Below are 563,014 nucleotides of genomic sequence, written 5' to 3'. Positions count from 1 at the left end.
ACTTACTGTCACCTAACATTACAGTTCCTTCTCCTTTGTCAGTGACTGAAGTGTAATCATATGCCTACATTTATATCTTTATAAGCATTGGCAGGCACTGACCCCATTTTTCAAAGACAAGGCTCGTCTTTGGTTGAATACAGTCTATGCGTACTGAACTAAACAGAGCAGAGAAGAAATTTCTCCCTCTTATATGTTTTGTCTACGCCTATGGAAGCTTGTTTATATCACTGATAAAGAAATGTCATCTATGAAACAAAATTTCCTCTTTTTGCTGTTGTTGTTTTTGATCAGTGGTGGAAACAAGCTTGCTATGTTGGTTCTGCGTCCTATGAAACATGTACAGTCTTGTAAGTTGAGCCCAGGCAAGACAGAGGCTATGAAAGCTTCTGTCAGCTCCCTTATTTTTGGATCAGCATTAAGAGGAAAATTAAGTTTCACTATTGGACACCTTTATAGAAGGAATGGACATTAAACTAGCAGTTGCCACTAGTCTGGCATCCTCGCTGAATAGGGATTAAAAACTGGGACATGAGTCAAAGATAAAATGTTTGCTCATTTAAATATGCTGGAAAAAAAAACAGTTTCAACAGGATTTATTCATTCATTTATTTATTAAACAGCTTTGTCTTTTCATGATGAGACAAGTCTCCAAGAAATTATAGACATAATTAGAAAGTCCAGCAGCAGAGATATTATAAGAGACAAACATGGACCTAAAACAAGCCTTAATAGAAAAGTTGACCTCTATAGGAGAACACAGCAGCAGCAAAGGTGGAAGTATAATGTACTTTCTTTATTTCACATGATGTTAATGTGATGGATCGGTGTTCTTATTTGCATACGCTTAGATCGACAGATGCTTAAATATATTTCCACAAAACTTTCATTTCAAAACCTCTGGGTTACAGATGAATGAAATCAATTTAGCACTGAAGCTTCCTTCAAACCACCATCGCTCCTGTAAGGAGGAAAGGAATGGTTTCATTTTGTCTCTTTTCCATTTATTTGTGCCAACCCCTGGAAAATTCTGGGGTAGGTAAGGGCTGTGACTCTGTAATTGGATTTTTAAATTAAGTTTGGAAGAAAAAAAAGTTTATTCATTTTTTTATACAAATGGAAAAGTCAACATACACTCAGTTTAAAGTGGCTGAAGGATAGGACATACAATATACATACAACTAAAAGAAGCTTAAAATGAAAGGAGTTTTTGTCTTTTTATGATAATTTCATATTTTTGCTTTTATTCCAATATCAGAATAATCAAAAGCAATAAAATATCAATTGAGATGCAACTTTTAAGTATGTTACTTTACACATTATACACATACAAATGAAAGATAAATTATTTGTAAAAGTGTAAGGTTTCCCATGAAACTGACTGATGTAGTATCCAAAAGTGCACATGAAATTAAAAAATAACCTTTTCATGTGGGGAAAAAATACATTTTCATCTTTAGCTGCTCTTCCCAATTTTTTTAGTAATCTGTCATTTTGCATGAGATTTGTTATGACTGGGAAACTCTTGAAATAATTCGACAAGCAAAAAAAAAAAAAAAATCACAAGATGAATCCATAAAGAAAATAAAGCATGTCACAGACCTTTTGCTTGCACTGAATCATTTCACATCTTGGGATTATAATTTTTCTCAGAAGTATTTTTATGTAGTGGCATTAATAATTTTATTAACTTTTGATACTACAATTACTATCATTATTATAACTACTACTGCTACTAAATCTAATACTATTATATTGATTTGTTATTGATGTCCCCAGAGATCAGATGAATCTATCAGGGTACTGTAGTGCATGCATGCTTTTTGAACGGGGAAGATGTTTTCTTCCTTTTGAATCTGAAGGACTTCTGAATGACAGCATGATTCTTTGCTGAAAAAGCAGAAGTGTCACAGCTGTTTCTTTTTATCTGCGTGCCAGATGTTGGATTTTGTCCTGAAACGGCAGGTGTGGAATACCTGGTCTGTGTTAAGCTGATTGGATGGTTTCTGTTGGTTGAAGCCTCCGGTTTCAGGCGGCTGATGGTGTGGGGAGACTTTGTTGGGGGTGGGATAACAGGGTTTGGGGTGCTTTGTGATGATCCCGAGGGCTGGCTGGACTGTTGAACACATCTCATCTCATCTTTCTCAAGGCCTGATTTTTGTCTTCCCACTGTATGAACACAAAAAGTGAATAAAAAAATCACTTGGTTGGCAATTTTTTAAATCTTGACCATTCAATCAATCAGTACAGACATACACACACACACACACACACAAATATATAATTTAAATGAATATATTTAGACTGAGCATTAGGTTAGGAAATTCAGGCCAAATTAATTCAAAATCCAGGACCATCACCTGATCTCAGTGCCACGCTACAACAAATGATCACTTATCTAATCAAATTGGTCAATCTTGTTTACAGCACATTTTTTAAGCTCTTTTACCCTGCCTGCTTCTTCTGCAAGCCACTTTGCAACACACCACACCCCATTTCCTCATTCTAATACCTAAATTAATGTCAAATATGTTTGTGATAGTCCTGGCTAAACTACCACTACTGCTCTTAGTGTATGAATTTTATATTTTCTCTGTTGTCTGCACTTTGCTGCATTTGTTTATTGTAAAGATTTTTAGTGTGAAGAGATTTCAATGGAGAACTTACTGTAACTATACAGTCCTTGTAAAAATAAGAAAGTTAAATGTAAAAAGAGGTTTGATTTTGTGTCAAATTAGTCAGTACAAACTGCCTCACAACGATCTGGTGTATCCTGAGATGTCCACATTATTGCTACACTTAACATTCTTATACAGTGAAAACACAAACCCAGTCCAGCAAATAACTAAAAGAATCTCTGCAAACCTCCACCAGTCAGCTCACAGTGTCAACAGTATTCACTTTAAGGTTGTAAGAAGGGCAGACATTATGTAGTAGTAGATGTTTGACAATATGCACTGATTTGTAACTAACTTGAGCTCATTATATAATATTACATGTCAGTATATTTGTCACTTAATGGGCAGTTCATTGTCTTTCTTTTGACAATATGTTCTTTAAAGATATAACATATATCTTTGTGTCCTTACAGTTTGAAAGAAAAGCCGATGTGAAATGTAAAAGTGAGGTCAGAGGTCAATGTGATATTTTCAGTCTCCTAAACGATACCAATATAATTTCCTACATGTTGCCAATGCAAACTAAGGCAGTAGAAATTAAGGCAAATCAATTTTATGAAAGTTTAATTTTTTTGACCTATATCAGTCTTTATATGTCCAAGGAATATTATTTAAATATTTTTCTGTACATTGGTAATAGACACCACACTCGTAAGAATTATGGTTTCTAAATCATCCAGCTTTTTTGACCAATAAATCATTAAGTTGACCTTGAACACTTTGGTGGATGTTAGCTGAATTTGAATAGATTGTTAACATGACGCCTGCAAAGCTTAATCAGAATTCATTAGAAACTTTTCAAGCTACTACGTTTACAGACAGAAAGAAAAGCACACAAATGCTACCAGAAACACAACCTCCTTGACGGAGATAATTGCAACAGATCTTTTTTGTTTTTTGTTTTTTTAATATTTAAACTCTGATGGCCAAATAATCAGTTAAATAATTGATTTTAAAACACATTATTAAAAGAAAAGGACTTACCATAATGCTGACATTTCTTGACTAAAAAGGCAATGACTGCTGTTACAAAGATCGTCACGACAGCAATGATTACAAGGATTTCAGTGCAGGATCTCAGGCTTTCACCTGAAACTGAACATTTGAAGATTAGGATAATAAAGTTTTGCAAAAATGACACAAACAGGTGACGTAAAAGTCTGTAAAAGTTTACATTTAAAACAGAAGTGACATTAAAGAACACAATAATTACCAAATCTTAAATTAAAATGAATTACATTTTAAACAGTTTTCATATACATGTACAGTTTGCAGTGTTTTTTTAGAAAAGCTAGATGGATGTAAACCATAGACAAAAATATGTGTTTTATGTAGTTCAGCTGATCCAGGTGTGTTAAAGCGCTGGAGTACCTGGTATGTACATTTCTGAGTCCCTGGTCTGGGTTATCTCCGGCTGGTGGACTCTGCAGGTGACTCTGTGACCTTTTAGTTTTATTCACATCGTTTTGTCCTGGAAAATTAAAGCTCTCTGTACACTGATGATAATTTAACAACACAATCCCACCCAACCGAGGTAAATTGGGTAAATGAACCACAGAACTAAGATCTGAAACTTTAAATATTAAAATAATATGAAACCTTTTTGTAGCAGTCTGCAGAGTCACTTTTCTTGTGATTGTGAGGCACCCTGGAGATTCTTCACTTCTCCACTAATTTAATTTCCTTCATTGTCAAGAAATGTAATCAGAGGCTCAGGGAACCAACACTTAGCCTCACACTGCAGAGTCAGTCCACCTCCCACATCTGGAACAACTGAGAGTTTCGGCTCAGAAACAGCACCTGCAAAAGTAAGAATTTTTCAGGTTGTTGTCTGTGACCAACATCTCAGTTCAAATGTTCATAGAAAACTGTGGGAAACGATTAGGAAATCTCATCTGAGCTTTAAGAGAGAGAGATATAACTATTAATTGTTCACGTTGTGGTCTTTGAACTTTTCAACCAACATTTCAGGTCAAATGTTTATACAAAACATTACATTACACAAGCTTTACGAATGATGTGGGTGAAAATGTCCACAAAGAAACAGTTCAGCATTTGTCTACAGACAGCTGGCTTCAAGTATAACAAAGAACAGAAATCTGTTGCTTCGTTTTCCTGTTCTGATTTTTTGTTACATTCTTACTGGTTGTGCGGTTTGAGGACCACTGATGATGGTTCATACTCTCTCTTTACTTCTTTAATTATAAACTATTCAATTTGAGCACAAAGGTTACAGACACACACTCCTCAGAGTGTTCAGAGAAACCACATCAAAATGTGGAGGAAATGACTTTTGGGAGCATGAATGCAGCTCTAAACCCTAAGCTAACGTACCTACAAACAGCTCCAGTCTTGTGATGACTTCCTTTTTCCTGTTCCTCCAAATCGCACACTGGTATTGTCCACTGTCCTTTAGTTGCACGTTGGTCATCAGCAGTAAATGTTAGTAGGGGTTAAACTGGGTGTGGCACATTTTGTCATGTTGGGCATGTTAACTGCTAAAATTTAGATAATACAGACTCAAAGCAGCAACCATGACTGCACATTCATGTTTTATTGGGTGTGACTCGGTAGGAACAAAAGACATGTATTTAATATATTTTAATTTAAGTGTTTAGAAAACAAACAAACATCTGAAAGTTTTTTAAGCTGCATTATTGTTACAGAGAAGACCCACTTATTTCTGTGCTTTCAAAATGTATTGAAATGAAAATAACTGCAAATTACTGTACCCCTTATTCTAACCTAAGACAACACAAAATGTAAGATTAATAATCTCTGTGATCCAAAAGTCTGCTGTAAACACTCAGTTCTCTTTGTATGACGTCAAAGAAAAGGGATCTTCCTAACATGGTCAGGCACACAGCTGTGGCTGTGAAGAAAAGCCCTACCAGCCTGCCAATCAGAGGAAAATTGGCTAAAATAGATCAAGAAAAGCTAAAAATAAGGAATATTTTTGAAGTGGGCATCATGCAAAACTACTGTAGGAGACTCCAAGAATCGAAACATGGAGGTTGAAATGAGTATAGTAGGTCTGTTTTAATGTTTTAACTAAAAAATAAAGGATGAAATTCAGCATTACCATGAACTTGTGTAATTTTGTAAATCCTTTTTGTCCTTGTGAAACAAATTTCCTCAACTCTGTGCACAGCATGCGTCACAAGCTGAGCAGAAAAATACATTTACAGTTACTTTCAACTGTTTCAGCAGAAATGAGAGACGATTATGGGAAGACGTCTGGAAAAAAACAAAAAAACAAAAAACAGTTGTATTTGCTTCCCTTAAATTCTCACATCACCTGATTTAACCTTTCACAGTAAATACCACAAAATCCTCAGTAGACTACAGAAAAAAAAAACAAAAAACTGTAGCATGTAAAAAATGAAAAGATATAAAAATGATACCTTGTTTCTTTAAAAACTCACTTTAAACCTTTTCCATGGTTTTTAACAGAAACGTTTTTAAGTAACTCACCATCACACTTTGCTACTCTGTGTGCTTTGCATATGATTTCAAAGCTACTTAAATTTTTTGTCATTGTTTACTATTAACACAAACAGCAATTGTACTTTAATTTAACATCGGCCTTACAACAGGATTTCTAAAGGAGTTTTCCACACACAGAGGAAAAGCAGCAGCTTCTTCCAGAATTTCACGATTATCTCTGTAATCCAGTCACATTTAAGCCCAGATGATAGGCCACTCCAAAACCTTATGTTTTTTACTTACTTTTACTCTGCTGCAATGTGAGGAATATTTAGCCCATTTCTTTCTGAGGTTTTGGAAAAAGAAGAAAACTGAATTGGCTACAAATAGTTCATTTTTGACTTGAATTGTTTGATATGAATTCAAATATGACTGCATTAAGTGAATACTGAAGAAAACCTAAAAACATTATGAGTGTTTTGAACTTTGCAAACATGCTTGTTTTGATTGAACCAACCCGGCTGTGAGCCAGCTGCTACACCGAGATTATCCTCACCAGCATTTATAACAAATGTATTAATGTCTGATGTGTAAAGTGACTCATGAAAAAGCACTCATATTCTGCACATACAAATCGTACCTGTGCAAGAAGGCAGGACCGCAATCAGCAGCAGCAGAGGGCCACACAAGGATGAGACACAGAAAAAAGGCCTTTTGGATCCACAGGTTTTAGAAAAGAAAAGTCCGCTAACTTCTTCTATGCTTCCTCTCCAGAGAGCTTATTGAGGCAAAGTGACGAGCAAAGATTCGGACTATGCCAATTAATTACATGAGCGGGAAAATTTGTCATGATTCTGTTCGTCCAGACACAGCGTTTTTAAGTGGGAGAAATAATTAGTCTGTCCTCTAAGTCACTTCTGCTTCATTTTAAGTGTCTGAAAAAGAAGCTAGAAGGACTTCTTTAAGTTTTCTGTAAGTCCTATTGCCTTTTCAGGATCTTTATATGTGGTGTTATAGTTCTTAGTACAACGGAATTAGTGATAACATGATCATTGAAGAATCACAAATTAATTTGTTTGTGGTGTTTTTTAAGGTCACTTATCACCAGTGGAACCTTTGAGTTGCCTGACTTGCTTTAACCAGAATTAATGATTGACAGCAACAACTTTTATTATTCTTAACATTACAGTTTGTTTTATAGGTGCGTGTGTTTATATCAGAATGTCACAAACAGTTACATGATACATGGTTTTCACTGTCACTGCTGTCCATATCGGAGTTTTACTTTGGCTGGAGCTCAGCCAGCTTCATACTCACATGCACAGCAATCCAGGTGAAAATAGCTCTAAGAATTGAAAATAGCTCTAAGAAATACATATCCCAATATATTACACAAAATGAATGTGGATAAAGTTTGAATTGAGGTGCCTCTCTTATAAGACCGTATTACTACCTACAATGATAATCAAAAAAAGCAGATATTGTGACAGGCTGAAAGGTTCAGCACATTAAAATGACAACTTTTACTGTATTTCAAAACAAAAACTATCAAATAAGTATTTCAAACGTTGGTATGTTTATAAAATGCAATGCTTTTCTATAAAACTCACTTGGATGGCGTCCTGAAATAAATGACAAATCAATTAACAGGAAATTCAGCTGCAATAGCGAATACTTAGAGGTCAGCTCCCGCCTCACTGACAGCATGAGTCAGTTTCAAACGCCGACCTCAGATGTTTTTTTGTTTCATTTGTCTGATTATGAAACGTTCCTCATTTAGTTTCAGGTCCGATCTCCATCAGCGGCTCTGAGTCTTCAGAGATGATGTTTCTGTGCTGAACACGTATACTGCCTCTAACAGACCGACGAGTGGACGAGCGGCGAAGATGTGTAGGAGGAATGGACAGCACTGGAAGGGAACTGCTGTTATCACTGTTTCTTTTCATCTCGCCGCTGGTGTCCAGATGTGATGAGTCTTCTTCTGTGGTCTGTGAGGAGCTGTCAGATGTTGTCAAGGCCTCTGGTTTGAGGTTGTCGTTGTTGTGATGAGACTTTGGAGAGGGGGGGATCGTGGGATTTGAGATGCTTGATGAGGATTCGGAGTAATTTGTACGGTCGCTTGTCTGGATGACCGAACTCTGCCTTTCATCATTCGTACCATGATTATCGAGACTCCATTTTTGTCTTCTCACTGTATGAACACAAAAAAACAAAAATAATTAGCATCTGTTTCATTCCTGACATTTCATTGTTCTTATTACACACACAAACTGTTATGACAAAGCCAACTTAAATTCAGGCTAAAATGCAGGTGCTTCTTACCATATGTATATTTTTCCTTTTATTTTTTAATAATTTTTGTTTGATGATTCATTGAACTGAATTAGCAGTTTTAAAAATAACGGCTAGAAACTGACTTACCGGGGCAGCTGTGTTTCTTCACTAAATGCACAATACATGAACAGACGACAGTGGCTGTTAAGGTGGTTAAAACTGTAATTACAATGGTTACAGTGAAGGACTCCTGGTATCCATCTGTAATGACAAAAAAAGAGATTGAACCTGAAAAAAGGGATAGCATTTCAATAAAAGAGGAGGAACCTGTATAATTTCATAGCTGCTTTATCAGCACATTTTACCACTCAATAAATAATTGAGTCTGAATAGCTAATGGATAGTGAAGCATAGACACAGCTAATCCAGGTGTTTGATTAAAGCTACCTGGCAGGTAAATCTCTGAGTCCCTCGTCTGATGTATCTCCGGCTGGTGGACCCTGCAGGTGACCCTGGGACCAAAACACACACATTTACATCTTATTCAAAAGGCATCTGTTGAAAGATGTAATTACACACTAATCAATGTATATTTACAAGTACAACTTTGTTTGAAGTAAACAAACTAAATGATCAAGATAACAATTCTCCAACACATCATTCAGAATATATAAGTATATATATATAAGTTTTAATTTGATATTAAACCTGTTGGTAGCAGTCTGCAGAGACACTCTTCCTTTGACCGTGAAGCATCGTGAAGACTCTTCATCTCTCTTTGGGTCTTCAGCACTGATTTTATTTCCCTGATTGTCAAGAAATGTAATCTTAGGCTCAGGAAACCAGCACTTAGCTTCACATTGCAGAATCAGTCCACCTCCAACACCAGGAACAACTGAGAGTTTCGGCTCAGAAACGGCACCTGCAAAAATATTAAATATTCACATTGTAGCCTTTGAACTTTCCAACTAGATAGATAGATAGATAGATAGATAGATAGATAGATAGATAGATAGATAGATAGATAGATAGATAGATAGATAGATAGATAGATATCATTAAAGAGATTAAATGCAGCTCTGATGTTTGAGTGGACGTACCTACAAACAGCTCCAGAGTTGTGATTACTTTTTTCTTCTTCCTGATAATCGCACACTGGTATTTTCCACTGTCGCTTATCTGCAGGTTGGATATCACCATTGACAGGTTTCCGTTGTGAAGTTCGTGCCGGATGAGGTTTGTTCGGTACCGAAACACTGGATTCTTCATCTCAAAGGTTTCACACCCATCTCGGTACAGGAAGGCAATATCTGGAAGTGAACTCTCCTTAGTCCATTCCACTGTTGGGACGTCTCCACTTGGGGTGATGTTGCAGGGCAGGAGGACAGTTTCACCTGCAAAGGCCACGATCTTTGGTACGACAATCGCTGAGGGTTTTCCTGTGGATAATAGAAATAACAAAACACGGAGGAACTAATTAATGTGTTTATTCAAAGAACTGAGTCTACTAAAAAAAATGTTTGTGCGTGTGCAGCAGCAACCTTATTATTGCTTTATGCTTTAAAACCTGCTCAGAAAGCATTCATACAAATATCCGGTCTCATCAATAATAATAATGGATTGCATTTTATATAGCGCTTTTTCGGGGCCCTCAAAGCGCTGTACAATTCCACTATTCATTCATTCACACATTCACACACTGGTGGAGGCAGCTACAGTTGTAGCCACAGCTGCCCTGGGGCAGACTGACAGAAGCGAGGCTGCCATATTGTGCGATCGGCCCCTCTGGCCAACACCAGTAGGCGGTAGGTGAAGTGTCTTGCCCAAGGACACAACGACCGAGACTGTCCGAGCCGGGGCTCGAACCGGCAACCTTCCGATTACAAGAAATCAAAACAAAGAACAAGAAAACAAATCTGAAGTTTTCTTCTGTTTGTGAAAACTGTGAGACTCTAAAATACGCACAGACTGTGTTGTAGGTCAGTGATAAGCCTTATGTGTAATTTCATTTATATATTTGTAATAGCTAACCTCTCCACCACAGATTACCCAAGCAGGAATCTCTGTGGCTGAAAAACGAGGCCAGCGCAGAAATGCAGCCTACTGTCGCTATTGTGGCAAATTAATGCTGGTTACAAACGTGTGTCAGTCCCCACAGACTGACACATTTACATGCCCAACTTTACCATATAAGAAAAGCATGTTTTCAGCCTGTATATAGCGAGAAATTACAACAGCTAAAGGTGCTTTAGAGTGTAAGAAACTGGGAGCTGGTTCCACAGAAGGGCGGTCTGAACGGTGAAGGCGCTGCCTCCTCATTCTGATTTAAATATCAGACGAACCACATGTCTGAAAGCGATGTTAATCTGTTAGTGTGATGTGGTGTCTTTAAGATAAGATGTCTGTTTTGTCTGAAATAAGGAGGAGACAGTTGCAGTCTCTGTGGATAGTTTATCCCTGCATAACGTCAAACGAAAAATCAGACAAAATGTCAGAATAATTGTTCCAACAGTAGACTCACAGTTCCAGGCAGGTAAAACGTCATGCACAAATACACTGAAACATTTCTGTGTACGTGCATGTAGTAAATTTACTTCAATTTCTGTTTTGTTGCCTTTTTTATAGCATGCGCAACAAAGGAAATCCTGTCATGTGAGGCAGATTCTTAAACTTCCTGCATAACGTGAGTCAAATAAATGCAGAACAAACATTTGTAGGAAACTTTGCAATAAAACTGAGGGACAGTTATAAAGAAAACACATTAAAAACACATTTTTAGCACAAAACCACACTGTTAATCTCTGCTGCAACCGTGACAGCAAAATCACCAATAAACGTACACAAAAAGTACTCTGAAAAAAAAGGTTACTGTACGGGTGTCACGCATTGTGCACATTGATGTCGCAGTAAATTGCTGTATTTTGGAAACTGTGGTCATTTGCTGTTTGCACACAAACATTAGCAGCAGTGTGATTTCCCTGCTGACTGCAGTCGGTGCTCTACAACAGAAGTGATCCAAAAATAAACTTTGGAAGTTAGTGAACTTGAACTGAATTGAGGAACTGGGTGTCAATTTAGTCGAGTCATGTCGGTCAGAATGAAATTCCCCTAAACGTAGAAATGAGCTGCGACATTCAGATTGTGAGAAACATTTGATAATATCGCTCAGCGTTTCAAGTTTAAACACAGAGAAGCTCTTTAAATGACTGACACACAGATTTTGAGCTTGTTTCCTCAAAATGTAAACAAATACCCTCCACATGCCGAACATCCTGCTTTTATCGTCAGGTAGGGGAGACCGGGGATAGTTGTAACATTTTTCACATTTCTGTCTGTAAATTAGAGCTCTTTTAAGGTAGTGGATTCAAAATGTAATGCAAAGTATTTACATGTCTCAGCTATTAAATAGTGCAGCTATTTTCTCTGCAGCACAATTACCCATTGCATGGTATGGCCTCAAACACAAAGAGTGAAATGTTACAATTAACCCCATAGTCTGGGTTAGTTGTAACATATCCTGGGGTGAAATGTAACACAATGAAATAAGGGTACTGACAAAACATTGACATGTAATCTTTGTTTATTCAACACATGAATGCACTTAGAGCCATTTATGTAGCTGTGTGTTTGTGTGACAGAATGCAGAAATCTAGCTTTTGAACATATTCCAACCCCCCCCAAAAAAAGACAAATTATGGAATTTTCTGCAACTGAATATTTCATTAATTTTGGTTGGTCTTCCTTGAGTTTGGCCTTATTGGCTCAGTGGGCATTATAACCTACAACTCTTGCACCAATGAACATAACAATGAAGCTGAAAAAATGTAGTTGTTCACCAGCATCGCAATTCCACTACTTTTTTTCATGGCTTACCTTGGTGTGGTTTGCAAAGTGCTTCAGAAAGATGAGGAAATCTGTTTCTTGCACCCATCTTGATTTATTTCCACTACCAGTACTTCCTACTGGTCCATCTCTTACACAGTGGTCTGCATAATGTATGTGTGGGAACACAAACAGTGGAGGAATTGTGTTGCCAATGGCATTAACCGCATATACAAAAGCGACCAGTGAACCTCTCTCTGCTGATGTCGTTGCCCCAACTTGTTTAATATAAGTTAAAGTAATAGTGTGGTAAGTTGTAACATCTGCATTATTGTTACAACTAACCCAGACTGTTGCTGTTACAACTGACCCAGACTCCTATAGCCATGAACAAGCTAACATTACAGCCAACGGCTAAAACATTAGTACTAAAGACCTACACAGAATATATCCCCATAGACATACAAATAACACAATTTAAGTTTGATGAGTTTAACTGCAAAGCAGATAATGCTATTAGAAATTGAAATAAAGTAGAAAAACTTACTTTTTGGCATACAAATGACTTTTTTTCGTGTTAAATTGTCTGTGTTTGACAAAATGTGCTGATTTTTCACATGTGATAGCAGAACTGAATTGGGCATGTACAGGATGAGTCACATCATTTGAAACTTAGCCCTGATTGGAGAAATTGGAAGTGTTACAACTGACCCACGTTACAACTATCCCTGGTCTCCCCTATTCGATACAGAATAATACAGAAACTTTAGCAAAGGCATTAAAGGTAGACAGATACGCACTTTTTACAGCGACTCTGTGTTAACATTTGTAAACTGACTCGCTGAAAACATAAATCCATAAATCTCACCTGTACAACGAGATGAGGACAGGACAGCTGCGAGCAGGAGCAGGCGGACAAACCACAGCGACCTGTTCAAACAGGCATCAAAACAAACTTTGTTGACTTCGTCCATGGTTACTCTTCAGAGAGCAGGTCGAGACAGACGAAGAACAGTTTCGACTGTTGTATTTCAAGATGCAAAACGAGAAGTAGGCGGGATCAGGGCCATAATTTCATCATGCAGTCTGATAATTTCACACATTTATATAGCGCTTAGTAGATTAACAATCAAAGTACTTCCTCTTATACAGGTAGGTTTCCTTACATCATCTATTATAAGCTCATTAATAATCATTAATTTGAAAGTAGCTTTGTAATGCTGGATGGTGTAGCGCTTTATACAGTACAATATGACTCATCCATCCATTCACACGCAGTCATACACACAACTTTTTTTAACACCTAAGTGCTTTCGGTATTTCTATCTGCTTTCTGTTTCAACGCTGGCTCATCTCTTGATTTTTGAGCCTTATAATACTTGAATGATTCATAGGTCAGTGTTAAGGTCAGAGTTTCTTATAGTTTGCACATCTTTTGTCGACCAGTGTGCTGCGATTAAAGGAGTTGTCCACATTTTAACTGGCTAATGAACATGATACATTTTCTATTAGTCCAGAAAACAATTATGGATTCAATCTCATTAAAATTCAAATTCAAATTCAAATTTTTATTTGTCACATACACAGTCATACACAGTACGATATGCAGTGAAATGCTTGGACAACTGCTCGTGACCTAAAGAAAAAAAGAAAAGGCTATGAATAAGATAGGAAATAAATATGAAAATAAAAAAGGGTAAATTTAACCAGGAAGGAATAAAATAAAATAAAATATAAAAATTAAGTTAAGAATGAGATAACTGTACAACACAAATTAGAATGAAGGGTCAATTTAACTGGGAAAGAATCAGATAAAATATATAAATTAAAGTTGAAAATAAAATAACTGTACAACAAAATACACAGTATAGAAGTATATAAGAATGTATGATTTTTAACATTATAGTGCAGCTGTTCTGCTATCAGCAGCTTGAACTTATAGTGTGAGGCTTTAATTGAACTCACGGGCAAAGCCCTGTGCAAACCATGATTCTGACTCTGAGGTAAATTACTGCTATAAAACAATACAGTGAAACTTAGCGAGTGAAACTGAAATAAGAAACTGCAAATTACAGCACACACAACCAAAGCTGTCAACATATTTCAGGCTTATGTAGCAAACTTCATCATTTACAAGGCTCAAAAACAAGAAGTCAAAGGATTTTAACAAAAAAAAGGTAGTGTTAGTGGGAAAAGTGGGACATTAAGTTGTGTTTTTATGTGATTTTGTGATCCTAAAGGAGGCAAGGAAGGCTCTTTTGTGTGTTTCATAAATCAACATAAATTAATTAAGATTCATGTGTTTGATTATATCGGCAGGTAACAGGTAAATGTACATTAAAATGATTTAAACAGCAGGAAAGTATTGTGAAAATATTGGAATTATAAAGTGTTTATTTTTAAGCTCCTCTCAGCAGTTAGGCATGAGCATACAAATATGCTTTATAGATTAAAAACAACTGTCAGCTTCATTGAGGATTCAAACCCAGCACCTACTAATAAAAGTGAACTTGGAGAAGTGTGACACCACGTTTCTCTCTCACACATTTCTCTGTCAGCTAATTAAACAGATGCAGTTAATGTTGATTTCTTAAATTTATTGTATCCATGGTTAAGGTTGTGTTGTGTAAAACAACTAAAACAATGTTAGTTTGCGCACACAGAGAATGAAGGGCCAGGTTTAAATAATATAAGCAGTTAATTCACAACACAAAGAGTTAATATTTCAACCAAATAACAATGTGTATCATGTTCGTGTGTAGAGTATGTTTGAATGTGAGTGTGTGTCTTTCTTGCCCTGTGTCAGCCTGACACCTACTGACAATATCAGCTTAGTGTCCAAAATGCCACTGAGGTCCAGCTTTAATGTCCACTGAGGACTTTTTGATGTAGGGTCATAGAAAGAGAGATGTTATTGTTACCTTATTACTGCTGCCTTTAGTAAGGTGCCGTAAATTAATTTTCTGACATGATTCTAATATCAATTTAAAAAGTGTCCCTTTGATTTTTTTGAACAGTGTAAAAATAAATGTTTACAAAAAAAACAAAAAAGCATCCTTATTTGATAACACTAAATGTGGAAGACCTCAATTCTTACTGGATCAAAGATGATCAAGTGTTTGTTCCTATGAATATAATAAAACTTCAAACTTTTCAATCTTTCATCTGCAGCTTGCAAAGTTTTCAATAATATACTGCTCATAGACAGGAAGCTCTCTGGTTTTATTTAGTCTCATTTTAATGCACAAAGACTGCAGCACGATCTATTTTTTAACAAATTTAACTTTTATACCATGAAACTGTACAAAACCCCATCAGTTGAATCTCTGTAATGGAACACAAATGCAAAATGACATCATTTATAAACATCACATTAAAGAGAAAAGTGCGAAACAACAAGAATTTAATTCCCATCAACAAAGTCCCAGGAGTGAAAAGTAAACCCTTAAAGCATTTGTGCTTTCCATCAGAGTGATGGAAAAGCAGTAAGGCTGAAGTAACAGAGGCTCTGAATATAATTCACACTTTCATATTATTGTAGGGTCTTTACAATATAAAGCACCTTGAAGCAATTTGTTGCTGTGATTTTGTACTACATAAATATAAAAATTAAGTGCATTGAACTGAGACATTCACTGTGGCTCAAGTAAAATAAAAATAGTAGTAGTGGTAACATAGTATTCATTTTAAATGTTGGCAGTGCTTGCCTTTATTTGTTCATAAAGTATGAACAAACTATATGGGAATGGGGATAAAACACACACAACAGATTTGTGTCTACATGCTGTTAATAGACTAGTAAATGAGGGTCAATCTGACCCAAATACTGTGACTGAATGTCAGCATCTTGCAGGAATAGTAGTGGTCAACAACTTATTGCAAGTTTCTATTTTATAAATAGATTACATGAAAACTTTTCTTATAGGCAGCCTTGTGTAACAGCTATTACAATATGGATCACTCTCAAGCTGCAAGGATTTAGGGTAATCTGCTACAGAGATCTTAGCTGCTCAAAGCTGATGATTCAGCCGGCTTTAGAGTGGAAGTGGGAAGAATTTTGTACACATACGTTACTTTTCCTTTTTTTTTTTTCAAACCTCCCAAACTCCCATCTAACTGACAGCTTTTACTAAGATTCAGTCACTAACCTGAGATGTTTTGTTTCAATTATACAAATTTCAAACCTGCCTGATCACATTTAGTTACCACTCTTTATCCAATCAGATTTTCATCTTCGGATAAATCTGCCAGGACACCGTATGGGTTGTTAGAAATGCCTGAGAGAGTATTCCTGCGCGGAGACTTTGGAATGACTCCATGAGTCCGTTTCACAGACAGACTAGTTGAACGGGGAAAAGGCTTTTCGTTTGAATCTAGAGGAGTGAATGACGCAGCATCATTAGTTATTGACACAGCAGAACTGCCGCCGTGACTGCTTCTTCTCATCTGTGGGCTGCGTGCTGGATTTTGTCCTAACGCAACAGGTTTTGAGTCCTTGGTCTGGGGTAAGGTGCCAGATTTTGGATGGTTGCCGTTGGCTGAGGATGCTGGCTTGAGGGGCTTGCTTTGGTAGGGAGACTTTGGTGGGGGTGGGATGCCACATTCAGAGGTGCCTGGTGAGGATCTAGGGTTATTTGAGGACTGGCTGGACTGTTGTGCTGGACTCTGCCTGGATTTGAGGTCGTTCAGCTCTTTAGTTAATCGCTTGATCTTGTCTTTCTCCGAGCTCGAGTTTTGTCCTCCCACTGTATGAACACAAAAAAATATACAGTTAGCACTTCTTTCACTCCTGACGGTCACTGATCTTACAACAAAGACAAAAGTCAGTGAATGAAAAAATAATGACTTACCAGACAAGTAACCTCTCTGGACTAAAAAGAGCACAGTAAAAACACAGATTACTGTGTGCACCATGATGGTCGTCACCACAGCAGTTGCGATGATTCGAGTGGAGGATTTCATGCATTCATCTGAAATGATTTTTTAAAAAAAAGATCAAGCACGAACAATGGGATAAAATAAAAATTACACGAGTAGATGAGCTCAGTAGTAATACACCTGCACTTTTTTTGCCCCCCCCCCCCCCCCCCCCCCCCCCCACCCCCTCACCCCCCTCACCCCCTCACCCCACCCCACACCTCCCACCCCACACCTCCCAGACATTGAGGAAACAGGACCTCCAGACTAGGTGTCTTTTGTCTCTTCGAGAACTCTGGGAAGTAGCTTGGGGAGTGTGAACCTTAAGGTGTGAAGCAGTTGTGTACTGAGGCTAGACTAATTTTATAAATCTGACAATATCTCAGCTTGCTGCGATGCATGCAATTTATTTTGAAAACGGCACAAGTGGGAATTTCTTCCGAATGGGTAATGTCGGCATGTTCACAAGCGTTTTATTTAATTTAACTAGTTTTCTTTCCAGGGTTGATGCGATCATTTTATTTAAAAATCGGGATTTCGCAATGTTGAACTAAGGCAAACCTGTCTAGACAAATGGTAGGGGGTGGGGTGTAGTAAGGTTGATGGTGGGAAACAGGACCTCCAGACTAGGTGTCTTTTGTCTCTTCGAGAACTCTGGGAAGTAGCTTGGGGAGTGTGAACCTTAAGGTGTGAAGCAGTTGTGTACTGAGGCTAGACTAATTTTATAAACCTGACAATATCTCAGCTTGCTGCGATACATGCAATTTATTTTGAAAACGGCACAAGTGGGAATTTCTTCCGAATGGGTAATGTCGGCATGTTCACAAGCGTTTTATTTAATTTAACTAGTTTTCTTTCCAGGGTTGATGCGATCATTTTATTTAAAAATCGGGATTTCGCAATGTTGAACTAAGGCAAACCTGTCTAGACAAATGGTAGGGGGGAGGGTGGGGTGTAGTAAGGTTGATGGTGGGAAACAGGACCTCCAGACTAGGTGTCTTTTGTCTCTTCGAGAACTCTGGGAAGTAGCATGGGAGTGTGAACCTTAAGGTGTGAAGCAGTTGTGTACTGGCATTGTTCCTGGAGAAGGTATTTAACCGAGACCTATGCGAAGCTCAGGGTGAACTCAGCATTCGTCGCGACAACATCACTTTCTTTGAGACCATCAAAACTATCATCGTTCTTTATAACATGGACATCTTAAGCGGTAAGTAAAACAAAACCTATTATTGTATTTTTAAAAGTGTTATGTTAACATATTATAGGATATTCAAACTATCTTTTTTCCTAAAACAAAAGCTTAATTTTCAGGAGTTCGGGAGAACGGCACAGCACCCTTTTCTTTAGAAACGGGGGATTTTAAAGATGGAACAACATCTCTAACAGGCACAAGGTGTGTACAGAATTACGCGATTTTTAATCGTATGTATGTTTTAAGCTTGCGATTGTTTTAAATTATATAATAACAGAGTTTTTCTTTGATTTGTTCCAGGGTTAACAAACTGAGCAGGAAAACATTCAGACACCGCGACCACAGAGCCCATCCTTACAAAAGGTATGTATACAACGGGGTGTATAATTGTGTATTTAAAAAAACAGCAAATGGGTTTAAACAATTCCAAATGTTCTAAAACCGACCGTTTTACACATACAGAGCCACGCCAGAGAACCTTATGTGCGGAGAACCAGGGCCGTCAGGAATAACGCACATATCAGACACTGATGTGTCTCGCTTAAGACTGGCACAAATCCCTTATGATGAGATTCTCTCAAAGAAAGGCAGACATTTATACACACCAAACAACACACACAACAATTTGTGCTTCTCCCTATGTATAGCACATTCATTAAACTCATCAGCCTCTGAGCTAGAAAAACTCGCTACAGCTAAACGGATGCATGCTGAAGTAGGTCTATGCGACAAGCAGCAAGTATCATTCACAGATGTCAGTAAATTTGAGAAGCACTTCAACATTAAGATTGTAATCTATTACCACACAGAAGGGCGTAAACGCCTGGAATGTTTTTTCACACATGAAGAGCCAAACACAAACACGTTGATGATGTATCTCCATAATCAACATTACCACATGATTTTAAACCCAACCGCTTTTCTTGGTGCATCCTATGTGTGTAATTTCTGTTACAGTACATATAATTCACCATTACATCATTCCTGTAAACATAGATGTAACACATGTTATACACTCTGTCAACACCACAGGGGTCCCACAGTGAAATGCAGCGACTGTAACCGCATCTGCAAATCACAACACTGTTACCAGCAACACAAATTACCAGAATTAAAACACAACATGATCCCCTGTGATAATATGAAACATTGCATGCACTGTGGCACCACATATAAAGAATCCAAGAAATCGCCACACAGATGTGCCCAGCCTAGATGCGAGCACTGCCGCGAGCCTAAATTAACCGGAGACTCCGACCATCAGTGTTTCATACAGCCTGTTGAAAAACAGAAGCCTACCGATAAATACATTTTATATGATTTCGAGACTAGGTACCACAACGGTAAACACGAGGCTAACTTTGTGTGTGCGTCTGATCTGAAGGGCAATAAGTTCACATTTAACACATTAAAGTGTGTGGAGGCGTTTGTGCAACATTACAGACGCCCAAGGTTTCGTGGGTACACTTTCATAGCACATAATGCATCTGGCTTTGACAACTACATACTCCTCGAGTACTTTGTCAGACAGTGCATAACACCTAGTGTCATAATGAGCGGCAGCCGTGTGATTTTGATGTATGACAGGGACTATGACCAGCGATGGATTGATTCGTTCAGCTTTTTGCCCATGGGCCTTGCCAAAATACCCTCTGCTTTAGGTTTTCAAGATCTGCAGAAGGGCCATTTCCCACACAGGTTTAATACGAGGGATAATGAGCATTATGTGGGCCCGTACCCAGACCCCTCCTTCTACGGCTATGAGTACATGTCTGAAAGCGATAAGGTGCGATTCATGGAATGGTACCAGGTTGCCTCACAGAATCCCTTTGATTTTCAGGCTGAACTCAGGCGTTACTGTGTTAACGATGTTGATGTCCTGCGTAAAGCATGCAGCATTTATCGTGACACGTTACTGGGTTGTACACAAGTTGATCCATTCATGTATACCACCTTGGCTGCATTTAGTATGGGTGTGTATAAAACGCTGTTTCTGCCTAGAGACACGCTCGCTCTCACGTATGACGGGGCATACGTTGAGCAGAATAAGACGTTTTCTAACGTCTCTATCGAATGGCTTCAATACGTGTCCCACACCACCAACAAAGTGGTAAAACATGCTCTCAGAGGAGGCGAACAGAGGGTTGGACCGTATTTTGTGGACGGTTTTGACCCCACAAGTAATACAGCTTATGAATTTGCAGGATGTTTTCACCACGGCTGTGTTAAATGTTACCCCGAGAGCGAAGTTAATCCTGTCAGCAAAGCATCCTATGGACTGCTGCATCGCATGTTTTGTGACAAAGTTGATGCACTGAGATCACAACACAGTGTGAACGTAATAGTGATGTGGGAATGTGAATGGGCTGCCTTGAAGCAGACAGACCCTACAGTTGTGGCTTTCATGCACACATACAGAAAGCCAGAACGCATGAATCCCCGAGACGCTCTTTTTGGAGGTCGCACAAATGCTATAAAGCTGTACCACAAGACTGGTTGTGATGAAAAAATATTTTACTACGACTTCACCAGTCTCTATCCCACAGTGCAGTCTAAAAAAGACTATCCTGTAGGACACCCTCAAGTCATTTACACCAACTTTGACAAGCTAGAAAATTATTTCGGCTTTGTTAAATGCACAGTGCTCCCCCCTAAGGGTCTTTTTCACCCCGTCCTTCCCTACAGGTGCCACGGAAAACTGATGTTTCCACTCTGCAGCATGTGTGCTGAAGACCAAAACCAGCATACTGCATGTGGACACAGGGACAGTGAGCGGGTATTGAAAGGCACTTGGGTCTCATTTGAGCTTGAAAAAGCTGTTGAGAAGGGATACAGGGTTCTTGCTATTGATGAGGTGTGGCATTTCCCCAATAAGACCGACACATTGTTTAAAGACTATGTGAAAGCCTTCCTAAAACTCAAACAGGAGGCCTCGGGGTATCCTGAACACGTCAAGACACCTGACGAACAGAAGAAGTACATAGACGAGTATTATGAGAAGGAGGGAATAATGCTAGACCCATCCAAGATTTGTGTAAATAAAGCTGTTCGTAACTGTAACAAGCTGTTGCTAAACTCGTTATGGGGTCGTTTCAGCATGAGGTCAAATATGGCATCATCTGAGCTCATTACAGACCCTTCCAGATTTAGCCAGCTAATGTTTAGCGACCAGTACGACTTGCGTCAGTTTTGTTTCATCTCTGACGACGTCGCAATGGTGCAGTGGCGGCATGCTGATGGTAGAGCTTCCCGTGTTAAGGACGTTAATGTTTTTGTCGGGGCCATGACCACTGCACACGCCAGACTCATGCTGTATGATTTGCTAGACAACTTGCAGCAGCGCGTGCTGTATTGTGACACGGACAGTGTCATTTTCACGGCACGCCCTGGCGAGTGGATGCCTCCTCTAGGTCCGTTTCTGGGGGATCTCACAAGCGAATTAGACTGTGGAGAGGGTGGTGTGGAGGATTACATAGCGGAATTTGTTTCCGGTGGGCCAAAATGCTACGCGTATCACACATCGTTGGGCAAGACCCAGGTCAAATGTAAAGGCGTGACACTGAACGCACTAAACTCAAAAGTTGTCACCCATGAATCCTTGAAAGGTTTAGTCCACAAGTTTGTAACCAATCAGACATCAGACGCACACCTAGTTGCCGTGTCTGATAGCATCAGACGCGATAAAAAGAAGCTTCATTTGAAGAATAAAACCATTGTGAAAAAAGTTAAAGTTGTTTACAATAAGCGCCGTGTGCTCCCAGACTATACAACTGTACCTTATGGATTTTAAATTAGAACAGGGGTTTGACGCCCGGTTGCAGCACCCGTTCAGTATGGTGGTCAGCGGTCCCAGTAACTGCGGCAAGACTTTTTTTGTTAAAAGCATAATTGAAAATTCTTCCCGGATTATATCATGCAGCATTGACAATATTGTATATATATACTCATGCTGGCAGCCATTATATGACCAGCTTCTTAAGATAAGAGACATAAACTTTGTTAACGGTATACCCGAATCTCTTGCTGATGACACCCTTCTTCCTGCAGAAAAGAACAATTTGTTAACTAGAAAGTGCATTTTCTGAAGAAACTGCAGTGTGAATGCTTGAATCTGAATGTATGCACTGAAGTGAATTAATTACTGAATATTAAGCTAAAACTGTTGAATGAGCTGGAAAATACAGAGTTTTTAACCTGAAAACAAAAGTGCAGAACTGCTAAAAGCTGACATTTACACAGAAGAAGTTGGAAAATAGCTGAAAATGTTTTAAATGTAAATTAGAAAAACCTAAGTAATTAGAAAAACAATTTAGAGTCAGAAAACATCTGAATGAATATTAAAAGTTCATACTCTTTGAATCACTGAATGACTAAAATGTGATCCCTCCAATTGGATCCACACAGTTTCAAATTTTTAAATGTTTGAGCTTTGAAAGACACAGTGTTGGAAAGAGAACAACGATGGCGACGTTTTGAGGGTAAAAGGATGGCTGTAGAGCAAACACTGTGGACACAGCAGCAGTTGAAAGAGAAGTGTTTAAGATGAATCTTGGAAGAGTGGCAGGCAGAGCTCGTTAGGCAGGCAGGTGTGACACGCACACAGACATGCACCTCACTTTTGCTGCTTAAAATGAACAGAAAAGTCAGCCCGAAACAAATCGTTCCCAAATGAAAAGTACAGGTCGTATTGACAAAATTCTTTCACCGTGAGTGGCAGCAATGTCTGGTCTACTGAATTCTCAGTTTTCATGCCTGTGGAGTTTATTATATGGACGTGGTGACAGTGGAAAGAACCCATGCTCTTCTGATTTTCAAACGAACCTCCTGAGCCATTTTAACATTAGAGTCTATGGAAGAGTTGGAGGGAGGAGGCTTTGCATTGGTGACATTTATGAAAGAACCATAACACCTATTACAATAATAAACACATTGGATGAAAGAGGACAGCGATGGCTACGTTTTGAGGGTAAAATCATACCTGTAGAGCAAACGCTGCGGACACAGCAGCAGTTTTAAAAAAAGATTTTAAGATTAATTTTTTCGCTCCTCTCACTCTAGCAGGTCACCTGTCTCACTCTAGCCCCAACATTCCGTCCCATACACACCCATTATAAACTCTGAAACGGCTGAAAAAACATCATGAAACTTAAACTGGAACTGAAGAAAAAGTATGACAGATATTGAAAAGATAAATACAAGTTGAATAGTTGAATGTCTTGGCTTCGTTTTAAAGTTTGAATGGTGGCTCTATGTCAATGTATGTGGAAGTAGTTAGATTTGAAAAATGAGTAAGTTGAATGAGGATTTGAAGGGTCTCCCCATTGAAATACATGGGAAATTTTTGTTGAAAAAAGTTGAATAATTTTAAAAATATAAATGTTAAAAATAAGAAAAATACAAGCACACTTGTCCAAAAGAAGAGGAATCTAATGGTGTTTGAATGGTTTTTCTAAGTTGAACGGTTTTGAAGGAGTTAGATGCCAAAAAACGTACGGAACATGAAATAATAATAAAGAAACAGAAGAACAATACTGTGAATGCTTTTACAAGCATTCACACTAATTATAGACGATGTAATGAACGATGCAGCTAACAATTTAGAAGTTCAAAATGTGTTCACAAAGTATGTGCATCATAGGAATTTGAGTTGTATATATCTAGTTCAGAATTTGTTTATTCAAGGAAAATCCAGTAGAACCATTTCCTTGAACACTAACTATCTAATATTGTTTAAAAATCCGAGAGATAAATATCAGGTTATGCTTTTAGGTAGGCAAATGTTTCCGGGTAATACTAAATATTTTATAGAAGCGTTTAATGATGCCACATCCACAACATACGGGTATCTTTTAATAGACTATAAAGCTAAGACCCCGGACTATTTAAGACTCAGAACAAATTTACTATCAGAGCGTCCGGTTGTTTACATTCCAAAACAAAAATCAGCAAAGAGGTGAAAGGATGTCATCACGCATGCGGAGGAATCTGTCTCTGTTGGAGATGATATACAGGGCTCCTCCTACTCTACGCAGAGTTATTATTAGTAATTCAAACTTAGATTTTATCAATGCGCTGTGTGAGATAGCCTTTAATGTATTGCATGGTAACATACCACTGACCAATCAGCAGTACAAACAGCTGAAAAAGAAAAAATCAATAATCAGACTGATTGCAGACAAAAAAATAAAAACTTTGAAAAAGAGAAAGACAATCAACCAATCTGGAGGGTTTTTACTGCCGCTATTAGGGGCTGCAATCCCTTTCATAACCAGTCTGATAGCAAACAGGTGAAAATGGAACATGTGCAAAAGATGTTTTTGGTACCCCAACACCAGTTGGACTTAATAAAGCAACACCAGCAGCAGCAGCAGCAGCAAACAGACAGCATCAGACAACAGTCTCAGAACGAGTTGGACAAGGAGATGTTACAAGTGTTACAAGATTCTGACATAGATGTGTATGAGAAGGCTAAAAAATACAGCGATATTCTCCAAAGATACCTTACCCTTGTGAGACAAGGTGCCCGTGAAAAGAATGTATTGTCTTTATCATTACCTGAACAATTTAACAGGGATGTGCAACCCCAGTCGACGGACACATCGCCTGTTCATGGTGATGCAGGGGTGAGGGATCTTGTTGCGGAGAATGTTTTAACATACATACCTAAAAGGTGTAGGAGGAATGCAGAACTTATTCTATCAGCGGTGAGCCGTTCGCCACACTTGATCTCTTACAACGACAAAGGCGAAATTATTGTTGATAAACACACCATCCCTGGTTCACACATTTATGATCTAATTAAAGGCGTCACAACCACACACACACCCTCTGAGGGTTTGAGACCTATCGGCTGGACAGAGTTTTTAAAAGCTGTCTCAGATTTAAACGTACCGTTATCAGCCATATCTAACACAGGCATACGTAAGACCGTCGCCATGTATAAAACCGATCACACACTGTCTGAAGACCCTGGTTTTTTAAAACACACACCAAAAAAGATCACCCCTGGTGGACCGCTGCGACATAGTACACTAAAAAAAATAAAGAATAAAAAAAACAAATTAAAGGGGGGTCCTGTAGAGTGGTTGGATTTTTGAATTCAGGTTTTTTCTTATTGCACCTGAAATTGTTTTTCTGCTAAAAATATTTGCTGTTTGGTGTTTTTTCTACTGTAATGTTTTTTTTCACTTATTGCTGCTAAATTGTTTTGTTTTGTTTTATTTTATTACTGTTAAATATATTATGTCTTTATTATTGTTAAATATATGTTTTTCTTTTTTATTACTGGTTAATGTTTGATTTCTTTTATTTATGTTTAAACAATGTATGTTGTAAATCTATATATTTATATACGAGATTTGATAATAAATACCATTGACTCGATTATCATGCTCTCATGTTGTTTTTATTATTCTCATTAGTACATGTCAGTATCCGCATTGCACACACACGTAATCACTGCATACAGCAACAGGTTGTATGTTGTTGACAAATCGACACACCATAGCATCATTACAAATTAAATCAGACCCATACATGTTAAGCACACGCTCATAAGATACACCATTTTGCACATGATATAAAAAAAATACACAGTGTTGACCGCATGTGATGGAGAAGTCGTTCTGCACTTGTTTTCCTGAATATAAAACAGTGGAACAGTTTTTTAGAAGAAACATCTTTATTGCTGGGGGAAAACTGTCTAACGAGTGACCAAAACTATCAAAAAAATAACCGCGTCTGTCTCTCGAAATATAAACAGCAAGCCAATGTTCCCCGGGCATCGTAGAAGGGTGGGTGTTTACAATACTCATAGCCGGGAGTCTTTGAAGCCGTTCAGTGGTTAGCTGATCATAGGCTAACACGCCTAGGAAATGTGTGTTTTTATTGATAATGCTGCCGATCACGGCTGATAGTTCTATAGTGTTCATGACCGTTTTTGTCTCAATAGTAGTCCAAGAGCACCTGTCTCATGTTAGATATTTCAATGACTGAATCAAATACCGAATAACACAAGAGGTTCACTGTACGGGGTAGTGGATTTCTGAAACGGGTTTCCAATCTCACGTTCCCTGTTTTAATTAACGACACATTCCCTGAATGTCCTTCGTCAGCTTCCAGATTGAAACAGAATAAAGTGTAGCCGTTACCAAAGTCCGCACGCGTAATAGCTAAAGATCTATCCTTTAAATGTCTTCCTGTGGTTTGTATCAGCTGGTAAAATTCTCTGGTATAGTGTTTTCTCTGGAAATTGGGCTGGAATGGTTTAGCAGGATAAGCCTGACTATCAGCATATAAAGACATAAATTCTATATCGCAGTTTTCAAAATGAAATGGATTACGCTGGTAGGAGCCAGTGTATGCTTCATTGTCTATAAATGCAATGATCACAAATTTAGGTATCCTACCCATAAATAAATTGTCATTTGTTGATATTCTAGCCCCTGCAGGTATGGAGAAGGTCTTTAAAGACACTCTGTCTACCGTGTATTTTGCGTTTGCATGGTGCAATGCCTTGCTGTGTGCAAGTCTGACGGTCGGTGATACACTAACTTTCTTGACAAAGAGACTGGCTGAGACAATTTTAACTCTGTATGCATTGGCATCCGCTGTCATGAGAGCAAATTCGTCTTTAGAGCGCACAAATTTCAGTGACAGGTCGATTCCATTAAGTAACAGTTTTTCTTGAAAAAACAGGTCTGCATGTACTGGTGCAATCAATTCAACAATACTGCTATTTGCTGTGTAGCCACCTCTGGTCACCAGGCCCTGGTTCTCTCCTTCTATAGATGTGTCATTCATGTGTGATGATGTATCCTTACAGAATAACCCGGTGCTGAACTGTGTGTCTAAAGTGTCCTTATTATAATTGATAAGACATTCTATCACACCTCTGTATGGATATGTGTTGGATGATTGACTAATGAGGCGGTCTCCCAAATTAACATCAACTTGACTAAATATGCTGCATCCAGGATAATTAATAAATCCTACATTAGCGTCCCTAGCCAGGTTTGAGCCATCAGCGTTTGTGATTCTCACACGTGTGTAGATATATGAGTCATTTAGATCCAGGTAATCTTCACCGGACGATGAGATGTAAAACTCGATCGGCCCTCCATCAGTGATTGCAGATACAGGTGGGATTTCGATAAATGTACTTTTCTCAATGCTAGTCTGTGTGTAGGGAACAGTAAACAGGTCCAGCTCTGTTTTTACACATTCTCCAGAATGACTGTGTAACAGTGCCATTTAGAATATGTCAAACTCTGCAGTTTTAGAACGACTGGTTCTGGGTCTTTTCACTCTGCGTGGCGGTGTCCGTTTGCTAGCTCTCCTGCTAGGTTTTGTGGTTTTACGCTTTTTAGACAACGGTTGCCCTGGGGGTGGGGTCTTAGATGGTCTGGGCGTATACACATACAATCCGCTACCGTCCTGCTTAGTGGTTGAGGGTCTGGTTATGTTGGTTATGACATCAGACACTATGCCCGATGCGGCTGTTTTTAGGTGTGGTTTGACTATGCTAACTCCTTTTTTAAACAGTGGTACAGCAAATCTAAACAAGCTGCGGAACAAACCACCCAGCCCTGACCCATATTGCGTACTGGTCCCAACATACCCTCCGAGCTCTCCACCAGCCTGTGATAAGTAGTATTTTACATATTTTGAGTCATCAGTGTTGTAGACGGCCATCCTTTTTTTCAAAAATGGTGGGTTATCGGTCGGAAGTGTAACTTGACAAACACCTTGCCGTATAAAAAGGGTATGTGTTGATTTCGATCGTCTTTCAAATCAATTTCTATGTCGTCGATCAATGTCTTTGACACAGGTGTGTAGTGTGGGCTGTCAAATTGTAGAATAGGCAAGCGGCGGTCATCGTCCGTGATATTTATAGCTCTTAATAGCCTCGCGTGGGCGTCACCCACAAGCTGGTAATCAACGATATCTGCATAAATAAAGATGTTATATTTTCCCCCGTATATGTCTGCGGGGTGCGGGGCATATGTGTTTTTATAATGAAGTACAAACGGCTCTCCTGTTTCGAATCCTAGGATTTCCGCCAGTCTCCCTCTAAATGTGAGAATAGTCCCCCTAGGTCCCATAACACAGGCATGGTTAGTAACTGTGTTGTATTGCATTTTAAGGTCTCCAGTGGTTTGGTACTGCTGACATTTAAAATTAAATTCTTTTATTATCTGTTCCACAGATGCATAATGACCCACAGACAGTTCGATCATGGTTACGGCGATGGTTCCATCTTTGACTGGGTCATGAATTTCCACTTGCGAATCTGATTGTGGAAAAGACATCCATATGCGTGGGTACTGTATCTCTATAACAGCAACCTCATACGGCTGATCCAAAACGATAGGTTTTGCTAGCTTTGTTCTAAAATTAGATATCTTATTACCCGGGTAAACATGCGCCGAAGCATTCGAGAAGAGGCTTACATAGAAGCCTGCATTGTTGTTGTTCTTTTTATTCATGCTTTCTCCGTCTATGCTCAGTGTTGAATGAATGTGTGTAGAGCTGCGTCATCTGAGTTAATTACGCCTCAACGATGTCTTTTTCTGGAATCCACGAATTAAAGCTGTCGGGCCATCCTAGCCATTTCACTAGCACATGCTTTTTCCGACCCACTTTTTTTCTAGCCAATATGTTTTCAATTTTAAATGTTTTGTTTTCATCAACAACCACACGTTGTATCTCAGGCTCATAAAATGACCCTTTCAATACCTCTCCTGCTAGATCCGCTAGTCTGTACACTGGGGGCTGTCTCCCTATACGTTCCTTGACTGTGAAAATCTCATCGGTGTAGGTCTGCTCGTATCCTTTTCGAAACTTTCCTCTCAGTTTTGATATTCGTACAGTGTCGCCAATATTAAATTTAAAGCACAGTTCCCTCTGAGGCCTCGTTTTGTACAGCGCGTTAAACACCGACTTCTCATTATCCTTATTCACCTCTGCCGGAGCCATTTGGATAGATCTGTGATAAGCATTGTTATATGCTTGTGTGAGATCTGGTATGACATCTACATATCTCCGGGAGTTGGCTGATGTTAAGTACTTCCACATTCTACCCTTGAAGCTACGATTGAATCTCTCGACAATACTGCATTTAACCTCGCTAGCTGTTGAGAAATGCTTGATATTATATCGCTCCATTAGGTGTTTAAAGGTTGTATTATAAAACTCTTTGCCTTCATCTGTTTGTAGTTTCACAGGGATCCTACCCTCACTAAGTATATCCTCAAAAGCAGCTGATACAACATTCGCTGTCTTGTTTGTTAGGCATCTAACCCATGCGTATTTTGAGAATACATCTATACATGTTAGCAGATATCTCACATTATCATTATCTGCCACATATTCACACATGTCAACCAGATCGGCTTGAAACTGTTTGTCGATCCCTGTCACCAATACTCTATTTCTGGGGAAATGGATCCTCACAGGTTTATGGAGTGTGTAAGTGTCGTCTTGTTCTAAATAATGTTTGACCTGAGATATTGGAGGTGTTACACCTGATGCCTCCCCTGCCGCTATACGTAGCTTATTTAAACTGGCCAACCCCGCAGGATGGGCTGGATCATGATATATTTTATGCAATGTGCTTTCCATGACTGTACAAACCACAAATGACTAAGAAGTTGGTGTTAACACGTCTTTTTATTTAATTTTCACACAGACACAATCACAGACAATGGATACTTGAACAGCACACATTAAACCAGGTGTCTCCCACCCCAGTAGTTTCCAATCATGCGGAGCATGGCTGGTTTAACACGTCGGGCGCAAGTACTTGCTTCTAGCAGGTCCACAATGTTGTCATTAATGGCGCATACTATATTTCGCTCTGATCTCAGTTCACACATGAGGTGTTCTGCAACTCTGCGGATTTGTGTTCCAGTCCCATCTGTGGTGTTTGAGCGTACAAACAGCTGGATGGCTGGGATGAATCGGTCAGTCTTGAGCCTTATCATCACATCGTCATAGTAGGTGTCGAAGAAATACTCAGACAATTCCTGCAAGCAGCTGTGTTGCACCTGACTGGGGTGGCCTGTTTGGCATCCGTAACATGTCTCTTGTAGAAACTCATTCAGCGCCAACATCAACAGGTGGAGAGTTGCGAGTTTGATGTCGATTACAGTTTCCTCCCACAGGTCTGATATGAGGGGGTCCTGCGAGCATGATGGTGAGGGTGGTGGAGTCTGGGGGGTCGGGATTAGCAGCCCTATTGATGGTGACTCTGACAGGTCCCACGACGGCGAGTCATTCTCTGTAAAATGAAAACCACAAGCTCTTAATTTGTCACATAGATACACACACACAACCCCCACACACACACCCCTCACATTAAACCTACCAGTTTATTGTTTAGTTGTCGGAAGGTCTTATGATTTTAGGTTTGCACAGGGTAGCAGGCAAACCAGTCTTCGGACAACTCGCCAGATCGTCAAAAACAAGGCGTTTTCTAATACTCTCGTACGCAGTGTTGAGTCTGTCCCTCTTGATCGCGTCGTCAATCTGGCTAAACAGACGCGACAAACCTCTCCAGTCGCACCACTGTATAAAAAACAAGTCCTTAAACCATCTTGTGCGCTCTTCAAGGTTTAGAGGGTAAGGATTTAACCTCCAGTTTTCAAGCCCTCTGGAAGCAATAAGACTATCCCTGTCATCACAAGCACTGAGAAAAATAAAGTCTTCAGGGTTGCGATTGAAACGATCAGCCTCAACCCTGTAAAGCTCAGGGCCTGATGCACTGTTCCACTGGGAAACATACAACACCTCTGGGAAGCCCACATTGTCCAGGTCCGCACACACTACGGTCCGGAAGAGCTTCCAGTTTTTGGTAGAGATGCTTTGGGGTTCCCCCCAAAACAATCCCTCGCCACAATCTACACTAAGCACAACTGTCCCTTCGGTATATTTAATGGTATACACATACCCTTCAGCGCCGCGATATTCTAACTTAAATACAGTCCCATCTACGGCATTTTCACAGCGTTGCTTTTTACGTTGAGGACCCCGGCTGCATACTCCTGTAGACATACCTAGAGCGGCTGTGGCATGGGCGATGTCCTGGCTGGGTGTCATGGTTGATACAGATGGTATTCTGTGCTCCTTAGGTCGGTGAGTCGTTGGGGTCCTTAGCGCGATGTGTCTGTGCTCCTTAGGCCGTGGCGGTGATGGTCTTAGAATGTGAAAGGATCACTTTTATACCTATATAACCTAAGCCATCCCACTAGGAGGAGTCGATACCGCCCAGAGGGTGTGTTTTCACACCTGAACGCGCATGCGCCGAGCACATCTGAACGCGCATGCGCACACGCACGAATCCGACCAAACGGGGTGGGAGGTGTGGGGTGGGGGGTGGGGGGGGGGGGGGGGGGGGGGGCAAAAAAAGTGCAGGTGTATTACTACTGAGCTCCATAGATTGTTTTCTAAGCTGCTTTTAACTGAAGTGTTACCACTAAGGCTTTACATATCAACACAGTAATATAAATATAAAAATATGATCTGGGCCGTACAGTTTGAAAATAATTGAATTACAAAACGTGTCTTTATTTATTCAACAAAAATTAAGACAAAATGCAAAAGCAGTCTGTGGAAAACCAAAGTACATCCTTAATGCCTTCATAGGAATTAAGAGGGTAAGCAGCCAGCTGCAGCTGATCAAACGCACTTGATTAATTGATCATGAGCAATAAAAGTCTGCAGGTCTGGAGCATTCAAGTGTGTGCTAACACAATGCAACAAATCTGCCACGAGCAGACATCCCAGCAAATTCACCCCAAGGTCAGACCAATGCACACAAAAAAAAGGACTCCAGCAATGAGCTTATAGAGGCAACTGTTGTTGATCATTAATCTGGCATAGGTTAAAAGGCCATTTGCAAATAGCCTGAAGTCCATAGTTGGACAGTGCAAAAGATTATTGACAAATTGAAAAAGTTCAGGACAGCTGCCAGTCTAACAGGAGTAAATGTCCCTGTAAATTCACCCCAAGGTTCAGTTGGTATAATTTGGGTCATACAGTGGGATAATGATCCCCGACACAGCAGCAGATCTACAACAGAATGGCTGAAAAAGGCGTTGCAATGGTCCAGTCAAAGTCCACAACCCAAACTGACTCAAATGCTGTGGTGAGACAGGAGCAACCAACACAATGTAGTGAAGAAGAGTGGACCAAAACTCCTCCAAAACAGTGTGAGACACTGATAAAGTTATGCAAAAAGCAATTACACCAAGTTATCACTCCCAAGGTGTTTTCAAAACTACTGATTCATAGGCTGTATGTGGTTTCACGTTGCTTATGCATCTTCTGTTAAATAAATAATCACAAAATGTAACATGTCATGCTGTTGTTCATCTCAGGTTGTATTTAAATAACTTTAGAAATATTAAAATAAATATTTGGAATGATTGCTTATCTGTAGCCCATATACATTGAGCTGATGGAGTAATGCGATGTTAGAAGATATACTAACAACTTAAACACATTTGTTTTTTAACATCCAAAATATAGTTAAATTTAATTGTTATTTACTGAGATTCAACAAGTTACTGTTTTTAATCTAAGTCTAAATCTAATTTAAATATCAATTATTTATTCATCCAGGTGTTTGTTAAAGTTCTGGTGTACCTGATATGTAAATCTCTGATTCCCTGGTCTGGTTTACCTCAGGCTGGTGAACTCTGCAGGTGACCCTGTGATCAAAAGACACATATTTAGGATTTATTCCTTTGCTATTCTAGAAAAAGAAGAAAGTGTGCACACAGAAAATATTCTGAAAACATATCCCACTTAGTTTAACTAAATGACCCAGATTGAGCCACTTTAAGTTTGAGTATTAATACTGTAATGAAACCTGTTGGTAGCAGTCTGCAGAGTGACTCTTCTTTTGACTGTGAAGCATCCCAAAAACTCTTTATCTCTCTTTGGGTCTTCAGCACTGATTTCATTTCCCTGAACATCAAGAAATCTAATCGTAGGCTCAGGAAACCAACACCTGGCCTCACACTGCACAGTCAGTCCACCTCCCACATCTGGAACAACTGAGAGTGTCGGCTCAGAAACAGCACCTGCAAAAATATTCATTATTCAGGCTGTTGTCTATGACCAACATTTCAGTTCAAATGTCCATAGAAAACTGTGAGAAACAATTAGGAAATCTCATCTGAGCTTTAAGATAGAGATACATGACTAAAGAATCTGCATTTGAACCCAAGAGAACCTTTGTCACAAATGATGTGGGTGAAAATGCCCTCTGTCTGCAGAAACGGTACCTGCAGACAGTTACTGCTGCTTAGAATAAAGAACGAAATCTGTGAAATCCACTCCTCAGGTTGTTTAAAGAAACATAAAACAAAACATGAGGTGCGTGCAGACTTACAAAGTGAAGAAAATTACTTTAGGGGGATTAAATGCAGCTCTAATCTTTGAGTGGACGTACCTACAAACAGCTCCACTCTTGCGATGACCGTTTTCGGGTTCCTAACAATCGCACACTGGTATTTTCCACTGTCATTTCGCTGCACGTTGGATATCACCATTGACAGGTTCCCATGGTGAAGTTCATTCATGATGAGGTTTGTTCTGTACCGAAAGACTGGATTCTTCATCTCGAAGGTCTCACATCCATCTCGGTACAGGAAGGCAATATCTGGAGGTAAACCCTCCCTACTCCACTCCACTGCTGGTACATTGTCGCTAGCAGTGGTGCTGCAGGGCAGGAGGACAGTTTCACCTGCAGAGGCTACAATCTTTGGTACATTGTTTGCTGAGGCCGCTGCTCCTGTGAAGAGAAAAAGGTATAAAACATGGAGTAGGTCATTACTGTGTTTTAAAAAGAGTTCTCCTAACACCTTTTATCTGTGTAGCAACAATATAGTTACTCATCACACAAACCTTTTTATTAAATTTAAAGTAAGCACATTTATAGGGTGCAGCTTCTTATTAGAAACCCAGAGGACAACAGATTACTCATACATATAGGGCATGTGTATGCATGAGTAATGCCTGTGGCTTCAGATGCTGCTAAACACTCAGTTTTAGGCAGTTTTTCAGCTTGGCTCTGTTTGATGTCGAAGAAAACTGACTAAAATAGATAAAGATGCTGCAAATAAGGGATATTTTGTGTGGAAAGGTGCTAAAAGACTTCAATAACCAAACCATGAAGATAAAGCTCAGAATAGTAAACCCTATAGTAGTAATAGTAAATAGTATTTAACTTTATCTGCTCTAAACACATATCTGCATTAGAAAGAAAGGATGTGGAAATGATCTTTCAAGGGTTGTTTTTTTTCTGGCTTGTAAATCGTTAAAGCAACGTAAAAGGTCATGCACATGTGCAATGAGAATACTTCTGAAAGTACATTTACGTCTGTTCGATGTCGACTACTTCTGCACTTTTGTCCTTGTGAAACTGCTGAACTCTCTGGAGTTTCACAAGTCTGTCTGCACAGCACGATCACAAGCTGAGCAGAGACAAACATTTACAGCTACCTTCAACTTCTTCAAAAGAACTGGGAGACGATTACAGGATGCAACATGAATAATATGACAGGTCACTTTTAATAGGAAGGGGGAGGGGTGTTTACCAAACATGCCACTGATATACTCTAAACATCCTGTGAACTTGACCCTGAAATCTAAAGGATAAAACTCGGGCAGTGAGAATCTGCTTTTTGAAGTTTCAGCAACAAACACATGTTGAGCTTTGGTAGATCACGGCTTTAACTGTTAGTCAACATTCAGAGCAAACACTGTCTAATTGTTCTGCACACGCCCACACAAACCGCAGTCACATACCTACAGTACAAGACAGTACAATGTTTTTCTATATTGTTTCCATGGTGTCATTGTCCTAAGATTATGCTAATCTATATTCAATCACATATTTAAGTTTATGTTCTTATTATATTTGTCCAATCTCTGTGACTAATAAAGACTTTACTATCTTATCTTTTCTTTTCTTATCTTAATCGGTTTCACACTTGGCAGCAAGAACTGCAAAAAAGCGTGTATGATAAAATCAAATCCGATGCTGGGAAACTCTCCAGTCTGACGGGATTAAAGCAAAACGCCAAAGGTGAGCCACAATTTCCCCACGGCGAAGTGAAACACTCACTGCCACTCATCGAAGCAAAGCCCACTTCCTGTTTTTACCTTTTAATTCTTTCGACAAATGCAAACATCTGCTCACTGAAGTCGACGCTTTTAGCACATAATAGATGACCGAAGATCACACTCATGTTAGCAGCATTAACACAGAACAGCAGGGACAAACCTTTAAAGCCTTAAAGCCCGACTTCAAAGTCGTCGCTTTTAAACACATGAAGATCGTTGAAGATCTCTGTTTCTCTGATATACCGACTTCTCTTTTCGAAACATAGCGCTGTAGTCTCGCAATTATGGGATGTTTTATGATCTTATAAGTTGTGTCCTTTCTTTTTTTCTCACAGACCAATCAGGAGATTATTTTTTGGTCCTTACCCCACCCCACCCTTTTTTTTACACCCCTTTTTCTTGCGCTTCTGTAAAGTTACTTTGTCACTCCTCAATAATAACCTATACTTTGCCTGCATTTTTGGAGAAGTACATCGACTTACACATTAACAGTTCATTTTTACTTTGTTCGGTAATTCCATCTAATGGCAGCTTTCCGTGAATCAACTGAAGTACGAAGAAACCTTTAAACCCTGACTATTCTCAGACAACTTCTGCCTTCTGAACGGGCTCGTTTTGACCGAGGCAGCTGCTGCACGGAGATCTTCCCCGGCAGCTTTTATAACAAGTATATTAATGTCTGGTTTTGACACTGGAGCGTGGAAAAGCCATCCACACCCGAACCACTCTTGTACGGTCGCCTTTATCCAAATACTACCTGTGCAAGAAGACAGGGCGGCGAAGAGCAGCAACACAGAGATACTCATGGATGAAACACAGAAAAAGTGACCTGCTGGGTCCACGGGATTTAAAAAAAATGAGGTAAAAAAAAAAAAAGAAAAAAAAAAAGGTCCCAAACTTTCTTAAACAATTCCGTACATCCTCTCCAGGGAAGAGCCTGAAGCAAAATGACGAACTACACTTTGGCAAAACAGGAAGTAGGAGGGACGGTGAGAATTTTATCATAAATTTTTTAATTGTATTTATTTATTTATTACTGAGTTTGGGAGATTTGAATCACTTAACTCCTTTGGCGATATTTAGAAAGGCTTAAAATAAAATACAAATTTAACTCGAAACTCAACTGACTTTGTCTGCCTCTAATCAGCTGACTGAAGGAGGCGGGCCGAAAGCTTGCGGGCTGCGGCTCCTTCAGTGCCGTGCAAAATTCTCGAGCCAATCTCTTTCTTCTCATTTCGTTTAGTAGTCTTCAGTAATAGTTCTCCAGTCCAGGCGTCTTGAAGGACATTCAAAGCTCTTCTTTAACCCGGTCGTTAAGTGATGACGTGACGAATCCTACTTCCGGGCCTAAAGTAGTCTGCGTTTAATATGGCTTTTGTGTTGTTAACATGTTTAATGTTTTGTATTTTCTTCTATTTAATCTCAAAAAGCTCCTAAAACAGTCAGTGATCACTGTTGACCTCCCTCGGCTTTTATTACCACTAATCATTTATTTAAGCTCAGTTTTTAAAACCTTAGGATGTAACTACAGCCCAGCCCATGCAGCAGTATATGAATGACTAACCTCGTATTGTGGATGGATTATCTCAGTTGTTCTCCTGGCTGAAGTTTGGTCCTTTTACAGCATCCTGCCATGCTATTACATTTGTTCCTGACCACCGAGAACACTCACGTTAACTTTTATCGAGTGGAAAAAAGGTTGGCTTGTTTATATTATGCTAACATAGCTGTGTCGCTAGCGGTCACGTACCACATCATTATATACCAGCTCGCCAAACTTCAGTTACCCTACAAACGTCACTGCTGTTTAGTTTTCTGTCTTCATTTATGTTGTAAGTGATAACAGAGCTGTACGTTGTAATTTGTTTCCAAACCCCGCAGTCAGGACATGGTATATTGTATTTAGATAGAAGCTAGAGAGCTAACTTCCTGCTAACTTCTAACTCCGTGAAATGTCATAAATTCCGTTTTCATGGATGCCTGGATGTTAAACTCAATTGTTACACCTGGTAGAGCAGAACGCTGATCATTTTATTAAAGATGAAAGACTTTAGACAGTTTTTCAACTCTCAGTAATGCCATAGTGATTGTTTGATATATATGGACCTGCAGCGGAGTTTAGGCCCAGACACGGCTAGTGCGTGTCTGGCGTCATGACGTCAGACTTAACGACCGGATAGATGGTTGCTTTTTTTAGGTTCTTTGTCAAGATGACCCACACTGCTTCAATAAAGAATCTCTGGGCAAGTCAATCTATGATAGTGTGTGTTTTTCGATCCAGGTTTGCTTTTTCTGTATTGGGAGTTTTTGGGATCATTGAAACGAAGCTCCATTACTGATTGATGTGAGTGGCCCTGAGAGCTCAAACGAGCTGTAACTTAAGAAAACGCCAATATAACATAAAAGAAAATGCTGCAAAAGGACAAAAAAAATCACTAAGAAACTTGAATAAAACACAACAGAAGTAGAAAACACTGCAAAACAGAACAAAAAAAATGCTTCAGCGTCACAGTGCCAGTTTGACTGTCCTTATGGCAAATATGTTTTTAAGAGTTTCGATTTCAGGAAGAGAATATTTAAATGAGCCACAAATGTGAATTAGTGTGGACAGGGTCTGTTCTGCCTTTTTGGTGCCCTGGGCGAACACTTCCTTTAGGTTTCCCCAGTCTTATAAACAGTATATTTCAATATTCAAGATTAAAAGTGTTTATTGTCATGTGTACAGAAGAAAGAGCATTTCTCTGTGCACTGAAATTCTTCATTTGCTGTCCATACACAAATGCCAAGTTAGGTTGAAAGAACAAGATAAATAAGTATAAAAATAAGACAAGATATTAAGATAAATAAAGAAAAAAAATAAGGATATAATAATGAAAAATAAATAAGTGCAAAAATAGGTAAGTGAAGACAAGTGAGGTGTCCAGATGTCGATGTAGATGTACAAAGGACCTTAATGTGCAAAATGAATTAGTGTGCAAAGTGCCCTGATGTGCAAATTGCAGTTGAGGTAGGTCAGCTGTTCAAGAGTCTGATAACTGTGGGAAAGAAGGAGTTGTTGAGTTGGGGCATTCTGGATTTCACACTTCTAACATTTGTCTCGAGGGCAGAAGTGTGAACAGTCTGCGTTGGAGGTGTGGGGGGTCTTTGAGGATGGAGGCAGCTCTCCTCTGGACTCTGCGATGGTAGATGCTCTGCAGAGAGGGCAGCAGGGTCCTGGTTGTTATCACTCTCTGCAGGCATTTGCAGTCCATATTGCAATGATGCAGCTGGTCAATGTGCTCTCCACAATGCGGCTGTAGAACTGTCAGGTTTATATAGTGGATTGTCATTTATGCTTAGAAATATCTACTCATATATGCTTAGAGTTTTATAATCAATGTCATGTTGGTAGAGGTTTGATCCTTAGCAGTCTGTGGAGACTCTGTGTGCCTCCCAGAGCACACATGCACACACAACTGTACATGCACAATTCAGTTCTGCTATCACATGTGAAAAATCAGCACATTTTGTCAAACACAGACAATATAACATGAAAAAAAGTCATTTGTATGCCAAAAAGTAAGTTTTTCTACTTTATTTCATTTTCTAATAGCATTATCTGCTTTGCAGTTAAACTCATCAAACTTAAATTGTGTTATTTGTATGTCTATGGGGATATATTCTGTGTAGGTCTTTAATGCTAATGTTTTAGCTGTTGGCTGTAGTGTTAGCTAGTTCATGGCTATAGGAGTCTGGGTCAGTTGTAACAGCAACAGTCTGGGTTAGTTGTAACAATAATGCAGATGTTACAACCTACCACACTAGTACTTTAACTTATATTAAACAAGTTGGGGATATAACATCAGCAGAGAGAGGTTCACTGGTCACCTTTGTATATATAAACCTTTGTATATGCGGTTAATGCCATTGGCAACACAATTCCTCCACTGTTTGTGTTCCCACACAGTGGAGACCACTGTGTCAGAGATGGACCAGTAGGAAGTATTGGTACAGTGGCGTGTCCAGCAGGGTGGCCGCCCCCACCCCCCCAACCAGACTGGCCACCCCAAAGGTGAAACAATAAAATTCAATCAAATATCAAATGTACGATTATGTTTTCACGGTGAAGCTCAGATATCCGAGTGTACGTGAATGCAGCATCGGCTTCTGCACTATGTGCATCACGTTAACAAAAGTAGGAGAGCCAAGCACAAAAGAGGCACTGCAGGAAACAATTTTTCCGTGAAAGACAATGAGGACAGAATAAATGTCCCGATAAGTAATATTAAGTTTGTTGAGTTTAGTAAAGTGTAAAGTAAAGTGAAATTAGAATACCAAGGAAAAAATAACACTTAAAGAATTATTGCAGCCGTCGAATATTTCAGACAGTATTCTACTGAGGGGAGCTAGCATAAGAGTTATGAGTTATAAGATATAATCTAAGTCGTAACATTGCTGTATGGAGCTGCAGATTTGGTTGCAGGTTAACATAGCTGGACTGGCCAACATATATATATATATATATATATATATATATATATATATATATATATTTTTGTAATGGCATGAACAATGAGAGGTGGTGGATTGGCCAGATGCAGGTCGATGTGTAAAAATAACTCAGTTGTTTGGTAGTGGCTATGGCGGAGCTTCCACAGAGGCAACAGGTGGATGAGGGAAGGGGAGGCAGGAGGAGAGCCCCGAGGCAGCCGCCAGTCCGAGTGTCAGGTGAACTGAACTTCAGGTAAGAAGTTATGACCTGCAGTCTATCTGGGTCAGATATAAAGCAAGTTTAGGTGGAGTTTATTTTCTTTGTGCTGACTTTTTACAGTCAGTTACAATAACTCGTACTGGTATTGAGCTGAGAAGAGACGCAGTTTGTCCCGCACTTTCGCTATAATGAAAAAAAGACACAAAGCTGGAGTTATTCTGTCGTTATGCTGCACAGCTGCCTCTTCTTCTCTCATTCTCTCCCCCTGCCTCTCCTGTTGCTACTTCAATCATGAAACTGATCAATGATCAGCTGATCGGCTTTTCTCTCTTGTTTGTTTATCGCCCACTTTGCGCCAGAAAGAGGAAACCAGCGGATGCCACGCTAAACAACAGCAGCACGTTTAAGCTTGATCAGCTCTTGTTAGAATTTATTTAATATTAATTTCTAGTATCAGCTGATGTTTGCTGGAGCCACAGCTGTAAAAGCTGCTGGTCATGATGTCGGTTTGGTTATCTGGTGAGAGGGAAACATGAAGATGAAACCAGGAGACGTCCTTACTGAATCATCAGAGCTGAACAGGTGATGGAGAAACAGGTTTACCTTTTAGGTGACATGAATGAGTTGAAGGGAAGTTATGAACTGTTTCTGAGAGACAGATAACCCCAGGATCCTTTTTTAGGTAGCTGACAGCTGGTAACTGTGCAGGGGCGGGTCTAGCAAAGTGTTGCCAGGGGGGCCAGGTAGGGCATTAACAGGGAGAGGGGGCCCAAAGAAATACTTTTCTTTCTTATTCTCATTTAAAATATCTAGCTTTTATTAAATAATTATTAATATTCACAGATTTCACAGATATTAAATAATAATTATCTAAATCTTACAACCAAAGTTTTTATCTGACGTAAAATGTATAGAAATCATACATATACCAACAAGACTGTACATCACTGTCACAACAGCGTTTGTTTTCATTCAAAGGCTTTATGGCTTTAATACCTGGTAAGCCGGTCTCTAGTCAAAATGCCCGATTTTCTGTCCCAGTCCAGCCCTGCAGGTTAATACTGGCAGTGTTACCATGCCAGCTGACTGTATTTCATCATCAGCCAGTGTTGTTCTTTATCAATATTACCAAAGTTTACCATAAGGCAGCATAGAAAGTATTTACTTGCTTTCAGGTTTTATTCAAATGTTAGTCTTTTCAGTTGTTTCCCCACTTTTTTCCTGTTTCAAAATCAAACACCAGTTTGTGAGAAGATTATCTTCTTTTTTTAATAGGCAGATAAAGTTTTACATTGGCATTGGCTAATTTGTCAATTGTTTGTTACAAATGTTCGTATTTTAATATTCAAAAATGTTTTTGCCCAAAACATATGTGCACTATATGTCAGTAAAAATACTATGAAAATATTGCTGTCCTTGAATGCTGAGTAAACACTGACAAAGCACTGATTGTATCTCTTGTACTTTATCAACGCAGTATCTAAAAACTTTGCACCGTAGTGGTTAAAATCTCATTCTAATAAGAGTTAAAAGCGCATTTGGTTATTAGGTTTATAGGGTTATTGAATTATGGTTAACGGTTGGTACAATTTTTTTTAAACATTGTCTGCCAATTACATCTGCCACCCTTCTCCAAATCTGTGCCCCTACCTGGCCCCCCCAACAAAAATTTTCTAGACACGCCACTGCTCACATCAGCGTTGTCCTCCTGGATTGGGGGTTTTTAGTCTATGCTTGAAATAAACTGCAAGCGGAAATTTAGCGTGCAGGGACTGTGCCACGCCTCAGAGATATGATAACAAATGCAGAGAGGAATGAGAAAGTGGCCCAACAGGTTGATATAAATAAAATACAAGTCCTTTGGGTGGATGGCAATCTTCCAGCTTCTCATTGAACAAACACCAATTTACACATAACAATCCTTTGGTGTGTAACATTATTCTCCCTGCCTGTGTTTTTAATGTCACCTGCTTGATTTGTCTGGATGAGAGAACAAATAAGGTCATTGGAAGACCTGGGAGAAGGCACACAGATTAAAAGGAACAATCACAGCACCTTCTCAGCACTCCCACAGAAAGTCCACCATCTAATGTTTTAAGGTGTAGGGATTTTTGTTTTTTTTATTTTATGTATTTTACATTGTCAAAAGAAAACTGTCAACCAGTCAGCGTTTAGTGTTTGCTGTGCAGATGATTGTCCACAAAAACAACCAAACGTGGCCTTACTGTCACAAACTAAGTAAGGTACTAAACAGTTTAAGCACTGGTTTAGTAACCTCAATGAGACTCCAGAACTTTGCCCTCGCAGTTGTGTTTCTGATGATTCATTTTCGTAAAGTGTTTTTTTCTTTCTCTGATATCATCATAGTTCTGCTCGGGCTGCTTCAGGCAGAAGCATATGAGTGGCTACATGTTTACTATGCATACTATGAAAATATTGCTGTCCTTGAATGCTGAGTAAACACTGACAAAGCACTGATTGTATCTCTTGTACTTTATCAACACAGTATCTAAAAACTTTGCACCGTAGTGGTTAAAATCTCATTCTAATAAGAGTTAAAAGCGCATTTGGTTATTAGGTTTATAGGGTTATTGAATTATGGTACAATTTTTTTTAAACATTATCTGCCAATTACATCTGCCACCCTTCTCCAAATCTGTGCCCTTACCTGGCCCCCCCAACAAAAATTTTCTAGACACGCCACTGGCCATACCTGCCGCTTGTCACCCGCAGCCATAGTGGATTACTCTCATCAGGAGCAACCTGTTTAAGAGTGTGGCTGAGCCCCAGGCAGTGTAGCATTCTTGAGTTAAACCTGTTGTTCACTTTATGTCTGAATGAGTAAAGCGCTTGCTTCCAATTGTGGATTACCTGCTATGTATTTGTGTGTTATTGTGTCACCAGGAGTCGGGAGTGGAGTGTCTCATCACAGAGAGAGGTCACGGGTTAGAATTGGGGTTTTGAAGTTGCCATCTTTTGCTTTCAGGAATATTTGCACTGTGTGTGATTCATGGAGAGATTGCCACGGGAGCCTACGTTTTGAATACAGATGGCACGATACCACTCTTTTATGTCCGATACTGATGTCATAAATTTGGATATCTGCCGATAAGATATGCATCCGATTTAGTGTATTTTATAATCAATAAAACTTGTTTAAAAGAATATCTTGCTGCATTTCGTATAAGTTCATACTCAAGTCTAAACACTAAAGCTATTATGTTAAACCTGTATGCAAAAGATACAATGCACGCAAAATATTTCATAGTTAAGCAATACTGATCAACTCCCAGCAAAAAAAAAAAAAAAATAGGGAACCACCCTCCGCCTCATGATGCTTAATCGACGTAATCGACTTTAGTTTAATGCACGTGTAAAACAAAAGTGCAGAAAACAATTGTTTTTCTACAACAATTAAATAGATTCAACATCTTTCTTTTGCAGAACTGCAGACTGCACATACCTTTCCAAAGGAAAGGGATAACTTCCGAGATTAAATACCGGTTTGGCAGCAAGTAGAGAGGCTCCAGATGCTTTCAGTGTGACGTAACCGCATTCATATTCTAAACCAAACACACACACACAGGCAGTAGCATTAATATGAATGACTCATAAGAAGGGCGGCGCACGCGGCGCAGAGGCTGTAGTGAGTAAGGCATTAGCAGATAAAAAGCGAGTCAGCTACTGTGCGGCTCACTTTTCTGCCGCACTGACAAGATGAAACTTTCTGCGTTCTTTGTGCTCATTCCTCTTTTTATCAGCGGCGTTTCTGGGAAACTGATTCAAGCCGCTGAAGGAGACGATGTAAAGTTTCCCCTCACAGACGAGTGCATGAAAGGAAGAGGCACGCTGAAACGTCGCCTGCAGGACAACAGCCTCTATTTAGTCGGGGATCTCGACGGCAGCTGGAAGCCGGCTCCAGCTTATTTTAACAGGTTTTTCCAAAGCAGCGACTCTGTGATACTGACAAGTGCAGATATCAGCGATGAAGGCTATTACGAGTTTGACTGCAACAACCAGAAAGAAGAGAGTGCACAGCTGCAGGTATTCATACCTTCTGATGTTTTTGTACGCGAGGGCGAGGATGCCATCCTCCCGTGCCGCTCCATCACAGCAGGTCAGTGGGTGAAGTCTGTGCGCTGGAGGAGAGATGGAGAGGTGGTGCTGGAGCTGGATGTCCGGTCGGGGAAAACCACATATGGGAACGGCTTTGATGAAAGCCGGGTCTCAATACCATCAGACTGGCACCAACGAGCAAACCTGTCCCTCATCATAAAGCGAGCCGAGGCGAGAGACGGAGGAGTTTATTACTGTGACATCGACAAAGTGGAGAAACACCGCTCCGCTGTCCGCCTGCACTTCTCCACACCACCAAGCACCACATCCCAGCCTACAACCACAGAGAGGGTAAGAAAACAGACTGCATTTAAATGGTTCACATTTGACAGTAAGCATTAAAAGTGCACTCAGTTACTCTTACGCATGCAAAATCCCACATTCAGAGACACACAGTGCAGATAACAGCCCAGATCAGCAAGCACACAGACAACAGTGACTACAAATGTAGTTAGTCACTGCTGAGCTACTACAAGGTTGTAAAGTGCATGACAGTGGGTAGTGCAATGCAGGTGCACAGATCTACTAAGGCGGGGGGGGGGGGGGGGGGGGGGGGGAGCGAGAGAGAGAGAGACACTGTAGGAATGAGTTAATATAGGTTATGAGGGTAGCCGGGTCCCTGTAATTTAGTGGAAGCTTTAGCAGAGCCTCACAGTCCACGCCATAACAGACGGCAATTAAAACTGCTAACTAATATTTCTGCTCTGTCTTCTTCTCCTCTGCAGCCATCAGAGTGCTCCGCCTGGTCGTGGAGAACATTCTCCATAACGGCAGCTGTATTTGTGATCGCTGCCCTGCTTCTTTGGCTCTGCTGGTTTCTGAGGAACAGGATAGACAATGTGTGCTCTCGAGGTTTTCTCTGCAACGGCACAGAGGAGGGAGGAGGGGCTGAAGAGGGCAGACGGGAACCCTTACTTCAACCACCACTGATGAATGAAAAACAACAACAGCTCATCCCTTTAAGTATTTGAACTCGCCATCTTTATGACAGTACCACTGTGCAACTCCACTTTCTCAGGTTTAGAAATCCTCCGTTTTCCTTCTGCTGAATCTGACTGCTGTTACAATGTTTGAGATTGTCTCTATTATTTTGTCTTCCAATCAATCAAGTAATGCCTGTAAATCATCTGCTTACATAATCAGTGGATAATTTAGCTTCAAGATGGATAAATGAGATCTCTTCAATAATAACATTTATCCCTCACACAAAAAATATGAGCTTCACACTTTTGTGCACACAACCCTAAAATGTAACAGCACAACAATCTGTGTCAAACCCTCATGGAACAGTTAAATTATTTGTTATTTGTAACCTTTTATAGCACTTTTATTCTGCTTATATTATTATATACTCAGTATATTGTCCTGCTTGTTTGTACAGATTTACAATCTTTCCTCTGTTTACTTTTCTCTTTGTAAAAAGCCAATAAAGTTTTGAGTTGGTAACAAAGTGACTCTCTAACCTGATGCAGAAAACAATGAATCCTTCATTGTTTGTTTGACTGCCGTGACGTCTATGAATAACTATTTTGCACTAGCAAAAAGAAGGGAGAGGCTGCCATCCCGAGCCAAGAAACTTTCAGGCTGATCGTTTTACAAACTCGCGAAACCTTTGATGTGACATTGTTCATCCTGTCACAGCCTCTTGTCATCCCTCTCATATGTCATCAGCCCTCACTCTTCTGAAGTCGTGTAAACATAAGATTTACCAGAGCAAAGAGGTGAACGGCGCTGTTTTAAAACATAACAATTAAATATATATATATCTACAGGAGATTTAAAAAAAGGGAGAATTAATACATTTTCATCTGATCCCAGTTTTGATAAGTACAATATACAAAACAGACTTATTTACTTTGAATATGACTTTTTTTAGTAACTTTTAGTAACTCAAATAATGCTAGCAAATTATTTTACCCATATTATTTTAAAATTGCCATACACGTAAAATAATATGGGTACAGGTAATCACAAAATTATTTTGCATTTTTGTAAAATTCTGTTTTACTGTTTTGTTTTTTACTTTTTGATGTATGTATGTACGCATAGCCTTTGTATTGTTTGTACAACAGCAGTATAATGTTAACGCAGCTTGCAAGCACCGGCACAGACAGCATGCTAACGCTAAGGTAGCCAGAAATCCAGATTGGTGTTAAAGCTCAGTAAATGCTGATACCAGAGCAGCAACGTGATAAAGTGATTTGCTGTGAAACCAGACGCTGCTGAATTTCAACAGGTCGAAGAAATGAACTTCTAACCACGTCATCTAGAATTACAAATGACTGCTGAGCTTAAAGACAATCAGCACACGCTGCGTGAGTGATCTGTTTCACCGCTGAGGCGGATTTTGCGGTGAATCTTAACAAACAAGTGTTGTAGGCTAAGTGTTACGATAACACCCCGAGGCTGTTCTGGAGCTTCAGTAAAGATTAGACGGTCTGTCAGCATATACTTAGTAAAATAATGTGACTTAAAGCATAGGTTAAATATTTGAATATGAATCATTCATTCTAAAGAGAAATTAAATCAACAACTGAAACACAATTAAAGGGATTTAAAAGTAAAATTGACATTAAATCGGCTATCCCTCACGCCACTGTTTGTGTGTAGTACAAAGCCGAACACACACAAAAGGACGGAGAGATCATTACGAACAGAAGGAGCCAAAAAAATTTATCGCTTGGGCTTGATGTCACGCTTTGATAAAGACTGGCAGGATGCCCGGTAAGAGAGTCTGACTGAAAACAGTGATCATGCTCAATGTCATCAGAAGAGGTTTGTGTTATTGAAAAGTGACATCCACAAAGCTTTCTATTATGTTAACCTACGTGAGCCAAGAGACTGAGGCCATATTTGGTGTTGTGACAGCGTCAAGTTTCCACAAGTTGTGTGATCTTTTTACTGTGGTGGATGAGTAATTTAGAATCTGCACTAAAAGGCACTCCGTCAACATCATTTTCTGTTTGTTTGTTCAAATGTTTCTCGTCTCTTTGGTGAAAAGTGAGTTTACAAGGACATGATATGTAAACAATAATTCAAATGAACCATGTACCAAACACTTTTTGTGGCAAAAATACTGATAGCTCAGCAGACTGCAACCGGACATCGAACTAAACTTGAGGGAGAAGAAATCCCCCCAACCCCCGGTGAAATTTGTGCTCTGAGTTTATTTCAAGCGCAGACAAAAATCCCCCAATCTAAGAGGAGAACACTGATGAGAGAGAGGTTATCACGGTCTAACCCACAGCAGAGTGCAGCATGCATCTCTCAGGCTGGTGCGTCCCTTTGCTTTTTCCCTTTTAATCAAGCAAGTGTCGTCAGTCCTCCACGTTTCTCTCTCTCCGTTACTCTCTCCGTTGTTGGCGACTTGTGGTTGTTTGTCTGCACGCTTTGTTAACCATCAAGCTCTCCCGGATTTGACTCGCACACGCCCAACTTACTTCAATAAACATTTCTACGTCAGGTATTTGACAGGTAACCTCTCATCTTATCTGGATTAATAACATCAATTACGAATATTTGAATGTGAATAGTTTAGACTGAAGAGGATCAAACACAGCAACAGCTACAGTTACAGCACAATTAGCGCCCATCCCTCACTGCTGCTGTTTTTCTATTGTTTTTAATCAGCAAAAAAGAAAAACTTATTGGAATGGGAGAAAAAGAAAGCGCCAAATGTCATCACTTAGTCTTGGTAAACCTTTGATAATGACTCTGGCAGGCTGCCCAGTGAGGGAGTGGCTCTGACTGAGAACAAGCAATCGTGTGCAGGAGGTCACGGAGACATGTTGTTTTGTTGTTTTTTATTTATTTAATTTTGTATTTGATTTATTTATACAACAGAGACGATACATGTTAACATGACTGCTGCATTGAAAGCTAATTACAAGACCTTGTTGCATTTAGTGACTCCACAACATCAACAACAATTCACAAAGATAACAGGCGAGGAAACATGAAACCCTCCAGGCAAGTATTCTGAGCAGTCTCAGTCTTCAAGGTGTCTCAGGTTAGATCTCTAGGCCCGGGTTAGTGAAATAAACATTGCTGCTTCATCTCCTTGGCTGTGAAAATGAGATGACATATAATGTCAGCTCAAGAGCGCTGTAATAAAACATACAACGAGACTGACATCGCTAAAACATGCTTGAGCGGGGGGGGTGCGGGGGGGGGGGGTGAGGGTCTAAGATAGAGCACATGTATTTCTTGAAAAGGGGAACAATGGATGACCCATGTAGTCACAGAGAAGGTACAGAGTACGACAAATGAAGCAAGCACATTCCTCAGCAGCTCTAACACCGCATGGATTTGCAGGAGTGACCTGCACGTCAATGAATTTGAGTTTGTTGTTGTGGACAGTGCTGTTGTCTATGCTGTTGCATGCTGGGGGACCCGGTTGAGGATTGCTGATACCAACAGACTCAATCACCTGATCCACAAGGCCAGTAACAATAATAATAATAATGGATTGCATTTATATAGCGCTTTTCGGAGACCCTCAAAGCGCTTGTGGGGATGGATTAGGGTGGTGTCTGAGAGGTGGATGTTGTCCAAGATAAAGACAATGTTGGAAAATACCTCCCATCCACTCCATGATGTGCTGGCTAGCCACAGGAGCACATTCAGTGAGAGACTGAGATTACCAAAAAGCACCACCAAGACATACGTAATCATTCCTGTACAACTCCTCCATCTAACACACTGTAAACACTGCAATAGTTTTTTAACACACTCTTTTCTATTTAGTGCTGCTGTAAATATTTCTGACATTTATTTATAATCACATCTGTCAGTTCTTGATATTTATTATAGAATGGTTTGTATAAATTATTACTATTTCTTAAATCTGTAATATATTGTATTGCTAAATAGTCTGTTTCTGTTACTGTACTGGAGCAACTGCAACCCACATAATTTCCATAGAGATTAATAAAGTATTCTGATTCTGATAGATTGCAACTGGGCGTTTACAATCTTGCTCCTGACAAAACCAAGAGCTGCCAGAGTCTTACATGAATATATATGTGGCTGGGAGACCGACAGGAATCGATACAGGACACAGAGAGCACCGTTATGGAGCTGCTTCAGCTGCTATTACCTGCGCTCTTGTTCGTGAGTGTTTTCAGTGAGGGGAGTATACCATATGTGAAAGTGATGTTGGGAGACTCTTTTATTCTTCCTGGAAACTGTGAGAGTGAAGAAGATGGAAAACTTCGCCAAATACAGCTTCAGTCCCAGGATGTCGCTCCGCACCGACACGGAGTTTGGACGCCAGAGAAAGGTTTCGGAGATCGCATGAGTCCCAACTCTTCTCCCGTCTTTAACCGCTCAGTTTACACGGACAGTGGAGTTTATGGGTTCATGTTTGGCGGTCGGGAGGTGTCTGCTGTCCATGTGGAGGTTGTCGTGTTCTCTGAAACATCTGTCACAGAAGGAGAAGCGAGCAGCCTGTCCTGCTACTATCCAACTGCAGCTGGCACCTGCTGGTCTGTGCGCTGGGTTAAAGACGGGGAAGATGTGTTAAGGGTTAGGGAGAGACTCGTGCGGTGGTAACAGTAACTGGGCTGCTGATGGTCGACTGTCTGTCAGCTGATTGGCTCTCACACGGAGATCTGTCCTTATACCTGCAGCGGGCTCGGAGGGAAGATCAGGGGGATTATTTCTGTTACATCCAAAAAGAAGTTAGAGGGGAACAGAGGGGGACACCAGCTGCTGCGAGGCTGAAGGTCAGTGAGAGAAGCCCAGATCAGACCACCAGCACTCCTCCTGGTCCTCCATCTGTGTCTGCGAGTATTCACACGGACCCGGTCTATGCAAAAGTATCTACCGGAGTCTAAAGCTGACTGAATTTCTGTCCTGTTATCTCCTCGTAGGAATCTTGTGAAGAGAAAGGTCTGGGAACTCCTGCTGTTGTCTGCATTACAGCTGGAGTGTGTTTGTCTATCATCTTTGTGAGGTGGCTGCTCAAATCTTACTGGTCCAGATGTGCTTCGTGCCCACTCTGCTGGACACACATATCGTGTCGACTCCGTGGGTTAGATCGACTACCTGGACCTCATCCAGAGGTGACTAAACCGCTGAACTCATCAACATCAGCAGATCAGCGGCTCTTACAAACAATTCACCGTCTGAAGAATTTTAAGTTTTAAATACTTTAAATTGTATTTTTTTATTTCATGAATATTTACGTTGTCAAAAGAAAAGTGTCTTTCAATCAGTGGTTTGTTGTGCAGATTATTGACAAGAGCGTTTGTATAAATCACAACAGAAAATATTCACAAATCAGTGAACAATGACCAAAGAGGATTTCTGATTAAAGCCAGGGGCGATTCTAGGATCAGAGCTTTGGGGGTGCTGAGCACCCAGAGAGCTGCCCAGCCAGGCAAGATAAACCTGTCTCTGTCAGTCCCTGCATCCTTAAATGTTGTCCCGAGTTCTCGACTGTCTCCTTGGTGCATTTAAACCCCTGTTCCTCCCTGTCCTCATCATCTGTTGTCTTCATCTCCATTATCTGTCATCATAATTTTACCATCTCTGTGCAAGTCTGCAAATTTCTTTATTAAATCATAAGATTCTTAAATTCATCAAGTCTCTCTGTGCCTGGGTCCTCGTCACAAAACATGGCATCAATGTTTTGTACATTTTAACACAATTTAATCCCACATTTGTGAAAGAAAAGCAAAACACTTTTTTGAAAAGTCTGTAACAAAAACCATCAAATCTGATCAAGGTTATTTAAATGCTGCAAAAGAAGAATGGATTGGAATAAAAAAAAAAAATACATATCCTAACCTTAATTACTGGGGGAGAATAATGAATGATGCTCATAGTGAGTAAGAAGTAAACTGAGTGCATTTTTTGGACAGAGATTCACTTTTAATGTGTATGTATAATATAATACAGATACATAAAAACACTCCTAAAACAGAATAAATTATTACAAAATATTAATAAAAACTATAAAAATGGAGGCAACTTTGCCTGTGTTAGAATGTATAAAATGTATGAAAAAATCTTTATTGCAGATACTAATTTTACTAATTTAATAATACTAATTTTGTGTTGTAAGAGTTATGAGTTTCATGCTTTCATAGTGGTACTTATAGAGAGCTTGACATTTTTTCTCAGGTGGTCCACACTGTAAAAAGTGTGAGAAACACTGATAAGTGTATGTGTGCTTTTGGAAAACATTTAAAGCTGCAGTACCGAATCTTTGAAACAAGCTTAAAACATTTTTAGAATATAAACAGAGCATCTGCTTCTCTTTACAGCTCCTCACTCCACCAGGGCTGTTTGGCTCTTTCTGACAGTGCGCAAATGTGATGTACGTACTGCGGCAGTCATACAGACAACTGGACGGTCCAAAAGTTGGCCTACCTATTACTGGCTGAGGTTTTAGTAGAGTTGTGGCTGAACCACATAAAAATATATCATTAATTTTAATCTCCCCAATCAATGATAATGTTATGTTGGAATGTTGTTAAAGAGGGTCAAAATGTTTCAACCCAGTTTGTTTTGCAGATTCTGTATAGCAGCTTTAATATAGGGAGGACACAACTTCCTGATTGTGTGAGTAAAATCAGGTTTTTTCTCTTTGTCAGTTTAACAGTTTCTGTTTTGCCTGTCACTGTTTCCTGTCTGTTTTCTTACCTGGTTCTTCCTGACCTTGTACTTTCTCCTAACGTTCCCCTCTTTCCTCTCTCCCTCTTCGGACTGACAATCATACACAAATAGATTGTATTCAATTAGATGAAAAATTACATTAATATGAAAAAAATACTATTAAGATCACTGATGAAAAAGTCCTCTCTCAGTTTACTTTCAACCAAAAGGAAAATAACCAAACCACATGAACATCTAATAAAAGATATAAACATTGAAACATTGATCCAACATTATTCTTGACTAATGGATCATTTGATTTTACACTTTTACCTAAATGTGGCTCCTTTTTTTGAAAAAACTTCCTTATATCCATTAGGAACCTGGCTGTCTCTCTGTACACAAACACACAAAAGGAGTTATAAAGTTAATGGGCATCCAGTCAGTTAGCTAGTTAGTATCCATTTAAAACAGGACAGTGGTAACAAAAGCAGGCTGCAGACAATTATAAGTTTTAGATTTTAAATAGGCTATATACATTTCAATGGGAGCAACACGATGGTCAAATGTCATTGAATTTACAACAGAGCAGGACTAAACACAAGCAGCTTCAGTATTTCCCGTTTTTACTTTTTGGCTGAGTCCCAAATACATTTCAGAGAGACAGGGTGACTCACTGTGGGACGAAAGATAATGCAGAAAAAAAAGAGTAAAGCACAGACAGCTACATGCACATGAACCGGTTTGCTGTAAATTTCCATGCTGTGGTATCATGAAAGTCGGACTAACACGTTTAAGTCACGACTGTTTGTTGTGAAACTGACGAAGTCTAACTTCATTTATGCAGAGCTAAAATTCATTATCGAAATGTATTTACTCATTCACAGCATTGGTTAAAGTGAAAACAATTAACGAGAGGTTTTGATGGCAGAGCTCAGCTGAGAGATGTTTTTGTACTTTCTGACCTAATATTTGGTCTGATGACGTCATACCAACCAACCTGTTGCCTGGCCTTTTTTCTTATTCTTAGCTTGACTTCTGTTTGTTTATTAAAACAGTTTTTCCACATTTCCATTTAACTATCTTCTTGTTTTGTCTATGTAGGGTACTTAGGGTACTCAGGAAGACACGAAAACATGACACAAACACGATCAAACATTAAAATCTCAGATATTTATTGGCAGAAAAGAGGCTGAGATTTATATCTTATAAAACTTATAAACTACAGGAACAGGAAGTTAGGCTAAAGCAAGGAGCGAGATAGTAAAAACCCAAACCCCATAATATATATAAAAAAAAAAAAAAAAAAAAAAAAAAAAAAGAGAGAGAGAGAGAGAGAGAGAGAGAGAGAGCGAGAGCGAGAGAGAGCGAGAGCGAGAGAGAGAGAGAGAGAGAGCAGAGGTTGTGTTTGTGTAGAAACCACACACACACAGGCTTCAGTTATCCGATGAATGTCCCTCTATCAGGGCTCCTCTCAGTGAAAGGTGTCCTCTCCACGTCTCTGGCAGGTCCTCCATCAGCGCCTCCAGGTGTGGATCCTGATCTTCGGAACTTCCTCCTCCAAACCAACCACACAGCAGCAGCAGCAGCAGCAGAGAGCAGCAGGGTTATGACGGCTGTGATGATGATGAGAGTGTCACAAGCTGTTGTGTGTGTGTCTGCTTCACGCGTGGGCTGCAGAGAAACAAACATGAAATAATGTGAGACCCCCGCGCTGAGTCAGCAGCTGTGATGTGCTTCAGTGTTTAGCGGAGAGGTGTACTCACAGGAGCAGAGGTGCTGCTGATGATGGTGATCTTCTCATTGACCGTCACTCTCACAGCGGCAGGGCTGCCCCTCTCTCTCCACTTCCCGCTCTTTTTTTTTGCCTTTATTAACACGGCAGAAAAAGTCACCTCGGTCCTCCAGCTGGACCCGCTCCACCGTCAGTGACAGGTCACCCAGTACAAACCAGTCAGACCTCACAGACGCTCTGCCCTCAAACCCAGTCCCATATATGAGCTCCCCGGAGGAGAGGCTGTGGTTCAGCACCAGTTCCCCGTCTCTTTCCCACACAACAGAGTCCACAGAGTCCCCCTCAGTGTGGAAATAACACGGCAGCGTGAGCGTGTCTCCTTCAGGCACAGAGAGGTTGTTGTTGGAGATGATGAGGACCTCCAGCTGGATGGTGGTGACAACCTGCCCGGCGCAGATGAACTCGTAGTAGCCTTGATCGTTGTAGTTCACACGGGTTAGCAACAAGCTGAGCGTGGATCTGTGCTCCACAAGCTCTCTGTACCTCTCTCCCGGCATCCAGACACCGTTTACCAGCTGGGCCACAGTCCGTGGACTGTCATCCCTCAGCCGGTAGATTAGACTGAATTCCTGCGCGTCACACTTCACATCCGCTTTTAACTCTACAGACTCTCCCAGAATCGCCGGTTTTCCACAGCAGCCAACAAAAAGCACACAGAGAGCAAAAAAGACGAAGACTGCACCACTCGACATCGTAGCTTTGGTCGGCGCGTGGTGTGAGCTCTCGCTTGTCTTACGAGAGGCGTGTCCCTCTGGTCCCTCTTATCGTCTACATTATTCATAGTCAGGAGGTCAAGTCCATCCCTCTTAAAGTAACAGCCTCGATTACATGGGCCTCCGAGCCGGATTTACAGTTTCACAGGCAAGATGGCTTTCTTATCCACTCCTCGTCCTCGTCGCGATGGTCATCGGCCTCGTTATCTCGATGACTACACAGACCATGTTTTTTTGTCAGCGGGCTTCGCAACTCAAAGCTCGCCCATTTCTTGTCTTATGCAACATTCCAACTATGGTAACAGGAATTGCAATTAAATATATATATAGCTATAACGAAAAAAACAAACATGACAAAACAGTGTATCACATCAGAGGTCGTGTAGGCTATGTGTAGATACCACACAAACGCACGCACGCACACAAACGCACGCGGGCGTGCGTGCGCAGACACACACACTGAGGCATCTCAGACAGAAACGAGCTCGGGTTGTTTATTAAACTAGCCTGGGCGTGAAGTCAAACAATGAGGACACACCTCAGTGTAGCTGCCTGACGCGTGTGTTCAAAGGCGCGACACACGCCTTCAATCATGTGTTGGATTCTGTCCATGGAGGAGCTGACCGACGGATGAGACGCAGTTTTACAGATAATGAAAAGAATGCTCGGCTATTTAAAACAAAAAAAAAAGGCATTCGTTTAAACTTCATAAAGAGTTGACTGCTGAAGCCTTTTACAGCTGCACTAAAATGGAAAATGATGGCATTATCTGTTGAACTGTTACAAGTCTGATGTTTGATCTTCATTTATTCTGTTTCATTTTTTAACAGTAGATTTATTCGCAATCGTGCTTATGTTTGAAGATGTTTCTTACTGAAAAAATAAATCGATTATTCTTGGCGGGACACGAAACTCGAGTTAACACTTTGCTACGCATGCTTGTCACATAAAGAAAACATTCCGTAAAACACGATTAAACATTAAAACGTTTAGGCTACTAATGTTTATTAGCGGGAAGAGTCCACGCTCCCCAAAAAAGGAAAACTAAGACTAAGAAGAAAGCAGGCGTGTAATGTCCCACGGAGCATGGTTTCACGGAGGCCTGCGGGGAGAAGGGCCCTGACGTGTGCTGCTCATTTTGCATCATTGTTCTGTTCAAACTGGGTGAAACTTCAGCAGGACCACAGCTCCACCGCACCCTTAAAAGATCCAGCAAAGGATGGTGTAATGCTGGCTGCATCATTCCACTAAGTCAGTGATGCGTGATCGATGCCAGCTTCATAATGTCGTTTTTCTCTCCCATGCAGGATAAAGAAGGAGACGAAACACTCACGGAGATGTAATCCTCGATTTTCTACCTGCACATTTTCATCAGTCATGTTCAATAATAACATTTATCCCTCACACAAAAAAATATGAGCTTCACACTTTTGTGCACACAACCCTAAAATGTAACAGCACAACAATCTGTGTCAAAACCTCATGGAACAGTTAAATTATTTGTTATTTGTAACATTTTATAGCACTTTTATTACAACATTGGGATGCTCGTTTCTTCTGTCACTACAGCAGCAGTCCACTCCACAGTGAGTCAGGCTGTGATGTTACTGTCAGTCCTGAAGCCAAACAGGTTGAAGGTGAAGATGCTGGGACTCTTTCTGATTCTCTCTGCATTTCTTATATCTCTGATTTGTCTGTGAGGGGTTTTCTCTTTGCGTGGCACTCACTTTGCCATCTTTTGACTCTTTGTCCTTCTTTATTCCTTTCTGGCAGTACAGTCTAACCAGTTTGTCCACATTCAAGGCCCTGCTGCTTAGACAACGCCACATTGGGGGAAAAACACTTGTGTGTGTATAAAGTCAAACAGGAGAAAATCACAGGTATTAACAGATCAGGGGTAACCTTCTTCAATGATGTTAATTAAAGCGACATCCAGAAAACCTCATTAAAACCAAAATGTCACATTTCACAATATCACCCAGCCAAGTTTAAACATGTAGCCACTCATATACTTCTGCCTGAAGCAGCCCGAGCAGAACTATGATGATATCAGAGAAAGAAAAAAACATTTTACGAAAATGAATCACCAGAAACACAATGGGAGGGCAAAGTTCAGGAGTCTCATTGAGGTTACTAAACCAGTGCTTAAACTGTTTACCTTACTTAGTTTGTGACAGTAAGGCCACGTTTGGTTGTTTTTGTGGACAATCATCTGCACAGCGAACACTAAAAGCTGACTGGTTGACAGTTTTCTTTCGACAATGTAAAAATACATAAAATAAAACAAACAAAAATCCCTACACCTTAAAACATTAGATGGTGGACCTTCTGTGGGAGTGCTGAGAAGGTGCTGTGATTGTTCCTTTTAATCTGTGTGCCTTCTCCCGGGTCTTCCAATAACCTTATTTGTTCTCTCATCCAGACAAATCAAGCAGGTGACATTAAAAACACAGGCAGGGAGAATAATGTTACACACCAAAGGATTGTTATGTGTAAATCGGTGTTTGTTCAATGAGAAGCTGGAAGATTGCCATCCACCCAAAGGACTTGTATTTTATTGATATCAACCTGTTGGGCCACTTTCTCATTCCTCTCTGCATTTGTTATCATATCTCTGAGGCGTGGCACAGTCCCTGCACGCTAAATTTCCGCTCGCAGTTTATTTCAAGCATAGACTAAAATCCCCAATCCAGGAGGACAACGCTGATGTGAGAGAGATTATCACAGTCTAACCTACAGCAGAGCACAGCGTGCGTCTCTCAGGCTGTTGTGTCCCTTTGCTTTTCCAGATTAATCAAACACAACGAATCATTTTAAAATAAGAAAACATGAAAACAGCTGTGAGGAAATAGAGACAGGTCATTTTTAGGTTCTTTCCATATTCTTATATGTGTGCATAAGCTCTATTCTTTCCACATTTGCGAGAGATGCATTCAAAAAGGGGAGGGGGGGGGGGCATTATACTGAGCAGTTACATGTTTGGGAGAGCCCCTGTTAACAGAATTTACTTCAAAGCACGTGTATCATTTCAAATGACTGCTTGTGTTTAGGAAAACAGCAAACACGCTGCATGAAATATCAGTTTTACTGCTGAGGCGGATTTTGCAGTTAATCTTATAACAACACAGGAGTGTTATGAGATTGAGACGTGGATCTAGAAGCTGTTTTGCAGCTGCGGTAAAGATTCGTGGTGCATTCATGACGTCCACGTCTACTGATTACATTAACGTGACTCTGATTGAAGACAAGGGATCGTGTTTGATGCCAGGTCATAAGTTGTTTTGTTGGGTTTTATTTATTTATTTTTGTATTTTGTTCATTTATACAACAGGGACGATCCATATTAACATGAATATTGTATCGGAAGCTAATTTGAGCACCTTGTTTCATTTAATGACTCCACAACAACAACAATTCACAAAGCTAACAGGTGAGGAAGCATGAAGCACTCCAGGTAAGTATTCTGAGTGTTTGAAACCAGTGAGCCCCACCCGACTAGCTGGTTTAAAAATAAAAATTCCGATATGCGCTCATCAACCAGGATCTATTACAGCAGTGCGACTACATATATTTATTTACATAAATTTACAATCAAACCTGGAACTTTTGCGACGATTATAAACATCCTTATTTTTATTCTCACTGTTCGACCTATCGGTCTTTTTCTGTACGGTATTGAGGCATACGCTATTGTGACATTGCATCACACGAACCTAGGGCCCGGATCTCCCTCCTTCCTCAAGTTCATTCAATAAACCTTCGCAGTTCAAGTGCATCGTCTGATCGATGTCATCACATCTCAGTTTGAATCAGTGAGCAGATAGCTCAGTCATCCAGAACAGTCAAGCAGAACCTAAGCACATAGAATAGAGAAGGTTACACAACAAAGGGAAGTGCCGCATAAAAGTGGCTCAACAAGACTATGTCAGATTATCGTCCACTGAAAGGACTTTTCTATTTGATTTATTTATATAACGGGGACGATACATGTCATCTGCTTGTCCGTGCTGACATAATGATGGACCCTGCAGTACTGACCCATTCAGTGGATGAATAACAACAACTCTTCTTACGAGGATGAAAGTCGAGGAAGCATTTAACACTTCAGGTGGGTAGACCATCCTAGATGTCCGTTAACCTGTGCCGACTGGCTGAACTCTTGGCCACATCATTTTTAACTAGAACGAATACAAATACAACATTATTTCATTTCTGACAGAGGAAATTTGTTTGGGTGTTCAGGAACAATGAGGATCAAGCCTGCCATGAACTGGAAGCTGCTGGAACTGAGCTATTTGGCCACAGTGATAACAGGTGTGTTTGGGAGAGTGAAGGTGAGGCTTGAAGACTTCAGAACGCTCTATTAGCTGTCAAGTATGGTGCTGGTAGCATCAGGGTCTGTTTTGCTGGCAGTTCAAAGAAATATTGAAAAGACTAAAATTGTCATGACATTTATGCCCATGATGAGTGGATGTAAAGTCCTCACTCCACATTGCAGAGGTCTGTCTCGTCCTGGTTCTTGCTCTCCTTTTCATTAAAGATGTTTCTGTCTGTGTATAGGTTTGTTGTCCTGCTGCTCCCTCATGGTGCTGATTTTCTTTGAGCAGTTCATTTACTGATTTTTACATTAATTTAACAGGAATATTTATGAACCTAAGTGCTGTGCTTTATTGGAGATATTTTATTTTACAAGAAGCTTCTTGAAGTTTTTATAAAGAACAAAGTAAACAGAGTAAAGACTAAAAAACAGAGCAGGACAAGTGCTCACTGTAAATGAATATATTTATTGTTCAAACTCTACAAACATGCAGGAAATATCATGTGGGCTCTGAGGATCCATTTTAAAGCAGCTCCAGCTTCACCAGAAACTCTATTGGCTGATCGTCTGAGTGTCAGACTCCTCTGATTCAGTATTTCTAAAAAGAAGCTGAGTTAGCCACACATCAAAATCACACAGATTTACTGCAGCAGAGAATGATTAAAAGTAAACTTGATGCAAAAGACAGAATGTATGTGTAACTTCATGGTATGGAAAAAGTAAAAGTCACAGTTATTAAACAAAAAACAGAATCCCTTAAAGTTTTAGACATAGAAAGAAGTCCAGCTTGAACCTTTGAGGGTGTTTGAAGTTGAACTGTAGTGTTTTCATCGTGCAAGCAAATTCACCACATTTTGTCACTGTGGCCTGTAAACAACCCTAATGCAAACAAATGAAGGAGCATAAAACTGTAAACCTTTATTTGGCCAGAAACTGAAACCATGGCTGGTGGTTTATGGTTGAAGACTCTTTTTTCCTCAACACAATGATAATAAATTCAACTTCTCGACACAGACTGTTGAATTTATTAACCATAAGCTTCAGCCTCTTACAGATCAATGAAGAAATCATAAAAATGTTTTATTAGCTGTTGCTATAACCAAGCTACACCTTCTTTCTCAGGGCAGACCTTTAATGGTACCAAGTGAACAGCTGCCAAGAAGAAGAAGACACAAATAAATCAGTAAGTCAAAAGTCAGAAAGAAATCTGTGTGTGTGTGTATTCTTTTATCTTTACACTGTAAGTTAGCAGTGTGCAGATATCTGCTGTTTATTTTGCCATGAAGCCTTTCATTACACAGTGAAATAAAGGTTCGGGTTTGAACTTTGGTACTAAAAGTAATGCACTTCAAAAAGCTATTTCTATTTATTTTTATAGGCAGTATAACATCAGAAGGCTTGGCAGGGCAATTTTTAGAGATGTGCTTTTCTCCTGATTATAAATGATTGGTCATTTAGTGGACTGTTTCAGACACTGTCTCCTCTGCTCTCTTCATGCATGTACCACCTTGGTCTTCTCTCTCCAGCCCCAAAAGAACTTGAGAGTAAAAACAATCACAGATGTAACAGCTGCTGTTATGATGATTGTGATCCATCTCCAGTGGTAGGACTCCTGCAGACGGCAAGAAGACATGACAATCAGACGTGTTAGTCAGTGCATTTTGTTGGGGCTTTAAATGCCTTTCAGTGTACAGCAAATCAAAGATCACACAGTTTACAGCAAAACATCAAGACGAAACGTTCATGTGAAATCTGTGATCTGACTAGAAATAAAGGGGATAATCCCAGTTTAAGCCACAAAATCACCTGTAGGTGCCTGTTATCTTGTTAAATTCCTTAATGACATAGTTAAAACCTGAACTGTGAGTCTTTGCTGCCAGGACAGAGATCAGTGTTGTTGTAATTACTGTTGTTACAGCAGATTCACCCTGACACAATAACATTAGTGGTAAAGTTATTCACACTCAGAAAGTCATCAAGGCATCAAATGCAGATGTTGTATTTATAGCGTTTCTGCTGTAAATCAATCAGTTTGCAAGACAAAGCAGGGTGTGGTGCACTTACCCGTGGTTTGCGCACTCGCAGGCGGACAGCAGAGCGGTGTTTCTCGGCCTTCTCTATGTCGCAGTAATAAACTCCTCCGTCTTGTTGCTGAGCTCCCTTTATGGTGAGGGACAGGTCTGCCCGTCGGTCCCAGTCAGATGGTATCGATACCCGGCTTCTGTTAAAGTCATTCCCGTATGTGATTCCCCCTGTCCGACCATTCAGCTCGAGCAGTACTTCCCCGTTTCTCCTCCAGCGCGCAGACTTCACCGACTGGCCCGCTGTGACGGAGCGACACGGGAGGATGGCATCCCCACCCTCGGATACAGCAACTTCAGAGGGTACAAATACATCCAGCTTGTAAGCTTCCAAGTGTTTCCTGTTGCAGGTAAACTCATAATGTCCGTTGTCATTGAAGTTAGCATTTGTTAAGATTAACGAATCGCGTCGTACGATCACACGGCCAGTGTAATCTCGCCCTGGCTTCCAGTAACCATTTAGAGATGCGATGAGCTGAGTGCTGGCATCATCCAGCCGCTGATACAGTGTGCCTTCTCCCTTCCTGCACTCCTCTGAGAGCGGAAACTCGACATCTGCCCCCACAGTGGTTTGGTACAGTGCTCCCAATCCCGCACAGATAAAAGGAAGAATGAACACGAACACTGATGAAAGGCTCATCCTGACGATCTGACAGTGAAGTGTTTTCGTTATCAACCTTCTTCTGCGTTATCGCGAAGTTCCGTTAGGTTTAGAAACTGATAGAAATGCTTGCCACATGCGCATGAACTGATGTGATGTCAGGGTCCGCCCAACCGGCATACACCGGCATTGTAAATGGTGCTAGCCTAAATAGATTTCTGCCCCGTGTAACTGAAGCTGGCAATAAGACGTAACTACAAGCACAAGGTGCTGAAATCCAACAAACATATTCTGATCATCACTTTGTGTTTGGTGAACACTCCAGTGTCCATAACATTATTATATTGTTCATAATATTTTATTATCATTAATTTACGTGGCAAAATCAAAGTGAGCCAAGGTGTGAAATGTGTTGGGCAGAAGCTACATGACAGGAGGTTGTGTGGACCTGAGAGGTTTACTGTGAGGTCAAAGGTCAGCTCAGTTTAATTCTGTTTTTTTATACAGCCTGAAATCAACAGTTGCCTAAAGGCTCATTTTATTGTAAGGTAAAGACCCTACAATGATGCAGAGAAAACCTCCAACAATCAGGTTTCCCCCCTATGAGCAGGCTCTTTGGCAGCAATGGGAAGGAAGAAACCCAGGCCCATGGTGGGGAGGCCATCTGCTGTGTCTGACTGGGGTGAGTCAGGACAAAGGCACACTGTGGAAGAGAGATGGATATTAATAGTAACTAATAATTAAATAGAGAGATGTGTACAAACACAAATAAAGGTAAAAAAAAAAAAAAAAAACCCAAAGGGGACTGAAGAAGAAACACACAGTGCATCATGGGAATCCCCCAACAGCCTTGGCCTATTGCAGTGTAACTAAGGGAGGACTCAGGGTCGCCTGATCCAGCCCTGATTATATGCTTTGTCAAAAAGAAAAGTTTTAAGCCTAATCTTAAAGTAGAGATGCCATGGTCCTAATCCAGAAGAGGGTGGTGTGCGCACTCCAGGTAATGGAAGAGTTCCTGCCTTAAATGGAGAAGTTTAAGCTCACGAGTGAGAGGAGAAGGGAGCGGGAGATCGACAGATTGATTAGTGCTGCAACCACAGTGATGTGGACGCTGTACCTTCGATTTACCGGTCAATAAGTGGAAGAAAATGGATGGATGGAAGACTGTTTACTACTAAACAGGACATAAAATTATTAATTAGGTTACAAAGTCATTCATTTCAGCTATATATGAAAAAAATAAAAAAGGAAAGAAAAACATTTTCTGTACTTTTTGTTGGGTTTTTTTGTTGTTGTTTTTTTTGCTATTAAGCCAAGATAACTTTTTATTGTCATTTCACAGTCATACTTAGTACAACAGTACAACATAATTGGAATATTATTCATTTTTTTTTACATGTAAATCTTAATGTGATTTCATTTTTCATACTTAACTTTGGACGGAGCCGCTATGATAGAGGCTTCTGCAGCTCTTAATCAGGGTCTCCTCATTAATAGCTGCCAGTCTGTGTGATGTCTGTGTGCAGCTGTTTTATGAAAGCCATTCAAACTTTTAGATATCTCTAAGAATGATGATGAAGACACTTCCCCATCCAGGGAGGTGGAGGTGCAAGGTTTTTGGACACCTGCTCAGGGCACGCTCAAAATGCATCAGTGAAAGCGCCTCCATTGTTTTCAATCACGCATTTTGCAGTGATAGTAGTGATTTGTGTTAAGATGTGGCACCCGGAAGATGCATCTCAAAGTTAAAGTTCTGTTTTTCTTTAGCGTAACTGCTGAAGAGGAAGAAAATACCACTCTTCTGTTCTGAGTGTGCTGATGCCGATACTCTGTGACAGAGCTTTTGCTTAAACGTGGCACAGGATACGGAGAAAGATGGGGGAGATTATTTTTGTTACATCCAACATGAAGAGGAAAAGAAAGAGGGGTGCTGTCCATGAAGCTGAAGGTTAGCAAGACAAGGTCTGAATCATCCACTCCTCCACCTTTATTAGTGAGCATCCCCCTGTGTCCACTTGTGTCTGAGTCAAAATTTCTGAATTTCTCATTTATGTTTCATGGTTTCTAAAATTCTGGCATTAGAAACAACAACTAACCTGAGCTGCTGTCAGGGGCTTTGAATCATCAACCTTGTGGAGTGGATGATGAAATCAGTGCATCATATAGACCCAGTGCTGTGCAACATCCAGAAGTGATGAAGTCACATGGACCTTCATCTTCTTTCTCTTCAGGTCAACAGTGGCTGCCACCCTCACACATATTTCTCATTTTCAGCATCTAAAAAACATCCCGGTGTGAAGTTTGAAGTACCAGCTTTACTTTGAATGGGCGGTTTAGTGTGAAGCTTAGAAACATTTTTTTTTCCAGAAATATTATCATAAGAAACGTGTTCTAACAGGAAATTCACATCTTTTCGTATTCTGTTTATTTCTTTAGTTTGCATGACTTTTACATTTTATCCATCTGCCTGTGTATTTCTACTCATTCTGTTTCTAAATAAACTCTTTGGTTTCTCCAGTGTCTTCTTTGGTGCCTTCAGTCTACATACAGTCCTTCTTTTAACATCAATAAATGAGTTTCAAAGCCTAAAGTGTGTACTTGCAGCATTACATAATTACATGTGTGTTTTCTGTATATAAGTATAACCAAACCAAAAACTCCTTTACTTCCCACAGATGAACATAAATGAAGAGTCTGAGAGTCACTCAGAGTGAAACATCTGCAGCTGTAACCAGACTTCAGTATTTTTTAGCTCCATCATAGTTGAGTCATTTTGTTACGGGACAGACACGTGTCGTCATGTTCACGGAGGAAGGAATATTATTAGAACATTATTCATTTTACAATAGATAGAAATTAATATGACGCCAAACTATAGAGAATCAAGAGCACAAATCAATTATTAGATCATTTCATTTATGCAGCAAAATGAGTTTGTCCACAGGACTGAATGAAAACCAGAAAGGATTGAGTCTATAACAGGTTGACAACCCACAGCTCCCAAGTCACATGCAGCTCTTTCATCCTTATACTGCGGCTCCACGTAACTTAGGCCAACAAATTCTAAGTATTTAACTTAAGAGAGAGATTGGCGCTAGCCTTAACTCATTGTGTTTCTTCGTTGCTATTATTTTTTAAGAGTTCATAATGTTCAAAATGCATTCATTACATAATTTAAATGCAATTTTCTCTGTAGTACTCCATGGATTTCATAAGCAGGACATTATAGTTGTTTATACAAAGCTTAAACATAAAACAATCAAACAATATATGCAGCGTTATCTTCATTTTAGATCTCAAAAATTGGTGGCTCCCAGTGTTTTCTGTGCAAACCAGGTCGAAATGGCACTTTGGGTGTTGCCGACCACTGGTCTAGAAGCAGACAAGGTGCTTTTACGAACCACACGGGGGAGCTCTTCATACATTTTTAAGAATATAAGTGCTTTAGTCCATAGCTGTGAACATGTGGGGAGAGAAAACATCAACGGTCAATGGTAACTTTATTGTCACCAGTGGGAAATTGATTTGATCTCTATCCATACAGAGAGACAAAAACAAACAAACACAACACACACACACAAAGCCCAGAGAGAACAGACCAAATTTTATCATCAAAAAAGTGCAATGGCAACAACCCTTATGGTTTAGTGTTATTAACCATGATTATAGCAGCAAATACAAAAGACACTCTATGTCTCTTTGTCTTCACTGCAGGTACTTTATACTGATGACATGAGGGAAGCAGCTGAAAATCATTAAAGAGGATGGTCTGAACATAACATGACACAGGTTGCCTTCCTCAGCACCTGCCTGTAAGTACACATGCTAGACCCGAGACCTCCCTGAAATCGAAACAGCCCCTTTAACCAGATTACTAAGTCTGGTCTTATTGTTCAAAGACATATTACCATACCAAACAATGATACAGAATGTTATAACAGGTAATAATCCCTTATTGTAACAAATGCACTGGATTTGAAATGTGTCACTGTGCTCACTGTGTGTGTTGACAATAATATGACACACATGACCATGAATCTCCCCACTCATATGTAAACCAGGGAACATAAAGACAACCACAGGAAGTGAAAAAGGAAATAACTATATTATTAGCGTCTCCTCTTATTAGCAGCCTTTTAGGCTTGTCTCTCTATCACAGGCAGATCTACAGTTTAAACATGTTCTGAAAATGCAATTTGGGGTCAATAGTCAGTTGTCTCTCTGTACATCTCATCATACCTTGAGCTTTGAACTGTGCCATTTTTGGTTTTCTGTTCAAACTAATTCAGGACTGAAACTGAAACTTCCACTTACTAACATGTCTGATTTCCATTTTCTTGCCCTCTGCAGCCATCAGGACATGGATCACAGTCCTTAAAATAGCAGCTTTAACACCTGGGATTGTTTTCCTTTGCGATTGAAAACTGAGGAGAGAACCATACCACCATGCAAAGAGAGAATTATTGAATTATTATTATTGAATTGTATTTTATTTTATGGTTTGTTTGTTTTTTCATTTTATTTTTGCATGTGTGTTGTTGCTGCCTGTGTTTAATTGAGTGTGAGACACTTGCTGCTGCCTTTCTTGGCCAGGTCTCCCTTGAAATTAGGTTTTTAATCTCAACGGGATCTTTCTGGTTAAATAAAGGTTAAATTAAAAATAAATTAAAATTACCCCACTGTCTAATACTACTACTACTATTACTACTACTACTACTACTAACAATAGTAATAATGATAATAATAATAATAATAATAATAATAATAATAATTATTATTATTATTATTATTATTATTATTATTATTATTATTATTATTATTTGGTGATGATGATGATTAATAAAAAATATATATATTTGTTTTAAAAATTAAATGAAGAAACTTTGATATCTTTACTTATGAGTCAAGTACTTGACTCACAGTCAAGTAAACAGTGAGTGTCCTATGAACATTTGCCATTCATTACTTAGCTGTGAGTCTTGTTCAGTAATAGTGTGTTGGAAAGTCTCTCTGTATGCCGGCTTGTACACATACACGAGAGTTCTTCTTTACTGATGTTTACTGTGCTTCTCTTAACGTACACAGGTACAAATACAAATGTATAAGAAAATTATATTTCAGCATTAAAATATATTACAATATAAAATTCACAAAATATAAACAAACATACCACTTTGGCCTGCAAGTAGACAAACCGGTGTAATTGGAACTTAGGACTTATTTCTTCTTTCACATTCACCATGAGCAGCTTCTCTGACCTTACTTCCCAAAACAGGAAGTGACCTCTGCCCTTACCTTATACTCAAAATATTAACCGGTTATTTTCCTTGTATCAAATTGACTTTACACCAATCCGGTATGCAAAAAAAGGAAAATGTTTATGCTCAACATAAAAATAAAACATACAAAATAAAATGCGTTAATTACATTACATTATTACAAGAGCTACGCCTAGTGGTCAAATACTAACATTTCACCAACTGTTACATCGTGATCGTGTTTGTGTCATGTTTTCGTGTCTTCCAGTGTCCCTTTGCCTCTTCTCCAGAAATCTGGCAATATTATTTTCTTAAATAACAAAGGAACAAATAAATAAATAAACTAGCCTGAAAAACAAAACTATGGAAATGTGGAAAAATGGATTTAGCAAACAAACAGTCAGAGAGAGAGAGAAGAGAACAATGACATCTATCAGCAGCACCACTCCCAAGAAGCCAAAGTCCTCCATGAAGTCCTGAAGCTGGACATTCTCACTGCTCTGCAGGTTTAATGAGAGCTCTCCATCAACCTGGGGCACACAGAGAGAAACCATTGGGAGGATCACAGATAAGGTCTGATGCTCTGCAGTTAACAGAGAGACCTTGGCCTGATTCTGCAGCGTGACCACAAACACACCATCATTAGAGTAATTTAACAGGCGGTTTGCTGCCTTTGATGATCCACTTTCTGATGCCTGTGAAATGTCAAGTCAAGTCAAGTCAAGTTTATTTATAAAGCACATTTAAAAACAACCAAGGCTGACCAAAGTGCTGTACAATAAAATACAAATATAAAATACAATAAAACACAAGTACATAAAACACCTCACTGATAAAAACAATAAGTTAAAACAGTAAGTTAAACCTTGCTAAAAGCCAATGAGAAGAGGTGAGTTTTAAGAGCAGTTTTAAAAGTTCCTAGGCTTGTGGAGAATCTGATGTGAGGAGGTAAACTGTTCCACAGTCTGGGTGCAGCCACAGCAAAAGCCCTCTCTCCCCTAGTCTTTAATCTGTGCCTGGGAACATCTAAAAGCATCAGGTCTGCTGACCTCAAAGATCTCCTGGGGCGGTAAATGCTAAGAAGCTCTGCCAGGTAAGGAGGTGCAGTACCGTTAAGAGCCTTAAAAACCAGCAGTAAAATTTTAAAATCAATCCTAAAAGCAACTGGGAGCCAGTGGAGAGAGCAGAGGACCGGAGTGATGTGGTCTCTCTTTTTGGAACCGGTCAGCATGCGAGCAGCAGCGTTCTGCACCAGTTGGAGGCGATGCAGACAGGAACGATCTAAACCAGCATAAAGGGAGTTACAGTAGTCCAGCCGTGAAGTAATAAAAGCATGGACCACCCTTTCTAGATCGTTCCTGCACAGGTAGGACTTGACTTTAGCTAAAATCTGTAGATGATAAAAAGATCCCTTGACTACGGAGCTGATTTGTTTATCAAATTTAAAAGCACTGTCAAAAGTAACACCGAGGCTCTTAATGGAGGAAGTACATTTGGAAGTTAGGGGTCCCATAAAATCAAAGGAAAGGTTGGGGTCTTTAGGAAGCCCAAACACAATGACTTCAGTTTTACTTTCATTTAGATGTAGGAAGTTAAGAGCCATCCAAGTCTTAATGTCAGACAGACAGGAGAATAACGGCTGCAAAGAGTCCTTACAGTCTAACCTCAGAGGGAGGTAAATCTGAATGTCATCAGCAAAGGTGTGGAAGGACACATTATGTTTGCGCAGCACATCGCCCAGAGGGAGCAAATACAGAGTAAACAGCAGGGGGCCTAGAATGGACCCCTGAGGTACACCACAAGTTAAAGGGGCTCTGGGAGATGACAGTTCACCGAGGTGAACAGAAAAACTCCTGTTATCCAGGTAGGACTGGAAAAACTTTAAGACAGTACCTTTCAAACCGACACAGTGTTCTAGGCGGGATAACAGTATGTTGCGATCAACAGTGTCGAAGGCTGCTGTCAGGTCTAAGGTTACTAGGACAGCAGCACAACCAGAGTCTACAGTTAAAAGCAGATCATTAAAAACTCTCAGTAAGGCGGTTTCAGTGCTGTGACGAGCTCTAAAACCAGACTGAAACTTCTCATAGAGACTGTTGTTGTCTAAAAATGACTGGAGCTGCCTGAGGACAACTTGCTCCAGTACTTTGGACAGAAAGGGCAGATTGGAGATGGGCCTATAGTTAGAGAGTATAGATGGGTCCAGGTTAGGCTTTTTGAGGAGAGGTTGAACAACGGCATGCTTAAAAAATGTTGGGAAACAACCAGAGCTGAGACAGGCATTGATCAGGACCAGAAGGACAGGTCCAACTGAGTCCAGGACCTGCTTCAGAAGACGAGAGGGGATAGCGTCAGTGGAACAGTTGGTAGACTTGACCATGCAGACTGTTTCATGCAGCTGAGAAAGAGAGATTAGCTCAAACTGGTTAAAGGCTGATTGGCATGAGGGAGAAACACAGGGATTTAAAGGTGGAGGTGGAATGACAGACTGCAGGGAGGAAATCTTGTTAACAAAAAAATATAAAAAGTCGTTGCAGAGGGTGGCAGAAGGTGTGAGGCGAGTGGACGTATGAGGATCAACAATGGAGTTTAGAACACGAAACAGATTCTGAGGTTTATGGACATTACTGCTGACCAGGTTAGATATGTAGGAGGACTTAGCCTCTTTAGCAGCTTTCTGATAAGTTAAAAGAGAGTCTCTCAGGATATTGAAGGAGATTTGCAGCTTGTCCTTTTTCCACTTTCTCTCAGCACACCTGCAGGAGCGCCTGAGAGCACGAACAGAGTCTGTGATCCAGGGTTCAGTGTGAGCTTTGGGACGGAGTGATTTTAGGGGAGCGATGGAGTCCAGAATAGAAGTGCATGTTGAGTTAAAAAGAGCAGTTAAATCTTCTGCACACAGGGAGTCAATCCAGTCCACCGTGGAGAGCTCAGAGTTGTTGAAAGCAGCAGAGAAGTGGGATGGTACATGGGTATTGAAATACTTGTTCTGGCCTTGTAGCTGATGATAAAGCAGGTTCCTGCAAGACTTTGCTGGTGTGGGGTGTCATGATGCACTGATACAACGTGTGAGGCCTCTGTGGGCCTGTAAAACATAGCACAAAACAACACAAAGAAATGAGAAGGCTGCTACTAGATTTTCATTTTCAACATTGAAAAGAAAAACAGGATATAAACAGATTGGTTGTAGATATTTAGTAAAGGTGATTACAAGGGAATCCAACCAAGTAAAAAGTTATCAGTGCTTGCTGTAAATCTGATGCTACAATTACATACCTGTGGGTGCAGCAGCAGGAGCTGTGGGACCAGGGACTGGGGAGCAAGGAGAAGCCACAGGGGATGCTCTGCTGCAGAATCAGTTGGCTCTGTCAAGACAATATTAAATGTTAAGAGGTTGAAAACAACAGTCATAGAGAAAGTATATGCAGTGGTCCCTCATTTATTGCAGCAGGGGTTCTCAGAATAACTAGCCCCTCACCACACACTTTATACACTTTTTCCCCACACACATGAAGATTAGTCACAGTTCTCACAAGTTGATTCTCAAAGTATAAACCTTTGTAGATTTCAAAACGTGAAAGTATGATTATGCCGAGTTTTGTCTTCATCTGCCGACCACTTTCGTGCGCCTTTTTCTCTCCTGGTGCAGGCATCTATTTCCGAATGAGGCTCATAGTTATGGGTGTTTTTGTGCTGTTTTTTCTATTGGACGTGATGGTTTTATGGACAGGATTTCTAGGCGCAGCCAAGTGGCGGAGGGCTTTTGCTTTGGTGGCCTCAGGATCTCATCTCTGATCTTTGCGGATGATGTGGTTCTGTTGGCTTCATCGGGTGAGGGCCTCCAGCTCGCACTGGAGCGGTTCGCAGCCGAGTGTGAAGCAGCGGGAATGAGGATCAGCACCTCCAAATCTGAGACCATGGTTCTCAGCCGGAAAAGGGTGGAGTGCCCACTTCGGGTCGGGGATGAGGTCCTGCCCCAAGTGGAGGAGTTCAAGTATCTCGGGGTCTTGTTCGCGAGTGATGGGAGAAGGGAGCCGGAGATCGACAGACGGATTGGGGCTGCAGCTGCAGTAATGCAGACGCTGCACCGGTCCGTCGTGGTGAAGAGGGAGCTGAGTGTAAAAGCGAGGCTCTCAATTTACCGGTCGATCTACGTCCCTACCCTCACCTATGGCCACGAGCTGTGGGTAGTGACCGAAAGGACGAGATCGCGGATACAAGCGGCGGAAATGAGCTTCCTCCGAAGGGTGGCTGGCATCTCCCTTAGAGATAGGGTGAGAAGTTCGGCCATCCGGGAGGGGCTCAGAGTAGAGCCGCTGCTGCTCCACATCGAAAGGAGCCAGTTGAGGTGGTTTGGGCATCTGGTAAGGATGCCCCCTGGGCGCCTCCTGGGTGAGGTGTTCCAGGCATGTCCCACCGGGAGGAGGCCCCGGGGCAGACCCAGGACACGCTGGAGAGATTATATCTCTCGGCTGGCCTGGGAATGCCTTGGCGTTCCCCCGGATGAGCTGGAGGAGGTGGCTGGGGAGAGGGAGGTCTGGGCCTCTTTGCTTAGGCTGCTGCCCCCGCGACCCGGCCCCGGATAAAGCGGCTGAAGATGGATGGATGGATGGATGGATGGATGGATGGTTATCAAAACCAAACATGATAAATTTGGCAAGCGCAGGAGACACTACATGGAGGAGATTTGTCAATCAGGCTGCAGAATGCAATGCGCATTGTTGAAAGCTTCACAGTGCAATAAAAAAATCAGTTAAAAAGCGAAGCAGTGACGGATGAACAGCGGGACCACTGTGTGCTGTTTATTAATAAACAAAATAGATTCCTATATGACAACATGCATAAAAGCAGAAAGGTATTTGTACGTCAGTGGGAAAATAGCGGGACAGCAGGCAGGCGTGCTCTTGTGCGGCTTCCCCAGGTCAGTCAAAAAATTCAAAAGAGAAATGAATGAACTTACCAGTTTGCCCGATTTCTTCACACACAAAAACTGACGCTAGTATTTTTATTCGCGTGTCAGATGCGCCAGACGCGCTCCTTTGACGAGCGTTTGATACGTTTTCGTGATGCAAATCTGCTTATGAATTTTCGCGGGACCTGCAATCGCGTGTCATCGCGCTTCTCCATTGGCTTTACATGTAAACCTGACGCTCTGGTCGCATCTATCGCGTTCACTGTAAGAGCCGTTTCATTTGCAACCGACACATCACTACTTCCGTTGTGTTTTGAACGTGCTTCGAGTTTTTACATGTTTTGGAGTTTGTACATGCTTTGTCTCTAGCGGCTACCGTAAATATACTTTTATTTATTCACTCCACATAAAATGTAATAAATAAATAATATAATACAAAAAACAGCTATTTACATTTCAACTTTTAACTATTTACATTTTCAGCTTTTTCCTTTTAAACAAACTTAAAGTGAAACAACACAAAACACTGTAAACTACAAAACAATTAAGTATAAATTAAAATATGCAAAATAAAAAGAAGATGCACATTCTCTGTCATATAGGCCTGCATGAATAAACCTTATGAATCCTTTATGATCCGCAACTGAAAATAGTTGTGGACCATTACTACATCATTCTAATGTGACGTTGTTGTCCCTGACACATCACTACTGGCTTTCCAGGAAGCAGCTGAACAATGAGGAAGTAAGTGCAGCTTGTTGTTGGTGTGTTTGAAGAAACTGTAAGTTTGCTTTGTTTCCTTTAACGGTTTGTCTTTAGGAACTTTACTGTTTCTTTAGCTCATGTTTGATTTATTCACACAACTAACTCTGTGTGTTTTTATTTCCGGTCTCTCCTTTAAAGTCGGTGTGTAATGTTTTTCTGGCTAACATCAGCTGTGCAGGGCTGGACTGGCCATCGGGCATACTGGGCCGCTTGTGATTTTAAGATTTTATGGGCCGATGGGGTTTTATTTCTTTTCTTTGTTTTAACGGTATAAATGAATGGTGGTGGATTGACCACTTGGTCATGATCGACTCTGGACTGGACCAATTACAGTCGGGGAGGTCAAACTTTAAAGTTGAGGTGAAAAGGAACGTGATTTGTCCCTATTAGTACTTAAGCTATAAAGTTGCTAATTCAATCATGAAACTGATCAATGATCAGCTGATCGGCTTTTCTCTCTGCGCAAGAAAGAGGAAACCAGGGGATGTCACGCTAAACAAGAACAACACGTTTAAGCTTGATCAGCTGTTGTTAGCATTTATTTAATATTACTTTCTAGTATCAGCTGATGTTTGCTGGAGCCACAGCTGTAAAGCTGCTGGTGTTCCAGATCTACTGGCGTTTAAATCAACTGGCGTTGGTCGATGTGTGGCAGACGAGCGTTTCAGGAGCTGCTACCGACAAACCAGCAAACAAAACGCCAAATGTGTCATCTGTGACACTTGTGAGGTTATCTCAAACACACTCCGTCAGTTTTATGCTGTTGAACAACAAAATGTTTAAAAACGTGGCGAGTTTACCTGGTGATATCCTCATGCGCGACACGATCGCGAAAACAACAAACAATTAACACCACGCCGATGTTGTTCACAGGACAGCAAGAGTAAACGATCGGGAGACTCTTGTTGTCGTTATCGTTCCCCTCGCACGTTTTATTTCTCCGATTTCAGCGTTTTTGATGCACAACTAAAGCGAGCAGTTTACTTTGTGCAGTAACATGAACTCGAATCAACCAGCGCCACCTCTGGCCAAGTGCCACAGCCTACAGCCAGATCATCTTGTGACACACATCAGCACCACGTTTGAATTCGTTTCATGCACATTTGTACCTTTCAATTGTGTCTGTTTGTGCGTCATGCAAATAAACCTTTGAAATGAATGAAATGATATCATGTATGTACTATCAGCCTACATTTGTACAAAATACCAAATTATATACACAAAGTCATAAGAATCACCACCGTTGTTCATCATGATATCAATACTTTTGCCCATAAGAAAAATGTCGTGAACAAATATATGACACACTAATATTTCACCAGTGTTGTAACATCACATGTGGTTAGCATAGTCTGCATGTGTCTTTTCTCTGCAAACGAACATTTTAGAGTTGGTTGTTATATACAGTCTGTATAAGTGTGGTCAATCTAATAACGATCCGTAAGGAGATGGCAGTTACGCTGAATGTACAGCAGTTACACAGTGATCAGTAATAAACAGTCTCCAAAACTTGCATATAATCCTAAATTTGGAACCCATCTACTGACTACCACATAGCAGCTGGAGCAGTCTCCAATGGAGGTCAGTCCACTGCTGCCACCTGTGGCCAAGTACCATAGCCTACTACTAGATTAACTTGTGACACACATCTGCACCTGCTGCTATGATCACATTGAGTAAAGGCTGAGTGGCTCCACTTACCCCCGGTACATCCAAATCTACCCACAAACATGTTGAAAGATGCAATGCCAGCAATGTGGATTGTTAACACTAAAAACAATCAGTAAGCAAAGACAACACAGATCAATTTATTGCATTTATTTAGGTAGGATGTTCAGATGGCCACTGCTATATATATATATATATATATATATATATATATATATATATATATATATGTTAGGGGTGCAACGATACTCGTATCGATATCGAACCGTTCGATACAGTGCTTTCGGTTCGGTATGCATATGTATCGAACAATACAACATTTTTAATTTATTTTATCAACTTTCCTTCTGACGATGCTGTCTGTGTTGAGCGCTCAGTGGATCTGCGCTCGACAGTGCAGCCTAGGCGGAGTAGTCGAATACAGATTCACTGAGCGCAGGGCAAGCTAGCGAGACAGAAGCTAGGCTAGTTGCAACATGGCAAATTGAACCTCCCCCACCCTCATTCAGATCTGGCGTTTGGAACTATTTTGGTTTTCATGTGACGTATGACCCTGAAGGTAAGCCTGTCATGGACAAAAGTAAAACAGTATGTTGGATGTGCCAGCAATGCTCAATTGGTGGGAACTAGTGTGTTAGCGCAGTTAGCTCGTTAATGTGTTGACGTGTTCCAGCCCCACTCATGAGGCGATCCGCGGTAGCTCGTTAACGGAGATTTTCCGTGTTGTGACGTTAACGTCATTTCAGATTAACGCTGACAGCAATAGTGGGAACACAACCAATATGACTGCACATTTACTCCGACATCATCCTAGTGCAAAGACAAGTGGATGCAGACAAAAACAAGCATGCATGCTACAAACTTTACCCGAGTCGTTTAGACAGCCGTTAGCACATGATTCTCCTTATGGGGACCTGATATGTTTAATATGCTGCTGAGAATATAGCCCAGAAGAAGCGTATAGTATAGCTTTTATTTTGGAAAGAGACATTTCTCCATAATAAACTCTCTTTTCCAAAGATGAGTGATTCCTCAATCAGATACAGGGCTCGCAAAATCGCTAGCCCGACGTCCCGGGGCTTTTTTCCAGTCGGGCTACCAAAATCTATCTCTGCCCTGCCCCTCGGCCTATAGTAGGAAGGAAAAATATATGTCAATGCTTTTGCATTCTTTCGGAAATGTAGCTGGGTAATTATGTCATTGGCATCGGCCACTGTCAATATGTGACATATTGAAATCGCGTTTGAATTTGCGCTTGTTTTTTGCTTTCACTTTGCAATCGCGTGAACTGTGTATAGAGAGCGACAGTACTGATTGGTGAGTGATGATAATTTGCGCACCAATTCCTCTGACATCGTCTTATCAATCGTTAGCTTACTATGCAAACATGACAAGTGAAATCTCCCGCAGCTTAAACATGTGAGAGGTTGATCGCGCAGAGAATCGCTGAGCGTTATGTTAGTGCCTGTGTAAAAGCAGCAGGATATATATTTTAGTTCTGCTGAGCCAAATAAGACAGGTCAGGGTGAAGAAGTGACAAAACGGAAAAGTTATGACAAATCAGACTATAAGGCAAAAAGAAAGTGCAGCTTTATGGTTTCATGGACAAAAGAATTTCTGTGGCTGCAATATGACGAGCTAAATAACCAGGGCTGCACATAAGTGGTCCGCAGGTGCGCATTCGCTGTCAAAATAAAAACCCGCACAAGATAAGAAGTTGCAATGCGTGTTTGCGTACATAAGATTTTCAGGAGGAGGACAGACATTTGTTTAGAACTCTTAAAGATGTCGAAGAAGCTCCTTTAAGCAATTACTGTGATGTTCCTCCACCTCCAAAGAAATGTCAGAAGGAGTCCGAACCACAAAAGAAGCACGTATTCTCGGAAAAGTGGTTGCAGGAGGTGAGCTGGCTTCAAACAAATGATGAACGCACAGAGATGTGGTGCAGAATGTGCCGTGAAAATTTAATAAATGACAAATTAATAAAAAGGCATGAACATTTTTTTTGTATCGAAAAAATATCGAACCGTGACACCAAAGTATCGAACCGAACCGAACCGTGAATTTTGTGTATTGTTGCACCCCTAATATATATATATATGATTGTGCACAACTGATGAGCTACCTCGCTGGATGTTTTTGGAAGAGGTCCAGTTAGATAGATTCCAATTAGCTCCCAGACATGTGACACCTGTCATTGATAAAAGAATCACATTTTTATAATGTACATTAAAACATTACTATTTTCTACTAAAATGTTACTGATATTTACCTTATTACACTGCAGTGGTTGCACAGCAGCCAAAGGTTTTTTGTTTTACCATTTTTTGGCACTGGTCACAAGCCAGGACCTTAAACATATTATATGTTCTTATTTATATTATCCAACAATCACAATTAATTAAACAACATAATTACAAATATTCTATAAAAGTACTCGATCAAGCTACAGTGTTAATTACTGTACATCATCCTGAAATCTGGGACAGGTCTTCAGGATAACTATGCATTTATTTTGTGCACTGTTGACATACTATACATTTGTTTTTATAAATGACAACTTTAAAAATACATACCCAATTCCCAATGTAAACTTACATGCCATACCAGTAAAATCTGGAAGATATTGCATTTCGATTCTTGAGTACACCAGTGTGTCCACCAATAGGACTTGAATGAAACTCCTGAAATAGTCCCATGGCTTCTTCTTTTGTTCTTATCACTCTCCTGTTTCCTAACAAGAGCTCCCTGCCTAGATTTAAAACATGTAAATTAATTATAACATGTATTTAACCAATAATTACATCTAGATATTTATTTACATTAAAATACTGACCCTTCAGCCTGAATTTTGCGGCGTATCTCCTAAGGGTTTGTCTCTGGGACTTGTCGTATTCTGATTGGTAGGACCCAGCAGAGAGAAAAATGAGCAGTTCCTTCTCTATAACTAAGGAGAAAATCAGACATTTTCAACATGGCTTTGGGATCCATCACTTTACTGTCAGATACACTCAATAACTTTCAACAGCTTCTGTTATCAAGTGAAAATAGCAAAGATTTCAGGGCTGGGCTAACATCCTAGTAACACCTCACACAGTCACAACTCATCAAAGCTTCTCATTATCATTAGGACACATTTAGGTCAATATCACTTCACATTTCTGTGTCATCATCCATCAAATGTTGACACATAGTGGGTTTGTCATTCTCTCAGCTGACACTGAGATGAAGCAGGAAAGAAGGAGTTGATATTTGGACAGCACACATGATGGAAAGGAGGATTTCAGTTGATGTGCACATGAATGATTTGTGTTTTCTCTGCAGGTGAAGGTAGAAAGTGTTTGTGAGCTGATGTGGATGTAAATTGAGCAGCATGGATCAGTGTGAGGACAGAGAGGAGGGAGTCCCTCCCTCTAAAACCATTCTGTGTGGGGAACGTGAGAGCCAGACCAAATCTCAGAGGTGAGATGACCATCTCTAACTGTCCATGACTATTCTCCATGTCACAGCTCAGCACTTGCATCACTGCTCCATCATTATTCACAGGAACCAGCCTGGACCTCCATCCAGCTTTGTGTCCTTAAGGAGTAACACGTCTAAAGGTGGTCTCGTTGATTTTAAAGTGTCTACTGCAGAGAGGTGAGCTGTCAGTAACATGAACTGATGTCAGTTTGTCTGATTTAAATGATTTTGATTGATGATTTTGATGATTTTACTGGTTTCTAAAATGCATCTCTGTAGGAGAGTAGTGTGTCATAGGGCACACAGGCACAGGTGTAACTGTCATGTTATCTGCTTTTAACACACATTTGGACACAATTGGCTGTTTTTAACTATTTATTTTAATCACAGGTGCAAATTTAGAGCTCACACATCTGGATCCTAAACTATGATGGAAACAGCTGCTAGCAGTGGGTAGTTTGACTTTAGCTTAGTGGCTAAGCTAACAGAAACAAGCGTGCCAGCTGTGCTCTGTGAGGATGATACACAGCTCTAGAAAGCAAACTAAGGTTTGCAGACCTTAAAGAGGACATCGCTCTGATCAGTGGAAGTTGTTTGTGCGTGCCACGTGATGCTGCGGGATTTGTTAACATTTCCATGATGGTACATCTCCTCGTATAACTGCAAACACATGAATGCTCCTAACGGCAGCTATCACAGCCACAGAGGCAGACTGTTTCTCACTGTTGCATTCAGGGACATTTGTTTTCCTGAAAAAGCTGTACTCTAATCTAAGAGGACTGTTACTGACAGGAAACAGCTGCATTATCTGCAGTCTGTGTGATCAGAGCTGCTTCAATGACTTTCATCAGATAATTTATCATTGAATAAAGCATGTTTGTGCCTGCAGCGGTCAGAGGTCACAGTCTGCAGGATCCAGCTGTCTGTCTGTGAGGAGTGACCTGTCCAAAGATGAACCTCCATACTTCAGTGATGAACCTGGACCAACGAGGTCAGAGAACTGTGATGAGCTCTTTTAGATGTTTGCATTTTCCTGGATAAATACGAGCTGAAAAATCCTCAGATTTTTACAAAGAAAACAATGAAACAAAAAGATAAAAATGTCAGACTTGGTCATTTGCTGTTTCAGGACAGTGATGCTCATATCTGTGGGGAAAGTGTGTACTGAGTGGATTCATGTTTGCCTTTAAAGAACAGAGCTGCTCTGTCTCTGATTCTCATGTCTTTGTGTCTGATCTGTTAAACAGTCTGAGAGGTCACAAAGAGACTCAGGGTAACATCTAAGCAGCTAAAGCCCAGATCATACTGGGTGGTGTTAATGAGACCTCCATCAGGAGAACACTGAACAACAGTGGTGTGGATGTAGTGGATAAATCCCAGGATACTGATGCTCAGACTTAATCACAGGGAACAAAAACAGATTTGATCTTCAGATTGTGACCTTTAGACTAGACGTTACATTTGTTTAGTGATTTCAATAGAGATTAAATGTGTGGAGGGTTGCCCTGAAAAACTCATCTAATTTCCTGAACTTATGAATCGATGACTAAGGAACCAAATTTCAATTGTATTGTTAGTATGACGGTAAAATTTTCACAAATTCATTAAATATGCAGTTTGTTTTATAAAAAATCAGAGGCGTCAGATGATTTGTGACAAAATGACACAACAGGTATTTCTCACATGTCCTACACTAATCTACCCAGTTTGTAAAGCTGTTGTTATAGTGGTGGAGGGCAGACCTGGGATAATGTTCTGGTCTTTGAGCAATGAACTGCTTGTAGAGGTGGCTGATGGTTTATCAGTTTTATCTCCCACTAAGTTAATTTGTTCAATTTAATGAAGTCTGAGCTTCTGCAACATCATCCATCAGCACTGAAAGAGAGTCCATAAAACAGACTGATAACAGATATTTTCACAATCTGAGAGTTTAAAACATGACAAACTTGATTCAGATGAAGTTACCTGAGCAGAAACTACTGGATCTTTATCTTGTGCTTGAACTGATTCTTCATGGTTCCTCCACAGAGTGGACCAGGAGAACTCAGAGGTTCCCAGTGGTCAGTCTGCCCAGCAGCATCAAACACACCTGGACTCCATATTTATGGTCTGTACATGTACAACAACTACTTTTACATCTATCGTGTTCACAGTCCTCTCCGTGCTGATGTTTGGCTCCATGATTTCAGTCTGATTGGCTCATTCATAAAGTATTCTGTTCCAGCTGCTGGAGGACAACATCATCACTTTTGTGAAGAACGAGCTGAAGAAGATCCAGAAGGTTCTGAGTCCAGATTACTCAGAGTGCTTAGCAAGTCGAAAAAGCAACAGCAGAGAGGCATTTGTGAAGATCACACTGAAGTTCCTGAGGAAAATGAAGCAGGAGGAGCTGGCTGACCGTCTGCAGAGCAGTAAGAGGATTTCTCTAAAGATTTAAGCTGCTGGATAAATGAAACATTTACTAATGTCTTAAGAGACAGAGCAACGTGTTTTAAAGATTATTGTTTTTGGAATTAAGTGTGTATTTTCATTTTCAAATGATATTCTACATATTTCTTCTCATTCAGAACTTCAAGCTGTAGTTTGTCAACGTAACCTTAAATCTGCTCTGAAGGAGAAGTTCCAGTGTGTGTTTGAGGGGATCGCTAAAGCAGGAAACCCAACCCTTCTGAATCAGATCTACACAGAGCTCTACATCACAGAGGGAGGGACTGCAGAGGTCAATGATGAACATGAGGTTAGACAGATTGAAATAGCATCCAGGAAACCAGACAGACCAGAAACAACAATCCGACGAGAAGACATCTTTAAAGTCTCACCTGGAAGAGATGAACCAATCAGAACAGTGCTGACAAAGGGAGTGGCTGGCATTGGGAAAACGGTATTAACACAGAAATACACCCTCGACTGGGCTGAAGACAAAGCCAACCAGGACATCCAGTTCATATTTCCATTCACTTTCAGAGAGCTGAATGTGCTGAGTGAGGAAAAGTTCAGCTTGGTGGAACTTGTTCATTACTTCTTTACTGAAACCAAAAAAGCAGGAATCTGCAGCTTTGAAGACTTCCAGGTTGTGTTCATCTTTGATGGTCTGGATGAGTGTCGACTTCCTCTGGACTTCCACAAAACTGCAATCCTAACTGACCCTGGAAAGTCCACCTCAGTAGATGTGCTGCTGGTAAACCTCATCAGGGGGAAACTGCTTCCCTCTGCTCACCTCTGGATAACCACACGACCTGCAGCAGCTAATCAGATCCCTCCTAGGTGTGTTGAAATGGTGACAGAGGTCAGAGGGTTCACTGACCCACAGAAGAAGAAGTACTTCAGGAAGAGATTCAGAGATAAGGAGCAGGCCAGCAGGATCATCTCCCACATCAAGACATCACGGAGCCTCCACATCATGTGCCACATCCCAGTCTTTTGCTGGATTACTGCTACAGTTCTGGAGGATGTGCTGAATACCAAAGAGGGAGTACAGCTGCCCAAGACCCTGACTGAGATGTACATCCACTTCCTGGTGGTTCAGGCCAAAATGAAGAAGGTCAAGTATGATGGAGGAGCTGAGACAGATCCACACTGGAGTCCAGAGAGCAGGAATATGATGGAGTATCTAGGAAAACTGGCTTTTGATCAGCTGATGAAAGGAAACGTGATCTTCTATGAATCAGACCTGACAGAGTGTGGCATTGATATCAGAGCAGCCTCAGTGTACTCAGGAGTGTTTACACAGCTCTTTAAAGAGGAGAGAGGACTGTACCAGGACAAGGTGTTCTGCTTCATCCATCTGAGTGTTCAGGAGTTTCTGGCTGCTCTTCATGTTCATCTGACCTTCATCAACTCTGGACTTAATCTGATGGAAGACCAACAAACAACCTCCAAGAAATCTGAAACAGGAGAATCTTCAGAGAAATACTTCTACCAGAGTGCTGTGAACAAGGCCTTACAGAGTCCAAATGGACACCTGGACTTGTTCCTGCGCTTCCTCCTGGGTCTTTCACTGCAGACCAATCAGACTCTCCTACGAGGCCTGCTGACACAGACAGGAAGTAGCTCACAGACCAATCAACAAACAGTCCAGTACATCAAGAAGAAGCTCAGTAAGAATCTGAATCTGTCTGCAGAGAAAAGCATCAATCTGTTCCACTGTCTGAATGAACTGAATGATCGTTCTCTAGTGGAGGAGATCCAACAGTCCCTGAGATCAGGAAGTCTCTCCGAAGATGAACTGTCTCCTGCTGAGTGGTCAGCTCTCGTCTTCATCTTACTGTCATCAGAAAAAGATCTGGATGTGTTTGACTTGAAGAAATACTCTGCTTCGGAGGAGGCTCTTCTGAGGCTGCTGCCAGTGTTCAAAACCTCCAACAAAGCTCTGTAAGTACATTTGTACTCATGTTTTACTTCAAACATCCAACTGTGTCAGTAACTTATTTCACCAGGCTTTCTGTCTTTGTATGAATTTGTATCCTAAAGTTTGGGATTACTCCTATACAACTGTAACCTCTTTGATGGCTCAAGAACTCTGTGTACTCGAAATGCTGAGTCTACCATAAACTATGATCATCAGTGCTACTGTTGTGTTATCAGTCTTTGTTTAAAAACTGCCAATGTTGTAATACCTTATATTCACATGCATGCTTTTAGATACATTTCTACTGCAGGTCTGTTTTTGGTCACAAATATTGGTGAAACACTCACTTTTACGTGCATGGTGGCTCATGCATTAAACAAAGCATTTGCATTTGAATTAGTGAATCATTGTAGCCACAGGAACGTCTTTAGTTACACTTTTAAGCTTAGATTTCCGGGCTCTTCCCAGGATGTAATGAGCATTACTTCTTCACCCACCTCTCTCCACTTTCATGTGTTCATGCACCACTGTTGAATTGAGTTAATTACTAAACTCTTCCTCAGTCTTCCACAGTGTGTTTTTTGTTTCTTTGTTGTTTTTGGCCTGCTCTCTCCCCTCACTCCCAAACTGGTTGGAGCAGATGGTTGTCCCTCCCTGAACCTGCTCTTCTTATAATAAGTTGTTGTTTGTTTTTTCGCCTGACTTATAGCTATTCTCATCATTGTCTTCAAATTAACTCACACACTGACTGCTGCTATAGCTTACCTGGCTGAGCAGGTGACCGATGTACTGAAGGTTAGAGTTGTGACTCCAGGGCCTGGGTTTGCTGCTGTGAATGTCCGTGCTGTCCACAGATATATTTCAGTATCAGGCTCTAAACTATGCAAATGGATCAGAGAAGATTACATTTCCAAACATGATTCAGAAATTATGTTTATACTAGATTTACAGTTTATGTTAATGTCCTCTGAATTACAAGGTGGAGGAGGTGAAGCTTACAAGGAGTAAGTGCTGATAGAAGGACAGCTGTGTTTTAATGAAGCTATTTAGTCAACCAGTAATTGTATTGCATGGTGGCATTTTAAAAATTCATTTGACTGATTTAATTAATTTGTTTTTTTACAGACTAAGTGGCTGTAACCTCTCAGAGAGAAGCTGTGATGCTCTGTCCTCAGTTCTCAGCTCCATGTCCTCTTTTCTGAAAGAGCTGGACCTGACTAACAATGACCTGCAGGATTCAGGCGTGACGTTTCTGTCTGCTGCGCTACAGAGTCCACATTGTACACTGGAAACTCTCAGGTCAGGATCTAAACATTCCCACTGCTTATCATTTAAGGTCTGAATGATATTAAACAATAAACAACCAAGCTTTGTAGAATTGGCGAGTGACCTTTGACCGGGGTGGCTTTTAGCTCAGGTGGTAGAGCAGGTCAGCTACTATCCAGAATGTTGCTCTCCGATGCACTGTGAATGTGCATGAAGCACTAAAACAGCTTAGATAATGATTGGGTGATTGGGTGAATGAACGAGTTGTATAAAGTGCTTTGAGTGCTCAGATGGAGTATAAAATTGCTATATAAGAACCAGTCCTTTCACCTTTTATTCATATTTGGAGGGCTTATGAGGTTCTTAATTACTGTCTGAAAGTTTTTACAGTCACATATTTTGTAAAAGAGAAGTATTGTTCGGTTCATGTTTTCTGTGGCATGTTTTGTTTGACACATCAATGAGCAGGCTATTTGTTCCATCCATCCATCTTCTTCCGCTTATCCGGGGCTGAGTCACGCGGGCAGCAGCCTAAGCAGAGAAGCCCAGACCTCCCTCTCCCCAGCCTCCTCTTCTAGCTTGTCTGGGGGAACGCCAGTAAACGCCAGGGGAACGCGGTAAACCAGCAAAAAACTAGAGCAGCCGGGCTACGTAAAAAGTGTAGGGGGGCGTGTTTGCGGTCATGTCTAGCGGGTGTGTGGGCAGGAGCATTACACAGTCGCTCCACCTCAAGTCACTACTGCGCAGACTCTGGCTCCAAAAATGCAAGATGGCAGCCTCCACAAGCGGGATATTTTGGCTTTATTTTTTCACAATGGGAGGAGGCGGTGTCACGTTGTCCATCTTTTATACAGCCATTGGACGTGGAAACTCAGGGCAAGGACAGCAAACTATCAGTCTGGACTTTTCTTTATTTACATTAGCTGTAAGTGAGATTTCAGAGCAATCAGAGACTGTGGGTCTGTGTATGAAGTATAATTCATGTGCAGTTGTTGAAATTGTAGAATGAGAAATAGCAGTTTTGGGCTATTTCCTGCTTGTGCTGATGAAAATGTTTATTGACGTGTGAATTCATTCTTCAACGCTCGATTCTGCCTAAACAACGTGAAAGCTTTGCTTTTCTTATTTTTGTGTATCACAATTTAATGCACTGAAGAACAATGAAAACAGGAAACAGAGACAGCTGGCCTTCAAATTAAAAGCTGCTCCTTCTGAAACGTGTTGGTGGTAAACTTTAAGAAGAGCTGAAGCACATAAATAATCTACGTGCCTAAATATTAAACACAGTTGAGGCCAGTGTTGTTAGTCCACGTCAGAAGATGTTGGAATAAAAATGAGTTTGTAGTTTGTCTGTTTTAATAATGTGACTGAAAAAAGGTGATGGACTTCAAATATCTCCATTTCTTTCCAACTTCACCTTTAAAAGACATGGGGTTCCTGGAATGAAAAAACATGACTTTTTCACGTTTTTTATGATAAATGTACAACTTTAATGTGAAAAATTCAGAGATTTTTTCTCTTGTGTTTTTTTGAAGCTGCTTCCTGTTGGCTTCAGCTGTTTGGAGTTTCCATTTTCTAAACTTCTACATTCTGAACCTTCTTCAGCTCTGAAAAGATTATGAAACACTGAATGATTTCAAGCACACACTTTGTCTAATAAACTTACATCTTACATTCTTTATACAGATTGGGGAGCTGTGGTTTGTCAGAGATCAGCTGTGATTATCTGGCAGCAGCACTGAAGTCCAACCCCTCCCATCTGAGAGAGCTGGACCTGAACTCCAACAACCTGCAGGATTCAGGAGTGAAACAGCTGTGTGGTTTTCTGGAGAGTTCAGGATGTGGACTCAAAACTCTGAGGTCAGTCACCATGTATTACTTGTGCTGAGATGAATATGATGTGAAAGTTGTGCTGACACTAAACTGCAGACACAAGGCTGATATTATACTGATCCACACTGAGGATCTTCATTGTAAAGTCTGTTTACGTCTCTGGTTTAGTCCATTGATTGTAGCAGAACAATGTTCACATTTCAAACAGTGATACTCAGCGTATGGCCCGTAGCCCACACGCGGCCTGCCGACCTTTCCTAATTCAGATAGAGGGTACCCCGATTAACTGTGTACCATTCTTCCTCACAGTTCTAAGTATCAGACACAACAATGAATAATCCACAGCCGACTCTCTTTAGAAGGTCAAAGGTCACGACATCTCCAAAATCCACATTGTGACACACGTTTCCATCAGTGTGATTGATTCTAGTCAAATAATGATTGATAACTGATCAGTGTGCGACACAGTAAATGTTTGCAGTGCCGGAAACTTCCAATCTAACAGCAACACTGTCCACAGTGTCAGAGTTACAAAGATGGAGATCATAGATTTTATTCTGAGCTGATGGTAAATCTGTGATGTCACTGCCGTCCCGATCCTGATATATTGATGACTGATAAAAGTTGTAAAAGCTTCATGTTTAGCAAAATAATGTTTAACTGGGAATTCTGCTTTTGTGACAAGTTAAACTTGTGCAGATGAACACTCTCCTCTGAGTTTGCGTTCAGGAGATTGACACCCTCTCTACTTTTACGATCAGCTTCAAACTTTTCTTTTTGATAAAGCTTATTGTTAGAGGTGGATCAGGTGATCCTGAGTTATGCTGCTATAGGCTCAGGCTGTTGCAGGACTTCCCATGATACTCTTCTTTCTTCTCCGCCCACCTCTTTTCACTACTGATGTTTTTATATGTCACTACTGCATGCTCTTAACTTTTGTCTTCTCTCTTCTTAGTTTGTGATTTGTTCATGTCTCTCTGAGCTCATCTCTTCTCTTCCCCTTCACCCTGCAACCAGTCATTGTAGATGGTCCTCCTGTAGCCTGTTTTCACTGGTAGGATCTTTCTATCAAAAGGAGTTCTTCCTTCCCACCATTACCAAGCACTGCTCACAGTGGATTGTCTGATGGTTGGGACTTTCTAATATTGTAGGGAATTACCTGTTAAATCAAATCAAATCAAATCACTTTTATTGTCACATCACATGTGCAGGTACACTGGCACAGTACATGTGAGTGAAATTCTTGTGTGCGAGCTTCACAAGCAACGTGTGCAAAGTACAATAACATAAGAACAAGCAAAATATAAGAATGGCTAAATCTGAGATTTATATGAATAAATATATGTACATATATTTATATGAATAAATATATGTACAATATAAGAGTGTATGCATATTACTGAATGTGTATACTAAATATGTATGTCTACCTGTGTGTGTGTGTGTGTGTGTGTGTGTGTGTGTGTGTGTGTGTATGTGTGTATACATATTTTACAAATTAAATAGAGTAAAAAATAAAATAAAATATATAAAATATACAGAGGTTGGTAGTTGGATATTGTGCAAAACAAGTGGCATTTATATACAGTATGTAGTGCATAATGTTGAAGTTCCAGTAGTGAGGGTGAGGTGTCTATGACGTGTTCAGCAGTCTGATGGCCTAGTGGAAAAAGCTGTCACTTAATCATCAGGTACTCCTGGTCCAGTGAGCAGAAAGGATTTGACCGGGTGCATGTTCAATAATCACACCAGCTGTTGTTGATCATGAAACACACACCACTGCCTCTGCTTTTACCAGTAAGATCCTGTGACCTGTCCGCGCAGTGCACAGAGAACCCCGGTAGTTGTATTGCGGAGTCCGGTACCTTGTCCGGAAACAGTCACTTATAAATAAAGTTAAATTAAACTGAATGGACGTAAATGGATAATGTTATTGTATCTGACAAACAGAAAATCATTGTTCACAGATGGATTCATGTTTTGTGTGTCTGCAGTCTGTCAGGCTGTCTGATCACAGAGGAAGGCTGTACTTCTCTGGTCTCGGCTCTGAACTCCAACCCCTCCCATCTGAGAGAGCTGGACCTTAGCTACAATCATCCAGGAGACTCAGGAATGAAGCTGCTGTCGGCTGGATTGAAGGATCCACTGGACACTCTCAGGTATGAAGAGAATGTCTGATAGAGGAGGAAGAGCTGGAAACATTTCCTGTGTCCTTCACTCACTTCCTGTTTGTTTTCTGCAGATGAGACATGAACAATCACACATGGAGTATTTTTAGGGACAGACACACTAGTCTAGCTGGATAGTACATGGATATTTATGTAGGGGGTCTCCAAGGAGTCTGTTTGCAGGAACATTAATGATAACTGATAACACATATTGGGATTTTAATTAAAAGTAGACCTACAGTTAGGTCCATAAATATTTGGACAGAGACAACATTTTGTAATTTTGGTTACCAGTGAATTTTAATGGAAAAAACTCAAATACAGTTGAAGTTCAAACTTTCAGCTTTAATTCAGTGGACTACATACACAGGAGCCTGACCCTGAAATGCTCTGTATGAAAGGTAAAATAATACTGAGGACAGGTGAAAGATGCAGAGGCAGGTGAGGAAGTGACAAAAGGAGCCTTTAGTGGCCAAAAGACAACTCCATCAAACCGAAAGCCAAAGCAGCACAAGAAGCATGAAAAAAACAATAAGAGCTGCTTGAATTCTCCAAATAGTGAGGAAAGGTGCTTCATTGCTTCCTTTATTTTTGTCGTGGCTGACCAAACGGACTCACGTGCAGATCGCTGACAGTATATTTACAAATTTTATTCTTTACACAAACAACAGGTGAATATTTACACGGTGAAGGGAGATTCACTTGGACTCCACAGAACATTCCACAGGCAGTAATCCACAAAACGCTCCAGTAATCCACACACTCTCCACTGAGACGAACACACGGGGAAAAATCCAAGGGACATGAGGGCAGGCTTGGGGGAAATCTATTTACTAGTGATGTGTCCTGTGTGTCGAAGCGTCGAATCGTGTGTCGGGTAATCTCGGAGGCGTTTCTGTGAAGCGCGTATCGAGGCTTGCTTTGATTACGTATGCAGTGACGTTCGAGGCCTCGCGGGCAGTCCGTACCACGTGACTGATTCAGGGACTGGTTCACCGGTTCGCGCCAGATTCGAAATAAAATGGGCAGAAAAACACAGCTGATTTCCCATCACACTGTGTTGTGGAATTGGATTACGTAAGTGTTACATAGTTACTTGAGCATTTCTTCTTCGATGGAACCAGGAAGGAAGAGATTTTTTTATTTCATTTTATCTCTCCTAATAAAGTATGCACACAGTAATAAATATCACAAATGATAAGTACCATAATATAAATAAACAACACTATAGATCCTATAATCTGATCTCTGTCTTTTAGTTTATTAAAAAGTGAAGCGCCAAATACTAGTTTGTGTCATTATCCAGATGTACATAAGCATGATTACACGGGTACTAGCGGATTTTGATTATCGATTAAAATCGATTCTAGCTTGGATAACGTGATATCGATTCATTAAAATCCTGAATCGATTTTTAATATAAATATTACTACATTTCAACCACCACCAAACAGCTAAAACAGTAAATGAGAGCAGGTACACCGATTCTGCACAAAGTACGTAAACACAAAGCGCTGACGCATCAGAATCAGTGAGATGTTGTCTTTCTCACCAGACAGCACTGACACGGTCGGGGCTGAAAGCCGACAGCTCACTGATTCTAATCTAAGGCATCTGCTGTGATGCTTACACATTAGATAAAGTCTCGAAAGGGTCAGCTTTCTTTTTATAGTTATAAAAATATGCAAATGTACTGATCTATGATCTGAATTATACTATTGACTGACTGTCTGAGGCTAACAGTTACACAATCATACCAAAACTCTGTCCTGATAGTTTCCACTTTCTCTTTTGTATCAGACATACTGAGACAATATTCGGGATAAATAACCAAGAAAACAATTTATTTATTCAGTTTAGAGGTTTACACATCATTATAATCACAGAGCCCGCTTCACTTGAATTGTCCACTTGATGGCGCAGTAGAGCAAATGAATCATCACAATGCTTCGAATCATGAGTCGACCAATTGGGTGGAAAGCTTCAGTTCATCATGAGGCTTCATCTCACCATCACTACTATTTACAAGAGAAAAAAGTTAGCGAAGGAAAAAAATCACGGGAGACAGCTAGATTCTGCTGACAGTTACTAACTGCAGTCTACAATGGTCCAGCGAGGAATAACACCAAACTGCTGTCACAAATAGTCCAGGGCAGGTCATCAGGGAGATCACTCTCAGGTGTGGAGTGGCAGGTGCGTGGGCCAAGGGCGGGAGCCCATAATGAGCTCCGCCCAGGCATAGTGGAATTCAAAGAGAGAACAGAGAGGGGAGGGAGCGAGAGCAAGAGAGAGCAGAGGCAAAAACAAAAACACACATGTAGCCACACAGGGAGAGCCAGGCAGACACGGTACCATGACAATTACCTCCTTTAGCAGAGGAGATACTACTGGAGCATCCTTTATGAAAGCAGAGGACATATATACTAGGGGTGCAACGATACACAAAATTCACGGTTCGGTTCAATACTTTGGTGTCACGGTTCAATATTTTTTCGATACAAAAAAATGTCAATTCCTTTTTAATTTGTCATTTATTAAAATGATAAATATATATATTTTAGCTCAAAAGTACAGTTTTTAAATTTAATGTTGCTGAAACAACAAAATAAAAAAAATAAATTTATCTGATCGAGAAATCACTCATCTTTGGAAAAGAGAGTTTATTACAGAGAAATGTCTCTTTCCAAAATAAAAGCTATACTATACGCTTCTTCTGGGCTATATTCTCAGCAACATATCAGGTCCCCATAAGGAGAATCATGTGCTAACGGCTGTCTAAATGACTCGGGTAAAGTTTGTAGCATGCGTGCTTGTTGTTTTTGTCTGCTTCCACTTGTCTTTGCACTAGGATGATGTCGGCGTAAATGTGCAGTCATATTCATTGTGTTCCCACTAGTGCTGTCAGCGTAAATCTCGTTAAAATGACTTTAACGCCGTAACGCAGCAAATCTCCATTAACGAGCTACCGCGGATCACCCCGTGCATGGGGCTGGACGGCATCAACATGTTAACAAGCTAATTGCGCTAACGCACTAGTTCCCACCAATTGAGCATTGTGTGGCACATCCGACATACTGTTTTACTTTTGTCCATGACGCGCTTATCTTCAGGGTCATACTTCACATGAAAACCAAAATAGTTCCAAAGGCCAGATCTGAATGAGGGTGGGGGAGGTTCAATTTGCCATGTTACAAGGAGAGCTTAACTTCTGTCTCGCTAGCTTGCGCTGCGCTCAGTGGATCTGAACTCGACAGTGCAGCTTATGCGGAGAAGTCGAGCCACTGAGCGCTCAACACAGACAGCATCGTCAGAAGAAAAGTTGATAAAATAAATAAAAATATTTGTATTGTTTGATACATATGCGTACCGAACCGAAAGCACTGTATCGAACGGTTCAATATCGATACGAGTATTGTTGCACCCCTAATAGATACTGTTCCATAATTCATAGCTAGCAGGAAGTGTGGATTTGTTGTGTGGAGGAAGAGGTTTGTGTTTGTCAGAGCGCAGGCTGAACTCCAGTGGAAGCAAAGCTGTCACAGTGGAGGTTTATTAGGTACGGTGAGAATCCAAAGATAGCAGTTTACTAGAGACAAAGTCATGAAGGAGAGCAAAGTAAATGCAGTGCATCGGAGAATACTCACAGCCTTTCACTTCACTGCTTCCACATTTTGCCATGTCTTATTCCAAAATGGATTCAATTATTATTTTTACATCAAAATACTATGCACAGTCGCTCTTAATGACAGGTTGAAAAAATGTGCCTGAGATTTATTTATATATATATATATATATATATAGGGAGAGAGAGATATATATAGATATAGATAGATAGATAGATCACACAGATAATATCTGTAAGTATTTACAGCTGTGGCTCAGTAATTTGTTGAAGCAACATTGGCAGCAATTATAGCCTCAAGTCTGTTTGAGACAAAGAATCCATGTTTCTGTTTTTGCCTCTTTTTGAACTTTATTTTGAAAAATCCAGCATACAGAGTAGAGTAGGACATCCCATGAATATGGAAAGTTACTTAAAGACAAGAACCTGCCAAAACAGAGGTGGTAAAGAAAATCTGAGAGGTTTAAATGCGGCTGCATAAAGCCAGGATTAACACATTTGGGCAGAGGAAAAAGAGAGAATTAAAATAATAAATGAGAGAAAAACAACAATAAGTTATTATCATTACCAGTGTTGGGATCATTACACAAAAGAGTCATGGATTACACAGTAATTGTCCTTTTTCTTAAAATCCAGCACATTACTTAATTACTTGCCAAATAAATGAATTAATTGAACCACTTCACTGTAAAATCTAATTAGTTCCCCAAACTTAAAAAAATGATTCAAACTCGTTCCCTAAAAAAGAAACAAAGTAAAGCTTACTTAAGATATCTGTGTTAGGACAACTTATTAATTACAAGTATACAGTACTAAGAATAACATGATGTTTCTGAGGGCACAATACTAATTGTTTACTCACTGATAAAAATTTCAAGTTCTGCTAAATTTAAAAAAAAAAAGGTTTCTGGTAACTTCCTTTTTTTCTAACACATAAATCTATCCTTATAATAATGGATTGGATTTATATAGCGCTTTTCAAGGCACCCAAAGCGCTTTACAATGCCATTATTCATTCACTCTCACATTCACACACTGGTGGAGGCAAGCTACGGTTGTAGCCACAGCTGCCCTGGGGCAGACTGACAGAAGCGAGGCTGCCATATTGCGCCATCGGCCCCTCTGGCCAACACCAGTAGGCGGTAGATGAAGTGTCTTGCCCAAGGACACAACAACCAGGACAGAGAGCCCGGGGATTGAACCGGCGACCTTCCGGTTACAGATACGCTTCCCAACCCCCCTTTGTTTTTGTGTATGGACACAAAAGCAACAAAACAAAGCAGCACAACGACTTCACAGTGATTCTACTGTAGAAAAGTGAGCAGGTAGAAATGGAGGCTCCAAGCCTGACTGCTCATCACTGCCTTTGTTGTCTGTTTAAAAATCAGCCTTGGGTTTCTGGACTCCAGTCAGCATCCACATAGCTATAACATTGCTCTGGATTCTGGCGTTGTCACTTTGTGTTAGCATGCCATCTGTGCACATGGTTGCAAAGAGCCAAAGTTGTGATAGCAGCATAATGCAGTTGTTTGTGTCCTGGATGTGGTGTGTATTTGTGCATTAAAAATCAAATGTATATCTCCACTATAAACCACTGCAGCATTTTCCTCCTGAGGGACACGAACTAAAAAAAACTGATTGTAGCTCAGTGTGGAGGAAGGAAAATGCCTGTTTTTGATTTTTCTTTTCTATCCACGCTGCGTCCAGACAACTGTAATGTAATTACAGCATTGAGTACAGTTACATGTTACATTACTGATTCCCAATGTGTGCGATATATTTGTCCAGTTTGGTGTTTATGCCTGCGGCCTACTATTTATATTTGATTCCTGCACACTTGGAGTGAGCTCACCCATCATTTAGTTTTACATGTACAATCTCAATAAAGAGCTTTTCTAATTGATCCCATTCTAATGTCACTGACAAAGGTTATGTGATGACAGTACTGTGTTACTTTGAAATGCATCATATCCAACACTAATTAGTATCATTATTAATTCAATTCAATTCAATTTATTTATATAGCGCCAAATCACAACAAATGTCGCCTCAAGGCGCTTCATAGATACAGAGAAAAGCCCAACAATCATATGACCCCCTATGAGCAAGCACTTTGGCGACAGTGGGAAGGAAAAACTCCCTTTTAACAGGAAGAAACCTCCGGCAGAACCAGGCTCAGGGAGGGGCGGCCATCTGCTGCGACCGGTTGGGGTGAGAGAAGGAAGACAGGATAAAGACATGCTGTGGAAGAGAGACAGAGATTAATAACAGATATGATTCAATGCAGAGAGGTCTGTTAATACATAGTGAGTGAGAAAGGTGACTGGAAAGGAAAAACTCAATGCATCATGGGAATCCCCCGGCAGCCTACATCTATTGCAGCATAACTAAGGGAGGATTCAGGGTCACCTGGTCCAGCCCTAACTATATGCTTTAGCAAAAAGGAAAGTTTTAAGCCTAATCTTAAAAGTAGAGATAGTGTCTGTCTCCCGAATCCAAACTGGAAGCTGGTTCCACAGAAGAGGGGCCTGAAAACTGAAGGCTCTCCCTCCCATTCTACTTTTAAATACTCTAGGAACAACAAGTAGGCCTGCAGAGCGAGAGCGAAGTGCTCTAATAGGGTGATATGGTACTACAAGGTCATTAAGATAAGATGGGGCCTGATTATTTAAGACCTTGTATGTGAGGAGCAGGATTTTGAATTCAATTCTGGATTTAACAGGAAGCCAATGAAGGGAAGCCAAAACAGGAGAAATATGCTCTCTCTTTCTAGTCCCTGTCAGGACTCTTGCTGCAGCATTTTGGATTAACTGAAGGCTTTTCAGTGAGTTTTTTGGACATCCTGATAATAATGAATTGCAGTAGTCCAGCCTGGAAGTAATAAATGCATGAACTAGTTTTTCAGCGTCACTCTGAGACAGGATATTTCTAATTTTAGAGATGTTGCGCAAATGGAAGAACGCAGTCTTACATATTTGTTTAATATGTGCGTTGAAGGACATATCCTGGTCAAAAATGACTCCAAGGTTCCTCACAGTGTTACTGGAGGCCAAGGTAATGCCATCCAGAGTAAGAATCTGGTTAGATACCAAATTTCTAAGCTTTTCAGCGCCGAGTACAATGACCTCAGTTTTATCTGAGTTGAGAAGCAGAAAGTTAGTGGCCATCCAAGTCTTTATGTCTTTAAGACATTCCTGCAGTTTAACTAATTGGTGTGTGTTATCTGGCTTCATGGACAGATAGAGCTGGGTGTCATCTGCATAGCAGTGAAAATGTATGCTATGTCTTCTAATGATGCTGCCTAGGGGAAGCATGTATAATGTAAACAGAATTGGTCCTAGCACTGAACCCTGTGGAACTCCATAATTAACCTCAGTGTGTGAAGAGGACTCTCCATTTACATGCACAAATTGGAGTCTATTAGATAGATATGATACAAACCACTGCAGTGCAATACCTGTAATACCTACAGCATGTTCTAATCGCTCTAATAGAATATTATGGTCAACAGTATCGAATGCTGCACTAAGGTCAAGAAGGACAAGCACAGAGATGAGTCCACTGTCAGAGGCCATAAGAAGATCATTTGTAACCTTCACTAAAGCTGTTTCTGTGCTGTGATGAGCTCTGAAACCTGACTGAAACTCTTCAAATAAACCATTCCTCTGCAGATGATCTGTTAGCTGTTTGACAACTACTCTTTCAAGGATTTTTGATATGAAAGGAAGGTTGGAGATTGGCCTATAATTAGCTAAGACTGCTGGGTCTAGAGATGGCTTTTTGAGTAAAGGTTTAACTGCAGCCACCTTGAAGGCCTGTGGTACATAGCCGATTATTAGAGATAGGTTGATCATATATAAGATCGAAGAATTAATCAATGGCAGAACTTCTTTGAGCAGTTTTGTAGGAATGGGGTCTAAAAGACACGTTGATGGTTTGGAGGAAGTAATTATTGACGTTAACTCAGAAAGATCGATTGGAAAAAAAAGAGTCTAACTTAACATCAATGGAACTAAGAGTAGCTGTAGATAATATTACATCTGTGGGATGATTATTGGTAATTTTTTCTCTAATGATAACAATTTTATTTGTGAAGAAGTTCATGAAGTCATCACTCATTATTATTACTACTACGCTCCTACCACCATTAATGACAAACAAGTTTTTTATTTCATTAACACCATGCAGCTGAAACTGATTAAAAAAACGCTCTGGTGCTTATTTTAGTCAGACATTGGACTGACTTGATGCCGTACTCTCATTAACAGTTTTTTATAGTAAAGGCAGGGAGGTGTCCTTTCCAGCTAAACAGAAGAGGAATATAAAGATAATGAATGTCACAGTTTGAAACAATCAATTTCATTCAATACAGTGGTGTACTGACAGATCCAGGATCAGTCCAAATCATCAGCAGTTTGATCCACGTATGGATTAAAGTGTATTTGTGAAACTGTTGGACTGTTCCTTTATCAGTGTCTAACAGTATGTGTATGAGAGCCATGCAATGTCCATGTGTGCATGCTGAAAGAGACAGTGCTGGTCTGACCCCCCCCCCCCCCTCCTCCTTTCAGGGTGGAGCCTGCTGGAGAACAATGGTTGACACCAGGTCTGAGGAAGTGTAAGTGTGTTTTTAATGTGATTCATGAAACCAAAGCAGCACACATTCAACCATCTTCAAACTGTCACATCACTCACTCACATCTCTGATGTCAGGTGTCATCATCAAAGTGTCAATCAATGAACAGATGATGGATCAATAACTGCAACTGGATTGTGTTTGTTCTCTCCATCAGATTCCTGTCAACTCACAATCGACACAAACACAGTAAACAAAAGACTCAAACTGTCTGACAAAAACATGAAGGTGATGCGTGTGGAGAAGGTTCAGTCGTATCCTGATCATCCAGACAGATTTGATGTCCGTCCTCAGCTGCTGTGTAAAAATAGTCTGACTGGTCGCTGTTACTGGGAGGTCAAGTGGAGAGGAAATGTTTATATATCAGTGAGTTACAGAAGAATCAGAAGGAAAGGAGACAGTGATGACTGTGTGTTTGGATACAATGATCAGTCCTGGAGTCTGTGGTGCTCAGATGTTCTTGGTTACTCTGTCTGGCACAATAACAGAAACACATCTATATCCTCCTCCTCTGTCTCTAACAGAGTAGCAGTGTATGTGGACTGTCCTGCTGGCGCTCTGTCCTTCTACAGAGTTTCCTCTAACACTCTGATTCACCTCCACACCTTCAACACCACTTCCACTCAAACTCTTTATCCTGGATTTAGTATCTGGTCTCCTGTTTCCTCAGTGTGTCTGTGCTGAGTTGAGTGTAAAGAGTGTCCTCCTGTTAGAGAAACACTCTGACTGTTGAACAGATAGTTCAGTCTGTACATGTCTGTCTCTTTCACTCAGAAACACGTTTTCAGATTCACGGATTCAATCAGTTGATGTTTTAAACTGATTGAATCCTCTTCAGATGGGTCATAATGCACGTGGCTTATCTAATAAACAGCAGGCGCTGCATTGATTATTTGAAACTAGTCTTGTCTTAATCGTGCACCTTTTGTATTTCATGTTAGAAAAATTGCTTTGAATCTTCAAAGACAAAAGATATAAAAGGTCAAGACAATCCCTAATTTTAAATAAAGAAAGAACTGCACCAGCTTTGGTTGAGTCACCTCCAAAAAACCTCTTAAATGGCATCTACTGTCTGGAAATGTTTGTAAACTTCCCTTGCCATCTATCCCCAAAGGTTCTCAATTATATTTAAAGCAGGGGAACATGCAGGTTGGTCCAAAAGAGTGATGTTATTCTCCTGGAAGAAGTCCCTTGTCATGCAGGCATTGTGTACTTTAGCGCTGTCCTGTTGAAAAACCCAGTCATTACCACACAGATGAGGGCTCTCAGTCATGAGGGATGCTCTGCAATGTCTGGACATAGTCAGCAGCTGTTTGATGCCCCTGAACCTCCTGAAGCTCCGTTGTTCCACTGAAGGAAAAAGCACCCAAACCATTATAGTGTCCCCTTCACTGCAAAAAATTGAAAATTAAATTGTTATATGAAAATTAAGTAAAGGTCACATTAAAATGTGAAAATTGATCTGTTGAATTAACTTTTTGTTTTGTTTTTTGCTTTAGAAACCTGGAATTACAGCTTCTTTGCTAATTTTTTTTTAAGTGAAAATGTGCTACATTTGACATTTATTACATTTATTTGGTGCATATTGTTGAAACATGTCAGTTTCTTATTCACTGGCTAGTGACTGGCTATGTAGTGCTGGGTTTTATGTAGGAGTGACACTGCTTTCTATGTCCAACCTTTCATTCGATACATCTTTAAATGCTCTTTCATGTAATCAAGTTTGGGGGGTTTTATTAGCTGCCTTTTTTTGGTAAACAACTTCTTTATTTTAATTTTGTGCTATTTATTGATAAGGGTTTTTCTGTGTTACTGGAAGGTCTTTACCTTAAATTATCACGTGCCTTGAGGTGACTGCAATTTTGCACGACAGAAAATAAAAGTTGAACATGTACCTTACAGAGGACTGAAGACGCGATCACATCTGGGTAAGAGTGAAGACAACCCAAATTTATCATTTATTGTTTTTGTAATTGTCAGTTAAGTTCAGTATGAACACGTATAAATTGTTATACGCTTTCATATAACAGTTGCCTGTGTTTAGGTGGATGCAGCTGGCAGGCAGACACTCATTGTTTTTAATACATACAAAGTTCAGTGTCTGATTTTTAATTGTATGAGTACAATTGCATAAGAAAAGTGTCATGGATGCTACAAAATTGAATTTGCAGAAAATTAAAAGTCGCAAAAGAATTAAAAATGGTTCCCAAAATGTGTGCATTTATAAATCTTTTGTTAAAATGTGTTGCATTAAATATAAACTGAATAAAGTATGAGAAAAACATTTGTTTTTCTAAGTAATACTAAAGTAGTTTCTTTTGGATGTTTCCATGATTTAAAAAAAAGTCATCTTTTGATATTCTATAACTTACTCAGACTAAAAATCTAATTTTCAAGAGAGACCTGGACCTGAAATAAGATTAAATGAATCACATTAAGAAACTCCCCTTCCAAACATAAACTTTAACCATTTTTCAAACACAAACACTCAATGAGTCCTTCTCCAATCCTGGTTTTTGGACTGTATTTACTATTATGATCATGACTTGTCCTCTGCTGCTAGGGGTCCTTCACTGTGCAGTAATTCCTATTCACCCACGTGTCAGATCCTAGTTAGTGAAGTGGAACTCGTGTCACATAGAAGACCGGGCACCTCCTGGGTGAGGTGTTCCAGGCATGTCCCACCGGGAGGAGGCCCCGCGGCAGACCCAGGACACGCTGGAGAGATTATATCTCTCGGCTGGCCTGGGAACGCCTTGGTATTCCCCCGGATAAGCTGGAGAGGGAGGTCTGGGCCTCTTTGCTTAGGCTGCTGCCCCCGCGACCCGGCCTCGGATAAAGCGGAGGAAGATGGATGGATGGCTTAAAAGCAAAGTTTGTTCCAGAAACTAACCAGTTTAAATGGTTCTGCTCAAAGAGTGGTTAAGTATCCAGCCAGAATTATGCCACCAGCATGTAGTCTCTTTTGACCCTGTGTGGCTTAGAGAAAATCCAAAATCATTTTAAACTTTTGCACCAAGTCTGGCTGGCGTTGGGCTTTCTATTTCACCAGGTTGCTCATTGAGTCTATCAGGTTATGCGGAATCTGTTTATTTGTTCCTGTCCACTGCTTCTGTAAAAACGTGGACTAAAAAAGAACGTCTTATCTTGTCATGACTTGTCTTATCTTATATCATATATCAAGTAAGTAATTAAAATTTTATTTCTAAAGCACCTTTCAAGACAAATTTACAAAGTGCTTCAGGACAAACTACCAGTGCAAAATACCAGGGGGAAAAAAAGAAGAATTAACTAAATGCAAGTCTGAAAAGATGAGTTTTTAGTTGTTTCTTGAAAGAGTCCACTGACCTCAAGCTCGGAGGAAGAGAGGTCCAGAGTCTGGTGGCCCCTAGGGCTGCCACAAACAATTATTTTGATAGTCAACTAATCGATTATCTTTGCGATTAGTCGACTAATCAGATCATGCATCCATTGGACGTAAAACGTACAGCTTATTGCACCAGCATGCATCTGCTCTTATATAACTATCATTAGCTTATAGCCTTAAATGTTTAAGGTATGTGCTAACTAAAAATAAAGACAAGATGATAGTTTATTAAAGTTTTAATGAAATTTGGAGATTGTCTCAGTGGAGTTTAATTATCTCAGCCGTCTGATCTCAAATATAACAGGACACAGGAGTAAATTCTCAACCATCTCACACTTCTGTTTAATCAGTTTTCTGTTAAATGTTTATTCAGCTGTGTCAAAACTATAACTTTAATCTAAGTCAAACCGATTCACTCAGGAACAAATAAAACACTGAAAAAAGCCAAACAATAACATTTTTAAGTTATCTAAGTGACTTATATATCATGTTAAACCTGAGTAGCGCAAGACCACGGAGGGTTTATAAACGATGTGCCTGGAGTTCACTGTTCTCGCCGGCTAGAGCCGTTGGAAACTGGAATTGGCTGAGCCACACTATGAATTCTGGGATAGGGTTGGGCCAGGAAGGATAAACCTGACCCATCCCTAAAATCTGGGGAAATTAAGGACACATTTGTCGACCGCATTTGGAGAAGTCTTTGAGTTTGGACAATCTGTATTCAATGAGGAGCCAGCAAGATGATTGAGCAAATATTATACTGGTACCCAGAGCACTCACTGGGCACAAATATCTGAGGGGAACAAACAAGGACGTATTGTTTTTTTGATCATTAAGTCAGAGAAAATTGTCAACCATCCAACTTTTAATGGAATCTAATCACCGATTCAGGACCTACAGCTTTGAAACATCTTGGCCCTTAAAAGAGCTATATAATTGAATTAGCAGTGATAACACATGTCCTTAAAGTTACTAAAGATGGAGTAGACACAAATTTAAAGAAAAAAAATGGTCCCACTACATGACCTTGTAGCACATTATACCCAAGAGAAGAGGACAATGACCGGTATTTGGAAACAGCCCCAGAAAAACACTGTTCAGACAGATATCATGTGAATTCATGTGAATCCAGAACAAATCCAGATATGGACATTGAATATTTTAGCATATAAAAACATGTGATGGTTAACAGAAGGCATATCCAACGTCAGCAAAATACAACATTCTCCTCTCCAAGCACACCATATTTGTCCAAGACAAATGGTTCGTCACAACTCTTTGTACAATCTTAGCAATCTGTAGTTGCTTTTTATTTTATTTCATAAAATTTTCCATTTTGTCAGTGGGTGGATGAAGGTGAGCATGAGAAATACCACATGACTGCATTTCACATTGAAAGCAGCAGTCTGTCTTTTTTTCTCATTTGATAATGATCTGAAATACTGTGGGTAACTTGAATGCAGCACGGTTGCTTTGAAAACTATTTTTGTTTAGTATGGCTTTAGCTGCAGGAAAACGTCCCATGCTGAGTGCCTTTACATTTATCAGTTGTCCATACAGTCAGCAACAACACATGATGGAGGTCAGAGCTCTGTGCCTCACACTGTGGCTATTTCCACATAAAAACTTAACTACAACCAATTTATTAAACCCTAATAGAATAGTTTATTGAATGCAAAAAAATTGCACAATTTTCTTTATTTCTATTTTTATGTACCAGTTATGAGACCTTAAAACACATAACATATATAACACAGATTTTTTGTAATCTTTTGGTCTCTTTAGTAATGACCCTCATGATCCTGCTGTGTGCACATGATCAGAAAATTGGTGAGTGTCATTAATTCGATCATTGGTTTAAATGTTGTTTAATATTTTGTTTAATATTTTATTGAATCTCTTCCTTTGGAGCATATAATCATTAGTATCATTACTATATAGTGAGTAGGGCTGGGCTATATCATACCGTTCACAGTAATACCGGTGTAATGTTGGGCAACGATAGGAAAATGAAATATCGCGATAGAATAGGGGTAAAATGCGCATGTGCAGTGTCTTTGTTTACATACGCACATGGTGTCGATGGAGAATGAGAAGAGCGAAAGTGGATCGTTAAATGAAACAGATGAACCAGAATTGGTTTGTAAAAATGCTGCAACTTCAGTGGTGTGGAACTGGTTTAGCTTTCGTCCGTCAGATACACAACAAAGCACTATTTTTGATAGAGCATGCTAGCGGGCCGTCGTTATTACCGTGTTTTTTGGAAAATACGGCACACTTAAAATCAATCTTTTGATTTTTCTGAAAATCGACAGTGCCCTTTATAATCCCGTGTGCCTTATGTATGAATTCTGGTTGTGTTTACTGACCTCGAAACGATTTTATGTCATACACGGCGCTCGAAAATCTGTCAAATGTTTCAGTACGACTTTGCTAAGCTACGAAGCCGCACCGCTTGATGGATTGTCGGAGCATTGCGGCTATCGTAGGCAGGCGCCTCGGAGTGATACGTACTGTGCTTCAACATAATATTACCGTACTGTGTGTGTAATACCTCTTTTTAAGTTTTGTGGATATTATACATGGTTATGCTGAGGATATGTCGGCCAATTTCCACTGGAAATGCCTTTTGGTTAAACTGTCAGCAAGGAATTAGCATTTTCACTGTTAATGTTTTATATTTATTTTAATGCACTTAAAACAGCTGCTTGTTTAAGTGAAAATACATTGATTTTTTTTCACTAATAAAGTTGAGGAGTTGTAAAGTATTTTGTCTAGTGTCAGTTATATCGTCAATTATATCGTTATCACAAATTTTCAAATGTATATCGTGATAAATATTTTTGGTCATATCGCCCTGCTATAATAGTGAGTGTGCTTTTTTCAATTATTTTGCTTTCATTTACTCAAGTGTAATTTTTTAAGTGTTTACCCACAGCAGTCTTAGTAGTAGAAGTACGAACTGAATCTTCTGTTTCTTTTCTTGATCTCAGATGCAGTTTCTCTTCATATTGTTCCAGATTGCAGTTCTTTCAATATGATTCAGTGATATTTTACTGTGAGGAAGATGTTAATTGGGAAGTTGTGCATAATTTCAAACCTTTCATTTTTATGAAGAGGCAGTTTATGCTCACAGCAAACATGACTATCCAAAGACATTCCAAGTTGGATGAAGGACTCTACAAACACACCATCTCAGGAGAAGCAGAATCTATAGCGAGCAGTCTGAAAGTCAAAGGTGAGAAACAGCAATGTTTATTGTCCACATGACACAGCAATTGCATCAACACAATAAACTGATTTATAGATGCTGTCAGACAAACTCATGGTGAAAAAAATAATGGTTTTATTGTCAATATTAATTTAGCTACACTGAATTGTTCTCATTTACAGCAAATTCTTCTTTAACACGGGTGAAAAGGTTGGTTTAAAGTTTCATGATGTCAAAATTTAATTTGTAATCATTCATTTTTTATTAATGTGACAAAACCAACATAACTCCTTTTAATTAACAATAGTGCAAAATACAAAAACTTTTCATAAGTACTTAAGGGTTTTGTTTTCAAAAATACCCACGTACGTGTGGACGTAGCCTTGTGGACGGTGACATTCGTCTATCCTGGCCTGAAAGGAGACGCTACCGGGGGACTGCAGCGAGAACTGCCAGACTGTCTGTCTCTCTCATCATGGTCACCTAAATGCACAGTAATGGTAGGTTTTGTAATAAGCAGTGTTGGGACTAACGCGTTATTAAGTAACGCGTTACAGTAACTACGTTATTATTGTGGTAACGAGCACGGTAACTAGTTATTATGCCAAAATCAGGAACGCGTTAGTCGTTACTGGGATTTAGATAGGGTCGTTACTCGTTACTTCGTGTGGCGGCTATCGCGGAGCTTCCACAGATTCAGTAACATTAACAAGTGGTGGAGGCAGCAGGTGGATGAAGGAAAGGGGACGCAGAAGGAAAAGAGACCCGAGGCGGCCACCGGTCCAAGTGTGAACTGAACTTCAGGTAAGAAGTTATGACCTGCAGTCTATCTGGGTCAGATATAAACCAAGTTTAGGTGGAGTTTATTTTCGTTATTCTGACTTTTTCCGTACTGCGTACTAGCTAGCATGACGGAGTTTCTATACAGCTGGGTGGGTGCTATGAAGTTAATGATGTTGAACTTTATTTTGTTCATAAGTTATTAGAGTTGCCATCTGTCCTGTCTGGTATTCAGAGAAAATATTACGCGTTTCTTATTGAGGCGAAAAGGAACAGTTTGTCCCGTAATTCAGCTACAATGAAAAAGACACAAAGCTGGAGTTATTCTGTCTTTACGCTGCACAGCTGCCTCTTCTTCTTTCATTCTCCCACCTCCCTCTCCCGTTTCTACTTCAATCATGAAAACTGATCAATGATCAGCTGATCGGCTCTCTTGTTTGTTTATCGCCCACTTTGCGCCAGAAAGAGGAAACCAGCCGATGTCACGCTAAACAACAGCAGCACTTTTAAGCTTGATCAGCTGTTGTTAGAATTGATTTAATATTAATTTCTAGTATCAGCTGATGTTTGTTGGAGCCACAGCTGCAAAAAAGCTGCTGGTCATGATATCGGTTTGGTTATCTGGTGAGAGGGAAACATGAAGATGAAACCAGGAGATGTCCTTACTGAATCATCAGAGCTGAACAGGTGATGGAGAAACAGGTTTACCTTTTAGGTGACATGAATGAGTTGAAGGGAAGTTATGAACTGTTTCTGAGAGACAGATAACACCAGGATCCTTTTTTATGTAGCTGACAGCTGGTAACTGTGCAGGTGCGGATCTAGCAAAGTTTTGCCAGGGGGGCCAGGTAGGGCATTAACAGGGAGAGGTGGGCACAAAGAAATACTTTTCTTATTCTCATTTAAAATGTCTAGCTTTTAACAAATAATTATCTCAATCTTACAACAAACGATTGATGCATATATACCATCAAGACAGTGAACATCACTGTCACAACAGCGTTTGTTTTCATTCAAAGGCTTTATGATTTTTCCTATAATGGCGGGCCAGTCTCTAGTCAAAATGCCCGGGCCGATTTTTTGTCCCCGTCCAGCCCTGTATGCAGCTCATCTGCAGTCTGGTGTTACCTAAATCTTCCTATTTAGAAGGCAGAATTTCTGAGTTACAGTACAGTAAGTTGAGTACAATCAAAGCATCACGACTGCAGTTTTTGTGTTGGATGTAAAAGGCGCACATGACGCTGTGACGTAGGCTAGAATCATGGCAGCGGTCAATGACGGTCCAGGCGTGGGATTTCTCTCGTGGAAACATGCACATTATCTTTTCCTTTCTATTGGTAGGTGGCACAGTGCACTTGTGGCAAGTAAGCAAGCTAGAAGACTGGCAAAGTTATGGAAGCAACACATTAACAAGAGAATTCTGAGTAAAACCAAAGTTACTTTCCCTAGTAACTAGTTACTTTGAAAGTAACGAGTAACTTGAAGTAACTGAGTTACTTTTGATAGAAGTAACTAGTAATGTAACTAAGTTACTATTTTAAAGTAACTTACCCAACACTGGTAATAAGGCAGATCGCGCTAACATAATATGCACTGTTAGTTGATTATTTACCTGCTATATTAACGGGAGAGGACGTGCAAACGTTACCGCTGCTGCTGGGTTGAGGTTCACGAGTCCGGAGCGGAATTAAAAACACGACATTCATTTAACAGACATTTCTGTTTAATTACATTTTAAATAATAATAATAACAATAGTGTTTGTTTTGTTAAAAAAAATTGTTTAAAAATAAGTTTTGTTTTGAATGTCCAGCTATAAACCAGATTAGTGGCCTGTTACATGGTTAAAGTCTAGGTTGACTTTATAGTTGAAAATAAAATAATTCAGCTTGTCCTTTTAAATAATTAAGTTAAATTCCACAGTTGAATCATAAGAAACGTTTTAGGGTTGTCTATGTTATATATAAACCCTGCCATATGTTTTATCTGGTCATTTTGCTTATTAGAAACTTTATATATTGGAAGTTAGCTTTTAACAAGCATGCAATGATTATATTTAAATTAGGTGGTCTTAGGCCGAAACTGACAGGGTCAATACCACACCTTCAGACACAGTAGTAGATGGTGTTTTTAATATTATATGTGTTAGCCTAATTTGGTTATTTGAGGTCTACATTGACCTTCTGTGTTGTAAGTTCTAATGGTTGCACAGCCAATAACAATCAAAACAGCTCCTAAATAATTTTCTGTTTTTTCCCGCTCTGCTTGCTGCTTACTACCTTTGAAGCTTGGGACCAGCACTCCCCAGTGGCAGTGTTGGGCAAGTTACTTTGAAAAAGTAATTAATTATAGTTACTAGTTACTTCTTCAAAAAAGTAACTGAGTTAGTAACTTAGTTACAAGATTCTAAAATTAATTAATTACTTGAAAAGTAACTATTGCGTTACTTTAAAAAAGTGTTTAATTGGCTGTTTTTAACTACTTTTGATTTTCCCTCTACATGACACCTTTAGAAACTATTTACTTTGCCTTGTTTGGTATCATTCTTTTCAGCACAACCTCACGTTTCTGAATTTACAGATATCTTTTCATTGTGACATACTGTATTAACACAATTGATGTAAAATCACACAAAAAATATAAAATTCGAGTAGAAAAAGTTATACTTTTTACTGTAACAACCACAAAAATGTTTATTAAATCACATTTCATAACTTTTAATGTAAATATAAATTGTCAATTTTTAAATCATATGCGCAACTTTTGCAAACAACAAAGTTATTTGAAGCCATTTACCTTTTACCCTTTTTAATAACCATTTCAAACTATTTACAGAACAATCAACTGTTCTGCATTCAATAAGATGCTACACAAATTATTTGTGCCACTCCAAAACAATAATTTCTGTCCACTATGAAGGAGAACATCACAGCCTGATACCTGCAAATCTGACAGCAGCAGGTGTATCACTCCTTTTTCTACCCGGAGACAGCAGACGCCTCATTGTTCTGACGCACAACACCAAACTATCCACAACATTATATGCTAACTACACAAGACAACACATTAACTACACACTCCAAACACGCTAAACGTCACAAATCTCTCACATCTCAAAACTCTCTCTCTCTCTCTCCCCCTCTTCCTAAACAATCAAATGTCACTTTGCCATATCATTTTTTGATTGGTCAACATGGTGCATTTTTCCACCAACAGAACGGGCTGTTTTTTGTTTTCTTTTGTTTTTTTGTTTTTGCTCATAAGCAGAGAGTGCTCGCTGCACTTTCCTTAGACAGTAGACGTGCCGAAACTATACTGTATGCGGTAAACTGAACACAGCTTCAACCGTCTGTTTGTTGAAAAATAGTAACGGACCGCATTTTCCTGTTAGTAACGTTGTAACGATAGAACTAGTAATTAGTTAGATTACTCGTTATTGAAAAAAGTAACGGCGTTATTCCCATCACTGATCACACATGCTGCCCCAGAGGTGCCTCATGCAGACACTGAGGTCGACCAAATGTAGCCTAGATGGATCATGAGAACCTCTCCTCTTCCTCCTCCTCCTCTTCAGCACATCTGCCAGCAGCTGCCTCTCCTGCACAATGCCAGCTTTTATGAACGCGCTTTAGTGTTTAGTGTGCACTTTAATAATGTCGACGTTTTCATAGTCACAAATGATAACAATGACCATTCACATGTGATTTTAGATTAAAACTTCATTTGATCTGTTTCATTGTTAAAATCTATGCCTATATTTGTATATATATTTTCTAAATAAACGGTCTACTTCCTGTCTGAGTGAGGACGTTTGATGTTTTCAAAAAGGTGCCTCCAGTCCACGTACAGACCTCCTGTTTGATTTGCTGATTGTAGTATTATATTTTATGAATCCTTTATTTATCCAGGTAAAAATCTCATTGAGATTCAAATCTCAGTTTCAACAGAGACCATTGGTACTATCATGGGCTTCAGTTTATGTTAAAGGTTCATCTTTCCAAACATAATATATGTAATTCACGAGGAAAGACAGGGAGAAAAAAAACGAACTCCAGCCAGACTGAGCTTCTAGAGGAGAACAGTTTGAGAACAAAAAATGAGCAAACTTCTTCTTCTTTATATTTTGCTACAAAAAGCTTCAGTCTCATGAAGTCAGCCAAAAACCACTGGCAAATGTTTGCTCATTTTCACTGTTCAATGTGGGGAACACGTTTTAGCACATCCATGCTTGTTCTGACTCAGCGTGTCGCTAAACAGGAAACCTCAAAACCAAAGGAGTCAAACACTTTTTCACACCACTGAACAGTAAGACTGACAAAGAAGCAGCTTCAGTAACCAGAATTCTGATCTCTGCATCAGTGTGAGTCAACATCATCAGTGTGAGTCATCATTGTTACTAACCTCTCTTAACTGTTCCTAATAACATCAGCTAGAAAAAAAATCTTTATTTGGAATTGCATTCTGCTGTTTTAAATCTGCTAGATGTGCAGTTAGTGTTACAACTCTTACAAACTCACATCCAAAATCTTCACAACCAAAACAAAATGTAAACCAATGTTAAAAATGTTGACTTTTCCAGCTTGAGGGCTTTCATATGCTGATTTTAGCTCTGCGAATCATGTTTATCTTGCTGTCGGCTTCACAGATTCTCAGCATAGATGCAAGAAAAAAAAAACAAGTTAAAAAAGTAAAGTTAAAAAAAGAAAAAAGTTACTGAATGTGAGGTGTAAAATCAAGACAAGGAAAAAAAAAGTTCATACCAAAAACATTTGAGTAAATAACAAGTGGGGAGAAAACAATGCAAATCAAAGATACAAAACATCAGCAATATAAAGCTTGTAACAGAGCAAACAGGGTTTTTGTTCTACAGTAGGATCTTCATTTATTTTACTGCGTCCACCCTGAGAAAGGCAGGACCTCACTGACGTAGTAGACGATGCCCAGGGAGAGGAGGAAGCTCAGGTCCTCCACAAGCCAGCAAAGAAAGCTAAGCTATGCTGGACTTGGTTTGTAGTGCAGCCCTCAGGGTAGTGGAGCCAACTCTACATGTAGAGTGAAGATACTCTGTGAACATGAGGAAATAAGAAATTAAAAGCTGTGCTGACAGAATCAGGATCTGCCTGCATGAAACACTCAAGAACAGAATCTCTCACACAGATTTATTTATCTTTGTTTGCTGGTTACACTGATGTCCTGGATGTAAACATTACCTTATATGGCCATCTGTTAGATAGGTGTGTGCACACACTAGAGCAGTGCGTGGCAGCAAACACTGTCAGATTCAAATGACTCAGCACATAATGTTTTTCTTTCTTTTCTTTTTTTTAAAACTCTGGGTTCATTTACATGAGCATTTTAAGCTTTTTGATTTAAAGAATGCCAAGAAATAAAAGGTAAATCCACAGATTTCAGTTAAATAAAGTAACACACACTCAACACCTTTAATTTATCCTGACCAACTGCATTCACATGTCACCAAAGTTCCATTTTAATCCTAGTCAGTGTTTGTTATCAGACAGTGGACAGAAAATGATCATATCACAGTGATTCATGCAAACTCTGTGGCATTCATGAAGCTCCATCCTGATATTCAGATCCACACATACAAGAAAACCGGAAGAGCAGACTGCAGCTCTCCGTTTCTCAGAGAAGGTCACAGATTTGGAAGGTGTTGGCATTTTTTGAACAATTATTAATAAGCAAAAACTCCAAGTAAACCTTCTCTGATCCCACACACGCCACAGACATCATTCACATGACGGTGTGCACATTTGAGCAGCACAAGCCAACTAAAAATGACCACTAGCTAAAAAGATGTCCTGTAATTACTGTGATTGAGACCAGGCTTTTACTGCAGCTGACTGCAGAGGCAGCAAATATTTGAGCATTATTGATGTGAACTGAGACGTGATGCACTGACCAGAGCAGCAGTAAAGACGGTGGCTTAATTTAGCAGAATTGCAAATGAAGGGTTATGAAGGGTTTGCACTGTGCAAAGCAGCTGATGAGCCACATTTAACCCCACATCCACAGCCAGCTCAGGATCACCAAGTCATGCATTATGAATGTGTTTCATGCAGGGAGAAAATGCAAAGTCAAAACAGGAAAGCTTATGAAAACACTTCAACGCCAGCCACCAAGCTGAGTATTTCACAGACATCTATAGACATTTAATTTAATCTTAATCAACTAATTATTCTCCTTCAATCACTCGCTTATGCTGTCACACCAACTACAACAATCCTCCCACCACTCCCATCAGCTTCAACATCATCCACATCATTTCTGTCTGCGGCTGAAGCTCAGAGGACTCGTTCAGTGCAGCAGAGACAGTAAATCTTAGAGCTTCTTATCTTCTACTACCTCAGCTTATCAGCAAACCCACTCAGACAGTCCACTACATTAAATTCAACACATTACACAGTCATTACCCTGCATTTAGTAAGATATAAGCACAGAAATGAAACCTGGTTTTCCTCTCTTGCGTGTCAGTAGTAAGTAGTGCTAAAATGAATATCATTACACAGAGCGTCCACATGTGCACACACAGGCCTGTGATAGTCAAAGTGTCAGTGTGCTGACAGGTACAGGAGAATCTGTAGGTGGCACAAATCCTCTGAGGTAAAAGTTGTAGAACAGCTGATCAGCCCTGAAACAGCTGAATCACCAGAGCGAACACAATCTATTCCACCTTAAACGCATGAACGCTCTCAGTCACAGTCTATTCTTACCTGCATGCATGACTGAATAGTGATTTTACTTCATCGCCTGTTATTTGTGGAAGCTCTACTGAAACACATCAAACTGAGTTCACAAGCTTTTCAGAACACTTGACCTTTGACCTTGACTTTAAGGTTGTGGCCTGTGATATCAATTTAAAAATCCTGAGTTACGATGTTCTCGAGAACGTCAGTGAGGCCCAGCAGTGATAGTCTGGTCATAAAGTCTGGCCCACAGCAGGTTAAAGGCTGTTACACACCAGACGTGCAAAATTTGTGTCAACTTCTCATGTGTTAAAAATATTTTTCAGACTCATGAATTTTAATGCAGCCGTTCACACATCGTCTGATGTCACAGCACAACTTTGAGGCATTTACTTTTTCCTATAAAAGTTTTTTCATGATTTTCCTGTACAAATAAACAAATCTGACCAATCAGATCACTGCATTTAGCTAAAAGTGTGCTCAAAGCTCAAAACACACCAGTGTTGAAAACACAACTATAGACACACTCTCTGAAATGATTCCTCTGCCTCTTCAGATCTGATCCCATCTCTGCTAACAAAAGCTCCACCGGCTCCACTGACATCCTGAAACATGTACGAAAGCTTCAAGTCCTGGATCAAACCATGAAATTCTCTCAGTTCCTGAGAATCAGATGAACCCAGAATCTCAGTTTCCTCCTTTTCCTGTTTAGAAACATCAGCTCATCATCACTGGATGTCGACTACATTTTTTTCACAGTGTTTTTTATGAGCACATATTGAGGACAAAGTCATGGCTGGAGGCTCTATGAAGGCTGATCTAACATCATCATTACAGTCTTTTTTATTTATTTTACCAGGTCATGAACACAACACTCTACTTTGCTTTTTAAATGGAGTAAATAAAGTTTGTTATGAGTTAAAATATACACACAGTGGACAAACTCCTCACTGTCAAAGTCTGAACCCTAACAGTGACCACTGACCTCAGAAAGTGAGAGGAGGGACTCCAATCATCCAGCTGGTTGCCATGGTGACCAAATCATGGAGCCAGAAGTCACTGAAGCACAAGGAGGAGGTCAGGACTCAGAGTGAAGCTCCTGCAGCAAACAAACATGTGAATGTAAAGCGTTTGATGGTTTACAGAGTAAAACACAAACAGGACCTGATGCTGTGAAAACTACACCAATGAAACACGCGTCTGTTTCTCAGCAGCCAAACACACCTGATCATCCACACCATCCTCAGCCTCCACCTCTGCTGCTGCTCCACCCACACAGCCGAAGATGAAGATGAGCAGCATCATGTCAGCTGAATACAGCACCTGCAGAGAGGGAGCAGCAGAGTTATGATGAGTCTTAACAAGCCTCCTGACAGCCTTCATATTAACCAAGAGTTTGACTGTTGTCATCATCATCTGGAGTTAGAGCTGGATTCAGTGCACTGAGCTCCAGGAGGACTTTAACTTGGACCATGTGATCAGCTGACCTGAGGTTTCTTTCTGATACACCCTGTACAACATATCAGACAGTAAAAGGATATCAGACTGGTGTTTTTTACACAACACTTTCATTTAGACGCGGAGACTAGAAAGTGATCTGCTCTGTAACCTCCTGAGCCTCAGCCAACAACACATTAGCACATGTAACAGGAGCTGCTTTAGTTTTGTAACTACTTTCACACACAAACAGTTACAGTAGGGATTATGTGAAGTTGTTGACCAGTAGTACTGAAGAGAATCACCCTGTTAATTTAAACATAAAGCAGTTAGCTCCAAATTAGCTCCAAAGCAGCACTTGTTTACTCAGCGCTCCCACACAGCCTTCAATAAATGTTAAGACTTGAATCGTTTTGATTTCCACTCCTGAGGGGAAATGAATGGCTGTGGTTTACACTGCTGTCAAGTAACGTGCTCTGCTTTGTGCTGAGAATATACTGTTGCTTTTACAAGCCACACAGTCTCAGAGCAGTGAGCATGAACCAACAGATGGGGCCCAGCAGGAGAACAATGAGTTAAAATTTAAATAATCTGAATCACAGTTTTACAAACTCTGTGTTTTAAAATCTAAATGCAGTGATTTGGAAATCTCATAAAGTCACAACACAGAGACGGACTCATCTTGGACTCTCTGCTCCCGTGCAGTAAGTACAGTTAATAAATGTCAGGGAGTCTGTCTGCCTGCTGAGGCTCAGTGCCCTCATGCAGAACTGAGCTCCTGAGACCGAGGTCAGTCATTTCTCCAAGTGTGACTCAGCCTGTCAACAAGGTGCAGCCAGTCCACAGCTCTCAGTGGGAAACGCTGTGCTGATGGACGTTAATGTTGCCGATCAGCAAAGATCAAAGTCTAGAGTCAGGAATCACCAGACAGCACACGATAGGATCCTATCACCATACTTCACTCATGATATTATATTGTTGCATTTTTGAAACATTTTGTCACATACTGAGTATTGCAAAAACAACAACTGTGATTTATCACTTTGTTTCTGCAAATTATGTCCTCAAAGTTAAACTTTGTCAACATCAGTTTCATCCAGTCAGATCAACTATTTTTTGCACCAAAATGAGACGATCAAACACACCAACACCGTCAACAAATCCTGACATAATTGTTGCCACGAGACAGTCAATATGATATCAGTCTGTGATTATTGTAGGTCTTTACTCTGCAATATAAAGTGCCTTGAAGCAGCTGTTGTTGTGATTTGTTATGAATTAGGAGGCAGGTTTATCAAACTGAGGGTGTCCAGTGCTCCATGGCACTTGTGTTGAGATGATTTAATGTGAGTTTACTCGGCTAACGTGCCTCATGATGGCCGTGCATGAGACGGGCCGTAATATAAAATATTGATATTTTCATATCATCACGCAAAATATCAAGATACTATCAATTTACCCCCCCCCCCCCGCCCCCCCAACTTATTGGCAATAACTCTAATTTCAAACAAAGACGTTTTGTTTGTTTGTTGGTGTGCATTTGTGCTGAACTGTGCTGTTACAGAGTAGTTAAACATTTCACACTGACAGAGAGTTGCAGTGATTTAACCCACTTGAGACCAAAGTGGGCTGTATGTGGTCCTCTCTGCTCTACAGTTTCCCCTCAGCAGGCTTTAACAGACCAATAAATAACTGTGTAAACAGCTGGTGTTGTGGTTAATGTGGTACTTAACCATGAATTAAACTACTTAGAGAAATAAAAACACTTTACTCAATGGCACCACCCTCCTTTCTCTCTCACACACACACACTGGAGAATGTGTTTGAGTGGGGTCTCAATTACAGTCAGCTAGAGTTTTGGCAAATGTCACTTTAAACACCAAAGCGGTGAGCATCACAGGCGCTGTGAAATTGAAACCAGCAGTGGCTTTCTACCTTTTCTAGTTTTGAATCAACCACAATTTATCCAACTGTAGGTGATGATGTAACATTTCTGCTCTCACAGGATTGCAATCGACACCTGCAAGACAACATCTGGTCACCTGATCGCCTCTCACTGGAAGGCAGGAGCAGATTATCAGGACCAGCTGATTTAATGCAAAGATAAAGGACGTTAAAAGTCTGAGTGTGACAACAAGAAGGAAGAAGAAAGTACACCAGCTGCACTGAAACAGATTCACTCTTCAACATAAACCTTAAAGGTATTCTCCCACATACACAGTACACAATTCAAAGTAAAATCACACAGTCCAAGGAGCCTGTGCACAACTGGAAACTGTCAACCGCACACATTCAACTACACACAATGAAGAAAACAGCCTTGTTCAACAATAAGACAGAAACCACACAGTGATGACAAATGTGACTAAAACAAGTTAAAGTCTCATTTAATTCATCTAGAGATTATTTCCCTGGGTCTGTGTGGTTGCTGTCAAAGCTCCACCTGCTTTATATTGAATCTGACTGTATCGTCTGTCCTCCACCAAACCACACAGGCCATCATCCTTCCAGCTCTGCTCACCTCCCACTGTCCAGCCCCTTCAGCCCTCTCTGAAGGTGAATCCTGGCTGACCTAATGTCTCTCCACCAGCATCAGAGCATCCATCATGGTTGCTGTAACAGAGAACAAACACAAACCACTTTGTCAAATACAGAGAAACACCTGCAGGCCGACCAACACAGACAACCACACACATTTAAAGCAGGGTGTTTGGGTCTGAGTAGGACTATGGTAAGTCTCACCACAGTGAAACAGACTGACAACTTTCAAGGAGCTTATTATGAAAACTCAAACCACTAACATACCACAGTCACTTTCTATGAAGAGTGAGTGCAGGATCCCTGTGGCTTCCTTGTGACAGCAACATGAGACTGTAGCAGTGAGGCTAACTCTAACATTAGGGGGAAACCAAAGCTTAGACTGTAAGTGTGCCTTTTGTTTCCTCAGCTCAGACAGCTGCCTGCTGGAGGCTTGTGTTCACCATCAGACATATCTGATTAAAAAGGAGGCTGATAATTAAGTGCTCTTCATTTCAACATGAGACACGTGGGGCGTAGAAACTTTAGTGTTTCCGAGTTTTCAGCAGAGTGGTGTGCACCACAATATTGAGTCCCTCCCTATGTTTAAAGCCAAAAAAGCAGAGAAAAAAAATGAAGGATGGAAATAATGATGTGGACAGTTACAGCATTAAAAATGTAAATAGTGTAGACTTCAGAACAGTTGAGGGCAAAGCAGTATATAAAGCAATAAATATTAACTACCTCTGCAAATATTAAGGGCCAAATTCAATTGGCCCCAAACACCCCCGCCCCTTAATTTCTGCCACTGAAGAAGAGTGTCCACACCAGTCTGTCTGTACATGTGCCGCCCTGTTTTTCAGCAGAGTCGTCTAAACTGAAAACTCTCATACTGTATGGCCACAAGTTTACATCATGGTGCTGATCCAGAATCCTCCCTTTATTATTTATTGTTACTGCTATAATAATAAAGTAATTAAAATGAAAAACAAGGTAATGCATATCAAATAATGTATTTGTGATGATTCACTTTGACTATTCACTCTGTGCAGGCAGAAAGCTTATTAAATGTTTAAACTTTAGACATACAATCATTTTGCTCTTGTAAAATCAGCATTTTGTCACATTTGAAATATAAATCTAATATAATCTGTTTTTTTACTATCATAATTAAACAGGACCCGGTGTTCACAGGCACGTCAGCGCGCTCTGCTCCATCATTCACATGGATGCGAGTGATGAAAGTCGGATCCTTTCATTTAGCAAAATTGTGATTAATACTCAAATGTTATTGTTGACGGGCACAGGCATAAAACAAAAAAAAGAAAGAAAGAAAACTTCAAGAAAATGGCACTTTGGGCACGCGGCTGCTACACAGCCCTCTCCTCTTAAAGTGGGGCAGGCGTAGAGTCAAATGACTCTAATAGGGAGTGTCAAAGACCGTACGAGGGGCGGTGTAGGTGTGGGGGACTCTTGAAGCACTTGTCTTTTTGCCCGGCGTTCAGTGTGAAGCAGAGATGTTAACCCTGCTGCTCGTCGTCACTGTATCTATCTGTTTGTGTGCAGATGTCCAGCCTGTTTTAGGAAACTCCTTCACGTTTCCACAAAACTGTAAGAACGACGAAGACGGAAAACTGCTCCGGGCTGAGTCCCATGGAGAGGTGGAGGTGGCCGTCCACCAGCGCGGTGTGTGGACACCCGCCCGGGGCTACCGAAACCGGGTCCTTCAAAGCTCTTCCTGGATGCGCATATTTTACAACGACAGTGGTTTTGTGCTAAGATGCGGTAGCCGAGAGATGCGCATCCAGGTTAAAGTTCAGGTTCCCTTTAATGTCGCAGTGAAAGAGGGAGAAAATGCGACACTGCCGTGCCGTATTCCCTTGACTACCGCCAACAAGTGTGTCTTGTGTAAAATAATTTTATTATTAACATGTCCAGAAATCGGATCGGTTTTCTGCCGCCCATTTGTCAGTAAAGTGGAGAAGATTTGAAGTTAGTTGGCGGTAGTTAAAGGAATATGGCAAGGCCCAACGCAGATGCGGGACCTTCCTGCTCTCTCGCTCATCAGTTGCTGCCAGGGTTTAAATATATTTCTGGTATCTGCATATTTTAAGCCTCAAAAAATATCTCTGAATGTGTTTGAGGATGCAGGAAAGGAAATTCATATTAATATGCATTTTATTTCGTTCGTTTAATCTTCAAGCATTTCTGAAAAATTCTGTTAATCCTTTTATTTTACATTTTATCCAACTGCATATGTATTTATACAGAGTTCGTAACTAATTAAACTATTTAATGGGTGTCTGAGTAATGAATAATAATGAATAATTACTTATTAGTTATAATAATTCATGATAAATATTCTTCAGTCTACCTGCAGTCCTTCTGTTAACACTATCATGTAGTCCCGCAGTGCTCCATCATGGAGCCTCCCTACAAATAAGAATTCAACACGAAAAACGAAATCACATCAAACGTTTTTTAAATTAAAAAAAAATAATTTGAATTATTTTTTTATCTGGGACACATTTGAGTTAATGTTATTATCTAAAGTTTCAAAGATCACAGTGAGCATTAATATCGCCCAATTCAGGTACAAGTTATGTTCGTGTTGCAGCTTCTTGTTTGAGGCCTGCGTGTGGCCCACGGTAGAAACCTCGGCCTCCTTTCCTCTCTGCAGGAAATCCAATCACTGCTGCAGCTCGAAATAAGTTCATGTAATACAAAATTCTACCCTTACGCATATATACTGTACTTCAGTTCCGGTATCTAAAATTTGATTTTATTTGATTCCCCACATTTTAACACAAGTATCTGTATTGTGTTTAACACATTTGAAGGGAGGTATTATTTTACGTCACTGCGCGCATTCAAACATTAGTATATCATATATTAGTATTCATTTTAGAGCCACGTTAAGAAAAAAATCATTAATCATTGTGAGAATAAAGTAGAAATTGTATTTAATTTTTTTTTAAAATGGAAATGTGCAGATTACCGTTATTGTTTCCAGACAAACTGCCACAGCTCCTATAAAATCCTTGAGCGGATGACTGAACAAACTGATCAGCTGTCTCATGATACATCCTCTTTACTGCACGAGGGTGTAACCATCCGTAACCTCGCATCTGTCCATTACCAGCCCTTTCATTTCGTACAAATCCACTGTTCACGTTTGTGTTTTTCCGTCTGACCAGCTTTCTGCATCATCTTCATTAGGGCCTTATATTTATTACCTAAACGACAAATCACTTCCTTCCTTGTTACTAAAACAGATTCTGAATTTCACAAACTCGGAGGGAACAGCAACAACAACTAATCTCCAGATTTCGACTTTAATCTCAAAATGATCAGTGATATATGCGTTCTTCGGCGATCGTGGCTCAAGAGTTGGGAGTTCGCCTTGTAATCGGAAAGTTGCCGGTTCGAGCCCCGGCTCGGACAATCTCAGTCGTTGTGTCCTTGGGCAAGACACTTCACCCAGTGCCTACTGGTGGTGGTCAGAGGGCCCGGTGGCGCCAGTGTCCGGCAGCCTCGCCTCTGTTAGTGTGCCCCAGGGTGGCTGTGGCTACAATGTAGCTGCCATCACCAGTGTGTGAATGTGTAAAGCGCTTTGGGGTACTTAGGGACTAAAGCGCTATACAAATACAGGCCATTTACCATTTTTACTATTATAATGTTTCGTGGCATTAAACCGGGTTGAGTCTAACAGAGGAAATAAAAACACAGAAAAGACAATCCACACAGGAGCTTTTCCAACACATTTCCACGAGTCGTGGCCTCGGTACTTTATAGCATTTAGCAGCGCTACAGAAAAGGAGCGAGCATAAAGGGAGTAACTCTTTCTAAGGGACAGCTCATTTTAAATGAGAAGTTTCCATCAGCTCAACAAACACCGACAAATTGAGAAAAGAGTGCGAGAGAACTTCACTCAGACTGAGAAAGACAAGGACAGGAGAACAGAGGTTATTTAGATGAGCACGCTCAGGAGTATTTGATTAACTAGAAATTTAAAGCTTCCATACTAATCCTCATTTTATTTAAATTCAGATACTGGGTCGATATGATGTGAAGTTGTGTTTTTTTATATCGCCAAACATTTTCAAAACAAACTGAGGTATGTATACTTTGTTATTCAAATACAAGCAGTTACAGGTTAGTCTGGCAAACTGTGGTGAATTTACAGTAAAACACAGTTTTACACTGTTGCACAGTGGAGATGCTGCCCATGGTCAGTGATGAGGCTTAAATTAATTCAACCTTTATACAGACTGAAGTTTCTGGTATAAAGACGGTGTGAACAGTATACAGTCAGCACCTACAAAACCTCACTTTAACTCTTCACTTTACTCACTTTACTGTTTGCAGAGGCAAAGTAAAATATATATTTCAAAGTTTTTTTTAAATTATTATTATTATTATTATTATTATTATTATTATTATAGAGAACAATGTTTCCACAAAAAAGGTGGTAGAAATGTCTGTCAAGAACTATTTTTTACATTCTTGCTTTCAGTACATTTCAGAGCCTACACTTTTTCACTTTTACTTGAGTAAACAAGGTGAATCCTTTCAAGCACTTCAACCTTTATTTCAACTTAAGCTCCATTCAACTTAATGGAGCTTGAACTAAACATCTGACAAGGACAGAGAGGCAGTAGGACTGTACAAGAAAAAAAAAGTGGCCCCAACAACCCAGAACAATGAATGAATCTGATACTTTAATAAATTACTGTCAACAGCTTCTTGACATTTTCATGTTTCCTCATTTCTGCTGCCCAGAATGATCTTCCCCTCTGTTATAACAAGTTTACAACAATCAGCCAACAACAAAACAAAGTCTGTAGAAGTGTCAGCAAATGATTACAGGCCTGTTGCTCTCACATCTGTAATATTTAAATGCTTTGAAAAACTGGTCCTTGGTCACCTCACATCATCTCTCCACATATTATTATGCATACAGGACAAAAGGATCTATGGAAGACGCACTCAACTCAGCTCTTCACGCATGCTCACCTAGAAGAAGGGGTCTGTGGTTTACAGCTCAGCTTTCAACTCTATCATTTCAGTCAGTTGTGTCAGTGAACACTAGACTTTCTCAGTAACTGCCCACAAATGGAATACAGCATATTCACAATATGAGAAAAAGTCAGAATTCTGTCTTTAATTTCATAATTATTGAAAAAAAAATCCAAAAAACCTCCCCTGATCCTCTTCTCTAACCACTGAGTAGTTCTGTGTAGATATATAATCAGACTGCAGTTTTAGATAAAATGCACTAATATTCCATTCTCCTCTAGAGGAACTGCATTTTGCAAACCTTATTATAAAAAGCAAAAGAAATTATCAATAAACGGAAACAAATTGGGCCTGAAGTAGCAAAGCCCTCCACTATTTTCAATCCCCTCTGCAGAACCTCATCAAGTCAGGAGAAAGGTGTGGCTTGGGCTGGCCCGATATCCTCCTAATTCTTATTCATCAGCGGGGCGGGCTTTGAATTGCAAATAACTGCGAGCGGGCGCACTCAAATATGAACTGTTTTTTTTGTGTGTTTGTTTTTTTCGGTACAAAAATGTGGACTCCAGCTCAAAGCTTAAAAAAGGGACCCACGTACCGTGCGGTGTCTCACTAACGAGACACCAAGCTCCCCATTTTGGTCACGCTCAGCTGCTCTTTCACGAAACACAGCTCCATCTAAATCGTGTGTTTAATAGTCTCATCTACGCTAAATAAACCAAGCGGGGATCCTCTCCACCTGAAGGAGTGTCACAGTAAACGAAAGGGACTTACTCCGAGTGCAGACCTCGCCGCGAAGGTCACCGCGATCACACAAAACCTGCAAAACAAAAATAATTATTCGAGCTGTTTCTCTCCGAACTTATTAGTCGACAGGTACAGCAGCGACAGAGGCAGCCTGCAAAGCCGAAAACTAACTTTGCAGAAATAAGTTTACAGAGCCGTTTTAAAAAGAAATCAAAAAATAAATCCTTACGGGACTTTCATATTGATCCGACTGGCGGAAGGCGGGGACCACAGGTAGAGCTCGATCCCCTTATCTTCACCAGAAAGGCACCGCTTCAAACGCGCTCATCGACGGCTCCAAAACCCCCCTGTCATCTACCCCCCCCCCCCCCCCCCAAAAAAAAAAAACAAAAAAAAAAAAACTAAAAGAAAACCTCTTATCACCAAAACAAATCCTCACAACTGCTATCCATTATGCAGACCACTGTGTAAGAGATGGACCAGTAGGAAGAACTGGTAGTGGAAATAAATCAGGATGGGTGCAAGAAACAGATTTCCTCATCTTTCTGAAGCAGTTTGCAAACCACACCAAGGTAAGCCATGATAAAAAGTAATGGAATTGCGATGCTGGTGCACAACTACATTAATTTCAGCTTCATTGTTATGTTCAAAAGTTGGTGCAAGAGTTGTAGGTTATAATGCCCACTGAGCCAATGAGGCCAAACTCAAGGAAGACCAACCAAAATTAATGAAATATTCAGTTGCAGAAAATTCCATAATTTGTCTTTTTTGGGGGGTTGACATATGTTCAAAAGCTAGATTTCTGCATTCTGTCACACACACACACACACACACACACACACACACACACACACACACACACACACACACACACACACACACACACACACACACAGCTGCATAAATGGCTGTAAGTGCATTCGTGTGTTGAATAAAAAAGATTACATGTTAATGTTTTGTCAGTACCCTTATTTCATTGTTTTACATTTCACCCCAGGATATGTTACTGTAACGGCGGATATGTAAATCTAGCTCATATTCACGTAATATAACGTTTATGCTTTTATTTTGTAACTTCCTGTGTGACCGGAAGTGAATAATGTAACTGTAACCAACTTGATGTACAAAAAAGACGGAAGAAAACGGTAAACTAATGCTAACGGAGAAAAGGGAGAGAAAAACATGGTTAAATTGTACAAAAATGAATGGTTCTAGCTACAGTCGACAGGGGAACAAGGTTTGTAATGTATATGATTTAAGTTGAGCAATCTGAAATGCATAATATGTATTATATAGTTAATAGAAAACGGTTAGACCAGCGTAATGAGCGGTTAAGATGGTGTTACATGAATAATATGGTAATTGTTTTATTTGTTTGTCTAGCTCTTACGTTGGTTCGTTGTCTGATACACGGCAAGGAATAATAAAGGTCATTCAACAACCATCAGTTCTGGCCTTCTCGGTTCGACTGGATGCTACAGTTACAACTAACCCAGACTATGGGGTTAATTGTAACATTTCACTCTTTGTGTTTGAGACCATACCATGCAATGGGTAATTGTGCTGCAGAGAAAATAGCTGCACTATTTAATAGCCGAGACATGTAAATACTTTGCATTACATTTTGAATCCACTACCTTAAAAGAGCTCTAATTTACAGACAGAAATGTCAAAAATGTTACAATTATCCCCGGTCTCCCCTACAGGAAGGAAGTGTGCGAAAAAACCCAATCATTGCTCTGGACTACAAACATTCCATGTCTAAGGAGCAACGTGACTCTGCGAAAAACGCTGACACTGACCTAAAAAAAAGGAGATTAAGACAAAACCACAGGCAGACGGAGGGTTAGGGGCTGCTTGTTTCTGGCAGAACTTGGTGTGAAAATGTGATGGGAACATAGTCAGGCCTCTTGACAGCATCAAGTCTGGTTCATAGAAAATATACACAGATGTAGCATGTATAGTTTCACAGTTTTAACGTTCTCTGAAGACAAAATTGATTCATTGATTCACTCTGGTGGATCTAAAATGTTAGGTGAGTGTATTTTATATAAATAAAATATATTTTATATAATTAAAATTTAATTGAATATTTTAGCTTGGGCAGTGAATTATTATTTATATTAATGAATGTCTATACCAGGGGTCGGCAACCTGCGGCTCTGGAGCCGCATGCGGCTCTTTTGTCCTTATACTGCGGCTCCTGGTGGTTTGGGAAAATAAATTTGAAGTATTTAGCTGAAGTGTATTTTATTTGTGTTTAGTTCTTTTTATAACTTGTAGTTCTAAATTGGAAGATTATTGTGATTTTGAAATATAAAAATAAAATTACATCTTATTATTTTTTCACCGCTCAAAATAAGCGTCACACTCGCGGAAACGCCGTGCATTTATCGAGACTTTTGACCCCAGGTAGGCCAGCTATGGATCTTCGGATCCACATTATGTCAGCAGCTCCACCATGAACTATGTTAAAACAAACACCGCTCACGCCTCACAGATGACAGCTTAAAGTCCTGCGTAAAGATGAAAGCCCCGATTTGCAGATACCGTGCGCAGCGGTCAGGACCATAAGTCTTATTGTAAACATATCACGGCAGACCCGACGATGTTTCCATGAACATGCTTTTCAGCATCTCTTTACTGACCACTTTTCACACACGGTTGCTGTACGCATACAGCCGGCTGTAGCTTTTCAGCTCACAGCCCGACACATACCAGCACAACAGCAAAGAGAGCACAGACTTTAAGGCAGCGAGGCGTGATTGCGGGTGCAGCTTAGGTGCGTCCGCCTCCCAGCGGCGCTGCAGACCACGCCCCGCCACACACATTAACCAGGTAAAAAACATATTTAGGCGGAATTTTGCAAATATCTATTTTTCCTTTTTTAGCAACATAGTGCTTTTTTCCAATTACTTTTTAAAAGTCAGGTCAAGGCTCCAAAAGCCCAAAGGCGATATAAGGGTGGTAGCTCACAACAGTTTTTGTTTGCTGGATCATTTTAGTTCAGCTGGGTGTCTTTCCTTTTGTTATATTTCTTTAAGAGTTCAAAATGTGTTAATTACATAAATAAAATGTAATTTTCTCTGTAGCACTTCATGGATTTCATAAGCAACACACTTATTTGCTCTGTGGATTCTTTTAAAAACCAGTTAAAAACTTTTCTGTTCAAACAAGCCTTTTGTTGATCTACGTATTTTAGATTCTTTACATTATTTACATTTGATCTTTTACATTGTGTATAATGTCTATTGATTGTATTGTTTATTTTAATCTTTGTGTACAGCGCTTTGTGACTGCCTCTCTGTGAAAAACGCTTAATAAATAAACTTTACTTACTTACTTTAGTTGTTCACACAAAGCATAAAGGTAAAAAAAACAATATATGCAGTGTTATCTTCATTTTAGATTTCAAAAAGTATTTGCGGCTCCCAGTGTTTTCTTTTGCATGGAAACCGGGTCCAAGTGGCTCTTTGGGTGTTAAAGGTTGCAGACCCCTGGTCTATACCATCATAACGTCTGTTTTCAGCAGCACAAAAACTTTGCGTTAAAGCACAGGACAAACTTTGGAATGCTTGCTTTACTTCTCTGCAGCCACATAGGCCTACTTCTTTAATGCTATAAACACACATACCCTCATTCTTCACCATATGGGCACCTCATTTGCCCATGCTCTTTCACCACTCACCCACACATACACACAGTCAGAAACCCTTATAAAAACACAGAGTAAAGGTACATTTTTTATCCCTTAGTTTGGGTTGCATTTACATCTTATTTTTATTTAACTTTGACTGTACTTGAGATTATATATTTTTACATTAAAAAAAATTTGTTTGTTCATTTTAATATGGAATGTAAATACAGTCGAAGGGTTTACTTATTCTGTTTTGACACATGTTGTATGCAGTTTAAAACACTTGTGGAGATATGTGAAATATTGCAGTGGATTGAATGTCTGTCATGGAGGTCACTAAGTTTTGACACATAAAAAGACAAGGAGAGGAAACAGAGACAGGAGAGAGCGGGCAGACTTGATTGGACACACCGGGCGTGTGTAGCGGGCTCCTCCTTATTACTCTGATTTGGTGATGCAGTGGCATCTCATGTTAGGGATAGAGGAGGCACTCGTTTAGACAGATGTGGTGGCAAAGAGAGGAAAAGTGCGCGCGCGCATACACACTGTGTTACACTTCAGTGTGAGTCAGAAAGCAGCTGCCGTCAACTTACAGCACAACTTAAAGCTCTCTTTACGCACAGTTCCCTCCTTCAGGTCAACAAAACTAAATTACGCACAAAAGACTGAACAGCAGCCCAGCTGTTCGTGGTTCAATCCGAACACAAGCGGGCTCTTAAGCAGGGGGAAGCATCGGCCGCGCCGCTTTCCTTCCACACACTGAGCTCATAGTCCAGGGCAGCGAAAAGCGAAGATCCGAAGGCAGGCAGGGCAGAAACTCCGTCCGATCTCCCACCAAACGGACACGGCCACCGGGATCATTATTATTAGAGCAGAAGAACTTGTTATAAAGCCGACTCTCTATTTTAGAAACTTTACTCGCTCGCTGAGGGAGCCGGTGGGTCTCTGCGGGTTCTCCTGCACCGGGGCAACTCGCACACAGCACGAGGAAGAGCACCCTGCGCCTCTGCAGTTCCCTCTCTCTCACTGAACTCGAAAATATGCCTGCCGGATCTACTTTCCACAGTGATATCAGGGTATCGCGCTCTACTTTGGGGCGTGTCATAGTCCCCATCCCCCTTTCTTCCACTCACCAGTTAAGAAAAGTAACCAATCAGTGTTCCAAAAAAAAAGGCACCGCCCACACCGTATATATATGTTTCCTCCTGCTTCGCATCAAAGAATCTACTCCTTCATTCTCAAGATGAATCCTTGGAGCTATTTATCCGTTTTATTTGGTGTCAGCCAAGTATTTGGAAAGTCGACCAAAGCTGCTAAATCTGGGATTTCATTTAAAGTAACTGTGGAAGAAGGACAATCTGCATTACTACCGTGTTACTTTCCAATAACCAAAAAATCTGTGTCTGCAAGGTGGGAGAAAAAAACGCATGTTGTAGTTGAGCACAATTCCTACGAAGACGAAAGAAACGGAATTGATAGCCGATTTTCTGTGTCATCTGGCTGGAAGGAAGATGGAAGATTTTTTTTAACACTACAACAGACAGAGAAAGCAGATAAAGGGGTTTATTACTGTTCCATACAAGTGGAAAGCGGAGAAAAAGTGAGGGGGTATCCCTCTGTTGTGGCCCTGAAGGTCAAAAAGAGAGCATCGGTAAGTAGCCATATTTTGAGGCGTCGTGACACGTAATTTCTTGGGTGTTTGTCTGGAATATGCCGAAACAAGGAATGTGTGTGTGTGTGTGTGTGTGTGTGTGTGTGTGTGTGTGTGTGTGTGTGTGTGTGTGTGTCAGCTATAGTCCACTATGGTCTGTGCTACGTTTGTCTCGCGTTTGTGGGGAGTGAGGGAGACATCTGAGAGCGCTCTCTCAGTTCTGACTCGTGTCTCTTATTCTCATTTCGCCCTCTCTCTTTCACTGCCATGGATCTCTTTTTATTTTAAGGACACCTTTTCTATATCGTCACCCTCATATGGATCACAGTGTGCTTCTTGCTCGGATTTGACAGCTGCGTGTGTGTGTGTGTGTGAGCCATGTGTTTGTCTGTTCTGCTATACTTGTGAGGACCAGCGTGGGTTTAAGACCTTTACTGTTTGCAGAGGCAAAGTAAAAATATATATTTCAAAGTTTTATTATTATTATTATTATTATTATTATTATTATTATTGAGAACAATGTTTCCACAAAAAAGGTGGTAGAAATGTCTGTCAAGAACTACTTTTTACATTCTTGCTTGTCTGGTCTGGTCTTGCGTCTAAAAAATCTCCGAATCGGTTTTATGAAGTTTAGTATAAGGAATTCTTATTGATTTGCATTTTATTCAGTTTAATCTTCAAGTCTACATTTCCGAAACATGTTTTGAGTATTGTGTTTTTGCGATTTTGTTAAAGGCCTTTAGACTGCACGGGGCAAGATGCAAAATCCTTTTTCTTTTATGTAACAAAACCGAACAAGCTTTGCTAAAATCACTGAGATTACATCAGTAAATCTAACGAGGAGAACAGTATGGCGTTATTTGCAGAGTGTGCGGGACAAACACAGGTCCTCCAGTTGGCTCTGTGCAGCAGACAGGCTTAAAGAAAAAAAATGTGAGAAGAACAATGGATAGTCTCCCACTGACTGTACAAATATAGATGTATTTTTTAGTTGTTAATTATCTGACGAGTCGCTGTAATTTTGACGACAGAGATTTGCTGCTTCATTTTGCCTTTCCCTAACTGAGAAACCTGAAATTGGCTCATTTGCATACTAACAGTGATTGGCTGTGTAGCTGGGGGGAGGGGGAAAAAGAGACCGAGGTCTCATGACCAGATAGGTGTGGCACGAAAACGAGGAGAGCAGCGTGGAATTCAGAGTATGTGTAATGGTCATATTTGGACACAGAACCGTAAGGAGCTTTTATCAACGTGTGTCTTGCTCCTGGAATTCAGCTAATTGTGAGAACCTTCACAGACATACAGCTAATTATCTTGTTCCCTGTATTCTGCAGCCGACACAGAAACTCCAGCCGAACATCGATAAGAAACGCGAGTAGCTGTCAGCAGAGGAGGAATTTGGACTGCCAGCCTGGAGAAGTTTTGATTCCCGTCAGTCCTGTGGAGGAGAAGATTTGGAGTGTCGGCCTTGTGCTGGATGCTGGTGAACCACCCAGCGCAGATGCGTTACCTTCCTGCTCCTGCTCACATCAGTTGCTGCAACCGGCTAAATATATTACTGCTATCTGCATATTTTCAGCGTCTAAAAGCATACCCTCTGAATGCGTTTGAGGATGCAGGAAAAGGGAATTCATATTAATATGTATTTAATACGTTCATTTAATCTTCAAGTTTGCATTTTTTGAAACATTCCGTTAATAAGCCTTTTGTTTATTTAACATTTTATCGAACTGCATGTATATTTATACAGACTGTCACTAAATAAACTATTCAATGAATGTGAATCAATGAGTAATTAATAATTACTTTAATAATCCATAATAAATATTCTTCAGTCTACATGCAGTCCTTCTGTTAACACCAGTATCCAGTGTTCCCGTGCTCTTCATGGAGCCTCCAGCAAGTAAGAATTCAACACGAAAAACAAAATCACACCAACATTTAAAAGTTTTTAAAATCACAAAAATAATGCGAATTATTTGTTTTCATTAATGGGGACATTAATGTCACTGAATAAATGTTTTAGGTACAACTTGGTATGTTAGTGTTGCCAATGATTTTAGGTTACTTTTGAATGTAAAAAAATAATTTTCCACGATGCAGAATCGCTGCAGCTTCCGTGTGGCCCACGGTAGAAAGCTCGGCCTCCTTTCCTCTCTGCAGGAAATCCAATCTCTGCTGCAGCTTGAAATAAGTTCATGTAATGCAAAATTCGACCGTTATACATATATACTGTACTTCAGTTTAAATTTCAGGTATATGTAATTTTTTTTACTACTTTTACTACATTTTAACACAAGTATCTGTATTTTCTACTCCTCACGTTTTCAAAGACGGCTCGTTACTTTAGGTTTAACACATTTGACGGGAAGTTATTATTTCACGTCACTGCGCGCATTCAAACATTAGTATAGTATGTAGTATTTTAGTATTAGAGACACATTGGGGGAAAAATGATAATTTTGAGAATAAAGCAGAAATTGTATTTCAGGATTGCAGTTGTTGTTTCCAGACGAACTGCCACGGCTCCTATACTCTATAAAAATAATTTTGTAGATGACTTGATAAAACAAATTAATCAGCCGTCTTAAGATACATCCTCTTTACTGTACCAAGGTGTAACCACCGATAACCAGAGAAGGAGCGAGCATAAAGGGGGTTACCTTTTCTAAGTGGCAGCTAATTTTAAATGAGAAGTTTCTATCAGCTCAACAAACATCAAGAAAAAGAGAAAAGAGTGCGAGAGAACTTCACTCAGACTGAGAAAGACAAAGACAGGAGAACGGAGGTTATTTAGATGAGCACTGCTCAGGAGTATTTGATTAACTAGAAATTTAAAGTTTACCTGGCAAATCCTCATTTTATTTAAATTCAGATACTGGATCGATATGATGGGAAGTTGTGTTTTTTTTTATATCATGAAACGTCTTCAAAACAAACTGAGGTATGTATACTTTGTTATTCAAATACAAGCAGTTACAGGTTAGTCTGGCAAACTGTGGTGAATTTACAGTAAAACACCGTTTTACACTGTTGCACAGTGGAGATGCTGCTCATGGTCAGTGATGAGGCTTAAATCAATTCAACCTTTATACAGACTGAAGTTTCTGGTATAAAGACGGTGTGAACAGTATACAGTCAGTGCAGGGAGTGGATATTAGCACCTGCAAAATCTCACTTTAACCCTTCACTTTACTCATTTTACTGTTTCTGAAGGCAAAGTGCACCTTTCAAGTATTTCAAACTTTATTTCCACTTAATGTCTGTCATGAGGTGTAATGGACAGACAACGTAAATGCAGGGCACTGAGGGAGATCAGGTCAAATGAGCTGTTCGTTCTTTTAAAAAGACACAAACTCTGAACAAAGTCCAGACAGACAGGAATCCTATGAAGCACAGAAGTCACAGGGTGCTTGAACGAATCACCTGCCAAGGACAGAGAGGCAGACAGGACTGTACAGGAGAAGAAAAAGTGGCCCCAACAACCCAGAACAGACCTTAATGAATGAATCTGATACTTTAATAAATTACTGTCAACAGCGTTTTTCCATTTTTCATGTTTCTACATTTCTGCTGCCCAGAATGATCTTCCCTCTGTTATAACAAGTTTACAACAATCAGCCAACAACAGAACAAAGTCTGATAATGAAAATGAGAATAATGCAGGTGCCAAAACATTAGTCTGTCTATATTACTGATAAATAATATTAACAATAGTAATAATGTTGACACATTTTGGGATTTTTGGTTCAATAGTATGTATGTGATGATCCACACTCATTTGGACTCAATTTGGTAAATAATAAATTCAAATTAAGACTCTTTAATATTTTTCTATGAGCTAAAAATGACGTCACCCACAGTTTCCTTTGTCCTGTGTTTGTTTTTGCTGTGAAGATCATGCATGAAAAAATGTCTCAGCACAGGCAGGATTTTCAGCTTCCAGCTTTTATTATAAGGAGAACAATCATATTTTCAGCACAGCTGCCTGATTCACATTCATGACAAAATGAAAAGCAGAAACAAAGAAGACGTAGCAGCGAGTGCAGAGGGAGAAGACAGCAATGACATCTATCAGCAGGAGCAGCTACAAGAAGCTGAAGTCCTCCATGAACTCTTACCAGGAGGTCCTGAAGCTGGACGTCCTCACTGCTCTGCAGGTTTATTGAGGAGGAGCACTCCATCACCCTGAGGCACACACAGAAACTAATTAGTCACTTTTTAAAAAAAAAAATTATATACCCTCTCCACCTCTGTATATCTATATATAGGTATACAGAGTATACTAACCCGTTTCTCAACCTTGCTTTTGTCACTCACTTGTCAAATAATCAAATATCCCCCTCAAGTATCCGTCCTTTATGTTAATAATAAGAGGATCATCCTCAGCTGATGTCAGGCTGCTGCTGAGAAACTAACATCAGTTCATGAGGCAGGCAGCATCAGATAAAAACTCAAATGGGGTTTTGTGTTTACTTGTACATGAATGAACTGATGCTCCTCAGCAGTTTATGCAAATAAAACCACATTTTAACTGTGTGTGAATGCACAGTATGTGTAAAGGTTATCTGCTATAAAAAGCCAGGCCAGGAAAGTCCATCTTTTTCTGTGTTTTCTCTGATGAAGTCTCACAAGTGTCAGTACTGATGAATGATCAGAATGATAATATTTCTGACTGTCTGAGGCAAAATTTCCCTGATTCAAATTGTGGATCGAATCGATTCTAGAAACCAGTGACGATACAGAGCCCTAATTGAGACCTCGCAGAGGTTTCAGGTTTGTTCAGCCAGCTAGTGCAAAGAAGTGACACACACTTAAGAACTGAATCTCTTTAACAGTTAGATTAGACTTTTGTCCTGATGATGATATTACCTTACATGGCCATATGATAGAGATGTTTGTGCAATAGATGCAGGCAGAGCCACTCTGTGGCTGCAGAAACTGGCAGGGCAAACTGAGTCAGATTGAATGCACTGAAAGCTCAATCTATTCTTAGACTACAGAGTGAACTGAGTTTTCCTGCACATTTACATCAGCATATTAACCTTTTTGCTTTAACCTCTGCAGTTCCCTCTCTCTCACTTTTTCTGAACTCGAAAACCTGCCTGCCGGATCTACTTTCCAGAGGAGGTGCACAGTGATATCAGGGATATGCACGCTGTACTTTGGGGCGTGTCATAGCCCCCAACCCCTCTCTTCCACTCACCAGTTGAGAAAAGTAACCAATCAGTGTTCAGAAAAAAAAAGGCACCCCCCATATGTTTCCTCCTGCTTCAGAGCAAAGAAACGCTCTACTCCTTCATTCTCAGGATGAATCCTTGGAGCTATTTCCCCGTTTTTATAGGTATAAGCCAAGTATTTGGAAAGTTGATCCAAGCTCCTAAATCTGGGATTTCCTTTAAAGTAACTGTGGAAGTTACTTTAAAGGCCTGAATAGGGCTGGGCTATATCATACCGTTCATGGTAATACCGGTGTAATTTTGGACAACAATAGGAAAATGAAATATTGCGATAGAATAGGGGTAAAACACACATGTGCAGTGCCTTTGTTTACATAACGCACATGGCGGCGACGCAGAATGAGAAGAGCGAAAGTGGATCGTTAAATGAAACCAATGAACCAGAATTGGTTTGTAAAAATGCTGCAACTTCAGTGGTGTGGAACTGGTTTAGCTTTCGTCCCTTAGATACACAACAAAGCACTATTTTTGGTAGAGCATGCTAGCGGGGCGTCGTTATTACCGTCTTTTTTGGAAAATACGGCACACTTAAAATCAATCCTTTGATTTTTGTGAAAATCGACAGTGTCCCTTATAATCCCGTGTGCCTTATGTATGAATTCTGGTTGTGTTTACTGACCTCGAAACGATTTTACGTACACGGCGCTCGAAAATCTGTCAAATGTTTTAGTATGACTTTGCTAAGCTACGAAACCGCACCGCTTGATGGATTGTCGGAGCATCTATCGTAGGCAGGAGCCCCGCGGAGTGATACGTACTGTGCTTCAACATATTACCGTATTGTGTGTGTATAACCTCTTTTTAAGTTTTGTGGATATTATACATGGTTATGCTGAGGATATGTCGGTCAGTTTCCACTGGAAATGCCTTTTGGTTAAACTGTCAGCAAGGAATTTGCATTTGCACTGTTACATTTTTATATAACTTTAATGCACATAAAAAACAGCTGCTTGTTTAAGTGAAAATACATTGATGGATTTTTTGCACTAATAAAGTTGTGGAGTTGTAAAGTATTTTGTCTAGTGTCAATTATATCGTCAGTTATATCGTTATCGCAAATTTTCAAATGTATATCGTGATAAATATTTTTGGTCATATCGCCCTGCTCTAGGCCTGAATATCTGATCTGATCAGTGCAAGATAAATATCAGGCCGTCTGCCAGCTGAAGCTCAGTGGACTCATTCAGTGGCTCAATGACACTAAACCAAAGTTAATATACTATTGAATGACTTCAAACACTCAAAGCTACTTCAGTTGCACAAATTACTACCCGCTTGTTTATTTTCCACATAAACCTTTCAGAATAAAGGAGAAGATCCTGTTGAGATTTTTTCAAAATAAGCTGAAATGATGACAAACAGATAAACCAGTCAAAACAAATCCAGGACCTTATTTCTAAACGAGGCATGTAGCATGAACATGGTTTAGTTATGAAAAGTCTGCCACGGATCAGAAAACTGTTCTATGCAAATTATGCAGGAAACCAGTCCCCACCTCAGACTCAAACCTTGTCACCCACCTAAGCAAGAATCACATGAAAGAGTATGCAGAGTGTTTAAGGATGAGAAGCAAAAAAAGAGCTGTCAGGTGCTTAATAAAGTAAACCTTAGACTCTAACGTTAAAACAGGCTTTTCCCCGCAAGACGCCGTGTAATAAATGCTCACAAAGAAAATGGCGCCCTTTACAACTTATATCTAAAAATGTATAGTTTAATCCATCGGTCAAAACACTCAACCCCCAACTGAAAGCACTTCACGCACGTCGAGTTGCCCGAGATTCACAAAATTTACAGGAAATGTAAAAAATTGTGTGATATATATATCATTGTCGAGACGATAAATGTCTTATATCGGGATATGGGATGTTAGTCATAACGCACAGCCCTACCTTGAACCTTGTGAACCCTGTGATTAGTAGACAACCTGCTTGACCTCCCGAGCAATAGGCACACTGGCAGCTGTAACATGAGCTAACTTACTGTCATATCTGCCTTCCAAGTCCTAGTATAAACCTGAATCTTGGCAGGTAATAATGAAGACAGTCATGATAACAAAAATAAAAAAGTCAGTCTGGGCACTACAACTGACTTTACACTTTACCATAAGAGTGCATTCGCTCTCACAGCACTGGTTCACACACACATTATTCCCACAGATCCTTCAGCTACATAAAAACCATTGACATGCAAAGGCGCTGCATCTATTACTGCAGTTTCAACTTCCTCTTGAGTCACTGACATGTTTTACCTACATGGATCGCCCTAGAAATCAAACTACAGGTCAGGCTGGCAACAAATATTCACAGAAATCAGACACGCACAGACTGATTTCCTTTGTGGTGATGAAGGAAAACGCTGGCACATGAAAGGGCCTTTACCCTTCCAGGACCTGAAGCTCAGTAAAGCACCTCTTCTATGGCCAAACCCCGTCTGTTATCCGATTGGATTGTTAAATTTGTTATTGACATGACATTGACCAATCAGCTGAAATAAATAAAAATTGGGTTCAAAATTCACAAGTTAAAAGTCACACACAGCCAGGGAAGTTGAGCTCAGAGTTTTACAGTTTGTTTGTTTGTTTGTTTTTGCTTTGTATCTGTAAGCAGACCTTAACAAAAAATAATTTGTAACTTGTGTAATTTTTTTTTACAAACAAATCTTATTTACACACACACACACAAATTCTCATCTATAGATGCACAAATATACAATTTTCACATCTTTTGGTTTACAAGGTTACAAAACTCAGTTCACAACTATGCACAGACAAAGGGGGTTTCCTAACGCAGTCAGCTGCTCATTGACAGCTTACAAAGCGCCTCAGGCAGAGCACAGATGGACTGGATGTCAAACAAGTCCATATATGCGTGAGCAGGCAGACGAGCGAATACTTTTGGCAGTATAGCGCATCTGCCTTTTTTCGGTTCCGTGTTGTAGGTCTTTATAACTCATTACTATAATGTTATACAAACACTATTCGTGATTGTCCTTGGTCAAAAATAAACTTAACTTGAACTCTGGTCGCACTGAGGACAAAACAAATAGACCACGGTTACACTAATAGCTTTCGCAGCCTAGCATGCTAGCAAGGCTAAAATGCTAAGCTACTATAAGCCTAGTCCTTCCATTGGTTACGTTAATACAGTTGCATTGTTTCCCATTAGTTAAACCTTGTCTAAGAAATTACAAAACTAGAGGGACGTGTCAATAGTTTAATATTTGCTGGATGTTCATGAGAAACCGTGAACGTTGTTGCTACCGTCAGCGAAGCTAACGAGCAGCTAGCTGAGGTACAACGATTACCTGATGTCCGGCTGGAGTCCTCTATAATCCCGAGTGAAGAGAAAACTCCTTACTAACTTTCCCATTTCTTTAATGCTCAAATCTGGTGTATAATTTTTTTTTCTATTTGTGTTTAACTTTTATTCAGCTTCCTTCTCTTACTCTGTTCCCAACTCACCCTGACAAGGAAAGAAAGGCAGGAAATAGACGAGGGTCAGGAAGCCGTGTATTTCTTTCACGTTAAAGCAAATTAATTGTGTAACAGTGTTTATGTGGTATTATTCCACTTGCCACAAATGTCAGTGTAATGGGGAAACAGCGCCCCCCCTCTCGGTGTGGCGGGTTAGGTGAGGCTGGCTGCAGTAATCGCTGCCAGTCTGCCGTAGCCATACGAGAGGTGAGTTGTATTGTTCCGCACACGATATAGCTAAGTAGTACAGACACATAAAACATGTTTGATTAGTTGATATGCACCGAGTGTAATAAGTGCTTAGTGGACACATGTCCAACACCAGTTTTATGTACTTTTCATTTGTTTATTACTGTGTAAAACTGTATGCTAAAGCGGAATGCTAATGGGATGTTCTGCCGTAGTGTGCTGTGCGGAGCGGTGTGTGGCGAGCCATTTGCACTGATACAAAACCGTTGTTTCCATTCAGGTACATCATTTGTTGTTGCTGTTATTTTATTGTATATTAAAAATTGTAATATTGCTGCAGTAATCGCTGCCAGTCTGCCGTAGCCATACGAGAGTGTGCTGTGCGGAGCGGTGTGTGGCGAGCCATTTGCACTGATACAAAACCGTTGTTTCCATTCAGGAAATAAAGTGGCAACGATTGATCAGAGACTCCTTGTCTTTTTAAAAACAACACAACGCAGAGTCGAGGAGTCTGTTTGGGCCGAACTGTTGCAGCGGGATGAAGCAGAAACCGGTTACACTGGTGCCGTGACCCAAGCTCCTGCAATCCTGCGACCGCAACGGGGCCGTCTACTTCCTGGAAGGTGGAAAAGTCGCGGGAGACTGGCTTTTCTTAGTCCCGCCATTTTCTGCATTCTTTAGAGACATCGGGGTGGGGCTCTGTGGTTTTTTTTTTGGAGATAAAAAAAAAAAAAGAAAAAAAGGGAGAGACACATTGCTGAGCCATGGCAGATTTTCCCAGTTTTGGCAGGGGAAGGGGGGCAGTTGGTTTTTCCCCTCTGCATTCATTTGGCAGAGGCAGATCAAGGGTGCTGACAGCCCCAGTTTCATCCACACCTAAGCCTGTCCTTGCTGAGTTAAATGAAAACCCTATTGATGTGAACTGTGATGATCTACAAAATACTAGATCAGAAACCAGTCCCACAAAAGAGAATCTTTATGCAGAGATTGCAACGCAAATTGGGTTTTCTATTGGGGAAAGCATTGCCTCTTGTCTTGAATCTCGGTTGGGCTCTGGAGTGGGAAACAGTGTTTTTGGGTCTGCCAATAATGTGTTATCAGAACCCTCACTATTGAATGTGATTGTAAAGTCTGATGTTAAAGAACCTGTGTGTTTTAGAGGGGATGGCTGTGATACATGCAGTGTTCAGGAATGGGAGGAAATGATGATGACTTTTTTTAAGAGAAGAGGGGTACCTGTTGCTGAACAAGCTGATGATGTGCTAAGTAAACTGCTGGGGAGGGCACGAGAAATAGTCAAGGTGGGCATACGTAGTAAGCCATCTGTGTGTCTTGAGAGGGGCCCAGAGCCCATTTTTGAGATCTTAAAGCAGCACTTCAGTGACACTGCCTGTTCAAGCATGCCTTTAGCTGACTTTTATGCAACACTACCCAACTCAGGTGAAACACCGTTTGATTACTGGCTCAGGTTGAACAGAGCCATGGAGGTGACAGAAGACTGTCTGAAGAGACAAAAGAAGTCCTTTGCATATCTGACTAAAGAGCTGACTGCTATGTTTATCCGTCACTGCCCAGACTCAGAACTGTCTCTTATTTTCAAGTGCAAGCCCCTGCAGCAGTGGACGGTTGCTGATGTGCACGAGAAATTGCTGGAGCATGGCAAGGACCGGAAGTGCACCCCTCAGTTTAGTGCAGTCAGTGCCTTGAGTTTTCAGCAACAGGAGGTGAGTCCTAATGTGCAGCAGGCGACAGGCAACATTAAGTGTATTACACCATCACCAACCTCTACCCCAGCATCACTTACCGACCTTCATGCAAAACCACCTACTGATCGTCTTGATCATGTGATAGCCCTGTTAGAGAAAGTCCTGGAGGGGCAGCCTCGACAAGCAAAACTGCCTGCTAAGGATGATGTAAGGGTCCCCCGGAACCAAACACACAAAATTGTGCCTTGCGTGATTTGTGGTGACACTGAACATTCTACGTATCACCACTGTAGAGCCCATCAGCTGTGTTTCATCTGCCATGCTGGCGACCACACACGGGCTCAATGCCCCAGGGCTGTGTCTGTCAGAGTCAGGGGGCCTGAATCAGCCACCCAGCGGCTGGGAAACTAGATGGCCTACATGTGGAGGGGGCAAGTGTTAGGCCTGAAATCGCCCCCAAAGAGGATGACTTTGATGATTTAGAATCTGTATTACACACTGTTTGTGAGGAGCGCCAGCTAGGCCGGAGACCCATTCTTCAGAACACACACAGACTAAAACAGCATGATGAGCTGTTCTATGAAAATGTGACCCTGGGGGGCAAAGTGTCTGTTAAAGCCATGCTTGACAGTGGCTCTATGGCCTGCACCCTCAGCACCAATATGGTGCCCGAACTATTACATCATGCAGTGCTGCAGACCCCCACCTTGCAACCCACGGATGTCGTCCTGATTGGCTGTGGTGGTTCGAGGACCGTTCCATCAGGTGTGTGTGACATTATGGTGGAGATGTATGGCTGTAAAGTTGTTGTGCCGATGTTGGTGATTGCAGGGCAGAGTGAGGACCTCATTTTGGGCAGCAACCTAATGAGGTATCTGGGTAATCGCCTGAGGGAAGAGGGACATTTAGGAGAGGAATGCAGCAAGACCCTGAGTGCTGAAGAACAGCCTAATAAAAATCTGCTGAGTTCAATGTCAGGGGTGGTGGCCCCAGGGCATGTTGGTGATAAGATCGGAACTGTCAAGCTGAAGAGAGCTGTAACATTAGAGCCCTTGACAGAACACCTTGTTTGGGGCAGGCTGCAGCTAATGAATAATGGGGAAGTGAGCAGTGCTGTAGTTGTAGAGCCCACTGGGTCAAGATCTGGACCGAGGTCAGTTATGGTTGGGAGAACTGTAGCGCATCTAAACAGTGATGGGTGGCTTCCTGTGAAAGTGCTGAACCCCTTTGACAAGCCGATAACACTGAAACGGAACATGAAGTTGGCTGACGTGTTCCCCTGTGCAGCAGTGGAGAACTTCAGCCCCACTGGCTCCTACTGGCAACAGAACATGCAACGGTCTACTGGCTCAGCTTGGTGCCATGATGAGCAGAGTCTAGTTACTGATGTTTCCACTCTGCCAGATGATTCACCCTCACAGGAGGTGACAAGTGGTTGTAGCCCCTTACATGCAGTGCTGCAAAATCTGGGGCTGTCTGATATTGACATTGATTCATGTGCAGTTTCGCCGGCTGGCAAAGAAAAACTGGTTGGCCTTATAGCCCAGTTTGAGTCTATCTTCTCGAGAGACAAGCTGGATTGTGGCAAGGCTAACGGCTGCCTACATCGAATTCGAGTTGTGGATGACAAGCCATTCCGGTTGCCATGCCGACGTGTGCCGCCAACTCATTATGAAAAACTAAGACAGGCTCTGAATGACATGGAGGAACGGGAAATAATTCGGAAGTCTTGCAGTGAGTTTGCATCACCCCTGGTCTTAGTTTGGAAGAAGTCCGGTGAGTTGAGAATCTGTAACGACTTTCGCTGGCTTAATGCTAGAACTGTCAAAGATGCTCACCCACTCCCGCATCCAGCTGACGCACTGGCTGCTTTGGGAGGAAACGGATTGTTCTCCACAATGGACTTGACTTCGGGTTATTATAATGTGGAGGTGCATGAGGAGGACCGTAAATACACGGCATTTACGTCTCCATTTGGGTTGTACGAATATAATCGTATGCCACAAGGACTGTGCAACAGTCCGGCCACCTTCATGAGGATGATGCTAGGCATTTTTGGGGATCAGAACTTCCTCAGTGTGCTGTGTTATCTTGACGATGTTCTGGTTTTTGCCCCGACAGAAGAATTGGCACTGGAGCGCTTGCATATGGTGTTCCAGAGACTCCAGGTTCACAACCTTAAGTTGGCTCCAAAGAAGTGCCATTTTCTGAGACAGTCTGTGAAATTCCTGGGGCACATTGTAAATGCTGATGGGATACAGTCAGACCCTGACAAAATAGCATCCATTACATCCCTTGCAGAGGCAGACCTTATGGAAGAGGGTTCGAGTGTACCATCCCAACAGAAGGTCCGCTCATTTTTGGGGATGGTAATGTTCTACCAGCAATTTATTGAGAACTGCTCATCCGTCGCAAAACCTCTGTTTCGGCTGACATCTGGGGATAAAGGCCCTCGTGGTTCACGGCGAAAGCACCGGCTGGTGCGTAAAAAACTGTGTGAGGAGGACTGGACGGATGAATGCAGGGCAGCTTTCAATGAGCTGAAGCAGGCCCTGTTGGATCGAGTGCTCCTGGCCCATCCTAATTTTGAGGAGCCCTTTTTGCTCTCTGTTGATGCCTCCAGCAGTGGCCTTGGTGCTGTGTTGTCACAAGTTCCTGCTGGAGCTTCTACATCAAGACCGATCGCCTTTGCCAGTAAGACACTCAATCATGCACAGTCCAAGTACCCAGCGCATAGGCTGGAGTTCTTTGCATTGAAGTGGGCGGTGTGCGACAAGTTCCATCACTGGTTGAGGGGTCATCAGTTTACCGTGTGGACGGATAATAACCCTCTCACTTACATACTTTCTAAGCCAAGACTGGATGCATGTGAGCAGAGGTGGATCGCAAAGCTAGCGCCTTTCCAGTTTGACATAAAGTACATTCCTGGTCCTAAAAATGTGGTTGCTGACGCGCTGAGCAGGGAGCCCTTCGTGCACCCCAGGGCCTCACACCGGTTGATAAGGGTTCCATATAAGGAACTTCTGGCAGAAGCAGAGGCAGTCGCCACTGGTGGGGTTCAGGAGGCCTTCAGATGGACTGTTCACTCAGCTGATAAGGCCTCAAGCAATGACCAGCCTGTTGTTTCGCAGTGCACGGCTGTTGCACAGACAGGAATGCTGACATCTTCTGAGGTGGGAGCTGTCTTCCAGGCCCATTGTGAACATGAGTCCAGGGTGTGGCCACATGCTCTCCTTCTGCCCCAATGCTCGCAGACTGTGCTTACGCCAAACCAGTCTGACTCTGAACCCTTGTCGCATGATGACCTAGTGGGACACCAGCGGCGTGATGATGTGTTGTGCAGAGTGATCTCCTATGTGGAAAGGGGACGGAGACCCTCAAGGAGGGAGCGGGCAAGTGAACCGGTTGATACGAAGAGACTTCTAAGGGCTTGGGACAAGTTAACTGTGAGAGATGGTGTGCTGTATCGAGTCTCCAAGAATCCCATCACAAAGACAAAGACTTATCTGTATGTTGTTCCGCCAACCTTGCGTCTCACTGTACTGAAAGGTGTCCATGATGAAGCCGGTCACCAGGGACAACAAAGAACACTTTATCTGGCCAGGCATAGATTCTACTGGCCTGGTATGGCCAAACATGTGTCAGAGTATGTACGGTGCTGCAGAAGGTGTGTTGTTAGCAAGTCGCCTGAGCCAGAGGCGAGAGCACCTTTGGAGAACATCAGAACATCAGAGCCCCTTGAACTGGTCTGCATAGATTTTTGGTCTGCGGAGGATTCGGCGAACAAATCAGTGGATGTGCTTGTGGTCACCGACCACTTTACTAAGATGGCTCAGGCCTTTCTATGCCCCAATCAGTCTGCTAAGGCGGTAGCACACCAACTCTGGCATAACTACTTCTGCATCTACGGCTTCCCAAAGCGCCTTCACTCGGATCAGGGAGCTAATTTTGAGAGTGTGCTTATTGCCGAGCTATTGAATGTGGCAGGTGTCCAGAAGTCTCACACGACCCCATACCATCCGATGGGAAACGGCTCCTGCGAGAGGATGAACCGTACCTTGGGCAACATGATTCGTGCATTACCCCCGAGAGCCAAGCAAAGGTGGCCTGATGCACTGAAAGCTCTCACATTCGCCTATAACTGTACAGTCCATGAGACAACTGGCTATGCGCCATTTCTGCTGATGTTTGGCAGAGTGCCAAGACTGCCGATTGATGTGATCTTTGGCTCTGTTATTGAGCACCAAGACATCATGAACTATGATCGATATGTCCAGACATTGAGGAGGGACCTCAAAGAGGCCATGGATTTGGCGCAGGAGGTGGCACGCAAAAATTTGAAGCGTCACACAGACCTCTACAACCGGAAGGTGCGGGGAGCCTCAGTAGTGATTGGTGATCGTGTCCTTTTGGCCAACAAAAAGGGACGTGGCAAAAGAAAACTTGCTGATCGCTGGGAGAGTGTTGTCTATACAGTTTTTGACAAAAATGATGAGAGTCACACCTTTAAGCTGATGGATGATTCCACGGGGCAAGTGAAAGTTGTGCATCGCAATCTGATAATGCCAGTGAACTTCCTCCCCCTCAGTGGTGCTTCAGTTCAAGATGATGGAGACGAGCTTTCTGAGTCTGGCTCGCTGATGGTTGGATGCGATGGAGAAGCTGTCTGCAACTCATCAGTGGGCACGGCTGAATACAGAACGAGAGCTTGGGTGTCTGACTTACCGTCTGCAGTGTCCAGCGACTCGCTGATGACAGAGGTTACTCAACCAGAAGGCAGCATTGTGGATCAAGAGCTTGCCTGTACCAATGTTCCCCCTGTTGACACTGAGGAGCAGGTAGATGCCACCTCTGGTGGTCAACATTCTGACCTGCTTATGTCTGTGGCCCCAGTTGCAGCCTCCTCTGTTTTGGAGTTGGCAGCCATCACTGATGGTGATCAGGACAGTGAAGCTGCTATTGAGGGTCATGTCTCAGCCACAGTTGTTCCACCCAACGCAGACCCGACTGATGTTAGCGGGAAGGTGGGGACCCGTGCTAGATCGAGAGTGGGACGGTTACTTAAGCCTGTTTCCAGGTTGATTGAAATGATGCAGCAGAGACCTGTTAAAGTTTAAATATTGTTGATAACTGCAAGTTGATTCTATTGTTGTTGAAATGGGACTTTGATCTTTAGAATTGGAACTGATTATTTGTCATTGATTTTTCTGTGTCAGAGTGGTGTACAGTTATGATGTGATGAAATATGTAACTGGCATATTTTATTCTTTTTTTGGAAGGGGTCTGGCCAACTTCTTCCTCTACTTCCTTTGGGGATAGTCCTCTGACTGAATTTTCTTTGTGACTGTACGACCTGGTATTACTGAACAGATTTATCACATGTCGATAGCTGTGGATTAGCTATTGGATTTTTTTTTATCTTGTTCTTTTTTTTTTGAGGATTGTTGGGTTTTTGTCCTCTGTGTTATGATGACTGTGGTGTACCTGTTTTGTTTTTTTTCTAGGATGTTTTTTTGTTTGTGGTGTTTGTTTATTTGAGTGTGCAAGTGGAATTCAGCAGGGGGGAATGTAACAGTGTTTATGTGGTATTATTCCACTTGCCACAAATGTCAGTGTAATGGGGAAACAGCGCCCCCCCTCTCGGTGTGGCGGGTTAGGTGAGGCTGGCTGCAGTAATCGCTGCCAGTCTGCCGTAGCCATACGAGAGGTGAGTTGTATTGTTCCGCACACGATATAGCTAAGTAGTACAGACACATAAAACATGTTTGATTAGTTGATATGCACCGAGTGTAATAAGTGCTTAGTGGACACATGTCCAACACCAGTTTTATGTACTTTTCATTTGTTTATTACTGTGTAAAACTGTATGCTAAAGCGGAATGCTAATGGGATGTTCTGCCGTAGTGTGCTGTGCGGAGCGGTGTGTGGCGAGCCATTTGCACTGATACAACACCGTTGTTTCCATTCAGGTACATCATTTGTTGTTGCTGTTATTTTATTGTATATTAAAAATTGTAATATTGCTGCAGTAATCGCTGCCAGTCTGCCGTAGCCATACGAGAGTGTGCTGTGCGGAGCGGTGTGTGGCGAGCCATTTGCACTGATACAAAACCGTTGTTTCCATTCAGGAAATAAAGTGGCAACGATTGATCAGAGACTCCTTGTCTTTTTAAAAACAACACAACGCAGAGTCGAGGAGTCTGTTTGGGCCGAACTGTTGCAGCGGGATGAAGCAGAAACCGGTTACAATTGCTCTGTAATACCGGTCGCGTCTCTTATAGCAGATAAGGTTACACAGAGTAAATTATACTTTAATCCACTGATGAACTGCATGAAGTCAGTGTGTAATGTGGATGTGGTCACAGCAGGCAAATTACAGTCAAGGGGACGTCCCCTTGACTGTAATTTGTGTGTAAAATTCCCTTAAAATGTTATCTAAAATGCAACTCTTATTAATTCAAGACAAAATGGTATATTCCTATTCCGTTATTTATAGAACTGCATTTGTCTTTGATTTTTGTAGTCCACATCCACACCTCCTTGTTTTCCCAGAGAAAACACACAAAACGCTGATTTTCAACCCTGTTCCATGAAAGACAGCCATTACAAACATGTTAAAACCATGTAAAATATTGTTAAACAGCATTTCTGTGCTTCACAGAGTACCTAATCTATAATTAAAACAAATATATCATTTGAGTGCAGTATGGTGGAGCAGTCCTGAGGTCAATTCCACCATCAGGCCAGTGTCTTGGCCATTTTTAAAAAATAAAATAATGTCAGTATTTATTTTCAAATCGGCACAGTAGCTGAGTGTCTCTTTATTTATTGCAGGCCCAACTGGTGCTGAAGATGCTCCCTCAGGTGTCGATGCAACCTCAAAATCATATTAGGGAAATTTACAATACTGATATTTATGCTGATATGTAAAGACTAAAAAATACTCTAATTCAAAGTGTGAAACAACTGAAACAAGATCCCAGCAGCTACATTATAAAACAATAATAGCGTAACATTGGTAGAGTTTTCCCTGGAAATATATATCATGACAGCTTCACGCTTTAGTTTGACAATAAACACAAGAACGTAACCTTGTAGCTGCAGAATAACTGACAAATATATCTGGGATTTCGATCATTTTGACTTACTGTGAAACCGCATCAGTAAATTACAGTTCAAATGAGGCGAAGCTATGAGGCGTTGACTCATTTGTTTACTCTTGAATCAGCTCGTATTTCTCCTCGCGTGCTTTAATAGTCTGATAAGACTGCAGGGCAAACTTTGTTGTGTCCAGTTGTCCTATATATTTGCATTAATGTTTGCATGCACTGTGCTTTACTGGAGATTGTTGAGGTCATTATCACTGGAGCCCCACACTCTGAGACATGTCTCGGCTTGTCTCACTGTTCTGTGTGCACTAGTGAACATAAATACATGTCGCTATATCACAGATAATGCGATATGATACTTGATATTGTGCAAATATGTGTATCCGTATTATAAATCCGTTATGGAACATGTCATACTACATCACTAATGACACATATTTAGCCTGCCCCAGGAAGAGATTCACTATTGAGACACCATAAAAAGAGCAAGTGTGAGGTTGGGGTCACGGGTTGTGTCACTAGTCAACCAAACTTCATTCCTCTTTGGTGTATTTTTTCAGTCTTCGCTGACTAGATTGAGTTTGTCACTCTAACCAGTGCGATCCGATTTTCACATATTTGCGCAAACACGTGTATGCATCGTATATGAATAAGACCGTGCTGATATGCAGACGAGACGAATGACAAAAGAAACGGGGTGTGGCCACAGAACTGAACCTGCACTGTGTCGACTCGAGTGACATGCTGCCGGGATTGCATGCGCTGTTCTGTTCCGCTCCGCTGTTTTCAAAATAAAAGATACGAGTTAAATAAATGCTCCGCTTTTCACCGCTCCCAGTTTAACCTTGTGTTTTAAATGCAGCACAACTGCACCGGAGATGCAAAGCCACAGAGGTACGGTCAGTGTGTTCTCAGGGTGAAGCTAGCTGGATTTAGACAAGCACTTAATTTTGGAGTAGACGGATTGTGGAGTGAAAACATTGCGGGCTTGACCTATACAGCGTCTCAGCCGAATACCGGCCGCGAAATTTTCTCAACCTTCGGCATGGAGCTGCTTCAGCTGCTCTTATCTGCGCTCTTTTTGTGGGGAGTTTTTAGTGAGGGTAGTATACCATATGTGAAAGTGATTTTAGGAGACTCGTTTACTCTTCTTCGAAACTGTCCGACTGATGTAGAGGGAAAACTTCGCCAAACAGAGCCTCAATCCCGGGATGTCGCCTCGCACCGACACGGAGTTTGGACACCAGAGGAAAGTTTCAGAGATCGCATCAGTCCCAATTCCTCTGTTGTTTTTAATCGCTCAGTTTACACTGACAGTGGAGTTTATGTGTTCGTGTGCGGAGGTCGGGAGGTGTCTGCTGTCCAGGTGGAAGTTTTCGTGGTCTCAGAATCATCCGTCACAGAGGGAGACGAGGTCAGCCTGTCCTGCTACCATGCGACTACAGCTGACACCTGCTGGTTTGTGCGCTGGGTTAAAGACGGGAAGGATGTGTTGAGGAGTGACTCGTGCGGCGGTAACAGTAACTGGACTGCTGATGATCGACTGTCTCTGTCAGCTGATTGGTTCTCACACGGAGACCTGTCCTTAAACCTGCAGCGGGCTCGGAGGGAAGATCAGGGGGATTATTTCTGTTACATCCAAAAAAAAGGCAGAGGGGAACAGAGGGAGACACCAGCTGCTGCGAGGCTGAAGGTCAGTGAGACAAGCCCGGATCCGACCACCAGCACTCCTCCTCCTACATCGGTGTCTGTGAGTATTTAGACAGAAACGCGTCTGGAAATATAAAATATTTAGGTATTAATGTCTCTCCTAAGCTTTCAGAATTAACTAAATTAAACCACATCCCACTTTTAAAGACAGTAGAAGGCGATCTGGCTAGATGGAAATCTTTATCCATATCACTCATGGGAAGGGTCGCCGCTATAAAAATGATGATCTTGCCAAAAATAAACTATTTATTTTCAATGATCCTAAATAAGCCATCACAAGATTGGTTCAGATCTCTAGACTCGTATATTTCTAAATTCCTTTGGAAAGATAAACCCCCACGTATCAGCTTAAAAACACTACAAAATACCAAGGATAAAGGAGGATTAGATCTGCCTAACTTTAATCACTATTTTTTAGCCAACAGGCTTCAGTTCATCTCTAGATGGTTTAAACACACCCTCTTAGATGAACCTTGGATAGATGTAGAACAGGCACTATGTAACAATCTAGAAATTTCAGATCTACCATTTATCAGCTCAAACATCAAACGACATGAATGCTTTAAAAGCATCAACATCAGCTCTTCTCTGACAGCATGGTGTGAGTTTGTAAAAATGACAGTCTTCATTAATCCCATGCAAACGTAGATCCAAACGGGACAAAAAAAAAAGACAGAAACGCGTTAATCAAACCTGAAACAGTTTCATATAAAGTTCCATGAATCTGATCGCATTTCTGCTCTTGTATCCTCTGCAGCCAACACAGACGACTTCAGACGCAAACGGACGAACTCTGGTCGCTGTCTGCATCACAGCTGTGGTCTTTTGGTTTGCGGCCTTGTGTGTGGATGGCTGATGAAATCTCACTGCTCCACGTACTTGTCACGTCTACTACGACGCTTTGGACCCGGAGATGAACGACATGATGTAAACGGGGCGTCGGAGCCTCTGAGCCATCGTCCTCACACACACACGCCTCCGATAAATGGCCACCATCTATCAAATACGTCCCAGGCAGACGTCTGAAGACTTTTACGATCAATAAGTGACAACCTTTAACTTATTAATGCGCTTCAGCTTATTAATGTTTGCAGCTTATACTTATAATTATGCATTTTACATCGATCAAAGCTTTCATTTACTGTCTTAATTTCCTTTTTTGTAATATCTTGCTTCAGCTGTGTGTGATTAAATAAACAGTGTGTTTACACCACTGCCTGAGTGAGGCGATACATGTTCACCTTCAGTGCCTTCAGGCCTCACAGGCCTCCTGTATGTTCACGGTGAAGTCCGGACATTTTCACGGACACTTCGTGGTTCGCCTGCTCCATCACGGAGGCATCACCTTAGGTTAAAAGTTCCTCCTCCCGGACGGAAACACGTGGTTTGACAAATGACAATAAATTATGTAAAGCCAGGCTCACCTTCTTTTCCTATTAGAATCCGTTTTATAAACGTCAAACGCATGAAACACATGAATACATTTTAGGCCACAGTGTTTCTTGGATTAATTTTAATATTTGTAGACGTATATTTACATTTATCTTCGTTAAATAAGAATCGGAAATGCGTCCAATCACGTCTCAGAATCTACTAATGAAGCAAACCCTTTCACTCTCCACACAAACATTTACTAATGCGGATACAAAGAAGACAAATTGTTCGGCAAGTGTTACGTCAGCATGTATATATTTATTACTATTTAACACAAATCACTGCATATTTTTTCTCTTTGTATTTTCCGATAGAATTCCGATAAAACTTTGTAATGACGTAATGATTGCTTACATCCACCAAAGTGTTTAAGGTCAAATTAATGATTCACTGGTTGAAAACTGACAAAACGCCGTATGATCGTTATGTGTGGTATTGTCAACACATAGAAAAGACTACATCACTAAGACAGCGAAAAAAGGAAGATGTTTGGACAGCATGTTCTAGGGCAGGAGGGTCAAACCTAAGGCCCAGGGGCCACATTTGGCCCAGCAGACACTCTAATCTGCCCTGCTGCACAACTTTAGAATAAGTGATGGAGGACATGAGTTTCTGAATTTATAGTGTATTTTCTCTTTAAGTTTTTTTTTATTTTTTGCTATATATTCAGATCTTCAATTTTTTTGAAATAACATGAGTTATGACTCCCTTTTTGTTGTAATCAGTACCATAACCTTTTAATTCTTTTTACACTTGAGCAGACATGTAACTCCCTCCAAGTTGAAAAACGGACACAAGGCGTTCATGATTTCTACTGGCATTTATTGCACACAGGTGACACCAACGATGCCGTGAGAACTGTACAAACAACATGAAATTATCAATTTCCACAGTAAATTGTTCTCATAGAGAATAAACAAAAAAGCACATTATTAAACAACATAAAACACTCACGATTTGACCTTTACAAAATGTTAACAAATTACACGTGACAACCATAAACTCGCCAGTTCTGTCACAAACAACATCTTATTTTCCTACCACAACATATAAAATACAAATTGCATACCTCACTGGCCGCATTAACTTGCAGGGGTTAATGAAAACGCATCTTGCAGTGTCACTCCTTCCCACAGCTGGAAAACTTCGTTGCATGCGTCTACATAGCTCTACCACCAAGTGAGAGAGGAAAGCATGCTGCCCTCTACCGAGTGTGGCGTGTAACTGAAAATATTGTCAACCCCAAACAACAGACTGAACATTGGTTCCACCACTTACATGCAAAGGCCTTGTGAAACTTATTAAAACTGAATATCCTCTTTGGTGTGACACTGCAAGGCAAAGCATTCAAACAGCAAAGTGAAAATGTAGAGTAACCTTATGTAGGTTTATCTGAAGCTTTGCCTTGTTTTGGTTTAGCAAGTCTGAATGTCTTTGGGCAGTGCATGGTTCACTGGAACCGTTATGTGGACTAAACATGACTTCAATTGATATGGATGTCATATTGCAAGGCTGTGAATAGCACACAGTCAAAAACCAGAACCAAAACAAAACTACTTCTGTTTAAATCATTTTTACCAAACATGTGGCCTACAGCACTTTACCATATTATGTAACGGAAAAAAGCGGTGACACATTTATGTACTGATCTTAGTTGAAGTCAAACACATCACAGCCTGGTTTTAACACAAGAGTCTTAATTTGACAGGATATTCTCTTTTCTAACAGGGCACATCCAGGGGAAGGTCTAAATGTCAAACAAGAATCTCAAGTGTTTGTTTTTCTTTGTAACATCTCTCTTACCGTCACCCAGATTCATTAAAATGCTGAATCATCAAAGATCAGTAACAGCTGAAGGTTTTCCCCCATTGGTCAGAGCAAGTTCTGTATGTATATTCATTTACAGCAAGTACTAATCCTGCCGGTTTCTACAGATTTACAGTCTTTCCTGTTTTCTTTGCTCTTTGTAAAAAGCACAGGTTAGCTGCTGCGTGCCAATAAAGTTTTGAGTTGGTAACAAAGTGACGCTCTAACCTGATGCAGATTACAGTCATGATTTTATTCATTTTGCACATTAAATGACTTCAAATGTTTGATGGAATAAACACTGAAAACCTTTGAACAAAGAACATCAAGATATCCTGACAAAACTGGTTCCAGTCAGAAAGGCTGCAGGTATTTGTGTGAAATAAAGACAGCGAGGGAAAAATTCACACCAAAGACATTTGAATAAATAACAAGTGAGGAGAAAACAATGAAAAGATACAAAACATCAGCAATATACAGCTTGTAACAGAGCAAACAGGGATGTAAAAGTGACTTTATCAATGAGTGGTTGTGAAGGTGTTAGGCCACACATGAAGCTGTTGGTGTCTCTGAGTCACCGTCCTCTCTTCTTTGTGCTGACAGCATCACATGATGTTGTTCAGATTCCAATAAAATGATCAGATTTGCACAACAAATAAATACCAGAGTTTTTGTTCTACATAAAGATCTTCATTTATTTTACTGCCTCCTCTCCACCCTGAGAAAGGCAGGACTCTGCTGACGTAGTAGGCGAGGCCCAGGGAGAGGAGGGTGATGACCAGCAGCAGCAGCAGGACCCTCCAGAAGCCATCGTCCTCCACAAACTCCTGCCTGATGCTGGACAGGATGCCCTCAGTGCTCTGCAGGGTCGGGTTCAGTAAGGAGTGACTCTGCATCACACTGAGACACACACGCACACACACACACACACACACAGAGGATTAACATTAAGACTCAGTTAAACAAGCTGAAAAGATCAAATCAGCACTAAGATCATTAAACAAACAACAACAGAGATTATTTCAGTCCTAACTTCCTGAAAACTGCTCAAGGGTCTGAAGTTGTTTGCAGTAAAGTGTTGCTGGTTTGTGCATGTAAATAAAAAAACAGACCTTTTCTCATTAACCATTTAAGAGGTGGCGGTGGGTCGTTCCTGTTTATGGGTTTGTTTGTTAGTCACTGTTCTCAGTGTTTACACATCAGTTTGTTGGTATTTATCATGCAAAACAACTTGTGTGCACAGATTAAACACACAGCAAATACCACAGCTGACATGAAGAGCACCACAGAGTGACTTAACAGGCTGAGAGGTACACGGAGCCTAAAGTCAAGTTTCATTATCAGGAAGGCGTCTCTGTGATATGGTAACATATGGAAACAGATAATCTTAGTGGGTCATGTGTTCAGAGTTTCAGATGAGTCAACAATCAACAATGATTGAATGACTTTGTTGTGGACTTTCTCTCACTGCTTACATACTGAATGTGCCAAGTGTTCATTGATCTTGTGAAAGATCATCGATTGTCTGCAGCACTGCTTACTCCTCTTCCTCACTTATCAGCACCACTGCTGTGTGTTTCTATTGTATTTCTTATATATTCTATTGATCTCTATCAACACTTCCTCTGATATTGTTTTGGACTGAAGTAGGTGTGAAAGGAGGCGTGACATCACTTTCAGTGTGAGAGCAAACAGAGACTGAAGCATGTCTGTTATATCTGAGGTTTTATGAGCCAGCTAATGCAAAGAAAGCTAAGCTATGCTGGACTTGGTTTGTAGTTCAGTTTTTATGGTAGTAGTACTAACTCTACATGTGGAGTCAAGACACTCTGTGAACATCAGGAAATAAGAAATCAAAAGCTGTGCTGACAGAATCAGGATCTGCCTGCATGAAACACTCAAGAACAGAATCTCTCACAGTTTTATGGCCGTAAAACATGTGTACACACTAGAGCAGTGTGTGGCAGCAAACACTGTCAGATTCAACTGAGCACATAATGCACTGAGAGATCAGTACAGACTATCCTCTAACAGATGTCACAGGGGGACAGGACTTTCTATTTCGAAGCTGAGTATTTCACAGACATGTGAAGACATTTTATTTCATTTTATTAAACTAATTATTCTCCTTCAATCACTCACTTCTGCTCTGTCACATCTACCACAGCAAATGGTGGTAGCAGTGGTGGGAGGCCACCACTCCCAGCTAAATATCAAATGAATGTAATCTTCTATAGTCCGAGCTAAACAGTCTATCAGATATAATTACTCTTATACCCGACAGCTGTCATTCCCAGTGCAAATCTAAGCACCCATACAGTAAGTACAGTTAATAAATGTCAGGGAGTCTGTCTGCCTGCTGAGGCTCAGTGCCCTCGTGCAGAATTGAGCTCCTGAGACCGAGGTTAGTCCACATCTCTCCAAGTGTCACTCAGCCTGTCAACAAGGTGCAGCCAGTCCACAGCTCTCAGTGGGAAACGCTGTGCTGATGAACGTTAATGTTGCCGATCAGCAAAGATCAAAGTCTAGAGTCAGGAATCACCAGACAGCACACGATAGGATCCTATCACCATACTTCACTCATGATATTATATTGTTGCATTTTTGAAACATTTTGTCACATACTGAGTATTGCAAAAACAACAACTGTGATTTATCACTTTGTTTCTGCAAATTATGTCCTCAAAGTTAAACTTTGTCAACATCAGTTTCATCCAGTCAGATCAACTATTTTTTGCACCAAAATGAGACGATCAAACACACCAACACCGTCAACAAATCCTGACATAATTGTTGCCACGAGACAGTGAATATGATATCAGTCTGTGATTATTGTAGGTCTTTACTCTGCAATATAAAGTGCCTTGAAGCAGCTGTTGTTGTGATTTGTTATGAATTAGGAGGCAGGTTTATCAAACTGAGGGTGTCCAGTGCTCCATGGCATTTGTGTTGAGATGATTTAATGTGAGTTTACTCGGCTAACGTGCCTCATGATGGCCGTGCATGAGACGGGCCGTAATATAAAATATTGATATTTTCATATCATCACGCAAAATATCAAGATACTATCAATTTACCCCCCCCCCCCCCCAACTTATTGGCAATAACTCTAATTTCAAACAAAGACGTTTTGTTTGTTTGTTGGTGTGCATTTGTGCTGAACTGTGTTGTTACAGAGTAGTTAAACATTTCACACTGACAGAGAGTTGCAGTGATTTAACCCACTTGAGACCAAAGTGGGCTGTATGTGGTCCTCTCTGCTCTACAGTTTCCCCTCAGCAGGCTTTAACAGACCAATAAATAACTGTGTAAACAGCTGGTGTTGTGGTTAATGTGGTACTTAACCATGAATTAAACTACTTAGAGAAATAAAAACACTTTACTCAATGGCACCACCCTCCTTTCTCTCTCTCACATACACAAACACTGGAGAATGTGTTTGAGTGGGGTCTCAATTACAGTCAGCTAGAGTTTTGGCAAATGTCACTTTAAACACCAAAGCGGTGAGCATCACAGGCGCTGTGAAATTGAAACCAGCAGTGACTTTCTACCTTTTCTAGTTTTTAATCAACCACAATTCATCCAACTGTAGGTGATGATGTAACATTTCTGCTCTCACAGGATTGCAATCGACACCTGCAAGACAACATCTGGTCACCTGATCGCCTCTCACTGGAAGGCAGGAGCAGATTATCAGGACCAGCTGATTTAATGCAAAGATAAAGGACGTAAAAGTCTGAGTGTGACAACAAGAAGGAAGAAGAAAGTACACCAGCTGCACTGAAACAGATTCACTCTTCAACATAAACCTTAAAGGTATTCTCCCACAAACACAGTACACAATTCAAAGTAAAATCACACAGTCCAAGGAGTCTGTGCACAACTGGAAACTGTCAACCGCACAAATTCAACTACACACAATGAAGAAAACAGCCTTGTTCAACAATAAGACAGAAACCACACAGTGATGACAAATGTGACTAAAACAAGTTAAAGTCTCATTTAATTCATCCAGAGATTATTTCCCTGGGTCTGTGTGGTTGCTGTCAAAGCTCCACCTGCTTTATATTGAATCTGACTGTATCGTCTGTCCTCCACCAAACCACACAGGCCATCATCCTTCCAGCTCTGCTCACCTCCCACTGTCCAGCCCTTTCAGCCCTCTCTGAAGGTGAATCCTGGCTGACCTAATGTCTCTCCACCAGCATCAGAGCATCCATCATGGTTGCTGTAACAGAGAACAAACACAAACCACTTTGTCAAATACAGAGAAACACCTGCAGGCCGACCAGCACAGACAACCACACACATTTAAAGCAGGGTGTTTGGGTCTGAGTAGGACTATGGTAAGTCTCACCACAGTGAAACAGACTGACAACTTTCAAGGAGCTTATTATGAAAACTCAAACCACTAACATATCACAGTCACTTTCTATGAAGAGTGAGTGCAGGATTCCTGTGGCTTCCTTGTGACAGCAACATGAGACTGTAGCAGTGAGGCTAACTCTAACATTAGGGGGAAACCAAAGCTTAGACTGTAAGTGTGCCTTTTGTTTCCTCAGCTTTTGTTTCCTGCAGCCTCTCAGCCACACAGAGGGAGTGTGGCTCTCAGCCAACTCCCTCTGTGAGAGGGAGTGTGGCTCTCAGTCAACTCCCTCTGTGTGGATATGATATTACCAGGTACACCCGCAACATTTTTCAACATTTTGTTGTTCAACGGCATCAAGATTGACGGAGTGTGTTTGAGATAACCTCACAAGTGTCGCAGATGACACATTTGGCGTTTTTTTTTGTTGGTTTGTCGGTAGCAGCTCCTGAAACGCAAGACTGCCACACATCTGTTCGACCAGCGCCAGCTGATCTAAACGCCAGTAGATCTGAACACCGGCTTTAAACACACACTCTCTGTGTTTAAAGTCGGCAACTTCCCCCAAACTACAAACTACCACTACAAACGTTTACAACCCCCCGCAAAACAGCCAATTTGTAAACGTCGACGAGCTCCAAAAAGGCTAGGTTTGTTAGCATGTTACTGAAGCTAACGATGAGCTAAAATGATAATAATAATAATAAAAACAACAAAACAGTTTACCTGAAGTTATGCAGGAGTATCCGGGATGAATAAAAGACTACCGAGTAACGTCCTCATGTCTGTAGCCGGTTTAACGCACATACTGTGCGGACATTTTAACATTTTCCGCTCTTTGCGGCTCCCCTCCTTTTACCGTCCAACATAAAAACTAGCTAACCGGAGCGCAGCACGTCACTTTCCTTTTTTCCCTTCCTTTTGCCTTTTTTGACCCGTTTCTACTAATAATCTTTATTACAGTGAATAAACACAATAAACTGCATGCATTTAAAGTAAAACGCAGCTGATTGTCACAGTTAAGTCAAAACATTTATTAGCATATTTAAAAACAGCAAGTATTGACTGTTGACCAAAAGAGCTGTAGTCTACAACTAAAAGAATAACATAACAGTACAATAGAGAAAGTCTCTATATTGTTCATGATTAAAGTCACACAGATGCTTTAATAAGAAGACATGCTATAATATAGTAATATAGACCGTAATACAGTCATTATTATTATTGTCATCGCTTCTGCGTGTGTTGTAATGTTATGATGAGGCTTCTGTTGCAAAGAAATATCATTATTTCCCTCTTCTCTCCCCTCCTCTACTACACTGATTAGGTGATAGGCCCCGACAGAACTACGGTATGAGTATGAGTAACTCCGCAAGAATGCGCGGTTCAAAACCTACTAGGCGTTTTTGAACCTCAGCAGGATTTAGTAGAACAATAAATGACTGTAAACAGTTTGTGCTGTGGTTAATGTGGTACTTAACCATGAATTAGACTACTCATAGAAATAAAAACACTTTACTCAATGGCACCACCCTCCTTTCTCTCTCTCACACACAAACTACAGAATGTGGATAAGCGGGGTTGTAATTAGAGTCAGCTGGCGTTTTGGCAAATGTCACAGTTCTTTAAACACCAGAGCGGTGAGCCTCACAGTCGCTGTGAAGATGAGAGCGCCAGCAGTGGCAGCACTCAGCTTTCTACCTTTATAGTTTTTAAATCAGCCACAATTCAACCAACTGTAGGTGATGATGTAACATGGCTTACCCTTACTGTGGTCGTAGGCTGCATTTTAAACAGATTCACACTTCATCATAAACCTTAAACTTTCACTCAGGTATTCTTCCACATACACAGTACAATAAGACAGAAATCACACAGTGATGACAAATGTGACTAAAACAAGTTAAAGTCTCATTTAATTCATCTAGAGATTATTTCCCTGGGTCTGTGTGGTTGCTGTCAAAGCTCCACCTGCTTTATATTGAATCTGACTGTATCGTCTGTCCTCCACCAAACCACACAGGCCATCATCCTTCCAGCTCTGCTCACCTCCCACTGTCCAGCCCCTTCAGCCCTCTCTGAAGGTGAATCCTGGCTGACCTAATGTCTCTCCACCAGCATCAGAGCATCCATCATGGTTGCTGTAACAGAGAACAAACACAAACCACTTTGTCAAATACAGAGAAACACCTGCAGGCCGACCAGCACAGACAACCACACACATTTAAAGCAGGGTGTTTGGGTCTGAGTAGGACTATGGTAAGTCTCACCACAGTGAATCAGACTGACAACTTTCAAGGAGCTTATTATGAAAACTCAAACCACTAACATATCACAGTCACTTTCTATGAAGAGTGAGTGCAGGATCCCTGTGGCTTCCTTGTGACAGCAACATGAGACTGTAGCAGTGAGGCTAACTCTAACATTAGGGGGAAACCAAAGCTTAGACTGTAAGTGTGCCTTTTGTTTCCTCAGCTCAGACAGCTGGTTGCTGGTGACCAGTTGGTGTGAAGGAAGGATACAGGACAAATCTGAGCTGATCTTACTTCTGTCCACATAAATGTCAGAGTTTTAATGGCACTGTGCTAAGTCTCCACATCTGTGCTATTAATGGCAGCTTGTTAAAGAGCCTGTCAGGAATACCAAAGCACTCAATTGTCAGGGGTGCTTTGCAACTGGTGACTGGGCACACAGCAAGCCTCGTTATCACTAATGACCCTGCTAGGATTTCCTGCAGCCTCTCAGCCAACTCCTCTGTGTGGCTGATATGATATCACCAGGTGATATGATATCACCAGGTACACCGGCAACAATTTTCAACATTTTGTTGTTCAACGGCATCAAGATTGACGGAGTGTGTTTGAGATAACCTCACAAGTGTCGCAGATGACACATTTGGCGTTTTTTTGTTGGTTTGTCGGTAGCAGCTCCTGAAACGCAAGACTGCCACACATCTGTTCGACCAGCGCCAGCTGATCTAAACGCCAGTAGATCTGAACACCGACTTTAAACACACACTCTCTGTGCTTAAAGTCGGCAACTTCCCCCAAACTACAAACTACCACTACAAACGTTTACAACCCCCCGCAAAACAGCCAATTTGTAAACGTCGACGAGCTCCAAAAAGGCTAGGTTTGTTAGCATGTTACTGAAGCTAACGATGAGCTAAAATGATAATAATAATAATAAAAACAACAAAACAGTTTACCTGAAGTTATGCAGGAGTATCCGGGATGAATAAAAGACTACTGAGTAACGTCCTCATGTCTGTAGCCGGTTTAACGCACATACTGTGCGGACATTTTAACATTTTCCGCTCTTTGCGGCTCCCCTCCTTTTACCGTCCAACATAAAAACTAGCTAACCGGAGCGCAGCACGTCACTTTCCTTTTTTCCCTTCCTTTTGCCTTTTTTGACCCGTTTCTACTAATAATCTTTATTACAGTGAATAAACACAATAAACTGCATGCATTTAAAGTAAAACGCAGCTGATTGTCACAGTTAAGTCAAAACATTTATTAGCATATTTAAAAACAGCAAGTATTGACTGTTGACCAAAGAGCTGTAGTCTACAACTAAAAGAATAACATAACAGTACAATAGAGAAAGTCTCTATATTGTTCATGATTAAAGTCACACAGATGTTTTAATAAGAAGACATGCTATAATATAGTAATATAGACCGTAATACAGTCATTATTATTATTGTCATCGCTTCTGCGTGTGTTGTAATGTTATGATGAGGCTTCTGTTGCAAAGAAATATCATTATTTCCCTCTCCTCTCCCCTCCTCTACTACACTGATTAGGTGATAGGCCCCGACAGAACTACGGGTTTTGAGTAACTCAGTGAGTAGTGAAACCATTCGTGATGGCAGGAATCCACCGTTCAAAACCTGCTTGCGGCACTAAAGCTGCCGCCCTTCGGTGGGCGTTACTGCCTCTGCCTTCTCCTTATTTAAAAGCCCGTAGCGCAAGAGCTAGACACTCTACCTCCTCATTCACGGGATGAAGACTCTGAGCTTTTTGTGCATTCTTCTATTTTTATGCAGCGAGGTTTTCGGAAAGTTGATCCAAGCTCCTTTAGGAGATGACGTTGAGTTTCTGCTGTCAGAGGAGTGCCTGAAGGGACGGGGAACACTGAATCTACGAAGGAATGATGCCAGCACGGAGCTGATCGCCTCCCTGGAAAACGTCTGGAAACCCGGACCACAACATTCACACCGCGTGAATCAAAGAGGGCTCTCTCTCATCCTGGAAAACGCAGATCTGAACAACGAAGGGCTGTACGAGTTTACATGCAACGGCAAAGACTTGGAAGCGATCAAGCTGGAAGTATTTGTCCCCTCTGAAGTTGATGTAACCGAGGGCGAGGATGCCACACTCCCGTGCCGCTCCGGCACCGCGGGCCAGTCGGTGAAATCTGCGCGCTGGAGGACAAATGGAAACGCGGTGCTTCAGCTGGATGCTAAAACAGGGGGAATCACATACGGGGAAGACGTTGACACAAGCCGGGTGTCGATACCATCAGAGTGGGACCGACAAGCAGACCTGTCCCTCACCATAAAGGAAGTCCAGCAACAAGATGAAGGAGTTTATTACTGTGACATAGACAAGACAGAGAGACACCGATCTGCTGTCCGCCTGCGAGTCCACCCTCAACTCCCCACAGCAGCCGGTAGCACACCTCTGCCTACAACCACACCGACGGTGAGTACACCGACCACATTTAAATAGCTGCACACTGAACAACAAACTTTGATGGCTCGTTATTGGCGCGTTTGGCGCATCTGAATCTGGCGCCACTCTGCCAGATTCAGATGCGCCAAAAACTCTGCCAGATCTGCAGTCAGTGTTTCAGAGCAGTGGGTCAGTGTTTGAGTGGAGGACAGTGGGGTGATGTCACAGCACGCAGGCTTTCCACCAACACCTGAATTTGATGCCTTGCACAGTCAGTTCACTTCACGGCTGAAGCTCATTGTCTGTTAGTGTTTGTGTGCATTTTAATTATGACACGTTTCCCTGGAAGCAGAGACTGATAGTAGATAACATAACTGCACAGAAACATTTATTGTGTTTTTGGTTTGTTTAAATTTACGCTGGCTGAAACCTTCGCACAAACCACACTCACTAACATGTCTGGTTCCTGTTTTCTTGTCCTCACAGCCATCAGAGTCCTCTGATAGGACATGGATCACAGTGATCACATTCCTCGTAACAGCAGCTGTAACATCTGGGATCGTTGGTCCTCTGGCTTTCCTCTTGGGCCGGAAACGGAGGAGAGAAACAAGAGATGAGGAGACCGGAGCCCAACTAAACGGGTGCCATACCACCAATAATGATCAGTCATCAGGAGATCAGCACGTCTCTACAAATGGCTTTAAAAGGCCACCTGATGCTCCAGAGGAAATTACCCTACTGCCTATTAATAATAACAACAATAATAATGAATAAAAAATTAAATAAACATCTTTTTTAAATAAAGAAACTGGTTGTTTTACTTGGAGATGCTCATCAGTGTCTCCATGTCTTCCTATCGTGTCTAAATTCACCTTCTGTGTTTACATGTATCAAGTTACACAGTATCTGCACACCAGTAACTTCAGTAACTTGGACCGTAAAGAAAAACAAAACACACAAACACACACTTTTATATTTTATTGATTTATTGGTGTTTTCTGCCAAGAGGAAATAATCCGTTTATAAACCTCTTATAAGCTTTAATTTTAGATTATAGGTTGTAGGATGAGGTGGTGATGGAAAACTTCAGCGACCCAGAACGATCACAAGAGGGCAAAAAGCCACAGGAAACGAAAGCTAATTGCATCTGTTCTGGAACATTTAGACTTAATGAGAAAATATTTCAAAGAATCAAATATGGACAAGCATAAGTAAAGTTTGGCATTTTCTTTCTGTAGTATGGTTTCTTGGTAAGCTTGTCCTTGCTAAAGCTGTGAATCTCATTCATTCACTTATTGATATTTAAATAAGAATTCCCAGTAGAAGGAGCACATTATGGCAGGTGGGACTCGTGCTCTCCTCAATTTCCAGAGGAAGTAGAAGCGAGTTTGAGCCTCCTTGGCCAGCGATGTGGTGCTGTGAGACAGGGAGAGGTCCTCACTCAAGATACAAACAGGCAGTAATTTAACAGCTATAAATCAGGAGGAGAAACGATCTCAAACACGAGGTTACAGCCAGCATCTCTGATGGATATAAGAGGTTTTATTTGCTGACAAACTGATTAAATTGTCTAAACTGTAGAAATTAGGCAACACACACAAGAATGATTCTTTTTTCCTTTGAATGCCTCTGTGGAGAGTTTCCCAGTGTAGCCCAGCAAAGACAAAGGTTATTGGAGGCAAATGGTTCAGGAAACACTGAGGCTGTTACACACTGGGAGAAAGTGTCTGGACCTGATCCAGGCTGTTCATGAATCAAAAGGAAATGAACAGACTCGCTCGTTTTAATCTTCATTGAATATTCCTTCAGGAAAGACAAAATAATGCTCATGTTGTAAAATGACTAACACTTTCTTGACAGCGCAACCAAATGCAGGACACAGAGGCAGATAAAGTCAAATTAAAAGGCGAGACATTTATCGGCTTTAAATAAAAAAAAGTGTGAATCTACACAAAGTTCACCAAAACAGGGTGAATTCAATTAATCACCTGATAAGGATTTTCAGATGCAGCTAAATAATACACCTACTTTACTTCCATAAAACCCTCCCTGTTATATTTATTTTTAAAAAGGGGTTTTAAGGCACTTTTCATTAAGAAGTCAGAAACTATTTTCAGTCAGCATTAAGGACCCCAACACTGATAATCACTTTACAGACTTTTTATTACCATATAAATATACAAAAAAAAAACTGTTTGTGACTTTGTGATTCATTTTTTGACACTGGTGCTTCTTCTGGCCATGACTGTAGTGAACATCAGGCTCTGGCTGTTCAGTCAGGTCCAATAGAGCAGGGTTGTCAAACTCAATTGCACAGGGGGCCAAAACTCAAGGCACACTTTAGGTCGTGGGCCAAACAAGATAAACATTTATTGAACACACTAAAACAATGTTTTTTAAACATAAATATGAATTAAAAACAGACAGGAATATTATTCCAGATTAAATAAACTTAAAAAAATAAACTTTAACTTTAAATATTTTGCTCTTCATAAAAATATATTCTGTCAAAATTCTGCAAGTTAGAAATATGAACATGCTGCCAAAAACCCCAGAAAAAATAAATGACAGCAAACACAAGGTTGAAGCCGCATGTAGACAGAGCTGGGCATTGCTTCAGGAATGGAACTAATAAACTGTGCCGTACTTTCCCTCGAGTGTATCATTACAGTGCAGTTCCATCTGAATCTGCACAGGTGCAGTTCAGCAAAGTCCGCTGACTTGGTTCAACATTACTTGGCAACAGGGAAAGTGAGGCAAGTTGCACTGGTGCATTTGTGACAGCTTCACTTGAAATGCCTTCACCGCATCATACATGTCATGTCCATGAACTGACAGATTTCCTTGCTGAGCTGAAAAACTCGATTGGGAACTTTTCCCCAACTCAGCCAACGGACCTCTGTATGATGAGGAATGTCAGCAAACTCTGAATCTATTTCCCACATAAAAGACTGAAATTGACGGTGATTTAAACTTTTAGCTCAGATAAAATTTACGGTTTGCGTTACGGTGATCATTATATGCTCCATTTTTAGGACTTTACCACACAGGGTTTCCTGGTGTGTGATGCAGTGATATGCTGTTAACTCACAGTTACAGTTCTCCTCCTGCATCTTTACTCGCATCCTGCTGACTAGTCCGCTTTTTTCACCGCACAACACCGGCGCTCCATCTGTTGTAAGTCCAACAAGTTTGTCCCAGGGCAGTTTCATGTCAGTTACACTTTGACATATGTTTTAAGAAATGTCTTTTCCTGTCGTTGTCCCCGTGCATTGATTTAATGTTCAATATTTACACCAGCTGTGCAATGTCCATCATGTCTGTACTTTCATCCACAGCAAGAGAGTATGCTATAAAGTTTTTGCTTCTTTCACACAACTGTGTTCTTAGATCAGTGGCCATCTCACAAACCCGATCAGCAATCGTATTTCTGCTCAGGCTCACATTTGCCAAAATCTGCGTTTTGTCTGGACACAAGACGTTGCACACCTTCATCATGCAGCTCTTCAGAGTGGTACTGGGCTGATGTGGCTTTCTCCTCTGATGCAATAAAACTTGCTTTCACAACAGCTTCACTTTGTGATTTTGCTCTGGTGAAAAAAGTCTGCTGAAATGTCAGATTCTTCTTCATTCTTCTACTTTCTTTATTTTCTGCTCTGCATTTAGGTTTTTCAGCTTATCCTGACGTTTTGTCTCGTCTTAAATTAAATTCCTTAATTACAGCCATGTTAGCTCCACTAATAAGACACACGGGTTTACCAGCATGTCTGTAAACATATATTCAGTCACCCACTGGCGCTGAAAGGCTCTGCTTTCAGAATCAACTTTTCTCTCCACCATTGTGAGGAGCTAGCTTCGCAAAAACTTTGACTTGATTGACGCAGGAATGTTCCCAGTTAGCCTAGCGTTCAGCAAGGAGGCTGCAGCGCTGACTTATGGGATCTGTAGTTTGTACATTATTAGCGCCTCATATCGCCGGGCCATGCATAACAGTAATAGGACATCTATATAAAATGATCTCGCGGGCCGGATATAAATGTACGCCGGGCTGGATGTGGCCCGCGGGCCTTGACTTTGACACATGCGCAATAGAGGATATGTTGTGTGAGGGAAGCTCTTCACTGATCTTTCATTTGTAAGAGTAGCTCAGGATCAGCAGCTGTTCTGCTTTGCCTCAGTAAATGCTTTCACTCAAACTATCCAACAAATCAGGGTTTACATCATTACAGCAGCAGCAGCAGCAGCAGGAGGTACAAATGACCTCTGAGTGCATACAGACTAAACCTGACATTAACATTTCCTCTAACACACTCACCTCTTCAACATCAAGTGACCGCAAAGTGGAAAAGGAGACCAGCTGCAGAGCAGAGTGATGGTGAACACTGGAAAAAAGAAAAATACATTTTATTTGTTTAATTTAATCACCATCCATTCATATTTACACAGGATTTTAGATGTGACATTATATGAGATAAACACTAACAGTGACGGCTGACCTCAGTAAGTCAGACGGGGGACTTTCAATAATCCTGCTGGTCGCCACGGTGACCAATTTATGGCCTCATAAGCCACAGAAGCACAAAGAGGGGGTCAGGATTCAGATCGAAACTCCTGCAACAAACAAACAAACACGTGTGAATCTCAAGTGTTTGATGGCTTTCAGAGTGAAAACTCAACTGAGGAACGACACGATCAGGGCCTGATGCTGTGAAACTGCAAGAATGAAACATGTAAAAACAGATTTGGCACTGCAGGGGCAGCTCACACATCCTACAACCTCACCTGCAGTCAGCCTGAAATCCAGAGCCACACCACTGTACCAGCCTCTCTCTTCACATGTTGCCTCCGGTGAGAATCCTGACACCCCTCCCTGCTCCAACACTTTCACTGATGACCAGGTTCAGAGGCAAATGAGGAGACTCCCCTCAGGCAGGCAGGGTGAGCCCCCGCGTCCTCAAGTCCTGTGTCCCCCCAGCTTTGTGGAGTCTTCCATAAACTGTTCATGCTGAGTCTGAGTCTGCAGAGGGTCCCAGTGCTGTGGAAGACATCCTGCCTCGTCCTTGTACCAAAGATGCCACATCCCAGTGGCCCCGAGGATTACAGGCCTGTGGCATTGACCTCCCACATCATGAAGACCCTGGAAAGGCTCATCCTGGAATAGCTCCGACCCATAGTCAGACAACATCTGGATCCCCTTCAATTTGCCAGCCATGCCTCGGAGCCGTGGACGCCATCATCTACCTACTTAATCATGTCTACACCCATCTGGACCAGCCGGCGAGCACTGTGAGGGTCATGTTTTTTTACTTTTCCAGTGCTTTCAACACCATCAAGCCAACCCTCCTGGGTGTTAAGTAAACAGCGACGAAGGTGGATGCTTCTTTGGTGTCCTGGATTGTTGATTACCTGACAGGAAGACCACAATATGTGCATCCTTCACAGTGTGTGTCTGACAAGGTAATCAGCAAGACAGGAGCACCACAAGGGACTGTCCTCTCCCCCTTCCTCTTCACCCTTCAGCCACATCACTGAGTCCTGCCATCTTCAGAGGTTTTCTGATGACTCTGCGGTGGTTGGATGCATCAGCAGGGATGATGAGACAGAGTACCGGGCTGTGGTCGACTCCTTTGTCACGTGGTGTGAGCAGAATCATCTGCAGCTCAACGTGGCAAAAACCAAGGAATTGATTGGGGACTTCAGGAAGACCAGGAAACACTTGACCCCTGTTTCAATCCAGGGGGTCAATGTGGACATTGTGGAGGACTATAAATACCTCGAAGTATACACTGACAAACTGGACTGGGCTAAAAACACTACAGCACTTTACAGGAAGGGCCAGAGTCGTCTCTATTTTTTGAGGCAGCTGAGGTCCTTCAACATCTGTCGGACAATGCTCAGGATTTTCTACGTGTCTGTTGTGGTCAGTGCGATCCTCTATGCTGTTGCATGCTGGGGGAGTAGAGGGTTGCTGATGGACTCTCTTAAGGTGGTGTCGGACAGGCGAATGTTGTCCAAGATAAAGACAATGTTGGATAATTCCTCCCACCCTCTCCGTGATGTACTGGCTAGCCACAGGAACACATTCAGTGAGTGACTGAGATTACCAAAAACCACCACTGAACGACACAGGAAGTCATTCCTGCGTCTGGCCATTTCCCTGTACAACTCCTCCACCTAACACAATGTTTACTGCAATAGCTACACCCTTTTTACACATGCTCTTCTTTCTTATTCAGATATTTATCAGTAAGTGACTTATATGTATGTATATATTGTGCTATTTCTTACTTCTTGTATTGTCTGTTTTTGTTACTGTTTGTACTAGAGCACTGTAACCAACATAATTTCTCCTAGGGATCAATAAAGTATTCTGATTCTGAAACCAGCTTAGAGCCGAGCTCAGCTTTGGACCAAAACACAAAAAAGTAGTGAGAACAGCAGATGAGCACAGCTTTGATCTTAATGTGACCGAGTGAGTCATTTGTGAGCACAGCTGTTTAGTTATAGAGTGTGAAGAGAAGTGTGTCACTCCTTGTTTCTTCATATTTTGCTTCAGAGCAGCCAGACTTTGTCATTTTCTAAGTGGTCTTGAGTGATATTAATCATTAACACACACACACACACACACACACACACACACACACACACACACACACACACACACACACACACACACACACACACACACACTTTTGTACCAATAAGGTCACTCCCAAAGAACTATTAGTCAAAAGCTTCCCACTCCACACCACTGGGTAACCGGCCAAGTATCAGGCCTTTATATATATAAAAAAAGGAAACAACAAAAAACCACAGGCTTCCCCAGACGTCAGTATTTTTTATTTTTTTGCCCTTTAGACTTTTTTAAAAGTGATGAAAGCATAGAGACCTCTCTTTTTGTTAAACCTCTGGGAAGTCATCAGTAGTAGGGACAAATGAAAGGTGAGGGAAAATATTTGTTAAAAAAAAGAGGAAGGAAATCCTGTCTGAATGAGTGCAGCCAACATTTGTGTCACGTCTGTATCTGTATTCCTGGAAAACTGTTTATACACTGATAAAACTAAGGGTGGATTCTTTTAGAAGATCCTCAACATGAAACCTCACACTTCATATACAGAACGAGAATCACAATTTGAGTGTTTTGCCTCTGTTCCTTCAACAATAGTTCTCTCTCTCTTGCTGAAACAAAGGAAACAAATGCATCCTGAAAAGATGTGCATAGATAAAAACTGTCCAGGAAAGCTCTCAGTGAAAGCCAAACTGTAACACACAGAAGCATGTTCATTAAATGTAAGGACCAATTTCACCTTATACACCAACACTAACACACACTGTGAGTCCCTGAAGTTGAACAAATTAACATCTGCATCAATGTTACACTCCAATCTGAGCCACCAAGCAGCAGGAAAAATAAACAATGGTATATAGAGATGCAGAAATAAACGTGTAATATTATTGTTGCAAGACAAAAAGCATTGAGCTTCATGAAAAATCTACCAAATTCCTTCATTTTCTATGAAAACCTTGCTCTATCGTGTAACCTTGCTTTGCAGTCAGACTGTTTTCCCACATTATTATTTTATCCTAAGTCAGATTTTACTGCATTAGTCACAAAGAAACATGCAACAGAGTTTCACTGTCAGCCTTCTTAACTTCTCTATCTGCACATCAGTAACATTAAGTATGGCCCATAACAACACCGCAGAGTGTCACAGTGCAGGTAGATAAAAGATACAACACTGTGTCACTTGGTTTTGGTTTAAAAAAAAACGTTTAAGGGTAGTTCAGCCATGATGTAATAACGAATGTTTGACTCTCACTGTGAGAGACAAACTTTTGTTATTTGTCTTGGCAGTTTAAGATGTGTTGTTGTTTTTCATTTTTCCAAAAAATAAACCACACAGAGCTCAAAGCAAGCTTAAGTAACAGTACGTAATCAATAAGTAAGTAATCAGCAACAGTAGTTACATTTATCCCTGTTTAGTGTTGGTTTCCTAAGAGTAAATTGGTCCATCCAGTAAAATCCTTGAAAAGAAGAAAAAAGTGGAGGGTGACAACACTGAGCGGATGAATATGTTGTAAAGGACGGGGGAGGGTAAGCTCCAGCTGCATGGATGCAGAACGCAGACAGGAAGAACAGAAAAAAAACACACACATTTCTCTCTTACAAAGACTCCACAAATGTCTACGTGACTGCAAAAAAGGCTCACACGAACAGGATATCGAGATAAAACCACAGACGGACAGAGGCAGAATATTCTGCGGAGCACAAAGAGGAGAAGTTGTGAAAGTATCACAAATAATCTGAGGTCTTTGAAATTTCTGAATGACTCAGTTCATGCAGATGTTCGCACTTTTTTCAGAGAGAGAGAGTGAGAGAGACGTACTGTGTATTCTCAGTTTTTTTTCCTTTTGAATATTTATTATTGCTCATAAGACAAATGCTATTCCTTTTCAATTACTCGATTAATCAATGGAATAATGGATAGAATGCTTGATGTGGTGTTTAAACATGTTTCATGTTGTAACTCCACAGTTTTTGGTTAAAAGTAAAACAAAGAGCTCTGAAGATGTTTTGAAGTTGTATATTCGACTGTCCCAAAGTAAAAAAAAATAAAAAAACAGACAAAGGAAGAGCAAAACTTCTTAAACTGTTTCACTGTCTGAAGCTGTCAAGTTAAACTGAAGCTTCCTAAGCTGTAAACAAGACCTAAGATGGTTTTCACAGTTTTCTAAGATCAAAGCTGAAAATTCAAACGACTAAAGGGGTTTTTCTGATTAATGACTCCAAACAGACACACTTAAAAGATCCTTACAGTGTATATAGACTGACTGGGTGGGATTTACTACAGAACTGGTGAGCGTGACACAACGCATATGAACTATGCATGAGTGTAAAATGAGTGGAGTAACTGGTTAAATATATTTGATGGTGACGGTCATGTGCACTGACTCACACTCCCTGTCTTCTAGGCAGGCTGGAACCTTAACATGGTTTACACTGTTTTGATTACGGATTGAAGAACAGCTGGTGGAGATTTAACATATCTTAAATTAAGAACTTTGGACATCGAAGTCAAGAAACTTTATTAGCTACCAGCAACATTAGCCAACATTAGTTACCAGCAGCTGCTAGCTCGCCAGTTAAAAAAAAGAAGAAAGGACCCCTGGACTGGAATGGCTGGTTAAGACAAATATTTTATTGAAGTTTCACGAGTAACACAAACTAAAGACGGTATGCCACCCAAGAAAGGCCCAACACCAGAGGAGGTCGAGGACATTAAAACCTCCCTCGGAGCATTGTGCGGAGACGTGGCCGCAGTCAGGGCGCAGCAGGAGCTGCTTCTGGGGCTTTTGGAGGAGGTAAAACAGCTACGCCTCCAAAATGCCGAGAAGGACAGACGAATTATGGATCTCGAGCGGCGGGTGGATGAGCTGGAGCAGTACACCCGTACAAACGACGTGGTCATTAGCGGTATAAAAATCAAGCCGCGCTCGTACGCGCGCGCGGTGGCCGGGAGCGTCGGGGAGCCCAGCGACGAGGAGACCCGCTCGGTGGAGCAACAGGTGGCCTCCTTCCTCCAAAGCAAGGGGATAGAGATGGACCTGGAGCACGTAGAAGCATGTCACCCACTGCCCAGGAGGAGTGACAGACCGCCGGCCGTCATTATGAGATTCGTCAATCGGAAGAACAAGGTCGCACTGCTGAAACAAGGACGCAAACTGAAAGGCACGGACGTTTTCATTAATGAACATCTGACACGAAAAAACGCAGACATCGCGAGGAAGGCAAGGCAACTGAAGAAGAACGGTAAAATACAACATACATGGGTAACAAACTGCAAGATTTTCATTAAGCTAAACGGGACACCAGAAGAGGCAAAAGTACTGATAGTGAGGAACATGGAGGATCTGGACAAGTACAACTGACACTAATGTATTGAGGTAATATATAACTCTAATGACAATCAAATGATAAATACACCAACATCTCTAATTACACCAGGAAATGACATGGACACGTTGAAATCAATTCTCCAACAGAAAGTAATTGATCTAGATTGTGAATATAAGGAGCATAATATAATAGACCCAGAAATAGATTCTGAAAGTAATTTTCTTTCTTCTTTTGTTAAAAATTGTAATTATTTCACACAGGAACAATATGAAAAAAAAATCAACCTAGATGGGAAGTTCTCATTAATTCACTTTAACAGCAGAAGTATGTACTCTAATTTTGATTTCATTAAGGACTACTTGCAACAATTCTCTCGCCCCTTCAGTGTTATAGCCATCACTGAAACTTGGTTCAATGTTGATAAAGGAATAGATTTCTGTTTGAATGGATATGATTTAAAATACATGAATAGATTAAATAAGGCGGGCGGCGGGGTTGCTATATATGTTCATAACTCTATAAAATATAATGTTGTAACAACTATGTCTATGGCTATTGATGGAATTTTGGAATGTTTGACTATTGAGATCATGAATGAAAAAAAGAGAAATGTTATAATAAGTTGCATATATCGGACACCCAGTTCAAGTATTGACACTTTTTATGAATGGATAGAAAAAATGTTTGCTTCGGTGAACCAAAAATTACTATTCATCTGTGGTGATTTTAATATTGATTTGCTAAACCCAACAAGGTTAAAAGCCATTGATGACTTTACTGACACGATGTACAGCTTATCACTATATCCAACAATAACAAAGCCAAGCAGAATAACATCACATAGCGCCACTATTATTGACAACATTTTTACTAATGTCATGGATTTCCAAATTAATAGTGGCCTGCTTGTCTGTGACATAACTGACCACTTACCAGTTTTTACTTTGTGTGACTGTGATTTAAAAAAAATAGATACCAAGATTACGATAGCAAAGCGAACAATAAATGAAGAAGCAATTCATGCCTTTAATTTCGATTTAGCACAACAAGATTGGAGTTCGGTGTATGAAGAGTCAGATGTGGACAAGGCTTATGACAATTTCCTAGATATTTTCACTATGTTGTACAATAAACATTGTCCTGTAAACGAACACAAGACAAAGAAAAAAAAGATAAAAAGTCCTTGGCTCACAAAAGGAATTATCAATGCTTGCAAAAAGAAAAATAATCTGTATAAACAGTTCATCAAAGTAAAAACAAAAGAAGTGGAACAAAGATATAAAGCATATAGAAATAAATTGACTGATATTATAAGAACGAGTAAACAACTTTATTATAGAAGAAGATTATATGAAAATAAAAACAATATAAAAGGAACTTGGGATGTGTTAAATAACTTAATTAAACAAGGATCTTCTGGAACATCATATCCTGAATGTTTCATTGATGCAAATGGTGAAAATCTCAACATGAGTAACATTGTAGATGGGTTTAATAAATTTTTTATAAATATTGGCCCTGAACTAGCAGCGGACATCCCGTGTCAAAAAAATGAAAACATCAGTAATATAAAATCAAATCCCTCTTCACTGTTCCTCTCAGCTACAAATGAGCAAGAAGTAATAAATATCACATTAAAATGTAAAAGTAAGTCTTCAATGGATTATCATGACATAAATATGTCTGTAGTTAAACAGGTTATTCTGAATATTGCTAGTCCCTTAACATATGTCTGTAATTTATCATTTCAGTCCGGTTGTTTTCCAAAAAAAATGAAAATTGCAAAAGTAATACCACTATACAAAAGTAATGACAAACATAGTTTTACCAATTATAGGCCTATTTCTCTACTGCCTCAATTCTCAAAAATTTTAGAAAAACTTTTTAATTCAAGATTAGAAAAATTCCTTGAAAAACATCAAATAATAAATGTTGGTCAGTATGGTTTCAGAACGCAAAGAACCACTTCAATGGCGATAATTGAGGCAGTAGAAGAAATTACTAATGCACTGGATAAAAATAAATATGCAGTTGGTATTTTTGTTGATCTCAAAAAGGCCTTCGACACAATCAATCACTCAATTTTATTGGATAAATTGGAAAGATATGGTATTCGAGGGAAAGCTGGTAACTGGTTAAAAAGTTACCTAACGGGTCGGGAACAATATGTTAGCATAGGGCATTACCATTCAGAGAAACTTGGTATTACATGTGGTGTTCCCCAAGGGTCAGTGTTGGGACCAAAACTTTTCAATGTATACATAAATGATATTTTTGATGTTTCTCAAGTACTTAAGCTCATACTGTTCGCAGATGACACCAACATATTTTTCAGTAGCGATGATTATACTGATCTTGTAATGACCGTAAACAGGGAGCTAAAATTAATAAAAAAATGGATGGATATAAATAAATTATCATTAAATATAAATAAAACTAAAGCAATGTTTTTCGGTAATTTAAAATATAATATAGAATTACCGATTATCATTGAAGATGTACCAATTGATAATGTGAGTGAAAACAAATTTTTGGGAGTCGTAATTGATAACAAAATTTCATGGAAACCCCACGTCAGACACATAAAAACCAAAATTTCCAGAAGCCTCGCAGTTTTGAACAAAGTGAAACCATACCTTGATAAAGATGCACTTCGTACTCTGTACTGTACCCTGGTTCTTCCATATTTTACATATTGTGTGGAAGTGTGGGGAAACACATATAAAAATACAACTAATCCATTAGTCACAGTACAGAAACGAGCACTGCGTATTATTCACAAGGCCGGTTATCTAGATCATACTCACAAACTCTTTCTTCAGGCAAAGTTACTTAAATTCCAGGATCTGGTTAATTACAATACATCCATAATCTTATACAAAGCCTTTAATAAACTTCTACCTGCAAATTTACAAACTATATTTGAAATTCGAGAAAGGGTTTATAATGTGAGAGGCTTCGGAGAATTCAAATTACCCAGAACTCGAACAACCCGTAAAGGTTTTTGTGTGTCTGTACGTGGTGTGAAAATCTGGAACAGTCTGAGTTTACAACTGAAACAATGCAAAAATATTCATAGATTTAAATTCCTCTACAAACAGTTTGTTTGGTCACAGTATACTCAATGATGGTTATAGTGTGCTCTGTAATGTTTGTTCTCTTACCATTGCTGGTATGGATTCAAAAAAAAAAAAAAAGTGTGTGCATATGTATGTACATGTGTGTGTAGATATATATGTATGTATGTATATGTATGTGTGTTTGTCACTATGTAATTATTATTGCCTGTTACCTGTGGTAACGCAATTTATAATTAATATATATTCTGTATTCTGTTATGAAGGTTCTATTTGTTGTTGCGAGCTGCCATTGAGATGTTTGCATGTGCTCGGGGCTGTTGATGGTTTGTTTGGTTGCAACGATGGGCGTAGCTGTGGGAAGCTTATTGTTTTTTGTTGATGAGTGAGTATAGGGGTGGGATTTAATAAGTTTTCTTCGTCCCACTCCTTTTCAGGTAATTTTTTGCTTTTTGTTTTTGTGCACTTTATATTTAATATATGTATTTTTGTTGTGCCTGAAATGAACAAATAAATGAATGAAATGAATGAATTACAGGGATGTGGTTACATGGTGACAGAGCAACGTGAATGCTGTCACTGACTGAAGACAACATGTCCTGCTTCACCCTTTTAAATGAACAGCAACAAAATGCACAGATCATTGAATTCTGCACTCATCAGTGACAGTGCTGCTTTTGCTGCTGTATTTGTTATATTCTTTATTAAGCACTAAAGTAGGTCAAGTCAAAAGTAATCTGAAGTAGATGTGAAAGAAGTTCAAGGGAGAGTGCACAGAGACTACAAAAAAGAAAAAACACAATCAAGAGTTTGCTGAGGTTTCACGTTTTGTTGAGCCATGTAATGCAAACAAGTGGTACACACTTGAGAACTGAATCTCTATAGTTTCATTCCTCTTTGTTTGCACATTACACTGTTGTCATGGATGACCTTACATGGTCGTATAAGCATGTTTTGCACTAGATGCAGGCACCACCATTGTGTGGCTACAGACTCTTTCAGATTCAGCTGAGTCAGATTTAACGCACTGAGAGATCAATGTGGGCTCAATCTACTTTCCTCCACATTTACATGAGCATATTAAGCTAATAAACCAAAACACACAATCACTGCCTTTACTGTGCACTAACCCATCGTATTTACATAATTATATCACAGTGATTCATGTAAATTCTGTGGCACTGAACAGCTGATAAACATGAAGCTCCATCTAGATAAGACTTGTTTTCACTGCCTGAGGCAAACATACACTGTGGATAACAACCAGACTGTGATGACACGAGCAAAGAGAAACAAGCAGGCAGTGAATGTGAACCAAGTGTCAACAAATGCACACTTCAACACCCTGGAACGAGTGGGGCATTTATGAGTACAGCTATACAGTTACACAGTGCTGTGCAAAAGTCTTGAACCACCACTTGTTTCTTCGTGTTTTGCTTCAGAAGACCCTGCATTTGTCACTCACTCACTGTGACTAATCAAATATCCCCTCTCGAGTACCCGTCCTTTATCATAATAAGAAGAGGATCATCCTCAGTTGATCCCCAGGATCAAAAACATGATCATTAGGATAAAAACTCAAATGGGGTTTTGTGTTTACTTGTACATGAATGAACTGATGCTCCTCAGCAGTTTATGCAAATAAAACCACATTTTAACTGTGTGTGAATGTATGTGCCAGCACACAACAAAGAGGTAATGCATAAATACACTGAAGTCACTCAGCTGCACAGCACTTAGTCAATGTTCAAAATGTCACTAAATCTGCCCAATTTTATGTTAATGTGATGTTCAAACTGTGAAGGATTCCTATCCATCAATAGTGTGTCTATAGTATATGCAAATAACTTTCCCTTCAGTATTCACTCCACTGCAATGATAGAATCGAGCCAATCAACCTGTGTTTCACGTTTCAACTGCACATGTTTTGGTTAAAAGTGAAACAAAGAAATGTTGAAAGAGGAAACAGAGAAAGGAAGACAAAACGTCTTAAATGTTGCACTGTTTGAAATTCTGCAGTAAAATTGCAGCTTTCTAAACCTAAGATGATGTTCTTAATTTTCTGAGATGAAAACTCTGAAAATTTCTGTGTAATTAATGACTCCAGACTAACTGTGTGGGATTTACTACAGAACCGGTGAGTGTAACACAAAGCATATGAACGATGCATGAGTGTAAAATGAATGGAGTAACTGGTTAAATATATTTGATGGTGTCAGACACGTGCACTGGCTCACAGTCCTCGTCTTCAAGGCAGGCTGGAACCTGAAGCTTAGTTTAGACTCTAAACTATGTTAAGTCTAAACTTTAGACCAATGACACCCAAACTGTGACAGTGCGTGAGTAAAGAGAAACAAGCAGGCAGTGAATGTGAACCAAGCATCAACAAATGCACACTTCAAACAAAGAAGTGTGTTCTTAAATTTTTTTTTGAATTAACGACATATTTTATTCAGTATTTTTTCCTATATTGTTGTGAATAATATCACAAATTTGTTGATATATCCTGATAAAACTTTAAGGCTATAACGTCCTAAATTTAAATCAGAGAGCAATCAATCAATAGGCAAAAAGACGTCGCCTGCTTGACAACCTTTATGATCAATGATGGATTTTGTATTACGCATTTCACTGACAGAAAGAAAACGGCAGTTCATCAAAAGACAGAACGATTTCTTACCAGATGTCGATCGTCAGCCTGCTGGACACCAGGGACACTCTTAAGTCAGTATCAGAAGAATCCAGCGTACCTGCATTAATGAACAAAGATGTCAAACGTGAAAAGATTTCCTAAATACTGCAACTAAAGTCACAGGTCTAAAAACAGCAACTGCTGAGTAATCTCAGCATTGGTCATAGCAGAAGTGTTTCACATTCAAGTGAGTGAACAGAGACTGAAGCAAAAAGAAGAAGAAAAAAAGGGAAGATGTGAACGCTTTATTAGGTTACACAGAAATTCACACACACTCCTTCCAGCATTTATCTCAGAACAAATATAAACATCCAGCCAGCTCTGCCTAAACTGGCTGCCCCTAAAAGCCTGCATTATCACCATGAAGGGCAAGTATTTATTTCAGCAGAGACATTAATGTGTAGAAACAGACCAATAAGACCTACAGTGGAGTAAACTGTGTACTCGCTTGTGTATCATAAGAACTATCAAAGGAAGTTTCTGTATAACCAGGCAGGTTTCAGTCCTTCACACAGACATAACTTTGACCTGCTGCCAAATTTGCACTAAAATGATCAGCATTATTCAAGCAGCAGTTTTACAGTCAGGACGTAGGTCTCTGAATCTGGGACTTTGCTGGTAAGGGTTACTGGTTCATTCAGCAATAATATGAGTGCTTGAATGTAACTGAAAGTGGAACAAACTGAGGGCGTTAGTCGTCTGGAGTCCACTTTTTAAATTCAGGCCATGGGCATTTTGTTCTGACTGTCACAATAACATCAGTGATGGCCCAACAGTGAGGCCTGGTCTCTCCCTCTCTCTACACTCACTTCCACTGCATTCACAACAAAACTGTCAGACAACTGACAGGCTGGCCGTCTGACAGCTGAAGCTCAGTGGACTCATTCAGTAGCTCAATGACACTAAACTAACGCTAATCTACTATTGAATGACTGAACCACTCAAAGCTACTTCAGTTACATTGTGATTGTAATTTCCTGTTTAAACATCATCAATACACCATCAATAAAGACGACTCTCTCTCTCTCACACACACACACACACACACACACACACACATAGGACCATTAGACTGCTGTATACTGTAAGACATCTCTAACGTTTGTGTTTAAAACATGACAGGAACACAAACAGAAAATTAACTAATGTGATCTTTTGTGCTCTCAGTCACTGTTGTGCTGTTTTAACTGATATTAATGGTGATCATCTATCAGTCGTTTAATAGTTTTTCACTCTGTCTTTACATCTGGATGAAAGCCATCAGCACATTTAAAACAATTTTTCCTTTGGACATTTTACTCAAATTCACCTCAGTCCACCACATTTCCCCGAACTGAGAGGGAGTCCTCTTGAGTCATTGCCAGCGACATGTGCAGCAAAATCTGAAAATATATGCTTGGTCAAGAAATCTTCATTGTACCCAACATCCTAACTGTTATGGTCCTGGGTCGCTGACTCAGCGTTTTGAGTTTATTACTATTATATTCTAGTTTCTTCTGATTTTGTATCAGTCCTTAAAGTTTTTTTGGTTTTTGTGTCTTGTTATACATGCCCGCGCGCTCTCCCGGCGTTTTGTTCATGTCCTTGAGTGTGTGATTGTAAAACTGTGTACTTCCTGTTTTACTTTGATGGTCTGTGTCTGCTATTACTGTGTTTAGCTTGTGTCTTCCTGTCATCACGTGAATTAGGGTCAGCTGTGCTTCAATGCCTGATTACCTTGTGTGTGTATTTATAGTGGGTGTCGGTCTGTGCTCTTTGTTGGTTCGTCTGCGTTTGACGGTGTTTTGTTCATCGTTCTGCGTCTCGTGTCATGTTTTCAGGTTTGTCTTTAGTTTTCCCAGTATAGCTTTTCATTCCTCGTTCCCAGTTTCTGCCACTTTGGTCACTTGTAAAACTCACATCACAGCCTTTGCATGTTGCATTTTGGGTCCCTTTCTCCACAAATACCCCAGGGCTTGCCTCGGCAGCTGTGACACTAACAACAGAGGGTTTCCATTATTATTATTATTATTATATTAAGTTGGAACTGAGTACCGCTCTCTGCAGATACTAGATTTCCTGTCAGAGGCCTCAGTCCGTCCAAATTGGCGACAACCTCTCCAGCACCATCAGCCTAAACACAGGAGCTCCTCAGGGCTGTGTTCTCAGCCCACTGTTGTTCACTCTCCTGACACACGACTGCACCGCTCTACACAGCTGTAACCACCTTTGCTGATGACAAAACCGTGGTTGGACTCATCAGCAGCAACAATGAGTCAGTGTACAGAGATGAGGTTCAGCAGCTGGCGTTCTGGTGCAATGACAACAACCTGTCACTGAATGTGACACTCATCAGCAGAGGAAATGAATGTGGTCATTCATTTCCTCCAACTTTTGCTGTTAGGTTCCACCACGATAAAAATCGCGCTTCCTGCACAGCTTTTTCTCTCTCTCTCTGTGTAATTTAAGAACAGTTTCCCATTTAAAAAGCTCAATTTTCTGCATTATTTGCTTGCTTATTACCCACCAGTCTACCGTTGTGTACAGCGCTGTTGGCCGCTGTCTTTTTTTCTTTTCTTTTTTTTCACTTAAATGACGTCGGACAAGAAAGCCTCATTTCTGCTGTTGAATAATGACGAAATTTAAACTTTTTAAAATTATGCAAAATTGCAATACGCTTGGCCGTGTCTCTAATAAGACCTCTGTAACTTTGCTCTGCTTCACTTCAGCAGCATCAGTAATATGTAATATGTTGATTCGTGTTTTTATTCAGTTTTTGATCTACTGCAGAATATTTTTAAGGTTATCTGCTATAAAAAGCCAGGGCAGCAAAATCTCCTTCATGTTTTTCTGTGTTTTATCCCCAGTTACTTTGACACAAAGGCATCTGCTGTGATGCTCACACCTCTGATGAAGTCTCACATGTATCAGTGCTAATAAATGATCAGAATTATAATATTTCTGACTGTCTGAGGCAAAACTGAATCGAATCAAATCAGGACCTTGTGAATCGGAATTGAATGGATTATAGAAATCAGTGACAAATACCCATCTCCAGTGAGGACAGAAGTGGTGTCTCCTCTCCCCACTGCCTTTCAGTGGCAGGCAGCAGCAAACAGGTCATCAGAGGAGGTTGAGATGATGATTAAGTTTAACATTCTCTACAATATTACCAAAGAGTGCCAAAGCACTTTAAGCACCAGCACGTTTTCAGTAACTTATCTTTCTTGTAGAACTGTGCTCCAAATAAAGAACTTTGGGTTGACAAGATTATTAGTTAATCATTTACAAATCAATATTGTTTATATGGACAGCAAATTTCACCCCCCCAAAAAAGTGCACATGTAAAACTGCGGTGTTAAGTGATGCGGTTGAAAAATTTGGGTAGAGGCGGGAATCCCCAGACGCACGATCTCGATCACGATATCCTCGTGTTGGTGTTGTTCCCAGATCATCATACTAAAGGTTGTTCCAGGATCAACATTGCAAGTGACCAATCAGAATGTTGTGATGTCATACTTTTGCGACTTCGGGAAAAACCGGCGTAAAACAAAAAACTGTACTTAAGCTGCGAGAAACCGCCTTTGTCCGCCGATCAACGGACCCTAACCCTTTAATAAACGCTAAGCAGAATTGATATTGTCCTTGCAACATTGGAATTTCATAAATGCACGAATGGGTTGGTGCGCAAAAGAATAACGTCACAATAATGTGATTGGTCACTTGCAATGTTGAACCTGGAACAACATTTTCATGATGATCTGGGAACAACACCAACACGACGATATCAGATCATCCTCCCCAGACAGCCCACGATAGGCTCTTATTACAATACTTCCCTCATGATAGTAGATTAATGTGATTTATAAACATTTTGCGACATTCTGAGTATTGCAATAAGACACACTGTGATTTATCACGTTTTTACTGCAAATGATGTCCTCACAGCTAAACTTTGTGAATATCGGTGTCATCAAACATTCCAACACTGTTAACAAAACCTGACATAAATGTTGCCATGAGACAGTCAATCATCAAAATACCGAGATACTATGCTCTATCAATTTATTTCCCCCAAAACTATTAGCAGCAATAACTCTAATTTCAAACAAAGACGTATCTGGGCGTGCCACTTCTGTGAGATTTGAACTTAATGTGTGTGTGGAGTGGCTCCACTGATCCATCAGAATCATCATCATATCAGTGAAAACAGGACGAGTATATATATTTCTGACTGTCCGATTTTGCATACTGCATTTGCATTTTATGTGTGTTATTAAGTTTTGTTTGTTTGTTGGTGTGCATTTGTGCTACAGTTTTGAGAAGTGTGACCATAAAATCGTCGGCCTTTGGTAAATCTCAGCGTTTAAGTATCAATACCCCTTAAACGTTTACACATTTTGCCACATTACAATCGCAAACGTTTTTTTATTGAGATTTTCTGTGATGGACCAACACAAAGTAGCACATAATTGTGAAGTGGTACGAAAACACTGTTTTTAATTTTTTTATTTTAAGCAAATAAAAATCTGAAAAGTGTGCAGTGCATTTGTATTCAGCCCCTTGTACTCTGATACCCCTAATTAAAATCCAGTGCAAACAATATCCTTCAGAGTCACCGAATTAGATAATAGAGTTGACCTGTGTGTCATTTAGTCTCATTATAAATACATCTGCTTTTTGAAGCCTCAGTAGTTTCTTCAAGCCCAAAAGAGACGAGTCAGCATCACACACAAAGATCTCAGCAGGAGCAGACGGAAACCTGGCCTTCCTGAAGGAGGACGATGGCCTGACTGCTGAGAGTAATTCATGCAGAGGTGTGTGTTCACCCACTGCAGATGTGCTCCAGTTCAGTCCTGCAAAATCACCACTGCATACCACTGGACACAGAAGTCTGTTGAATGCTGATTGGTTGGGAGTTCACGCAGAGTTCACCAAGAACAGAACTACAAACTGCATATGTGACCCACAGCTGTGAGTGTTAACATGCCTGCTGCATCCTGACCCACAACAAATGTAACATGAACTAGTTTCCACAACACAACCCACCACAAGCCACACTTTATTATAAACCTCCCTGAACAACAGACAGCACTTCTTTACACAGTGTTGCCTTCATAGTTGAGTGAAGCCAACACTGTGGACTCGTAGAGCCACTCGTCTACAGCATGAGTCAGAACACTAGCTCTCCCTCTCTAGCTAGATCAGTGAGGAAACAAATGTAATCTGAAAACATGTACTTCCATAAAAAGCTATAAATGAACATCTCATGCTGCTGAGCTGTGACTCACAGAAAACTGAAATTAAAAGTTAGTGGGACTATTTCACCTCATACACCAACACTAACAGGCCCTTTGAGCGCTCAGTCACTCCATCATTGTTTCTCTTCAATATAAACAATGGAAACGGCGGAAAGATAAATGATGGCAGATATCAAAACATAAATTAAACTGAGGATTAATGTATTAATGTATGCTAACGTGCAAAGTCACTTGCAATCAGGTTGTTTTCCAACATTATTTTAATCCAGTGTCCGATTTTACTGCAAGATTCTGCATTTGTCAGAAAGAAACTTGACATGCCGACAGAGTTCTACCTCCAAAACAATAAGAAAGACACAGACTGATCTTATGGGCTGACCACTGCTCTTTACTGACACGCTGCTGGCAGACTGCACAGACAGTGTGAGTGCCAGATTCATTTTTTCATTAGTTCAAAGTATACAAAGAAGAAAAAGCAAGAAAATTTCTGATCAAACTAACCCACTGATCAGACTTAGATGAAACATTACAGTATCCACAGTTGTCAGGGAGGAAATGAGAAACACTACAGATGTTTGTGGTATAGCAAGTTTCATAACAGCATGTGTGTGACTCAGCACAGGAAAAGACGGCTAAAAATCTTGGCTGACCTGTTCGGTAATGACAATCCTTCCTGTGCATTTCTGGCCACTTTTTCCACCACAGCTCTTGACCTTTTTGTGAATAAATAACAATGATCACCTCATTATAATTAAAAATAATCACCACTTCAATATATCACCAGTGAAATATCTGGAGAGAGATTGCTGAATTTCAAATAAAGAAAACTACATGACTCAACTATAGTTGAGTCAGTTGAGTCATGTAGACACAAAGAAAGCCTGCAGCAATTCTTGATAATTGCATATTGTCACTTTTTTTTTGTTACAAGTTATTGAAAGTCACACTAACGGATTCAAACCAGTTTTAGTTAGATAGAATTAAAAGGTGAATAAAATTGGTTGTTCTGTGTCTGTTTTGATCATGTGTGTGTTGCAGTTAGTTTGGCATTTTTAATAACAAGAAATAATTAGAGTAAATAAATAAATTGCTTGGAAAATAAAGGCTAACCTCCTGGTTGTGGAATTATTGAGTATTAATAAATAGACATGTTCTTCTAAAGTGTTCTTCTACTCTGAGCACTGCTTTCTAGCTAACATTTGCATATGCATCGAAAAGCAATCTGTATCTTTTTTTTTTTTTTTTTTTTTTTTTTTTAGAAAAGCAATCTGTATCTAGTATCTTGCCCAAGGATATTTTGCGTGCAGACTGGAGCAGATGTTGGGATTAAACCAGTTGAGACAGTTGAGCAGACAGAAAGAAAGCAGAAGCCTGACTCTGACTTCCAGCAGGCTCCGGGTACTCGCATCGTAACCTGGTCCACTCGCTCAGTAGCTTGCCCTGGCACACACATTCACCCTCCACCATCTTGACCTTCAGCAGGCCCCAGGGACCAACACGCTACCCTGGTCAAGTCCCCCGGTAGCTTGCTATCTTACACACACATTCCACCACCTACCCACCATAGACCTTGGCCTCCAGCAGGACCCAGGTACCCACACTTAAGCCCCATCCTACTGACAAAAAAAAACCCTCAGGCCCCTGCTATTCAAGAGAACAGGAGTGGCCTGGGTGGGTAAATTGTAGGAAATGTCACAGTGGCTGCAGGGTTTGGTTTGTGGCTCAGCTGCAGGGGAGGGGTGGTCCAGTGGATTAAGGGGCAGTGCTACGGGGAGAGACCGGTCAACCCAGCTGTGGCCAGTTGGTTAATCGTGTCTCTCTGGTCTTTAAAAACAGTAGTTTGCAGACCAGGGTGGCGACAACGGAGCATTGAAAGTGAGGGCTTACGCAGCCAGTTGAATAATAAAAACGCTTTAAAATTGTGTCGCACTGACTTCTTTCTTATACTGGGGTCAGAAAAAGTAAGACTAGTTTCAATAAAATCATAAGATACACTAAAGTGGATGACAAACAGACTTTTATTGTAGATGTCGTGCTCTGAGCAGGCTATGCTCGTTAGCTTATTAGCCGTGCTAAGCTAAACATTGTTCTAGTCCTTCCTCTGGTTCAGTTGAAACAGTTAACTAGTGTCTCATTAGCTGGGATGTATTTGAGCGGCATCAATAATCATGGGGACGCCTGAACACTTCCACATTTTCTGGATATTTCCCAACGGCTTTAGCTAGTTAGCTCAAGTACAGCTAGTAAGATGTTACCTGAAGTCCAGACGTTGTTTCCAAACTGCGGTGTGTACATAAGTCTGGGTATCAACTCTCTAAGGTCGTTATCTCCCTGACCGCATAGACTGTGGGCACAGTTTGTCATTTTCAACTGTTTCTAGCTCACTTTTCTTTCACCGTCAAATGAACCTGGTAGCTAACGAGAGCAGTGCCTGCTCAGCAGATCACTTCCTGCTGGAGGCGACGTGCCAAGATTAGTGTTTTATTCCGTTTATTACGCATAAAAACAGCATAAATACATGTATCTGAAGTACACTGAGGTTAAAGGGTAACAACGCCGGCTGTGTCATGTGCAACAACGCATTTACCCATCTATGATATGATAATAATAATAATAATAATAATATTATTATTATTATTATTATTATTATTATTATTATTATTATTATTATTATTAATAATAATAATAATAATAATAATAATAATAATAACAGTTGAGTTATAGGAGTCGCTGTCAGTCAATTGGCCATGCTGAGCCGCATGAGAGCACCAATTGATGCCATGGTGCTCTCATGTGGCTGCCCAATTGTAGAACACCGGCGCCACCCACCACCGCGACTATAAAGTCAGCTTGCGCGTAAACGGTGCATATTTTTAGCCCGCTCGCAAGATGAGTCCTACGTCTGTCCCCCTCACTTACATCGTTCTTCTTCTTCTTTTTTATATCAGCCGGGTGTCTGGGAAACTGACCCAGGCCGCTACAGGAGACGATGTTAGGTTTGCCCTGACAGAGGAGTGCAAGACGGGAAAAGTCACACTGCATCATCAGCTGATGGATGGCACCGATCAGCTGGTCGCCTCTCTTGACGGTGTCTGGAAGCCGGGACCGGGTTACATTAACCGGGTGGTTTACAGCTCCGACTCTCTGATATTAAAGAGAGCAGATTTCAACGATCATGGCTATTACGCGTTTACCTGCAACTACAAACAGAGGGGGGAGCTGGAAGAGTTGCACGTTTTTCTGCCCTATAAAGTTGTCGGACCCCGGGATGAAGGTGCCACCCTACCGTGTCGCTCCGTTACAGTCGGTCAGGCTGTGAAATCTGTGCGCTGGAGGAGAGACGGAGAGCTGGTGCTGGAGCTGAATCCTCTGTCGGAGCAAATCACCTACGGGGACGGCTATGATGAAAGCCGAGTGTCCATACCATCAGACTGGTACCAGCGAGGAGACCTGTCCCTCACCGTGAAGCGAGCTCAGCTCCGAGACGAGGGAGTGTATTACTGTGACGTGGAGAAGACAGAGAAACACCGCTCTGCTGTCCACCTGCACGTCTCCACACCATCACCACCACCGGGCAGCACCTCACAGCCTACAACCACACTCACGGTAAGAATTTAAGTAATTTCACACGTCACTGTAAACCTTAATCGTCCACAGTTTAATCACTGCAGACTGACTGAAAGACTTTAAGTAACGTGGCCATAAAGATTAGTAGGACAGGCCAAAGGAAAGCGGTCCTGTCAGCAAAGAACAGTCAAAATTCAGACGCAGCGGTTCAGCAGGAACACGTGCTTACAGATGATTGTGCAAAGATAGAGGGTTGTGGTCTGTCCACCGAGGACTGACACACAGACTGTATATAAAGATCTCACCTTTATGTTGAGCTTTACAGTGTAAAATGTTTTCGTTTAACTTTAACTGAAAGCATTAAAAGTCAGTTAAAACTGCTAACTAACATTTCTGCTCTGTCTTCTTGTCCTCTGCAGCCATCTGAGTGCTCTGACTGGTCGTGGAGAACATTCTTCATAACGGCAGCTGTATTTGTGATCGTTGCCCTGCTTGTTTGGCTCTGCTGGTTTCTGAGGAACAGGAAATTCAATGTGCACACTCGAGGAGGAGGAGCAGGCACTGAAGAGGGCAGAGAATCAGACTGTGACCAGCACAGCATGCTAAAGTCAAATGGAAACCCTGACTTTACCCACAACCGATGAGTGAAAAAACAATAACAGCTCATCCCTTTAAGTATTTGAACTCACCACCTTTATGACAGTACTACTGTGCAACTCCACTTTCTCAGGTTTAGAAATCCTCCGTTTTCCTTCTGCTGAGGCTGACTGCTGTTACAATGTTTGAGATTGTCTCTATTATTTTGTGTTTGTCTTCCAATCAATCAAGTAATACCTGTAAATCATCTGCTTACATAATCAATGCATAATTTATTTTTATTTTTTTTATTTATTTATTTTTTTGCCTGTCCTGTTTGGCTCTTTTGCCATCAGAATTATTGTCTAAAGGCGAAGAAAGATACCCAACGGATTTACTTTAGCAAATTGACCATCCCAGCCTTGCCGTAATGGTCCATTTGATTCACCTTTTATTGTTTATTTTATTTTCACTTGCTGAATACGGGACAGACTTGACTGGGGGAAAGAAAAGGGAGAAAGAAAGAGGGAAAGAAAAACAGCTGAGAAGAGGGACGGGGGAGAAGGGCAAAAAACAAAAACCAACAGAATAAGCAGAAGAAAAAAAATACATATATCAATCACCTGGATCACCTGTTGAGAAAGAAAAAAGAAAACAAGCAGAAGAAAACGAGAGTAATAGAATAAACAACATCACAGTGATATATGGGAATATGACAGTAAATACTAAATATTAAACATTATTGTGCAGCACGTAAGATCGACAGCACAGTGTGCTTTGAGGTAGGAGCCAAAAAGGGTGTAGTTTGTGTGTGTGATCACCCGTGTGTACACCTGTGAGCATGGACGCGCTTGTTTTTTAAAAGGTTCCTTCATGTAATGATCTGCTAGAGGGTGTGGGGGGCCACAGCCCCGTCCACCAGGGCATGAAACAGGTATGGAGGAGATCAAAACTCCAGACATCCAGAGGCCCTCAGAACACAAGAGACCAAGGAAGACCAACAGAGGGGCAGCCGAGCTACTGTCCCAGAAAGAGCTGAGGAGAGTCCCAGATGATCAATGCATAATTTAGCTTCAAGATGGATGAATGAGATCTCTTTAATAACAAAATTTGTATATTGTCCTGCCTGTTTGTACAGATTTACACTCTTTACTGTGTTTACTTTGCTTTTTGTAAAAAGCTTAGGGAAGTTGCAGTGTGCCAATAAAGTTTTAAGTGGATAATAAAGTGACCTGATGATGACTAGTCATTCATGATTTTATTCATTTTGCACATTAAATGACTTCAAATGTTTGATGGAATAAACACTGAAAACCTTTGAACAAAGAACATCAAGATATCCTGACAAAACTGTTTCCAGTCAGAAAGGCTGCAGGTATTTGTGTGAAATAAAGACAGCGAGGGAAAAATTCACACCAAAGACATTTGAATAAATAACAAGTGAGGAGAAAACAATGAAAAGATACAAAACATCAGCAATATACAGCTTGTAACAGAGCAAACAGGGATGTAAAAGTGACTTCATCAATGAGTGGTTGTAAAGGTGTTAGGCCACACATGAAGCTGTTGGTGTCTCTGAGTCACCGTCCTCTCTTCTTTGTGCTGACAGCATCACATGATGTTGTTCAGATTCCAATAAAATGATCAGATTTGCACAACAAATAAATACCAGAGTTTTTGTTCTACATAAAGATCTTCATTTATTTTCCTGCCTCCTCTCCACCCTGAGAAAGGCAGGACTCTGCTGACGTAGTAGGCGAGGCCCAGGGAGAGGAGGGTGATGACCACCATCAGCAGCAGGACCCTCCAGAAGTCCAGGTCCTCCACAAACTCCTGCCAGGTGGTCCTGATGCTGGACAGGACGCCCTCAGTGCTCTGCAGGGTCGGGTTCAGTAAGGAGTGACTCTGCATCACACTGAGACACACACACACACACACACACACACAGAGGATTAACATTAAGACTCAGTTAAACAAGCTGAAAAGATCTAATCAGCACTAAGATCATTAAACAAACAACAACAGAGATTATTTCAGTCCTAACTTCCTGAAAACTGCTCAAGGGTCTGAAGTTGTTTGCAGTAAAGTGTTGCTGGTTTGTGCATGTAAATAAAAAACTGACTTTTTCTCATTAACCATTTAAGAGGTGGCGGTGGGTCGTTCCTGTTTATGGGTTTGTTTGTTAGTCACTGTTCTCAGTGTTTACACATCAGTTTGTTGGTATTTATCATGCAAAACAACTTGTGTGCACAGATTAAACACACAGCAAATACCACAGCTGACATGAAGAGCACCACAGAGTGACTTAACAGGCTGAGAGGTACACGGAGCCTAAAGTCAAGTTTCATTATCAGGAAGGCGTCTCTGATATGGTAACCTATGGAAACAGATAATCTTAGTGGGTCATGTGTTCAGAGTTTCAGATGAGTCACAATCAACAATGATTTAATAACTTTGTTGTGGACTTTCTCTCACTGCTTACATACTGAATGTGCCAAGTGTTCATTGATCTTGTGAAAGATCATCGATTGTCTGCAGCACTGCTTACTCCTCTTCCTCACATATCAGCATCACTGCTGTGTGTTTCTATTGTATTTCTTATATATTCTATTGATCTCTATCAACACTTCCTCTGATATTGTTTTGGACTGAAGTAGGTGTGAAAGGAGGCGTGACATCACTTTCAGTGTGAGAGCAAACAGAGACTGAAGCATGTCTGTTATATCTGAGGTTTTATGAGCCAGCTAATGCAAAGAAAGCTAAGCTATGCTGGACTTGGTTTGTAGTTCAGTCCTTATGGTAGTAGTACTAACTCTACATGTGGAGTCAAGAAACTCTGTGAACATCAGGAAATAAGAAATTAAAAGCTGTGCTGACAGAATCAGGATCTGCCTGCATGAAACACTCAAGAACAGAATCTCTCACAGTTTTATGGCCGTAAAACATGTGTACACACTAGAGCAGTGTGTGGCAGCAAACACTGTCAGATTCAACTGAGCACATAATGCACTGAGAGATCAGTACCGTCTATTCTCTAACAGATGTCACAGTGGGACAGCACTTTCTATTTTGAAGCTGAGTATTTCACAGACATGTGAAGACATTTTATTTCATTTTATTAAACTAATCATTCTCCTTCAATCACTCACTTCTGCTCTGTCACACCTACCACAGCAATCCTCCCACAACTCCCATCAGCTTCCTCTTTCAGCTCAATATCAAATTAATATAATCCTCTACAGTCCAAACTAACCAGTACATCAGATATATTTGCTCTTATACCTGACAGCTGTCATTCCCAGTGCAAATCTAATTACCTTTATCACAGCCACCTCCACCTCAGCCTCCCATCAGCAGATACAGCTCATCTCACAGTTACAGTGTGACACCTGTTATCTCTATCTGAGCTTTAAGGTTTTGTCGCAGCAGCTGATGAAAGGATGATCTCTACATCAACATTAGACAGATGGAGCTACAGCCTCACACAATCAGCCAGCAATTCAACAATAGTTGGTCAGAGAGGCAGGATTAGGTGCTGACAGACCAATAAATAAAATATTCTGCAGTTTGTGTCTGCTTTGCTCCCTCAGGTCCTGAAGATGAATCTGACTGGATAAATCTGGGTTTGTGTCTGCGGCTGAAGCTCAGAGGACTCGTTCAGAGCAGCAGAGACAGTAAATCTTAGAGCTGCTTATCTACAGGATGTGCTTCTATTGACTCAGCTTATCAGCAGATGTGCTCAGAGAGTCCATTACATTAAATTCAACACATTACACAGTCATTACCCTGCATTTAGTAAGATATAAGCAAAGAAATGAACCCTGGTCTTCCTCTCTTGCATGTCAGTAGTAAGTAGTGCTAAAATGAATATCATTGTTACACAGAGCATCCACATGTGCACACACAGGCCTGTGATAGTCAAAGTGTCAGTGTGCTGACAGGTACAGGAGAATCTGTAGGTGGCACAAATCCTCTGAGGTAAAAGTTGTAGAACAGCTGAGTGCCTGATGTCATTATGTTATTACTTTTTGTGTTTGGTTTTCTATGGAGCCCCACAAGGGACATGGGAGAAAAAAATTAAGATGATTGATGGCGGCAGCTACTTAGTTGTAATATTACTCTTTCTGGGTCACAAAATAAACTTTTAAGATATTTTGAGGCGTGAATGTGGTTGTGTAAATGTCAAATATCTGCTCGGTTTACAAGACATCACATATTTGCAAAAGTGCTCCGACGTTTTCGGAGACGTCTGACACCCACCATCTCGAAGCTAACGGGATGTTGAGACCTACTACAGCTGGGGGGAAACACCGCTCTCCCGGCACATCGTGCCTTGACCTCCCGGTCAGCTTCAAGCTGGCGGCCTCCGAAGAATGCGGCTAAAACTTTTGCGAGATCTCGCTCCGTACGTTGGCTACGTTGGCTCTGTAGTTTTCAGAAGTCTGAGGTTATCCTTGAAAGGCATGGATACAAGAGTGTGCACCTAGAAGTGCTCCTGTGGTCACAATGGCCTGCCATGTTGTGGTTAGTTGTAGATGTTTGCTGTGTGCCATAGTTGTGAGTTTTTTGTTTGCTTGTTCGCTTTGTTTGTTTTTCAATTTAAAAATGAAAATAAATCTTATAAAAAAAAAAAAAAAAAGAAAAACACACCTGATCATCCACACCATCCTCCAGCCTCCACCTCTGCTGCTGCTCCACCCACACAGCTGAAGACGAGCAGCATCATCATGTCAGCTGAATACAGCACCTGCAGAGAGGGAGCAGCAGAGTTATGATGAGTCTTAACAAGCCTCCTGACAGCCTTCATATTAACCAAGAGGTTGACCGTCATCATCATCATCATCTGGAGTTAGAGCTGGATCCAGTGCACTGAGCTCCAGGAGGACTTTAACTTGGACCATGTGATCAGCTGACCTGAGGTTTCTTTCTTTTTTTGTTGATTTAAAAAACGTAATTAAAAATTCCCACAAGCTACTTTGTTCATTACTGTAGAAAAATACAGCCTTTTGAAATTAGATGACACCCTGTACAACATATCAAATAGTAAAAGGATAACAGACTGGTGTTTTTTTACACAACACTTTCATTTAGACGGGGAGACTAGAAAGTGATCTGCTCTGTAACCTCCTGAGCCTCAGCCAACAACACATTAGCACATGTAACAGGAGCTACTTTAGTTTTGTAACTACTTTCACAGACAAATAGTTACAGTAGGGATCATGTGAAGTTGTTGACCAGTAGTACTGAAGAGAATCACCCTGTTAATTTAAACATAAAGCAGTTAGCTCCAAATTAGCTCCACAGCAGCGCTCCCACACAGCCTTCATTTAATATTAAGACTTGAATCACTTTGGTTTCCACTCCTGAGGTTTGCACTGTTTCCACTGGCTGTTAAGAAACGTGCTCTGCTTTGTGCTGAGAATATACTGTTGCTTCTACAAGCCACACAGTCTCAGAGCAGTGAGCATGAACCAACAGATGGGGCCCAGCAGGAGAACAATGAGCTAAAATTAAATTAATCTGAATCACAGTTTTACAAACTCTGTGTTTTAAAATCTAAATGCAGTGATTTGGAAATCTCATAAAGTCACAACACAGAGACGAACTCATCTTGGACCCTCTGCTCCCGTGCAGTAAGTACAGTTAATAAATAAACTGAAACCACAAAATCTGTGCAATGTAATTTACCGCAGTCACTTTCTATAGAGTGAGCGCAGGATCCCTGTGGCATCCATGTGAAAGCAACAAGACACCGTAGCGGTGAGGCTAATTCTAACACTCGTGGGAAACCAAAGCTTAGACTGTAAGTGTGCCTTTTGTTTCCTCAGCTCAGACAGCTGCCTGCTGGAGGCTTGTGTTCACCATCAGACATATCTGATTAAAAGGAGACTGATAATTAAGTGCTCTTCATTTCAACATGAGACATGTGGGGCGTAGAAACTTTAGTGCTTCAGAGATTTCAGCTGACGTACTGCGCCACGATATTGAGTCCTCTTTAAAGCTAAAAAAGCAGAGAAAAAAATAAAGTATGGATGATATTGATGTGGGCAGTTACAGCATTAAAAATCTAAATAGTGTAGAGGCAATTCAATTAAGGCTACGTCTACACTAATCAGGATAAATTTGAAAACAGCGTTTTTGTCTAAAAATGCTCTGAGTCATTTTCAATCGTTTCCAAAGAGTTGTTCATCCACACTGAAAACGCTTACGCTCCTGTACGGCGCATGCGTGACACGTGAGACGATTCGACCCGTGTCCTTTCTTAAACCGGTCATATACACAGCAAGGTAATTATTAAGGGTGAAAATATACATACAGTGGACAAACTGCTTACTTTCTAACAGAACTAAGAATTTCACCACCGCCAGTCTTTGGGATGATCATCAAGATGAAACCTCAAAGAGTCGCTCAGATCAAGAATCCTGACTGCGGCTGTTCTGATCCATCTGAGGCTGAAGTGTACAAGCTGATCAATATCAGGGTGGAAGCTCAGTGGAACAATCTTCCTTCTGCTACCTGTAACTGTGCCGTTGAGCTGTCCCCAGTGCAAGAATCCCTGAATGTCCAAGTTCACCAGCCGCTGAAGCTCAGTGAACTCATTCAGTAAACAATCACTGCATGAAAATAAATCTGCAGCTTATGACTTTAAACAGTCACCTTTGTGTACAAATAACTGCCTGTGTAAACCCTGATGATATTTAAGTACTACGCAGCATGTGCGAGAGATTTCAATCTAAACTTCTATGCAAATAGCTGAGACACAAATATTCATTAATGATGAGCTCTAAACACTCTGAAGTATCTGAGGAGAAAAACATACAACAAGCATAAAGTCACTGACAGAGTGAAACATTCTGCTGGGTTTGTTTCTTAGCAGGTACAGACTCCTCCAAAGTGCTGTGTCATTTTATCAATGATAAATCCTGTTTAGGTTCATAAACATGTCACTGTGTGGACAGCTCCTCTGTTTTCCATTTACTTTTACTGGCTACAGACCCATAATTATCAAGGCTGGTTACCTACCAGCACTACTGGTAGTGAAGCCATGAATTCATAAAATTCACAGATTACTTTCTGTAAAACCCCAAAGGTAATTAATTCTGAGGAGCAGTAAGTCTTCTGAAAGGTATAATATCATCAGTCCTTTGGCTGTGTCACTGAAGATAGAAAAATGAACAAACACATAACCACAGCTACTCTGAATGTCTTTCTTTGTCTCTTGCAGGAGGCTCTCAGCTAGGACGGTCACTTTAAGTGTTGTAAGTGACTTTTTGGTCAACCCAATCTCTCATGAATGATATAAAGTAAGGTTGAGCCACCAACAACATTCCTGCTACAAGTTACAAACTGCAATAAGATTTTGGTGAAGTGACTTTTACATGCCCTTTATTTATCCAGATTAAAAGTCTCACCGATACTAAAAATGTTTTTCTGAGTGATCTGCCCAAGAGGGCAGCAAAAATTGCAACAAATATAGCACAATAGTTTTATAACGACAATTTAAATGGCTAAAACGGCCTGGATTTATTATAATGTAGATACAATAACACAGAGACATAAAGACACATTAAACAGGTCATTTCTTTACTTTATATATAACCTCTTCATAAATGCTGCTAACTACATTTACGCATATAGGTAAAGATATCAGATATAAAAAAAAACACAAAGAAACTTTCTGGTTCAACTCCAGGATCAGCTTCAGCCACGGTCACAGACTCAGATAAATGGCCTGCAGAGGTAGGCCTTCATGCAGAAAATGGTGTGAGGCCTGGCTCTTCATGCACAACGCCTCCCCCACACCTCAGCTAATGAATGTGTAATCATACACACGGAAATTAACATCTTGTCTTCTTGTGGGATAACTGATTATTGACAGCACTGACAGTGTGTTGGTGTGTAGATGAAGCTGACACAAGTTTTCCTGATGTTGGGGTTCAGACAAATAAATCCAACTTCTCTGTGTTATTGTATCTACATTAAAATGAATCCAGGCCTTTTTAGCCACTTAAATGATCTTTTATAAAACTATTATGTTATATTTGTTGCAATTTGTGCTGCAGGAGTTCACAGGGAAAAACCAGCAGGTTTTACATGTAAAAGGCGACAGTTCGTTAGCATGTTAGCAAAGCTAACGAGGAGCTAAAAACTCCCAAAACAAAGTCAAAAACAGGTTACCTGAAGTCATGCAGGAGTATCCGGGATGTGTGAAAGACTGCTCAGTGACGTCCTCGTGTCTTTAGCCGGTTTAGCACACATACTGTGCGGATATTTTAGCATTTTTCCCTCTTTCTGTGCCTCCCTTGCTTTTAACGTGAATGCAAAAACTAGCTAAACGCAGGGCAAAACTTCACTTCCTGCTTAACGACCTGTTTCTACTATAATGTTTATTACCGTGAATAAAAACAACAAACCGAATCAAATTAAAGTAAAACGCTGCTGAATGTCATTGTTAAGTCCATTTATTTATTAGCACATTTAAAAACAACAAGTGTTGACCAAGGCGCTGTATATTATCATTTTAATTGTAGACTATAGTCTACAATTAAAATGATAATATAATAGTACAATACAGAAAACAAAAGAAGACAGATTTGATTAAAAGAAAAGCAGAGTCTACGGTATGACAGAGCCGGGTGTGTGAGAAAAACAACAATGTATTTACAGTCTATAACAGTCGCCATTATGTCTGCATTATTACAGTCTCTATATTATTATTGCTGTTGTTGTTATTATTATTACTATTATTATTAATGTCACATAGACGTTTTAATAATATTAGATGCAATATTATAATCACAATAGTAATATAGACTGTAATACTGTCATTACTATTACTGTCCTTGCTATGCGTGTGATATGTTGAGGGTTAGGGAAGTTGCAGGAAAAAAAATCTCCGATCATCACGTGATCGACTCTTACTCACTCTCTTCCATTCAGCCAGTGCGCCGCTGTGGAGGAAAGACACTTTACCGCCTCATTCACAGGATGAAGACTCTGAGCTTTTTGTGCATTCTTCTATTTTTATGCAGCGAGGTTTTCGGAAAGTTGATCCAAGCTCCTTTAGGAGATGGAGTTGAGTTTCTGCTGTCAGAGGAGTGCCTGAAGGGATGGGGGAGACTAAATCTGCGTAGGAATGATGACAGCACGCAGCTGATCGCCTCCCTGGAAAACGTCTGGAAACCCGGTCCGAAACATCCAAACCGCGTGAATCAAAGAGGGCTCTCTCTCATCCTGGACAACGCAGATCTGAACGACGAAGGGCTGTACGAGTTTACATGCAACGGCAAAGACTTGGAAGCGATCAAGCTGGAAGTATTTGTCCCCTCTGAAGTTGATGTAATCGAGGGCGAGGATGCCACACTCTCGTGCCGCTCCGGCACCGCGGGCCAGTCGGTGAAATCTGCGCGCTGGAGGACAAATGGAAACGCGGTGCTTCAGCTGGATGCTAAAACAGGGGGAATCACATACGGGGGAGACGTTGACACAAGCCGGGTGTCGATACCATCAGAGTGGGACCGACAAGCAGACCTGTCCCTCACCATAAAGGAAGTCCAGCAACAAGATGAAGGAGTTTATTACTGTGACATAGACAAGGCAGAGAGACACCGATCTGCTGTCCGCCTGCGAGTCCACCCTCAAGTCCCCACAGCAGCCGGTAGCACACCTCTGCCTACAACCACACCGACGGTAAGTACACCGACCACATTTAAATAGCTACACACTGAACAGCAAACTTTGATGGCTCGTTATTGGCGCGTTTGGCGCATCTGAATCTGGCGCCACTCTGCCAGATTCAGATGCGCCAAAAACTCAGCCAGATCTGCAGTCAGTGTTTCAGAGCAGTGGGTCAGTGTTTGAGTGGAGGACAGTGGGGTGATGTCACAGCACGCAGGCTTTCCACCAACACCTGAATTTGATGCCTTGCACAGTCAGTTCACTTCACGGCTGAAGCTCATTGTCTGTTAGTGTTTGTGTGCATTTTAATTATGACACGTTTCCCTGGAAGCAGAGACTGATAGTAGATAACATAACTGCACAGAAACATTTATTGTGTTTTTGGTTTGTTTAAATTTACGCTGGCTGAAACCTTCGCACAAACCACACTCACTAACATGTCTGCTTCCTGTTTTCTTGTCCTCACAGCCATCAGAGTCCTCTGATAGGACATGGATCACAGTGATCACAGTCCTTGTAACAGCAGCTGTAACATCTGGGATCGTTGGTCCTCTGGCTTTCCTCTTGGGCCGGAAACGGAGGAGAGAAACAAGAGATGAGGAGACCGGAGCCCAACTAAACGGGTGCCATACCACCAATAATGATCAGTCATCAGGAGATCAGCACGTCTCTACAAATGGCTTTAAAAGGCCACCTGATGCTCCAGAGGAAATTACCCTACTGCCTATTAATAATAACAACAATAATAATGAATAAAATAAACATAATTTTTTAAATAAAGAAACTGGTTGTTTTACTTGGAGATGCTCATCAGTGTCTCTATGTCTTCCTATCGTGTCTAAATTCACCTTCTGTGTTTACATGTATCAAGTTACACAGTATCTGCACACCAGTAACTTCAGTAACTTGGACCGTAAAGAAAAACAAAACAAAACACACAAACACACACTTTTATATTTTATTGATTTATTGTTTATTGTTTTTTTGTTGAGACATGTCCACTTGGTACTGATGAAGTTTGAAGCCTGGTTATTCCTCATCTACCTCTGCAGTTAAATTTAATGGGAAAACATTTTCAAGAATCAAATATGGACAGACACATGTGAAGTTTGGCATTTTCTTTCTGTAGTATTTTTTTTTCTTGGTAAGCTTGTCCTTGCTAAATCTGTGAATCTCATTCATATTTAAATAAAAATTCCCAGTAGAAGGAACACATGACGGCAGGTGGGACTCATGGTTGCCTTAATTTCCAGAGGAAGTAGAAGCGAGTTTGAGCCTCCTTGGCCAGCGATGTGATGCTGTGAGACAGGGAGAGGTCCTTACTCAAGATACAAACAGGCAGTAATTTAACAGCTATAAATCAGGAGGAGAAACGATCTCAAACACGAGGTTACAGCCAGCATCTCTGATGGATATAAGAGGTTTTATTTGCTGACAAACTGATTAAATTGTCTAAACTGTAGAAATTAGGCAACACACACAAGAATAATTCTTTTTTCCTTTGAATGCCTCTGTGGAGAGTTTCCCAGTGTAGCCCAGCAAAGACAAAGGTTATTGGATGCAAATGGTTCAGGAACAGTGTTGGTCAAGTTACTTGAAAAAAGTAATCAGTAATTAATTACTGATTACTTCCCCAAAAAAGTAATCCCGTTACTTTACTGATTACTTATTTTCAAAAGTAATTAATTACTTAGTTACTTAGTGACTTAGTTACTTTTTAAAAACATGATTTACAACCTGAATAGGCGATAAAGTGATAGATCTTTCAGCCCAATTCTACTTTTTCTACATAATCATCATACAAAATGTAATCAAATGGAAAAGTCTCTTTTTAAAACTTGTTTTGTTAGTTTTAATCTTTTAACTTTATGCATGAAGCAAAATTTTAATTATATGCACCATTCTCTGACTGGAAGAAATTAGTTTAACATTTAAACCTATTTTCTGCACATTCCAGCACATATATATATATATATATATATATTAGGGGTGCAACGATACACAAAATTCACGGTTCGGTGCAGTTCGATACTTTGGTGTCACGGTTCGATATTTTTTCGATACAAAAAAAAAAAGTTCATGCCTTTTTAATTTGTCATTTATTAAATTTTCACGGCACATTCTGCACCACATCTCTGTGCTTCATCATTTGTTTGAAGCCAGCTCACCTCCTGCAACCACTTTTCCGAGAATACGCGCTTCTTTTGTGGTTTGGACTCCTTCTGACATTTCTTTGGAGGTGGAGGAACACCAAAGTAACTGCTTAAAGGAGCTTCTTCGACATCTTTAAGAGTTCTAAACAAATGTCTGTCCTCCTCCAGAAAATCTTATGTATGCAAACAGGCGTTGCAACTTCTTATCTTGTGCGCGTTTTTTATTTTGACAGCGAATACGCACCTGCGGACCACTTATGTGCAGCCCTGGTTATTTAGCTCGTCATATTGCAGCCACAGAAATTCTTTTGTCCATGAAACCATAAAGCTGCACTTTCTTTTTGCCTTATAGTCTGATTTGTCATAACGTTTCCGTTTTGTGGTAAGCTTTTCTTTGGCTGTCACTTCTTCACGCTGACCTGTCTTATTTGGCTCAGCAGAACTAAAATATATATCCTGCTTCTTTTACACACGCACTCACATAACGCTCAGCGATTCTCTGCGCGATCAACCTCTCACATGTTTAAGCTGCGGGAGATTTCACTTGTCATGTTTGCATAGTAAGCTAACGATTGATAAGATGATGTCAGAGGAATTGGTGCGCAAATTATCATCACTCACCTATCAGTGCCGTCGCTCTCTATACACAGTTCGCGCGATTGCAAAGTGAAAGCAAAAAACAAGCGCAAATTCAAATTCACAAGCGATTTCAATATGTCACATATTCACAGTGGCTCACCGCTGCCAATGACATAATTACCCAGCTACATTTCCGAAAGAATACAAAAGCATTGACATATATTTTTCCTTCCTACGATAGGCCGACCGGCCGGGCAGGGCAGCCCGACTGGAAAAATCGCTAGCCCCTGGACGTCGGGCTAGTGATTTTGCGAGCCCTGTATCTGATTGAGGAATCACTCATCTTTGGAAAAGAGAGTTTATTACAGAGAAATGGCTCTTTCCAAAATAAAAGCTATACTATACGCTTCTTCTGGGCTATATTCTCAGCAGCATATTAAACATATCAGGTCCCATAAGGAGAGTCATGTGCTAACCGCTGACTCCGGTAAAGTTTGTAGCATGCCTGCTTGTTGTTTTTCTCTGCTTCGACTTGTCTTTGCACTAGGATGATGTCAGCGTAAATGTGCAGTCATATTCGTTGTGTTCCCACTAGTGCTGTCAGCGTTAATCTGAAATGAGGTTAACGCCACAACACGGCAAATCTCCGTTAACGAGCTACCGCGGATTGCCCCGTGCATGGGGCTGGACAGCCAACACGTTAACGAGCTAACTGCGCTAACACACTAGTTCCCACCCATGTAATTGAGCATTGCGTGGCACATCCAACATACTGTTTTACTTTAGTCCATGACACGCTTACCTTCAGGGTCATACAGCACACGAAAACCAAAATAGTTCCAAACGCCACATCTGAATGAGGGTGGGGGAGGTTCAATTTGCCATGTTGCAAGGAGAGCTTAACTTCTGTCTCGCTAGCTTGCCCTGCGCTCAGTGAATCTGTGTTCGACTACTCTGCCTAGGCTGCACTGTCGAGCGCAGATCCACTGAGCGCTCAACACAGACAGCACCGTCAGAAGGAAAGTTGATAAAATAAATTAAAAATGCTGTATTGTTCGATACATATGCGTACCGAACCGAAAGCACTGTATCGAACGGTTCAATATCGATACGAGTATCGTTGCACCCCTAATATATATATATATATATATATATATATATATATATATATATATATATATTGTGTTTACACTCAGTCTTTCAGATGCAAGTAAAACACAGCAGAAAATAAATAAAGTCAAAGACTAGCGGTCCCTTTGCTCTATTTTCACCTGTAAAGCAGGAGTGGGGTAGGCGGAGGGTTATCCTGGTGCAGGTGTGCCGCAGCGGTCAGTGGAAGGATACGGCAGTTTCTCTGTGAGTTTCCCATTACGTCGTAGCTACTCGGTGCTTGCTCGGAAGTTTAGGGGTTTTTTCGCTGTAAAAAGAAGTTTTCTTCCCACGCACAACGGACACTAATGTTTTTGTCACTTTTTATGGAATCAAACTCAAAGTAAGGTCAGTACTTCCACGCTTTAAACGCTGCATGCTCATACTCTCTCCCGAACTCGATATATGATCCATTGTTGATCTGCACACAGCTGTTGTCACACACGTCGCACTCGCTTACGTCACTGTCATGAGACATTCTCGCAAGAAAATCACGGTTTTAGTAACGCAGTAACGCAGCGTTCCTACGGGAAAGTAACGGTAATCTAATTACCGTTTTTGCAATAGTAATCCCTTACTTTACTCGTTACTTGAAAAAAGTAATCGGATTACAGTAACGCGTTACAAGTAACGCGTTACTGCCCATCTCTGTTCAGGAAACACTGAGGCTGTTACACACTGGGAGAAAGTGTCTGGACCTGATCCAGGCTGTTCATGAATCAAAAGGAAATGAACAGACTCGCTCGTTTTAATCCTCATTTCCTGAACATTCCTTCATGAAAGACAAAATAATGCTCATGTTGTAAAATGACCAACACTTTCTTGACAGCGCAACCAAATGCAGGACACAGAGGCAGATAAAGTCAAATTAGAAGGCGAGACATTTATTGGCTTTAAATAAAAAGTGTGAATCTACACAAAGTTCACCAAAACAGGGTGAATTCAATTAATCATCTGATAAGGATTTTCAGATACAGCTAAATAATACACTTACTTTATTTCCATAAAACCCTCCCTGTTAAATTTTCTGTTTATTTAAAAAAAAAAAAAAAAAGAGTTTTAAAGGCACTTTTCATTAAGAAGTCACAAATTATTTTCAGTCAGCATAAAGGACCCCAACACTGATAATCACTTTACAGACTTTTTATTACCATATAAATATACAAAAAAAAAACTGCTTTGTGATTCATTTTTGACACTGGTGCTTCTTCTGGCCATGACTGTAGTGAACATCAGGCTCTGGCTGTTCAGTCAGGTCCAATATAGGACACTCTGTGGAGTGTGAAGAGGAGCGTGTGGACTTTCAGCGTCTTTCCCATTTGTGTGTGGACCCCTGGAGCCCGGCTTTCCCCTCACCTTTGTAAATAGATCACCTGGTGTGCTGTAATAAAGACTCTTGTGTTTCCTAAACTTAGGGCCTGCGCGTGAGTCTGTTCAGTCCCGTTGTGACACTAACACACTCACCTCTTCAACACTGTGTCACTGCACTGTGGAAAAGGAGACCAGCTGCAGAGCAGAGCCACAGTGAACACTGGAAAAAAAAAAAATACATTTTATCTGTTTAATTTAATCACCATCCATTCATATTTACACAGGATTTTAGATGTGACATAATATGAGATAAACACTAACAGTGACGGCTGACCTCAGAAAGTCAGACGGGGACTTTCAATCATCCAGCTGGTCGCCACGGTGACCAATTTATGGCCCCACGAGCCACAGAAGCACAAAGAGGAGGTGACGATTCAGAGCGAAACTCCTGCAACACACAAACAAACACGTGTGAATCTAAAGTGTTTGATGGTTTGAAAACCAGTGAAAACTCAACTGAAGAACGACAATCAGGATGCTGTGAAACTGCAAGAATGAAATATCTAAACCAGCTTAAACCACTGTGATTTTATCGTGGTGGAAGCAAAACGGCAAAAGTAATAGTGAATTCATGACAAAGTTTAAGTGAAGCGAAATGTGAAGCATAGTTTGGATCTTCTTTTGCTCCTGGTTCAATCCAATTTGGTTGGAGAGTGACAAAACCTGCAGCATCAGAATCTGTGATATGTCGGCTTTTCAGCCACACACACACACACACACACACACACACACACACGTAACACTTTTTCATTTGTGTATCTGAATCTACATGTCAACAATAAGACAATATTAAAATAGTATTTTTGTATGAATAAGGTCATTCCAGAAGAACTATTAGCCAAAAGCTTCCCACTCCACACCACACTGGTTAACCAGCTAGGTGTCAGGCGTTTCTTTAAAAAAACAAAAAAACAAAACACAGGCTTGCTCAGAGCCCAGACATCAGCATTTTTGACTTTTTCAAAAGTGATAAATAGGCACCGTTTTTTTTCTTCTAACTTCTAGGACGTTATCGGTGGAAGGAAAAATGAAAGGGAACAGAAAATATTTGTGCAAAGCAAATCCTCGCAGCCAACCATTCATGTCACGTTAAAATATCTGTATTCCTGAATTAATATTTAAATATTTAAACATACTTAAATATCTCCCCTAACCACACTCCCTGCAGGTGGCTGGTGGCGTCGGTGCATCAGGGCTGGATGCTCAGGTATGTACTGGCTCACTCCCGAGGCTGCTTGGCAGGGCCTGGTGCCCGGGCCAAGCTCAAAGTGGAAAAAGAGAGAAGTATAGATCTGACTAATCTAACCCACTGATCACAGATTACGCCTCCCCTGTAACATCTCATCTCTCTGGATGCAAAATAAGCAAAACAACAGATGTTCCAGTTTGGAGAAGAGATATATGATTCTTTCAATCATACATTCCTTTTCTTTAGAAGAACTTATTTCTTTTTTTAAATTTACCAATTTTTTTAAAGTTTATAATTTACAGCTGAAGCCAAAGAGGGAGCTGAGGAGGACAACATGTCAAATGTCTTGCGTATCTGGTAGATCACAGCCACACACTCAGAAACTGTTCTCACTTTAAAACCCAAAGTTCAGCTTTTTAAAGTTCTTTTACCCACACTTGTGACCAAAACTAGTGCATATAATAATCAAAACTCTATTAACAATATTAAGTTTATACATTTGTAATAACATAGTTCATTCTTGTTATTTCTGCTTGGGTGAAAAATCTGAAAGCAAAGTAGAAAACACTGCACTCAACCAACTAACAACAACCTGTACTTATATCAACAGCGTTTTATTGCAAATGCTGATTTTTCTTCTTCACATGAACAACATGAACAAACAGACTTTCCCATTTCTCCGTCTTAACTTCTCTATGTGCACATCAGTAACATTAAGTATGGCCCATAACAACACTGCTGTGTGTCACAGTGCAGGCAGAAAAAAGATGAAAACAACACTGTGTCACTTGTTTTTTTTTGTTGTTTTTTTTGTTTTTGTTTTAAGGGTAGTTCGGCCATGATGTAAAAGCAAAAGTGAGACTCAAATCTTTATTACTTGTCTTTGATGACTTGGCAGGTTACGATGTGCTGTCGTTTTTCATTTTTTCAAAGAATAAACCACACAGAGCTCAAAGCAAGCATAAATAACAGTACGGTAATCAATAAGTAAGTAATCAGCAACAGCAGTTACATTTATCCCTGTTTAGTGTTGGTTTACTAACAGAAAATTGCTCCAGCCAGTAAAACCATTGAAAAGAAAAAGAAAACAAAAGTGGAGGCTGATGACATTAAACAGCTGAATATGTTGTAAAGGATGCGGCAGGGTAAGCACCAGCTGCATGGATGCCATAAGGGTACAGGAAAAACAGAGAACTCCCACACATTTTTTCTTTCTAGAAAGATTCAACCAATGTCTACGTGACTCTGCAAAAAACACTCAGTAACCTAAAAACAGGATATTGGGATAGAGATACAGACAGGATACTCTAAAGAGCACAAAGAATAATAAGAAGCCATGAAAGTATCACAAATAATCTGATGTTTTAGAAGAATTTTAACCAGATATTTCTGAATAATTCACTTCATGCGGATGTTCACAATTTTTTTTTTCCATTAAAGGTGAACACTCAGCCTTTGAATTATTTATTTTTGGACATTCTTTTTTATTTTTGGTATGTGCAATGACATAATAAGTGGAGAATGTGTTGTAAAGGACCATTGGTTTAAAAAAAAGCTATACTATTGCTATACTTGTATAGCAGGCGGGCACGCCGGTGCAGCCCCCTCTAGCTTCTGCCCGGTGGCTACTGGGTGACCCCTCGTCTGGGGATCCTCAGCCCTTCCCATGAAGGTGGCACGGATGCCCCTCCAGTGGTCCTCCTTGGGCTCTTGCACTCTGGGGCCTGGATCTCCTCCATGCCTGCTTCATGCCCTGGGGGACAGGACTATGGCTCCCTACATCCTCTTGCAGACCATTACATGGGGAAACCATTTGAATACAAGCGCGCCGATCCACACAGGTGTGCACACGGGTGTTCACTGTTCGTAGACTTAAATCACACCTTTCTTGGCTGCTACTTCAAAGCACATTGTGCGCTGTCTGTCCTGCGTGCTGCACAACAACATTCAATATTTAGTATTTACTGCTGTTTACACTTAGCTAGATTAATGCGATGGTGTTGTTTAGTATGTTGCTTTGTTTTGGGTTTTTTTGCTTGTTTTCTATTCTTTTTCTCTCAACAGGTGATCCAGGAGATATTCCCCCCCCCCCCCCTTCTCACTGTCCCTCTCCCCTTCTGTTTTTCTTTTCCTTCCTCTTTCTTTCTCCCTTTCCTATCCCTCACTCATGTCTGTCCCATCTGTAACAACTGTAAATAAAATAAAATAAATAATAAAAACAAAGGTCGATCAAATGGACCAATACGGCAATGCCATGATGATCCATTTGGCAAAATAAATCCATTGGGTATCCTTGTTGGTCTTCAGACAACAGTTCTGACGGCTAAAGAACCAAATGGGACAGGCAAAAAAAATAAAAATAAAAATAAAAAAAATATCCGATTAATACACCAGAAAAAAGGCTACAACGACAACCTCACATTTAAAAAAATATCAGCAGCACAGAGGAACCAACTCATCCAACTGGCACTTAAAGACAAAAAGCAGAGAGGACAAATGTCTGCATCACCATTAGTCTATAATAGCAGACTACACCAGAAACATGAATGACAGCAGCTCATCCAGCTTTTATCCATCACAGTTCACAGATTACTTTCTGTAAAACCCCAGATGTGAATGTAAATCCTGAGAAGAAGCGAGTGTTGTGAAAGGCATAAGATCATCAGTCCTTTGGCTGCGTCACTGAAGTCAGAAACATTTACAAGCGCAGCTAGTTTATTAGTTTAAAATGAGTGTTTAAACTGGCTTTATGAGCATTGTGTTAGCAATTACTGCAGGTGCCTAACACATCTGTCATAGAAGCACCACAAACATTGCAGTAGATACATTGATTCATGCGCATCTCTTATGGATGATATAAAGTCAGTTTAAGCCGCCAACAATAGTCAATTGCCACAAATATAACATAATAGCTTTACAAAGATATTTGAATTGGCAAAGAAGAACTGGATTCATTACAGTAACACTGAAAAATAAAATAACTTTCAACAAGTAAGTAACTTTTAACGGATGTGCACACATGGCGATGTTCACCAACATGGTGTTCGAGTGGAAATCCTGCACCGACGCCGGTAACGGGACTGCTGACGGCCGACACTCTGTATCACCTGACCGGTTCTTACGTGGAAGGAAGATCGGGGGGGGGGGGGGGGGAAATATTTCTGCTACAGCCAAGATGAAGACGGAGAAAAAAAGAGAGGGGGGATCCATTTATTGTTAGGCTGAAGGTCAAGAAGAGAAGCAGGGATCGCCAGCAGCGGTAAGTAGCCCATCATCTCCTTTTACAGCCGGGTTTCACATTAGAGCAGTATAACGACCAATTACAAAATAAAATAAAAAAATCGATGTCCTCTTGTGATTGAACTCGAATTAGTATTTTCGGGGTTACAATTACAGTCGCACTTTCAAGACAAACCACTAACACGCATCGTGATTACGTGATGAAGGAGAATCACTCTCTTGGACAGTAAACTGATTCCAAAGGACGCTTTCGCCGTCTCGTCCACACGAAGTATTTTGCAGAGCAGCCGTGGCAGATTTTCTGGAAACAGGTGTAATTCGAGTTTCTTCCTCTCAAAATATTATTTTGACTTTGATCTCAAAATCATCAATCGTATATATTTTACTCCTACTACTCCTTATCACACTGTCTTAGGTATAATAGGATCATTTTATTATATACACATCAATCGTCAATATTATTATTATTTTTTATTAATGTGGCCCTAGTACTCCCTGGTATAGGATCATTTGATTATATACATGTCGTTTTATAGTCAGCACCGACGCGCGTGTTAATCGCGATCGTGGTTCGTCAGAACTACGAAGAAATCGGGAAATCGAGCTTGATGCTAATAATGAAATAAAATTAATAAAATTTGCAAATTCGTCCTATGAAGTTATGTGAAAAATATTTTTAATATTCCCAGGAAAGCTGCGGCTGTGGTGTGTAAAGGCCTTTAGACTGCGGAGGCAAAGCAAGAGAAGAACAGGAGGCCAATTGAGCGCACTGAATGTATTTGAGGATGCAGGAAAGGGACTTCATACAAGCTGTGTCACTAAATATTCAATGAATGTCTGAGTAATGAATAATTACTTCAGTAATTCGTGATAAATATTATTCAGTCTACCTGCAGTCCTTCTGTTAACACTATTATGTAGTCCCGCAGTGCTCCATCATGGAGCCTCCGTCCAATTATTATTATTTTTTATCTGGGACACATTTGAGTTAATGTAATTATCCAAAGTTTCAAAGATCACAGTGAGCATTAATATCGCTGAATTAATGTTTTAGGTACAAGTTATGTTCGTGTTGCAGCTTCTTGTTTGAGGCCTGCATGTGGCCCACGGGAGAAACCTCGGCCTCCTTTCCTCTCTGCAGGAAATCCAATCACTGCTGCAGCTTGAAATAAGTTCATGTAATACAAAATTCTACCCATATGTATGTATTGCTTCAGTTTAAAGTTCAGGTGTAATTTACTTCTACTTCCTATGTTGATGTAAGTATCTGTATTTTCTACTTCTGACATTTTCAAAGCAGGCTCCTTACTTTAGGTTTAACACATTTGACGGGAAGTTATTATTTCATGCCACTGCGGGTATTCAACCACTCGTATAGTACATAATATATAAGTATGAATTTTATTTCAATAAAAAAACCTATGAATGTGCAGATTGCAGTTGTTGTTTCCAGACAAACTGCTCCTATACTGTAAATCAGAGGTCCCCAAACTTTTTTGAGCCACGGACCAGTTTAATGTCCGACAATATTGTCACTGAGCGGCCTTTAAGGTGTCGCAGATAAATACAACAAAATAAAATAACACGGCCAAGACAAAAACGGTGGTTTTTGTCTTCATTAATTCATTAATTCATTCATTCATACATACATACATACAAACAATACACGAATTCACTGTGTAATTGTGTAACTTTATTAGCAGCGTCACATCCTCCTCTCTGCCCCTTAATGCTCTCTGGTCGCTATGATAACGCGTAAATATTTCTTTCAAAAAACGCACAACCACAACGCAGGAAAAGACAAGAGTTAACGATAAAAACCAAAACCATAAGAGTATGCAAACGGCTACCAAACAGCCATCATAATTCGTCATACAATGAGAACAGGACAAATCAACAATTGACAATGACTAATTAATATTAAAATCTGTAACATAATGTTTGGAGTTTTACTATTTTTACCATTTCTTCTTGGAACAACTGTAATCCACATTATTTCCTTAGGGATTAATAAAGTTTTCTGATTCTGATAGTTTCAGGATGACCTGCCATTATCCAATGACACATCTGCTTTCCTCGTTTCTCCTCCTTTTCTTTTCTCTTTTTTCTAAACTGAGCACCTCATGACTTTGAACTTTCCTTGTCCATCTTGGTTTTAATTTTGCACTCCAGTATGAACACCCATCCCCCAACCCGATGATCACTACAACATAACCTAATAGACCTACACCTTAGTTGACAGATTCACTTTGTCTAAGGTTTATTTCTGAGATTTCGCACGACCCAGGATTCAAATCATGAATCCATAATGGGCTTGGATTTACAACATTATAAATGAAATGTGCTCTATTTGGAAGCAGCAGGGCCCCTCCCCTTTCGACGGGTTGTGTGTGAGACTTTAAATCATCAAACTGTAAAATAAAATTTTAAATTGTTATTGATCCCTTTACCTAGTCCTAAAGTGTATATTTATTTTCTTACTCTTCTTATATATATATTAGCGGAGATGACAATAAAGTTTACTTTGACTTCAGCACGAGCAGGTGCACCGAGGGCTCTCGCGCTCACCTTTTGCGTATAGAATTTAAAAAAACAAAAACAAAATACAAAACAAACAAACATCGGTGTAAATTATAAGTAAATTATAAGTCTGTGTCATAATGTCTGGTGTTTTTGTGTTTGTTTTTATTTATTTATTTATTTTTCTATCGAAACACTTTCCATCACTTTGCTATTAAAACTTTTACGAGATTGATGAAAGCATGGGCTCTTTTTTTTTCTTCTTTTTTTACTTCCTTAAGGAAGTAATCGGTGGTAAGAAAAGAGAAAAAAAAGGAAACAAATGGACTCTGAAAAGATCTACTTCCCAAAAAACTCTCTAGGAAAACTCTGAGTGAAAGCCAAAACTTTGACATACAAACATGCTCATTAAGTGGATTGTTGGTGGTAGGACCAATTTACCTTATACACCAGCACTAACTTAGACTTTGAGCCCCTGTTAGTGACCAAATTAACATCTGAGCGCTCAGACTCACTGCAACAATGTTACACTCAAATCTCAACCACCGAGCAGCAGGAAAAATAAATAATGGCTTATATGTATATATAAATAAACATGCAATACTTATTGTTGCAAGACAAAAAGCATCAAGGTTGGTGAACAACGTGCCAAATTTCTTCATTTTCTATCAAAATGCTATAGTGTAAACTTGCCTTGCAGTCAGAGTTTTTTCCAACATTATTTTAATCCAATATCAGATTTTTATGCAGTCGTCATAGTGCATGCAGCGCACTACTGTGATGAGCAACATGAGTCTGCAATAAACACTTACAGTAACCTAAAAACAAGATACAGAGATAAGATTACAGACAGACTAAGGAAGGATACACAGCAGAGTATGAAGAAGAAGAAATAGTAGTAGTCCTCTAGTGTCACTCTCACATAATCTAATGTTTTTAAAGATTTTTAACCTGAAATTTCTGAATGATTCAGTTCAGTACTAAGGATGGCATATGCTAGGTTTGTTAGCCTATTAGCCTTACAACAGGCAAAGCAAATCATACTTGTATAGCAATAATACAATGTTACCTGAAGTGCAGGTGTTGCTCTCCAAACTGCACCGTGTACACAAGGTTGCACATTAACTGGGTATTAAAGCATGCCATGCTCAGGCAGAGGAGGGTGATGACCAGCAGCAGCAGCAGCAGCAGCAGGACCCTCAGAAGCCCAGGTCCTCCACAAACATCTGCCTTTTAACTCCTCAGTTAACAATCAAACTGCTCTGAGAAAATCAGCACCACCAGGGAGACGCAGGGCACCGAACTCAAACACAAACAGAGCCATCAGTAAAAATACTGGTGACTGCTCGCTTGCTGGGGGGACAACAATAGCTCATCAGCCATAACCAGACCTGGGAACATTAGTTGGAGTTTTAATGCATTAAAGGTTTTGGTTTATTAAGGCTTTGTCATTTAACTGACAGCACATTCACCAGGGAGACCAGGTTTCACTCACACTTTCACTGACCATATGCATCATTTTAACTTCTCTCTCAGATTAATCTCTCACTTTTAAACTTTTATACAGAATGTATTTACAAATTTTATGAACATACATTTTTGGAGTTATGACTGTCGCTGTAAAAACTGTTTTGACTTCATAATTTTAATCAAAATATAGATTAAAACAAGATCATATTCACACCCTGTAAAACATCTGGTACAGCGAGTGTTCTTTTAGATTTTATCAACTTCCTGTACAAGATGGTTTGCATGATAACTAGTGCATGTGTTGCAGAACTACAGCATCTCTGAAGTGTTATATATGACACTTTAAGAGAAAAATCAGGGGGAAACCAAGAGTTCACACTAACCCGTTTCTCAACCCTGCATTTGTCACTCACTCACTGTGACTAATCAAATATCCCCTCTCGAGTACCCGTCCTTTATGATAATAAGAAGAGGATCATCCTCAGTTGATCCTCAGGATAAATAAAGTATTATAAATCAATCAGTCCTGAAGTTGATGTCAGGCTGCTGTTAAGAAACTCTCATCAGTTCATGAGGCAGGCAGCATCAGATAAAAACTCAAATGGGGTTTTGTGTTTACTTGTACTTGAATGAACTGATGCTCCTCAGCAGTTTATGCAAATAAAACCACATTTTAACTGTGTGTGAATGCACAGTATGTGCCAGCACACAACAAAGAGGTAATGCATAAATACACTGAAGTCACTCAGCTGCACAGCACTTAGTGACTGTTCAAAATGGCACTAAATCTGCCCAATTTTATGTTAATGTGATGTTCAAACTGTGAAGGATTCCTATCCATCAATAGTGTGTCTATAGTATATGCAAATAATTTTCCCTTCAGTATTCACTCCACTGCAATGATACAATCGAGCCAATCAACCTGTGTTTCATGTTTCAACTGCACATGTTTTGGTTAAAAGTGAAACAAAGAAATGTTGAAAGAGGAAACAGAGAAAAGAAGACAAAACTTCTTAAATGTTGCACTGTTTGAAATTCTGCAGTAAAATTGCAGCTTTCTAAACCTAAAATGACGTTTTTAATTTTCTGAGATGAAAACTGAAAATTCAAGTGGCTGATTGGATTTCTCTAATTAACAAAATCAGATAGACACACTTACACATTCCAGTCTCTAAAGACTGACTGTGTGGGATTTACTACAGAACCGGTGAGTGTAACACAAAGCATATGAACGATGCATGAGTGTAAAATGAGTGGAGTAACTGGTTAAATATATTTGATGGTGTCAGTCACGTGCACTGGCTCACACTCCTTGTCTTCGAGGCAGGCTGTTATTTGAACCTTAACATATTTGAGACTGTTTTGATTACAGGGATGTGGTTACATGGTGACAGAGCAAAGTGAATGCTGTCACTGACTGTGATGACAACACTTCCATCTGTTTACATTTCACCCTTAGATGAATAGTCAGAGTGCACAGATCATTGAACTTCTGCAGCACTCCTCACTTATCTTCCTCCCTTATCAGCACCAGTGCAGTTGTTTTGCTTTTGTATTTTTTGCATCCTTTACTGATCTCTGTCATTGTTTCCGACTGAAGCAGGTGTTAAAGTACTTTCAGTATGAAAGCAAACACAGACTGAAAGAAAGAAGAAAGTAGGAAATCGCACATCGAGACCTCGGAGGTGGTTTCAGATTTTGTTGAGCCAGTTAATGCAAAGAAGGGACACACACTTAAGAACTGAATCTCTTTAACAGTTTCATTTCTCTTTGTAACACTGTTGTTCTGGGGGATGGTATCGCCTTCATGGCCATATAATAAGGATATTTGTGCATTACATGTGGGCAGCGCCATAGAGGTGGGAATCACCGTACATCCCACGATACGATATTATCACAATACTTAACGCAAGATACGATATTATTGCAATTTTTAAAAATATTTTGCGATATTCAGATTCTGTACATAAAGGTAAACTTTATCTAATATCAAAGTCTCACACTCAGTCTTTCTCTCATTTCAGTCAGTTTTATTGTTGACAAACTGAACGGTTTGTATTACAGCCTAGCCCAACTTAACTGAACGCAACAATCTGGTACAATTATAGCTATTCTGAACTATGCAGTTTATGAAAACTATGCAGCCCATTCAGCAACTGAAGAATTTGAAAGTAAATTAAAACAAAATATAATTTTAGATTAAATAAAAAAAGTTTTAAACTTAATTAAAATAAAACATGTCTTAAATTAAAATAAGTAAACTGTCATGTTTATTTCTGCCATAAAAAAAGTTAAACACATTTGGACAGTGAAGGAATGTCAGGATTCTTGCTCAGAAAAAGGATCAACATGCTCTGAAGTCAGAGCACAAAAACCTTTTTTGTAACAAAATATCGATTTCTGCTGTCCCTGTATCGATACATTATTAGCAAACAAAATATCACGATACTACACAGTATCGATTTTTTCCCCCACCCCTTCAGCGCCACTGTGTGGCTGCAGACACCGTCAGATTCAGCTGAGTCGGATTTAACGCACTGAGAGATCAAAGTGGGCTCGATCTATTGTTATAGACAGAGCTTTCCTGCACATTTACATGACCCTATTAAGCTTTTTGTTTAACAGAAATAAAAGGTAAACACAGAGATTTCAGTCAAATAAAGCAGCACTCACTCACTGCCTTTACTGTAAACTACCCCAGCATATTTACATAATCATATCACAGCGATTCATGTAAATTCTCTGGTAGTGAACAGCTGATTAACATGAAGCTCCATCTATATATGCAGAACAACACATTCAGGAGAACGTGAAGAGCAGACTGCAGTTATTTTGGGGTTTTGTTTTTTTTTTAAACAAATTATTACTAAGCATAAACCCCAAGCAAGCGTCATTTGACTCCACATGTTATCTTTCAAAGGAAGTCAGAAGAAATTCACAGGGACTCTCTCACTTTAGTGCTGGACTTTATAGTTTGATTAAGGCTGTGTCATATTATACCACCCAATATAAACTTTATGTGATTAAAAAAGTGTCACATCACAATATTAATGATATAGTGACACTGTGCCACATATTCCTTATCATGCATAACAACACAAGTACAGACACGTGTTGGGATGAGAGCAGCGTGTCGATTTTGTAGCTAAGAAGATGCTTCTACAATAATGTGAAAGTGGTTTGGTGACAAGAGGTCAGACCACCAACAAAAACACAATACTTTACACATCTTATATATTTTGCAAAATACTTTGGAGCCAACAGACTTGTTTTCACTGCCTGAGGCAAACACACACCACTAAAAACAGCCAGACTGTGACGACACGTGAGTAAAGAGAAATAAGCAGGCAGTGAATGTGAACCAAGTGTTAACAAATTCAGTTTCACATTTCAAATGAGGAAGTGTTTCATTCATTTGTTTGACATGTTATTCAAAGTTATTTCCTATACTGCTGTAAAAAAAGACGCTTTTTATTCAAATATCCTGACAAACCTTGAAGGCTATAACACCATCCACTAATTGTAATCACTAAGCAATCAATCAATAGTGAAAACAGCTAGCCTGCAAGACACACTTCATGATCAATGTTGGATTTTGTATTGCAAATTTCACAGACATAAAGAAAAGGGCAAACATGACCATCTTCAGCCTGCTGGACACCAGAGACACATTTGAGTGGGTATCAGAAGAATCCAGCGCACCTGTGTTAATAGACAAAGAGGTAAAAAGTGAAAAGCTTTACTGAAGTCAGTCCATTTGTCTAAAAACAGAAACTGCTGAGCAACCTCAGTATTACTGATAACCTGTTTAGCACACTTCAGTTCGGTAGGAAGTAGGAAGATGTTTATGCTTTATTAGCTTATACAGAAACTGTGACCTACAGTGGAGTAAACTGTGTACTTGCTTGTGTATAATCAGAACCATCAAAGTAAGTTTCTGTGTAACCAGGCAGGTTTCAGTCCCTCCCACTGACATAACTTTGACCTGCCAACAAATTTGCACTAAAATGATCAGCATCAGTTTTACAGTCGGGTTCACCTCAAAGAAAGAAATCAATGGTTTCTGAATTTGGGTCCTTCCTGGAAATGCTCAGTTCATCAAGAGATAATGTGGGTGTTTGAATGTGACTGAAAGTGGAAAAAACTGAGGGCATTAACTGTCATTAACAGTACAACATTTGAGTTCAGTTCAAAGGCATTTTGTTCTGACTGTCACAATAACATCAGTGGGGCCTGGTGACAAAGTCTGACTCACTGCTAGTGCTACATTTTAAAATGATGGTGCTGAGTGGGGCTCAATCTAAGCTCGCTGTTGCAGCTACTTCAGAGCTTTGTGTTCCACTTGGTAATAAAGACACAGCACTACTGAATATATTTAAGATAATACTGAGTAACAGTGTTGTCAACAGTAAGAAAGTGAGAGCATGAAGCACAATCGTCTGTGGTAAATAATGACTAGACTCAGAACTGATCAGTCAAATAAAAATGACTGTAAATAAAGGAGAACTCTGAGGCTGAAATAACAGGAGTGCTGAGTATCATTGCCCCGACACACTCAAGTAATAAAAGTGTGGAATCAAAGGTGACATGAGAAGGACCAACAAACAAGAAACAGAAGACGACGGGTGGAAAACAAGGACCGTGTGATCTGTCAGCCCCACATGACAAACACACTTCTTCAGCATCCATGGCATAGTGTCAAGAAATTATGCTGCGAGTGCCGACATGCAGCAATGACAGAAAAACTTTTCTAATGAAAGCCGAGAACATTTCAGATGACACGAGGGACAATGGAACTAGTTTAAATTAAAGAGGTTAAAGCCGACTTATTACCCAGCAGACAAGGCTGTGTGTGAGATTCTGTCCTTTAGTGAGGTTAACCTCTGCTGTCTTTCTGCTAGCTGTTTACATTCATTTGCTTCTCTCCCACCTGCTACCCTTACTTACACTACACAACAAATCTGTATGACAACTGGATGAGAATGAAGTATTTATTTTGAGGCAGCGCATAAACTACAGGGGAAAACCGCTGAGACTGTTGACTCAAAGCTAGGCCGCTCTTTGTGAATATCATACAAGACAAATGACAAAATACAGCCTGACTGAGTAAGCTTACTTATTCTACGTGCAGTGACTGCTCACAAAAACCATTAACCAACAGCCTCATTTTAAAGACATGAGTCATGATTTGAGTGTGCTTTATGGGCCTGAATATCTGATCAATGCATCAGACAAGATAAATATCAGGCCATCTGACAGCTGAAAAGCTCAGTGGACTCATTTAGTGGCTCAATGACACTAAACCAAAGTTAATCTACTGTTGAATGACTTCAAACACTCAAAGCTACTTCAGTTACACAAATTAGCGTGTGAATGACTCCCTGTGTAAACACCATCAACACTGATAAAAGAACAGCTAACAAGCTAACAAGTCACAAAACTTGTGACTTGTTAGCTTTGAGCTTCACAAAACAAAGTAACTTCTGCAGCAGCCAGTTTGAGCCAAGCTTTAACTGTCAGACAGATGACCTCACATTTGACTCTCGAATAGTTTGCAATACAGAGCAGTTCATGAATCAGTCGATGACTGCAAGTAGTTTTGTAGTTTGTAGGTGTTTGTGCTGATATGGTGTTTGGTTTTCCTCAAATGGTCCCCTGCATCACGACCATACATCTCCACACCTGTCCAAAAGACATTGTTGCACAAGTCTTGTGGTTTGTTCAGATGTAACTTTGCTAATCTAATAAATCAAGATTTCAAAACACAAAAACATTAAATGTTTAAACTGAGAAAAATAACCATTTTAAGAAAAATAATAGCCCCTTCCTTTATATGTGAAATGTAAAACGAACATGAAGGGCAGACAGCAGTTATTGGGTTTCAGAGAAAAACACAGATTTTGCACTTGTACTAAGTACTGTGAAGACAACAGACTTGTTTTGACTGCCTGAGGCAAACACACCGCTGAGAGCAACCAGAATGTGATGGCGCGTGAGCAAAGAGAAACAAGCAGGCAGTGAATGTGAACCAAGTGCCAACAAATGCACACTTCAAACAAAGAAGTGTGTTGTTCATTTGTTTGACTTTTTATTCAGTATTTATTTCCTATATTGTTTTAAATAATATCACATATTTATTGAAATATCCTGATAAAACCTTCAGGCTATAACGCCCTCCGCTAAATCTAAATCACTGAGAAATCAATCAGTAGCCAAAAAGACGAAGCCTGCTTGACACCCTTTATGATTGATGATGGATTTTGTATTACAAATTTTACTGACACAGTTCATCAAAAGAGAGACAGATTTCTTACCAGATGTTGATTGTCAGCCTGCTGGACACCAGGGACACTCTTAAGTCAGTATCAGAAGAATCCAGCGTACCTGCATTAATGAACAAAGATGTCAAACGTGAAAAGCTTTCCTAAATACTGCAACTTAAGTCTTCTGTCTAAAACAGAAACTGCTGAGTAATCTCAGTGTTGGTCATAACTGTGAAGTGTGCCGAGCAACTTAAGTGTTTGCAGGATTTGGATAAGTGGGAAGGTGTGAATGCTTTATTAGGTTAGATGGAAATTCCCACACACTCTTACATAATCTGATTTTCTCTGAGTTTAGAATTGAAACATTTAATCACTCAGTCAGTAATGAGCAAATATTCCTCTTTTCTTGGCAGACAGTTTTGCCATCACATTAGCAGATAATCCTTTCACTCTTGTCAGTGTAGTCTTATTGCAATGCCTTGCATCTCTCACCACCTCAGTCTCTGGGTTACTGCCCAATCTGAGCTGTTCCTCTGATATGCTCATTTCTAATCCTGGGAATAACAAAGTTAAGTGACTGCCTCCTATCTTTTTGTTATTGGCACCATGTCATCTCACTATTGTGCAAAATCTTTGTCAATTAAAAACAGAACATCAATCAAGGAAATAATCTGCACATTAATCTGTGAAAAAAACCTGGCAGCTGCACCTCAAGTAATCCTAAAAAGCCACCAGAAGGTTCTCAGTTATAGCCAAGATACGCCCTCTAGTGGCCGTGTGCGTGTGTGCTACCACAGCATGTTTAGTCAGTGACTAATCCGAGAGGATTACAATATAGTTGTGTGGGATAAGGCTCAATGACTTAGAAACTACTGTAAAATGTTTACAGTAGTTTACAAGAAAGAGCAGAAATCATTAGATCTGTGCATGGCTGCTGGCATTACAGCAGTTTTACAGTCAGGATCACCCCAGTTAGGTCTCTGAATCTGGGACTTTGCTGGTAAGAGTTACCAGCAATAATATAATATTAGATAATATGAGTGCTTGAATGTAACTGAAACTGGTCTCTCCCACTCTTTACACTCACTTGCACTGCATTCACAGCAAACCTGTCAGACAACTGACATGCTCGCCCTCTGACAGCTGAATCTCAATGGACTCATTCAGAGGCTTAATGACACTAAACTAACGCTAATCTACTATTGAATGACTTTAACCACTCAAAGCTACTTCAGTTACATTGTGCGAGTAATTTCCTGTTTAAACACCATCAACACTGATAAAAGACGACTCTCTCACACACACACTGCATTCAGTGAAGCAAACAAGTCATTCAGCATCAGGGACCCGTGAAGCCTCAAACCTCGAGCAGTCACTCGAGACTTCTATGCTGGGGCAAGAATTAATGTGATGTTATCTCTGAGTACTAAAATGTTTGTTTCACATTGAGTTTCACAAGTAAACCCACTGACGCATCATCATATTCCCCTTCACCTGTTACTCTTCACTTGTACAGATTTGTTCTCGCACTTTGATCATTAAGCACCATGGCATTCCTTAACTCTACCAAAAAACACATACTTTCAGTACTGTATTTGATTTTATCATAAAATTCTTTATCAACACATAGCAGTTGTGAAAACAAAGTCATTGTCGTTCTGCAGCAGCCAGTTTGAACCAACATTTTGCTGTCAGATGGCCTCACATTTGACTCTAGAATAGAGGGGGAAAAGCCCAGCTCAGCAAATTTACCACACTTCCCTAGATGGAAATGTGGTGAATTGAGAAGGAAATGAGAATGGCTCTGCAAATTCACCTCAAGTCACATATTGAAATGTTGTGAATTGAAGCAGGTGGATTTGCTGAGCCATCAGTTCCTGGAAAACTAGCAACTTTGCTCAGTGTCTTCCATTTGTGAAAAATTGCAATTATTGCTGTCAAACCTTTGTTTCTATCATTCTATTCATTATGATAATTTTATTATTAATGTATTATCATCAGATCTACAGCACAGACACAGACGTGAATGAATAAATCTTATAAATCAGGACTTTAGAAAAAAGAATCAATGTTAAATGTTTAAAGTAAGAAAAGTAAACATTTTAAGAAAAATAACAGCTCATTTAAAATTTGATGCCAGCATCATGTCTTCTCCCCGCTAGGCTCTGGGTGGTTATAAACTGACTCCACAGTTCAGTGTTTTACCAAAGGAGATGGGGACTGAACCTTGTGATTCGTAGACGACCTGCTTGACCTGAGGCTCTGATCTTTGAGATCTAGTCACATTCCTTAAGGGTATTAATGCTACTCTGCACAGACAAAGGGGGTTTCCATGCGCAAGGTGTAATATATCTACGCCATGAATTAAGACAGCTGCTGACAGCTTATACAGCAGCTCAGGGAGAGCAGACTCTCTGCCAGCTGAAGCTCAGTGTATTCACTAAGTGGATCAGTGAGATAACATCTTCATTAAAAAAACTCGTGCGATGGGATGTTACTCAAGTTCACACGTCTGTGAAGGCAGACAAGCGAATACTTTTTAGGCAGTGTGGTGTATGCTCTTCCGCTGCCACACCCTGCCTTGTCTCGTGTCTTTAGACTCATTGGTACAATGTTGTACAAACACCATTTGTGTATTTTCATGGTCAAAACAAACGTAACTTGAATTCTGGTCGCACACAGGAGAGAAAACCCCAAAGAAAAAGCCATATTTGTACTCGTCGACGTAGTCTGCGCAGGCTACACCAACTTAGCATGCTATAAGGTCAACATGCTAAGCCTAGTCCTTCCTTTGGTCAATTTAATGCACTTTCCCCGTTTTGCATTAGCTGAATCTTGTCTGAGCAGTTACAATAACCTGGGGGACGTGTCAACAACTTCACACTTGCTGGATATCCATGAGAAACCGTGAACATTGTAGCTAGCGTCAGGGAAGCTAACGAGTTACCTGAACGGCTGGAGTCCTCTTAAATCCAGAGTGAAGAAAAAGATCCTTACTAACTTTCCCATGCCTTTAACTAACTTACTTTACAGACCCATTATATAAATAATTTTTCTATTTGTATTTATCTTTTATTCAGCTTCCTCCGTTACCCTTTATCTTAGTGAGTTGTAAGACGAGAAAGAAAAGAAAGCAGGAAATACACGGGGGAAGCGGGTATTTCCTGCTTTCTTTTCTTTGTGTTGTGGCGAGCAGTGTGTAGTGACGCTCTACCCACAGTCGGCACAGCTGTGAGGTTGTAAACAGACTCAGACGCTAACCAATCAGGATGAGCCTTGCGGGCACGTAAGACCAATAAGGTGGCAGAAGGGGTCCGTTCAGCGGACATCTGGAGGTACTGAGCCTTGAAGGAACGAAACGCTAACCACCGTTATAAAGCGGAGAGCAGGGCATGGTTGAGACGTCTGCTCGGGGTAAGTATCGACCCGGATGATCAATGAGATACGGTCGGTATTTATAAGAAAAGTGACAGCTGCTGTTCCCCTTTACATTAGTCCGGCAACTAAAGAACGACAAAAGGAGGGAAGAGGACGTGTGGGGAAGCTGTCTGCTCGCCGCTGGATTTTTCTTTTCTTTTTTATATTTCATTCTTCTTGCTACTGGCCAGGGTTGCTTTATATTATGTTTCTATGGCAAATACATTATAATTAACTTCGTAAAGTTTTATTCTCTACTACCTTGCCCCGCCCTGCTCTACCCCGCTTAGAAGGAGTTTTCTCTTCCGAAAGGACCCTTTACGCGTTGAGCTGGATTTAAGTGCCTTCACTACCACTCGGACAGGATGATACGGTTACCATTTTCTGCAGCTGTTCTTCTAGTTTTTATCAGCCAGGTCTTTGGAGACTTGATCCAGGCGAGTGTAGGGGATGATGTTAAGTTTGTCCTCTCAGATGAGTGCATGGAGGGACACGGGGCACTGAATCTACACCTGAAGGACGGCAGCATTCAGGTGGTGGCGTCTCTTCATGGTGATTGGGAGCCGGGGCGAGCTTACACTGACCGGGTGACTGTAAGCAGCGATTTTTTTAATACTGACAAGTGTAGATTTAAATGACCAAGGCATGTATGACTTTACATGCAAGAAGAAAGGGAAGCTAGAGCTCACTGATCTGCAAGTATTCCTGCCCTCTGAAGTTGTTGTAGATGAGGGTGAGGATGCTGCACTGCCGTGCCGCTCCATCACAGCAGGTCAGAGGGTGAAGTCTGCGCAGTGGAGGCGAGACGGAGAGGTGGTGCTGGAGCTGAATCCTTCACAAGTTACTGATGGGAATGGCATTGAAAGCCGGGTATCAATACCATCAGACTGGTACCAAAGGGCAGACCTGTCCCTCACCATAAAGCGAGTTCAGCTGAGGGATCGAGGCGTTTATTTCTGTGACGTGGACAAGACGGAGCGACACCGCTCAGCTGTGCGCCTGCGAGTTCGAGAGACTGTCCCTGACTCCCTGACCAGCACGCTAAAGCCTACATTGATGGTGAGTACATTGACTTTACGTGTGTTTTATTTATTTTTACACGTGACTCCAAAGAAAACAGCGTGGTTGGTGTTGTTTGCTCCTCTCCTGCGTCTTTCTGACGCGCATTCGGATTTAATTTCTGCGGGTCACACTTTCACGGTGAAGTGGTTTACAGCAGACATAGAACTACATCTGTCTTTGATTTTCACAGTGCATCCACGACTCCACAACAAGTGCTGGCCCAACTGGTGGTGAAACTGGCCCCTCAGGTGTGGATGCAACCTCAAAATCATATCAGGGAAATTTACAATACTGCTATTTATGCTGATATGTAAAGAGTAAAAAAAAAATAACATAAATGAAAGTGTTGAAAAAGTAAAACAAGATCCCAGCAGCTACATTATAAAACAACAGTACCGTCACCTTGGTAGAGTTTTCCCTGCATACTTATAACATGACTGCTTTACACTTTAGTTTGACAATAAATACAAGAACTTAACCTTGTTGCTGCGCAATATAGTCACAGAATAAAACTGACAGATGTATCAGGGATGTTCGGTCGTGAATCCGCAACAGTAAGTCACAGTTCCATTGAATAGTTTGAAAGTTCCTGCGTCTGAATCTGATCGCATTTCTGCTCTTGTATCCTCTGCAGCCGACACAGACGACTTCAGAATTAAACGGACTGGGAACTCTGGTCTCTGTCTGCATCACAGCTGTGGTGTTTTTGGTTTGCGGCCTTGTGTGTGGATGGCTCCTGAAATCTCACTGCTCCACGTACGTGTCACGTCTGCTACGACGTTTTGGAAACGGAGATGAACACCATGATGTAGATGGGGTGTCGGAGCCTCTCAGCCATCCTCCTCCTCTGCAAATGAATGGCCACTGTCCATTAAATATGCCCCAGGCAGTCGTCTGAAGACCTTTAGGATCAGAATTTGACAACTTTTAACTTATTAATGCGCTTCAGCTTATTAATGTGTGCAGCTTATAATTATAATTATGATTTATTCTATTTTTTTAAAAAGCGATTAAAGCTTTCGTTTAATTTACTTTTTCTTATTTTTCTAATTCTTATCTTTCTTGCTTCAGCTGTGTGTGATTAAATAAACAGTGTGTTTACACCACTGCCTGAGTGAGGCGATACATGTTCACCTTCAGTGCCTTCAGTCCTCACAGGCTTCCTGTATGTTCACGGTGAAGTCCGGACATTTTCACGGACACTTCGTGGTTCGCCTGCTCCATCACGGAGGCCTCGGCTTAGGTTAAAAGTTCCTCCTCCCGGACGGAAACACGTGGCTTGACAAATAAAACTAAATTCTATGAAGCCTGGCTCACCTTCTTATTAGAATCCGTTTTATAAACGTCAAACGCATGATTCTACCATTCAACAATTCACATGAATACATTTTTAGGCCACAGTGCTTCTTGGATTAATTTTAATATTTTTAAACGTATGTTTACATTTATTTTTGTTAAATAAGAAGCAGAAATTAGTCCACACCTCTCAAAATCTACTAATGAAGCAAACCCTTTCGCTCTCCACACAAACATTTTCTGAGGCGGATACAAAGAAGACAAATTGTTCGGTAATTTTTACATCAGCATTTATTTATCACTATTTAACACAAATCACTGCATAACTTTTCTTTTTGTATTTTACGACAGAATTCGGATTAAATGATGTAATGATTGCTTACATCCACTGAAGTGTTCAAGATCAACTTAATGATTCACTGGTTGAAAACTGACAAAACGCGGTATGATCGTTATGTGTGGTATTGTCAACACACAGAAAAGACTACATTGATAACATTATGTCCCATTTCATCACTGACTTGATCGGAAAGTCAGCATGATAATAGTATGTAGAGCTATTTAAATCTGTCTTTTTCTCTCTTTTTTGGAAAATTTTTTTTCTGTCAGTGTCATCCACTAAACGAATTTCCTTAAAGAATGAAATGAATTCTACACATGTGCGATATACACATTAAAAACCTAAAGCCTACACTTCCACTTTGAATGTACCAAAAACGACTTAAAACAGGTTTAAAACGATCAGATGAGCTGTTTGGATTTAGTGGCCTAAAGGGCCTCAGATTGAGCCAAACGATTTGCACAGGCCTGTGTGCAGCGCTGTAGTATTAGGCTCGGCCTCCTGGCTGTGATTATTAATGGTGGCCAATTATTGCTCAAGCACGAGAGTCTAGACTCTATTTTTATGTCAATAAATCAACAGTAAATCGTTTTTTTCGATGGTAAAAACGACAGGTTTATGCGGAATACGTGATTTTTCATAACTGTTGCAGCTCTCTGTTGTATACTAATAAACTGTTGATCAAAATATAATTTCGGTTATTAAATGGAGAGCGATCTTTACGCATTCGGACGTTTTTATCTCACGCCGAATGATACTGCCCCCTTCACTTCAGAATCACGGTGTTATTAGCACATTCTTAATTTTTTGACTTTTTGATCAAAATGTAATTTTTTTAAAATTCATTTAGACATTTAGAAATCGCGCAAAGTTCAAATTCTGTTAAATAACAATCAGCAGCTTTTTTTCCTTAAGTACTTAGAATACAGTTTATTTGACACTGCAGTTCCTTCGCAGCCCACCAGGGGTCTCATGAATATAATGTCATAGAACAGTGTAGAATACGAGAATACAACATCAGAATAGAATTGTATGTATGTCACAATATAGCGCGGTATATCATAGTGTGATACTGTAACAATGGTAGTGTATGTATGTATGTATGGATGATGCCTGACTTTCAGGCGGAGCTGATTTCATGGCTTTACTAACGGAACTGCTAAGACAGTTCAACATTATTTTGTCATCAACTGTAATTTTACCTAAGCTGAAATGTTAGCAGCTGTAAGACAGCGAAAAAAGAAAGATGTTTGGACAGCATGTTCTAGGGCAGGAGTGTCAAACCTATGGCCGGAGGGCCACAATCAGCCCAGCAGAGACTCTAATCTGGCCCACTGGACAACCTTGGAATATGTGATGTTGGACACGAGATTCTGAATTGATAGTGTATTTTCTCTTTTACAGTTTGTATAAAAGAATCCCCCACTGCCATTCATACTACACTAAAACAATTAAGTAATAGATAAACAATAACACTTAAAACATAGAAAATGTAATTTTTTGTGGGGGATTTTGTTTTTGTTATATATTCTGATTAAAATAAAAACTTTTTTTGTGAAATAACGTGAATTACTTTCTTGTAATTTAATCCCTACCATAACCTTTTGTTTTTATACTAGTTAGCACATGTTCTTTCATTACTGCAGCAGTATTTCTACATCATGCAGTAAAACTGCACGAGTCGTACTGTTCACACTGACACAAAGGGGAGTTTTTCTGGTTCTGCACCCTTGAGATCAAAGTGGGCCCTACGAGGGCTTTTACCATGAGTTTGACAATTAAGGTAATATGCCATGGTTGATTTTTCTCATCAGATGACTGAACATGATGTCGACTTACGTGCAAAGGCCTGGTGAAACTTATTAAAACTGAATATCCTCTTTGGTGTGACACTGCAAGGCAAAGCATTCAAACAGCAAAGTGAAAATGTAGAGTAACCATATGTAGGTTTATCTGAAGCTTTGCCTTGTTTTGGTTTAGCAAGTCTGAATGTCTTTGGGCAGTGCATGGTTCACTGAAACCGTTATGTGGACTAAACATGACTTCAATTAATAATGGATGTCATATTTGCAAGGCCACCTGGGTTGACTGGAAGACTGTTTAGTTAGCCTGGCAGGGCGAAGGACGCTGTCTCAGCTGAACTATGGACACGCACACACATACACTTACATTGATAAGCACTCACTCATCCCCCCTCCCCTTCCAATGCCTTCGATGCTTGTTGCCTCCTGGGGAGCACGAGGCGGGTCTGGGCCCGCGCTGGAGTCGACGCAGTGGCAGGATGGCTGCTGTGTTGCCTGGGATTACTCCTTATCCCCTACCCAACCCTTTTGCTGGTCACGTGCTCTATAATGTTGTACTGTGGACATTTATGTGCTTTCTGTGCAGAGGAGTTCTTTTTGTTTCCTGCTCTCATGCTGTCCTCCTATAGCCCAGCATGAGTAGAGGTCTCTTTTTTCCTCTTGTACTTTCCTATTGTAGTGTACATTTCAGTGGTTTTTCTGTAATGCAACCGTTCTCTGACTTGTATCCCCATGTGATGTCTGTGTTGTGTGTGTAAGGTCAGGGGTCGGGTTCATTCCACTGCAGGGCAACCTGCCACTGCATGTGGCGAATAAAATTTGAACTTGAACTTGCAGGGCTGTGCGCTATATTCACACTCAAACTAAAACCAGAATGTCAAAACAAAACTACTTCCCTTTAAATCTTTCCAAACATGTAGCCTACAGCACTTTACAACATTATGTAATGGAAAAAAGCGGTGACACATTTATGTACTGATATTAGTTGAAGTCAAACACATCACAGCCTGGTTTTAACAGTCTTAGCCTTAATTTGACAGGATATTCTCTTTTCTAACAGAGCACATCCAGGGGAACGTCTAAATGTCACTAAAAAACAGGACAACAAACAGCCATGGGTGAGAGTGTGACTGTGTGTTCTGTGCGTCTCAAAGCTCTTCAACAGCAGTGGGTATGGGGTAACTGAAAGTTTGCAAGTGAGTGTGAGCAAAAAGGTGGGTACGAATGACTGTACCAACGATAACTGAATGAAAGTACGGCTTATACCTGAAAAAGCTTCCAGTAAGGCTTGATTTGCGGTCTTCCAACAATTTACGGTACAAACAAGAATCTCAAGTGTTTGATTTTCTTTGTAACATCTCTCTTACCGTCACCCAGATCATTAAAATGCTGAATCATCAAAGATCAGTAACAGCTGAAGGTTTTCCCCCATTGGTGAGAGCAAGTTCTGTATGTATATTCATTTACAGCGAGTACTAATCCTGTCTGTTTCTACAGATTTACAGTCTTTCCTGTTTTCTTTGCTCTTTGTAAAAAGCTCAGGTTAGCTGCTGCGTGCCAATAAAGTTTTGAGTTGGTAACAAAGTGACGCTCTAACCTGATGCAGATTACAGTCATGATTTTATTCATTTTGCACATTAAATGACTTCAAATGTTTGATGGAATAAACACTGAAAACCTTTGAACAAAGAACATTAAGATAAAATGAATATACAACAAAGTAAGAAGCATTAATCTGCTGCCATAATACCAGTTAAACCTGAAGCTTCATCTAAACTCAGTCCAGGTGTTTCTCTGCAGTCGGCTCTGTTATCCTGACAAAACTGTTTCCAGCCAGAAAGGCTGCAGGTATTTGTGTGAAATAAAGACAGCGAGGGAAAAATTTACACCAAAGACATTTGAATAAATAACAAGTGAGAAGAAAACAATGAAAAGATACAAAACATCAGCAATATACAGCTTGTAACAGAGCAAACAGGGATGACATGACAAGTGTGAGGAAGAGGAAATGAGTCTATCAATGAGTCGAGGTGTTAGGCCACACACGAAGTCTCTGAGTCACCGTCCTCTCTCGTTAATCACCTAAAAATATTTATAAGATTTTTTAAATTGCGTCTCTTTACTAACAGTATCATATGATGTTGTTAAGACCACAATAAAAAGGATCAAATGTGGGCAACAAAGAAACAAAACTCTGGGTTTTTGTTCTATACACAAAGCTGAACGCAGACCTTCATTCATTTATTTTACTGCCTCTTCACCACCCTTCTTCCCAGCCTTTACTCAGTGCACCAGCTCCAGCTGGCTGGTGGAGAAAGGCAGGACCCCACTGACGTAGTAGGCGATGCCCAGGGAGAGGAGGGCGATGACCACCAGCAGCAGCAGGACCCTCCAAAAGCCCAGGTCCTCCACAAACTCCTGCCAGGTGGTCCTGAAGCTGGACAGGACGCCCTCGGTGCTCTGCAGGTTCGGGTTCAGTAAGGAGTGGCTCTCCATCGCACTGAGACACACACACACACACACACACACACACACACACACACACACACACACACACACACACACACACACACAGAGAAGTTTGTTATCTCTCACATGTAACTCTGTTCTTGTTCCTTTTTTCTGTGGTAAAGCTAAGAAAACCCACAATCAGTGTAGGAGCTAAAATGAAGATAAACCCTTCCAGAGGATCTTGTTTTAAGTCTAACTTAAAGCAGGCACAGAACAGTTCTCTGGGTCAGTATTATTGTTCTGAAAGCTGTGTGAAGTCTTGCTTGAAACTCTACCTGCTTTGCAGGAGAGAGCCAATCAGGACAGATCATGCTTTGACTGCATGATCTGTCCTGATTGGTTCTCCACCCTCTGTCCTTGCAGCTCTGCTCACCTCTCACTGTCAGCCATCTGCATGGTCTCCAGTTTGGAGTGGGCTCCTCTGTTGAAGCCTTTCACCTCCTGCTCCTCCAGCCCCTCCAGCAGACGAATAGCATCCTTGTTGACTCCGCGTCTCTTCGCCAGCACCAGAGGAGTCGATCCGTTGTGGTTACTGCAGTAATAACAAAAGCAATATATTATTTCTTTTATCCAACACACAAGTTTTGGATCTTTGTGTGCCAGGAAACCTCTATGATGTGAATATGCTGTTCCACCACTGTGCATACATAACTACAGTCACACATGTAGCCTGCTGATAAAAACAATATGATTAGTCTGCACAGTGGAAATAAAAGCTAATGTTTTTGCTAAGTTCAACTGAAAACTGAAAGCACTGAATCCTTTTGTCGTGGGTATGGGTGATTTACGTAACATCAACTCATAGCAGTAAGTGATGACCTCATTTAGTGAATTAAAACAATTTCACAACTCCCAAAAATTCCCTGAAAAACCACAAAGTATTTAAGTGTTTGTGTCATATTTCAGCAGCTTCATCAGGGGCATCCGTTGGACAAGTCTAACAGTCTAAAAAGAGGTTAATCAGTACAGCAGCAGCATGAGGTCATCTCTTGTGTTTGCCATGGGGTGACTGAGATCTGTTAGCTTATCCGTATCCATTCATCTTGTAAGCATTTAAACACACACAGCAAAATGTGTACTATGTGCAATTCAGTTAGGTGGACAAAAAAGAAGAGCTCCAAAGCCGACGAGATGTTTCTGGACACTTTCAGACACTGGTTTAGATCTACATGCATGAAGAGTTCAGAGACTTCCTGTTGTGTTCATGCTCACGAGATCATTTTTGTGTCTGCTGGGGAGCGATATCACAGTACCAGTAAAAACACAAAGTCTGGTTTATTGCACTCTTCAGTTACAGGATTATTTATCAGAGCTTTAAAGTCTCCCAGAGAAACATCAGATATTCAGCTTTAGTTTGTTCACAACTTGCTTGATAACCCAAAAGCCAAGTAGCTGTAGATAAACACAGAGAAACACGGATATGATGGGAAGTCATGTGTGAGGGCAGTGATGCAGAGCAGTACGTTCTGGTGACAGCTTGCTGGTGTGATCTGTCAGCGTTTCCTGCATCTTCATTAAATATGTCCTGGGGAAATACCACGGTGTGACGGAGTATCACTTGTGCAGCATTGTTAATATGTAAATTAAGAGCAGCATATTAATCATTTTGCACCACTGTCACATATAATGCTGTACTGAAGTGCATTGCACAGCTCTCACCGTGCCATTACATATGACATATTACTCTGTATGGATTCTGGAAATATATTTTCAAGGTCACTTTGGGTGCTAATGATGAAGGTAAAGGTGAAATGCTATTCACGGTGCCCAAGATGATAGTATATGGTTGTGAAGGTTGAAGACGATCCATACAAAAGAAAAATGTGCGTGATCTAAAGGTTTCAACAATTTTCACATCTGGTGCAACCTTGACCCGATTTTCCCTCAAAATGAAATCAGCTCGAACTCTTATTGGTGTTTACCATCACACACGACTTGAACACAACAGTTTGAAAACTGGACTTAAAACTGCAAACAAACAGAACCAAATACTCCTCTCGTCTCCTCTGAGGGGAACAACGGTGCACTCCCCCCGAGGGGACAGGAAGTCATTAGATTCGCTCTGCTGAGACCCTTAAAAGGTGAATTCCACCAGTGGGATTTTAGCAGCAGTTACAAAATACTTATTTTTTAGTTATATTTATTTCATTCATGAAATTTACGATGCTTTGATTCAAATTCCCCAACTAACTTTATATATTTAAGATGCTCACTAAGCAGTTACAAAGAAAAAACAACCCAAATAACGTTAAATGAATACTCTGACAGAATTAACACTAACCTCCGACTGAAGATTCAGAGTACTGCTGTCAGCCATCTGCTCAATTTTAAATTTGTTTCTTTTTGCTCCTTTTTTGTTGTCAGTTGTTTATGGCTTCAGATCATCTCTACAGCAGCTTTGCTCATTGCAGTTTAATTTGAGTTTAGTGCTATTTTCATTCATTCAGAAATCTCTAAAGGGCAGATTTAAGTTGTTTAGAGAGGGTATTACAACCCAAACAGTCTCAGTACACCACATGTCTTTTAGCTTCTACCATATCAACGTGAATAATGCATGATTACATGATTCTGAATAGTTGATATACATGAAATTAAAACTGGAGTTAAAATGAGAGAACATTAAGTTGCTCAGGATGGAAACAGCTCACTGTTATCACCTGAACTCTGAATTCTTACCAGATGTCGATCTTCAGCCCGTTGGACACCAGGAACTGTATCGTATCCACGTGGCCGCACAGGTGCAGCGCCGTATTCCCCTGATAATCCGTCGCCAGCAGATCGGCCCCGAACTTGTGCAAGAGGCGGCATATTTCCACGTTCCCTCTGGCGGCGGCTAGGTGGAGGCCGGTGCGGCCCCGGTTGTCACGGATGTTGGGGTCGCATCCGGTCTCTAGCAGCCTCTTGGCGAAGGGCAGGTCTCCATCGATGCACGACTGCAGCAGAGGCACGCTGGTCTGCGACGAGTCGTTGATGAAGACATAGGACATGTTCGAGTGGGTGTCCGAAAATTCCAGCGTACCTGAGACGGTGAACAAAGAGGCAAAATGTGGAAATGTTTTCTAAATGCTGAACTTAAGATGCATGCTGAGCCCCCTCGGGAAGCACTCCAACCCCACTCCACTCCACCTGCCTGCATCTGTCTCCCCTGTTAGAAAGAAGGGTGGTGTAAATTGAGCAGCAAGTGTTGAAAGAGGCTCAGTTCTTAAACTTGTTTCCTCACTTTCTCGGATTTCTCTGCTTTTTTAAAGAAAAGAATTCAAGTTTCAGACTGGAAATACTGATCCCTCTCCTCGGATTTCCATCACAATCCAAATCATCCTCCTTTTTTTTCTTGCCTCATCTGAGAGTTAAAGTCACTGCACCTCATCTTTCTCTCGTCTAACTGGCATGACAATTATTTAAAATGAACCTGATTACTCGGCTGGCCTTTTGAAATTAAGCATCAGGGATCAATGAGGTTGAGTCCATCTCCCAACTCTTAAGACACATTTATCAAACACATTTAAACTCCCTGTTTTCTGTGTTTGCATCTTTAACCACACTTTTTTGATGAATCCTCCTCTCCTGCTTTCTCTTCACCATCTCTGAAACCTGCACGTGAGACTCACTGTGTGATTTCTCATTTCTCCTTTCTGACATTAGCTCTTTCCCCTCTCTCACTTTCAGACAGCGAATACTGCCACCTAGTGGCAAATAATCACATAGCTCATAAACACACTCAAAGATCTCAGCGTGCACACACACAAACACCTCATGAAAGATCTGCTGAGACAAGGTTTGTTGGTTTGTTGTTCCCAATTATACTGAATGGGCTTCCTGAGAAGACGTCTTTTGTCCTGTTTGTGTGTTTCTGTACCTGCAGTTATTCGAAGTTTCGGTGAGCTGTTTAGGAGAAAAGAATATTTTGACTTAAGGTTTTATTCTGCATAGTTTTTACTGGAAGTTTTTAAAAAAAGAAAACGGCGACAACAGCGTTGTCCAAAATTACAAATTTGTGTATTTTCCTCTTTTTTAAAAAAAAAAAATTATTCAAATAAACTAAGATATATTGAAGTCAAGGAGTATAACAACAGCAGTATTTATGGGGTACTTATTTAAATTTCAAGTCAAAGTCTGTGTCTGACAACTATTTACACTCACTGGCTACTTCGTTAGGTACACCTTGCTGCGAGTGCCAGATTAGTTATTTTGAATGAATGAATTTCTGTGTTTTTTCATTTGTACAGTCAGCCAGTAAGATCACTCTGATTTGGCGCAGTAGGAGTGCTGATTAAAGCCTTTCTCATGGGGTCTACCAGGCACTGTGTGTTTTCTGGGGGGATGGAAAAAGTAGCAGCATGAAGTGGTGATTTTGGGACCTCAGGTCATAGTAAGTCCACATGTAGTGAATCTCACGTTGGACCGATTAACACTGCTCCAGCACCGTAAGTACACTACCTAGATGATCTAGTTGACTTGGCATTGCATCATTTCTGTTGTTGAACTTCTGACTTCTTTGCTTGTTCACCCTTCATGGATTAATTGAAAACCTGAAGTTGAGTATTATTCGTCCAATTAACTGGACTGGACAAGTTATTCCCAAAACATGGAGTGAACTACCTTCTTTTTTTTCCTTTTTGAATGAGCAGAGTTGACTAATTCTTGACAGGCAGACAAAAGAGCATCAACCTTGGGCTAGGGCAGATGAGCTACAACAGCAGAAGACTACATTGGGTGCAACTCCTGAGGCTACAACTCACACCGGCTCACCAACTAAACACTTTTAACGCCTTTCTGACTCTATGTTAAGTAGAGTTAAAGTAGTTCTGATAGCAGCCAGTGTAAAAATCTGTGAGAAATCAAACGGTGGATCTTGTTGCTGTTCACTTCCAAATTTTTAATTTACCTTTTATACTTTTAAGCATTACAGCTACAGACACATGCTTTAACCAGGTATTAACAGATCAAATGATGGTCCACACCACTGTGGGTGTTTGCTTTTCTTTTTTAAATCCAACCTCCTGAATGAGTCACACTGGCTCTACTCTCCCTGTATGCTGACCTCACACCTATGGTCACTTATTGCACTCTACTCAGCACTGTTTATTTATACCTGATGTTTGCTGTGACTGCACAGCTGTGACTTTATCACTCTGCCATCAAAGCACAAATTCCTTTGTGCTCTTATGCAAGATTATCTCCACTTGGCCTCTGTCAACAGTAATAACAGTTGATTCAAACATCGACTTTTAGCCCAGGTCAATCACAATTGTTTGGACAACGGGCTCGACCTCAGTCAGAGCAGTAAGTTAAAGAATAGAAAAATACAAATGCTGCTTAGAAAAGGCACAGATTTAACAAGATGCTGGAACCATTCTGGTCCACATTTGCACGACAGCACCCCTAACCCCATCACATTGTATGGGGTGGCTGTTGCTCAGGAGGTAGACTAGTTCATCTACTGACTGGAAGGTTGGCCAGTCTGCGTGTATCCTTGGGCAAGATACCAAGCTGTTCTTCGATGCATCCATTTGAGTATAAGTGTATCTGAATGTTAGATAGAAAGCATTTCAAAGCATAGAGCAAGTGCTTGTATGAATGAGACGTGTTGTATTATGGCTTTGAGTGTCAGTCCAGATTTGTCAGCTGCACATTCATAATGAGAATCTGTCGCTCGACCACATCCCAAAGATGCTTGTTGAACTGGGATCTGTTGACTGTGGAGGTCACCAACCATTTGAAGGTTGAACCCTTAATAACGAGACAAGTCTGTATGCAATAAACCTCCTCAAATCTTAAAAAAGACAACTGATGTAACCGTGGTAAATCTTGCGTGTATCTCTAGGCCTCTGGGGTTCAAGAAATATGAGTTTTAGTAAAGAAACCTGACACACAAAACATCTTGACGTCTAACCAGAGTATTTGGACCCATCCGTGCACACCGCTCGTTACCACAAGTATCAATGACGCCTGTATCCGAGTATATGTTGTCATTAACAGGATATAACGAGCAGAATACAAAAAGCTCTCGAGAAATCAGCTTTCATGAATGTGTAGAGTCATTTTTTCTGGAGAAAAAAAAAAGCTAAGATCAAAACTGTAGCAGGCCGTCGACTAACTATTTCACCTGGGAGGACAAATCCAACAGCACTGCATCCTCATCATTACACCTTAATCTTCATCCTGTACGAGAACTCTTTGCATGCAGTGACTTTTGCACGCAACCACTAAATAAAACGTTAGGAGCTAGCATTAGCCTGAGAGCTAACGTTGTGCACATAGCTGAAACGGCTCACAAATGTGCAATTCTCCGCCCGTACAAGCACACAGGGCAACAGACTGCACATTCACGCTCTCTGACGTCCCTCGGTTATTACACTCACCTGTTAATGGGACCCAAATAAGAAGAAAAAAGTCTCCTCGCTTTTTTGCGAGCTAATGCTGCTAACAATGTTGTTGTTGTGCTACGAGTTCCGCTTCTTCTTCTTCTTTTGATAAGGTGAACTACCGCCACCTACTGGACTGGAGCGAAGGTTCTATCTATCTATCTATCTATCTATCTATCTATCTATCTATCTATCTATCTATCTATCTATCTATCTATCTATCTATCTATCTATCTGAGTTTTATTATTCTAATTTTAAATAGAAACATATAAAATTATTAATGTGAATAAAAACTATGAGGCAGAAACAGAATTTGTGATCTATCTCTACTGCAATTTTCATTTCTGTTATTGTTTTGGCCTTTTCTTTTTTGTAATGGTTGTTCTTAATTATTTTTATTTAATCACTTTCACGCATCTTACATCATCATGGTCACATGTCATGGTAACTTTGGCCTTTTAATAAATTCTTTGAACTGTTTTCTTTCCAGGGTGTAGTGATTGATTATAGAACACATCTGTAATGACTAAAAAAAGAAAAGAAAATAAATTCAGATGCACAAGTTTAATTTTCATTTGGATTTTCTCTAATCCACACATGGTCAAAAGTATATTCCTCCACTAAGCTTTGGGTTAATGTCCTTTGGTAAGATGCTTTTGGTAGCCATAAACAACCGTATACTTTCAGCTGGATTGACCACTGTTCTTGGCAGCATGGCAGAGTTAATTAAAGCTTGTTGGTTTTCTGAGATGGACCATGGAGCCATTGGGAAGGCCTATCCCTTCTGTAAAGGTTAGCCTGCTTTATCTATTCTAAAAACAGTTTTGATGTGTATTTGGAGTCATTGTCCTATCAGAACACCCAAATGTGCAAATGTTTCAACCGTCTGGCTGTATCTTCTATTGCTCTATTACATCCACTTTGTGAAATGAACCAGTACCACTGGCAGCAACATTTGGTTTTACAGATTTTATATTTAAATTCACTTCAGTTCCTCACGTTGAGCTAAAACAAAAACAAAAACATGCATTTGTTAAGTAGTTTTGAGACTTTATTTCAAAGTGTGTGAGCACAGAAACACACGTTACAGGAACAGACATGTTACATTGCCACTTTTGATTTGTTATGGATCCTCTTTGAGGAAAACTGCATTTCTTTTCTGTCACTCAGGGATCTTAAAGCATGTTTCTCCATTTGGCTCTGAACGTGCGGTGAAGTCCAAACTGGCAATAAAGTGTGCTGTTAGCATCCTAAATCGGTGAATATATCTCCCATATAAAAACACAGGCATGTTTTCCTTTCCATAAAATTTAATGTACACATTATTACCTTCCCATTCCCTCACTTCTCAGTAAATAAAACCAGGGGATAGTGTCATGACTCAATAATTACAAATCTAGATTACAAAAAAAAGCAATACAGACACAAATGTACTATGTGGCACAGCGTTAAAGTCAGGGCTACCAGCAGAGAGAGACGCGCTAGAGGTCGTAGTGGTTACAAGGCATGCTGTAGCTTCCACTGTCCAAGCACAGATGAACCTGTTTGACTCAGAGGAAAACCAAATTTAATGCAAAAACAGATACAATTTCTAATTTTTTGTGTGTTTTTGTATTTGTTTTTGCAAAATCTATATTTAAAGGCACAGAATTGTCCTTTAGCCATCTTCTTACCTGTCCGAGGACACAAAAACAAAAGAAAAGAAAAGAACTGAGTAACAACATCATAGACCTTTGCGCTAACATGATTTGCTGAAAAATACAGTAAGCACTATGTACAGCAATAATTCATCTATCAGAGACCGTGTGTTTTGTGTCTTTTTGCAAAATGCAAGCGAATGGCAGCCTTAAAAAGTGTGATATAATCAAAAGAAATACTTGTTTGGTCGCAGCATAGAGAAAACCTGTGAGAGTGGAGGTGGAGATATGTATGCCCCTTTGATGTTCTGAACCATCTGTGTCCACATCAGTGCAATAACAACAGCTCTCTATCGTCATTTCAGCTGTTGCACAGAAAAATCTGACTTGACCTTTAAAGTCATACTAACGGTAACGTAGCAGCAACCTGAGAGTCCCACTGTGAAATGTACACAGGCTTACGTGAAGCTTACGCTGGGAGTTTTACATGTTTAGGAATACTTTCGATTGTTTCTAAGTTCCTTCTGTTCCCCAAAACAGATGATGCTTTTCACCTTATATATGAAAACCAGCACTTAAAGAAATTAAACTTGCTTTGTTTATATGTATGAGTCCAATAAACAAAATACTTCTAGTCTTTTTTTGTTTATACAACAAATAATTTGCTAATGAGTTATAGTTTTCCACAGATTTTTTAATCTTTACATGAAGCTAAAACTCCTTTAATTCACACGTCCGATTGTAAGGCACCAAAAAATTATCCAAATATAACAAAAACCTAAAAACAAAGGATAGCTTCAACACCATTTTTACCTCAAGCAAGTCACATGTCTTGGCAAGTCTATTTTCAAACCAATAATGAAGTGGCCGACATCAAATATACTGCAGGTATTGATGCAACACATGAAAAAATCCCCAGTGTGTTTACAGTGGGCACCTTTGTGGTGCTAAACTGCCGTAGAATAAAAAGTTTATGAAGAAAACAGGTTTCATCTTCCCAAAGATTTCAAGGATTTCAATGAAGCTTTATATCTGCTTTGCTCAGATCAGCCCAATAAGATAATGCAAACTCGCTTTAAAACCTTAAAATCAACCAGCAATCTGTAATTTTACTCTCATCTCACATTAAGCTCTTATGTACTCACTTCAAACGTGATCAGCCCATTGAAAAGCATTTGTAGGCTTGTCTGTCCCATAGATATGACAGTCAGACGTTTCTCTGTACCCAGTAGTTGTGCAGAAGGGGCTTTACCCAGTTTGATCTTATGTAGATATGAATAACATTGTAGTAAAATCTCAGGCAGCCCTTTAAAATTGAGCTTTCTCATAGATTACAAAGACTTTATGCTTGTCTGTGTCTTAAACCTAACTGAACAGCAATCGTGAATTCACGAACAATCAGCCCGTCTCCACTTTCCACTAGTCAGCATTAAAAGAGTTGGTGTAGAGACTTTCTGCCTGCTGTCAGTATCTATGGGAGCGACAAGAACTAATAACGGCCAACTTCCTGAGCTGATAACCTTTAAATTGGGTGCTTAACGTGTGTGCGGGGCACTTGTTTGCTAAGTGGGGGTGGGGGCACTCTCCGAGGTAGCCGAGAATGATTCTCGCTGACATCTGTCACAAGAAAGCTGACACGTAATAAACACATACATAAACAATAGCACCATTATCAGTGATAATCTCGAGAAGATCGCTCACACTGGAACTCTTCTCTTTCCTCCTCCTACCGCCAGCTTCTTCTTCTTTTTTTTTTTATAAGCCATTCATTCCTACAGGGGATTAAAAAAACTCTCAAAATGGGGCCGATGTTGCTCGACTCGATTCTGAAACATCACAGCACAGGAGAAAGGTCCATTCAGTCAGTCACGTGTTCTTTTTTAAATCCATCTCATCCTCCATCATAAATTCTTGAAATGTTAGTGAATCCCCTCCTGATGTTTCCCCGCCTCACTCCTCCATCTTTCACCTTTGCCTACTACAAGATCTTGCTGCACACTTGGCAGCGGCTGACTCTGGAGCGCTCCTGGCCTCCCTTCAGCGTCTCCTTGGTTGGCGAGAAGGTAAACTCATTTTCTGGATCCACGGTTGTCAGCCAGAAGCTGTATTTATTGGCAAAGTAGTGGCAGGTGCCCCTGGCGCCGTTGCACTCGATGAACGGAGTCGCCCGGAAGTCCTCCAGACAGGAACCGGGAGACACCAAGGACTGACCGCCGCCCTCTGCACCAGCTGCTGTGTGCTGTGTCAGAAATGAAAGGACATTTTTTTAAAAATATGACATCTCTGAAGACAATTTGGCAGTATGCAGAACAATGGGGAGAAATAATCTCTTCATCTAATTGCTGGTCTAAATCTGTTTGGTAGAAGCTGCCATTAACTACGTACCATTAGGAAGGAGTATCCTATCCAGAGACTCCTCCAGCCGATAGGACAGTTGGGGATTGTCATATCCTGACTGTGGACCGCCACTGCCTGAGATGGAGCCTCACATACTGAACACCTGTGTTATTCATATAATCAGATGAAAGCTTCATTAATTGTATGCACATGTATATGACAGGCAGCTTGACTAAAGTAACACAGTGTACAATACCTGCTGATGTAAGGTCTTATCTCCTCCTTTTCCACGGGCATCATGGGTATGGATGCGGTCGTGGAGAGCCAGTAGGATTTATCATTGCGGCTAGCGTAGTAGCAAATCTCGCTGGGCGAGCAGTAGAGGAAGGGGATCGTGTTGAACCTGGGGAGACACGACCCCGGCTGACCTGAAGAGACAAAGGGAGGTTTTAAACCTTTAATTGTGCCACACAAAGACTGCTATAACTAGTATTTATGGTTCATAAGAGCCTGAGAGTGTTTTCATACCGAGGTCTTGGTTGTGTGCCTTCTCCTGTCCCTCTACATACAGCAGACTGTAGCCCTCCCACAGTTTGGCCATGCCTTGAGGACACATGGGAACCTGGGGGGTCTGGCTGTGCTTAACCAGAGTGTAGCCGATGCTGTGGCTGCGGCCGACGCTGCCGGGAATGCCGGGAGGGCCAATTGTACCAGGTAACCCTGAAGAAGACGGGGGAAAGAATAAGAACATGCTAGAAGTGATAAGCTATTAAAAAGTCGAAGATAAACAAAAATCCTGACCTTGTGCTCCTGGGGATCCAGGGAAACCAGGAGGTCCGGGATCCCCAAGAGGTCCTTGAAAACCAGGGCCTCCAGTCCTACCCAGTCTACCCGATGGACCAGGGTTACCCACAGCACCTGCAACAGGAGAATATTTTACACTGCATATCATCCATTTTTCATCTTCTCCCTTTATTATTGTTTTTTTGTCTCTGTACATTAAAACATGCCAGATTAGCTGCATATTATTTATATTGATGTTGGGGGGAAAATAGATTTTAAAACTCTATGTTAAAAACGTTTGCCTTCTTTCACTTTGTTTGCATTTGAATGGAAGTAAACTAGCCTATCCTAAGCTGAACAAACAGCTCCTGTTTTCTGCAGGATATGAAGGATAATGCTCCTCCATTGCCATCTTATTGTGATGGAGGGATTTGTGTGTCGTAGAAGCTATGTTGTTGGTGGCAATTTACCTCTGGTATGTTCTCCCAAAGCAACTTATTCTGGGTGAAAAGGGTAAACTAAGTTTGAATCACGCAAACCATTTGGATCATTGTTCCTTGGCTGGACTGGAGTTAAAGACACGGAGAGATGAGAATTAACACCTCAAAGTTCAAGGCCATGGTCCTCAGTTGGAAAAGCGTAGAGTGCCTCTTTGGGGTAGGGGACAAATAACTTCCCTCTTATATCTCTGGGTCTTGTTCACAAGTGAGGGGAGAGAGGAGCAGGTGGCTGACAGATGGATTCAGGCTGCATCTGCAGTGATGTAAATGCTGCATTGGTCCATCATGATAAAGAGAGAGCTGATTTACTGGTCAATCTACATTCCTACTCTTACTCATGAATAAGGCCTGATCAAGAGCTCTGGGTAGTGACTGAAAGAATCAGATCGCAGATACGAGAGGTGGAAATGAGGCAGATTGAGGACATGCTGGAGAGATTACGTATGTTGACTGGCTTGGGAAAACCTTGATGGACCCACCCAAAAGAGCTGGAAGAAATGACTGAGGAGAAGGAAGTCTGGATGTCTCTGTTATAATGGTGCCCCCATAACTCTGTTCAGGTTAAGTGGATGTAGATAGATGGATGCATGCATGCAAAGATGGATGGATATAATTAATAAATTTACACTTTGTTTGTGCCTTCAAACTCACCTTTACGCCCAGGAAAACCAGACTGAGTAGGCTCTCCAGGGTTACCAGGGCTTCCTCTTTCACCAGGGAAACCTGGATCACCTTGTGGATATGGCCCATTTGGAAGTGGAGCTGGATATATGGCTCCAGGCAAACCTTTTGGACCTGGAAACCCTGGAAAGGAAAGGGTGGAGAAAAAGAGGGATGGAGGAAAGATAGAAAGTTAGAAGAAAATTAAGAAGAAATTGTGGGGAAAAGAGTGGGGGGAAATTAAAGACTTATGCCTTATGTCCTACCTCTATTTCCTGCCGTTCCTTTGCTTCCAGGAAAACCAGAGTCACCTCTAAAACCCTGGACACCAGGAATTCCAGCAAAACCACCATCACCCTTTTGTCCTGAAGGGCAAATACATAATGTTTCAGTTTATCTTTTTTTTTTTAAATTGAAAACATATAGGAGCAAACATAGAAAAGAAGAAGCAGCATTTTTAGATCATGCCATGTATTTTAGCCATACTCCACCTTTTAAACCAGGTCTGCCAGGGAATGCAGGACCTCCAGGTAATCCTGGTTCACCCTTTGTACCAGGGGTCCCTGGGAAGCCTGGCAGACCAGGGTCACCTCTGTCTCCCTGAGCTGTGCCTGGACCAGGCGGGCCGGGAAGACCTGGAGGACCTTGGACACCTGTAAGAAAGAAAAAGGGAGAGGAAGAGAGAAATTCAATTCAAGGAAGGTTGAATAAATCAACGTTAAAGGGAAAAGAAAGAAAAACTAAGCATAGAAAAGTATAGGAGAATATAAAGGGAAAAAATAAAAAATGTGAAAAAAGAAGAGAATGGAAAACAAAATCATCAAAATTGATTAAGGAAATGTATTTACCATACTGTCCATCCAGTCCAGGGAGACCTGCATCTCCTGTAGGTCCAGGAAAGCGTTCTATTGATCTGGGTCCAGGAGGTCCAGGAATACCTGGGCTCCCTTTCAATCCAAAAGGACCTGATATACAGAAAGTAAAAACAATCTATTGCTATATATATTATTGCACATTGAATCTGCACTTTTTTTATTTCATTGAAGTCTATTTCACCTGGTTCTCCTCTTTGTCCTTTTTGGCCGGGATACCCTGGAACACCGGGTTGGGAAACACCTCTTTCTCCCTTCAACCCTGGACTACCAGAAAGGCCAGGGCTACCTCCCAGAATTGCACCTAGATTAAAAAACATAAAGTTGTTAAATCTTCTGTCTTTGCAAGCCTAAAACAATCAGAAGTATGTTGACCCCGATGAAGAGGGTGAAAAGGTTGAGCTTTGCCAAAGCTGTATGCCTCACAGCTTTGAATAATGAACTTTCCTTTTCTGCAGACACACAAAGGGCCAAAATGCAAAACGGCTCATCTTTCCTCAGTTATCGAGCCATAACTACTTGATACATTCATCTAGTCTTACTGGATCATGCTAAGATTAGCTTTAGCTTTGGATTATCTGGCTTATTGTACATCTAATTTTTGTTTACTGAGTACTGAGTGAGTAGTGAGCTGTGAAATAAATCAAGAAACATAGAATCAGCTGGAGTGTGAAATGTGATTCTTGCCTGGGTTTCCAGACAGGCCTTTAGGTCCTGCTAGGCCATTAAGGCCATCCAAACCAGGTGGTCCGGGAAAACCTAAAATAACAAAAATAAAACAAACAAACAAAACATTGAAAACACTGGAAAAGACAATTTTTTAACCTCATTTGGAAAAATTATTGTAAGATTAGTGTATGAATGTAGTGGATTTTCTTTTTTCCTTTCACCTTTAAACCCACGATTTCCAGGGAATCCAGCCCGACCAGGAAACCCATCAGGCCCCCTTCCTATTCCTGGCAATCCAGGCTGACCTTTTGGTCCAGGGAAACCAGGAGAGCCTGCAGAGAAGAAAAACTACATCTCAACACTTTCTGTGAATACAAATCTCCACGACGTCATGAAGGAATTACTGCAACAGGACTTTCTTAGGTGTTACTCACCCATTATTCCATACCGTCCCTGTTCACCAGGAATCCCCTTCTGTCCGAGGAAACCTGGATTTCCTGGAAATCCATTATCGCCAGGTTCACCAAATTTCCCTTGGTCGCCTGTCGACATATTTAAAATGTTTTAAAACTTTTGAAGAAATCAGAGATTGGAGAACAACTCTGATCTCCCAAGAAGCTTGTCCCACAGTACTAAGAATTTCTTCACCTACACTAAATATATTTATTTTACTAAAAATAAAATATAAAGGAAATGTAAATTCTGATCCATGTCAACAAGTTTATAAAATATGACAACAACAACACTACAAGTGATGTGCTGCTCGATGCTTTTCTTTATTTACAGAGATGTGAAAAGGGAAAGACCATCTCTGAATCGAGGAGGGGGCCTAAGGGTACATCTTTCACCCTCTTACAATGCTGTGATTGCAGCCGTTCCCCAACTCTCTGTGAATGGTACTCATGGCCATTGATCAGTGGTTGCTGATCAATTGCCGTGACAAATAAAGTTTCGCCATAACCAAGTAAGGTGAGTCTTACCTGGGATCCCTGAATCTCCTTGTCGGCCTTTAAGTCCTGGTGCTCCAGGATAACCAAAAGTTTCTCCAGGGAGTCCTAAGAGAAAAAAGCATTTAAGTCAATGGATGTTTGATTTGATCATGAACAGATGTAAAGAAGATGTTTATCACTGGTGGTAGACTTCATATGTACTAGTGCTGTGCGATATGAACAAAATCTCATATCCCCATATAACACATTTATCGTCCCGACAATGATATAAATCACAAAAATTTAACATTTTCTGTAAATTCTGTGAATCTCGGGCCACTTGTGTGAAGCTGGGTGTCGTGTACCTTATTTTAGGTATTTTCATTAATGCATATTTCAAAATTTGACGTTTGAGAATAATGTATATTATCATCACGTCAGTTTATTTTGAAAAGTTGGAACAGGATCTTCGGCTTTATTGTGACACTTTTATGTGGAAAATAAAGAAGCAGATGGCGGAGCCACATGCTGCAAACAACAATGCATGAAAACAGTCGCTTGCCCATGCATAGTGCGTTTTTTTTAAAATATAAGAGAAAGTGAGAACTATTAGAAATAGTACAATATTGCCATAAACAGTTTATTTTGGGACACAACGAAACAAATGATAGTGTAATACAGATGTTTTCATATCATCATCCGATGCATATCGTTATATCCAACAGCACTAATATGTACTCTTACCTTTGGCACCAGACCGACCAACTTCTCCAGGCCTTCCAGATAAACCTGGAAAGCCATTATTGCCCTAAAAAAACAAACAAACATCCCAATTTTAATCTCTGCCTGGCAAAATTTGCTACATGTATATGCATCTTTTCTTACTTTTGTTCCCATAGTGCCGGGGAATCCCATAATTCCAGATTCTCCTTTTTGTCCAGAGAAGCCTGGAAGTCCTGTTTCCCCAGAAAGGCCAGGTTCTCCCGGCAGCCCTTTACTCTGATCAGGTAAACCAGGAGCTCCAGGTCGTCCTGGACGACCAGGTGCACCTGGCTGACCCTTGTCACCTGTTAACCCAGAGAAAGATCAGAGTTTGTAACACAAGGTGATGGATGTTCACAGCAGCAAAAAGCAGTTAAATACTTCATTAGAGAGCCTACATTTTGCAGAAGTGCGAACAGCTGCAGTTCCACTAGTGGGAACTTGGGGCTGGCTTTGAAGGTTAGTATCTGGAGACTCCCGTATCAAAGTGCTAAACTTTACAGCATGTTTTCAGCATGTAACAAAATGCTGTTTTAGGGGGTTGCTGATAATTTCCCCTTCTTTAAGAGCACAGTACATGATATTTTGTTTGTTTGTTAAGCTGAGCGGTATCCCAACACAGGCAACTGTAGATGCTCTCTGTCTGCGAGGCAGTATTTCCACTAATCTGAGTCACTGCCCTGGCCCTCTTTATTGTGTTGGTCCTCTCAGCTTCATCCACCAATTTAGTGTTGAAGTCCTCATCTATGAAAAAATTTCTTATTTTAAAAAATATGTAACAAATATGAATCTCTTCTCTAAATGATTTAAAATTCACCAGAAGCTCCTAATAAAGTCTGCAGTTAATTTATGCCCTTCAGATTATCCGGTGACGTTCTGAAAGAAGCAAAGCACTATGTTACCTCTGGGTCCAGTAAAGCCAGAAAGGCCGGTTGTTCCAGGGCCTCCGATGTCTCCTTTCTCTACAAGCTCAGATGGAAAAGGTCTACCAGGAAATCCGGCTGGACCAGGTAATCCTCTGTCACCTGCCAAAGTAAAAACAGAGGAATGTTGGTGCAAAGCCACAGTTCATGCAACTTGACTGATAAATTCTTGGCCCTGAAAGATAACCAAAATGTTGATGACGTGGTTCCAAAACAGGGGTCTCCATCATGAGAGATGGTTGTTGTGGTGGTTCAACCAAATACAGTCTTTGAAAAAACTTCTCATGGTGCCCAAAATTTAGGATGAGCATCTAATGGTGTGAGCCCTGCAGAAACCTACCAACCAATGGGAATGCCTTAAGACAAATGGAATTCAAATGTACAAAAACTAAATATCTGGGATGCCATTAAAAGTCTAACTTGTTCATGTGAGATTGTTTGCATCAAGTGCCCTTTAGATGCTGTTGTGACAGAGCCAAGTATTAGGCGTGAACAGAACAAACAGAGGGGGAATTGTAGCCATGCGTAACCATGTCACACAGTTTGCCTCATGATAACCTCAAGGAGTAGCATTAGCATTGCTAATTTATTCTTTTATTCGCCCAGGATCAGTATACTTATTCCTTTGGGGGATATTTTACCTTTAGTTCCAAAGAATCCAGGCGACCCAGGGCGTCCATTTGCTCCAGGCACTCCAGGCTGTCCTTTCACTCCGGGAAATCCTGAACTGCCAGGACGTCCTAGGAATCCAGGGAAGCCCATCATTCCTTGGAAGCCTCTGTCACCTGTGGGAATTAGGATAGATTGTCACTACTATGATATCTGTAAAAAAGCAGAATGGCAGTGACATTATCAGTAATACAGGACAGGTAACTGAAACATATGAAGCTGAGAAAAAAGTGAAACGTTTTCCCGTCATTGGTTGGCTCTATTGCGCAAACTAATAAGAATTCAAATGAACTGAGAGGTCATGCTTCCCTTAAGCAGCATCATTCAAGGGTACAGCCCACGTTTTCTTTGTTATACAGATGACACTCAGGTTTATCTATCCTCGAAGCCTGATGACACAAACCTGCAAAAGTGTGCGTTAAACGGCAGGAATGTCTTAAAGACATATAGACTTGATGACCTCTAAATTCCGATGAAACTGAGGTCATTGCACTTGGCCCTAAAAATCATGCAAACATATTGTCTAACCTAATTATCTGGGCTTCTACTAACACTGTGAGATATCTTGGAGATGTTTGACCAGAATTCATTGTTATCGGGCTGTCTTAAAAACTCCCTGAACAATCTTAAAAAAGGAATCTTGTTCACCACCACACCATGGTCATGATAAAAGAAAATATTTGATGAGATCAGTACATTGCAGCATTGACCGTATTACTGATGTTCGTACAATGGTGATATGAATTCCCCAACCATGCCTTTATAATGTGGGAGTCAACCAGTAGGATCACTCTGTCCATCATCATAATCAGTAAAGTCATGATCAACATCTAACACGACACCACTAAAAATGACAAATGTGGCCTTGAAAAAAACAAAAAAACTACTTCTGCAGACCCTTTCTTCCTGGCGTTCCTGGAATTCCATCTATAGTCCCTGGTCCTGCTAAACCGGGGCGTCCCCTTGTTCCTGGTAACCCAGTAGCACCAGGTCGTCCGGGAGTTCCTTTCATCCCAGCAGGCCCTGGGAAACCTGGTTCTCCTCTTTCTCCTTTCCGACCAGGGAAACCTGCCAATAATGGAAGGAGAGACAGTGAGAAAAACAAAACACTGACAACAATCTGACATTCATATAGACACATGGAAAAGGGCTGCTGGCTAATTATCTGGAAAAGCATGCAGTCTTCGGGTGCTTACCAGATTTTAAAATTACACAAATACAACCTCAAATGAACAACAACACATTTCATAATGTAGTCCAAAAGTCAATAGTAGTTAGCATCACCTTTAGCAACAATAACTTGATAATGTTCTGCATGATTTTATCAGTCACATCATTTTCTAATAATCTTGGCTCAGTATTCTTGACAGCGTTACTTCAGTTAATGAAGGTTTACAAAAATTAATTTATGCACAGGTGAACAGAGCATTTAAGTCAGGTTGAGGTCTGGACTTCAACTGGGCCTTTGTAGCACATTGTTTCTTTTCTTCTCATGTAAATTTGCTGCTGTGCCTGGGATCACTGTTCTGTTGCATGATCCGATTTATACCTTTATAATATCTGTATGTCATGGTCCTGGGTTTGTGACCCAGTGTTTGTGTTTTCTGGTTCAATTTATATTGGTTCTGTTTCCATGTCTCCCCTGTGTCGATGCTCCATCACGCATACTAAGTTCTGTCTCCATGTTTATTCATCTGTTTCCCAGTCGTGTCTTTCGCTGCCTTGGTTCCCCGTGTTCAGTTAGTCCATGCTTTAGTGTGTGTGTCTCATGTTTCCTGTTTTATTTTGATAGTCTGTTGTCCTGTCTGTTATCTCTGATTAGTTCCAGCTGTGTTTCCCCCTGTTTCCCATCATCTCGTTATCCTCCGTGTAATTAGTCTGCTGCCTGTTTTTTCGTTACTTAGTAACGCAGTAACACAGTGAGCGTACGGTAAAGTAACAGTAATCTAATTACTTTTTTGTAGTAGTAATCCCTGACTTTTCTCTCTACTTGAAAAAGTAATCGGATTACATCACTTTTAATGCATTACTGCCCATCTCTGCTAATGACCTTTAACATTTAACATGACAACTGAGCCCTGTAGAGTCTGAGATGTACCTCTTGCACATATTCACTGAGCATTGCAGGACTGATTGAGGGCGAATTTGCTGGTAGGACCGCTCCTACGCTTTTTACGCAATGCTTCTTCTTTTTGCTTTTGTTTTTGTTTATTAAATACACAATGCAACATGTTTTGTAGTTCATCTGAGGCTGTGTTTGCTTAATTTTAAGACCTGCTAAGGACCAGACTATCTTTATTATGTTCTTATAGGTACAACCTTAGAATTTAAGAGGCTAATCTTCCTTTTTTACCATAACTGTATCATAATATAATAATATGTATTATTATCTTTTGTATGATGAATACACTTACCTCCAACTATCAGGTTTTAACCTAGTTTGTCTATCTTTTAACACATATTAAAGCAGCCTTGCAAACAGCAACAACAATGCCATCACACATTTCTTTACAATACTTCATTGCTGCGATTGGGCTGTAATTGCACCCAGATTGCAGATTTTGTTGCAGAGATATGAAAGCTCAGTGTGGCTAATTTTGATACTCACATTACAGGAGAACCAGCCGATTGGTAATCATACTGTTTCTGAGTGCAATTCCAGACTAGCAAGGTTAAGCCATCTAAAGCACACTAACTGCTACTGTTTACATTCTTAAAAAATGAACCCATTTTCAGCACATCTGTGCTGCAAAGTTGCAGCTTATCACTTTTTGATCAATGCAAGGATGCGCTGAAAATAAGAAGTCCTTTCAAGAGTGTAAAATAAAAAGCTTCTAGCTTTGAGTTAAACAGCGTTTGCCCCCAAATCTTCAATTTTCACACAAACCTGTTACAGTTAATTCATCAAACACATCTGGAACTGATTAGACAGAAACACTTAGTTCACAATGAGGTTAGTCGTTTCTGCAAGTAAGAACAGCAAACAGTGGTTTTCACATTTCCTGCGGAAATGCTTTGTTTACAGAACTGTTACAAAATATCCATCTGGTTCAGTCTTTCTGTGGGGTGTGATGATGTCATTTCCTTCTAGCATCATAGTTTTATGTACTTTAAAATAGTTACTGATGCAAACACAGTGAAATGGCACGATTTGATGAAGCACCTCATCAAACATAGGCAAAAGTCATCATCTCTTAGATAATGAGGTAACACTATATTTGGAGGAGGTAAGCTGCTCCACCCTCTCCCAAAAGACAAAAATAAATAAAGAACAAAAATAAAATTAATTAAATAAATTAATATGCTATTCAATTAATCAAAAATAACTTGAAAATAATAAATAATATAGGCGTTAATGTTTTACTTTGCCTCTGTATTCATTCACCTTCATATTAATTTCTTTCCTTTACCATCTTTTTTTTTTCCAGAGACGTGGTGTTACACCCCATACGAGACTCCACGACTGCGCTGTGGAGATGGACATTTGTGTGCAGCACAGATGAGAAATGAAGGCAGCAGTTCAAGTGTTTGTTCTAATACACCAACAGCAAGAGGATGGAGGAAATGCAAGCCAAGGGTGGCGCAGCTGGGAGGGAGGAGAGATGGACAATGGGATGAGGGAAAGAGTGTCTCACCTGGGCAGCCTATAACGAGTGACCCAACACCAACAAAAAAAGGATGGAGGGATGAGAGGATGGATGGAGATGATGATGGTGGTGGTGGTGTTGGAAAAAAAGATGAAAGTGACAAGGAGGAAGAACAGAGACATGGAAAAATACAACAATACAAAAAAAAGAGGGAGAAGACATTCTCGTGGGTGATGCAGTGTTTGATAAACAACAACACGATTCAAACGGGCAACTGTGATGATGGATGACTGTGAAAGAACGATGTGAAAAAAAGAGGAATGAACCAGAACTGGTGCAGGGATGAGAGGTGAAGGATTTCAGTAGAGATCACAACAAAGCCATATTTCACCTTCTTTTGCAATAATTCACACTAAGAATCTCTCAAAGGTACAAATTCGAGTGTAAAATGTGCAAAAAATATAACAAAACCCCCAAATCATTTTTTTCTCTCACCTGGTGGTCCTCTCAGACTCTTGCTACCATCAGGGCCAGGTGGACCAGGAATGCCACCATTTGGGTCACCTGGAAGCCCAGGAAGGCCAGGATTACCAGGAAAACCGTTAACTCCGCGTTCTCCTTTTCGACCAGGAGCACCAGGACGTCCATCGAACCCTTCAAGAACAGACTTTATTTACAAAGTGTTGCTTGCAGAAGCATTTAAATGTTAAGTCAGCTGACATTTGTTATTTCAGGACACCCATCGAATACTATGTTTTTATTTGTTTTTATTAAAATAAGTAACTGACTTAAATCCTGCTACCCACCAGGCATTCCGGGTCCTCCAGGTATTCCCGGCTGGCCCTTGTCTCCAGGAATTCCTGGTAAACCGTTCTGACCAGGAAATCCAGGTGTAGCTCCTAGCACCTCTCCAGGCTGGCCCTTCGCTCCAGGACGGCCTGGGAGACCGTCCTTACCCCTGGGCCCATCAAAACTCTGCCCTGGGATACCTGGAATACCAGGGTCCCCTCTGGGTCCAGTGAAACCTGCAGGGAATGACATGAGCAACGCATTAAAATGCACAACAGTGAAGTTGGAAGCACCCTCTCTATCACTCTCTCTGTGACAGGAAGTTGCAACCAACCAAGGTGGAACGTAAGACAGAAAGACATGTTTTAAACATGTCAATAAACATGTTAAGATTGAGATAATATTAAGTTCTGGTGTTATTATTGAGTTAGGGTTTAGTTGAGTTTTATTCTAGTTTTTGTTCCATCAGTGTCTTCTGATTTACGAATCGTTTCCTGTCCTCTGTGCAGTCGGTCTCGTCCTCTGTGTTTTTACTTTCATTTATGCCAGTGGATTAGTCTCTCCCTTCTGATCCATGTTCTAATTGTCACCCTTGTGCTGTCGTGTCTATGCTCCATTATGTTTCCTGCTTTATTTTGTAAGTCTTGTTTCCATGTTCAGTGTGTTTAGTTTTGCTTCCCCTGTGGCGTCATGTTTATTTGTTTCAGCTGTGTTTCCCCAGGAGTTTCCACTTCTATCATTACCCTTCTGTGTATTTAAGTCACCCATCTTCCTCTGTTGAGTGTCGGGCTGTTTGGTTGTCTTCATGTCAAAGTTTCCAACTGTCCGGGTTTATGTTCATGTTCATGCTCATACTCATTTTCATTTTCATGTTTTGATTATTTCACATTTTTGCATGTTCCCATTCAGTTTCATGTCCTTGCCTCGTTCTTCTATTTTTTGTATCTTGTGTCTGCTTTTTGGTCCAATTCATAAACACACCAGCTATCCCTGCCATGTAATTGCATTATAAGAAGGTCTAAATCAGAGATTAGAGGATAATTAAATGAATTACACAATTCAATTTACATTACAATAAAAAAAACTTTGAGTTTCATTTGTAATTATTTGACTTTTGCATGTTATGTCTTATTGCAGTCTGGTACAGAGAAACCCCACCACGCAATTTTACCTTCAGGTCCACGCACGCCTCCGGTGCCGGGGTCTCCTCTTTCTCCTTTGGGGCCATCAAACCCTGGACGTCCAGAGGGCCCTTGCAGCCCTGGTTTACCTTTAAGACCTGGCAAAGAGGCACAAGTTGATGTCTTATTATTAGCTGATTCTGATGATTTGTTTCGCCAGTTCGTAAGCACTAGTCACAACATTACAAGCAGTAATACAGACAAAGTTGTTTCATAAAATTATTAATGAACATATTCATCTTATTTCTGTAAACACTGATTGAGAATCTTAATTGATCAACTACAAAACCTAGAGCCACAAAGTAAAATCATGCAATTTGCACCCGTATCTACAAATGAACAATGTGAAAGTGCATGCAAAGACGACCTATTATGCTTTTCTCCATTTCCTGTTGTTCCATAGTTTGAAATGTTGAGGTCAACTTGTGTAAAAATAAACTACTACAATCTATTCTTGGATCCGTGATGTCATAGAGAGGGATAGGCAGCCAATCAGAGAACATATGGTGTAAAGGTGCGTGTGTGTTTGTGCCTAACTGTGATCATAATAGAGTTTAAGGCTTTAAGGCTGTAAAATCACCATAAGACATCTGTTAAATCGTACCTGGTTGTCCAAGGAAACCGGGATCGCCTGGATCTCCTGCCTCACCCGTAAATACGCAAGGCAGAGTTTGTCCTGGTAGCAGTCATACACAGGTTAGCATTCAGACCTCAAGCACTTGAATACACATTTAGAGTGAACACTTGGACACATAATAGCACATCTAAAAATGTATACCTATTTATATATAAACACAGTTTTAGAGTTGTGTATTCTTTTCAACTAATCAAATCAGGGCAAAGAGTTGAATTAGCACAATGTAGCACAGGTCAAAATCACATGTTAATAAATACAAACAAAGTCTTCAGTATAGTGAAACATAAACTTTAACACCATTTTAGACATATGTGATAATGTATTATTATAAATAACTGCAATATAAACACAGTGACACAGTAAAATGTTGGATAATTATATTCAGTGAATGTTTTGTTGAGGTGCTGATTGTCTATCGCCTCCACTCACACCAACAGAGACTTTTTGTACAGGGAGTTAGAAGCAAATTCATTATATTAAGAAGATAATGGGAATTAGAAATCCAGTGCGGGTTTTGTGTTTCATTTCATTCATTAATTAAAAGCATTTAGCAGAGGCTTGGCCTGAAAACATGCGCAAGATTTCAGCAGCTTTGATTGGAAGCCGAATGCGTATAAACAGCCCTGAAGCTCGACAGTCAATCATTGACTGACTGGGCCTGAGTGGAAACCCTGAAGATGCAGGGATCGAGAAGCTTCCATCGGCCTCGTCATGAACAAATGATTGACAGTTAGCCAGTAGTTTCCAGAGTGCACTATGTTTACCATGATTAAAGAAGACTGGGGCTTTTTCTGAAAACACTTCCCTTATGAAACATTTATAAACTGTAATAAGACCTCAAACAATAGTCTGAGCTCCCAGACTGTGAAAAATATCTTTGACACAATGCTTTTTGACAGAGCTGCAGAAACACTGGAGTTTCTTAGGTGTTTACCAAGGGTCTACTAATATTACAAGGGCAGAATGATAAAAAGGATAAACATGGGCTATGTAGGAAAATGCATAACCTGGCAACCCAAAGCTGATGAATGGCTTACATCACATCATTAACCCTCTGAGATCTAATTCATCATCTGTGCCAAACCTAAGCCTAACTATAACCCCAAGCAATCAGAATCATTCTTTCTTTTTATGCCCAAATCTTGGCAATTAGGGAACAAAGACAACAACTTTTGTTTAACCAGATTATAGGCTTAGGTTTGGATTATGATCACAAGTTATTTTGTCTCCCTAAATATACTGAGTAATTTTTCCCTTTTCTATCTTCGAGGTCCTACAGGCTTGACTAAAGCAAAACCCATGGTTATATTTTTAATGGTCATCATTCATACGATGTCTTCTTTTCTCTCTATTTTAGTTTTATGAATTATGACATTTACAGTTCTTTACACACTACTGCAATAACTTTGGACCCAACTGTTCGTGGGAGGTTTACTGGCCTAAAAAGTTTCTCTTGTTTCTGAAAGTCATATAATTGAAGCATCATTCATTGAATGTGGAATGCTCTTTTTTTGAAACCCATCAGACAGACCGAACAGGTTGCTTCCATTGTAAACAGCAGCAGCATATTCATCCACCAGCTGCTCGTCTGCCTGAAACTAACTCTAGAGGTTCTGTCGAAGGCTCACTAGCCTGGCTGGTGGATAAAAGAATCAGTTACCCACCCTGTCCCTCCTCGGCGTCATTAAGCCCTTCACAGATGCTTTCACCTGGATAGATACACATGCACAAAGGAGGTCAGAGAGACGAGGGGATGGATGGATGGGGGAGATAAAGACAGTTAGAGAGAGAGGGAGAGGCAGAAGGTGGCAGCATACAAAGCCAGTTAGGTTGATTTGCATGCCCCAAAAAAGCCATTGAGTTGGGTTTTCATCACAACAGGTATCAGCAAATCAGCAATAAGTTCATTCAGTTCAGGCAAAAACAGGTTATTGCCATCAACATGAGAGGAGAGAGAGGAAGGAGGGGCATCTGTGCGCCAGCGATGCATCCAAACACTTCGTTCTCTCTTAACTCCTGCCAGCGACAATAACCTTCATATTAAAAGCAAAAATTAATCAGTTGTCATGGTATGAAAGCACACATTCATACTAAAGATGAGTGGCCAGCTGCTGCCGAAAGGTTTGTGTCATTTAGTCTCAGGAAGATACGGGCGTCTGCTGCCGCCATCATTTTATATTCATTGTGGCTGTAGCAAAAAACTGAAAAGTGTAGCTAGAAGCTGACTGTTGATAAGCTAATATAAGATTAGTAAAAAAAAAAAAAAAGATTTGCAAAGGAAAAAACACATAAAAACTATGTTTTGGTTTGGTTATATAAATTTCGTTTAGCAGCAGATTTTTGGGTAAAAATCCAGACATGGCAAAGATCAAACTTCTCACCTGTTCTGAGACTAAACAAGCACAGTCGTTTTAGCTTAATCAGCAAATACATCATCATCATTAAGCATCAATCATTCCATTAAGGAAGCAGTTTATAGATTGTTGGCTGCAGGTGAAGTGTGTAAGTACATTAATGGAGACCGTTAATCATTTCGTTAATCGTTTGCTGCTGCAGCTGAGGAAACACGGAGAGCAGGAAGCTGCTTTGGAAGAGGAAATCTAACAAGAGCCACAAGCTCTGTCCCAGTCCTGGACAGGCTGCCTCACAGAGGTCTTATAATGATCTAGCATGTGAGGATGATAACTGTTGTGTGCTGAGGATGGACAGTGATGGGATGAGGTGGTGTGGATATCGCCCTGTGGAAGAAGACTGCATGACACACATTCACATATTTTATGTCATTCTCTGTCTCACGGACACACACTCAAAACACCATTATTTACCTTTCTCTCCAGGTGAACCCAGTATACCTGGAGAACCAGGTATACCGGGTTCTCCAGGGTCTCCACGCAAGCCGGGTGCTCCATCATAGCCAATGCCCGGCTCACCAGGGCCTCCAGGACGACCCTTAGAACCTGGAAACCCTTGAAATCCTTTTTCTCCCCTTGAGCCGATGCCTGCATCACCCTAAAGAGGAGAGGGAAGGAAAGAAAAGGAAAGGAAAGGAAAGGGAAGGAAAGAAAAGGAAAGGAAAGGAAAGGAAAGGAAAGGGAAGGAAAGGAAAGGAAAGGAAAGAAAAGAAAAGGAAAGGAAAGGAAAGGAAAGGAAAGGAAAGAAGGCAAAGGAAAGAAAGGAAAGGAAAGAAGGCAAAGGAAAGAAAGGAAAGGAAAGGCGAGAAATGGAAGAGGGAATGGAAAATAAGGAAACGGGAAAAAGGATAGGCCAGGAGAAAGGAGAAAAGGAAAGTTAGAGGAAATATAAGAAAAAGAAAGTAAAAAAAGCAAAAAAGGGAAAGCAAAGGAGGTGAGTGGTAGAAAATATGAGTAAAACAAAAGAAGGATAATGAAAAGGTGGGAGAGAAAACAGAAGACAAAAGAAAATAAAAGGAAGGAAAAGAGAAAAAGGAAGGAAAGAGATGATAAAATACAAAATAAAAGGGGGAAGAAAGGGGGATGAACAGAAAGGCACAGAAATTATACAGGAGAAGAAAGGAAATAAGGGAATGAGATGAAAAGACATGAAAGAAGCGAGAGACGAAAAACAAAAGAAGAAGAAAGGGAAAAAAAACAAAATGAAAGGACAGAAAATATATGAGAGGAAAGAGGAAATTAGTTTACAATGATCCTCATTTGGACGTCTTTTTAAAAACGTATTAAATTAAAATCTTTCTGAAGATGAACTAATATGTAAACTGTGTTTCGAAGGACTCACTGGGGGTCCAGGAAATCCAGGGAAGCCAGGCAGTCCGTCTCTTCCAGGTTTTCCTGTTTCACCTGTAGGTCCTCTGGGTCCAGGATCTCCTATGGCTCCCTTCAACCCCAGATTTAGGGTGGGGTAATATGGAGCCCCCTTCTCTCCCTTACGCCCGGGGAAGCCCTGCTGACCAGGAGGACCCTGCAGATTTACAGAAATGTGAAACTTCAGAAACTGGTATGCATGCATTTAAATTACTTATCATTATGATTAATACGATGATGATGATGATGATGATGATTATTATTAATAATTCCCATTCAAGTCATATCAAGGGCAGAGTTTTGCTTACACTAGGTCCTGGACGACCACTGAAGCCTAGTGAACCGGGGTCTCCAAGAAAACCCTTCACCCCAGGCAGGCCAGGACTGCCATTGGTTCCTGGACGTCCAGGTGGTCCAACTAACCCCGAGAAGTCTCCTCCAGAACATCTGCAGTCACCAGGGTCGCCTGCAGGACGGCGGGATTAAGAATTGTAGATTGTCGCACTTTTGCTTTCATTTCCAGTAGTTGTGTTTTCGTTTCCTTGGATACCAATGCTTCGTATTTGTATTTTGCTGCTTGCTCTTCATTTATTACATCTGGTAAACTCCTCACTCACCTCTTCACTTCTCTGCAACAATTTTGACTCATTTTTGAAAAACGCTATGATTTAAATATATTTTTGCAAGAAACAAATCATTTCATTTCATGAAGTCTGCATATCTGTGTGTACCTCTAAACCCTTTGGCACCAATGTTTCCTGGAAATCCTCTGGGACCAGGCAGCCCGGGGCCTCCAGGGGGAGCAGTTGGTGAGTCACCTGCAAGCACAAACACACACCCATTAGAGGTTACACTGACCGCAAAGTAGTTTTAAAAGTCACAAATTGTTACTTTAAGATTTTACACAAACACTTTATACTTGTTTAAGTTTCTTGAACTGATTTATTGCTTCTCCTTTTGAAACCATGCTTTCAATAACCGGAAAAGGAATTACTCAAGCCAGCAGTGCGGAAGTGCGGCTCGAAGCCACAGTTTAAAATCAGGTTAGTTTGCTTTGTTTGGTTTCCAGATTTGACAAAAGATTTAAGCTGCTGTTGCAAGATGAGAGGCTTATTTTTTGTCATCTTAAAATGTAAAACAACATGAACCCCTTCAGTGATTTTACATCAACCGTCATGGTTAAGAGCTACTCACCGGAAGCAGCATGCACAGCCTGTTGCAGTTCGGAGTCTTACCCCGGCAAAGAAAATACCCAAACACAGTCATCTTCCATGCCAGTGAAATCATCTTATAACTAGGGCTGCCACAAACGATTATTTTGATAGTGGACTAGTCACCAATTATTTTTGCAATTAGTCGACTAATCAGATCATCATCCATTGGACTTGTACAGCTTATTGCACCAGCAGCATCTGCTCTTATATAACTATCATTAGCTTACAGCTTTAAGTGTTTAAGGTATGTGCTAACTAAAAATAAAGACAAGATGATAGTTTATTAAATTTTAATGAAATTTGCAGATTGTTTCGGTGAAGTTTAATAAACTCCTTGCTATCTAAAATATAACAGGACACCGGAGTAAATTCTCGAGCATCTCACACTTCTGACAATCAGCGGTCTGGTTGATGTTTATTCAGCTGTGTAAAAACTATAACTTTAATCTCAGCCAAACCAATTTACTCAGGAACAAATAAAATCCTGAAAAAAGCCAAACAATAACATTTTGAAGTTACTTATATATGTTAAACCTGAGTAGCGAAAGACTGCGGTGGGTTTGAAAACAATCTGCTGGGAGTCCGGTGTTCTCACCGGCTCTAGTGAGCCTTGCCCCCGGCTAGCTATCGAGCTGGTGGGTAACAGACATCTCCGAAAACGTTGGAGCGCTTTTATAAATATGTGGTGTCTTGATAAACTGAGCAGAAATTTGAGGTTTATACAGCTACATTCTCGCCTGAAAATATGTTAAACATTTATTTTATGACCCAGAAAGAATAATAAGAGTAACATTAAAATTAACTAGCTGCCGCCATTGTTGGAAACTGCGCTGGGCTGCTATGAATTCTGGGACAGCTTCTTCTTCGGGGTTTAACGGCAGCTGGGATCCTTGTGCATGCAGTGCTGACATCTTCTGTTTCAGTCCGTTATTACACTCTTAAATCCTACTACTTATTCCTGCGTCTTTTGGGATCTTACAAAGCTTCAAACGACACGTCGACTATTAAATCAGTCGTCGACGATTTTGATAGTCGACGTAATCGTGACTAGTCGACTAATCGTGGCAGCCCTACTTATAACCACCTTTGGATGTTTTTCCAATGATTTCCTTCCAATACGTTACACAGACTTTTTTTCCCTGTGTTTCCATGTGTTTGTTTTACAAATAAACAGTCATTAAAAAAAATCTTTTGCTAGCAAGCGTTAATGTCCACGTGAGATCTGTGAATTACGTTCACAGCAGGCGGCACCTTGTCACCAGAGATGAGAGAAGCAGCTTGGATCAGTAGAGAGAGCCTCTCATATCCAAGACTGAAGCTGGCTACACTCTATACTAACAACCGCTCCCTCCACAGCACAGAAGTGATTCAAATAAAAGCATTGTGGCAGCTAGATGCTGGCTGTGAAAGTTGAGTCTGCGGGTTTGAATTTCACTTTGGCAGCGTGATTGTTGCTGGCGAGTTTCAAAGAAATATGGCTGCCTTTGGGATACCTGTAGGACTGACCTGTATCAGGATAGATGTAGCAGGGCTCAGCGTTTGTGCCTTGGAGGACAGCAAAGTCAGTCAGCTGTTATATTTGAAAGTGTTTCTATGTCTTGTCTTTCACTTCTACCGAGTAGTTGAATTTTATTGTGTTTAAAATGTAAAAACGTATTTTTTATATACTGAAAAATATTTTGCTTCAATCCCCGTAACCCCAACAGTAACAGAGACTGAGCACAACTTACACAACAGTCAAAGCTCAAACATGTATAAGAAAATTAGGAGGAAAATAAAAATAAAGCTGTACTTTCAAATATTCGGTTTCTACTTCTGCTTGCCTGAGAGGGAAGGACCACAGAGCTTTATCCGCTGTTTTTGTGTAAATGTACCTGGAGGGCCTTGAGGTCCAGGAAGGCCACTGGGTCCTGGGGGCCCAGGGAGTCCTGGGAAACCTTCAAAACCAGTGGGTCGTAAGCCGGGGTCACCCACTTCTCCTTTTACACCTTTGGGCCCAGGAGGACCTTGAAGACCTGTGTGCACAGACAGCTTCTGTTGTCTAAAGATCATTACTGATGGTGGTTAATCCTCCATGATCAGTGTGAATTTGTGTGTATTACCTGGACCAAAACGATCAGGTCCTGGTTGGCCGGGAGGTCCTGGAAAGCCTTGAGGTCCCTGGTCACCCCGGGGTCCTGGAAAGCCACGTAAACCCGAGTCCCCTGGAGGTCCTGCAACCAATCACAGAAGAGGTGGTTAAAGGGCAGGTGGTTCACAGGAACACATGTGTAAAAAAACTCAAGGTGTTCATGTTACCTTGAATAGCATAACCCCCATTAACAAAAGAGCTAGGTCCTGGGGGTCCGGGGTCTCCCTGGTCTCCCTACAGGATGTACCCAAAAAACAGGTTAGAGCAGAAATATTGATGGTATCATCTCTCTAAACCAACATATAGATAAGTAGCCATTTTTAGTTAGCTAACCATAAAACCCAGAGGGTGCCAGCTGAAAATGTGTCATTGTGGCAGAGTGATATTAACATTTTGTGCTTTCAGTGATGCTCGTTTGCTCTTCTGGCTGTAATGAGTGGTTGTTGAGTTACTGCCTTCTTCTCAGCTCAGAGTAGTCAAGCCACTCTCCTTTGATATTAACAAGGCATCTTCACCCACCTTTCTTCCTTATTCTTTGCTCGGTTTGAACCTCAGCAGGTCATCTTGACCATGTCAACATGTCCAAATACAACTGCTGCCATATTATCAGATGATTAGATATATGTTACCAAGAAGTCAAAAGGGTTTAATGAAATGTCCTGTAACTGCTAAGCTAGGGTAGTGTCTATAAATGAAGATCCGTGATTAGGTAATTTAATTATTGTTAATGTTTTATATTAAAAAATATCCACTTTTACAAGTCGTCATTACCTCTGTAACAAGAGTAGTATATTTTACAGATAGAGCAATAAAAATTGCTACCATCAGTGTGAGCACAGTAGCCCCATCTGCTGGTGAAATAGCAGAGAAGCTTTATACATACTTTGCCCTTTCAGCTCTTGCCTTTATGCCTACGGCGTGTGGATCTGATATATTGTGGTGTTATAAATTCACAGGTTCACTAATTACAAATGATATAAAACTTCTTTTTAGTAAGAAATGTTGATGTCTCTTTATAATAATTAGGATATAGGAAAACACAGTTGAAAGAAAATACCCCTGACTTGTACCATACATCTGCTTTAGAGGCACAGTGATTGTACCTTGAATCCTGGGTATCCCGATGAGCCTGGGGTGCCTGGACGTCCTTTGGGTCCCTGGGTGGAAGAAGAAAAATTAATCTAAATTTAACATACTGTACAGGTTTAAAGACTAATGGCTATCATGCCGTGCAGCAGGGGTGTCTATACTGACAATAATATATATATTTTGTCATGAGTTAGAAAATAAGAGGATGCAATAACTACTGAGTTTCCTATAGATATTATGAGGTTATCTGAAGTGTACTTCGAAGTATGTACTGTATTTCTTCTTGGTTTTTGTGGGACTTTTTGGTTGTGAATGCACATGAATATGATTATTAACATGGAGTAAGGGCAACACATGTGTTGCTCTTTTTTTCTATGATTTAAGACCATCAACTACATTTTTACATGAAACCCCAATTCACTAAATAAAGGTAAAATTATATTTGTTTAAGAGAAAAACATTTCTATGTTCTATGTAGGAAAGAACATGTGTCTAATATAAGAGGATAACTGTGGGGATGAAGGCAAAGAAACAATTACTTTCACCTGTAAGCCAGCTGAGTATTTTCTGTGGCACATAATTAATGTGAGAACTAAAACTCTGCGCTTACAGTCTTACGAACCCTACCTGCAGTCCTGGAATGCCGGGCGGTCCGTTAAACCCTGGAGCCCCCTGCTTGGCGGAAACACAAACAACACCCACCACAGAAGAAGAGGAAATGGTGAGAGGAGTTCCCCTCACAAAGGGAAATACGGAAGGAATTTCAAACAGTAATGTCACTAAATGCACTGCAACTGAAGCCAAAAAGCACAGAGTCTTACTCTGCTCCCGGGGTATCCAGGAATGCCCTTTTCTCCATATTCTCCAGGATAGCCAAAGGGTCCCTGTGATTAAGCGACAAAAAGGAAGGTCTCCTGAATCAAAATTTCTCCTAGAATGCATCTTGCATGGTGGGCATGAAATAAAAAATAAACAAGCAAACTGTTTGAATACTTACAGGTAGGCCAGGTATTCCAGGGTATCCTTTAATTCCCTTTGGACCGGGGTCACCCTTTGAGAGAGGCAACGAAAGAGCAAAGTAAACAACAGCAAAAAATACATCCTGGTTACGCACTCCAACCCCATTTGTTTTTGTTTCATTTATTGCCTTTAACATATCATGGATCCTGTTCACGCGTGGTTTCTTCTTTGCGCGGTAGAGCTTTAACCGGCATTTTGTGGATGAATTTGTAGAAGTGTTCCTGAGCCCATGGAATGATTTTCCTGAGTGAATCATTCCTGTTTTTAATGCTGCGCCATCTGAGCACCCAGAGATCACAGACAACCAATAGGAATTTTTGGATTCCCCTAGATTCTCCAAATCTTTTGATATTATGCACTGTAGATGACGACATATTTTAAGTATTAATAATTTGATATTGAAGCACATTATTCTGAAATTATTCGACAATTTGCAAATTGTTGAACCTCTGCTCTGCATTACTTCTGAGAGGCTCTTTTTATATCCAATCATGTTACTCACCTTTTGCCAGTTTTTCTTAAAATTACGCATTTTCTCAGTTATTCATAAAATATTTGCAAATCATTGCATTCAGTTCTTATCTAGAGTACATTTAAAGCGTCGCAATTTTGGGGATAAGTGGGGTTGTATTTAATTGTGCTAAAATCAGGATCGTCTGCGACAGTCATAGTTTGTTGGACAGTGAAGTAGACGTACTCCTCTTGTTGAAATGCATGCAGCACTGTTGTGCCTCAAGTCTGTTGCATGTAATTTAATAACAGTGACTGTTAGTCCCTCCCTAATTTACAGTTTTGATGAAGTGGAATTAAAGATGTCATTTTTCCACATCTTTTCCTTCCATTTGTCTCTTATTCATGTAGCCTGAGGTTTATTATTTTGACCTTCCAGCTGTGAAACTTTTACTGACTCAGGCATGCAAAAGGTCTTATAAAAGTCTGGAGATCACTGAGGTCTCGGAGCAAGAGCTACCAAAAGAAAGGATTGTCATTATCGTGACGTATGTGGCTTTTTTCCATCGCTGTGCGGCTGTGATCTGATTTAATCCTGCTTCAGTCTGATAAAAACAACACCTTGCTAAGAAAACGGTCTCATGCAGCTCATCATTTAACAGCTTAATGTGGCTGCTGCTGTCTGTTTAGACCCTAAAGCACTAACATGGGGTGATTTGCACCCACGCGGTGAGTAAATATCACTCAGTGGTATTTCCCAGGGGAATTCATATGCTCAAAAGGTATATAGCTGGTCACCTTCACCCTTCCAATTTTTTGTTGTTGTTGTTTATCTATCCTATGGTTTTCAGTAATGCAGGGAGACTGTCACCTCCCTGGAAAAGGATCACATTTCACAGGAATAAGTTTCCATTTTTCTTTTATTTTTGTAGATTTTTTTCTCTTTGATACCTTTTTTTGTAGAGGGGAAATACAAGAAGAGTCCTTTTTGCCGTGCATTTTTCTACTTTAATACATTTTGGGAAGCATGTTTTAACTGATTTATTATATCAGGGGAAATGCGATAGCGTTGCAAAACTAGATGTTAGTGTTGTGAGTTTAAATGCGTTCAATATAAAGCTGCAGCATTGGTATAGTGTTGTTTTTTAACTTTCTGAGTGGCCATAGGCTCAGAAACTATTTTGGTCGCCTCTACAAACAGAGGTTAGATGCATTTGCAGAAAGTCTTGGTAAAGGACAGGAAGCTTTTTGCTTGTGTTTATATTGATCAGCCACGCTGGAGCGTGCTTTGGTTGCACGAAGCAAAAACAATATGTGTTGGGCAAATAGAGAGCTCGCTTTTCAAGAAATCTGCCAGATGACCATCGCTGTCATGTGGCAATAATTAAAAATCTACTTTTCCCAGTGACACATGGTCATAACAGGAAGTCTTGATTTGGATGTGTCGGTTACACCAAAGAAAAATGTCAGTTTCTCTGATTCATAAAGCAGTGAACCTGGGAGAAAAGTATATGTTCTTTTCTATAAATTTTACAAAGTGAAGCATACAAGTTTACCAACACATGATGGTGTCGATCACTTTCAGGCTGTTGCCACCATTAAAATGACTTTTTTATGTTTGAAACAGATTTTTTTGTGACAGTGAAATAAAACGCTAATTATGACTTGTGTTTCCCAACAAACCTGCATTCCTTTGTCTCCTTTGGGAAAACCCACAAACTCCACAACGCCATTGATCATTGGCTGGCCGGGGTCACCAGGCAAGCCCATGTCGCCCTGGATGCGGTGACCAAGGAAGAAAGAGCTGTTTACGCTGACGAAGCGCGGGAAAGAAAAACCCCAGCTTTTGGAACGTTTAGGGGAAGAGAGGGCAGACTGTCGACTGGAGGATGGACGACATGAGGCCGCGCAGGAAGCGGCTGAAGAGAGCGCAGACCGAGGAGAGGAGCGAGGAGCTTTATGGATGAGGATGAAGAGAGGCTGGTGTTTGCTGTTTTTTTACAACTTTAATCCTACTTACAGAAACTTTGAAGGAAGTTCAGACAGTAATAGTCAGATTAAATTTTAACATTGGTATGCAGAAGGTTTTTTAATTAATTATAACTAAACAGATTTGATTTCTTTTGGCAGATCATGTTTCCAAAATTGTCTGTACTCAAGATGTGTCAGTCTGTGTCATGTGTTTGAAAGCTACCAAAAATAAACTTTTTATCCAACGGGCAGCTTTAGGATCAATAGTTTGAATTTGAAAGCTCAGACACGCTGCGTTTATAACAGTTTATAAAAGTTTATAACAGAAACTTTTCACTAGGGTCCATTTTGTGTTCACTAGACTGCAGTTTAATGCATAAATGTTATAAGCCTCAAACACATTGCACAATGAGAACACATCCCAAGGAAGAAAAACTATTTTATCCAAACACCTTTCACAATAAAAGCTTCCTAGTTTTGGTGCAGAGCAATTTTTACTGAACCTAAACTAAATCAGTGGTTTTCCAGCAGTTACAGCACCTTTAATGCCATAGTTTGGCTCTCACACTCACAGTCTGCAGCATCTGTGTTGCTTTCATTACTTTTATTACAGCTGTAAAACAAATATGGGATAAATACTGTATTTCTTAAATGATCTTAATTAAAAAAATTCAGGTTGGCTGAAAAATGTAAATGATTTTTTCTCCAAATTCTGATTACAGATGCACGACTGCTGCTCTCTGTGAGTCTGGACAGTGATGACCGACCTCTCCTCCACCTCTCCCCGTGTCTCCTCACGTCCTCCCTCGGCTCCTTGTTTACTCCCTCCAGCACGTCCTCCTCTCTGAGGTTTGTAAGGTTTGCTGCAATCACTGCTCCTCTTCTTTATTAGACCTTCGACCTGCCTACTGCTGCATCGTTGCACTTCTTTTTTTGTGGTTACTTTCTGCAGTGAAACCCCCACCACATCCTTGCGTGTGTTTTTGTGTGTCTGTTGTGTTAGCTCAAAAACCTTCGCTCCTTCCCTTCCTTTGCTGTGTTACCTTATCTCCTTTGTAGATAGTGAGTGTTTTTGGGCCGCTTAGCGACGTGTCGCCGGGACTACCCCTGGGTCCGGGAAGACCCACGTCACCCTAGAGTCCGAAATACACACGAAACACACTGTTAGCCAATCAGGAGACGCAAAGAGCAGAGGAGGGGAATGGAGAAAGGAAGGAGAGAAGGTGAGAGGAAAAGGAGAGAATGGGAGGATTATTTTACTGAAGCAAAGGTGAGAAAATAGCATCAGCACCTTGAAAAATCACATTAAATGATATTCACTGAGCAGAGCAGATCTGGACTCTCAGTACAGTGTGAAGCAGAGTAGCATCAGAGCTGATCAGATGCAACTAATGACCTCAGTTTTCTTTTTTCAAAGTTAATCTAACCTGCTGTTATGTATATAAATGTGCACACAGTCGATAAGGGACATCAGTCCTTATATTGAAAGTAGATCTTTTTAAAGCTTTGTACTTCTTTAGACACCTGCACAACATGAGACGTATCACTCCTCCGGTTTTCCACCTGGAGACAGCGTTTACACTACAGTCTGCCTTTGGTGGCAGTTGTGACATTTAGCTGTCGCCTCATTGTTCTGACACACAAAATAATTGTCTAATTTTATCCATTCTGGACTTTTACAATGAAAACCTTAACGTCTTCAGCTCGACCTCCTGTTCTTTTGTCTTCAAACCATACACCATTTCAGGTCTCACTAACATTTTTTAAATCTTCTCTTTCCCACTTGCGGTTATCCTTCTGTCACAAATCACCTCAGACACTCGTCTCCACCCACTCCCACTTGACTGCACTCTTTGACCACCTTTGCTTCTTGCATGTTCACCTTTCCACCTGTCTCCCTCTCATTCACAGACATGTATTCTGTCCTGCTTATACTGACTTTCCCTTTTCTCCCCAGAGCAGACCTCCACCTCTCCAGGGTCCCTTCCACCTGCTCCCGACTCTCACTACAGATCACAGTGTCATCTGCAAACATTGTAGTCCGCAGAAACTGCTGCCTTACAGTTGGACTCTTTTCTGTCATATAAATTTACTGCATTTTTTAAAAATGGTGACGCTGGTGGAGCAAAAGAAAAAGGAGGCAAAAAAAGATGGTAAAATATAAATATAAGGCTCAAAAACAGATTAGAGAAGGTAAAGGAATAATAGCCGTGATAGATAAAAAAGTAGAAAGCTTAGTGACACTTTATATATTATAGTCAGTGTATAAAAATTCAAGGTCAGAATTAAAGAGAAATACACATGCTGCACATTTGTTTACTGAAAAAAGTGTAATTCAATCCTAAAAGTGCATTTCATCAGGCTGGAGAAGATCCAGCTGTTTCCACATTCACTTCATCCCTGTTTTTATCCTTGCTCAGTCGCTACAGGTTTTGGTTGATCACAGCATGCATGCAGTGTGTGAGGAAGATGGATGTTAGTAGCACCTGTGCCATTTGTCAAACGGTAGGGGCGGGTGTGTGGATTGATGAGCGGGTGGCGAATAAGAAGTCAAGGAGTGGGAGAATGACCTACAAGTCTCAGCAATCATCACCAGAGGCCTGATGTGGTCAAGATGGGTAAATAAAATCATACAGAAAGCAGGAGCGAGTGATTGCAGCACCCAGTTACAGCCCACAGATTACAGTCCTCCAGAGTGACAACTCATAAATTTCAACTGGTAAAAGTCCAGGGTGGGATAGACTCACATAAAGTCAGCTGGGATTAGCTCCAGCCCACTCGCAAATCTGAACTGGAGAGGTGTTTTTGAAACTGGATGGATGGGACGAATTTTGGGTGAATTATGGTGAGAAATCTCTGAGCTGTCATTCAACAATAAAGAAACCAGTCCGTGAAGCCACTGGACATCGGACAAACTCCCCGATCGAAAGAAAAGACATTGCCAAAATAATTGAACTTGGAGTTGAGCTGGTCAGGATTAAGCTGTGCGATCTGTCTCAGGGAGTCTGCGTTTGTCTCAGTGGCAGCACGGATCACATGAAGAACAAACCAGACCGAAACAAGCAGAGGATCATGTGATTGTTTTTATCATTCAGGAAACAGATGCAAAAATCAGTCCAACACATGTGTCAAGAAGAGGATGGAGAGAGGAGGAAGGTGGAGGGATGCAGGAACGGGTGGGGTTAAAAGGAGAAGGAGGGAGGGATGCAATGGACGGAAGAAGAGCAGGCTGTGCCACCACCAAAATGTTAACATGCACGGCATTAAATCAATGAACACACACACACACACACACACACACACACACACACACACACACACACACACACACACACACAGCTAGAGCACTTAAAGCCTGCTGTTGTCATTAGTGATTGTAGAGCAGTGATTGCCAAATTTTCAGTTGGGGCCCCCTGGTGGACTTTGCAGGCACTGCAGGCATGCCACAGTAATACTCTGTACAGTTCCTAATTCTATCATGAATATGAAATTATTACTTATGAACAAAGTGAATTAAAGCAGAATTTTCTGGCTTTAAGGGGGCCACAGCACTTTTCACTTTGGGAATGGCTGCTTTACAATATAGAATCCATAACATTTTACTACAAAACAACGTGAAACGGTGGTTAAAGAACGTTTTTCACCAACATAATGACTTAAATCGGAGCTCTGCTTTAATAGCAGTTTATTATTGGCATTTGGGTCCCCGTGAGGTTAAAAACAAGTTTTTGCTCCAACAAATAGAAAGATTTTTTTTCTTTCTGTGGAAAGAAACTGGGGGCAGACATTTATATACATCTTATAGTGATGCTTCCATCAACAAATAAATGTAACTTGGTAGAAATTCTAAAAGGAGACAAACCTATTTCCTGTGTGCCCCTGCATGCCCTCACTGCTGATTTCCTGTTTTTCCTTTCTGTGACACGAGACTACATCCTAATCTTAAACATAGACTGTACAGAAAAGATGCAGGAGTCACAGGCTTAGTTTTCTGCAGTCAAATGTGTTTAGCGAGCAGTGGACGTTTTGCTGACTTGTCAATCGCAAGGCTTTCATACCTTAAAGCCCACCCTTCTTTATACTGTGCTGTTAGTTTTTTTTTCTTTTCAAATGTTCCCTTTATCCCTCCATCCTCCTCTGTCACACCAAACATCTGCAAGCCCACCTTCACTAGAGCCACACATCTTCCCAGAAGTCTTCCTCTTGTCCTCCTGACTGGCAGCTCCATCTTCACTGTTCTTCCCTCCTCTGCACATATCCAAACCATCTCAGCCTTGCCTCTCTTTAACCGTCTTCAAGCTGCTCAGCCTGAGCTGTTCCTCTGATGCACTCATTTCTAACTCTGTCCAATCTGCTCACTCTTCTGTTTTACTTTGAGTTATAAAACATGCTTTTGCAGATAAAACCATAAAAAATTAACACATAGATAGTTACACTGACTGTGGCAAACTTTAGATGCAGAATACTTTGCTTCCATATTTGTAGCATAAAGGGAGCACAACCATGGTTCCTCTTTGCGGTCTTTTTTTAACGCATGTGCGATGAATGAATCACTGCCACGAGCAGCATCAGCAGTGCTGCTTGTGTACGTGTGACTTAATTTTATAAATCTGTTGTGAGCTCTGTGGTTTACAGCATACCTTGTCTCCTTTCTCTCCTTGAGATGTGTCAGTACCGCTCCCCTAAAAACAAAAAAGGTTCATATGTACTTCTGGACAACAATGAGAGAATAAGAGAGGCTACCAAAAGGCAGCCCTTTGTCTAAATTCAAAGAAATGATATGTCCCTTTAGTGTACCATAATACTTACCATTGGCCCTGGGGGACCGGGAGGACCTGGTGGGCCCTATAAACAGGACAAAGAGTCAGACTAAGCTTAATAAGTTAAAGGTAAATAAACCTGCATTCTGGCTTTAATGTGACTGGAACTAACTTATCACAGGGTTTGCAGGTTATACTACTTTTAAGCTAAAAAAAAATGTGCAATGAATATCTCTATTTAAATATATCTATTTAAACATCCTGTTAAATAAAACCTAAATGCCTGCTCGCATAGAACTTTTATGAATGTAAGATATTTAATAAAGCAATATTAAAGCAATCGTCACACAAGGTAGTAGAACAGTTTTTCCTTCATAATCACTGCATTCAACATACTGCAAATTAGAAATTAATTTAACAAAAAAAAGAAAAGAAAAGTGAAGGTGTAGATGCAGGGATCAGTCTGAGGAAGAGGAAACAGATAAATGAGTTTACATACTGGGTATCCTTCAGGTCCTTCGGGACCAGGAAAACCGACTGGACCATAAGGACCTTGGAAACCCTGCAGACATAAAACAAATGAAAATAAACCCACGTTACACAGCGGTGCTGTTTTCACTGTGGTGTAACATTATTTTAGACCACACATTGCTAACATCCAGTGCATATTTCACAGAGCTCAGTCGTACTACTTTGTATTAAATATTTATGCTGTTGGGTGAAATAGTGAAAGAAAATCTTACAGGTGGGCCAGGGGGTCCTGGGTCACCCGGGGGACCCCGTATATCCTAGATGAGTGCAATAAAGAGAAGAGCAAACAATAAATAAGATGCACCAACACCTCTACACACATGGCAGAACACAGTCTTCTTCATTTGTGGCAAACATTGGGATTTTTATTCATGGTTATCAGCAGGAGTCAAAGTGGGCCAAATGCCACTCCAGCAGCTTCAGTAAATGAGAACTTAAATCTGTTAGCAGCTTTCAATAAACTGTATCAGGCTGGCAGTCGATCCAGCGGATGCCATCGAGAATAACGTCGTCCTGCTGCACGCAAATGTTCTGTCTGCTCACTCATGTCATGTGTTCATGCTGCAAATGTCAATAAAGTTGTGCCACAGTAACCCGTTTCCTTCATATGCTGGGTAATTTGCAGTTCAATGTGTCAAAGAGATCAACAAATATCACCTAGATTAAAAACTCTTTCAGTGCAGTCTACCTGGGTTTATGTGTGTATTTTTTTAGGTTGTTGGACTTATTCCTCATTAAAGATGTTGCTGAACTTGTGGTTGTTAGTTTCAGTTTGTGTTAGAATTTATTGACAAATTGAGATGCTTAGAAAGTGCAAAGAAAACACATACAACAACATTTCCTAACCACACATCTGTGTCTCGTTACCTTCCATGTCCATTACCCTGATTACCCTTTTATGTGCAAATAGTGTTGTCATTTCCTCAGGCTTTGACTCAGTGTCTGTCGTCATCACTCTGTGTTCCTAGCCTCTTTATCAAGTAGCACAGGTTTAATTTACCTCATTATTTCATGAACTCTGACACGTTTTGTTTACATCTGCCTGCCTGTGAATCGACATTTGGATCGCTTTGATCAACAACCCCTCATCAATGACCGCTGGAGGAAATCTGAACTATCAATTGTGGGAGAATTATCTTTGTGAAAATATTAGTAACCTTTGCTTCACTTTTCCACACCTTCAGTTGTCCTACTGACTACTGAAATAAAGTTTATTTAGATAACCAATCAAAAATCAAATATTAAGCGGTTTTACTGCTAAATGAGAGGATGTCCTTTTCTTTCTAATCCATAGCTTCCCTATAAGCAGATTGTGATTGTATGTATAAAGATTATGGGATGAGGGATTAAGGAGGAAAAGATGCAGGAACTAAAAGATTTGTCCAACCTAATAAAAAAAATGAGAGTAATGGAAGTGGAAAAGTAAAGTTTTTGCAATATTTTGATACTGCAAACAGCTGAACTGCCTTGGTTAAAGAGATCAACCTGTGAGCAGCATTAGTGTGCATGAGTGGGAGCTTACAGCATTCTCCGAGATGAATACAGGCTCTCCTTTCTGACCCTTAGGCCCATTCAGCCCCTGTTGGAGGCAAACACAACATCAGTATCTCTGTCTCTGTATGTAAATATAATATTCTAAGTATTGCTATATGTGAGATTAAAAATATGTGAGGTGAATGAAACAGGATGTCTTTCCGTACAGGAAATCCACGGGTGCCAGGGTATCCCCTCCCAAAGCCGGGATCTCCAGGATCTCCTCTGGTCCCGTTACAGCCGTCCAGTCCCGGTGGTCCTCTGCTGCCCGGCTGACCAGGGTGACCCTGCACAGCAAAGGATAATAAGGACATGATGACAAATTATAATTTGACCTCTTATTAGAATATTTACATTTCCATGATCATTTTTTTCTATATTCCTGAACTTTTTACACAATATGATCTGGAATTTCTTAATGTGAAGCTGAATAAATGAATAAAAAGGACGAGGAAGAGAAAACAATCTGAAAAAAATCTCGATGTTATCTTTAATGACAAAAAACCTCATTAAGGAAATTAATGAATACCGTTTGCATCTGTTTACTTACAGGCACACCATCACTTCCTTGGAATCCAGGCACTCCCATTGGTCCCTGCAAAGATAATAAATACTTTAAATATAGAATAACTTTAAATGGAGACACCTTGTGGGCAAAACATGCAACTGCGTGCTTGGTGTAGAAAATCTGAATGTACAATGTTTGCATAAAGTATTATATTTAGCAAACTGTGATATTATTAAAAAATGTATTTGCTAATTAGTTATACACAGTATGTGCATACATCATGGATCTTTTCATTAGGTACGACTTGCTGATACTGGACTGGACCATATTTTGCCTTCAGAACAGCTTTAATTCTTCACACAGATTCAATAAGGTGTCGAAAACACTGCTCAGAGATTTTGTTTTCAGATTATTCTGTAAACTCCAGAGATGGTTTTGTGGTCACTGAGATCACATTTCTTAGATATTCTGAAGCCCAGTTTGAACTTTAACATGTCTACATGCCACGTGGAGTTGTGATTAGCTCATTAAATGTTTGCATTAACTTAGATATTTTGTAGTAGATGTATTTTACCCTCTATAGCCAAACCTGTTGCTGGCATCGGACAGGTGTCTTGCACATTTTTTTAAAAACATCTGTAACTCCAGTAACTGCTGAATGTTTTGCTAAATTAAAAGAATCCCAACGGTTCTTGAAAGCAGCGACTCTGCACGTGTCAGTGATATTAGGGTCATTACGGTAATCCCGAGAAGAAGGTTGGTTGAGAGAAGAGAAAGTGAGTGAGTGAAAAGCAGCTCTACAGAAAACAAACATTTGAATGTGGGTTAATTTTAATTTGTTTTTTTATTATTTAGTTTTTTCTGTGTTGCTTTCTGTGCTATTCGTTGAGATTTGGATGTGCAGCCCTACCAGGGATTACCATAATGACATCACAGGAAAAGAACAGAAATGATGCTTTCAGGAACTGCTGATATTTTTTGTGCTAATGTTTCCTTTGATCTAAAAGTTTGACCTAAACCAGCGCTCCCATTGGTTTCAATGGGTTAACAAGGTGGCCACTGAGTGAACGAATCACATTTAATGGGAAAAACAAATTACAACCAATGTAAAGATCTGAAGCACCTACTTTGTCTCCCTTTGGGCCCGACGGTCCTTTCAGCCCAAGGTGGCCCTTCTCTCCTTTTGGCCCAGAAGGCCCAAAGACCCCACGTGGCCCGTCCTGTCCAGACGGTCCAACTTCACCGAGAGTTCCTGGACGACCCTGAGAGCAAAGAGAAGACATGATCACTGTTCACCAAACTGCAAGCAGAAAAACATAGACTGCACACCAACGGGGGGAGTTAACATGTGAGTGTGGCTCACGTGTAGTCCATGTAATAACACAAGTAGTGATATGTGGTCCTAGTAGAGTCACAGCTACTGTAGGTTCACATTCAGTTAGAGAATACAAAGAAATTACAGTAAAATTAATGAAAAATACATTTTAGTCTTGAAAGAGCCAACAATTCACTATGTTGTCTAAATCAGCGGTCCCCAACCTTTTTTGCACCACGGACTGGTTCATGTCCGACAATATTTTCACGGACCAGCCTTTAAGGTGTCGCGGATAAATACACCAAAATAAAACTAGTACCGGTACCGAAAAAAAGAAGATTTATTCATAACACACGTGAAAAGACCCAGGAAAACAGAGTTAACGATAAAAACGATAACAAAATAACACTGAAAACTGATAAAAACCCTGACAACCATACATTTCACACCTGAGCCTCAACTCTCGCGGCCCGGTACCAAACGACTCACGGACCGGTACCGGTCCGAGGCCCGGGGGTTGGGGACCGCTGGTCTAAATGACTCACACAGCTCACAGGTGCACTGCTCAGTCGTGACCACAGGAGGGCAGCATAAACACAACAAACACTAACAGGTGGCTCTACTTCAGGCAAACGCACACACATTCACACAGCACCCAGAAGTACTGACAGCCTCCCATTAGCTCACATTTTAAGCAGTTTGACTGGATAAGGAGAGGGGAGATGAACGGAGGGTGGAGTGGGCAGATAGTGGGACAGATGTTTGTGAAGGTTTAACTTCACAGCTAAAAAAGCCCTTGTTATTATGTAAATGCTGCAGGAAAACCCCCCCAACAAAAACATAAATCCAGTACGAAAACAAAATCCATAGTAAGCTTGTCTTATATCATAAACTGAAATAAGAGTGTAGCTTCTACATGCAAAGAATGCATGTAAAAGAATGCAGCGACATGCATAGAAATGGGCTTGTAAACTCATTATGAATAAATAATAGATTTAAATTTCCTTGAGAATATAAACTACTGCTGCAGATCTACATCTACAAGACAATCATACATATATTTATAGGGATGTTTATGAAGGATGAGACACTTTCCAACTGCTTTCTACCAGATTTGCAGCTGGAATTTAACTTAACCTAATGTGACGTGCATTAACAGACGGGATAATATACAACAGAGTGCAAATGTATATCCGCTTACTGTATTGACAGTAGTGCACACCTTTAATTACACACATAGAAAAGAGTCACATCCCTGTATTATTTCTACGCACACATAAATAGATAAATGAAGATAATGATCTCCTCTGAGCTGGTCCTGTTCATATAGACAGAGTCTGTCTGCTTGCAGATAGAAATGCATTTCACCAAACCAGATCAGAGCCACACATACATACAGAAGGTCAAACACGAGCTTACATGTAAACACTCTTTAGGATTTAATCTAAACCACAGAGTGAATCAGGCGTATACAGCATCTGGACTGTCACAATAAAAGTGTATTTCTCTCCTTAAAACCTAGAATGACTGTATCAGTGTATTGTATAACTTATATTATATGATAAATGCTTGTCAGGTGCTGCTAATCAAAAACACCTGATTAACTGATCGCCCAGAAGTGTGGTCACCTCTATAAAATCGGACGTCTTGGCAGTTTGCTGGTCTGGAGCATTCGGGAGTGTGGAGGATAGACATCAGTAATAATCCTAGACGAATAATTGTTGCGTCCCATTAATGTAGGAATGGCTATAAGGCAAAAATGCATGTGAGCAAACAACCAGCCCTCACCAGAATGGCTTAAAAAGAAAAGACCATATTGCAATGGTCCAGTCAAAGTCCAGATATGAACTTTGCTGAAATGCTGGTGTGGGACCTTAAGAGAGCTGTGCATAAAAAATGCTTGCAAACCTCAATGGACTGAAGCAACGTTGTAAAGAGGAGTGGGCCAAAATTCCACAACAACAATGTGAGCCACTCATAAAGTCATGAAGGAAACAAGTGATTCAAATTATTGCTGCTAAACGAGCTAAGCTACTGAATCATAGGGTATACATAGTTTTTCACACTGCTTCTGCAGTTTGGCCTAATTTTTGCTACATAAACAATAACACAGTGTAACACATTGTGGGTTGTTCTTCACTTCAGGTTGTATTTACTCAATTTTGGACCAGATGTTATTTTATTATGTGTGAAACCTTGGAATTCAAAGTGGGTGTACTTGCCTTCTCGTGTTTAATGGCAACTTTTTCCAACTTTAATGACAGTAATTAAATAACTCGCATTAATATCAGTGCGTTTTTAATGTGTGGCAGTGAAACACCTGCTAGCAGAATTTTACTGTAAGTTTACAGGTAAAAGCAAATTTACAGGGTTTTCACTTAAACACTGTAAATGTGTTTGTCTTTGTAAAGTGACAGTGATGCCAGACTGGTCTTTGTCACACTGTCTTACCTGAGCTCTCAGCTCTTTTTCCAGCCTCAGGGCAGGCAGGTAGTGCTTAATGACAGGGCTGTGCCAGCCTGCCTGACTTGTCTGGCCCATAGTTCACACTCACACCTGGTTTCACCCAGGGAAAATATGCAGGGATCCCATAGGAAGCTGCTTTCTTTCACGCCTTTCCTTTCATCCCTCATTCCTCCATCACTCCTTATTGAAACAACTGCTATACATCATTTCTTCTCCCTCTTTCTTTTTGGTTCTCCTTTCCTCTTCACCTTCCACCAACTTCCTACTGCTTAATCTCTGACCTGTCTTCCTCCCAGCTGTCATGACAGTTTAAGCAACATACACCTATAAATGTCTTAGCAGACCTCCAACCACTGGCTTAAATATCTCTTTGTTTATCTAAAACTCAGCAGGTCATGGGGTCACCTTGTCCAAAGGCTCCGCCGTTTTTTTAGTTTCTATTTTCAGGTCATGTGTCACTTTCAAAGCGTCTGTCTGGCCTTACATAAAAGGTGAGAGGTGAAGAGTTGGTTAAGGTGAAAAGACGATCTGGTGTCAGTTAGTGAACAGTGTTTTTTTTGCCTCAACCAAAAAAAGATGTTTACAAGCTTGTAAAATAACCAACAAATGCTAAAAATGGCTTCAAAACTGAAATCTCTGAAAGTCTGAGCTGTTTATTGTCCCTGACTCTTTGAGGGAGGTTCTGAGGGTTTAAGGCGTCTGTGTATTCCCTAACATGGTATGGTTTTAAAAAACTGAGAGAGGAGGGGGAAGAGAAGAGATGAAACAAGAAGGTGGGTGAAAGCCCCATAAAAACAGTTACATGTAGTTTTAAATAACATCCAGGCAGTTTAATTTGCCATAAATTTAAAGCTGCTCTAAAATTGACCAGGGGGATAGCGGATTAGAAAGAGTCTTTTCAACTCAACTTTATTTGTATTGTAAGGTAAAAATCCTACAATAATAGAGGGAAAACCACAACAATTAGAAAACCCCCTATGAGCCAGCAGTTAGTGACGGTTGGAAGGAAAAACTTCCTTTCAACAGGAAGAAACCTCTGGCAGACCCCGGCTCAGGGGAGGGGCATCCATCTGCCGTCACTGGTGAGGGGACAAAGACAGGAAAATAGACACTCTAATTTAAAAGTAGACTGGGTGTCTGTCTCCTGAATCCAAACTGGGAGCTGGTTCCATAGAAGAGGGGCCTGAAAGTTGAAGGCCCTGCCTCCCATTCTACTTTTAAATATCCCAGGAGCCACAAATAAGCCTCCAGTCTGAGACCAAAGTGCTCATGTGGTCAAGTATGAGTCTTTAATATAAAATGGGGCCTGGTTATTCAAGACCTTGTATGTGAGGAGCAGGCAATTCAATTCTGGATTCAAAAAAGAACCAATGAGGGGGAAAGCCAATATGGAAGAAATCTACTCTCCCAATCAATGACTGTTCAAATAACTGTCCGGTCTTGCTTCTACATGGACTTTGGTGCTAGAATGTACAGTGGGTCCAAGTGAAGGAGAACAGACCTCACTAGGTGGAGCTATATAGGTAAGATTGAATTAAGTAGTTAAATGGCCTTTAATTAAGTATATGTCTAGCTCTGCTTTTTGTAGACATGGAGACAAATTTTATCGTTGATCTTTCCCCCTGCCAGCATCTCCCTGACTCCCGACACCGTCTCATTCGCCAGTTGGCATCCCTGTTTGTTTTCATGCCATCCCGTCGGGTCTCCGCCCGGCTCTTCCAGACCTTCCATCCTCATCACCTTCCAGCAGACTAGTCAGTTTGTAGGCCCAAATCCCTACCAGCATAATGGGCACAATGGACCCTATTCTGGCCCACTAAGCTCTCTGGACTTGCTGCTCCCATCGAGCCTACCTCACTTCCTGATAGAGGAGAGTGCTTGGACAGACAGATTCTAGCCAACATTCGTGTGATAACCAGTGTGTGTGTATGTGTGCTGTTTATGAACACACGCGCATGCAAACGCGAACACATGCCCTCGGGCCCTTGGAGGGTTTATCTGCACACATTGTTCTGTGAGCCGGTTGTGCTATGGGGAAGATTTTAGCTGTCACACCGCATGCTCACTTGGGTTTGATGATGGGCTGAAGATGAGGCAAGGGGTGGGCAAATGATAGGTCTTTGGGTGCAAGTTTAATCAGCAAACCAGTCTGATAACCGAATTATGGTTGAAGCCAAATGAATCGGCAGAACCTCAAACGCCTTTGCCAAGAAGGCAGAGTGAAAATACGGGCTGAAAGGACGGGACTTTTGATGCCGTTAAAGGTGAAACAAGGTGCAAGTCTTCAGCTCCCACACTCTGTCCATTTAAAATTACAGAGAAAAGAGAAAGAGGGAAATCCTCCTTAGATGGGAATGTTTGGGTTAGGTCTCCTCTATTCACTAATGGTCCGACTGCAAACCTAAACACCTCGTTTCTCCCAGGCATGTTTGTCCTGCTCCAGATGACTGAGGATAAAACAACCACAGACAGAAAGTGAAAGTAAAGCCTCGATTTTTTTAAGCAAATTAACTAAACACATGGTTTCTAAGTTGCTCCTCCAGCAACTTGACCTTTTTACACTTTTTCCCTGAAAACAGTTCAGAGGCCTGGTATTTATGTATGTATAGCTGTGAAAGTTGTCACTCCATAAACATAAAAAAAATGACCCAGCTGACCTGGGCAAGCACTTGAAAACTTTTAACACTTTGAATTAACTGCTGAAAAACATCCAAACATTTTCAGCTGCTCCACAACTCATCCCGAGTAGCTCCAAGCCTCTGCTTCCAGTTTTTTTTCTTTGGGTGATATCAGACCAAACATTCAAGTGTTTAATTTCAAATCAATATAAACAGCATATAAGCTCATGCTACATTTCTTTTTATTGCTGACATAAATAAAGCAACAAAGTTTAAAATTGTGAGCTATTTCTTTAGCTTCTCCTTCATTAACTGTCTGGCTGAAATAATTTACTGTTTTGTCAATTTGCTCTACTTTCCAAAACCCTAAAGATTTTTAGTTCACAAGTGAAAACAGCACAGCCGAGAGGCTGGTCAGTGAACCCAACAACTTCCGACCACTTGGAAAAGATGTGTATTTCCTAATTGGTTGATTTCTGGCTGTCACTGGGTACAACTGGTTGCAAAGAGATACACTTCACAAATACAGATAGATGGTGTTCTACAAACAACCTCCTTTTGATTGTATTGGTTGCTGCCAGGTTCCTGCAATTTCCCAAAATTTGCATGGAAAACTCGGCTGCCTGCAAACACTTGCCAACTACTCTCCGAGTGGTACTGTAACATGAAAAATTGCTGCAGAAACAGCCGATGCCTTTAGTGTAAAAGTAGTACCTTACCGCTGTAACCAACTTGGTTCAAAGGTTGTACATTGCTTTCGGTTTCCACTCCCCTTCTGTTAGTTTTACTGCTGCTTAGCAAGTAGTTGGCAAGTGTTTGGAAACAGGTTGGCAACTTGCATGCAAACTATGGGTGACTGTAGCTAGCGACCAAAGTATATGCAGGAAGCCTTTGGTGCAGTACTGTATCCCTCTTTGTGACCATTCTTATTGTTAGCAAGCTCTAACGATCAGTCACTAATATAGAACATGCACCAGTGTGTAAGCCTATATGACTGTAGCTCACATCATCTAGCGATGGTTTCCTAATGCTTGAAAAAACAACAGTAGCTTGATTAACTAAATCCTAATGCTCTCATGATAAGACCTGTGTATTAGCATTTGATGCACATGTATGGGCATATCATGTAATTTCACTTCACTTCAATAAACACAACTGAAACTGTTTTCTATTTTTCTATTTCATGCCACTTCGATTTACTTTGTTTTCAGTGCATCTTTGTTTCTTTTGGTTTTTATACCTGAAACAAGTTTCTTTGCAAACTTACATTTTTATTTTGGGTAAAGAAACAAAGTGTTTTCAGATATTTTATCAGTTTCCCTTGTGATATAAACATAAAATAGCTTCTTTCACTATTCATATTTTAGGTATAAAATATTACAACCAAACTATCATTGAATGTAAGTTAATTAAATGGTAGCCAAAGTTTACTGATTCTGGTTTGCAATGAAGCTCGCTGCATCAAACTTTCTAATATTTCCTGGTGGAGCTGGATTGTTAGTTTTCAACACACTGTATGGTTTTCATACTCCATAAGACAGATTTCTACACCTCCGCTCTACAATCGACTCCTCTGGTTTTGGTGATGGCTGCCATTACACACAACCTGTTCTCTCTTTTCATCCAGGTGCTTACCCCACCAGTAAATACCCTATTACTGGTCAGCGGACGATGCCATAAATTTGAGGAGTTTCCTCAGCTGTTGTTATTTTGTTATTTAAATGCAACTACTATGAATCTCTACAAGAAAGACTAAAACATGAGGTAAAAGTTTCAGAATAGGTTTTTACAGCTGTATACATGATATACAGCCTTTTATCCCCTGGTCTTAGAAACTTTAAGTAAGTGGTATAACTGGAGCTAAAGCAACATTACACTCCCATGCGTCCACCCTGAAAGTTAGCCCACAATGATGCCAACTGCTCAGAGCAAACAGCACATGTAATTGGCATGCACAACTCATCTAAGCCTTTAAAACCTCTAAACCACTGCTCAAGTATTGTAGATAATCAGGTTTGGCTTAACAACTAATTACAGTAATCAGTGTTGAATTATCTGGTAGGTCGAGACAAATGGAAAATTAAAGAAGAGGAATTTTGTGCTTAAATACTTCAGTTCACTGCAGTATTGCAGTTGCAGTAAGCTAAAGTGGATAACAGTAATCCTGTTCTGAGAAAATAGTCTCAACTACACCCCTTTCTCATGATACCATCTTAATTTGACCTTCGTGCTACATTACATTTTAAAGATTAACCATCACAGTGGCTTGTCGGCATCAGTTAACCCCTTAACGACTAGTGTGTCATATTTAATACATACAATTTTTTTGCCAATTTTTGGGACTTCGACATCATCAGTGTGAATTTTTCCCCCTGAAAAACCTAAATAAAATGCACAGTACATTTTTAAGCAATTGAAAAAAACAAATATAGAAATATAGCAAATATAATACAAATTAAATGTGATTTATTTTTTAACAACGTGAACATGAGGAGTTTAGGTTGCAAACACCTAACAGCGTTAATATTGAGTATCAGTTCACACAAATGAATGTTGATTTTTTTCCTAATCTCATTGTTGGCATCACAAAGTAAATGCTGTCGCGTCGCGGCAGATGGCCACCCCTCCCTGGGCCTGGTTCTGCTGGAGGTTTCTTCCTGTTTAAAGGGAGTTTTTCCTTCCCACTGTCACCAAGTGCCCTTGCTCAAAGGGAGTTGTCTTAATGTTGGGATTTTCTCTCTATTACTGTAGGGTTTTTACCTTACAGTATAAAGTGCCTTGAGGTGACTGTTGTTGTGATGTGGTGCTACATAAATGAACTTTAATTGAATTTAACTGAATTTAAGAGAAGGCAAAACATTTTGAGCTGAGGTCCCTTAAAGTAGGATAAGTGAGATTTTTAAGTGAGATATCCAAGAATGCACTTTTTTCCGCTCTCTTTGATGGCTATGGGATGCCAAACAAGTCTAAAGCTTGATCAAAACAAGACATCACTCCAAATCTGGCCTCAGTGCTGTCCACTTGGTCATATCGAATGATCCAACACACTTTTACTTTGAAGGGATTTTCAATTCCCCTTTACAGAGGCTCTTAATTATGTGAATTAGGAGTTGAGGAATTAAGTGAGTCCTCATGGTTTAGATTCCTTCTTGTCCTTACAACATACCAGAAAGTTGCAGAAGAAGGGAACGAGAATGTTTTACACTTGGAGATAAAAGCAAACAACTCAAATCCAGTCAAGCCTGTCACACGTCTCCACATGGATTATAAAGCACCTTATTTTCCTTAACTTCAAACGCATAATATGTCCATATGTCTACACTGCTCTTCCAAGGAGCGCAGGAGCTTCCTCCCCTCCCTCCCTGTTTCTCAGCAGCATCTACCCTTACTGCACAAAGAGATCACTTCTGATTGGATCAGTTCCAAACTGCCTGAACTGATTAATTCATTAGTTCTAATTAAATGTCACATTTTCATCTCGTTTTAAATCGTTGACTAGTGTCAGTACATTTCATCATAGTTTTCGTGACGTGGGTTTCCACTGGCGGGGCAGCTCTAGTAGGTGTGATGCGTAGGTGGTCGAGCGTGTTCGTCCATAGGCCGTTTGCTGTTTTTTTGTTTGGTTAAGCTTTTGAATTGTTCGGCTTGCCTCAGATTAAAAGTGTGGATGACAAAAAGTTGAGGTGTATCCTTGTGCGAAGACGAGTTCCATCCAGCTGTGTTTAGTTAGGCTGGGATTGAGATTCCTGCAGAGCTTTCTGCTAATGTGCATATTTTCTATATCAGAGCGCATCTGTGTGTGTCTCCATCAGCAGCGTGGGACATATCTCCTCCACGTATCTCCTCTCTGCTCCTTCAAAACAAGAGCCCTAAGAGGAGAAACAACAGCAGAGGCCCCTCTACTCCCATGCGATACCATCTGACGCCCACCCAAAGTGCAGCGAGGAGTCAGCAAGGTCTAAATCAAAGCAGCAAGAGCAACATATTTGCTTTTAATTGTGCTTATTTTAAAGCAGTACAATGTATGAGACACGCAGTGCGAGCGGATTAAGAAATACCACACACATGCTCAGACATAATTGCATGTTCTGTATTTCTGGGTGACATATTTCGTCTTGCCCTTTAAGGTGATGAGCTTCTGCATGTTTAACAGGGTCTCACTGAGTTTATGCTTAACAAGAAGGGCACGGCAGCTCTGAGAATAAAAAGTCATAAATGACAGTTTCCATTTATGTGGAATTGTCATAAAACAACTTTGCTGTCATCACTTTAAATCACAAGAGCCTATAAAATCAGTAATAATCACGTTTGCACATTCCTGCACGTGTTGACCTTTGTTTGAGTGTGTTTGTGTGCTTAGACTTAGATCGCCCAGGTATTTAATTCCTACTTTGTACAGAAAAGGGAGCAGTGAGGATAAACTACAGAGATCTGGCCTCTGGATCTTTTACTCAACACTTATTTTTTTTATTCAGTTTAATTCTTTAATTTTGTTTGAGATACATAAAAAGGATTGCAGCTAGTATTAGACATATAAAAATGAAAGTTTAATGTCTAAAAACTAGAAAAAATGTAACTTTTTGGGACTAAGAAGTATATGTATCCAATGAGACACATTAGAAGTAATGTATGGATAATTTTGCACTTTAGTCGTGTTGTGATTATTATTTCAGGTTTGCTGTTTAGACTGTGATTCGTCCATATAAGTAAAGTGGTTCCAGTGTTTGGGTAAAGATTTGCGTTATAGCAGACTGCAACTGAGACTCCTGTAGTCATTCACTGAAGCTTCGGTCAGTGTTCAGGTTAAGAGTTTATCCACACACAGTGCTCCTGTGACTGTGCGACGTATGGGGCACAAAAACACAACACAAACTGAGCTCTTTGTCTTTGTCTAATAAATAATGTTAATATTGAGTACAAGTGTTGTTAACACTCAGGGCAGTCTTACATTTTTGTTTTTGTAATACATTTTGATAAAATAAAGTTGTATTAAGTTGGTGTAAAATGTATTAAAAATGACGTATGACTCCTTTACTTTCATATACTACACTGGGTTCTTCTCTTTTATCTTTTTTGCACACATAAAATAAGCAACTTAATAAAACTCAACTCTTCATTCGGCATTACTTCATTTAAAACCAGCTTCTGTAACTTTAAGCTCGACCAAAGACAACTTATGTACACACAATATAACTCTACTGCACTTGATTTTCTAATCAACACTAACGTGAATGCCGTTAAACTTCATACGATACTGGAACACATGAACGTTTTCCATCTGGAAGGCTGTATATTTTGCAGAACTAGCAAGTGTAACAATCAAACAAAGTTTTGGTTAAAAATACTTTGCTTTGCTGCTTCTTTATTACTTTAGCTGTATACACATTCAGCTATCGGGACCAGTGACAGGTGCACCGACTTCCACAAGAACACTTCAGTATACCCACTCTTACACTGGGGCCACATCCTGTCATAACTCGGCTTTAACAGGAAGCAGAATTAAATACACATACACACAAAAATAAGTCTTAGATAAAATGATATAAAACAATGTTAACGTTAATGTTATCAGTTATCGTGTGTTTAGTAGAAAACGCCAAAACTGTATCACCACATGTTATCAGATGAGCCATTCTGAACTAAACAAACTCCCTTTTCCGAGGAAAATCCCCCACACACTAAATGTAGACTTGTTGTAAATTTCAGTTCCTGAACATGCCATATGAGGGCAGTAGAGTGCACTGAGATAATGCACTTTGATAAAGAAGGTCTTTAAACCTTGTGTCCAAAGACAAGTCTCTGTCTTTAAGATTTAACACGAAACAACAATAATAAAATATTCAAAGTCTGAAGAAGATGAGGAAATGAAGGAGTGACAGAAAACAGGCTGCAGAGGTCAGGGAAGTAGCTTTTCTGAACACACACATGAAAACACGCACGCACACTTGTCTCTGTGTGTCTGTGAGTCTGTGATCCTGGTGCCCCTGACCTTCTGCTCTTTTCTACTCTTTGTGGTGGCTATGACCTTTGACCTTTTTTAGAGTAAAGGCTGCCTCTTCTTGGGGAGTGGAGGGGCTATGAGTGTCAGGTGTTCGTGTGTTTGAATAAAGTGATTCAAGGCGAGACGCAGGTTCAAAGCTCTCATTTCAACTCCGACTGACAGACGAGTAAGGCGGGGTTTTGTACGTTGAGATATTCTGGACAATGGGAGCCAAAATGGCCCCTCTACCACTATTTTACAAGTGTGTGTGTGTGTCTGTGTGTGTGTGTAAGATGAAGCCTAAACAAAACCCACCAGCATACTTTAACTGGTGGACTTCCTGAAGGGGGAACCTGATAAAATATCAGACTGGGGCCCAGAAACCTGTGTGTGGGGGAAGATGTTTGTATGACAGGCCACTGCTGATAAGTGGTCCTGAACATCACCATATATGTCGCACACACACATAGCAATACCTGAGATTTAAGCACGCGTGCACCACTATTAGCTACACTTGTTCACAAGCCCTCAGCCAGGGACGTGCACGCAAACTTAATAATCTCCAGATTGAACGATAAGGAACAGAAAAGCGAGAGATCAAAGTTATCATTCATGCTTTTCTCATTCTGTTGCAAACACTGATTATCTCTGTGTGTGTTTCCCCTCTCTTCGGTCTTTTCATATAGAACATTTTTTCAAGGCTTTTCTCTTTATAATATCGGCAATGTCAAATAATTCACTCTCTGGAGGACTGCACTGGAGCACATTTGCTGTGCTCTCTATAGCTAGCTGATGAACCAACAAGTGCACATGCAAAAGTAGTCGACACAGCGGCTGTATCACATGTTTTTGATGTTCCTGCCACCTGACAACAGACTTCTCTGCATCCAAAGTTTTAGTTTGCTGATAGTATTTTTCTCTTTGTATTACCACAGATCAGGCTACAGTGAAAGGAAACAAAAATCTCAAGTTGCTGAGATCTTTGTATCCTCTCTTTATCAAACAGTGAACTTCCGTGCACACTCTCTCTCAAGTATTTTACTTCTCTTTCCTTTTCCAGTGGTTTGAAACAAAATCAACACCACTGTCGTTACCCTTTCTTTTTTAACCTCTGATGACACCATCTCTCTGTGGCAGTGATAGAAAACTTAATCCATTTTGAAACTGTTATTTCTCTGCCAATTCCTCCTCCTTTGTTTAGGGATTACGAACAAACAGTCTGACCAGTGTGTCCTTATCTTTTCTGAAGGTAAAGGCCTCAGGGAGCCTTTCATCGAGCGGCCTCATAGGGGATTCATCCTACTGTGACACACATCTACTATCCCTCTGCCTTCATCTCACTTTAGCCGAGGTAGACGCTCTACCTTCCTCTACATTCATCCTTTATCCCTGCACCCTCTTTGTTGTCTGTCTCCATGTGAGACAGAGAGTGTGTCTGTTTCTTTTCTCCTGAACAGAGTTTCAAATTTGGCGCAGTCTGTCAGGACTGACAGACACTGAAAGACAAATTAATTTGAACCAACTTGAAGCAAAAAAAATGTGCATGTTAGAGGCTTCAAATAAGCACCTCTGACAGCCTTGGCAAGCCAACAGCATAAAAAAACAAATACATCCATCATTTAAAGTTGCACCATGCCCATCCTTAAAACTGATAACTGGAATCAGCTGTTAATAACCGCAGATAAAAAGATAACGATTGAGAAACGATACCGTATCTGCCAACCTTTTCTAGGCCATCAATTGAAGAGCTTATCAAGCAAGTGTGCAGGCCTTACGATCAGCTTACGCTACCGTTACTAACATTTACAAGATGCTCACAGGAAAATATCCAAAATAGGAGCATCTGCACTGGGAAGGTACTTCTTGAGAACCTCTAACACTATGTAATAGTTGCTACAGCCAATTCACTTAAAGACCAAGACCGAACTAACCAGCATGATTATGGCACAAATCAAACACATATGTACTTGAGTCAATGCTGAGGTCTCTCCTCATTAGGTTAGATCGTGTCAATAGACTACATTTACAGTTCAGAATTTAATAATACATAAAATAAACTATATACAAAGTGTCTTCAAGCTTCTTGCTTGAAACCATTCGTACTACACAGAGTAATTAAGCAATAACCAATTAAACTGAAATGTTTTTCATGGTTTTCTCTTTCTACTATAGAAATGTTGGGTTTTTATTTAACAGTTACAGTTAAAAAACTGGACAGTCTGGGCAATGAGCTACCAGAACCTTCTCTGTCATTTTAAATATTTATGTCTTTTTATTTATTGATTCCCTGTTGTGGGTATGAAACCTCAAAGAATGATAAGTTTGTTTAGCTTAACAGTTTTAGTCACTACTTTTTTTTTTTTTTTTTTTTTTGGGGGGGGGGGGGGTATGTTAGTAAAGTCACCTCATCTCATGCTGATGCAAAAATAAATATCTCAGCTTGTGCTGCATCACTTCTGAGCATCAGTCTCTTTGCAAGATTCCTCATTTAAGCTAAATAACCCAATCACCCGGCTGCAGATAGGAGGTGGCTGGACCTGACTGTAGCACCAATGAGACGCCTTTAATAGCATCAGCCTTTGCAGTCTTTCTCTTGAGTGAGCCCCTCACTCCCAGTGTTAAGTCACATATTGCAGCTGACAGTGTGAAGAGCTTCACTCCAGCACGACACAGAAAATGTTGAGCTGACCCCTCTGGACCCTCGGCAAAATCAGGAAGTCTTTTTCCCTCTGTCTCTGTTTCTGATCAGCACAGATGAAGGCTTGACAAAATTAAATAAAACACATGCTTCCTGATCTTTCTTTAATTTGAAAAGCCCAACCAAACCATCCTGTCGTCCCCAGGGCTGCCCTTTGACCCTCGAGGTTCACCCAGTTGGAGAGGATGTTTTTGGACTTAACAGATCCAACCTGACACATGTTAAATCCACCGAACAAAAAACATCACGGAAGCATGTGAACACACTTTTGCTCTGTATCCTCTCAGAGCCTCAGGACTTTTTAAGTGGAAGAAAAACTGAAGCCTTTGGGCAAATCTAATGAAACTAAAAACTAAAGCATTGGTGTGTTACGTAATGCCACTGATAAAAGCCTCTTTATCCTTTCTAAGTTTGCGAAGCTGACAGGGAAGATATATTAGGTTGGTTTTTTTGTACTTGTTTTTCTTTATTACCAGATGTCTGCTACATGCCACATTTATTTGCTGAAGATTATTCTATTGATATTTTTACGCCCAGGCATGCTGGCTCGGCCCACCGTTCCAGGTAACTGCAGTGCCCTCAAGTGCTGTTAGCACAGATGTGGGTAAGTATGAGCCAAAAAAATTGGCCATGGGAAAACACGAACAACAAATGCAAGTATCACAAATATTTAAAAGGTCAACGACTGACTTGCACCCAACACATTTTTTTTAATGAGACTGTACATCACACGTTCTAAAACGAGAGATTTACTGAATGAGGGGAACTTCCAAAGACTTACAGAAAGAAAAAAGGGATAACCAAACTAATTTTATTAATAAAGTCAGTGTAAAGTTTTTGTCTTTCTGGATGTTTGGAGGGAGAAATTGGGGAAAGTGAATAATAACCTCCTATTAAAGCAGTTCGATCATTTAGTCTTCATCTTTTGTGTAAAATGAGAAGCCATTTATGTTGTCATAGTTTAGATGCGCTCTAAAGCCATCAAAACTTGGCCAAACTTACATGTAGCTAGGTAACATGATTAGCACTTGGGTGACTGAATCCCAAATATAATAACAGTCGGCGTTTTAATAATAATTTGCTGCTGCAAATCTGGAACTTCCCACACTGCAGACTACATTTAAGTGGGGCTTACTTAGTCAAGAAGATAGTTACACTTAAAAATAAGCAGTTTAACCTCTACTGAACAACAGGTGAAAACATAAAAGAAACTCAACAATAACAAGCTAAGGAAAATTTTAAAAAAGATTGCTCTACTTCATCTGTTTCACCACTTTGAGCACTTATGCTACTACTGAACAGAGCCACGCTAAACCTATGCATTTCCCTCATTTCCACCAGCTCTTCTTAGCTGTAGCTTCACATATATTATAAGAGATACTACTGGTCTCTATATTCAACTCCCAACACGTGCCACAGCACAGAAAAAAACCACCAAAGAATTGCAGCAGTGCTGTGCTCTGGTGTTTCTTATCGCTGTCTGCATATCTGTGTTCAAACTGTAGTTTTTTGAATAGTTTCTCATGGATAAAATGCAAATAAAACCTCATCTAGCAAACCTCTCAGTTATAAGGTGATGCTGGCAACTTTTCCATCTTCTCGTGTTAATTTTAAAGTTTTAGGAATCATAAAAAAATGTAATGAAACTGAAAACTTGTCCTTTTGGCCTGGTTTTCGTATGCTGTGTCACATATGTCACACTTTAAAATACAATGGAATAGAAGATGTAATTTAACCGCTGTCACGTTTCTGCTTGTTAGTAATATAAACACAGTACGGTACGTTTACAGTCCATTTATTAGCACAAGTATAACTGTATTGTAATGAATTGTATCTAGTTTGCACAAATGCAACAGGTTGTGTAAAGGTGCAGTTTTTTTCTGCTTTTTAGGGCTGCGACAGTACGTGTGCAGACTCAGTCCAACCCAGTATCACGGCACAGTGTGTAATAGACGCTGGTCCACCACCGTGTAGATGTCAAGCGTTGCCTCTCCAAAGCGTGAAACGGACATGCATGCTCAAGTTACAGTATCAGCAGGGGGAGGTAATACAAGGAAGGTATGAAGTACCTCCCAGGCTCCTTCTACACTGGAAACAATTACGCTTGGTGACTGATATGTATTTACATGTAAATGTGTTTTTGATGTCTCTTTAAATGTTTTCCCATGATTCTTCTCATGTTGGCTTCAAATAAAAAATCTTCCTCTGGTGGTCGATCGGCCAATGTGTCTATTACCGCACGTCTAGTCTCTTCCGAAATCTTTTTTTTTTTCAGGTAACTGACCAAGAGTTATTAACTCCAGTCAACATAAACAGCTCAGCTCTGCTCGTGAAGGCGGATCAATGTAGCGACACCAGCAGTAACATTGCAAATGTAGACATCACTATGCCGCTATGGTGTAGGTGGGATTTATGTGGATTCAATGAGGTGCTATAAGCTAACACTACATCAGATGCAGCGTGCTGATGTGCAGCAGCTGTGGGCAAACTAAGGCAGCTTAAAGAGCAACTGATAAGAGATCGATGCATGGAAGAGTGATGGTTCGTGGTATGTTGTGCTTTTTCTCCACTATCAAAGTATCTGGTAAATAGAGAGTGCTGCTTTTTCTTTGTGAGATGAACTCCTGATAAACCCCCTCATTTGTTCCGGTTCTTAGACGTCCTTGTGTGCAGATAAGAAATTTAAGAAAAACATAAAAGTTCCCCTTAAGGGTTCAAGAGCACATCTGCACAAAACATACGTGACAACATTTAAACGTTGTCAGTTACCCTCAGCTATCTTTGATTCATATCAGCACATCCATTTTTTACTATGTTAATAAAAGCTGACAAAGTTTCCAGTAGAAACAGCTCCGGGATGATCAACGCAATTCGCGTCCGGCTGAAATCCTGACTGACTGGCTGACTGTTTCTCGTCTAAAGCAAACTTATCAAGAGGAAATCAGAGGAAGATATTTGACAGACTGTTGAAACATCTCACTGCTGCACTGAGGCAGGGCTGTGACAGGGACTTGGGGAGAAGCCATTGAAGTGGGATTTACAAGGTAAAGAGCATTAGAGATGTCTTCAGGAGGATTTAGGGGGGCCTGCGAGGCTGTAGATGCAAGAAAGCAGAACTTCCACTTAATATCGGGAAAGATCTTAAAACCCAATTAAAGATAATGATCTGTGAAATATTTAATATCTCTTTACTTGTCTGAATGTTTACATGTATGAGCGTGACGATGATTGATGCTGGGATACTGTTTTTAGAGTCCCACTGAGGTGGGAGTGTACTTAAACTCAAAACTGAGTCACAGTTCTGTGCAAAAGTCTTGAGCCAGCCCTCATTTCTTTATATTTTATTGGTCTAATGTGAACTTTAAAAACAACTTACTGACCACCAATAATTAACTAATCCAGTTTATCTATTTTTCTGTTATACTTGACTTTCAACATTCAACAGTATTTTTTTGTTGTTTCTATTTTTCTGGACCATTAATGAAACCTGAAGGAATTCATCTGTCATTTCTAACCCAACGGCTCCCAAACTTTTTGTGCTTTAATTGAATTTAAACAATTCATGGCTACAATAATAATAATTATATTTTACATTAAAAACACAATTTTAATTGCGGATGTTGCACATATTCCTGGATTAACCATTACAGAAACATTCAAAATCGATTACTAGTACAGTTAATTTAGGGCAGCTGTCACATAAACATTGGGTTTAGTTAGTGGTCTAATCATTTGTTAGATACTGTATACATGTACATACATAAATAACATTCACTGAAGGCAAAAACATAAATATGCTCCTCCTTTATAGAGAAACAACCTTGAAAGCAAACAGCTAATGTTTAAGTCTGTGAGCACTGGTTTGCTTTAAGTTTAAAAAACAGAGATTTAAAAACTTTCCTTTGTGACATAACTCGAGTCTCCTATATACCTCACTTTGTGTTCAGCGCTTCAGCTGACAGAACCCAGTCGGGCGTCCGTTAACAGCCGTTATCGGGAGCACGCCTGAGCTCTCTGAGCTCTAACTACACAGTAAAAAATGGAGTGTCAATATTTCAGAGTAAACCTATTTTAACCTAGATAGAGTATTTACAACTCTATGAGGAGTAAACCAGCTCTAACATCAGAGTTAAAAGTCAGTGTAAAGTTTGTTAGTCACGCAGTGAAGACTTAACTCCACACAGTGTTGATTATTACCAGTCCGCAGGTGTGTGCGGCCTCAGAGCTCTAATGCGCATGGAATTTTCTCCGAAGAGCTGCCACAGTCAGGTAAGTGAAGTTAACATTTCCATACTGGTAACATTGTTTAAAAGGTATTTTTAAACTAAATAGCTCTTTATAGTTTCACTGATGTCGAGTGAGGACATGTTAGCAGCATTTACCCATAAGTTTAATGACATTCCAGTAGCTACATGCTAGCACATGCTAAAAGTTCAGATGTTCGTTATCTTCTCACTGCGTTAATATGAACCTAAAACATTTTAACTATGTATTTCTTCTAAATGCTGTCTAAATAATATCATTGTCACATGTCAAATCGCACAGTTTGAACAACTAATTTACCGTTTATCAGTAAGCTAATAATAGCTAATAGCTTACATAAGTGAACATACTTTCAGAAAAAGTGGGTAACATTACCATAAAGTTAACTTTACTGGTTTATATTATTTTAAGCAAATGCCAAAGGCATACACTACTTTAGAGTTTTGCTCATTATTTAGTAAGAAATATGTATTTTGTGTAAATTAACTGAGAGCAATGTTAATGACATGTTAAGTAATATTAAGTAATGTTTCTATTTTATAGAAAGGTTTAAGAGTATGCAAAAACCAAATCTCTGAGAGATGCAACCAGAAGACGGATGAGAAACATACTTGAGGCTGAGATGACAGAATAACATGGGCAAGAATCAAAAATGTAAGATATAAAGAAACATTTTTAACATTGTATTGTTTTTAATTGTGATGTTTAATGCCAATTATTGAATTTATACATTAGGACATCTCCCCCTAAAAGCGTAAGAGTGATGTATGCGCAGGGCATTGTTGCTCTGTCTCCATATCTGGAAAACCCATATTCACAACATGGATATGTAAGTAAAGGGAACTTTTCAACATTAAATACATAATTGCCCTCAGAAATGTTGATAACATAGTCCTTCTTCGTTTATTTAATTACATAGAAACATTACTACGATCCAGAGAGCGGTTCAGGATACATTGCATGGCGGTTGAAGACCATTCAAAGAAAAGCTGTGGAGGAAAGAAGCGTCTAGGTTTGCAAATCTCCCAAAAGTAAGTTCACTTATCATTTAAATGATACTGATGTAATTTGTAGGCAGGATTCAATCAAACACCTCTCTATGTTCTGTATTTTTGCATTACAGATAGAACAAAATTTCCGACTCCTGTTTTGTGAGGTCACTGGGAGCAAATTCTTGGAGAGGTGGCCCATCAACCTCAAAGCAAAGGTTGTAAAGGAAAGTCATGGACTTGTCCCCACCTCAGCGCTCTTGGAGTTAATGTGCAATGCTGAGTCAGGTACTGAAGTTGAGAATGGTATGATTGTGACTGTTTTTATTTGCCATTGTTGGTTATATAGGTAATTCTGTCAATTCAATGTATTTTTGGAATAATTCTTTGTTTATTCGTCTGTAGGCTGGGACAGTGACTTGTCTACTATCTTGCTGCTGCTACATCTGCTACCACCATCTGCACAAGGGCGAAAGAGACCAGGAAAGATGTCTGCATCTCAAGCTGTCAATAACCTCATCAAATTCCCAAAGGTATGTTGTTTAAAATATACTTTCCATCACCTCTATTTTCATGGACAGTGAGGTGAGCTAATCTACTGTCAGAGGATAGTCACTTAATACTGTTGTTTAATGTGTTGTTGTAGGCTGGAACCAGTGTACAGCAGCATCTAGACAACATCACCCGAAGCAGTCAGCCCTACCTTCTTACTCAGGGATCCACAAGAAGCAGCATTCACACCTTTCATTGTGATTGAGAAGTATGCACTTCCATGTAAAGCGACAGGTTCAGTAGGAGCCCTTGATGAACTCTTTAGGGCCCATTATGTCTTTGGTACATCATACAGTTCATCCCTGACCAACTTTTTTACTTTTCTGCAAACAACTACGACATTGGGGAAATGTCATATTGCTTTCTCTAGTGAGCATCATAGAACTGTGAATTGTAAAGGTTTGTTACGTTAATTAAATGACACTGAAATGAGAAACATAATAAATGCTGTAACTTTAACCTGTATATTTGTTGTTATTTCCATAATGTAGGATAGATCACAGTTATTTAGTAATATAGCATCATAAGATGAATATGAAAAAAATCACACTAAAGAGAAATAAAAATGATATATTATTACACATCAGAGTGTTATTATTAAACTAAATTTGGAGTAAAAATAGCTCTATAAAGTGTAATCAAATTACTCTGAACAGTGTGAATAACCCTCAGTGTTAAATATCTTTACACATTTTGTTGTTAATTTTGACACTAAATTGAGTAAAATTAACACTGAAAAGTTAACACTGGCCATAGAGTAAATTTAACTCTAATTTTGAGTGGGACCAAATGTTATCTGAAGCAGAGTTCAAATCAACTCTGTAAGTGTAAAATTGACACTTGGTTTTTTACTGTGTACAAAAGTAAAACTGAAAAGAGACAAATGAGCACCTTCCCGCTCAAACGGCTCCCAACAGTAACAGTTAAAGACACAGCGGCTGTGTCATTTAGGCTTATCAGAGGGGCTGCGCAGAGGTAGGTGGCATTACCTGAGCTGTATCATTTACCTACATTTACCTACAGGTAAGGCGACACTCGTCACTATGTTATTTACCTAAAGTGGTGTACAGTTAACAGGCAGTAAATGTAGGGCTGCTGTGTCAGACAGTAATTGCTGTTTGGATAAAGACTGAAAGAGACCGAGCTTACAGTTAGTCTGGCTTTAGTCAGGACGTCTAAGCAGGGATTTTATTTTGGAAATGATCTAATAATAATTTGCTGTTTTATTGAAGAGCATGATTCACTGATTAACATAAGAAAAACAGGGCTATTTTACATGAGCAGCAACAACCAAATCCTATTTATTTATACTAAAAGTATTTTTGCTGCGTTTCACTATTTAATATTTGGATTATGCTCACTGATTTGCACTCACACTCACACCTGTGGACAATTTAGACTCACCGATTAACCCAACCCGACTACATCTATGTCTTTGGGCTGTGGGAGGAAGCAAGAGTACCTGGAGACGACCTCTGCAGAAGAGGATGGATGGATTTACGGATTTTTGGATGGATAGATCGACTGTTTTTTTCATGCTTTATTTAAAGGGTAATACCGGTGGCCTTACCCATCAACAACCCAGTTTGTAGCCTGAGAGGGAAAAATCCAAGGATAACTAGGATATTTCTGAGGAATATAAAACTGTTTTTAAAAAATGACACTTTAACTTTCAGTTACTGATTTGGAACAAAGTAGAGCTCAAAGAGCAGTGACAAGAGTCTAAGATTTAAAAAGCAGGGTAAAATAGTGTGTAATCCTCAAACAGCGCTCATAGGTGTGGTTGTGCTGTTTTCTAAGCAGTTCATTTCAATGTTAACCACAAAAAAAATGAAGAAGAAACAATTGGCAGAAAACTGTTGCAAACATGAGTAAATCGGTTTGTGCTCTTCATTTAAATATTCCCTGTTTCATAAAATGAGAACTCTCAGAAATATATATGTAACAGGTTCCCATTTCTTACATCAATCTTTTCACTGCGCTCTCTTTGTGTACTGTTTTTTTTTTTTTTTTAACGCCGGCACTCGGTCGATTCTGACTCAAAAGCAACATTTAAAATTACGGCTGATGTTTTATTGCTGTAGCAAATGTGATTTACTCATTTTTAAATCTTGCCAATAAAGCAGCGGTTTGTATTGGAAGCATTAATATTGCCACCTTCTGTTGTTTTAGAGAGTTTGTGTTTGTTTACAGCACTTGCCCGTCTGGTCCGATGATGCTGAAGCTTTTTTAAAGCCTCGTACAGTAATTTATTAGAGACCAGCAGGATCACACTGACATTTAAAACTTTCCTCTTAAATTCCAGCCATAAATCAGAGGAGTCAGCCGCTCTTTTGCTCGATACTGAAGTGCAAACAGATGACGGGTGATATATACTGTGCGTATGTGTCATCACCACTAATCAGTGAGCTGATTCCATCATATTCTGCCAGCCTTTGTTTGGATGTTATTGTTAATTTCATGGTAGCGATGATGAGAAAATAAGTTCCTCGCCCGGAGCCACATGCTGTTTTGTGTTTACTCGTTGATTCGTCTTCTGGAGAAACCACATTTACAGCTATTGATGAGGACTGTCGGAGCTTGCATTACACAGTCTGATACAGGCGTCGCTTTGATACATGTCAAATAGCGATAATGTTTCTGGGCGTTAATGTATGTAGCTGTACGATGGAGAGAGATAAGGCCTGGAACTGTGAAGCCTCGAGGTAATTATTCCTTAATTAAATTCTCAGAGTAAAAACCATAATTGAATGAAACCTCAAAGAGGATCAGTGCAGTTATCAGTACAATAAACTCTCCTCTGTGTGACTGTAAAGCTGCCAGATAACAAAATTAAGATGAATTAAGATAACGACGATGACTCTAGATGAATAAAGGAGTGTTTAATAGTTCCTAACATCGAGTGAACAACTGTGAAACTTGAAGTTGTTTTTTTCTTTTTGCAAAACTGTGTCAGAGTCTTCAGCCAGCCCTCATTTTGGATGCATAAACATATAGAAATGCAGTAGGGAAAAGGGAAAAAGCACAGGCTCTACAATATCAACAAGCTTGAAAGACAATATTTGGTGTGACCACTTTTATTCTTTAACACAGTTGAGCTGTCTTATAATTTCTGATGATACTTTGATGTGTTCGTATTCCACCGATTTTAGACATACATCTTTCTCTAGAAGCAAAGTACAGAGAAATGTACATGTACATGAGTAACTTTAAAACTACTTTGTTGCAGGTTTTTAATAATAAAATTTTAAATATCTACTAATAAGAGTTTAGCTGAACTAGGAACTTCTCAGATCCATCAACTATCTGAGAAACTGGGTTCAACACAGACTTTGCTACCAAGTAGAAGTCTTTCAAACATCCCTAAAAACCAAGCGATAAGTTTCTCAGGTGTTGTTATTGGACTTAAACAAGTGAAGAGGACATGAAATGGAAAGCATTTCCCCCGAACAGAGGAGAGTACACAGTTGAAAACTTGTGAAAGACTCACCCTGCTTCCTTTCTCTGGAAAGCACCTGCACCCTCTGCTGCAGTCCAAGCCGTCACATGGCTCATCAAACTTTCCACCCTGAAGAAATAAGAAGGTGACAAATTAGAAAGAAATTCTGGGAAATGCATGAGATATGCGATAGCTGTTCCAGATCAAACTTTCAGGTGTTTATCCAAAGTGGGCGAGACATCTTCTCCCTAATTTTAGTGGAACTGTGGGGTATAAAAGTATGACACTGAACACGCTGCTGCAAGAGCACCACTTCAAACACCTTGATAAAAATATGGCAACAATCAAACACAGACCAAGTAAACAACGCAATGAGTCACACCGACAATATTTGCTGCTGCTGCAGCTGCCAGACACTGACAAATTTGATGTAATTTTAAAGAGGTCAAAAGTTGTTAAGGTGGATTTAGAGAAGTCAGAGGTGCTTATTGATGAAGTGCAGGAATTTTTCGATGTATTCTCCAAACACAATGTGTGCCATCGCGTTCTGTATGGTGTTTATTATCCAGTTGCACTGTTGCACTTGTGACAAGTCCAAAACTGAATCAAGACTGCAGAACCAGTGATGGGGAAACCCTTCACTCTGCAGGGCGCCATCATAATGTCATTGTGACCTGTTTGCTTTCTCAGCCAGAGGCGAGGCTTCATATTTGGCAAATAAGAGAGTCTGTATTAGTGAATAAATGAAAGCTTTATGGATGAAAATAATCTAATTGTAATCCAACTTTGTAATTCGCTTAAATAACAAAACGTACCAATTGGCATGTTAAAGGCTTGGCTCATAAAGCTTTCTAATTTACGCTGAATTGGGAGGATTCAGAGGTTCTCACAACATGAAATGCAAAGTGTGGTCAATGTTTTTAAAGAAGCGCGGCTCTGCATTTATCAGTTTTGCATGACTAATTATACTCCATAACTAACAGCCCATCATAATCAGAGTGGACTGCTTTTTCAAAGCATGACAAGGCTTCCAGGACGCTGTGTGATACAGCTTCACACAACCTTTTTTTGATGGCCACCGAGCATTAAAGAAGGTCAGACTGAACTCTCTGTGACCTCAAACCTGAAAGTAACCCAACGTGACCGCAACTGTAATACAAACCAGTTTTAACCTCTTAAGCCCCAACGCCTAACCGATCTCCTGCCTTTTGCCCCCGTATCTGGGGGCGTTGGGGGTTAAGAGGTTAAACCAGCGTTCAAGTTACAATCTGAGATCTGATCTAATGTCAGTGTACAAATAAGCCTGAAACACTTTCAGTGAGAGAAACTTCAGATTCAACAGTTATTATTACTATTATTGCGCCATGTGACGGCACGCTAGGGTTGTGCTGATTCTCGGGATTGAGGATGGGAGGAGTTTGCCGATTTTTTATAACATTTGTTGGGTATTTTTCATTATTGTTATTATTATTTTTATCATGTGTATTAGGTAGGGATGGTATCAGTTGAGAGCTCACATGGTCAGGTTAAGGAGAAGAACCATCGGGCATGCAACTAAAAGTGCTGTTCATGGTTCTGAAACAGCAGCAGAGAGAAGCACATGTCAGCATAACTCAGCCAGTAAGAGAAGCAGCATGCTCACACAGAGTCCATACAGTAATGATGTCTGATGTGTGCATTGACTTCTTCCAAATGAGTTTTGTGTTTGCTTATTTATCTGCACTCAACACAGGTTCAGTGTGTGTGACGTTCGGCTACTAAAGCTCTAAAACACTCCTCTGGTGATCTGCGTTTACGAGAGCTTTCTATATGAGATTCAGTCCTTATGGAAAAAATTAAATTATAATAGATAAAGTTTCAATGTTAATGTTCAAGCAGCGGCCTCAACAGGCAATCTCACTTTAAAGCAGACCTTTTGTGTAAATTTCTAAATGACATATTTTTATTCTTGGAGTGCCCTAGAGTAGCTTTGCATGATTCACAGTTCAAACTGATCCCTCTTTATCTTATCTCGGTGCCTCGATGCAGTCCATTCTCTCTCTGAAACAAGCTGTTTTACCTCCTGTCTCCTGAGACAACTTTCCTCTGATTGGCTGCCCCTCTCCGACTAATGGTGTAGCTGGTGTGCCTAAGATGTCTAAAAGCTGTCTGAAACTGATCATTCAGAGCAGTCTAAAGCCTTTCAGGTCACAGGGATTACTTGTAATATGTAATATGAACATCCACTACTGGAACGGATTTCAAGCTCAAGAATATGAATCCTACATGAACTTACAAAAACTGAAACAAAGATCATGCAATACAAAGCGCTGATAAACATCTTTTACTGCTTATAAATACTGAAGGAAAAGACGTTCAGATGCAGATTTACCTTCTAGAAAGGCGTAACTTCAACTCTTCAGTCATAATCTTTGATTTTATTATATCTGTTACTTATTAATGGTAAAAAAAAAAAAAAAGAATTTGGTTTATATGTTGTAGTATCTGCAGAAATTTGCAGAAAAGCTCATAAAGTTTGATTCTTGACCTTAACTGTCTGACTTTTTCAGTCATCATAAGTCAAGACCCCAACCTTAACCCTTACTCTAATCCCATCCAATAAGAATATGTCACTTTCTATTTCTGTTAGATTGCGTTGTCAAGGAACAAAGATAACTTTTGCTCATGAAAAACTGTTCAGTTTTCCCAAAAAAGTCCAGTTTGCCTTTCTCCAAAATAAAGGGTTGGGGTTGGGGTTTTCAGTTGTAATGATGTGGACCTCAGAGGCAAGTTTATTTTTATTCAGCGGGCCAAAAACTAAAAAAAATCTTCACTACATGTCAGTTTGTTGGCACTGAACAACAATGCATCAGATGATAGAGACTCCCCGGTCATCACAGACCTGAACATGTCTATTTTGCAGCTTATAAACTCCAAGTGAACTGCAGATTAACCTTTTGGAGATATCTATGGAACATCACACGGCTCTTTTGGAGTTTATAGGCCACCCAGAGAGAGACAGCGAGAGAGAGAGAACCTTTATAAGCTGACCCATGATTCTTAAACTACACGAGGCTCTGTAAACGTCAAAAAACCCAAACACATCCATCCGTGCTTATGGATCCGATGATGAGACAGACGAAATCTGCGAGTGCTCGTATGGATCTCTGAATTTATTGATGATGCCTGAAATTTTGTTACCTGCTCAAAAAAAGTGTTGCAGTCTTGATTGTTTCTGTGTGAACCCAAGAAAAATGCTCTATATGAAACAGCTGTTTGAACCTCTCTCCAGGGTCAAACTCGAGGGTCTTGGCTGACATTTCACTGACTGCTCATGAAGAGGAGAGAGGGATAGAAAGAAGTCGGTTGACATCTGATGGAGATGAAGAGGACAGATGTGGATGAGGATATGTTGTGATGAGGTTTGAAAGTTTGCAGGGTGGAGCTTAAGTGTGTTCTGTATTAGATCATATGACCCCAGACTGTGAGAGCAATAATCAAGGTTGATGTTCGCTCAAAAGCTCCAATCCAAATGGCTTTAAAATTTCTTTGAGTATAAAACTAGAGAGATTCCTGGAATTAGGCATTTTTTTCTAGAAGACAAAGTTTATAAATATTTTTAGCAAAGAATATTAATAGAGAAGGACCAAAGAATACTACTGCCAACTTCACCTGCTACAAGTACTACAACTGCTGCTGCTGCATTGTGTGATTGTAGAGAAAGAAAAGTGGAGGAAAATTCACAACAATGAGAAAGTGAGCTTGGCACAGAGTAGGGAGAGAGAAAGAGAGAAGAAGGGGAAAGGTCATTGGTGCTGGTCATGCTTTTATTCCCTCTGATCTCCTCTATTGGTCTAATCACAATGACAGAAGGAGGGCAACAGAGAGGGAAACAAGAGAGGGAGAAAAAAGGGAGAAAGAGTGGGATAGAAATGGGGGGAGACCCATAAAAAATAGGGAGGGTGCTCAGGTTAAAGGCTAAAGAGGCTAAAGAGACAAGAAGCTAAAAATAGAAGCACAGCAAGTGATTTGGAGCATTTTTCCTACTCACAGTGAAATCTTTAAAATATTTTTTAAAGGAAAAGAGGCAAGCATGATGGGAAATCTATGGAATTAGAAAATAATAGCAAAAGAAAGAAAAGCAAAGGAGAGACTTCAGATTTGATGCTGATTAGTAGTCTGTGCATCTCAGTTCTCAGATTTCAACTTTTGATTTGGGTCTGTTATCCTTCTTTTGTTAAACCACAAATTCTTCCTGGTGTATTGTCCAATGAGAGAGCACTGATTCAGGTCTTTTTGCCCCTGGGATCCTCACTTCTGGGCTCTAATTCAGGTTCCACCTGAGCAGGGCGGAGATGTGCTCGGGCACTGGTGCTTGTTCACTTCCCTCTGTCCACACCCAGACTTTAAAGATGAGGGATGATATGTGCAAACAGATGCTAAGCTGCAGATCAGCCGGGGAAAAAACTCAGAGTAGAAGCCGAGTGATGTAACGGTGAACGCGGAGAGACAAAACATAGTCACGTGCACGCGGCGAAGAACTACTGTTAACAGGAACACGTGAGTACATTTGGACAAGCAGACACAGGTATTACACTGTACTGCTAATCCCAACACCCTAAAGCTCAAACATAAATGTCAAAGGAGACCTTTAAACATGACAGAACAGTCAGATTTTCCTCACTATGAAACTCAGAACAGCACACACACACTTACAGAGCTACAGACAGCTAAGATTATCTCATAGAAAAGGTAAAGATATCAGGACAATGAGCTAAAACCTGAATTCACAATGTGAATGCTACTTGATCATCTCTTGTGTTCTCTCGTGTGTTTAAGGCGTGCTGAGCACTTTTAGCTGCTGGACAACATAAAACCAAAAGATACTTCATTGCTGGAGTGAAGGCAGAAGCAAGCTGTCTTGTGTTACAGGGTTAAAATTAACTCTCAAGTAACTCAAACATTTCTCACAGACTTAGACTTTTCGACAAATGAGAGCATGTTTCACTGGACAATAAGGTCAGCTGCCTCGGCAGTGAGTCTCTAGAGAATGAACTCTAACTTCAGCATCTTGGTCTGCAGGTTTTAGTCTTTGTTCAGCTATGCAGTCCAGCTAAGACTGGTCTAACAACCAGTCCTCCATATGTTGCAGTTCCTGGTAAGAACAACTTCTTAACTCAAAAATCTCCGGGACAGTAGAAAAACTTCAGTCCAGGAAGGTAAACTTAGACTACATCCAACTGTAGGGGAAACAAATTGGTAACGAGGACACTGATACAAAGGCAGTTAGGCAAGACAGAAGGGAAACATAACATGAGAAGCTGGTGTGTTTAAAAACTACTGGCCCACCTACACAGTCCTCCTACAGGAGCTGCCTGGCCATGAAAACTCATTCCCTGAATCTCCCAGAGGGCGGTTTTTGTGCTACTGTTAATCCCAGGGGAGATTTGGACATTACATGGTCTGTGACTTTGTGCTGGACTTGCTTGAATCATCCATTAGTGGAAAACATCTACTCCCAGTAATCAGGTTTCATTGTAATCGTATACAGTATATGAGCTCTCTAAATAATTTTCAGCATCAAGTAAATGTGCAACATGTGCTCACTGTATATTAAACGAAGTTTAAGTTGTTTGGCATGCAATGCGCCCAATTAAATACATGGCTGCCTTCATTTTGCTGACCCAGGTGCAGCAGAAGTGCATCCTTGAAAGTAGGCTTACTAGTGGTCAAGTGTGAACCCCTCCAACGGTCGAGTGTCAGATCCAACGACTGTCACGATACACAACAAGGCCCCTCCAGACAAAAGCCTGAAACTTTCAATTTGCAAATGTTTACTCGCAAAAGACTGTTAAACATGTTTATTCATGATCATCTTCGTGGATCCAACACTGTGTGTTTACTTCTACTCTGACTTATATTCACTTAATAATCTTGAGCGTTTACCCACAGTATACTTTCCAAACACTTTTAATGCATGTGTATGTCTGACAGGGGGTCTTTACTTTCATGCTCTTCATGGACCTGAGAGGCACATCTCATGGGTAGCAGCTGATGTCTGGACTTGCCTTTTCATTCCTATAAAATCTGCTGATGTTATCCAGAAGAAAGTTGAGTCTAGGGTTACCCTTAAGATCATATACATTGCCTCTTCTAAAGCTAAGACAACAATGCATGATAAAACAAGGTAGCTGTTTTGGATTTTTTGTTTTTTTTAAAAAAGGTGGAGATAGACCTTTGTTTGCTTTGTATGTTATAGAATTCCTTCCTTCTAACATGATGGGGTGGTTTGATTGTCAACTGGAATGTGTGAGCACTTAAACAGTTCATATTAAGGTAATAGTCTGCATATGAGCAAAAAAAAAGTAAAATGATAACCTTCTAAAACACTATAAAACTGAAAGTGTTTAACCATTTGAACCATTGGAAGTGGCAGTTTCACAGGTATGTCAGAGGCACAAGGTATATATTGGTCTCTGTGCAATGATGGACCTAGTGACTTGTGGCTTGTACAGGCCCCCGTGTTGTTACTTTAAAGCATATTTGGTTAGTTCCATTTTTTAATATATTTGGTCAATTTTGTAAGCCATATTTCAAACCAAACCACAGTTTTGTTTTTTCAAATGCTAATCAAGTGGTTTTTGGTGCCATAATAAAACATCCATCCATCCATTTTCTACAACTTATACCCACATAGCAAAATTGGTATGCTTACACATGGCCCTCATACCACAAAGAGTGACGACCCTTTGGTGGGACAGATGTGGTTTGCCAAAGGTGGCGCACACATGGGCCAGCACAAGGCCAGTTGCAGACACACTGGTAGTCCTGTGCTGGCCCATGTGTGAATTACCTCTGGCAAACCTGATGTGGGCCACCAAAGGGTCGTCATTCTTTGTGGTATGTGTGCAATGTGTAAGTTGTGTGCAGCCAAAGGCCAGTTGCAGACACACTGCTGGCCCTGTGCTGGCCCAGAATAATTTCAGCTTTGGCCCCAGATGTCAGCCTAATGTGTACCTTAATCAAGCCATGTAATAACAACATGTGCCGGAACATGCAAAACAGTGCAAAAGTAACATGACGAAACTCTGTTCAGACAGTGAATGGACTGATTCTTATACAGTACTTTTCTACTCTCCCGGATTACTCAAAGTGCTCTACACAACATGCCACATTCACCCAATCACACACTTTCTCTAAACTGAGTGCTTCCTAACTACATTTATAGACATTGCCACTCTTGACATGCAGACTGGAGGAGCCAGGGATCGAACCACTAACCTTCCGATCAGTAGGTGACCTGATCTACAGCCACACAGTGGTAAACATGAGTAAACCCTCTCTAGGTTTTGGATAAAGTGTACACTCACAAACCTTTCAAACCTGCATTTGAAACGTTGGCTATCATAGCAGTATAGTATTGCAACATGGCATTTGGGTCTTCTAACTAAAATAGGAAAATAGGAACATAAATAGTGCCATCATTGCCAGACCTGACCCACATCTGGTTGACATACACCCTGCCATGACACCAGTCAGTCAGAAGTGCCAGCTTGATGCCAGATCTGGGCAAGACCTGTTTTCTATGAGCCATATAACCCAAACCAAAATCAGGCCAGATGTGGCATGCCATCACATAAACAGTGCCATATATGCCAGGCATGGCCCGTATCCAGATGACATACCACTTACCATGCCAGAAGTCAGGCAGCAGTGCCAGCTTGACACCAGATCCGGCCAGACCTGTCTGCTATGTGGGTATGGGGCCAACAGCAGCAAGCCTAGACCTGACCATCCATCTACTCCATCTCAGCCAGAGGAACACCAAGGCGTTCCCAGGCATGCTGGAAGGCATGAGCAACATCATTTCTTAATGTTCAGAATTTCCACAGCCTGTGCGCCAAGGCACCAACACCAAAGGACCCCTTGTGGTTATATGTACCACTGTGAAATCACCAGAAAACAATGCTATTAAACAGAAGAAAGCAGCATGGAGCCCAGTGACCTTCTTCAAACTTAACAAGCTGAACAATTTTTGATTGCTGTTTAACCAAAGAGCAACCAAACATGTGTGATGTTGAAATTACAAGTCAAGGTGACCTGTGCAGTTTTTTTTATATCTAGTGTGAAAGAAGCCTTTACAACACTTTACATGAATACAATTTTAATTGGCAGTGATCTCTTTCTTTATGTTGCAACCATCCAGTTTATGCATGCAATGTGCTAACCAAGCTAGCTAGCATTAGCTGATAACGTCATACTTAATATTTTTTTTAGAAAGACAGAAATAAATCACCTCTGCCAAAGATGATTATGCCAAAATGTTAAAATCCAGTCCCTATAATGAACCACTTGCTGATGTCAGAGTCCATCTATGCCCATCTTTTATATACAGCCTGTGTACAGCTTAAAGAAGTTAAAATGCTGAGCGGCGTGGAAAGCTGAGGAATGATTTCACTGGAAAAACAGAAAGAATCAGAAGCTGCTCCAAAAACAAAGAAAGACAAAGGGGTAAAAAAAAAGAAAGAAAAGAAAAGGCAGACGGAGGAGGATAAACTTTTTCTTTTCTCTCTTTATCAGCACATCTCTCAGGTTTTACTCCACCTCCCCCTTCATCATCTCATCCTCCCGTTGCCTCTTTCCATTGCCATCTGTGACCCTGACATGCACCACAGGAGACCGGCCAGCTGTGTTTGGGCCTCCAGCGTTCCCTGTTTGCAACTGTTTATTTCCACGCTGCATGTGTCATGGTGTGTGCGTTCGTGTCATGTCTAAGCGTGACAGGCTGTATATAAGCACTCGAGCATGAGGATATATGTACAGAAGGCAAATACGCATGTAACCGTGCGTATGTGCTCTGCATGCGCGTTTGGTGTGATCTCAGATCTATGGATGTATTTGTGTGGTTAAACGTGTTTAGAGCTTTGTGTACTTGTCCACAAGCTCATGTGTATTACTGTATGTGTGTGTTCCCCTCAACTGGGCCACCCAGTTCGAGACAGGTCACTGATAACAACCAGCGGAAATTTGTGACACTACGACGGATCGAAGCCGGACATCTGCTGCAAATAAAGTAAACCGCTTAACCTCCAAAGAGGGAGAAGACGTTTCACTCTGACAGCATGCTCACCGATTCAGGATGTTTTAAAAGTGCCAGATTTTTCCAAACCACGAAAGCAAACGTGTAATTATTCATTTTCATCTAATATGCGAAATTATAGGAGAATGAAAAAGTTATCCTAATCATGCATTTATGAATCTATTTACCTAAATTATCTATTAGATTTTTTTCTGCACTGTTTTTAACATTTTAACTCAAAAATATGTTGATAGATTCTTCACGTGCAGCTTCTGCAGATTGTAGATTTTTCAGCTCTACACATTATTGTCTCCCCCAAATCACCGCCATTGTGTTTTGTCAGCTTTAGTTTTCCAACAACTTTTATGTTTTGTGAGCTTTTTGCACCATTTTTTTTAATTTGCTGGTCTTTGCTACCATGAAATTAACAGAAAACAACAAAGAAAAAAGCAGAGCAGACGCAGTTTGGTGCTAAAGGGTTAAAACCTACAGAAATCCCACAGATATGGTTCTTTAACAAACAGTTGACTTTTAGTATAATCAGGAGCTTTTCCTTTACTGATTTCATCTAAACAACCTAATCATCAAAATGGGGATACTCCCCCCTTTTCATTTCTCAACCAGTAATCCTGTTAGGACTGTGTTAATGTTGTGAAACAATTTAATGTTAACCTCTGAATGCAGCTGTGGTTTGCTTGATTCAGTCAAAAGTAAACTTCCTACAAACTGCCATATCTCTCCATTTCCTTGAGGACGACCGACAGAAAGTCCTCCAAAAAAATCAAGTCAACGAGAAACTGGGTGGGACATTTAATCTGACAAATGTCCTGAAAAATATGTGCTGTGCCACCCTGCCTACCACAGTCACCTTAATGACATAATAGAGAAAAACAGGCAGCAACATTTAACGTGAGCAACTGAGCCATAAAAATATGAAGCTTGCAGGGAGAAAATATTTTCATAGAACTGTGGAGGAGGAGGAGGAGGAGGAGTGGTGGGGTAGGGTGGAGACAACTCTTCCACTGTCACGGAAACATTTGACATTTAAATCTCTATGATGTCCACATCATCAATCATGTTGCATTGAGTTTGGAAATCTTCCAAATATGAAACCCTGCACACAGGTGAGCATTCACTCCTGACATCTGCATCATGAAGACGAGCGTCAGGTATAAACTTAAACACCTCAGATACCAGCATGAAGCAAAAAAAACCCCCAAAAAACGTCTGGCTTACTGACAGCTCAAATAAAATGCATGCAATTTGATATTTATTTTATTGTTATTTATGTATCTGAAAATGCGCCAGACAGTACAGCTTCATCATTCGGCAGGTGATCAGAGCCAGTTGAGATATCTGACTAGGACTCCTCTGGGATGGAGGACAGGCAGTTTGTGGGCAGCATCAAGCTGTCAGTCTATTTACAGACAGCTTCTGTTGTCAGATGGGGACAGCATCCAAGAGAAGTGTGGAGTAATCGGTGTGTGGGGCATTCTTGCTCGTGCTGTTGTTGGTCGGTCAATCAGCCGGCCAGTGGTGACAACTGTCACTCTCTTCCCTGTTCTTGTTAACTTGTAAACTATTCAGCACTTAAACAATGCAATGGTCATCCGCATCAAGCATCGTCCACTTGAAAGTTGGCAGGACTGCAAGGGAGCACATTTGCAGTGGGTTAAGCCACCTCTCCGTAGGCTCTCTGTAGGCAGATGCCTGCAGTACTGTAGCATAAATGAACTAAATGAGGGTGCCCCAGGGTAGATCCAGGACATGATGGAAAGATTATGTCTCTCAACCACCTTGGGAATGCCTCGGTGTTTCCCGTGGTTGTGCAAACGGGGCTTGAGTATTATATATCTTATCGGAGCATATAATTTTGCATTAGCATATAATGCTATAACTGCTGGATAGTTCAATCTAGGAGAGGCATTTAGACTTGTGTAAAGCTTTTTATTGAGAAGTGCACACCAGCAGTAAAGTAAACAACACTGCGCAGTACTTGATTAACGTTTTCACCACTGGCTGCACACACACACACACACACACACACACACACACACACACACACACACACGCATGTATCCCTCTCTCTCTGTTACTGTCATGATGAGTAGAAGCGTTGCTATTAGACAGGATTAGCACTCTACCTGTATGGCCTTGCTGGCTCTCTGTCTCACATGCTGCCCTGCTGTTTTCTTTTATCTTTTTTCCCCTCCCTCTATAAGCACAATTAAAGCAGGATGTTTTTTGAAGAACAAAATTAAATGGGGCGAGAATGGACATGCAGACAGGAGCTAAACAATGTGTCCCTCCAACACCGCTCACTGGGATGTGGGCTGTGGATCCTCGGGCGCTGTGCTGGGTTATTAAGTATTTTTCTCTATCAGACCATCACAAAATCAGGGGTGTAGCCGGTCACAGTGTGACAGCAGGGAATATAATCTGCCACGATCTTGTAAGATCATTTAGTAGGTGTCACACATTAGTAGAGTTTAGCCCTTCATCTCCAGAAACTAAGAGCCCGTTCTCACAACATGGAGCACAAACACCAAATCCAATTACTGTATTTCCCACGTGGATAGAAATACTGCTGTGCTGACACCGACACCAGTGTGACCTCAGAGGAGGGGGATTTTGAGGTCACATGATCTCCTCCCTCCTGCTATTTATGCTTCAAGTTTAGACACCCATCCTGACCGCCCCCTCCCCACTGGTATTTCAGACATCATGTCCAAGACACTGTCTACATGGTCAGAATATGAGCTTCCGGTCCAGGTCTGCTTTCTCTCTCTCCTGCTCCACGGCCCAGCCTTAAATCCACTCTGATAGCAAGACTGCGCATAAAAATAGACCCAAACCAACTAAGTGTAGAGTCACTTTTCAAATTCAAATTTTATTTGTCACATACACAGTCATACACAGCACAATATGCAGTGAAATGCTTACACAAATGCTCGTGACCTAAAGACAAAAAAAAAAAGGCTATGAATAAGATAGGAAATAAATGTGAAAATTAAAAATGGTAAATTTAACTAGGAAGGAATAAAATAAAATATAAAAATTAAAGTTAAAAATGAAATAACTGTACAACAACAAATTAGAATGAAGGATAAATTTAACTGGGAAAGAATAAGATAAAATATATAAGTTAAAGTTGAAAATAAAATAACTGTACAACAAAATACAAAGTATAGAAATATATAAGAATGTATGAAGAAATATAAATATATATATACAATAACAGCAGCTGTACAAGTATCAAATGGAAATGAAGAAATATAATGTCCAGTGTTGTGCAATCCACATGTGTAAGTGTCTTGTGCAGTGCAAATATGCTTAAAGTGATTTAGTGATGAAGTAATTCGATTAGATGACCACGCATCTAATCGAATTAGTGTAAACAATGTCCAGAATGTCCAGTGTGTGTGTAAAAACCATATGTGTGGGTCAGTACTATGTGGTGGTGTGATTGAGAGACCGTATCGCCTGCGGGAAGAAGCTCCTCCTCAGTCTCTCTGTGTTGGTCTTCAGGGAATCGCTTTCCTGACCTCAACAGAGAAAACAACCCATTGTTAGGATGGCTGAGGTCCTTCACGATCTTCCTGGCCTTGGTCCAGCACCGCCTGCTGTAGATTGAGTGCAGGTCAGGGAGCTCAGAGCAGATGGTGCACTCAGCTGATCGCACAACCCTCTGTAGAGCTCATCTGTCCTGCATGGTGCTGTTCCCGAACCAGGTTAAGATGTTTCCCGTCAGGATGCTCTCTATGGTGCAGGAGTAAAAGTTCCTGAGCACCTTGGAGGGCAGTCGGAAGTCTCTCAAGCGTCTGAGGTGGTAGAGACGCTGACGGGCCTTTTTCACTACGGTGTTGATGTGACAGGACCATGACAGGTCCTGCATGATGTGAACTCCGAGGTATTTGAAGCTGTCCACTCTCTCCACTGGGCATTCGTTGATGACAGGGGTCCGGTAGTTCCTCTCCTGCTTAGTGCTGAAGTCCACTATCAACTCCTTTGTCTTACTGACGTTTAGAAGGAGGTTGTTCCTCTGGCACCAGTTCTCCAGATTCCTAATCTCCTTCAGGTAGGCCGTCTCGTTGTTATCAGAGATCAGGCCCACCACGACGGTGTCGTCAGCAAACTTGATGATGGTGGAGCTGGTAGTGGCCACATAGTCATATGTGTACAGGGAGTACAGCAGGGGGCTCAGAACACACCCCTGGGGGGCTCCAGTGCTGAGAGTGGTGGAGGCTGAGACATGTCCGCCCATCCTTACTGCCTGTGGTCTGCCAGTTAGGAAGTTGGAGATCCACTGACACATAGATGAGCTGAGTCCCAGGTGCTCCAGCTTGGTGGTGAGTGTGGAGGGAATTATGGTATTAAATGCAGAGCTGTAGTCGATGAAGAGCATTTTAACATAATTCCCCCTTCTAGTGTCCAAGTGAGTAAGTGATGTGTGGAGGAGATGAGAGATGGCATCGTCTGTGGAACGATTTGGACGGTAAGCGAACTGTAGTGGGTCCAGTGTGTCTGGTAGTGAAGAAATGATGAAGTCTCTGACCAGGCGTTCAAAGCACTTCATCACTACTGAGGTGAGGGCTACAGGGCGATAGTCATTGAGAGAAGCAGGGTGGGGTTTCTTCGGGACAGGAACAATGATGGACTCCTTGAAGCATGTGGGGATCACTGACTGAGATAAAGAGATGTTGAATATCTCAGTGAACACAGGTGCTAGCTGGTATGCGCAGTCTCTGAGGATACGACCTGAGATGCCGTCTGGTCCTGCTGCTTTCCTGGTGTTCAATCTCTTGAAGGCTCTCCTCACGTCATGCTCGGAGATGATGAGCACGTTTCCGGTGTTGGCAGTATCTTCCTGTCTGCAGCCGTTAGCGCCGCTAGCACTAGCATCGTTGGAGTCCTTAGCTGCAGCCTCGAAGCGAGCATAGAAGGTGTTCAGCTCATCTGCCAGAGTCACGTCCGCGTTCGTCATACCGGTTGTTGGTGCTTTATAATCCGTTATTGTCCTTAGTCCCCGCCACAGGCTCCTACAGTCACGCTTCGCCTCTTTTAAAGTGCATCCAGGGTCAACAATCATTTAAGAGGCCTGTTTAGTACTAGAAGCAAATCTTTCAACGCGATCACATGTGTGAATTTACTTTTTAAATTTATTTAGAAACAAAAAAGGAAAAAAACAGAAATAACTCAAGCACGGAGACATGAGGTCACCGCTGCTGTCGATCACAAAAGTCAATTTGGGATTCCCCGAGCCTGCAAAGTTTTTTCCATCTTGGCTCAAGGAAATGATTAGTCATCATTTTTTATGAGCAGTCATGTAGAAATACTGATAGTGAGTCTGATTTACATCTGCATTCTTGCAGACACACTTTGAACTACTTGAACTCTCGCCTCAGCGACAATAGGCAGCCCGCATGCAAAGCCAACACAAACAAGCAGATATGGGCTGCTTCTCACCAGCTTCAGTGGGATGTCACAAGAAGAGACTCAATCTGCGAGATGGTGTCCGGACAATAGTGCAGACAAAGAGGGATGCTGGACACGTTGTGATTGATGAAGTAGGCGAAGAGGGTTTTACTCAGATTTTGGTGGCTTGTCGTGTTTTGATTTGTGAGATGTGACTGGTCAAGGCAGATAAGATCATAGTGAAAACAAAGGAGCTCTGATTTAGTTCCTGAACACCTGAACTTGTGCTTTTAGTGTGATGATTAACAGGTAGGTGATGAGACTTAATGCAGGCTCTACAGCATCTGGAAATCCTGCTTAGCTGCCTAGTCCAGCCTAAAGGAAGACCATGCAAGTCTGGATTCTACATAAAAGATGGACATGGTCTCCCACTGGTTTTGGACTCAATGTTATCATTTTTTAGCCTTTAATGTCTTAGTTTGCCTGGAGCTCGAAGTGTGCACATTTCATCAAGAGATGATAGAGTGTTATCAATGAAGGTTAGCAAATTAGCTTAGCAAGATGACTCTAGAATCCATTGATCCATCCATCCATTGGTCCATCTATCCATTGATCCATCTATTTATTGTTCCATCCATCCATTGATTCATCCATCCATTGTTTCATCCATCCATCCATCCACCCACTGAGCTTCAAGCTCAGGGTATGTTATTTACACTTTCCAGTCAAACTAACCACATCCCTATATCCAGTCACCCAATCTATACCTGCCTTGAAAGCGGGAAAGTATTCATATCAATATCCAAACGTGCTTTATAACGGTTCAAAAAAATGTGTGTTTTAACACACCATTCTGATTTTTGGAGACAGCCTCAAGTGGCCGGTTGTGGAACTGCAGTTTTTGACACTTTTGTGTTCTGTCTCCTTGAAAAAAAGTTTATTTATTTTTTATTAACTATCTCTCCTCATTATGCTGAAGTAGCAGTTGAGTATGGCTAGTTTACAATTTTAATAAATATGTTAAACTATTAGAACAAAAGGTGGTGTATTTTTGTAAGCAGCTGTATTTGTGAACTAGATTTCTGTTCTGCATTTGGCTTTGGTTACATCCTGCTGCTCTTCCCCTCATACAACACGTGTTTGCTCAGCTGAAGGGGATCTTTCATTGACAGATCACCTCCTCTTTTCAAGTGTTTTATACAAGAGAGTTCACCAGAACATGCTTACACAGTTTGTCAAACCAAATAGTTACAGACTGGAAGTTGTGGTCTCATATTAGACTCTAAAGAGTGTCAATAAAACATGATGTTTACTACACATATCCAGATTAAAATATCAGAGGATACCGTAATGTTAACAACGGCTGATGGGCATGAAGGACTGCAGCGGAGTGTGTCACAGACAAATGCGGTTAAATCGATCCTCACATCATTGCAGTAAACATTAGCTTAGCATACACACGCATTCATCCCACATGGTTTGTACTGCTTTGTCTACCTGCCTCATCGGTCCCACAAAACTGGCTCACTGTGTTATACACACCCAAAATTCCTGAGCTACTTTGATATAATCTTAAAAGGCGATGTCTTTAATCGTAACGCTCCTTTTTTTTCTGGGTGGTGGGGGGTGCCACTTTTAGGGCTTGAGACTGGAACTGTTCCCAAAGCTGCACTGTTTAATGTAGACTTTTGCAACATTTTTTTAAACTACCTGGTCTACCCAAACATGCATCTGTACACGTTCTCACTGACTCTGCAAAAGAATCACCCACCTTGAAAAAAACTGATAATCACCCACTTTGAAGTACACTAAACACTCCATGCCTGGAGGAGGCGAAGCGAATGGAGAGGGGTAGATAATGATGATAAACAATGGAGGAGAGAGCGTTAATGTTGTAATGGCTTCCAGCAGGCAAACATCCAAGCAGCTGGTGATAAAACCGACTGTAATGGCGGGCAGGTGAGACCGGTGGGGTGAAAATAATCTACAGAGAAAGGTGGAACCCCCACTGAAGGTGGGGGGACAGGCAAAAGTACTCCTGAACAAGGTCTGGTTTCACCAGTGGGATCTTTTGCTTTTCACCTCGAAGCAAAACCAAGCAGGGGAAGGATTAAGTATGAGAGCATGTGCATGTGTGTGTGTTGTCTGTACATCACAATAGCACAGCAATTACAGCTCATATATGTTAGAAATCTGAGATGTTCACTGAATGTGCCGCAAAGGGGCACAAAACTTGTCACACAGCTCTACTGTGTGTAAAATGAACACACACACAGACACAGAAAGGGCTTCATCTGTATAGTTTAGGGTTACAACTAAACAATGTGTGTAAACCGATCAGTTGGTCCCTATGGATTGTAAAAGAATGCATGCCGGCAAAAGAAAGAAAGAAAGAAAGGTGTGAGTATGTGTCTTTGTAAGGCAGAGGCTGTGACAGGATGAAGGTCTTGGACAGATCACTCAGGATGATCCTCATGTCCACCACAATCGCTTCATAGTGGCATTTTTGGCCCACAAGGCAGCTTAACCCTCTCAAGGCAGGCGTTGCAGATTTGCAACAGTTAAAAGCTAACAACCTGATTACCCCACATACATATTTTATGAGTTATTTTTACTCAGAAGTACCACTGCAGGTATTCTTTTGTGCATTAGCAACAAAAACTTAATTTGAGCCTGAGAGGGTTAACATCTTGTTCAACTGTTTAATACAACTCGACAAAATAGCACCTCAGAGAGCAACAGATGAAACTAAGATGACACCAAAATGACCAAAGCATGTATTTTATGTTTAATAAACATTAGTTCATTTATAATTTCATTTACTTCTGCAAATCTGACATTGATTTTTGGAATTATATGATGATAACCTTCAGCGGGTTGATATGACTGCGGTAAAATCACCTCACTGTACTTTCCCACTATATGTAAAACGCTGACAAATGGACCTATTTTTAGCAGCGGATGTTTGGAGAGATATGTGAGTTCTACCCCCCCTTCTTGTCAGGGAGGTGTGAATAGACGGCTGGTTGTAATTCAGGCCCTCATTTCTCATCAGAGTGTTTTTTGAGTGTGTAATCAAAAGCATGACAGCTAGCAGGTATGTATCGCTGCATGGACTGATGTATTTCAGGGTGTGTATTCATGTAATGAACATGGATCTATACTTACACTAATCTCTCTCTCTTTGTGTGTGTGTGTACTGTTGAATTCCACAAGTGTAGGCTGCAAGTAAACACAGCTCTGGCACTGGAGCCACAGAACATGCTCTGCCTCTCTTTTATCCATTAAAGTAGGCCATACGTCACTACTACGTAGCTACTGTCTGTATTTTCTAAACAATTTGTAATAACCTCCAGAACAGAAAAGTGACAAACCATCACTGAACTCCTCTCTGCCATGTTTATCCATTTAGTGCCTTCTGACGATTAATAATCGCAGTGAGGTACAGAGACGGTGAAATTCTAGGATTCTTATCAGTCTGTTTCCTCGCTGCCTTGGTAATGTAGAGTTACCAGAGGAAAATATGTATTCCCCAACTAGCTGGCAAGTGGTTGCTAGAGGTTTCTGATCATCATTAGGTGAAATCGACCACAAAGAGGGCGCTTCAGCAAAACGCTTGCAATTGCTTCAGCTGCTAGCAGATTGCTCAGATCACCCATAGTTTGCATGGAATTTGCCAACATTTGCAGTTTCACTGCTGCTCAGCGGAGCAGTTGGCAAGTGTTTGCAGCGATCTTCCATGCAAACTTTGGATGCCTGCTTGTAACCAAACCAATTACAAAGCATATGCATCCCTGCATACCCTTTACAAGTTTCACCTAGCAACTGCCAGCAACCTCGGGCAACCAGTCACCAAGATATACACACTTTTTTAGTGACCTATAGTTGACGTATACTAGGCCATGCTTGGGTCTGTAGTCACTATCACTATCCAGCAACCACCCACCAACCTGTACAATAAAGCAGTTTTCCCCAGTGACCGGTTGTTGATGTGGTGTGACTAAGATCTTAGTCCATTATTAGACTCTCCCTCTACGTGATTTTGCACATGTCTGTGTTAACTATCTTTAGTCATCTGATGTTGAGTAGGAGAATCCATACAAATGTCCACCATATCCATTTTTTTGTGACCATGAAGACTTGAGAATTTTATTTCCAACGGGCTGACTTCAAGCAGACTCATTGGATCGCCAACTATCCCTGTCTGTGTATAAGCGAGCTCTCACCTGATGACTTCAAACTTCACACTCTCTACCAAATATAGTCATTTCTGGCTCAGTAAAACCAACATGATGGAGGCCAAAATGCTAATGCTGAAACTTCAAAATGCCATGTTTCGTGTTCATAACTCATTCTTTGCCAACTTATTCTTTTCAGACCATCTTCGGTGAGGCTAAGTTGCCGAAATCAAAAGTATTGTTGTTTTTTATGTAATGTCGAAGTGCCAGAGGGGGTGGTGGATTTCATAACTTTGAGTTTCATGTTGTACACATTGTAAATTACTTGAGGCAGTGTCTAGATTCTTGTCTAGCCGGAGGATTGGTTCCCCTCTGATATCGGTCTATTAAATTTGAGAAGCATAATTCCAAAAACAGACTTTAAAGCAGCATAAAATAGAACCTCCTTCACCTAAATTCTTCTAAAACATATCTAATGTTTCTCCTCCGTCTTCCAACTGCTCCATCTATCCCTTAATTTCCTCTGATCTCACTTTATTTCATTCTTTAGTGAGTCAAGTCTTGTTGGCAAAACAAAGGCAACCACAAGCCTGATTAACTTTTAGTTGTGACTGAAGTCCACCTATCCCACCAGGCACGTCCCAAGCTATCATTAAGGATTCTTTCTTTGCCTTTGAAACTATTTAATCAGTTCAAATTTGGGATGTACGAGACGGCGAAGCCCGCAGACAAAAATTCCCTCTGCTGACTCATTCAGCCAGTTCGTCCATCAGCTGTGTATACTTGTCATGTAGTCTGGCTTTTGCTGATTGAAGATGACTGACTGTGCAAACACTTTTATCCACATGAATGAAAGCAGGCATTTCACAGTCACCGCAGTCTGGCTACTGTGCAGTCAGACACACTGAACCACAAAAGCTACATTAGGAAAAAAATACACTCAGATTCATCATCCATCATCCTTCATCATTCGTGTGAGCACCAGAAAGTTAAAAGGGGTTTGTGTTGAACGTTATCAGGCCAAACACTGAATCTTTGCCAGCTTCACTGTTTACCCAAATGACCAGCTGACAGTATAAATTCCTATTTTGTCCAAAGGGGGCGATGTGACGAGGGATAAGTAAGACAAGTGTATCAAAAGGGGGGGAAATCCAACTCACTGACCCCCAAACAAACACCTGGAGAGCCTGCAGCAACACCACATGAATACTTCAGTCACTTTGGATTTCACTTTTATCCTTCTGGCTAACCAACACCAGCAGCTTTAGTCAGTTAAACATCACTGGTGACTAAGTTACTTGGCTGCAGGGTGCAAGGTGTAGGTACTGTTATAACCTGAATACATGGGTGGAGACAGTTTAAGGTGCTGAGTAATGATGTTCATATTATATGATTTCAGAATGGAAGGTCTTTACCTTTGCCTTCCACTCGCTTCCTTCAAAAAGTCAGGGTCAAGGATTTAACTTTAATTGATAGGACACAATCTAAATAAACTAAAAGACAAAAATATTGGATCTCGATTGCATGCAGTAGTGAAACTGTAAAACATGTGAAAAAGTGAGGCACAAACCAGAAACTGAGACCATTCACCTTCAAAGTAAAAGCTGTGACTTTTTAAATAGCGTTGGTTACAGTAACAACTTTTACTTTTAAGGCAAAGGTTTACCATTTCTGTTTTTAGTCTCATTTACTCATTTTCACTACTACTCTGCAAAGTCAGTGTCTTGCATGCAAACTCCAGATGACTGCTGCAATCTGCTAGCAACCAAAGCAATCGTAGGGAGGTTTGTAGTGTAGCAGCCTAAAATAACAAAAATGCCAAAAATATGTAATCACCATTCAAGCATTACATATTTTTCTGTAGATACCAGTGGTTGCAGTGAGTTACCAACCAGTCTCTAGGTCTGTGTGATATCTTACAGTGTGCTTTCTCACTTGCATTAAAAAAGCTGTAATAATGAAGCATGTCTGCATTTTCTACTGCCCAGATGATCGTGTTTTAGTGGCTTAGGTTACTGTCTCTCAATAAATCCGCCTCACATTTGGCGCTTTCAATCTAAAATAATTCAGAACAGACAATTAAATGTATTTAAAACTGCCTTTTAATAAGAATATGCATTTTTGCATAGCTGCTGTATATACATTTCTACAAACCTCTGTCCCATGAGCTCTCCTATCAAGGCTCCAGTGAATCCCCTGATGTGATGAGAGGTGTAGGGTTAACATGCCTAAAGCACTGTGAAAATGCCCTTAAATGGGAAAGTGAATGTGGCACACTGTGTACAAACTTTTTGAGGTTTCTACTTTGTACATATCCCTTCGCCAGCAATAATTATTGGAGAAATGTCCATAAATGGTACAGCGTTCCTGGGAGTCAGGGTCAGGGCTTGATAAAAATGCTGTAGAGAGAATCAAGCTGGTTTCATTCAGCATTTTAATTTGACTGATGCTTTAAAAGAAAAAAAGAAACCCTTGTCCTTGATATTCCTCTCCATCTGACGTTCTCACGCTTCGCCTAGAAAATGTCTCTTCTTTAGGGGTTCAGTGCCTAAATAGACATCCAATAGTAATTTGTGTTCCTTTTGATTTCAATTAGAGTAACCTGTTCTAATAATAATAATGATAAAACTATAAATATCACCAAATCAGAAATTATGTAAATGAATTGAATCTGTAACCACTAAGTGGTTAGCCTAGCGTAGCATAAAACCTGGAAGAGGAGCAAAACAATAAGCATGGCTCATTTCCAAACAAAAACTCCACATCCAAATCTTTAAACTTCACTAAATAGCGTGCAGCTTTACTCCTTCTACAACCAAAAGCAAACCAAATGTCTGTTAGCATCAGATTTTAGACTTTTATGCCCAGCTAAGCTAGTAGCATACCAGTTTTACCTGTGTAGCTTGAAATGACCTTCTGATGTTTTTGTCAGAAAGAAAGCATATATAATTACAAAATCATTTCCATTTATGTCTTTAAAAGGACGAAACTGTACATGATATTGTGTGTAAACGAAGCTCAACATACTGTATTTCAGGTGGATATAAAGAGATACAGTGGGGTTCTTTTCAGTTACATAAATGAATGTTATTGAAAAAGAAAACTCACAGTTAAAGGCTGAAAATAAGAAAGAATGGTCACATGGAAGGTCTGTGTGGGACTCTTTAGAAAACACTAAAATAAATGCAGGCACATTTTGCCTACAGGAAGAATGAAGCTATGGTATACACACCCATACCACCTCCTCCATCAGCTAATCCTGAAGCGAGATGGCAGGGTTAAAATATCACTCTGACACTCCTTGTTTCTCCTTCACCCTATAGCTGTGAATGTGTGTGTGTGTGTGTGTGTGTGCGTGCGTGCGTGCATGCGTGCGTGTGTGTGTGTGTGTGTGTGTGTGTGTGTGTGTGCGTGTGTGTGTGTGTGTGTATGAAACAAGGAGAAAGAGGAGAGGCCAGGGTTGGTGGGAAAACAAGTTACCTATAGCCCATTAGACTTTGATGGAAAGCAGTAAAATGCAGCCTGAAGCATGAATGGGACAGATGGAGAGGAGGCAGGAGGAGGGAACTGTACTTGTGTAGCCCAAGGACAAACCAGAAAGATACAAACAGTTTTTGATAATAACATATTATATTTACATGCCTGCTCAACATTTGGTGAATTTAAGCTTGGTTTTATATGACCACCAACCATATGGCATATACATCTATTTAGATATCCATCTAAAAACCCAAGAGATGCATCTCAGGCCTCATTTAGCATGTATAAATGTTAAAGTTCATGATGGTACAAAACGACTGAATGAGTATGGCTCATTTTGGCTTGTTTGAAGAGTTTTCAGGAAACATGGTTTAGGTTTGCTAAGCTGCATCCGAACAAACAACAAGACTTCTGGATCAATGAACTTCAGACAGAGAACAAAGTGGAGATGTCTGGCCATAATGCACAGCACCACCTTTGGAGAAAACCAAACACAGCACATCAGCACAAACACCTCACAGCAACTGTCAAGCATGGTGGTGGAGGCATGATGACCTAGGCTTGTCGTGCAGCCACAGGACCTGAGCACCTTGTAGACATCGAGTTGACCGTGAACTCCTCTGTATGCCAAATTATTCTAGAGCTGAATTTGAGGCTGTCTGACAGCTAAAGACCAAACATGCAACAGCACAATGATCCAACAAATCTACAACAGATTGGCTTAAATAGAAAAGAATCGAGGTGTCACACTGGCCCAGTCAAAGTCTAGACCTCAATATGATTGAAAGAGAGCGGCATATAACGCCGGCAAACCTCAATGAACTGAAGCAATGCTGTAAAGAAGGGTGGACCAAAACTGCTCCACAACAATATGAAAGAGATTGGTAAGTTAGTGGTTCAGGAGGCAGTTCTACAACCTGTTAAACTGGTGGTGTACTGTAATTTTTCACAGGACTGCATATACAGGGTGGGCCATTTATATGGATACACCGTAATAACATGGGAATGGTTGGTGATATTAAAGTCCTGTTTGTGGCACATTAGTATATGTGAGGGGGCAAACTCCTCAAGATGGGTGGTGACCATGGTGGCCATTTAGAAGTCGTCCATCTTGGATACAACTTTTGTTTTTTCAATAGGGAGAGGGCCATGTGACACATCAAACTTATTGAAACGTTGAAACCAAGCACACCATTGTTTTTCTTGTGACATTACCAATAAGTGTGATGTGTCACATGGCCCTCTTCCCATTGAAAAAACAAAAGTTGTATCCAAGATGGCCGACTTCTAAATGGCCACCATGGTCACCACCCATCCTGAGGAGTTTGCCCCCTCACATATACTAATGTGCCACAAACAGGACTTTAATATCACCAACCATTCCCATGTTATTACGGTGTATCCATATAAATGGCCCACCCTGTATTTGTTTGGCTTTTCTTTCTTTTCTTTTTTTTTTACATTGCTTCTTGGTCTTAAGGTTGGAAAATTAGCTGTTCCCTCAACATGTCTTCCATTTACTATCTACCTAACAAAGCCACTCAAAATCACAAGTATCCTTAAATCTTTTAAGTTGATACTGAATTCCACCCAGTGTATTGCCAATTTCACATTTTCTCCACTTTACATCAATTGTTATTCTAATTGAATTGTTTTGACAATGTTAAATTGCCCTGCACATGTGAGGCATGAAAACTAGAAAGCAGAAAGCAGCAGGTTTCACATGATGGACAGTTAGAGGAGGAGCTGAAATTAGCTTTTTATTCTCTACTTTCCACTCAACAGAATCACAAAGTTGTAGACACCCACACAAACACACACACGAGAAGCCTCAAAGTAATGAGAAAGAGAGTAAAAATGCCTGTCTTTAGTGTTGGGGGTCCTCGGGCAATGTATGTATTTATGTGTGCTTCTGGGCGGGAAGCAGCTCTACAGGTAAATCTCATCGGAAGCTGCGGTTGTGGTTAACAATGATGAAAGTAAAGAAGCATAGGTGACACGGTGCAAGGTGGTATTAACAGCTCCTTCCTGTGGTGAGACTGATAAGAGGGAAGAGGAAGTGATGGACCCGCTAACTAACGCAAAGAAAGGCCGGCTTAAACAAACATCTGTCACTGCTGCGCTCACCCCTCATAGGTGAGAAGTTTCTGGTTGGGAACTGAGACACTCATGACTCACTCAAAACTTTCCCTTCATCTGTCCTGTTTCAGGACAAAACTCTACTTGCACATTGTATTTTTGGAAACAAACTTCTCCAAACTGGACGACTTTCCATCTTTTGCCCAAAGGTAACATTTCTTTGTGTTCCTGATTCAAGAGCAAAATCATTCCTTTCTAAAAGGTTTTTCACACATCATATTTTGAAATGAAGCTGCAACAAACTTCTTTGCATGTCTCAGTTCAAAGTGAAACAACTCTATGCATCCGATCAGCTTTCTGTACATATGTTTTTAAAATAAACTCTTAAGATATTCATCATAAAACAGCTGTCGCGAGCCACATCAAAAAGGTTTTGTCCACCCGTGTTCTACAGTGTCTTACATTGAAATAAACTCTTTATCGTCCCTAATGTTGGCACAAAAAACGTTTTAAATTTCTTGTTTCAGTGCAAAACTCTTCTTTGCTTTTCTGATTTCTGTATTAAACTTCCAAATTCATCCAAACTCTTGCAAAACACAAACATCTCACCCACGAATACATGTCAGCATCCTAAAACAAACTCAGATTGGTAACATTATTTGATGTTTTGATTGTTAAAGATTCTTTACACATCAGTGGATTATGCTCACAGGAAGCACTGCCACTTCGAAGTGACTTTGTACAAGATAAAACAAAGTCAGGTCATGTGTCTGTTTAATCTCAGCAACATGAAAAAAGAAAGAAATGCAGACACTGATTTTTGCATGCATGTTTTAGCTTGCACGGCTGGAGTAAAACCAGCAGCATCGTGCACAGCGAGAAGATGGAGACAACAGAGAAATGTGAGTGATTGCTGAAGGCAAGGCAGTGTTGACATATTTTTATTATTAAAAAAATAACCTAAATCTGGATACCGTAGACAGAGATGATAATAATAATCCTAGCCTAGTTTGGACCTGGGGGCAGAATTTTTTTTTTTACCGACGGGTTGTTAGGTTTGGCATGTTGAAGCAAAACAAGTGTTTGATACTTTCTTATGCGAGCAACGACTGCCTGCACGCAACAAAAGGCAAATGACAGAACTAAAGCAATTTCCTTCAATAAGACTTGCTGTCTGTGAAAATAAATACATGGATTCTTAAAGCCGGTAAGGCCATGTTGAGGGTTAAAGAATGCATGTTTGAATGCAAGAATAAATGTACTCCAGCCGTCTGGTTTTCCTTTACATGCCCAAGATTTACCATGCCTCCTAGTTTTGTATCTAGGTGCACAGCAATACAAGCAGAGCCCAAATGTTGCACTAAACATCACGCCACATACCAAGACTCATGCTGCAGTATCCATGTGAGGAGCATGTGCTGTTGGGACCAACTGCTAATGCATTATGTGTGTGGGGTCAGTGGGAAGCTCTATCACTACAAAGAATTGAAGCCAGATTTTTAATGTCTACATGACAAGCTCGGCATACAAATGTGACCCACCAAACATTGTTTTAAAAGTTAAATTCTTCCTGAATCTGTAATTAGCTGTTGTTAACAGATTTACAAATGCAAGTGTTATAATTACAGAGACAGGCTCCTTGCTCTGTGGCATTACTGATGAAAGATGACGGTGAAGAAAAAGGACCAGAAAAGAAACAGAATGCTTTCATTATTCCAGGTCAGTGTCTTCAGGTTTGGGGGAGAATCACTTATGTCTTTGTAGACTCACTGCCATGTTCTGCTGTGACGGTCGGAGCATATTTGTTATCAGAATAATCCAAGAAGTTTAAGAAAATAAGCTAATTTTCAGATCATTTCCCACTTGTTCCCTCAACAATCAGACTTCTCCCTATGAGGAAGTACTTGGTGACAGTGGGAAGGAAAAACCCACTTTTAACAGGAAGAAACCTCAGACAGAAGCAGGTTTAAAAAAGAGCCACAAAGAGACTGCAACTGGGTGGGATGGTCACCCAGATCTATTTTTCAAGTTGAGTTTTTTATTTTATCATTTAACCAAGAGTGCTATTAGAAAGTCCCTTGGCTCTTATTTTAAGAGTTCAGTCGCTGCTAACCAGTTATGTTTGACCCTTCCCCTCTAGTGTTTAATTTATGGACAGTCTGGTCAGGTGTCTATTCAGGCATTATGGAGTATCTATCTGTAGTAGCTATCTCCTAAAAGCATTCATTTTAATAACACAGCATAATACCAGCTCTTGAAGTAGGCCAAAGTGTTTCGGAATGCCGTGCCAGTTTGGAGCAGTTGGTACACCAGTTGTAATTCCAGTAACCAAGGTAGATCGGAGATTGACACACACAGAAGCTTGCAGCTGCTGTATGCCACACTGCAAAAGAAGACTGCTATTTTTTATGGAGACTGCCCTGCAATAGCTGGGCATGTTCAGCTAATACAGCAGTGTCTGCACCACTATCTGTGTCGAGGTAGACTTGCAGGTAGTTAAGTCCTTCGCAACAACATTGTATTGGGTAACTTGATTGTAGGGTCATTCGGCTGTCTTGAGTCTTGAACCACAGCTGGTGATGGTGGAGAGCTGAATGATGTTGGTGCTCTACCCACACCGAGGCCACAGAGGAGAACAAGTCCATTTACGGGATGATGAACTGACCTTACACAATGCTTATGCTTACTACAGATCACATCTGTGTCGCTGTGAGGGTCTTTACCTTCTAATGAAATCACATCCCACAACTGATACCAACCACAGCCAACTTGGTCCAAAATGATATGAAGACAAGCAGCAGGAGGACGACACCACACAAGCCTGGCAATGTGACATGTTGCCCCAACTACCAGACCAACAAAGTACATCTAACCCAGCAGCAGGTGTCAGACACTGTATGGCAATGTCTTTTTAAGATGCTGATAAACGCTACTTTGGGAAAATCCCGCTTTATTTTGACCTTCACACGTCCCACTTCAACTGTTCACTGTAGATTAGGAGTCAGTTTGGATCTGAGGATAAAGATCACGAGGGATCTAAAAAGATCAGAGACGCAGTTATAGGCCTGCCAGATATGAGCTTTGAAGGTTTTTCGGTGTGGTTCCTACAGAAATCTAAAAGTGAATTCTTCCCTTTCAAAGCCTCATTTCCTTACTCTTAGAAAGCTATTTTCATTCTTTGCAAAACATCAAACTCAAGAACAACATTGTGTTGTTACAGCAGAAACTGTGCCAGAGTATTCAGAGATTATTGAGCAAACATCTTACATCTAAATATAGATGAGTTTCTGAGCCTGACACATATCCAACAGCAGTCTAATAATCACACAAATTCTCCTGCTTAGAAAGTCTTTTAACACCAAAGTCTAACACAGGTCCTTCGTTTGTTTTTGTTGTTTACGTGCCTTAGATCAAGACACAGCACTCAAGGAATCCCTCTATCTGATGAGCGATATGATATCTGATTTCACTGTCGGTGTGCATCAAACAGCAAATATCTGCCAGCCTTTTCATGTCCTTTTTTTAACAGCTAAATTATATCATGATATTTTACATATTGTGAGTAATATTAGTGACATTGGTTTTGCAAGCATTCAGAGCATATTTGGATATACACACAAGCCGATACAGCATGAAATCCAGCTGTTGCAAAGCACCTGTCTTACTTTTGCACTGCAAGTCTGCACTGAAGAAAGAAAGAAAAGGCTGTAGGCTATTAGCCTAGCATTGCTGTTATGTACAAATGCAAATAAGTCAACAACTTCTCAATTTAGCAGAAATATCAACGTGTACAATTATGTGTAGAAGGAATTGGGTGGACTTGTAATCAGAGGCAAATTAATTAGTTCCAATGTATAAAGGCATTGGCAAACTAATGGCAAATAACTATGCATGAAAAGAAGCAACAACAGAACTGATGTTTTGGTGTGAAGGTCTGTAATCTTGGTTCTAATAGACTTCGAATAGACTTTACAAAAGCTCAAAAAACTTTAGGAAACTAGCAAGTACAGCAATACTAGAAACCACAATGCTTGGACTTGTTCATCCTGACAATCCACAAAAGACTCATAAAAGTGTCAGTGTTACGCAAATTCCCTAGACTAGTGGTTTCCCTTTAACCTCATTTCCAACCCGCAAATCTCCATACGTCCAGGTTCTCATAGATTTAAATAAGTTTGATGTTTGTGCTTGTGCTAGCTTCTTTTCTAAATCCCAAGCCCAAAACCATTGAATTGATCATCAGACTCTCCACCAGATGTTTCTTCCCCTGAAGCACTTCAAGGTGACAGCTGATGTGACCCAGGAAGTGAAGAGCAACTCCAAACCAGGTGTGTCAGTCTGCACCCCTCAGGTACTCCACTCCTACACTGTGTTTAAATAAATGATCTACGTGAACGTCAAGGGCCCAGACACATTAATCTTTCTGCTTTTTTATCAACTACTGTATTGCCTCAGCTCGATATTATCCTGTCTGGACATGGACAGAACCAAAGTTATGTCGGGGGTGTGATGATTCAGGCAAATATGGTGTATAAGGGAGGCACTTCAACCAGTCGAGAAACTAATGGGACCATAAAGCAGCCCATAAACACTGATGGGGAAGTTAGGGAGGAAAAAAACAAAGGACGGTGTTGATGAATTAATGCACTACAACATTGTTGGAAACCTCAAAATAAGTTTATAGCTGTCAGCTTGAAATGATAATTAATAAACTGTTCAATTACTGGGTTACAATGTCTATTATATAGAGCTATGTCGTACATAAAACCAGCCATCCATGACACCAAAGTCAAGATGTCAATCACACCTCACTGGCTGCCAAGTACAGACTGAGTGTGTGTCTGTGTGTGTGTACTTTGCATGTCTTCTTTATCTTCTCAAGAGCGACAGGATGTGACAAGAGACAGACATAGCTGTCCTTCATCACCATACGAGTGTGCAGAAAGGGTGTGTGCAGTCGAGTGTGTGTGATGGTGGTGGTGGGGGGGGGCTTGTATCAGGTATGTAGCAAAAGGTCTCTCACAGATTGCCGGCAAACATGGCTGAAACCCTGGCGTTATCTCCCCCAGGTCAAAACGACAAAGAGGGAATCCTAGACGCGCAGATGCCGATGTTGTTTCCGTGTAAGAGACGTCTAGTCAGGCCTTACAAAGTGAGAACTAGAGATCCGGTTATTGAAATGAAGGATTAAATGCATCTGACTTTGTTTTTCTTTTCTTTAAATAAGGATGACTATGATTATGAACAGACAACCAGACAGTCTCTTCCCCACCTGCACTAACGTTATGATGACCCTTGTGTTAGCCGTTACATTATTTTAGAAAACCAGTTAAAATTCAAAAACTCCGTTATCACCAGACAAACTGAATCCCTCCTTTAAGTTTATAGTTCATCCTTTCTTCCAACTCCCTGACCATGAAGTAGAGGAAGGACCTCAGGAGGAACGGGGAACAAGGGCAGAAGTGGGTTTCCAGTGACGTGAATTGGAGAGGTCAGGAATGTTGTGTTCTCAACTGCAGTGGCGGGTGGTCATGATCAGTGGGCTTAATAGTTTGGAGAGATGTCACATTTCTCAACATTTTCCAATACGTTCTCAGTTTAAATGTATTAAACAAGCAAATGTTTCCCGAAAAGGAATGAACTCCTTGGAGCATCTTTAGTTGTAAATAACATGTCGATATGCCCAACACAAACAACCGGTCAACTGTGAGAATTTTATGCTCTGTAGAAAGTATGTTGGAAGCATCGCCTTGGGCTTTGGAAATGTTAATAGCACCTGTCTATTTTGTAGTATTTTCAAACATTCCCTCAATTACACAGTTGATGACTGAGGCCTTAAGTGCAGCTGAAGTAAAAACAGGCTGCCTGACTATGCTTTATCAGTCACAAACAACAACCCAGAATAACAGTTAAGAAAATGACTCGACACAAGACTATACAAGCACCGTGCGACCTTTTGTCCTGCCAAAAGTTTTTGAGAAAGTCTACTTTGGCACTAAGAGTCTTTTGTTTTTGATCTCTGCTGCAGTGGGTGTTTTCTTGTTCCCGGAAGACTGAAAATCTGAGTGAACAGAAATTGACAAGATATTATTAGCGGGAGGGGTTCCTCTGAATGAGTTGCTCGTTTGAATTTTTCATGCACGCTAGCATCCTGATTCGAAGCCAAACACCGCAGGGGTCAAGAGGGAGCGTGGACAGACGAGGAGGGTCACATCCTGTCTGGATGCTCACCTGGACTAGGTTTTTGTGCAGATGTATTGTGTGTTTGTTTTAGACATACACTGGTATAAAAAAGGGGACTTATTTACAGTAAATTTCCCGTCTGCAACTGCCTGTAATTCATATGTTTGTCTATCAAAGTAGGAATGTAAAGCACACGTCTTTAAAATTTCCTGCCTGTTCAAACCTTTCACCCAGTTTGCTCTTTGTATCCACTCATAGGCATCGTTCTGTCATGGCTTACGTGCACGTGTGCTAACCTTGGGTCAGGCAACGTCTGCAGAACACCTCTCCTTGGCTTTCATCGTGGCAACTCAAATCAAGTCGAGCCAACTTCATTTATAAAATAGCACCTGCTGACTGGCCAAAGTACTTAACATTAAGAACAAAATAATAATACAAAACCATTAATAACAAAAAATAATAATAATGATAATACTAATACTAATAGGAGAAAAAAATCACACCAAGAAATGACAAATACCGGCTAAAACAACTTGTCCACATGGCAAGGTTTTGGATTACTGAAAACCCAGCTGGCCCAATCTTGGAAATGCAGACGGGCCCTTAAAACAAACACAAGGTGATATTTGCAGGCACTCTTCTCAGTGCAGCTCATTCCAAATCATCACAGATGGGAGCACTGAATGGACATGCCCGCATTTGACAGAGAAGCTGCCTGACTCTGTTTGCCCCCAATGCCCCTATGTACAGTTCTACACCATTGCAACTCAACAATGTCACCAAAGTGTGTAAATGTGCGTGCATATTTTAGGTTGGAAATGTATGAGCTTGTCCTTATCTGTTTATTGTCCAAGTATGTTAAGGTTCTTTAACCATGTGCTGCCATGCATGCACGCAATGCATGTGCACAGAGAAATAAACACTTATGCAGAAGCACTTTGGAGTCACCAGCTAATTTCTTACATTTATTACGGACTCTGCTTTTATTTACATTTTTTCTCTGCGTGGCGTAATATGTCAAGCTGTCCTGCTCTCATGTCCGGGTCACAAAACACTGCTGTATTATGACAGGAGTGGTACAAAATTCTTTCTCCCACACAAGGATGCTCATGAAGAACACGTTTAAGCGCAGTGGGTAGGCATCATTTTTTCAGTGTTCGGGGATCATGTGTCAAAGCCAAAAAATTGTCTTGAATCTAACTCAGGAATTCCTGATGCCTAAACCTAATAATCAAGTGAAAAAAAGCTCAGTGATGAGTTAAAATACAGTGGAAAAAATATCCAGAACAGGATGTCCGTGTAGGTTCTCGGTCAACCAGGCCATGACTTCTTTAAGCCACTGGACAACTGAAAAAAGTCCTGTTGCTTTTCTTTCCAAGCCCATTAGATATTCAGAACATGCTCTAAATGTCGTTTTGGTCATGTTTTATGGAGCAGCTTGTACTTTCAAAACAAGCTCCTGACAACAAAACTGACCCAGGACCAAGTTCTGGTCCGAGTTCTGCTTTTTGGGGGACAAATTGGTGCAGTTATTTCCTGCTTATGAGGATTTTTTTTTTTTATTCTTTTGAAATCATTCAGTATATAAAAGATGGCTCATAGTCCACCCACTGGTTTGTGGACTGCTGTTGTGAGGTCTCCGCTTGATGATTTGGGCTGCGTTGGTTAACTGAACCCATATGACACGAGCAAAAGGTTGAGCTGACCAGGAAACTGAGAACACTGTATGCTCACACATTGGTGAAATTCTGTGAAATCACTGCTTATTTTACAATAACAGGAGGTTTAATATACAAAATAAACACTGTTGAAGAAAACTTGAAACTAGCAACTGACACCATAAACTAAACTGAGAAGAGCTAAAAGAAGAGGAGGAAGCATAAATTTCATCTGAAAGTGACAGACAGCTCTTTAATATTGTAACAACCCAGATTTAGCAACATTAAATGGCTGTAGCTTGACATAAAAAATGAGTCCCAATATCACTGGTCTTGCCATGGACATATTTATGTATACATACGTAATGCACCACATCCAATGAAGCACCATTTTTAAGAAAATGTGAAAAAAAAGAAACTCCTGAGCTTCAACAGCAAAGAAATACATATTAAAAACTCCAATCAGTTCTCTGACAGCAAGAAAATCTGATGATTTTATGTGTGTATCTTTAAGAATATCATTCATATCAATCATGCATTAAACTAAATATAGTATTCATAAAGTATTACTGAACCTAATGTGTGCATGCTGGTATTTTAGCCCACAGCTAACACATCACTTTCATGTGTTCATGAACACATATGGGATAAACAGCACCTCGGCAACACATGAACACACTCACACACAAAGTCTGTCTTTATCTAGAAATACCTCTGTAATTACACTCCAATTGGAGACATCTGCTGAAATTATCTTAATTACCTGGAACAGGTGATAGGACATGTGCAGGTCTGTGAACACACACACCACCACACATGCACACACACACACACATCCTGGAAGCTCTGTGACCAGGTCAGTTTCGTGTTTTTAAATGGTATATGTGTTCGGCACATCGGTACATCTGCACGGCCTGCAGGCCTAAAAGTTAGAAGACATAGTTGTGGAGAGGAATGTAGTGAGGAATGAAGGATAAAGGAACGGCGGTTGGGCATTATTGGATATCTTTGCCTGGGGAACTGAAAAAAAAAAACTGTTGGCAAGGAGGCAAATTTTTGCTTTTCTTCATATATGTCACTGTGAACTGAACACCTGGGGGTGGACAAAGTTTCTCATCTCTTTGGGCTGTGAGAAACGGGAATTTAAACTTGTCACTACATGGCTTTTTTCACTGCAAGAACAAAGAATTCAATAGTGTGTTTTCATTTAAGCACTCGCCAACAGATCATGTTTGGAGCTGCTTCAGGAATGAACACAGTGACAACGTAAAATTAGCTGTGAGAGGTTTTTGGGTTTTTATTTAAAGTAACTTATTCATAAAAAAACAGATATTTGCTGCGAGCGTTATACACAGCTACAACACAACATTATTACTCTCTGATGTGAAATTCCTCTGCTGCCTCCTCCCCGTTGCTTGCTGGTCACTTTAATTTTGTCTCTTTCATCCTCCTGTCAGAGCCTTCTGCCCCAGTGCCCTCTGAATGAGCCTCCACACAGACGCATGAAGAAAGAAAGATAGAGGCAGGGCTGGGGGGTTACAGACGGACAGCGGGGGAGGAAAGAGTGACGGACAGAGGGGGAAATAAAGGAGGCTGGGAAGCTGATCAGCATCACTCCGGTAATTTATGGCTTTCATAGTGATGCAAAAGAGTCAATAAATTGTGCTGATGTGAAGCTATTGACCCACTCGCCAATGAATGCAAACACACACACACACACACACACACACACAAAAGCAATGTACCTTTTTTATTAGTTCTGCAAGTATGTGTCTGTGAATCAGTCCATGACCTTTGCAGAATAAAGACAGCGAGCAGCCCTGACACAATGTTGATCTACAGCTCATTTTATATGTTTTTTTGTCTCTTCACCCACCGTAACCGTCTGCCCTTCTGCAACCCTGTCTTTTCCTGCCTTTTCCATTATTTGAGTCTATTTCCTCTTTCTCCTGCTCTACTTTATCTATCATCTCTCTCACCTACTGCCTCTTACTTGCTTTTTTCTTTAAAAAACACACTGCTCAGACCAACACAATCTGCTCAATGGAGACTCCTTAAACCAATTGCCAGCTGTGCTTCTGACATCACCAAACTTACTCTACGATAATCAACTACAGTGACTCTACTGGTCTATATGATACATGTTCTCACTATAGGGTAGAGCATGCCCAGGTAGTTTTAACACTCACAAAGCATTTAGAAGTCACACAGGTGTATGTGGTGGAGAGCTGGATGGTTAAAGTCCACGAAACGTCCGCTCCTACTGCCTTTGATAGTTGTGTTCCCAACAGTGTGTTCTCTGTTTTATCAGGTGCTGTCTGCGTCTCATCCTTATCTCTCTTTTGGCACCAGTCTATTCATGCATCAATTGGGGCAGAAAGATACCCAAGTCCCAAACATGGATGCCTGGAGGGTGGCAGCAGCATAAGGTGCATGCGTGGTTACATATGCGCTTCACTTTTTCCTTCCTTTGGTTAGGTTTAAGGATTAAAAACTTCTTACTTACACCTGCAACTGCTGCTTTATATAAACTATCCATTTAAAAAAAAAAACAATGCACTTTTTATGCTAATCGGCAATTAGCCCAACTCCATAACTGCATGCCTAACTGCACATGTTAGGACTCTGGGAGGAAGCTGGAGCACCTAGAGAGAACCCACACAAGTTTAGGGAGATCATGCAAACTCCACAGGAAGTTGGCCAGTGGATTTAAACCCAGGACTCTCTTCCTATGAGGGAACAGTGCTAACCACTGGACCACTGATCTCCCATACAAGCTATATATGTATACTTGTAAAGACTAAAACACACTAATGAGCTAAAAACTGAGTTTAAGTTGGATTAATAAACAATCTTTTTTTGTTTTAGACAACTTTCAATGATCTAAAGAAAAATTAGGTAACGCACAAACACACAAACACACACACACACACACACTAAAAGTAGCTCGAAACAGAGCAGCACTTAAAGCTTCTCCAAGCGCAACAGAAGGCCTTTTGAATGGTAATGCTATTCTCTCCTTAGCTACGGTAAAAACAGCACATCACAATGCACTGCTCATCTTCTCCACCGGTCTACTCTGCAGGGGGTCTTAACCCACCCACAGACACACACTCATGTATGGGACCGATGAGTTTCTAGCTACCTCTTTAGCAGACTTTAACCTGTTGCTGATTTCTATTTGATAGCAGACCACACACACACATCCAACACATTGTTTTTCATGCCCACGCACGCACACACACATACATACAGTTAAGGTGGTACCCTTTGAGGTTTTAAACAGAATGGGCCCCAGGCACCACTCTGCTTCATGTGAAGGGCTTAAGGGGCCCCTGTGGAGACAATTAAAAACCTGGTGACTTTGTAGGTCAGAGGCATACTTCTGGCTCAAGAGGGAGGACACTGCTCCACTTAAATAGTCCTTTTTTAAAAAAAAAAACAGAGGTAAATGAGATCAGGGCAGGGCAGGTGTTTAAAGCTGAGAGGTGATGGATTCAGTTTGATAGGAGCATGACATTTCTAATACACCTCTCTCTTTCATCACAGGACATTAAGAAGGCTACGACACAAACAAGCGTTAAAAAGATAGGGATGACTATAATTTTTCAGCCTTTTCATTCGTTTGTGTGGGAGGGGGGAGTTACAAGAAAAAATGTAGGGCACAGTGGAAGGAACAATCCAGACCTAGCAATCCCAATGATGTTCGTTAATCATCTTTTAGACAATTCTGTATTTACTTTTAGTTGCAAAAAAACATAAATTTAGGTTATCATGTCAGCTTTTGGACATGGATGGTTTGAAAGATGGATCAATAACTTGTCAATGATCAATGACTCATTGTCATGTTTATTAAGCTATTGTGGCAGGTTGCACTGTCCTGTTGGAGGAGGCTGCTGCCATCGGGGAGTGCTCTTGGTCTGAATGCGGCCACCTGACAGTGGTTTTAATGTTAGAATCAAAACTAGCATGCAGATAAATTTGTGGCTGTATGTCATAACCCTAACCCATCCAAGGTTTTGGATGGGTTAGGGTTAGGGCAAATCGTTAGGGCAACGATTTATTGAAATTCAATATTAAGGGTACCTAATTAAAAAAAAAAAGACTGGCTTTGTGTAACCCAAAGTCTAAGGAAAACAGAGACTCTAATCTTTCAGGTATTCCTCTCATCTCTTTTTTGTACTCCAAATCTTCTAAACGGACACAAGAAGCTCAAATTGCACATGTTTATTAGCTTTGCTTCAACATTAGCTTAACACATCAGTAAATGCATTAGCAAGACAGGTTGGGTTTCACGTATACGTTAGCTTAACTTTGGGTTGCAGCTTGTGGCATTGTAGACATAGATGAGAACCTGTGACTTGTTAGGTGTCATGTTGCTTTAAATCTTTGCATTTTTTAAATCCACCCCCTTCTAAAGAGGCTTGTAGGCCTTGCTTCATGAATCTGAAACACCCCTGTAAGTAGGTCATGGTTCAAATTTGTATACCAATCCAAAGCATGGACCAAATGTAACACCCTAACTAAACTAAACTAAACCCCAACTAAACCTCAAATGTAACTACAAGCTATTTTCCATATGAATTTGCTAATTCTTTTTTGTTTAAGGTTGAGGTTGCCCGACTCACATGCAGGGACAAAATAAAGCAAGCATTTGAGTGATTTACAAACATGTACGAGTAAAGGTGTGTATCTGAGAGTGTGAATGTGCGTGTATATTTGATCTCTTAACAGCTAGGCTCCTGAGGTGAATACACCAAGGCCACCCACAAGGAAAAGAAGATGGGTGTGCATGTATGTGTGTGTTTGTTAGTTAGTGTGTGTTATCTATAAATCATTAATCTTGCTGGTGGGAAACCCATCATTGCAATTACACAGCATGTTTTTTGTTATCTCATCAATAATTTCCATGCATTTAACTCATGCCCAAACATGTGCAAGCCCCACAATACAAACATTCACAAATAATGGAATATTAAGTCGTGATTTCAGAATTAGCTCAATATTAACCTAGGGTGAAAAAATTATTAGGGATGAAGAATCAATGTCTGAATTCAACCATTAAATTTAGGTTAAACTATGAATATGTGTATTCCAATAAAAATGTCACTCTGGCAGAAATGTAAACACAAACCACATCCATTATCTTCTGCAGATCAACACAGATTGAGATTTGTACAGCCAGGTTGGACGCAGCTGCCAGGACTTTAAAACTAAGGGTCAACTGCAGTTTTAAAGTCCTGGCAGCTGTCTCTAACCTGGCTACACTTCAAGTTCATGTCAAGTTTTATGTCAAGCTAATGAGAAGATAGCTTGAAAGAAAAACATGTTTTTATAGTTTGTACTGATATTCTAACAATTTCTTATCACCATGTTTCTAATTACCGCATGGAGTCCTGAGCATCCCAACTTCCTCCCCCAGATATGAATGGTAAGTTAAGTGGTGATTATCAATTTGGCTGTATGTGCAAATGCAAGCATTGAACAGCCGTGCCTCTAAAATATAGTCATATGATCCAGCTGGAGACTGAACAACAGCTCTTAGGCATGTTCTGAGGAGGCCATAATCAGTGATAAGAGCTGGCAGTTTCTTCATTAGAAGGGGTTACAAGCCACAAAGGTTAGGATCTACTGCTCGAGTCTGAGTGACAGACCAAAGGTTTGGTCATCCGACTAGTAATCCTGTGGGCCCATAGCAAAGCCAGTTACAGAGGTGTATGTGAAAAAGAAAGGCTTGCATGTGTGTTTGAATATTTGTATGTACATACATCTACAAATGGGGTAATGGTAATGTGCAGTTAACCATCAAATGTTCATGCGACTGATCATCTTGTTCTTCAAGGCCAGAGAAAGGACTCCACAGCGCTACAGTGCATGTTTCCATCAGTTATCAGTAAAAGGAAGAGCTTCCCTCTTGAGAACCACAAACTTCTGTACCATCTGTCAAATATCCTAACAAATATTAGAAGGGTGCAATCAGTCAATGTGCACCAAGGCTGAATCCTCCTGGCTTTCTCCCCTTTTCTTCAACGACCACCATAAATCTGACATTTTTATCTTTTAGGAAAATGTCTCCACAGCTATTGGATGGGTTGATCTAGCAGTACCACCATCTATAATATGTATTTATACACAAGCTGGACTGCACCAGACACTTTTATCAGATTTGAATCACATTTAACTTCCCCCTAAACCTTTCCAGGCATTACAGCCAGGACCGCAGGAGAAAGTCGGTGTTGTTCAATTAGGTTAGGGGCAAATTTAAAGAAAGTGATGTTGTGGGTGCTCACTCCTGCATGATCTACCCAGCCAGCTCCTTGGCTGTAGTATTTCTAATATTTCCAGTTGACGAAATAATGATTCCAGGTAAGAGTTACATATGAGAGTTTTCCCCCGTTTTTCCCCCTTGATATCCCCTGTTTTTTCTGAAGAAACCTCTTGCATGAAAGGTGAAAAATCTTCAAAAATGTAAAGAAGTCAAGTCGCCTTCTTTCAAGTTCTCGAGACCCTGTGGTTTTTCCTTTACTAGCATCAAGCTGATATTTGTGCTGAATACTGTTTGATGATTGCGATTCAATTTCTTCCCTTCGTTCAAAATCAACCATCAGCCTTAAATGCAGTTTGAAACTTTTAGTTTATCTGTTCATCTTGTTTGGTTTTCTGTACACTGTCTGTACATCCAACAAGCCAGAACAGAAAGAGACAGCAGCACATAAGGGAAAGGCATGCACACAGGCTGCTGTAATGGAGTCAAATGAGTCATCTCCTAGTATTTGGACACCTTTTGGAAAACATCCAATCTTGTGGTGCTCTTTTGATTGAGCACAGATGAGAACTATCTGTCAGCAAATTTCTGCAGAAATTTCTCTCTCTAGCTTTTAAGATGTGCCTTCATTAGGAATGGATTGTAACCCATACAGAAGTTAAACATGACCCTGACTTCGCTACGTTGAGATTAACTACTACTGGCAACATTTTAAAACACCCTGTAGGTAGGTGCAGCTTCCTCTTAAGAGTGTGGCTGAAGCTCAAAATGATGGAGTTACAAAGACCACCAGCAAAATGGGTGGGTGTGTGTTTATCTTTGGAGACAGATGAGTCTCTCTCGCAAAGCAAAAATGTGTTGGGTTGGCATGTTAGCAAAAAAGCGAGGCTTGCCATGAACACTTGGGTTCCATGTAGCTGTGAATATTTTTGTCCGTTTGGACATGAATAGATTTCAGGAGAGTCCACAAAATGCATTAACTGCATTCTCACAGGTTTCCTCAACAATGTGTGAGAAGTGCCACCCACACAAAACAGGTCATCCAAAAGAGATTGTGAGCTGCTTGTGTAAATCGGACACACCTTAACACTGCAGCGAAATATCACTTGGCTTCCTACAAAAATTCACCAAAGACAGATGTCACAGTGTAGCTGGAGAGAGGTTTTTGTTATGTGACTAATCAGCTCCTACAGAAATAAATGCAGAAAGAAATAAAAGATTTATGAAATTTGGTGTCTTAATGAAGCTTTCCATCTGTTGGCATAATCCTCAAAAGCTTGTGAAATACATGCTTGCACACAGACACACGGACAGACACACACCTCACTACTCCTTTTATACACTGAATTACCTTTGTTGTCACATTGTGCATGTCACGGCTTTAGGACATACCTGCAATTAAACTGTAGGTATACAGAAGACATAAAGACCTGGATGGTCTTTGTGTGAGTGTTTCTTCTTCAGTCCCCTTTTTAACTCAGTATGTGTTTATACACCTCTCTGCATTTAATTATTGGTTATTATTAATCTCTGGCTCTCTTCCACAGCATGTCTTTGTCCTGTTTTCTTCCCCTTACCCCCTTACTGGTATCGGCAGATGACCGGCCCTCTCCGAGCCTGGTTCTGCCTTTTGGGAAGGGAGTTTTTCCTTCCCACTGTTGCCGAGTTACTTTCTCTCAGAGGGTCATCGGCTTGTTGGAGTTTTCTCTCAATTACCTGCCATAAAGTTGCTTTGGGGCCTTTTCTTATGAATTGTTACTATATGAATAAAACTGATTTGAATATAATGAGTGCAATTGAATGGTTTTGTGAGTCCACCTATAAAAAAAAGCTAAAAACATGCTTAACTGCTCTATGTAAGGCCTGTTGGTTGCATGTTTGCAAGCAGTATGGATGTTCATCCATTAGGGTGGAGCTGGAAGTTGTATCTTCTTTGCAGATCCCCATGTATTAAATGCAAGTGAAGAAGTTGAAGAATGGAGAAAAAGGAGGGAGGGAGGGTGGGGCACGTAAACGATAATGATCAGCTTGCAGAACTGGGGAAAACTATATAGATGACAGCCGTAAGGAGCATGATTGGAGCTGTGGTCCCGCTCTTTAATTTCTGATACATTCTGATACATTCTCCAATGAAAAGGACACAAATTTGGGTTGTGTAGACCAAAATGCTAAATTTTGGTCTACACAACCCAAAATGTCCTGGGAGGTTAAAAATGATGGGCCAAAAAAAAACGAAACAACTAAAACCTTAAAGTTTAGAAGAAGCCTCTTGGATGAGACATGAAGGTCCAGTCACTCTTCGTTCTTCAGAACCTTTTTATTGCACTTATTATTATTAATTTAAGTGATTTTATTCATTTTGCACATTAAATGTCTTCCAATGTTTGATGCAATAAATACTGCATTGAAAACCTTTAACAAAAGCACATTAAGATAAAATGAATATACAACAAAGTAAGAAGTGGATTGCATCATCGGATGCACGCTACTGTGGACGCACTTTCTCTGGAGACTCTGCCCTGTCTAACCACCTTCTCCTGTACTGCAGATTTGCTGTTTCTTCCAGGTTCATGTCTATGCTTTCTCACTTTAGTTACCAGTACTTGCCATAGGTCATTTAAACAGTTTCCTGATTGAATAAAGTGATTTCAACTACTTCTTGTCTTTTCCTGTTTCTCCCATTCTCCCACTTGACTCCTAAAAGAACCACAGTTTGCTAAATCTGACAAGGAGCCAAATCTGATGATAAAATATTTTCTCTGGTAGTCAAGTTTCCTCCCGCAGTCCAAAGACATGCATGCATCTCATAGGGGAGCCGTCATGGGGAGACATGTATGTATCTTACTCTCTGACAGCCCCATGACCCTGAAGAAAATGAAGGGGCAGTTGGATATAAAGGTTAGAGTCACAAAATCTTTTGATTTTGCTTCATAATGCAAATTAGAACTGAAATAAGGACTATGTGTCCCTTTAAGGAAAGAACCTCTCTTCCACTTTTTCTTGAGCAGATGAAATTAAATTAAATTAAGTGAAAATTTTAAAGTGGCACTAAACGTGCACCCTTAAACTATAATATTTAGCATCTGCACTTGCACAAGACGGCACATTTTAAGGGTGTTCATAGATGACTGCAGAATTCACACGTGCAGCCACACATGCACACGGTGACCAAGCAGGAGCATGCTACCCACTCAACCTGTTACTGACATGTTCCTAAATCATAAATCATACATAATGAAACTCTGCTGCTCGTACTCGCTCTGTTGTACACCTGAGCATAAATCAGTACATCTGTAGTCAAACCTAGCAATAAAACATGGCAGTTTTTGAAACCATAACCTTAATATACAACAAAATAGAAGCAAATGGAAGGAAAGGTGGAGAAAAAAAGAGTATGTGAGGAAAAGGTAGATTGCAAGGTGATTGCAATCTCTCTTTGTGGTGTTGTAGGACTTGTATAAACTTGTGGGTGACAGTGCCGAGTGAAAGGTATTGACAAGTAAAAACTTCTATTTGTTTGTGTGAGATTGTGTGTTACACATGTCAAAGTGTAGCTAGAGGCAACACAATGTATAGAAATTCCCGTAGAAGCCTGTCTTTATGTATCTGGAGGCTAATCCTGTACAGAATTTTAATCACAAATCAGAGGTTTCTAGGAATGAAGGGAACATGCAGCAGAAGGAAGCAAGGAGAGAGAGTGGAAAGGTTTGGGTGGGAAAGAAGATTAATTTAGAGAAATATTTGAAAAATGTGTGTTTTTTGTTACTGATTTAATTGCTGTCCATCTTTAACACCATCTTTAATACTATTATTGCCAAGTGACATTCATCTCTGGGGTTTCTGACAGGCCCAGAGTCTGACTTGTGGTTTTGCCAAGTGGAAACAGCTGGGACCGAAAAGAAAACAATACAATCTGCAAATAAAAATAAACATCTTTCCAGCCTGATAAGAAGTGGTTTAAATATTTTTACATAACACACAACTTCCAATTTAATATTAAAGTTAGTTAATATGTTAATAGTTAATCATGAAGTTGTACATTATTACTTTGGGAGTAGGACGTGTGGGATGAAACTAAAATGGCTAGGCTTCCCTTCAGATAGTTTAAAGTAAATGAACTGGTTCTTTGGTCGCAACAGACAAGAACTTTTTTCTCACGTTGGCTAAGGGGTAAGGCAAGTCCTCTATCCGCTCTTTCCACCAGTACCTACTCTGGTCGACTTGGCAGGGCTCGACTCATTTTTTTTTTAATATATATATTATTTTGGGGGTTTTGGACAGGAAATTGCCTGCTCACACACAAAGCCAAGGGTGCTCACAAACCAGCACCCTCAACTTGGATTTACAAGTCATCCATTTGGTGGTACAGTAATACCTGGTACCAGATGCTTTTTTAGTACCTACTCGCTCAGGGATCCAAGCAATCTGAGGCAATCAGAGGCTTCAACTGACTGAGTAGTTAGTGGTGTCACTTGATGAGCCATTTTTGAAACCCGACAATGAGGGAAATGGCCACACACAACAAAAAACAACACCATGGTGCCCGAATCTGACAAAAAGCCATAAAACGAAGAGTAGGTATCCCATCACCTCGACATCCTCCTTTGCTGTGACATTTATATTGCCACATTGCTATGACGACCCTGTGCACATCAGGTGGTACTCAATTGTAATGGAAAACAACCAAAGCAAAGTCCAGCCGAGTAGGTACTAGTGGAAAAGGGCTCAGTCCCTTGCTGCTCCAGCCTCCATGCCAAATAGGATGGGCATACTAACCCGATATGCGAATTTTAAATTGAAAGCACTTAAGCAAAGAAAAGCAAAGAAAAAAGTGCTGATGTGAAAGAGTGAATAGAGCATGTTGTATATAGTGCTCAGGTAGAGTAGAAAAGTGTTATATAAGAATCAGTTCATTTACTTTAAAAAAAATGTTTTACCACAAATCCACAAGTATCTCTCTGGGCAACCAAGCTACACAGTATGTATAAAGGCACTGGGTCACCTATATATTACACCTACCTACACCTAAGAGCTGCTTATCCATGAAGACTCCGGCACACAGCTGTTGTGTTGACGCTAATGCCAGAGGAAGTTTGGGACTTAATAAGTCAGCAGAGTGTTGGCATGCACCACTGTGCACTTCATGGCTAAGTTGCTATGGTTTCTAAACTATTCCTCGTTGCAATAATCCCACTAACAGTTAGTGGTTCGATATTTAGGAAGGAAGAAATTTGACTTGGCAGATAGCTTACTTGGTGTAATGGTGGCATCCTATTTCAGGTCCACATTTAATCTCTTTTGCAAATGTTTGTAAAGGTTGATTGCATGGATAGGAACTTGATTGTATGCACCTGTGGCAATGGGCCTGGCAGCACATAAAGTCAAAGCTGTGTATTTGACGAGTCCAAGCTAGTTAAATTAGTTTACTGTGGTGTACACCAAGCAAAAGCAAAAGCTTACAGCATGTATAAAGTTAGGGAAAGAAGAACAGACATATAGACAGTGACAAAACAGTGGAGGCAGTTGCTCCACCTTCCCAAACCCTCCATCACTTCCAGCTCTTCTTGCCCCACTGGTCAAACAGGCACACCTTCCTGACGGGAATTCAACAATCCCCGCTGCCTGATCACGATCTATCACTCCGCTGCATGTTGGCTGACAGGCAGTTTGCAAACCATTCAACCTGTCAATTGCAATCTATCACACTGGCTTGGAAGTGTTAGACTGCATCCCAGAGGGATGTGGGTATTCAAACAAACACTGGCAGACAAGTGGCAGCTCTGAATGAACATTAGATTATCATCTATGACAACTAACAAGGAATCCTCTGAGAAGCAGCTTGAGGCTAAAAGGGAATTAAAGAGCATTAGCTCAGTGACTGAGTTGGACCGATGCTTTATCAAAGAAAATAATTCTCTAATTTTATTTAACATACAGAAGGAAAAAATATATAATTAGTCAAAAACAAAATATTTTCCATCTGGAGTGGTAATGACGTTCAGTGGTATGGCTCAGTTCTGTGCCTCTATGCCTTTCAATATACTGGGGTTGAAATGGGACTGTGAACAGCCTACAACAGCTTAAATATACAATCTGCATCAGAAGAGCATTAGTTAAACTAATGAGATTAGCTAGGTGAGGTTAAATTTGTGACCCTCAATAAACATGTCACATTTGAGATGAATGCCTTAGTACTCTCATTTCTGGATTCTGTATTAAACATGACTTTTCTCATGTTCACCCTGCTCTTCTCAAAGAGAGAGAGCAAAGAGAAAAACCAATGACTCAAAAAATGAAACTTCTATTGCAAAGGTTAAAAAAGTGACTTTTTTTTTTGTGATTGTGCAACACACCCTTTGGTGCTTTTCCACACATGACCCCAATCTAGCCTCTACAGCTGGCTGAGACAAATCATGAGTCTCAATCATACATAGCTGCTTTGGTTCTATGTCAAGTTCAAAAGGAAGATAAAAGACAGGCTGAGAATGTAAATACCACATTTAAATCCAAGGTTCCTTCAGTACATGTGGGTGACAAAAGGATATAACTGTAAAAACAACTTTGAAGGCCATGACCATGAGGAATCATGTGATTTAAGATTAGACACAACTTCAGAAACAAGCCTTCTGTGAGAGAGGTTCGCTTTTACGGTAACACTTTTTGTGAGCAAATCACCTCTTTCCTCTTTCCCAGTTTTTGCTTGGTTCCCTAATTTTCTAGTTTAGTTTTTTCCTGTATTCAGTGTTGAATTTTCCCAGAAAAAAAGCTGCCATTTTAAGTTTAATTTTCCGTGTTCCAAGCCCTGCGTTTGGGTCCTCATCCTGCCTGCCACACAGCGAAACATGGACACTGTGTCACTGTTACACTGTGGCCAATAGCGTCAAAAACCAACATTTTGGTTGTTTATTCCACTCTTTTATCTCTTTGTTCTTGAGTTCTAAGGGTTTATGCTTTAGCAAAACCCACAGTGTTGTAATATCAAAGTATGATGTTTGCAACCCTCCATGGATAGACATCAATAGGTGTCCAGAGAGACGGGTGCAATAAATGTTTTGTAGCACTGGTGTGTTTGTTCCTGCACACCAACAGAGAGGTATGCGACACATTGTACTGGCATGCTGTGCAGACAATTATCAGCTTAGCTTCCTTGTCTAAATACTCATCTACAGGCATAATGTGCATATATAGGGTGTGTGAATGTGTGTCCCGTTTAATGTAACTGCCCTTTCAGCAACATCATATTTCTATGGATCCCCGCAGGAGCTCACATTATTTAGCTGCCCTTTTTTATCTGTCTTACTTCATTTGGATTCTTTCAAACATTAAAAAGGACTTGAAACCTCATCACAGACAGAGAGAAGTCTTCCAGATTAACAAGAAAACTTCATTCTGATTGGCTGGCCCTCACTAACACTACACAAAACTAGAATTTCATGCTATCATGTCAATATTTATCAGTTATGGGGAAGGCTTGCAAGATGTTAGTGACAGTTGCTGTGATTTACGTCATAGCAGTGGCATTGACACAGACAGGAGGCTGAGATGGAGGTGGCAGAGTTAAAGATGCAAAGATTTTTGTCAGGGTTATCCAGAATGGACAAGATTGGAAATGAGTACCCACATCCTTATCCACCTACCTCATTGAGTTTGGTGCTATTGCCATTTTATTGAGCATATTCCAGTCTTTTTTTTAATATTTAAATAGAAGTTATTTCAGTGTCACACACAGCCAGACTGAGATTAAATCTGTAGTGTCTGGATTAAAAAAAAACTTCAAGCTTCAAAGCTTCAGTCAAAGATCCCTGATTCGATGAAGACACTCGTCTGTCATGGTGTCTTTTTGGTATTCTCTTGATCGAAGAAGGTTTAAGGTGAATTATCAGGCTTAAACTAAGTACTGTGCAGCTGTATTACAATCTGTTTGGATTCCTAATCACAAGCATATACTTGTTCAGGACAAGCCCAGTTTCTGCTTCCAGGTCATCTCAAAACCCCAAATAGAATTGAAAAATGAGCTAAAACATGTGACGCAAAAAATCAACCCAAAGCAAACAAAAACAGTACATTAGTTTGGATTATTGACACCATATTCACAGAACAGAGTCCAGGTAATGCACTGAAATAGCATCCATCCAGGAGACAACAAGTGACAGGCGCTGAAAGGATCAGGCATGCAGATTACTTAGATCCAATAAACACACGAACTTAAGGAAGTACTATTTTAATGGTTACCAAGACCCCCCTTTATGTAATTGCTGCTCTCAGTTCAAAATAACCAAGACGGAATGACGGTCGGCTCCAGAGAGAGAGGAGTGTCAGATTATCAACCTATCTGTCTGAGTCACCCAGAGTCAGGGGCGCAGCACAGACGGGGTGGGGGTGCCAAAAATATCCAGGTGCCTCTGTTCACGGGAGGCAGTGTGGTGCAACAATCAGAGACAGAAATGCAAGCAATTGCAAATGATCTGTTTGCAAAGCTTACACAATGATACACACTAATACATTAAATATAGTGTGCTTTTAAATACACATCCCTATTTAATAGAGCTGTCTGTTACTTAAACCACAGTTTGGCTCACCAGAGTCATGAGGCTCCTTCTGCCTCTGCTCCTGCATGACAAGATGAGCAAAATATGTCCTACGACTGTGTTTGTCCGACAAAGGTCTAATGAACTATGGGCAGAAATATGTACGGATGTTAAACAGATGTTACATCTGAATACATCCCATTGGGATTTAATTTTCTTTAACTTCAAACTTAAAAAGGGGGATTCATTTTTATTGATTTTAAAGACAGGAACTCTACAAACCTTCACACCAGACAAGCTTGATGCTGATGCTTAATGTTTTTAGTACTCTCAATTTTATTTGCACCTGTCCAGGGTGCATCCCACCACTCACCACAGTCACTGTGATTTGGATATGTAGAAAAAGATGGACAAAATTGGAATTTCTAGAGACTTTCTAGGAGGAAACCAAGTAAACTCCGGATCTCATCTCTGCTATTTGCAGATGATTTGGTTCCACTGACTTTGTGAGGTGGTGGCCTTCAGCTCGCACTGGAGCTTTGGTTGGTTGGCTTCAATTTAGTTCAAGTCAACTCAGTTTTATTTACATAGAGCCAAATCACGACAGTTGCCTCAAGGTGCTTTATAATGTAAGGTAAGGACCATCGGTCAGATATCCTATTTGTTTTGGTACATTTTACTGATAAGATAAAGGGCAGCCATTACGATCATTTCTAGATTCACATTTTCATTCTTAGGCTTTACTAGAATTGCTTTACATCCACAAGCCAGATGTTTTGGTCTTTATCTTCTACTGGCCCTTCATGCAAGCTTTCAAGCTCTGTCTAAAACAAGCTGTTTTAGCTTCTCTTATATCTCCATCACCATCACAGATGATCAGTTTTAACCTCTGTTACCTCGTTGTTTGCTTGAACTTCCTCATTCAATTTTTTGTCTGTACCTTCCACCACTCTTCTCCTTGTTCATTCTTCCCAGAAATTCCCGTCTCGGATGGCAGCCTTTGACTAGCATCACAGAGAACTGTAAAAACAGCGTGTTTACCTCTGAAAAGAAGGGGTGAAATTCATCTAACATCTTTTGTTGTCAGGAAAAAAGCATGGCTAAACTTCAGGACAATCACCAGGTTAGGGCATGGATGAACAGGCATGTGTGTTTGAAAGCTAAGGAATGCAACCAGTGTGTGTGCAGTGTACAGGGCATATCAATCCACAACTTGTCTTGTGGTTCAAAATGACTGGGATGCATAGAGAGGAGTGGGGTGGGGTGGGTGGGGGTGGAAGTGAAAGGAGGTATGACAAGGAATTGTGGGAGAAAAGAGGGAGCACATCCCAAATGCACATTGCTCTACTTTCTACACAACCCCCTTCCCTACCTCCCCATCATCGTCCTCTTTACTTTTGTCCTCTGCACATTCCTCCAATCGCAAGTCAGTACAGCTGTCAATTTGCAGCCCCAGGTGAGGACAAGGATGAAAACCCACACTCTGTGCTACTGTGAAAAACGGAGACTGAAGAGAGGTGCACGACTGAGAGGATTCGGAAGAAACAAGTACGTTGTAATTGAAAGAGAAGAAAAGCATCAACTACATGACCACAAATGTGTAAGTGTAGAAAAAGGCAGTTGCACAAATCCAAGGAGAAATGACACAAACTTAAGAAATGTAACTATTTGTGTTCAGAAACTGACATCCTCGAGCATGAAAATAAACACTGCTGCAAAACACCTGGTTGAAGAAAAATGGCCTCTCTCAGTCCTCCGGATGGCTTCAGTGCAGCTATGTTTGTACACTTCTGTTTACAAGCCATCCATCAGCACATACATAAAGGCATTCCACAGATACAAAACTTCACAACACTGCAAATCTACTATCCCCATATTACAACTCATTCCATCTTTGCCTCTCCATCCATTTGCCTCTCTCGCGGGTTTGTATAATCTTTAAACAACTCTGTGTGACCACTGCAGTCTTTTTCACGTAGAGCCTCCATATCAACATAAAGCAAATATGTCTGTGAGGAAGACTGGACCACCAACATCAGTTGACATGAACCATAAATACCTGTGTTTATACGTCTCTGACATGTACTCTGAGCAGCGTGCTTAGATTTAATTTAATGTACATGTGCTGTTTCAAAATAAGCGTAGGTAAGTAACGCAAGAGTGTGATGAGCTCAGTCAGCACTTATTTCTATACATTCTATACATTTTGAAATTGACACACACAAATCTTGTAAAACCAACATATCCTAGGGAATAAAAGCTTCCCAACTAGAACAGGTTGCAGAGATGATGATAGATGTATTTGACTTCATTATTATGTCCACTTCTACAGGTTTACATGGTTTACAGCTCAAAATAATCTGTATTTATCTTAAAATGAGCTTCTGTGCAGTTCATCCTCTGACTGAATACCATTAGTGCCATTCAGCTTTTTTTCTGATTGGCCGCATCTTGCACCTCTAGAGCAGCCAGCTGAGGTGGTTCAGGACAAAGACTAAGATGCCTGGATCTGGATGAGGTGTTCCAGGCATGTCCTAACAGGAGGAGACCCCCATGTAGACCCCAGGACAAAGGATACTGCTGTTTGACATATGACAGGGTGATAAATAAATCACTGAGTTACCTAGGCAACCTGGAATGTCCACCATCACCCTCAGCTTCAAAGTGTGGACGCCCCTTAACACTGATAATCACAGGCAGATGTGATTAATCACTAAAAGTCTAAGTATTGATCAATACATATAAATTGTTTTTGTCCACAACAATCACTGCATTTACAGCATGTGACACACTCATTTGCATTCACAAAGGAAAGACAACTGGCCAAAAATTATGTTTACTGCATTTTGTTACAGTGTTTGGGAGGATATTCTCGTAATCATATAAAATATCTGTGCCATAGTTTTTTGTTTGTCAACTTTTTAGCATTCTTGATGCTTCTTCCCAGATTTTGTTTCAGCGAACTCAGTGGATTCTTGTTCATGTTACTCTGTGGCACAGTCACTGAGCTATGTGCTGTGGAAGCTGGCCGCAGAGTGCGAAGGCGGGACATGAAAAGCCACAGCAATGTCACAGCAGCTTGTCAAGGAAGAGGCCGAGTGACACAGAGACACTGGCGGAGAAGGCAGTAGGTGTCCTTCACTGAATGAATGCATGCATTGCAGCGTGTGAGTGTGCACATCAGGCAGCTGCTGGGAATCTCTCTATCAAACTTCAGCTCTGCTTTTTCACCTTGAGCTGGGCACTCATAACAACCGCATACATAAAGCTAGGGTGACGTTTGGCTAACAAAACCTCGCAGAGAGGTCAGATTTACTGAAAGTGAAACGGAGACCACAAGTTCCCTGGGTGACTGCGCGGAAGAATGACCGAACTGAAAATGTCCGTTTAAGATTTGCTTAAAGCTGGCAAAAAAAAGTGTCGCTATTCTTCGGTAGCTTAAACTTTGACACTGTGAATATTTATTGTTTTTGTCGCATAAGCTATGATTTCACCAGTTGTTGCAAACTTGTTCTCCCGTCCTCATAATTCAACAAACAGAGCCCTTTTTGTTCAGATCTGTCCCCAAACACACAATACAGACACTCCTTTTTTTCAGTGCTGTGGATGCCCTCACACAAGCACACGCTGTGCCAAGAAGCCGTCAGACAGGTATGCACTACAGGCCTAATTCCTGGGCCAAAAGGTATTAAAACAGGAGCAAATCAGACAGATGATACACAGCACACACACTCAAACACACATAACTAACAGATCGGCTACGGAGTACCCCTGTGTTGTGATCCATTTAATCCACAGAGATATTTCTCATTTGTCTCACTGAGTTAGACATAGATCACCAAATAATCCATGACATGAGGAGGCTGCTGCAGCATGAAGAAAAAACAATTTTCTTTCCATTAAACAGAGCAAAAATATGTTGCTAGAAAGCAAAAACAACCCCTCACAGGTGTGACATTGGCATGAACAAGAACGTTTATTCTGATGACTTCATTAATGGACTGCCGGAAATGTAAAAGCAGGTCTCTGTATCTGTATCTGGTAATTAAGTCTGGCATTGCAAACGTTTTTTAACACTTCAGGTGTGTAAACACAGGAAGTGACTTGCACCTCAAGCATCACTTTGTCACTAATAGTAAGTCCCTATTGGACATTCAGTTGGTCCAGTTGCCTAGGTAACTCTATTAATGTATTTGCCACCCAGTCACATGTCAGTCAACGATACTCTTCACTCCTATTAGTAATCAGACCTGGACTCTGGACCCATCAACTTTGCATTGCCAGTTGTCATTGATTTTCTACGGTTTCTTGTCACCACTTTGTGACAAATCACTTCCTGTGTGGAAGTGGATGCCCCTTAAAGATGTACCAGTCAAACAAATCCATCCATACCTGAACATTTACCAAGCACAGAATTACCATGTCCCTCTTTGTAAAAATGAGAACTACTACCCAGGTCTGCCAGTTCACAGGCACTGCCCTTCAATGGACATGTTGGAATGTCAACTGAGACAGCCCAACACTGTAGAGCCTTTAGCATCTCAGGGAGAATCTCATCAACTTTGGACTCAGCAGCTCCTCTATATATCTGTCTAGCTATGTCTTTATTAGATATCTATTTTTACAGAATATTGAGTACACAAAGAACAATTACAAACCACATTCACACTTTTATGCTAAACTCTTTATTCTGTGGGCTTACTTTTGTCTACAATGGACACACTCATGCATCAATGGTTATTTTCAGGTTTAGTATCTTAGTATATTACTTAGCAATACGTAGTAATTACTCAAGTTTCAAGTATGGACGTGCTCCCTTTTTTCTCCCTTGATTCCTTGTCACCCCTGCTTTCACTACATTGCCCCCTCCATCTATCCCAGTGCTTTTGAACCAAGGGACAAGTTGCGAATTGATCTGCTCAATATACTGCAAACACACTGGTTGTATTCTTCAGCTTTTCAAACACACACACATACCCGTTTCTCTATGCCTTAAGTTATTTTTTCTAGACCATAGCCATGCCTTTTTTCTGTCAACAAAACATTTAATGAATTTCACCCCTCTAAATATGCTGTTTTTACAGTCGCCTGCACCTGCAGCCAAAGACCATCAATGGCCAGTAAAACTTTACAAGTATCATAGTAAAGTCTAAAAACAAGAATGTAATTCTAGAAATCACCATAATAGCGTCCCTTTGACTTCTCAGTGAAATATACCAACCAAACTGCATGTTTGACAAAAACAAGTTAATAGGTTATTGTGCTAAATATGCTTAGTTTGGCGGATTTTCTAAATCCACATCCTCATGGCTGTGATATCAAAAGGTTAATTTTAGATGATGGTATCAACTGTTCAACCCACAGGATAACACAACAATATATAACTTCCATTCATCCACGGAGCTTCCAACATTTTTTAAACTTTACACAATCTATTAATGATTAATCAAAAAACATTATGGTTGTGGTCATGCTGTTGGGTTATAGGAAGGTTACACTTTAACCAGTCCACTGTATTATGTCTAAAGACTGACATACCATCCATAGGACAGATCCAATCTTCTGAAAAACTACATAGATCCTTACTGGCTTCATAAGAATTAAGAGGGTAAGTCACAGGCAGGTGCTGCAAATTGATTGCACTGATCAGCAATGAGTGTGAACACCTGTATAAAAGCGCAAGTGTTGGACATTTTCCAGTCTGTAATATTCCCAGGTATGGATGTGAAAACCTGCTATTTCAACATGACTGTACATCTTGCTTTTCATAACTGCGATGTCCCATGTAAAGAACTGTATGATAAAACCATATAAATATGCTAAAAACATTTAAAATAGTTTTTAAAAAATGTGATTGCGCTTGATGATGAAAGTCAGGGAAAACATCAGTATCAATATGGAGAAGAAAGTGACGTGGAGTATAATGATGAGTCACTCAACCACAGAAGATGAGCCACTATCTTTAAGAGATGTCTGACGAAGTGAAGATTTTATCTTACACAATCAAATATAACATCCACGGAAGAAACTGTTTTAAATATGCTGATATGGCTGTCATCCAGATCTAACAATGAACTGAAACAGAGATTGAAAAAACTATATATATAAATAACAACTGATAGTTTACTACCATTGCTCTCATGTCAACACTTCTAGTGAAAATCAACATAACATAATGATGATTGAGAGCTCACAAAGAGAACAACTTAAGTTAGAGTGCTTTAAAAGTAAGGCAAGTCAAAAATGACAGGGGTTTAGAGATTGCCTGCCTTTGTCTCTAAGACAAAACAAGAGATATTTAAAAAGCATCATCAAAAAATAAATAAATTTAAAAAATAAAATTTTATTTAGCACCTTTCTAGACAGAATCACAAAGTGCTGCACATAAGATAACAAATAATAAAAGGGTAAAACAGACAATATAAAACAGGCAGAAATTTAACCAAAAACAGTTTTAAAAAGGTGAGTTTTGAGTTGTCTTTTAAAGACAACTACAGAGTCCACAGTTCTTAATGTATGAGGGAGAGAGCACCACAGTCTCGGGGCCACAGTGGCAAAAGCTCTGTCACACTTAGTTCTAATCTTAGTCTGTTTTATAGCAAGTAAGCCCTGATCAGACGACCTCAGGGACCTGCTAGGGACATAGGGCTGTAGCAGATCAAAGATGTAGGCTGGTGCCAGTCCATGCAGGGCTCTAAATGTCAAGACCAGGATCTTAAAGTGTACTCTAAATTCAACAGGAAGCCAGTGTAGCTGAAAAAGCAATGGTGTCACATGTGAATACTTGGAGGATTTTGTCAACAGCCTAGCTGCAGCGTTTTGCACAACCCTCCCTTAAGCAACACTGATTAAGTTCTGCTTCAAAGTGCGTTAATTTGTCTTCTCTCAAAGGAAAATCAGAGGCCAGAGTCAAACAAAGCATAGCAGACGAACTCCTAGAACACACTACACATTCCTTAAGGACACTGAGCTACCTGAGCACTCAGCTTCTGCTCGCGCAGACATGCTAAAGTAGGAATTAAGTGTGTGTGAGCTTCAATACTTTTGGTGGTCTTTAATAAACATGTGCATTCTCACACTGCAGCAGAGTTTAGTGAAATGCTAAAAGTTTAAAGCAGTTTCTGAAAGGCAGGAAGTGACAGTGTGTATCTTTACAGACTTACAGCGCCAGCTTAATGGTTTGTATGTAAACAGATAGTTGTAATGGAAATATCAGGGGCAGAATGTACGGTATGAGGATGGTAAACATATGGCAGTCTTGTAACAGAGTAAAGAGTACAACTAGAAAACAAGAGGGAACAGAAGAGCCAAAACAAAAGACGCACATGTCAGTGTAGCAGGTACAAACACATGGTGTGGAGCGTCTGCTAAAAATACTTTGTTTCCTGGTGAAACAGAAAAAGTTACATCACACATTGGGCTTTACAGCCACAGTTTTAGTTATAGAGCCTCATTTTTGAAGACAGAAGTGACCATGTTTAGACAGCGGGATGCTAAGTTTTTTGCTAACAGTAGCAAGTTTGGTTAGCAAGCTGCGTATTCAAACTGTGTGGGTGCATTCTAAAGACAAAGATACCAACTTAAGTATTAAAAATACAAATAAATTACTAGATTTTCATTCATTAAAAAACGCAGCACAGAGCTGTAAGGCTGGCAGGAAATCTAGCTTACAGGTACCCGCTACTTGCGGCAACATATGCTAGCCAGCAACAGCCCCCTTAGGAAAGCAAACTTAAGCACAACTGAAATAGGTGAGTTATAAAAATGTTCACACTTGGTATAGTTGTTTTTAAATTAGGGATTTTAACATGGGGGTTTATGTGTAACAGTAGCCAGCTTCTTTCCATTGTAAGTGTGAATAAAATATTTTAATGCGATTAGTCACTAATGCAAAATACAGTATGTTTAAGATATAAACAGTGAGTGCTGCTCTAATACTGTAAAATCTTAGTACTCCTAAACTCCTTGAAACCTTTCTTTTTCCTTTATATCTTTTTGATTGTTTTGTGCCTGTGTATATGCACACATTGCACATACTATAAATATTGGATCACCTCCCTGCATTGAAGGGCACCCAACCGTTGCTATAGTACCTCAGGTGTTTGGAAATGCTCTTTATCTATAATTTAATTGGAAGACCACTGTATATACAACTGTATCCAACTTCCTGCAAACCCACTTGTTTAAACAATCTCCTGAAAAGTACATTATTACATAGATTCAGCACCAGGAGCTGGGTGGAGTGATGTGCTTCAAAAACAAGAAATCATCACTTTCTTTAAGAACGTTCTTGAAACAAGTGACACTGCAGTGAACACTAAAAAAGATGCGTGAATGATGGACACTGTTTGCTTTGTGAAATGAAAGCCATTCTTTAAAAGCAGTGCAGGGACTTAGCTGAGCTTTACACAGCTGGCTGGCATCACAGGTTCGCACACTACAGAAGTCCTGCCTGAACAAGCTGCCTGCTGTCAGCCTCTCTACTTCATTTTTACACAAGACACCACTCTTCTAATGAATACAAGGGGATTGAGGGAGAGTCAAAAACAATAAAGGCAATAGAAAGCGTAATTTTGGATCAAACCACGCTAAAATGATATAATCATTGATATAAGAAATGATGTAAGAAAGTTAGCCATACTTAAATAAAAAGTATGGGCTGATGATCAAGGTGGATGTATAAGAAGCTGTTTGATCCTGCTGAGTATAGAAAGTGAAGACAAAAACTTTTTTACAGGTTTGGTTACAGACTACATGATATCAAAGCAATTATGGCCCAACTGAGAAACCTAGCTACAGTTTGGGCATGAAAACCCAGTCTGTAGCCGTGTTGTGCAAATCTTTTGTCATAATGGATGAAAACTGATGACTCATCTGTGAAAACCCCCCACTCACCTGCGTACAGTCACAGAGTGCATAGGCTGTACACCTACTGGTTAGCTAATTCCTGCTGTGAGGCTTCGAATGAAGCACTTTCACTGTTGCCATCTTGCTGTTTGGAGACGTGAGATGTGACAAGCAAGGCATGGATCCAACTAGGAAATCAAGGGGCATTGGAAACTTGCTGGTTAGTAACTTAGCAATCACACATGCCCTACATTGCAGTCTCTCTGGTCACTAATAGAGACATAATTTAAAGATTACCTCATAGCACCACCAAGAAAGTGTTTATTTGGTCAAAGATAAAAGAAACAGATCCAGAAAAACAGAACATTTTCCTATAGAAAAATCTTTACAATTGGAAGTGTTTTGTGCTCGCCATTATAAAAAAGGGTCACAAATGTGAATGATTTGGAAGGCAGCACACAGTCTGATATGTCTGTAAGTCACAAAAAGACAAGACTTTGCGATATTGTGAAGCCTGAGCTGACATAAATGTGTTTCTGGAATACAGTCTGTGCTGATCAGACGGAAATCATGATCATGATGCAGTCACTAAGGCATCAACCTGTTTGGCTTAACGGCCAATTAAGCAATCCCTGAGGAATTCCCAAAAAGAAAAACATCCTTCCCTCCTCCTCCCCCTTTCTATCTCTCTGCAGTTTTTTTATTTTCTTTTTGCCTCCCTCGCCCTTACCCAGCGACATACAGAGGAACCTGCCGACTAACACAACAGACAGGGATAATAAAGGACACTCATTGCAAACCACCAACACCCCTCCCCTCCCCTCTCTTCTTCAGCTTGACCTCTGACCTTATCTGTGGAGTGGCTGAGACGAGTGGAAGGAATGGAATTCTCGGTGTCCATTTGACATCAGCTCAATAAAGGGAGGAATAGTCCGGGCAAGTAAATGTACAACTACGGCTCTGTGCATCTCGCATACCAATCTGCTCCGCCGAAGGATAAACTCTGGTCAAAGTTAATGCTTCCAATACCGCTGAATTTAAACTACTGTGTATCAAATTGCTTTGCGTGTTTAACATGTTATTCATCAAAGAAAAAATCAACACTAGAGGGGGCATTTTCCCAACAAACATAAACCCAGTTTTGGATTAATATCTAACATGGATTAACATGTACCAGTAAGAGGTTCCATATAAGGGACAGACAGTTCAGCATCAAAACCAAAAACATAACATGACAACTCTCTTAACCACCTTTTATCTGCTTCAAAGAAAACCAAACTCTTTCCCTGTGCAAAGATTTTTCCATTTTTACGGTTTGCCTCTCCAAAATGTGAGATGGACACGTGGTGTGTCTGTTTCATGTTTTGCCATGATATAGGGTTGCCCTGTTACCATTAACCAATGTCCTTCTATAACAGGGGTAATCAATTAATTATCCCAAGGGGCCACATGAGAAACCGCGACTGCTGTTTAGTGTAGGTGAATTGTCTAGTCGAAAAGACTAATATTGAGCACAACTTAGTTCAGCTTATTGGAGAGATGCTCCACAACGGTGTCAATTTCAGCTCTGACCTGGTCTTACATGTATATTTGAGCCCAGTTTTAAACTAAACTAAACTATGTAAACTTTTTCATATAGTTACAAATAAGAGAATCTTGTGATCCAAACAGTCAATATTTTAAGTCCTCGAATGATAGCAGATTCAACATAAACAGGGAAACCAAATGCCCATACTAATGGTTAAACACTGAGAGTGCACAGCTAAAGTTATTGCTGACGCATAAACAATGAACTACATGGTAAGAAAAAGAGTGATGGGAAGGCTTGTTAAGGTAAGGGAAGACGTAGCATTGGTTTACTTTGAGTTAGAAAGTAACTCAAGTAAGTATTTTTTTGCCTTTTATTTTCCTTCATCTCTTGAAGTTGTACCAACTGACTTCACCTTTTTACATACCTCCTGTGTTTTTGACAATCCATCTTTGTCACATAAAATCTTAGCTTTTGGGCAAAATCTAAGATGGATGTAACCTGGAATGGATTCCAGTTAACACAGAAAGACTCATTACTCTTATGATTGACTGACATTATCTCCATATCACCAGCTGAGGTCTACATCAGTCCATCAGTATGTAGGAGAGGTCAGGTTTCCTCCAGGCATTAAAAAGACCCTCTTAGTAGTGACATGTCTTGGCCTCATTTTTCCCTCTGTTTTGAGGTGATCCAATTTTTCTTCAGTCATTTGAGGCATTTATTATCTTGCATTATCTTTACTTTTATTTTTGGTGTAATCTTTCTCAGGCCATGGCTTGAGCAAAAGAGGCTGGGCAAGAATTATCCCATTCGAAAGTTAAAGTTCAACCATAGTATAAAAATAATGAGGGGGACCTGTATTGTCTTTTCTCTTCTATTCTCTCGTGTAGATACCATCACAATGGTGGATGCTCAAATGGACCTTCATAATCACCAGGTAGCATTACAGTTAGGATACATTATAGCTACATGCTAAATAACCATAGTTTATGGTGAAACTTCCAACTGCTGGACTGCTGGACTGATGGACTGAATTCAAATGCCTTCTCCTCCTGGATTCAGCTTGAAAATCTCTAGTTTGTCTCTCACCTGTCCAGTCAGCAGTTGAATCTGTGGTCACATCCTGCTGCACCGAGCTGACTAACCTGCAAATCCATCAGTCATCTCTCCTCTTATCAGCTACAACCCAGAGAAAACACACTTCCAAGTCAGTAAACAGATTAAACTTTAAGGTCACTGAAGGTCACCAAAAGAGGCTGTTTACCTTTATCACATACCGTGATGATGATGATCCCACTTGTGCTCTTGACTCTCCTCTCCTGCTAGCTAATCCCTCAACGTAACATTATGACTTCTGCCCTTTTAACAGTGACCCTTGTGCAGTATTACCACACAGTCACCTCTTACCTCCAGCAGCACCTATGACCCCTCACAGCTTTTCGGAGTGATCCAAGAATTAGGTTTCTCCAATGGACTGATTTATAGGTATTGTAGTCTTTTGGAAAGAATTAACCTGAGGAATTTGTGACCAGCTTCTCACAGGAAAAAAATACACAAAGCCTAATGAAACACTGGACTACCCCAGACGCAACATGATGAATGAAAGAATCTTTGATCATGGCAAAATCAACCAAAAAACAAACTAACCAAAGCCAAACACATGGAGATAAACCATGCCAAACAAAACAAGACTTTTAGTATTTCAACAAACAACCAAATATCTAATCAAGATGAAGTAGCAGAAGCTTGTTTGCATCAGGCTCATCACAGGAGAGGAAGTAGCGTGGAAACAACAATCTGCTCAGAGTTATAGATGATGAAGCAGACTACCTGGAAAAGGATAGAAATAAAGAACATCTAAACCCTGATGAACAAACTTTGGGCTGTCCCAGGCAAAAGACGACCAACTTGATGGAATCGTGGTGATATCTTTGGTCATGAAACCAAAATGGTGGTTCCATTCTGCTATCACCTACATCTACATCAACAACACCTCACATCGGGGAAAAACATAAACAGACTAGATGGAAGTTCAACAAGCAAAATATAAAGTCTATTTAAGTGGCAGCAGAAACCTTTTCGTGCTGTGCAGAGAATAATGCAAAATGAAAGCTCTAACTGTGGACTGTGGCTTAAGCTTTAACTGTTGTCACGCGACAGTCTGCATATATTATTTTACTTAAACTGTCAAACACAGCTGGAATGTGACTTAAAGGTTTTGTGACTCACGTGTGATTTTACAAGTGTTTTTTTGTTTAAAGGAGATCCTCGTGAGACAAAACAACTTTCAGACTAAACAAACAGAGAGACCTCTGGCACACGACAGCTTTAAAAGATGGATGAGTTCCCACTAACTATGACTACATATATGGGGTCCCATTTTAAATGATAGCTATGAGTCACTGGTCTTCTAGAAGAAACTCCATAAGCCAAGCAGGCTCAAAGTGAACGTGTCATCCTCTCTTTTTAAGTACATTTTTGGCACGATACACCAAAGTTGCTTTGAAGATGAGAACTGACTGAGTTTTAAGCATGTTGTATTAACATCCTTAACACATTTTATAATATTCTTGTTTTATGATATCGCTGATATATTGTTGGAGCTATTCTATCTGTACACATCAGGTCTCTGCATGATCAAATTTGATTGAAAATTATAATAAAACCAAAAATTCTCACCGGTTAAAACTAAATTAAGATTTAATTGATGAATTTCTTTTGTTTTGCTTGCTTTTGAGTTGCTTTTGGAGGCTGAACAAATAGTGGTGGACTATAGGTTTGGCAGCTAGGATACCACATTTGTGGTACCTGTAATGGCTCAGTCACACTAGAATATAAACTTCTTGCAACTAGGTAAAACTGGTGGTTCCCCACTGACTGCATTCAATTTTTTTGCTGCTGAAAACCGAAACCCAATAGCTGACCAACATAAATATTTGGTATTTTTGACAAAGTTTGCCATATCATCATAAACACATTGCATCTCATTGCCAACTTGAGTCCATTCAGTCACAAACTGATAGAAGACTGACTCCGCCTTATTGCCATCTTGACGCACCAAAGTTGCTTTGAAGATGGTAACTGCGAGTGGTGACAGACCTGGTTACTATCCTGTCACAATAATTTTGGTTTTGAAGCAGTATCCAATCAATCTTTTACCGTGTCTGACTGTAGTGTTAGGGAGTTTCATTCACTGGATGATTCTGTTTAAAAACTACTTGGCTAGATTTAGGAAATAATAGTAGCAGTAGTATTTCAACTGAGAGTTGCAAGGATATGTATATGTTCTAGTATAAAACGGGTGATTGTGGCAAAAATATTGTGCTTATTCTAACCTTCTGCTCTCCAAAAGTTACAGGATTACTTTTATTGTTCCATCATTCAGCCCTTGGTTGGTCGCTCTTATTCAGGTTAAACTGTCCAAAGTATGGGGACAAAAGAAAAAAAATATAGGAGAGAAAATGTGAGATGAGAGGAGAAGAGAAGAAGAAGTTGAAGTAGAAGAAGGACGAGGTGCAGACAGGTGTGTGACCTCTTCGAGGGGCTGTAGGGCAGCAGGAGTGGGAGGTATAGGCTGAAACGGAGGGGTGAGGGGTGGTAGTAGCTATGGCGATGACATGGAATGTGCATGTTGCCCATGGCAATGGTTCATTAGCTATTAGGTCTCACAGACTGATGAGTCCCAAGCCCAGACCTCTTCCCGCTGTGTGTCACAATGGACTAAAAGTTATCTGGTGAGATGCACTGATGAACGAAAACTCTCTTTTAGAAAAATAAGTGTTTGTCATAATTTCAAAAAGACAAGAGCTACAATAATTAATCGATGCTTGGTCTATAAAACTATTTTAATAACCCTCGTTGAAAAAGCGACAGTGGGAAGGAAAAACTCCCTGTTAACAGGAAGAAACACTGTGGAAGAGAGCCAGTGATTCAAACAACATTACTAAATGATCTAAATGAATAAATTGTTGAGATTTTTTTTAAAGAGTCAGTTCATTCTTAACCAAGCTGAGCAAGGACACTTTCACAAGGTCAGTGTGTACACAAGGAGCTTTTTTAGCTTAGGCAGAGGTTGTTTTGAAGTACACAGCTAATAAGCTTATACTGTGTACAAAATATTTCAAATACCTCGTCCTTCCACTTGCACCGGCTAGAAGGTTACTCTATGTACATTATTGGTTCCACTGTTTGAAAGAGCTGCTGTCGTGAATAAGACAAATATGAAGACAAAGACATGAACGGAAACAGGAATCTGCAAACCTCCAGTTCACCTCAAGTATACAAAAGGACTGAAATTTACACTCGATAAGGTTTTTTCAAGCCTGGGCTGTAAAATCTGGGTCCTTACAGGCTTTTTCCCCCCATGCTAACCTCACTCCTCACACTCATGCTGCTACAGGCCTGTAAAATTATCAGAAGACTTATGTCAGTCAAATTTTGTATCACTTCATCTTCTGCCCTACGGAAACAAAGAAAGGCACCATTTCTTTTAAGTGTGTTTGCACCTGCAGGTTCAGGTATGGCTTATCGAACTGGTGTGTCGACCTCAATATCACTTTAAGACCTTTATGTTCAAACGGCAGGCTGCAAGTCATAAACCTTTAAGCGATGTCAAACAGCTAATTTGGCTGGAAAGATTTAAAACAGGCTCTGCTTGGAGAGTCGATGAGATCATGGAAGGCAGAAAGTGTGTTAACTAATAGATGAAGCATGTATGGTGTGCTACTGAGTGGAAGTGATGTTATCTTCCTTCCCCGCTATAATCTTTGATCCTGGTAGTAATTCAAATATATAGGGAGTAGATAAAGCTTTGTGAACTGTCCAAATCCACAAATATCAATCATACGTTCATGGAAATATGCTGAAGCGAATTATTACATGTTGTTGCTGTTTGAAGTGTACATCCACACAGCATGCTGTGCAGCACGTTACTGTTGGCTCACAGAATATAACCACAGAGGATGTTAGTGCAGGTGGTTTTATCAGATATATTTACAGTGTTAAAGTTGAGTAAATGGACCGGTACTTGGACAACACGAGCGAGTTAGTCACATTTTAGGCCCAAACATTTGTAACTTATTAACCAAAGTGGCCCGATCGCTGTTTTACACCAGATTTTTTGTCAACTTTGCTATATTTTGGACAAAAACAGAGCATGAGTCAGAAACTGTTGTTGCTTTAATAGAGTCAATCATGACTGATTTAAGTCAAATTAATTCACTGTCGGATGAAGTCATGGTCGACAGATTTTTAGCCATTTGTTTCATATTTGTAGACCAACGTGCAACACCTTTATAACAGAAACAGAACTTGTACGAGTTAATAGTGTCTTTCTCTGTCACATGCGCCCACTCACTTTCTCACTCACCGCTCAGAAATAATGAACTCCTCGCTCACGCCCTTTCACTTGGCACACACACGGACACGCAGATGAAGCTAGGCCAGTGAGTGAGTTGCTATTTTAGGAACAAATAAATATGAGTGGCAACTGCGCCGTGTTGACAAACACACCCCAGCTTTAGGAAGCTTACGACCACCGCAGCACCGCAGACGAGGGATATTTTAAAATGTTCAAATGTAAATTGAGATCATAAATGATCACAGTTATCAGCTGTTGTCTCCCCCGACCCCTTGCCTCCCCTCATTAGTGACTGTTTGGGGCCATAGTGGGTAACAGGGAACTGAGCCAGAGGACTAGCGGAGGCCCATCACCCCATAATAAGTGCAGTTAAAGCTAATAGTTTAAAACTCAGGGTTGAAGCCGAAGCCAACAGTGCCAGTCAGCGCCCACTTGTGTGAAAGTCCTGAAAATCTTCATTAAATGGATAAACTGATGTTTTTAGGTAAGAAAGACACACGAGGAGAAGCTGTGCAAAACTAGGTTTGGTTTAAGGCTATTTATTACTCCAATAAAATGTATTTTATTAGTCATGTTGTCACAATAGTACACTAAAAATTTTTGTTTATGTTGTCAGTAGAGATTCTTTGAACTAGAAACAGAAACTAGGTCCTTTGTTGCATGCAACTTTCAGCTTTACACCTGCCAAAAGCTGTCTTACACTCCCTCACAGTCATGCAGTCAGGTATGAGTAAGCACATGAGAAACTGGGTCGGGGTTTGCAAGTGTAGACGGAGTCCTTGCCAACAGTAGGTCGGGTTTTGGGGCGCGTGCCAGAGAACGCAGTGACCCAGTCCCTGAAAATATCCTCTCCAAGGACTTCAACCGCAGTAGCGACTGGCTTGTAAACAACTCTAGAAGATACGCTCATGAAAAACTTGAACCATGATAAGGTCTCTGAATTTTCATGCATTGCTAGAAAACGTTAAAGGCTGACAGTAGGTGAAGACTGATAAACTGAAAGAATTTACAAGTTACTTGATATAGCTCATATTTCAAGAAAACCACACTTAGCTGCAAAAAAGTAAAGAGTGGCTGCTGCCCAGATGATGAACAGTGCTGATTGGGTTCAACTGCTGGCCATGGATGATAATTTCATTTTCATCTACAAAGCACAGTAAATTACACCTGAGTCCTGTGGTATTTCCCCCTCTGGATAGGCCTAAGAGACAAATTGGGAAGTCTTTCTAATTTATGGTGGCTCACAAAACACCGCTGGTTGACAAAGGTTACTGAATGAGCCCATCCTTCACTTCTTTTCACCACCACGCTAGGACCTTAAACCCCACAAAGTACCGATTGATGTGACATTTAATAGAAAAATACACATAAAAATTAAGTACAGATGCAGTTAAGTAAGAATTACAAGACATTTCACTGTTTGATTGCAGTAAAGATGTGGCTGACAGCTTTAAGCTGTGATTTTAAGGTGTGTTTAGTGTAACTGTCATAATGTTGATGCTCCATGTAGTCATTTCCTGTTTTATTTTGAAATTTCTGCATCTTACCCTTAAGTTCATTGGATTTCAAGCCTCTGTTCTGTTTCCCGTCCCTATTCCATAAGCTACATTCACACCAGAAGCATTTTTGGAGCAATGTGACATTCACAGAACAGAAAAAGTCAACATTTAGCAACTTTGCTTGTTGTCGTTGGATCCCTGGGGGTTTTCTCCCTATTATAATTGCTACCACAGACATGTACAGTTTTTGTGAAATGCATCAGCTGTTGTAGCATTAACTGTATTCATAAAGCCAGTATATTACTGTATTTTTACAGGAATTTCAGTGTTTGAGTTAAGCATGTGACTTGGGTAATAAACTGTTAATCTATCCTATAATTAAACCACTTACTTTCATTTTCCTGGCCTACATCAAACAAAAATGGGAGTAATGTTGGTTATGTAGCAAGTTCAAAGAGAAAAGCACAAATAGCGTTTTAGCAGAGTTACAAATGTAGGGAACTGTGAGAGCAAATCATGTCTATGGAAAGAGAGCAATGCATGAGCTCTAAAAGTGAGTTCACTAGTCAATTTATTCTGCAGGCAACATGACAGAGCATGAACTGTGGTCAGACATGGTGTCAGCTCCATAAAACAAGTATTATATCTGCAAGTTATTGCCTTCATTAAAGTGTCTGACTGACATAGAGCAATAAGCTGTGGCACTTCCCTGCCTGCAGGCGGTGTTTTCCTCAAAGCAAAGCAGTGGCATCATTAACTTTGGCAGCTGCCTCCAGTGAAGTCATAACAAAAGAGGGAACCAAGAGAAAGGGAGACGGGGAAGCGTAACGGGTGAAATAAAAAAAAAGAAAGAAGAAAGACAAAGGTCGGGGCAGTCCACCAAAGTTGTGACATTCATAGGAAGGAGAGGAAAAGAAGGAAGGCGGGAGTAGAAGCGGGTGGGGCTGAGGTGGTTACCTGGATGCCTGGATTACCTGGCTGGCACAAAGGAGGGAGTGAAGGATGAGTGTGAGACAAAGAGGTGGAAAAACAAGAGCGGAAGTATTTGTAATTACAGGGACAGCCTGAGTCTGAGGCGGTAATAGCACACAATGCGTGACACATCTGACATGCCAATGATAGTGTTTCTGTCATAGTGGAGCTGTCGCCAGGTTTACCTCACCGCAGTTACAGTAACCAAGGAGTATACAAGGGATAGGAAGGGAAAAATTCTGGAATTGATTCTGGAAGGAAAAAACGTTGTTTTCATTCATGAACTTCATGCATCTTCACAATCAATTAAAAAATATGAAGAATTTATGAGATATGACACTAAAGTTTATAATACAAATAGAGTATTTTATGGGGAAAAACTCCCTGGTCATAGTGTAAATTTGTCTTTCATCTACCATAATGTTTGTGTTCCTATAATAAAGAATTTATTTCAGCTTCACAAACGAACATTTGTTGCTTTAAGGGGTTGCTTTCTCCATCTGTCATAAAAATGCTTCAAAAGCTGCAAAACAACAAGAAAACAATGACTGAAAATGCTGTCTGCATTTATAATTCCTCCTTTTAGCGATTTGATAAACTTAATTTGAGCTGGCAAATTAACTTAAAGCAAAGAAAGACAAACAGGACTGCTTCAGCCGAGCTTTCCCTCTTTAAACCAGCAGTTAACACCAACCTGCTAAAGGTAAAGTTAAACAGGATATTAGAGCTGTGCACACATTTGTTTTGGTTCAGTTTACATTAGCTGCCAGCCAGATACATCACCCTAAACAAAACCAGCAACCTGCGCCATTACTACTCACAACAGCAGCATTACTGTGGACTCCAGTGGGTAAATAATGAGTCGATTAAAGAACATTAGCAGTAATGACAAAGCCTCTCTTCACACACACACACACATACACACCTTGTCTCCACAGGGGCGTTTTCCAGACCACCACCACAGTAAACTGACAAACAAAAGAAGATGTGTTTCTCCTGCACAGGCATGCATAAGTATGCCAAAGTAAAGGTGTCGTGGGGGAAAAAGCTGAGCATTAGGTAAAGGAAACTGAAAGTCTACAGAGGATGGGAGGTTAAATTGCTATAGTTTCTGCTTTAAAATCAATAAAAAGGAAGCCACAAAACAAAAAAGTGGAAAGTATCGGCCACAGTTTTAGCTATGTCTATGATACAAATGTGGTATAGTCCACAATAAAGAGGTGAAATATCAGCCAGTACAACATGCAAGGTTTAAGGGTTTCCTTCACTAATATGATGATTTTATATAGAAAGTTGCTTATAGTTTTGGCTTATACTTTAAATTGTACCCAATAGATCATTATGAGATCATTATGTCTTAATGTTGGTCATTCTTTTTAACAACAGGGGTGAACATTTGGTCACGATTCGATCATAATTTAAAAAATAAACGATTATCGTGATGCATTTTAGTTCACTCTTAGCTCTTTAAATATTACAGCTGTCAACAGAGTAGCATTCTTTAAATAGCCCGACAGCAGTTGTAGATTAGAAAAAGAAATGCTATACTAAGTTTTTTAAATTGGAATTTAAGCTTCTTACGGCTAAAATGCTAACAATGTCGCCTCTATTTACACATCCTGAATTCTTGGAGTATTATTAGCATTTATTTGCAATAGATATATCAAGTATTTACTCCTCTTTTAGCTCGGAGACTCCTCCGAGTCCTTAAAGTAATGTGTGGTTCATTTACCTGCTAAATCATTCATTTTACCTGTTAGCTGTTATCTTTTTATGCTAAATGAAGAGGTTTTGCCAAGCTAATCTTAAAGCTAATGCTAGCTTGAAGAGGGCTGACAAGACTGGTGTGAGGAAACTACAAGATTAAGACAGTAAAAGGCTCAGATATACAAAGCGAGGTGATGAAGCTCTTAGTTTTCCTCCATCACTTTATCCATCCATCCATCGTTTTTTGGGGGTTTTTTTTGTTGTTGCCTCTATTCCACGTCGGGGTTCCAAGAATAGAGGTCCAGTTCTCCCTCTTCCCAGCCACCTCCTCCAGCTCATTCATCAGGATACTGAGGTTTTCCCAAGCCCAAGGTAAGAGACATTCTGCCTCAGTGTTTCCTCCCGGTAGGACCCAAACTAACTCAACTGGCTCTTTTCCATGTGGACAAGTAACAGCTCTACTCTGAGACTTTCCCAAATGGCCAGCTTCTTTACCGTGTGTTCCTGTTTGAATCAACCCTTCAAATTTGCTTGCCTTCACCAGTGTATGAATGCGAGAGTGAATGAATAGTGGCATTGTAAAGCGCTTTGGGTGCCTTGAAAAGCGCTATATAAATCCAATCCATTATTATTATTAATAAATTAAGCTAATTTAAGACACTTCTATCTGCAGCCTCGTTCTTTTGGTCTCCAGAGCTTGTGGCCGTAGATGAGGACAGGAACATAGACTGACCAGTAAATTGAAAGCTCCACTTTCATGCTCAGCTCTCTTTTCAGCATATTGGTATAGCATTCGGATTGGTGCGTCACTGTCGTAGTCGCACCAATCCGTTTGCCAATCTACCCACAATCATGAACGAGACCTCAGATACTTAAACTCCTCCACTTGGGACATCAACTTGTCTGGCATCAACTGGAGAGGGCACTCAGCCAATTTCTGCCAGAGAACCACAATTTAATACAAATAATGAAATACCACAAACTAACATAGGTGGGGGAATATGTTGTTTCAGGATAAAAGAAGATACCATCAAACAAGCTAAGACATCATCACACACCCCTTTCCTTCCCCACTCCTTTCTTTTCTTTATATCGCTATATGCTCTAGCTGTATCTGCAGTGAATTTGCTCATCTTCCTTTTATCAAAGGCAAAAAAACCAAAGGACAAAGTGCAATAAACAAATCTGGAGAGAGTGGGCGGAGGAATGTTAAGCTGTCGCTGCAGCCACAAACCCCCGCTGCCTTTGTTGTGCTCAGACGAACTCTGACCTCTGAGTTTACCGTGGCCAATCGTGGGACAACCTGACAGCATGTGCTTGATCAAAAGAAAATGAGGCAGACCTGATATGTGAAAGTAGCTGTGCCAAGAATTGGCAAATGGAGGGGAATGTTGCCATAACTGCCATAACATAAGTTCAACCATGACGCTAAAACCAACAGTTGACAGACAAAAACACAGTGGTTCCAGTTTGCGCCAGTGGTGAACGGGTTCAATATTGGCAAATCCCAACTGCAGGTCTGATAACGATCTTCACACCTTCTGTAACACATAAAAGACAAACTTTCAATCATCTTTATCAACTGTCCTGAACACGATCCGCACCCAATAAAAGATGTTTCATGGCTTCTAATCATAGCTTTTAAACTGTTTTAAGAAAACATAATTCACAATGTTCACTTTCACAGCAATGAAATCAAACATGGATCAATGCAAAAACATGACAATCAGGGCTTTTAGCTGGATTGCATAACAGAAACAGTGTTACAAAATCTCTGTTAAATAAGGATTCAAAGAAGAAAAAGACCTGGTGTCTACAGTGTTGACATTATTTCCATCAAAAAAAAAAAACTTCTTCCAACTCAAGTTTCTATTAATTTTCAATTAATCCCTCCAACTGAACCATTTATTTTTCTGCACAGATGCAAGTGGATCTATGCTGGGTCCCTCACTGTAGACTTCCAAGTAAAATAAAGTATCTTATTGTACCTTTAGGGAAACAACAGCTTGTCAGCGGGCCTGTACACTCAAGGGTAATGTTACTGCACCCTTGAGAGGTATTACTTCTTTGTAGTCCAATGTGGTTTGTACCTTCAATCTTGAACTTCCAATGACATGACTATACACTTATGTATAAGTACATTTTACTCATTATACTATGTCATTATGTTTGGATTATACTTTTTGCCTCAGCAAGTCCGCTTTGATTCAAAGTCCATCATCAGACGGTTAGTGCAGATGTCTTCACGCTTGCCTGTTTTTGGTAATTACTTGGTCTTTTGCACCTACAGAAACCAGAGCAATGATAGGTTCAGATCCTGAAGTTTGAACAGTGCTAACGTCTCCAGCATATTTGCCCATAACCACCACTACTGAAGCCAAAACAGAACATTTTAAAACCTTAAAATCTACAAGTTAAATCAAGAGATTTGGCTGTATACAGACTGTCTCGTGATCATTTACCATTCCATAATATTTTCTGTACAGGAATAACACAAACATAGTTCCCCAAAGATGAAACATGCTTCTTGTTTCATTATGTGCCATTATTAGGAATCAACATAACCAGTTCCTGGCAGCAACTTTCCAGTTCAGTGTTTCTGAATTATTACAGAATAAGGCGAAGGCGATGAGAGAAGCAAATGAATCAATCAAACCTGAAAATATAAATTATACAGCTTTTCATCTGATTGATTTGATCAGGCCAATATAACTGAAGGTAAACCAACTTAGATGTAGAGAATGCAATGGACAGTTTCTCAGCATATACATTATCACTGTGCTCTGCTACCACTCAGCGCAATTATTTTATGTGATGTTTCATTCAGACCTTCTCTGTCTGGTTTTTGGCTCTTGGCTCTCCGATCACATGAGATTAGAAATGTGTGTACATGGTACCTGTAACATCATGAGAAGCCAGCATTTCCTTTTACATAATTAGATGAGGGTATTTCCCGGTAACAAAAAAAAAAAAAAAAAGGCTCAGGGTGTCTTTCATCCCACCTGCACTGGACCTAAGCGGATATGTATGATTTTATGGGGAAACATGCACCAGTGCTTGCAAACACCACACAGGTAGTAGAGTCTTATCAGTGGGTGTGGGAGAGGAATGGTCTAGGCTTTTCAACAACATATTAAAGCTGCTATGTTTGGTTTAGTGTTCCTAAGGTACTTAGTTACCTATTTTAAGTAGACCTGGAGGGGGGGGGGGGGGATTCCAGCTTTGAAGTCATAAGCAGAAACCAGAAAAATGGCACGAGTGAGTAAAAAGTGATTTAACAAAAAAAGGAATGGAAGGCGGTCATGAAGAAAATGAGAGAGTTAAAATAGCAGAGACAGAAGAGGGAGGGAACTGTGAGAACTGAGAGAGCGCAGCACGACCCAGTCACATCAAACGTCACACTGCAGATTGACCAGGTGGCTCTTTATCACATTTCAAAACAACAACAGAACTTTTTCATAAACTTGACTAATCTCATCCTGTCACAAGCCTTCTTCCCATGGGGAAACTACACTACGTTCTCGATCGTTCCCACTGCCACTTGTGGCACGTATAAACTAAAACCCATATGCAACCCTTGAAGTATTTTAAACTGAGGAAAAGTCCTAAATCATTTTAATTAGATTGAACAGCTTTCATTTCACTACATTTTCCCAGTATGGCTGTATGCTACCATCTTTGTTTTCTGTCTTAAATACAGCAAAGTTTTTAACAGGTTCCCCTTAATTATGATTTGTCGACATAAGGCTGATTTAGGAATTTACTGTATGAGGGAAATCTGTCATAATCTGCACCCTTTCCTCTTTCTTACATAATTCACACAGGTTATACAACAGGTCCTAGAAAAGTGAGAATTATACTGTATGACCTCACCGTGACATTGAACTCAACAAAAAAATTTTTGCTTATGCCCTGAAGGCACATTTTTAAAACCTTCAAACTAACAAAGAAAGTGTGGAAGTTTCTTTAACTTATGACATATAGCCATAACTCCTGTTAACCCAAACAGATGACTCATTAATCCATTAATTGCTTGATCCTAAAGTATAAGAAAATGGTGAAAAATTGCCATTTACATTTCTCAGAGCAAAACGTTGTATTTCCTTTATTTGAGCAAGAGCCAAAAACTCAGGAGAATCTTCATACTTTTAATTTAAAATTGACTAAATTTATCCGCCAATCATCATAATAACTATTTTGATAAACTGAACAACCTAAATGCATCTAAATAACGATTAAACAGGAGAGCACTACTTTAGTAATCAATCACACTTTAGCTTTTTTAAAAGAAAGAATGAAAAAAGGCAAAGGTTGTGGGGAACTACTATTCACACCACAAATCAACTGGTAATGGATTGCTTGACTTATGGAAACAGAGAGGGCAAAAAGTGATAGGAAAACTGGGTGTGGAGGGGGGTAATGATTGGGTGAAGAAAGGCGAGGAGGAGGGCAGGAGGGAAAGAAAGAAGGAGGTGGGGGGGAGGACTGTTGTGTTGTGTAGGGTCTAGAACCCACAAATCAAGCAGTGATTGGTCCCTTCACTCAGCGTTTCTGGAATGTTCCAGTCTATAGCACCTGCAGGGAGCGGGAGACAAGTCCTGCCAAGCACTGGAGGAATTCAAGGGGGGAGGGAGGGTAGAGGAGGTGGCTTTTTTCTGCATCAGATGGTAATCAGTTTAAAATTAATTATTAAATATGGAAAGTAAATATCAGCTAAAATAGGGCAAACTATCCGATTAGACTAAGGCTACGTCCACACGTACACGGGTATTTTTGAAAACAGAGATTTTCCGTTTTCGTTTAAAAAAATAATCCCGTCCACACGTAAAGGCAGAAATGAAGGAAAACGCTGCTAGGAACACGCCAAAGCAACAGGTGGCGATATATTCCTAATCGTGTAGAAATGTTGGCCAATCAGAAGTCTAGAAGTGTCGGTGGGAAATAGTAAAGAAAGCTGGGGCATAGAAGCAGAACCGAGTCATATGTGTGGAGGGACAGTAACTGTGTGTGTATATGTAAGCATTTAAACACTGCAGAGAGTACAATTAACAGTAACAGTAATGTCGAAATTCATTTCACCGAAACAATAACGTGGCGCACAGTGTGACGTCAAAAAAGGCGCACACCTCTGACGCTGCATTTTCTCCGTCCGTTTTCTCATCCACACGTAAATGCAAAAACTGAGTTTTCGAAAATATCCACCCTGGCAGGCGTTTTTAGAAATCTCAGTTTTCAGTGACCGAAAATGCCGTTTACGTGTGGACGAAAGGTGCAAACGCATAGAAAAATCTGCGTTTTCAAATATACCCAGGTACGTGTGGACGTAGCCTGAATAATACGCCGACACTGAGTACTTGTAGATGTAAGAATGAGTGGTCGAGTGGCAATACAGGCAAAGATTCTTTGGGTTTATTTGACAGAAGTCAGTGAATTTTCCTGTTATTCCAGATCATTTCATGAGCACAAACCTTATACTTCTGCAACTGCAACCAGAACTCACAAAAGTTATTAACAAATCCTAACTTATCGACATTATAAATTGGAACATATGGAACCAGATTAGACCAAATGACAAAAACGTTGTTTTATTTTTCGTGTGTGGGCGTTGGGTTTTTGTTTGAGAATGATGAGCTTTTTTCGGAGAAGAAAAAATCTGAATTCTGAGTTTAAATCGGAATATGATTTAAGTTAAAATTTTGAAACAAAAGTCGTAATTCTGAGAGAAAACACTGTAATTTTCAGGTTTTCGTCCAGAATTCTGAAATTTAAATAAAAATTCTGGAGGACAGTAAGAACAATGAGGAGTCAGACTTCTGACTTTTCTCAAAATTCAGAAAAAAAACCCTTCACGACCCAAAAATGCTTTTACTCAGAATTCTTCAGTAAGTAAAACGTTTTCTTTCAAGCATGACTCAGATCACCAAAGTCAAAAATGTTCTTTATACCAGAATAAATACATTAAATTCTAAATTTAACAACACCTAAGAGTTTCATCATCTCATCTGTCAGCAGGCTGAGACTCAGTGGTCCATACAAATGTGCTCAGCTGGGTCAAAACAAATCTAAAGAGTTGATTTCTCGATGATTTCCAAATCACTTGCTCTAGTTTTTCTGGACTCCCTGCTTTCAGTCCCATCATAACGCCTCCCCTCTCCTCACCATTCTTCCTCACTCCTGTGGGATGTTTCCCTTGTGCCAACAGTAGCGTCAGTTCTTACAAACCAGAAACCATGCAGAAGCTCCAACAGAAGGTCTTTCTCTCTCTATGTGTTCACTAAGTGGTAAAATAATTTATAAATACACAAACCAGTCTACTTAAACTACATAAGCTAGCAAACCAAAACCAATGTTACAACTCAAGCCGCTACCAGACGTACTTCTTTTGACTGACAGCATAACGGACAGGTGTAGACACCGTGACCAATCACCCATTGGTTAGTGAAGTGTCCTTTTGAAGCCTCGAGCTGAGTGTGCCTCAAAAACATGTCAGAATGTGTGACATCAGCTAAAATCCCCCTTAACTTTAACTTTAGGTGGCTAAAGCATACTTATGGTTAACATCAGCTGTGCCTGAAATAATTCACTCATGACTTAATTTGCAAAATATTTAAAATTTCAGACAGTATTCATTTTCTTGGGACTGTTGGTTGTATCATTGCAGACACACAGTGAAAAGTCAGATAAGTAAATTAATACCGACATGAACTTTTGTCATAAATACTATACCAAGTTAAATTAATATGTACAAAGATTTTGCGGAACTTTTTTTGTCCATCTACCTTTTTTTACTCCAGTGCATGATGGGATATGATTCTTAGGTGGTACCCATTTATTGTTCACTATGTTAGGAAACACTGCGCGACACCTTTAAGTGCACTATAGGGTATAGCAACACTTGCTAAAAGTTTGGACAGCACTTCAAAATGGCCAACTCACTATATGGTGAGTAGTACAGGATTTTTGCAGCTATCATGTACTCTGGCAGTTACTCCTTGCAGGTGGATGCACTTTTTTCCATTGAAACTGCCCTAATCAATTCACCACAGTGCTTGAAACTCTCCTTTGTTGCACACTGACAGGACAGGATCACACAGAAGCTGTAGCCTTGTTTCTATTCTACCTTGATGTGAATCTTGTGTTGCATCAAATCCTTTGCACTTGTTATTTTTCCTTTCAGAATGCCTACTGCTACTGTATTATACAACTACAACATGCTAACTTATACTAGTACATATGCCCAGATAAGATTCCAAATGACTAAGAGTTGGGCTTCTGCAAGTAATGCATTCACCCTAAACTTGGGCTATCTTCTCGCTCTGTGCCATCGAGAGATAAACAAGTGTTTGCTTTTATCTGATGACGCTGACATCACCTGACAAACACCTTCCTGCACTCAGTGGTGCAGAGACAGGAATGAACTTCATATTTTAATTCATCCCAAAACAAACTTTAGCACGCACTATCGCAGCGGTACCCAAAGACTTAGCTACCATGGTTATGAAAGGCAAGACCACCCAATGAAGTCATCTGTCACTCACTCAGTCACCAACTCACACACACACACACACATACACAACACAAAACAACAGGGAGGCGGGAAGTGGGTGGAGGAGTCAATTCAAAGTCAGTGCAGCTCCATCAGCTGATTCCTGTTGGGACACAGGAGGCTTTCTGCCACTGAATCACTTTAATGTCAGTCGGTCTTTGCTGAAGCACAACCTGAGCAGCATTTCCTGCGACTCCCTCAGCTGGGAGAGCTCAAGATCGAACTGCATGTAATTACTGCATTATAGCACTTTTTTACTTTTTTCATTTGTCCTTCTACTAAAGACAGTGAGCAAACCTTTAGAGGCCAGCCTGATCCTCTCCAGCATGACAAAGTCAAACACATTTTAAATGCTCATGCCCAGCGATATCTACACAATGATCTGATATTTTGTCAGTTGTGGAGACTATGTGCTGTATTTTCAATGGCTTCCCCAGAGAAAAGACCAATTTTGACCTCTGACATCATCAAACAGCGCCGCTGCTCTTTCTTATTCTAATTTTTATTGTAATGGTTTCGCCGCTCCTTTCATTCACAGCTTAATCAGCTTCTTTACAGATGACTGGTGTGAACCTGAGTAAACTGTCATTTCCACTTCTGTTCATTTGATTGTTTGCTTTTCCAGCAATGTCAAGAAGATGGAATTAAGCAATGCAAGACCTCAACTTCTCATTTACTCATGTAGGACATACAGCCCTGTATCCAGCTTTATACCAATGAATTTCTAAGGATTTCCAACTAGTTTTTAACAGTTGTGAGATAAGAAAATTATCTCACCTTATGAAGGATACCACTTCTTCCCACATTTCCTCCATTTATAAGCAGTTCTAAGTGATTAATATCTAGTTTTTTAAGCAATATGATGCAACTGGAAGGTTATTATGGCTTTTATTGTTATATCTCTGTTGATACCACTTCATGTGTTACAAAAATGCAAAACACATCTGTAAAACTGCTGATAAATCATAGAGATACACTGATGATTAAATGTTTACATATCTTGATATTTAAAGCAGCATCGTGTTGTTTTATTTTGCTGTTAATCTTGTTTGTTACAGTATGTGTTCCTTTCTGTAGCAAGACAACAACGAAACAGCTATTTTGACGTCTATAAGCTCTTCACCTGTCTTTGAACTTTTAGCCCGCACAACATTTCCACCACACACCAGATAAACATCACTGTATGGATAAGTGCACACCATAATCAAATTTTAAAACAGTAAACAAACACAGTAGAGATGCATTCCTAACAAATACTGCACAATACTGAACACTTTAGGAAAAATTATTATACTAGAAGTATTTTTAAGAAGTTTGTAACTTTAGGTGTTTTACATGAGATACAAATCAAATTTTAAATAGTGCATAACTTAGTAGAGTAACAAAAAAACCTTTACATCGTACGTTGTAGGTATGCTGTAGTTTTAGGGGTGCGGGCCATATCATGTAGTGGATTAACCTTGGGGTTTCTTTTTACACTTTTATTATGCATTAAATAGGTGTGCATCATGGATGTTTGACAGGGCGTGGAACAATGTGTTATAAGATCACTTGGGCCCAAAGCCTGCAGCTTTTGCTGTTTAGTTTTCCTTCTAAGCAGAAAAGAGAGAGAGCTGTCCTCATCACATTTTTATATGTAATATAAGAGGACAACTGAATAGTAAAGCATTAATGATGCACAGAAATATAATGCATAAGTAAATGTAAAAAGGCAAGGTTAAAAGATTAGAAAATACCCCCCCCCCCCCCCCACACACACACACACACACACACACTGCAGTTTCAGATAAAATGCACTGCAGCTATTTATTTGTACTATTTGTATTTTTGTACTATTTGTATTTATATGTCCTATTTCTATTGTATACATTAATCGGCATCTGTTGGTGGACAGCAAAGAAATAATTTCATTGCACAAAGAAATGCCTTTTCTCTTGTGACACATGACAATAAACACTTTGAATCTTTGAATCTTGAATCTAATATTCCATTCTCCTCTAGAGGAATTGCACCATATTTTGCGAACCTTATTATAAAGTGCAACTGAAATGATCAATAAACAGAAACAAAGTGGGTCTGAAGTAGCAAAGCCCTCCACTATTTTCAATCCCCTCTGCAGAACCTCATCAAGTCAGCAAAAAAGGTGTGGCTTGGAAAGGCACGCCGGGCCGATATCCTCCTAATTCTTAATATTCATCAGCGGGGCGGGCTTTGAATTGCAAATAACTGCGAGCGGGCCCACTCAAATATGAACTGGGGGTTTTTTTCGATGCAAAAATGTGGACTCCAGCTCAAAGCTTAAAAAAGGGACCCACATACCGTGCAGTGTCTGGCACAAACGGTGCAACGAGCTCGTCTGCAAATGTTATTTACTTTAAACGACAATAACAAATAGCACTGAAAAACTGACTCTATTTAATAAATACAGTTTTTTAGAGAAAATATAATAGAAATGTATAAAAGTATCACCATATGCTTCAGGCAGAGGCCATGCACAGCATGGATGACCTGTGTGTCGGCGATGTATGACAGTAACTTTGTAACACCGTAAGTCATGCAGCTATCGCACTTGTTTTTAACGAGACACCAAGCTCCCCATTTTGGTCACAGCTCAGCTTCTCTTCCACGAAACACAGCTCCATCTAAATCGGTTGTTTAAGAGTTTCATCTGCGCTAAATAAACCAAGCGGGGATCCTCTCCACCTGAAGCAGTGACACAGTAAACGAAAGGGACTTACTCCGAGTGCAGACCTCGCCGCGAAGGTCAACGCGATCACACAAATTCTGCAAAACAAAAATAAGTCTTTTAGTTATTTCCCTCCGAACTTATTAGTCGACGGGTACAGCAGCGACAGAGGCAGCCTGCAAAGCCGAAAACTAACTTTGCAGAAATAAGTTTACAGAGCCGTTTTAAAAAGAAATCAAAAAATAAATCCTTACAGGACTTTCATATTGATCCGACTGGCGGAAGGCGGGGACCACAGGTAGAGCTCGATCCCCTTATCTTCACCAGAAAGGCACCGCTTCAAACGCGCTCATCGACGGCTCCAAAAAAACCCTGTCATCTACCCGAAGACAGAGAGAGAGGGAGAGAAGTAGTCCCACTGACAAACGCCCCAATTTTAACACATAAAGCTCCAAGCATTAACAGCCAGCGTTGAAATCACACGTTTTGTTGGCGATTTCTTTCATAAAAATCAGAGCTTGTCCAACTCACCCAAGTTTCAGCGGTGCAGTCGCTGCTGCGCACTTCGTACTGGTGCGCTTCAACTCAGCAGCCTCAGCGAAGAGGAGGGGCCAGCACATGCCTCCATGCCTCTGACTGCCACCGAGGTACCCCCACATACCTAGTACGGTTCGGACCAGCAAAGGAGGCACAGCGGTGTAAAGCAAGTCTGCAGTCCAGGTTTTAACCAGTGAAAAAGCAACAACATACAGAAGTTCTTTCAGAGACTACAAAGACTTTTATTCCACATAAAAACAAAACCCCACCATTGTTAGCGCTCAGGTGGTTACTGAAGTTTAAAATGACCTTAGGACACTTGATGCAAAATTAGTCCCCAAAGAATCAACATGATGGATCTTAAAATTCATAAATGTGTTTTCATACCATTCACCCAAACACCCTCCTTATGATACATTTAAAAACTTTAACCGCAGATCAGTGTTAGGGATCACGTGTACTTTGCCCTGATCTCTGCTAATGCATAAAACTTCTTGAATTAAGCAGAGTACTCTTTTAGCTTTGCAACACCGTGTTCTCCCTAGGGGGGCTATAAAATCCTTTATTACAGTGTATTATCTTAAATTTTTGTGTCCTGTGTTTCTGGCATAGACTTTTCTGCAGCTTGTTTAGCTGTGGAGCACCACAGGGATCCTAACTAGGTCCTCTTCAGTTTTGGACTTGCTACACAGTTTTTATTCATATGTTTATTTTCTACAGTCCCAATTTCAATCCTAACCATAAACCCAGTAGAGCTTTCAAAGTTTTTACAAAGTTACACAACGTATTTCACGTTTTAAGATGAGAAAATGTTAAGTCCAACTTGTATGACTTTTAAATAATACAAAAATGCAAGAATCACTTCAACTGTGATGCTTTAAAAATTCACAATAAAATCCTCCCAAAAAGTGCACCTTTAAATTATTCCACTGCAGGTCTTGATTCTGGTTTCTTTCACTCCAGTGATTGTAATACAGACAGTGTAATATTGCAAACGTTGGATGCTGAGATTGTTGCTTACTGTGATTATGTGTGCTTATCAGTCCCAGTGTGTGCACATACAGTTTGATCACACAGTAACTTCAGCAACATGTGTTCATATAAGTTCATGCAACAGTCTTTATGCGAGACAACAGGTACGTTTTTATAGGACCGACGTTTTATTCTGTACTATTCTACTAGCAGCTTTCCTTCGTCGGGAGAAAGTGACCTGTAATAAAGTGGCAGGAATGTAACGTGCCGGGGCCTAAGGAAAAGAAAAGAAAAGGTTTAATGTCAAACTCACAGCCTCGAGCGGTGGTCTGGAGTTGATAGGCAGTAGAAAGAATATCCATCCGCGAGGTTCAAACATAATGATTATTTACAGAATACTTTAACACGCGAAACATTTTTGGGCATTTGGACCTTCGTGGCTCACACTTACGACCAGATCTTGTTTCGCAAATCACCCCAAATTTATTTTTAATTAATTATCTGTCTTGGGGAAGGTGCACATCCCTGATATCACTGCGCACCGCTTGTGGAAAGTAGATCCGGTGGGCAGGTTTACGAGTTCAGTGAGAGAGAGGGAACTGCAGAGGCGCACGGTGCCAGAGCCAGGACCACTGGGAGTCTCTGCAAGCACAACAACCGCCGACACGCCGAGAAGAAGAACGAGTTTCTTTATTTCTTTTCCACAGTGTGCGTGGGGGGGAGCAGGGCTATGACACGCGTATAAAGAGCCCCAAAGTACAGTGCTAACGCAGGCGGATCTTTGTTTTATTCCCCCCAAAAGATGAGTAAAGATTCAAAGTGCCTGCGACAGCTCGGTGCGACTCTGCTCTTCCTAGTCCTGTGCGCCGAGGTGCAGCGATCCGACTCTGCGGTAAGTACGCTTCCAGTTCCTTGCACTGATTTTTTCCCCGCTGCAGGAGAACCTGCAGAGACCCACCGGCTTCCTCAGCGAGCGAGTAAAGTTTCTAAAATAGAGAGTCTGCTTTATAGCAAGTGCTTCTGCTCTAATAATAATGATCCCGGTTGCCGTTTCCGTTTTACTTGCAAATAAAAACATGTAATTACACCAATGATACACCTCCGCGCTCAGCTTTCATGGCTTTTTGACTGCTAGGATCACCTTCGCAGGACCTGCAGATTTTCTTGGTGGGAGATCGGACGGAGTTTCTGTCCTGCCCCCCTTCGTGTGCATCTTCGCGTTTCGCTTACCTGCGGTTATTTTTTTTCCGCCCTGTGTTTGTATTTTATTCCTATTCTCGCGTCAAGAACTCGGACGGATTCTAAACTCGGCGTGTGGAGGGAAAGCGGCGCGCCGATGCTTCCCCCTGCTTAAGAGCCCACTTGTGTTCGGATTGAACCACGAACAGCGGGGCTGCTGTTCAGTCTTTTGTGCGTAATTTTGTTTGGGTGTCCTGAAAGAGGGAACTGTGCGTTTTCCTCTCCAGGTGTGTGCAGGTGTGCTTTTCAGACTCACACTGAAGTGTAGAAAAATGAAACCCATATTTAGTGCAGCTGATTAGTCTTTGCATTTGAGAGATGATTCAGAAACAGCAACACAGGTGGGGAAGTGTATGAGCGCGCTCGCACTTTTCCTCTCTTCGCCCTCCACATCTGTTTAAACTAGTGCCTCCTCATCCTCAGCTGTATATCTTTAACATGTCGGGATGCCGATGCATCACCAAATCAGTGCAAGTGTCACTCACTCAGGCTCCTCATGTAATATTCCATGAATATTCCCTCCTCATTAATTATTAATGAGGCGTGGCTGCACGCCCACCACACACCAGGCGTGTCCAATCAGGTCTGCCCGCTGTTTGCCGTTCTGTAAGTCCTCTAACACAGCTATGCGTGGTATGAGTGGGGTTTTTCATGTTTTTCAAATTATGCAGGAGACATTTGTGTGTTTGAAGATTTTATGGATTAGATTCAGTGTTTTGATGACAACTGGAACACTGAACAGAGTATGAGCATCCTGTGAAATAACAAAAACAGCACAGGATGAGGTCTAAGACTAAAAAAATCAGCATTTGAGAGGTTTTTTTTTGTCTGCTCAGAGTTTATAAAGTGATTAGAGATGAAGAATAAATCAACAGATAGAAGCTCTTTCCTCTCCTTCAGCTGTAATATGTCAAAACTATGGTTTGACCTCTTCCCTGCTTTGCTTGGAAGTTGTCTCGGTATGACAGAGATTAAGTTTACTGCAATATTTCACCAAGGCCATGAAGGTTTATCAAGGACCTTGAAGTAAACTGTTAAAAGGGTGGAAAAAAGAGAAAATGAACTAAAAAACTTTAATTAACATAGTTACTTGCTCTATTGATACACAAAAAAGTCACTGAACTTTCACAAATGGTCATTAATGTCTCAATAGATAATAGTAAATTAGCTGTGTGTTTTGGAGCATTCCTTTAATTTAGTGTGAAAGAACACTCTTTAGGGAATCAAAGTTCCCCTTTCTCCATTAAAGCGCTCATTGAGTCCCCCTAGTGGAGGCAGTCTGCCCTGATGTCACTGCTTGCACAAGAGATTGAAAGAAATGATCTTTTGTGGCATGTCTTTGTCTAAATTTCCAAACTTACGGGATAAAAAAAACCCCCCTAAAATCAAAGACAAAGCAGCTATGTTCCTGTAACTTAAGCTGACATTGTTTTCAGGTTTAAAACAAACAGACTGGTGTATGTGCAGAGAGTTTCTCATTAAGTTTGAAGGAGAGAGCGTCATAAGTCATTTTTATTGCTCTCTCTCTCTCTGTGTGTGTATTAATCCTCACAGATATCAATCTCCATTCAGCCAGGTGAGGGGGTTCAGCGGTAATGTATACCTGGAGGTTTTCCTTTGAACCCGTCATGCAGTGCAAACCACAAACACAAACTTAATTTGATGCATGCTTTTTGCGCAGCAAGGGAGGCGCACACCTATATACACCCGCTCGCCCTACATGTGACCCACATCTCAGGTGGAGTCTGTGCAGGGGCGCATCTGTCTGCTCTACATCATGTATGTGTGTGTGCGTTTGTGGTGAGAGTTATAGTCAAAACATCCTCACATTGCGGAGATTTGGAGATCGGCAGAGGAGTATCAGCTAACACATCAGAGCTGCAGCTTCCAGGATGTCTTCTTCTTTGGTGTTTGGTCTCATTTTTGTCCCCCGATTTGTTTCCTAGGATCTTCTGTCTTTTGTCAACTCTTCTTTAATCGGTCTTCCCCCATCCACTGCACTCAGTCTCGTTCCTTCATGTAGCGCCATGATGATGATGATGATGATGACAATAATCAGTCTTGGCAGGAATTTTCCAGATGCAAGATGTACTGATCATTCAATCAATCCTCTGCATGTCTAATAATAATCACATTTATAACCACCATAAATCAGCCTGCACATCATGTAAGTTCAACAAAACAAATTTGGTCTTGGAATGCCTTCTCACTAGCAGAAGTGGTAACGTTCAGAAAAAAAAATCACAGTGACAAACATGGACAGAACCTGGTAAATTTCTTGCCAAAATTCCCCTAGCTCTGACTTTCATTAAGCCCTTTTTTGGTACTAGGCTTCTGGCACCGGCACTCTTCAGTTCTTGAGTGTGTCAGCACCACATTAGTGGAAAAGTTTCACCTGTTTACCTTCTCCTTCCCCTTTCACCTTCTGTATCTGCCTCCCACTGCTCCACCTTTGTGTCTGTCCTTGAATGCAAATACCATTTTTATCTAGCTTAAGGCTCCATAAGCAAGCAGCAGTGGAGGGAGCAACTCTCCAAAGACTTCCATGGATGGATATATATTTGAATGTTAGAATCAACTATACGTGTACCCTGCAGGTTTGTCGAAAGATTCATTTTATTATCCAATTACCATTTGAATTAATACTCAACAGCATCAACAGTTCTGTCTTTGCCTCCTCCAGTCAATAAACAGCTTCACACAGCAGTGATGCAGTCAGAAAGCCCTTCCCCCTCATTAGCAGCTCAAGCAGTGGATGTTCACAACCCTCAACAGTTTGGAGAATTTCAGGAAGTCAGGTTTCAACAATGCTGGAGTATTGTAAAGCTTGTGGGCGTGCACACAGTACTGTCCAAAAGTTTTAGGCAGGTGAGAAAAATGCTGCAAACAAAGAATGCTTTCAAAAGTGGAAGTGTTAATAATTTATTTTCATCAATCACCAAAATGCATCTAAATCAAATCAATATTTGGTGTGACCACCCTTTGCCTTTAAGGCAGCATAAATTCTTCCAGGAACACTTGAACACAGTTTTTAAAGGATCTCGCCAGGTTGCTCCAAACATCTTGGAGAACTAACCACAGATCTTCTGTGGACGTAAGCTTCCTCACATCCTTCTGTCTCTTCATGTAATCCCAGACACACTCCATGATGTTGAGATCAGGCCTCTGTGGGGGCCATAACGTCACTTCCAGTACTTCTTGTTCTTCTCTATGCTGACAATAGTTCTTAATGACTTTGGCTGTATGTTTGGGGTTGTGGTGTTGTGTCATAATGTGCATCTTGTATAATATCTTTGGCCAATCAAAAATCTTGATCCATCCACAGCTGCAACCCCAGTTGGAAGTAGATTTATCAAAGGGGTGGGTATTTACTCAAGGGGCACATGAGAAGCTGGGATTGTTTTGGATTGCAACACCAATAATCTCATAAAGAGATAAAATTAATACTTAGCAGAACTGAGTTCAGCTTATTGTTGTGGCCATCCACAACAGCCCCAGTTTTTTATGTGGCCCTTCGGGTAAATGAATTGTCCCCCCCCCCCCCCCCCCCCCCCCTCCTTTATCAGATAGCTTCTGTTTAGTTATCATTAAGGTAGCAGCTAGTGGTCATGCATAATAATAAAACTTTCTGTAACATTATAATAGACTAATTTAAAAGCATAACACAATTATTTGTGTCAAACTCCAACTCTGAAGCTAAGAAAATTCTACCAGCAACCAGGCAAAAATGGCAGCCGCCAGCTTCATCAACTCTGTTTGCTCACAGAACTACCCGTTTTGTTTTTTGGCACTACCTAAACATTTTAAAATTGTTGTCATACCCCACCCCAACCTTACCCCTCCACTCCCATGGTATTAAAAATGGTATTCAATATGAAATTCTAGTATCAAGATAGTGTAAATGGTGTGGTACTTATATAATGCTACGTGTTCAATACTTCTATAGTGTACTTCTATCTAACATTAATATTTCTCTTACACGCTGATGAAGCTATTCGAGGCACCTTAATGTCACCTAAACATACTTTGACAAACCTCCATTATTCTAATTTGTTGCTAACCTGCTCATCCTTCAGAGTCCCTGTGTGTTTGTGGCATTACTTACACAGTGGTGTCAATGACCTTCGGATGCCGTTAGGATTAACAGGTGGTCAATAGGAGCAAAACCAAAAGCTAAAAAGCTAATTACCCGGATTGAGTACAGACATTTCTCTTCCCCCGTCCTTTGCTGCTTTGCTGTCATTTATTCTCTTTGCATGAAGAAGCAGACCTGATGTAGAAGCCAAAGTGAAAATAGCCAAAGATGCAACAATGACAGATTTAGCTGCAGCCCTGGAGAAACGGATACCAGTAGTATAGTATAGTAATAGTAGTACTCTAATACAGTGTTTCCCAATCTTTTGGAGCCACGGCACATATTGCACGTTAGAAAAATTACATGGCACACCACCAAACAAAAATGACACAAAAAGCATTTTGTCACCTGGTAGACCGGAATTGGCTCAGTTTGTCCCCAGTATACCTTTTTTTGCTTTCTTCTGAACACTACTGATGCTAGGGCTAGATTTACTACTTTTTCTTTTAAAATATTTTTTCTATTGCTATCACACGCTGTGTCCTCTCACAGCATAATAGCGTTTCTTCTTCATCTTCTTCTGTTTTACTGGCAGTTTGCAACCTATTTAATTAGAGCAGGTAGTTGTACTGCCCTCTAGTGGAAGAGAATGCAATTGTTCTGCCCGCGACTCATGCCGATCGCTTAAGAGTACCAATCAGGTGGAACCAGATAATCTTCAACAGCACACCTGATCATTTCTCGCGGCACATAATGGTTGGGAAACACTGTTCTAATATATCTGCAGTAGTAATAGCAGAGCACTTGCATCAATTGCAAAGCTTCAGCTAAACCCACAATTTTCAGTTTCATTCTCCTTGTTGTGAAATGCAAACACCTCCTCAACAATTTGCTAGTCAAGGCTTGCGTTTTTATTTCCATCTGGTAAATAAATTGTTATGTGATAAGAGCAATATGTTGTGACTAATAAGACCCAAACAGGTCGCAGACGTGGGTGTCTGCATCACGATTTTCCATGAGTTTCATTTTCTGCTAATTCAGACTGAAACAGCATCCAGTCAGTTCCCTGTTGCCTCCTCTTCATGGGTCTTTAAATGTCAGGCTAGTGTGGACGCCAGATTTACATGGACATCTTTGGTGTTCTCACAGTGGTGTAGTAGAAGCAGTAGAAGTAGAGACCACAGTGATGTATGTTGTGCTGCCAGGTGTATTCATTTATTTGACATTTTGAAAAAATTATAAATTATAAAAAATGAAAATCCAGAGAATAAAAAAGTACGTATGATACTTCTTAAAAGCTGTCCCTATAGGAGCAAAACCAGGGAAACTGGCAAAAGGTAAATGACTCTAGTAAACAGAATTTAATAATGCCAAATAATCATACCAGCTTTTTCTGGTGGTGCTTTAAGTGGTGAGAAGTTCTGTGTGCAGGGATCAGACTTTGGATAGACTTGGATATTTCTATTCATACAGAAATGAACAGGAAGCCACTGGAAGGATGTGAGGATGGTTTTCTTGTTGGGTTCAAACAGCTATAAGCAGAAAATCTCACTTCACTGAGCAACCACACTAGAGATAGGTGATAGTAGAGCTGATAAAGTCACAAATAAGGACTTTACCCCAAAGGATGGCTGATCAGGGAGTTACAGGTGGATGATATCAGTGTCTACTTGAAGTGCACCATCAACTGATGGCTTGTAGGGACTGTAGTGGCAGTAGTAGCGGGTTTGATTATATTGGCAGTAAAAGATCAACCAGAACAGTTGTAGTTGTAGTTTTAGAAGGAGAAGATGTACCCGAACTTACATTACAGTAGGTGTAGCAGTAGTAGCAGCTCTCGCATGAGCAACAATAGTAGAAGGATACATGATATTGAAATAAAAGTGATATTTAAATGCTTTTTGTCATTTTTACAACAGCAGGGTTAGTAGTAGTAGAATCAAACCCTAACCCTGAAATCAGCAAGTAATCACGAACGCTGCAGCCTAATGTACACAAGTACTTTTCAGAATGGGAATTTTTTTCAGCTCTTTAAAAAAAAGTTAATCCACATGAAAATGTGAAATAACCGATCTGAAGAAATGTCAATACCATGCCAAAGCAACAGGTGGTGATATAACCTTAACCGTGAAGAAATGTTGGCCAATCACAATCACCAAGCTCACAAACAGCTGAGTGTTTCAAAATCTCCACCCTGGCAAGAGTTTCTGTAACGCTCCATTTTCAGTGAACCAAAATGTCGTTTACGTGTGGACGAAGGGCCAAAAACGCATAGAAAAAGCTACATTGACCAAAATACCCGTGTGCATGTAGACGTAACCTAATGCAGCCAACAACAAGCTAATACTGAGATCTGAATGAATGCTATAACTATTTTATATGGATAAAGCCAGCAATATTACCTATAGAGCAGGGGTGAAATTATATCGCGATATTTCATGATCAGATTACGTTGTGATTCTGAAATTTGCGAAAATTATATTGAACAAAAAATACAGATGATTGCAGTTTGCATTTGTTAGTGTAAAGTAAATAAATCCTTATTTTCCAGTGAAATACTGTCAGTCATGATAGGGTATTAAGTATAAAATTAACATTTTAAATAAACGATCTGCCACCACATCATTGTTTTAAAGCATCCATCCATTCTCCTACTCTTTTCCTTATGAGGGCTCAGGGGTGGTGGATGTTTTGTTTTGGTATTGAGGTCTGGTATTGGTACAGACTACTAAATTTCTGGTGTCATTGCATTCCCAGTCCTCACTACTGTAAGATTTCAGTCTGGTTAAAGTTGAGGGTACCTACGTGGAGATGCACGTTATTGCTATAGATGTAAGCTGCCATCATACGGGCTTCAGTGTCTTATCCATTTCATCTTGTACTTCTAGTCTAGTCATACCTGTTCTTTGATCTGTTCGCACTTCTCAGTAGCCTAGCAACATCACTGAAAACATTAAAGTGGGAAGGAGATCTCTCTTTAAATGGAAGGAGGTTGTGCTTTTAAGAGGATTGAAGGTTTGGTGGAGAGATTAAGGTTTCGATCATGTGATGAGATTTTGGTGATGATTCAGATCTGGGATTTGTGTTTTATTGATTTTTTAGTTTTTTGGCAGCCAGTTATGTTTTGCGCTGATGGAAATTTCAGATATATGTAACAGAACTTGCGATGAAACTGTTTATGTGGGAATCTTGTGGGATTTTTTTCCCCCTGTGTCTGAATGGCGTGTGTGGCTGTGATTCAGCGGGCTACCTGACAAATCCACCTACTCAGAACAGTCACAAGACATGCTGTCCTCCTCAGACCCCTACTTATCTTTTCTTCTTGTTTTGTTGACCTCCTTTTCTGAAAGGACATCATCTTTGTCCTGTGTTGCTCCTTTTCTCAGAATAAAAGGGAATTTTGCCGCCCAGAGGAAGCTCGAACTACTGCTTAGTGGGGAAAAATAATTTCGATTTTATGACGCATGAGAAAAATCTGTTAAAGTGTTTCATATGGAAAGCAAAACAACGATAAACTAAAAAGCACAAATAAAGAGAAGTTACTGGGCAAAAATGAAGAGAGATGTATGGTTAAAGACATCACGTTTCTCCACTCATTTGTTTTGCATATTTTGTTTGTGAGAAGAATAGAAGCTTGTGAGGCTTAATCTGTCTGTGATCAGTGGCTTTGTTTGATCAGATTTCTACCTTTCCCTTCCCTTTCACTCTTTCAGCTCTGAGCTGAGCACACAACAACTTGAGCAGACTGGCCTCATATTACTAAGCACCTCTTTACTGCCCTCTCGTCCTGTTATAACTTCTTGTTTCTTTTGTTGTCATCGTTACTTTGTCAACTGGGCTTTTAAAGTTTTAAACTGAGGTAAAAACTTCCCTCTCTAAACTGTGCTCAGCTTGTTTTCAGCTCTGCTGGTATGTCAGCTTTCTCTGTTGTCATTCAACACTGATGATGTGTTTGCACTCAATTAATGAAATTAAAGTCTTCTTCACCAACCCTAACTATTACATGTTCCTCAGTTTTATCTATTTATGCTTGTATGTATGGACAGTAACAATGATGCAGTGACAGTTAGCACCCAGATATTAGTTTGTTTAGCTCGAAGGGCCCAAAGACGTGGTGAACGGCTCAGTACCCATAAAATCACCAAAAAGAAGGGACCGAATGTCCAGAACAGGCTAAACACAGATGCAGAGAAGAAACCAGGACATGACTAAAGCGGTTTTATTGACCAAGAAAGATATTAGGGAGTCTGGCAACAGCTGAAGGTCATTGGAAGATTAATGTGGGTGACCCTTAGGCACATCTGAAACCACTCCTGAAATCAATTCAATTTCAGATAAAAGGCATTTTAAATTGTAAGGTCTGCAGCCTCGCCTCTCTAACGTTGTCTCCAGAACGATCAACCTGAGCTTTCCCTCTGATGTATTCATTTCTTATCCTGTCCATTCTGGTCACTCCCAATGAAAACTGATATATATATATATATATATATATATATATATATATATATATATATATATATATATATATATATATATATATAAAATATAATATATAAAATATAATATATAATATATAATATATATATATATTGTGTATATATATATATAGTATATATATATATATATATATATATATATATATATATATATATATATATATATATATATATATTGTATTGGGATATAGCAAAAACATATTGTGATATTAGCTGTTACACATATTGCCCACCTCTGGGTGAACCCTTGTATATGCCTCTGCTCCTCGCCCGTCTGCTTCTCATTCACACTTTCTGTCTCACCTCTCCTCACTTCCACTCCTCTTCTCTCCAGACCACACCTTCACCACACTTACTCTCACTACCAATCACACTGTGATCATCATAGTCCAATACACAGGACACTGATTTTGATTCACAGCAGCACTGAACTCTTCACAGCTTTTTCCCAATCTAACCTGATGCACACGTCCTGCTTGTAGAGCCACAATAACACACAAAGAAGGGTTGCAGCCATCCACAGCCATTTTCACTATAGAAGAAGAATATTGTTACGCTGATTAACAAAGAGACTCATCACTTTACCATCAACTCGTTTTGTTTTTTATCTCACATGAGTTGCCACAACAACAGGACTGCATGAGAGCAAGCAAAGGCAAGGAGTGATAAGACACAGGTATTCACAGTGCTGTAGTATAACAGAAGCACACAGCTCAGTGAGTCTGTGCCTGCATAGAAAAATAGTAGCGTGGGATGTGTCTGGTTCTCTCTTCTTCTACTTTTCTCTCCTTCACTATTTCCAGTGCTCTCTCTCTCTCTCTCCCACACTCCCCAAATATGAGCACCTGTTTCTTTCATCACGCTGCTGTGGAGGAAACAGGGCTTCCCCGACGACCACATAGAGAAAAAAGGGGAGCTAGCAGCCTTTGTGTGTCTGTTTCTTTACATATTTCAGAGTATACAGTTACTTTATTACCTTTTATAAACTCGTCCAGACGGAGCCATTTCAGGGCAAAGGACAAAATCTAAGAGACCCGCTCGTCTGTTTCAGCCCCCGCATGAAATGATTGCGGTTTGTTTAGAAAGTCCTGACAAGGACCTTGGGCTGTGAGAATTACGTCTCTTGTCTCTCATGAGCAGTGTGAGAGGTACTGTGATGTTATTACAGCTTTAATTTCTTTTAGGAGGTGGTTGCATGCATACATGCTCTGCTTGGATTTTATGCCACTCGGCAACAGCGGAGAAAGCTATAAACATTACATCGAATTATCTTGTGAAATGAGTATACTAGACTTCACTGCTGGAAATTTGGATGATGAGAAGAAAGAAAGTCAAAATACTACAGCTGGAAGTTTTCAATTTAAAACACTTAGCTGAAAGACACCATAACGGAGCTGCAGAGGTGGTCATTTATAACAGAAAAATATAGGCTGGTGATGCTTTCCTATTCAATGTGACACAACGCAGATGGAGAACGTAACATTGCACTGGTATGAACATCAAGAGAAATTTGAAAATTATAATGACTCACATGTTAAATATACATAACAGTTTGTAAGGTATACTTAAATATAGTGGTCCCTCGCTATAACGCGGTTCACCTTTCACCTGTTTCGCAGATTTTTTTTTGTGCAATTTTGCAAGCTTTTTATTTTTTATACAACACATTGTGTTCTGCGTTCTAATTGGCTGTAGACCATTGTCAATCAATCTCGTGCCGTGTCTCCTGTACAGTACAGAAAGTGTTAAGCTTGTCAAATTGACCCGCTAACAGTGTGATTCTGAAGTTCAAAGGCAACCGCGGGCACCTTTGGTTTTATTCGGTATATTTTTCTACGAAGGTTTGAACTTTTAGAGTGTTTAAACAAGAGAGAAAAGTGAGGAAATGTTCATACCTGTCTGAGAAAAGTGTATAAAGTGTGTAGTGAGGGGTTTTACAGACATGAAACATCTATAATAATTAAAAAAAAAAAACAAGTTGGCTACTTTGCGGATTTCACCTTTCGCGGGTTATTTTTTAGAATGTAATACCGCGATAAACGAGGGACCACTGTATTACACAAAATAAAGAGCATAAACCTATTAATGAATATACTGTATGTTTTAATTTAACCTCTCTCAATTAAATTACAGTAGGAGGAGCTAAAATGGCTCTTTTGATGTTGAGGGTTGTCGACACCTGGTCTTTGTGAAAGTGATCCTAGTTGAGCTAAAAGGGTTTTTTTTTGCCTTTGGCTCTTTATGATGTCATTGAATGGGGATATCCCCAATATATCTGCGTTTTTTAACCTGTATTACACTAGAGTCATATAAAATCCTGATAAACACATACTGTTTGTACTTTACACTGAGATGTAGGCTGCTGTGTTTTAGTATGCGTGTGTTTGGACTTTTATCTTTGTAAGAAGTTTAGTACAGTTTGGGGAAACACCTTGTAAAGAGCTGCTTGAAGGTTGAGACTTTGTTATAGTCTTCGGGTTGGGACTTGTTCAGGTTAATGTTTGGTTGTAATCATTCAGTTTAGGGCAGCGGGCTCAGGACAGCCTGTCTAACCCTAACCCTTAATCTCAGTTCAGTGTGCCGGCTGGTATGCAGCTAAGCCTTTAGTAAGCAGTCGCAGGATAATGTTCAACACGTTGCTGTGTCTGAGCATTTTTCACATCGCTGAGTGATATAGCAGAGAGAGGCAGGGCATAAAATCACAGGATCCACTGCTTAGTAATGCATTTATTCATTTATGCGTATACCCCTCTTCTTCAATTTTCTCTCACTGTTTTAAGGACACAGTGCACACCATGCTGAGATATGGCAAGGCAAGGCAAGTTTATTTATATAGGACAATTCAACAACAAGGTGATTCAAAGTGCTTTACAGAGACATTAAAAAACAAAAACAATAAAAAGCATGATTTAAAAAAAAAATACAACCAAAAAAAAACAGTAGATAAAATCAGTAGTTAAAATATAAGTTTTGAAATTTAAGCTTAAAAGTGTGGATTTGGTGCTTTATTCAAATGCAGCTGAGAACAGGTGAGTCTTCAACCTGGATTTAAATAAACTGAGTGTTTCAGCTGATCTGAGACTTTCTGGGAGTTTGTTCCAGATATAAGGAGCATAAAAGCTGAATGCAGCTTCTCCGTGTCTGGTTCTGACTCTGGGAACTGATAAAAAACCGGATCCAGATGACCTGAGGGATCTGGAAGGTTCATACTGGGTCAGTATGCCAAGTTTTCAGCTAATAGTTCTTTGGGAATCAGTGGAATTGGTGCAAAAATGATATTTTTATGTCATCTTTGGCCTTTTTTATAGATTCAAGTAAAGAAAAAAAGTATTTTTGTGACAGTCTGCTAATAACAAAGGGCCTAAAGATAACATTTAAATTTGGTTCTTTGCTAAGTTGTCTGGTATGTGTAAACACAACACTGAATTATCTCTTAAGGTTGGTCCCTTTTATATCTTTGAATGATTCATAGTTGAGTTTTCAATGGCTTAACAAACTGAAAATGTCAGGCAGAAGTGAAAACGAGCGAAAAACCTTTAGACAACCTGGAGAACCGTTGCTTGAGACCACTACAAGGAAGTCTGGCTCCTCAGAAGCAAATGATAAAGAGATTAGGGGAGGTTCAAGGCTAGCAGTATCTGTGTGCATTCTCAGTCATCCAGATCTTGGTCGTCTTAACTAGACTTCTTTTTTAGGCTCCTGAAGATGTTTCACCGCTCATCCAAAAGGCTCCTTCAGTACTAAAAGATGGGTGCGACTCCTAGGGCGATAACCTCACTGCTAGTGGTAAATGGACTGGTTCTTATATAGCGCTTTTCTACTCTGTCTGAGCACTCAAAGCGCTTTATACAGCTAATTCATTCACCCAATCACACAAGCACTTCTAAGCTTAAGTGCTAAGCATCTAACATTCATACACATTCACACTCCGATGGATGCATCGGAGAGCAACATGGGGTTAGTATCTTGCCCAAGGATATTTGGCATGCAGACTGGAGCAGCCTGGGATTGAACCACCATTAGTGGCTGATCCGCTCTGCCACCTGAGCTACAGCCACCCCTAGTCTAAATGTCTGGGGCGTCCCATCAGCTGTTTGAACTGAAGAAGCCTTTCACATGAGAGGTGAAACTTCTTAAAGAAACTGCCTTTAACTCGAGCGCTTAGGACTTCCTCGTCTGGTATAATGATGAAAGTGGCGAGAAGCCCAACAAATCTCCAGATGTTCAACTGTTTTTTAGCTTTGGTGACTCCTCTAATTTTGTTTAGCAGTCTGTATGTAGTAGAGTAGTAATAACACAAGGCTGTAATTTAAGATTTCGCTCTCTCTCACTTATTTTTACTCCTCCCTTCAGGTTAAATCTGGATTTTTATTCTGTTGATGTAGGAAGACTTCCTCCGGCTGGTCTTTTAGGCAATGTTTAGCTCTTGTTTCAGACAGTCCACAGTAACAGACGTGTGTTATTGTGTGAAAGGTGGTGAGACGGATGTTTTTCCACCTTCATTGCCAATATATTGCAACACAGAATGAAATTTGAAGGGAGCATTTTTGTTTTCTGTCTGCATATGTCTGCACGAATTTGTCTTTGTGCATATCAACATTGAATGCGCAGCATTCTTTGTCTCATCTGGACAAACAGACCCCCTCAGGTCAAAACAACTGAGATATCAGATGTTTATCACAGCACAGACTAGTGATGGGATTTCCGGCTCCTTTTAGAGAGCCGGCTCTTTCGGCTCGGCTCACTAAAAAGAGTCAGCTCTTTCGGCTTCGAACCGGCTCTTTGGGTTGTTTTGTTGCTTTAATTAATTTATTATTAACAACAATATAAAATTATGCACAAAAGGAATTACTAATGTAAAAAAAAATAAAGTGGTTTTATTTATATAAATATATGTGGTGACCCCTAGAGACAAAGCATGCACAAACTCCAAAACAAATTTCTAGCGTTAACTGAACTTCAAAACAGAGCTACCTAGATCAGTTAAATTACACAATTGAAAGCATGTGTGTATTGTTTGTGTATTTATACACAAGCACTCATATATATTCAAATAATTCAAAAAAAAGTTAATTTACCTGTTACTACCACACACCAAATCCGGTCGTTGGTACTTCCTGGCTTGTGTAGCCTCTAGCTAACAAAAGCTTAAAACTGCGCCCCATCCTGGAGCACTTCTGTTGTCTTTTGTATGTGTTTTGGAGTTTTTTACGTGCTTCTGAGTTTTTACGTGTTTTGGAGTTTGTACGTGCTGCTTAGTCTCTAGGGGCCACCGTAAATATACTTTTATTTATTCACTCCACATAAAATGTAATAAATAAATCATATAATACAAAAACCAACTAGTCATATTTCAACTTTTAACTATTTAAATTTTCAGCTTTTTCCTTTTAAACAAGTTTTTTTTCCCTTTTTCTCCTTTTTAATGAGGCTTAATGCCAACAGGTAGCTATACAGCTGTGACACTTATACCTTTTCACTGTCTGCTCTCATTACAAGCCATTTAAAGGGGGTGGGGTGTATTTAGGAGAAACCTGCTGTGACCTGCCTGCACATTTGCTTAAAATCATATCACTCAAGTCTGAAAAGCAAGCGAGAGCATGTTCAGCCAGGTTAGGGGATCTGAACCAAACCGCTGCTAAGCACCACTCTCAGCGCTCACAGTTTAAACGTAACTTGCGCACAAACACCGCAAATCGCAGGCAGCGTGTCTGAATTAGAGCACAGGGTCAAATTTAGCTCATTAAAGGAGCATTTTCTGTTATTATTTGATGTAGTGTTTATGTGGGGAAATTGTACTGCAGTGGCACATAATCAGTTTGAGTGATACTACAACAAAAAGTGTTACAACTGCCTCACAGTGCACAGTGGGGCATGCCTGTAAGACCTATAAAATCCTTTAAAATGCCAAAAATGGGCCGTTCAGAAAATATGGTAAACCAAATAAACCTAGAGGTGCACAAAGACGCGCCTTACAGAGCAGAAGCATGAAGCAGGTGAATGAGTGCAAAAGGCTCAGCTGCTAATCCCTAATCTTTGCATCATAAACTCTTATCATCTGAAATCCAAAAGGAAAAACGTTTTACAGTATCGTGCCAGAGCACAGCTGTTTGTGTCCCTTCCCTCTGTTTCACATTCTCGCAGATATTAGAACAGACGGTATGATCTTGTTTTGTCTGCAGCAGGAGTTACAGGCTAAATATGAAGCTCTCGGCTGTGGCACACAGGAACGGTTTAGCAGAACACTTTCATGCTTTCGTGTAAAATTTGGCTTAGCTTTGAGGTAAATTATAGCTTTTTGTGATTCATTTGGATGAGTGTTTCTGTAAAGTTTTTTTTGGGTAGGTCACATTTACTCTTCGGTGCTCTGAACTCTCTTTAGCAGCTTTTTTGTAATTTCTTTTTAGTTCTCCAGACCTCTTGATGACAGCCAGAGCTCTTCTTTCGATGTTAACTGTCTTTGGATAATCTCACATTGCTTCAGTAATGTTGAGGCCTGTGCTCTGGGGAGGCCAATCCATGCCTGCTAGTGTTTCGTTAAGCGTTTTTCAATCCATGTATGCTTTTACTGCACCGGCAGTGTGATTGGAGTCACCATGATTTACAGATATCTGTAGACACTCCCAGTTGTTCCTCTCTCGTCATCTTTCTTAGACATACTGATAATGATTTAAACCAAAAAATTGGATTCATTGCTCTATAAAACCTGTTGCCAATGTTTTCCAGTCCAGTTGTCGTGTAATTCCTCCATCCTCAGCGTTTCTCCTCGTTTCCCTTTACTAAGAATGGCTCAAGACTTTTGCACAATACTGTAGATTTACTGCAAATTTTGGTCCAAGTGATAGCTGCGCTAGTCCAAGGAGGAACGTGACCCATTTTGTTGTACATGCTCCTTGAGGCTGCACATATTTGCAATTTTTGACTTATAGACTAACAGCTTGGAGCCCGCAGCACACAGTTTTGTTTGTTTATAATCAGCCATGCTTGATTTTATTCAAATGTGAAGTGAAATCACAACCTTTCCTCCCTCTGCCAGTTTTCAGTAATCTTACTTAACACTTTATTTCCATCAGACTGTCTCCTGCCATTCCTCCACCCTTTCTTACCTGCCTGCTCTCAGTTTATCCCCGGGCTACACATATCCAAGTATTCAGCTGGCAAGCTGCCGCGCCCCTCTCTAATTTCTCGTTGCCCCTAACTACATCACAAGTGCCAAGTGTTGATGTATGTAGAGCGAGGAGTCGGGCATGTCCGAACCTGTTGTATAAAAGGGCCAGTCCCAGCCATGCCTGGTTGCACTATGGCAGGTTGTCTCCAAGAGGAGAGACTGCAAATCTTTCTGCTTACATGAGGTAATTGAAAGAATTTGATGGCGTAAGTACTGAGAAAAGCTACCAGTTTATTCGTAATGGTGCATATTCCTTTGGCATGTAGATGTGCAGCAGTTTTGGCAAATATGTAGCGGTAATAAGAGCTTAAAATTCAACTGTTAAATGATCTGTGCTTATATGAGCACACAAATCCATGAAGATGGACAGATAGCGTTAGGTACCTTTCGTGATTTCTCATTATTTACAACATTTTGTTAGTTATTTGTAACATTTCACACTCCACACTTGTATACTGCATTAAATAGTAATGATGCTTCAGGTATTATGTTAAAACATTTGATGCACTACAGGCAGAACCACTTGGCCCACAGTTGGCAGTCCACTGTGGGGTACCCACATTCCAAATGGGCAACATTGTTATAGGCTCCACATGGCTTGGCCTACCTGGGCCTCACATGGGTTTTCAATCTTGATATGCCAATTATTGCTGGAGGACGCAAATGCACTTTGAAGCATTAGCATATTTAGTTAAAGGCTCAGACACCACACAGTTTCTGGCTCATTTTGGCTGTGGGTCTAAACCTAAAGTACTCCCAAACACTTTGTACGCTTCTTTCAGTCGCCATATTTCACAGCTCGCTGAGCTCACCAGTAGATACTGCCCTCTGCTGACAGTTAACTACAATACATGACCTCAATATAGCATCTCCTCGTTGAAATTACTACCAGTGGTGTCCATTACACTCACTCCAATCCACTCACTGAAGTGAGTGGATTGGAGTGAGTGTAATGGACACCACTATGCTCAGTTTGGATTTCAGTTGGACTCATGAACAGTGTTGGTCAAGTTACTTGAAAAAAGTAATCAGTAACTAATTACTGATTACTTCCCCAAAAAAGTAATCCCGTTACTTTACTAATTACTTATTTTCAAAAGTAATTAATTACTTAGTTACTTTTTAAAAACACGATTTACAATCTGAATAGGTGATAAAGCGATAGATCTTTCAGCCCAATTCTACTTTTTCTACATAATCCATCATATAAAATGTAATCAAATGGAAAAGTCCCTTTTTAAAACGTGTTTTATTAGTTTTAATCTTTTAACTTTATGCATCAAGCAAAAATTTAATTATATGCAACATTTACTGACTGGAAGAAATTTGTTTAACATTTAAACCTATTTTCTGCACATTCCAGCACATAAAATAAAATATTTTTTTTTGTGTGTTTACACTCACTCTTTCAAATAGATGCAAGTAAAACACAGCAGAAAATAAATAAAGTCAAAGACTAGCGGTCCTTTTGCTCTATTTTCACCTGTAAAGCAGGAGTTTGGTAGGCGGAGGTTTACCCTGGTGCAGGTGTGCCGCAGCGGTCAGTGGAAGAATCCGCGAGTTTCTCTGTGAATTTCCCATTATGTTGTAGCGCACTCGGTGCTTGCTCGGAAGTTTAGGGGTTTTTTTCGCTGTAAAAAGAAGTTTTCTTCCCACGCACAACGGATGCTAATGTTTTTGTCACTTTTTATGGAATCAAACTTAAAGTAAGGTCAGTACTTCCACACTTTAAACGCTGCCTGCTCATACTTCTCTTCACTCGCTTACGTCACTGTCATGAGACATTCTCGCAGAAAAATCACGGTTTTAGTAACGCAGAAAAGTAACGGTAATCTAATTACCGTTTTTGCAATAGTAATCCCTTACTTTACTAGTTACTTGTTACACGTTACAAGTAACGCGTTACTGCCCATCTCTGCTCATGAATAGTATCAAAAAAGACTGGCAGTGTCTTTTTGACTCAGTCGTTTTTCATTCTCGTCGCTACCTGTTGTCCATTCAGCATTTCTGCTTATGTGCTCTGAGATTTTCCTGATATCAGAGGCCAAAGCAGACATGATTTCAGGACGTCTATGAGAATACGCTCATGTCCTTCTCAGTAGAGTCTGTCTGATTGATACATTAAAAAAAAACCTCCCCTTGTGTGAAAAACCCACTGTGAAGGATAAGGAAATTTTAGTATTATTATTAAGTATTAATGTCCACCCGCCTCGCTGGAACGTCTATGATGAACACCCCTAAAACACCTCCTCCATCTGTTTAATCACTGCAGCACCACAACAGTCTTTTTGTTTTGGTTCAGTACAAGTTAAAGACAAAAACCCCATTGCTAGATTAAAGAATGGAGCAGAGGGCGACGTGTGTTTTTACAGATGTAAAGGATAAAGGGTTGTTTCCATGCGTGATCCCAGCAGGCTTCAGTTCTGTGGAAACTACTTTAATTAATGCGTCTCTCAAATGATGCGTAACAGATGTTTAGGGTTACTTAGCAGAGCTTGATACATTGATCCAATGTTGGTTTATTAGTTCCAAATGTTTGTGGCGTGTACTGTGCCAAAAGCACTGAAACAGACTAGCACAGGTTGTCCAGCAGAGGGTGCTAAAGATTCTTTCTTTTCTTCTTATTTTATTTTATTTTATTTTTTACAGTAAATCTATTTAGAAATAACTTTTAAGATTAAAATATCTTTTAAGTCACACATTTTTTGGGACATAAACTTTATGTCCAAATTTTAACTCTATTTTATTTATTTATTTATTAAAACATAGTCTATGGGGAAAGAAAAGCACGTTGATATTGTTGTTTGATTTTCTTTCTCTTCTTTTTTCATATTGTTCTTTTGGCTGCTTCCTTTAGGGCTCCCCTCAGCACCTCATCCTCTTCTATTCCCAGCAATGCTCTACATGTCCTACATCACTACAACTATTTGCTGTGTATTTGTCTCCTGAGTTCACTGTTGTTCTCATGTTGGATCCTATTCTGAAAAAGAAAAGGTTCTGCTCAAGGTGCCTTTAAATAAATCAAATTTATTCATTGCCTTAATACATTTTAATGTGTTTGTAATGAAACAGCACACATGCAGGTAAAATTTAACATCCTCTTGTACTGGATATCCTTTGTAATCTTTAATGTTTTATTGTTGGATTCAAATGAGGAAAAAACAGATTTCTGACTTGCTCAGCTGCAGAGTGATCAGTTGGAAAACAGGATTTTAGGTGAGGTAATAAAAGAGTATTTGTATCTAAATGTAACACACAGTAAAAGGGTCATACAGCGTGGGTAGGGCTGGACGGATGGTGGTCAGCAGCCCTGAAGGAGCTCTCAGCGGGAGGTCACAGGGGTCAACACTAGTTAGGCCAAATGAAAAGAGAAGAAAGGAACCAAAGTTGTGATGAGGGGTGGAAAAAGGAGGAATTCCCAGGAATATCAATGGAATTCCAGGACTGGCACTGTGGCACGATGGCGTGTAATGTGTGCGCGAATGAGTTTGACACGCTGCGTTCATCGGTCGGGGAGGTCTTCCTCCTCCTGAGAGCCACTGAGTCAAAGCACACACGTCTGGATTTTTTGTCAAAGCCAAAATATTTAGTTTGGTCGTCGCATTTAGGGCATCTTGAAGTAGTCAAAGTCCAACCGTGATGAAAGGGATCAGCGGTTTGGAGCCTGGAGTGCCATTCACCGTAAACACACACACAGCGGCGCAACACATGGACTGGGACAGATGTATGCTCAGACACGAAACAGCACCTTCACAATATCGCGGTACTGTTTCATGTTAGATGGTCTGTCCAGTCTCCGTAACAGGATGTGGTTATTTTTTCCGTATTTGGACTATAAGGAAACTATAAAGCCACAGATTTGCTCACATGTGGCAAAAACCTTTAATGTTTGTGGTCATTTATTTACTGCTTATTTAAAATGAACACACGGAAGCATCCACCGTCTTCCTCTCGCTCTATAATCCACTGACCATAAAAGGTGGGCGATGTATCAAAATCTTTCAAATGAGCAGAGGTTTCTAGCACAACTTCAGCTACTTCAAAAGGTGCACAGAAAAGAGGGGAAAGATGTTAAGGCTTCTGCAACACTAATGATGTATTCATGCGTCTCCAACAACCGTTGAATGAGACACTTAAATGATCAGATGACGACATCTTGTAGGATCATTTATCAGGGCCGCTCCAATTTTTCATTGATTGACTTCAGTCTTGTTGTGCTTCTGCCTGCACATGTGGTTTCTTACCACGAGTCTCATTCATCCATTCACACAAGCACTTTTAACCTAACTGTCACACACTTTTAGGGTTCAGCATCTCGCTCCACATGCAGAATGTTAGGACCAGGACTCAAAACACCTTCTGATTGGTAGTTGACCTGCTTTAGCTCCTGAACGACAGAAGCCTGTAAATGACACTGATACTTGGATGTCATTTATTGTTTTCACTGGCATAAATAAGCTGGTCTTTCTTTACTGCCATTTCAGTGACACATCAATACATGGATGGCATGGATCTTATCTGGGAGGAAGAAGCTGCAGCAACTAGGAGATGAGATTTTCTGAAGGACCCCCTTTTTACCCCCTATACCAGCTCTGATATGGTGATTGTGTCTGAGTTGCGATGCCAGTCATTCGCAGTGTTGGGACTAACGCGTTATTAAGTAACGCGTTACAGTAACTACGTTATTATTGTGGTAACGAGCACGGTAACTAGTTATTATGCCAAAACCAGGAACGCGTTAGTCGTTACTGGGATTTAGATAGGGTCGTTATTCGTTACTTCGTGTGGTGGCTATCGCGGAGCTTCCACAGATTCAATAACATTAGCAAGTGGTGGAGGCAGCAGGTGGATGAAGGAAAAGGGAGGCAAGAGGTTTCTACTTCAATCATGAAACTGATCAATGATCAGCTGATCGGCTTTTCTCTCTTGTTTATTTATCGCCCACTTTGCGCCAGAAAGAGGAAACCAGCGGATGTCGCGGCAAACAACAGCAGCACTTTTAAGCTTGATCAGCTGTTGTTAGAATTTATTTAATATTAATTAAGTATCAGCTGATGTTTGCTGGAGCCACAGCTGCAAATCTGCTGGTCATGATATCGGTTTGAATATGTGGTGAGAGGGAAACATGAAGATGAAACCAGGAGATGACAGCTGGTAACTGTGCAGGGGCGGGTTTAGCAAAGTGTTGCCAGGGTTCCATGTAGGGCATTAAAAGGGAAAGGGGGGCACAAGGAAATACTTTTCTTATTCTCATTTAAAATGTCTCACTTTTAAAAAAATTATTATCTGAGTCTTACAACAAACGATTGATAGATTGATGCATATATACCATCAGAACAGTGTACATCACTGTCACAACAGCGTTTATTTTCATTCAAAGGCTTTATGATTTTTCCTATAATGGTGGGCTGGTCTCTAGTCAAAATGCCCGGGATGATTTTTTTGTCCCAGTCCAGCCCTGTATGCAGCCCATCTGCAGTCTGGTGTTACCTACATCTTCCTATTCAGAAGGCAGAATTTCCGAGTTCTGAGTACAATCGAAAACACCATGACTGCAGTTTTTGTGTTGGATGTAAAAAGCAGGCTAGGATAGAATCAGGCGTGGGATTTCTCTCGTTGAAATGTGCACATTATTTTTTCCTTTCTATTGGTAGGTGGCACAGTGCACTTGTGGCAAGTAAGCAAGCTAGAAGACTGACAGTCTGGCTGGGTATCCAGTTACGGAAGCAACACATTAACAAGAGAATTCTGAGTAAAACCAAAGTTACTTTCCCTAGTAACTAGTTACTCTGAAAGTAACGAGTAACTTGAAGTAACTGAGTTACTTTTGATAGAAGTAACTAGTAATGTAACTAAGTTACTAATTTAAAGTAACTTACCCAACACTGGTCATTCGAGAGTCGACTATAATGTCAGTCAAAAATCAGCTCAGCTCTGTTCTCTTAAAAAGAAAAGAGGTACCATCTTGTGTCGCTTGTGTACTGTTGCGTTATTCAAGCTAACTTTTTACAAAGTTCAATTTTCAAGAAGCAAGATAATCAAAAATAATCGGACAGTAAGTTGCTCTTGATGGTTGGTTTAGCTCGGATGGCGACGATTGAACCAGATTAGACACCCACGTCTTTCCAGCGGACCGGAGCAAACACGCTTTGTGCCGTGATCGGTGTAAGAAAACAGGCGTCATTTAACGATGTTCAAAACGAGGACGCGCTCTCTTTCTATCTGTGCAGCTGTGCGTGCTGTTTATGAGTGTTTGTGTCTGTTTGTCTGCTACATTAATGCATATGTGCGTGCTCATGGCAGGACAGCGTCTATACGTGTCTAATCATCACTCTTTTATGAGTGTCGGGGGGAATTCCAGTCTCGCCAGTCTAATCCTCGGGTACATGCCTTCCTTCCTCCTCCTCCTCTTTCTCCTTGTCAACTCACCCAATCTCACCTGGATCGTGTGTCCATCACTTTGTGAATGTACTTTTAGAATCGTTGTGTTGTTTATCTTGAAAGGTGCTGTATAAATACATTTGACCTACTATAACTCACTTTTTTACTTTTTGGGAACTTTTACTGCTCATTATTGAATTTATTGTTCAATTTTTGTATATATGTGTCAAATTTATGTGCAGATTCGCATGAAAATAGGCAAATTTAAGCATTAAAGTAGCACACATAGTGCTCCAAAAGAGTAGAGCACAATTCGTTTCCATTATACTGAATTTATGAATACGTAACACAGTTAAAATATGTGTCGTAAATACTGTTCATAGACCTTTATGTCTGCTTTTAGGAAGAGTTACATTTACTGCAGTCAGGTGCTGTTTCCTGGTAGTCCTGCTTCTCAGTGTCGGAGCTGCACCGCTGCAGTTTTCTGGTCCTATACAGACCTCCAGTGGTGATCACTGGTAGCTTTAGCTCTGCTCAGGCCTGGTTGCTTGGTTGGCGTGAGGGGAAAATTAAGCTGGGTTAAAAGAGAGTTAAAAGAAAGAAAGAGTAGAGCAAATATCTGCAGTTCACTGACCTTTCTAAGTGGATTACACGCCCCCTCAGTGCTGTGGGGGCAAAGAGAGAGGGAGTGAACAGCATGTAAAGGGAGAAGGATCTTTTAACGCTGCGTTTAGTCCGATTTTTTTTAAACCACCTTGTTTCTTCTCAGTTCACCCTTTATTTTTAGCCACATTTGCTGTAAAGTAAACACCTTTATAAGTTGCATCCTCTTTGTGATAACTCTCTGATAAACTCTCTGACTCTGATAAGCAGCAGAGTGGCAGACGGTGTTCGGACACACCTGTTACTTTAAATCAAACATGATCGTGGATGTAGAAGAAGATCTCAGCCACCTTTACAGCTTTTACACTGAGAAAGGCAAATTTCCTTTTCCGGATTAACATTTCAGTTAAATTTGAAATCTGAACATTTTCTGAAGAACATTGAAAACTTCAACCAAACACTGATAAACCCACCAGACGTATTTAAAGCACTTCTTTTCTTTGTCTTTTCTCTGATTCATTTTGATCTTGTCACTGGATACGTTTTGGATCAAATGAGGAGCAATAAATAAATATCAGAAATAAATATCAGAGCTTTTTTATTAATTAGTTTTACACTGTTTTTAGTTAAATACTGAATCATAAATGGTAGATGATCATTTCAAAAATAATTATGAAATTTAAAATGAAAGCATTTTTATTTATTTTTTGTAAATGACTGCTCCTGACCCACCCGCGGCACTTTTACAGCCCTGCTGGGGGAAGTGGCCCACTCTTTTAGGGATCACTGCACAAGTGATTGCCAGGCTTGTTTTTATTTGCAAAAAAAGAAAAAAATATATATATACAGAGATTAATCATTAATAATTAATTGCAAATTCAGTCTGCACATGAGAAAAGGCTTTATTAGGCAGGACATACAGGTCAAATAACATTTAGTTTGAAAGTTCACGTCCCACTTACACTAGTACTATAAGAACAAACCAAGTCCAAATCAGCGCTGTTGCTGGTTTAAGTGGACATCTCCAGGTTATTCGAGAGTAGTACTGTTTCAGTGATTTTAAGAGCAAGCAAGCTCTGTCATGCTTTTTTGGTTAAATGAGAAAAGAGTGGAGAAAAACAGATGGATGCAGAGAAGGATGGAGCCTGAGCTGCAGGCAAGGGCGTGGGAGAACAGACGGCATTGAGCTGAAGCAGACCAGAGGCTAATTTGGAGATCCAAGGCTTGTAAAAACACCCCCACGCACACAGAGACACACACAGATGTATTTAGGCATGTGTGTGTGCGTCTACTGGTGATCCCTCTGTGATCCCAGACAGCACTTTGCAGTTGTGAGATAAAATCATGCAAATGCCTTGCTTTGGCCTTCATGCAGCTCAGGATAGTAGGACTGTCTTGATTTTTATATAATCAAGGGCATATTATCTACACACACACACACACACACACTGGAAAGTGGCAAATGTAATGTAAACATGTATGCACTGTTTTTAAATGTGTACACAGAACTGCAAATGGTAAACTGTGTGAGGTTTAATGTGCCAAATATTAATTGTGAAATTCAATTTTATAGCCTTGATTTTTGACCCCAGGCCCTTTCACTTTGTGGAAGTGAAAAAGGTCGAGTTAGAAAAGGGGGGAAAGGGTCAGTAACAGACTTGTTTTTTAGTCTTAACAAAAATAAATCAAAGAGTTGTTCAAAAAAAAGAAAAATCAAACCTGTTTAGTTTTTATGGGAGTCTATGAGGAGTCACTCGCCTATGGAGTGGATACTAGAGGAGCTGCAGTTCCACGTTGGCTTAATTGTGGGTACTTGATCTTAGTATATTGTATTTCCAGTACACGCTGTATTTGATTGCACATATTGGCAGATGCTTTTCTGATCATCATGGCCCACGATACTCTTTGGAAGACCATGCAATCGCACTGCAGCCAGATCGATATATTGGCAGGGCCGATATTATCGCCCAGCATTAGTTATTTGTCAACCTTTTGGTATCTGAATTTGTAATGGCCAGTAAATGATAATTAAACAAGCTACCAAGTATAATATGAGTTGCATAGCATTCTGTGACTTTCTTGTTGGCAACACATTAGCTGATCCTTATCAGTTTAAAGTAAAAAATGTTACAAATATCACAACAACCTCATATTGCCTGTTTTTCTTAAGCCGACAATCTAAATCACAGGGATTAAATCAGTTTACAATGACAGAAAATCTGCATTATTAAACAGCTAACATGAGTCAAAATGTCAGTACATTTTTAAGACATTACTTCAGTTCCTTGCAAAGACTAAAACCTACAGGGAGGAATTTGCTGATAAAAGAAATTCAAATAAGAAGGTTTAAATTAAGAACAATAACAATAAGACAATTTTGCATGTTTACTGCCTTTTATTCCAGAATCTTTCCGATTTCTTAGACTTAATGATAAACTGATGAACCAGGAAATGCACTCAGAGTTAGTTGCGTCCCCTCTGTGTCAGTAAAACGAGAACACGGTGAAAAGCGTCAGCTCAAAGATGGACACGAAAACGTTTTTGCAGACACAGAAGAATGTCCGCCTGTCTGTCCTCTCTCATGCGCTCTCTGCCTCTCCATCTTTCTCACAGCCTGACTGCCTGGCATGCGTGCAATTGATGCCCGTCTGGCATTCACTGTGTCAACAGGCATGGGAAAAGTTAATCAGGAGCTTGGCACTCCCACTCCACCCATCCACCCATCCATCCCTCCCTCCCTCCTAGTTTTTCTTAACTCTCTCAGTCTTTGGTCCTTCACAAAAAGTGAATCCAAAGTCTAACAGATGGGAAGAAGTGAAGTATTTTGGAAGATAAACGTGCTCTCTGTGAGATAAAAGCTTTATTTGATTTGAGTTTAGAGTACTGTTTGGCCTCGCCGACCTTGCAGCTGCGATCTCATCAGCAAACAAACCTGCAAGTGAATCCGCTGACCTTGCTGTTCCTCTGTGGGAAGACATGTGCTGTAATGTGCAAAGTGTAATTATGCAGCGCCCCCCGGTGGCATGCCGAAGCACTTGCTGAAGTTTACTAAATTTACTGTTTGGTTTTACAATTCTGGAAAGGAGTTCTGACTGATTTTACATTGCTGAGGCTGCAGATTTGGCAGGAAATTAGGACAAAAAGGAGACATGGCAGACACATTTTCAGAACCCAGAAAGCTGCTTTCTAGCTTTTACCTGCTTCCTCCACACGTTTGATTTGGTGGACTCTTACACTGGATGCCCTTCCTGATGCAACCTCCAAAGTATTTGTGTCTGTTCCTGGGAATCTTTTGCTTGTTATGGAATTGGAAAAAGCGACTTTAGAGCCTCTATTTTCAGAACACTGGAATGTAATTGTTAGTTTTATTCATCGTTGGAAATGTCGCTGATTTTTTTTGGTTAAGTAAAAGTCCAAAGATGCTCATTTCTCTTTCTCTTGTTTTTTTTTTAAACAGGCTTGCCATGGATGTGCAGGATCCAAATGTGACTGCAGTGGAGTGAAAGGAGAAAAGGTAAACACAGTGTCACACAATCACACGTGGGGTTTTACTAGTAACCACCGTGTTGAGAATGTGAGGACACCACAGCCAGTGGGTGTACCCTGAATACTCCCGTCCAATTAATGAACATACGTGTTATTCACTTTGACCTGAAACTTGCGACTGAGGGCACAGAGTTAGGGAGCAAAGGCCCGACTTATCATAGATTTCTTACACGTAATTAAAAGCAACACATATTTAAAAAAAACATGCACACAAAGAACAGTTTTTCTTGGGATGACTAATGAAATCTTCTTCTTTTCATTATTACTCTATAACCAGACAAGTGCCGGTCTTACAGTGAAGTCTGTATTTAAGTTGAGTCAAACTTATCAAACACTGAAACACTATTGCCAAAATAACGGGCACGGGTCTTTAAATAATAAATAATGTCACAGAATCATAACACACAGAGATGTAGTAAAGTAGCAGAAATATGAATTGTGATTTTTTTTTAATTTTGTTTCTGTGGATCTTACATTTTGCTGTTGAAGCTCACACATATTTTAAAAGGCAGCCTGGCTCTATTTCCGGCTTTCATCGTGTTGTGTTGCCTGTGATTGTACGAGCTGGATGACGGGAGGAGCTAATGTTTGACAAGATACCAAGACGGGCAAAGTTTTCACCTCATTTACGCAGAAACACCTCGGCTGTTGGGGAACACACTCACACGTTTAATTCAACTCAGTTCAGTTTTATTCACATAGAGACAAATTACAACGACTGTCACCTCAAAGTGCAAAGACTCCTCAGTAATCGAGAGAAAGCATTCAAGAACTCAAGACAGCAGATTTCATGTTGTGAAATATGTTTTCAATCCTTCTCAGTACATTTTACTCTCCTCTCATTTCTTTGAATAATAGTCCAATACTGCAGATTTTGGTATGGATCCAATACCAAGTAAACACAGGCTTGTATTGCAGATACTAATACAGATACTTTTAACGCATAAAGGAAGCTTATGTAGAGGGGAGAGCAGCGTCATGATTTATTAGATGAATAATCATTAATTTAACAAAATCAAACACATTTTAATGACCACTACATCACTGGGTCCATAATAATTAGTTAATACAACAAAACACACCTTTCAGATTTTGATGCATTTTGTGGTTTTTGGAGACATGTAATGTAAATATGCATCTCTCTAAACCATCTGTTGTTTAAATTTGCTACAGGCTATAAATAACTCTGCCTTTCTATTATGACCAGACTGAAATTAAATCTGAAACTTATCTGGTCTTAAACCTCTTAAAATAGGATCAGTTATTTATTCCAACTTAAATGTGCAGAACCACAGAGCCTGCTGAGCAAAAGTTAATGTGCAGCTGTCCAGGTACAGAAGCTCTGAACTGTGTGTAGCTGGAAAAGACACCGAAAATATGATAATTACATTTAAATATGAAACAAATGATTGTTTGACTGTGTCATTGCTTGCAGGGTGAAAGGGGTTTCCCAGGTTTGACGGGACAGCCAGGCGTCCCAGGATTCCCTGGACCAGAAGGACCAATTGGGCCCAGAGGAGAGAAGGTGGGTTTGTAGGGCAAGGAGACGAGAAGAGAAAAGGAACTGATTTGAATTGAAACTCTGAATATATCAATGTCTGAGATGTGGGTTATTTTCTGACTTTGGATGGTGGCAGTGCATATACAAATGAAAAACAATGAGTCACTGTTACTTCATTGAAATCTGTGCCTGTTCTGCTTGAGTGATTGAGTAAATAAGCCAAACAGATAAAAAAGTTCCACTCCTGCTGATTTTTCTTTGACTTCTTTGGGGAAAAACCCCAACATAAGGCTCTGGGTAACTTTTATGATTTTTTTTTTAGAAACTACTGTCGGTCAACAAACTGACTAAATAATTAGGACAATAATGTGAATAATTGCTAAATATTTAGGTAGTTATGTCATTACATGTATAGATGATGTTTTCCTGCATTAAGCATGTTTCCTGCACTCCATCCAAAAAAGGGTTTGGCCGTTCCCCTGGATAAGTATAAGATACATTTTTGTTTGTCAAAGCATCAAATACAACAGACTACAGACTTCGGCGTCTTTGCGCTGTTGAAAGTGATATAATGCTTTTTAACATGCATAAGTGTTAAAATAATGGCTTGCCACTGCCAGGTGGTTGCCATGTAACATGATAATGTTATAATATACTTGTGTATAATTCAGCTTGGTTAATATGAATAGGATGTTACTGTAAATTTGAAGTAACACAAAGCATTCAGGTGTTGCAGGTCCATAAACACTACAAATAGGTAGTTTTAGGCTTTTGTTAGGTGGTTGCTAGGCAGGATAATATCAGACGTAGATAAGAACCTTCAGGCGCCGACGCTGCTCACACGCAGCGGTAATCCCGTAAAGGCTCGATTTGAGTGCTTTTACTTCTAAAGCTTTACACAAATCCTGAGCAGTGTTGAATTGATTTTAGCGTATAATCTGGTTCTGATGGTTAACTTTAAGCACAGTTTCATGAGAACACTAGCTTTTATACATTTAGTTTTTCACAGTAGTCCTGTTTGGATATTTACTTAAGTAAAGGACATGAATAAGTTTTCCATTACTTCTACAATAATACTTCTGTAGATTCATTACTTGGCTGTTACTGGTCTTTGATGCTGCTCACAGTGTGGAGTCAAAGATGATCAGGCTCATCATTAATGCTTTCTTGTTTGTTTGTTCTTTCTCTCAGGGAAGTGATGGACCTCAAGGACCAGGTGGTCCAAAAGGAATTAGAGTAAGTAATTCCCCCATTTTTCCTAAAGACTTCATAGGGATTTTGAGCCGTTGCCACACTGAGAAACTTAAAACATGGCTCCATAATTTTATTGATTTCTTTATTGAAGTTTATGAATGTTTATTCTTTTTTAAAAACACAGACACACTCATAAAAGGTAGTTACATTTTTTTAAGTAGGTAAATTTCACCTGTTTTTTTCTTCCCCGTTTAAATAAACAGGATGACTTTTTAGTGCTTTCTCAGCACTGAATAATTTGGGGTTGTAATGCTCTACCTTGGCCAGCAGGTGCCTCCATTTTACCTTATGTTACCTTAACAGTCAGCTAGGTCCTGAAAAAACTCAACACTGGATTCTTTTTTTTTTCACATTTCAACTTTTAAATGACACATTCTTTTTCCCCTCTCTATCAGGGACCTCCAGGAACACCAGGATTTCCAGGAACACCCGGACTTCCAGTGAGATATTTAAAGAACTAAAATAATTATCTAACTAGCTAACTTAAAATCATGCAGCATTTATGGTTAAACTTCCTGTTTTAATTCCTGTGTATCAGGGTCTACCCGGGCAGGATGGTCCGCCAGGTCCAAGAGGAGTGCCGGGTTGCAATGGAACAAAGGTATCTAATAAAAATGTCTATGATCAATAAAGCAAGTTATAGAAGAGAAATTTCTTAAAGCCAAAAAAGAATGTTGACACTCAGCGTATCTGTCTTTCTATTTTTTTTCCTTTTCCTTTTTTAGGGTGACAGAGGTTTCCCAGGAAGTCCAGGAATCCCTGGGCAGCCAGGACTTCAAGTGAGTCATTACAGGATGAAGTTTGCATCACAGTGATCTGTCTGGTTTTGTTTTGTTTTTTCAAACTTTTCTATTTTACTCATTTACAGGGTCCACCTGGTCTGCCAGGACAAAAGGTAAAAATCAGCACACACACATTTTGTAACTTTGTTACTAATGCTCTTAATGTTAAAAATTGATTTCAAAAACATAACTTATAACTTAATTTTCAAGGTTTGAATTCAATTTTTAAGTTATGTCCTCCACCAGCTAGAAACAAAAGAAGACCAGATTGTCACTTACTTTCCTATTGTCTCATATTTATAATATAATTTGTATGACAATCAATGAAAATAATTGTTGCATTTAGGTAAAATAATCATTTTAGATCTTAGATCCTTTTAAATCTACTTCTTTGTTATTCTTGTCATTCATTGTTCTGAATTAAAAACATGATATGTCAGCAATTTCTGCACTAATATACAGATTTCTATCTCACTGTAGGCTGATATATCTACAGCTTTAGAAGCACCACACAACTCAGAGGAAGGCTCTAATTTGAAATGTTGACTTGACTGTGCTTTGAGCTTGTTATGGCTGGTAGACCTTAATTTAATTCTTACTTAATGAAGTAAATAAAAATTCCCTTCTCAACTGGGGAAATGTGGAAAAATACATGTGTGGATGTGGGGTTTTACAAACAAGCGGGCCTGTCCAGGTTTAAAAGGCCAAAGACGGGGTTTCTAAGGAAAGGACCAGGAAGCCTATTACAAATAAATAAACATTACACATTAAAAAAAAAGTTCTGTTTTGAAAATGAAACCATGGAAAATAATTTTTAAAAAATCACATATTTTTTATTTATTCATGTAAACAAAAAACACAACACGACAACAAACAAATAAGAGTTTCACTAATTTATTTGTCAGTGTTTGCTGTGAAACGCACAGATGTGAAAGCTCTACTCCTGCCTCTCCTTTAGGTTTCTATAAAATCAATTTCTATCTTTTTTATTTATTTATTTTTACTGATGTCAAGTTGAGTTTTTGCTGTATTTGTCCACTAGATGGTGCTCTTTGACATTGTTTGATATTCAGAAGCAACATTTCCTTTTTTCCCCTCAGGTTCTTTCCCTTTATGAAGACAAATGTATATCTGAGCATCTCTTTTTCTTTTCTTTGCAGGGAGACCCAGGTGATGTTATCTCCACCAATCGTTTCGGAGCGAAAGGAGCAGTGGGTTTACCCGGTTTGCCAGGAGGTCCTGTGAGTGAAATATTCTCCTTTTAGAAACACTGTGCTGCCAAAGCTAATTTACAAATTTAATTAAATTCACGTGCAGATTAAAAAATTTTCAAATACGTAAGTCAGAATGATGTGTGTATAAAAAAACAAAACAAAACGAATGAATGAATGAACAGAACTTGAGCTTTAGATGTCAAACCGGTCTGTTTAATAATGTGACAAATGAAAATCTGTTTAATTTTGATCATTTATAAGTTGAAATATGACCAATACTGATATTATAAACATAAAACCATCACATATCAAGGTGTCTGCTGTATTTATAATTATTTACATTATTTGTTTGTGCTTATGGAAACATTTTTAGAGCAAGGACTGTAATTTCTCACACGCTCACAGAAATGCTCACAGACTCAAACAGAATGAAAGGAAATATGCAGAAGCAAAAGGATGAAAATGTTTGGGGTTTTTTTTAACTGTATGTTTTACCAATTGTCTGTACATCTTTTTCCTTTTATGTCACAGGGCCGACCTGGATCTCCAGGTATACAAGGTCCGGAAGGTCCCCCAGGACCCAGAGGCCTTGAGGTAAAGAGAAGCTGCTACAGCGTAAACCTTTTTTCAAGAAAGTTGCACAAATAGCATCAGATTGAAGGCCAACTGTTTCTTGGTTTGTTTTTCAGGGTCGTCCAGGTGCTCCTGGTCCACCCGGGCCTAAGGTGAGATCAGACACTTTGTAACTGATCTTTAGTAAATAAAGACAAAATGATAATACATTTTGAACTACTCTTGGTCATGAAATATACTCCACTGAGCCTGGAGTGACAGCCTCCCTCTGTTTTTTCTCAACAGGGGAATATGGGTTTGAATTTCCAAGGACCCAAAGGAGAAAAGGTACCATAATCGTCACTTTTTTACTAGAGTTATGTTCAGTCTCTGCCTCAAGCTTGTCTTCTCAGAGCTTTTACTGAATTACTAAACCTGCCACTCTTTCCCTGCCATGACCATAGGGTGCACCAGGTTTGCAAGGACCTCCTGGTCCTCCAGGACAGGTTGGGGAGCAGACAAAGCCGGCTGAGACTGAAATTCAGAGAGGAGACAAGGTATAACTATTTTAAAGGTATGAAAGTGGTGAAGTATTTCATTTGCCACAGAAATGAGGACTGACGAGACTAAAATTAGATTTTAAATAGAGAGATTTTACAACGTAGGCTGTTTAAACCAAGTTTAAAACTCAGTATCTCTTGCTGACAGGTGGCAGTCACTCACTTTATTAACAGATTTTCCATATATATGAAAAAGGTCATTCATATTTTCCATAATGCATGTATTTTACATTGTATCAAAATGCCTCATCTTGGCAGTACCTAATCATTGCTCATAAAAATGTATTAAATGTGTGTGAACATATATAAAAACCAGTTTACGCCAGAGTAATAAATCACAGCCACATGATGGCAGCAGAGAGTATCTATGCCTGCCAATCACATTTAGTCATTTCATTCAGTAAAGAAATAAAAAAACACCAGGTGGGCATTGTGTAAAATGTAAATAAATTGCATAAACAACGTACCAGATGTTTAACGTTCACACTGCAGGCAAAAGTGCATCAAATCCGACTTTTTTGACCCTGTGCGACCCGTATCCAATCATGGTATGACAGTGTGAATGGCACAAATCCGATTTGGGTCGTATGTGGTACTGAATCCGATACATATCCAAAGTTTTAGAAAGCAACTGCTGTTTGAACGGTCATGTCGCATTAAATCAGTCTTTTACGTCACTGACACAAGACAGACGCCAATTATCAGCTCCGGAGAAGACATCGCGAACGCTTCCTGGCCATCCAGTGTAGATGTTAGTGAAACTGTTGGGAAGACAACGTGAACATTTTATTTGTACTGTATAATCTGCAGATTCTGACAGAAATCTGCAACTATCCTTTGAAGCACCACTCCTCTCTAAAACAGCAATAAACAGCAAGAATCATTATTAGGCCATATGTAAATAACTTTATAACTTAAAGCAAAATTGGGAAACGTAAAGCCAGAAACAAGTATTTATATTAAGGGCCATCAGTCAAACAATACTGTTTGCTCTGGGTCTAAACAGAGCGCGTTGTGTGTGACATCTTCTTTTGCCGCTTTGAGGGTTCACACAGGAGCACGTTTGCTGTCACATTTTATTTGCAGTGTGAACAACCAGACAAAAAAATCGGATTTGATCAAAAAATCGGAATTGAGCATTAAGACCTGCAGTGTGAACGTAGCCTAATTGACTTGTTATGCCAAACCAGCCAAATAGATTTGGTTCAAACTCTAAACTCGTTCTGCACTGATTCTGAGTTTTTCTCTTTATTCTGCAGGGCGACCAAGGACCTCCTGGCCCTAAAGGTGATCCGGGTTTACCGGGACCTCCTGTAAGTATCTCTGGTCCCCTGAACCAAATTTACCTCCACACATTAAAAGTCCCTCCAGAAAACAGACAAAACATTTAAGTTGCAAGTTGGAAGAAGTGGAGTATCTAGTGTTCTTGATGGTGACTGTGGTGTTTATATGTCTCTTTATCTCACTGTAGGGTCCCTATGGTGGGCAGAAAGGAGAAAAGGGAGAACCAGGAGAGCCGGGAAAACGAGTAAGTACAGCTCTGGAATGTCAAGCAAATCCTTTCACTAAACTTACGTAATCGCCCCTATGTTGCTAAAATATGTCTGTTGCTCAAAGGTAAACTCAAGTGCCTGGAACATCATCTCTGACATTTGGTTTAGGCAAAGAGGAAAGGTGTTGCCCAACTTTCTCAAACAATCTGACTATTTTACAGGGTTTCTCTCAGCTTTTTTGTGTGTATACATGCAAGTGAAACTTTCTGCAAAGAGGGAACTCTCAAACATATTTGCCAGTATTTCAGTTTGTACATGTCATTCCTTCAAGACTGCTAAGACACAGCAGAGCTTGAATTCCTGGGTTGAGGCAGTAAAAAGAGACCAAAGGGGATCTATGACGCAGGGTTCATTTGACTCTTACCAGATTGTATGTTCAGTATGTATTTGTAGAACATGTTCTCCAAGCCTTTTAAAGACATGCTGAAACCTTATCAACAAGCCCAAAACTCCGGGTAAACCTTCAAACAGCTCTTCATAGATGTGAATACAGGGTAGTTATGAACGCATACACATTATTCTACTGTACACACAGTCATGAAGTCCGGTGTAACGTTTTGAAATGATGAACAAGACCTTGCAGACACCTATTGACTCCAGTTGCATGTGTTGGGATGTCAACCTGACCACAGGCCTAACTCAATTAAGTGAATGAGTTTAATATTTATATTTAACAGAGGTATGAATGTAATTTTTATTATTGTAAAACTGGACATTTTAAGAAGGGAGTCAATCTCAGAATTTTTGACTCCTTTTGGGAGTCAGCCCCTAGTGGCCATTGTAGGATGTGCAGTTTTTGCCAATTTTGTAATGCTTCAATATTCAACTCTGGAGATGTCCCCTTGGTGCAAAGCCTGATCACCATGTTTTTCCCCCCTTTTGCAGGGAAAACCAGGCAAAGATGGTGATCCTGGTTCTCCAGGATACCCAGTGAGTTCTGCCAACAAACTGCACAATTTATAATCCTTTTCTAAAATGTCTTATAACCTTTTCCTAACATTCTTGTATTGCTTTTTGTCACATTCAGGGGCCCTCTGGAGAGACAGGCCAGCCTGGTCTTCCAGGGAGGGATGGTGAGACAGTAAGTTTCTTCTGAGTATTTTGAATTCTACGAGTCAAACAGTAATGCCATGAACTGTGTAAATATCCCTCTTTCTCATTTCAGGGACAAAAAGGTGATCGTGGATTCCCGGGTCCACCAGGGCAGGTGAATGAGAATTTATATTTCATTATTTGTGGAATATTTGTCTTACACTTGAACTCTTAGCACCATTTCATTGTCTACTTATAAATACAATGCTGTGCACATATCCCAAGCCATCCTTCATCTCTTTGTAACTGTAAATTTAATTTTTCCTTGGACATTGGAGGCTTATTCACTTATTTGTAGTTCATTTTGAAAAGTGCCACCAGACTTTGATCCACTGATTCATTATTAGTGAGCCCAAGCACACTGTCAGTGCAGTAAAAGCATAGCTGTCAGAGTCTGCTGCGTGGCAGGCAAGATAAGGACCCAAACGCATGATCACAGGACACAGGAGTGGAATGGAAAATACGATGGACGATATGAGGAAAAATCTAATATCACAATATTTTTTGGCTATATCGCTATACATGATATGTCTTGAGCCCCAACGCTCCCAGTATTGGGGGCAAAAGGGATGAGACCTCTGAATTTCACCTGAAGTTCATATAAACCATCTCTACAACCACTAAACACAATGAAAACGACAAAACAATTAAAAGAGCGGATACATAATTTTGCAAAATGTGCCTAAACACAAACAAGAATCCATGAGGTCACTCAGCTTCATGTAACCAAACCACGACCAAAATTCACTGAACCAGCCGCAAAAGAAGACCGAAAATGTGCTTCACGTTCGATAAACAATAACATGGAATTTTTCTCTATTCCTCTTGCTGATAGCTGGTAGCTCGTTTCACTGGTTTATTTGAAGTTTTCTTTGGTGTGTTAGGAGACATTTGCATGTGGAGTTTAAGATGGTCTTAATTTTGCAGTGATGACTTTTCAGCTGGTGGAATAAATTCGTAGTACTGCCACCTTTTGGGCAATGGTCTGACGAGTCTGAATCTCCGGGGTTAGTGATGCATTTGTGGCGTGTGGGAGAAAAAAAAACTCACAGTGAATTACATGCAGACAGCTTAATATTCCCATGGCAACCTATACTTGATGGTTACTATACAGTAAGGCTGGGTTTTAATTATCGATTTTCCAAGTAAAATCGATTTTAGGTTGATGCCGATTAATTAAATCCTGAATTGATTTTTAAATATAAATGTATTTTGCCAGAAACTTCAGAATCTCAGGTTAAAGCTTTCATTTCAACAACCACCAAACAGCTAAAACAGCAGGTAAACGGATTCCACAAAGACGTAAACACAAAGTGCGGACCCGACGCATCAGAATCAGTGAGATGTTGCCTTTCTCACCCAATGACACACCGTCAGAGCTAAAAGCCGACATCTCACAGATTCTGATGCTGCAGGTTTTGTCACTCTCCAACCCAAATTAACTGAGCCAGCAGCAAAAGAAGATCAAAAATAAGCTTCACATTTGATAAACATCATCATGAATTCCCTCTTACTTGTGCTTGTGCTTACTTGTGTACATCAAGAATAGTTTCCCATCTCAAATCTCTATTTTCTGCATTATTTGCTTGCTTGTTATGCACCAGTCTACTGTTGTTTACAGTGCTTTCAGCCACTGTTTTTTTTTTTTTTACTGGCAAAAAGAAACGCTAATTTCTACTGTTCAATACAGAAAACATTTAAACTGTGTGTGTGCGATACGAATTACCCTCTCCCAATGGAAAATGAACCATTAAGGATGACTATTCAGTGTACAAAGTCCACTAGTCCTGCTAAACATGAGAAAACTGTAATTATGAGACTTTTTTTTACATTTTTAAAAACACAGCTTAAAATAAGGAAGTGTTTTAAAAAGAGGAAAGTTTCCACAAGGAGGTAATATTTATCATAGTCTTTGATTTAGGTCCAATAGTCTGTTGTTGTATTTTATATTTATTCTGTTGTATTTTTAAAATATTTTATTTTAAAAATTATATTACAAAAAAACATTTAAGGATATTTGCAAAGTTTTGTATAGTTTAGTCCATGTGAGTCTTGTGAATTCACTTAATTCTTTTTAACATCCCATCAGGTGATTGGTGGGCCAATAGGGAATCAGGTGGGGCCTAAAGGTGAACCTGGCTTACCTGGAACACCTGGACTCAAAGGAGACAGAGGAGTACAAGGTGAGCTGAAAACACACAGGCACATAACAAGCATACTTATTATTTGCATTAGTTTTAAAGCTGGTTTATACCGGGTACCAATTTAAGTTCAAAAACAGACATTATAGATGAGATGGTGCAACCTAAATGCACTGGTGTAGGTCTAGAATAACAGATTAAAAATACAATAATACATTTATGGGAAAGGTTGGAATAAATTGAATAATTTAGGGTTACTGAAAAGGAAATAAAGGGATACAATTATTAATTATGTAAATTAGTTAATGGCTCTTCTTTGCTTTTGGCTTTTGGCTGAATAAGACCATTTTTCGAGATTTACTTTTTGATTATCTTTCGCAAAAAAACAAACCAAATACCACTGAAACTTCAACCTCCTTTCTCCAGGTTTGACAGGCCCTCCAGGAGAACCGGGATTCACAGGAACCGGTAGTGGGGGTTTTCCTGGACCTCAAGGTTTCCCAGGAGAGAGAGGTCAGAAGGGAGAGAGTGGCCCCCCAGGAAACTTTCTGCCAGGCCCCCCAGGTCGTGCAGGGTCTCCTGGATCCCCTGGTCCGCCAGGGCCCCGTGGACTTCCAGGCACTTCCTCAGGTCAAGACTGCATACCAGGACTTCCTGGGATTCCTGGTGCACAAGGAGAAAGAGGTTTCCCTGGAGAGATAGGACAGAGAGGTGGGAAAATGTCTAAGATAGAATCAAAATAAGTCAGATTGCTGAAATATCACCAAATCCCCCAAAAAAAGTGCAGAAGACGGTCTCCCCGTGCAGCCTTTTGCAGAAAAAAGTGACATTAATGATCTGATTGTGTTTTAGGTGAGAAAGGTGACACCTGTGTGAACTGCATAGGAAGCGTCAATCCCATCCCTGGACCTCAAGGACCTCCAGGACCTCCTGGATTTCCTGGTAAGACCCCTCCCCCAAAGTTTTGTTTCCATCAGGTGATATTAACAAACTTTCCTGAATCCACAGTAGCAGATTACAATTGCTTGGTGGTCCTTCAGTAATGACATTAAATGTGACAATAAAGACGCCAAAGTTTAGTAGACCTCAGGACAGATGTCTTTATGGTCCTTCTTTTTTTCTTCATCAGGACCTCCTGGCGCCCAAGGTTTCAAGGGAGACAGAGGTTTTCCAGGAACACCTGGCTCTGTCGGCCCCAGCGTGAGTATTCTTACTTTTCCTTTCTGAAAGTGGTGATTATCATTGTGGAACTGATATAATTAATGTGTTGCTCACAATTTTTTTTCATCAGAAAAATACAAATTGATTATGTTCATCTGGACGTAGAGTTTTAAGTTTTTCCGACTGCAAAGGCTATGTCAGGGTGAACTGAATCAATTTTGGGGGATTTCCTTACCTGGATGATTGAGCATCAAGACATCTTGCTTGTTTCCTTTCCAGGGTCCTCCTGGTGCTCAAGGTCCTCCCGGCCAAAATGGAGAGAAGGGAGATCCAGGTGATCCCATCAGAGTTAATGGTTTGAGGGGAGAGAAGGGTGACACTGGCTTCCCTGGACCACCTGGTCTGCCCGGTCTGGACGGGGCGCCTGGTCGTGACGGAGCCCCTGGGCCTCCTGGGCCTAAAGGAGCTCCTGTGAGTGACTTCCACTCAGTCTGTTTATTATTTATCTGAATTAACCCAAACCCCTCTAACCCCAACTAATGTATTTGCAACTGTGACAGGGCTCATTGTTGGTGAAAGGAGAAAGAGGCCTCCCCGGTGAGCCAGGTTTCCCTGGTAATCCAGGAGACAGGGGTCCCCCAGGTCTTCCTGGCTTTGGAAATCCAGGACCTCGTGGAGAGAGAGGTATCCAGGGTGTCTCAGGAAGACCGGGACTTGTTGGTGCACCAGGTAAAAAAATCATTTTACGTTTATCCTTATATATATATATAGATAGATAGATAGATAGATAGATAGATATTCAATGAGAGCTATTGTGATGAAATACAAGTTAGTCATTCATAATAAAATAAACAAAATTACCTGATGTGTTGTGCTGTAGCATTTCCAGGGAGCGATTATTACAGGCCCTTGTGGGTCTCCCTGCTCAAGAATTTCAACCCATTACAGCATAGTGTGTTACCAGCAGTGATGGGAATAACGGCGTTACAAGTAACGGCGTTACTAACGGCGCTACTTTTTTCAGTAACGAGTAATCTAACTAATTACTATTCCTATCGTTACAACGCCGTTACAGTTACTAACAAGAAAATGCGGTCCGTTACTATTTTTCAACAAACAGACGGTTGAAACTGTGTTCAGTTTACTGCATCTTATATCAGTTGCACGGAAGTAGCTGTAAGTAATCTGGACGCTACAGCTTTAAGCAGCTGCGCAATGAGGCGACTGCTGTCTGCAGGTAGAAACAGGAGTGATACACCTGCTGCTGTCAGACCTGCAGGTTTCAGGTTATGATGTTCTCCTTTATAGTGGACAGAAATTATTTTTTGGAGTGGCACAAATAATTTGTGTGGCATCTTATTGAATGCAGAACAGCTGATTGTTCTGTAAATAGTTTGAAATGTTTTTTTTTTTTTAAATCAAGGTAAAAGGTAGATGGATGCAAATAACTTTGTTGTTTGCAAAACTTGTGCATAGGATTTTAAAACTGACCATTTATATTTGCATTTAAAAGTTATGAAATATGATTCATTAAACATGTTTGTGGTTGTTACAGTAAAAAATATAACTTTTTCTACTCTGATTTTATGTTTTTTGTCTGAAGTAGTTAAAAATGGCCAGTTATACCCTGGACCCCAGAGGGTTAAACGTAACGCAATAGTTACTTTTCAAATAATTAATTACTTTTAGAATATTGTAATTCAGTTACTAACTCAGTTACTTTTTTGAAGAAGTAACTAGTAACTATAATTAATTACTTTTTCAAAGCAACTTGCCCAACACTGGTTACCAGTGGTGTTTGGTGACTTTGGCCCCAACTGCCTTCAGATCATTAACAAGCTCCTCCTGTCCTGTAATCAATCACCGTTCTTATAATCATCCTTACCCCTTGTGTTGAGCTCCAGACTGAGGTTGATTTCCTCCATTTCCTAATAATCACCAACAATTAATATAACACTTTAGCCCATTCGTCCTTTGATGGTCGTTTCGTCTTGCCCATGGTGATGGAAAGGTCGGAATGGAAAATTTAGATTCTGTGGACAGGTGTGCTTTATACACAAAATAAGCTCAGATCAGCTGTATCTTATTTATTGACCTTAATCTGTGTGCACATGGGCACACACCCAACCATAGGAGGCAGAATTCTGTTTGACTTCTAGAAGGATCAAATACTTATCTCCCCCACTGTACCTTACCAAATTAGACCAGTGCTGTGTCTCACAACACAGCAAAGTAAATTATATGTTGATCTAATTTATATTTTCACATTATTTATCTCTGAGGTTCTAGCTATAAATAAAGTCGAGCTATAGCCTGAGTTGGAACATACTGTTCATTGCATCAAAAAGGTTTTTTTCCACATCTTGCCCAAAATCTCCTGTAGAGGTCTTAATACTGAACTTTGAAAATTATTTTACTTAAGTTACCATAAAGAAAACATAGCAAAATAGAATGGACATAGATTTTTCCCACAGGCTATTTGACATCCATTTCATGTCCAATTGTCCTGCTGTCTGCTCACTGAAAGCATCCAACCTTTTATCTGTGCATTTTGTCATCATGAAGGAACTAAGGGTGAACCTGGTCAGACAATGACAGAGAAAGGGGGCAAAGGAGAAAGAGGTCGGGATGGCGAGCCTGGGCAGCCTGGTTCACCAGGTACACGAGTCACTGTTTTGTTGTAAAATAATATACTTTCCATTCACAGTATCTAAAGTAACATACATGCTGCCTGATTGCCTAATTTGGTCATTTCCCTTTGTCAGGTGTACCAGGTCAGCCTGGACAGCCTGGTTTTCCCGGTTTATCGGGAGCGAAAGGTGAACCCGGAATCCCAGGCATTGGACTGCCAGGACCTCCAGGACCAAAAGGCAAAGATAGCGATAAACTGTTCTCTATCTGTCTTCCTTTGCTCTTTCTACCTCAGCTTTTTTGTCTTCCTTTGTCCACTTCTATTTACATTTTCTTCTCATTATCAACTTCTTCTGAGTACTTCCTTACGTACTCTCTGCTTTTTGTATCATTGTTACCTTCTTCATGTCACACTCACTTCTTTCCTCCTCCAGGATTCCCGGGTGTTGGCGGGCAGCCAGGAGCCCCTGGAGGACCAGGAAGACCAGGGATAGATGGACGTCCCGGTGAGCTGGGATTTCCTGGACCAAAGGTGTGTGTATATATATGTTTTAATATATTTAATGGATAATTGTGAATACCAATTTTACTAACATTATTTAACTGTAAAAGATTAAAATAACAAGGATAAAATAATCCTTACAATTTGAAAATGACAGCTTTTTTTATATTAAGCAATTTTCTCTAAGCAACACATGTCCCCATGAACCTTATTTAACTGAACACATTTTTGTGATGACTGTGGCTCATAGTGTTTGTTATGCATTAACAAATGCTGTCCTAAACTGTACTGTTTGTCCCTCCCTGTGTGCCTGACGCTCTTTTTGGTTATATGTGTGACAGGGTGAACCTGGTCTTGGACTTCCTGGGCCTCCTGGTTTAACGGGTGCACCGGGCCCTAAAGGTTCCACTGGGCCTAAGGGAGATCCTGGTTTCCCTGGTAATCCCGGTTTGTCAGGACGGCCTGGAGCTGATGGAGCTCCAGGATTCAAAGGTACTCTTTAGATTGTGTGATTGTTTTAGAACAAAGTGACACCAGGCCAGAACTTTGAGCTGACACTTTATCCTCTGTCTGTGCAGGTGAGCCTGGTACACCTGGTACACCTGGATCTCGTGGCCCCCCTGGACCCCCCTCTTTTGGTGGAACGGGCCCACCAGGTCTCCCAGGACCTCCGGGCCCAATGGGACCACCAGGTAAGTCACATAAGGTTTGACTGAAAAGAGAAAACTCAGCATTACAGGATATCCATTCTACCGTCAGCAGTTTAAGCTGTTAGACATAATCTGATCTCTATGGCTCTGTCTCTGGGCTCTCCTGCTAGTAGGATATGCAGGAGACGCGTCATCCAGGTGGATTTTAGTAGTTATTCCAGGCAGATAACAAGAGCAGGAACATTGCTCAACCCTATTTCTATAATTTGACTACTTCACTTTCAGGCTCAGCTCTGACAACCGGACGTCACATTGGTCTATCTGTCAGTCTTTAGCTTAGAGTTTCCTCCACTCTAGAACGTAACCCAGAATTCTTGAACCCCTTTACTTGGAGCAGTAACTCACTGCCAGCCAGAAGTAGGGAATCTACTGTACAGCTGAGGTTCTACATGGCCTCAGACTTGAAAGAAATAATTCTCATCCTAGCCACTATTACAAATCACTCTGGTGCAAGATGGAGTTCACTGATCGGTGGTGTTTCTGAAGCCATAGGATCAGAAACACTCTGCTCCTTGGCTGTGCCTAGAGGATCCAACATTCTCCAGTCTGGGGAACGTTGGACTGTAAGTCTAACTTACATTATGACCCAAACCCTGATTATTAGAACAAAGGGACTGAATAGCTTGTAACATTGGGCGCCAATACTTTATTCTTCCAAAATGTTTCCCACAGGTTAGGGGTGTGGTCATATACCCAAAGCACACATAGAGCAAACTCTATGTATATAAACCCTGGACCTGAACCACTCCTTCCTACTTTGCAAATCCAGAAGCACTGTTTCCAATATTGCAGAAGTGGGAACCAGTACAACCCCTCAAAATCTTGACCGCCCAGGGAAGTGGAGAGTAAAAATGTTTGTCTTCAAATTGTTGTTAACCTGACAGTTCAAATGTTGTTCCTAAAGGAAAAGAGGACAGTCATAATAATCATCTTTACAGGGCTGCCAGGATCAGATGGTCCAAAAGGAGACCCTGGCCCTCCAGGTCTAGACATCCCAGGCCCACCAGGAGACCCAGGAGCTCCAGGTTTTCAAGGTCTTCCAGGTCCTATTGGAACTCCAGGCCCACCTGGAGGACCTGGTCGCGATGGTTTGCCTGGCTTGCCAGGTAAGCTGTCATTCTTCAATCATCGAAATATGGCTGTAAATGAATAACATTAGCTATATTGGTATCTTGAAAAGCAATAAAAAGCATTATATGTCACAAGTTGATAAAGCAAAGGACAAAAAGCTGTCATGATGACACTATGTAGTTGATCATTTAGAGCATTTACTAACTACAAAAAGACTGGCTGAATGTCTGCATGACTTAGTATAAAGGCAGCTTGTAGGCTAGCTAATTGTTGTTAGCTCACAAAGTTATCAGAAAATCTAAATCTGACCAGCAAAAAAGTTAATAAGGTACCAATTAGAAACAGTTGACTAAATGATAATAGACATTTTTATGTTATTTGTATGTAATTAAATATTTACTTTTTTGGTTTATTGATTATTCTAACTTTCTCTCCTCTGTAATGCCGGCCTGGCTGCAGGTCAGAAAGGAGACATGGGTCCCACTGGACCTCCAGGACCTTCTGGAGGACCGGGAGCCCCAGGAGGACCCGGTGCTCCTGGATTTAAAGGTACTGACACACTCCATACTTACCTCAAAAATCATGTATGATAACACTTATTGTTATAAATTGACATATGCAGAATGATAATTTTTCCTACAGCAAAAAATCTATTAAAAACCTGGAATCTGGTTGAAATAATATAAAGAATATGAAGTAATTTATCATTTTCAAGTAAACTGTGACCTCTGTTGTTGGTATAATTGGATTAAAAGCTACTCATGAAAGGGCCTGCCTGATGCATCTACACAGGTGAACCAGGATTTCCAGGTAGAGACGGTGGACCTGGTTCTCCTGGTGCTAAAGGAGAGAGGGGAGACATGGGCCTCCAGGGACCGCCAGGACCCAGTGTTCCATCGCAGCTCTTAAAGGGACAAAAAGGAGATCCTGGACCTTCAGGTAGAGATGAAAACATTTTCACTGCCCTCAAAGAGTAAAAAGTTTGAGTTAAATCTTACATATTGGTTTTCTACAGGTGGAACAGGTTCTCCGGGTCCAAAAGGTGCTACTGGTCTCCCTGGTGACCCTGGGTTTCCAGGAACAGACGGCAGTCCCGGCCGCTTTGGACCTCCAGGTATGAATTCACCCCTAATGCATACATACTAAGTACATACATAAATACAGACAGAAACAGATTTTTAACATGCTATTTCATTTTTTTGCAGGTCCTAAAGGAGATTCTGGTCGCCCAGGAGGTCCAGGTATCCCTGGGTCTCCAGGACCTAAAGGCCAAATGGGAGACATGGGAATCCCAGGTGCTTTTTATCAAAACTTTGGTCCTTATTGCTGTACATGTTAGTAATTAAAGGCCAGGGTTGTGTGTTGAAATATGCCTATACAAATTAATATCCTTCAGGTCTACACCTTGTTTATTAAATGTTGTAACTTGCTATAGAGCAACAGACTTAAACCGGCATTCTTTCTAACTGCCAGCAGGAGGTGACTTGTTTGGCAGATAAGTTTAATTTAATTGAAGCCTTAATAAAATGTGCTCGCTTATCACTTGATTTAATAAATCATGATGATCATTTTTATTTGATTTTTCAACTATCATTTCATGTAGAGGACATAAATGACAAATAATGAAACAGGGTGTGTTTTTTTTTTAATATAGTGTTTACATAGTATCCTTGTATTATTAGTCCCACCTTCATACACTCTGGCTTTCAAAGCAAGATGGTGGTGCCCAAAGTTCTGAAAACCTATATTGGTTGCCCACAAACCAATGATGGTTAGTGTTACTAAGGAAGAGAATACCTGATTCTGTATCTTAATGACATTCTTTTTTTTAAAAACATTTGTTAAACTTTATTTGCTACTTATCCCTTTAATGAACACACAGGACCACCAGGGCTGAAAGGTGTATCAGGAGTGTCGGGTATACCAGGATCCCCAGGACAGCCAGGATCACCTGGTAACCAAGGACCCAAAGGTGAGCCAGGTTCTGCTGGCGTCGGACCACCTGGACTAACCGGACAAAAGGTGCATAAACCAACCACTCAGATTTCCTGGTAAAAAAGGCAAATATTATTATTATAAATAATATTTTGGTGCACATTAAAAGTTTTTGTTACATCCTTTGTAGGGTGATCCAGGCCTGCCAGGGTACCCAGGAAATCCAGGCCTAAAAGGAAACCCAGGATTACCAGGTCCCACAGGTGGGACGGGAAGACCAGGCGATAAAGGTGACCCCGGACTCCCAGGATTCCAAGGTAAGTCTGATCATAACAGATGTAGAAAAGAAGAATGAAAAGCTGAAATAAGTTGCTGATATTAAACTGCAAATGCATTGCATTAGCAAGAGTATAGAACTTGACTGCATGCTGAAGTGTCAAACCCTAACCTGTAAAATGTTCCAAAAGTATTTGGAAAAATGTACTTCTAAAAGTACTTTTATTGCACCATGTTCATTCACTCATGAGCTGCTGTAACATGAATCAAATGGCTGAATTGCCACCTCAGCATGCAGTCAAGTTCTATAAGAGTCTTGCTAATGACCTACTAATTGTATTCAGGTGTGTTGCAGCAGGAACACAGTTTCAGGTCACCGGCCCTCGAGGACTGGAGTTCGAGAACCCGGCAGTATTTTATCTATTAAAGATACAATTATACATTTTTTAAGGCAATAAGAAAAAAAAAAACAGCATTAAAATACAACACAATTAATGGTTCTGGCTGGTAAATCTGGAGAGGGTGACACGTTTTTGCCTTCACTGGACCAAAAAAAGTTTTAAAAAAAAGGAGTTGACTTTGAGAATTCAAGGAAATAGAGAAGGAGTCTGTCACGTTACCATTTCAAGCATTTAGAAAAATCAAACCTTGGATGAGAGACTTTGGTCAGTCACATGTATTTTATATCAGAGTGAAGAAGGAATTTTATTGCGATAATTTATTATTAATATTACCTTTATTTTACCAGGAATTCCCTTTGAGGTGGCAGTATCGTATGTCGATCATGATCAGTTTTTGTGTTAATGGGACTTCTTTTCATTGAAGCAAAGCAAGGGTCGATCTTCTCTTTCTACTCTCCTGTCAGGTCCTCCTGGTATCCCCGGTCCTAAGGGTCTTGACGGTGTGCCCGGTACCCCAGGTAGCTCAGGAGCTCCAGGTAGACCAGGAGAGCCTGGTCCACAAGGACCGTCTGGTCCACCAGGAGAGAAAGGTCAGGCAGGTCGCGATGGGATTCCAGGACCAGCTGGAGTCAAAGGAGAAGCAGGTGAGTCACAGGGCATCTACAGAAACTGTAATTTTGCTGTACATTCAAAATTACTTTCCGTTGTGTTACTCAAAAATAAATATTTTCATTACTTTTCCCTCCAGGAATTCCAGGTTACGGTGGTCCAGGTCCTGCTGGAAGTCCAGGACTGCCAGGTGAATTACCACCACCTGTAGTACATATATATTCATACCTGTGTATTCTTTATTGATTTTGTGCTGGTTTTGCAGGTTAGTTACATTTTTTTTCTCAGCATTCTCTAATTTGTCTCTCTGTGGGCTAAGGTATCAAGGGAGACCCAGGTCCTCCTGGTGTTACCGGCAACCCTGGTTTTCCTGGCCCTAAAGGAGACCCAGGCTCACCTGGTGGCCCTGGTGAACAAGGTGCCCCTGGCTTTCCTGGGCCTGCTGGGCCGTCTCTGCCAGGCCCTAAAGGTGCCACAGGACCCCCTGGATTACCTGGAAGAGCAGGTAAGGGACTTGGACAGTATTTATCACCACATATAGTACTAGAATTTGCTGCCTGGTTTTCAGATGATTATTGTATTAATAATAACTATACTGTGTAATCAGTGATCAGTGAGAGGATTCTTCCGTTCTTACCCATAAACATAATGTTAACTTTGAAAAATCAGCCTCACTGCATTTGACTGCATCACAAGACTTGCAGGAAAATGGCTGTACAACCAATTGCCCCATAGGCATCATACAGATTACTTGATTCTTTGGATATCTCTGTTGAATAATGCTTCCCTTCATTGTAAAATGTTTGATTTAAAGGTAAGACGAAGAAATTACTTTGAAATCAATCAACCATCCATAAGTCTTGTCACACCAATGGGCCACTTCCTGTAAATAAAAAGCTGTGGGACAAGTACGTTAAAAGAAGAATGTGTTTAGACTTCTTTATATGGGCTTAAATAGGATATTGCTAAAACCTAACCCAACCACTGATGGATTGCTGGTGAAATGCTACGATGTAGACAAACTAGACAACATGGTTTGGACATACCAGCCTGTGGTTCCCAGTTCAGAACCACTAACCCAATCCTGTAGGGAACCACAGAAAACCAGACAGCAAATGGCAGAATCTCCACTTTAAACGTGAACGTTTCCATCTCCTTGATTTGCATGGGAGATTGTTGCACCAATCAAACCACCAGTATGAGAACCAACACACCTGTCCGATTATTGTCAACACCACCCTGGTCTCATGAGTAAATGTTAGTGTTCTCCTCCTTCACCTCATCACACACCAATCACTGTTTGCCTCTGGGGTTATGACTACGTCCCAAAAAGTGCATGTGTTTATGCCACAGTGTTGTGTCTTCATCATCATCCAAAAATGTTTTTATTCACAAAACAATACGCAATACCTCATGTCTCCTCACCCCCTTGTCCTCTTCTCTTGGTCTGGTCATTGGCAAAGCTGTAATCCATTCATCTCTCCACAGCACTGAATCGTGTGTATTTGTGTGTGTTTGTCCTCTAATGTGACCATTGTGATCAGTGTGTGTCTTTGTATGTTTGTGAACCATTCTGAAGAAAAGAGAACTTCAAACAAGTATAGCAGACACAAACCAAAATCTCTGATTCAGTCAAGAATCTGTCATTAAAGATGTTTTGATGACGACAAAAATACTGCTGCTGCAGTAATTCATTTACCCTGTTAGCATAAAGAGCAAAAACTCTTTGATTCTGGATAAGAGCTGTCGTTGGTTTGTTTCTGGCTTTGCTGCCATATTTTGGTTTTGTCTCACCAATCAGCCATCTGCATGGACACTGTTCATCCCGACAGAAGCACACATGCGTGTGTGTGTTTATACACACTGAGAACAAGTCTCATACAGTGCTGGAAAGAGTGGACTCTCCTGACAAACCCTTTCAGAAAAACATCCCTGTTTTTAACAATTTCTTTTTCTATTTTTTAAAGATACTTTTTGGTTTAAAAATGATTCTCAAGTTCATGGAAGCATCTGTAATGACAGGCAACCGAAACAAATTTGTAGCATTGTGATCTTTCTTTATGTAAAAAAAAAGATAAAAGTAGATGTGCAGGTTTTATTTATACTTATCAGCCGCTTTATTAGGTACACCAATTCAACTAATCAGCCGATGGCGGCAACTCAATGCGTTTAGCATGTAGGCATAGTTGAAAGTTTAAAGTATGCATCAGAATGTGGAAGAAATTTAATTTAAATGACTTTAAATGTGGAATGGTGGTTGGTGCCACATGTATTTAAGAAACTGATAAACTTCTGGGGTTTTCCCACACTGCCATCTCCAGGGTTTACAGTTTCTCCTGAAAAAGAAAAATATCACTGGAAATGGTTTGATGTCACAGGAGGGTCAGATTGATTTGAGTTGATAGGAAGGAAAAAGTATCTTAAATGACCACTTGTTAAAACCAAGGTATGCAGAAGAGCATCACTAAATACACAATAAAGAGAAAACCTTGAAGCAGATGGTCTACAGCAGTAGAAGACCATACTGGGTGACTTCTGTCACATAAGAACAGGAAACCGAGGTTACAGTTCAGATAGATTCACCAATATTGGAAAACAGAAGATCAGAAAAACACTGCTTGACTCTTGATTTCTGCTGCAGACTTCAGGTGGTAGGGTCAGATTTAAAAAGTACGCAACATGAAACTATGGATTCATCCTGACTTTATCAACAGTTCAGGCAGCTCTGAAGGCTCAAAGGGGTCCAACCCAGTACTAGCAAGGTGTAACTAATAAGCGGCAGTGAGTGTATATTTACTGGAAATCACCCATTATTTAAAAGCCACATCTTTTGAAAGCAATTGTCAGAACCAACTGCTATCCAGCCCTGCATCAGGCTACATGAAAATGTTTTGGGGGTTGTCAGGGTGACACAATGTTATTACATGTTACTCCTGTTTCCTGTGGTTTGGTCCCACCTGCTTTGGTGTGGCGGGCCCTCTTCGCGTGACAACTCGTGCATCTGTGCGCCACAGGCCCTGCAGGTCAGATCAACAGCATCCAGACTTCTCCAGCATGTCTCTTACAGCAGCACTGACCGAGTTTAACGTCTCTCTGATCAGTTTAGGAACAAATTGATGATAAATCACTGCATCTCCTCTGTATTTCCTCCTAACAACTGTCTCTTTTCACTTTCCACGCACTCTGATGGTAGCATAATGCACTTTTTTTACAAGTAAGCCACTATTAAAGATTATCTTTTTCTTCAAGTGTGATCGTGATAATCGCAACACAAATCAGCATGTAGATGATCTGGGTCACATGTAGGTGCTGCAGCAAATTCAGAATGTATCAGCACCACAGAATTTAAATACAAAAACACATCATATAACTAACTCACCTTAGTCGTTTTCACATTGTGTATGATTATATTTAAGCATTAAGTATTGAGTATATATTGTAGTTTAATGGGGTTTTGTTTTTATCTTTGAAAGATAAGGCTGTTAGTCTATTAGCTATAGTTTTGTTATTGCCTGCAAAACCTGTTAAAAAGCCCAAAACCAATAACTGGTTGAAGACCTCGCTAGTTAAAAAACAGGGCATATGGTAATCCTGCTGTCGCTTATCAAAGAGTTACTTAAACAAGGTTAATGGTGCCAGTTAACATTATCTTAGTTTGTTGTTGGTTCACATGTTAATGATTGACTATAAAAATTATGTCAAATATGAATACCTATCAGTGTCATTTGTAAAAGATTAACAGCAACATATTTAAAAGCAGACAACTAGCATTTACGCTAACATACTACATCATTGTGCATGAATTAAATCAAGCCGAATAGCCCCCATGGTTTATTCAGTAAAGGAGAAATACCTCTTTCTTTGTCAGGTATGACTGTGTTTCTGTACTGATGCCTACCTCTGTTTAAACCTGCTCTTCTTCTTTGTTGCCCCATTCCTTTGTCCCGGCTCCGGTTTGCCTGGCAATTCTGGGAACCCTAGGTCCTCCAGGTTAGACTCCAGTGGTTTGATGGGTTTGATACATGTAACCATATAAACTGAGTTTCATGCTGGGTCGGGGTTAGTTCACATCAATTTCTCTCAGTTCAAAGCATGTAAAAGTGTGAATCCACTTCACTTTTCCTCTGTGCACCACCACAGTGGGTTTTGAATCAGATAATCAATATGTAATCGAAGTGCAGATTTTCAGCTTTAGCTCTATGGGTTTAATTTTATTTTTATATTTTTTGCAATGACTGCTTAGAAGTCATTTTTATACACAGACCCAAATTTTTCAGAGGCTCAAAAGTAATTGAACAATTGACTGAAAAGCAGTCCCATTGCACGGTGAGGCCTGTTCCCTTCATATTTTGTGACAAATTAAGCAGATGAAAGATTTGATTGCAAGGGAATAGGCTGAACAAAAATGAACCTTTTAGAGAGACGGGAACGACTTGTAGTAATTTAGAGTGGCCAAATCACCACTAGTTCATTCAAAAAGTATAAATGCACTGAACACCACAGAAGACAACTAACTATGATCACAGAATTATTTCCATGGTTAAGAAATACAACTTTACAACATTAAGCCAGGTCAAGAATACTCTTAAGGAGGTTGGAGTGTCATGGTCTACATCAAGAGACACCTTAAGGAATGTAAATACAGAGAATTTACATTTACATTTACAATTTACATAGATTTAAGGTAGTCACCTACTGCAAATGTTTTTTATCCAAGTATTAAAAACAGTCCTTATATTTTATATTTATGTCCATTTCTTCTACGGTACCCGTAATGCTCAGACAATCCATCAAGCTGTGCGGCTTTGTAGCTTGAGTCGTACTAAAATATTTTTTGACAGATTTTTGAGCACCATGTACCACATAAAATTGGTTCGAGGTCAGTAAGCACAACCAGAATACATACATAATGCGCACCGGATTATAAGGTGCACTGTTGATTTTTGAGAAAATAAAAGGATTTTTAGTGCCCCTTATAGTGCGGAAAATACGGTAGTTGTGTTGTTGTGCAGAGGCAAGAGTACAAAAATGTGTAATAGTCCAAAAACATTGGGACTGAACTGTATGACAAAACTGTTAATGATCTGAAAATGAATTAACCCCGGCCCTAACCTCTGGATTTGTGTGACGGTTTATGTTATAAATTGAGTGTTCAGTTCATCCTTTCTTTACCCCACAGGACAGTTCGCCCAGGACTTATAACCATAAAAACCTACACACAGTCAAGTTGCAAGTTTACTGTTTTTCGGGAAGATCTTAAAATGTTTCTCTACCATGATTTTTAGTTACCAGTAACATACATGTGTGTTTATCCTGTTCTGTCAAATGAGGCAATCATAGTAACCAGTAATCAGTCTCAGGGTTCACCATTACTACACCTGTAACACTTCAGTCTGAAAATAAAACTCCTCAGTTTGGTGTCTGCAAGGTTTCCCCAAGGATTTAAAGAAGGAACCACGCAAATACTTTTTCACATTTTTCACACTTACATGTTTCAAAGATAGTGCGGCCCAGGGTGACTGTCAGTGCGGCCCAGGGTGACTGTGGCTACAACGTAGCTTGCCATCACCAGTGTGTGAATGGGTGGATGACTGGATTTAAGTAAAGTGCTTTGGGGTCCTTAGGGACTAGTAAAGCGCTATATAAATACAGGCCATTTACCATTTACCATAATCTTAATAAACACAAAATGCAGTTTTTAAATAATGATTTAATTTTCCAAACATTCCAAATCCTTGGTATCAAGAACTGCAATCAAGTATTTGTGATATCTGCCAGTGACTCTTTCACATCACTGTGGAGGAACTTTGGGCCACTCTTCTTTGGAGTATAGTTTTAATTCAGCTACATTGGAGAGTTTACAAAATTTGAACAGCTTATTTGACTTCATGCCGAAGCATCTCAATCTGACTGAAGTCCATCAAGATGTTTTTTTGTAAATGTGTGAGCCTTTTTGTTCTTCTTGGTCAGTGGTCTTTTCCTTGAACTCCCCCATGGATGCTATCTTTGCCCAGTCTCTTTCGGATTGTTGAATCATGAACTCTGACCTGTGAGGCCTGCAGTTCTTTAGATGTTGTTTGGGTTCTTTTGTGACGTCCTGGATGAGTCATTGATGCGCTCTTGGATTAATTTTGATCGGTCGACCACCCCTGGGAGGTCCCAAAGCCTTTGAAATGCCTTTGTAAACCTTTCCAAACTGATAGATGTCAGTGACTTTGTTTCTCAGCTATTTCTTTAGATCGTGGAGTCATGTGTTACTAATTTAGATCTTTTAATTAACTTCATTTTGTCAGACATGTTCTATTTAAGTAATTTCAGCAGCCTAGGTGTGACTAGTGAAATTGAACAAATCTTTACAAACTGCATTTTGTATTTATTCAGAATATCTTTGTCTGATATTACAATTTGATGTGTCAAAAAACGTAGAAATCAGGAAGGGGGCAAATAATTTTTCACATCAGAATAAGACCGATAAGAAAGCATAAAAGTAAATCAGCCAAAAATGTTTTGTTTAATTGCTTAATTAAAATCCAAATGTGATCAGAACCCTGGTGGGGGAAAAAAAACACATAATCAACAATGTTGTGTTGTTTTTCTGTTATCACATCTGACCTTTCATTCTCTGCGTGTGAAGGTTCACCCGGCCTACAAGGTCCTCGTGGACTCCCAGGAACTGGTGGCGTGAAGGGAGAAAAGGGTACTCTTGGCATGCCTGGAATTCCTGGCATCCCCGGACAGAAGGGAGATCCTGGTTTTCCAGGAAATCCGGTAACACCCTGTTTTACATTTACTTCATTATCTTCTGAGTCCAAAAGAATGCACATCTGTATTTCTTTGTCCTTCATTAGCTGAGCTCACAATATCTCTACAACCCTTTCTTCTCAGGGCATACCCGGTCCTACTGGCCCCGCTGGAATAAAGGGAGATTCAGGACAGCCTGGTGTTCCTGGATTCCCTGGTTTGTTCACAATAACATTATTTTTGCTTCTTTTTTTTTAACAAAAACATATTTTAGTCTTCAGCATTTATTGTGAACAGAGCCTAAAGATTTGTTTTTATCAGGATTGAAGGGTGATCTTGGATATCCTGGCCCCAGTGGCCCTCCTGGAGATCGTGGATTACCTGGAGAACGGGGTAGGTCAACATGTTATCCTTTTCTTCTAGAGTGAAGAGACGTGAGACTACCTTCAAAAGAAAAATCTGTGCTGCTGCTTTATTTTGTCTCCCTCCGCCTCACCCCCAGACAAGTGCGCTAACAGGAGAATTTTCTCGTGTTAATAGGCACTCCGGGTGATCCCGGTGAAGGTTCGCCTCCCATTGTGCTGAAGGGAGAACGGGGACCCCCAGGTCTTCAGGGCCTACCTGGTTCTCCAGGACCACCTGGTTTGACTGGCCAACCTGGAGGCTCAGGTAAGTAAATATAGTTTCTATGATGGGAACTGATAAAGATAACATAAAAGACTGATCAGATCAGGATCAAATGATTATGCTGCTCTTCTCAAAGGGGAAGCACTTCATACAAAGCTATCTATACTGTACTTTTACAGATATTTGAGGAAAGAGGTTTTCAATTTTTGCATTTAATACATATTAAATAGGGATTTTGTATTTCCATAAATACTGACAATATGATTTCTCGGAGTAAATTTTGGCCACATCTGTGATCCTAAAATAAGATTTTGTACTATTATTACTTCTGATAGCATGGCCGAATATTTTGAACATTTTCCATAATGCTAGGGGACAGATTACACAGTGAATTTTAAAAGTAAAAGCAATACTATGTAAGTCACACATTTATACAACCATTTTCACAGGCTCTTCTTCTCACACAATTGCTGTACAATATAGAAACCATGACAGTTTTATATGTGGGCTAATATAATGTGAACGTGATGAGTAAAATGATCTAAGGTGGAAAAAACTGATGGGGTCATTGCCTCTCCTGCCTCCTGGTCTCAGGTATCAAAGGTGACCCTGGTGGACCTGGGAGCGATGGTCCTCCTGGCTTCAACGGACCTCCCGGCAGGAAGGGAGACATTGGTCCGGCAGGTCAGCCTGGTAAGTAAGGCAGAGAGTCTCATCACTGACCTACTCTATATGTTATCCCTGGTTGAACAAAGAGTAAACGTTATTAGCCATGACAGTATGTCATGGCTTTTGGCCATGACAGTATGTACTGTCATGGCCAAAAGTTTTATTTATTTGTTGATCAAAGATTTACTGGATATAAAAAGACATACTGGACAAAGGATGAATATGGAGGTTGAAGAGAAAGAGGAGGGCCACAGAGAAGCTTCATGGATGTGGTGAAGAAGAATACACAGAGGTTGTTGTGACAAAGGACGGTCCAAGAGATAGGGTGGAATTGGAGGCAAATGATCAGCTGTGGTGACTCCTAAAGGGAGCAGCTGGAAAAAGAGGAAGTTTAACCTATTAGGACCCAGGGTTCTTTGTGACGTATCAAAATAAAGTGAACAAGCTAATAAGGAAATTAGGATGGAACAAAAATACAAAGGATTTTATCCGGCCTATTTTGTTCTCTATTACGCCTTTAAGAATATGCTGCAGTAGACCAGAAACTCAAGAAAACCAGGAATCAACATATGGATGTTATCTGTGGAAGGATAAAGCTGCTAGAGTTTACACTTGTACACAGTAGTGGACTTGCATGTAATGTGTTTGTGCATAAATAAGCTAATAAGGTGGAACATGGTTATTTTTGTTGGGAAACTTCTCTCAAAGCACACTTGGAAATGGAGTTATTGAGGAAATGTGCTGTTATCGCGATGGATTTAAGGTTTGTAAGAGATTAAAGGTTAGACAGAATTCATGGTAATGTTTTTCAAACATTAATGTAATTGTGTTCTTCTTTTGCTGTTGGTTTAGTGACTTTTGGTTGGAACATGATGAGAGTTTGCAGTGTTGGTATCTGAGAGATGTCTGTTTTCAGCAGAGACATTGTTTGTCCATGTACATTCTGTCAGGTGAACGGGGCATCTCTGCTTTTTGTTTACACCTTTTTGCTTAGCTGCTCTTTTAATTGTTTGTTGTTTTTGCTTTGGAAGTCATAGAAATGGTTATGTGAGCTTTTAGCTGAGATTTTGATGTTTCTGTGGATACTGGTACTGTTGCTGCCCTGAGGCTTCTCATTGCTAATACAGACATTCCCCTTATTACAGGTCAGCCTGGCAACCCTGGTCCCCGTGGTTCAGATGGCCCACAAGGTCCTCCCGGTGTCCCAGGATCAGTTTCTGCTGCTCACGGTTTCCTCATCACCCGGCACAGCCAGACCACCGATGACCCAGAGTGCCCCACTGGAACTAAGTTTATCTATAATGGATACTCTCTGTTGTACGTGCAGGGCAACGAGCGGGCACACGGACAGGACCTTGGTAGGCTTTACCTAGAAGTTGCATTGTATCAGACAGCTGTCAGAAAGCAGTTCATATAACTGACCGTCTTCTTTCAGGCACAGCCGGTAGCTGCCTGCGCAGATTTAGCACCATGCCCTTCATGTTCTGCAATATCAACAACGTCTGCAACTTCGCATCCCGTAACGACTACTCCTACTGGCTGTCCACGGACAGACCCATGCCCGAAAACATGGCCCCCTTCGTGGGAGAGAATATCAGGCCTCATGTCAGCAGGTATGACGGGAGGAGGAAAGGGCAGTACTGTCGAATTCAGGGAAGTGTGTAAATCTTGTGTTTTCCTATGTTTGTGCATCCAGATGTAGAGTCTGTGAAGCTCCCGCCATGGTAATTGCAATTCACAGTCAGACTATCCAGATTCCTTCTTGCCCTCAAAACTGGGAAGTACTGTGGATTGGATACTCCTTTATGATGGTAGGAAATAACACACGCAAAAAAACAAACACACACTCAGACACTTCCATCCCCACCTTGGCTAAAATCTCACACTGGCTTGATCTTCCAGCAGCACCTTGCTTTCCAAAACCCCAAATTCTTTTGGCGATACACAAAAGCTGAGTAGCATAGTGTGTATTTCTGTTTTCAAAATACAGGAGCCTGTACCGGTTAATTACAGTAATTGGTTTTCCTCATCAACTGTGTTTAAAAGATCAAGAAAACAATCTTGCTTTTTTGAGATTGGACATGACAAACGGTAGGTGGAGTGAAAAACTGAGCGTGCTGTACACTCACATGGCAGTGACTTGTCAGTCAGATGGTTGGCATGTCCTATAACAAACCCTCCTTATTGTCTATTTTAATCATATTTTACAAAGTGAGAGCCACACTGTAATAACACTCAGTTTCAGTTTGTTTCCATTTGTGTCGCAAAAGTATCACTGCTGCTCGCTGAGTGGTAGCAGTAGTAGCGTCGTGTTGTGATTTGGCGCTATGGAAATAAAACTGAAATTGAGACCATTTTGCTACCAAATGATCCCTTTTGCACAGTTTGAAGTAAAGTTGATTGCCATGATAGGACAACCTTTAGTAAGTGAAAAACGTCTATTCAAATTATAGGCAACAGCTGCAGTCTGGTAGCAACCCAAACAATTGCATGCAAGTTTATAGTGCAGCACTGTGCACCTCTTTGAGACCAAGCAAGCAATACACATTCCTCCATAGCAACCAGTGGTTGCCAGGAGGTCTCTAGGCCTGTGGGACTAAAATCTGTCGACTGCTATGATTTGGGTTGGTGGTAGACACCAAAAATATTCTCTACAATTCTAACTCTTCTTTCTCTCCCCACAGCACACCAGTGCGGGTGCAGAGGGCTCCGGTCAGGCTCTCGCCTCCCCCGGCTCCTGCCTGGAGGAGTTCCGCAGCTCCCCTTTCATCGAGTGCCACGGCAGAGGGACATGTAACTTCTATGCCAACTCCTACAGCTTCTGGCTGGCCACCGTGGAAACTTCTGAGATGTTCAGGTGTGGATACATGTGCAAACGTCTGTAAAGGGGAAAGTTTATTGATGAGAAAATATCCTCACACCATATATCCATAGTTTTATGTTATTTACACCAATTTCTGACCCTAAAATCTGGATAGTGACGCAGAAATTAAGACGCATTAGAACAGGCAGAATTTTTGGTGAGCTTATGTGAATTGTAGCTTCAGTTTCCTGTTCTTAGCTGGCACGAGTGGCACCTGGCTGGTGTGGTCTTCTACCGTTGGAGCTCATTCAGAGATGTTCTTCTGCAAACTTTGGATGCAATGAGTTGTTATTTGAGTTAACTTTGCCTTATTATCAGCTTAAAACCAGACGGGTTTGATAGGAACGCTCAATAGATATTTCCTTTTTCAGAGCATTCTCTGTAAAAACTAGAGTTTTGCAGATTAATCTCAGTAGTTCACCTGTCTCTAAAACTCTAGAACCAGATCATTTGACTCCAGCAACCATGCTATGTTCAAAGTTGCTTAAATCACATTTCTTCCCCGTTTTGCTCAATTTGAAATTCTTTGCGACTCTTCTTTGCCATGTTTATTTCCCTAATTTTAGTTGCTGTTGAGTTGCTGAATAAATATTTGTAGTAATGAGCAGCTGAACACCTAATAATGTGTATAATGAATGTATATGTATATATGAATGTGTATAATGCAGTACTTACATGACCCACGTTAAAATCAACCCTCTCTTAACCATCGTAATACTTATGGCTCTTACAGAAAGCCCCAGTCTGAGACCTACAAGGCAGGTAGCCTACGGACACGTGTGAGCCGCTGTGCAGTCTGCATGAAGCGCACGTAACGGCATGCATGCCACCAAGCAAACACACCACTGCCAGGAGGTGGAGAGACGCCCATCGATGACGAGAGACGATTGGACGTACAGTGGACAAGTGTGGCAGCGGGTGGGGGCAGTCACGATGAGTTGGAATTCCAATGGTGCATTGTCTTACGGAAAAACAAACTACAACTAAAACAATGGTGCTACTGTGCAACACAGCTTAAAAAAAAAAAGAAAAAGACAAAAAAAAGAAAAAAACTGACGTAAACAAATCTTACATTTAGTCTTTGTTTGTCTTAAGAAGTACCTCAAAATGAAAGCAGAATATATTCAATTCATGGTGCCACGATGGATGTGTGACAACAAAACTGCATTTTTCTTTCTTTTCCCTTCTTTCCCAGAAGGATCTTTGTTCCCTTTCCCTCTTTTTTCCCCAAAAATTACGTTTGACACGTTGGTGCAGCAAAAATGTGACAGAGTAACTTTTTATTTTATTTTATTTTTGATAAGGAGTTGATGGTTTTCACAGTTACCAAATCGGCACTTTGACTTCGGAACATCCATGATGACAGATGCACTGACGATGAGCTTTCTGTAGTGAGAATGACTGCTTTTTAAAAAAAATTTTACCAACCTTTCATTCGCACACCCTTTCTTTCTCGCTCTTATTTTCTCTGTTTTACGTTACATTTCGTAGTAATAACCCTGCTGTCTCCCACTCTTTGCTAACCATATTGCCTTCTTTTGCTTATTTTTTTTGTTTTTGTAAGTAATGCAATGTGTATATTGTGTAAAACACTTTTGTTTTTAGTGTATTAGCTTGAATCACTACCAGCTGTTTGTTATGCACGGCGATTTTCCAGGTTCTTCTTAGCTCACACATTCACTTAACGCACGTTGACTCAGATATTGTACAAAGTAAGGCTTTTATGAATGAAACAGTATTTTATATATAATAAATATATATTTGAAAAAAGAGGATTAAAAAGTATATAAACTTTATTCGGCTGTGGAGAGCTTGTTTGTTGTTTTTAACCACGAAACGGTCATACATTACATTTCATGAAAAAATAAAGCTTACTACTGAACGCAAACAGCCATTTTCATGAAACTATAACAGTCTTATGCGATATTAACAATGCCAATGCTTCAACCTTTTGTATTGTTCCACTGAAATAAAGGGGATTTGCTTTTAGCTAGTTGAATGATTGGAAATTGTTACGAATATCAATGCGGAAACTGAGAAAATAAAGTTCAAATAAATTCTTCATTATTTGATTAGAAAACAGGGACATTTTTTGTGTTTCTTACATTTCCAGGTGCTGGGAATTTTCTATAAAAAGATCCTGATGTAGTTTGAAGGGGCTGCCTTTGTTCCCAACACTTTCAAATCCACTTTTACTGGCTTGAATTTCTATCCCAAATTGGATAAAGTGTTCAGGCTTCCTGGTGTGGTAACACAGGTCTGAGCGTACAGATTCCTGATGTACTGTAAATCTATGCGAGCTGTTTGGGGGAGGGTGAAATATTTCCCTGTGATTTTTGTTTGTTTGTTTATTTTGTGTGTGTGGTTTTTTTTTTTCAAATCTGCTTTTATGAATTCTAATTGTGTCAGCCTGGGGTGCGATTAAAAAAAATGTGCATTTTTTTTCTTTTTGTTGTTTTGTTTCCATTTTATGTTATCCGGAAGTTGTTATAAACTTTTAAGACTGAAATAAATACTATGTCCAAAGTGTTGCCTTCATAAATGACTATGACTAAGAGAGAACAGTGGGTGACTTATTTATAAGTCACCAATCTGGATCATTTAGATTTAAAAGTAAAAGAAAATAAGGGCTCGGCTGGCAGTTACAATCTACAAGTCCTCACTTCTCCTTCTGTTTGTGATGTCAGTGTCAAGTGACAGTAAAGTAAATAAATTGGATTGTATGTACATATATATATGTATTTACCATACCACTGGACTGAGAGAACAAGGTGGCACATATGGGTGCAGCAGCTCAGACAAATAAAATGGGGCACAATTATTAAGGACAAATAAATGGATTTTAAAATGGATTGATAAACGAACTGGAAGCCAGTGAAGGAAAGCTAAAATTGGAGTGATGTACTTTTGCTTGCCAGATGAAAATTGGACAGTCACCTTTTGCATCAGCTGTAGGCGAGCAATGGAGGCCTGCCTGATTCTGGTAAAGAGTGCATTGCATTGCATTGCATTGCAGTAATCGTGCAGTAATCAAGACAAGAGGTAATAAAAGCCTGTATTAAGGTCGTGTTTCGACAGAAGAGGCTTGATCTTTGACAGTCATTTGGAAAAAGATGGATTTTACTCACCACAGTTAAACAAAAGAAGACTGGAGGAAATTGTTGCCTGGTCTGATTAGTCATTGAGAATTCCTCTTGTAGAATTCAGATGGTAGAGTCATAATTCCTGTGTAAACCACATGGAACCATGGATCCATCCTGCCCTGTATCAACAGTTCAGGATGGTGGATATTTTCTTGGCACATTTTGGGCTGGTTTCTTGAACATGACAATGAGTTCACTGTGCTCAAATAGCCTTCACAGTCACCAGATCTCAGTCTAATAGAGCACCTTTGGGAAGTGGTAGAACAGCAGACTGACAACACGGATGCAGGCGTCAAATATTCAGCCACTGTCTAATGTTATCATGTCAATATGACCAAAACCTCCAAGCAGCTTGAATCTATGGCATGAAGAATAAAGACAGCTCTGAAGACAAAACGGGGTAAAAATCAAGTACTACCAAGGTATGCCTAATAAAGTGCCTGATGAGTGTATATTAACAGGTCAACCCCCACCTTAGTCCTCATGGCAAATATGTAACCATATGTAAATACTGCCAAATATATAAAGAGCAAAAAGGCAGTTGGTACAGATGACGTACCCGTGGAGGTATTAAATTTCACCTGCACCTACTACCCTTAAAAACTATGTTGTTATTGTTCATGAGCTGCTCTGCAACATTTTCTGTCAAAATGGTGGTGAAGATGATACGTTTCAAGTGACAGTTGGAATCTGGGAGGAGGAATGTTGTTCCTCCTTATATAACAATAGGTGTGAGGACAAGTTCTCTTTGTCTGAGACGGTGAGTGAACGCCTGTCTGCAGGTAAGAGAGGCTTCGGAGTCTGGTTTGTTTAATTGTAGTGCTGTGGTGCACTCGAGATCTTTTCAACTTGTATCTTTGTTTTTGTGTTAATGAAACACGTCACTGACTCAGTGTATGTCATCTTTAGGAAAAGCAACCATCCTCTCTGTCTGAATCTGACTGCATAGCTGACTAGAGGAGGAGACACCATATATCAACCAAAGTAATTCCAAAAAAGGTAAAGTAGGAGACATATTCCTTGTACTTGTTCCTCAAGTATACTTGTGCTGTTTTGGGTTTAGATTTCCAGTAAGCTGCAGCTTTACCTCTGTTGCATTTGCTCATTCTAATTTGCACAATATGTCTTGGTGCTCTTGTGACTGGGATTTTTTTAGTATTTCCTGCAGTAACTGTAACAGCTTGTTGCACTCTTCATTGTGGCGTCTATTATTTTCATGTTTGTAAATATTTCTTAATACAGAAATCTACATTAAAAGCTTACCTGTTCCCACAGTTCACTTTACGTTCTTGCTGTTCAACAATAACAAGATTTATTAAGACTGTGAGGTACAAGTTTCACAAACTACACCTTTTTCTGAAATGAAGACTAACCTGATACACACCTCTTCACTGACAGTGAAACAGTTTTGGCATTCACCTCTGCATACATAATTGCACAACAAGGAAAGAAGATGGAAGACAGACAATTCTGCTGTGCTGTCTGTCTGGATCTACTCAAGGATCCGGTGACTATTCCCTGTGGACACAACTACTGTATGAGCTGTATTGAAACCTACTGGAAAGCAGAGAACGTAAAAGGAATCCACAGCTGTCCTCAGTGCAGACAGGCTTTCACACCGAGGCCTATGCTGGTGAAAAACACCATGCTAGCAGAGTTAGTAGAGAAAATGAAATACCTCCAGCCTATCCATGATTCCCCTGCTTTTGAAAAGCACAAGCTGGTGGATTTTTCAAAGGTGTTGAAAGCGAACACCTGTTCAGTTCACAATGAGGTGATGAAGGTGTTTTGCCGCACTGATCAAATGTGTGTCTGTTGTCTCTGCTGGATAAATAAACATAGAGGACATGAAACAGTTCCAGTTGAAAAAGAAAGGGCAGACAAAGAGAAAGACCTGGAGGTAATTCTGAAAGAAGTCCAGCGGAGAATCCAGACCAGAAAGAAGGAAGAAGGAGTACTTGAGAAAGAGATAGAGGGGATCAAACTGTCTGCTGATACAGCAGTGAAGGACATTGAGATGACTGTTGATGAGCTGGTGAGTTTCATCAAAGAAAACGCCTCAAATTTAAAGCAGCAGATCAGATCCCAGCAGAAAGATGAAATGAGTCGAGTCAAAGAGCTTCAGAAGAAGCTGGAGCAGGAGATCACTGAGCTGAGGAGGAAAGAAGAGGAGCTGAAGCAGCTTTCACGCACAGAGGACCACACCGAATTTCTTCTCAGTTACTCTACAATACCCGTATTCATTGACTCTACAGATTCACCAAGCTTTAAAATCTGTCAGGTTAAGTACTTTGAGAGTCTTGAAACGGTGATATCAGAAGCTAGAGATAAACTCAAAGCATTTCTGTGTGATGAACTGTGGAAGATCACTCTGACAGTGAGGTCAGTGGATGTTTTGCTGCCACAAAGTGATCCTAAGACCAGAGATGACTTTTTAAAACATTCATGTCAACTCACGCTGGATCCAGATACAGTTCACAGAAAACTCTTCCTGTCTAATCAGAACAGAACAGTTACAGACTTGCTTCAAGATCCAGATAATTCCTGTCTTAAGAACAGAGACAGGTTTTCCATTGAGCAGCAGGTCCTGAGTAAAGAGAGTCTGACTGGACCTTGTTACTGGGAAGTGGAGTGGAAAGGGAAAGGAGTTTCAGTAGCCGTAACATATAAGAATGAGAATAAACTGGATCAAACTGCATTTGGAAGCAATAATAATTCTTGGGCATTAGATTGTTACAAGGACAGTTATAAATTCAGACACAACAACATGACAACTCGCCTCTTAGGTCCTTCTTCCTCTAAAATTGGAGTCTATCTGAATCCCAGAGCAGGTATTCTGTGCTTCTACGGCCTCTCCGACACCATGGCCCTGCTACACAGAGTCCAGACGACGTTCACTGAGCCGCTCTATGCTGGACTGTGGATTTGGGGAGGGTATTTTACTTCAACCACTGCTACATTAAATGAGATACAGTAAAATACTGTTAAACTGATTTTGCCTTTATTTGTTATATTTTTTCTATGATGTAATATCAAGGGTTTGTATGGGTGCTTGGATTTTAATATTGTCTTTTCATGGTTTGAAAAGTGCTTGAATTTCAGATGTGGTGCTTAAAACTGCTTGAAACTGTAACTGTATTTCATTCACAACAAATGACTGTCTGATTGAATAGTTTTTTGTTTGTTTGTTTGTTTTTTATCAGATAGAGAAATAAAATGTGTCGCAAATTCTAAAAACAACATTTTTCCACTTGGGCTGCCTTGCACCTCTGCATGTCTGTTTCAGTGTGTGACACCCACCCCGAACAGTCAGGAATGAGTGCAATAACAAGACCGGAGGTTGCAGTTTTTAATGAGCGTTTGCTGGAAAAGGACAAATACAATTCCTGGATAAGACAACAACCAAATTCACCTGAAAGGTCTGCAAAATGATTTGTACCTTTTCAGAATCGGGGAGTTTGCTTAAGTCCTAGTAAATAATTTTCAAGTATGTGTACGTTACACATGCTAATTTTTATAATTATTACTATTTTCTTGCTAGCTAGCAAACTCGCATGATAAACTATTGAAATGCATTGCGCGTGATGCAATATAGCAACGCTAGTAAAGCAGTTAGTTATGGTATGGTAATTTGTGAAATATGCTGTGAGTTAACATTACATAGCAATAGCAGTAATGTGAGTTACTGTTATACATAACTACCCAACTTAAGGCTTTCTGATTAAAGGCTAAAAGCGAAGCTGTTACCAAGTAAATATAATAGTTTATATTTTTGTGTATTTCTGCAGCTTTTTCAAATATTATCTTGGTTCATTTGGCAACACCTTAGGGGCGATAATAATGGTAATATGAGGGACTGATCCATATGGGCACAAAGAGCAGCCACTTTTTTTGTGCTACTGAGGTTCCCTGACTTTCACTCAAAATCTGTTCTCGTGAGCACCTACACATTAGACGCCTTAAACATTAGAAATGGCTTTAAACTCGCATTGAGGCCTGTGGGACACTATTACCAACTGAGACGATATACAAATTTATAAGTGTTTTCATATATGAATATTTCATACTTTAAGGCTGCCTGTTTATTTAAGGGAAATGAACAATACATTATAATGAACAATTACATAATAATATCACAGATGATAGATTAAATAAACAGGTTTTAGATAGATGCTTGTGCATGATTAGTCTTATATGTCAAGGTCAAGGTCAAGGTAACTTTATTTATACCCATAGGCAAGGTAAATTTGCTTTACAGAAAAAATGATAGCATTTGGCATCCCTTCAAAAACACACATACCTAGTAAAGATATTAACCTCCCTGTAGCACATATATAGTAATTTAATATTTTGAATCAAAAACAGTTCTTATTTAATTCAGTGACAGCAACGGGGACAAAGCTATTTTTATAATGCTTTGTCCTGCATCTCGGAAATAGAAACCTCCATCCTGAGGAAAGAAGCTGAAATTCACCCCTTGAGGATGGGAACCATTTTTAAGGATTGATAAAGCCATCCTCTGTACCTGCTTAGAGTACAGGGAGGCTAAACAAGATTGTGGCTCACCTATCAGACGACTGGACCATCTCACTATCTGATTTAGAGAGTTTTTCTCTGTGACAGAGGTCTGACCAAATCATGCCACCAAACAAAAGGATAAAACAGACTCAATAAAAGAACGATAAAACAAAGTTAAACATTTTTTTGGTTGAATTGAACGGAGTATGTCATCTGTTCAAAGCCTCTCCCAGTCAGTGCTGTTCTCCATGCCTGTCTTACTGTACATGATGTTATTAATACAAACACTTTCAAGGTGGTAATTTAGGACTTTAACAATAATACAGACAGCGATGTAGTCAGATATCTTACAGTTAGTTTTATTTTTTGTGCCATATAGGAAAGAAGCATTAATATCTGATGAGAAGACGTATTAATTTGAACTTACCATGTATTGTTTTGTGGTATTTGGTGCAGTTTTCTTGTTTTGTGGGGTTGTTTCTTATTTTCATCAGGAGATGAATACCTCTAACAAGTTTTTTTTTTTCACATTTGCACATCTTAATTTTTAAGTGAAATGTGTGTTTTGAGTTTATACACTATAGGCAACCTTTTCCTTTTGTGTAGTGCATAGGATGATTTGTTTTAATTTTCACATGGTCTTACTGAGGTGATGTGAAGTGAAACATGCATTCTTCTTAGGTAATGTGTTGGAAAAAGCTTTAAAATGGACTTTGAAAATACTTAAAAAGTGTTTGAGTTTGACCCTGAAAAAGGTGTATAATATAAAATGGTTTGTACAGTCTTCAAAAATGACTTATTTTACAGTCTGTATGGAATGTGACAAAGTCTATAACAGAATAGAAAGATTGCTTTGGTGATGTGAAAAAGTGAATTAATACCATAAATAAAGTTGTGAAATTTTAAAGCCATTCTAAAGAATTTGTGTGCAGTCATTATAGGAACTGAACTGAATAACTGAAGTGAGTACATAGATTTTAATACTCATTTATTTATCGGTGTACTGGATTTATTTATGACTTACTACTATTTAAATGAGTCTGTTTTTGCCTTCATAACTACCTTATTCATGGTACAATTTCACAGAGGAGCCGGAAACATTCCTCAGAGATTTTGATCCATATTGACACGAGAGCATCACACAGGTGCTTCAGAATCACATCCATGATGTGAATCCTCTGGTTTCATCTTGAAGGAACCAGTTTGAAATGATCACTCTTGAAATGATGAGTCTTGTGACATGGTGTATCATCCTTCCATTCCAGTAGTAATCAGGTGGACTGTGATGTTTTTACATAATGTTCAATTGGTACCAAGGGTGTCAAAAGGAAAATCACCCACACTGTTACATAAACAACAACGAACATTTTGATCCAAGGCAAGATGGTTCCATCCTTTAATGGTGTTTACACCAAATACTCTAAACATTTCAGCAGAAATTGATGCTTATTGATGCTTAGGGCAAAAAAACACAATGTCAGTGGTTTTTGTGATGAAGGAGCCCAGGCCACAACAAATGTTATTGCACTTGTGATACTAATTCTAATATGGCTTTTAGTTTTTTTTGAGCTGGTTGCACAAAGAAATGCTGAGTGTTGTTAATGAACTATGTTTTTAATCCCAATGATTATCTTGTCCTACATCTAACCAAGTGACAAGAAAAAACTAAAAAGTATGTGGGAAAACAAAAGAAATCTGAATTAGAAAAAAACAAAACAAAAATATGTCATCTAAAGTAGACTTGGTGCTTCTCATTATATGCCTCAGATAACAAGGCATAGCAACTCCAGAAGTCCTCAAGCCAAATTATGTGCTCCACATCTTCTTGGGGGATCCTGAGATGTTCCCATGCTTGGGATCTTATTTATAAATGTATGTTACACTGAAAACGAGGCCAGGAACAGACCTGAGCCACTTCACATGCATAATTGAAATATATAGAAAAAAAGTTGATGGGGTTATGGAACAAAAAATGTATGACACACTTGTATGAAACAGTGACAGTTGAACTTCGATGAAAAACAAGGGAAAAAAATGGGGAATGCAGACGGTTGCAGACAGCTGCAGGGAGGAAGGACCTGCGGAAACGCTCCTTCATGCATCTAGGATGTAGCAGTCTGTCACTGAAGGAGCTCTGCAGTTCAGCAACATCCACATGCATGGGGTGGTTTAATGGTTTAATGATTTACGGTTTAATGATTGGGTAGCTCCTGTCATACAGTCCCGACAAACATTTTTCTAAGCAAACAATTTATTGAAAACAATGCTTAAACTGTAACAGGCTGTTATATAGCTGATTAAAAGTTTAAGATCACATGCTTCACATGCCTTTAAAAGGCCAAATTTGTACAAAAATCTGGATTCATTGTCATTTTCTGTAGTCAAACTGTTCTAATGGCAAAGGCAAAAAAAACTTTCTCTTTTTGAATGGGGATGGGTTGTTGAACTACAAAAACAGAGTCTCTCGCAGCATGCCATTGCAGCTGAGGTGGGACACAGTAAGACAGTAATTTGGAATTTCTTTAAGAAATGTCTTAAATGATCCTGAGGGTTTGTCAATTGGAAGACAATAAAAGTAAAAGAAAAAAACAAAAAAAAAAAAAAAAAACCCAACAGTCACCAGCACTGAATTGGCTGTTCTTAAAGACACTGGACAATCATCAAGCCAAATTAAGGCAGTTACCAGATTCCATCTGATAACCATCAGAGGTTTGTTGCCTTACCTGATGTTCGCCTTCAGCCAACAACTTTCCCCCATTTAATCCGTAGTGGGATTAACACAAATAACACATTGGCTTGTGGCCAAATTAAAGACATGTTCCCATACCGGGAGTTGAACCCGCGCGGGAGCCTGGGATTGTTTAGCTAAACGGCCTAAACCGTTTCCCATTCATTCTCTATGGTAGTGCTAAACCACTACGGATGTAATATATTTTTGGCCACTACGGTCTTCCGGCGCTGTTGCGAGTTTGAGATGCGGCAATTTTTAAAAATCACAACTTTTAAATTTCGGGAGACGAAACAAGTAACGCACTGCTCGCAACACATCTCAACGATCCTCGTTCATTGATCAAAGGTAAGAAATGTCGTTTGGAATAAGAGTAAACCAACAGAATACATTTACAGGTGTATATTACAGGTAATAGACGTGTTGCGATTGCATTTACGAAGCATCCATCGCTCGGTTAAAGACGGTGGGAGTTTATCTGCTGTTGTAAAGTGGCACGGTAAAAAATGAATGAACGTGATCCTTAAATAAATTGCGTGTTTCATTGACGTGTTTTACTGTTAAATAAACTTGGTAGGTTTCTGACTGCTGTGACACTGACATTACTATAATGTGGTGTAATTAAATAATCGATAAATGGCTTGTTATGAGATGACATGCTAAATGACCTAACCTGCATTTTTTTTAAATTTGTATTGCATTCATGTTGTAATGGTCAGTAATCGTATCTAGACGACATCTCACTAACATGAGCAATGCCCACTAGTGTAAGAATAAACAGGATATCTTAAATAGGTATGTCGATAATCTGCCTGCAGTTCTTATGTACCATGACTACTAAGCAGTTGGCACAAATTTTGCATTCAACCATGAAAGGTTTTTATTTACAGACGGAACAGTTTGTTTTGCCTGGAGAAAAAACATTTTTATCGCAAATGTTGATTCAGATTTTGTCTCTTTATTGTTCTCTTGCATCCTGCTGTTAAACCCAGCCACAATGGAGTGGCAGGGAAATATATCTACTGCCCTTCAAAACTGCATTCTCTGTACAGGGACAAGGGCATGGCCAAGGAGATGACCTGGAAGGAGTTTCAGGAGTCTCCTTTCTACGAGGCAGAGAGACAAAGATGGGTGGAAGAAAAAAGGAAATAGGGGAGAAACTGATGATATTGTACATAATATAGTTTAGTTCTAGTTTTGTAATGTTTATTTTGTTTATATAAATAAAAACTTATTGTAAATATAAAAATGTAAATAAATTCTGTTCTGTAAAAGTATCAGCACAGCTCTCTTCTTTATAACCTCTTACCTGTATGTTTATATATCTGTGTGCGCTGACCCTCAGGTATTCAGTTTTAAAAAGCTCTGAGTGCTGCCCTGAAAGCTAACATATTTCTAAATCACTTCATGTAATGATAACAAGCCATCCGTTCTCTAGTGGGGTCTCACAGCTTTTATCTTCATAATCTTTCTGGTTGATTTGTAATATTAGAAACATGACTGCTGTCTTTTATCTGTGTGACTGTACAGCCTGTTTCAGACATGACAACCAGACAGTGTCTGAAGTTATCTTTAATACATGCAACACAGCTGGAGATAGTCCAGACACTTTCTCACTTCTGATGATAATATTTTTGGTTTAGGTATTGTTGCTTTCTGGCTTGAAGCTTATCTACAAAAGCAGTTCAATAAGGAGAGATCATGTGGAAAAACCGAACAGGATTTATTGAGATACAGAAATAAATATAACTGTTAGGCAGTTAGACTCCAATGACCCATTATAGCAGAAGAAATCTCAGCAGTGACAGGATTTTGCACAAGCCACACCCCAGAGTCAAAATGCTGGTAGTGATGAAGATGGAGGCTGGGACAGGGTTCTGAGTGACCACGGTGAGGAGGAGAAAGGAGAGGAGGCGGGCTGCATAGCTGAGGATCTGAAATGCAGAATGGCAGAAGCAGAAGAGCAACAGATTTAAAGCATGCAGAGTGGAGGCTGGCATGCTCGGTGAAGGCAGGCAAGAGCATAACTGGAATAAAGTAATGATGTCAGTACTGAGTTTGTGCTGGAAAATGAATAGATATAAACTGGCAGCCACCAGGAAGCAGACAGATGACTTATTACACATCTTCCTTATTGAAATTATGCATAAGCTTAATTTTCTGTGCCAACAGAATGTATCTGAATTATAGTTTAAACTTTAATCTTTGTATTAAAAGTTGGATATCTGCATAACAGAAGAGTATGTCTGGTTTGTGATGATACAGTTTATTCTGAGTTATGTAAACTTTCACACAGTTGTTGTGAAAGTTTTCCATTAAATAAACCCAACAGAGCCTCGGGTATAAACACCTTCTACAGAACCAAAAGGCAGTACACAGCTGTTTTCACACCTTTGGTCTTCAACCAGAGAAAAGTTCACACTCCCTTGCTTCCTCTTACAGTGGAGAAGACAAAAGATGAACTTTTCCCGTGTGAATGCCTGCTTCCAGCTTCCTGAGATACCTTCTGTTAGCAGCATGAATGTGTGAGACATTGAGGCAAAACACTATGATATAAATAGAATGATAATCAAATAATAAGAAAAAGCAAAGTGAAAAATAAATGTTATCCACATTAACTAAATTAAAAATGGTGTTTATCTTTTGATAATGTAACACAGCCTTTGTCCCAACCAGGACTCGAACCTACGCTCAGACGATTCAGTGCCAAAAAAAATCATTTTTTACGCTGGCTTAAAAGCTGCGATTTGATTGGCTGTTTCTCCGTTACACCTGGAGCTTGGGATTGTTTAGCTAAACGGCCCTAAACCGTTTCCCATTCATTCTCTATGGTAGTGCTAAACCACTACGGATGTAATATATTTTTGGCCACTACGGTCTTCCGGCGCTGTTGCGAGTTTGAGATGCAGCGGCACTTTTAAAAAATCTCCACTTTTACATTTCGGGAGAGAAAACAAGTAACTCACCGCTGGCAACACATCTCAACTATCCTCGTTCATTGATCAGGTAAGGTAAGAAACGTCGTTTGAAATAAGAGTAAACCAACAGAATACATTTACAGGTGTATATTACAGGTAATAGGCGTGTTGCGATTGCATTAGTTGTATCGCTTAGTTAAAGACGGTGGGGGTTTATCCGCTTTTGTAAAGTGGCATGGTAAATCACGAATGAACCTGCTCCTTAAATAAATTGCGTGTTTCATTGATGTGTTTTACTGTTAAAAAAACTTTGTATGTTTCTGATTGCTGTGATGCTGACATTACTATAATGTGGTACAATTAAATAACCGATAAGTGGCTTGTTATGAGATGACATGCTAAATGACTGAACCTGCTTTAAATGTATTGCTTTCATGTTGTAATGGTCAGTCACCTTATCAATGCGAAAGTCTGTCTTGATATCTCACTAACATGAGCAATGCCCACTTGTGTATGAATAAACACGATAGCTTAAATAGATATGTTGATAATCTACCAGCAATTCTTATGTGCCATGACTACTAAGCAGTTACAACAATTTTGGTGATATGCCAATAATCATTCAACCATGAAAGGTTTTTATTTACAGACAGAACATTTTGTTATACCTGTAGGAAAAAATTATTTTACTGCAAATGTTGTCAATGTTCTTTCAAATTGTGTCTTTATTGTTCTCCTGCATCCTGCTGTTAAACCCAGCCACAATGTGCAGCAAGATTATAACCTGAAATGTCTTTGTTTGTGTTTGGAATCAATTTTGTTTAATATAATTGTTTATTTTTTCACTGCATGTCAACATGCAGAAGAAAGTTACGCCATATCCAGGGAAACTCTCTGTGGTGTTCCGCAAGGGGCCACCTGGATACCTTCTCCAGGACCCGTCAAAAGAAGCTCAACAGATTAAAAATGACCCCAAGCTTCAGGACAGGTCTGCACCTGTGAGGGAGGATGATGCTCTGACTGTCATCTATTGGAGAGGAGGGGATGCCTCTGACATGAAGGAAGTTCAGGGAGAGTACATCCTGCAGTTTGGAAAATTTAAAGGGAAATCTTTCCGGTGTCTTCTGGAGAATGATGTCGGGTACACCATGAACCTGATCAAAGATCTCCAGAAGCAAGAGGCTGCAGGGACCTCTGTGGAAGATGGGCATGGCAAGGAGAGCTTGTATTCATTTGTACAGTATGCCCTCAGCTTTACGGAGATAAAGACTCTTCTGAACTACGAGACCAGCAGAGTGAGTGTTGCAGCAGAAGCCTCTGAGGATGATCAGCTGGTTGGCAGTCAAGGAACATGGATGCATAAGCTGCAGCAGCACCTGCGGAAGAAGCAGCAGTCTGCGCCTGCTACTTCAAACGCCCCAACTAAACAACCCCTTGGTAAGTTGTTTTAATAATATTTTAATAACATTGTTGACGTGAAATATAAATTCAGTACATATTTATCTAATGGTTGCTTCCATCACAGGGATGGATGAGGATAAAGACCTGGAGGACGCAATGCTGAGCATCTCACCTGTAAAAACATGACTGCTGTCTTTTATCTGTGTGGCTGTACAGCCTGTTTCAGACATGACAACCAGACAGTGTCTGAAGTCATCTTTAATTCATGCAGCACACAGCTGGAGCTGCAGACAGTTTCTCACTTCTGGTGATAATATTTTTGATTTAGGTATTGCGTGCTAGCTTGAAGCTTATCTACAAAAACAATTCAATAAGGAGAGATCATGTGGAAAAACTGAACATGATTTATTGAAACACAGAAATAAATTTAACTGTTTGGCAGTTAAGACTCCAATGACCCATCTTAGCAGAAAGATCCCAGCATTGACAGGATTTTGCACAACAACCATCCCAGAGTCAACATGCTGATAGTAATGAAGATGAAGATGGAGGCTGGGACAGAGTTCTGAGTGACCACAGTGAGGAGGAGAAAGGAGAGGAGGCGGGCTGCATGGCTGCGGATCTAAAACGCAGAATGGCAGAAGAGCAAAAGATTTAAAGCATGCTCGGTGAAGGAAGGAAAGAGCATGACTGGAATAAAGTAATGATGTCAGTACTGAGTTTGTGCTGAAAAATGAATAGATCTAAACTAGCAGTTTATAGTTTTAGCTTTAGACTTTGTATTAAAAGTTGGATGTCTGCATAATTGTAGACTATATGTCTGGTATGTATCATCTCAAAATTGTGATCATACAGTTTAGTCTGAGTTATGTACTTTGTGACAGTATAGGTAAATAATGCAGAAAAATTTCATGAAATTTCAAAAAAGAAACACGAAGAGAACCTGAAGACTATGGCAGCAGTGGGATTCGAATCCCACACCCCCGAAGAGACTGGAGCCTAACTCCAGCATCTTAGACTGCTCGGTCACGTTACCATTGCGAGTGAGGACCTCATCGCAAAAATCGTGCTCGTGCTCCTGGGTGAGAACCAGGTATTCTAACCGCTAGACCATATGGGACAGCTCCACTGTCATGAAATCAAGGATACTCTTGTCACTCTGCAGCCTTGGTGAGACCAACATAGCAGCACCTTAATCAATTCTCCAGCGGTTGCAGGTTCTGCTCAAAAGCACATTACAAGGGAGTGGACTGGACTTGAAGCACACTTGAGTGGCATGCGGGAAAGTCCACTAACCAGTCAGTGATGAGACCATGAACAAAAAGACACGAAAAACATGCAAATTGTAAATGACTTTACAGCACCTGACTAACGTGGTTTGGAAGAATTGCTCCTGATGACTTTCCTGCATGTTTGGACTTGACAGACGTTCTATGATTTCCACTGTAGCCCTTACAATTTATTGGTAAGGCATGGAAGAAACAAAACTTTGCCGCTGGAAAACTATGGCAGCAGTGGGATTCGAACCCACGCCTCCGAAGAGACTGGAGCCTTAATCCAGCACCTTAGACCGCTCGGTCATGCTACCATTACGAGTAAGGACCTCATCGCAAAAATCTAGGCAGTAAAACTTGGAAAAGTGCAGCACAAAATAGAAGTCCAGAACATTCAGTGGTGCTCTTACTGTTGTAGAAAAACATGTTTAATACTTTTTGGACACAAAAGAATCTGCCTGTCCTGGTTAAAACCTGTTCATCAACCCTGATTAACAGTGGGCTCTTGGCTCAGTTTCATCATTGTCGATATGCAACTTGTCATAACCACTGATCAACAGGCAGGGTCACCATTCACAGAGAGTCAAGGAACGGTTGCAATCACAGCATTGTAAGATGGCAAAAGACGTACCCTTAATGCAGCCTCCCTTGTTTCAAAGATGCTCATTTGATTTTCACATAAACAGCCATCTTGACTCCCCGTTCAAACTAGCAGGCCTGCTTGTGTACATCCTCATCACTGAAAACTATATAGTCCTGATCTGAACCGTTACCTGTTTTATGCCATGTGCTTAGCCAGAGGATTGTTGCCTTATCTGATGTTTGCCTTCAGCCAAGAACTTTGCCCCATTTAATCCATCGTGGGATAAACACAAAGAACACATTTGCTTGTGTGCACATTAAAGACATGTTCCTATACCGGGAGTTGAACACGGGCCGCCTGGGTGAAAACCAGGAATCCTAACCGCTAGAACATATGGGACTGGTTAGGTAATGCGCCACTGTCGTGCTCCTGGGTGAGAACCAAGAGTCCTAACCGCTAGACCATATGGGATTGGTTAAGTTGTGCGCCACTGTCGTGCTCGTGCTCCTGGGTGACAACCAGGTATTCTAACCGCTAGACCATATGGGACAGCGCCACTGTCATGAAATCAAGTATACTCTTGTCACTCTGCAGCCTTGGTGAGACCAACATAGCAGCACCTTAATCAATTCTCCAGCGGTTGCAGGTTCTGCTCAAAAGCACATTACAAGGGAGTGGACTGGACTTGAAGCACACTTGAGTGGCATGCGGAAAAGTCCACTAACCAGTCAGCAGTGTTGGGACTAACGCGTTATTAAGTAACGCGTTACAGTAACTACGTTATTATTGTGGTAACGAGCACGGTAACTAGTTATTATGCCAAAACCGGGAACGCGTTACTCGTTACTGGGATTTAGATAGGCTCGTTATTCGTTACTTTGTGTGGTGGCTATCGCAGAGCTTCCACAGTTTCAATAACATTAGCAAGTGGTGGAGGCCAGCGGGTGGATGAAGGAAAAGGGAGGCAAGAGGAGAGATCCGAAGCGGCCGCTGGTCCGAGAGTGTCAGGTGAACTGAACTTCAGGTAAGAAGTTATGACCTGCAGTCCATCTGGGTCAGATATAAACCAAGTTTAGGTGGAGTTTATTTTCTTATGCTGACTTTTTTGTACTGCGTGCTAGCTAGCATGACGGAGTTCCTATACAGCTGGGTGGGTGCTATGTTACTGATGTTGAACTTTATTTTGTTCATAAGGTTAATTATTAGAGTTGCCAACCGTCCCGTAAAAAACAGAATCGTCTGGTATTCAGAGAAAATATTACACGTTTCGTATTGAGGTGAAAAGGAACACAGTTTGTCCCGTACTTCAGCTACAATGAAAAAGACACAAAACTGGAGTTATTCTGTGTTTACGCTGCACAGCTGCCTCTTCTTCTCTCATCGTCTCACCCTCCCTCTCCTGTTTCTACTTCAATCATGAAACTGATCAATGATCAGCTGATCGGCTTTTCTCTCTTGTTTATTTATCGCCCACTTTGCGCCAGAAAGAGGAAACGAGCGGATGTCGCGGTAAACAACAGCAGCACTTTTAAGCTTCTCAGCTGTTGTTAGAATTTATTTAATATTAATTTCTAGTATCAGCTGATGTTTGCTGGAGCCACAGCTGCAAAAAAGCATGATATCGGTTTGGATATGTGGTGAGAGGGAAACATGAAGATGAAACCAGGAGATGTTCTTACTGAATCATCAGAGCTGTGATGGAGAAACAGGTTTACCTTTTAGTTCACATGAATGAGTTGAAGGGAAGTTATGAACCGTTTCTGAGAGACAAATAACACCAGGATCCTTTTCTAAGTAGCTGACAGCTGGTAACTGTGCAGGGGCGGGTCTAGCAAAGTGTTGCCAGAGGGGCCAGGTAGGGCATTAACAGGGAAAGGGGGGCACAAGGAAATACTTTCTTATTCTTATTTAAAATGTCTCACTTTTAAAAAAATAATTATCTGAGTCTTACAACAAACTATTGATAGATTGATACATATATACCATCAGAACAGTGTACATCACTGTCACAACAGTGTTTATTTTCATTCAAAGGCTTTATGATCTTTCCTATAATGGTGGGCCAGTCTCTAGTCCAAATGCCCGGTACGATTTTTTTGTCCCAGTCCAGCCCTGTATGCGGCTCATCTGCAGTCTGGTGTTGCCTACATCTTCCTATTCAGAAGGCAGAATTTCCGAGTTCTGAGTACAATCGAAAGCACCACGGCTGCAGTTTTTGTTTTGGATGTAAAAAGCAGGCTAGGATAGAATCAGGCGTGGGATTTCTCTCGTGGAAATGTGCACATTATTTTTTCCTTTCTATTGGTAGGTGGCACAGTGCACTTGTGGCAAGTAAGCAAGCTAGAAGACTGGCAATCTTGCTGGGTATCCAGTTACGGAAGCAACACATTAACAAGAGAATTCTGAGTAAAACCAAAGTTACTTTCCCTAGTAACTAGTTACTCTGAAAGTAACGAATAACTTGAAGTAACTGAGTTACTTTTGATAGAAGTAACTAGTAATGTAACTAAGTTACTAATTTAAAGTAACTTACCCAACACTGCCAGTCAGTGATGAGACCATGAACAAAAAGACACGAAAAACATGCAAGTTGTAAATGACTTTACAGCACCTGACTAATGTGGCTTGGAAGAATTGCTCCTGATGACTTTCCTGCATGTTTGGACTTGACAGACGTTCTATAACAGATTTGATTTCCACTGTAGCCCTTACAATTTATTGGTAAGGCATAGAAGAAACAAAACCTTGCCGTAGAACACTATGGCAGCAGTGGGATTCGAACCCACGCCTCCGAAGAGACAGGAGCCTTAATCCAGCACCTTAGACCGCTCGGTCATGCTACCATTGTGAGTGAAGACCTCATCGCAAAAATCTAGGCAGTAAAACTTGAAAAAGTGCAGCACAAAATAGAAGCCCAGAACATTCAGTGATGCTCTTACTGTTGTAGAAAAACATGTTTAATACTTTTTGGACACAAAAAAATCTGCCTGTCCTGGTTAAAACCTGTTCATCAACCCTGATTAACAATGGGCTCTTGGCTCAGTTTCATCATTGTCGATATGCAACTTGTCATAACCACTGATCAACAGGCAGGGTCACCATTCACAGAGAGTCAAGGAACGGTTGCAATCACAGCATTGTAAGATGGCAAAAGACGTACCCTTAATGCAGCCCTCCCTTGTTTCAAACATGCACATTTGATTTTCACATAAACAGCCACCTTGACTCCCCGCTCAAACTAGCAGGGCTGCTTGTGCACATCCTCATCACTGAAAACTATATAGTCCTGATCTGAACCGTTACCTGTTTTATGCCATGTGCTTAGCCAGAGGATTGTTGCCTTACCTGATGTTTGCCTTCGGCCAACAACTTTGCCCCATAGTGGGTTTAACACAAAGAACACATTTGCTTGTGTGCACATTAAAGACATGTTTTCATACTGGGAGTTGAAACCGGGCCGCCTGGGTGAAAACCAGGAATCCTAACCGCTAGAACATATGGGACTGGTTAGGTAATGCGCCACTGTCGTGCTCCTGGGTGAGAACCAAGAATCCTAACCGCTAGACCATATGGGACTGGTTAGGTAGTGTGCCACTGTCATGCTCGTGCTGCTGGGTGAGAACCAGGTATTCCAACCGCTAGACCATATGGGACTGCTCCACTGTCATGAAATCAAGGATAGTCTTGTCACTCTGCAGCCTTGGTGAGACCAACATAGCAGCACCTTAATCAATTCTCCAGCGGTTGCAGGTTCTGCTCAAAAGCACATTACAAGGGAGTGGACTGGACTCGAAGCACACTTGAGTGGCATGCGGGAAAGTCCACAGTCCAGTCAGTGATGAGACCATGAACAAAAAGACACGAAAAACATGCAAGTTGTAAATGACTTTACAGGACCTCATTAATGTGGTTTGGAAGAATTGCTCCTGATGACTTTTGTACAAAAGGGTTAGGTTTGTGTATAGGATTTCCTATGCCCCCTGAATGCACCATCAGTGTGCATGTCCGCAAATTTAGTTCAGAGACAAACGGCAGCCGAACAACGGACAGTGTGTGCGTTCATAAGACTCTAAGTTAATGTTTACTTCACTCAGTTATGTTGGTGTTCAGCCAGGAGTGTATTTGATGACTTACCAGCAGTTTCTGCTTCTGTTTAAGTGACGTTATGTACAAGTGGCAGTTCGCTAGCATAACAGATTTGTTCGCTAATTAGCTTCTAGCAGAGAGATTCGTTGTTATCGTGTTGTTGATTCTGTGCTCTGTGTAACAGATGATAACCCAATGTAAAGTTGCCTTCAGTGCATATTTGTATGCGGTGTGTTAATGCATAATGTCTGACTTTAAGTTTATGTAACCAGTCTGAAGTATAATGTCAGCTTATTTAGTTATATACTGTACTTGAGTACACCTCAGTTGTATCTTTATGTTTATTATGTAATTTGATTTGTATCATTATGCTTTGTCTACAGAAACCACACACACACACTCACGCCCAGCTGCGGGCACATTCTCAATTGGAAATACAAAGAATGACAACTTTATTCCTGGACTCTGCCTGTTTGTTCCTCTCACATCTGACCATTTGCAAGTGTTCTGACCCGACACTCTGAAGTGATTGCTGCCAGCTCAGATTTCTTTAACCCTTCTAAACAACTTTGCTGCATGTTTGGACTTGACAGACGTTCTATAACAGATTTGATTTCCACTGTAGCCCTTACAATTTATTGGTAAGGCATGGAAGAAACAAAACTTTGCTGCTAGAACACAATGGCAGCAGTGGGATTGGAACCCACGCCTCCGAAGAGACTGGAGCCTTAATCCAGCACTTTAGACTGCTCGGTCATGCTACCATTACGAGTAAGGACTTCATCTCAAAAATCTAGACAGTAAAACTTGAAAAAGTGCAGCACAAAATAGAAGCCCAGAACATTCACTGATGCTCTTACTGTTGTAGAAAAACATGTTTAATACTTGCCTGAATGTTTTTGGATACAATAGCATCTGCCTGCCCTGGTTAAACTCTTATTGCAGCAATAGGATTTCAACCCACATGTGTGAGGAGCCTGGAGTCTTAACCCAGATCCTTAGACCACACAATCTAACACCTTACAATGCGGTGGACTTGAAGCACACTTGAGTAGCCACTAACCAGTCAGTGTTGACACCGTGAATAAAAATATATGAAACATCTGCACATGGTAAATGACTTTTGAAAAATAATTTCTTTTATTCATGTATTAATCACATAATTTTATTGTATAATACCTTGGTGCCACTGGATTTTAGCATGTTAGCTAGCAAGAATGTTAGCTAGCACTCACTGCTTGTCTGCATGCTTTATTGAATGGAAAACTTCCACAACACTTAACATCACCCTGGTTTGGAAGAACTGCTCTTGATGAGATTCCTGCTTGATTGTACTTGACAGACATTCTGTAACAGATTTGATTTCCACTGCAACCTTTACAATTTATTGGTAGGGGATGGAAGAAACACGAAAAGAACCTGAAGACTATGGCAGCAGTGGGATTCGAACCCACGCCCCCGAAGAGACTGGAGCCTAAATCCAGCACCTTAGACCGCTCGGTCATGCTACCATGGCGAGTGAAGACCTCATCGCAAAAATCTAGGCAGTAAAACTTGAAAAAGTGCAGGACAAAATAGAAGCCCAGAACATTCAGTGATGCTCTTACTGTTGTAGAAAAACATGTTTAATACTTTTTGGACACAAAAAAATCTGCCTGTCCTGGTTAAAACCTGTTCATCAACCCTGATTAACAATGGGCTCTTGGCTGAGTTTCATCATTGTCGATATGCAACTTGTCATAACCACTGATCAACAGGCAGGGTCACCATTCACAGAGAGTCAAGGAACGGTTGCAATCACAGCATTGTAAGATGGCAAAAGACGTACCCTTAATGCAGCCTCCCTTGTTTCAAAGATGCTCATTTGATTTTCACATAAACAGCCACCTTGACTCCCCGCTCAAACTAGCAGGCCTGCTTGTGTACATCCTCATCACTGAAAACTGTATAGTCCTGATCTGAACCGTTACCTGTTTTATGCCATGTGCTTAGCCAGAGGATTGTTGCCTTACCTGATGTTTGCCTTCAGCCAACAACTTTGCCCCATTTAATCCATAGTGGGATTAACACAAAGAAAACATTTGCTTATTCCATAGTTGGATTAACACAAAGAACACATTTGCTTGTGTGCACATTAAAGACATGTTCCCATACCGGGAGTTGAACCCGGGCCACCTGGGTGAAAACCAGGAATCCTAACCGCTAGACCATATGGGACTGGTTAGGTAGTGCGCCACTGTCGTGCTCGTACTCCTGGGTGAGAACCAGGTATTCTAACCGCTAAACCATATGGGACAGCTCCACTGCCATGAAATCATGGATACTCTTGTCTGTGAAGGTTCTCAGTCATCCAGGTCATCGTAGTCAAAGGAGCTTGCAAAGCAAAGCGTCTGGACTTCTTTAAGTTACTTGAAGACGTTTCACCTCTCATCCGAGAAGCTTCTTCAGTTCTAAGGTCAAATGGTGGAGAGTCCCAGATATAACCCTAGTGGGAGTGTCCCCCCACAGAGGGACAAAAGGACCCCCTGATGATCCTCTAATCGCCTGAGCCAAGGTGTGGAACTGGGTGTGGGTCCCAATCAGCCAGAGTTTCGGGTGATTTCATTGTGAAACCTGGCCCCACCTTATCATGCGAATTCCTGAGGTCAGATGGCCCAGGGTGTGAGTGGGCCTTAAGGCGTCTGGGAAGGGATCTCAAAACTGGATTATAGATGGCAGAGAGTTGGTGTCGTAAACCACCGCCTCTGTTCAAAGATGGTCGCTCACAGTGGACATAGATGGCTTCTTTCACTCCTCTTTCAAACCATCTGTCCTCTCTGTCCAAAATGTGAACATTGGCATCCTCGAAAGAGTGTCCTTTATCCTTAAGATGCAGATGGACAGCTGAATCTTGTCCTGTGGAGGTCGCTCTTCTGTGTTGTGCCATGCGCTTGTGAAGTGGCTGTTTGGTCTCTCCAATGTAGAGGTCTGGGCATTCCTCGCTGCACTGTACGGCATACACCACATTGTTAAGTCTGTGTTTTGGCGTTTTGTCTTTCGGGTGAACCAGTTTTTGTCTGAGTGTGTTGCTGGGTCTGAAGTACACCGGGATGTCATGCTTGGAGAAAACCCTCCTGAGTTTCTCTGATACACCGGCTACATAGGGGATGACAATGTTGTTGCGCCTGTCCTTCTTATCCTCCCTCGCTGGTGTCTGATCTTCTTTTCTGTGCCTCTTTGCTGACTTTAAAAACGCCCATTTAGGATAACCGCACGTTTTGAGTGCTTCCTTTACATGTGTGTGTTCCTTCTTTTTCCCTTCAGGCTTAGAGGGAACATGTTCTGCCCAGTGGTGTAGGGTCCTAATTACTCCAAGTTTGTGTTCCAGAGGGTGATGGGAGTCAAACAGGAGGTACTGGTCCGTGTGTGTGGGCTTCCGGTAAACTTCGATGTTGAGGTTGCCATTCTCTTCAATGTGCACAGCGCAGTCCAGGAAAGGCAAACAGTCATCCTTCATGTCTTCCCTGGTGAACTTGATGTTTTTATCCACAGCGTTGATGTGCGCAGTGAAGGATTCCACTTCTTGTGTCTTGATTTTGACCCAGGTGTCGTCTACATATCTGTACCAGTGGCTGGGTACTCTTCCTTTGAAAGAGCCAAGAGCCTTCCTTTCCACTTCCTCCATGTAAAGGTTGGCTACAATAGGTGACACGGGGGAGCCCATAGCACAGCCATGTTTTTGTCTGTAATAGCCTTCGTTGTATTTGAAGTATGTTGTGGTGAGGCAGAGGTCTAACAGTGTGCAAATCTGATCGGGTGTGAAGTTGGTCCTGTCCTCCAAGGAGCTGTCTTCTTGTAGTCGTTTTCTGACAGTCTCCACTGCCTCCGTGGTGGGTATGCAAGTGAAGAGAGAGACTACATCAAAGGACACTATGGTTTAATCTGGATCCAGGGTAAGTTTCTGGACCTTGTCAGTGAAGTCGGTGGAGTTCTTGATGTGGTGTGGGGTGTTCCCCACGAGAGGAGCAAGGATGGTAGCAAGGTGTTTTGCAATGTTATAAGTGGCTGAGTTTATGCTACTGACTATGGGTCTGAGTGGAACAGCTTCCTTGTGGATTTTTGGAAGTCCGTAAATGCAGGGTATGGCATCCCCTGGGTAAAGGCGGTGATAAGTAAGGCGGTCAATGATTTTGTCCTTTTCCAAGTCTTGAAGGCAAGCTATAACTTTCTTTTTGTAGCTGCTTGTGGGGTCTCGCTTTAAGGCTTCGTAGGTATTGTTGTCACTGAGGAGAGTAGTGATCTTTGTATGGTAATCTGTAGTGTTTAGGACCACGGTGCATCTTCCCTTATCCGCTGGTAAAACAGTGATGTTGTGGTCTTTGCTCAGGGAAGCGACGGCCTTCTTTTCCTGTATTGTGAGGTTGGACGGAGGGACTTTGGCACTGGAGAGGGTGGCTGAGACTTTCATCCTGATTTGCTCTGCTTCTGTCTGTGATAATTTATTAATCCGAATGGCAGATTCTGTGGCTGTGATGAGGTCCACTATGGGCAACTGTTGTGGAGAAATGGCAAAATTGAGACCTTTGGCTAATACTCTCTTTTCAGGTTCCGTGAGATTCCTGTCTGAAAAGTTCTTAACCCATTTCTCCTGACTGTCTTCAGGTGTGTTTTCTTCTATGGGTTGTGTAGGTTCAGATTCAGAATGAGGAGTGTGTGTTTTTGAATGCAAGGTGTGAAATTTCCTGCGTTGTCTTTCTTTTCCTTTCGAGTGTTGGGCCCGCTGAGCCTTGTCCACAAACTTGTAAACCTCTTCTAAGATTGGAGAGGGTAGAAGTGTTTCCAGTTCCTGCAGAGTCTGGCTGATCTTGATTTGGAGGGCATCTATAGTGAAATGGACCTGTCTTATCCTTTCACTTAAAAGGTGATTTTGCGCTCTCTGTAGAATCAAGTCTGCTCTGTATCCCCTGACAGTGGATCCAAGGCGCAGGCTCTTGGGAACAACTCTGGTTTGTCTGCATCTTAGGTTGAAACGGAGATGGTTCCTATAATCCGCTAGTTTCCTTGATTCCCTTTCATACTCCCGCACCAGTTGAAGGGTGTTCCTCCCAAAATGTACGGCAATATGTCTGTGAAGGTTCTCAGTCATCCAGGTCATCGTAGTCAAAGGAGCTTGCAAAGAAAAGCGTCTGGACTTCTTTAAGTTACTTGAAGACGTTTCACCTCTCATCCGAGAAGCTTCTTCAGTTCTAAGGTCAAATGGTGGAGAGTCCCAGATATAACCCTAGTGGGAGTGTCCCCCCACAGAGGGACAAAAGGACCCCCTGATGATCCTCTAATCGCCTGAGCCAAGGTGTGGAACTGGGTGTGGGTCCCAATCAGCCAGAGTTTCGGGTGATTTCATTGTGAAACCTGGCCCCACCTTATCATGCGAATTCCTGAGGTCAGATGGCCCAGGGTGTGAGTGGGCCTTAAGGCGTCTGGGAAGGGATCTCAAAACTGGATTATAGATGGCAGAGAGTTGGTGTCGTAAACCACCGCCTCTGTTCAAAGATGGTCGCTCACAGTGGACATAGATGGCTTCTTTCACTCCTCTTTCAAACCATCTGTCCTCTCTGTCCAAAATGTGAACATTGGCATCCTCGAAAGAGTGTCCTTTATCCTTAAGATGCAGATGGACAGCTGAATCAGCTGACCTGAATTGACCTTAGAACTGAAGAAGCTTCTCGGATGAGAGGTGAAACGTCTTCAAGTAACTTAAAGAAGTCCAGACGCTTTTCTTTGCAAGCTCCTTTGACATGGATACTCTTGTCACTCTGCAGCCTTGGTAAGACCAACATAGCAGCACCTTAATCAATTCTCCAGCGGTTGTAGGTTCTGCTCAAAAGCACATTACAAGGGAGTGGACTGGACTTGAAGCACACTTGAGTGGCATGCGGGAAAGTCCACTAACCAGTCAGTGATGAGACCATGAACAAAAAGACACGAAAAACATGCAAGTTGTAAATGACTTTACAGCACCTGACTAACGTGGTTTGGAAGAATTGCTCCTGATGACTTTCCTGCATGTTTGGACTTGACAGACGTTCTATAACAGATTTGATTTCCACTGTAGCCCTTACAATTTATTGGTAAGGCATGGAAGAAACAAAACTTTGCCGCTAGAACACTATGGCAGCAGTGGGATTCGAACCCATGCCTCCGAAGAGACTGGAGCCTTAATCCAGCACCTTAGACTGCTCGGTCATGCTACCATTACGAGTAAGGACCTCATCTCAAAAATCTAGACAGTAAAACTTGAAAAAGTGCAGCAAAAATAGAAGCCCAGAACATTCAGTGATGCTCTTGCTGTTGTAGAAAAACATGTTTAATACTTGCCTGAATGTTTTTGGATACAATAGCATCTGCCTGCCCTGGTTAAACTCTTATTGCAGCAATAGGATTTCAACCCCCATGTGTGAGGAGCCTGGAGTCTTAACCCAGATCCTTAGACCACACAATCTAACACCTTACAATGCGGTGGACTTGAAGCACACTTGAGTAGCCACTAACCAGTCAGTGTTGACACTGTGAATAAAAATATATGAAACATCTGCACATGGTAAATGACTTTTGCAAAATAATTTCTTTTATTCATGTATTAATCACATAATTGTATTGTATAATACCTTGGTGCCACTGGATTGTAGCATGTCTCTCACACTCATACTGGTAACAGATGGTATCTCAGGAAGTTGGAGGGAAGCATTCACACACAAAGGATCCAGAGTGGGGGGAGGAGTCTTTTGTCTCCTTCTCCACTGTAAGAGGTAGAGAGGGAGTGTGAAACTTTCTTTGGGGGTGGGGGTTACCAAAGGTGTGAAAACAGCTGTGTACTGCCTTTAGTTTCCCGTAAGAGGTATGTAACCGAAGGCCATGCTAGACTCAGTTAGGGACTCTGCCCATCGTCTGCCCCGCGATGATGCATTCCTTCACCAAGCTTGGTTTCTGTTCTTGTTATTATTAAAGAATGTTAGCTACCACTCACCGCTTGTCTGCAGGCTTTATTGAATGGAAAATTTCCACAACACTCAACATCACCCTGGTTTGGAAGAATTGCTCTTGATGAGATTCCTGCTTGATTGTACTTGACAGACATTCTGTAACAGATTTGATTTCCACTGCAACCCTTACAATTTATTGGTAGGGGATGGAAGAAACACGAAAAGAACCTGAAGACTATGGCAGCAGTGGGATTCGAACCCACGCCCCCGAAGAGACTGGAGCCTTAATCCAGCACCTTAGACCGCTCGGTCATGCTACCATTACGAGTGAGGACCTCATCGCAAAAATCTAGGCAGTAAAACTTGAAAAAGTGCAGCACAAAATAGAAGCCCAGAACATTAAGTGATGCTCTTACTGTTGTAGAAAAACATGTTTAATACTTTTTGGACACAAAAGAATCTGCCTGTCCTGGTTAAAACCTGTTCATCAACCCTGATTAACAATGGGCTCTTGGCTCAGTTTCATCATTGTCGATATGCAACTTGTCATAACCACTGATCAACAGGCAGGGTCACCATTCACAGAGAGTCAAGGAACGGTTGCAATCACAGCATTGTAAGATGGCAAAAGACGTAGCCCTTAATGCAGCCTCCCTTGTTTCAAAGATGCTCATTTGATTTTCACATAAACAGCCACCTTGACTCCCCGTTCAAACTAGCAGGCCTGCTTGTGTACATCCTCATCACTGAAAACTATATAGTCCTGATCTGAACCGTTACCTGTTTTATGCCATGTGCTTAGCCAGAGGATTGTTGCCTTATCTGATGTTTGCCTTCAGCCAAGAACTTTGCCCCATTTAATCCATCGTGGGATAAACACAAAGAACACATTTGCTTGTGTGCACATTAAAGACATGTTCCTATACCAGGAGTTGAACACGGGCCGCCTGGGTGAAAACCAGGAATCCTAACCGCTAGACCATATGGGACTGGTTAGGTAATGCGCCACTGTCGTGCTCCTGGGTGAGAACCAAGAGTCCTAACCGCTAGACCATATGGGATTGGTTAAGTTGTGCGCCACTGTCGTGCTCGTGCTCCTGGGTGAGAACCAGGTATTCTAACCGCTAGACCATATGGGACAGCTCCACTGTCATGAAATCAAGTATACTCTTGTCACTCTGCAGCCTTGGTGAGACCAACATAGCAGCACCTTAATCAATTCTCCGGTGGTTGCAGGTTCTGCTCAAAAGCACATTACAAGGGAGTGGACTGGACTTGAAGCACACTTGAGTGGCATGCGGAAAAGTCCACTAACCAGTCAGCAGTGTTGGGACTAACGCGTTATTAAGTAACGCGTTACAGTAACTACGTTATTATTGTGGTAACGAGCACGGTAACTAGTTATTATGCCAAAACCGGGAACGCGTTACTCGTTACTGGGATTTAGATAGGCTCGTTATTCGTTACTTTGTGTGGTGGCTATCGCGGAGCTTCCACAGTTTCAATAACATTAGCAAGTGGTGGAGGCCAGCAGGGTGGATGAAGGAAAAGGGAGGCAAGAGGAGAGATCCGAAGCGGCCGCTGGTCCGAGAGTGTCAGGTGAACTGAACTTCAGGTAAGAAGTTATGACCTGCAGTCCATCTGGGTCAGATATAAACCAAGTTTAGGTGGAGTTTATTTTCTTATGCTGACTTTTTTGTACTGCGTGCTAGCTAGCATGACGGAGTTCCTATACAGCTGGGTGGGTGCTATGTTACTGATGTTGAACTTTATTTTGTTCATAAGGTTAATTATTAGAGTTGCCAACCGTCCCGTAAAAAACAGAATCGTCTGGTATTCAGAGAAAATATTACACGTTTCGTATTGAGGTGAAAAGGAACACAGTTTGTCCCGTACTTCAGCTACAATGAAAAAGACACAAAACTGGAGTTATTCTGTGTTTACGCTGCACAGCTGCCTCTTCTTCTCTCATCGTCTCACCCTCCCTCTCCTGTTTCTACTTCAATCATGAAACTGATCAATGATCAGCTGATCGGCTTTTCTCTCTTGTTTATTTATCGCCCACTTTGCGCCAGAAAGAGGAAACGAGCGGATGTCGCGGTAAACAACAGCAGCACTTTTAAGCTTCTCAGCTGTTGTTAGAATTTATTTAATATTAATTTCTAGTATCAGCTGATGTTTGCTGGAGCCACAGCTGCAAAAAAGCTGCCGGTCATGATATCGGTTTGGATATGTGGTGAGAGAGAAACATGAAGATGAAACTAGGAGATGTTCTTACTGAATCATCAGAGCTGTGATGGAGAAACAGGTTTACCTTTTAGTTCACATGAATGAGTTGAAGGGAAGTTATGAACCGTTTCTGAGAGACAAATAACACCAGGATCCTTTTCTAAGTAGCTGACAGCTGGTAACTGTGCAGGGGCGGGTCTAGCAAAGTGTTGCCAGAGGGGCCAGGTAGGGCATTAACAGGGAAAGGGGGGCACAAGGAAATACTTTCTTATTCTTATTTAAAATGTCTCACTTTTAAAAAAATAATTATCTGAGTCTTACAACAAACAATTGATAGATTGATACATATATACCATCAGAACAGTGTACATCACTGTCACAACAGTGTTTATTTTCATTCAAAGGCTTTATGATATTTCCTATAATGGTGGGCCAGTCTCTAGTCCAAATGCCCGGTACGATTTTTTTGTCCCAGTCCAGCCCTGTATGCAGCTCATCTGCAGTCTGGTGTTGCCTACATCTTCCTATTCAGAAGGCAGAATTTCCGAGTTCTGAGTACAATCGAAAGCACCACGACTGCAGTTTTTGTTTTGGATGTAAAAAGCAGGCTAGGATAGAATCAGGCGTGGGATTTCTCTCGTGGAAATGTGCACATTATTTTTTCCTTTCTATTGGTAGGTGGCACAGTGCACTTGTGGCAAGTAAGCAAGCTAGAAGACTGGCAATCTTGCTGGGTATCCAGTTACGGAAGCAACACATTAACAAGAGAATTCTGAGTAAAACCAAAGTTACTTTCCCTAGTAACTAGTTACTCTGAAAGTAACGAATAACTTGAAGTAACTGAGTTACTTTTGATAGAAGTAACTAGTAATGTAACTAAGTTACTAATTTAAAGTAACTTACCCAACACTGCCAGTCAGTGATGAGACCATGAACAAAAAGACGCGAAAAACATGCAAGTTGTAAATGACTTTACAGGACCTGACTAATGTGGCTTGGAAGAATTGCTCCTGATGACTTTCCTGCATGTTTGGACTTGACAGACGTTCTATAACATATTTGATTTCCACTGTAGCCCTTACAATTTATTGGTAAGGCATAGAAGAAACAAAACCTTGCCGTAGAACACTATGGCAGCAGTGGGATACGAACCCACGCCTCCGAAGAGACAGGAGCCTTAATCCAGCACCTTAGACCGCTCGGTCATGCTACCATTGTGAGTGAGGACCTCATCGCAAAAATCTAGGCATTAAAACTTGAAAAAGTGCAGCACAAAATAGAAGCCCAGAACATTCAGTGATGCTCTTACTGTTGTAGAAAAACATGTTTAATACTTTTTGGACACAAAAAAATCTGCCTGTCCTGGTTAAAACCTGTTCATCAACCCTGATTAACAATGGGCTCTTGGCTCAGTTTCATCATTGTCGATATGCAACTTGTCATAACCACTGATCAACAGGCAGGGTCACCATTCACAGAGAGTCAAGGAACGGTTGCAATCACAGCATTGTAAGATGGCAAAAGACGTACCCTTAATGCACCCTCCCTTGTTTCAAAGATGCTCATTTGATTTTCACATAAACAGCCACCTTGACTCCCCGCTCAAACTAGCAGGCCTGCTTGTGTACATCCTCATCACTGAAAACTGTCATAGTCCTGATCTGAACCGTTACCTGTTTTATGCCATGTGCTTAGCCAGAGGATTGTTGCCTTACCTGATGTTTGCCTTCAGCCAACAACTTTGCCCCATTTAATCCATAGTGGGATTAACACAAAGAAAACATTTGCTTATTCCATAGTTGGATTAACACAAAGAACACATTTGCTTGTGTGCACATTAAAGACATGTTCCCATACCGGGAGTTGAACCCGGGCCACCTGGGTGAAAACCAGGAATCCTAACCGCTAGACCATATGGGACTGCGTAGGTAGTGCGCCACTGTCGTGCTCGTACTCCTGGGTGAGAACCAGGTATTCTAACCGCTAAACCATATGGGACAGCTCCACTGCCATGAAATCATGGATACTCTTGTCTGTGAAGGTTCTCAGTCATCCAGGTCATCGTAGTCAAAGGAGCTTGCAAAGCAAAGCGTCTGGACTTCTTTAAGTTACTTGAAGACGTTTCACCTCTCATCCGAGAAGCTTCTTCAGTTCTAAGGTCAAATGGTGGAGAGTCCCAGATATAACCCTAGTGGGAGTGTCCCCCCACAGAGGGACAAAAGGACCCCCTGATGATCCTCTAATCGCCTGAGCCAAGGTGTGGAACTGGGTGTGGGTCCCAATCAGCCAGAGTTTCGGGTGATTTCATTGTGAAACCTGGCCCCACCTTATCATGCGAATTCCTGAGGTCAGATGGCCCAGGGTGTGAGTGGGCCTTAAGGCGTCTGGGAAGGGATCTCAAAACTGGATTATAGATGGCAGAGAGTTGGTGTCGTAAACCACCGCCTCTGTTCAAAGATGGTCGCTCACAGTGGACATAGATGGCTTCTTTCACTCCTCTTTCAAACCATCTGTCCTCTCTGTCCAAAATGTGAACATTGGCATCCTCGAAAGAGTGTCCTTTATCCTTAAGATGCAGATGGACAGCTGAATCTTGTCCTGTGGAGGTCGCTCTTCTGTGTTGTGCCATGCGCTTGTGAAGTGGCTGTTTGGTCTCTCCAATGTAGAGGTCTGGGCATTCCTCGCTGCACTGTACGGCATACACCACATTGTTAAGTCTGTGTTTTGGCGTTTTGTCTTTCGGGTGAACCAGTTTTTGTCTGAGTGTGTTGCTGGGTCTGAAGTACACCGGGATGTCATGCTTGGAGAAAACCCTCCTGAGTTTCTCTGATACACCGGCTACATAGGGGATGACAATGTTGTTGCGCCTGTCCTTCTTATCCTCCCTCGCTGGTGTCTGATCTTCTTTTCTGTGCCTCTTTGCTGACTTTAAAAACGCCCATTTAGGATAACCGCACGTTTTGAGTGCTTCCTTTACATGTGTGTGTTCCTTCTTTTTCCCTTCAGGCTTAGAGGGAACATGTTCTGCCCAGTGGTGTAGGGTCCTAATTACTCCAAGTTTGTGTTCCAGAGGGTGATGGGAGTCAAACAGGAGGTACTGGTCCGTGTGTGTGGGCTTCCGGTAAACTTCGATGTTGAGGTTGCCATTCTCTTCAATGTGCACAGCGCAGTCCAGGAAAGGCAAACAGTCATCCTTCATGTCTTCCCTGGTGAACTTGATGTTTTTATCCACAGCGTTGATGTGCGCAGTGAAGGATTCCACTTCTTGTGTCTTGATTTTGACCCAGGTGTCGTCTACATATCTGTACCAGTGGCTGGGTACTCTTCCTTTGAAAGAGCCAAGAGCCTTCCTTTCCACTTCCTCCATGTAAAGGTTGGCTACAATAGGTGACACGGGGGAGCCCATAGCACAGCCATGTTTTTGTCTGTAATAGCCTTCGTTGTATTTGAAGTATGTTGTGGTGAGGCAGAGGTCTAACAGTGTGCAAATCTGATCGGGTGTGAAGTTGGTCCTGTCCTCCAAGGAGCTGTCTTCTTGTAGTCGTTTTCTGACAGTCTCCACTGCCTCCGTGGTGGGTATGCAAGTGAAGAGAGAGACTACATCAAAGGACACTATGGTTTAATCTGGATCCAGGGTAAGTTTCTGGACCTTGTCAGTGAAGTCGGTGGAGTTCTTGATGTGGTGTGGGGTGTTCCCCACGAGAGGAGCAAGGATGGTAGCAAGGTGTTTTGCAATGTTATAAGTGGCTGAGTTTATGCTACTGACTATGGGTCTGAGTGGAACAGCTTCCTTGTGGATTTTTGGAAGTCCGTAAATGCAGGGTATGGCATCCCCTGGGTAAAGGCGGTGATAAGTAAGGCGGTCAATGATTTTGTCCTTTTCCAAGTCTTGAAGGCAAGCTATAACTTTCTTTTTGTAGCTGCTTGTGGGGTCTCGCTTTAAGGCTTCGTAGGTATTGTTGTCACTGAGGAGAGTAGTGATCTTTGTATGGTAATCTGTAGTGTTTAGGACCACGGTGCATCTTCCCTTATCCGCTGGTAAAACAGTGATGTTGTGGTCTTTGCTCAGGGAAGCGACGGCCTTCTTTTCCTGTATTGTGAGGTTGGACGGAGGGACTTTGGCACTGGAGAGGGTGGCTGAGACTTTCATCCTGATTTGCTCTGCTTCTGTCTGTGATAATTTATTAATCCGAATGGCAGATTCTGTGGCTGTGATGAGGTCCACTATGGGCAACTGTTGTGGAGAAATGGCAAAATTGAGACCTTTGGCTAATACTCTCTTTTCAGGTTCCGTGAGATTCCTGTCTGAAAAGTTCTTAACCCATTTCTCCTGACTGTCTTCAGGTGTGTTTTCTTCTATGGGTTGTGTAGGTTCAGATTCAGAATGAGGAGTGTGTGTGTTTTTGAATGCAAGGTGTGAAATTTCCTGCGTTGTCTTTCTTTTCCTTTCGAGTGTTGGGCCCGCTGAGCCTTGTCCACAAACTTGTAAACCTCTTCTAAGATTGGAGAGGGTAGAAGTGTTTCCAGTTCCTGCAGAGTCTGGCTGATCTTGATTTGGAGGGCATCTATAGTGAAATGGAACTGTCTTATCCTTTCACTTAAAAGGTGATTTTGCGCTCTCTGTAGAATCAAGTCTGCTCTGTATCCCCTGACAGTGGATCCAAGGCGCAGGCTCTTGGGAACAACTCTGGTTTGTCTGCATCTTAGGTTGAAACGGAGATGGTTCCTATAATCCGCTAGTTTCCTTGATTCCCTTTCATACTCCCGCACCAGTTGAAGGGTGTTCCTCCCAAAATGTACGGCAATATGTCTGTGAAGGTTCTCAGTCATCCAGGTCATCGTAGTCAAAGGAGCTTGCAAAGAAAAGCGTCTGGACTTCTTTAAGTTACTTGAAGACGTTTCACCTCTCATCCGAGAAGCTTCTTCAGTTCTAAGGTCAAATGGTGGAGAGTCCCAGATATAACCCTAGTGGGAGTGTCCCCCCACAGAGGGACAAAAGGACCCCCTGATGATCCTCTAATCGCCTGAGCCAAGGTGTGGAACTGGGTGTGGGTCCCAATCAGCCAGAGTTTCGGGTGATTTCATTGTGAAACCTGGCCCCACCTTATCATGCGAATTCCTGAGGTCAGATGGCCCAGGGTGTGAGTGGGCCTTAAGGCGTCTGGGAAGGGATCTCAAAACTGGATTATAGATGGCAGAGAGTTGGTGTCGTAAACCACCGCCTCTGTTCAAAGATGGTCGCTCACAGTGGACATAGATGGCTTCTTTCACTCCTCTTTCAAACCATCTGTCCTCTCTGTCCAAAATGTGAACATTGGCATCCTCGAAAGAGTGTCCTTTATCCTTAAGATGCAGATGGACAGCTGAATCAGCTGACCTGAATTGACCTTAGAACTGAAGAAGCTTCTCGGATGAGAGGTGAAACGTCTTCAAGTAACTTAAAGAAGTCCAGACGCTTTTCTTTGCAAGCTCCTTTGACATGGATACTCTTGTCACTCTGCAGCCTTGGTAAGACCAACATAGCAGCACCTTAATCAATTCTCCAGCGGTTGTAGGTTCTGCTCAAAAGCACATTACAAGGGAGTGGACTGGACTTGAAGCACACTTGAGTGGCATGCGGGAAAGTCCACTAACCAGTCAGTGATGAGACCATGAACAAAAAGACACGAAAAACATGCAAGTTGTAAATGACTTTACAGCACCTGACTAACGTGGTTTGGAAGAATTGCTCCTGATGACTTTCCTGCATGTTTGGACTTGACAGACGTTCTATAACAGATTTGATTTCCACTGTAGCCCTTACAATTTATTGGTAAGGCATGGAAGAAACAAAACTTTGCTGCTAGAACACTATGGCAGCAGTGGGATTCGAACCCATGCCTCCGAAGAGACTGGAGCCTTAATCCAGCACTTTAGACTGCTCGGTCATGCTACCATTACGAGTAAGGACCTCATCTCAAAAATCTAGACAGTAAAACTTGAAAAAGTGCAGCAAAAATAGAAGCCCAGAACATTCAGTGATGCTCTTGCTGTTGTAGAAAAACATGTTTAATACTTGCCTGAATGTTTTTGGATACAATAGCATCTGCCCTGCCCTGGTTAACTCTTATTGCAGCAATAGGATTCAACCCCTCCATGGTGAGGAGCCTGGAGTCTTAACCAGATCCTTAGACCAACAATCTAACACCTTACAATGCGGTGAGACTGGAAGCCACACTTGAGTAGCCATAACCAGTCAGTGTTGGACACTGTGAATAAAAATATATGAAACATCTGCACATGGTAAATGACTTTTGCCAAAATAATTTCTTTTATTCATGTATTAATCACATAATTGTATTGTATAATACCTTGGTGCCACTGGATTGTAGCATGTCTCTCACACTCATACTGTAACAGATGGTATCTCAGGAAGTTGGAGGGAAGCATTCACACACAAAGGATCCAGAGTGGGGGGGAGGAGTCTTTTTGTCTCCTTCTCCACTGTAACGAACCCACGCCTCCGAAGAGACAGGAGCCTTAATCCAGCACCTTAGACCGCTCGGTCATGCTACCATTGCGAGTGAGAACCTCATTGCAAAAATCTAGGCAGTAAAACTTGAAAAAGTGCAGCACAAAATAGAAGCCCAGAACATTCAGTGATGCTCTTACTGTTGTAGAAAAACATGTTTAATACTTTTTGGACACAAAAAAATCTGCCTGTCCTGGTTAAAACCTGTTCATCAACCCTGATTAACAATGGGCTCTTGGCTCAGTTTCATCATTGTCGATATGCAACTTGTCATAAACACTGATCAACAGGCAGGGTCACCATTCACAGAGAGTCAAGGAACGGTTGCAATCACAGCATTGTAAGATGGCAAAAGACGTACCCTTAATGAACCCTCCCTTGTTTCAAAGATGCTCATTTGATTTTCACATAAACAGCCATCTTGACTCCCCGCTCAAACTAGCAGGCCTGCTTGTGTACATCCTCATCACTGAAAACTACATAGTCCTGATCTGAACCGTTACCTGTTTTATGCCATGTGCTTAGCCAGAGGATTGTTGTCTTACATGATGTTTGCCTTCAGCCAACAACTTCAACCACTTTTAATGCATAGTGGGATTAACACAAAGAACACATTTGCTTATTCCACAGTGGGATTAACACATTTGCTTGTGTGCACATTAAAGACATGTTCTCATACCGGGAGCTGAACACGGGCCGCCTGGGTGAAAACCAGGAATCCTAACCGCTAGACCATATGGGACTGGTTAGGTAAGGAGCCACTGTCATGCTCCTGGGTGAGAACCAAGAATCCTAACCGCTAGACCATATGGGACTGGTTAGGTAATGCACCACTGTCATGCTCGTGCTCCTGGGTGAGAACCAGGCTTTCTAACCGCTAGACCATATGGGACAGCTCCACTGTCATGAAATCAAGTATACTCTTGTCACTCTGCAGTCTTGGTGAGACCAACATAGCAGCACCTTAATCAATTCTCCAGCGGTTGCAGGTTCTGCTCAAAAGCACATTACAAGGGAGTGGACTGGACTTGAAGCACACTTGAGTGGCATGCGGGAAAGTCCACTAACCAGTCAGCAGTGTTGGGACTATCGCGTTATTAAGTAACACGTTACAGTAACTACATTATTATTGTGGTAACGAGCACGGTAACTAGTTATTATGCCAAAACCGGGAACGCGTTACTCGTTACTGGGATTTAGATAGGCTCGTTATTCGTTACTTTGTGTGGTGGCTATCGCGGAGCTTCCACAGTTTCAATAACATTAGCAAGTGGTGGAGGCCAGCAGGTGGATGAAGGAAAAGGGAGGCAAGAGGAGAGACCCGAAGCGGCCGCTGGTCCGAGAGTGTCAGGTGAACTGAACTTCAGGTAAGAAGTTATGACCTGCAGTCCATCTGGGTCAGATATAAATCAAGTTTAGGTGGAGTTTATTTTCTTATGCTGTGAAAAGATTTTACTTTATTACCTCTATGTTTAGCTTATTTAAATTGCAGAGTAATGCCTGTACATAGCGTGTCAGCAAATTCTTTAGCTGGAGCAAAGTGATCACATGAGGAAGTTGCTTAAGTTAGACAAACACCCACATGTATTGTTTTAACCCACTACAAGATCGTTAATCAACTTGTTCCTCTTCGTCTTGCAAGCTTGCATCCTGTGCAGCCTCGTATGCAAGCAGCAGATAAGAAGTTGTTTTTTCCTAACTTGTACTCCACCCATGAGTGTTACGTGAGAGGACAGTATATAATAAACTCTGAGCGAATGCCTGGCGTGCTTTGCCTACACTTTCTGTAGTCGACGGAAGGTGTCAGGTAATCGTCCATGTACATGAATTAACTCTGGGCCCGTGATTCTTTGCTTTCCTGAGGTTTTTCTCCTTACATATGCTGACTTTTTTGTACTGCGTGCTAGCTAGCATGACGGAGTTCCTATACAGCTGGGTGGGTGCTATGTTACTGATGTTGAACTTTATTTTGTTCATAAGGTTAATTATTAGAGTTGCCAACCGTCCCGTAAAAAACAGAATCGTCTGGTATTCAGAGAAAATATTACACGTTTCGTGTTGAGGTGAAAAGGAACACAGTTTGTCCCGTACTTCAGCTACAATGAAAAAGACACAAAACTGGAGTTATTCTGTGTTTACGCTGCACAGCTGCCTCTTCTTCTCTCATCGTCTCACCCTCCCTCTCGTGTTTCTACTTCAATCATGAAACTGATCAATGATCAGCTGATCGGCTTTTCTCTCTTGTTTATTTATCGCCCACTTTGTAAGTAACTAGTAATGTAACTAAGTTACTAATTTAAAGTAACTTACCCAACACTGCCAGTCAGTGATGAGACCATGAACAAAAAGACGCGAAAAACATGCAAGTTGTAAATGACTTTACAGGACCTGACTAATGTGGCTTGGAAGAATTGCTCCTGATGACTTTCCTGCATGTTTGGACTTGACAGACGTTCTATAACATATTTGATTTCCACTGTAGCCCTTACAATTTATTGGTAAGGCATAGAAGAAACAAAATCTTGCCGTAGAACACTATGGCAGCAGTGGGATACGAACCCACGCCTCCGAAGAGACAGGAGCCTTAATCCAGCACCTTACACCGCTCGGTCATGCTACCATTGTGAGTGAGGACCTCATTGCAAAAATCTAGGCATTAAAACTTGAAAAAGTGCAGCACAAAATAGAAGCCCAGAATATTCAGTGATGCTCTTACTGTTGTAGAAAAACATGTTTAATACTTTTTGGACACAAAAAAATCTGCCTGTCCTGGTTAAAACCTGTTCATCAACCCTGATTAACAATGGGCTCTTGGCTGAGTTTCATCATTGTCGATATGCAACTTGTCATAACCACTGGTCAACAGGCAGGGTCACCATTCACAGAGAGTCAAGGAATGGTTGCAATCACAGCATTGTAAGATGGCAAAAGACGTACCCTTAATGCACCCTCCCTTGTTTCAAAGATGCTCATTTGATTTTCACATAAACAGCCACCTTGACTCCCCGCTCAAACTAGCAGGCCTGCTTGTGTACATGCTCATCACTGAAAACTAAATAGTCCTGATCTGAACCGTTACCTGTTTTATGCCATGTGCTTAGCCAGAGGATTGTTGCCTTACCTGATGTTTGCCTTCAGCCAACAACTTGACCCCATTTAATCCATAGTGGGATTAACACAAAGAACACATTTGCTTATTCCATAGTGGGATTAACACAAAAAATACATTTGCTTGTGTGCACATTAAAGACAGGTTCCCATACCGGGAGTTGAACCCAGGCCACCTGGGTGAAAACCAGGAATCCTAACTGCTAGACCATATGGGACTGGTTAGGTAGTGTGCCACTATCGTGCTCGTGCTCCTGTGTGAGAACCAGGTATTCTAACCGCTAGACCATATGGGACTGCTCCACTGCCATGAAATCAAGGATGCTCTTGTCACTCTGCAGCCTTGGTAAGACCAACATAGCAGCACCTTAATCAATTCTCCAGCGGTTGCAGGTTCTGCTCAAAAGCACATTACAAGGGAGTGGACTGGACTCGAAGCACACTTGAGTGGCATGCGGGAAAGTCCACAATCCAGTCAGTGATGAGACCATGAACAAAAAGACACGAAAAACATGCAAGTTGTAAATGACTTTACAGGACCTCATTAATGTGGTTTGGAAGAATTGCTCCTGATGACTTTTGTACAAAAGGGTTAGGTTTGTTTATAGGATTTCCTATGCCCCCTGAATGCACCATCAGTGTGCATGTCCGCAAATTTAGTTCAGAGACAAACGGCAGCCGAACAACGGACAGTGTGTGCGTTCATAAGACTGTAAGTTAATGTTTACTTCACTCAGTTATGTTGGTGTTCAGCCAGGAGTGTATTTGATGACTTACCACCAGTTTCTGCTTCTGTTTAAGTGACGTTATGTACAAGTGGCAGTTCGCTAGCATAACACTCTGAAGTGATTGCTGCCAGCTCAGATTTCTTTAACCCTTTTAAACATTTGGACCTTCGAGCCGGAGGTGAGCAACTGCTTCAGCCATATATGTTCAGAATGGAAGACCGATACCCATACAGAGAGTCTGACCGCCCACACAGACATAGCAAGCTGCCATCATACCTCCAGAACTATGAAGTGGACGACCTCGCTAAGAACCGACTCTCACGTGATGATCAGGGCAAGCATTCTACTCATCCTGAAACTCTCCAATATATTCATTACATGAAAGAGGAACACAATCAACTCCGACTAGATGTGCAACGCCTGACAGAATTGATCTCTAGCTCACCTGTACTAGCTCCACAGCATGCCACATCACGGTCTGGACTTTGTGAGGATGGGACGTCAACCACACCTGGCCACACTAGTAAGCTGGTGCCAATCAAAGGTCAGAAGAGCCCACATCAGCCTGAAAGTGCTCCACAGGTGCCATTTGGGGATGAGTCTCAACATCCAAAGGACAGCCAGTATGGCCTGATTGAGGAGCTCACTCACAGTCTAAATGACGCAGATCTCGACAGGGAGTGCAGCGCACAGTCACCATCACCTTCAGTCGACTCATGCCCTGAATCTCAAGATTTTCTTTCACCAATGACACCAGGTGGGAGGCCCCCTCCACTTCAAGCATCAGCAGCAAGGGGACGGTCACCGTATTATGCAGACCAAAGAAGGGTTGATGAGGTGTATGCTCATCGCCACAGGAGCTACAGTCAGGCTGCCACTCCTCCGAGATTGCCAAGACTAGGGGCCTGCTATGAAGATGATCCATACTACAGACAAGATGACAGGTATCCTACCCCTGGTCACCCAAGCGGCCCTGACAGTCACTATCGTTCTCCTTATGGATATGGGTATCAGGATTCGAGTCATCCGTACAGGCGCTGTGGTAACTACCCAGATGACCGCCGACAGTGTCCACCTGATCGCCTGCAACCAGGTGGGTGCCCTCAGACACCACTCTCTCTCAGCAGAGCCCAACCAATAGAGACTTATCGTGGACCTCAACCAACGATCCCCGACTTTGTGCACGAGGACCCACGTGAATTTGCAAGATTAAAGTTAGCCCTAGATAACATACTTCTACTTGATGCTCCTGAACACTTCAAGTTCCAGATCTTGACAGATCACCTTAAGTGTGAAGATGCACTACTTGTAGATGACTCATACAGTAACAGTCCATTCCCATTTGCTGACACCATGAGAGCACTTACAGAAATGTATGGGCAACCTCAACATCTGGCCTTAAAAAGGATTACCAAACTGATGGATGGACCCAACATTAGGAGTGGTGACATCAGAGCCTTCAAGTCTTTTGCACTCCAAGTTCATGCGCTAGTGGGTATGTTACACCAGTTGGGAGAACAGGGTCCGACTGAGTTGAGGTGTGGCTCACATGTATCTCACCTCTTAGCTAAGCTACCTTATGACCTAAGAGCAAATTTCCAGAGATTTGTCAATCCCATCAACACTCCTATACCAGCACTGCTTGATCTGGCTGAATGGCTTGAGGATGAGGTGCGTGTCCAGGTAATTGGAGACCAATACTGTGACCACTCCGACAGGAAGAGGCAAGTTTCACGAAAGGAGAGACGTCCTGAGCATAAGTTTCAGAAGGCTACCACCATTCTCCATGGTAGTGAGCCCAGGAGAAAGATGGAAGGTGACATGCCAACGACACAAGAAAGGCCCAAGAAGTACTGCCCATTCTGTAATACAGTGCAGCATTACCTGAATCAGTGCAGTAACTTCAAACTCTTGTCGAAGGAGCAGAAGACAGAGTGGATCAAGGCGAATAAGAGGTGCTGGCGATGCGCCCGTGATCATCAAGCAGCTAAGTGTAACCTCAAAGCCAAGTGTAAACCATGTGGGCGCCGACATCTTGAAGTTCTTCATGATGTCAATACCAGCCCAGATGCTACAGCCTCTGATTCAACCAGTGCACCAGAGGAAAGCACATGCTTAGTAAGTTCCACCTCTGAGACACTGTACGTAGACCGGCAAACCAATAGCAGTCAGGTGCTACTCAAGCTAAGTCGTGTCATCATTAGGAGCAGTACCAAGATGGTTGAAACCTATGCTATACTGGATGATGGTTCAGAGCGTACCATACTTCTGCATGAAGCGGCTGATCGCTTGGGGCTGCACGGGGAAGCTGAGGACCTAGCACTCCGCACTGTCCGTCAAGATAGCTGTACCATCCATGGTGCCGCTGTGTCATTCTCCATTTCTCCTGCCTCACAGCCTAACAAGTCCTTCCAGATCCACCGAGCCTTCACAGCAAAGGAACTTGGCCTAGCACGCCATAGTTACCCAATAAGAGCATTACAGGAGCGGTACCGTCACCTTAAGCACCTGCCACTGCCAGACATAAAGGAAGTACAGCCCCTTCTGCTTATTGGGTCGGATAATCCACATCTTCTCACTCCTGTGGAGCCAGTATGTCTAGGCCCTCCAGGTGGACCTGCAGCTGTGCACACCCGACTTGGATGGACTTTACAGGGTCCATCGAGATTCCTACGTCAGCGGCTAACCCCACAGCAGTGTCTCTTCACCTCTGGGGCCTCACCAGAAGCTGAGCTCTTCAGCCATGTTGAGAGACTCTGGAAGATGGATACCTTGCCATACCGGAGTGAGCGGCTCATTACCAGGTCCCGACAAGACGCTGAGGCCATTCAGAGACTTGAGGAAAGGACAATTCGAGTAACAATTGATGGAGTAAACCGCTACGCCACCCCACTACTGTGGAAGAAGAATCTTCCCCCTCTTCGTGCTACACCAGAGGCAGTTTTGGCACAGCTTCGTGGTACAGAGAAACAACTTGCCAGAGAACCACAGAAGGCAGCTGCCTACTCTCGGGAAATCCAAAAACTGCTGCAGGCTGGCTTCGTCACAGCTGTTGCACCGGAAGAGGCCGCAGTGAGTAACTGTTCGTGGTTTATCCCCCATCACATGGTGCACCACAACGGGAAGGACAGGATAGTGTTCAACTGTTCCTTCACCTACAAGGGTCAGAGCCTGAACGACTGCCTTCTTCCAGGGCCTACACTGGGAGCTAGCCTGTTGGGAGTCCTTCTCAGGTTCAGGGAACACCTAGTCGCCTTCAGCAGTGACATAAAGGGGATGTTCCATCAGGTCCGTCTGCTAGATGAGGACAAACCCTTTCTCTGTTTCCTGTGGCGAGACATGGAGGTAGACGAAAAACCCACCATCTACCAATGGCAGGTGCTTCCCTTTGGGACTACATGCAGTCCGTGCTGCGCTACCTTTGCACTTCAACACCATGTCCAGAAACACACTGAGCCAGGAGAGGATGCTCGTCTGTCCATAGAACGTAATTTCTATGTTGACAACTGTTTGCAGAGCCTCCCATCAGAAGGCCAAGCCAAGAAGTTGGTGGATCGCCTGCATTCTCTCCTCTTGGAGGGTGGATTTGAACTACGACAATGGGCTAGCAATGTCCACACGGTCATCAGCCACCTACCAGTTGAGTCCCAGTCAGAGGGTAGCGTTCTCTGGCTCTCCCAGGAGTCAGCCGATCCTCAAGAGCGCACTCTAGGACTCGTATGGCACTGTAAGACTGATGCACTCTGGCACAAGCATCAGCAGAGCGTCAGTTCGGAGCCAACAATGCGCAACATTTATCGGCTGCTCGCCCAGCAGTATGATCCTCTCGGGTTTCTTATTCCATATACAACCAGGGCAAAGGTCATCGTGCAACACCTCTGGGACAAGAAAAGAGGATGGGAGGATCCTCACTTACCTGAGAATCTGCTCCATGCCTGGCGTTTGTGGGAAAGTGAACTCGACCAGCTCGACTACAGTGCTTAACTGGCTCCATTCAGATTCATGCAGATATAAAGTCTTTGTGGGAACCAGAGTTGCAGAGGTACAAGAACTCTCTGCTGCAGCATCTTGGCGGTACGTTGACTCAGGAACCAATCCAGCAGATGATATCACGAGAGGGAAAACTGTGGCTCAGCTTGCTGGTGAGAATCGCTGGAGCCGGGGGCCGCCATTTCTTCAGCTGCCACCCAGCCTTTGGCCACAAGCACCGGTGGGAGAAGCTAAGGAGGAAGTGGAGGAGCTGAAGAAGCCAGTGTTCTGTGGTCTGCTTACTGGATCCACTAGTCCAGCAATACCTGACATCAAACAGTTCAGCACATATGAGGAACTCCTGAAAGCCACTGCTCGATTGATGCACGGGGCGGCTAATGACACCAGTCAACCTGATGCTGATGACTTTGAAAGGGCAGAGCTGGTCCTGCTTAGACATTCTCAGATGGAGAGCTTTCCGAGAGAATTCACATTACTTAAACCAGAGAAGCTGATTCCATCCAGTAGCAGGCTAATTACCCTCGCTCCTGAGTATGACAAGGCTTCTGACTTGAGTAGAGTTGGAGGTCGACTCCGCAGATGCGAAGGCCTGAGCCCTGAGGTACTACATCCTGTACTTCTAGAACCTGCTCACCCAGTTACGAAGCTTCTAATCCAGCGATGTGACAATAAGCTCAACCACCCGGGAGCTGAACGTGTTTTCGCTGAGTTGCGCCGGAAATACTGGATCTTAAGGGGGAGAGAAGCAGTCAGAAGACATCAGCATTACTGTCTCGAATGCAAGAAGTGGAGAGGTCAGCCAGATGTCCCAAAAATGGCAGATTTGCCGCCCTCAAGTTTGAGGCTCTTCCGACCTGCTTTCTATTCGACTGGAATGGACTGCTTCGGCCCTATGCTCATTAAAGTGGGCACCACGTTGGGAGCGCAGATAGTGTCAGAGGAATTGCTGAGGACTGTCCTGCTTGAGGTGGAGAGTATACGCAACTCCAGACCTTTGAGTTATGTTTCTTCAGACATCGCAGACCCAGATCCCATCACGCCCTACTCTTTGTTGATGGGGCGGCCAGATTGCTCTCTACCCCAAGTGTTCTATCCAGAATCCGAGCTGCTCAGTCGTAAGAGGTGGAGACACACTCAAGTCCTGGCTGACCAATTCTGGAAGCATTTCATACGGCATTTTATGCCCACCTTGCAACCACGGCAGAAATGGCACAAGGAAACAGACAACATTGCAGTTGGATCTGTGGTTCTCATTGTTGATCAGCAGACCCCACGAGCACTCTGGCAAGTAGGAACTGTGAAAACTATCTTACTGGGGGCCGATGATCGTGTCAGAGCTGCAGTCGTTCAAGTAAAGGACCGAACTTACACTCGCCCGGTGGCATGGCTCATCAGGTTGCCTGTTCTACCTCAGGATTCTGCTTAGGTGCAGAGGACATTCCATCAAGGTCAAATTTGTACACCAAATTTGGGGGCGGCTGTACAAAAGGGTTAGGTTTGTGTATAGGATTTCCTATGCCCCCTGAATGCACCATCGGTGTGCATGTCCGCAAATTTAGTTCAGAGACAAACGGCAGCCGAACAACGGACAGTGTGTGCGTTCATAAGACTGTAAGTTAATGTTTACTTCACTCAGTTATGTTGGTGTTCAGCCATGAGTGTATTTGATGACTTACCAGCAGTTTCTGCTTCTGTTTAAGTGACGTTATGTACAAGTGGCAGTTCGCTAGCATAACAGATTTGTTCGCTAATTAGTTTCTAGCAGAGAGATTCGTTGTTATCGTGTTGTTGATTCTGTGCTCTGTGTAACAGATGATAACCCAATGTAAAGTTGCCTTCAGTGCATATTTGTATGCGGTGTGTTAATGCATAATGTCTGACTTTAAGTTTATGTAACCAGTCTGAAGTATAATGTCAGCTTATTTAGTTATATACTGTACTTGAGTACACCTCAGTTGTATCTTTATGTTTATTATGTAATTTGATTTGTATCATTATGCTTTGTCTACAGAAACCACACACACACACTCACGCCCAGCTGCGGGCACATTCTCAATTGGAAATACAAAGAATGACAACTTTATTCCTGGACTCTGCCTGTTTGTTCCTCTCACATCTGACCATTTGCAAGTGTTCTGACCCGACACTCTGAAGTGATTGCTGCCAGCTCAGATTTCTTTAACCCTTCTGAACAACTTTGCTGCATGTTTGGACTTGACAGACGTTCTATAACAGATTTGATTTCCACTGTAGCCCTTACAATTTATTGGTAAGGCATGGAAGAAACAAAACTTTGCCGCTAGAACACAATGGCAGCAGTGGGATTGGAACCCACGCCTCCGAAGAGACTGGAGCCTTAATCCTGCACCTTAGACCGCTCGGTCATGCTACCATTACGAGTAAGGACTTCATCTCAAAAATCTAGACAGTAAAACTTGAAAAAGTGCAGCACAAAATAGAAGCCCAGAACATTCAGTGATGCTCTTGCTGTTGTAGAAAAACATGTTTAATACTTGCCTGAATGTTTTTGGATACAATAGCATCTGCCTGCCCTGGTTAAACTCTTATTGCAGCAATAGGATTTCAACCCACATGTGTGAGGAGCCTGGAGTCTTAACCCAGATCCTTAGACCACACAATCTAACACCTTACAATGCGGTGGACTTGAAGCACACTTGAGTAGCCACTAACCAGTCAGTGTTGACACCGTGAATAAAAATATATGAAACATCTGCACATGGTAAATGACTTTTGAAAAATAATTTCTTTTATTCATGTATTAATCACATAATTTTATTGTATAATACCTTGGTGCCACTGGATTTTAGCATGTTAGCTAGCAAGAATGTTAGCTAGCACTCACTGCTTGTCTGCATGCTTTATTGAATGGAAAACTTCCACAACACTTAACATCACCCTGGTTTGGAAGAATTGCTCTTGATGAGATTCCTGCTTGATTGTACTTGACAGACATTCTGTAACAGATTTGATTTCCACTGCAACCTTTACAATTTATTGGTAGGGATGGAAGAAACACGAAAAGAACCTGAAGACTATGGCAGCAGTGGGATTCGAACCCACGCCCCCGAAGAGACTGGAGCCTAAATCCAGCACCTTAGACCGCTCGGTCATGCTACTATTGCGAGTAAAAATTGCAATAGTAGCAAAAATCTAGGCAGTAAAACTTGAAAAAGTGCAGGACAAAATAGAAGCCCAGAACATTCAGTGATGCTCTTACTGTTGTAGAAAAACATGTTTAATACTTTTTGGACACAAAAAAATCTGCCTGTCCTGGTTAAAACCTGTTCATCAACCCTGATTAACAATGGGCTCTTGGCTCAGTTTCATCATTGTCAATATGCAACTTGTCATAAGCACTGATCAAAAGGCAGGATCACCATTCACAGAGAGTCAAGGAACGGTTACAATCACAGCATTGTAAGATGGCAAAATACGTACCCTTAATGCACCCTCCCTTGTTTCAAAGATGCTCATTTGATTTTCACATAAACAGTCACCTTGACTCTACTGAATCCATCTATTTTGGGAACCAGTAGTCTGAGATATTGATGATATGGTACTGTAATGTCTTTAGATGTGATGAAGTCTGATTATTGAAGACTTTGTATGTGAAAAGAATAATTTTTTAGTGAGCCAATTAAGAGAAGTCAGGATTGGATTTAGTCTGTACCATTATTACTGCAAATAAATCTGACCAACATAAATAGAAAACAAAAATCAACATAGAAAAATACAGCAATACTCAACTAAAGCCCTTATAAGGAAAAAAGCCTCTTGGGAGGGGTCACATTGTCAAGCCTCTTGGTTTCCCAAAACAAAGCGTAACCTGATACACTCCATTTCTCCTCTCACAGTGGAACGGTTTTTCAATTACCTTGACATACAAAAACACTCCAAGGACAAACAATGAATCACGAAAAACTCTGCTGTTCAGTCTGTCTGGATCTACTGAAGGATTCAGTGACTATTTCTTGTGGACACAACTACTGTATGAGCTGTATTAAAGTCCACTGGAATAATGAGGATCCAAAAGGAATCTACAGCTGTCCTCAGTGCAGAAAAATCTTCATACCGAGGCCTGCTGTTGTGAAAAACAGCATGTTAGCCGAGTTAGTAGAGGACTCTAAGATACCTGGAATCCAACCTGCTTCAGTTGATCTCTGCTATGCTGGACCTGAAGATGTTTCCTGTGATGTCTGCACTGGAAGAAAGCTGAAAGCAGTGAAGTCCTGTCTGGTATGTTTGGTTTCTTACTGTGAGCAACACCTCCAGCCTCACTATGACTCCTCTGCTTTTGACAAACACAAGCTAATCAAACCATCAAACAGGCTGAAAGGGAACATCTGTTCAACTCATAATGAAATGATGAAGATGTTCTGCCGTACTGATCAAAAATGTATCTGCTATCTCTGCTGTGTGAAAGAACATAAACGCCACAACACAATTGAAATGCAAAAAGAATTTGAGGTGATTTTGCAAAATGTTCACCGGAGAATTCAGACCGAAGAAGGAGAAGTGAACGTGCTTGGGAAGGAAATAGAGGAAATTCTGCAATCTTCTGATAGCGCTGAAAAGGACATTGAGACCATCATCAATGAGCTGGTGAGTTTCATTAAAGAAAAAGGCTGAAATCTAAAGCAGCAGATCAATTTCCAGCAGAAAACTGAAGAGAGGCGAGTCAATAAGCTTCAGAATAAATTGAAGCAGGAGATCACTAAGCTGAAGAGGAAAGAAGAGGAGCTAAAGCAGCTTTCATACACAGAGGACCACATTGAATTTTTATGTAGTTACTCCCAAATCCCCAAACTCACTGATTCTATTGACTCACCAAGCTTCAGAATTTGTCCAGTTAAATACCTTGACGATCTTGAAAGAGCAGTGTCAGAAGCCAGAGATAAACTCAAAATGTTTCTAAGTGAGGAATGGAGTAAACTCACTCTTAGAGTAAGATCACCAGATGTTTTACTGCCACAAGCACAACCTAAGACCAGAGATGAGTTTTTAACATATTCATGTCAACTGACAACGGACCCAGATACAGTGCACCGCAAACTCTTTCTATCAAATCAGAACAGAACCGTATCAGACAATGCTCCATTTCCATGTAAGAACTCCGGTCTTAAAAAAAGAGACAGGTTTACCATTGAACAGCAGGTCCTGAGTAAAGAGAGTCTGATTGGACCTTCTTACTGGGAAGTGCAATGGAAAGGGGAAGGGGTTTCAGTAGCCGTTTCCTATAAGAATGAAACAAGACTGGATCAAAGTAAGTTTGGAAGCAACAATACATCTTGGGCATTAGAGTGTTACAACAAAAGCTACAAACTCAAACATAACAACATTACAAATACCATCTCAGGCCTGCTGTCCTCCAAAGTAGGAGTGTACGTGGATCCCAGAGGAGGTATTCTGTCCTTCTACAGTGTCTGTGACTCCATGACCCTCCTCTACAGAGTCCAGACCACATTCACTGCACCACTTTATGCTGGACTGTGGATTTGGAAGAGTTATTGGACTGACACCACTGCTACATTTAATGAGTTGAAGTAGATTGTGCTTATTACCATATATAACACCATGAAAGAAAATGTATCTGTTTTGTTTGCCTATTTTTCTGCTCACTGGTCAAGGGCCAGTCAAACCATCTTACAGTAAAATTCTAAGTTTTTAGGTAGGTAGCTTGTTGTTCTTTCTCCTTGGCAGCATGGAAAAAACATGAAGTATTGACAGTAATGTAATATATTTCTTCCTGTACTTGTACTACATGTATGAATATAAAAATACAGCATGTGGCTTTATATAGTTGGAATTTATATTGTTTCTGCAATGTTAATCTTAGAAAAAGGTATCTGGTTTGCATCTTACCCAGGCAAACTACCATCCCAAACATTACTCACAAACATTGTCGCATGTCAAGGCTTAGATCAACAATGAAGTCAATAAATCAAACAAACAGTAAAAGACAAGAAGAAATACATAAAAATTAGACAGACTGACAAGGAAATTAGTCTAACTTCTTTAAGATTGTTCGTTTTTAATGTAAATAGCCCCTGTCAGAGTGTAATGACCTAATAGTTGTGCGAATTTAGAATTTTAAGTGACTGTCCTATTCTGCTCTGGGGAACAGGGCAGTGGCAACGTGATAGCAACTTCCTGAACTCAGTTGGTTACTCATATGATTACTAATGTCTTTTCCTGTCATCTACTTAATCACTTACTGAATAAATACTGTATATATAAAAAGAAAAATACAAAAACATAAACACTTTGCTAACTATGTAAAGAAATCAAAATAATAAAGCTGACTAATTATGAATAATACATAGAGTTCTATATTTATTGTGTGTTCACTTCATGAATTTGGTGACTGCTGCTGTAGAAAAAGCTCCAAAAGACCACGGATTTTGGTAGGACCCAGAAAGCAAAGTTACACAACAGATCATAAGTAAGTGTGTTTATTTTTCAACAAAAGGGGTATGTAGAGCCAGGATCAGGGCAGTCATAACATGTTTAACAAGCAAATAGGGATTGTCTGTAAAGAAGGAGGGAAAAAATTAGTCAGAACAGGAATGGCAGGGAGAACATAAATTGCGAGACGAGATCCGGGGAGTTGGTCAGTGGTCACCGATCAATGATCAGTGGTCACTGATTAAAAGTCTTTGATCTGTGGTTGTTGATCAATGGTCATGACAATTTGAATATTAACAAGAAACTGACCTCACAGCCCATTATTCACCAGTGGTGCTAGTTTCAGTCATTGTGCAAAGGTACTGTTTATAAAGTTGGGGAAACCTGCAGATGAGACTGAAAAAATCACATGGATGATTGACGAAATGTTTCTCGTACTGAAAATGCTACGTCTAGATGAACAGAATCAACTTTTAGGGAGGATATCACATTACTTTTTCACAATGCCCTCATGCTCTTTTATTCTGTATACAGCCCATTTTTACCTCTCCCATGCATGTAATCCGTCTAACCTAAGGAATGTTTAGTGCTCATTGGTTATAGACAATATCACTCAAATAGGAGTAGGTCAAGCTGTTTAATACAACTTATTAAAATAAACTCAAAATAAATAATAGAAAGAATGAAACAAAGACTCGTGGTCTCAAAGGTGGGAAGTAAAACTTGCTAAAATAAACACATGCAAAACAGCAAACCACCATAGCATCCAATGAAAATTAATAACGAAATACTTCCATTGGATGACTCTCACTCATGGAAACATTTTTCCAAGCCCGGTTCGAGCCCCGGCTTGGACAGTCTCGGGCGTTGTGTCCTTGGGCAAGACACTTCACCCGTTGCCTACTGGTGGTGGTCAGAGGGCCCAGTGGCGCCAGTGTCTGGCAGCCTCGTCTCTGTCAGTGCGCCCCAGGGTGGCTGTAGCTACAATGTAGCTTGCCATCACCAGTGTGTGAATGTGTGCATGGATGACTGGATGTGTAAAGCGCTTTGGGTCCTAAGGGACAAGTAAAGCGCTATACAAATACAGGCCATTTACCATTATTTCTCAACTGAGAGGAGGTGACCTTCTGAAATCCCATGATTTCCTTAAACACAGTGTAACCCAGTACATATCACCTTCTCCTCTCACAGTGATAATGTTTGGCATGCATTTTGCAGACAAAAATTGACACCCAGGCTACAAAATGGATCAAGAGAAACTCTGCAAATCAAATCCCAGCAGAAAAAGGAAAGGTGTCGAGTTATAATGCTTCAGAAGAAGCTGGAGTAGGAGATCTCTGAGCTGAAGAAGACGGACAAGGAGCTAAAGCAGCTCTCGCACAGAGAGGACAACACGGAATTTCTACTCAGCTACTCCCTGCTTTTCAAACTCAACAATTATACAGACTCACCAAACTTCAAAATGTGTCCAGTTAAACACTCTGAAAATCTGAAAACAGCAGCGCTAGAAGATATCTATAAGTTGGAATTTTGACTTAATAACTTTAAATTATGGGTAGTTATGGGGTAAGGGGGATAGGGGTTAGGCTTTTATAGCTATGAAAAAACAAACAAACAATGCATATATCTTAGGGTGATGTCACAATGGAGAACACTGCCCCCCTTAGTTAACTACACGTTTATTGGAGTTTAACCAGGCTCTGTTTCAGTTTACTGCCGTTTTCCCCTCTCCTACAGAAGGTTGTTTGATGAAATACATGTCTGGGTTGGTGGAAGGACAAAGTTAGGGTGAACACGCATTATATTCAGCAGACTCGTCTGTTTTGACGAGTTTATCGGTTGGCTATCAATGCAGCGGTTGAAGTTCCGCAAAAAGACTACAAGGAATCCCAGAATGCACCTCACGTGCGTCCGCTGAAATGGAGACAAAGTGTCCTCGCGCGGAACTTTAGATGAGTTCTTAAAATCTTCTATCTCTCGCTACAGAATTATCGAATGGACTTTTTTCAACGAGATAAAATAGCATTAAGACATAATATAAAACACAAAGTTATAATTTTCAAAACCTGTATGTCTGTTAATCTCATGGTTGAAGCCAGCTTTACCGGGTGGGTAACACGGAATGTTGACAGTGTGACGCCAGACTCGGGCAGTAGAAGCCGCTCTCTGTGTTCAGAATTTGCCTTATATTTCAGCTCCATCTAAACATTTGGATTTCAGGCAACCTAAATGAGTTTCAGAGGTGACAGCGATGATGACGACAGCTGCAGTAAACGAAGAGTCGCGTATGTTTACGGTCCGGAGTACATCCAGACCTGCGACACTTTATCCAAAGTGCCAAACCGGGTGAGTTGAACTGAATGAGAAGCGTTACAGAGCTAGTTAGGTAGCAGCCTTTTCCTAATCTGGAAAACGATATCCTTGTCTTTACCTCTGTTACTAGGCGAGTATGGTCCACTCACTGATAGAAGCCTATGGACTGCTTCAACACATGAGGTGAGCTGCTGGTGTGATCAGCGATTAATAACTAATGATTAAAGCAGCAGAGTGCTGTATAAACACACTGAGAGTGAAAACAGGTGAGTAAAGAAGAAACATTTAGTCTGTCATGGGAAGCCCCAATCACCCTTGGCCTATTGCAGCGTAACTAAATCAGGATTTGGGGACTTATTAAGATGTTGGTCAAAACTGGGAACACTGTCCAAAATGATGCCAAAATTCCTGACTTGCTCACTGTGAGAAAGGGATGATAACAAAAACCTCCTGAGACAAAAGTTTTACTATTGCTTGGCTGGTAGGTGGCGGAGATGGTGACAGTCTGCTAGCAACAAAAGAAATCACTAGAAGGTTTCTGGTGCAGCATCTTCTTTCACCCAGCGAGAGCCAACAACCTCCCTAGTAACCACTGGTTGTGTCACGTCTACTATGGTGGACAGCCTTAGAAACAATGTATGCGTGAAGTACAAATAAAACTTGTGTTCTTTCATTTATAATCATTTACAAATGATGTTACCAGTTTAGCTCAGTGCATTAAGTGGGCGACCACATGCCTTACAGCTAAGAGTGGCTAGTCTGAGTTTGAGTCCAACCCGTGGCCCTGCCTGTTTTACCCCTTCTCTGTCTGCTCCTGCTTTCCTGTCTACTGTGTCTATCAAAAAAAGCTGAAAAATCCCCCAAATTCCACTTTTTCAGGTAAACACTCCGGTAATTATATAAAGTTTCTCTTTTTACCCTGGTAACTGTTATTTTTAACTCCATTTCTTATGTCTGTTTGTCACTGCAGTGTCTCTGCTGTTAAATCACTCTTTCTCTCTACTCTCTCCAGCATTGTCAAACCCCACGTGGCCACTATAGAGGAAATGGCCAAATTCCACACTGATTCCTACCTGGAGCATCTCCACAAGATCAGCCAGGACGGAGACAACGATGACCCCCAGTCAGCTGACTACGGCCTGGGTGAGCAAAACACATTGCTACACATTGCACAGTGGGATACTCCCACTAGGTTTATATCTGGGACTCTCCACCATTTGACCTTAGAACTGAAGAAGCTTCTCGGATGAGAGGTGAAACGTCTTCAAGTAACTTAAAGAAGTCCAGACGCTTTTCTTTGCAAGCTCCTTTGACTACAATGACCTGGATGACTGAGAACCTTCACAGACAACACATTGCTACCTTTTTATTATTTAATCTTTAATGTGTTAAACGCACACACTTTTAGTGCAGTATGGTGTCATTGGGTTTCTGGTTTAAAGCACAGCTGCCTTTTGTCCTGTATGACTAAAGTGATGAAGGGGTTAATTGATCATTACCTGCAATATTAAAGCAGCTGTAGTACAAAAATGGAAATAAAGGGGTTAAAATGATTTCACCAGTAGATGGCAATGTAACACTGCACTTAATAACAACGATGATAAATGTTCTCCTCAAATAACATTTTTTTTATTTTGTTTGAGACACAAGTGCTTAAAAAAATCCCACTCCTAGGATCCCACTGTTGTTTGTTGTTCTTGGATGGGTTGTATGTTAGTCCATCCTTGTCCGAAGTTTACATTTCTAACTTTAGACTAAGCTTCAAGTTCACTCTGCTTGTTTTTGTTCCATGACATTCCCTTATCCTTTATCTTTCTCTCACCCTCTCTTTTTTAACTCAGTAAAGTTCTCATTCAAGGACTTGAGTTACCCTTCAGATTTCAGTGCGGTTTAAGGCGCAAATATCAGACAAAGTTTTTGTGCTTTTTCGTGTCGTCGCAAAATCCACTGCATGCATGCATGTACCGCGAAGCATTATATTAGGTGCCTGTTGAAGTAACTCGGTGTTTATTAGTGGCGTTTCAGTGTCACTTCTTACTGGCATACATCACTAGGGTAACATATGCTGCAGACCTAACCACATCCAGTTAAGACACCGCAAAGTGACCAATCAGTTCCTTGGAAAATAGTGTTACGATTCCTGGAAAAGCTGGTCATATGAGACTGATAAGCCCTCGATTAACTTATCGAGTTGATAATCATCTGCATGTGACTTTTGACAGGAGCAGACACCTCCCCCAACCAGCTGTACGGTGAGGGGAGGAAGATGGGGGGGAAAAAGACACACTGTGGAAGAGAGCCACTGGTAGATAATAACTAATGATTAAATACAGAGTGGTGTATAAACACATAGTGAGTAAAGAAGAAACACAGTGCATTGTAGGAATACCCCAGCAGCCTCGGCCTATTGCAGGGTAACTAAGAGAGAATTCAGGGTCACCTGATCCAGCCCTAACTATAACCTTTATCAAAAAGGAAAGCTTTAAGTATAAGTTTATCCTAGCTGTCAGATCCCTGACAAATTAACATGCGTACTGCGAATTGGTTTTGCCTTTTTTTTCTTAAAGTATTTATTTTTTAAATCCCTCATCTTCCTCTCGCCTGCTGTATTTTCTCCCTCCAGGCTATGACTGTCCAGTGGTCGAGGGCATATTTGACTATGCAGCAGGAGTGGGGGGTGCTACGCTGACGGCAGCTCAGACTCTGTTGGACCAAAAGTGTGACGTGGCCATCAACTGGGCAGGAGGGTGGCACCACGCCAAGAAGTAGGCTAACACACTTTAGTGTGCTGTAACCTTCCTGTGTGCTGCATTACATGTGCATATAGTGTCTCCCAGCAGGCCATCTTTCTGACCCATGCCCTCCTTCTGCACCTAAACCAGCTTTAGACGAGCACTTGTTCAGTCAGCACTTGTCAGTTTAAGAACAGAGACAGTGTTTGGTGGATAATGTGACTTTATTTATCCACTCAGAACAAAATCTTTTGGCTATGTCCTTTTAATCATATCTGTAGACAGTGATAGCCCATTAATGTGTGCCGATGTGATGTAATCACACTGTTGTCTCCCCCGTGACAGTCACATAAATGCCTATGAAGGCAGATTTGCAGCTGGATTATTTGTCACTCGTGAGGGTGAGAACGGCGAGCATAAATAGAGCCCCAAGCAGCTTGTTTCCCCTCTCCACTGAAAGATCTACTGTAGGAATCACTGTTTAGATAAACTATATCTGCATAAACCTTTAGAGACATTACACACTGGTCACCGAACAGTCGTTGTTGTGCTTATGTCAGTCACTCTGGGTTAACTGATCCAGCTGTGATCAGGAGTTTCAGGGCTAGACTCAGAATTTGTTAAACCATCAATTTCCATCAGTTACATCAAATAGCCTGCAGAGGGTGCTCTTGACAAAGCAGTACATTTCAAACGTGGCGCTTCATCTTCATCTCTCTTATCGTCCAGGGATGAGGCTTCAGGCTTCTGTTACGTGAACGATGCCGTGCTGGGAATCCTCAGACTGAGAGAGAAATACGAAAGAGTCCTCTATGTGGACGTTGACCTGCATCATGGAGACGGTGCACACCAAACACTGTTTTGACTTTTGCACAATTTAAAATAAGCTTCTTTTACATTTTGTCATCCTCACAGCAGTTTTTTTTTTGGTTCCAGGTTTTAAAAGCTCTTTCCTCCCCTTTGGTCTCTGCAGGTGTTGAAGATGCCTTCAGCTTCACATCCAAAGTTATGACCGTTTCACTGCACAAGTTCTCGCCCGGGTTCTTCCCAGGTCAGGCAATACAGTGAGCTTAACCACGGCATGCTTTAATATGCCAATTTGAATCATGAGACCGTGTTGGATAAGTTTGTGCTTGCTTAGGTACGGGTGACCTGTGTGACACCGGGCTGGGTAAAGGCCGCTGGTACGCTGTGAACGTCCCGCTGGAGGACGGCATCAAGGACGACAGATACTACCAGGTTTTTACCAGGTACACACACTCATATACACACACAGAGAAACTGTAGCGCTGTCCTCCTATATAACTCCAACAGATCAGAGGTCAGGGTCATCCATTGATGAGTGCTATGGAGCATGTGCAAGTTCAGCATTTTATCAGGGACACTTTAGCAGGGAAATCCTTCCATTGTGAGGCTTAAACTGGGGATTTTCTAGTTGAAGGAGTTTCTCTGTGCTGAGTACTCAATGCAAATGTGTCACCTCTAAAAGGAAATAAACGGTTAAAACCCCTTGTTTGTTCTCTCTATCTCAGCATCTGTATGTCGCAGATTCTGTGATCTTGAACAGGAGGAGCTGAGTTTGTTTCCTCTCAGCTGCTTATAAATCCTTAAAATCTGTATTTGAGCAAAAGAGCAAAAAAAGTGTAGGCGGTGTTTTTTTTTTCTGGGTTTTTTTGGCAAGCACCAAGCAGCAATCATCTCAGCTCTGTGTGTGACTGCTGGGATCATTCCAAGAGGTTTTTTTGTTTTGTTTTTTTAATGGAGTGGCACAAGAGTAAGACAGAGGGGTCTTAGTGGAAATCAGACATAAACAGAGTGTAGAAAATTAGCATAGAAAATACTGGATGTGATTTTCAGGCCCATGTGCCCTCATACACATAATGCTACAGTTCCGAAACAGGAATTAAGACTTTTTTTAGTACAACTCATAAAAACACTTAATTAGTCTAATAACACTAAAGTTACAGCATCAGAATAAACTTACAAATAGTCATTATACACAATTGAATACACAATGTTATTGGGTTATAATTATTCATTCTATAATGTTTATGTCAGTTTAATGGTGAGAGATCATTTTATTTGACTATGTGCTGCTTTGTTGGGTTAGCTTTAGTAATGCAGCATCACTGTTATTGTGCAAAAGTCTTGAGTCACCCCTCATTTTTTCATAGTTTGCTTCTAAGGAGCATTTCTTGTCAGGCTTTCTGAAGGTCTTTCAATGTTTTTCTTTTATCGGCTGCTTTTTCAGTTATTTTCAGTCTAGTCCATTTTCAGAAGATTGTTTTTTGTTTGTTAAGCCAGTTTAACACTGTACTACGCATCATTCAGGCATAAAAAATGGTAAATGGCCTGTATTTGTATAGCGCTTTACTTAGTCCCTATGGACCCGAAAGCGCTTAAACTACATTCAGTCATCCACACATTCACACACTGGTGATGGCAAGCCACATTGTAGCCACAGCTGCCCTGAGGCGCACTGACAGAGGCGAGGCTGCCGGATACTGGCGCCACCGGGCCCTCTGACCACCACGAGTAGGCAACGGGTGAAGTGTCTTGCCCAAGGACACAACGACCAAGACTGTGCAAGTGGGGGCTCGAACCGGCAACCTTCCGATTACAAGACGAACTGCCAACTCTTGAGCCACGATAAAGCACATCATTTGTTCCTTCACCTATAAAAATGTCAAATATAACAAAGTGATTCCCAGAGAGCTATTAGATTAAAGAATCTTACCATATCGGTGCATTGTGTGCAGTTTCCTCAAAAACAAACTGAGGAAACCTAAAAAAGCATGTAGTACATACAATAGATGAACAGTAACAGTGCAAGTCATGTCCTTAACAAAACAAGACCTGACAAAACCTGGAGAACTGTTCCTGAAAACTGCTTTTTATCCCTGTTGTAATTTCATGATTGCAGATCAGCCGGCATCTGTGAGCTGATGGTAATGGAAATTAAAATTGCTCTCTATTTCACAGCGTCGACTTCTAATGGGTGAAACTAAAGTTTTTTCTTGTAAAGTAGCTAATGCAAGTGACTGAAAACTTGTATCCCATCCATCCACTTCTCAAGTTTAAGGTCATGTGTGGGTGCTGGGGTCATAGGGCAAAAGGTGGTGTACATCCTGGACAGGTTGCTGGTCTTTCATAGGTTTAACACAGGAAGACAAACACTGATACCTAACCTAACAAATGCATGTGTTTAGACTGTGAAAGAAAGCTGGAGTACCCGGAGAGAGCTGGGGAGACTGTGCAAACTCCACAAAAAAGACAGCGTAGTGCTCCAGCTCTGTGAAATAATGAGTAAGCTGCATGTAGACTAATACTTCATTACTTTTTATTGGTATAATCACAGGCTACTGCTTTAGCACCTCTAATTGGTGGAAGTAACTGAACAAATTGGGTGTAAGTGTTTTGTTTTAGTGTTCTACACTTACTATAAAGTTATTATTGTTCAGAACAGAATGTACAGGTAAGGCATTTTTTAAGTCATGTTAGCCATCACTGCTTGAGTGCCAGGAAGGTTTTTGTTGGCTCAAAAGGCCCCTATGGTAGTGACTATGCACATAAGCTCAATTAGTCACAGGAGTCTACATTTTCCTGAATTGTTTTCTTTTTTGGATGCTTGATAACCAAATGATATGCATCCTCTGTGAGTAACAGAATTCTTTCTTCTTTTTACAGCGTCCTGCAGGAGGTGCGGGCACAGTTCAACCCGGAGGCGATAGTGATGCAGCTGGGTGCCGACACAATGGCGGGTGACCCTATGTGCTCCTTCAACATGACCCCTGTTGGGGTGGGCAAGTGTCTGCAGTATGTCCTGCAGTGGCAGCTACCTACACTCCTGCTGGGCGGAGGTACGCTTCACGTATGTGTTTATTATTCTGACTGATGTTGATGTGTGTGTGTTGGTATATCTCCACGTATGGCTGTATGCGCATGTTTCTCGGAGTGCTGAGGTAGTCCAGATGTAATGGTGTAGTGCGCCTTCTGGCTTGCGTTTGCGTTGAATTTCTGAGTCTGTTACTTAAGCACATTTACACACACTGCCCTGTCCCAGACTCCTCAGCCCTTGGCCAGATGATAGCTACTAATTATACAACACAATGAATCCATTTTACTCAACTACAATCCCACCTCTCTTCCTTTCTCTCCCCTCCCGCTCTGTCCTACATACTTTCTCCTCAGTCCATTCCTTCCATCTTTAAACTTTCTGTCTTCTGTATGTAGGAGGCTTTATAGTTTTTCTTCCAGAGGATTTTGTCATGTTAGCTTCCTTTTTTTGGTCTGAAGAGCTACACAAAGCTGTATAAATGTGAAAGTACAAATGAGCTCTTATTGCACACACATTCAACTGAACACAAGAATGAGCTGGCTCAGGTCAACAAAAGAATAGACTGTGTACAAAAGCTGTTCACAACCACATGGACAAACATAACTGCTAATCAATGCTAAATAAAAGAATAAATAAGTACTCAGATTTCATGCACTAGTTCCACTGGAGCACAAATGTGCTATTTGACAGATACAAAATTAGAAATTGAAATACTTCAAAACAGCAGCACAAACAGTGCAACTTTAACAAGAAAAAAAACATCCTCCATACATTTGTTCTGTAGCACACTGTAAACATGTTTTTGTCAGCTTTTATATGTATAGTTAACATAGGCGTCTTCAGAGATTGTTAGTCGGCCTCAAGTGGCCATTAGAGGAACTGCAGTTTGGACACATAATTAGAAACAGGGTATTTGATAGGTTAGTTTAGTTTAGTTTTTTAATATAAAATTTTCTCCCAGACATGTTTTTTATCCTCTGCGACTTAGCATTTTGAAACTATGGTTATTTACACCTCAAGTGGCCATTGGAGGAACTGCACTTTTTGGCACTTGTGAGAGTTGGCTTAATTTTTCACTGCTTTGAAGTTGAAGGTTACTGGCATTTTCTTACACTTCATGACTTGGTAACCGGGGCAGATGTAGAGAAACGTAGGCTGGCATGGAAATCAAATGGCGTGGCAAAATCAAAGCCTTTTTTTTAAACACATATGCATGTGTTACGTATGGTAAAAATGATTCAAATGCAAGTATACATGCGTTTCATATAAAAATAGTCTATAGCTTAATTAATTTCTGTAGCCCACATAATTAACCTTTTCAGTTACATAATACATGGGATTTTTTTATGTACTGTATAGCCTGTATAATAAATAAATACATATAAAAATAGACATTTTTGTATCATAACTCTGGATTTAGTGGCCTGTCATTAAAATTTAAAAGCTGGTATATACTTTGAAGTCCAAACTTTCAACACAAGCTAAAATAGAGACTCAGCGTGGCTGCAGCTTGTTGCTATGTCAGCTTAATCACATGCCCGTCATCACACAGAGTGTTAATAACACTCACCTTCATTCCACCTTCAAAGTGTTAATGCTATCTTATCTTAATAAACAACACTGTCATATGCAATACTAGGGTGGCACTAGGGGTGGCAAGAGATCATTTTAGGGTGGCACATGCCACCCCATGCCACCCCTCTAGATGTGCCCCTGCTTAGTAACCTGATGACAGTGTACGACCTGTTATTGGGGGCATTTAAACATTCTATATTCAGTTTTTACCCCTTAGCCGTTAAATGCTGATCGGGTATCTTCAGCGTAGACACCCAAGTTTGTGATTACAATAACTAGATAGATAGGTGGCTACCTGAGAACAAAGCAACGCATGATTTTCAAATTCATCCCATATGTGGAACCACTAAAAATCTCAGATAAGTTAGAATCCCAATTACCTTTGCTTCAAGGTCAAGGTCAGAGGTTAGGTTTTCTGAAAATCTTGTGAATATCTTGCGATAACTCAAGAGGGAAATCAGCTAGGATTTTCAAATTATAACCACAGGTACATCTACTAGGAGGCTGAGCTGTAACACTGATGGACGCCGGTACTTTTAATATAGTAGGTATTGTATGTGACACATTGTGGTTAATTGAATCAGTAGGTTTAATAGCTGTCTAACTAATTGTGTCAAATATTTTACTGTTAGGTAATGCCTGAGACGTCATGTTGTATTTTCCCATCTGTTTGTTGCTGGGTTAGTGGAGATCTTCCTCATTAACTTGTTTTTGTCCATTTCTTTTTTCTCTTTCCAGTCACTGATTTTTCAGACTCCTGCCAAAGAAACATGTTGTCTCACAGATGATTTATGTTTTGAATTATGTAAGACATGGTTCTGTTTGGATATCATTGTCACTGGTCGTAGTCATGTGACCTATCACAGGTGATTTAAGATGGCGTCACCCTGTGTTTCGTTGTCTGACGAGGAGCAGGTGTGCTCAAAATGTCATATGTCATGGAATTGGAGTTCTGCAGCATGCAAACTTATTTTTCTTTTAAAAGCTTACTGTGGTCTCAGGAAAACACATTTTTGGCCACAACCAAACTCGTTCACAAATACAAATAAGTTTGGGGATGAACTGATTAGATTTCGGATGCTAAATCGTGAAGCTCACAGCGACTTTACATGATACATCACTCAGAAAACAATAACTCTTGTGATATCTACACACAGCCCCAAACATCAATATAGCAAAGGAAACTAACAGTTGCTCAAAATGGATTTCCCCACTCGTTTAACTTAATAGAGTATATATATTTCATTTTATTTTATTTATTTATTTTTTTACAGATAAACAGATGTTGTGCTATATCCTGTGTAAAGTAATGAAGTGATTTTATTTTATATGGAAATGGTCCAGTCTGGACAGACAAATTATTAACAATACAAAGGATTTAAGTTTTATTCCAGTGAAAGAACAGCCAACACAGTAGGGTCAGTAAAGTCTTTGTATGTTTTCTCTACAGGAATCATGTTCTTCAACTTCGTTTGACCCCATATGTTTTTTTTTTCCTCTGGTCATCCCATCCTGCAGTGGGTCTCTTTCCCACCAGTCAGGCCCGCCCTGTAGTTTGAGATTCAAACTGCTTTAAGAAAGTGTTTGAAGGTTTAAGTGGAGGGTTGAACAACAGTTTAGCAGCACACACATGCTGAGGCACAACCATCATTTCCCTGAGCAAACTGTGTTGTCACAAATGTGACGGGCAGTAGTTTAAAGCTGATGATCCTTGATTAAGCAAGAAAAACATAAAAATCAGTTTGATGGAAGAGAAATGTGTAGACCAGAAGTTTTATTTCTGACAAAACTGATTGGTTTAGATTTAATTAGTGAGCAATAAGTGGTAGATTCCTGCTAAACAGGTAAAGTTGTATCAAGTCAAACACTTGCTGGCTCTGCTTTCTTTCAACTTCAGATTCAGCTTCATTGTCACATCACAAATTTACAAAAAGTAGGGTGAAAAACCTTGTGTTGCAGAGCTCCATATTAGCAGATAAAATGTAAAAAAGCACACAATAAGAGCATATTTTAGATATGTGCAAAACACTGAAGAAAAAGAGCACAACACACAAACTCTACAATGAACCCTGCGGAGCTCCAGTGTGACAGTCAGCCTGGCCAGATGTGATGTTAGGCCTTCTCTTTCTGTTTACGATTTTTCACCTGTCTATGCAGTCTTCACCAGTTTTTCACTGACAAAAACAAATGTGGAAAAACAGTAGGGGTGCAAGATAAACTAGCATTCCTGCAGATGCAGTTACATCATGCTACGATTTAAGGATCAGTCCAGCTGTCAGGAATATCGTCCTGCTCCTGTTTTCTCTCATTTAAAGACAAAGATGGAGCAGTGTAGCCATGCATACACACGTACATCAGCTTCAAAGCACGCAGATGTCCTGTCATGAATTGGGCATGCCCGGACACATCTGTGTTACAGGTGTCTGTCACACGTGGCGTGAAACTTAAGTGATGTTGATCAGTTGATGCCTTGATGTACCTCCTGACTACTTTGTCTTTGTAAAAGGAGCAATTTTTGCTCCTCTAACTGTAAACCAACTTTACTCTGATTGGCTATTCATTAAAAACGCAAGGTTTGAGCAGCTGTAAATGTTTAAAAGTTTCAAATTCATATTTAATAGTCTTCAGGTCTCCAAACTTGCCTTCATGTGGGTTCCAGGTACTCCATAAAGATTATGTGTTTCTCCTCATATGTGTCTGTGTTCCTTCTCTCTACTCAGGAGGTTATAACCTGGCTAACACAGCTCGGTGTTGGACCTACCTGACAGCAGAAGTGCTGGGAAAGACTCTCTCCTCTGAAATACCTGACCATGAGGTACACGGACACACACACATCCTCCCTTTCCCTGCCTGTTACAGCCACCGTCGCACACATTTACATATTCCCACATGAGGACAAATGTGCCCCTTCATTGTACCATCACACGCACACACATGCATGGAAACGCAAACACACCCTCTTGTGTCCTCTGTCTGCTGAGTCACTCCATCTAATCAAAGATGGCTGCCCGATCTCAATAAAGGGGTTTGTGTACAGGTGAGCGGGACAGGTAGCAGTGTTGACAATTCCTCTCTGTCTGCTGTGATGAACACAGACTCCTCTCATTCTCATCTTTTACGCGTCGTCTGGGTGAACGTTATTAGAGGAGGTATAGAAGTCGGACTAGAAGGACTTAAACCGCAGCTTTACCTGTCCAGCTAGTTCAAAAGGGTGGACGTCAGCGAGGATTCTTAAAATAGCGAGAACACATATGCTGTTGATTTAATTTAGCGAGGAAGGAAGAAAAAGAATGTCACTGTGTATTTTATTTGTTGACTTGTTTGTGAAACACGGGACATGTGACCAGTTGCTTTTCGGTAAATCAAACAGAGCCATCCTCTCTCCAAATAGAAATCAGCGCGCCCATCTGTCTCTCCCGCTCCTATGCTCTCACACGCACAAAGAGCCTCTTTCTCCAGCAGCTGATTTTTTGGACCTTGTCTTGGTCAGATGTAATGAATAGCTGTGAGCGCCTCAGTGTGTGTGTTCGTGTGTGTGTGTGCGTGCGTGCGTGCGCACGCGTGTGTGCGTCCTGGTCGAGAAGAAGGTACCTCTTGTTTCTCCTCGTCGGGCGTCCAATGGCCCCAAATGGCCTTTGACCTCATTAAGGAGCACTCACTGAAAACAAAGCAACTATCAGTGCAGCCAGCTGCCACAGTTGATGAAGATGAGGTGACACACACACACACACACACACACACACACACACACAAACGGTTTCCCACCTGAAACAGTTTAAATTTTTATTGTGTTTGTCTTGTTTTTTTCTGATTTATGAAGCAACCTATTTTCAAGGTAAACTGCAACCTCTGCTAAACTTCACATATATGTGTGTATGCATGTATGTATGTGAATGCATTCGTGTGTGTTTGAAGCTCACTCTGTGTGCGATAAGAGGGGCATTTATCCACGATGACCATGCAGAGCTGTTCCAGTTCCAGTGACACGGGGAACAAAAACTACCTTTGTGCCCATTTGTGTGAGTGCGTCTTACTCCTCCTGCTCCGCTGTAGACAAAACCCCATGAATACACACATTCATTACTGTCAGATAATGCACTGGCCTGTTTTATAACGCTTCTCATGTGCTTCATTGTATGATAAATGGACACCAGTGTGGAGGAAACTCAAACAGGCAAACTGGCAAAAGTGGCTCAAAGTCGAAGGAAAATGACTTCAACCTTGCAAAAACCACAAATTCAAACACTCTGTTTGTTTTATCTGCAAAAATCTCACTAAAACCAGTCCGAACATATTTGTTGCTTTTAAATATTTATTTGGAAAGTGTGTATTTTCAGTCCCCGAGAGGAGTCGCGGTATTCTGTTCTTGCAGCACACAAGCTTCAAATGAAATAATTAAAAATAGAAGTCTAAAGAACACAAACATCAGTCAGAGTTGGCCAGTCACGTCAACAATAAGTGCTGTAATACTCGCTGATTACTAGACAAAATATTACACTGCAGATAACGCACACAATGCCTCTGCTTGTGTCACACTCATTATATTTCAGTATCTAATGCAAACACGCCAGGATTCCAGCCACCGGGTTAAAAGTTGTTAACCTTCGCTGCTGACTCGTATTGTTTGCCAGTGCTGAGCTGATCCCGATTGACCCCTCTCCCCATCCCCCCCATTGTGCGATAGCGGCGGCTCCTATCTGCGTGTGAATCGAAGGAGCCGCGGTGTTGGGCGTGCTAAGTATAGCCGCACGGGTCAAAGGTTAGTTGGTGTCTCTCATTTGACAAGAACAGTTTGTCTTTATAACGAACTTTATTTTGAGGGTGGAAACAATTGTTCTTATTGTTACAGGAACTTTTTATTTGTCACATGTGATGTTCACATGGTTTTGCTTTGCCTGTTAGCCTAGATTTATTATCTTTAATTTAAGGCGGGGTGGGGTATCATCTTATCTAAACATGTGTTATGTCATGAAGAAGGGCAAAAACCACAGTAGGGTCTTTAATACTTCTCTGAATCCCCTTAAAGTATCTTCTGTCACTGGCACGTACACCACATCTTTAAAACCATATTAACTTAAACATCTCAGACCTGAAGGCCACTCTCCATTTTTAGTTAATAATAAAATACCTTTTTTCAAGTGGTCATTTCCACTCCAATGGAAGTGGTTTAATGGAAACTCTCATCATCTCATCTCTCAAGTGTTTCAATTAAATCTTTTTCAGTTAAATTCAACAACAGTCACCACAAGACACTCCACAAATAGTGTTGGGGAACCTGGGTCAGCTATAAGAGTCCAAAAGGGTGTTCGACAATCCAACGATCACAAGTAATACATAGACATAAGTGTTGGTCTACACCTGTTAATATTTGAATTCGGGTATTTTCAGTCCCCTTGCCACAGCTGTATGAAATCAAGCACCTAGCCTTCACAGACTTATGTGAGAGAATGGGTCGTTCCAGAGAGCGTCGCACCGTTACAACAAGTCAAATTTTCTGCCTCTTAGAAGTGGTTCCTTAACATCCTCTGGCATTAACATCTGCACTCAAACTCTGTGCTGGGAGCTTCATGGCATGGTTTTATTTGGCCGAGCAGCTGCTGTGGGGGTAGGTGGTCCAATATTGTGATCCATGTAGATTGCAGGTCAACAGCAGGTGAACCAGCATCCAGATCTGTACCCGGACCTATGATTAGATTTTAATGGACCTTTCTATTTCACTTTGCACAACTTTTCTTTTATTTATGGTTATTTCAATTTATGCAGACATTTTTGTTTTTTGTCTTTTTAGCACAGACCAATAACTCATCCCGCATTGATCTGTCAATCAAATTTATTTCAGAGTGCGGATGAAAACAGAGAAAGTCCAAAGAAGTAAGTCAGGAAAACAGACAGAGAGGAGATTATGAAGCTGAAATAATTACAAAAATCAAACCTTATTTTACTTGTAATGAGTAAAAGAACATTTTATTATTATTTTATAATAATAAAATATAATACTGTTGAATTGTACTTTAGTACTTCAACTTCCAGTTGTTGACTGCATACAGACACTGATCCGACTGATAGGCCACTTCAAAATGCATTGCATTGAATTATAATGCATGTATAACTTTATGATATTTTGGATCTTTGTTTGATCTTTAAATTTTAATGGAGTACCTTTGTGTTAGAAGGTATCAGTTTAAGTCAAAGGACTAAGAACTATGCACATTCATTTTAGAGTAATCAATGAATAGTTCTGAGTAAAATAGTCTTTTTTTGTGTGTGTGCTTAAAATGCTGCACATAAACCAATATTTATGGTTGTTTTTAACCCCTGGATATATTCACATATCATAGAGGAGTGTACTGTTCCAGTGCTGCTATTGATTTGAGACTATTTTTGGTGATGGTGACAACAACATGAAGTTGCACAGATTTGGATCAGATCTTTCTCTAAAAACTCAGTGTGTACCATTCAAGGACAGAAACAGGGAAGAGACCCCCCCACCCACCCTGCCACCACCACCTTTATTTCTGTTCTTAGTAACTTCCAAACTGCTGAGTCAGTGGGCAAACACGTATGCCATGTCCTCGCAATGTTGTTGATGTGAATCCAGCTCATATCCTTTGTCACACGCTGTACCTTCACGTCTCCGTTGCTCATCTCTTTTTCCTGTCTCTGCCATGCTCCCATTAAGCTCATAGTGTAACAACAACTGGGCTTGGCTGGATCAGCACCCAGTGTGGGAGGGTGCACTGCCTTATATCGGTATTTTGAAGCAAAACCTTGACTTTTAACTCGTTCAATATTTCTGTGTAGAAAAATGTAATCATTGTGCTGAAGGAAGCTGAAAACTGGCCAAAGAATTATTGTATGTTTTTAGAAGGCTAAACCAGATCTGCAGTCCAAAAGCAAGGCCTTTTCTCTCTCTCTCTCTTTTGACCCCACTGGTCAAATAAGCACATTTATATTATTTAAAGGATATTTTATTTGTCTGGGCAGCAAGCTGCTAAACTGAGACCAACTGGAAAGGGTTTTTTTTTTTCAAATTCATTTTCCTCCTTCTAAGCAACATGCTCCTTAAGAACTACAGAAGTCTGGAAACAAGTTATCCCGTCATCTCTGTACAGATAATGGTAATACGTGGGTATTAAATTACTAGCAGAGAATACAAACTGATAAAAGTCAGCCAGATTTTTTTTTCCTTTGGATTGCCCAACAACCCACTTCGATCAGATTCTTCTCTGGTGAGAGGAACAGAAGTAGATACAAACGTGTGTCCGTCTCAAAGCCGCACAGGAAGGGAGGACGTCTCTGGTTCCAGATTGGCAGCGGGGAAGCGTCCCGCCTCTTTACTTCCTACTTCCCCTTTTTCCTGTCTGCAGCCACTTCCTGTCCTGCCCCTCGGTGCCGTCAGGGATGTGCTGGCTCCCAGATTCACAGGCTCAATCACAGGAAATATCACCAAGCAATAGCGTGTGTGGGCGTAGGGAAATGTATCTGTTTACAAAGTCTGACTGAAGAAGCTCATTATTGCAATATTATGATTGATTAAGTTCAAAATGCTGCAGCTGGAGATCCTGCGACACATTATCGGTGAACAATGAACTGAAAGACTCTGTTTCCTTTCTGTCTACCCTTTATGGAGCCACGGCTTTGTTGTAGTTGAGTGATTGTCTTCATCTCATGTTCATAAATGACTCCATCCATGAACATGGCATCACCACTGATCCTGTCTGAATCCTGTAGGTTCTCAGTCATCCAGGCCATAGTAGTCTAAGGACCTTGCACCAAAAGCAACTTGACTTAAAGTTTTCTGAAGACCTGATGTCTCACATGTTAATGGCGGGTCAAGTACCCGGGACTCTCCACCTTTTGGTTTTTCATCTGAAGAAGGCTCTTGGATAAGAGGTGAAACATCTTTAAAAAAAACAACTTGAAGTCCCTTCACCTTTATTTCAAGCTGCTTGGACTACAATTGATCCTGAATACTTTTATGTTCCTCGCAGGCAAGATGTTTTATAGGCCAGAAGACATCAGTTTTGAACTTTGGAGGCTTTCAGTTCTTTTGGGTTCATTATAGGAGACAGTAAAACCACATCATTGTACATTACAGCATTATTGTAAAAGCTTATGCTACCATGAATTCATCAGTCTGGTAAAAGCTTTGTGAATTCTCTTTTTTTCTTATCATAGGGTTTGTTTTTATTCTAGGCCCCTAATGACATTTTAAAGTTTTGCAGTGAATCTTGGGTAATGGTCCATTCACACCAAACATGACGTGAACTTTAGCCGTGATTTCTAAGAATGCCACCCATAGTAAAAGCAGAAATATGGTTTTATTTTTAATCCTAGAATCTATCAAATCCATCCACCATTTTCATCAGCTTCTTATCAGCAAACCTTTTCTCTACACTAAGTGTACAGCAGGCCACCAAATGACAACAGCGGTGGTTGCAAAAAGACTTCTGGTCCTGTAGAAGTCTAAAGGAAAACGGCTTCTTTCACTTTCGCTTTGCTGATGAGCTTATCGGCTCAGCTACTCACATTGTTTTCTAAATCATAGTCATATCTTTTTTTTCTTTTTTCTTTTTAAATATTATCCTTAATATGTTAATTTACCAGTGAACATGCAGTTTTATAGTCAGATCAACTTTTCCTCATCCCATCCAGTTTTTGCAGCCAAGATGGCAACAATGAAAATCCTAATCTTAAGGCTTCAGAAACCAATGGGTAAAGTCTACCTTTTGTACTGATGCAGCCACACAGAATATTTGCTCCAAACAGACAGTGGGAGAAGAGGAGAATGTGGAGTATGACCAATAAAAAGCACAGGAAATCTCCAGTAACTATGATTTCACTCACTTTTCTCCAAGCACTCTCCTTTTATTCCTGTCTCTATAAAAGTGAAGTTGAACTACACACGTCCAGCTGTGCTCCAATGGCATTGGTAAGCTCGCCTTTAATTTCCAATCATCTGTGGCATCTGGAGGATCTGAGCATTTTCACAACAAACTATGAAGGGAATTTGCGTCAGTTCATCAGAGTTTTACGGAGTCACCGGTTCATCTGCTGAGGTTTTGCAGATACGTGACAACTAATCCTGCAAAGTTAAACAGGTGGTGGGGTGCAGAAAGATATTTTACAAAAAACGTTACTTACCTACTGTTATACACAATTCTCTCAAAACATATCTTAAGTTTTAAAGTGCTTTTTTGGTAGCACTTTTTATTACAGCTCGGTCAAAATGACCATATTATTGCATTATTTTTCTTCCTTATTACACTATTATTACAGAGCTCTATTTCCATGTTATTACCCCCAGTTTTGGGGCTCTTATTATGCTATTACATAAGTTTCAGGGTAATATTACTCAGCTATAACCACTGTTGCTACATGATGTTACTTGGATATTACATAATTATTACTTTTCTAATTGCATAGTAATAACTTAGAAATTACCAAATTATTATATAAGCAACAATTGTGTTACCAGATATTAGTGTATAGAAGTGTATTACAGTATAATATATGTATCACACAGCAACACACAGTAATCCACTGGTGTTTTCCTGCAGTGTATTAGTTTCACTGTTTTACATTTGATGTATGATACACTGAAACTATACCAGGGGTTCATAGTATGAAAGCCCTTCAAAGTATAAAATAATCCTTTATTCTTGCCACAATGGAGCAATTACACTGTTACAGCAGCAGTTCAAGAATAGAAGTGTTTTGTCTTTCTTTCTTTCTTTTTTGAAGTCCAAATGGTATTTGTGGGGCAGGTTTCCTTAAAAGGAAAACTATCAGATGAACCAAGAAAAAAACATGGACTGATGAAAAGTGGGAAGGGTGAGAGAGAGTCCAGATGCAGAGCGAGGGAGAGGAGTACGTGCGCAATGTGACCGTGATTGGGGCATCACACTGTTTTTTGGGTTTTTTGTTGTTGTTTTTTTCCTTGTTGAAAACATTTATTAGATAGCAGCTTGATATGAGTCAGACTCCATTTGTTTTCGGAGATGTTTTCCTCCCTGCTGTGCTGCTCAGTGTCCTTCATAGCTGGAGATCCTGCTGATCGCTGTAAAAACAAACAACCCTCCCTCACTCTCTCTCTCTCTCTTTCACTCTCACACACATGCACACACGTGCACACACACAAACACACACACACACACACATAGCCTGGTGCGTACTGTCACACACTCCAGCTTTCTCACAGGGCATGTACTCGTTGCACAAACACAAATATGAACTGATGTTTTCTCGTGCTTTTGTCAAACAGCGCTGTAAACAGCGTTTCTTTGGGTTTTGTTTTTGGGTTTTTTGCAGCCAGTTTGTTGTTTGCATGTTCAGATGTAGGAGCCGTCACCTTGATGTGAACTGGTCACACGTACGAGCCATAACAGAGTTTATTATAATGCTCTGATTAGGGGCAGGGGTTAGTGAAGGTCCTCTTATTTACTCAGAGCGGCACAGATTTACAGATTAGTAATTTATAGACAGTGTATACGCATATATGGAGGATATTTTGTTGATTGGTGCGTTTCCTTGTTGGCAGGAAAATATGGATGATGGCATGTTTAGTTTTGCCAGTTGCAAATTAATTTAACTGTAACATCGCTGAGGTAATGTACATATAAAAAGAAATTAATTTAAAAAAGAAGTTTATCATTATTAAAGCTGTTTAGCTGTCCCCAGGAGTCCTGAGCACCTTTTAAAGGAGGAGGGATGAAATCAATTAGACCAGCTTTTACTTTTAAAAGATATTTTAGAAGATGTTGCAATGTTTTGAAATTCACTTAATCTTTGCAGAATTATGCTAATATTAATGAAGTTTATTACTGGGAATGGCTGAGGCTCAGAAGGTAAAGCTAGGTCATCTACTGTTTCCATCTGCCTGGCAAAGTATGCTCGGGCACGATACTGGAACCCAAGTTTCTTTCCATGTCTTTATTGGAGAGTATGAATGTTGGATAGAAAGCACTTGGATTGATTTGTGTTCCTGTTTGCTATGTTCCCATTCATGTTTCTGCACTCGAAAGGTGAAAAAATCTACGATTGGATGTTCGAAATGGTGGTGGAGTGAATTGTTTTGCCATTGTTGAGTGATACACATTACAGCGTTGTTATATTTACATCTACCCATCCATCTGTCATAGGGAGAGTGAATTGGGATTTCTGGTTTGGCAGCCTTGTGTTGGCAAAATATGAGTTGACTGGTCAACTTAGGGCTGAAGCTGCAACTGCTAACAGCACATGGCTGCTGTGGCCGGCAATCTTTTGCATTTTGTGTGATGTTCATTGTTGATGAATAAGCACCTGATTGGTATGCACCTTTTAAAAAAAAAGCCAGTGTAGCTTTGGTCCTTTCCTGATATATCTCTGTAAGGTGGGAGTTGAAGCTGGGGAACGTTTTCAGTGTGCATGGAACAGGTATTAAACCTCAACTTTAGATGCCGATTTGGATCGTTTCTTCGATATTCCAAATATGTGGCGGTTTTGCTTCCCAGTGCTCCTTTATTTTGGGACATCCAGCATTGATAAGTACCCTAATAAAAAGCTAAAATATGGAGAAATCAGAAGAAAGACTTCCCTTTATGTGTTTGCCTGTTGTCACTTGGATTTGCACCAAAGCAGCTGAAATGGACTCAAACTAGCTTCTGATTCCTAACTGGTGCACTGATTATCATATGGTACAGCCCTAGCAGGGTCTCCCCCTAAAATTGTGTGTGTGTGTGTGTGTGTGTGTGTGTGTGTGTGTGTGTGTGTGTGTGTGTGTGTGTGTGTGTGTGCGCGCGCGTGCGTGTGTGCGTGCGTGCGTGCGTGCGTGTGTGTCTTGCCATATCTCCTGCCTTAGATGCCACCTTTTTTGTACTGCTGACTCCCATCAGTAATTAAGAATGCTTAAGGCCAGAGAAAGGTGAGCTCTAGTGCCAGAGAGCCATGTTGGGTTGCAGCTAGTGAGCTGTGTGTGTGTATGCCGCAAAAGGTAAGCTGGTCTAGGAGTATAATTCTCATTTCGGGTGTGAGAGCTGCCGGGTTCAAATCCCGGACAAGCCCCCAATTCATGTTGTGACCTGGCCCTTTGTGTTACACTTGGTCGTAAAACAAGTGTTTCCTTTTTTTGAGCAGTGTTACATAGTTACAGCTCCAAATATTATTAACAGACTAATCCATAGACATAAGCTGTTACATTGAGTGTACTTTAAAAGAACAGAGCTTTGTTGCAGGAGCTGAAAATGAAACTAAACGAGATTTAAGCATTTTAACTTAATGAATAGTTCTAAAACCTTACATTATTTGTTTTGGGGGTTTTTTGTTATAAAGACATTCTGATGAGAACACAGAGTGTTCCCTTCACAGTACAAACAGGCTCAGTGAGTGATGGACAGAAGTTTCCATGTATAGGACCATGGTAAATAAGCAGAGACCTTTCCCTATTTATCTCCCTGGGCGTCTCTGCCGGAGACACTGGAGCCAGTCACTGGGTATTTTCTGTCTCCTGACCTTGGCCAGGTGACGTAGCTGTGCTGCGTCACTGGATCGCCTCTATCTGTTGTCATGTGGCGTTTTCTCTTACAAACACACACACACACACACACAAACAGCACAGAATTGCTGGCTATCATTTTATTTGCCTCTACTATGAAGACAATGTTGAAGAAGTGTGTCAGGATGGGCTTCACTTTCCTCACTTCCCCTCTTTCTCTTCTCTCCATGGTCATCCAAGCCAAACAAGCAGTCAGTGGGAGTCTGTGTGTGTGTGTGTTTTGCTGGACAGCAGGAGACAGAGCACTGGGTTCATGGGAATACAGTGTGTGTGTGTGTGTGTGTGTGTGTGTGTGTGTGTGTGTGTGTGTGTGTGTGTGTGTGTGTCACGTTGGGCTCTGTTGAGGCCGGAGGTAAGACACAGAAACTCATCTGAAGTAATTGGAAACAGACACACACACACACACACACACACTAAAACAGGGCCTTACCTCTATGTGCATGAACTCCCACAAGCAAATATACGTGGATAATCACACAAAACACACATATAAGGACACATTAATAAATCTAGCACATATACACAGGAGTGCATTCTCTCTATCTGACTCACACAGGACCATTAATCAAAGACAGAGTAGCCTTTGTCTTCATATAAACAAAAGTATACTGCTGCTGCACATTGGCTCAGTTCGTGTATGTGTGTTTTGTTTGTTGCCAGCAGACTTTGTGAAGTCTTGTCTACTAATGTACATCTAAGCCACTAAAGAGGCTCCATTCAAAACAAGACATCCTCCACTTCTAAGTGACCGCAACATCAACGCAGGAATCATTAGAGAAGGCTAACTGAACACCAACTCGAGGGGGCCAGGCTGATTTTTTTTTTTGCGGGGGGGGGGGGGGGGGGGGGGGGGGGTAATTTAAGCCAGAGGAGCAAATGTGACAGTAGAAAGTTTGATAATGAAAGTTTAGGAAGTCGAAAACAAACAAAAGAAGAAGCCAGATATTCACTGACTGCAGTCTGCTTATAAAGTTTTCTACTTTTTCTCATTGTATGTAAATGTAAACTGAATCCTTCTAAAGCTGTAACCATGGGACTGCGAAATGAAGTTGAGTTTTAGGTTTATTCGTTGTTTTAGTGTTGGCTTTGTTTATCCGTCCATCTAAAACTCATTCAAGGCTCTAGGGCAGTAGTAGGCATCAACACCTCCTTCTCCCCAGCAACCTTGTCCTGCTCTACTAAAGATGTTTAATTATTATAATGTGGACGGTAGTGGTCAGAAGTAGGGCTGGGTATCGTCACTGATTTCTAGAATCGATTTGATTCCAATTCACAAGGTCCCGAATCAATTGGATCCACGATTTGATTCGATTCGATTTAAATCTGAGAAATTTTGCCTCAGACAGTCAGAAATATTATAATTCAGATCAGTACATTTACATATTTTTGTATCTATAAAAAGGAAGCTGACACTCGCAAGACTTTATCAAAGGTGTAAGCGTCACAGCAGATGCCTTTGTGTCAAAGTAGCTGAAGATAAAACACAGAAAAACATGAAGGTGATTTTCCTGGCCTGGGATTTTATAAAAATATTCTCCAGTACACCAAAAACGAAAGAAAACCATTTATCAACACATGAACATTACCTCTGAAGTTACAGCGGTTTTATTAGAGACACAGCTAAGCGTTTTGCAATTTGCATCATTTTAAAAAGTTTACATTTGTTCAGAAGCCTGTTGAACGGCAGAAATTAGGTTTTCTTTTCGGAAGTAAGTAAAAAAGCGTTGTTTGCAGCGCTGCACCGCTGCAAACAACGGTAGACTTGTGTGTAACAAGCAAGCGAATAATGCAGAAAACGGATTTTTAGATGGGAAACTGTTCTTGAAGTACAGAGAGAGCAAGAGACAGAGAGAGAGAAAGAGAGAGAGAGAGAGAGAGAGAGAGAGCTGTGGTGGAAGCAAAACAGCAAAAGTCAGAGGGAATTCATGACAATGTTTTTGTGAAGCGTAGTTTGGATCTTCTTTTGCTGCTGGCTCGTCAATATTGTTTGGAGAGAGATCAAACTAACAGCTTTAGAATCACCGCAAAAAGGGCATAAACACAAAGTGCGGACCCGCCGAAACATCAGAATCAGCGAGCTGTCGGCTTTCAGCCCCGACCGTGTCCGTGCCGTCAGGCGAGAAAGGCGACATCCCACTGATTCTGATCCGTCGGCGGGTCCGCGCTTCGTATTTACCTCTTTGTGCAGAATCCGTGTACCTGCTCTCATTTACTGTTTTAGCTGTTTGGTGGTTGTTGAAATTTTGTGAGGTTTAACCTGAGATTCTGGGTTTTGGGCAAAATAAATTAATATTACAAAAATCGATTCAGGATTTTAATGAATTGATATCACGTTATCCAAGCCAGAATCGATTTTAATCAATAAATCGATTATCAAAACCCACCCCTAGTCAGAAGTGAGGTTTGGCAAGTTCAGAACGAACATTTCAAACTCTTAAAATGTCAAAACTGAACTTTGAAGAGTTCTAAGGGGACCAGCTCTGTTGCATTTCAGGAAACGTTCCTATTTCCACACTGATAAAACTAAGACAATTTCATTTTATTGTCCTTTTAATCTAGTCTATTTTGTCCTTTTTCAGATGTGTATCTGTAAAACTGCAGAAACTCATTAAATCAAATCATTAAATGGTCTCACAGGCAGATTGATGAGCCACAGCTGAACCTAGCATCCCTGCACCGAAGACTATTACAGTTGCTGGTTGGTTTGATTTTACTTGAGTACTCGGACACTTTTGCAGAGTGCTTGAGCCTTTGCCCATCCAAGCTGTCAGGATAGACGCGTTACACCCCAGACAGGCTGAGCAGCAAACCTTTGTGCGTCAGTTCAACGCCGAAGTGCCAAAAGCTGCAGTACTTGAGTCCTTGAACAGGATCACTCAACCCTGTTTTTCTTTTCTTTTACGTGATTATCTGACAAATTGAGGCTCTATGATACTACAAGGTTTTTGACTGTTGATCAAACAAATCTAAGCCCCAATTCACTGTTTCCTGATATCTTATTAACTTAATAATCTTTTCTTACCATTTTAACCCCCATCTTCACTTAATCTCTGTCGTTTTCCTACATGTCCCACTCCTCTGCATTAGACCTCAGCTTGGCTCGCTCAATGTGTTTCTGCTGAGTCCAAGGCTTTCACAACAGTCACTGCAAACGGACTGACGCACTTGTGGTCAGACCTGGCCTCAGAGTTTGCTTAGCTCTCATGGCACTGAGTCATGGCCCCAAACTGACGTGTTCTGGTTTTAACTTCTGGTTGAACCCACTCTCTGGGTTTCCACCTGTTTCTTTTTTTCAATTGGCTGACACCGGGTTCTGCCTGAAATGCCAGGAGCCTTTGGTATTTGCTGAAATACTCTGAGTTGTTTTTTTATTTTTTTATTCAAGTTGGCAAAGCCCAGGCTGTCTTAGCAGAGGCTTGACTGATTTGTAGTTCGTCTTCTGTGTTATGCATTACATTTTCCTTCTGTACAAGCTTCAGAATCTCGTATATTTTTTTGTTTGTGTTGATCCAGCTCCCAGACAACACAGGAGGGAAAAAAGAATCCGAGAATATAAACAACATGTGTCTATCTGAAAAATGTGTTTCTTTGCTTGAGGGATCAGTCTGTTAATCAGTGCACTGCTTTGGTCCAGATGGAAATATCTCAACAAATACTGGAGGGATTACCATGAAATTTTGCACAGTGTCTAAAGAATTGAATCCTACTGGCTTTTGGTGCTCAATGGGCAATTGGATGGAGTGTCATGAAATAAGTGCCGTATTGACCTTTTAACTAACATCATTAAAAATATCCCCAGACTCATTGGCCCTTCTTCATGGGGAAGTACTAATCTTAGAGCTTCCTTTTTCATATGCAGTGATGGATGGAACCACGTTCTGATTCCTTGCTCTTTGACCACAGTGAACACTTTCCTGATGACTTCATGGCCGAAATTCCAAATTTCAGATCAAACTGAATAGAGTATTAAATACCATATTGTTCGGACCATAAGGCGCACTGTATTATAAGGCGCATTAAGCAAAACAAAACAGTCAGATAAGTCAAACTTTATTTAACTCATTCTCCTTGCTTCCTCCACTTCCGTACCATTGATTCATTAATGTTGAATTCTCTCACCGCTGCTCTGTTCCCATGTTGTTGCAGTATATTAATGACTAACTGCTGTTTAGTTTTCTCTCTTCAATTATGTTGGAAGTAGTAGCAGAGCTGTACGTTTTAATTGTTTCAGAAATCTCTCAGTCAGAACATGGTATATCATGTTTAGGTGGAAACTAGCGAGCTAACTTCCTGCTAACTTCTAACTCCGTTGAATTTTATACATTCTGTTTTCATGGATGCCTGGATGTTAAACTTAATTGTTACACCTGGTAAAGCAGCAACACTGATCATTTTATTAAAGATTAAAGAATTTAGACAGTTTTTAACTCTCAGTGATGCCGCAGTGTTTGTTTGACTTTGGGACCTGAAGCCAATGGAGTTTTGGACCCAGATTATTCCACGAGGCTCCTGATTATGGTAGCTGTAAGGTTCTGACAATCCACCAAGCGGTGCGGCTTGGTAGCTTACCAAAGTGGTGCTAAAACATTTTCCACAGATTTTTGAGTGCCGTGTACCAAATCAGTTCGAGGTCAGTAAGCACAACCAGAATTCATACATAAGGCACACCGGATTATAAGACGCACTGTCGATTTTTGACAAAATTAAAGGATTTTAAGTGTACCTTATAATGCGGAAAATACAGTACATGTTTTACTTATTATGGTCATTCTAAGAGTCACGTAGAAGGATTCTCCAAGATATTGGCTAATGACTTGTCAAGTTTTTTTGTTTTTTGTTGTGTTTTTTGGACAGTAAGCTTCACAGTCAGATCCACCCCTCACTTGCCTCATCCAGTTTCAAGACCTCAAGGTGGTGACACAGACCTTCACTCAAGACTTGATAATGGGTCTTTGCTAACTTGTAACAGCTGCAGTCAGACAGAAACCCAGAGCAATAATAATTTTGCAAAACTTAAATACTATTTAGGCTTTGTGCTTTTCTATTAAGAAACTAGAAGCCTTTCAAATGAACTTTCCTGCATTTTGGTCTCCTGGTACAGGATTTGTAAATTCCTGAAAATGTAGCATGTGAGCGTTAGAAGTGAATTTACCCCTGCCCCCAACACTAAACTGCTGAGTTAATCTCTAAGTTGTTGGAGGAAATTTGTGGAAGCAAGTTATGCAAGCTCCTCATAAGTGTCCAGCTGTGGCCTGAGTTTCAAACCCAGAACTGTGTGGCTGGCTTTACAGGAACAAAGCTAGAAAGAATGGAAAGAGATATCTTGATATGGTTGAGAAAAACAGAAATGATGGTCAAAAACTGGAAGGAAGTGTGTGCTTTTTAAACCACTGTTTTGAATTGATTTCGCTGTTATGTTTAAAAAAAAAAGATCCCTGAAAGCCTGTGTAAATATTCATCACCAGTCAGTTCAGTTCTTCAAAGTCCAAACAAACCCCGAAACTTTCCAGGAAAGCAGCTGCATTCTCCAAAAAAAGAGAAAAAAAAAACAAAGACAAAGAAGACAGAGTGTATTTTGGCACTCTGCTGCAGTGACTCTGGGCAAATGTGATGAACACATGACTGTGAATAAGAAAAATGAAGTATTGTTTCAAAATCGGCAAATGCAAAACCTTACGATGTGATCTGTGTGTGTGTGTGTGTGTGTGTGTGTTTAGTTTTTTACAGAATACGGACCAGACTACTCGCTGGAGATCAGTCCGAGCTGTAGACCAGACCGCAACGACACCAAACACCTGGACCAGGTCATCAGCACCATCAAAGGTGTGCATGTCATGTGTATGTGTTTGGGTTGGATGCACAGGTGTGCCTGTTTGTGAGGGTGTGGAACATAAACAGGTGTGTGTTTGTGTTGCACTGAACCCTGGCTCACCTGAGGCCCTTTGGTCTCTCCACGGCTCTTTTAAAGTGCAGTTTCATGTGTCTGCTCTTGTTTCTATACTGTATGTCTCTGTGTGGGATGAAAGTATGTCGTCTTCTCTCTTTGTGTCCTCGCTGTGGCTTTTTAACGTCCTTTTGTATGTGTGTGTGAATATGCACAATATGTCTATGACCCCTGCTCGAGTCTGGCTCTTGATACATGTGGTATTTTTTTTTCCTTTTTCTGCATCTTCCTCTCTATATGTGCCTTTATGTTTGTATGTTCGTGTTCCAGTGTGTGCGTGCAGCCTTGTGGTTAAGCCTGAAGTCAGGTCTTTGGTCTCAGCGCTGACAGCCCACAGCTCTCAGGAGAAATCGTCCAGCAGGGTGAAATTTAGGCGAAAAGTTGAGCGAAGGGAGAATTATTGTAAGGAGGTGAGGTCAGGAAACGACACGTCCGCGACCATGTCAGACGTTTCGCCGCACACAGCCACACATCCGAAAAAGAAAACAAAATCTGAGTTTGATCATTCAGCGTCTCCGGGGTGTAAAAGTGTGAACCGTAGAGTGACAGGAAATCCTCCTTTCCTTCCTTTTCCTCAGTGAAATCTTATATTTTAAACAGCGGTTATCCATTCTGGTAAGTTACAGTGAGGTGAGTTACCGACCGAATAAAAGGCACTCACAATATTGTGGGAATAGTAAAATCCTACCAAGATCAGGTCACGTCACAGTGATCCATGTCGGAAAGTATAAAACAGACTAAAAATTATCATAGTTTCAGTGTGATGGAAATGGATTTATAGTAGGACACACCACAAAAAGTAAAAGCTTTGAAAAACATTATCTGCACTCTTCTTCAGTATTACCAGGGTTTGCTCACGGTTTTCTTTACAATAGAAAAGAGAAAGAAGATATTTATTTCATTAGCAAAAAACGTCTGTCCACATACGGCATTCGTTCATTCAGTCAGCATCAGGTGACAATGTTTAAATTCTTAAACTGCAATTCCTGTAGGCATTGGTCCTCATTGACTCCAGTGTTAAGATGCCTAGCGTTATTTTTTACCACGACCCTCTACCCATCTGTGGCTCTGAGAAACTCTTTTTATACCCTATCATGTTACCGACCTCTTGACAATTAATCTAATTAGTCTCATCCTAATCTCATTTTAAGTGGAGGTTCTGTGATGTAAATCAGTGAAAGTGAAAAATAGCAGGCAGCTAGCAACCAAGTCATTTCCCATTTCCAAGCCCCCAAAAATTGTAACTCTTTCAGAATTCAGTGGAGTGAGTTACATAAAATCCACCCACCTGTGCAGTTTTATAATGGGTAAATTGGCTATAGAGACCGCAACAGGTTTTTTTTAATTTTTTTTTTTCCACCATGTTTGTTTATTTCAGCTCTAAAGCTGAACTTTTTAACATAGAAGTCTAAAGGGAAGACGGTGAAGAAGCTTCTCGGATGAGAGGTGAAACGTCTTCAAGCAACTTAAAGAAGTCCAGACGCCTTTCTTTGCAAGCTCCTTTGACTACGATGACCTGGATGACTGAGAACCTTCACAGACATACAGGGAATAGGTCTTCTTCTTTTAAGTCTAGAGGAACAGCTTTTTTTATATTAATGCATTGGCTTCATTTTCAGTCCTACTTGGTTTCTACCTGTTAATGCTCTGGGCAATCATCTGCCCAGTTAAGTCCAAACTGAAATCCTCTCGCTGGAGAGGAAGTTTGTTTATGGAAATCTGTGTGAATGGAAATCCAGAACAGAGAGAAAATTGTGCGTTCTCAAATTTTTACCCTCAGTCGAGTGGACATGGTATCAATTAGTATCTAAACCTTCATACATTTAAACAAGTCATCTGACTGTAGCAAATGACAAAAAGCCTTCTGGACGTGGAATAGGTTTATCCAAACAGCATTAAATCCTCAGCTTTGAAAAACTTCAGGTCACATCAAATCAGGGGAGGCGAGGGGGGATCGGGAGTCTGTTTGCCGAAATCCAGTTGGTCTGTTGGCTCGCATTAAATCATCACAACTGGAGGGGCTGAAAGTATCGCTCTTTTCCAGTCATACGGCTTTTATTAGAGCCAACTGAGGGAACCGGTGAGCGGACGGATGGAGGGAATAAAAGGGAGAATAAATGAATGCAGACGAGCCAAAGATGAGAGAAGCAAGTGAAGTTTATGTTTGGCTCCTGCATCCCATGTGCCTCCTCTGTATTTGATCAGATCCCCCATTCACCATTAGCTCCCGCTGAGGACAGAAAATGAAACGGTTAACTCTGTCAAGTTTATACTTTTGGCTGAATTCTTGCGTTTCTACTTCTTAAATTTATTTTAAAAACTTCTGCATACATTTTGCAGTTGAGCTAATTATGTTTCATTTTTTATAAATCCAGAGAATTTCCTATCCCTTTTTCCCTCCTTTCTCTGATCTCTCTCCTGGTTTCAAATTGTCAAATCTGTTTTATGTCGCTTTTTTGTTTTCTTTTTTTCTCCTCCTCCTCTGTTTGTCACTTCTGTTCTCTGTCACATTTATTGTTACCACACAGCACCATAATCCCAGTGGGCAGTCTGCGTGTTATAATTTTAAACACTGGATGTTGTCTGTTTCCCAAAAAGAAAGCCCAGCATGTTTGCTAACTTAACTTATGCACACACACGAGCGCTGAATAAAGGATAGCCTACAACACACACACACACACACACACACCTCAAAGCAAACTTGTCTGCATGACATCATCGGGCTGGATAAGTGTTTCTCTGGTTTGGAAGCAAACTGCTGCTTATAAACATCGGTTTCTCTGAGAAACTGGGCAGAGTGGGAGTGTACGTATGTTTGTGTGCCCACATCTGCTCTTTCTGCTCGCACGAATGGATACGAATCTTAAAGTGGTAATCTCCAAAATCTACTGTCACTCCGTTTTTCACTCGCCATGTGTCAGCTTCTGATCCCGTATGTTAAACCATGACTGTACGTATGCATCGTGCCCAGTTTGAGCCCACAGAACACTGTCATGTTGGCAGGTATTTACAGAGATGCGAGGCGTACATATGGCTCATTTCATGAAAAATAAGACCGTGTGTCTCATCTGCAAAATTTCTCCTTCACATTATGAATGTTTTTACAAGTAAGGATGCTGTTTTCAGCATGATATCCCAGCGGGTGGTTTTTAGCACTGTTGCCTCACAGCAGGAAGGTCCCGAGTCTGACTTCACCATCTGTGTGGCGTTTGCATGTTCTCCCCGTGTTTGTGCTTGTTCTCTCTGGGTACTCCGGGTTCCTCCTACAGTTAGGTTAACTGGTCACTGTAAATTGCCCATAGGTATGAATGGTTGTCTGTCTTTCTGTGTTAGCTCGGTCCAGGATGTACCCCACCTCTCAGCCTATGTTAGCTGGGATAGCCCCCCTGCTACTCTGATAAGGACAAGCAAAGAGAATGGATGGATAGTGGGGTGAATCCCGGCAGTCATAGGCCCAGATGTGGGTACACCCTAAAATAGCTCTCCAGTCTATTCTAGCACTAATATAGAGAGACAGAACCATTCACACCTACGCCCAGCTTAAAATCACCAATTAGTTTAACAATAATGTCTTTGGACTCTGGGAGGAAGCTGAAGTAGCCGGCACTGGAAGAACCATCTTTTTTTTAATATTATTATTATTATTATTTTGGGAGGTTTCTGACATGATGTCATGCGTACAATCTCAGTAGTTGTCCACCTTGAAAGTTCAGCATGATGTGAAACAGGTATTCCCCAACATGTTGACAGTGGTTCCTGGAGGTTTCCGGCTCTCATTGGGTGAAACCGATTACAAAAAAGTTGTTGCAGCAAAAATCATCCTAGCAGTTGCTTTGGTTACCAGCAGGTTGCCACGGTTGCCTGTAGTTTTTCATGTCTCACATGTTTCACGTCTGGAAAACCTTTGTACTATTGTCACCCTTCACTTACTGGTGTTGTCACATCAGAGGATTTGTAGCAACACAACCTAATTCATACCAGCACATATTCCCCAAATCAGCACGAGAGGTCAAGCTAGGTCAGGTTTTTAGCAAAAACTAAAATACTATTTGAGGTTTTTGTCCAGAAACTGTTCTAAATAATGATTTTTACACTTTTAGCTCCACTGAGTCCTGTTCAGTGAGAACTATCCCACAAATGTCTCCTAATCTTCGGCCAAGTCTTGGGGTCGAGGGGGCAGCAGACTAAGCAGAGATGGCCTGACCTGCCTCGCCCTCATCCACCTCCTCCGGCTCTTGTGGCCAATAAATAGAGTCCAGGTTTAAGGCGCTACAACGTTGGTGTCATTTTTTTAGACCCAGACAGTCATGAAAGTAAAGTATCTCCATGGCACTTAATGAAAACTTGCAAAAACTAAAAATGAAAAAATAAAATGTGAGATGTTTCCGCTACGGACACTATAAACATGTCAGCGTTTCTTACCGTCTTTGCAACCTGGTCAGTTTGCATGCATACATGTGCTGCAGTAGAAGCAACAATTGAAAACATTCAGATGTTACTCAGCTTTTCCTGTGGCTTCCCTCCCGTCACGCACTTGGAGGCTTTATTAATTAAAATGTGATTTTTATGAGGTGAGTGTCCAAGGCTGCGGCAGCTGTCAGGCTGTTTGTGCATTCACGGTTCTGGGTTTACAAGGCCAGTAGTGTGATTTCCCCAGAGAGTGCTTGTTTGTGTGTAAACTGCCAGCCTCCCCGTGTAACAGTGCCTTATCGGCACACTTCTGCAGGGAAATATTGCAGCACCTTTACATTTTGATTACGATTACGCCTTCAGTCGTTAATTCTCCACTCTGTTGACACAAAATAAGATGCATGCGTTGAGGGAAAGAGAGATTGTACAAACACGCCTGTAAAATACACACAAACACGCACAGTATAGATGCTTCCAGGGACGCTGTGATAGGTAGTAAACATCAGCGCCCACAGTGGACTCTGGAAGAGGGCACATTAATTACAGTCCGAATCGAATCAATATTTCTAACCACAGATGTCCTGTTGTTGAAAGTCCGCTTGTGCCTGCTGTTCCTCTTTTTGATGGACTTTTCCTGTTTTTAGCACACATCATGATTTTTCAGTTTCCCCTCGTCACAGCAGGAGGAGAGGAAAAAAACTGCATTGTGAGCAACAATTTCCCATAAAATAAATCAGCAGCTTCTCAATCTGGGTCTTTTTTTTTTGTTTTTTAAAGTCGAGATAGTAGCAACATGACTCGCATGTAGCCACACCTCCTTTTGTACCTGTAATTTCCTTTAAATGCCGCCTGGCTTTGGTTAGATAAAGGGAAAGTTTCTTAAAATAAAAACAGAGACAGAGACACTTTCCTGTGTGAGGGCAACAAACACCTAAAATTAGACCAACTGTGCTGACTTCATCAGATTTAGGTGCGTGTGATATGCTCCATGCTCTGTCCGCCCTGTAGTCTCGCCACGATCGGCAATAATCAATACCATTGCCGCCAAGGCAGAGACGGGAGGAGGAGGAGGAGGTTAAGGTGGTCCAGTGAGGTTAGTGCTGTCCGGCCTCCATAATGCAAACTGTGTGGCCCCAGGACACACACACACACACAGCAAGCAGAGCCTCGTTCACACACAACAATGAATTATTTAGCCATAGTAGTTATTAACAGGATTGGACAGGCATCAGCTGAACACCTCACACATTATTAAAGTGTAATACAGTTCTACACCGGCTAATAGATCAGACTTTCTTATTTAATCGGATTATACAGTTCCAGCCCTATCCAGAGCAATGTAGCATAACGCTTTTCATTAGCGGGGGTGCAGATTTTGTCAGTTTCTTTCACAGAGGAATTAAAGGGGTGAAGGAAAAAAACACGTCAATGACCAAAGTGAGCCGACTGATGGCCAACGTGCTTTTTGAATGTCCCCGGGCTATCAGGGCGTTGGACACGTTGAACTATGCAACAGGTTGAGACGACTACTCAACTGATTTGGCGCTATATAAGTAAAATTTAACTGAAAAGCAATCCATATCTAAGCTTACATGCTTCTATGTAACATTCAGTTGGATGAACACATCGAGGGTGGGGTTCACATCCCACAAATGGGCGCATACTCAACTCTGCTGCTCAACCCATAAATGCATTTTCCTTACAAATGTGGTACCATTTAAAGTGACAAAGGGTTGCTACAACCAGGATATAATCCACCAAATGCAAATTTCCTTGCTTTTTGTGCTAAGTATGTGTTGCTTTTCCTTGTGGAGTCTGGCCAGCATCAGCACCGCTGGCACCAACAGTCCTCCTCCTTTGCATCCACACGCCTGTGAAGGATGTGGTTGCACATCACTGTGGCTGAGTAGTGATGGGTTGGATGACTCTCACGGCCAGTCGTTCTCTACAGATTTGTGCCCCCATCATTCATGTCTGCGTGTCATAAAGTAGCGAGGCGAAGAATAAAACGGAGAGGACGCAACCCCACTAAGTGGCGGGTAGCATCGCAACGTCTTAAAGCCAACAGGTGAAAATGGATGTTTAAATGTTTAGTCAACTGGTCATTAAATGTGTTTTATGTAATATAAGCATATACAAAATGAGGAAATGGATAATTGGCCCCTTTTATTGCTGAGAAAGGGGAAATAAAAACATCAGGCTTAAACACTGGCAATGCCACGGTAACCAAGTCGCTCTGTTATTGTGGGGTTATGTTAGAAACTGCTGGATGACCACATTGTGGCTCTGGGAAAGTTTCTTTTAGACCAGATGACCCCCGTGTTTGTGTTTTCTTTCTCGAATCGGTGACCTCATCGGAGTAAATCAGGAGGCTGATTTTTCTTCGCAGCCTCCGTTGGTGTAAGCACGTCCAAAAGCCTCATAAGCGTGATACTTTTTAATCTGTTGACATTGTAGCGTTTATTTAAACCACCAGTGGAGTCTCAGCATCCAGACGGGGATGGGGAAAAAATAAAACCCCAAAAACAAATAAAAAAAGTCCACGCCAAATGTTGCAAATGGTTCATTTTTCCCAAACTGTTGTTGTCACTGCAGGGAGAGAACATGACAGGCCCACAGTGACAGCTCCACAATGGCCAACAAACAGGACATCCTCCCTCAGTGCGTCAGGGCAATTACTCATCCGCAGACCGTGCAGGCATGCGTGTGTGTGTGTGTGTGTGCGCGTGCAGCGTGTTTGTTTTGCCTCCGACGGGCCGTTTAACATGACAAAGGACAAACAAGGCGGCACTATTTGCAAAGTAAACCGTCGACTAGACTTCATAATGCAGCCATTGTGTCAAAACACTTGTTTTGTCTGCGTGTGAAACCAATCTGTGCCCTCATGCAAATGAGCTCCAAGTGTTGCTTACCGTTGTCATTTCCATATCGATTCCCCTTTTTGCTTTTGTTTCCGTGGGAGTGACAGGATTTACCTCAGCCAGATGTTATTTAGCATTTTTATTGGCACAAGTGTGTGCTTGTGTGTCTGTCCTCCAGACTGCCTCCATCTTTGGTGTCTAATATGTGTGTTTAGCCTTACTTAATTTGATAAAGTTGACCCCCACCCCTTTTTTTTGTGTTTTTCTTTGTAGTTGTCTCATTTTTCTCTCGCTTTCTTTCTTTTTTCTTCTTACAGGGAATTTAAAGAATGTGGTTTAGGACTCAGGAGCCTCAACCTCCATTTTCCCCCCCCCCCCCCCCCCCCCCCCCAAACCACACACACACACACAGGAGAACACACACCATGTTTCCAAACCAGGTCGACACTCTGCGACTTTAATGAAGACAATATGGAGCGGACCCCTTCGGCCCCGAGGCACGGAGCAAACGTGGGAGGGGGAAAGAGAAGGAGTTTTGGAAAACATTAGCTGAGTGTTTCCAGGGGAAAACAGTTTTAATAAGGGTTGGGGATGGGGAGGGATGGATGTGGTTGGTGTGCCAGTGTTCGCTGTTTTTAATTCTTTGTTTTTTGGAAACGGTTCACGTGTTTGCGTGAATGAGAGAGTTTATGGTATGTTCAGTGCGGTTATGTAAAGCTGGGTTACAGCTGAGCGTTCTGGTATCCAGAGGAGGGGGAAGTGCATCGGTCAGACATATTAAACCAAATGGAAAAAGCAGATTTTTCAGGAGTACGGTTTCACGGTCATCCCGCTCCTGCTGCGATTTTTACCCCTCGACGACCGATAAGCGTTAAAGCAGACGAGCGTCCGTGTTTCCCCAAAAGCACCGTTAAAACCTCGTTCTCGGTCCGAGAGGCCTGAAAAGTATGTGAGATGTCTGGAGAGAGAAAAAAAAGCTGGAAAATAGCCGGTTGCACATTGTAGCCACATTGTTTGGAGCCCTGGGCAAAGTCAAACATCTGGACGGCGTTTGGAATTTTACATGGAAAATATGCAGAGAAAGTTAAAAAGGGTTAGTCTTTGGACAGGCAACAACAAAGATTACATGACCCTTAAGGAGAATTTAGATAGACACAGCAAACCCTGAACTGGTTTGGTCTACTCAGAAACTGGGTTCCACAGTAGGACTGAAGAGGAAACTGTATTGAATGATCCTTTGTAGTTATGCTGGTACCAACTGAAATGCATCCCAGACTAACAAAGGTTTGGAGTGAGATTCCGGTCAAGTTTGTTGTTGTCTTTCTGTTGATCAAATGTTCATTTAAATTCAAGCATCGCCCGTTTTAAACTGTTTTTATTGTTGCTGTCTTTTTCATATTAAACATTTTAAAGAATTGGCGTCTTTTGTGAAAATGGTTTCATACTGGCAGCCACATCTAATAAGTTCAACCCTTTGCGGCATGATAACTCCGCTTAAAAAATGTGTTAGAAACAAGTTGACAGATGGTAAATGGCCTGTATTTGTATAGTGACAGAACTAAATAGAAGCGGAAATGACCACTAAGAATCATTGTGATTATCGGAGACCAGTTGGCAACCTGAAAAAAAAGGACCCAAAAGCCTAAATCAAGCCTCCTGTTGATTTAATACTTTTAAAATCAAAATTGTGTTTAAAATGTGTACCTTTTGTCCCACTAACAAAACACCTGAAATACCTTCATCTACCTGTCTTACCTGGATTAAGTGATATGAGATCTTCCTCCTGCGACATGACGGAAAATTGGTTTTCTCCAACTGGTTGGCAAGTGGTTGCTAGCTGGTTGCTGTACCAAAAACCTCTTTTATTTGGTCGCTATCATATTGCTGCGGTCTCGCCGAGATTGCAGTGAAGAAGAAAACTGTTTCTGCACAGAGCAATTGAATAAAGAGACCTAAAACAACTAGACTTGAACTAGACTAATATTTATTTCTGCTGTAAAGTTGGCCTTTTTAACATGGACATCTGTGGAGATTACCTCCCTTTTGGAGCCAGCCTTTAGTGGCCATTAGGGGAACTGCAGAATTTGGATCCAGCTTCATTTTTAAGATTCAGAGATTAACGCCTAACTGTGATCCAAATACTCGACCCACTCGCTGACGTTTAGTGAGGTTTTTTTTTATCCTCTCCCACACCCTCTTAAAAGTCACAATAGATTTATTCTGCAATGATTAGAAGAGTACATAAATATTCATCAAAACTGTTTTCTTTGCTGGTCTTTGCTAAACAAACATGAAAACCACCGTGTACAATAACTGTGCCCAGAGTTACACAATAACAGTTCCTGTATTTAAAAAAAAAACAAACAAACAAACATGATGAATGATCTTACCTGCTCCTCCCTTTAAATCAGCCATAATTTTAACAGACACACATACTTCACAAAGTAAATGTATAGACTTCTTTAAGATGCCAAAACACTTCCAAAAATACAAGTCTGAGTGTTTCCATGTGTAACGTGCTGTTAGTGATGTGGCAGAGTTATACTGCACAGTTTAACCACTGCACGTCAAACTAAACAATGACCAAAATCCTTAAATCCACCTACTGAAACCGAGGCACAAGCTTGATGAAAAGCTTGGAAGATTAGACCAGAGTGAGTTTATTTACATCAGTTAAATGGAGCCCTCCTACGATCCTCATCTGGGGTGCTAAACTAGTATTGAGTAACCAAAGGTAAACAGGAAGTAAATTCTGGGATAACATTGGCAAATTTCCCCAGTTTATTCTGGAGCTCATTAAACTTACATTTGACAAGCTGGTTCTTAACCACAGAAATCATATTTTTACATGTAAAAACTTGCTCACAGCCCACCGACTTGCTTGTTAACTGCATGTTGTGTTTTCCTGCTGCAGGATGTGGCTGAAAGCTCCAAAAAAGCCTCACAAATGGAGCTTTATTTTAAAAAAAAGTTTGTCAGACTAGTGTAATAATGGCAACATCAACACATAGGCCTTCAAATCCCTCATTAGCCACTTTCTAACATAATGTGTTTAATGTTCTTAATTAAAGCAGTGTTTTTGATTTTTCCTTCATTTACTTTTAAAGAATCAGCAATAACTGTTTTGAAAAGTCAAGAATTGAAACAATTTTGTTTTGTTTTTTCCTCCCCTGTTCTCCTGTGTTTTGCCATGCTCACCGCAGACGTTTGTAGAAATAAAAGCCGGGAGCGCATGTTGTTGTCATGTGTCGCTGCGCCGTTTTAAGCAGTGATTTATGCAGTGCCGGCTGGTTAATAGAGGCTTTAATGGAGAGCGTTTGAAAGAGGAACCACAAATGTCGGGGCAGTTTCCTTTAGAAGTGATGTTCCCTAAATTAATGGCCTGGAAATTCACACCAAATGTAGGAGTCACCAGGCAGAGCTGGCATGTGCTAAGCAGAAGTGAGCACCGAGTGTGTGTTAGAGGATTCCCTGTGATCTTTATGAACACTGCTGCGGTCACCGTGGCGGTTTGAGCCCCACGTAGCCGAAGCAAATGAAACTCATTACACCGTTTACGAGTTTGGAAAAGCAGAGACGATTGAAATTCTATCTCATAAAGGCAGAGGGGAGAGGGGTTTACGCGATACCAGGCTGGGGCTGTAAACATGAGGGACATGAGAGACTTGTGTGTTTTTTCTGCTCCACGAAGTCAAATTAGAAAAGCTCGGAGGCCCTCGGGAGGATTCGTGGCACCGCTAGAATTCCTGGACTTCTTCTGGAGTTCTTATTTTAGGAAAAAACTGGACCTTCTGCTTGTTTATTGTTGAGGTTTGCAGCCAAAAAAAATGGAAAAACTCCAAAAACCTTTTAAAGTGATGAACATCCTGGACTCCAGTGTTTTGTTGTTTTTAAATTTGAGCATTAGAAACCCAAACTTTCCCATGTCCTCATTCTGAACAAACACTTGATTTTATGTTTTCAGTTTTATTGTTTATTCTGCACAGCCAGGCTTTTGTAAAGTACCAAAATTCAATTCAACTCAATTCAATTTTCTTTAGGGGGTGGCTGTAGAGCAGGCCATCTACTATTCTTCTTACAAAGAGTCACCACCCTTCACAAAATGAGCTTTCCCCACATTAAAACATGTGACCAGTCATTGGATAAAATAGTTGGGACTGTCTAAGCACCACGATCGGATATTCTCATGTTGGCTTCCCTGCATCATCATGACAATGTTGGGTGTTTTCCATCCACATTCCAAAGCTATGACATCACAGCAACGTAATTGATCATTTGAAATGTTGATCATGGACCGACATTATGATGAGGATGCAGGAACAACACCAACACGGGGATATCAAATACATCGTCTAACCTGCCGCTTTTGGGTTTGGTGAATGAAGCCATGTTGGAGCTGCCAAAAACTGCAGTGGCCAGGTGATGGCCTGATGGAGCATTTTAATAGATTATCTGAGTGGTGAGTAAAATATGAATATTTTTTTAGTATGTTGCTTTGCACTAATTAGCAGATATGTGTGTTGGTGCACTGCCAGTATTAGCTGATAACTAAACACTCCGTCTGCTGTCTAAAAACCTCATGGCAGCATGGCAGTAAGGGTATGCATTCCCAGGAAAAACTCACCTATTCAGCACTTTTTCCCTTGTCTGTGTGCCTTCTATCTAATATTCATACTCTGATGAACACATCAGAGAGCAACTCAGCATTCAGTATCTTTCCCAAGGATACTTTGGCGAGCAGCAAGGGATCAAACCACCAACCATCCAATTAATAGATGACTTGTTCGACCTCCTGAGCCACAACCACCCTAACCCAACCTTTAGTCTCTTAATCATTAACCTAGTTCCCGGTGCGGAGTTCGGCTTATGCGTCTGACAACACACCCACACCCGCCTAACATGCATGCCTTTGGACTGTGGGAGTAGAACATCTGAACTCAATACAGAAAGACCCCAGCTGGGAACAAAGTCCAAGTCACAGTATGGCGACACAGTTAATTGGGCCGATGAACCTTCTTCCTCCAATGTAAGTGGTCAAACCAGGAGACATTAAATATCAGTATCGAAGAGTTTTATGGAAGCAAGCAGGCCAGAGTCACTGAACAGGAAACGTTACGTAACTTTTGCCCGCATGCAGCATGGAATCTAAACCGCCTTGGCACTAAATGATGGAGATTCCCCGTCATTTTAATATCCCATATCCATGTGATGCAACGTGCATCTGTGAAGGAAAACTTATCCTCTGCATTATGGCAAAAACAGAGGCTTTATTTCCAGGATTCATCTGTAATTTGCTCTTGGATGAAACTCGTCTTCCTCCAGACCCATGCAGATGTATTTTTTTTCCAACATGGAAGTTGGAAAAAACTTGAATAAGTGGAATAAGTGGACTCAGGAATTTGCATTTAGTTACGCTCAATCTGAGTTTCTATTAAACCTCAAAAAGTGTTTTTATTCCCTCTGTGTACACTGTGTAATGCTGAGTAAACCTTGGTGATTGATCTATGGGATTGCTTCCTGTTATGGCCTGCAGTGAACACACCTTTAAAACTCTCCCAACGAATTTCATGCAAATCAGCAGGCGGGCCCCTCCTCAGTGCTTTGAATAGAGTATCATTTCACCCCCGGCTGCTGATTAGTTATGATAAGACAAAGGCTCAGCCTTCCTTTTCCTCCTTTGTTTCTTTCTTTCGCTTGTTGAATAAGAGGCTCGTCAGTTGCATTAAATATTTGCAGTTCTACAGAGCCTTGTTGACCTTTGGAAGTTCTCCAAAACATTTCAGATTTTATCTTCCTGATGAGAAAAAAGTTTTTATCAGCTTTTAGGTAAGATCCAAAAACCCTGGAGTAGAAAAATAACCCCATCTAACCAAAGCACCTCAATTATTTGTCAGCTAATATGGAAATCACAAACGGTTTGTTGGATTTGCATAACGTCTCCCCAAAGAGGGAGGTGAACAAAGCGGACGGGGGGCCTCCTATCTATACGTCCTCCTCCTCATCAACATGTGAAGTGTCTGCAGTCAATGGCGGAGGGGATTTACTCGCACAATAAAGACAGATGCCACCTTTTATCTGCTTAACGGAAGAGAGGCCGAGCGCGTGGCACTTGACCGCCGCCGTCGTCGCGCGTTGTTGCCGTGTAATGACGTCCTCCCTCCCAGCAGACTGTTGTGGTGACAGGCCCGGCTTTCTCTTTTCTTTTTAGCTGACGTTGGAGGAGGGAGAGAGGCTTTTCTTTTGCCAAAACAGCCTTTGTTTGTCCCTCTGTGCATAAGGGAAGCTGAAGTAGTTCGGAGGAGAAGAAAACCTGATTTTTGGTGTTAAATTCAAACTCCGCTTGGAGACAAACTTTTGAATCAATCGGTCAGTGCTGATGCCTGATGTTCAGCAGGGTGGTCCGGGTGTAAAGGATGCATGAATTTGATTGATTTCTAATTGGAACGGATGAAGATAGAAGCTGGAAGAACTGTTAAATCTTTAAAAAGTAGTAAACCAAAGATAACTTGATATATCAAAATTTCAGCCCCTCAAGTATAAGAGAGCAATAAAACAACAAACACCATGATTTTTATGACTGGTTTCAGCGGGCTCATACTGGGAATCTCACACATGTCCCTCCACTTTAAAAGCTCTTACATAAAACCCCATTTATGAGCCTCAAACTCTCAAACTCAAGTGTTTCTGCTGCTCCAACCTGCAGCCATCCAATCATCAATGACATGAAGACATCTTCAGTGAGAACATGGAGTTATGCAAATCATCCACAGACCACCAACCCCTCTCTCCCTCTCTGATTGTGGCTGAGTGACACAGACAAAGACAGAGGGCCCTGAAATGGTCCATTTGATTCTTGATGGTGTTTGCTTCAGAATGAGCAACATCTGCCCAGCACAGCAGCAGCTCCCAAACTCTGGAGGCCTGACTCAGCCGGAGCGGGATCCTAATAATGACAGGAGGCGAGTGTCAGAGGTGATTTGTGACAACAAGAGTGAAAGGAAAGGTTCATAAGATGAGACCTGGAGTGATACATGTGGTTTGGCTCTGACAAAAAGAGAAACTGACGATGCTCAGATTTTAATTGGGAGCGACCAGAATGAACAGGAAACTAGTAGTTTGTCTCAGTTAGAGACAAAGTTAGAGAGGCGAGGCTGAGGTGGTTTGGATATCTGCAGATTAGGGATGGTGGATATACTGCAGAAAGGGTGTCAAAGCAAGAAGAAGATCATAGAGAAGATCCATGGATGTAGTGAAGGATGGTACAGAGAGAGGGTGACATCTTTTAAACTTGTGTTTTGTATGATAAAATAAGGTTGTTAGATTTTTTTTTAAGTCTGTTTTTATTTATGTTAGTTTCATGCCAGATCTAATGGGACTCAGCGGGGCAATTACTTTTTCACAAGTAGGTTTTTCCCCTTAATAAATGAAATATCATTTTAAAACCGTGTTTTATGTTTACTCTGGTGATCAGAAACATATCTCAGTGAGACACATATGCAGAAAAAACATTAATCTGTGCACTGTAGTTTGCATGAAATTAACATCATCTCAGAATATTTAGATTTAAACTGTTATAGATATTGGAAGAATTACAGGAACATTAACAGGGCCTCAGAGTTTAGTAATAGATATTTAATATACTATAAAATAAATTATATTATAGAAATTATTTTATTATTATAAATATATGTTTATAAAAATATTAAAGGAAGAAATACTTATATGTTGACATAATAAATAAAGAAATATTAGTAATATTCCTGTATAAAGTAGCTAATAATCTCGGTGAATGTTTGACTAAATGGCCCCTGTGATGTGACCCATAGTTATACTGAGATTTAAAGCCTCTTCAACGGCTCCATGATCCGGATCCAGTATGAGTCCAGTCCGTGGTTAGCAGATATCACACACACACACACACCGGGGCTGGTCGGTGAGAAGAGAAGCACAAAATGCTTTTTATTCAGCAGCGCGCTCGCTGAGGAGCGGACAGACCCTCCCACGTCTCTGTGCGCGTATCAGCGGACCTGAGCGGCTCCCATCTTCTCTCTGAAATCGGTACCAACCGGCTTTTATTCCCAGCACTACGGACTGTACGGACTCAGCTCTTTTAATCTACTTTTCTCTCCCACTTTCATTTAAGTCTGCTTTTTGCTCTTCAGCCTGCACGGGACGGCGGCTTTTCCTCACAGGTGGGTCTATCATCTACTCCGGTGCGCTGTTTTGCGCTGTGACCGCAGCCGTCAGTGTGCGCTAAATCCTGCGGAAAGTTTCTTCCTCTCTTCTCCGGTGTTTGCTTAACACTTTTAAAATGAGGTCAAGCGGTTTCTGCCCGCAGCTGGAGCCTTTTCAGGCACAAGTGCAGTCAAGTTTTTTTTGTTTGTTTGTTTTTTTACATTTATTTTAATGGATAACTTGGGCGACTTCGAGCTGCTGCTGTCTCCTTTTTAATTGGCTTCTCATTAACTACCCTCAGTGTGAAGGTAATTAAAAGGAGTGACCAGTCAGGCTGGGGACGGAGGGAAGAGGGCACCATATGGTGTGTGTGTCTGTGTGCGGAGACAGACGTTTCAGTTTTGCTCTTCAGGGCTTAATTGTGTAATTGAAACCCTTGTGAGTTGGTGGTTTGGTGATACATCACAGCACTGCTGCAATATTCTGATCACATGTGCACTTTACACTCCCCGACTTTTTGTTTTTGGAGGGAAAGCTTCAGATCAATGGGTGTCAGGTCTGTGGAGCCAGAGTACTTTTAATGAAGTTGCAGGCCTCCCAACTGCAGCTCTGCCCCTGCTCTCCACTTTAGCTGTCAGTTTAAATCAGTGGCAGGAAATTATTTGGAAAAGCTTATCCTGTCATTCCAACTTGGAAAAAATCACTTAAATGGTGGGAAGTGTTTACAGTCTTCCTGATAAACAGTGGATCAAAATCCGAATTATGTTCATTGTCAAATTTGTCTCATTGCCATACTGGTACAGAAATGGAGTATAATATATATAATATATAATATATAGTATAATATGAATGCACACGTACAGATGTTAGGATACAAATTAGAAATTAAGACCTATGTAAAGGTTATGGGGAGTAACTGTAGTCAACTAGTCACTTTATTGGTACTTTAACTAGAATTGTAGTCAAGACCACCTAAACCAAGATCAAGACAATACCAAGACCAGAGGGTATCGAGACCGAGACCAAGACAGACCGAGTCAAGACCAAGACAAAGTCGAGACCGAGACAAAAAAGTCTTTAAACCTGCAGTTTAAAGACTTTTTTGCTGTTTCGTTTACAGGTGTCAGGCATATTTATGTGTTTTTGCGATGCACTCGCACAGCCCTCCTCACCGCTGTCTGCTGTCTCACTCACTTACTGAGAGGACAGACGCACACTCCACTTGACTGTTGCGTCTTTCACCCTCTCTGTTTTTCACATAATGATATTATCCTATATCCTCGCATGTGATTGGCCACAATATGGAGGGATTGGAGCATAGCTGAGCCAATGTGTGAGAGCTGAGCAGCGAAAGGAAATTAAGTGAGGAGCCGGCTCTCACTCAATGGGAGTTGACTCTTCTGATTCACTACAAAGCACTCTCTAAGCTCTTAGAGCTGATGCTTTTGCTCATGACACATTATTGAACGTTACGTTGTGTGTCATGGATACTGTTGACTCCAAATCTCCCGACCACTATGTTGATCTGAGAAAGCAAGACCGAGACAGCGAGACCAAGACAAGATCGAGGGATCCGAGACCAAGACAAGACCAAGACCAAAGTCCGCCAAGACCAAGACAACACCAAGACCGGTCTCGAGACATCCAACTCTAACTTTAACTAGTGCTAGAAGCTCATTGGTTAATTGATTACTTGCTGGACAGTCAATTTCAAAATAAAAGCTTCCAAAAATGGACCCCTTTCAGAGGATTTGCTCATTTAATTTAAAATTCAACTTTCCAAGAAAACAAAAGGTGCCACGCAAAGATATCAGAATGCTCACTTCTCATAATTTCTTGATGTTTTTGTGCTTGAAAACTGCGTTGTTGTCAGTTTCGAGGGAGAGCAGACTTTCCTTGCTTCTAATTAAAACAAACAGGAGCCACTCTGCAAGCCAACACAGGAGCCTGGATTGCTAATGAAAGAATTTACAGGGAAACGAGAAGCCAGGGCTGATTTCACCAATCTCATAAAAAGCTGTGGGAGAACACAATGAGCCCCGGTCAGCTGTGAACAGGAAAAAAAATACTGGCCCTCGTCCAGCCTTTTCACACACTGCATCCTTCCTAACCCCGGCCCTCCCGCTTCATTCTCGCATCTGACTGAAACAGAAGGCACTAGCAGAGGACAAACAAGTCATATTCATCACTTTTAGCAGAAGTCTCCCAACTCAATGTAAAATCCTTATTTTTGCTTTTAAAACCAAGAACAAAGAAGCTTCATCTTCTTTTATTTGGCTTTTATGCCTCCCCCTCTCGTCTCTGACTGCATCTGGCAGCTTAAATACCCACAATTTCTGATATGTGGCACGTGTAAACCACGAGGTCTGTGATGATTTAAACCGAAACAAGCCGTTAAGGAAGGAAGTTTCTGTTTTACACAGCTTAAAGAAGCTCAGCCCGGAAATTAAATACACAGATAGATTTTCCCAAACAGATACCAGAAACCAGCTTTTTAAAAATATCTAAAAAAACAAAAACCCAATAACAGAGCTCTGGGATGTTGGATTTAGAAAATGTAGTGAGAAACAAGTGTCAAGTTCAATACAACTAACTGAAAAGTTATCCAGCAGGCAGCTTTGATAATCAGTGCTGAAGGAGGTTGTTGAAGAATACATTCACTTTATTTCCCCATTAATAAAAATGAAGCAAAAAAAAACAAACCCTGCACTTCCTCTAGTGGCCACTTGAGGCTGCTTCCAAAAAAATTAGTCAATCCCCATAGACTCCGATTGTAATGTTACAGCATTTAAAACCACATTTACAGCCTGATTGTGGCTTTTCTGGATAGCTCCCATCATCATAACAACTCTGACTGCTGTGATTCTCTTATGGTTTGTTTTCTTTTTTTAAAGCTAGCTTTTCCTTGTTATTGCTCTCTTCAAAGTGTTGTTCATTCATCTGATTGGTTCAGTTTAGTCCTCAGTACACAGAGGTTCATTCAATGACCTACAAAGTATCTCATATGCGCCATCTTCCATGGAGCACTTCCCAGATCGCTCCATGTAACAAACAATTTGGCACATCAGGTCAGCAGAAGTCAGCCTGCATAAAACATGTTGGGTTTCTGCACATGTGGCAGCATCTGTAATTTTTTTTTGTGTGTTCTCTGCTCCTTGTTTGGGGAGCAACGTTTAAGATGTGATTAAGCCCCTTCAACGTCAATTAAGACTGAAGCTGATCGAGGGGAACGAGACGATAACTGTGCTGGCAACAAAAGGAAAGGATGGCCACTCCAGACGTAGTCGGAGCTTAATGGACACCGGAGAAGTCTTTCCACACGGTGGCCATAATCTCCAGGCACTTACCTGGGAAGTTATTTTTGAAGTGTTGTTTGAATTTATTCATTTCAGTCTCTGTGGTTACCAAAATGTAAAAGAAAAAGTCAGAAATAGCATCACTGGTAAAATCTGATTTAAAAAGCATGGAACAGATCTGCTGATTTTACCTCAGAATAAGACTTTAATGCTTCTAACACTCTGTTTGCTGTTAAGATTCTTCCATGTGTTTTAATTCGTGATTTTCTGAGGTTTATTATATCTGCCTTATGTGTCTCAGAGAAGCAACTTGTGCTGCAATGGTGGTTTGACTTGTTTCATTGTTTTTTGATCATAGACGTAGGACGTGACGTCACAGTTCGCCGGTTTGTAAAGTCCTTTTGTAAAACCGTACATGATGAGTGAGGAAACTAATGGCACTTATCGGCTAACAACTAGTGACTGACAGGTCCTCAGCCCTGGATAATCCTCCTTTCTGACTCTAATAATGACCGTAAATTGCAAAGTTACCTCCATGTTTTATTCAAGATGACCTGAAAGAAGCAATTGAGCCCATAAAATCATCAGGAAAGTGTTTATAGAGAAGCTCGTGGAGAAAGTGATGCATTTGATAAAAGAAGGGAGCAGATAGGGCAATTCTGTTTATTGGTTTGCCTTTATTATAATTTTCTTCTTTGTAACATTATGATCAATAATAATAATGTTTGGTGTTGTTGTTGGTGGTTTGGTTATTCGTAATGATGATGGGGGAAAAGGGTGGTTGTTGGCAGTAGGAGTAGCAGTAGTAGTGGTTGTGGTATCAGTAGTAGCAGGTAGTCATGGTGATAGTGGTATAAATAGTAGTGGTGGGGGTATGAATAAAAAAAAGTGTAGTGGTTGTATTCATTTAAGTTAATAATGGTGGTAGTAGTGCTATTATTGTAATTATTGATGCTGTTGCAGTTGTTAACAGTAGTAACAGTGGTATAAAAGCATGTTTTAATCTATATTGCTTCTCAATGATGTCACTTTTTGGACTGAATAAAGACTCACACAGTACATCCTTACATGCAGCACACACACTAGTTTTGTGCATGTGCAAGTAAACCTGAGGTTGCAACTAGAGGCACTGCCCCCTGCTGGCGATTTAAAAAGAATGCAAGTTAGTCTGAGCCGTACTCCTTCTGGAGGAGAGAACACTCCAGACTGTTCACCGATTAAATGTAATTTTAAACGCTAATGCTTACATAGCATTAGGTGGCTACTGTACAACCATCATTTTGTTTTGTCATCAAGGATCATGTAGTTGTACTAGCACAGGTACAGACTGCTAAATTTTGTTGTTGTTGTTTTGTTTGTTTGTTTTTTAATGCTCCAAAGTGGAGCACTTTAACACTGGAGTCTATAGAGATTGATTCACTTTTAGAGGCAGTCTCAAGTGACCACTCGAGGAACTGCAGGAGGAGGCTGTTTGGACTTTTTGGTTGCTGTATTTAATCTGAATATATCAAAGCCATAAATTGTTATTAAGGCTGGTTTTACCATATAAAGTTTAAAATGTATGTATTATAAAAGCTTTGCAAGACCTTTATGTATGTGTGTGTGTGTCTGTGTGTTTTGGACTCGTGTGCTGGAAAGCTGTTGAGCAGAGACACCATGTGCAGTCTGGCCCTGACAGTAATCAGTCAATGAATAATGAACACACGTGCACGCACACACACAAAGATACCAAAAAGCTGTCAATGGCAGGGTCTGTGTGTATGTTTGTGTGTGTGTGCTAACTCTATCAGTTGAGTGCAGCTGCATGCCTGCCTGTAGCAATTATGTTCTCACTAAATAAGAGCCAGTGCTGAGAGGAGGGTGTGTGTGTGTGTGTGTGTGTGTGTGTGTGTGTGTGGATCAGCACATATCATTAGGCGATTAACTTACTCAAAGGATAGCCGCATGATTGTGTGTATGCGGACACACATGCAGTTTGAACTGTGTGTAATATAAACCAGCTGAGGGACAACATGAGCCTTTAGGAGTCTCTCTGCACACACACGTTGCATTTCACTCACCCTTTTTATCTCTACCCACACAACTCTGCAACTTTTTCTTGCTGCTCACACTCATGCACACACACACACTCACAGGGACATATGGCCTCTTCTCAGGGCCCATATGTATTTATCCTCCCACATGAGCCAATCACTCTTTGAGATCCTCAAAGGCTCTCTCTCTCTCACTCACTCACACACACACACACACACACACACACACCTATAAACACTCACTACCCCATAGGTACCCACAGGCCTTCTCCTTGCAGGCTTTTTCATGGTTAATTTGCTGCTCAATAGGTCAAGAGGGAAAAGCAGGCATCAGGCTCACAGAATCAGTCACACACTCACACACACACACACACAGAGTCATGCCTCATCTCATGGTGCGTTCCCCAGACAGATGTGACTTCAGTGATTTACCGCGTCTGTTGGGTCAACAATGCCTTTGTTGTTGCGGTCTGAAGCGGCCGCATGTTTGTCAGGAAACGCTTTTAATTGACCATTTAGGATGTTTGTGATCCTTTCCTCATTTGTCACATGTGTTACTCGTGTCCCCAGTAATCCATTTCTCATTGTGAGAAGAAATGTTTTTAGATATCTGGAACTTCTACAGTCTTTTACTTTTAAAAACTCATCACAAAGGAAGGCTAATAGAGTGGCTGTTTGTCTGTCGGTGTTCAAAGCCATATAAGACATTTATGAATGAAAACCAAAAGGTGAAGGACTAAGTCAAGATTTATGAAAATATGCCAAAGTTACTTTTGTATGTGGTGTGTATCACAAAGCTGTAGTTTGTTTACTCTGGTCCAGATCAGTTGATCTGATTTGATCTGTCAAACCAAGCTACAGGAAAAAGCTACAAGCAAACTCAAAACGACCCATAATGCATCATTACAAACTATGTGAGAATGTTCAGTCTCATTGGCCAGATGTGCCTGGGGTGGGTGCAACAGAGGTAAATACAAGAAGATGTTGGAGACTATTGGAGAACCCGGAGAATTTACCTTCCTTTCATGGCTAGTTGCTAACTCGTGCTAAACATCTATGGGACACATCCCAGAATGCAAAGTGTTTAGCTTAAACTTTCAAGGTACACCTTTTAGTTGTGTCTGATTAAGGTTGGATTAAATTGACAGATTCAATAAACGAACCGTGCTGACTTTATTTGGAACTGCATCGAGGTCTTTGTGCCAGAGTGTGATTACTGTGTTCACATCCGCACAAACGAGCCGCACCAAGGAGGACAACTGACTAAACACCACAGGTGTGAAAGGGCTGTCCGTAGGTTCTGCCTGGGTTCGTGGGTAGCTGTGCTATTATTATTTCAGGAAGGGAATTTCCCCATTCGTTTTCTCTATTCAGAAAATCTTTACAGTAAGGTTTTGCAGACACGTGACCACTACCCACATGACGTTTAATGTGTAACTGTGACAGTCATGATGATAAAGTAGGATTGTTAGCGGTTGTGAGGGTTTGATCCCAGTAGTATAACGTGAGTAAGGCCCTAGTCGTGCAGGCCTGCAGACTGGTCCACGTATTCCACAAACCAGTATTTCCCAACTGGTTGCTTTAGTTGGTGCTGCAGTTGTTATAAGAATGGAAGTGACGGACTACAGATACTCTCCACGCTGCAGTGAAACTGTGAAAAAGTGCAACAGCACAAGTGGAGAAGGCTGAACTTCTCCACCTTCTCACATTAAAAGTTGCACCATTTGAAACATGTTGACTGCAGTGCTGAGCACACAGCTTTTACTCTGAAGGTGAACATTCTCCATTTCCAAATCCCTATGGATCCATCCATTCTCTTCCGCTTATCCTTATCAGGGATGCGGGGGGCCTGGAGCCTGTCTCGGCTGCCAATGGGCGAGAGGCGGGGTACACCCCGGACAGGTTGTCTATCTGATGCAGGATGGAAGATATGAATGGGATATTTACTCCTGGAGCCTCACTGCATACATGGCATCAACAGCCCTTCGAGCCTTGCACTAAAATTTCTACGCGAGTAACCCAGCAGCCAAATGCAAACAAAAAGGAGCTCCTGCCTTTTATTTTAATAACTTACCATTGTTGCTGCCGTAATGATGCATTGCTTTTACACAAGAGCAAAGGACGGAGGGATGTGAGCGAGAAAGAGCTAAAAATGAAGTGATAGACACCTGTGTGCTGCTCTCCATCACACAAAGAGACAGCCAAGGAGTGGGCCTCTTAAAAGCAGCAGCAACTCTGCCTCTAAATGTCACACTGAGGCACGATGTGCAGCGTGTGCATAGGTTTAACGTATTATACATATGCTCAGAGGTTGCATTGCTAATGTGCTGTGATTGTTTTCAGAAAGCAGTTTTCATAGTTTCGTGTGTCCAGTGTGTGAAGTTGAGGAGTCATGTTTTTGTTTGTTGTCTAAAGCATCTGGACTTCCTTAAGTTTCTTGAAGACGTTTCATCTCTCATCCGAGAAGCATCTGGAGTTCTAAGAGACTCCAATGACCTGGATGACTGAGAACCTTCAGACTTTCTGCTTGTTATCTAAACACTGGTTATACTTGCTTCATGCAACTTCATAGGTTAAATGAAAGAATTGAATAATTTAAAGTGTAAATTAAATGTTTTCTAGCAAATAAAGAGCTTCTTCATGAACATCTTTTCATATTTTTTTTTCTATGTTTTACCGTGAATTGTCTCAGGCGTCTTACTGAGGTCTTGGCATCATTATTGATATCTGCCCTCTATGATGTAACTGGTTATCAGAGCCTCTGCTCAGCTAACAATCTTATCTCTTCCTCCTCGTGTCCCAGTTTGATGACATTGCGTAACACCTCTTCTCTCTTCCTTCTTTCCCCCCTCCTGCAGGTTCTGGGTTTTCCCTGTGATGACCTCACTGCTGTTCCCTGGCCACGCCCACGCTGCAATGAAGGACCTCTCCTCCTCCTCTTCCTCTTCCACCTCTCCTCTCAACTCCCTCCTCCACTACCCGTCCTCCAAAACCTCCGTGGCACCCTTTTCCCCATCCGCCGGCCCCGCGTCCTCTCGTGGATCGGCCCTGTCCTCAACGCCTCTCTCCAAGCCGCAGCCCTTCTGTCTGCAAACGGGGCCGCACCTCATCGCCAGCATGCAGCTACAGAAGCTCAACTCACACTACCAGAACCTTGCCAGTGCCTCTGGCGGACACTCTGGGCCTGGAGGGCCTCAAAGAGGCTTTGGACCCCCGCAGCTGGGAGCGGGTAATCAGCTGTTGGCGCCGTCTGGAGGCCTTGGAGGAGGCGGGATGGGTGTCGGGATTGGCATGGCCAACCAAACTTCTGGCGCTGGCGGGATTATCGACTTTGACCCTGTGGACGAGGAGGTCCTCATGTCTCTGGTGGTGGAGCTAGGTTTGGACCGGGCCAACGAGCTGCCCGAGCTCTGGCTGGGACAGAACGAGTTCGACTTCATGTCGGACGTGCCAGCTGGATGCTGACCTATGAGGGTGGGGGAAGCACATGGATAAAGTGGAATTGATTGACAACAAGAGAGAGAGAGAGAGAGGACTTCTCTCCATGTTTGGTTTTTCTTTCCTCCCTTTGTTGGCTGATAAAACAAGGAAGCAGAAGAGATGCTGACCGATGGAGAAAAGCGATTAGAGGCTCGCTCTTTGTTTCTGTTTTGCTTTCGTACCCTCCTACGGGCAGACAAAAGAAAAGACAAGCTTGCTTTTGATTTTCTTGTTTCTGTAAAGGAATCAGTGCTGCTTTTCTTCACTGAGATGAAACCAGTGGTGCTCCCACTCTGAACTGTACTTCCCTTTCATGTAAAAGAGCAGAAACATCAGCAGAGTATGAGCAGAAACGACTCACTCCTTCTCCTATCCTGTTTCCTCCATCGCTCCATCATTCGGTCTTAATGAAAACAAGTTGACTGACACGAGATGGGCTGACAAAGACATCCGAGCCACCCTCTTTAGAGAGGAGTAAGGTACACCTGTTGGACTCGATCCCCCCTCTTTTCTTAGTACCGCCCTGAATTGATCAAGTGGGCGATTAAGGAAAATGAGAGGCACGACTTTGTGGGAGAATTGCAAAGGATGGCAAACACTACGCTTCCTGTTTTCTTATACACAATATTAAGCTCTAGTCTCATGGGAAAGGAACTCCTGTCTCTCGGCTTCACAAAGGAAATGATTGTCTTAGACTTGGTTATCTCTGTGCACTTCTTTATTTTCTTGTTTGAATTTCGTTCAAACAGCCGTAGTCATACAACACGTTATTTAAGACGGTGGCTGATCCCCCATCAGGAGACAAGCAGACAAGGAGCACTTCTGTAGCGAGCCTAAAGTCACCTCAGCGAGTTAGATCCAGAAATGTGGAATGGGTGTGTGTTTTGTTGTCCGGCCTGAAAGTTGATAAGGAAGGGTGGGATAGCTAGTGGCAGGGATCCTGTGCTACACGGAGCAGCAAACAAAGTCAAATTCCTATTTTTCCTGCTCTCCCGCTTTAAAACGGCCCGTTTATGTCATGACCGTTGTCGCTGCACTTCCGTGTTCCTGATGAGGAAGTGTGATTAGGCCTGGAGGCTGCTGTTAGTCCAATTTTAGTTACAATTTGGACTATTGTAGTGAAGCAGGGATGAGACCAAGCTAAGCTGCACATTTGATCTGTCCATGTTACAGAAACAGCTCCTCTGTCACTGTCTCATTGGGGTCTTTTGTTTATCTCTTATTGCAAATGAAGAATTAAACAAATCTTTGTTTTTGGTTGAAATTCATGCATGAATCCCTCATGACCTCTTGACCTCTCTGATGCTATTAGCTGTGACCTGAAAATGAACTGTACTGTTCACCCCAAAGCAGTCCTGAAAGTGTTGGATTACACTGTAAACTACTACCAACTTAGCATGTCAAATCCATGTCTATGCCATGTGATATGGTTGAAAGCTCTGAGGAAATTATATTTTACATGTGCAACAGTTTTTTTTTCTCTTCCCAGTTACATGAAAAGTTTCACAACATAAATCTAACATGTGAATATATGAGAATCATGTGTGCCTATCATGTGACATTGTAACAGCTGAAAAGCATTATCACATGGAAAGCAGGGTGAGGGTTTGTGACATGGAGGATAATATTGAGGTTTGAAACATTTCTGAGAAGCCAAAACCCACTATTTTGTTTTTTAATCTGAGAATGTGTTTATACGCCTTAATTTTCAAAAAATAAATAAATGTTCTCAGATGGTACTTCGCTGCGCCGCCTCTTTTGTTGTTCTGTCTTAAATGAACTCCCGTCTCTTTAAAGCCCACCTATGAAATGGTCAGATCAGCTTTGATTGGCCAGGTTCTCAGCCAAACCAAATATTAGACGTGGGCGGATTGATTCAGATGTCAATATTATATGGTACTGGTATCGGATAGGTACTAGCTACTTTATTTTTATCCAAGTTCAGTATGTAGACCAATGAATGCTTTAAATTATTTTTTTCTGGAAATGGAAAAATATACTCAAATGCACTCTTTGAAGCATGTCTGAACCCTTTTGCATTAATTCATGCCTATTTTATTTATAGTTGGCACAAAGTGCTTCAGAGACGGGCACATTTACATTCTAGGTTTTCAAAACAAACAAAAAACCCAGTTTCAAAATGCATAAAAAGCCGAAAGGTTTGTTTTTGTAAAAAAAAAAAAAAAAAAAAAAAAAATCGCAGTGGTTCAAATGATGAGAATTTAAAAATGTAGGTTTCATCTCATAAATCATGACACATTGCTGCACGTAAACTGGGTTTATAGGTTAATGCTATCAGCAATACTGGCCCTGTATTTACTTGGTCTCGTATCGATACCAAAAGTTGCGCTGTGGCAAGTAGTGCAAAAAAAAAAGCACTACTTGCTCTTCAGAGAATATTAAAGTGCAGATTTCTCAAGATTTGAACACTGGGCACGATACAACCACTGGTTTGTAGAGGAACTATGTTCCCCAACTGGTTGGTAGTTGTTCCTGGATGCCGCTGGATAAAATCAGTTGCACAGAAGGTGGTTGACCAAAAACTTCCTAGTTGTTGCTTTGGTTGCTAGCACGTTGCTAAGGTTTCCTGTTCCATGTTTGTCTGCAAATGCACACAAACTAACAGGGGCAGTACAAATTGTAAACATTTAATTCAAACCAGGAATGGAGAGGCTTTGCCTCCAAAGTAAAAGTTGTACTCGGAGTTGTAGCCAGCAAATTACAAAAGACACAAGTTTTACTTTGAAGGCAAACAGTCTCCATCTCCAGTTCATGTCACAGTATTTCCAGTTTAACTACAGTAGACAAATGTATTGCCATTCAAACTTTGGACACCTGCAGTAATATGCTAGCGGCCAACCAGTTGGGGAATATACAGCAACACGTGGGTCACTAGGGAAAATTGGTGGTCACTGGCCAGTCTGTGGGCCTGTGTCTGGGACTTCAGCAGTCTTTTCCTGAACAATTGGTTGTTGCCAGATGGTCATGGACCGGTGTCCAGGGCACTATGACTGGGGCCTTATTCTCTTGATCCTACATGATCATCATGACTGTCACACAACCAAAATGGAAGTTAATGTCACATGGTTAGCAGTCACATTTCTGTAAAACCAAAGTGTCTTTAACTCTGTGAGGTCTAACTAATCCTTGGCAGATGATGCTAACCCCACAATATGGGCCAAAATACCAGGCCACCTACATTTAACACCTACAGGAGCAGCTTAGCCATGGAAACTCCAGCCCTGGAGCTCTGCAGTCACTGAGAACAGAGCATTGGTGACATTTACACAATCCTGGTCTGCCACGTCGTGGCTGAGTTGCTGTGGTTCTGAAATGCTTCCACTTTGATCCCACCACAGATGATGGTGGAATATCTGGGAAGGAGGAAATTTCACAAACAGTCTTGTTGCAGCGGTGGCATCCAATTACAGTATCCCACTCAAATTCTGTGAGTTCATAGGAAAGCTCGGTGCCTGATTTCCTGCATCTGTGCCAATGGGACTAAAAATACCTAAATTTCTTCCATGTACTGTATATATAATTTTTGTTCTTTTTAAAAGTTGTTGATTAAAACTTCAAACTGTTTTCCTTTTTTTTCCAGAAAAAGTTATTTTTTAGGATTGGTGTTCAGAGCTAGGGCAGAGGGTGTTAGTGGTCTTACGGCCCTGATGTGCATCACAGGTGATTCATTCACACGGACATGTTTGTGCAAATGCAAAGAGAATATCGATATGCTGTACATACATCACTAAACTATAGGACCTTTGTGATCCTGACAGATGTGGTTCCTGGGTTAGTTCACAAATGGTCACATGCTTTTGACTCAAAGGGCTTCAAGCTGACACCTGACCCTCCTCACCCATCCCTCACCCACCTATAGGGGCTTTGCTGTGTTGTGTCAGGATGGAGGCTCTGACCTACAGTATATCTTTTGTGGTAAGTTGAGAAGGGAGGAACAAAGGCCTTTCACCCTCGACCCAGTGTGTCTGTCATCTGAGCATTGTGGGTTTCATCCTGGACCACACAAAACAACACACCTGCCTGCCTGTGTTTGCATCCTTGCAGGCATAGAAAAGCTTGGAAATAAAGCCATCACGCACACAGAAGTGCAGGGATGGCATTACAACAAAGGTAAGGCGAGTAGCAGGCATGAAGCAGGTGCTTGTTCAGTTATACAGGCCGCACAGGGTTTTAGAGTTCAAAAACAACCTGCAAGTTTGGAAATCTGCCCACATGAAAGCTGCTGCTGGAGGAAAAAGAAACATGCAGATCCTTGTTGATTTATTTAGTTATCAGCAGCTGAGCCTTCACACACACGCACACACTTATCCAGTCCTTTCGCCCTTTCCCGCACAAGCACGCTGCACATTGCCACTTTTCGATGTGAATAAGGCTCTCGGTTTCAGTCAATGAGCCCAGACTTTCTTTAATGAAACACGAGCGCCAGCCATTAATGAGAACCTGTTGAAGGACTAATTTGACAGAGGCCTTATTCGCTCTTCAAAATGGGATTTTCTGGGTATTTCCTTCTTAACAATCACTTCACTGACGCAGCGAAAGAAATAAAGATGCTACTCATCGCCTCCAAATCCAGCAGACAGACGCACTGATTCTCCTCTTCCTCTGTCTCTTCGTCTAAGTGGGTCAGAATAACATTCTTTAGATCAAAGACAGTCCAGGGTTTGTTCCATCTGCCTCACACTGTCCCTGTGTGTGTGTCTGTGTGTATCTGTGTGTGTCTGTGTATGTATGTTGTTTTGCAGTCCAGTTTAATCCCAGCTGAGAGGATGTTTTTTTTTTGTTTCTTTTTTTTTTTTGCTCTGCTCTGTGAACACAGCCTTGAAAAAGTTCATGATTGAGATGATTTGTACAGAGCCTTTCATTTCCTCTTTTTCTTGATCCCCAATTACTGCAAATTAACCTTTTGAACTAAACTATTCTTCACAAAACTCACAAAACAACCTGAAATTCTCTCTAAAGTGGAATATGAGTTCAGATGAGTGCTCAGTCAGCCACCTTGTGGCTTTTAGGCGATTAAGAGCTTGTTTCCATCAGAGTTTTTCAAACTGTCGGGAGTAGAGCCGCTGCAGGAGAAACGTGGAGTTTTGGGAGAAAAACATGAAGTGAAGCTGTGTTTCACTAATAAGATTTTGTGGGTAAGATTAATAAGTTTGCTGATGCTATCACTCTGCCCTTTACTTCATTAAAATTCATTTTGTGATAAAGGGCTGATAGAAAATTACAGGGCTGTCCTGGAAAAGTTTAAGAAAAGTCGTGGTTGTGGTGACTTTTTGTGTCTAACGTAGTTTTACAGTATTAGAGAAGTGGACTGCTGTCAAACTTTGCATATGCTGATCTTAGCATATTTAATTCTCTTCTATTGTTCCAACAGAAAGATATCACTGTTGGCTGCCAGACTGACATGTACATCAGCCCAGGCTACATTTGAAGGTTTTGAATCTTAGTCTACTGGTTGGGTATGATTAGTTTGTTTTGAATGAAAACTACATGAGCATCATTATTTAGAAATCTGGATCCATGATCAAATCTTCAAAAAATTTGCATACGCTGTACATGCCAGCCTCACATGCTCCTATCACCCATCTTGATCCCAGTTCTGGTTCTTCTGGGTCTGCAGCCATTGTTGGAGCTCCTCAGTTGGAGCTCCTCAATAGGGTCATATTATTCAGGGGTGGGCAGTAAATGTTCCTAAGGGACCACATTAGAAACCGGGACTGTTGTGAAGGGCCCATCAATAAGCTGAATTTGGTTCTGCTATTACATGTATATACGTTTATACAAACTTATTGTTAAGATCCTCCACATTGGTCCCGGCTTCCCATGTATCTCAAATTGTGGGACAACGTGGGTAAATTAATTGTCCACCCCTCCCAAAAATTTGTTTGCTTGTTTGTTTGTTCTTTAGGGCTAGCTTTACCATATTTGTATGAGACAGTCGAGTAGTAGCTAAACCTAGCAAGTGGAAGATCCCTGGTTCAAGTCTGGAAATCCCTGGGAAATTCCTGGGAGAGTTGCGTCTGAATTCATCTGTCGAGGCTTAGGTAAAAATAAGACCGGCAGAGAGAAATTAGTTATCAGGTAATGGTAGCAAGCTTGGTTATGAAGGGCATTCATAAACTTTACAGGTGTAACACACATATCTGCTAATTACTGATAACTAATTGACCTGTTAAAATCTGTTACTGTCATTCACAAAAACTGAAGCACAAAGTTCTTGGATAGTGTGTAGCAGTATAGCAGGTTATTCCATTAAAAATGCTCTGAAATGCACCAATAACACAAGCTCAACAAAGAGGTCCAGTTCAGAATTAGTGCAGGTGAAGTAGGTACCAAACCCTCCAGCTGTGTAGGTCTGGACAGCAGTCAATCAAAGTGGTGACCCAAAGATCACCCCTCTACAGCTGTTATAAAGAGGAAAAACTATCCAAAAAAGCTTTTAAATGCTGTAAAGTTTGGGATTTTAAAATGGGAATCTATGACTGACTCATGCTCCAGTAAAGGAAGTGCAGTTTGTTACACTTCTGTTGATTGATGGAAGACTTAACTGATGATGTCAGAGGTCTCCCCCAAATCATTAAAACAACTAAAAACATTTTAAAGCGACAAAATAAAGGACAAAACCTGGCAACCCCTTGTTAAAACTAGCATTAATAGAATAACAAATAACATCATTACAGCTTAGAAACCCTCTATAAAAGGCATCTTATTAAAGCACCACTGATATTTGAAAACGCCCTACAACTAATCAAGCAGCTTCATAATTTTCATGTGACAGGAAGGATCTGTAACACGCTTGACTGCTGCCTCTGGGCTCCAGGGTCATGAAAAAATGTCCCAGCACATCAAGGACTGCAAAAATCATTGACACGATAGAGATAAGGAATAACTCTGTTTAAAGGACACTTTTTAGGAGGTTCACTGCTCTCCTGCCAGGTCTGCACTGGTTTAACTCCTTCCTGCTCATCCCTACCTCCTAATGATAAAACCAGATATATGTTGACTGATTGCTGTACAAAGTTGATTTTATATCAAGGAGGTTATGCAAACAATTTTAAATTATTTCAATTTTTGGGACAGTTCTGAAGTTTGAGGGAGGGAAATAAAGACATCTGCAAACACTTTTGATCTGATGTATATAGAACAACACACCTGCTAATAAAGGTCCAGCATCTACAACAATAATGGTGCGTATGTTTAAGCAAATAAATTAATCTGAAGGTCATTTATAAACAGTTAATTTATGTATGATTACTGGGACATAAAGTGAGGCTCCCTCCCTGACTGTAACGTGGCAGTCCAGTGCTTCCACCTGCTGGTCTGTGATGGTAAGTGCATACACTGGCATTTTAAATCAAAAAGGAAATAATACTAAACCTGTCTAAGACTTTTTCATTTCCATTTGCTGCAGACTAAAATTCAAACTACCTGATTTTTCGTCATTTTTCAACTACTTAAAAGAAACTTTAAATTTAAAAGAAAAAAATGAAGGCCTTTATTAGACTCTCCATCTGCGTTAAGCAGTACTGTATCCTTTACTGTATCCTTTACTAATCCTTTAGAGATTTCATCCAAACACACATGTCCTTACTTTATACCTTCAGTGTGTTTAATCTTACAGAAATTGATACCACTCTTTAAAAAAGTGCTTCTACTACTTCCCCAGACGTCTGCTATACCGTGTAAAATCTGGCTCATGCGGAGCACAGACCACTGGCTGGGGTTGGAGCAGGAACAGACAGCTGTACGAAGACAGCTGTACGCAGGCAACCTCTGGTGGAGACAGAACAGGACCAGACAGTGGACGACCCCTAGTAGAAAAAGACCAGACTGCACGGTGGACTCTGGTGGAGATGCCTCTAACTGTGGGTGTGTAGGGCACACAGCAGGCTCTGGTGACTGTGGCTGATATTTAAGCCTGGCCAGTGTACTCCTGAGAGCAGGTGTAGGCGCAGGGACTGGCAGGACACCCAAGGAACTGGTAGGTTTGCAGGAGCCCAAAACAAAAACTGGCATGACATTATGTCCTGGTGATCAGTTAAATGTAATTTTAAAATGGCTGCTCAAATAAGCGTTTAAAGATGGCTGTGGTGTAGTAGCCACTAGTACTACTATTAGGATATTAAAACAGTTTACAACACAAGCAATAAAAGCCAAGAAAGAACGTTAGCAGCCTGTTCTAATTACCCCAGCGCCTTTCAGTAAGTGTGTCCCTCGCACTGTGCCGTAGCAGGGCTTAACACGCATTACCGGAAGCTTGGAGGTCCTTTCCCCCGCAGACTCCAACATGGTGAGCAGTTTCCCCTCAGTGTTCCTCTCTGAAATAATCCCTAAACATCACTTTTATGTTTTATACTACGAAACTTTTATGTGTCCTACTTTAATTTCTAGCGTCTTATTAAACGGAGGAAGTTTAAATTGTAGCTGAAAGCGTTGATTCTTGCTCTTAATTGATATTTTCAGACGACCTGATCCTTCTGTGCGGGTTTGTCAGCCGCGGCTTGCTAGCTCGGCAGCGGCTATCGCTGTTAGCTCGCTTAAAAAGGAAACAAAAGAGTATTACTGCCAGGAAGCAGAGCTGTGCAGTATTTTTATGCATTTATTTTAAATCTAGATACAATTTAAATCCTAAAATATGCCACAAATGTTTCCGGTGTGTGTCCCGGCTGGGCCGAAGTCTGTGCTAGTATGGGTTCAGTTAGCGCCGCATGCTAACATGGCCCACACTCGCCGGCCTTCCCAACGTGGTTTGGGTTCTGCTATAAACTCGCTGTATTTGTTCGTGCCTCAGGAGAATCAAGGCCGGTTGTATTTCATTTTGCTAACCGGCTTTGTCGCCTATTCCGCAGGCCAGAGGACCGAAGAAGCACCTGAAGCGCGTTGCAGCGCCGAAACACTGGATGCTGGACAAGCTCACCGGAGTGTTTGTAAGTAATGTTTCCACGTACATACTGAAGACCCGTGGATGTTCACTTCTGTATCTCAGTGTGAAACCGTGGATTTTGTTTATTAATGCAGTGGTTAACACTGTCGGATGAAAGCTAGTCTAACATCATAGGCAGTTTGATTGGAGCAGGGTGAATATCCCTGTTTAAAAAACATTGAAGTGTACGTCTTTAATCCTGCATGTGTTTTAGTCCGTTATTATTTGAGGTGGCTACACATCACAGCAACACTTAAAAGATAGGATATACATATTTACTTAATAAGATGTTAATTATTGTGGAACAGACTAATGCTAACATGCTCCATTTAGGGTTAGCCACAGCAAGTCACCTGCCTCCATCTCGCCCTATCCCTAGCGTCCTTTTCTGTCACATCAGCCGTCTTCTTGCTTTTCTTTCACTCTTGCAGCACACTGAATACCGTAGCTTGAAATTATTTAAATCGTGGCAGTTTCTTGTCTGGTAGAAAAGAACAAATAGACTGTGGTGCCATGTAGCTCAAGAGCTACATGTACCTCAAGTAATGGTGAGTTAGTTTGAGATTGACAAACTAGGGATAATTTTGCATTATAACACACAGATTATACTTGTTTATGTGACGCCCTGAAGGATGGAGAAAGTGTAGCACTTGCTTAAAGTGGAAATGTGGGTCTGTGACTGCAGTAAAAACTGTATCACACTTGAACTGATGCTTAATTTCATCTGCTGGTACTGGGTGAGAAATGATGGCGGCATAGAGACTGTATCGTTTTTGTCATTTTAAATCTGTTTTTGTAGACGATAATGTTTATTCTGCTGGAATTGGTGTTTACATATTTTGAATCATGTAAAATGGTCTGTTAACATTGTCAGGTTACCCAGTGTCTTTGTGATTGACATGTGTGTATTTATGTGAGAGTGCTGTGAATGATCAAATAATAGTAATTGGATATGCCCTCTACACAGGTGTTATGTGCTTGGGTGACAAAAGTCCACAGAACTATCATGTTTTTACTTTATTATACCAAAAATGTTTTTTGGTCATATTGCGTTTTACTGAGCTGAAACAACAAAGGAATTTCCTAGCTGCTTAAAAGCTGAGCTGTCTTCAGTGAGTCTTTCATGCTGGGCTTGACCTCTTGCTCCACGATGTTGGACTGTAGCTGGTACTCCTGCTTGTGCACTGCAGCCTGTGGCATGCTTGGCGTAGTGGCACAAGAACCAATGCTGTGACCTGGTGACCTTCAGCTCGTACTGGAGCTCCTGTGCAGATCGAGGAGCAGTATTGCGGTCCAAGACTGTGGAGTCCTAGAAGGAAGGAGAGTGAACTGGGCAGCCAGGGTCAAAAACACGAGTGCATGAACTTTGAATACAAGTGCATAAAGCGGACATGTGAATCTGCTACAAAGTTGACTGTATTTGTGGGGAATACTTGACTAATGATCATGAAGTGGAGCATGCACAGAAATCATGAAAAAGCTTCTTGTTTATACACCATTATGCCTGCTTCCTTCTCCTCCTCAGGCTCCTCGTCCTTCCACCGGTCCCCACAAGCTGAGGGAGTGCCTGCCCCTCATCATCTTCCTGAGGAACCGCCTCAAGTACGCCCTGACTGGGGACGAGGTGAAGAAGATCTGCATGCAGAGGTTCATCAAGATCGACGGCAAGGTCCGCACTGATGTCACCTACCCTGCTGGATTCATGGGTGAGTTTTAAAGACTTCTCCACAGTTCAGATCAGCTGAAGGGTTCAAAATGTTCCAACTTCATTAAATTATGAAAAATTAGCTCCATCATCAATCATCTCATTTTTGTGGTAAATTAGCTTAAGTGTGTGTGTGAGAGAGAGAGAGAGAAGCCAGAAAAAAAATGTTAATGTAGTTGCTGTTTTAATGCACCACTTATTAAATATAAAATGACAACCAAATATTCGGCTCCAGAAATTAAATTAGGTCCTGGAGGAAATTAAAAGCAGCAGCTTTGTAATTCTACTGGCTGAGTTAAGACTGTGTATTTGTATGGAGAGAAAAAATTATAGAACTAAAAATTCTCCAAAGCAGAGGGTAGTTTTAGACCAAACACACTCCTGAGTGTGTGCTACACAGGTGGGAATACCACAAATCAAAGTAATGACGTCAAATTTGTCTGCCAATAAACCATCAAATGCTGCCTGTAGTGAGATGACTACCTGTTCAAGAGCTGAAATCTCCAGTTACACTTACTGCTCGTTCAGAAAAGCCTGAATATAAAAAAATGCGTTTAAAGTTCCCCACTTTGAATTTATTCTTAAATCACGTGAGATCCCAGTTTGTAAACTGTGTGTGATGTAACATTGGCCCTCCTGCTGACCAGGGTTGTTGAGTGTTTTGTAATTGGTTTAGTTTTAGATTAGCTTCAGTGTTAGCTTCCCCTATAGTTTTTTTTTTTTTTTTTTTTTTTTTTTTTTTTTTTTTTTTTTTTTTAGGATTCAAAGTTTCAGTCTTAAAGTTTAAGTAGTTCTTTTTTTAGTTTTTTCACATCTAGTTTTAGTTGACTGTGATAACTTTGCTGCTGACACATTCTCAGAATGAGTGGCTCTGTAAATAGTCTTTGGATGTTTAGCGCAGAAGGAGCAGTGATGAATTTGTTGGTTTGATCAGCAATGAGCTGAAATTACACAACCAATTCCTCTAAGAAGTTCTGAGCTCCAAGAAGACTTGTAATGTTAAGTGTGTGCCTGAGCCTCCAGTGTAAATACTTACAGGACTGTGTTGATATCAGAATCCGTGGGAACAACGAGCAGCATGTACTCACAGCTGTAGCTTTATCAGAGATGTGGAGAGACTGGGAAAAGCGAGTTTCCAAAATAACCTGAGTTGATGCTTCAGTAACTATTCCAGGGAAGTAAATCTCCGAACGCCGGCTTTGTCTCTTTGCTTGTCAGTGACGGCAGCCAAGCCAGTAATTGAGAGCAGGCGTTTGGACAGCGGTGACAGTCGCGCCGCCATCAGTTCTCTCTCCACCTCAACACCAGCCAACAGCCTCACGTGGAGGTGTGGCTTTTTAATATCCAAATCCAAGGGAAGCCTCCGCTGCAGGATGTTCGTGGCCTATTTATATACTGTACGTGCACGCTAAACACTCGGTCACTGTAGCTGTAATATTGATGACTCTGGTGTTTTGTGTCATTGGATATGTACTCGGTACCTTAAAGGTCAGTTTGAATGAGCTTGTTTTTGTCTCTGTCAGTGCGCCCCAGGGTGGCTGTGGCTACAATGTAGCTTGCCATCACCAGTGTGCAAATGGGTGTGTGACTGGATGTGTAAAGCGCTTTGGGGTCCTTAGGGACTAGTAAAGTGCTATACAAATACAGGCCATTTCCACACTGAGCAGTCATTACCTTTGCCTTTTCACATCTTACTCTCACAGCATTTCTTTATTGGCGCTCTCTGCTCTGGGCTTGTTTTTGGCTGGCAAACGCTTTGTGTACATTACTGCCCCCTTCTGGTAGTGGAAGTCCATTACAGGGGCCAGATTTATAAAGAAAATTTAAAAAAGTTAAGTGTGCCCTAAAATAGATGCCAGATTTTAAATACCTGAAGAAGTTGATCCTGGCATTCATTCTGTGTTTAATTGCCAACTTCAGCATCAAAGGCCTTAATTTGGTGCTAAATACCATCCAAACATCAGCTCTTAAATGTTTGATGGTAGAGTCTAAGTTTTCTGCTTTTTAACAAAGTTTGATGATGACCTGTTGGTTGGAAACACCACAGGATTCATTTAACTGACACCTGCTCTGTTTGTGTACTCAGATGTGATCAGCATCGAGAAGACCGGCGAGCACTTCCGTCTGATCTACGACGTGAAGGGACGCTTCACCGTCCACCGCATCACCGCCGAGGAGGCCAAGGTAAGAGCTTTAATTCAGCGGGAGTCGTTTGGTGCCGGGCCGCAAGAGTTGAGGCTCAGGTGTGAAATGTATAGTTTTCAGGGGTTTTATCGGTTTTCAGCGTTATTTTGTTATCGTTTTTATCGTTTACTCTGTTTTCCTGGGTCTTTTCACGTGTGTTATGAATAAATCTTCTTTTTTTCGGTACTGGTACTAGTTTTATTTTGTTGTACTTATCCGCGACACCTTAAAGGCTGGTCCGTGAAAATATTGTCGGTATAAACCGGTCCGTGGCGCAAAAAAGGTTGGGGACTGCTGCTTTAATTCATCCTCAACCCTCAAAGTACAAGCAGGTCATTTGTTACTATAGTGCTCTTTTTATCTGCACTTTTGTGTTTGTCATACCCACACTGTTTAATTTTTGAGTTTCTATTGTCAGTTATGTTTTTTTCTCTCTTTTTTTTATACCAACAAATCAAACGCATAGTTACCTCACTCAGTTACTGTAAGGTTAAAAAAAATCACAATCACAAGTCTGTTTATGCCAGAGTTGGTGTTCATGAGCTGGATTCAAACCGGTGTCGGTATCACCAAATTCTCAGTGTTTCAGTCAGTCGTGCTGGTCGCATGATGAGGTTTGGGGATTTAGTTTTTACCAGAAATGTCACATGTTTGTCCGCATTTCCTAAAACACCTCCTCTTCCTCTTACAGTACAAGCTGTGCAAGGTGAAGAAGATCCTCATTGGCACCAAGGGTATCCCTCACCTGGTGACCCACGACGCCCGCACCATCCGTTACCCCGACCCACTCATCAAGGTCAACGACACAGTCCGCATCGACCTGGAGAGCAGCAAGATCACAGACTTCATCAAGTTTGATACTGGTGCGTTCAGCTCTCTGCACAACATGCAGGCTTGTTTTCCTGTTAATGAAGAACATCTCTGACTGCTGATCTTCACCCTCTTCCAGGTAACCTGTGCATGGTGACCGGTGGTGCTAACTTGGGGCGTATCGGTGTGATCACCAACAGGGAGCGTCACCCTGGCTCCTTCGACGTGGTGCACGTCAAGGACAGCACAGGCAACAGCTTTGCTACCAGGCTCTCCAACATCTTTGTCATTGGCAAGGTGAGAAATACGCCACCGCTGTCTGCAGCACACAGCATCCAGACCAGGGGGATGTAAAATTTTAGGTCCAGTGAGAAGAAATTTCCTCAAAGTTGTGCTACTATTATGCATAGTATTTTGAAGTATCCTAACGGTGTATCAGTGTCTGCGTATAGTCAACAGCTGACTGTCAAGTAAAAGCACAGCTGTGTTTAATTTTACAATAACCAGGAGGGTTCTCTAATAATTAAATCTTTTCCCCTTTCAAGTAAAACAAGGTTTTCATTCATAGATTTAAAAGTAGAGCTTTTAAAAAGGTGTAGTTTGAGTTTTTTTTACTAACTACATGTAAACAAACTGACTTTAACCCTCTTTTCTGTTTCCCTAACTTGCTACTTCTGATTCTCACCTTCTTGCTGAGTCGATTAACTCGTAAAGACATTTGTGCAGATTAAAATAGAAGCAGTCCATCAGAATCTATTAATAAGTCTTTAAAGACGGTCTTCTGGGTGACCGTTGATGTTTTCTATCATGTGTTACTCTGGACAGGAGAATTAAAGCTGAGTTTATATCATGAGTCGGGTGATTTTTGGAGCAATGATGACAATTTGTGGTTTTGATTAGTGATGAAAATAAACTACCAATTCCTCTAAGAAGTTCTGAGCTCCATCACCAAACACTGGAAACTTCAGCTTAAGTGAACTGAGCGTGGGAACATGACTGTGGCTCTGTTCAGCAACAAACAGCAGTGATGGTTTAATATTGGACTCATTAACGCCGAGCACTGTGCGCTGCGTTTGATTACGTCCTCCGGGAGGAAACAAAATGCAGACAGGGTGCATAACTCGGGTTCCTGCATGTCGTTAAAAAGTCTTGTCTGAAATCAAAATCAAGGAGAGTAAAATGTTGGAAAAGTCATAAATTTGCGTGCTTTATACCAGGAAACACTACTGAAAGCCATCATGTTTAATAGCTGGGCCATTGAAGCAAACTGGATCTGGCAGCAACCAGAGTCCACAAGAGGGAGTGAAGTGCCACGAAGCAAACACACACACTGCGTTTGTTTTCCTGCTGATTTTGGCTCACAGCGAGGAGCCGAGAGGTGTGAAAAGCTTTATGAACTCCTCTCTGTCCCACTGAATCGCACATTAATGATTACGAGGACCTGGCCCTGCGGTGGGAGCGTGGTTAATAAAACGCTTCTCTGCTGCCTGACATTTATTTGGCGGCCGGTGTGATCGGATCTGTCGCCAGCACGGTCGTCTCTTTGCTGCGTGACATTTATGTGGCGGCCTCGGAGCTGCTCTTTTCTTCACCTCAGTGACAGCTCCTTGTAGAAGTGTTGGCGTGCAGATAAATGTTAACACAATTGAGGATCTTTGTTTACTGTTACAGACTGAGGCGTTTTTCTCACACTGAGCACTTAAAGAGACGTTTGTTCTAAATAAATCTGTGGAACTGTGGCCATCTTGAATATGTCTGTATTCACTTTTTGAGTTGAAATTTATTTGTCCGGCTTTATATTTACCCTGTTCAGATGTATTTTATCTTCTGACCTGCACTAACTGCTCTGATCTCCTGTCTGATCGCAGGGCAACAAGCCGTGGGTGTCCCTGCCCAGAGGAAAGGGAATCCGTCTGACCATCGCCGAGGAGAGAGACAAGAGGCTGGCCGCCAAACAGAGCAGCAGCTAAACTGGCCCAAAAGCAGCCTGATCCCTGGTTTTCAAATAAACTGTTATTTACAAAACACTCAGATTGGTCTTGTGTTTTATTACACTGGAAATGTGCTGTTTCATGCTTTATGTCCTAAAAGTACCTCAAAAATGACTCCTTAAATGGTGCTTTTGAGTGAAAATGGTCAAACCAGAAAAAGTCAACAGTTAGATTCAAGTCAATTTATATGGCACATTTTGAAGAACCTCCAAAGTGCAAGTTGTGCAAAAACAACAGTATATACAACAGTCACTAAAATCACCAATAAATATGCACTGAAAACAATCAGATAAGTAAATAAGGCTATGACAGCATAATAAAAACCAGGGTGTTTTAAATTTTACTTGAAAAATTGAATACTGTGACATTTTGTTTGTTAAACCTGCAGGATCCTGAAGAAGGAAGCAGGTTTATTATGAGTTTAATCCTAAATTTGTGGGTTTTCTGGCCACAGTGTGTAAATCTACTGGGTAGTTTACAGTTTTTTACAGACGCTAGGACACATTTCTCAATACTTGGGTCACTTTTGCAAAACTCCTCACACAGTGAGCACAACAGAAGTCTATGTGGGCTAAACTGAGGATCAGTTATCACTGTTTTGGCACAAAATGCATTCAATGACTACATCTCTCAAATTTCATGAATTATTTTCTCACTCAGACACAACAACTGCCAAAAATCTTTGTACGTACAGGACATTTTGCATGTACTTACATACTGTTTTCAAAACTGTTAAACTTATGGTCAAAACAATAACAATGCAAAACTGAATAAGACAGCAAAATTCAACAGCAATATTTTATTGAAATATATTTTAAATCTAAAAATGCAGTTTAACCAGCCACAGTTGATTCTCATTTTAGATGAACATCTACACAGGTGTTACTCTATTCTTTCCTAGGTGTATTGCCCTAGATGACATAAGATGTGATGTGGATGAGAACCTGTGGCCAAATGGAGAAGACCGAGTAGATTAGCATTACTATTGTATGTGTATCAGTGGATGGTGTGTATACAAATTCTTGTATTTTGGGATTACTTAGTGCAAAAAGATAAAAATACATAAACAAATATTAACGAATTCTGCATGATCCCTGTTTCATTCCAGTAACATATATTGAAATTATAAACAGAGATGTGTCCTTGTTTTACACAAGAAAACACTGTGTAATGCTATATGTTGTTAGTGTTTTTTAGGTCATTGTTTTGTGGGTGACAAAGTGTGTTTGTCGGCTGTCAACCTTTGCTAGTGTTCTGGAAGAATGAGTTTATTTGAGACCTGAATAAAGTGTTTTGGTAGTTGTAGTGCGTTTTGAATGTGAAATGAACTGCTTTGCCAAGCTGAAGGTCAGTTAGGAGAATTGTGTGAAGAGTTTTGCAAAAGTGACCTAAGTATTGAGAAATGTGTCCTAGCGGCTGTAAAAAAACTGTAAACTGTTTAAACACTAACATTTGTTACTCACTCACTATGAAAGCTCTTTTGGCTGAAATATTAACCATGGGGGTGATGATTACAATATAACTGGCATGAAAGAGCAAAGATGTGGGATCAGAATGTTTCAAAATGACAACAATTAGAACTCTGTAAGAAAACATTGAGCATATTAGATTAATTATGTTAAGATTGCTGCACCACATGGCGATTGGCGGGAAGGGCAAATTATTGTTTGCAGAATTACATTAGATACAGGTTTAACATTCACCTGATGGAAATGTTGATCCATTGCGTACGCTCAGTAGACACTTGTCTACACCTCTCAAACAGCTTGTTAATGCGCATGAGAGTGGGAGGAAAAAGGCGAGTTTTAAGTGACTTTGATGATGACAGATGGGTTGATCTCGGTGAGCAGCAGACCTCTGACTTCTGTTAAAGTCAGAGGTCACAATAGCATGAGCTGACAGGAAGGCAACAATTGTTCCAGCCAAGGTTTGCAGAAGAGCATCTTTTAACCTAAGACCCGAACTCTTCTACGGCATGCATTTTTAATTTCTCTTTGATATTCAGGCATATTGAGACACGATGAATGTAAAAACAAAGAATTACCAGATTTTTTTTTTTTTAACCTGATTTTTGTTTCTAAAAAAATGAGAGCCACATATGAGGATAGTCGTTTAAAATTTCGATAGAACACGCGCAGTATAATGTCCTTGTAAGTGGATATCAGGCCCATATAAAGCAAAATTGAGTATTTTAGTCTAAATAACCCAAAATGCGATGTCCACATATGTAGACGCCAGGTCCTAGGAGGTTAATGCACGCAGCATGTTGAACGTTGAAGCAGATGGGCTACAGCATCAGAAGACCACATTCAGTGCTAAACCTGCAATTTTGCTGAGCCAGTTGATGCAGGCTCGCCAAAAATGGACAACAGAGCATTGGGAAAATGCTGTAAAAATTCAAATGTTAGAGTCAGAATTTGGTGTAAATGAGATTAAAGCATGGATCCATCCTGACTTCCATCAACAGTTCAGCTTGCTGGTGGTTTAATAGTGTGAGGGATATTTTCTTGGCACACTTTGGGGTCCTTCATACCAACTGAGTAGTGATGGGATTTCCGGCTCTTTTTAGAGATCCGGCTCTTTCGGTTCGGCTCACTAAAAAAAGCCGGCTCTTTCGGCTCCGAACCGGCTCTTCAGGTTGTTTTGTTGCTTTAATTAATTTATTATTAACAATAATATTAAATTATGCACAAAAGGAATTACTAACATAAAAAAGTGGTTTTATTTATATATGTTTATATATAAATACAGTGGGGCAAAAAAGTATTTAGTCAGCCACCGATTGTGCAAGTTCCCCCACTTAAAATGAGGACAGAGGTCAGTAATTTGCACCAGAGGTACACTTCAACTGTGAGAGACAGAATGTGAAAAAAAAATCCATGAATTCACATGGTAGGATTTGTAAAGAATTTATTTGTAAATCAGGGTGGAAAATAAGTATTTGGTCACCTCAAACATGGAAAATCCCTGGCTCTCACAGACCTGTAACGTCTTCTGTAAGAAGCTTTTCTGTCCCCCACTCGTTACCTGTATGAATGGCACCTGTTTGACCTCATCATCTGTATAAAAGACACCTGTCCACAGCCTCAACCAGTCAGACTCCAAACTCCGCCATGGCCAAGACCAAAGAGCTTTCGAAGGACACCAGGAAAAGAATTGTAGACCTGCACCAGACTGGGAAGAGTGAATCTACAATAGGCAAGCAGCTTGGTGTGAAAAAATCAACTGTGGGAGCAATCATCAGAAAATGGAAGACATACCACACCACTGATAATCTCCCTCGATCTGGGGCTCCACGTAAGATCTCATCCCGTGGGGTCAAAATGATCATGAGAACGGTGAGCAAAGATCCCAGAACCACACGGGGGGACCTGGTGAATGACCTGCAGAGAGCTGGGACCAAAGTAACAAAGGTCACCATCAGTAACACACTACAACGGCAGGGAATCAAATCCCGCAGTGCCAGACGTGTTCCGCTGCTGAAGCCAGTGCATGTCCAGGCCCGTCTGAAGTTTGCCAGAGAGCACATGGATGATGGAGAATGTCATGTGGTCAGATGAAACCAAAGTAGAACTTTTTGGTATAAACTCAACTCGTCGTGTTTGGAGGAAGAAGAATACTGAGTTGCATCCCAAGAACACCATACCTACTGTGAAGCATGGGGGTGGAAACATCATGCTATGGGGCTGTTTTTCTGCCAAGGGGACAGGACGACTGATCCGTGTTAAGGACAGAATGAATGGGGCCAAGTATCGTGAGATTTTGAGCCAAAACCTCCTTCCATCAGTGAGAACTTTGAAGATGAAACGAGGCTGGGTCTTCCAACATGACAATGATCCAAAACACACCGCCCGGGCAACAAAGGAGTGGCTCCGTAAGAAGCATTTGAAAGTCCTGGAGTGGCCTAGCCAGTCTCCAGACCTCAACCCCATAGAAAATCTGTGGCGGGAGTTGAAAGTCTGTGTTGCTCGGCGACAGCCCCAAAACATCACTGCTCTTGAGAAGATCTGCATGGAGGAATGGGCCAAAATACCAGCTACTGTGTGTGCAAACCTGGTAAAGACCTATAGTAAACGTTTGACCTCTGTTATTGCCAACAAAGGTTATGTTACAAAGTATTGAGTTGTATTTTTGTTATTGACCAAATACTTATTTTCCACCCTGATTTACGAATAAATTCTTTACAAATCCTACCATGTGAATTCATGGATTTTTTTTTTCACATTCTGTCTCTCACAGTTGAAGTGTACCTCTGGTGCAAATTACTGACCTCTGTCATCATTTTAAGTGGGGGAACTTGCACAATCGGTGGCTGACTAAATACTTTTTTGCCCCACTGTATATGCGGTGGCCCCTAGAGACAAAACACGTACAAACTCCAAAACACATTTCTAGCATGAACTGAACTTCCAAAGCAGAGCTACTAGATCACTTAAATTACACAACTGAAAGCATATGTGTATGGTTTGTGTATTTATACACAGGCACTCATATATATTCAAATAATTTAAAAACAATGTTCATTTACCTGTTACTACCACACACCAAATCCGGTCGTTGGTACTTGCTGGCTTGTGTAGCCACTAGGTAACAAAAGCTCAACACTGCGGCTAGCATTCTGGAGCACTTCCGTTGTCTTTTGTACGTGTTTTGAGTTTTTACGTGCTTCGGAGTTTATACGTGTTTTTACGTGTTTTGGAGTTTGTACGTGCTTCAGAGTTTGTACGTGATTTGAAGTTTGTATGTGCTTTGTCTGTAGGGGCCACCGTAAATATACTTTTATTTATTCACTCCACATAAAATGTAATAAATAAATCATATAATACAAAAATCAAGTATTCACATTTCAACTTCTAACTATTTAAAATTTCAGCTTTTTCCTTTTACAAATTTAAAGTGAAACAACACAAAACACCGCAAACCACAACACAATTAAATATAAATTAAAATATGAAAACAAAAAGAACATGCATATTCTCTGTCATATGGGCCCGCATGAATAAACTTTTTGAATCCTTTATCATCTGCAACTGAAAATAGTTGTGGATGATTACTATACCTTTCTAATGTGACGTTGTTGTCCCTGGCTTTCTTTCTCTCCCTCTGGCTCTGTTCCTGTGCTACTGAGTGTAACTACCGCCCCTCCCCCCTCTGCCCAGCGTAAAGCACAAGGCTCGCGTGTGGAGTGAAGCAGAAAAAAAGTGCGAGAGAGAGGCTGAGAGAAAAAACAAAAACAAAACCCCATGTGACGGCTCGCGTTAAGGAGCCGGCTCGCGTCGTTCACGTCAAAGAGTCGTCTCTAAGAGCCATTTCGTTCGCGAACGACCCATCACTACAACTCAGCATTATTCAAACCCGACAGCCTGCCTGAGTATTGCTGCTGACAATGTCCGTCCTTTTCTGACCGCAGTGTACTCATCAGCCTCGGGCTTGCAACATCACCTCACAGCAAAAAGGTCTTGGGTTTGAATCCAGGCTGTCTGGAGTTTGCATGTTATCCATGTGTCTGCGTGGGTTGCCACAGGGTCCGTCGGTTTCCTCCCACACTCCAAAAACACGTGAGGTTAGATTCATTGGTGGTTCTAAACTGACTGTGTGTGAATGGTTTTACACATATATGAATATTATATGCCATTTATTTTTAAAAACATGAAAAAAGTGAGAGCAACCAGGCTTATTGCAAGAAGCCCTGTGGATCACGTGAGTCTCTATGTTGTATTCATCTGTCAAATCCCTCTATGATCTCTGCTTCACACTCATCCATCTGTTTATATACTCCCAATCCCTCTCCTCCCCCTTTCTCCCTTATCTGTTCCCAGTACCACTTTTTTCCTCCTCACTTCAGCTTTAATTTTATATTCCTCTGTCTTTTCTGACTTGTCCCTTTTCTCATTTCCCACTTTGCTGTCATCCTTCCAGCCTCCATCTTTTGTCCTGAAGTGTCATCATTCCTCGATCCCGTGTAACCTTCTTTGCCTTTTCTCCTCATTGTAAGCAAAAGCCTGCTTCCTTTACATTCTTTCATTCCTTATTTCCTTGCTTACAGTAATCCCTACTTTGCCTCCTCCCTTCATTCCTCTGTCCTTTGCTCCAACCCCCTTCTCTCCTCTCCCATCCGTCGCTCTCTTTGTGTTCTGACTTCAGTACCCGTCCATATGGTGACTGCTGGGATGCAGCCTGCTCACGCACTGCAGAAACCTGGCCTGGCAAACACCACCTCAATGTGTGTGTGTTGGTGTGTGATGTAACCTGCTCAGGCCCTCACATTCCACCTACGAGTGTGTGTATGTTTGTGCAGTAAAAGAGCACAAGATCAACCCTGCTGCCCTCGTCCCTCCGTGACTTTGATTTCCAATCCCGCCCCCTTCAGCACACGACACACAACAACACGCACAGCAGGAATGTGTGTGTCCGTGTGTGTCGGAGTGTTCGGAGGGCCACGGCTCACTCCCATGACCGTCTGCTCTCTGACACACTGAACAGTACAGTAATCCATCATTGCTGGCAGCCATAAGTAAGGACAGTGTGTGAGGACAGTGGGTCTGTTCAACATCTAATATCTGTAAAATGCAACTACGAACAGCCCGGTCGCTTCATTATCTGGAAATGACAGAATTTAGATAACCAGCAATGCTTTCATGTCACTGTTAATGGACATTTTTCACTGCTTTACACCCAGTTTATACTTAAAGTGGACTTATTTCATTGGTATACTATTAAAAAAATACCACTGATTTAGGTAAAGCTGAGCATTTACCTAAATCAGAGCCTGTAAAAAATGGACGTGAAAAGTGATTCAAATCCTTTCCCAGCAGGGGGCGATCCCTCTGGATCCCTCTAAAATTATCTTGATTTTTGAGCTCAGGAAATCTTTTTTTGATGAATTTATAACATCAGTTATTAGTTTTGACTCTTATGCAATGCAATATGATGTTTACTTTTATAAAGTAAGGTCCCATCAGGAAAATAAGTCACAAATAAGCAGGCTATACTTTACAGTTATCGACAAGTTTGTGGTGTCCTTTTTTCCCCGTCTACCCATTTTATAAGTTTATAATCAAACTTTGACCATTTTTGACATTTTAACAAGCCAAAAATATATCCCATATAATTTTAAATGTTAGCAAAAAGTTGACACATAAGCTGTAGTTTTACATTACAGTTTTTTCTGAATGCTTAAACCCTAACTGTGATTCTTATAGCACAATTCCTAAAACTATTAACACTTATAGCAAAACCACTCACTGAGTTTGCAAAACTAAAAGCACAAACACTGCTTTGCACTCAGTTTGCAATTTTGTAACACACACTTTGCAAAACTTTAGGCACAACTCACTGCTTACACTCAATTACCAAATTTCCAACACACTCCTAGCAAAATTATACACATGTATGGCTATCATTAACACTATTTTGCCAACTGTCTGGCACACTTTCACATGTGAAAACTGTTTTAGATAATTAGTCCACTTTGCAATCAGCCTAAGCACTATAAACAGGTCACAGGTAAGCTGTCTATGTGGAGTACAATGGAAGGAGCAGTAAGAGTGAGAAGAGTGAGAATCAGAGGAGGCCGAGGGAGAGGACGTGGAGGTGAAGAAGTTGGAGGAAGAGGACGTGGAGGTGAAGAAGCAAGAGGGTTAGAGGAAGTTAGAGGAAGAGGACAAAGAGGAGCAAGAAGAGGACGAGGAGGGGAAAGAGGAAGGGTAAGAAGAGTAAGAAACAGAATAACTGATGACATCAGGGCTACAATAGTGGACCATGTCATCAACCATGGGATGACCCTGAGGGAAGCTGGCCAACGGGTTCAGCCTAAACTGAGCCGCTACACTGTGGCAAGCATCATTAGGACATTTCGAAATGAGAATCGGTAAGTACTTTGTAGCACTGCCATACTCTAATGAGAAACACAACAGTACCATACATGCAAAAATACTGAAATTGTTACTTTACAGAATTGCTAGACATCCAGATGTTGGGGGCAGAGGCAGAATGTTCAATTGACATCTGTACACAGAGAAAGCAAAAGCCAGATGTGTTTTGTATTCATACCATCAGTGTGCAGTTGGCGCATTGTGTGCTTAGTAGATGATGGCTTGTGTGTACTGTTTGATACGAAAACACCATTTTTACGAAGGTGTGAAGAGTTAATCTAGCTGTGTTCGCTTTTGCAAGAGAACTACAATGTTTTGATAATTGGGTGACAGGTTTTCTTATTTGTGTGTAGAGTTTTGCAAAAATAGCCAATAGTTACAAAAAATGTGCTTAAGCAATCAGAAAAAACTGTAATAATCCCAAATTATTATAAATTGCTATGGTTTTACCCTATTTTCTGTCAACAACTCAGCTAATTGTTTAGAACAAAATTCTGAATTGTTTTTCCTGAGCAGTCATTAAATATGAAATTTTGTAGACAGAAACTATATTTTCTGCTAATTGTGATTAATGTTTTCAATCTGTGTCTTGAACTGAACGCTATTAATCAATGCTATTATCATACTCACTTGAATTTGTTATGTTAGCATGTTTATGTTAACATCATTTTCTAACCTAGAAACATTTACTCTGAGCTTTGAGCTAAATGCTAATGCTTCTGCAAATGTTGCTAAAAAACAGAAAGGAGCTCTTAATAAACATCTCTTTAATGCTAGCTTATGTTACATAAAAAATTAGCATGTTATAATTTTAATATATGTAATATATTTTAATATAAACTAAAACTAAACTAACCAAAGCAACTAACCAGAGCCATCCCAACAACGGACTGTTCTCTCTGCTGAGGTCAGGAAAGCGATTCCGCTCCCTGAAGACCAACACAGAGAGACTGAGGAGGAGCTTCTTCCCGCAGGCGATACAGTCTCTCAATCACACCACCAAACAGTACTGACCCACACATATAGTTCTTACACACACACTGGACATTCTGGACATTGTTTTCACTTCATCACTTAAACCACTTTAAGCATATTTGCACTGCACAAGACACTAAATAATGTGGATTGGCACAACACTGGACATTATATTCCTCATTTCCAGTTGATTCTTGTACAGCTGCTGTTATTGTGTGTATATATATATTTATATTTATATTTCTTCATACATTCTTATATATTTCTATACTGTGTATTTTGTTGTACAGTTATTTTATTTTCAACTTTAATTTATATATTTTATCTTATTCTTTCCCAGTTAAATTTACCCTTCATTCTAATTTGTGTTGTACAGTTATCTCATTCTTAACTTAATTTTTATATTTTATTTTATTCCTTCCTGGTTAAATTTACCCTTTTTAATTTTCATATTTATTTCCTATCTTATTCATAGCCTTTTCTTTTTTTTCTTTAGGTCAAGAGCAGTTGTCTAAGCATTTCACTGCATATCGTACTGTGTATGACTGTGTATGTGACAAATAAAAATTTGAATTTGAATTTGAATTTGAATTTGCTTGTATGACCTGAGCTGCGTTAAGCTGCTTGCCTAGCCCCAAAGACACATAACCAAACGACAATCACATACCTCCCTGACTAACAAAACATGAGAAAAATGTGCCCAACTGAAAAGGCGATACACCCCTACCTCCTCCTGGATTCACAGAACAACACAGGGCATGTCACAGCCCCAGCCAGCTGGGGTAAACCGAGGATGGCCGGATTGCCGTCCTCAACCTTGCCGTCATATACTCCGCCTTCTGATACATTTATATCTATATCTATATATTTATATCTATATCTATATATTTATATCTATATATATTTAGCTAAAACATTTGAGATAATAATTAGACATTTTAGCAATTGTTTACATCAATGAGTTACTGTACTTTGATGTGATCACTCTTTAAATTAAGTTTATTAGCCAAAAAGATTTGGAAAGCAAATAGTGTCCATTGTAAAGACCGTACTTGGTGTAATTTAACATATTTGTAGTTGGATAAGGTTACACTTTTTTTTTCTCCTTTCAAATAATGTGTTTTAGATCATTTGGCTGAACGGTGTGTAACTTTGTAACCTTATATCTATCTGCCTATTTCAGAAGTACTTTCTCAATAGAGCCATTCATTAGGTGTATGGAGTATATTCAGTGTTGGGAAGGTTACTTTTAAAATGTATTCCATTACAGAATACAGAATACATGCCCCAAAATGTATTCTGTAACGTATTCCGTTACGTTACTCAATGACAGTAACGTATTCTGAATACTTTGGATTACTTAATATATTATCATGCTGTTTACAACTACATGAATGTACTATTGCTGTGATTTATTACTGTTACTGAAGGTCCGCGGCTCCGAACCGTAGTAAAGGGACCTCTGGCTAATACCTCGGTTCCGTGTCGGGCTCGTAGCCGAAAACTAGCTTTACTTTGTTGTCTGGGTCAACTTTGCTAGCGAGAGAAAGAGAGAGGCGTTGAAAGGCTGCTCCAACGGAACTTATTGTTTTTGGAGGAAAACACGAACACGGTGTACAGTCGAGTCTTAATAGCTTACTTACAACTGGGCTCGTCAGGCACTCTTCTTGGCTGCAGTGGTTATTATATTTACATGCTTCCAGCTCCCGTTTTTGCTCGATGACAGCTCATACTTTTCCTTTTTCTCCCTCCCTCGCTCACAGACACATAACGTGTATGGCAGTCCATTCTCCCTGCAGCACGGACTACACTGCCCATGATGCTACATTCTTTAGAGCTATACCTGTTGCATTCTGCCTATTAGCTTAGCACAACAACAACAAAAAGGCCTCTCTCACCCAGGAAACACGCAGAGAGAGAGCGTCACCCTGTAACCATGGCAACCGTAACGCTGCCGCCTGGAACAACAGAACGTAGCTGTCAAACAAAACCCAAACAGTCCTGACCCGCCACAATATGAAACAGGGAAGTACCGCCGTGTAATCCATTTATTTCAACAAAGTAACTGTATTCTAAATACCACCTTTTTAAACGGTAACTGTAACGGAATACAGTTACTCATATTTTGTATTTTAAATACGTAACGGCGGTACATGTATTCCGTTACTCCCCAACACTGAGTATATTCATAACTCATAGAAACATGGCCAAAGCTGTAAAAATAAGGCCCAACCTGAACGATCCTGAGAGAATCTGGGGTTCATATTGCAGCTTGTTTAAATTCAATGCTGTGTCGATGAACTTTCACCTTAACATGACTTGAAGTGGTGCTTTTTTAAAATGTATTGCTATGAAAGGAAACAGCAGATTTAAAACACCTTCTGAGGTTTGTGCTTTAGCAACAAATCAAAAGTGTCAGTGTTGTCCTCATTTTTATATGCCTGGGACCAGATTTCATAAAAAAAAAATAAGCGCATACACACACACACACACACACGCATGCACAAACACAGTCTTTGAACATTTGAAACATGAGACTCGTCAGACGCATGCTTTGCTCCGGTCCTGTTCTGCATCCCCTTGCAGAGCAGAGCAACAATCGCATTTGATTCACATATACACATTCACAGTCACACAGCGGCTTTGAAGTGCATTTGGCTGGATGGTAGGAAATGGAAAAGGAATGTGAGCTGTGGAGCAAATGCAGAGAAAAACATCCACCCGGAAAACCAACATGTTGAATTATCTAACAAGCTGCAGAGAAACACAGCAGGGATGCATCCACTATAAAGATATTGACACACAACGCATTTACTAATATTATCAGCTTTTACAGCTCATCCAGCTGCTCTTACCTTAAATAATACACTGGGCAGACTTTTTCTCTAACGTATTTATTTGTTCTTTAACTATCAGAGCACATTAAGGGGAAGACTTTGGACACCAGCGGGACTCCTGTAGCCTCAACCTAAAATATTTAACATGTTTTTGAAAGAAATGACAAAAACGAGGCCTCAAAGTTTCACTTTTATATGGGTATATTAAAATAAACAACACAGTCTCATATGTCGTACTTGGGCTATTTATTATGCTACAGCTCACAGTTGGTGTGTATTTCAACATCCTGCAGCTAAAGATGTTTCCTAGCAACTAATTTACCCATTTCCAAAACCTTTATAAGAACTGGGCATTTCTTAAATGTTTAAATGGGAACTCAAAGTCTGCTCTAAGCCTCTCTCCCAGCATATTTTAAGAATTCAACAGTGGGGTGAGGGAGAAACAACAGAGGCTACAAAGCGTGTGATGGGCTGAGGGTCAGCAGACTTTGGGGAGACCGAGTCAATCTGGAAGTCTGAGCTAACCAGCCACAAAAAGCTTCGGTCAGGCTCTGCTGGAAAGACACTGAGAATCATTAGATGCACATTTTTGGCCTTGAGAGGTGGTAATCGCCCGGGTACCACCGTAGCTGAGCTGTGAACGACAAGATTTTTATGAAAGGCAGTGCCACTCCAGGGCAATAGGTCTTATTGCAGTAAACGCTTCTTTATATGGACCCTAGATACGAGTGTGAGAAAATAAGTAAAATCCATGAAAGTACGTGTTTTTTGCCATTCAACTTTTTATTAATTCAGTTGAACAGGAATTGGCTGCAGTTCAGCGAAGGGTGCAGCAGAGGGCGCTTGTGAGATAGTCCTCGATGAAGAATGGAGCAAAATAATTTTGATGATTTACACCTGCTTTTAGATATAAAAATGTACATTTTATTTTCATGTCTCACAAATAAAGAATTGGTGATATATTCCAAGTTAAACAAAATAGTATATAAAATGCTAGCCTTCTGCTAACTCATGCTAGCATTGCACTAGACTTGTCCTTTAAGGGTTTAAAACAGGGTGGCAAACATTTACAAAAGGTACTGACACATTAAAATGGATCTAAAGCCAAATGAATCTAAAAATTGAAGCCAACACATGAGTGCCTTAAATGGATTTTGAGGACTTGTGATGGACAAGTTCTTAGCCAATGAGAGTGTGGTTTTGCTATCAGATCTGCCACTTGCTCATCGCACCAGGTTTCAGAACACCAAGATGGCAGATACGCTCAACTCAAGGCTATAGAAACCAATAATCAACGTCATGGTAGATACATCCGTGCTTCATACCGTCTATGAGACCACCTAAAGGACGCATGCATAGTTGGTGCATTGTTTTAAAGTCTCTGTGTCTTTGGGATCAGCAGTTACTGAGAGATCATCGAACAGTTTGTTTGCCTCTGTGTTTGTGGCCTTCACTGCATTAAAGAAAGCAGTTAGTTGCGTGTCTATCGTCTTTGCCTGAGTCCTTACCCAGAGGATTTCCGATTACTTCCATGAATCGTCCAACCTTTTCATTCTTTGACCTCTTAAAAGTAAATACTACAGGATACCCTTCTTCACGATTCTGTTTGGAGTGTCAGTGGATGTAGTTCAACCAATGTTTTTCAGTGATTTTAGAGATAATCAGAGTCCAAAAACCTCATTAATATAATGGTCTCGTGACCCTCGCAGATTAATCTTAGGGCTTCTTTACCTAGAGGTTGTAAACCACTGAGATTAGTTTCTCAACAGCTATTGGAGCACTAGTCTGTCGCTGTGGTTAAACGTACAGCATGTGCAGCGTGAAACAGAGAAGACGTGGACAAAGTAATGGAGGTACTGCCTCGGAGCGTGCTTCTTGTGCGAGTACAGAAAGTGGGCTGAGCTGCTAAAACAATGAACTCAGTCTTCTGCGGGAGGTGGAGGAAGAAGAGGGTGGAGGAGGAGGGAGTGGGTGAAGACAGCTGTTTCTAATCAATTGCTTCCATGTGATTGACTGCCTGAATGGCTGTCTGCTGATTGGGCAAATGACTCGTTGACGGTAGAGGTAGCGGGCTGAAGGCGGGTTTTTTGATGACTAGTTTACCCTGACTGGTTTAATAAGTTAACAGTCAGTTGGCTGATTGACCAAGTGACAGGTTGCTTGTAATGGCAACTAAGTGGTTAGACGATATGGTCACAGATCAGTGATATGGATGGCCACTCCCTCCTGCTCCGCCTCGCTTCCTCCACACACACACACACCATCCCTCGTCTCTCATAAGCTTCTCATGTTGATGTATTCAATTGTGTCAATAAAAAGCAGTTTATGTTGAAATTCCTCCTTCCCTCTCTCCATCCCCCTCTCCATAAGACCGGCTCAGACTGCAGGAACAAAAACATTTAGGTAGGCCAAGTTCACGTCTGGGAGGGGTTGCTAAAAGGGGCCCGGGGGCCGCTCTGAGCACCAGATGTGCTTTTTCAGGGCGGAGGAGGGGTGCGTTCTTGAACCTCGGGTGGAGCATTGGTGGAGTTTTCGCTGGGCTCCAGAGAAAGCAGAGAAGAGCGCTGAGACACAGCTGAGAACGAAAGCAAAGTACCTCCTTCAGCAAATCAGCCTGGATCCAAATGTAAATGCTTCAGCAACAGATCATTTCAGACATACTTTGCAATAGTCTGCAGCCCAACGCCAACCACCTGATCTCTTTCTCTCTGTCCCACGGTGGATTGCAAAATAAATAGCGTGGATCAGAAGGAGAAATGACACATAGAATGTATTTATTTTACTCAGTTCTTTGGTTTTACTGTGAAATACTGAACAGTTTTCCTCTTCTGACATTAAAAAAGAGACAGAAAGTGAAAATGAGACCACCAAACCAAAACAGTTCCAGTACAGACTGTAAGCTCTAAAAAACAAACAACTATGAGACGAGTAAAAGTCGGATTACCTCAGAGGTAGAGCCCCTGGCAGGAGTTTTCGACCTGATGGGAGCAAAGAATGATGCCAAAGCTGTGTGTGATCTCATATGCTAATGGTTCATTTAGAATAAACAGAGGCAATTAGCCTCACAATTATAGAGATTAGGAAATTAGATTATGAATTAGAAAAGATCAGATGGTTATTTCCTGCTAAATGATGCAGTTTGGCTGCTAAGGTAAATGCTAGTGTACTGCCTTCAAATCACATGTTTCACTTTTAATGTTTGAAGAGAAAAAGCATTTGAGGAGTGGCAGAGAAGTTTGTGAGGGTTGTGCAGGACATGCATGAGGACAGTGAGACAGTGGTGAGATGTGTCAAGATGGGTTCAAGGTGGGGGTGGGAATACATTAGGGAGCCGCTCTGAGCTCCTTGTCTGCATGTGATGGACAGACTGGCAGGAGTCTCTGTGGACTATGATGTTTGCAGATGATGGTGTGGTGTGTAGTGAGAGTAGGGGGGAGATGAAAGAGAGCCTGGATAGGTGGAGTTATTCTCTGGAAAGAAGAGGAATGAAAGTCAGTAGGAGCAAGACAGAATAAATATCTGAGAGTGACAGGTGTCACAGTGAAGCTGCAAGGAGCAGATGTAGGAAGGGTGGATGAGTTTAAATACCCGGGGTAAACCATCCACAGCAACAGACAGGTGAGGAAAAGAGTGCAGGCAGGGTGGAGTGGGTGGAAATGAGAGTTGGGAGTGACTTGTGACTGAAGGACATCAGCAAGAGTGAAAGGAAAGGATTACAGGATGGTAGTGAGGCCTGCTGTGATGTATGATTTGGAGAGGGTGGCACAAGAGGAGGAGCTGCTGAGATTTCCACTGGTGACCAGAATGGACCGGATTAGAAATGAGCAGTTTGGAGACAAGGTCAGAGATGAAAGGCTGAGATGGTTTGGATATGTGCAGAGGAGGGATAGTGGATATATGCTGATGATGGAGGGGACTGACACAAGGAAAAGGGGAAGACCTCAGAGAAGACTCATGGATGTAGTGAAGGATGACAAGGTTAGGGAGAGAGTGAGGCGGAAGGAAAATGATCCACTTTAGCGATTCCTAAGGGGAGGCGCCAAAACAAGTAGAAGAAGAAGAAGTAGAATTTAGACTGACAAGTGAAGCAAATATGTGAATACTAAAAAAACTGCAGTTCCTCTAATGGCCACTTGAGGCCAACTTCAAAAGCGAGTCAATCCTCATAGACGCCCATAATAAAAAGCCTGAATTCAACAGTGAAATGAACATCTTCACAGCCAGTTTAAACTGTTTTTGTCTGTAGAGCTAAATCAATAATGTTATTATTGTTATTTTGTTATTATTATTGTTTATAATTACATTTAATTGTTAATATAGCTAAAAGTTAGGGATAACTACAGGCATGGCAACTTCGAGTGAAAGCTGAGAGTTTGTGATCAGCTTTGTGACGGAAAAAACACTTTAACAAGCCGGCTGCTTGGTTTCTTCTGTAAATTCACATCATGCTAATTTCAGTCTCTCTGTCTTTATTTTTCCTTTCTGGACTCTCCAAGAGTAGCTTTGCATGATTCACAGTTCAAAATAATCCTTGTTTATCTCATATAGAGCCTTTGGGCTGCCTTTCAGTTCCAGTACACGTTAAACCAGCTTTCTTCTGATTGGCTGACCCTCACAAACTGAAGGTTCAAATAGCAGGTGGGTGGGGCTTCTGCACTCACGGGTATCACATAGTAAAGAGCCAAGTGTAGGATAATGTGTCTCACAGTGTGAAGCCTGAGCTTTGTGCATCACACCCTTGTTTAACTCTTTATTTGAAACCATACCCATGTGTAACAGCACATGTGTGACAGAAAAAAGGTCCACTTTAATACAAAATTCCAAGCTTGAAGCTTCTCAACAGCAGCCACAATCCAATGGGCAACAGTGGTTATTTCCATCTGTCATGCAGTGGCTGAAAAACATCACTTTTCTTTGCAGTCATGAGCAATTATCACATTATACTGACAAACAAACAGGAAATCAGAGCGCAGCCATAGCCATGCCCCTCACGCTTCATAATTACGGCTGGCTTATGCACGGACGCAGAAGCATCAGATTGTGGATAAAAGGTCTCCAGAACACTGGGAGAAGACACATTAAAGCAATTCTCAAATTAATCACAGTGAGTATTGAATTCTGCAAATCTCATTTTGGAAATAAACCCTCAACTCGCGATGCGTCATTTCTCATGAGAGGAGGTGAACGTAGGACAAATTATAAGCAAGATTTACGGCGGAGGATGCGAGCAGCTGGATGGGGGAAAACAACTGCGAAGCAAAAAGGAAGAAGAAGAAGAAAAAAAAGAAAACGGCTCCAGAGAGGCAGAGATGGAGCTGAAAGTCCCCTCCGCCCTTCTCCCTCAGAGTCCAGGGGGGCCACGTCATGTGCCTGAGAGGCTCCTGCAAAGATGTGATTTCTTAAAGGGATACTCTGACCACTTTTGTTTGTTTTTTTCTTCTCTCTGCACTCCTCTTGTCACTCTGCGGCGAGGTAGAGGAATCCGCTTTGTGAAGATGATGATGTTGGCTGACCAGAGAGGCTTGGCTCGCGCTCGGGTTGTGTTCAGAGGCAATGAAAAAGGGCAGGAAAAGACGCGCCCCCCTCTTTCATATCAGGATCTCATGCCTGTGTTATGTAATGCCATCTGATGAGTATCCTACTCCTTTTCCTATGTGGAAGTTCTGACCTCGGGTCACACTCGTGGGAAACTGGTGAAAACGGGGCCATAGCTGAAGCGTCAGATCACGCAAATGAATAAAAGACTTCTGGCTTTTAACACTATCTACACCATCATGTTTTGGAGATCTGAGCTGCAGAGATGTTTGCCTTCTCTTGAACATAATGCAGCTGTCTTGTTCCAAAAATCATGATTCGGTCACTACAAACCTCCTCATGAACAGTTTTGTGGGCGACGTGTTTTGTTTTCACTGAGCTACACCTGCTAAAAGTGTCACCCTGCAGTGGAAAGTGTCCATCTAGCCCCGAGGAGAGGCTCACGCGCATGACAGCATGAGGGGAAGTCAGCTGGAGGTCATTTTGTATGGCTTTTCAAGGCTCACTCAAGGAGGCTGATACTTAAAACCCTTCTATGCTCTCCTCCACTAACAGCCTGTCTCCTGGTATCTCCTCCACACTCTCGAGACGCAGCTAACTTTCTCATACCACTACTTATGAAGGGATGTGCCATCCTGGAGAAAGAGGACTACTCGTGCAACCTGAGATCAGAGAGAGCGATGCTCTGTTGTTGCCTCTCATTTCCAACCCATCCATTTTCTTCCTTTTATCCAATTCAGGGTCATAAAGGAGCTGGAGCATATCCCAGCCACCATAAGGTGACACCCTAGACTGTTGAAAAGCTAATACAAAATGATAAAAACCGTTCATAGCTATGTGCAATTTAGAATCACCATTTCACCCAAATCATGTCTTTGGCAGGAAGTCAGACTACCCGGAGAGAGTGTGTGAAGAACACACACGTTTAAACCCCGACCCTTCTTACTGTGAGGCAAGAGTGCAAAGCAGAACCTGTTCTTGCTTTCATTTGCACCAAACCAGCTGAAATGGACTCACTCGCAGTGGTTTCTGCTTCCTAAGCGGACAGACTGATATGCTTGAAGTTAAAGTTAAAAGGAAGCCCCGCTCTGTGCTGCTGTGAAATCCTCAAAACTTGCAAAATGCTTTTTTTCCCTCGTTTGTTTTTTTATATTTCTCCAGTAAATGATCAGAAAACAGAACAAACATGCAGGGAACCGATGCTTGTTTCTAGACCTTGTTTCTACATCATGACTATTAAACTGCTGCTGAAACTATGATGCATCCCATGATACTGATGCTCAAAAGTGGGTTACAGGAAAATCATACTGAACAGAAATCAGATTTTGTCTTCAGAGTGCGACGCTCGGAGTGGGTGTAAAATGAATTTGTTTGCGGTTACAGAGCTTCTTTTTCAGCCCTGAGAATTTCACGTGAACTTAAGGGGGTATAAGGGCTCGGAAATGCTGGAAAACAGAAGGCAAATTAAAAAGTACACCCCTGTTTACTTTTTAATCTGCCTTCTGTAAAGAATGGCTCCAATGTGCACTAATTATAAAAAACCTTTTAATAGTACACGTCTGATTGTGAGGTGGATATGCTGGACTGTTGATAGACTCTGAGGGTGTCACAGAGATTTCTCTAAATCTCCAAATATATATATAAATCTCCTAGGGAATTTCAGGGCGGTGTACTCACCCACCTAAGTGGAGTATATTTAGTTCTGTTTGCTGATGTTAAAATGGCGATGTGCAGGTGTAATATTAAGA

At 40.8% G+C, this 563,014-nt stretch overlaps 17 protein-coding genes, 3 long non-coding RNA genes, 11 other non-coding genes and 4 pseudogenes across 47 annotated transcripts; 19 read left to right on the top strand and 16 right to left on the bottom strand.

The window, feature by feature from the left end:
* Positions 1–5,783: 5,783 nt before the first annotated feature.
* Positions 5,784–13,541, bottom strand: LOC146522562 (butyrophilin subfamily 2 member A2-like). Its single transcript, XM_085153805.1, has 6 exons — positions 13,069–13,541; positions 9,479–9,817; positions 9,087–9,300; positions 8,826–8,890; positions 8,526–8,639; positions 5,784–8,295 (listed from the first exon to the last, which is right to left on the bottom strand). The coding sequence occupies exons 1-6, from the start codon at positions 13,172–13,174 to the stop codon at positions 7,877–7,879; spliced, it is 1,257 nt and encodes a 418-aa protein (XP_085009931.1). The 5' UTR covers positions 13,175–13,541; the 3' UTR covers positions 5,784–7,876.
* Positions 13,542–15,416: 1,875 nt separating this feature from the next.
* Positions 15,417–36,520, bottom strand: LOC146522560 (butyrophilin subfamily 3 member A2-like). 2 transcript variants are annotated; one of them, XM_085153804.1, is made up of 6 exons: positions 36,200–36,520; positions 33,767–34,102; positions 33,182–33,395; positions 32,956–33,020; positions 17,051–17,170; positions 15,417–16,945 (listed from the first exon to the last, which is right to left on the bottom strand). In XM_085153804.1, exons 1-6 carry the CDS (start codon positions 36,246–36,248, stop codon positions 16,413–16,415), a joined length of 1,317 nt encoding a protein of 438 aa, XP_085009930.1. In that variant the 5' UTR covers positions 36,249–36,520; the 3' UTR covers positions 15,417–16,412. The 2 variants fall into 2 exon arrangements, with proteins under 2 accessions (XP_085009930.1, XP_085009929.1); XM_085153803.1 differs by having other exon boundaries at positions 33,767–34,108; positions 36,200–36,517.
* Positions 17,342–18,826, top strand: LOC146522561 (uncharacterized). The gene is made up of 3 exons (XR_014873074.1): positions 17,342–18,510; positions 18,610–18,672; positions 18,772–18,826. It is a non-coding gene; the product is annotated as an uncharacterized LOC146522561 (long non-coding RNA).
* Positions 36,521–43,764: 7,244 nt separating the features above from the next.
* Positions 43,765–46,081, top strand: LOC146522559 (uncharacterized). The gene is made up of 2 exons (XM_085138401.1): positions 43,765–44,539; positions 44,974–46,081. The coding sequence occupies exons 1-2, from the start codon at positions 43,850–43,852 to the stop codon at positions 45,217–45,219; spliced, it is 936 nt and encodes a 311-aa protein (XP_084994527.1). The 5' UTR covers positions 43,765–43,849; the 3' UTR covers positions 45,220–46,081.
* Positions 46,082–49,329: 3,248 nt separating this feature from the next.
* On the top strand, positions 49,330–50,360 carry LOC146522558 (uncharacterized; annotated as a pseudogene).
* A 2,661-nt stretch (positions 50,361–53,021) lies between these two features.
* On the bottom strand, positions 53,022–54,382 carry LOC146522557 (uncharacterized). Its single transcript, XM_085155529.1, has 2 exons — positions 53,617–54,382; positions 53,022–53,524 (listed from the first exon to the last, which is right to left on the bottom strand). Exon 1 carries the CDS (start codon positions 54,335–54,337, stop codon positions 53,651–53,653), a length of 687 nt encoding a protein of 228 aa, XP_085011655.1. The 5' UTR covers positions 54,338–54,382; the 3' UTR covers positions 53,022–53,524; positions 53,617–53,650.
* A 4,460-nt stretch (positions 54,383–58,842) lies between these two features.
* On the bottom strand, positions 58,843–61,670 carry LOC146522556 (uncharacterized). Its single transcript, XM_085141667.1, has 2 exons — positions 60,741–61,670; positions 58,843–60,288 (listed from the first exon to the last, which is right to left on the bottom strand). Exons 1-2 carry the CDS (start codon positions 61,395–61,397, stop codon positions 60,169–60,171), a joined length of 777 nt encoding a protein of 258 aa, XP_084997793.1. The 5' UTR covers positions 61,398–61,670; the 3' UTR covers positions 58,843–60,168.
* A 10,551-nt stretch (positions 61,671–72,221) lies between these two features.
* LOC146522555 (protein NLRC3-like) lies at positions 72,222–96,823 on the top strand. 6 transcript variants are annotated; one of them, XM_085138308.1, is made up of 12 exons: positions 72,222–72,272; positions 77,286–77,423; positions 77,508–77,600; positions 78,313–78,414; positions 79,452–79,530; positions 79,648–79,834; positions 79,991–81,794; positions 82,897–83,070; positions 84,724–84,897; positions 86,865–87,029; positions 95,232–95,278; positions 95,454–96,823. In XM_085138308.1, exons 2-12 carry the CDS (start codon positions 77,335–77,337, stop codon positions 95,978–95,980), a joined length of 3,441 nt encoding a protein of 1,146 aa, XP_084994434.1. In that variant the 5' UTR covers positions 72,222–72,272; positions 77,286–77,334; the 3' UTR covers positions 95,981–96,823. The 6 variants fall into 6 exon arrangements, 5 of the variants coding, with proteins under 5 accessions (XP_084994434.1, XP_084994420.1, XP_084994438.1 ...); XM_085138294.1 differs by having other exon boundaries at positions 72,247–72,309; XR_014870274.1 differs by lacking the exons at positions 95,232–95,278; positions 95,454–96,823 and adding an exon at positions 89,254–94,726 and having other exon boundaries at positions 72,247–72,309; positions 86,865–87,879.
* Positions 96,824–107,953: 11,130 nt separating this feature from the next.
* Positions 107,954–213,912, bottom strand: LOC146522550 (uncharacterized). Of its 7 annotated transcripts, XR_014870296.1 has the most exons (6): positions 179,236–179,585; positions 171,729–171,798; positions 160,570–160,684; positions 154,603–160,455; positions 153,444–153,535; positions 145,949–147,928 (listed from the first exon to the last, which is right to left on the bottom strand). It is a non-coding gene; the product is annotated as an uncharacterized LOC146522550 (long non-coding RNA). The 7 variants fall into 7 exon arrangements; XR_014870299.1 differs by lacking the exons at positions 145,949–147,928; positions 153,444–153,535; positions 154,603–160,455; ... (1 more) ...; positions 171,729–171,798; positions 179,236–179,585 and adding exons at positions 107,954–110,456; positions 110,582–110,680; positions 113,316–113,407; positions 119,102–119,147; positions 119,304–119,425; XR_014870294.1 differs by lacking the exon at positions 179,236–179,585 and adding an exon at positions 213,683–213,912 and having other exon boundaries at positions 145,945–147,928; positions 160,570–171,798.
* On the top strand, positions 142,857–144,762 carry LOC146522554 (uncharacterized). The gene is made up of 2 exons (XM_085138350.1): positions 142,857–143,828; positions 144,546–144,762. The coding sequence occupies exons 1-2, from the start codon at positions 142,935–142,937 to the stop codon at positions 144,642–144,644; spliced, it is 993 nt and encodes a 330-aa protein (XP_084994476.1). The 5' UTR covers positions 142,857–142,934; the 3' UTR covers positions 144,645–144,762.
* On the top strand, positions 155,402–156,847 carry LOC146522553 (uncharacterized). The gene is made up of 2 exons (XM_085138363.1): positions 155,402–156,103; positions 156,560–156,847. The coding sequence occupies exons 1-2, from the start codon at positions 155,402–155,404 to the stop codon at positions 156,845–156,847; spliced, it is 990 nt and encodes a 329-aa protein (XP_084994489.1).
* LOC146522552 (uncharacterized) lies at positions 179,805–181,675 on the top strand. Its single transcript, XM_085138391.1, has 2 exons — positions 179,805–180,586; positions 180,967–181,675. The coding sequence occupies exons 1-2, from the start codon at positions 179,870–179,872 to the stop codon at positions 181,189–181,191; spliced, it is 942 nt and encodes a 313-aa protein (XP_084994517.1). The 5' UTR covers positions 179,805–179,869; the 3' UTR covers positions 181,192–181,675.
* Positions 189,983–191,557, top strand: LOC146522551 (uncharacterized). Its single transcript, XM_085138341.1, has 2 exons — positions 189,983–190,813; positions 191,270–191,557. Exons 1-2 carry the CDS (start codon positions 189,983–189,985, stop codon positions 191,555–191,557), a joined length of 1,119 nt encoding a protein of 372 aa, XP_084994467.1.
* A 9-nt stretch (positions 213,913–213,921) lies between the features above and the next one.
* On the top strand, positions 213,922–216,794 carry LOC146522549 (uncharacterized; annotated as a pseudogene). Its single transcript, XR_014870281.1, has 2 exons — positions 213,922–215,211; positions 215,849–216,794. The product of XR_014870281.1 is annotated as an uncharacterized LOC146522549 (transcript).
* Positions 216,795–220,253: 3,459 nt separating this feature from the next.
* On the bottom strand, positions 220,254–227,666 carry ankrd46b (ankyrin repeat domain 46b). Its single transcript, XM_085138414.1, has 4 exons — positions 227,526–227,666; positions 223,840–224,182; positions 221,537–221,695; positions 220,254–221,152 (listed from the first exon to the last, which is right to left on the bottom strand). Exons 2-4 carry the CDS (start codon positions 224,148–224,150, stop codon positions 220,936–220,938), a joined length of 687 nt encoding a protein of 228 aa, XP_084994540.1. The 5' UTR covers positions 224,151–224,182; positions 227,526–227,666; the 3' UTR covers positions 220,254–220,935.
* An 892-nt stretch (positions 227,667–228,558) lies between these two features.
* On the bottom strand, positions 228,559–365,408 carry col4a6 (collagen, type IV, alpha 6). 2 transcript variants are annotated; one of them, XM_085137817.1, is made up of 49 exons: positions 365,293–365,408; positions 365,016–365,140; positions 364,814–364,859; positions 287,822–287,899; positions 264,578–264,712; positions 263,493–263,537; positions 263,110–263,229; positions 262,932–262,988; positions 261,622–261,666; positions 261,378–261,440; positions 260,928–260,963; positions 260,759–260,800; positions 255,831–255,923; positions 253,675–253,728; positions 253,499–253,561; positions 253,305–253,349; positions 252,692–252,745; positions 251,756–251,822; positions 251,560–251,670; positions 251,332–251,472; positions 250,964–251,002; positions 248,975–249,061; positions 248,552–248,709; positions 248,218–248,400; positions 247,290–247,473; positions 246,129–246,173; positions 244,432–244,503; positions 243,818–243,925; positions 242,664–242,882; positions 242,353–242,511; positions 239,168–239,338; positions 238,243–238,386; positions 237,581–237,703; positions 236,802–236,983; positions 236,661–236,724; positions 235,968–236,042; positions 235,422–235,529; positions 235,209–235,319; positions 235,006–235,077; positions 234,503–234,622; positions 234,295–234,411; positions 233,938–234,099; positions 233,713–233,811; positions 233,438–233,590; positions 232,305–232,421; positions 232,032–232,223; positions 231,760–231,931; positions 231,552–231,666; positions 228,559–231,405 (listed from the first exon to the last, which is right to left on the bottom strand). In XM_085137817.1, exons 2-49 carry the CDS (start codon positions 365,024–365,026, stop codon positions 231,145–231,147), a joined length of 5,118 nt encoding a protein of 1,705 aa, XP_084993943.1. In that variant the 5' UTR covers positions 365,027–365,140; positions 365,293–365,408; the 3' UTR covers positions 228,559–231,144. The 2 variants fall into 2 exon arrangements, with proteins under 2 accessions (XP_084993943.1, XP_084993934.1); XM_085137808.1 differs by lacking the exons at positions 250,964–251,002; positions 255,831–255,923 and adding an exon at positions 257,162–257,251.
* LOC146522547 (uncharacterized) lies at positions 283,751–284,848 on the top strand (annotated as a pseudogene). The gene is made up of 4 exons (XR_014871840.1): positions 283,751–283,821; positions 283,865–284,067; positions 284,185–284,312; positions 284,426–284,848. The product of XR_014871840.1 is annotated as an uncharacterized LOC146522547 (transcript).
* A 1,451-nt stretch (positions 365,409–366,859) lies between the features above and the next one.
* On the top strand, positions 366,860–427,149 carry col4a5 (collagen, type IV, alpha 5 (Alport syndrome)). Its single transcript, XM_085137828.1, has 49 exons — positions 366,860–367,162; positions 393,690–393,746; positions 395,214–395,303; positions 396,471–396,515; positions 396,929–396,973; positions 397,072–397,134; positions 397,259–397,312; positions 397,402–397,428; positions 398,476–398,556; positions 399,061–399,123; positions 399,219–399,254; positions 399,388–399,429; positions 399,546–399,638; positions 400,901–400,954; positions 401,113–401,169; positions 402,080–402,124; positions 402,222–402,275; positions 402,360–402,401; positions 404,376–404,469; positions 404,854–405,138; positions 405,280–405,369; positions 405,557–405,627; positions 405,868–406,059; positions 406,149–406,317; positions 408,154–408,246; positions 408,354–408,458; positions 408,654–408,751; positions 409,063–409,213; positions 409,300–409,413; positions 410,370–410,537; positions 410,962–411,051; positions 411,295–411,441; positions 411,518–411,616; positions 411,708–411,797; positions 412,385–412,524; positions 412,628–412,754; positions 413,579–413,758; positions 413,863–413,913; positions 414,043–414,228; positions 420,358–420,491; positions 420,609–420,681; positions 420,786–420,857; positions 421,005–421,133; positions 421,686–421,784; positions 422,906–423,118; positions 423,196–423,373; positions 423,457–423,571; positions 424,445–424,617; positions 425,357–427,149. Exons 1-49 carry the CDS (start codon positions 367,073–367,075, stop codon positions 425,436–425,438), a joined length of 5,046 nt encoding a protein of 1,681 aa, XP_084993954.1. The 5' UTR covers positions 366,860–367,072; the 3' UTR covers positions 425,439–427,149.
* On the top strand, positions 414,235–419,226 carry LOC146522545 (uncharacterized). The gene is made up of 2 exons (XR_014870180.1): positions 414,235–417,849; positions 418,574–419,226. It is a non-coding gene; the product is annotated as an uncharacterized LOC146522545 (long non-coding RNA).
* Positions 427,150–427,267: 118 nt separating the features above from the next.
* On the top strand, positions 427,268–435,013 carry LOC146522543 (tripartite motif-containing protein 16-like). The gene is made up of 2 exons (XM_085137840.1): positions 427,268–428,765; positions 429,165–435,013. Exon 2 carries the CDS (start codon positions 429,220–429,222, stop codon positions 430,741–430,743), a length of 1,524 nt encoding a protein of 507 aa, XP_084993966.1. The 5' UTR covers positions 427,268–428,765; positions 429,165–429,219; the 3' UTR covers positions 430,744–435,013.
* Positions 435,014–440,837: 5,824 nt separating this feature from the next.
* trnal-aag (transfer RNA leucine (anticodon AAG)) lies at positions 440,838–440,919 on the bottom strand. The gene has a single exon. It is a non-coding gene; the product is annotated as a tRNA-Leu (tRNA).
* A 3,030-nt stretch (positions 440,920–443,949) lies between these two features.
* Positions 443,950–444,031, bottom strand: trnal-aag (transfer RNA leucine (anticodon AAG)). Its single transcript has one exon. It is a non-coding gene; the product is annotated as a tRNA-Leu (tRNA).
* A 2,672-nt stretch (positions 444,032–446,703) lies between these two features.
* Positions 446,704–446,785, bottom strand: trnal-uag (transfer RNA leucine (anticodon UAG)). The gene has a single exon. It is a non-coding gene; the product is annotated as a tRNA-Leu (tRNA).
* A 634-nt stretch (positions 446,786–447,419) lies between these two features.
* On the bottom strand, positions 447,420–447,491 carry trnae-uuc (transfer RNA glutamic acid (anticodon UUC)). The gene has a single exon. It is a non-coding gene; the product is annotated as a tRNA-Glu (tRNA).
* Positions 447,492–451,422: 3,931 nt separating this feature from the next.
* Positions 451,423–451,504, bottom strand: trnal-aag (transfer RNA leucine (anticodon AAG)). Its single transcript has one exon. It is a non-coding gene; the product is annotated as a tRNA-Leu (tRNA).
* A 967-nt stretch (positions 451,505–452,471) lies between these two features.
* On the bottom strand, positions 452,472–452,553 carry trnal-aag (transfer RNA leucine (anticodon AAG)). The gene has a single exon. It is a non-coding gene; the product is annotated as a tRNA-Leu (tRNA).
* A 3,757-nt stretch (positions 452,554–456,310) lies between these two features.
* On the bottom strand, positions 456,311–456,382 carry trnae-uuc (transfer RNA glutamic acid (anticodon UUC)). Its single transcript has one exon. It is a non-coding gene; the product is annotated as a tRNA-Glu (tRNA).
* A 7,845-nt stretch (positions 456,383–464,227) lies between these two features.
* Positions 464,228–464,299, bottom strand: trnae-uuc (transfer RNA glutamic acid (anticodon UUC)). Its single transcript has one exon. It is a non-coding gene; the product is annotated as a tRNA-Glu (tRNA).
* A 7,556-nt stretch (positions 464,300–471,855) lies between these two features.
* trnal-uag (transfer RNA leucine (anticodon UAG)) lies at positions 471,856–471,937 on the bottom strand. Its single transcript has one exon. It is a non-coding gene; the product is annotated as a tRNA-Leu (tRNA).
* A 547-nt stretch (positions 471,938–472,484) lies between these two features.
* LOC146522533 (tripartite motif-containing protein 16-like) lies at positions 472,485–475,150 on the top strand (annotated as a pseudogene).
* Positions 475,151–477,140: 1,990 nt separating this feature from the next.
* hdac8 (histone deacetylase 8) lies at positions 477,141–515,676 on the top strand. Of its 2 annotated transcripts, XM_085138253.1 has the most exons (12): positions 477,141–477,333; positions 477,446–477,571; positions 477,669–477,721; positions 478,551–478,681; positions 480,162–480,303; positions 481,000–481,112; positions 481,244–481,321; positions 481,412–481,520; positions 483,958–484,130; positions 488,404–488,498; positions 503,933–504,038; positions 511,748–515,676. In XM_085138253.1, the coding sequence occupies exons 2-12, from the start codon at positions 477,455–477,457 to the stop codon at positions 511,768–511,770; spliced, it is 1,140 nt and encodes a 379-aa protein (XP_084994379.1). In that variant the 5' UTR covers positions 477,141–477,333; positions 477,446–477,454; the 3' UTR covers positions 511,771–515,676. The 2 variants fall into 2 exon arrangements, 1 of the variants encoding a protein (XP_084994379.1); XR_014870261.1 differs by lacking the exons at positions 477,141–477,333; positions 511,748–515,676 and having other exon boundaries at positions 477,341–477,571; positions 483,958–484,141.
* Positions 515,677–519,368: 3,692 nt separating this feature from the next.
* On the top strand, positions 519,369–530,153 carry cited1 (Cbp/p300 interacting transactivator with ED-rich tail 1). The gene is made up of 2 exons (XM_085138262.1): positions 519,369–519,622; positions 527,793–530,153. The coding sequence occupies exon 2, from the start codon at positions 527,812–527,814 to the stop codon at positions 528,397–528,399; it is 588 nt and encodes a 195-aa protein (XP_084994388.1). The 5' UTR covers positions 519,369–519,622; positions 527,793–527,811; the 3' UTR covers positions 528,400–530,153.
* Positions 530,154–536,344: 6,191 nt separating this feature from the next.
* rps4x (ribosomal protein S4 X-linked) lies at positions 536,345–544,081 on the top strand (the record flags this gene model as incomplete). The annotated part of the gene is made up of 7 exons (XM_085154144.1): positions 536,345–536,413; positions 537,282–537,359; positions 538,881–539,061; positions 541,147–541,244; positions 541,936–542,107; positions 542,194–542,351; positions 543,923–544,081. Coding segments are annotated over 7 exons (858 nt in total), but the record flags the coding sequence as incomplete, so codon positions are not given.
* Positions 539,967–540,042, top strand: LOC146522530 (small nucleolar RNA SNORD61). The gene has a single exon (XR_014873508.1). It is a non-coding gene; the product is annotated as a small nucleolar RNA SNORD61 (small nucleolar RNA).
* LOC146522529 (small nucleolar RNA SNORD61) lies at positions 542,925–542,997 on the top strand. The gene has a single exon (XR_014873509.1). It is a non-coding gene; the product is annotated as a small nucleolar RNA SNORD61 (small nucleolar RNA).
* Positions 544,082–563,014: the final 18,933 nt, after the last annotated feature.

This window comes from Neolamprologus multifasciatus, chromosome 3, assembly GCF_963576455.1.
Source record: "Neolamprologus multifasciatus chromosome 3, fNeoMul1.2, whole genome shotgun sequence".
NCBI classification, from domain to species: domain Eukaryota; kingdom Metazoa; phylum Chordata; class Actinopteri; order Cichliformes; family Cichlidae; genus Neolamprologus; species Neolamprologus multifasciatus.
The sequence above is the reverse complement of the archived record's forward strand: the minus strand, read 5'-3'. Positions and strand labels throughout refer to the sequence as shown.

Coding starts and splice junctions, on each gene's coding strand:
- ankrd46b (XM_085138414.1), bottom strand. CDS start 224,150: ATGTCCTATGTCTTCATCAACGACTCGTCGCAGACCAGCGTGCCTCTG. Junction 221,696..223,839: donor GGGCTGAAGATCGACATCTG/GTAAGAATTCAG, acceptor TTATTACTGCAG/TAACCACAACGGATCGACTC. Junction 221,153..221,536: donor CAGATGGCTGACAGTGAGAG/GTGAGCAGAGCT, acceptor TGTGTGTCTCAG/TGCGATGGAGAGCCACTCCT.
- col4a6 (XM_085137817.1), bottom strand. Junction 253,729..255,830: donor AAGGAGACAAAGGAATGCAG/GTTTGTTGGGAA, acceptor CCTCTCTCAAAG/GGTGACCCCGGTCCAAAGGG. Junction 237,704..238,242: donor TGGATTCTTTGGAACTAAAG/GTAAAATATCCC, acceptor TTACTTTGGCAG/GTGACAGAGGATTACCTGGT.
- LOC146522553 (XM_085138363.1), top strand. CDS start 155,402: ATGAAGACTCTGAGCTTTTTGTGCATTCTTCTATTTTTATGCAGCGAG. Junction 156,104..156,559: donor TGCCTACAACCACACCGACG/GTGAGTACACCG, acceptor TTGTCCTCACAG/CCATCAGAGTCCTCTGATAG.
- LOC146522559 (XM_085138401.1), top strand. CDS start 43,850: ATGAAACTTTCTGCGTTCTTTGTGCTCATTCCTCTTTTTATCAGCGGC. Junction 44,540..44,973: donor AGCCTACAACCACAGAGAGG/GTAAGAAAACAG, acceptor TCTCCTCTGCAG/CCATCAGAGTGCTCCGCCTG.
- LOC146522556 (XM_085141667.1), bottom strand. CDS start 61,397: ATGAGCCTTTCATCAGTGTTCGTGTTCATTCTTCCTTTTATCTGTGCG. Junction 60,289..60,740: donor TGCGAGTGCGCAAACCACGG/GTAAGTGCACCA, acceptor TGCCGTCTGCAG/GAGTCCTACCACTGGAGATG.
- cited1 (XM_085138262.1), top strand. CDS start 527,812: ATGACCTCACTGCTGTTCCCTGGCCACGCCCACGCTGCAATGAAGGAC.
- LOC146522554 (XM_085138350.1), top strand. CDS start 142,935: ATGCAGCACAACTGCACCGGAGATGCAAAGCCACAGAGGTACGGTCAG. Junction 143,829..144,545: donor CTCCTCCTACATCGGTGTCT/GTGAGTATTTAG, acceptor TATCCTCTGCAG/CCAACACAGACGACTTCAGA.
- LOC146522543 (XM_085137840.1), top strand. CDS start 429,220: ATGGAAGACAGACAATTCTGCTGTGCTGTCTGTCTGGATCTACTCAAG.
- LOC146522551 (XM_085138341.1), top strand. CDS start 189,983: ATGTTGAGGGTTAGGGAAGTTGCAGGAAAAAAAATCTCCGATCATCAC. Junction 190,814..191,269: donor TGCCTACAACCACACCGACG/GTAAGTACACCG, acceptor TTGTCCTCACAG/CCATCAGAGTCCTCTGATAG.
- LOC146522560 (XM_085153803.1), bottom strand. CDS start 36,248: ATGAGTATCTCTGTGTTGCTGCTCTTCGCCGCCCTGTCTTCTTGCACA. Junction 33,021..33,181: donor CTGCAGACTGCTACCAACAG/GTTTCATTACAG, acceptor TTTTGATCACAG/GGTCACCTGCAGAGTTCACC. Junction 17,171..32,955: donor ATCAGAGATTTACATATCAG/GTACACCAGAAC, acceptor AAATCATTTCAG/ATGAATGCATGAAATCCTCC.
- LOC146522557 (XM_085155529.1), bottom strand. CDS start 54,337: ATGTCGAGTGGTGCAGTCTTCGTCTTTTTTGCTCTCTGTGTGCTTTTT.
- col4a5 (XM_085137828.1), top strand. CDS start 367,073: ATGAGTAAAGATTCAAAGTGCCTGCGACAGCTCGGTGCGACTCTGCTC. Junction 398,557..399,060: donor CCGGTTTGCCAGGAGGTCCT/GTGAGTGAAATA, acceptor TTTATGTCACAG/GGCCGACCTGGATCTCCAGG. Junction 410,538..410,961: donor TGGTTTGCCTGGCTTGCCAG/GTAAGCTGTCAT, acceptor GCCTGGCTGCAG/GTCAGAAAGGAGACATGGGT.
- hdac8 (XM_085138253.1), top strand. CDS start 477,455: ATGAGTTTCAGAGGTGACAGCGATGATGACGACAGCTGCAGTAAACGA. Junction 481,113..481,243: donor TGACCTGCATCATGGAGACG/GTGCACACCAAA, acceptor TGGTCTCTGCAG/GTGTTGAAGATGCCTTCAGC. Junction 481,521..483,957: donor TACTACCAGGTTTTTACCAG/GTACACACACTC, acceptor TTCTTTTTACAG/CGTCCTGCAGGAGGTGCGGG.
- LOC146522555 (XM_085138308.1), top strand. CDS start 77,335: ATGGATCAGTGTGAGGACAGAGAGGAGGGAGTCCCTCCCTCTAAAACC. Junction 77,601..78,312: donor AAAGTGTCTACTGCAGAGAG/GTGAGCTGTCAG, acceptor TTGTGCCTGCAG/CGGTCAGAGGTCACAGTCTG. Junction 87,030..95,231: donor GATCCACTGGACACTCTCAG/GTATGAAGAGAA, acceptor TCCTCCTTTCAG/GGTGGAGCCTGCTGGAGAAC.
- LOC146522552 (XM_085138391.1), top strand. CDS start 179,870: ATGAGTCCTACGTCTGTCCCCCTCACTTACATCGTTCTTCTTCTTCTT. Junction 180,587..180,966: donor AGCCTACAACCACACTCACG/GTAAGAATTTAA, acceptor TGTCCTCTGCAG/CCATCTGAGTGCTCTGACTG.
- LOC146522562 (XM_085153805.1), bottom strand. CDS start 13,174: ATGGACGAAGTCAACAAAGTTTGTTTTGATGCCTGTTTGAACAGGTCG. Junction 8,891..9,086: donor CTGCAGACTGCTACCAACAG/GTTTAATATCAA, acceptor TTTTGGTCCCAG/GGTCACCTGCAGGGTCCACC. Junction 8,640..8,825: donor CTCAGAGATTTACCTGCCAG/GTAGCTTTAATC, acceptor TTGTCATTACAG/ATGGATACCAGGAGTCCTTC.